At 40.8% G+C, this 495,658-nt stretch overlaps 59 protein-coding genes across 98 annotated transcripts; 31 read left to right on the top strand and 28 right to left on the bottom strand.

The window, feature by feature from the left end:
* The first annotated feature begins 68,666 nt into the window (after positions 1 to 68,666).
* On the top strand, positions 68,667 to 70,079 carry LOC108098774 (EF-hand domain-containing protein D2 homolog). The gene has a single exon (XM_017201908.2). It carries the CDS (start codon positions 68,815 to 68,817, stop codon positions 69,925 to 69,927), a length of 1,113 nt encoding a protein of 370 aa, XP_017057397.1. The 5' UTR covers positions 68,667 to 68,814; the 3' UTR covers positions 69,928 to 70,079.
* Positions 70,080 to 98,184: 28,105 nt separating this feature from the next.
* On the top strand, positions 98,185 to 98,993 carry LOC108098784 (60S ribosomal protein L10a-2). Its single transcript, XM_017201919.2, has one exon. It carries the CDS (start codon positions 98,256 to 98,258, stop codon positions 98,904 to 98,906), a length of 651 nt encoding a protein of 216 aa, XP_017057408.1. The 5' UTR covers positions 98,185 to 98,255; the 3' UTR covers positions 98,907 to 98,993.
* Positions 98,994 to 113,174: 14,181 nt separating this feature from the next.
* On the bottom strand, positions 113,175 to 136,909 carry LOC108098954. Of its 5 annotated transcripts, none has more exons than XM_017202163.2 (8): positions 136,732 to 136,909; positions 135,832 to 135,983; positions 130,790 to 131,648; positions 125,345 to 125,856; positions 121,403 to 121,625; positions 120,702 to 120,829; positions 119,755 to 119,923; positions 113,175 to 115,930 (listed from the first exon to the last, which is right to left on the bottom strand). In XM_017202163.2, the coding sequence occupies exons 3-8, from the start codon at positions 131,172 to 131,174 to the stop codon at positions 115,494 to 115,496; spliced, it is 1,854 nt and encodes a 617-aa protein (XP_017057652.1). In that variant the 5' UTR covers positions 131,175 to 131,648; positions 135,832 to 135,983; positions 136,732 to 136,909; the 3' UTR covers positions 113,175 to 115,493. The 5 variants fall into 5 exon arrangements, with proteins under 5 accessions (XP_017057652.1, XP_017057651.1, XP_043065033.1 ...); XM_017202162.2 differs by having other exon boundaries at positions 119,755 to 119,941; XM_017202164.1 differs by having other exon boundaries at positions 115,547 to 115,908; positions 119,755 to 119,941.
* Positions 136,910 to 138,212: 1,303 nt separating this feature from the next.
* Positions 138,213 to 138,974, bottom strand: LOC108098894 (low choriolytic enzyme). The gene has a single exon (XM_017202086.2). The coding sequence runs from the start codon at positions 138,966 to 138,968 to the stop codon at positions 138,213 to 138,215; it is 756 nt and encodes a 251-aa protein (XP_017057575.1). The 5' UTR covers positions 138,969 to 138,974.
* A 910-nt stretch (positions 138,975 to 139,884) lies between these two features.
* On the bottom strand, positions 139,885 to 158,098 carry LOC108098893 (protein fem-1 homolog CG6966). The gene is made up of 5 exons (XM_017202085.2): positions 157,423 to 158,098; positions 144,409 to 144,769; positions 143,275 to 143,875; positions 140,933 to 141,743; positions 139,885 to 140,872 (listed from the first exon to the last, which is right to left on the bottom strand). Exons 1-5 carry the CDS (start codon positions 157,480 to 157,482, stop codon positions 140,687 to 140,689), a joined length of 2,019 nt encoding a protein of 672 aa, XP_017057574.1. The 5' UTR covers positions 157,483 to 158,098; the 3' UTR covers positions 139,885 to 140,686.
* A 257-nt stretch (positions 158,099 to 158,355) lies between these two features.
* LOC108098872 lies at positions 158,356 to 191,369 on the bottom strand. Its single transcript, XM_017202060.2, is given in 11 exon segments — positions 158,356 to 161,059; positions 161,061 to 162,775; positions 162,839 to 163,016; positions 163,081 to 163,230; positions 163,620 to 163,764; positions 163,836 to 164,095; positions 164,174 to 164,422; positions 165,378 to 165,813; positions 165,871 to 165,987; positions 168,517 to 169,122; positions 191,065 to 191,369. Coding segments are annotated over 10 exon segments (4,758 nt in total). The 5' UTR covers positions 169,110 to 169,122; positions 191,065 to 191,369; the 3' UTR covers positions 158,356 to 160,144.
* On the bottom strand, positions 164,549 to 165,220 carry LOC108098873. Its single transcript, XM_043208921.1, has 2 exons — positions 165,129 to 165,220; positions 164,549 to 165,070 (listed from the first exon to the last, which is right to left on the bottom strand). Exon 2 carries the CDS (start codon positions 165,063 to 165,065, stop codon positions 164,580 to 164,582), a length of 486 nt encoding a protein of 161 aa, XP_043064856.1. The 5' UTR covers positions 165,066 to 165,070; positions 165,129 to 165,220; the 3' UTR covers positions 164,549 to 164,579.
* Positions 191,370 to 191,590: 221 nt separating the features above from the next.
* On the bottom strand, positions 191,591 to 193,598 carry LOC108098786 (mucin-5AC). Its single transcript, XM_017201921.1, has 6 exons — positions 193,469 to 193,598; positions 193,329 to 193,398; positions 192,999 to 193,058; positions 192,660 to 192,926; positions 191,874 to 192,551; positions 191,591 to 191,816 (listed from the first exon to the last, which is right to left on the bottom strand). The coding sequence occupies exons 1-6, from the start codon at positions 193,544 to 193,546 to the stop codon at positions 191,623 to 191,625; spliced, it is 1,347 nt and encodes a 448-aa protein (XP_017057410.1). The 5' UTR covers positions 193,547 to 193,598; the 3' UTR covers positions 191,591 to 191,622.
* A 192-nt stretch (positions 193,599 to 193,790) lies between these two features.
* LOC108098975 (leucine-rich repeat extensin-like protein 5) lies at positions 193,791 to 195,844 on the top strand. Its single transcript, XM_017202191.1, has 3 exons — positions 193,791 to 193,917; positions 193,978 to 195,363; positions 195,599 to 195,844. The coding sequence occupies exons 1-3, from the start codon at positions 193,806 to 193,808 to the stop codon at positions 195,772 to 195,774; spliced, it is 1,674 nt and encodes a 557-aa protein (XP_017057680.1). The 5' UTR covers positions 193,791 to 193,805; the 3' UTR covers positions 195,775 to 195,844.
* A 522-nt stretch (positions 195,845 to 196,366) lies between these two features.
* LOC108098911 lies at positions 196,367 to 198,536 on the top strand. Of its 2 annotated transcripts, XM_017202111.1 has the most exons (3): positions 196,367 to 196,443; positions 197,138 to 197,975; positions 198,075 to 198,536. In XM_017202111.1, the coding sequence occupies exons 1-3, from the start codon at positions 196,429 to 196,431 to the stop codon at positions 198,392 to 198,394; spliced, it is 1,173 nt and encodes a 390-aa protein (XP_017057600.1). In that variant the 5' UTR covers positions 196,367 to 196,428; the 3' UTR covers positions 198,395 to 198,536. The 2 variants fall into 2 exon arrangements, with proteins under 2 accessions (XP_017057600.1, XP_017057599.1); XM_017202110.1 differs by having other exon boundaries at positions 197,138 to 198,536.
* Positions 198,537 to 198,827: 291 nt separating this feature from the next.
* On the bottom strand, positions 198,828 to 204,963 carry LOC108098910 (glycogen [starch] synthase). 2 transcript variants are annotated; one of them, XM_017202109.2, is made up of 5 exons: positions 204,857 to 204,963; positions 201,346 to 202,319; positions 199,986 to 200,853; positions 199,792 to 199,927; positions 198,828 to 199,304 (listed from the first exon to the last, which is right to left on the bottom strand). In XM_017202109.2, the coding sequence occupies exons 2-5, from the start codon at positions 202,317 to 202,319 to the stop codon at positions 199,213 to 199,215; spliced, it is 2,070 nt and encodes a 689-aa protein (XP_017057598.1). In that variant the 5' UTR covers positions 204,857 to 204,963; the 3' UTR covers positions 198,828 to 199,212. The 2 variants fall into 2 exon arrangements, with proteins under 2 accessions (XP_017057598.1, XP_017057597.1); XM_017202108.2 differs by lacking the exon at positions 204,857 to 204,963 and adding an exon at positions 202,393 to 202,538.
* A 3,160-nt stretch (positions 204,964 to 208,123) lies between these two features.
* LOC108098835 (soluble guanylate cyclase 88E) lies at positions 208,124 to 245,627 on the top strand. 4 transcript variants are annotated; one of them, XM_017201991.1, is made up of 12 exons: positions 208,124 to 208,714; positions 210,539 to 210,780; positions 241,549 to 241,774; positions 241,982 to 242,469; positions 242,537 to 242,660; positions 242,714 to 243,073; positions 243,133 to 243,237; positions 243,302 to 243,599; positions 243,661 to 244,750; positions 244,802 to 245,038; positions 245,098 to 245,382; positions 245,449 to 245,627. In XM_017201991.1, the coding sequence occupies exons 3-12, from the start codon at positions 241,607 to 241,609 to the stop codon at positions 245,615 to 245,617; spliced, it is 3,324 nt and encodes a 1,107-aa protein (XP_017057480.1). In that variant the 5' UTR covers positions 208,124 to 208,714; positions 210,539 to 210,780; positions 241,549 to 241,606; the 3' UTR covers positions 245,618 to 245,627. The 4 variants fall into 4 exon arrangements, with proteins under 4 accessions (XP_017057480.1, XP_017057481.1, XP_017057482.1 ...); XM_017201992.1 differs by having other exon boundaries at positions 208,124 to 208,402; XM_017201993.2 differs by having other exon boundaries at positions 208,124 to 208,217.
* On the bottom strand, positions 225,915 to 235,612 carry LOC108098836. Of its 8 annotated transcripts, none has more exons than XR_001771882.2 (9): positions 235,485 to 235,612; positions 234,364 to 234,506; positions 233,539 to 233,748; positions 231,688 to 231,736; positions 231,511 to 231,620; positions 229,433 to 229,639; positions 227,704 to 227,934; positions 227,014 to 227,172; positions 225,915 to 226,658 (listed from the first exon to the last, which is right to left on the bottom strand). XR_001771882.2 is itself a non-coding variant. In XM_017201995.2 (8 exons), exons 2-8 carry the CDS (start codon positions 234,452 to 234,454, stop codon positions 226,639 to 226,641), a joined length of 1,098 nt encoding a protein of 365 aa, XP_017057484.1. In that variant the 5' UTR covers positions 234,455 to 234,506; positions 235,485 to 235,612; the 3' UTR covers positions 225,915 to 226,638. The 8 variants fall into 8 exon arrangements, 4 of the variants coding, with proteins under 4 accessions (XP_017057484.1, XP_017057485.1, XP_017057486.1 ...); XR_001771879.2 differs by having other exon boundaries at positions 229,274 to 229,639; positions 231,688 to 231,757; XR_001771881.2 differs by having other exon boundaries at positions 231,688 to 231,757; positions 235,485 to 235,611.
* Positions 245,628 to 246,615: 988 nt separating the features above from the next.
* Positions 246,616 to 251,852, bottom strand: LOC108098834 (E3 ubiquitin-protein ligase RNF123). Its single transcript, XM_017201990.2, has 11 exons — positions 251,415 to 251,852; positions 251,109 to 251,355; positions 250,815 to 250,960; positions 250,002 to 250,742; positions 249,660 to 249,942; positions 249,288 to 249,603; positions 248,818 to 249,227; positions 248,646 to 248,759; positions 247,936 to 248,586; positions 247,275 to 247,881; positions 246,616 to 247,214 (listed from the first exon to the last, which is right to left on the bottom strand). The coding sequence occupies exons 1-11, from the start codon at positions 251,576 to 251,578 to the stop codon at positions 246,895 to 246,897; spliced, it is 3,999 nt and encodes a 1,332-aa protein (XP_017057479.1). The 5' UTR covers positions 251,579 to 251,852; the 3' UTR covers positions 246,616 to 246,894.
* A 289-nt stretch (positions 251,853 to 252,141) lies between these two features.
* Positions 252,142 to 259,877, top strand: LOC108098907 (transmembrane protein 165). Of its 2 annotated transcripts, XM_017202104.1 has the most exons (7): positions 252,142 to 252,229; positions 255,485 to 255,778; positions 255,840 to 256,130; positions 256,238 to 256,378; positions 257,326 to 257,907; positions 258,679 to 258,858; positions 259,133 to 259,877. In XM_017202104.1, exons 2-7 carry the CDS (start codon positions 255,599 to 255,601, stop codon positions 259,310 to 259,312), a joined length of 1,554 nt encoding a protein of 517 aa, XP_017057593.1. In that variant the 5' UTR covers positions 252,142 to 252,229; positions 255,485 to 255,598; the 3' UTR covers positions 259,313 to 259,877. The 2 variants fall into 2 exon arrangements, with proteins under 2 accessions (XP_017057593.1, XP_043064907.1); XM_043208972.1 differs by lacking the exons at positions 252,142 to 252,229; positions 257,326 to 257,907.
* Positions 259,878 to 259,982: 105 nt separating this feature from the next.
* On the bottom strand, positions 259,983 to 263,402 carry LOC108098908 (serine protease inhibitor 88Ea). The gene is made up of 3 exons (XM_017202106.2): positions 263,292 to 263,402; positions 260,457 to 261,457; positions 259,983 to 260,393 (listed from the first exon to the last, which is right to left on the bottom strand). Exons 2-3 carry the CDS (start codon positions 261,441 to 261,443, stop codon positions 260,097 to 260,099), a joined length of 1,284 nt encoding a protein of 427 aa, XP_017057595.1. The 5' UTR covers positions 261,444 to 261,457; positions 263,292 to 263,402; the 3' UTR covers positions 259,983 to 260,096.
* A 203-nt stretch (positions 263,403 to 263,605) lies between these two features.
* LOC108098909 (serine protease inhibitor 88Ea) lies at positions 263,606 to 265,644 on the bottom strand. The gene is made up of 3 exons (XM_017202107.1): positions 265,541 to 265,644; positions 264,024 to 265,017; positions 263,606 to 263,962 (listed from the first exon to the last, which is right to left on the bottom strand). The coding sequence occupies exons 2-3, from the start codon at positions 265,002 to 265,004 to the stop codon at positions 263,669 to 263,671; spliced, it is 1,275 nt and encodes a 424-aa protein (XP_017057596.1). The 5' UTR covers positions 265,005 to 265,017; positions 265,541 to 265,644; the 3' UTR covers positions 263,606 to 263,668.
* Positions 265,645 to 266,088: 444 nt separating this feature from the next.
* Positions 266,089 to 268,266, top strand: LOC108098950 (MAU2 chromatid cohesion factor homolog). The gene is made up of 2 exons (XM_017202158.1): positions 266,089 to 267,584; positions 267,644 to 268,266. The coding sequence occupies exons 1-2, from the start codon at positions 266,167 to 266,169 to the stop codon at positions 268,122 to 268,124; spliced, it is 1,899 nt and encodes a 632-aa protein (XP_017057647.1). The 5' UTR covers positions 266,089 to 266,166; the 3' UTR covers positions 268,125 to 268,266.
* LOC108098951 (zinc finger protein 570) lies at positions 268,146 to 270,553 on the bottom strand. The gene is made up of 3 exons (XM_017202159.2): positions 270,360 to 270,553; positions 269,187 to 270,303; positions 268,146 to 269,126 (listed from the first exon to the last, which is right to left on the bottom strand). Exons 1-3 carry the CDS (start codon positions 270,477 to 270,479, stop codon positions 268,465 to 268,467), a joined length of 1,899 nt encoding a protein of 632 aa, XP_017057648.1. The 5' UTR covers positions 270,480 to 270,553; the 3' UTR covers positions 268,146 to 268,464.
* Positions 270,554 to 270,863: 310 nt separating this feature from the next.
* LOC108098946 (thialysine N-epsilon-acetyltransferase) lies at positions 270,864 to 271,773 on the top strand. The gene is made up of 4 exons (XM_017202153.2): positions 270,864 to 271,017; positions 271,078 to 271,129; positions 271,195 to 271,270; positions 271,333 to 271,773. Exons 1-4 carry the CDS (start codon positions 270,943 to 270,945, stop codon positions 271,646 to 271,648), a joined length of 519 nt encoding a protein of 172 aa, XP_017057642.1. The 5' UTR covers positions 270,864 to 270,942; the 3' UTR covers positions 271,649 to 271,773.
* LOC108098945 (trafficking protein particle complex subunit 10) lies at positions 271,685 to 275,773 on the bottom strand. Of its 2 annotated transcripts, XM_017202151.1 has the most exons (7): positions 275,681 to 275,773; positions 275,405 to 275,628; positions 273,349 to 275,349; positions 272,667 to 273,281; positions 272,264 to 272,606; positions 272,175 to 272,180; positions 271,685 to 272,019 (listed from the first exon to the last, which is right to left on the bottom strand). In XM_017202151.1, the coding sequence occupies exons 1-7, from the start codon at positions 275,703 to 275,705 to the stop codon at positions 271,790 to 271,792; spliced, it is 3,444 nt and encodes a 1,147-aa protein (XP_017057640.1). In that variant the 5' UTR covers positions 275,706 to 275,773; the 3' UTR covers positions 271,685 to 271,789. The 2 variants fall into 2 exon arrangements, with proteins under 2 accessions (XP_017057640.1, XP_017057641.1); XM_017202152.1 differs by lacking the exon at positions 272,175 to 272,180.
* A 442-nt stretch (positions 275,774 to 276,215) lies between these two features.
* Positions 276,216 to 279,388, top strand: LOC108098942 (small G protein signaling modulator 3 homolog). The gene is made up of 3 exons (XM_017202149.2): positions 276,216 to 276,424; positions 276,502 to 277,024; positions 277,084 to 279,388. The coding sequence occupies exons 1-3, from the start codon at positions 276,359 to 276,361 to the stop codon at positions 278,907 to 278,909; spliced, it is 2,415 nt and encodes an 804-aa protein (XP_017057638.1). The 5' UTR covers positions 276,216 to 276,358; the 3' UTR covers positions 278,910 to 279,388.
* Positions 279,258 to 280,180, bottom strand: LOC108098943 (DNA-directed RNA polymerase II subunit RPB7). Its single transcript, XM_017202150.1, has 4 exons — positions 280,088 to 280,180; positions 279,711 to 280,031; positions 279,511 to 279,648; positions 279,258 to 279,455 (listed from the first exon to the last, which is right to left on the bottom strand). The coding sequence occupies exons 1-4, from the start codon at positions 280,097 to 280,099 to the stop codon at positions 279,405 to 279,407; spliced, it is 522 nt and encodes a 173-aa protein (XP_017057639.1). The 5' UTR covers positions 280,100 to 280,180; the 3' UTR covers positions 279,258 to 279,404.
* A 262-nt stretch (positions 280,181 to 280,442) lies between these two features.
* On the bottom strand, positions 280,443 to 282,580 carry LOC108098972. The gene is made up of 3 exons (XM_017202188.2): positions 282,231 to 282,580; positions 281,897 to 282,080; positions 280,443 to 281,491 (listed from the first exon to the last, which is right to left on the bottom strand). The coding sequence occupies exons 1-3, from the start codon at positions 282,295 to 282,297 to the stop codon at positions 280,537 to 280,539; spliced, it is 1,206 nt and encodes a 401-aa protein (XP_017057677.1). The 5' UTR covers positions 282,298 to 282,580; the 3' UTR covers positions 280,443 to 280,536.
* A 336-nt stretch (positions 282,581 to 282,916) lies between these two features.
* LOC108098936 (chromatin assembly factor 1 p55 subunit) lies at positions 282,917 to 284,901 on the top strand. Of its 2 annotated transcripts, none has more exons than XM_017202142.2 (3): positions 282,917 to 283,250; positions 283,305 to 283,862; positions 283,999 to 284,901. In XM_017202142.2, the coding sequence occupies exons 1-3, from the start codon at positions 283,229 to 283,231 to the stop codon at positions 284,706 to 284,708; spliced, it is 1,290 nt and encodes a 429-aa protein (XP_017057631.1). In that variant the 5' UTR covers positions 282,917 to 283,228; the 3' UTR covers positions 284,709 to 284,901. The 2 variants fall into 2 exon arrangements, with proteins under 2 accessions (XP_017057631.1, XP_017057630.1); XM_017202141.2 differs by having other exon boundaries at positions 283,302 to 283,862; positions 283,999 to 284,900.
* A 29-nt stretch (positions 284,902 to 284,930) lies between these two features.
* Positions 284,931 to 286,790, bottom strand: LOC108098935 (protein arginine N-methyltransferase 1). The gene is made up of 3 exons (XM_017202140.2): positions 286,630 to 286,790; positions 285,734 to 286,571; positions 284,931 to 285,676 (listed from the first exon to the last, which is right to left on the bottom strand). The coding sequence occupies exons 1-3, from the start codon at positions 286,649 to 286,651 to the stop codon at positions 284,983 to 284,985; spliced, it is 1,554 nt and encodes a 517-aa protein (XP_017057629.1). The 5' UTR covers positions 286,652 to 286,790; the 3' UTR covers positions 284,931 to 284,982.
* Positions 286,791 to 287,033: 243 nt separating this feature from the next.
* LOC108098833 (28S ribosomal protein S10, mitochondrial) lies at positions 287,034 to 287,947 on the top strand. The gene is made up of 3 exons (XM_017201989.1): positions 287,034 to 287,134; positions 287,195 to 287,424; positions 287,491 to 287,947. The coding sequence occupies exons 1-3, from the start codon at positions 287,126 to 287,128 to the stop codon at positions 287,744 to 287,746; spliced, it is 495 nt and encodes a 164-aa protein (XP_017057478.1). The 5' UTR covers positions 287,034 to 287,125; the 3' UTR covers positions 287,747 to 287,947.
* An 85-nt stretch (positions 287,948 to 288,032) lies between these two features.
* LOC108098832 lies at positions 288,033 to 289,133 on the top strand. The gene is made up of 4 exons (XM_017201988.2): positions 288,033 to 288,272; positions 288,327 to 288,521; positions 288,583 to 288,823; positions 288,894 to 289,133. Exons 1-4 carry the CDS (start codon positions 288,052 to 288,054, stop codon positions 289,032 to 289,034), a joined length of 798 nt encoding a protein of 265 aa, XP_017057477.1. The 5' UTR covers positions 288,033 to 288,051; the 3' UTR covers positions 289,035 to 289,133.
* A 373-nt stretch (positions 289,134 to 289,506) lies between these two features.
* Positions 289,507 to 299,646, bottom strand: LOC108098829 (serine/threonine-protein kinase ATM). The gene is given in 28 exon segments (XM_017201984.2): positions 289,507 to 289,867; positions 289,924 to 290,178; positions 290,301 to 290,553; positions 290,615 to 290,991; positions 291,049 to 291,216; positions 291,276 to 292,122; positions 292,124 to 292,258; positions 292,312 to 292,617; positions 292,684 to 293,196; positions 293,248 to 293,401; positions 293,458 to 293,875; positions 293,933 to 294,080; positions 294,135 to 294,332; positions 294,395 to 294,771; positions 294,829 to 295,102; positions 295,158 to 295,451; positions 295,501 to 295,633; positions 295,684 to 295,804; positions 295,864 to 296,376; positions 296,434 to 296,560; positions 296,611 to 296,780; positions 296,838 to 297,015; positions 297,084 to 298,181; positions 298,238 to 298,585; positions 298,642 to 298,862; positions 298,920 to 299,105; positions 299,156 to 299,264; positions 299,327 to 299,646. Coding segments are annotated over 28 exon segments (8,307 nt in total). The 5' UTR covers positions 299,528 to 299,646; the 3' UTR covers positions 289,507 to 289,682.
* Positions 299,647 to 299,840: 194 nt separating this feature from the next.
* LOC108098830 (heat shock 70 kDa protein cognate 4) lies at positions 299,841 to 303,841 on the top strand. The gene is made up of 2 exons (XM_017201985.2): positions 299,841 to 299,972; positions 301,542 to 303,841. Exon 2 carries the CDS (start codon positions 301,542 to 301,544, stop codon positions 303,498 to 303,500), a length of 1,959 nt encoding a protein of 652 aa, XP_017057474.1. The 5' UTR covers positions 299,841 to 299,972; the 3' UTR covers positions 303,501 to 303,841.
* On the bottom strand, positions 303,834 to 306,742 carry LOC108098831 (putative ammonium transporter 2). Its single transcript, XM_017201986.2, has 3 exons — positions 305,918 to 306,742; positions 305,440 to 305,835; positions 303,834 to 305,349 (listed from the first exon to the last, which is right to left on the bottom strand). The coding sequence occupies exons 1-3, from the start codon at positions 306,358 to 306,360 to the stop codon at positions 304,482 to 304,484; spliced, it is 1,707 nt and encodes a 568-aa protein (XP_017057475.1). The 5' UTR covers positions 306,361 to 306,742; the 3' UTR covers positions 303,834 to 304,481.
* A 235-nt stretch (positions 306,743 to 306,977) lies between these two features.
* On the top strand, positions 306,978 to 316,797 carry LOC108098866 (protein piccolo). 4 transcript variants are annotated; one of them, XM_017202052.1, is made up of 15 exons: positions 306,978 to 308,266; positions 308,375 to 309,025; positions 309,082 to 309,177; positions 309,244 to 309,882; positions 309,938 to 310,066; positions 310,121 to 310,399; positions 310,455 to 310,508; positions 310,567 to 310,641; positions 310,712 to 310,798; positions 310,851 to 311,531; positions 311,600 to 311,656; positions 311,729 to 311,950; positions 314,635 to 314,724; positions 314,783 to 316,036; positions 316,290 to 316,797. In XM_017202052.1, the coding sequence occupies exons 1-15, from the start codon at positions 307,060 to 307,062 to the stop codon at positions 316,439 to 316,441; spliced, it is 5,673 nt and encodes a 1,890-aa protein (XP_017057541.1). In that variant the 5' UTR covers positions 306,978 to 307,059; the 3' UTR covers positions 316,442 to 316,797. The 4 variants fall into 4 exon arrangements, with proteins under 4 accessions (XP_017057541.1, XP_017057538.2, XP_017057539.2 ...); XM_017202049.2 differs by having other exon boundaries at positions 311,729 to 311,940; positions 311,997 to 314,724; XM_017202050.2 differs by having other exon boundaries at positions 311,729 to 311,940; positions 312,000 to 314,724.
* Positions 316,798 to 316,938: 141 nt separating this feature from the next.
* Positions 316,939 to 317,710, bottom strand: LOC108098870 (abnormal spindle-like microcephaly-associated protein homolog). The gene has a single exon (XM_017202056.2). It carries the CDS (start codon positions 317,549 to 317,551, stop codon positions 317,120 to 317,122), a length of 432 nt encoding a protein of 143 aa, XP_017057545.1. The 5' UTR covers positions 317,552 to 317,710; the 3' UTR covers positions 316,939 to 317,119.
* A 1,562-nt stretch (positions 317,711 to 319,272) lies between these two features.
* LOC108098867 (DNA replication licensing factor Mcm5) lies at positions 319,273 to 321,922 on the bottom strand. Its single transcript, XM_017202053.2, has 4 exons — positions 321,635 to 321,922; positions 320,470 to 321,580; positions 319,579 to 320,400; positions 319,273 to 319,514 (listed from the first exon to the last, which is right to left on the bottom strand). The coding sequence occupies exons 1-4, from the start codon at positions 321,784 to 321,786 to the stop codon at positions 319,398 to 319,400; spliced, it is 2,202 nt and encodes a 733-aa protein (XP_017057542.1). The 5' UTR covers positions 321,787 to 321,922; the 3' UTR covers positions 319,273 to 319,397.
* A 429-nt stretch (positions 321,923 to 322,351) lies between these two features.
* Positions 322,352 to 324,151, top strand: LOC108098869 (protein arginine N-methyltransferase 1-B). The gene is made up of 4 exons (XM_017202055.1): positions 322,352 to 322,487; positions 322,551 to 322,823; positions 322,888 to 323,117; positions 323,241 to 324,151. Exons 1-4 carry the CDS (start codon positions 322,485 to 322,487, stop codon positions 323,860 to 323,862), a joined length of 1,128 nt encoding a protein of 375 aa, XP_017057544.1. The 5' UTR covers positions 322,352 to 322,484; the 3' UTR covers positions 323,863 to 324,151.
* Positions 324,152 to 324,184: 33 nt separating this feature from the next.
* LOC108098871 (RNA-binding protein 1) lies at positions 324,185 to 326,324 on the bottom strand. Of its 2 annotated transcripts, none has more exons than XM_017202057.2 (3): positions 326,196 to 326,323; positions 325,761 to 326,119; positions 324,185 to 324,472 (listed from the first exon to the last, which is right to left on the bottom strand). In XM_017202057.2, exons 2-3 carry the CDS (start codon positions 326,078 to 326,080, stop codon positions 324,382 to 324,384), a joined length of 411 nt encoding a protein of 136 aa, XP_017057546.1. In that variant the 5' UTR covers positions 326,081 to 326,119; positions 326,196 to 326,323; the 3' UTR covers positions 324,185 to 324,381. The 2 variants fall into 2 exon arrangements, with proteins under 2 accessions (XP_017057546.1, XP_017057547.1); XM_017202058.2 differs by lacking the exon at positions 324,185 to 324,472 and adding an exon at positions 324,494 to 325,277 and having other exon boundaries at positions 326,196 to 326,324.
* Positions 326,325 to 326,535: 211 nt separating this feature from the next.
* On the top strand, positions 326,536 to 328,068 carry LOC108098769 (39S ribosomal protein L37, mitochondrial). The gene is made up of 4 exons (XM_017201901.2): positions 326,536 to 326,789; positions 326,853 to 327,200; positions 327,259 to 327,539; positions 327,593 to 328,068. The coding sequence occupies exons 1-4, from the start codon at positions 326,614 to 326,616 to the stop codon at positions 328,015 to 328,017; spliced, it is 1,230 nt and encodes a 409-aa protein (XP_017057390.1). The 5' UTR covers positions 326,536 to 326,613; the 3' UTR covers positions 328,018 to 328,068.
* A 469-nt stretch (positions 328,069 to 328,537) lies between these two features.
* On the top strand, positions 328,538 to 329,836 carry LOC108098804. The gene is made up of 4 exons (XM_017201945.1): positions 328,538 to 328,671; positions 328,739 to 328,894; positions 328,948 to 329,114; positions 329,169 to 329,836. Exons 1-4 carry the CDS (start codon positions 328,538 to 328,540, stop codon positions 329,834 to 329,836), a joined length of 1,125 nt encoding a protein of 374 aa, XP_017057434.1.
* Positions 329,837 to 329,889: 53 nt separating this feature from the next.
* Positions 329,890 to 331,117, bottom strand: LOC108098805. The gene is made up of 5 exons (XM_017201946.2): positions 330,933 to 331,117; positions 330,745 to 330,880; positions 330,532 to 330,685; positions 330,291 to 330,477; positions 329,890 to 330,209 (listed from the first exon to the last, which is right to left on the bottom strand). The coding sequence occupies exons 1-5, from the start codon at positions 331,025 to 331,027 to the stop codon at positions 329,996 to 329,998; spliced, it is 786 nt and encodes a 261-aa protein (XP_017057435.1). The 5' UTR covers positions 331,028 to 331,117; the 3' UTR covers positions 329,890 to 329,995.
* A 2,539-nt stretch (positions 331,118 to 333,656) lies between these two features.
* On the top strand, positions 333,657 to 342,974 carry LOC108098864 (protein anoxia up-regulated). Of its 5 annotated transcripts, none has more exons than XM_017202042.2 (7): positions 333,657 to 333,852; positions 337,819 to 337,845; positions 338,499 to 338,993; positions 339,141 to 339,253; positions 339,600 to 339,730; positions 341,732 to 341,933; positions 341,998 to 342,974. In XM_017202042.2, exons 1-7 carry the CDS (start codon positions 333,778 to 333,780, stop codon positions 342,812 to 342,814), a joined length of 1,860 nt encoding a protein of 619 aa, XP_017057531.1. In that variant the 5' UTR covers positions 333,657 to 333,777; the 3' UTR covers positions 342,815 to 342,974. The 5 variants fall into 5 exon arrangements, with proteins under 5 accessions (XP_017057531.1, XP_017057533.1, XP_017057536.1 ...); XM_017202044.2 differs by lacking the exons at positions 341,732 to 341,933; positions 341,998 to 342,974 and adding exons at positions 339,858 to 340,025; positions 340,615 to 341,149; XM_017202043.2 differs by lacking the exons at positions 333,657 to 333,852; positions 337,819 to 337,845; positions 338,499 to 338,993; positions 339,141 to 339,253; positions 339,600 to 339,730 and adding an exon at positions 340,051 to 341,590.
* Positions 342,975 to 343,204: 230 nt separating this feature from the next.
* LOC108098865 (general transcription factor IIF subunit 2) lies at positions 343,205 to 344,392 on the top strand. Its single transcript, XM_017202048.2, has 2 exons — positions 343,205 to 343,851; positions 343,909 to 344,392. Exons 1-2 carry the CDS (start codon positions 343,315 to 343,317, stop codon positions 344,206 to 344,208), a joined length of 837 nt encoding a protein of 278 aa, XP_017057537.1. The 5' UTR covers positions 343,205 to 343,314; the 3' UTR covers positions 344,209 to 344,392.
* Positions 344,254 to 350,058, bottom strand: LOC108098862. Of its 6 annotated transcripts, none has more exons than XM_017202041.1 (10): positions 349,689 to 350,058; positions 349,285 to 349,466; positions 348,679 to 348,881; positions 347,011 to 348,053; positions 346,582 to 346,811; positions 346,343 to 346,487; positions 345,778 to 346,283; positions 345,531 to 345,725; positions 345,417 to 345,462; positions 344,254 to 344,922 (listed from the first exon to the last, which is right to left on the bottom strand). In XM_017202041.1, the coding sequence occupies exons 1-10, from the start codon at positions 349,714 to 349,716 to the stop codon at positions 344,789 to 344,791; spliced, it is 2,712 nt and encodes a 903-aa protein (XP_017057530.1). In that variant the 5' UTR covers positions 349,717 to 350,058; the 3' UTR covers positions 344,254 to 344,788. The 6 variants fall into 6 exon arrangements, with proteins under 6 accessions (XP_017057530.1, XP_017057529.1, XP_017057527.1 ...); XM_017202040.1 differs by having other exon boundaries at positions 346,582 to 346,847; XM_017202038.1 differs by having other exon boundaries at positions 345,237 to 345,462; positions 346,582 to 346,847.
* A 347-nt stretch (positions 350,059 to 350,405) lies between these two features.
* LOC108098770 (mediator of RNA polymerase II transcription subunit 7) lies at positions 350,406 to 351,366 on the top strand. Its single transcript, XM_017201902.2, has 2 exons — positions 350,406 to 350,792; positions 350,906 to 351,366. Exons 1-2 carry the CDS (start codon positions 350,463 to 350,465, stop codon positions 351,236 to 351,238), a joined length of 663 nt encoding a protein of 220 aa, XP_017057391.1. The 5' UTR covers positions 350,406 to 350,462; the 3' UTR covers positions 351,239 to 351,366.
* Positions 351,367 to 352,049: 683 nt separating this feature from the next.
* LOC108098976 (synaptic vesicle glycoprotein 2C) lies at positions 352,050 to 355,555 on the top strand. Its single transcript, XM_017202192.2, has 9 exons — positions 352,050 to 352,283; positions 352,763 to 353,204; positions 353,260 to 353,438; positions 353,542 to 353,723; positions 353,835 to 354,221; positions 354,684 to 354,801; positions 354,865 to 355,024; positions 355,082 to 355,209; positions 355,270 to 355,555. Exons 1-9 carry the CDS (start codon positions 352,238 to 352,240, stop codon positions 355,323 to 355,325), a joined length of 1,698 nt encoding a protein of 565 aa, XP_017057681.1. The 5' UTR covers positions 352,050 to 352,237; the 3' UTR covers positions 355,326 to 355,555.
* A 733-nt stretch (positions 355,556 to 356,288) lies between these two features.
* On the top strand, positions 356,289 to 358,801 carry LOC108098778 (synaptic vesicle glycoprotein 2A). Of its 4 annotated transcripts, none has more exons than XM_017201912.2 (9): positions 356,289 to 356,737; positions 356,995 to 357,173; positions 357,230 to 357,411; positions 357,479 to 357,672; positions 357,784 to 357,940; positions 358,002 to 358,116; positions 358,208 to 358,367; positions 358,422 to 358,549; positions 358,607 to 358,801. In XM_017201912.2, exons 1-9 carry the CDS (start codon positions 356,346 to 356,348, stop codon positions 358,660 to 358,662), a joined length of 1,563 nt encoding a protein of 520 aa, XP_017057401.1. In that variant the 5' UTR covers positions 356,289 to 356,345; the 3' UTR covers positions 358,663 to 358,801. The 4 variants fall into 4 exon arrangements, 2 of the variants coding, with proteins under 2 accessions (XP_017057401.1, XP_017057402.1); XM_017201913.2 differs by having other exon boundaries at positions 358,211 to 358,367; XR_001771868.2 differs by lacking the exons at positions 358,422 to 358,549; positions 358,607 to 358,801 and having other exon boundaries at positions 357,784 to 357,944; positions 358,208 to 358,322.
* A 2,399-nt stretch (positions 358,802 to 361,200) lies between these two features.
* LOC108098772 (tachykinin-like peptides receptor 86C) lies at positions 361,201 to 377,050 on the top strand. The gene is made up of 8 exons (XM_017201904.2): positions 361,201 to 362,419; positions 371,732 to 371,877; positions 372,090 to 372,303; positions 372,404 to 372,538; positions 374,569 to 374,649; positions 374,997 to 375,344; positions 375,677 to 375,795; positions 375,938 to 377,050. Exons 1-8 carry the CDS (start codon positions 362,175 to 362,177, stop codon positions 376,225 to 376,227), a joined length of 1,578 nt encoding a protein of 525 aa, XP_017057393.1. The 5' UTR covers positions 361,201 to 362,174; the 3' UTR covers positions 376,228 to 377,050.
* A 2,268-nt stretch (positions 377,051 to 379,318) lies between these two features.
* On the top strand, positions 379,319 to 380,068 carry LOC108098779 (mitochondrial import receptor subunit TOM20 homolog). The gene has a single exon (XM_017201914.2). The coding sequence runs from the start codon at positions 379,426 to 379,428 to the stop codon at positions 379,870 to 379,872; it is 447 nt and encodes a 148-aa protein (XP_017057403.1). The 5' UTR covers positions 379,319 to 379,425; the 3' UTR covers positions 379,873 to 380,068.
* A 23,117-nt stretch (positions 380,069 to 403,185) lies between these two features.
* Positions 403,186 to 404,215, bottom strand: LOC108098781 (cytochrome bc complex cytochrome b subunit; the record flags this gene model as incomplete). The annotated part of the gene is made up of 1 exon (XM_017201915.2): positions 403,186 to 404,215. A coding segment is annotated over one exon (966 nt), but the record flags the coding sequence as incomplete, so codon positions are not given.
* A 5,811-nt stretch (positions 404,216 to 410,026) lies between these two features.
* LOC108098977 (protein phosphatase 1 regulatory subunit 36) lies at positions 410,027 to 411,709 on the top strand. The gene has a single exon (XM_017202193.2). The coding sequence runs from the start codon at positions 410,146 to 410,148 to the stop codon at positions 411,610 to 411,612; it is 1,467 nt and encodes a 488-aa protein (XP_017057682.1). The 5' UTR covers positions 410,027 to 410,145; the 3' UTR covers positions 411,613 to 411,709.
* Positions 411,710 to 411,911: 202 nt separating this feature from the next.
* LOC108098783 (peptide deformylase, mitochondrial) lies at positions 411,912 to 412,869 on the top strand. The gene is made up of 2 exons (XM_017201917.2): positions 411,912 to 412,232; positions 412,413 to 412,869. Exons 1-2 carry the CDS (start codon positions 411,954 to 411,956, stop codon positions 412,722 to 412,724), a joined length of 591 nt encoding a protein of 196 aa, XP_017057406.1. The 5' UTR covers positions 411,912 to 411,953; the 3' UTR covers positions 412,725 to 412,869.
* Positions 412,870 to 412,973: 104 nt separating this feature from the next.
* LOC108098845 (peptide deformylase, mitochondrial) lies at positions 412,974 to 418,898 on the top strand. 2 transcript variants are annotated; one of them, XM_017202008.2, is made up of 3 exons: positions 412,974 to 413,417; positions 413,483 to 413,829; positions 418,825 to 418,898. In XM_017202008.2, the coding sequence occupies exons 1-2, from the start codon at positions 413,013 to 413,015 to the stop codon at positions 413,792 to 413,794; spliced, it is 717 nt and encodes a 238-aa protein (XP_017057497.1). In that variant the 5' UTR covers positions 412,974 to 413,012; the 3' UTR covers positions 413,795 to 413,829; positions 418,825 to 418,898. The 2 variants fall into 2 exon arrangements, with proteins under 2 accessions (XP_017057497.1, XP_017057496.1); XM_017202007.1 differs by lacking the exon at positions 418,825 to 418,898 and having other exon boundaries at positions 413,483 to 413,876.
* LOC108098846 lies at positions 413,813 to 414,308 on the bottom strand. The gene has a single exon (XM_017202009.2). It carries the CDS (start codon positions 414,306 to 414,308, stop codon positions 413,895 to 413,897), a length of 414 nt encoding a protein of 137 aa, XP_017057498.1. The 3' UTR covers positions 413,813 to 413,894.
* Positions 414,525 to 416,215, top strand: LOC108098843. Its single transcript, XM_017202004.2, has one exon. It carries the CDS (start codon positions 414,541 to 414,543, stop codon positions 415,999 to 416,001), a length of 1,461 nt encoding a protein of 486 aa, XP_017057493.1. The 5' UTR covers positions 414,525 to 414,540; the 3' UTR covers positions 416,002 to 416,215.
* Positions 416,146 to 423,386, bottom strand: LOC108098841 (C-1-tetrahydrofolate synthase, cytoplasmic). 3 transcript variants are annotated; one of them, XM_017202002.1, is made up of 6 exons: positions 423,240 to 423,386; positions 420,107 to 420,178; positions 419,834 to 420,044; positions 418,847 to 419,318; positions 416,635 to 418,472; positions 416,146 to 416,571 (listed from the first exon to the last, which is right to left on the bottom strand). In XM_017202002.1, exons 1-6 carry the CDS (start codon positions 423,308 to 423,310, stop codon positions 416,329 to 416,331), a joined length of 2,907 nt encoding a protein of 968 aa, XP_017057491.1. In that variant the 5' UTR covers positions 423,311 to 423,386; the 3' UTR covers positions 416,146 to 416,328. The 3 variants fall into 3 exon arrangements, with proteins under 3 accessions (XP_017057491.1, XP_017057492.1, XP_043065166.1); XM_017202003.2 differs by lacking the exon at positions 423,240 to 423,386 and adding an exon at positions 422,744 to 422,838; XM_043209231.1 differs by lacking the exons at positions 416,146 to 416,571; positions 416,635 to 418,472; positions 418,847 to 419,318; positions 419,834 to 420,044; positions 420,107 to 420,178 and adding an exon at positions 422,051 to 422,297.
* Positions 420,931 to 422,043, bottom strand: LOC108098844 (probable methyltransferase-like protein 15 homolog). Its single transcript, XM_043209232.1, has one exon. The coding sequence runs from the start codon at positions 422,041 to 422,043 to the stop codon at positions 420,967 to 420,969; it is 1,077 nt and encodes a 358-aa protein (XP_043065167.1). The 3' UTR covers positions 420,931 to 420,966.
* A 193-nt stretch (positions 423,387 to 423,579) lies between the features above and the next one.
* LOC108098933 (protein Skeletor, isoforms B/C) lies at positions 423,580 to 433,989 on the bottom strand. Of its 2 annotated transcripts, XM_017202139.1 has the most exons (8): positions 433,614 to 433,989; positions 430,657 to 431,160; positions 429,875 to 430,134; positions 428,977 to 429,076; positions 427,025 to 427,801; positions 426,635 to 426,828; positions 426,128 to 426,544; positions 425,864 to 425,997 (listed from the first exon to the last, which is right to left on the bottom strand). In XM_017202139.1, the coding sequence occupies exons 1-8, from the start codon at positions 433,672 to 433,674 to the stop codon at positions 425,956 to 425,958; spliced, it is 2,355 nt and encodes a 784-aa protein (XP_017057628.1). In that variant the 5' UTR covers positions 433,675 to 433,989; the 3' UTR covers positions 425,864 to 425,955. The 2 variants fall into 2 exon arrangements, with proteins under 2 accessions (XP_017057627.1, XP_017057628.1); XM_017202138.1 differs by having other exon boundaries at positions 423,580 to 426,544.
* Positions 433,990 to 440,315: 6,326 nt separating this feature from the next.
* On the top strand, positions 440,316 to 444,169 carry LOC108098941 (phytanoyl-CoA dioxygenase domain-containing protein 1). Its single transcript, XM_017202148.1, has 3 exons — positions 440,316 to 440,499; positions 442,637 to 443,294; positions 443,676 to 444,169. Exons 1-3 carry the CDS (start codon positions 440,476 to 440,478, stop codon positions 443,858 to 443,860), a joined length of 867 nt encoding a protein of 288 aa, XP_017057637.1. The 5' UTR covers positions 440,316 to 440,475; the 3' UTR covers positions 443,861 to 444,169.
* Positions 444,170 to 444,468: 299 nt separating this feature from the next.
* Positions 444,469 to 446,337, top strand: LOC108098940 (aminoacylase-1). The gene is made up of 6 exons (XM_017202147.2): positions 444,469 to 444,727; positions 444,892 to 445,236; positions 445,299 to 445,445; positions 445,518 to 445,801; positions 445,860 to 445,993; positions 446,055 to 446,337. Exons 1-6 carry the CDS (start codon positions 444,637 to 444,639, stop codon positions 446,257 to 446,259), a joined length of 1,206 nt encoding a protein of 401 aa, XP_017057636.1. The 5' UTR covers positions 444,469 to 444,636; the 3' UTR covers positions 446,260 to 446,337.
* A 158-nt stretch (positions 446,338 to 446,495) lies between these two features.
* On the top strand, positions 446,496 to 448,023 carry LOC108098775 (aminoacylase-1B-like). The gene is made up of 6 exons (XM_017201909.1): positions 446,496 to 446,588; positions 446,646 to 446,990; positions 447,044 to 447,190; positions 447,244 to 447,527; positions 447,580 to 447,719; positions 447,773 to 448,023. The coding sequence occupies exons 1-6, from the start codon at positions 446,498 to 446,500 to the stop codon at positions 447,975 to 447,977; spliced, it is 1,212 nt and encodes a 403-aa protein (XP_017057398.1). The 5' UTR covers positions 446,496 to 446,497; the 3' UTR covers positions 447,978 to 448,023.
* The last annotated feature ends 47,635 nt before the right edge of the window (positions 448,024 to 495,658 follow it).

The following is a 495,658-nucleotide window of genomic DNA, read 5'->3' on the forward strand; positions in this document are numbered from 1 at the left end:
CAACAGTCCAATCATTAGCCACTCTTGGCATATTCAAAACGCATTTTATAATGGACCCTAGGCTTTGGACTAAGCCCACTTGACAAAGAGCGGCAACAAATGGATAATATTCCCTTTGCGATTGGACCATTTCTGGTTTGCCGGTCGTGGATCCAGTCATGTGCCACAATTCGCAGCCATCGATTTTGATCATGATTTTCCCACACTCCCGCTATTTGTAAGACTGCTTTTTTTGTGGCCCCAACACAAAACACAATCAAGATAAATCGACGACAATTGTGGCTATCTAGAATGAAATTCAGTTTATTGACAAGACGCCGCTGTGGCGCATTTATTGATTTTGTTATTATTTAGGAAACGGTGGAATCAGAGGAATGCAAAATAAATAAATTTAAATAAAGTACTTGCCCCTGACGCTGTCCATTTTGTATATAATTTCATTTTGCCGGCATTTGCAAATGTGGATTTCTGTGGGCGTTTCTGAACCAATATTTACCGAACATCGAGGGCGCATAAAACTGAAAAAATATTTTTGTTTCTGTTTATTGCTGTTATTCCTGGATTTTTATTTTCCATTCTTGTTTGATCGGGCGCGTGTGTTCCACATATTTAAATATTTAATTAGCCCCCAGGAAGCCGACAGTACTCAGCGTTTAGCCTTCAGAATCCTTGCAAAAAGGACAACTTGGGTGTGGAGTCAAGATTTGAATGGTCCTGATTTCTAAGGCAAAAAGCAATTAATTTAGAAGGTCAATATTTACGACAGCGCGGGCGCAGCTAAACAAAAACAAGAAATATTTAAAAAGTTGAAAGAAATTTGAGAGATTTGTCGGCCCAAAAAGAGCAACTCAAATAAATGAATAAAACAATTTGGAAGCAGGCGTGAAGCAAACAATAATTAAGTTAGGGTAGTTGAACAACGAATTAAAAGCATTCAGAAGCCTTAAATGTTTTGGCAGAACATAAGCGTTTAAACCAAACCACACTTCAGATTTTTGCTGAAATTATAAAATATTAAACATTGAAAGTAGCAGTTTTCCCCAGCTCCCAAATTGCACATCATATAAACTTAATTTACGTTTATCCAATTACTGGCAAAAAACGAATTTTCTGAAAATTATTAAAAAAAAAATAGAGCCAAAAAGAATGCTTTCCATAATGAAAGCAAAGCAAATGCGAAAACCAAATGCCCCGAGGCCAATGATGGACCATTCCAAATACGAAATATTCCGTGAGGGGGAGAAGGGCATTAAAAATGAGAAATATTCCAACGGACGGGGAAGTTTCCCGCTGTTGGCACATCAGAAAATGTTAATTAAACGCAATTGTTGAGGGGAAAAAGTGCGAGCAGTCGCCGGTGGACTGCTCTTGTTTCAGCTTCAGCCCACGCAAGATGTCAGGAAAATGTTTTCATTTGTCATTAACAAAACGGCCTAACAGACCGTTAAGGAACTAAAGCTGGCCGAAACGACTCGGCTCGACTCGACTCGAAACACGACAGAACACGGAAAAACGCAGTGAAGGTCGTGCTCTCGGCCATAAAAGCAATTCAAAATGTAATTACGCCATGAAGGCATGAATAATGCTGTCTGGGTTGGATGTGTAAGTGAACTTATTATAATGTGCCGTGCACGCGATTCCGACAGGCGACAATTGATACTGTCAGCGGTGAACAGGCGACATTGGAGCAGTTGAAGGGTTCCTCGCTGTCACTCGCAGGACCTTTCGATGCCGGCCATAACCTGGTCACTGGCCAACTATCTGGCCAAGTGGTTGGGCTCAGATGAGCAGTGGGAGCGCACTGAAGTTAATGGCGGTCATAAAGTCCGCGAAAATCACACGGAATTTAATCGTGACCCACACTTGAAAAAATAAAGTGCTTTGCTGCGAATACCTTATAAATTTATGTTTAAAAAAATATGAAATGTTTTGATCAGCAGAAAAAACAAATATTTTTTGAGTTGCAAATTTATTTGCCAATTGGGTCCTTAACCACTTAAATAAAATTTATTTTTATTTTTTGTTCCGTGCACACACCACACTCACATTCGGATTTGGCCGCAAAATGAAACAATTAAAATGCTCCGCTGCGGAGAACTTTTGCGTGCTGCCCCAACAAGCAAAAACCAATTTGAATAACTCAATTAATGACAAGGCCAACGGGGGCCACAAGTGGAATCCTCGAACATGGCCAAGTTGAGCGGCGAGCGAAAAGCGGAATATACAAAAAAAAATCCAATTTTGATTTCAATTATTAAATTTTCTGGCGAAAAAATAAAAGACAGGGAGACAGCCAGGATAAAGTTATATTAAATATTCATTATAATAATCTACAGGCTGAAATAAGTCAGGAAAAAAGTTGGCATTTGGTTTTTGGGCTTTTCACACAGACAGACTCGCCCAGAAAAGTCAGGACCAATAATTCAAGGGACTTTCACTTTGCCTAGAAGTCGAGCGAAAAGTTGGCCCAAATACGAGGGGGCCAGCGCACATTTTATATGCCGGCAAACATATTGAATTCCAATTCTGCGCTTCAAAGTTAACGTGCTGCCATTAGATTAAACGTGATGAGAATTAACAGCCCCCGATTCTGTTGGTGTTTCTGTTTATTTCCCAGCACTTCTTATGAGAGTGTGTGTGTAGGGCGGTGTGTCCTGCCGATTGGGGGCGTGGTCATAGGCAACGCCTGACCTTTTGCCGGCACTAAATTAAATTTGATGGCCCACAAATAATGCTGAGTGTCTAATTATTTTCCTGCTCAACCCACAAAAGAGATGACTCTTCAAGTATCCCGGGAACACGTTGCGTATACGTAATTAGCCCTTCGGACGTTTTGGGTAAATGTATGGGAATATGCAAAATATTTACTCAGCATCGTAACTGCGGACATTTGCACTTGAAAGCAGTAAATATCAATGCATACTAAATAACTGGCTTGTATTTTTAGTGATTTCGAAGAGGAAATCGCTTTTTGGAGTCCCGTGATGAATGGTTGAGAATATATTTATGCGATTACTTTTATTTACAGTAGTTTATGGCACTTAAAAAAAGATAACTACAGTTATTAAATGTATCTAAATTTGATAAACTGGATTTATTAGTTTTTTCAACACAGGCAGTTAAGTGAATTTCGTGTTTCACAACTTTCGCTGATATCGCCGTGAGGGTTTTTCAACTCACGGCTAATGTCAAAGCCAAAACGTGACTAATTGAACAATTTTCAGTGTTCAGTGTCCACAACTAATACGCTTTTAATTACAATTTGCGGTTAAATGGCATAAAATGCTGCACAAATACTCAACGGGACACCGGAAGCCAACTATCCAAATCAAACAAAAATTGTGCAACTAATTTGAATATTTGATGAAATTGCTATTCGCACAGCCGTTCCAATCAAACTAAACTAATTTAAATCAAATTTGCCAATACTTTGAAAATTGCCACAGAAAGACCGCTGGCAAAAAAAATGCAACATAATGAGCGCCATTAAGAGCACAAAAGGGAAGTCCTCACGTAGTGGTACAATTACATTTCGGTTGGAATAGTTGGCAAAAGTTTGGCTTTTTTCGACAAATAACTTATTTAGCAATTTGTCAATCCAGTTTTTCCCACCGCAAAGTCAATAAAACCCATTTGAACGTCGAAGGGGGCAAACGAGAAATCAAAACCCCAATCCCCTTTTTCCAAATGGAATAATGTGAGAGAAAGCAATGGAAAATCGAATGCCGAGCGAACAAGTAGCCAACAAAGGGTAGTGCAATCAGATGCATTGGCGAGGGACAAACTTCGATTCATTGTCTTGCAAATTGATATTGTCCCCCAAAAAAGTGAAGAGTACTGCAATCGACAGATAGATATGTGTGGAGAAAGTTGTGCGGACTAGAATTGGCCCAGTTTGTTAGGCAACAATTCGTTTACATGATAACAATAAAACTGTTTTTGTGGCCGCCCCTGTCCTATTCTGCATTTCTTTAAATATTTACCAGATTTATTAGCCTGCCAGATGCACACAAAACTTTTGCGGCCATGCAGCATTTTCGCATATATATATTTTTTCCATTTTAAGTTTTACTATATTCGTGCCCCCTTAGATTTTTGGTCTATTTTTTTGTAGCACACACACCATCCACATATTGCCTTTGTTGTACTTGCTGTTGGCAGTGGAAGTGAGCTGGTGGAATATAAATTGCAAGCCGCACAGCGGAATGCGCAATTACAGTGGCGAGAGTCGCTAAAAAACGATGAGGCCATATGAGTAGGTTCAGGCGGCGAAGATTTCCATAGCGAACTTTGCACTTTACACAAAGATACTGGTTGTCTTTTCGCATAAATAGAAATATTATTGTATCTAAAAGTTTGGGGCACATACGTAACACCTGTAATTCCTTATTTAAAAAAATGCTTAGTAATAAAACACATCCCCTTACTTTTTTAATAAATCATACAACTATAATAAATTCAAACTAAATCCTTCTGAATCTTTACAAATATCTTATTTTGTTGGCTGTCTAACGAAACTTGGCCACACAACACACCCGGCACCCAAATACTACGAATGTTTGTATGTGTGTGTATAGGTACACTGGTCCACAAGTGTGAGGGTAACTGTGTTCGGGTGTGTGTGTAAGTATCTATGTGCGGGTGGTGGGCAAACTGTTATTACAAAGTAAAATTTGCAGTTGGTGTTTTCTTTAGCATTTTTTTGTACAACCAGCATAAGAAGAAGCAGCACTCTTTTGTGAATGCTGCTCTCTCTCTTTGACCCTCCTTACCCTCTCTTTCTAGCCTCATTTATAGCGGCTGTTGTGGGGTTAACTGCTTGATGAAAGCAACATTCTGTAAACCAAGGCTTAAAGGCATTCAAGTTCGTTTTCTCTACACCCAGAAAAATATGGCCGATTTTTTAAAAACACACTCTTGAACATATTTAAAGTTCTTGTGTCTTTATATCGAATGCCAAAATGTTTTTAAGATCTTTTTAATACTATGTATGCTATTTAATTATTTGGTTTAGGGACCCGTTTACATCACTTTTTTCTTTGTGTACTTGAGTGTATATGAATCCTAACGAGTTTATAACAATCGTGGCCAGGTCGTGGCAATCTGGCACTGTAATTACAGCCATCTAACGGTGGAGATTCGCATTAGCAGCCATCAATGTGTACGGGGCACCTATGCGTATGGCATCCACGTAGTCCTTCGGTTCAGCGACTGAGCATTTTGGACACGCGCGTGATTTTTATGCTTATCAATAATACTTAGCCCCGCAAGCAGGTGTACAAATTTCAGTGGATTTGCCAGCTAGAATTTATGACCCCGGCGGCCTATAAAAATGCATAAAGCGTACGTGTTGCGAAGGCTTTCCCAAAAGGCCAAGGCTAATGTGGATGTCTGTCAATTGGTCCCCATGGAATGGGTGTATTTCACTGTATCTTTGGGTGCTTGCTTTTGACATTTTTATTTTGGCGACATATTTTTCAATTATCCCCGCTTCTGGAGATCTTAATTGCATTCTGTCACTTACCACATAAATGTACATGAAATGCTTTCATGTCCTCCTCTTTGAGTTTCCTTTTTTGTGGTTTCATCTGCCACTAGTCAAGTAAGATTTTCCAATCATTAACATGCTGTCAGCATAAAAGTCTGGCCATGATTCGCTCTTCATGCCATTGTTCGGTTTTTGTGGTTTTATTAAAAAGTTGTTCATAAATATCTTCATGGCTCTTCTTCAGCTTTTTGATCATCAACTGTCGTTAATAGTTTGATTTTATAGTGCTGTAAATTTTGCCATTAATTGCTTACGCAAAGGTTGTTAAACTTTTAACGATAACCGACACTCTTCGGTTGACGAACAGAAAATTGAGTCAGCACTGAGTCAGAATTGGTTTCGAGTTAATTGCACTGACGGGTTTTTTTTATGTCAAAGCTTGCAGTTTTCCAACAATGTGGTAAACGACATTTAATAGTTTCTCGATGTGAAAATGGATACTCAACTTGTTTGTGGTTGTAGTCACAGTTATGACTTCATATTTGTATTCTCAACTAATTAATAATCGGAGCCACTAAGTGCTTCCTAGGATACCAACTAAATATTATTTTCCTACTTACTTCTTATTGCCATTCAGACATGCCCATAAAGACATTATAGCAATGCTTTTAATTAATCTTTTGCCTGTTCCCTAACAGATTTCTTTTGTCCTTCTGTTTGTCCTTCCATAAAACTACTTTCATTACGCATAAATCCCAGAGAAGGGCTTTCTTCATTTGTTCCTTCATTAGCTTCAATCCATGGCAATTGTCCGAGTTGGTATGCAAATTATGATTTGCAAATACATTACATGACTTGCCTTAAACATTCCCATTACAGTATCTAAGCCATCAAATCAGCCGCAGATCCTGACCTATGGATATATCACATCTATCCATATCCGTCTGGGTCTCGTTGAACTGACGCGTGTTTCATGGCAATGTCAGAAATAATAACGCGAGATAAACAAGCGCAATTGACATGCAAATACAATTTTCGCATCAAAAACTTTAAGGGGAGCGGAAAATGGGGAAAATCACGGCGCCAGAATAGAAAAATGCTTGGCGAATTTCAGCTGAGCTCAGTTGGGACCCTTCGTCTTGGAACGCCAAGCTAAATATCCCACAATACTTTTGTTTTCAGCTGGCACGAAAGATATATATATAAAATATTTGCCATACCCAAATCCACCGTTGTTGTCACAAGAAATCAGAGTCTGTCTGAGTCTCAGTCTCCGTCTGAAACGCAACCTGCGGCCATTTCCAGACGCAAACAAACCAAATTGGATACGTCAGCTAAATGTTGGGGCTTCTTTATGTATACTCGAAAAAAATGGTTAAAAAAATATTTTTAACTGTTACTGCTAAAATGAATATGTAGTACAAAGGTAAAACATTTTCAAACTTTATTTGCTTTCAAAATGGATTAAAAACAAAGCAACTAATAGGTACGTAAAAAAAAAACAACTTGCCAACAAATATTTTTCGCTTTTTGATTCATAAACATCTTTATTCCAGGTAATCCAAAGCAAGATAAAATGTTTTCCAGGATGTCCAACTAACTAATGTAAAATAATGTTTTGTCAAGTGTACAAATATATAAATACGCATATTGCATATATATATATATAGAAACTCGGAGGGATTCGAGGACACACGCACGGGTAAACAAGTTCAATTAGCATAAATATTTCGGGCATAGAAATTCGCATTTATTGCCAACGTTTGCGTTTTTATGTTTATGTTATTATCCTCCTACCCGCACTGTTGACATTGGACGGAAATGGCAAAGCTAATTTACTAATTGTTTTCATTAATTAGCGGGGATATGTGCAAGTGGCTTATATGCTTAGTGACTATTTGATTGTTGCCCATATGCCGCGCTCCATCCGAGGAAGTTGGAGGTTGGGGTTCCGCTCAATGACCCACTTAGAAATGGAGAGGAGCATGCACGCCGCTCACTTAATGCCACATTCTGCCGCTTTGCCATGGCAAACCAAATAAATAATCAAAAGGCAGCTCATATGAATGAGTCAAACGATCAACGAAGTGCTAATGCTCTCTCCATGTTGCTAAAAATAAAATCAAACAAGTTCTTGATAATATAAAAATAGCTGGTTTAATGTTAAAAAAGAAAAATGTATTTCTTTCATTTAGCGTAACTTAAAACCCCTTGTACATTGGATACAATTCGCACGGTTCCTTAGCTTTGAAATTCCAACTGAGAGTGTGTTACCGAATTACAGCTGTTACCAAGTTCTGGCAGCTAAAGTTTCTACTTCGTTAGCTCTCCGGCAGAAATGCACTTGATCAAAAATGGCGCTCTGCAGAAATGTTCGTAGAAATTATAAGGAAAAAAGGCAAAAAAATAGAGGCAAAAAGCCAGAATGTGGCAAGAGTGCGAGTGGAATCCGAATGTTTTGCCATCAAGTGCAGTCGACCCATTTCGACTAGATACAGATTTCAGGGCAGTGGCCGACAAAGTCCGTGGGCCAGGCAGTCGAAAAGTGGCCTTTTTCCCATTTTCCATTTTCTATTTTCCATCAGAAGCCCGGCTCGAGTTGTGATGCCTTCCGTTTCCGCTTAGCTAGGTAATGCTTGTAATTGCCAAAGTTCATTGCCTGCGGCCACATATGCACTCGATGACCTACCCCAAATTGCAAAATTGGTGGAAAGGAAACGAAAGGAGTTGCTCGGTCACATAAGTTAGGTAAAAGTTGGCACATCATTCGGAGACCGGCTATAGAGTAACTTGCTGACCAGCCCCCCAGGCAACATGCATCATTAGTTGGCCCAAGCTGCAGTTGATTGTCCGCAGTTGATGAACTTTGCGGTGCCATATGAAAATTGGAACAAGTGAGAGGAAGTCGGTTAATGAAGGAGTTCTAGTTGTGTCTTAGTTTCCGAAGTCCAGATCATGAATGAAATAACTAATAGGAAACGAAATGCTATTTATTATTACTGAACAAAGGAATACATCTAGATTTTTTGGGTTTCCTTAAGCCAATTTCAAATATCAAAATATAACCTATCCCAACATTTTTACAATTTCTTTATCCAACCCCAGCACGCTGCTGAAGACTTGGCCAAGATTTTTGCCATGGCTTATTAATATGCGCACGTGTCGACATGCACTAAAGCCAACTGCCACTTAGAGATACTCTGAGGCTAAGTAAATATGCAGGCTGACTTTGGCATTACTCATACGCCATGGTTGCCGGCGCTTTATATGCACGCGAAAAATCAATTATTTAAATGAAAATATTCCGCGTCGCCGTTTGTGCTCTGTGTGAGAGAAAGAGGAAAACTCAAAATGCATACGGCCAGGCGGGTGGTTAACTAAAAATATTTGTTACAGCAACTTTGGCAACATTTTTAATCAATTTGCTCATGCGGCGCGAAAGCCCCAGAGTTGTAAAATGAAAATGACACAGAGTGTTGTAAGCTGGCCCCATGCAGCTTACATTGTTTAAACCTCCTGCCGGGGAAAAGGCTGAAAAAAAAAAAATGAAATCATAAAGCATTCCGCATCGCGAGTGCAAAAAATATTTGTGCGAGGAAAAACTTATTGCATTCTCGCAGGCGCGACACGTTTTTGGTTTAGAGCTGGCTAATTTAATTGCCAGCGCTAAAAGTTTGGTTGCACGCATGGAATTTTTGAAAACTTTTCAGTTTCATGGAATATTTAGTTTTTTTTTGCTCCGAAAATGTATGAATTTGTCAGCCACATTACCTATGGGCAGACACACGTGTGTCACTGCAGGTCGCTTTGGGTTAATTGAAATGAGCTCACAGCATCAAGTATTTTAATTAATTCAACATTGGGGGAGTAGTGTTGTCAACATGTAATCAAAACATAAATGAAATCAGTACAGTCCCTGCACAACCTTTGTGATTCAAATTGAATTTCCATTTACTCTAACGTATTTGCTTAGCAATTGGCAAAGTGTTTTAGTGTTTTACTAATGTCTGTCAGTTGAGAAGTATGAAGGCAAACTTTATGCATTTGCTGTGCAGACAAAAGTCGCTGGGTAATTATCTTATGTATGATTAGTTTTCGTAATTGCTAAGCTTTTCAGTATCTCTCCCTTGGCTGTTTGCAAAGTGAGACGGAATATTGAGGCAGTACATGCATAAATCATGAAATTATCTAATAAAGCCGCCGCATGACTTATTAAGCATGCCTCTCAGCGGATTTGATGGATACATTTCCATTTGTGTGCGTGTGTGGGTTGTTAAATAAATAATAGCATAAAGCATATTTTCAACTAATTTACTCAAATTTGTTTGTGCTGGCACTGCTCCGCCAGCACTCGCTAAGATTTCACTTTCCCATTAAGCCATTTAACTTATTGGCAATCCCTTGCGTTGCCTTCTTATCGTTTGATGTTGAATGGGCAAAAGTTTTAAGCTGCTTTTCGGGCCAACCACTTTAGTATTAACAAATGAATACAGTGTTTGCCGCCGCAGACTCAATAAAGGTTATTCTGCTGACCAGCGGAGGAAAATTCGAATAAATTCATATTATTTATGGTTATTTATGAAACAAGCCCCAAATTTGCATTTTCCATTAATCTTCATTATATTTATCGCCGCTCTTTTTAACGTATTTATTTCGGTTAATTTTCTTTTAAAGTTTAAATTCTCTGGTTGGATAGAATTATTGGAGCACTGTTCGTTCTGTGTATATGATTTCCTTCCCCCATTTTTATAGTTTCCTGTTTTATATATCTTCGATAGAGTGCTGTTCACTAACCAGAAACCAAAAGCCATAATTGAGTTGTTGGGCAAACTTATGCAACGAATGCTATGGTCAGGCTCAAATGAAATTGGCATTGGCTAAGTCATTAAAGTTAATTTAAAGTGGCTCGACGGTCGTAGTGCTCGTTCCCCGGCTAAATTAATAATGGTTTATGTGTGCGGAGGGAGATAGCGATACTTTTGGAGAGTCGGGCACATGTGGCGTATGCGCGATGTTTGTTTGCCGGCTTGCAGTTATTAAAATGCAGCAGGCAGCGGCACAAATAGTGGTGGCAGCTGTTGTTAGTGCGCTAATTTCGCTAAACATGCAAATCACATGTACGGGTTTCAGCCAGTGGTGGCAAGACCTACCCCTCCCCATCCACCCCCTTAGACCCGATTTGCACCCCCTAACTGAGTTCAAGCACTTGAGTTTATGTCGCGGCCCTGGCACGCGATGTGCGATGTTCTCGCTCGCCGTAGGCATTTCGCCCTGCAGGTTGTCATTACGATGAAAATTGTGCGCGCAAGTACTTAATAACAAGTGCCGCACAATGTGGCACACACGCACACTAATGCGTCCGTGTGTGTGTGTACAGGCACAGCGAAGAAAAAGCATTTAAATTGGTCAAGAAGTCGGGTTTTCACTGATTAAAATGTAAAGAGTAAATTACAAATGTGTAGTAACACTTCATTTCCATTTTCATAGAGAGATATTTTTTTTTTATTTTAAGAGATAAAATGTGTATTTTTTTTTTATAAATTTAATATATTTCGATGATGGCGGTAAATATTATGATAAATTGTTAATTTTCCACCATTCTCTCAATTAAAATATATTTCTCACCGTGGATCACGTTTATATCTAGTAATTTACCTACAACAAAGTGTTGTCACTGGGACAACGTGTCGTATTAGCAATGTGTTGAATTTTCAATGATTTGTAAGTGCGAGAGCTGAGCAGTCGAGCAGCAGCTTCCTCCACTTCAAAGTAACTGCGTCGAACATGGCGTATACGCAACATTGCAACATTGTTGTTCGCTTCTTGCAGCGACAGCTGTTGCCTCAAGTAACCCAAATGCCTCCCCTTCCCTCTCTGCCACCGATTGCAATTGCATAAATTGCCAATGCTGTTCAATGTATTTTTAACTATTTTGCATAATAGTCAGCTGTTAGACAAAAGGGAGAAAAAAAATACTTAAATTTGAGGAAAAGTTGTTTTTTGGGGAATTTAATTTGCTGCATTTTAGGTTTGCGGTCAGGGGAATCGAGAACCCGTTCGGAGGCTTGGATTAATAAAGAATTCATCCGAACCTCAGCATTGTGCTGAAAGTTTGCTGAAAAGTTCGGTACGAGGCATATAAAGTTTAGCATTTACACTGTTTGCATTCTTTGCATTCATGGCTCCTAAGTTCCTGCAGCAGTTGCATGTTCATCTGTCTAGCTTGGGACAAACATCATCAAGGAGCAGATGCCTCTGCTGGGAATTCCCTTGCATCCCTCCGAGGATGGAAGCAGCTTTGAGGCTTTCGCCTCGGCTGCGGTAAGAAAATTCTGAGAATTCGAACATTTCCTCCAGCCATCAACGTTTCCCCCCCCTCTCAGATTTCCCGCTGTGCCCGTCGTAAAAGAAAATTAAATAAAAACATCTACGGGCGAATTTAAAACAAAATTCTCCGGTTTTTATCTCAGGCGGAGGAGTGTTGACTAGTTTTAGGCGCCGCCTGGAGGCAAGTGAATTTCCTCGTTTTTATTTTCAGCAATTTACATGCGTCCTCGGCAGTAATTTGTAACAAGAGAAGGCACGAACACATTTCGCTCTTCGGAGGCAAGTTTCCCTGCAGCTTTTGTGGAATTTTTGCTTTCGCTTTTAAACGTGAGTTTATATTCAATTTATTTGATTGTTTGCTATTCGCCAGTTTCGTATAACAAAAGCGCGAAGTTCGCATAGTTTGCCGAATTTGCATGCGATGTCATTTGGCTTGAATTCCATTTGGCCCGGTTTCACTTCCAGTTGCTATTCATGTCGACTAGCCAATGACTTTCAGCCATGAATGATAATTGAGTTTCACTGGACTTCTGTTGTGTTTTTTTATTGTCTCTTTATTTTTGGGCTTTAAAAACGGACCACAAAAACTCCTACACCTAAATACCAATGGAATGATTCGATCAACGTACTTATTGACAAAAATGTAGGCAGAATGCTGCATAAAATTCAAAGGATTAGTTCGAAATTGTTGAACATAATTTGAAAAAGGTAAAATTCGATAAATGCATCTAATCAATCTCACTTCAAGCGTTATAATCACTCATAAATGCATCGGTAAATTCGTACAATACCGCCAATTGCTTTAGCCCAAATCCCCCAACTAATCATCCCGTTGCAGCCATCGAGTTATGCAATCAATACATGTGGCCAACCGATTTGTTTGCTGCGGAAAATATTCAAAAATTTGTCGGTCGAGTTTTTAGGCCTGGTTAGACCGCGAGCGCCAGTTCGGCATTGAGTATTTCAATTATTTTAATTACAGTTGGGTAACTGAGAGTTCGGCAGCCATACGCAATTATTTGCCAATTGCGGTTGTCACGGGCCCTTCCCCTTCCGATTTGTTTTCCGATTTCGATTCCGATTTCGATTCGTAGCCAATTAATTTTACATAATTTTTGCAGTGCGGCAAGGCTCTTAGCCGTGTGTTTGTTTGTTTGCTTGTGCGGTCTGTCGACTAACTTTCAGCTCAAGTGCAAATGAAAATCAGTCAAAATGCTGCAGCAGCGGTGCGCGTAATGAACGTGTGAATAATTTACGAGTTGCCTGAGTGCCGGAGCAGCGATGGTGTTATAAAAGCGACAAAAGCCGTATACAGGAGTTCTCGAAAGGGGTGGCCAGACTTAACAGCTTCAGGTGCCGAAAGGCAACAATATTCCTGCACGGAAAACAAAAAAATAACCCGTAAGTTATGGTAAAAAGTTATAAGTAAGAATTTAATAGAATACATTTTAAAATATAGTTACAACACCAAAAAGTACAACGAACTGAAACCGGTTTTAAAAGAAATTATTTTAAAACAAAGCGAAGAATACATTTTATTAAAACAAAGTCTGTATTTACTGATTGAGTAAAAAATATGAGTTTTAATAAAACATATTTAGGAAGATATTTTATAAAAAAAAGTGGTTATTTTTCCCAGTTGCTTCACCAGTTTTCAACTGAGTTTCCCGGCAGTCTGCTTGTGGTCCTTTCTTGATTGTCCCTCTCTGGCCGGCAATCAATCAGAGCGAATGCTCCCGACTCCGGCTAAAAGCAGCCACAACTCGAGCTGCACCTGCTGTCCCTCGGGCAACTCCTTTCGAGAAGTTCCTGGAGGTGAGATGCTCCGCCTCGAAACGCATGAAATGCATTAGGACTACTTAATAATTCAGCAGCGAGCTGTAAGCCACCGCCACAGCTCTGCTCTGCTAATTTCGAAAAGCTCGCCAACATCTACAACTCCACAGAATGAGATGTGCTGGGTTATCCTCTCCCGGTGAAATGCAAATGCTGGGGAAAAATAAGAAAAGTAGAAAATAATCGCTTAGCTTAATGCAAAGTGTTTCCAGTGGATGGCTAACCATTGAACGGATTTGTACGCCTCAGACAATCAAGTTTGCAGATCAGTGAAGAATTTGAATTACATTTCTTAAGAAGTTCCTATATAAAAAGTATTTTAATCAAACTTGGTTGTGTTACCCAAAAAAACTTTTTGTCTTTGAGTAATTGACTTCTTGGCTTGCACAATTAAGTTTCAATTTATAGAATTTTTTAAAAACAGTGTAAGCTTTTTTCATTCAGGCAAACTAATAATTACTTATAAAAGTATTTTTGACTTTCTAGCTTCTTTTCTTTTGTGCTCTGCACTTGCCTTTTTTCTCAATCACAAAGTAGAGAAATGTTAAATCTGTTGAACTTTTCGTCAGCTTAATTAAGTGTTCACTACTTTTTTTCACTCACTCATTTCTGGCCAGCGAAAGAGGAGACGCCATAATCACCGCTGGCAGTGCGCTTTCCTCCATCCTGGCCACTATTTGTGTTGGTAATGAGCTCGCTTGGCCCTCTGCTTTTCGCCCTTTCGTTCATAAAGAATGCGTTACTAATTATTTGTAATTCGCTTTGATTTGTGCCACTGCTGATGGTGCTGCAAGTTGGCAGTTGGCATTCAAAGCGCTTAAGCGCATTTACGTGCTGGCCATTAATTGGAAATATTTAAACCATTCGAGAAATGAGCACTCGCTTTTAGGTTCCTTTCATTTTATTCGCCCAGCGGGTGGCTCGTTAAATCATTTATGTGCGCCCAATTAAAAGTTGAGTTCTAATTATTACACACAGAAACAGACAAAAACACACTAACACGCATACACACACACACAAGTGCAGCTGACCTGGGGCTGTGTAATTTGGCCCACACTGCGTATGAGTAATGCGCCCTTCCACGATATGCAAACTATTTTCGCGTGCAAAATGCAAATAGATACTTACGATCGCGGCCAGCTGGTAAATTTTTCTCCCCCGGCCATTTTCCCTTCATTTTGAGTTCGCTTTTGGTCGGAGAGCCGTTGACTAGCGATTCATGACGCCGATTTGCCTTATAAACTTTGGTGTTTAGCTGGCCGCTGGTTTTTGGGAATTAGGTTTAGTCGGGGTCATTATCCTCGATGACCAGGGCACACATATACAGAAGAGATTTTATTTCAACATTACTTTATGTAAAAAAAAAATGGGAAAAAGAATTCAGGACAAAATGTGTTATTTCTTACTCTCTACAATAGTAATTAAGAAGTTTAGTATAATATATCTACTTTAAATAAAGTTTTCAATGCTTGAATAATTTTATATACCCAAAACCTCTTTCCTATTTGATTTCCACATACTTTTTGTAGGCCAGTGTAGTCAATGTTAATTTCTGACGACGATAAAAGAATTTCTCCTTTTTTGCTCGTCCAGCTGCCTGCTGTTGTCGCTTATCTCGCGCAACACAAACAGCTAAATAAACAGGTAGAGAGGACCACACATACACACACAAGCTGCAGGTGCAACAACAAGGACTTGCCACACATCGTTGCACGTTACAGAAATCCAACAGAATGGGATTAAAACTTATTTAGCTCCGTGCAGTGGCAGCGTTTACTTTTTTGCCCGTCTCCGCGCGGACTTCCATAAATTTATGACACGTTTTTACGTCCCACCGCTTTTACCATGCAACACATATTTCCCCCGCGTTTTCCACTCCAATGTTCCATTTTCCACACTTCGTTCCCTCTTAAATACCCCTTGTTACTCTGTTAAAAACGCCACCTTAAGTCCGCGTCTCAAATTCAAAATACGCAAATAAAGTGGCCAACGTTGCACACCTGCATGTTTGCAGTTTTGCTTTGCTTTGTACTTTATCTGCCTTTGTTTTTCATATTCAAGGTGTGCCAGCCCTGGGTCGAAAAAACCCCAACTAAAGATAAATGTGATAAATGTGCGCAAGTGAGCAAATAGCGTTATAAGCTAACCACAAGCTGTCCGATGATATAGTTGTCTCCCCTAAACATGGCTAATATGGGGCTATATACTGCGGTGACTGTGGTTTTCGTCGCTGTTGCAGGAATAATTCTGGTTATGGGAATAATTTAAGTTTCAAGAAATTTTTTGTGCCGCCCCGCATTCTTATTTATTTTCAATGTCAGGTAAATCAAAACCTTTTGCCAGCGGCAAACTTGATATCTGCAGAGGAGAGCTTGCATATTCTAAATATTTGCTAGGCAACCGCAGCGTTTTCACCTTTTTGGCACTCTTTTTTGGCTTTTGACCTCAGCAAACAGTTTTTGTGTGTATGCAAATTGAGAAACACACAGATACACCAACGGGCGGTAAGTTTGGTTTATTTTCTTTCTTCAGCGGTGGGTATTCAAATTTTTTTTTCCATTTTATTCCTGAGGCAAAGCTGAGATCTGAAATCGTACTGCATAATTTTTCTGTATCTTTACTGATTTAAAACCTATAATATTTCTCCATTATTAATTTTAGAATAAAAAATTATTAATAAATAAAAGGAAATAAATAAAAGGAAAATAGAGAGAAGAAAAACATAGTTTAAAAGACATGAATGTTACATTTTTATTTTAATCATCTTTTAAATTCGTTTAGTAACTACTTAGTAAGGGTATTTGCACCCATTTCCCTAATTTTATTTCAGATTTTTTTTTGGCAAACGAGGACCGCATGGTGAAGAAATTTTTACAGCGTTCACACGTGGCTGAAGCGGCGGCATTTGGTTCAACTTTTGTTTGCATTGCGGCGAGGCGAATGCTTGTCCCCTTCCATCCACTTTCTCCTTTCTATTTAATTAAAAGTGCACATTTTTACATATTCGCCAAGTTTTTAATTTCCATAATTAGCGTTTGCAGCGTTAACGGGTTTTGTTGTTGTCAACCGCCAGCAGTGACAACAAAACTACGACCAAATGACATTTTCGAGTATGTTGTGAATGCTGTGACACCAGAGATCCACACACAGATGCACACACACACGCACACCGATGCAGCATGAGCTGTTTTCGTTTTCGTTGCCTACTTATCTGGGCCGCAGTGTCACATGTAAGCAGCTGCCAAAGTGCTCTCCTCGCATCTCTGTGTGTGTGTGTGTCTGCGAGTGAGTATCTGTGTGAGTGTGTTGTGCAACATTGTGAAGTGCGCTTGTCGCTCTTGCTTTCCGTCTTGTTTTTGTCTTTTTTTGTTCTGCTTTAACTGATTCTGCTTAGTGTTTTTGGCGTTTTTTTGAGCTTTGATGACAGTTTTAAAGCATTAAATAGTATTTTAAATACTAGTTACTTTAAGTTCATGAGGTCTTGTGTTATTTTTAAAGAAAAAACAAAGCGAAAAATCGGTAACATTTTTCGAAGACAGATACAAAAATGTTTTTTTCAAATTGTTAAATTAATCCCTTAAACGGTTTCTTATTTGCTCGGTATATAATTATACCAAAGAAACCTGAATTTCTGCAACTACTTAAACTTCGGTTTTCCACAGTCCATCTTAGCCACATTATTAACTTGTCTTTGTCCTGTCTGCGGTAATTTGTACTTGCTAACAGAACGTTTGGAGGTTGTCTTGGCGCGAAGTGGTTTGGCATGTTCGTCCAAACGGAGTGACAGCGCCATTTGGTCGGTTAATCAACTTGTCAATGCTCCCAACCCCACTAATTATTTCTAATTTCGGTGCCAAAAATCACAAAAGTTCACTGCAATTATTAAGTTTGCAGACTTTAAATAAAGCAAACAAACCTGAGACTTAAATTAAGGCAAAGGGGAGATACTCTAATTGAAGCTTTGACTGCTGTAGTTAAGTACGTCCATTAAAATTAGATTCTAATTTCGTTGCAAAACAATTTTCGAACTTCAAACGACATGAGCGAGTAAAGCAGCAAAAACAGCCAAATAACAACATGCAAATGTGTTTACCCACTCATTTTGGCTTTCGTAGCAGCAAGGGAGCTAAAAAGTCGGAGATTTAAGCAGGTGAAATGTGAGGAACTCCCTGCCACACAAATTGGCCAAAGCTCCGCAAGGTGATCGCTGGAGTTGTATTGGTGCATGTGTATTCAGTTAGCCACAAAAGCCGGAAATAACAGCATGACCTAGATTTCCAGGTGCACTCTCGGGCAAAAACTGGTCGCAGGTCGCTCCCCTTGTTCATATAAACACCCACTTCGCTTTACCTCTTGAATTTTAAAATGTTAACTGCAGTTGACATTCTGTCATTTTAAATGCTTTAACTTGAACAAGCTTGAATTAAAAAAGCTAACTGATTACTGCGAAAACATGGTGATGATATTTTCGGATTACATTTCATTTTAATAATATGAGTAAGCTTTAAACTTAAACCCATTAATCTCAATTCGAACTAATTCAAATCTATGATGACCCAATTATACCTTTACTATTTCCAGAACTAATTAACTAAAGTTAAGCCACTTGCTTTGTATTTGCATACTGTATCCACATAAATTTCACAGCATTCAACACTCACAAAACAAAACTTCTTATCTCTTTATATACTCATTAACTTTTGCCCATATCAAAGCAATCATCGCTTTGCCCCCGCATGAAAAATTTTGCGCAGCACAATTTTTGTTTTGCAAACACAAACACACAAACGCAAACAAAGGCACACAAACTGCACCCAAATGTTGAGTTGGGTGAAATTATTCCATTTAATTTGTAAAAGGGAGAACCAGGATCGAGCTCAGCGGGTCGCAATCCTTTGAATCCTCCCCATTTCCATTCGCGCTGAACTTGCGTACTTTATTAGTTTTGGAGCGCTAAATTAATAATAAAAAGTTTGTGTTTTCGGCCAGTTTTGCGAGTTTATTTGGGACACCACACGCATACGCAGTTTGCTGCTGTTTCGGGTCGAGCTTGATTATTAAAAAACAAAAGTAATTAGAACCGGAAAATGTGGGCGCAAACTATTTGCGTCGAACGGATTGAAAACTCTGTGCAGCTAGACATATTAAGCCGCACTTTATTATAATAAAACAACAATCTGCTGGAAGCTGATATGCATAATGTATACGAAAGTTTTTGGCCAGAAGAGCGTTGAAGTTGTGGTGTTCAGTATTCGGCTGAAATTACCTCCGACAAAAGTTTATGGGCAAGCGGAGTGGTATAAATCTGCAAAAAATGAGACTAGCACATTTGAAACTGGCGGACAACTCAACAACCATTCTGTGGCGTTTTATTTTCCAAACTCCAAGATACAAAAGGTGTGTATGCTTGTCTGACAGATTTAGTCCATCGCTAAAAATTGAAAGGATTTTCTTCATGCACTTGCACTTCGACCTCTTGCATTCATTAAGCCCATAATTTAGAGTGACGCGATGTTGAAAATTTTTAAAAGCCTGAATGGTAAAGTGAGATAAATCTATGAGTTGACAGCTGTAACGTACCCCCTGTTTTATTTTATTTTTAAAAGCAACAAAGGGACGGCTTTCAATTACAATTATCATTGTTAAAGCCAAAAGACACTTTGAATAAATTGTTACACGATAATTTATGCAATTTCGCAAATAAATTAAATGCATTTTTCAACAATTGTCAGCTGTAAAAGGCAGGAAGTGAATTTCGCAATGCTTTACAATTTAAACAAGAGCGCCGCTCAAACTCGAGGGTAATTTGCAAAATCAACGTTAATTCCATCAGACAAGTTCTGTACGGCAAAGTGACTTTGGGGGCTAGTCGGCCAGTTGGTTGGTAACTTCGCCAGTTGGCCAATGTGTTGACAGGACGACTGGGCGCGCCGAGTGTCTCTGACCTCGTCACCGAATTCAATTATTCAGCAGCTGCAATCCTGAAAATGTGTAACTGTTGCCTGTTGGCAAAGCCTTAAAATATTAATTAGAATGGCGCAGCCAGACGGGGAAGCACCAGAATCGTGGAGAGGTTGGGAAAATGCCTGTAGATGTTGTTGCAGCCGTAGCGAAAAACGAAGGCGTGGCTCTCTGGAAAAGCGCCTTTTTAATTATGTTGTTTGCTGGCGAGTCAGCCTGAAAGTTTTCCTCTTTTTATCTTCGTTTTTACATGGAAAACAAAAAATCCACTATTATTTATTTTGGAGCCACTTAAAAGATTAAAGTTTATAGAAATACTTTCATGTATTTCATCTTTTCTTTAAATTTAAATTTATAAAGTGAAGGCCATCGTTGAAAATGCTATCAACAATACAAACTATTAAGTTGGCATGCAGGTTTAAATATTTTTGCAGCCTTGTGGCTTCTGGCAATATTTTGGAAATTGTATAACAATATAAATAACACGATATCATCGTAATGGTTTTATTTATATTTCCAAGGATTATCTACAAATAATAGATATTCGTTTAAATTGTGTATTCTACTTTAAACTTGTTTTAGCTGTTATTTATATCCGTGTTTTTCACTTTTCCATGTGTAGTTATGGATGATTATAATTAAGCTTTGCAAACCGAATGGAATAGTAGAGAAAGCAATAATTTGCAGGGGCATAATCACTGCGTAGAGAAGGAGAAAGCCGCACTTGCAACCATTTGCCTTTGAGCGGAAACGACATAGAAGGCGCTTGGCCTCAGCCATTATGCATAAGTTGTTGCTCTGCACTTGTTGCTGCCGCTTCTAATGGTCCATGTTCCTGCCTCCGGACTGTCCGCCCCCCCATTTGCCACTCCCCCTTTCCCCTCCTCCCCCTATTCCCATCAACAAGGTCAGGCGCTGTAATGTTTTTAATTAAGGATAGCAGCACCGCCTCGTTGTGTTTTTGTTTTTCATTTGCGCAATCTAAGTGGGACAATGGCAATTTGCTGGAGAGCTACTCGAATGCCACTAAACGGCATTTTGCTGCATTTTCCAAGCTGAGGGAAAGCCAACAAGAATTTTTGTGGCTGCATAAAATGGCGCCATTTTCAATTATGATGAAGTCATGGTTCTTATTTTAAATCTACTTTAAATAGATTTTATTTTATTATAAACCGTAAATAGGTAAAAAGTGGCTTGAATATCTCGATTTACTTTTAATTAAATTGTATTTATCAGCACTATAATATTTATTTTTCCTTAAGTTGTATAATTAAATCAAAGTTTTGCAATTGCCAGACCGAATATTATATTTGTCTGAATAAAATTTAATTTTCACCGAACAATGGTAGTCAGCCCCACTCCAATTATTCCGATCAAATACTGAAAAAGCCATTCGCATTTATCCCGATCTCACTTGAGGGGAATTTAAACGTGCCGCGTATATATTTCACACTCGAATTGAATTTAACTTCCACATACTTTTCATTCACAATGCACAATGTTTGCGTCCAAACGAATTATTTATATTAATTTCAGAAACTCTTTTGCAGTCGTTGCATTGACCAATTTACTCACAAACGGTGCTTTTGTTTTTATTGAAATGCTTTCTCCGGACTTTTTATTGAGTCATTTGCAGAGCGTGCACCACGGCGCATACGCAATATGTTAGCCTGGAAAAAAAAGTGCACAGATGATTTGCCGAAAAACACTTTATGAAGTGTATTAAATTCACCCGTCTCGACAAATTTATGTATAATTTTTTGTCGGTTGCCGTTACTGCTGTCGCCCATGAAAAGTGCATAAATTTGCATATATATTTTTTCATCTTTTTCAATTTTGCCGTCGCCTTGATGTAAAAATAAGCAACAAAGAAGTGGGGCGGTGGTTCTATGATTAATGAGTGCACAATTTAATAGGTGGTCTCCGCCGCTGTCGCCGCTCCAATTCCAGTTCCACTTGCAGTTCCCATCTCCATTTCCCCATCTCCGCCTCCGGTTTGTATGCATTTCCCGGGCATTTCCACATGATTGCACTTAATTCTTATGTATACAATATACGTATATATCTATATTCATATGCAGGCACATCTACACGCAACGGAAAATAATTATTATAAATGCAAATTCAATGAAAGTCATTAGACTCATGACTTGAGATGAGATTATTATATCAAATTTTATTATTTTTCATATTATCTTTTTATTTGAGACTCTTTAAGAACATATTTTTTTTAGATTAGGTAGATTATACTTTAATATAATTTCGTGATGTGTAGCATGTGCTGTTGGTTCACATACCTTACACCAATTTTTCCGTTCTTTTTTCAGAAGCGAACACCCAAAAAGTGTGCCCCTGCTTTTCCTCCTCCCGATGTGATTTATTACTTCAATTGTGTAGTCGCGGAAAATGCATTTTGCGCATTGCATTTCATTGCCAACAGCGTTTGTTTTTAACCCCCCTTTAGATACCCCGCCCCTCTTTGCAGTCGGTGAGGTGTGAAGTCGGTTTCACACACCAACACACGCATGTTTGCGGCCGCTCACCAATGAACAATGTATGTAGATGCGAGCTCAAATACAAATATACAAATTTTTTGTGGGGTTTGTTTAACCATCTGAGTATTTTTTCTACCAGCGGGGAATGTTTGGCCAAATAAATCGAGAGGTGTCGTTTTTATATTGTTGAAAAAGAGAAATTAGGTCTGGATACTGTACAAATATTGTATCTTGAAAAGAAAAAAATATTAAAAAAAATTATATGTGACAGATCAAAATTTTAGTATGTGAAAATTTCATTTATTCTTTCTTTTATTTGAACTGTTTTATATTTGGATTATAAATTCAAAATGTAAGAGCACTTTTATAGTCTGATAAAGATCCCCATTTTGGCATCTGTGCTCCATTCTTTGGCTCGTACTCACTCGACATCTATTCATTTCATTTCGGGACTGGGATTTTTGGCCGTCGCGTAAATCACACAAATGTCGGGTTGGCTATAAAATGGCACTCGTGCCACACTTTGCAACGCACTTCCACGCAGAAGTGGGAATTTTTGGGGAACGAGGACTGAGAACTTGCTCGTACAATAATTTGTTGGCACTTGCAACTGTGGAATGCCGTTCCTCTCGTTCGAGCTGGCCTAAGGCCCACTGCGATGCATTTAATTACAGCCATTGCAGCACATTTAAGTGGATCGAGGTGCCCAGCTGCCGAGCTTCAGGATGCCACACGGAGTCACTTAAATTATGGCCCGACTTTGTGTGCAACATTTTGGCATAATCGTGGCGCCGATTCATGAATTCCGATGCCCATCGATGGCGATCAAGTCGAGGAGTGTGAACTCAATTTGTATGGCATTCCATCATTGACGCCACAAATCGCCATTGGCATCGACAGCAGCTGCAACTGGAATTAGTTTTTCATGTAAATTTTTAGCCAAACTATGTGTGGTTGGTTGGGTGCGATCCACCTCTGTTGGCCGAAATCCCCTGGCCCGTTCAGTTCCCCATGTGCGTTTATTATAATTTATGTAGCAATTTATCATCCAGAAGCCCAACGACCCCCGGATTCCCCCTGCCCAAATGCCATGGCTAATGCTCGATGACCATCGGCAGCCGCAAAGGCAAAGTTGTCCATAATATCCATGAGCCTGCCGAATTTTCAATTAGAAATTTTGGTAATGTGTGTCCAGGGCTTGGGGAATTCCAGTACGAGTGCAGCAGCAAAGTGCATAAATTTTTAATAAATTCTATTGAAATCTACACAAGCCAGGAGTCAGGATAATTTACCTGAAATTAAAGGACGGGCGGTGCATTTTGCATGATAGTTTCAGCTGATAGACCAATGTCCTTAAATAAAAAATTAAAGACAACGAATCGGAAAATGTTAAAATGTTTCTAGCGATAAAAGAAATCGATCTTAAATAGTGTTCTCGCATTAAGATTTGTGTTTTTGTAGAGAAAAGATTCCCAATTCGGTTTTAAAACTCCTTGAACCGCTCGTTGATGTTAGTGCTCGGTTTAACTGATTTTATTACATTTTTATTTATTTTCAATCCTGGCTCAACGCAGATAAACTATCTGACTAATGCAATCTGTCTGTCAGCTAAGCCATAAATTTCGTGGCTCAATGAAATGGCGAATGCAAAGGTGGTTCCGCAATGCTAATGCCTTTTGCATAGCACTTAAAAACTTCGATGGGCGGCGATTAGAGGTCCTGGCAATCGGCAAATGGCCGACGAGCGCCGCAGACCCGCTAACAACAATAAACAAAACCGGCGGAGAAGGCGAAGTGACGACGGCATTAGACAACATCGCATATCAATGCAATCGCAATCCGCTTTGGCCAAGATTTATGGATACTGCGTTGCAGTGGGAAAAATCGGACTTGCCGACGAAGGAGTTGGCAGTTGGCAGCGGGAGCTGCTAGTTGGCTCACAGCAAAGACAAAATGGCTGAGATGGGAAAATCAGCAATTCAAACGGATTTGCGTGTGCAGACTGGCGACACTCCCGGCCGGAAAAGCCAAGAAGAAAACGGAGAAAATGCGAAAGGAAAGTGCTAAGACAGAAGTTGTCGAATGGTCCCTTCTCTCAACTCTCAATTCTCAACTCAAGCTGTGTGCCGTTGCAATGTCAATACAATCTGGCAATGGTTCAATAGCTGGCACAATGTTTGCTTAACCGCGTGTGCACTCACAATGCACATCGGACATTGTTTTTGGTCGATCAACGGGGGCGGGGGTGGCTGCATGGGGCGTGGCATGTGTGGCACAGACCGCTTTCCCTGCCCCAAGCTCGTATAGAATGCTCCATGCTCCATGCTCTATGTTCGATGTTCCATGTGCCATGTGCACGCTTTGGCGAGCACACAATTGGCATGGGTCGCGGCACCACAACAAATGAGGGGCAATCAAAGCTGCCTCGGACGCAAACTGCTGAAAACTAAACTCAACTAAACGCCGAGCACTGAAAGCCGACATCTGAAAGCCTTTGCGATTCATTGCTCGCCGCAGCAGACCGATTTGGCGGCTATTGGAATCTAATGGCAAAATAAAATCACTGCAAATCGGCAGCTGTTAGCTGGTGTTTACTCAATAGAGCGGCAATTAAATTAATTAAGCGCGGCTCAATTCAGACCAGTTGGTTGTTTATTAGCTGTAAAAGTCGGGAGCAAATAAATTCTTTAAGAAGCAATCTTTAAAAATATATAACACAAAGAACTTGGACACATACAAATTATATCCGAATTGAAAACCATTAAGAGGCATGCTTCTTTGGAATATGATTAAATTCTATTCTAGCAAAATAAAATAAAAACTCATACTAAGGAATATGACGGCCTTAGAATGTGATATGATTGAATTAAATTCTTTAAAATGTCTTCCACTAAAATGTCATGCTTATGAATTCTTGGTTTGAAAATCGAAAAAGAACTTATGCCAGACCACCCATAAAAAAAAAACACAAAAAATGTACAAAACCAAGTAAATCCTGTTTAGCATAATCTCTGACCAGCTCTAGAAAATTCTGTGGAAATTCTGCGATACACCAAATAATCACATGGCCTGTGGGAAATTCTGAGAATTGGTTCGCACCTTCTGTTCTTCTGTTCTTTTGGTTGCCACTCGACGGTATTTAATTTTGTGCCAAGGCTTCGCAAATATTGTGACACCCGTGTAGAAACATCCTGCTGGAGGTAACGGCCGTACTGCGGTCGGATGGCTGCCAGGTGGGGGAGGCGGAATGGGGGCGTGGCAGCCGGATTCGGATTGTTTGTTGGCTGCAAGCGACGGCGAAAGAAGAAGCGGAACGGCAGGAGCTCAGAAGGCTGTGGCAGCAGAATCAGCCGACGCGATGATGCCTCTTCATCCAGCTGCTGGCTGTATGTATGTATGTGTGTGTGTGTGTATGTATGTATGTATGTGGCAAGCCAAACACGACAAGAATTTAATTAAAATCTGAAATTACTGCCATCGGCAAGAATTTTGCAATGGCCAGGATTTTGAGCATTTCTAGATGCGAAAAAAATGCCCGTGTGCAGTAGGTTAAAGTCTCGAAATCTCGTTTTAAACGTGCCACAGATGTTGCAGGCCATATTGACACGGGCAAATATGGCAGCTTTCTTAATGAAAAGTGCACACACATAAGCCGCGGAGAAAAAACCCGCTTGGTTTTCCACCTGGAAAACTGTGCAGTTACCGCGTTGACTTTCACTTTGGGCTGCTTGGCGTTTTCACGCCACCGCCTGAATTTAAATACATTAACACGCAGTCGCTGGCTGGAACGTCCAAAATAATTACTTATTGTCCTGTGGCCGCATTAAGGCACACGCTCGCCTAGACAGAAAAGGCTCCATGGCAGGAAAATTAAAATTAATGCCGTTTCATTCGATCAGGCAGCTCGAATAAAAGAACTTTCGAGATGCGCTGAGCTGCATTTTCAATTTTAATAGGATAAAAAAGCCCGTCCGCCTGTGTGTATCTGCTGGAATGGGATGTAGATTGAATTATGCGAAAATATGGCCATCAAACCCATAAACAATGGCACAAAAGGCTGTGCAGCCAATATCCACGAAGCCACAACAGTTAAAGCAATGGCAAAAGTTTTTTTTAACAGCTCCCATCAACTTATAAAAAAACTTTTTTAAATAAATGGCATTTATTTGTTAAATAAAACAATTTTTCGAATTTGGATGGCATATTCGTCTGCCTAGAAATGTTAAAAACTGTTTAATATTTGGCTTCTTGGTGGAGAACACAATAAAGGGAAATAAAACCATATTATATTACACTTTATAAACTATAAAAGAGCATTCGTTGTGCTTCACTGTCTTTTTCACTCAAACGCTTGTTGTTTCCTCTCCAGTTTTAATATATTTAAATACGATACGACGTTAAGCTTTGTGGATTTTATGGATATTTACGTGTGAGTGTTTGTAGTTGTTAAGGACATGTGTGACCGGGGTTGTTAAACATTTCCGTCTTGCCTTCTGCATCGCCGCTCACATGGCGGATGCTTAATTTGAAGCCGCACACAATTATAAATTCAATTACAAAATTAATGCCGAGTGGGTGGAGCATCTTCATGAGTAGTTGGCCGTGTCGGTTTTAGCAAAAACATTACATGGGCGTCAGCCATTGAAAGGCACACAAACGCAAACGTGACAAGTTAGTGCAAATTTACACGATAAATTCATTAAAAAGGTACACAAAGCGTTGCAAATAGTTTGCCGATTTGTTGTTGCTGCAATTGTCAGTGTTGGCATTGCATGTTCAGTTGATTCAATTTAATTGTTTTGCAACATGCACACGAAAATTGGTGGCAGGAGCGCTTCATTTGCGAATTCTGTTGCCTGATTTTCCATTTCCACAATAGATTTTCGGTGGGATGTACCATATAACAAGCGAAAAGAAAAATTTTTTGGCATCTGCATAAATTATTAGTTACCACTCGCATTGTTCCACCGATTTATACTCATTTTAATTAAAAATCATTTCAGCCGCAACAACAATCACCAAAATGTGGCGTTAAAAGCCAAACTTTAGAGCACTCAAAAATAGGCACAGAATGCGAAATCACCATTGCGCAGTTTTGCCTATATTATATGCAAATTGAGATCCAACAGCAATTGGAGCTTTAAAGCAAACCAAATACATATAAATACTTGTGCGCTCGTTTTGGCAGTAAAAAAAAAAACGAATGGAATTTGTCGGCGATTATGGAAAATTGGGTGAAAAGGTTGCAGCAGTTGATTGAGCTCTGTTTGACATTATGTTACATCAAATATTCCAAACGTTTGAATGTTCAGCTGGAATTTATGCATTTTTACGATTTTCAAATTGAAATATTTAGCATATGTTCTAAAAATAAACAGTCGGGGTTACAAAAACAGATTGTACCCCAGGAAAACATTCGTAGACCAAGAAGCTAGCATAAGCCGAAAGCACTCAAAGTGAAACCAAATAAAAACGCACTTAAACGAGTCCTTTGCCCGCATTTATGACTGCAGTATGCGTGATTTGTAGCAATTTACTCATAATTCCAGGCTGAACAAAAAAAAAAATGTCCCTCGACAAGGAAATGGAGGGAAAATGTTGCTAAAGCAACACACCATTATTATAAATATTTCATTAAGTTTTAAGTGCCTCCACGCAGCAGCACAACAATAAAAATGGGACACGGCACGCGGGAGCTCGTGGCCGATTTGCCCACCATTACTCATACGCAGCGTGGGACCCTTGATGCGTGGCCAACGTCGCCAGTCAATGAGTGCCCACTGTGGGGGCCTTCTCGAGGGGACTTATTATTTTTAATTGCAGGTATGGGCGTATGTGAATGCCAACAACTTTGGTTGGGTTTTCTAGGTTCGGAAATTCCATTTCCTTCCCTTCGTTTCTCTCTAAACTGTTTGGTTCGCCATATAAATTAAGTGGACTCCAGCAGGTTTTGAGTGTTTTTATTGGTTGCTCAGGCTTTTAGTATAATTGAGTGGTTGAAATTATATAACGGACGATTAGAAGTGTCAATGAGTCCGTTTTGATCAACACTTAATGGCTTTTGTGAATTTTGTTTGGTTTTTTATTTTTTGTTCATTCGTCTGTCACTGATTCTTAAATTCAAGACTTAAAGATTTAAAGAATGCTTGTATTTAAAGACTTTAACCATTATTTTAATAATAATTTCAATATAAAACAAATCTCCAGTTAAATGGCTGGCGATGAAACAATATCCTGAAGCAATTACATGTATTTTTATTGAAAGTACATTTACCTCAGTGACATTTCGAGTCCCGGATGATGTGTTATTTGTGAGTGCGCTCTTCTTATGCTTTGAATCAGTTTATTTTTATTTATTTATTACTGGTTTATTGGGGGACAGGAGCAGTAACATTATAAGAGAACAAGGACGAATCGACACAGACATTCGTTGGCAAACACATCTCATCAAGATTCTTTTGATTTCTTTGCTACACTTCAATACGCATTCGTGGCGAAGAAATAAAAACCGAGTGGAAAAAAAAGGAGGAAGCAAATGGGGCGCAGGGCAGGAAAAGCAAAGGAAAGAAATGAAAATGCTGCAGCAACAAAAAGGAAATGGATGACGAATGAATGAACGCATGGCAGCCTGACACACTGCCCTCCTGCCACGCCTACCGCCCCTTCCCGCCCTTGCCTGTTTTTAGCGCCTCTATCTAACACTGGAAAAATATTCATCTAAGATCAAAGGTGAGAATAAATTATATTATTTTTGGTTTGGAAATGCTATGCTGCAAATTGTGGAATTATTTTTTAAAGAAATTATTTTTTAACCTTCTTTATTAATTTGGGCTTTTACTTAAATGTTAAAATTTATCTTTTGCCTCTCCGTTTACTTAAATTTATGTTTTTTTAGTAAATGTTATTGTTTGAACCTTTTTTCAGTATATATTCGATTTTAAATATATTTTCCCCTAGTGAGAAAAAGTGAAACAAAGAACGACGGAAGCAAGTCAAACATGTTTGCTGACATGAATGACAAGAAAATCGTTACGCGCTCCCACTGACATTAATTGATGCTGATACATAAAGGGAAATACATAATAATAATAGTAAAGGCAGCGATGGCAGCCACACGTTTTTATGGAGTAATGGAAGATCCCCCGCGTGGCAGCCACATCAAAAGTTTCGTTTAAGCAAGTGAAGCGCATTTCAGAAGTTGCATTCCGCATTCCTGGGGCTTCCGGTTTTCCGGAACTCCGCCGTAACGATGTGCTCCGGTGGTTATAGTAATGCCATGCAGATTCCGGGTGATGAGGCTGCTGGGAGCAAAGTCAAAGGTGATTAGGAAAGCCGGAGTGAATGGAGAACGCGAGACTGCCATCAAGTCAACTGTGGCTTGATTTAACCTTTTCAGCTGCGAGTGCACAGCCGAGTGGGAGTTGAGGTCGTATTTGGGTTAACGCCCGGCCCCATAAATATTTAACGTTACGTGACTCAGCCAAAGAAGTTGGCCAAAACAGCCAAAGAGGAATCAGGAATGCCAAGCAACATGTAATCTGCCGCTTAAAGTGCTTAACTCTATGATTCAATTTCTCGAGCATATATAGTAATTACATATATTTTAAAATTAATAGTCAGTTTTACATTTCTTTTCCTCAAAAATTGTTCAATATATTGCGATATCAAAATTGTTTTTCTTTGCCTTTCACACATTTAATTATTTGTTATGTGTATCTTTCCTTCCTTTGTTGCAAGTGATTTCAAAGAAAACTATTTGTAAAACACAATTTATTTCTTCGCCCGGCTGTAGAAACTCAGGTGGTAAAAGCCAAGGTTCAATCACTTGAAAAAGTTTCCCCAGCAATCGGAAATGTATACGGCAACTGCTAAAAAAAAAACGAGTAAACTGGAAAAGCCATGATGGAAAATAAAACCCAATCGCTTGGCCGATGGCCACTTTGTAGTGTGTAATTACGGATTGAAATTAAAATTGGTTCGATCCTCATACACACACATTCCTGTAAAATGTTAAAAATAAAGAAGGGCAAGGTGTACCTTCGTCATTTCTTGGAAATCCATGATGATGGGATATGGAAATGGAAAAGGGAATCGAATGACCCTCATCCCAACTCCCGGCACTTCACTTAAATTTAATATATATTTTCAGAGCGCAAGAAAAAAACACTGGAGCACAAACAGGCGATGAAATTAAAAATTCAATATCCTGTACAAGCAGAGGAAAATTATAAATAAGTATTTATTGTAATTATTGCATTTTATGTCTTTGTGCGATAAGCAGGCAAAAATAAGAAAAAAGGCGCACCTGGTGGGCCATGTCATTTTCCGCATTTCCCTCGGCAAGTGGCGAGTGTTTTTCCGGAGAGAACGGGACCTACTTTACCCTCGGTTTTATTCATGGCTTCGCTTTGTTTTCCCAAGTGTTAAATTTTTTACGTTTATTGTGCCAGATTTTCCATCTCTGGTCGCAGCTGCAGCTGCAAATTTAGCCGCCAACCATCAACTTGCCGTACTTGAAATTAATTTTTAACTTCCGTCTATATTTCTTGGTCCTGTTGGCCGACTCCCGCATTTGTTCAGCCTTGTTTTGTATTTCTTTCTTATCGCTCATTTCACTTGGCTGTTTTTTTAGCCGGCTTTTGTTATTTTTTTTTGTTTGGTGCCCCGGCACGTCATTCCTGTCTCATTTGCCACACGCCATTTGGCGGCCTTCCGGCGTAATGACGAACATGCATCAAAATTAGTTGCCAGCCAGGCGTCATAAACATAAAAAAGAGCCGCCATTTTTAGGGCCTGGGAAACTAAAGTAAATAAATAAATAATTATGATAAGCCATGATTTAGTTACTTTTTTTCGGTAGGAGGGATTTTCCACGTTCATTATTAAGGTCTTGCAAGGAAATTAACTTTTGTGATTTACAACCGCTTGTTGTTTTATTGCCAGTAAAAACTTTATTTACCTTTATTAAATGAACAAAATATTACAAATGGATATGCATTTTTATTGTTTTATAAAAACTAATGACATCTTGATAAAAAATAGGTTTTGGAAAGTTTTCTAGCCTTATTTTAGTTTTAAGTGATTTGAGTTTCCTGTTAACTACTTTAAAGCTTCCCCACTCGATAGACAGCTTCCATTCCGGCCAGGAATTCTTAAATAATCGTTTGCCAAGAACTCCTTTTAATGCCAGAATTTTTCCGGCCACTTCCATTTTGGTCCTGACCACCCTCAACATTTGGACAACTTTCAGAAATTCGGCCACATTTATGGCCGGCAATGTTTTTGTTTTTACTGCCAGTGCTTGTGGTGAGCAGATGAAGGATGAAAGGGGCGGACAGAACGAAGGGGGTGTGGCATGTGGGTTGGCTAACTATAAAGCTCGGCAATGCGTGAAAAGTACCGAACAAATGCCACGCCCACACCTACAAACGCCTCCGTTTTATGAACGGAACCCACATATGTAGATTTTGTGAGTTTTCCTCAGCCAGCGCTTTTCCCGGCAAGGCATGAAATTTTTAATCCTTCTGCCGGAGCAATAATATATTTTTGTGGTGCAAGTGTGCGAGTATATATAAATTAAACACGCACACCCGAATAGCAAAAGTTTTTTGCTAAATCCTTTATGAAAAGTTTCGGCCTTTATGGGTTTTCACAGTCAACTCTGTGTGTGTGTGTGGGTTGGTTATTATAAAAGCTAATTAAGTCATTATCAATTGCCTGAGTGAGCTGTGGGCCAAAGTTTGCACGGTTTTTTTGCAAGAGATCTTTGCCTTTGTCTTTCGGGGACTTGAAGAACCCACCTGGTTGGGCAACTAACATAATTTCTTTCGTCCTTTCTAACTGAGTTTTTCCCTACACTTTTCCCCCATCTCCCATCCACCCTGTTTTCGTTACCATATTAATCAATTAGTGACCTTCAGTGCGGCCCACTTCCCACGACTCTTGGCGTAGCATACTTTCGAGAGCCGACCGCCAGGCAAAAGGTTAAAAGTGCCAGGCAACATTGTCGTGTAGTTGTCGATGCGATGTCGTTGATTTCCCTGGCCCAAAGAGAGGTGGAGAGAGAGAGAGAAATGTGGAGAAAGTCGGTGAAATTGAGAGAGCTTTTTCGAGAAACCCCTGGAAGTTCGAAAGGCGAGAGAGGGAGCTCTGTTTTAAGAGAGCTTTGTGCCCGAAAAGTTCTCTTGGCTGGCTTTGTTTGCCTTACAGACGTCAGAATTAGAAATTATAATTGCCGCACATTATTCAAATCGTATACATGACCTACACCCACCCGTGTTCAGGTGAGCTTTCCCAGAAACGCACTCGAATCGAATGGAATTTTAAATTTCCTTCCTTCTTGTTGTGGCTTCATTGGTTCCAAAACTGAAGGTTCATATGTAAAAAAATTATACAAAATCATTCAAAAAAATATAAATAATATTTTACATAAAACATATAATTTACTAATACTAATATCATGCCTTTTTATTTGGGTATCCTAATGTTTATTTAATTAAAAGCAGTTATAAGTAAGTAACCATAATGAGGAAATACTCATCTGCCCTTTATGTTCTCTATATTTTCTCCACAAAAATAAAAGAGTAATCTCCTTTGTTGTTTCCAGTTTATTCCTAAACCAGATTGTATGTACGCACCTGACTATATATGTGTTCATTTTCTATTTGATTCCACGTCGAATGACACTGTTTGATTGCACTTGACGACCGCATCAAGGTTACCATCGGCCTGCATATTTAATCACTTGACCTTTTCCCTTGCAAAGAGAAAAGTTAGTTTTCCGTTCCTCGTCATTTGCATTTTTATTTTTTTAGGAGCGGCTCTAGGTGATTTTTCCCTTGGCCAACTTGAAAGATGCGAAGAAACCATAGTAAAACTTCTGTGATGCCAACTTGCCAACCTTCGCCTTAGTAATTTTTCAAAGTTCGTTTAGATGTTTTCTCAAAATCTTGCGTTGAAAAACTAAGCCACATACAATTTGTTTAACAAACTTTTCTGTCTGCCCGCAAATAAGCCAAACTGGGTCTATTTATGATAATTAAAGCCATTAAGGGGAATTTATCATATGACATAAAGCAGACTATTTATCCGGCCCAGCTCCACCTCTCCGTTGGCACTTATTAACGATCTCCCCGAGTCTCTTTATGCCGAATGTGAGCTCTCTGCGGGACGGTCTTCATCTTTCCAAAACGCAAACTTTCCCCAGCCTTGGCCATCAAAGTTTGGCACATCAAACACATCTTAAATCATGCATGCGAGCTGTGTGTAATTCCCCAGTCGCCAGATGGATGTGGATATGGATGTGGATCTGGATGTGGATATGAATGTGGATGTGGACCATGGTAGATGTGGGTAAACTAATCAACACTAGACCCCTGAACCCTTCACTCCAAGCCAAGTTTGGCACTAAAAATCTTAAGTGAAAGTTTAAAAACTTTTCCCTCATCTCAGTTCTTTTGTGTCCTGCTGTTTTTGCCACTATGGCGGTTTCTCATTTTTTTCCCGTATAAGTGGAAAACTCATTAGGGAATTTTGAGCAGCAGCGTTCCCGACATATTTCAGATACAAAGCTACCGAAGCACCCCGCATCCCTTCACATGTGACCGCAAAAATGAAGCGTCAACCGCAAATGCTACGCTGGCATGCAAATTATGTGGGGTTAATGTGCCCCCCAATATTCCGTTTCCCCGCCCTCGAACCCGCTTAACTCCCCGCTTAACCCCCCGCTTAACCCTTCACCACCATGCGCTTGGTTAATTTCCATCTTTAAGACACTCAATGCTGCGGTCAAGGCTCGTCCATTCCCTTTGAGCGAATGGGCGAATGCGAATCAGAAGCCGGCGGAACGGAGGGCCGAATGGCCGAAAGGCATTCCATGTGGCCAGGCCGCATCGACCACAAAATGCCTCCAGGATGTACCCACATCCCCTTCTCATCCACTGGAACTGCAACTGGCGGTCCATTCAGCCAGTCAGTTCGGTTGTTCAGCTGTTCGGTTATTCAGTTGGTGTTGAAATATTTTCCACACACACAGAACGGCAGAAAAACGGACATTCCATCTGGGGAATGGCCAGAAAATGGGGGAATTAAAGCAAGCTTATACGCTTAAATATGCAAAAAGAAAATAATGAGTGAGTCGAGTGGAGAAGGAGCTGACCAAAATCGATACTTAAATAGGAAATAAGCCCCTAGATTTCGGTTAATGTAATTGTGTAAATTGGCTGACAGCTTTTTAAACTCATAATAGCCCAAAGGATCTTAATCACAATTAAGTTATTATTTATTAAATCAATTAGAAAGTACATATATTTATATTGTACATTTGAATAAAATCAATACTTTTATTTAAGTTTTACTTTAAATTGAATAAAATCAATACTTTTATTTAAGTTTTCAGTTTCACTCCAGACCTCATTGAGTAAAGACGTGCAGCTACGGCGATCTAAATCACCAACAACCAGTGCTTATCAGCAAAATTTGCAAAAACAATCAAGAAATCAAAAGAGACTCCCAAAAAATCAAAAAAAATACAACAACAAACAGTCACGTGATCACAACAACCACAAGCAGGGGGCTCGCCCCACATAACCAAAATGTTACCACCAGACAAAAACAGACTTTTTTCTAAAAACTTAATAACTGAACATAAATTCATTGTCATAAAAAGTAAAGACAATACATCCCTTGAAAACACAAACCCATTCATTCTTAAAAAATCAATCGACTACATCTGCGGAGGTGAAGTGGAAAAATGCAAAATTACAAGAGCAGGTACAATCCTAATCCAAACAAAAAACATACAACAAGCCGAAAAACTACTAAAAATTAAAAAACTTGGTGAAGTAGACGTAGAAGCATACGAACATAAAAACCTTAACCAGACCAAAGGGGTTATTTATTGTAATTTGCTTAGGAATGTCACAGAAGAAGAAATTCTAGCCGAACTGAAGTCCCAAAAAGTTACTGAGGTGTACAAATGGACCAAACTAATCGATCAAAATCGAGTTCCAACAGGACTTATATTACTGACATTTAATTCTACCAATCTCCCTGAAAAAGTGTTTATCGGCTATGAAATAGTATTCACACGTCCATACATACCACGTCCCATGCAATGCAAAAAATGCCTTCGCTTCAACCACCCGCAAATTGGCTGCAAGCAAGAGAACCCTACATGCAAAAACTGCTCTGAGTCCACCCACAACAACGACAACAACGACTGTAGGCAACCACCTAAATGCATTAATTGCAAAGGTAACCATTCATCCACGGACAGAAAATGCCCAATCTTCCTCAAAGAACAAGAACTAATAGCCATCAGAATCACAGAAAAAGTTGACCACAAAACTGCCCGCTCCATATACTTCACCCGTCATAGTCCAATCCAAGAAACTTCATATTCTCAAACCCTTCAAAATCCACCACCAACAGAAAACCCCACCTCAGCAACTAAAACACAAATACATAACACAAACATAATCCATAAGAATACAAACAACATACAAGAGTTCCTCAAAGAGGTGAACAAGACACACGCAGAACTGAAGAAGCTAACACGAACCCCCGCCGCCTATGAAATATTCGACGAAGAAATGCGCTTAATTACCAATGACGACTCTGAAAGACCCTCGACTTCAACAAACGACCGCGTTCTCAGAAGCCAAACCAAAGAAAAATCCACCCTATCTAAAAACCTTAAAGCAAAAGAACATAGAACAAACCTTTCCAGTACGAACGTTATAAAACAAACACAAAAACTGCCTTAAACTATGTCCTTAAAAATATTACAATGGAATATTAAAGGTTATTCGAACAACTACAACCAACTACTAATACTCATCAAGACACACTCTCCACATATTATTTCACTCCAGGAAACACACATACAACAATTTCACAGCCTACCAACACCAGTAAACTACAATATACTAACAAACATTGCATCCAACAGATTTGGAGGAGTAGCCCTGCTAATCCACAAATCAATCCAACACACGCAAAGTAATATCAATGAAGATGTAGAAGCAATAGCAGCAGAGATAAAATCAAAAGAAAACTTTAAAGTATACTCCATTTATATTTCACCTAATAAATCCTTCTCACGCAATAACCTGAACAACGTAATTAACTTAAACAACGAAACTGTTATGATAACAGGAGATTTCAACAGCTGGCACCAAAACTGGGGATCTGCACACTCGAATTCAAGAGGAAAAACGATAGCCAAATTCATTGAACAGTCACAACTTACACTACTAAATGATAAATCACCAACACACTTCACTACACACAACACCTTCACACACATTGACCTCAGCTTTTGTTCACCATCACTCACACCACTCACAACCTGGAATCTGATAGATAACCTTTGCGGAAGCGACCACTTCCCAATCATCCAACCGACACAATCATCAACAAAAAGACACCAATTTTCAAATTAAACGAAGCAAACTGGGATAACTTTACAACCCACACACATAACAACAGTAACCTATACCCCCCTTCAACCAACATAAACAAAGAAACAGCATTAATTAACAAAATAATCATTAAAAGCGCACACCACACGATACCACAAACACTACCACACCGACACTCACGCACAGTTCCTTGGTGGAACAAAAACTTAGCAGTCTTACACATTGAGAAAAAACAAACATGGAAAGCACTGAAAAGAAACACAACCCAAGAAACGATCATTGCTTACAGAAAAGCAAACGCGCTTCTGAAAAGGGAAATTAAAATTAGGAAAAGGGTATCCACGACCACTTTCACATCAGCCATTCAAGCAAGCACACCAACAACAAAAATATGGAACAACATTCGCCGATTTTGCGGTCTTAACCCAGTAAAACAATTACACTGCATAACAACCAACAACAACGTGACTACCAATGACAAAAACCAAATCGCCAACCTTCTTGCACAACATTGGTCCCATATTTCAAAAGACGCAAACTTCAGCCAGGAATTCACCTCCCACAAATACAACACAATAACCCTCAACCACATTCCATCCACATCTGCTATAGAAATCGACAAGCCCATAACCAAAATAGAATTAACCATTGCTCTCCAATCACTTAAAGGCTCAACACCAGGAATCAATAGAATCTCATACCCCATGATTAAAAACAGTTCACCATCATTAAAAAATAGAATACTTTCTCACTTCAATCACATATTCAACCACTATATACCTCAATCATACAAAACCAGCCTGATCATACCAATTCTAAAACCTCAAAAGGATAAAACTGACATCTCATCATACCGACCCATCTCACTTAACTGCTGCCTGAGTAAAACAATGGACAAAATAATAGCCAATAGGCTATGGTGGTTTCTTAACAACGACAAACTCCTACACCCACATCAATTCGGTTTCAAAAAAGGTAAATCGACTTCGGATAATCTGCTCTATGCAGATCACATCATTACGAAGTCACTTAATACCAGGAAACATATCTCACTCATCTCTCTTGACTTTGCAAGAGCTTTCGATCGAGTGGGTACACACTCAATAATTGACCAACTAATTAAATGGAAATGTGGCCACAAAATTATAAAATATATTATAAACTTCACAAAGAACAGAAAGATAACAGTCAGAATAGGAACACACAACTCAAACATACACCCCCTAGAAAACGGAATCCCACAAGGATCCCCCATATCTGTCGTACTCTTCCTAATAGCCTTCAATAAACTAGCCAACATCCTGACAAGATATAAACAGATTAAATTTAGCGCATATGCAGACGATTTCCTTTTGCTGGTAAATCTAAAAAACAAAAAAAACACTACCACCAACCTTAACCACATTTTTAGGAAAATAGAAGACTGGGGGAGCTACTCAGGCGCATCCCTATCACAAACAAAATGCGAACATCTACACATATGTAGAAAACACAGATGCAACTGCATAATCACAACACAGAATTCAGTCATAAAAAACGTAGAATCACTCAAAATACTCGGACTAACCATGAACAAGAAATACAACTGGAACTCACATATTGACACTCTCATACCATCACTCTCCAACAAACTTAACATCATAAAATGCTTGGCCAGCCCCAAATTTAACTGCAACACAAACACTCTACTAAACATCACAAAAGCCATACTTATATCCAAAATTGACTATGCACTTCACACATATGGATACGCCCCAAAAAATACACTTAACAAATTAAAAACCACACTAAACGCAGCTCTTAGAGCAGTCCTAGGTGCGTTTCGCACAACACCAACACACAATTTACTTTACGAATCTAGCATCCCAACCATCGAGCAACAGCGAGATCATCTCACAACTAAACTCTTCAAAAACCTTATGCGCTCCAAAGACACACCAATACACAAACTTATCAAACCAACAACCAGAAGAAAAAAATGGACCTCAACACTAGATCGAACCATAGAAAACTGTCTACAACTTAACATACCCTTTAAACCAACAAAACTATACAAAACAAAACCGCCATGGCAACTACAACAAAACATAATAAACACCTCACTGCACAACTACAAAAAAAACAACACTTCACCAGAAACATACCAAAAACTATTCAATGAAACAAAAGAAAACTACAAAAACCATACATTTATATACACGGACGGATCTCAACAAAACTCAACTACTGCCTATGCCATAACCACCGAAACAGAAATATTGCACTACGGTATCCTGCCACCACACTCATCAATTCTAACAGCAGAGATAATTGGAATACTCGAAGCCATCAAAATCGCCACTAGCAGGAACGGAAAATTTGTAATATGCTCCGACTCCTTAGGAGCGATCGAAGCAATCCGAAATCCACAAAATCTCAACAAATACCCAACACACATCAGATCACAAATACAACTAAAACAACCTAAAATTAAAATCTTATGGACCCCAGGACACTCCAACATTAAAGGAAACGAACTCGCAGACAAAACGGCAAAAGAAGCAACAATAATGCCACTTATATTTACGCAAAACGAAAATATAAAAGACATAAACAAACTTCTAAAAAATAATCTACATCAAGAAAATGAAAACTTAATAAGTAAATGCAACACATGGTACAAAAACATTAACACAAACAACATACACATATCAACACTTTCTAACTTAATTCAAGAAGAAACCAGCAGAATTGACCAAATTAAATTCATCAGACTCCGCCTTGGACACTCAAACATAACACACAAACACCTCCTAGATCCACTCACCTCACGCAACTGCCCTCTCTGCCAATCAACTCCAGTTAACATGGAACACATCCTAGACACATGCCCAGCAATAATCCAGGACAAGCAACTTATTTTTAAAAATCTCAATGCCACAGACTACCTCAAGCACCCAACAACAGAAAATATAAAAACAGTCATAAATTTCCTAAAAAATACAAACTTATATAATCTAATCTAAAAATCAAAATTTAAAATATTGTTAAATTAAGTTCACCTAGGTATAAAAATACGTAGTCGATGGCCCCGCAGCTAGCACTACAACCCCTTATGTTAGTCTTAGTTTTGTAAACTTTACTATCATCTTTAATAAATAAATAAATAAATTTAAGTTTTACTTTAAATTGAGTTTTGTAGTTTACCCATATATATCAAATTCCTTATTTGTATCCCCTCTTTAAAATTTTCAATCAATTTGCCCGAAAACTTCTTCAATTAATTTCCGTGCAATATTATCCAGTTGAAAACATTGGAAGCAATATAAGAGCTTAAAATACAATTCCATTTGATTCGTGTGGGTGTTCTACGAGTATATGGGTCCATCGAGATTTTCCATTAAGCCGACAATCAGGCAACTCAAATCAGTTCACTTTTGTGCGGTTCAAGTGTCTGGCGCACATAAAACTGTAAAATGATAATCAAAATTGAGCATTCTAATATTTTTTATTGTAAATTAAAACAATAAACATTCGAAACTTTGGCTGGGGCCAAAGCTCTGTTCTGCTGTTTTGGCCGTATCAATGGGCCATCTGTTTTCATTGTTATAGGGCAGACGCACGCACGCCTTCAAGGACAATGCATCCCCTCCCCCTGAAAGCTTCCCTGAAAAGTGAAAAGTGGAACAAAAGGGGGTTAAAGAGGGGTAAAAATGGGGTAGAAAAGGGGGTAAAAGGGGCAATCCGAGGGCGAGGCGACAGACATATCAAATCGCTTTACGTTTGTCAAAATTAATTTGATTTTGTGTGAAGTTTATTGGCAAAACGTTTTGGCCAAGAGGGCAGGGGTTAAGGGGTTAAGGCTTGTTCAACAGGACGCTTAAACGTGCGAGTGGCTACGTGAACACTCAAACCCAAAAACCCAAACTATGCCATCTGTCGGTTGATAAATGCTAGTTTTGTTTTCTACTTTAGCTTTGGCCAAATAAAATTAATTTAAATGCGCTTATTCAGGATGAAAATAAACTAGTCTAAATGCAATCAAATATTTATGACACAATTTTCGTTGATTTATGAGTTAATTTTACATAATTGCGCTAAATTTGCTCAACCCATTAGGCGGAATTTTGAATAGAAATAATGTTATTGCAGTCAGCAGTGCAAGAAAATAAATACAGATTATTTTTGCAACATATAGAGAAGTAAAATCAAAAATATTAAAACTTTTTGTAATATTAATCCCAATGAAAGGAGTAAAAATTTGTGTTTGTATTATTCTATTGCATAAAAAGTTAGAAGGAAAACTAAATACTTATAAAATAATTACATTTTATTTCTCTCTGAATGATTAACTGCCAGCATGTTAAGTCCAGGAAACCAAATGTATTTTGTTGGCAAATCAATTAGAGCTCGTTTTAAATACCTTGTTTAAAATCGAATTCTCTTTTTGGGAACATTAATTCCCGGATCCATTCAGCAGACAACTTTGGCAGGCATATAGTGGAAAAGTTTTCCGTCTGCTGATTGCCTACCATCAATGACGGATGTTGGGATAATGGGAGTGGAGGGGTGGAAGGGGTGGTAAATGCAATTAAAGTCTTTCAGCTTTTAAGTTTCTGCCCCCCTGGACACTCTGAACGTTCTGGCCAACTCATTGAATTTATTGGCGAATGTTGGGACGGCGAGCACAAGCGCCGTAAAACGAACAAAAGCACATGCCAAATAAAACGCAACAAACGTTCAAAATTTTATTTATTTCTTTTTTTCCCGATTTCCCACGCCCCCATCCCCATACACCCCCATCCCGGGATAAATGTGTGTTTGTGTGAGTTAAGCTCGCCTTGCTAACAAATTAAAAATTTGTCGTTTCAGGCGAATTTCGGCACAAGAGCCGGCAGGAAGTCACTCAGGCAGTTGCCTCGTGTCCTTGTAAATAAAGGCAACAACAACTGGAACCACGTAGGCACATTGAGAAAAACTGGTTATGAAAATATTGGTTGAAAAGAAACCTTGACTTTGAGATACGGATTTTATATTCTAGTTTTGGGTCACATCTATAAAAACATTGAAAACATAAGAAAATCTGACATAAACAGGGGTACAGGGGAACAGGGGTAAGAAATCAAATTTCAACAAAACAAAAAAAAAAACAAATAGTAACGCAAGATTTTTAGGAGCTCTACTAAAAACATTTAAAGATATGCCGCCATTAAATCGATAAAGTCTTGTTTGGGGTTAAAAATCGTCCTGTGTATTTAAATTACTCATCGAAAATGGTACAGCATTTTTTTCAAGTGTGGGAACAAAAAGGCTGTGCCCAGTCCATTGAAGCATGCATATAAGGAAACTTCTCCTTCAATGTTGATGTTGCCCTTTTTCAGTTTGTTTGTTTTGCTTTCGCTTTTTTTCATTCTCCCTGCTCATTTAGACTCCTTTGTGTCGATGTTGCCTGCGAATGGTGGTGGAGGAGGAGGAGGAGGAGTGGGGGGCACTGGGGGTATATAAATTCAGTAAAAAATTAATACAACGCGCAATTATGACCAACAACAGAGGCAAGTGCCTCTGGTGGCCACTGGAACTGTCAGCGGCAACATGGGCGCGAGAATCGTCAATTACCGCTGACAGGAGTGTGGCCACAGGAGGGGTGGAAAATGGAATGGGGGAGGGGTGAGGGCAAGGGGGAAACCGGAAAATGCCAGCGAAATAAAATGGGGAACAATTGTTTGGCGACGGAAAAGGGGGCCAACACTTTTCGGAAATTCATTTTATCGCTGCTTAAGAGTTCGATGGGTAATGAAGTATTTTGGGTATTGCAAACCAATTTAATGGAAGTATAAAAATTTAACAATGGATACTGAGTGATTCCATTCAGCAAATTTTTTACTTTTGTAAATGGTTTATTTTGAATTTATTTGTCTCTTTCACTGAAATATATTTATTTTTTTAAATGGGATACCCTGGAATAGCCTGAAACATTTCCGAGCTCAAAATTCTTGGCTCTGCTTGAAGTACTTTCCACATATCAACGGACCATCTGGACCATCCTGTCCTCCTTTTTCGCTTCCTCGTTGTTATTGGCATTTTGGCTTCGCTTTTTGGCACATTGTTTGCTGGAAAGTCATTTATTTAATTGCCCCATGGTTGGCGGGGGTCATTACAGGAAGTACCGAACGAAAGAGCGACAAAAACTGGCTGTCCAGACCAAAAACAGGACCTCGATATGAAAGGTCCTTCTTTTGGTTTTCAACAAAAAAAATACAAGCATATTAAATGCGACAATGGCGCCGACCGGAAGTTAAAATTATGTTGGAACTTTGGTAGTGTGTGTGTGTAAGGGTGTGTGGGTTTGTGTGCGGATATTTTTGAGTGGTTCTGTGTGGTCATGATGATGTTGGCCGGGCTTTGTTTCGACTTCTACTCCGGTCTGCGGTTCATAAAAAGTCAATAAAGCGAGTTTATTTCGCTGGAGTATGTCAACATCATTTCTGCTGACAAGCCATTAAATCAGGCGAAGGGGCTGACCTTTCAACTTTGCCTGCTCACACATTAAATTGGAATAAAAAAACCTAAAAACCATACAGTTCAAAATTTGTTTGCTAGCTAGTTTCCTCCTGACGTCCATAAACGAGTCCCCTAAAAAGGTGTCTTAGTAGTTTAGTCCTCTTGTTTTATTTTTATTAATATGTAAGCTAAAAAGGCTTTTTGAATTATTGTCCAGTTTATTCCCTCTTCGATTGCCTTTTGAACTTAGGAAAAAAATACTAAAAAAAGTGATGCCTGGTCGACTGCCAATACTTGTTTTAAAATTAATTCCTAGGCAATGCCAACATCGATTTCTCTTTTTTTCGGATTGCCTTGTAAGAGGAACATAAAAAACCCGGTGTCTGTAAGGAAGACATAAAACTCTCGCATAAATATAAAGTAAGATGCCAAAAGCCGAAGACATTTGGCAATTTAAAAGTTGAATAAATCTCCGCGAGTCTCCTCGACTTGTTAAAATTGCATATGCGAGGCTCCTGCCATTTTTCACTTCTCTTCCTTTCTTGGCATTGTGTAAATTGTTGCGCAGAACTTTCTGGCTTTCTGAGAAGCGGTAGTAATATTAAAGTTCCGACTTTTCTGCACTGCAACTTACTTCGAAACAAAAGAAATACTTTCGTGTTTACTTTTATACATACTTGATCTACTTTATAAATAAAGTTGAAGTGAATACTTAAAAAATTGTTGTAATGATTTGTAATCCTTTAAAATTTTCGTATGTGCAAAATGTGCTTCGTTTTGTTTTGATTTAAAACTATTTTGAATACATTTTGATTTTGTTTCTTATATATTTTTTTGTTGTCCATTAGCAGTTTGGAATGCGCCAGTGGAGGTTGCACAGGTGCACGGCTTAGTCCGCGGATTTTTGTGCTGGAAAATGCGCAAATTTCTCAACTAGAAAGCGGCTTTGCAAGCGCCTCAATCGAGGGGCAAAAGGAGTAAAGGAATCCTTTCCCTTGGCCCATGCGCCTGTCTGCAGGCAAATATTTATGCATAAAGTTGGCTCTGTGCTCATTTTTGCCCACTATTTTTGCGCCGGCTCGTCTGGGCCATGTTTGCGGCTTTTGGCATTGTTTGCCGGCTGACAACAGTCAGCAAAAGTTTACGCTGGCAGCGGTCGAGTGTAACTCTGCCTCGGATTCAGTTTCAGCTTTCGCTGGGCACATAAATCATCTTTCTGCCTTCTCCTTTTTAGATTCCCTCCGCCCTCTGCATTTTGCGGCCAACTTAGTTAACATGCCGCCGGCTGCAAGCTTAGGCAACTCCTGCTGCATTTCGGCCATCCTGCGCTCTGAGCCAAAGTGCAATGCATGCAAATGTAAAACTGATTTGTTGTGACGCAGCAACAACAGACGCAGATATACGAATGTGACACTGGGTTGCACTCGGTCCTCCGTCAAATTATGCCACACAATGCCAAACCTGCAACCTGCAGCCGTTCCAGCAAACATTTGCGAAATTTTGTCAATTTGTGTCCGACAGTTAACCCGTTGAGAGAATGGGAATGGGCTATGTTCATTCATTTCAATTCATGAACTGTAGTTTCACTGCTGTAATAAAAATTTAAATAACTTGAATGAGTGCATCTGATATCTAAACTATTTTAGGGGTAATTTTGTGGAAAGTTTTAAAAAGAAGTGTAAATATAAATTTAGAGCTTATCATATTAATTTATATATACAATTAATTCCTTGTTTAAAAACATTGCAACTTTTATTTGCAACTCTAAAAAGCATAAATATTTCATATCTATTTCACTTGATCTCGCCGCTTACCATAAACATCAAATGTTTGCAGCTTAACCCAATAATACGCACTTCAGTGTCGAGGGTTAAGCCCTAGTATGAGTGTCAGCAACTTGTTACCAGGGCCAAGTGCCCCCTCTGCATGTGTGTGTGTCGGTGTGGGTGTGTGCGTGACATTTGTGGGGTTGTGGGTGTGGGTGTGTATGTGACCCATGTGCGATTATCATCACGTAGTGGCATTGCGTTCATTTCACATGCCTTGCCGTGTGCCACTCGGTTCACAAATTGCTGCCGTTACTGGTGTTGCTGTTGTGCTTGCAATGTTGTTGTTGCTGTTGCTGCTACTGCTGTTGTTGCTGCTGCTGTTGCTGTGCGCAGTTGCCGTTGCACCTCCTCCACTTTGTTATTGTCCTTCACAATTGACAGCTGGGCTCTGGGGCGCTTACCTTTAATGCCCGAATGTCCTGTTAGCTTTCTTTTTAGATAAAGCCAATACACAAAAAGCAACTAAAATTTGAATATTAATAAATAAATGTGCAACATTGAGGTATTATTCTTATTTTAAAAAAGTATTTTAACTTTTCTATAACCTTTTTCGAAAACCATATACTTATTTATTATCTTAAAGCCTGCACTTAATTCCCAAGCCTTTACGACAATTTTTATTTAAGTGCACCCCTCTATTCCCCCCTTTGATGCGCCGCTAACGAATCCAAAAAGAGTTTATTAAGTGCATTGCCGTTTTGTTTGTTTTATCTCAGAAAAATTCCTTTCAATTTCGATAAAACGAAATTTAATGAAATTGCTCGCTTGCGCGCTGGGTAAATAAAAATCGCAGAGTTGGAAAAAGAGATAAATAAAAACATAAGCGGAAAGAAAACCGTTTGAAAATAAAAATCGAATCGAATCTGGTGCCTGGGCAGCGTGGAAAATTCCCATTTGGACACAGTCTGGTTAAGTTTCGTTGCAGATTTGAAAAACACGAGTGGCTCTGCCAGGAAAGAAATCAAACCATTTTAAAATCACACACACATACACACATATATTCATACAGTTACCAACAAATCGTATGCATTTTTTTATGGCTGAAACCTATTTTTTCCGTTTCACGGCTCAACTTGATGTTTTTTTCGGATGTTTTATGCGTCTGGGGAACTCAATGGTTGCTGCAGTTTTGATATTTTTTGGCTCCACTTTTTTACCGCCCTGGGAAGTCAACAAGTTTTATTTAACAATTTACACTTTCCTTTTTTAAGTAAAACATTTATCCGGAACTGGTATGCATTTTCTTTAAATATCTCGTTAAATACTACAAGTCGTAGTAAAGTTTAAATCGGAAAGCAAAATTTCTCTATTTCTCATTTCGAAACGAGACAAAAGATTCTGGTTACGAGGTTCAGCAATCCCGCCTCAGACATTGTCAGCAAATTACGCAGTCCAAATATTTGCTTTAAGCAGATGAAAAGTTTCCTGGCCACGTCCCAAGCAAATTGACACCCGGCCAAAAAGCCAAAGTGCAGGCCAAAAACTTTGCGCTGCAATTTGCGACGCTCTTCCGGGAAATTCGGATGGGTTGGAAAATGGGGTTCGAGGGATCGTAGCTGCTTCTAAGTGCAGTGTTTAGCGAGAAATTTGCTTAAGCAAATAGAGTTATAGACAACGGCGGTGGATACACTGCTTTTGGGTTTTTCGGCCATATGGCCGCACTTCGCGAGAATTCGAAAGCGGAAAAGTTTTTGGCATATTTTGATTGACTTGACAGTTCCAAACGAACCCCAACCCGCCCACAATTTGGCCCACCCACGCTTTTCCTTTCCCATTTTCTTTCGATGCCGCTGGCATGTCGGTGGAATTTTTACGCTACGCCCCAAAAGCAACAAGCGAGAAATGCTGATAAAAATACTTTACTTTGTCGTATAATAAAAATTTCATTACGATTTTTGCGGTGTGCGGAGTTTTTCCTTTCCTTTTCCCCCGCCCCTTTCCCTTTGGTCGTTCGTTTAAGTAAAAATGTAAAAATGTGCAATGCATAATAAGCTCGCTGGCGGTGAGGAAGTGGGGAAAGGCGAAGGGGAGTGGAGCGGAGTGAACATGGCGCAGCGGAAGCAAAACAAAGGCAAAAAGATGCGCCGCCATTGGCAACACAAAATGTAGCCAAAGCCAGAGGGAAATGCAAAGAAAAGCGAAGGAGAAGAGTGCGGAGGAGAGAGGAGTGGAGTGTGGAGCGAAAGAAAAACTCGGCTAAAGTAAAAGCTTCAGGGAATTTGCATATTAGCTGCACGAAACCGTCGTTAAAGCAGTGTGCAGGACATCCCGATTGATGGGAGGACGAGCCGTGGGACCCGGACATCGGGGACATGGGGAACTCGCGGGTCCTGGCTAATGCAGCCTTTTCCTGGGAGCCGTTTTGCATCGGAAAACGCTTGGCAGAAGCGATGGCAAACCGGAGAGACACGGAGAAGTTGCGCCCGCAAGCTGCCTGCCAATTAGATGCAAATATATGGCAGCTCTTGTTTCTTACTTTGTCTTCCGCAAAACTGTCAAAAGACGATGGAATAATTCCGAATATTGTCAATAGATCTGCAATATAGATGGAGGGCACACACTTGCTAATGCAGAAGTGTTCGGAAAATAGGAATGCGGTACAAGAAAATGGGAAGGGAAAATTAAGCTGACGGCTTATAGATTATAAATACATACATTTACTTTAAATGAAAACAAAATCTCTTAATAACAACAAATCTCATCTTGATTAAATCCTCTTGATTTTGGCTTAAATGTTTGGTCGATGGACTTTCAAACTATTACCCATTCCACACTGAAGAAACCACACGGCGCATACTTAACGAACCCGCAGACATAATCAGACAGCGATTCAGAGTCATGGAAGTCCTCTCAGGAGGAGTGATGCCCCGTGTGGCACTCTGCAATGCGCTTAGAGCATAATTTGTTTCCAATTGCGACGTCTCGACATCGCCTGCCACCCAGCCAAGTGCAGTTCCATCGCTTCTTTCGCTGCCTCGAATCTCCATAAACACATCAACGTGGAGAGTAAAAGGAAGAGCTCGACTGCGAGTGGAACTGAATCTAGAATCTAGAAATGGTTGCAAGTGCAACCGGCACACATCGCAGACACCGTCGCCTTCGTCATTCATCATTATGCAAAACGTGCCCCCGGCTGAAATGCTTATGGCCCTGTTCCTCGGTCGCCCACTCAGCCACCAGAAATGGTAGCAACATTTGGCTTTTATTGTTGTGGCCCAGCCATAGTGCGACCACCGTTTCCCCGGCTTTCCCAACTGCGGCCACTGCGGTGGCAAACTTTGGGCCCAGCATTATTTTACTTAGTTGATAAACTTTTATGCACGCCCCATTCCCTGCCAGCTTTTGTCCCCAGTTCCCAATCTCCTGGTTCCCAGCTCTCGGTTCCCAGCTCATAGCTCCCAGTTCCCACGTCTCATGTCCCATCTACAATTCTACACAGCTAAGAATAACTTAAAACACCAAAGAAGCCTCAAAGCATATTCAACTATTCTGCCGAACTTCATTTCAACAAATATAGAAACAAAAAACATAATATTAAGCCTCCGCAGTTGCTGACTTTCAATTATTAAAGCTTTGAGATGTGTTTTATTTTTATAGATCAGTAAATTTAATTCAAATTTATTAAAGTCTATTATGGTTGTTTTCTAAGTGTAGCTCCTTTCCTGGACTGCATTGTGTGTTTGGCTTGGGACCATTCGTTCGTAGTTTCGCCTGCGTTCCACTTTTTTTTGGGGTTTCCAATTTGTCACTTGCCTTTGTGCCTGGCTGGCTTTTTGTTTATATTTTTGCCAACTGCTTTGTGACAGTTTGATGCTCGCAATTGAAGTTTTTCCTTTTGCTCCGCTGCCTTTCGTTTGCATTTGTCATGCCCCTGCGAAAAACCGCAACAATATGCCAGCTTGCTGCAGTGGGAAATCATAGTTTTAATTATGCAGACCGGGAAATAAATTTGTGATTGATTTTCCGGTGGCGCTGGCTTCGCGGGTTCCGGATTGATGAATGTCAATGTGTTGAAAAAAGCATGGGGAAAATACTTTCCAAGGTAATCGAAATAAACCTTTTCATGGATTATAAATTCATACAATATGTGCGCATAAACTGCAGTAAATATGATTGTTACAGAAATACAACAGCAAGTTGAGAAGCGATTACATATAAAAAGGAGGAATAAAAAAATATTTATATAAATGTATGAATTGAATTTTTGAATGAATTTATGAGAGCAGCAGAAAGTTTTTTGAAGATGCATAGACGTGCAAATAAAGTCAAACTTCAAGCGTCAACTATCGAAGCAAAAAAACAGTTTGTAAATACAAGTGAATATAATGAACTGAATACAGATTAAATATTAAATCCTCAAAACAATTCCCCATATTTAATCTGTTATATTTTTTAATAAAATTGTTTGTATGTCAGCTTTGCGATAAGCAAACTTTCCCAGCGGTGTGATCGATAACTCCCTTCCCTTAAATCCGAATTTCCCACGACATATTTCAAGAGTCCTGGGGCGGCAGTTAGTCAGTCAGTCAGTCACTCGGTAAGTAACTTACTGTGATTATGGCCGCAGTTGGCTCTAGCCTGGAAAACTTTCTTTTGGCAATAAGGCTGAGTGCGATTGCTGGCTTCCTTATTGTTGGCCCTGTTGCCATAACTGCTGCGACTGCGGCTGCGGCTGCCTTTGCTTTTGCCTTTCGCAACCTGCGGCAAATAAATTGAAATTCGTAATTATTCCCAACAGCATGGAAATTTATTCCGTTTTAATTGAGTTTTCTTTTGTGTGTGTGTAAATTTCTGGATTCGATGTAAAAGTGGGAAGACCTCAGGGCAGACCAACTGGAATATAAATTGAAATGGAATCTGCATTATTATGAAATAAGGCGGAGGAGATTGTCTTCGGCGGGTCAAAGTTTTCCCATTTTTAGAAAAGGTTGGTATAAATTAGCTTAGCCAAATCGGCAACTTATATCGAATTTTATAACCATTTGTTTGCTGAATTGTAATGACTTTAGGTAAATGGGTTGTATATAAAATTAAATTTTAAATTTTTACCTTTTTAATAGCGTAGTTTTCTTGAGAACAGCAATACCCAAAAAAGTACGTTTCCTCTCACAATTTATATATTTCAGTTACGCACGTGTGCGGAAAGGATTTCATTCCTGGCAAAAACTCAATCGTTTTGCAGAATGCGAATATTTATTCGCAGCTCAAGTTGACATGTTTGTGGGTTAACATTCAATTTACTCGGTGACATTCCCCCGAACGTTTTTCGAACTAGGTTCATGGCATTTTAAAAGCCAAAAAGGGTTGAACTGCAATCGCAGTCGGGTCGGAAATGCAGAAATGCAGAACGTGGCCAGGAGCTGCTGGTCTCGGCAAATGTTAAATGATTTCAATTGTTGCTCCGTTGTCGCTCTGTTTGCCTTCCATTTGAATAAGCTTTTCCTAGCTGGCCGTAAGCACGTACCGGGCCAAAACGGACCGACTAAAGCAGCAGACCAAACCAGATCTTGTGCAACACAAATTGCAAGCTGTCGTGCGTGTGTGCGTGCCAGGGCTCCATCTCGTTTTGTCTTTTATTTAACGTTTTCATAAACCGAAGGGGGAGCCCCGCCCGTTATCCGTCCGTCCGTCCGTCCGTTCGTCCTGCTTTTGTTGCATTATTTGCCTGGCAACTTTTGCCGGCATATCATCAATCAGCAAACGGGCGGCGCTCCCTTCTTCCTGGAATTCTGCTGCTCCGATTTTGAGCTGTAATCTTGCACAGAATACAAGTATAGCCGGAGAAACTCCCCCTTCCTTTTCTTTGGCTTTTGTGGTTGTATCCGATTTTCGGCATCTCCCTGGCAACGAATTATTTATGGATGCATTCCTGTCTCCCAATTGGAGCCATCGTTTAGTAGTTCATTTAAAATAAATTAACATGGAGTTACGCAGCATGTGCTCGTCCAGAATTAATTTACTGTAAGGGCAGTCAGCTCGAAAGATTAACCAATGCAGTCCAAAGCATTCCCTGCAATCAGTAAAGGTTTTTCACCCTCGGGTTGGGAAAACATCTCTTCGATACACAAAATTTCTGCCTAATTGATCAATACATTTTACTGCTACTTCCTTCCTTCCGCTGTTTTGTGTGTGTGTGTGTGTTTGCCATTTGAATAACGAATTCCGACGAAAGGGTTTTCCGCGCCATAAAAAAAAAGAATAAGGAAGCATCATGTGTACGCAGGGCTGAAGGCTTCAACATTAACTAAAATGGTTTAGGTATTTCGTTCGGGGAAACCTTCAACTTTAAGTTAAACAAGCTCCAAGAAAGGAACTGGGAAATTGCATAGAACTAAGTGCTGCATTAAAATTTAAAATACATAAGCTAATGTCATATTTAAAGCATTTTAAAGATAAGTCGTTAAAGAATTTATTGCCATCCCTGGCTGACAGCTTCGTGGTCTTGTACTCAAACTCAACCTCTGACTCGCCGCTGTGTTTGCTACCAATTTTCCATCTGCTGATTTCACGAAGAAAACGGCTGCGAAGAAATAAAAGGATCCGCCGAAATCGCGATTTGTAGCCTCTTTCCAGTGAACCGAATTTTGGCACGCCAGAAGACGTTCACTTATTTTTATTTACTCACCGGATTATGCTAATTTTTAAAGTGATTTAGAATAGCCAATACAAAACCAAAAGAAAAGGCCCGAAAGCCAGAAAATGACGGCGAAAGAGAAGAGTGGAAATTCGGCGGCATACTTGGTCAAATAAAAATAAAACGAGAATAAAATACAGTAAAATCTAATGGGGTGCCACGCCCACCGCTGTCAGCCCGCCCTGCTTAAATAGCCTGCATTGCGTGTGCTGCAGAATTTCCGTTGACGCACTTCCTGGCAAAAGAATCCCCTTTAAGGAAAATCAACGTAATTCTTCAAGTTTGATTTCGTGTGCTTAGCTGCGTGTTTGAGTTGGCTTACTTAACCGAAAGCTGCGGGTGGAAGAAGAAGAAGAAGAAAAGGGAGAAGAAGAGGAAATATATAGCACTGTTTGGGAGGAAAAACGAAAACAATAACAATGAATGTGCGATAATTTTACATTTTATCAAGTTTCGAGGGCTCTTTTTTCGCCCGTTCGCCATTCGTTGTCGTCGCCATTTTTTGTGCGAGCATTAAGCGGCTTTGGCTCTAAAGCCCTGCCACTTCACTTTGCCTTCAAAAAACCAAAAGAATAAAATGAGAAAAACACAAACACAAACACAGTGCACGAGGCGTATGGGTAATTTATAAAAAGTAACAAAATGTTACGTACTCGCCCCGTCGTCCAAAGGCAAATGTCACACACTGAGCTTTGGCGCCGAGCGAGGAAATTCAAATTCCCCGCCATCTTCCAACCGTAAGCAGCTTAGCAGGGGCGTAGCTACCGCCGTATATGCCGTATCAATTATACGGGGCCCCCGGGCCAAGGGGGCCCCCAAAGAGTGTAAGAGTGAATATTTAAAATTTGATTTTTATTTGTAAAATGGGTAAATAATGTGATAAATAAATATTTCTTCTCACAATATTTTGTATACCCTTGCAGAGCAAAAGGGTATTATAATTTCTGTCAGAAGTTTGCAACGCAGTGAAGGAGACACCTCAGACCCCATAAAGTATATATATTCTTGATCAGCATCACGAGTAGAATCAGAATACGTCTGTCCGTCTGTCTGTTTCTATGTAAACTAGTCTCTCAGTTTTAAAGCTATCTTGCTGAAACTTTTCCAAAAGGTGTGTAGTTATTGCACGCAGTATATACGTCAAAACGGGCCGGATCGGCCGACTATATCGGATAGCTCCCATACGAGAGAAGGAAATAAAAAATTCTCAGACCGTTGTTTTTGATCAGATCGACTTGATTTCTTCAAGATGGCGTTTTCTAACTGTTTTTGAATTTCGGATTAAATTTGATCAAAATCGGATAACTCTATCATATAGCTGTCATAGGAGCGATCGGAAAATATATATAGAATTAATGGAAATAAATTTATAATATCGTTGTTTTTTATCCCACGAGCATGATTTTTTGAATATCAAGTTTTTTAACAACTCTTTTACTGAGAAAAAAGTTTCATAAAAATTGGACAACTATATCTTATAGCTGCCATAGGAAAGATCGAAAAATCTATATAGAAATAACGGAAATAAAATTGTAACATCGTTGTTTTTCATCAGACAACCATGATTTTTGGAATATAGAGTTTTCTAACGAATCTTGAATACCGAATTAAATTTCATCAAAATCGGACGAGTATATCATATAGCCGTCATTTGAACAATAGTCGAAAATATAGAAAATGAATAGAAAAATCGTCTTAGCTTCGATGTTCTTTAGCCGGTATGTATTTTTTTCGACATATGACTGCAAAGGTATAAAAGCTTCGGTTTGCCGAAGCTAGCTTCCTTTCTTGTTTTCTTTTGTGAAAAATCTTTACCTCCATATAAGGGCCCCCAAAAAATTTTTTATACGGGGCCCCGACAAGGCACGCTACGCCACTGCAGCTTAGTGGTGTCTTCGGGGGAAACAGCTAGCATTTCTGTGGTTATATAAGTAATTCGATTATACGAATTTTACCAGAAAAGAAAAAAACGGGAGGAAACAGCAGAAAGAAGCAGAAAAGCCGCACGCATGGCGTTCATTTATAATTAATTAGTGGAAATTTTCGTTAATGGGCATCAAAATTAAACAAATGGGTTCATGCGTTTAGCCATTTAGGCTCACGCTGAGTGCCTGTACAAAGAATTTATTAACTGAATCAAAAACAAAGTCAAAGCAAAATAGAAAAAAATTCAAACATCCTATAATTTTTATTATTTTGCACGGGTGCATAAAATCGATTGAATATAATATACGTTCGGTTGTTTTTTTAGTCGTAAAAACATTTAGCGAGAAAAACTACACATCAATTTAATTAAATTTTCTGACCAATAAAAAATGTCAATTAATTAGAAAAAGTTGAATAATATATACCAAGTTGACTGTGCAGTTGTTTTTTTTTATCAAACGACACGTTTGGGCCAGCTCACTTAACCCACTACAGTGCTCAATTTTTTCCGCATTTTAATTTGTTGCGTTTCGTTGTCCGTCACTTAGAGACAGGAGTGCAAAAGTGAAAGCCGAGGGACAAGAGATGGAAAATTGCATTTTGAGTTGTTGCTTGTTATGTTTTCGTTTTTTTTTTTCAGTTTTGCTTACCATATGCATGGAGGCAAAGGACGAGGGGCGGAAGATGAAGTGGGCGGGGCAGCAAAAGGGCAGCCAAAGTGTCAACATGGCCGGCTGCCACCATGGAGCAGTTAAAGTTTTAATGACGGCGGCTCACATGCGGAATTTCACAAAAATTCATTAAAAAAGTATATTTTATTTTTACTGCCTACAAAAAATATCTATAAATTCCTATAATTTTTTTAGCACAACAAAATTTAATGCTTAAAAGCCATTAAGTTGAGTGTCTTTTATGGGGTAGTTTTACATTTATTAGTAAGCAATATTAAGCAAAATCCAAAAAATGAATGTTTTTAATTTTGTATGTTAGGTATTAATAATATAATAATGAATAACAAGCAAGCTATATTTTTTCCTAAGTGCATTGGTTGAGGAATGGGGTCTGTGGGCTGTCAGCAGTTAGAATGACATTAACAATTGTTGGCAATGCGGCAAAAGCAATTTTGTGCAATGAAATAAAAGGGCAAGTCAGCGACAGACAGAGATGGCTGGAAGGCAGACAGAGAGAGAGTGAAAGGGAAAGACAGAGAGAAAGAGAAAGAGAGACAGAGAGAGGAACAATGTCAGTTGTTAAATGTCATGTGGTCTAGTGGGGGTTTTATTCCATTTTTCGCTAGTAGTCCTGCCGTGTCCCTCGAATTCTTCGCTGACTTCTTCTAATTGCCGACCGTTGGCTGCTGCAAGTTGCTCGTTGTACGTTGCACGTTGCACGTCGCAGGTTGCAGGTTGCTGCTAGTAGTTAGCAGGTCGCAAGTTGCTGCTGCAATTAAGCAGCAACACGTCCGCGCGTCCTCACGCAGTTGCAATAAACAGGCAGCACTCTGCATATAAAATGTACTACTCGTAATTGAAGTGAAACTGCTTAAACATGAAATCAACTGCAATGGCAGAACGATTTTCTCTAATTTGCTGATGTGCATACAGATTAGAAGGTGCAAAAGAGGAAAAAGGGACTGTGTTTCGTTTCAGGACTTTCTCGTTTCTCCACTCGCTTATGGTAAATCAATTTAAAACCAATTTTCCGCAATGAGTGAAAAGTGAAAGAAGAAAGTCCCTGCGGTTGCCGAGCAAATGAGAGACGAAAACGGAAAAGCTTTGTTACTCGCCCGTATTAAATATTCATTACTGTAAGCTACTTCTCTCGAGTCCTTAAGACTGCAATTGCTGTGAGGGTGGTAGTGTTGGTTCCTCTTCTACTTTAGCTCTGTTTTTGGTGAAAAAGCTGTTTTTAAAGACATCGAATTCCAATTTCCTTTCGCCGGGCTACACGTTTTGCCATTTTGCAGAACGTGATGCGAATTTACACACACATAAAACATATGCAACAAGAGGCGGGGCCAAAGTGAAAAGACCCATATACGGAGTTTTCCACAAACACATGTAGAAACTGCGACGGAATGTGCTCAATGCGGCGTGTTAAACGCTTTGTTTCTGGTCTCAGCTCGACCAACTATGGCAGGTAATGTGATTTGTACTGGCACAAATTGGATTCAAAGTTAACCGCAAAGGTTTCTCAGAGGGCATTTGGTTCCCTATTGCGTTGGCACTATTGGTAACCTGTATGTCATAAATATGCTGAATATACATTACTTTTATACCCTTGCAGAGGGTATTATAATTTCTGTCACAAGTTTAAAATGCGGTTAGGAAGACACCTCAAGCCGCATAAAGTATATACTCGTATATTCGCAATCTGAATCGATCTAGACATATAAGTCTGTCGTCAGTCGTCTGTTTCTATTCCCTGACAAACTGCATCATTAGAAGAAATATTTGTATACGTTTAAGTACTTGCTTCTCCCCCTCAAAAAAATAAGCTTAAATAGACAAAAACTTCCAAGAAAAAGAATTCCTGAAACCAAATATATCTTCAGTTGTGTGACCTGCATGCTGTTATTTTTAAGCACGAGGAAAATTAAATTTGCATGCGTCAGAGGAAAGTGATAAGGAAAATGGAAAGGATGAGAGCACGCACTCTCGGTTGCGGAGAATCAAACTAATTAAAATCGAGGTAGCTGACAATTTCATTCCCTGCAAATGAATCGAAAACAAATAAGTGATTAAGCTTCGGAAAAACAGGGAAGCGGAGAAAAGGAAAAGCGCAGACAGTTTGCCTTTGGCAAACACGAACGAGCTTTCCAATGCCGAGCTGAAACAATCCATCTATCCATCCACCTGTCCTGGGCAAATGTTTGTGGGCTTGGGTCTTTGGGTATCGAGTGTGCGATTATGTCAAGTGTATTTAATTCCTGCCTTGCAGTTTCGTCGAAGGCAAACAAAGCAATCACCAGGCATCTGCAGTTGGGCTTGCTAGGTGTACACACTGCGTATGCACAATATATTAACATTTGCCAGTTCTTATCTTTGCCAAAGGTGCACGCTTCGATGAACCAAAAAACGTTAGATGGAATTACGAAATTAGCAAAACACTTGGATAAACATTCGAATCAGTTCGAGTGTGTGTTCTAGCGTGAATGCCACGCTGCACCTGCACCTCAAATTGTTGAAGGGAAGCAGCTTTCCACATGAGTAGCAAACTTTCATTAAGTGAAATGCTTGAAAGGTAAGTCATGGTTTGCATATAAGATGTATTTCTTCACTAAATGTTATTCGAGAAGTGCATACCTTAAACTTTATTTTCCTTAACTTCATATTCATTCAACATATTTTCTAGCTATCTATTCCATATTTCTTGTTTCCAGATCCATATTTAACGATGCCAAGCTCTTTGAAATTATTTCTAAAGCGAGGCTAAACTGTAATCCTCAGATCTTTGATAGAGGGGTTCTTTTTTATGGTTGGCCTTCAATGACAACCCTTTGCAGCCAGTCAGTCAGTCAGCTAGTCAGCCAGTTGACTGGCTCATTAACCCGGCTGCGTCAACACTTGGCGCTAGATATATCATCTCGCATAATTCTCGACGCTCAGGTGGGTACTCGTTCGCTTCACGGGGACTTGAGCTATTTAACTACATCCATCGCTGTTTGCACTTGCTCACTCGTTCGCTCGCTGGTTGGTTGACTGGCTGGCTGGCTGACTTGTTTGTCTGGTCCAAGTGTGTTGTATAAATATTTATTTGTGCGTCACGGACGGGGAAAAGCTCAGCTCGGGCGTATCTCCATTTTCTCCGGCAACCTAATGCCACGCAGTTGTGTCACATTTCAGCGATATATGCGAAACTAAATGACGTCAAGAGCAAGATTGCCATCTGGCTTGTTGTGCGAATGGCCCCTTTCCTCACCCATTTTCCAGATAAATATAATTTACTTACGCGCTGCACTCGAGGGTCTGATTTGGCATTCTGGCGCCTGACTTTATTGTTAGTCTGCAACTTGCTCTTGTTCCGTTTGCTCAGCCAACTCCCAAAGTCTCCTGCTTATTACAGCCAAGCCCACGTGCTCGAGTCGAGTTTTGGGGTTGTACTAAACGTATATGTACTATACGTACGATACTCAGTATGTAAATTTACCCACTATTGTCTGCGAAATCTCGAACGCAACAAGATGCACGGGTACGCGAACTTGACTCTGGGGCACGCTTAAGGCAAGCTTAATTTTTCATGCTGTTGGCAATAAACTAGTGAGGGTTTTCACACTTCCTCCCTCGCTTTGCTTTGGGCCCTCTATCAATTTCGCCTTGGAGCGCAGGCAAATATTTGCAGTTATTTGTCAGATTGCCATCACAAATTTAGGAAGTGCTTTCAAGGAGGCGGGTTTAGTAGTTAGCTAATTCCATTCCGTTGTTACAATAAATAAATAGTACCCCATCAATTATAAAACTGTAATTTAATTAATGGTTTCCAGTCGCAAAGGCACTCCCCTTTATCTAAACATAAATCTAAATCTAAATTGCAGCGATGACAAAAATCGTTGAAAACCCAATAAATATTGTTACATTTTTTCCCTCTAGTTTGAGTTATTTTGAGATGCCAGTAGCTCTAATTAATTGCCCTCCCCTTCCGGTATATCGTGAATCAACCCACTTATTGCCAGGCATGTCGCACACATTACTCATCCGCCACGTGCTCCAATCCCACACCCACACCCCCACCCCTCATCCTGTCACTCCGTTGCAAGCTGACGTGCAATTTCAATGGTCAATCAGAGCGTTCAAAGCAGCTTCCTCGCTCCGTTTTTTATGGCCATGACAATGGCAAGTGAAATTGCGCCAAGCCCCAAACGAAATTGCCAGCATCGATCGCCGGACGATAAGGACGCAAAGTGGGCGGGATTGTGCACCTCGAGGGGCGTGGCGGCGGCAAATCAATGATGCGAAGCTGAAGCTGGCTGTCTGGCAATGCGAATGAAATGAAGCAGCTGCTGCAATTCGGGCTTGCCGTTGCCACAATAAGTTTATGGCTCACCATCTGTAACCGTATCTACAGGATTCGCGGCTCTATCTACAAGATGCATCTGCAACTGTTTCCGTATCTCCAACTGTATCTGCAACTGTATCGGCAACTGCAACTGCAACTGCATGTGCATCACCTGCAGAGTGCGTGACTCGTTTTCGTTTATTTCATGCTCGGCTTGTGGGCGAGCGAGTAAGTAGAATAATTTCCAAATTTGACAGCAGACATATGAGCAACCACGGGCCTTCAGACTACCTTCCACCTGTCACGCCTCCGGCTGAAATGCCACCGGTAACTGCCTTCCACTGAGGTAACGTATGCCGAACGGAAACTCGAACGGAAACGTTCACGGGCGGCGGAAAAGTGGGTGGTGAGTGGGCGGTGAGTTTCCACCGACTGACGAGGTCATGCATCCAATGACGAAAAGCCCCAGTCGTCTCTCTCACATTTTTTTCCTTCCACCTTTCTCCCGTGGAGATGCAAATGTATGCATGGCTGGGATAGTCAATGGCATAAAAAAGGGGATATCGTAAAACGTATAGCCGGAACGAGTTTCCGTATCCTATTAAGTGTGGAAATTACTTTCATATGCACATTTTGATTTCCTAGCTGCACTCCACCGATGCTGTCATGGCTGATGTGGCCATTTTCCCCGAGGGAAATGCCCGGAAGGGGAAATGGAGGCTGGCTGAAAGGGTTGCTGGTGTGCAAGGCTCTAGATTTCATGTGGATTTTGTGAGATTTACCGACTTCAAAGCGGACAAAAGTCTAAAAATGTTTTAAATTGCGGTTATATTTCAGATTTAACCTCGTGACTTTAAGGAAACAAAGAAATTCTCTCTTGTATTACACTTTTTTGAATAATCCTTCATGAAATAATCCATTTAACATTTCCATAAGTGCAAAATAATTCCCTTAATAAATTAAATAAAAACAGTCCCACGTGAACTTTCCCTACCTATTTAATTAAACATCATTGTGTCAATAGAATTGTTAAATATAAAACAATAGGAAGCCGAATTGCATTAAGAGACTACATCGTGTAAACAGTGAAAAGCTTGTTCAAATTGAAAACATGCTCTTCTGCCATTGTTCCTTTCTCATAATTAAATTGTTATTTGTCTTACTCGCTGTCATCCGCAATATTTAATGCTAATTAATGCAATAAAATCCGGTGAAAAATAATCCGAAATTATGGAAATATTGGTCATGCGCAGGATTTTTTGTCTTCTCTTGATTTATCGTAATCAAATCTATAAATTTACATGTTTCAATTCAAATACAAACTCCGATCGGGCTCATAACTTATCTCACAGCATTTCAATAAATCAGCAAAACCAATGATGTTTAAAATTAGCAATTGTCGAAAAAACAACAAAAAATACGAGGGGCTGAAGCAAATAATAATAAACCTTGTTACCGTGACCATATAGGCCAAATGAAATATAACACAAGAGGAAAAACGAAAGCGAATCGGGAAAGCGAAAGCTAAATAACACGTAGAGCAAAACAATAATAATAAAATAGAGCACAGAGGGGGATATCACAGCCCAAAAAGGCATCTATGATAGGAAAAAGGAGGGTTTGGTTTCAGTTTAGTTTAGTGAAAAAACGCAGTACTTTATACCCTTTTTTCTGTTTGGAAAAACAAACACAAGAGAGTTGAAGAATAAATTTAAAATTATTAACAATATTTATGTTGCAAGTTAAGATTTCAATTACCCTAAAAATATTTTTTTGAACTAATATATTTGCCTAAAATTATAAAATTTAAATCTCCATATTTATATACAATATCTCAATACAATTCTTAACTATCCTTCAGATAGAGTATTTGACAAGGAAGAACAGGGAGCCTGGCCTGCGTTTTCTTTATGCGATAAACCTTTACACTTCATTAGGCTTTGGAAATTTCATGCTCGAACAGCTTTGGTGCTGCAGCAGTGGCATCAATGGGTTAAGGAACCAACAGGACGCAGGCCCTTCGCAAAAAGGCACCGTTCAGTGTTTAATCAATGAATCAGATGATTCGGCCGATTCTGCCCCACTGTCCATCAGTCAGCATGCAAAAAGCGAAGGATGGAAGGGATCCATCGATGATTGCTAGAACAGTTTTTACACCCATTGCTCCATTCAATTTTTTTCCTTTTCTTTCTTCTTCGAGTATTTTGCTCCTTGCGAAAGTTGTTTGCACATTTCACTTATAACCAATTTTTCAGGAGAAACGGGCTCAACTTGGTGACATTCCGTTGACTTTCAAGATGCCACGACCAATGTTGCGTATACGCAATATTGTAAATTATTCGCCCAACATATGAGAGTGGAAAGGTGGTGCAGTGTTGCAGCGAAAATAAATACAAAAAAAGAAAACATATTGCAATTCAATGGGAAATATTTTTGTGTGCGTACCGATGTGGAAGTGTGTGGATCGGTGAGGTAAAAATAATTGCACGTAAAAGTTTTTTAATTAAAAACTACGCGTGACTTGTGTCAAATGTGCGTGAAAGGTGGCAAAAAAATGAAAACATAATGGAAAACTCTGATAAGATGGCTGTGCAACAGTAAAACTTAAAGTTAAAGTTTTCACGAAGAGAAGGAAACCTTAACCTGCCAACTGAAATTCTGGAGAATTTCTCCAACTTGCGAAACCAATCAAATGCAGACAACTGCCAACTGACAAATCCAAGCCAAATGCCTCTTACGAAATACGTAATGGTAATGAAGAGGTGGCAAGGTTGCGAAAGCCAACTTAAGATATTTTCCATAAGAGGAGGCGTTATTAATTTTAAACGCCCGCTGAGCTAGGCCCGCCAACAGCAGGTGGCCAAGAGCGTAGCCCAAGATGGTCGGGAAAGCGCCGGAAAATTGGTTGGGAAAATTCTTAAACGGACTGTGTGGTGCGAGGGCTGCTTTGTATTCAGGCGCTCATTCATAAATTTTGTGTCATAAGCGCGTGAAAATGGTACAAGTATTTGAATTTAATTATGAACTGTGTCACTGGAAAAGACAATGCGCCTGGGACAGCGACTCCAAAGTCGTTTTGATAAATGGCACACACATAGAAAACTCGTGAAAGAGACAGTGATAGTTAGAGGGACAGAAGAGAGAGGAGAAGAGGAAGAGGGAGCAAAAAAGGAGAAAGAAATGGTGAAAGTGAGGCGACAGTTCGCTCGGGTTGCCAGTGTCATCCGAAGCTGGCTAAAAATGCTATTCCTGCATTTCATTTTTATCTTGCTGGCTGCGATGTCTCTTCACAAATACAGCTAAGGTCATAATAATGGATTTTGGCCTTGGAAAATCTTAATTTAATATACATGAATAAATTTAGTATATATGAATAGATTAAATATTCATCGCATGGTTTTATTTATAAATTAATCATATAGCAACTTCTAATTTAATGAATATTATTTTTCTGACAGCATTTGTTCGCACAATATACTCTGCACGTATACGTTTTTTATAAGAATATTATTTACCTGCATGCTGGCCCATTACCTCCCACTTCCCCTCCCCCTTTTGTATTTTTTTTTATCCGCCCACTCAAAGGGTTACGGCTGAGTGCCGCCTGACAGCGGGTGTGGCTCAAAGGAAACGCCTCACTGCATGCAACAATGTGCAGGCCAACGCAAACCGGCTGACAAGGGTTAAGGAGGAGCAGGGTGCAGGAGGCACAGGATCGGGTTAAGCATCAGCCGAAGTCTGCTTTTCGCCTGTGTGCCTTTGTGTGTGTGTGATTCTGGGTAGCGGAAAAATGAACAACTTGACTTTACACCTTATTGCAATTTACTGTAAAACTGCACACACTGCTGGGTGCATTTTGGCCCGTTTCCGTTTACTTTTGGCCACCGTTTGCCTTTCCCTTTCTTTTTTTCGGCTGGCTGTCATACACAATTATGCACTTTTGGTTGCTGGGGGATCGAAATCTGACTCAGCACTTCGGAATACGTTAAGTGTTGCCCAAATATTTAATTACAGAACTTAACAGAATTGGGAAAAGATTATAGCCATCACAGCATCTTATTTATTTTCCATTTAAAATGGGATAGCTTTTCATAGTTTTCCTGCAACCCTTTCCTGAAATTAATTGAAATAGTTTCAAATACCATTTTATCATAAAGAATCGACATAAACTGGTGCTCAATAATGTGTCCATTAACACTAAGTAAACGACAGTTTTATGAAAGACTTTCAGAGAGTGAACCGTATGACTTTCATAATATTTTAGCGATACAGAATTACGTAATTCCATTACGTTATCCAATCAGAAGGCAACCGGTGAACATATGGGACAGTCACACATACACACAAAGGCGTAAACACACACAAGGAAGTGGAATACTGGCTCCTGGCACAGGTTATGCCATTAAATTGCAATTCCTTTCGATTTGTGCTGCGTTCCTCGGCCATTTATCTCTCCCCATCGAGTTGTTCTTGTGCTCCTTTGGTTAACATTGAGAGAAACAGAATAAGTTTGGTGAAAATGTGTACATTTTTATTTAAAAGTCTTAACTTTTAAGTCTTAATCAGAAAAAAATGTTTGTATTACCAGCTCAGGAAATCATATTGTGAGATACTAAAAGACTTGAACCGTTTGAACCGTTTCCACTATCACTTACTGTTTTATAACTTGGTAATGTTTTTCTCTCAGTGCACTATCCTTCTTTTTGCATGTGTGACCGTGTGTGTATTTGTGCCATCTTCCAGGGCTGAATCCCTTAATCTGCGTCGTGTACTTGACACAAATGCCGCCTAAAAACAAAAACAACGGCAGCTAAGGTTTTATGTAAAGGCACACACACACACACAAACACACAAGGAAAGGTGAAGCTGGAGCGGACCCAAAGTGGAAAAAGGACGGCACTAGACGCTGCACTTTGCATAAACGTAAAAAGGCAGCAGGATGAACTTACCCATATGCAGCAGCCATCCGGAGTTGCTTGTGCATAAATCTTGGCGCTGAAATTCATGCAACACATTTGTATACCACTCCCCATTTGCATGAGTGTGTGTGTATGTGTGTGTTGGCCAAGACAATGCCAGGTGAAATCAACTGCTGTTGGCGACAGCATAAAAAGGTAGGTAAAAATAATAACGTAAAGGGAAATGCGCTGCCTTTATTAATTCTAAATCAGTGCGGAGCATGGAAATTGAATGCAGCAAGAACATCTGAATTTTTCCATTACCCGGAAAACCCAGGAAAACCTTGCAGCGGAAAAGAAACGGAAACATTTGAGAGCGCTCTCAGGTTGCCGGCGCCTGATGAAGTGCATTTTCAGGTGTTGCCATTTGTTGCTATTAACGGGTGAATGGCGGGTGATTGGCACCTGGCGGAGAGTTCAACGAGTTCAGCAAACAGCCGCCACAAGCGGAAGCGTTGGCCAACCAAACCTAATTCTGGCCCAAATACTTTCCGCCTTTTCTAAGCCGCGCACTTTGCATGCCGCATCACGTACAAAAGCCACTGCGGGAAAAGTTGAAAAGTAAATATATTCAAGCCCCACAGAGGGAGAGGATTAAAAAAAGTTCATAGAAGCTTTTACAGAATTATTCAAAGAGTTTGAGAGTTTTTTTTAAACTAATTATTAGGATGGCTATTTTGATGAAGCATATCTTCAAGTGACAGCAAATTTAGTTTGTTTTTTTTTTCAGTACACTCGCGACACCAGAAACCATGCATCGGCATTAAATAGGCAATATGCTTAGACCTTTTCAGCCACAACAACTTCTGGGCCATAGAAACTACAATGGGCACAATGGCGTGCCATGCCCAACGTTGCGTATGAGTAATGTGCGCATTTCTTTTCTCGTTTTTGCTTTTGCCAGTGCTGCTACTTTATCTTATTTCTTATACTGTTTTTTTTTTGGCTTAAAATAACATTAAAGTTATCTTTAAAGCTATATCTTTAAACTATTCAAGCATGATCTGGATTTTATCAAATGAACTCCTTCAATAAAACAACTTAAGTTCAGCGATAAAATCACTACTGTAGGTACTTTTTTAATTTTTTAGTTGAATTGTAGAGCGGCTGGCATCACTGTTTCTATCCATCTGTCTCTGGTGGGTGCAAGTGAGTGGGGTGTAGTGTGTAGCTGAAGACTAGAAAGTAGTTTTCAATTAGCTCTGTCCTGATAACAAAACCCATTGAGCAGCACTGAGTGCTTTGTTTTGCGAAATACTTCCTCGGGGAGGTTCGGTATCTCGGATTCCTTTCAGGAGAAAGCAATAACGAAAAATTACCTCAGATAGTTGATGAACTAAAAAAGGGAAAGATCCCTTTATTAAAGTGTGTTAATATTCAGACTCCTCTTATATTACAAAATATTTGATTACCTTTGCTTAAGTTTCACATCGTATCCTACTTATTACAGGGTATTCACCATTCGTTTTGTTATACTTTACCCACTTCTACAGCTTGATGCGGCTGGCCAAGTTGGATTTCAGTTGGGCAAAACAACTGCAAAAACAGAATCATCTGCTGGGGGCCAATTCGAACCGGTTGAGTAGGCAGTAGGTGAAGATAGAAAAAGAGGCAACTGCGGACTGCGGCACATTTGTTTTCATCGGCAATTGGCAAGTGAAAGCTTTTAGCGCGAATTGTGCACGGCAATCACTTCAAATGGGGAAGAAGTCGAAAGCAGCTTCCGTGGATCTTCTTCCCTCCTTTTTCCATCGATTTGTCTACATCGCAGGTTGATGCTGAATTTTTTTCAGCCTTTTCAGTTTTTAATAATGGGTGCTACGATTTTTTACGAAGGGTTTTGAGCCTTATTGAAAAAACAAAAAAAATTAAGAAAATGCGTGCACATAGAAATTAATTTAATTTTGACTATACTCGTTTATTAAAATTTAAAATAATACATACATAAATTTTCTTTTAAGTTTTCACTATAAAAATGCCATTAAGTTACTCTCTCGTTCAGCTCTTTCAAAAGAGCGTCTGGAGTCTACCATTAAAATCCTTTCCACAAAGTATCCTTTTGGCCACCTGTTTCAACTGGTCGAATAATTCGCCACAAAATGCTAAGCAGATTACTTTTAATGCCTCAAGCGTAACGACTGCGGCAGTTAAATTTTGTGTTCGCCATTGGATCCACAGGATGTAATGCAGTAGTAAATTTTTTAATGCCCTTTATGCCCTGATTCCGCGCGTTAAATCAAATTCCGGCTTACCCAATCAAGGCGTTCATGTTTCCCTTTGGTTTTTTTCCTTTTTTTGGTGAGCCTTTGGTGCGGTGATTATTTGAGCATTGACTCCAATTGACTTCGGGTCACCGGGGGGCTGGTGTCCTGCCAGTGGCTTGATTAATAAAGCCCCGGGTCCATCGTCGAATTTGTTTTATTCATAAATTTATAACCGTCGGCCGTAACGAATGGCAGCCGTTTGGCGAATGTTTTATTGCGTACATAAATTGCAATTAGTCGCAGTTTCCCCGTCGGGATAAATGTGAGCACACGCATGTCGTCGCCAGGGAGAAACTGCCACTCGAATGACGAACTGGCCGACCGGCTAACATCGACCCCTCGGCACCTCGGTGGGTTAACCAAACCAAACATCAATTGACTTATTAATGTTTGTTCTGCCTGTCGGGAAAACCCGGGCAAAAGGAAAAAAAAAAAAATCTGAAGCCAAGACAGAGTCGCCCCAATTGGGTTCATGTGGTGCCCGTTGGGATATTTCGATGGTCCGCTCTTCGCCGCAGTCACGTCTGCATTTAATGTGAAATTATGACTTTAATGGCCCTACAAATGTATTCTAGAGAAGGAACTGGACGCATAACCTTAATTTTTTATTCATTTTAGGGGGTGACTTAATTAACGGGCAAAGGTCAACGCATTTGGGGGAATATTAAGTTTGAAAAAATGTTGTCTCTTATAATTAAAAACACTGGCGACCAACCCCAACATAGAAAAATACATAACTTTAACAACAATTTTAAATTAAAAAAACTTTATTTTATATTTGTGTGCGAGAAAAAGTTGAATAAGAAAATGACACTTGCAGCTCTTGAAATGTCTTAAAAGTATTGATAAAATAACCAAAGTCCGGCAAATGGTGAATGGCCATTTGATTGATTGACTTTGGCCTTTCGTATGTGTGCTTCATGTGTGTTTCAAGTGTGCTTATGTGGCGCCGCAAAGAAGCATGCTACTTTTTTGCTCCACGGATCCCGCCTTTCACATCCTCTATCTGTGTATTTGCGCTGGGGTTTTTGGGCAGCGGTTGCCTTTTGCGCTGTAGGCAAACGCAATGTAAAAACATTTAAGGTTTCAATTAAGTGAAATCCCAAACGGCCAAAAAAATAAATGGGCGAAAAAAGGCAAGGGCTCCGAATGACTAAAGATGTCCGGGAATGAGGCAGAAATTTTTCGAGCAATCAATTTGGCTTTTCAGGCCAAAGAAAAGGGAAAAAGCAAATGTATATGTATGTCGGGTTAAGCTTATGTATTTTTTTTTAGTAAGAGCTAAAAACTGGAAGAAGTGTTTTGGGCTTTAAACTGGTTCTTTTTGACAAACGGTTGCTGCAGATGGCAAAAAAAAAGTGAAGGACCATCATCCTTTCCATCACATGTCAAAGTTTAGACTGTAACAGTCACTTGAGTTATATTGAGATTTATTATTCCTCGGACCGAAGTTTCTCTCCTGTTCCAATCATTAATTATGATCGACCGGCAGTCACTGGTTTTATTTGTTTTGATCAAATGTTGCAAGGCTTTTTGGCTGCAAAGTATGCGTCAGCCTGCATTTCAATTTCACTTGCAGTTTTTTATGAACTGCCCAAAACTCGAACACTGGCAAAAAAACGATTCTTGGCCTTTGGCCAACTCTGCTTTTGTGGGTGTTTCCACTTGCAAGGGGACTTTGTTTCCCTGCTTTATTTTCACTGGCTTAAGAAATCAACAACTTACACTTTCTCTGGGCGGAGCAGCCTCCGAGCCAGTTGTTTTGACACTTTTGGGGCAGGCCAAAAGTTTCCGTTGCCAGATTGGAGGCATTTTCCCGTGGAAGTGTTCCAGAATCGAAAATCTCTCATACGGTTGTGGAAACCTTAATAGATCTTGGGAAAAATATATAAACATTCAACTGTTTTTCAATAAATTCACTCGCATTTTTGCACATGCAAACGTTTGTTGTCAAATTTAAGGGATGTGTTTTGTATTTATGTTTAAGAACCCATTCCCTTACTGTTTGGGGACCTTTTTTCGAGGAACGGTTTTTTGGCGTTTTATCTGGCCGTCGATTCCTTGGCTTAACCCAGTTTTCAGGCAGTTGCGCCAGTCTCGGTTGCGCCGGAAATTTTATAATCAGCATTCTCGAAGTGGGGAAAACTTTGCTATGTAAATTAAATGCCGAAGCCCGAAACTTTTTGCTGACATTTCTCGCCGGTCGTTCTTCTTGTATGGCTAAACCAGGAAACAAAAAAAAAACCCAAAACAAATACGAGTGCGGAGAAACAAAAAATGCTCGCATATATACGTGATACGTACACTTTTTTATTGTCGCCGGGCCAAAGGCACCGGCAAATAAATGTGGTTTAAACATGACAAGTCGCCGTGGGCTGCCAGCTCGTTATCACCAAATATTTTTGCACACGAAATGAGTGAATAAATAAGCCGGGTGAAAAAAAAAGAAAAGCGGAGAGGAGAACACGGCAAATAGCTTCTGTGAAAGTCGCTGGGGATCAGAGGGTATATTATATAGCCGCAACCAAGTCGGCTTGGGTCGCCGTTTATGGTCGTCACTTTTTTGGCCGCTTGTTTGGCAAATAAAACGTGAAATGTCAGCCAGCCAGTCAGTCAGTCGGCCAGTTAGTCAGTTGGCCGGTCCGAAAGCCAAACAAAAAGAGTAACCAATAAAAGCTTAATTAACTGTTTATGGCCATGGCATGTTAACAGGGCCCGCAACGAAACAGACGTGCACAAATTCGTCCTTAGTCATTAATCTCAAGTGGACCGGGCACTCAGGACCCCGACCGTAAAAAAAGCTGGACTAAAGCCATTCAATCAGTTTAATGAACAAACAACCTCGGCAACTAGTAAACATGCTTTGCGGGTAAAAAAGTTATAGGGGATTAACATACGTAAAGTTCCTATGCGTTTTTTAAATGACTACACAATTCCCTTTTTCATTTCAGAAAACTAAAAATAATTAATCAAATAAATCAAAATTATTCATCTGGAGGTTTTAAACTTCCCAACTTTTTTCTCTTTTTAACAAAAACTTCGTTGACCTTACTGTCACGGGGCTAAATAAAAAGTACATCAAATACTTTAGGCAACACATACAGGAAGCAACAAATTTTAAATCCAAGTTTTATACTTTTGTAATTTTTTAGATCTTTTGGTAATAGATCTGCTTTTTCGCTATCGCAACTTTTGATTATGTCTGTGGCAATCAGCGTCAGGGACGATTTCGAAATCCCAAACGAAAGTCAAAATTCGGTCCGAATTGATCGGAAAATCGAGACAGAAAAGCGGAAGGAGGTTGGGGATTGGGAAAAGGTTTACAAAACGCACCAAAATTTCAAAGTTCAAACGGTTCCCGACCAAAACTTGGAGGTCGCAGAGGTAATAATCAAATCTGAAGAAGTTCCAGAGTATCAGGAGGAGTATTCAGAGGGAATTGAACTTCCTGAACTGCGCGAAGAAACTGAAATTACCAATGACGTAGAATTCTCGGAAGACAACAGCTTTGAAGAGGAGGAGGATCTGTTTTCCTGCTCATCGTTTACATCCTGTTGCTCCTACAAGGCTATTCGACAATCAATTCTTGGGAGAGAACAACGGGACGCCTCCACCGTTTGTTTAAAGAGTCGGGATTTCGACCCAGAGCAGAATCAATTAGAAGAAATCCCCCCTTCTGAAGCAGATTTAACCCATAATTCCTCCTCCGTTAAGATCGTAATGGAAAAGAAATCGATTAGATTCACACCGGAAAGCAGCGATGGTGACTACGATATCACTTTAGAAGAGGTCCACCAACAATTCTCATCCTGGTTCAAGCGCAGTGAAATCGATGCTGCCTACTCCAGCTTTCAGCAGGTGGACGAGAATCTGGATGGGTTCATTGGCCTGGGAGAACTGAAGAGATTCCTGGAGAAGCTGGAGATGCCACAAACCCACTTGGCGGTCAAAAGGGTGATGACCCATGTGGTTGGCAAGCACGAGGAGCGGCTCAACTTCTGCCAGGCGCTAATCATCCACGGAACTTTGATAAACCGTCTGGAATTAAGGAAGTGGAGTCTGCAGGATCGCGAGTACCGGCGTTTGGCCATGGCAAAAGCGGTCGATGTTTCCCAAGTTGGTGTAAGTGGAGCAAAGCAGTTCTTCGAGGCCAAGATAGCCATGCAAACGGAGCCTATTGCTTCAAATTCAGCTCAACCGATGGCCAGGATTCCAGTTGCCAACTCCCCGGACTCGCAGAATACCAGATCCAAAAGCGGGCAATTCAAGTCCGCCGCCGCCATTTTTAAAAAGCTCGAAAGCGAGCAATAATTAACCAGCTGAATGATTTTTGTGTCCAAATTTTAAGTTAAACTATAATGGAAAATTCTTCGTTTTGAAACAGGTTGACCTTGTGTCTACTCTATAACTTCCATAATTTATTTGCCAATAAAAAGCGATCCAGGAACGCAAAAGCTGCTTAAGTGACCAATCAAATGTAATTGCCAGGTTACAAAAACAATACCTCCACTTCTGATACTCCTGCTTTTCGAGGGCAGGCCACTTTTCAATTTTATTTTCCTTATTCGAGTCCTTAGCAATATGGATGGTGATTTGGCTTTTTTCTAGCCAAGAAATATATTTTAAAAAAATTATTGGGAAGGGATGAAGGCCAAAAAGAGAGAGCAAAATTAGAAAATCACAATGCTCATTCGCTTTTAGCTTTGTTTAATTTTATTTCCAAGTGAATAAAGTCTGTTTGGTTTCCGGCCTTTCCTTGTCGCCAGGCAATTCTGTATTTTCTCTGCTTCCGAATCGAAAAATCAGCACCACTGGCAGTTGCTAGTTGGAAATTGGCTGGGGCAACGACTCCCCGAGGAGCGAAATGTGCGCCACACACGCCAAGTGGCAAGTTGTGCGACTTTTCCGGAAGTTGCCCGGCGGCCTCCAGTCTTCGGGCCATAAAAATATTTTCGTGCAAATAATTTGCGCTCTTAACTACGCGGGGTATTTCGATATGCATTTGCATACTCCGTGGCCCACCATCACCGCCAAGCCAAACCAAACCGAACCAAACTGAACCGAACCGAAAAAGGTGAGCGATCATTTGCACAGGATATCAAAAAGTTGGCCTCGCCAAAATCGCGGCACGCCACACAATTATGCTGCCATTAGGGGCTGTGTGCTAATATTTACAACTGATTTGGTCGAAGGCCTTCCCTCTATTGAGTTTACTGGCCGCACGCCATATACAAATTAAAACAAAAGCGGCGGACGCTGCGTATACGCAATATCGCGGAAAATGGTGTAATAAAAATCTAGCTAAAGTCATGCGAAAATAATGAGCATAAGCAGGAAAGGCGTTGGCGGGCATGGGGAAATAGTTTTCAAATTAAAATAAATGCCGCAGCTGAAACAACTTTTATGTGCCCACCAGCAAAGGGGGTGGGGAAAATTGGGGAAAGCGGTCGGAAAAGCGGCAGGACTTTTCCTCCTTCGCTGCTGCTGCCGCTGCTGCTGCTCCACTCTCAGCCCGGCAAAATGCCATGAAAGTAAATTCACTAGAAAATTAATTATGAACGACGATGGCGATGGCAGCGCTGATGGTGACGTCGTAAGTGAAACCAATGCAGCGTTTAGCGGAAAAGCAGGGGTCGCCGCAGGGTTAAGGGACGGGCAAAGGGGGGCGAAGGGCGTGGTCGTGGAGAAAGGGCATGACCAGCCATACCTTCTAATGGCATTGCCATCAATTTCGCTCAATTGCTCGCACAATCGCATCTAATCACGTTGGAACAACCACACCGAAAAAATAATAATAGGGCAAAAGAAGAAATTGTGATTCCTGAACGAAATTATACCTCTTATTTATAAGATTTTTTTATTAGTTATTTTGATAAAAACTAGAATTCCTTCAATGCACAGGACATTTCTACCATTTTCTACATTCTACTTTTAACATAAGTTAGGCTACTTAACTATTATATCAGTGTGTTTATATAAGTCAGAATGAAGATGTTGTTTTCGTACTTCCCTTTTAATTTTAGCCCAAAATCTTAGTCAGGAATGCCTTTCCGGGCCAGGGATCCACTACAACTTCTGGATGCCCTGACAAAATGTTTACGGTTATTGCTTTATGGCCGCCTGCGCAAGTGTGTGTGCGTGAGGCTCTTCATATGTGTGCGTGTAAGTGCGTGCGTGTGTGCGGAGGATGTGAAGAGGGAAAAGGGTCACGTGTCAGATGTCATTGACATGGTTTGCCTTGCCTTTAAGCGTTTGCAAACAAACCAACACAAACACGCGCGCGGATGAGAGGCTGGGCGCCGAAAAGTATGCCACGGTTTTTGCCTCATTTGCGCTCAACTCAACTTTTTCTGGCCCATGGAAAAAACCCGCCAGTACGTACAGAACTTACCACCCACGCTTTGGACCTCATCCCAGCTCACTCACTGCCAATTGCAATTAGTTGATGTAATAATTTCTGGCAGCTGCGTAGGATCTTCGTCCTCCGTTCATAATTGACAGGAGCCGAGATACAGAGTCTAGTTCTCCGGGGGATACACTCAGCCGGGGGACAAAAGGAGGAGGATATATAGGGGCACATGTCAGACCTGTCGACATGTCTTAAATTCAATGTCACCCGGGGCACGAAGTCATATCCTGTGTGTCCGGTATTTCGACTCCATTGTGCTTTGCATACACAAGGAATAATGATTGTCGTACGTGATCAGGTGAACAATTGCCCATCAAAAATTCATCTTTGAATACTGTTATGAATTCTAAATACAGAATTTTTAAAAAAAGTAGTGCAGATAAAAATAATACTTTAAATATTATATATAATTTTTAATGCTGTTTTTTTTTTCTGTGCAACACATTGTCACTTTGACACTTTCAACAACCCAAAATGAAATATTTAACTCACGCCCCACTTTCAACCCTTTTCACTATTGAGGAAAAAACCAGAGAACCCTTCACAAAAAACATTTTCATATCATATTCCCCATGTGCGTGGACTTTAAAGGCAGAAACCTGCTTTTGTATTAAGAAGTTTAAATTCAGGTCAACGCAGAGGTCAGACCCAAAGGGAAAGAATAGCTTGGAGTCCACTTTCAGGCACGTGGTCGAATAATTAGAAACTTATACATTATTATTGCAGGAAACATACCGATTGTTACCAATTAAAATATTCCCACAAATATTGACTAACATAATAAGTAGGTTTTTACTCCATTAAGTGATTTTATTTTAGACACATCTAACTAAAGTTTAAACAAATTCCCCTGTAAACCAATCAGACAGAAATAGAAAACTTACAAGATAAAAATAAAACAATTGAAAATAAACAAATTGATTTTATTGTGGGTATGGCAAAAGATTGACCTGCAGCAAAATTTTCGCAAGAGGAATGTTGAATACAAATTTAGATCGATATTGAGGGGTTGGAGTTCTAATGCTGAAACTATGCTTTTGAGTTCAAAATGGAAACTGTTAGGTGGAAAATAACAACTCCAGCAAAACATAAAATTGGAGCTAAAATAGTTAAGGCCAAATATTCCAAAAATTGCTTTTCCCTCGGTTAAAGTCGAAAAATGGGAGGTTCATTCTAATAAACTTGCAATGCGATGAACTTAGCGTGAATTTAATTTTCTATTGGATTTTGCACCTTAAAAGAAAACTGTTTCAACTGGAATGTAAAACACTGAAACAAATAATAATTATTAATTACATAGCATGGCTTACGTTAGCAACAATGTAGTCTTATAAACTTAATAAAATGCCTCAAAAATTTTAATTTATTTGTATATAACTTCTATTACATTAAATAATATGTTTATTTGTTTGGTTTACTTTTATTGCAATTTGTTTATTAGTGTAAAAACTAAAAGCAATAGAGTGCAGCCAGAGTTGTAAAAGTGAGAAAAATATAAAACAAGAGGGTGATTTGAATTTGCTGGGCAGTAAAAAACAATCGCCTGGAATTCCCCAGCAGCGTGACTCCCCAGCAAAGTTTTCCCCCAGCCGCTCTTTACATTTGCCTGGCTGATGTTTTTCTTAACTTTATGGCATCAGTATTTTTGTTGGCTTGCATCGGCAACGGGAACGGCAAGGGCAACTGCCACAAGAAGCCGGCTAAGGCAGCAGGAGCAGCTTTTCGATTCAATTTCCGTGTTCACAATGCGCTTGTTGCTATTTTGCATACTCAGGAAGTAAGGGGATTGGGATTGGTATTGGGATAGGGATCGGGTGGTTGTGTTACTGTATACACACTGTACATATATCGAAAACATTGGCAGCTTCTCGGGTAGGCGTTACTCAGTTCCTTGTTCTCCGCTGAAAGTTTTCTTCGCCTGTTTTTGCCCTAAGTAATTCGCGCAGAGTGCAAGATTTATGCACTCTACGCAGGCAAAAACTTCAGCTACATTTGCGAATTGCGATTTGCATTGCCGTTGAAATGCGAGTGGGGATTTTGTGGAGTTCGCCCTTCTGCTCGATGGGTAATATCCGCGTATCAAACATTCTGAATTGGCTTTACAGGGCATCGAATTCGATAGAGATTCGGTCGATACATGAGTGCTTAAACTCCTCTTGATGGCCACAGTTAAATGAAATTGTTTTAATACCATTCAAATTGAAGTTCCAGTAAATTAAAATCCTCTTTTATAGCTTTTCCTATAAATAAACGAAAGGTATTTTGGTAATCCGATTTATTTTGTAAACAGCATCCTCAAATCCTGAACAAAGAGTACTCCTTTGGCCAATATCCTTAGATCAGCTTTTGGTTTACGAAAAACAAAAACTTCCGCCTGCATATCAATAATGAAATAAACTTGTTACATGCCAAAGCTGCAAAAAAGGAAAGTGTGCGGAAAACTCCACAAAGATTGAGTTGCATCGCTTAGTCGAACTTTAACTCTCGAAATGCCAATATTTGCAGAGTCGCTTATCTGGATGATAAAGGATAAGATATTTTAGAGCAGGCAGAAAACATAAATTAAATTAAGTGTAAAATTATCAGAGGAACTAACCCGCCAGCTTTTAAATGTCATGATAAAACATGAAAAAAAAAGAGATATTAAGGGAGTATATAGAATAAAGAAAATCTGCACGCCTTCAATCTATGCAACATTCATTTTTCTTCTGTCATACATAGAACCCAACCCAGCTTGATGTTGAAAAATTGAAAAAAACGAAAGTCAACGTTGGAGCAGAACCAAAAAAAAATGGAAAGTAGGGGAGGAAAAAGTGGGTGGCGAAGAAGGAAAATCTTTGCCTGACGCGCTTAACCCTTTGCCCTCAAAAGTTACTTTTTCTGCCCCATTCTTTCTGATGATACTGAAAGGCGAGTTTCATAATGATAATAATTTTGTGCATGATTTATGAATGAACAAGTTTTATAGCCCCGAAAAGAACCAGGCCATAAACCCAGTGCAAACGTTAATTTCCAGTAGTTTGGGGAAAGGAAGTAAACGGAGGAAAAAGGGGGAAACGGGGGCTGACCGGAGCAACGTCTTCAAGACTGCCCCGCCCCATTGCACTCTAATATTTATTTCGGCTTTGGAGCATAGTAAATTTGCATCTTTCAGCGTTCAAATTTCTAGTGGGGCAGGTGAGCGAGTGCATGAGTGTTGGCAACTCTTTGGAAATCATTTCGGTGTGAAATTGCGTCCGCACAGGGCTGAGGAAAAGGGAAAAGCGGAAGGGGAAAAAGGAAAACTCAGGCAGGACCGAACCGAAAAGAGAGAGTGAGCACGTGAGCTCATTGAAAATGCGCGCTAGTAAAAGTTTCCCATGCCGGGAAAACGGGAAAAGCGAAGGGAAATGCTCTCGTACTTGTTTTTGGTCTTAGCTCAAATTCGAGTCCGGCGCTGTTCTTGCCATTAAATTGAGGCCCCAAAAGTGCGCTAGACTCCACTTATTTCCTTTTTGTTTTTTGTGCTAGGTAGAAGATTAAGTGGGTACACTGGATAAAAATACTCTACAAGGGCGCAAATGCGCAAACTTACTTCTAGGTATTTGCAAAAATTAGAAAATATTTCCGACCACGTGAAAAATATTCTCTAGTATATAAATAAAAATAATATTATATAAAGGCTAAAAAGTTATGGCATTTCTTTGTATTTATTAAGCTAGAATGCTTGTTTATTCTATAACTTTTTAGTTTCTTCTGTAAAAGCCACCAAAAATTTCTATCAGAATAGATTTTTCATAAATTTCAGAACTTCTATTGAACTGTTTTTTGACCCGAAGCCTCGTCACGCCGGTTGCTAGCACACCAAAAATCAAAAATAGTTTAGCTAGGAGGTCCGTTATTACGACTTTTGCATTCACCGTTTCATTGGAGTAGAAAAAAAAAAATTTATACAAAGGGTCGAGGGCAATGAGATTTCCAATGTTTCCACTTTAAAAGCGAGGATAAGACCAAGAAACTCAAAGCTTATTCTTGGTAAAACCGGCGAGAGATCGGTGCCCTCCCGAGGCCGGTCTGGGTTGCAATTTGGGTTTTTTAAAACACACCCAATCTTTAAAATACTTTTTACTTTGAAGCCCTTAAGGAGGCCAATTTTACTAACTACCGACTCGGTTGATTTTCCTTAACCACCCTCCAAAGGTAACCAAAACACTTTTTTCTTCTCAGAAGTGGCCTTCTTGAAACTATTCTTTCAGTATCCAAAAAAACCAAGCATTTTAATCGTCACCCTTTACACCTGGTTGAGGGACTCCTCCTAAAATAAACCTATCCGTCTACAAATCCAAACGCGGGAAATAACTTTTTTTTTTCGAAAATTTTGCAACCAAACCTTTTTACGCGGAACATTCAAAGTTTTGTGAATTTCAATCAAACTGGAACCCTTCGGGAAAATCAAATCTTCGACTCCATCCCCTTCTACGCTTTGGCAGGTGTCGGGAACTTTCTTAAAATTACCTTTTTCGATTCCCCTTCTAAAAACCACAGCTGGGGGTGAAAAAACCACCCAAGGTAAACGAGCCCTTGGGTCCTGATTGGGCTTTACCCAATCTGGGGGTGGTGCTGCCGGGGGTGGTGGGGGTTTAGTGTCCCTCCAAATAACTTCAAAACCTCTTCCGGGGTATTTTATTTGCGTTGCACCCCTCCCGTTTCTCTTCCGTTTCTCTTTTGGGGGCTCGGATTCTAAAAAAAAAACCTATCGCCTTTCGGGGGCGCTCGCACGGAGGACCGAGAAGGTGGCCACGCGAGTCTTGCTGGCTTCATCGTTTGCAGCATAGGTAAAACTAAGGGGGGTATTGATTAAAAAAAATTAAAAAACCTACTCCTCAACTTTTTTTCCCACCAAAGCTCCAAAAATCAAAAACCGAAGTTAATTTTTGTTCTCATTCCTCCGGTTATTTTCGACGAAGTGGCTAAATTTGGTTTAAATTTAAGTTTGTTGGCGTTGGAGGCCAAATTAGACCTTCTTCCTCGTAACGTTTTGGGACCAGAAAGCACCTTTCCCTTTACCTGGTAGGGTCAGGTTGGGGTTTGGTCGGGGGTTCGCCACGGCCGAGAACACGCGACTTTTAAAACGAAATTCCTCTGGCCACTGTTAAAGCTCAATCCTCCACCCTTTGTGTGATTTGCTACCTCTTTGGGGAGGTCAGGATTATTTTAAAGTTTGCTGTTACGCCGAGGAAACCGTCTGGAAAAAACAAGAGCCGGTTCAAAAAAAAGGCGGGAACGAACTAGGGCATTTCGTTCGAGATACCCGCGGCTGTTGCCTTGCGTAGGGCCGACCGCGGTGCCTTTCTTTGGCGTGATAACTAACCAAGGGAAGCCAAAACATTCTAGCCCCGAGTATTTATTTCTTAACTTTCCTTAATTCGAGCTTCTTCCAAGGCCAAGCTTGATTTGGCTTTCGCCCTTGGTTGAAAACTAAAAAACCCGCTGTTTCGGGGAAAAAGCTCCTGGCCTACCAAAGTTAAACCTTTGGAACTTTCGACGAACTAAACTTACTTTAAGGAAGCGGGGTTTGTGGCTTTGCCTACTAGGGTATACCCAGCCCTCCTTGATTAAATCCCGCCCATTTGCCAAAACCGGGCGGTCGCGGCGCACATTCTCTTTTCTAAACCAAGCATAACTCTGGCATAAAGTGATCTTTTGTTGGCCTCAATCCACCCACTTTTGTTGTACGGAGTCTTTAAATTCACTTTTACAGGAAGGCCCTACGTATCTTGTTGGAAACCCCTTACCACATTTCCTATGTTCGGGTTTTCATATGCTGTCAAAGCTTTGATGACCCGACCTTTTTGGCGGCTTCGAGCGTTGGCTTTTGGCTGGGGATCTATTGTTGGCTTTTTGGGGGGGTTGGTCCTGCTTTATCCAAATTTTATATCTTAAAGAACGGAATTGTAATCTCGTTGTCTGATACGACGTTTCCGGAACACCAATGTCTGTCAGTTCGCCTTCAGGTACTCTTTTACGACTCAGCTTTTCTTTCACAGGTTTTAAAATACAAATTTGAGAAATGATCGGGACAGAAAATGCCTGTTTCCCTTCTCGATCGGGGGTAAGGACCGAAAATCAAGAAAATTCTTGGAAAAGCCTGTTTTGGTGCTTTTCCTAAGTCGGTCGAGAACTTGTTGGTGTTGGTGTTTTACTGTCTCCAGCTTTTTTGCTTGATGTCGGCCGGGCCAAATAATTTCTTCACGCCGAGTGGATGCCCCGGGCCGGCTGTTTTGTGTTGGGATTGATCTTCTCGGTCCTAACTCCGGCTTTCTCGTGAACCTTCCCGTCAATGTTCTGCTTCTGTAACTAGCCGTCTTCTTTTTTAGTGGAAATTTACCTTGCCGAAACTTGCCCATTCGTCGCGCTTAAAGTGCCCTGAATTTTAATCACCAGCGCCTTCAGAAAATCTATGCTGCCTTCTCTTCGTTAACGCGAGAAGGAGTGGAGGGCTTAAGAACCTTCGATGCTCATCTAATCGAAATTAAGAGATAATGCCCCCGAGCGCGGAACTAGGTCTTTGTGAGCCCTTGAGCGTGGTGGGGGTAAATTCGGTCCTCCCGTTGCTCTAAATTCTTCAGGGCCTAGCTGCGCCCCGTTCGGTTCGGTTAGTTTCTCGCGCCGTTTTTTCTTCGAAATAAAGCTCGGGTTCGCCCCCTTGAGATAATTGTACCAGCGGCCCGCCCGTCTTGCTGCTCCGGTGGCGGGTTAGAAAACCGGGGCCCCGGGTTTCCAAGCGACCTTCAGCGCCTGCCTTCTTTCGAGTCAACAATTTCTTTTTTGTCTCAAGTCGGTTAAGGAGAAGGGGCAAATTGGTACAATTTGCGTCCGCCGCATCCCAAACCCAACCCGTAAATTTAGGAAGAAATTCGGTAATTGCTTGACCTTCGGTCTCGGACCCGCCTCGCCCATTATGCCCCGTTGCTAAAATGATTTAAGCCTTTTTGTCAATCCTGCCGCTTGATGTGAAATGCGATCTCTCTGAGAACGTCAAGATGACTGTTAAAGTTGGAGGTCCACAAGAAGATCGTCTAAATGTGAATACTTCGTTTCTTAGAGGCGCTGGAAATCGACTTTGTCCATTAAGCGAGACATAGTACTTGTGGCATTGCATAGGCCAAAGGCACACCTTAAATTGGTAAAGAGGCTCCACTGGGGACGGTAAACGCGTCTCGAGAATTAATTTCTAGGCCCCTGCCATAAGCTCTTCAGTCCAGCTTGAAATATATTCCGCTCCAGGCAAACGACTCAAAATTCCGCTGATTTGAGGAAGCGGATATGCGTCTTTCTGTAAAGCTTTGGACTTTTCTGACAATCTAAACAAATTCTAACTTACCAGGTTTGGTAACCATCACTATAGGGGAAGACCAAGCGCTTTCCGATTCTTCACTACGCCCATTTGCAACATCCTGTCAATTTCGGCGGGGACATACTCTTCTCAACAGCTGGCGACACTGGAAATGGCGCTGTTTAATCGGCTTCGCTCCACCCACATCTATTGCATGAGTTATTAAATTCGTTTTTCCAAGTCCTTCCTGCGTGAATGACGGAAACAATTGATGACATTGCCAAGCTTGCTTTTTCCTCAGCAGACAAGTCGTGTTGATCAACTTCGACCTTGCTGCTAGCTTCGATAGTAGTTTCTAACTCTGATATATTAAGGTTTTTGGGAGAAGATCATATAGTCTCCAAAATCTATACCAATAAAGATCATGTTTCAAAGACGGTACTAGGTAAATATTTAAAGGTTTTCTCCTCCTCCTATTCTACGTCAATTTCCATTCTTCCTACTACTTTCTGAGGTCGTCCATCTGCTGTTTTGCTTTAATGTTTAATGGCTTGTATTCGGTATCATTCGCCATAACTTCTTTAGCTAGATCTCCTCCAATACAACTTATTGAGGCCCCTGAGTCCAGCAAACCAAAAACAGTACGGTCTAATAAGCGAATCGGCAGAAATGGTCGTGGATCTCTTTCCCCCGGGGGGGGACCAAATTTTTCCACCCCGAGCTTAAACCTTTTTAATTTTCCCAAAACTCTTTTTATTTTTCGGCTGCGCGAGTTTTACGATTTCTAAGATATGTCCAGAAAACACAGTAGGAGTTAAAATCTGAGGTAACTTTTTAAGTTTACAATACACGTAGAGAGCCGACATTGCTTTTTGATACGTCCGGGAAGTTGGTGATGCGACTAATGGTGCATTCACATCTGATCGGTCACAGTTGATTGGTGACGAGAGGCACTCAAAGTCTTCGGTTTGAACCCTGCGCTGAACCGCCGGGCTTTAAGTTTTTGAGCACTTAACGCAGTTTGGCTTATAGGTGTTAGCGGTTCCGCAACCGTAACAAAAACGGTTCGCGTCGATAAGCAATCTTGGTATCTGTGCCCTTCTTTGCGGCAATTCCAGCATACCAAGGAAAATGCGTCCACCTCTAATTCACTTTCGGATTCGACCCATTCTGAGAATCTGGCTCTTGAATAAGCTCTGAGACTTCTCGTCTAAACGGTGTGTTTTTACTGTATCCGTGAGAGCGTTTGACATCGTCTAGAAAAAGCTTCGCGTCGACGACAAGTTTCCTCTCAACTCAGATACTGAAGAAATGTCAACATTCAACAAACCATGGCGTATTCGTCTCAAATTGTTTTGAGAATTCGGACAAGTTTTCTCGGCGACCATGGTACTTCTAACTGATCGACTAATACGTTTACACTATCGTAAAACTATCAAAAGATTCATTGGGCTTTTGTTTTCTGTTTCTGATTAACTCTCACATCAATATCGTCCCTTTTTTGACGAAATTGCAATCGCAAGGCAGAACATAATCTATCCCAACCGTCCTTCGGTTACCGATTTATGGTAACGCCAATAAAATTCGTTGGCTTTGCCCTTCGAATAAGACGCTAACTCAGGCAGGACCGAACCGAAAAGAGAGAGTGAGCACGTGAGCTCATTGAAAATGCGCGCTAGTAAAAGTTTCCCATGCCGGGAAAACGGGAAAAGCGAAGGGAAATGCTCTCGTACTTGTTTTTGGTCTTAGCTCAAATTCGAGTCCGGCGCTGTTCTTGCCATTAAATTGAGGCCCCAAAAGTGCGCTAGACTCCACTTATTTCCTTTTTGTTTTTTGTGCTAGGTAGAAGATTAAGTGGGTACACTGGATAAAAATACTCTACAAGGGCGCAAATGCGCAAACTTACTTCTAGGTATTTGCAAAAATTAGAAAATATTTCCGACCACGTGAAAAATATTCTCTAGTATATAAATAAAAATAATATTATATAAAGGCTAAAAAGTTATGGCATTTCTTTGTATTTATTAAGCTAGAATGCTTGTTTATTCTATAACTTTTTAGTTTCTTCTGTAAAAGCCACCAAAAATTTCAAGTTTCTATACTTTTGTGACTCTTTTTGTTGCTGCCCCAACAGGCCATAAGTTCCGTTAGGGTCTCGCGTTTTATAGCCGCTGGGCCACTGATAATATGAAATTAATGCCCAGCGCTCCTCCTTTCCGCCACTTTAAGGGGCACAGTGGTACCGAATTCAAACCGAAAGCTACCCGGAGAACTGGAAAGATTTACGGGGCATGCAATCGATGCCCAGTTGTGCGCCATGTTGCATGCTTGCAATTAGGCGCAACAAACCAGGCGGACCCCCAAATTATGCACAGCCAAGAAGGTCAAAATGCAGTTGTGTGTGCGTCATAAATGGAACTCAGCACTCCTTTGTAAGTGTGTGTCTGTGCGGCACAATTTCCTTTGCAAGTTCGGGTTTTTTTTTTGACGTTGCGGGGGTTTTGGCTTTCAGCCGAAACTCACATGCAAACCATAGAAGCCAAATTGCACGATTGCTAGTTCCGAAAATCAATTTTTGGGGAGAGATGTGAAAGGAATTGTACATTTCAACCTAAACAAAAAAATGTATGTTTATTTAATCAGCCAACTTTTTAAGATAGAAAACAAAAAATGTTATGAAATTCAACATAATATAATAATGGCAATAGTAATTAAAATTAGTTCTCTTTTGACTAGTTACCAGCTCTTATAGTCTTTTCATTCAGAGGACAAGAAAAACCCATTAAAAACCATGAAACTGAAAGGCAAGGGAAAGGTATATTTTTATTCTAAAACGTTGTCATAAATTTGATTCCGCGCTGGATAGAACTGAAAGAGAAAGCGTTTCTGGTAACACATCAAAACTCCATTTTTGGTTGCTTATTATGCGTGATGTTGTGGGGCCGACAAACATACACGCCGCACTTGAGGACGCCGTCGTGTGTTTTCAAATAAATTCCCCAAATGTGACAAGGACATTTGCATAGAAATTCTAATACCACACACCGCCCACAAACGCAACACGAAAAGAAAAGGAAAATGGGCTGCTGTGTGAGGGGAAAGGTAAAAGGAGAAAAGGGGAAAATGGGGACGAAGGATAACCAGGTGGACAAGCAGATGGGTTGTGGACACTCGAGTGATGAGATCTGGGTAAATGTTTGTTGCAGTTTATTTGCTCATGTAATTGAGGTCGTAAGCAGCAGGGCAGCCAGACAAATAGAAGCAAAATGGGGGAAATCGGGGGAAAGGGCCACAATACGAGTACACCACAAAAACAGGGGGAACAAGACAGTGTGGAACAGTATCGTATGGCGCACTCCCTTGTTATCCTCGAAACAGGAGCACATATCACACAACATTCCCAATGGGTCCGCAATCGACATGAATTCCCATCAATTGTTGTTTGACATGCAATTAATTCGCTTCACTCTCCAGTATGCGAAATAATGTCTGTTTAATATCCAACAATTGCGGCCAATTTAATTGACTGAATATACATTATGTTGTATGACCAACGGCAACGCCATCTAGCGTTTGTAACCGCAACTAGGCTATGCAAATTAATCAATTTCGATGCAAATACTTTGGAGAGTTCTCCACAAAAAAAGGATACTATGCATACAAGAACAAGTCATTAGAGGGTGTTAAGTTTTCCATATGTTGTATGTAAATAGTTGTTTCGTAACACTTACATACATTATTATGTTTAAGGACATAGACAGTAGATGTATACAAAGTTGATTTTAAACTGAAGCAATGTTCTCTAGCGTAACTGAGTTATTAACTGTATAATAAATTTGAGGTTCACTTGAATTTTAGGCACAGGGTATACAAATATTCGAACCTTCAGATTCGATCAAAAACACTTGCTGTAACCCACATATTTCCGCTCGTAAAGTAACACATTTTCCGTAATGAGTTCTTATTGCTTGTCATTTTAATTTAAACCTAAATTGAAAACAATATTCAAGGCCCATTTTTCCCGCAGTTTCCATTTAATTAAATAGCGGAAATGAACAATTTAATTAATTTATAGCATATGACAAAAACCGTCCGTTGAGTAATTATGGCTAAAACAGCAAAACGAATTAACCAGCAACCTAAGCGAAAGCGATGAGGTTGAAAAACATTAATTTTGCGATTAATTATGCAACGTCAAGTGGAAATTGATGGAACACATCAGAATGTGGGAGAAATGGAAAAACATATTATGCAAATCCGTCTGGATTCAGGCTTAAACTTCCCAGACAGCCGCTAATTGTGTCCAAGGCTTTATGGCTTTTTAGGCGCCTGGATGTCTGGTCTTAAATAGCCGAGATAAAGATCACACACACTTGGGCTTGTTGTACTGCCTGCTAATCACTTGGCAACACGCAAGCTTACTGCCTTGTTTCATTGACCAAAACCATTGGTTTGGGCCTGCTCAAACAGCATAAACCAATAAAACAGTCACACCAGGCAATTAATATGCATACACAAAGCTCGATTGAAGCAAACGAGAGCGGGAAAAAAGCCCTTGGCATGTGTGGGCAATTCATTTATTTTAATGAAAAGTAAATTTTGTATTTACAGGTAAGCAGGTCTACAGGCAAACAAACAAAGGAAAGAATATTAATATTAATAAATAAATGATCCTCTGGGAATGTCCATAATATGACTTTAAATTTAGTTTATTTGTGAATGTGGCTAAACTTAATATTGGTAAATATATATAAGTATTTAAATTCAAAAAGTTCTTGGAAGCGCAATTTATTTCTAATTAAATTAGAAGAGGTTTTAACACTAGTTTCTTTAATTCAGGAACAAATAAAATCTTAAAATTCATTAAAATGAGAAAGCGGCATGAGAAGCATTTATACTATTCAGTGGGCTGGCTATAAAGAAGCATAACCACTTCCTCGGCATTTCTCTCTTAAAACTGTACGTGAAAGGCATGCATTCACTTCAAATTTATAGTCGCTTTTTTGGCATCGAGCCCACCTTTTTGGTAAGGACGCACCTTAAACTCTTGGCCGGAGTGCCATTCTCTGCGCCGGGTTTAATTAAGGCACAGCTGGTGGCAGGATTATGCCACTCTCGAGCACTCGAATGCCCACACTGCATAGCAGAGGAAATGTGGATATGGATGTCGACGGTGGCATTGATTTATTTAACGCGCACGCGGCTAAAGTCGCGTCGAAGTCGCGCGGCACTCGCCCTGCAACCGCCTGATAATCAAATGTCATTCCTGGCATGCCACGCAGAACCAGAAGCACAAGCAGAAGCAGTTGGCGCCCCGCCCGTAATACACACGACAAGTGCTTAATTTATTTTGCATTAAAGCCCCATTTATCTTTTCTTATCGCCTGTGCAACAACATTGAAGATTTACTCAGCCAGCCGACAAACACGCCTCTCCGAAAAAACCGAGGAAGAAGGGAATAATACTCGCTGTGTATTTGTGTATACACAAGGAAAATATTAAGAGATCATTTTTCCTAGAAACTCAACCAATGATGCATAAAACAAATACTATTACTTTTTGTAACAAGTTTTATAAAAAAGATAAACAATCATTTAATCACAATTATAATAAAATGCAAACATACATGTATTTATATAAAAATATTTATTTTCTCTAGGTGTTTGTTTGTTTGTTGCGTCGCCCGACACGCCCCTAATTTATGTGCCTTCAACTGCAAGCAAGTCTATGGTCACGCCTTCTTTCCGCAATTTTTTGTGTGTCCTGCCTCGTTGCTTTTTGCGGCAATCGTCTGGACAAGCTGCAAGTTGTTACTCGTCGTTGTTGCCGTGTCAATGTCCTGTATCCTTCCACCACTCACTCACCCACTCACACTCACACCCACACACTCACAAACACACACACATCCACTTGCCCGCATGTGTGTGGTTGCGGCCTTTATTAATTGCAACGCCTCAACAAATTTTTGTTGGCATTTTCGTTTTGTGTTTGGCAGTACAAAAAAATTGTTTCTCTTACAGCTGACAACTGCAAAAATGGAAATAGGCAGAAGCAAGTGGAAAAAAATATGGACAACGCCTGCGGTTACGCTTTAAATTGTTGCCAATTTTTTGTGTCTAGGCATTGTCGCTTGGGGCCATTATTGAATTAGGCTTTGCGGTTCAGCCAGAAAAAATCGACATACAAAACGGAAGAGACTGGGAAACAAAAACGGAAAAATTGAAACAAAACTGATTAAACATGAAGGCGGGCCAAGAAAATGTGGTTGCCAAATATTATTGAAACTTTTCGGTTTCCAAACGAGAATTAAATTGATACTTGAGGCCATTTGAGTATAAAGTATTGTGAAATTTAATATTGTTTCATTTATAATATGGAAAATTTTTGTTAAATTTCGAATTTAGCTTAACAACCACATAGTATTTACTTCACAAAAATTTAAATTTATTTTCTTTCAGCAGACAGACAACACAAATCCATAAATAAATAAGAGATGGAAACAAACTGCATTCGTGTAGTTTAGGTTTTATGCTTTCCGGCTCTGATTTATGGCTGGAGCATTAAGGAAATCAAGGAAACATTTAGAAATGTTTGCACTCATGGGTTAATTACATTTGCTGCCTGCTGCCGCAATTAATATTCGACATCTGATTCGCTTTCCTGTTTTTCCAGATTTTCTTTATCCCCTCACCACCAACGCACGTTCGACTGGCATGTAAAGCAAAGTTTCCTGCTTACAACAGCAGAAACCAAACGATAACAGCGCAAACGTGCAAAACGCCGGAGCGAAAGTGCAGGAGAAAGTGCCAGCAACAAAGAGCAGCCATCGAACATCAACGGCAAAAAAAAAAACAAAAACAAAACCCCTCGCTCTGATATTGTTGTTCTGTTTTAGTGTTCCATCGTTTGCTAAACGGAAATCGATGGAAACTCTCCGCTCAAACTCGCTCGCACATTGTTTGGCTTATCGTTGGGAAAAGCGTTCCCAGTTATCGCTTTTCCAATCGCTCTTTTTCCCAACTTTTGTGCTTCAGCCGGGTGACAACGATTGAGCGATAGAACATGGACGACCAGAACCCTTTGAGGGATTCTTATGATGCGGCTTTGGATTGAGAGTTGAAGTTCAAAGCGTCTTAAAGGTGCATTTTATTCTTTCTCTACGAACGAATTTAGAAAAAAACTGCGTGTTGAAAAATTTGTAAACAATTTTTATGGGCGCTTTAAATTTATTTAATTTTCTATTTTGTAGCTTGAAGAAAACTTAACGTAACAATCACTTTGATTTCATTTTGATTTAAAAATAAAACTCTCATTAAGGTTTCCATTTACTTTTAAGTTTATGGAATTCCAATGGTATCTATTGTTTTCAGCGACCCCAGAATATTTTTTTATTCAAGTTAATTGTCCTTCCCGCTATGAAAATATTTGCGGAAGAGCAGCAAACACCATTTGCTGAATGGCAGAGTATGCAAGTTGGTACAAGCACATCGTTTTATGCATTAGCATTTGGCAGCCAACAAACTGCATTTCTGAGCGCCACCGTTGCCTTGACCATTGTTGTGGGTTCCGGGCCCTTTTCCATTCCATTGGTGATGCTGCTGCTGCTGCTGCTTAACTGGATGCCTTTGGTGGCCATAACACGCATAATTACATGCCAAGCAACAGTTTAGATGCCAGCCATTAAAAATTAACTGCCAGCGCAGTAAAAAGCAAACTTGTGCGGCGGGCAGAGAACATAAATGAAAACTAATTTCGAGTTTTTTTTAATCTGGGTTAAAAGGGTCGCTCCGCCATACCACACCATCCCATTCCACACCATCCGATCCCAACCCACCAAATCCATTCGAATGGCCTGATGTTGCAGCTGGCACTCGCCGTTTTTAATCAGAAGGCAGAACCCTTTGAGCCCCACAGAGGAGCCAATGGAGCCAAAGGATCCAAAGGAGCAGCTATTCACCGAGCTCCACCGATGCCTTTGCCCTCTGCCTCCTGCCTTCTGCCTTCTGGCTTCTGGGTTGTGTGTGTTGGTAATTGTAAACTGCTGGCTGATGTTTTTACAAATCATTTGCAATTCATTTGCCCGGCACTTATAAAACGTTTAAAGGCGAGTTTTAATTACGCCCAGCTTTCAGATACAGTAGCCGTGTATCTCATGGTGTATCTGTGTCAGAAGTTTTCCAAAGGAGTCGGCTTAGATACACTAAAAATAAAACACAAGAATACGAATAAAAATAAATATAAAAAGTTTTACTATCCCGTATATTCAAATAATATAACTCTTTAATAGAATGTGGGATAAAAGGATTACTACAAGAGGTAAATAGTTCTTGAAAGCCTTTTTTTGGCCTACAAATATCTGTAAGCTATCATATTAATACCTCTGATAAGTACTCTTTTTCCTCTTACTGCACTTGCAACTCAAAGCTACCCAAGCAGGCCAGACTATTTGTTTCGATTTAACAAAATCAGCCATACTCGAGCGGTTGATGCTCCAGTGCTCCACTGCTCCGGAGCTGTTTTGCTATCCGGGAATATCTTTCTGTCCTGAGTCCTGTAAAAGCGGCTTACTCGTATGGCTTTCCCCACTTTTTTTCCTCATTCGACAGCTTGAGATCGGAGGCAGACATCAGGTGAATATGCATCCCAGCTGCATGCCGATGATGATGAGGCCCTTTGTTCCACTCGAGATGTCGCTCCTCGTAATCAATGTGGGCAACTGGGGAAGTCGGAAACCCGTCGAATGGGAATACCGCCTGTGGGCTGCATTTAGATGAGCCGACGGATTTGCAGATTGTGGACGGGATAAGCGAGTGCGGGGGGAGTGGCAAACTTCGGGGCTGCCGAAACTCCTTTAAAGTGGCAAGAACTTCGCTCAACAGCCATCCACCTTGGGCCACTTGAGAGCGGCTCTAACAGCCGTCCTTTGGCCATCTTGCGACTCTGGCAATCAGCGGCCATTGTGGATGCAGGAAGCGCAGGAAGCTCGAAAATCCGAGGACAGGAAGATGGGAAGGCGGGAGAGCAGGAAGGAGTCGGAGCCAACCAGTAAGTACTTCGGTGCATTGGCCAAGTGCAGCATCGATGGCTGCCTCCACTTGGCCCTTCACTCTACTCAATTCTACTCCAGCAACTCGCAAACTGACGGCTGCCATTCAAAGTCTACTACTGCCAACTGCAGGCATGATGTCTCCTGCACTGAGATACATTTTTGCCCAATTTTTGTATGTTTAAATATTGTTTTAAGTTAGATTCCAATTACACAAATCTCTACGTGTTACAAAACTCTTTTAAGGGTGCCTAAATGATACGCCTTTTGACATATTTTCTTAGAAATGTTGATCTCAATAAAAAATCTGCTTTATTTAAGAAACATTTTTAAACGGGATTTTAATTTCTGGAAATTTATGTGTACGTTTATAACTAAATTAAGTTCTTCGATTCTATATGTTTTTCTATATTTCTCAATATAAAACCTTAAAATTTTCAATGCTTTTTTCATTGTGTTTGCTGGTCCTAAAAAAATGATTCGACTGAGAGAAGCAGGGCGCTGACACTCGTTCCGTTTGGTTCGTTCCCTGTTTGTTTACTCCACCCTTACGAGGCATTTTGCTATTTATCTTGCCGGGTGCGGGCAGCAGGTCCAAATCCACAGCCACATCCACATCTAGATCCAGAACCAGATCCAGAGCTTCAGCCTCTTCTGTTTGTTTGCTTTTTAAAGTTGCAATCATTCTACACATTACACCATGGGCAAACATGACCCATTTCGATGGCAGGTCCTCGTTGCCTCGGCTATTGACTTAAAAAATTCATTTCGCTAGATTTTTTCATTAATTGCAAAATAGGCAGGCGCACAAGCAGTCGAAATCGCTGGCTGGCTGCCTCTTTCAATATATGTTATATGCCTTTGTCAGGGGGGATTGCTTGTTCTCAAAACTCAGGCAGCCAAGAGAGTTCTTTGGAATACCAATCAGAGAGGCCATTCGCCTTGTTGCGACTGGGAAAGGCAATGTTTTGGGTCCTGAATAAAATATTCCAGGCGAGCGGAGATGACAAACACAACATACATGGCTTAATTTTGCAACGCTTGTGTGCTGACTAACTTGAGGTTTCCGGCTTTAAAGGGTATCGAAGGAAATATTTATTAAGACTTGGTTTCTTTTCTTGCGGAAAATATTGTGTGATAGTTTTATTTTTTTAATATGGGTTAATATATGGTTTTCTATTGGGCAAATATGAATAATTTTTTAAAAACAAAAAGCAAAATTCAGAATAATAAAATCATCCTTAAAATCAGTCAGCCAAGGCCACTATTTTTATAAAAATTGTACAACTATATCATTAGGATGCCAAAGGAAAAATCTAACAATTTATACTATCGATGTTTTTTTATCATAAAACTCCAATTTTTGGATATAGAGTTTTTAAAAACTTTTGAATTTGGAATTAAATTTTGTGAAGTCCGGACGACTATATTATAGCTCTAGCTTCCTTTCTTTCTTTTAATTGAAGATTGCATTCTGGAAATTACCACTTTTTTTAATTTAGAAACCCCTTCATGTTGAATCCTGATGTCGCAATGTTCTAACATTTCATTTTTATGCCGCCACCATTGTTGCCATTATGTTGGCAGTCATTCTTCAGGCTTTCTGTCTGCATTTCCTTTCGCTGCAGCTTGTTTTGTTGCTTTTCTCCTCGTCGGCGGCTGGGTAAATTTATACATGCGAAATTCCTAGACGCCAACGCCACTGCCGCCGCAATCCCCCTCGATTCTCCCTCGTTTTGGCCATCGCCATGCGTCAACAATGAATTTTATGGCTGGCCTTGTGCGTGTGTTCGTCCGGATTTTCCCCCATTTTCCCTTCCGTTTTGTGGGCGTGCGTGCTCGCCCATTTTTATGTAGATTTAAGTTAGTGCCGAGCACTTGAAATTGATTGGACAACTATTGGCTTCGAAAATTAGAGCGCAACGCTCACATAAAACTCAACTTCAACTTCAGTCGCCATGTGAGCGAGTGCGGCTGAAATGCAAACATAAAAGTCTAAAACGGAAATGGGAAATGGCCGCTGAGGCAGGAGGAAGATGGAAGTTGGAGCCCCTAAGTGAGTTCTTACAATATGAACAATTTGTGGCCAATTTGGGCCAGCAACTTTTGTTTGCGAAATGTTTCCGAAAGTTGAAGAATAAACAAAGAGGCCAAACAATCAACAGTCCCCACAAGTTACTTGAGGAATATTTTGTACGGTATTTATAAGAATATCAATTATACAATTTTAAATTAGACATGACTGTCTATTTTAAAATGCCTGTCAAATCTACGTATTATTTTTTTTTCTATTTAGATGTTTTATTTTAGCATGGGTTCGGTGTAACCACCACAATATTAATACATTAATAAACATGTTGATATTATCTTAACAACATCGAGCTCAGTGCGTGGTATGTAACGACTAAAAGCTCACTTAATTCAATCAAAGCTGCCTTAAATAGACAGCAAACACGAAAATCTTAATTACACCTTGCTCGATTGCGGATAAAACAAATCGATTTTACAGGTTAGCCCGACAAACATTCGTCCTTTGACCTTTCGCCAGGAGAACAAGCAGATAAATAAAAACACAATGCATAACTAATGGCGGACTAACAGCGATTCCGGATCAGAAGTGGGTTAATAAGCCACAAATGCCAGCCAACGAAAATCCGTCCGACATTCCGGTAAATAAAAAGCAGAGAGCCAAACTCCGGATGGCAATCAAGGCAATACGATAATGGAAATTGAAATAATTTGCCCACTTTTGAGAAGGCCCAAAAGAATGCCAGGCTGGCCTGTGTAAAATTCCAGTTGGGTTGCCACATAAATCACAAATGTGCGGCCAAGTTGACAGACTCGATGGGCGGAGGGCGGAGGGCGGAGTGGGGGCGTGGCAGCAATGGAGGACTGGCCAACTTTAACACACAACAGCCACGCAAGCTGAAAAGTATGCTACACCGGGCTAGCTACACGTAGCACACTCACACTCACACATACACACACACACACACAAGCACATGCAAGTGAGGCGCATGTAATAATAACTTCATGGCTGCCGCTCGCAACAAACAACAAAGAATATTGTTGCCTACTTGCAGGCGCTGCGCGAAAGGCAGCCAAAGTTTTTTAGCCGCCGTTCACTGGAGCGCACGCAAAAGTTGTACAGTTGGAAAATGAAGGCTTAGAAATGTATTTTTCCAACTTTCCAATGGGACCAAACATTAGATTTCCACAGACCATATCTTTACCAATTTTATTCCGATTTCAAAATAGCATGCCGCCCAATGATTATGACAGAATTCCTAAACATCGTGCGTTTCAATTTTTTAATTCGGAGATGGTCAATCCCATGCCAAAGTGGCATGCCTCTTAATGTTTTTTTTTTCAGTTTTAAGAAAGTTTTAATTTATATTTTACAGTGTAGCCATCGCCTAGCTGCTCCTGCCTAGCGAATTTTTATGGCCCAACAAAAGGAGCTAATGTTAAATTTACTGAAAACGTTTGTTTCAAGTGCTTTATTATTATTTTCTTCTCGATTTTCCTCATTTTTTCCATTCGCTGTGTTGTTTTTCATTATGCAAGGCGGAAAGGGGGCGTGGAACTAGAGGCGTGGCAAGGATCAACCGCCAAGGCAATGCCTTTCAATGCATGTTAAACCGGTGACGTAGCCTTTAAGACCGAAGCGATTATGCGACAAGCGCAAGGAGCAGGCAAATGAGTTCAGGACATTAAGGAGGGGGAAGGAGAATGGGTTAGAGGAAATTCAAGGGGGAAATTAAGGGGGGTGAGTGGCCAGACAGGTAGGAGCACAAAGCATTGTAAATCATCTTGAGCAGGGGGCGCCAAAGAATGCCAAAGAAAAAAGAGGAAAAATGCCGGCGCTGGACATGCTGCATAGTGTTTATTTTTCATCTAACACAAGGGGTTGAGTGTGGGGTTTTTGGACAGAGGGGGCGGTTTTGGGTTAGGGGTGGTGGGTGTTGGGGCAGTGGCAAGGTGAGCACCTGCAATGTGCCAACGTCATGTTCACCTTTCAACCGCAACGGACACTTGTGCAAACACAAAAAGTAGAAAGCAACTGGAAACGAGATCCTACAGCTCTCGCCCCTCCCAACTCTTTTTTCCACCCCTCCACTGGCGAAGTCTCGGGCAGGGAAAACATTTTGCATGCATAGACATGCAGCTGGCCAAAAGAAGGAGAACGAGAGTACACAGCAAGAAAAGTTTATTAACTATTAGATTTAATGAATCCTATAGAATAAAAGTAATAATAGAATTTTTTAAAACGTTCCTTAATAGTATTCTTACAGAATAAGTTTAGGAAGATTATGACTCAGTAACTATCTTTATGATTCTTAAGAAACTTTTAATAATTTACAAAATATTACATATATTTTATTATCCTTTTTTTTAGTTAAATATTTGCAATGCAATATATTTGTAGTGCAGGAGTCTGCTCGAAGAAACTAAGCAATCTATGGAATGCCAGGCCACAAGGGCGACACCCACAACAGAGAATGCGAAAAGGGGGTGGTGGTGTGGAGAGGTAGGAGGTTAGGGGAGGGGGCAGCAGGACAATTACGTAGACAGAAAGCCCCGCATATAAATGGCCGACATACACAGCAGACAAAGAGAAAGAAAAAGAAAAAGCGAGGAGACTCACCCCATTGGGCAGGCATTTAATTTCTATTTTATGCGATTTATGTTTACTTTAGTTGGCACTCATTTTGCATTTTTATTAGCGCCCATAAAAATGCACACAGACGATGACAGTCGCAGGGTGCAACAAATGTTGCAATCATGCCGCACAAAGGTCGGCCACAAATGTTTGCCATTTTGCGGAGCCACGTTTATGAGTTCTCAGTTTTAGTTTTACAAAACCGGTAAAACTATTTGAACATGCATTTTTGGTTATGAAATGTTTAAGCTCTTTTTCAGCCCAATTAACATTTGCTTATTATTTGAGTAACTTTCTCTTCACTTAGATTCTCTAAGGCTACCGACTAATCATGTTCTTCCCTAGACCAATTACGTTTTAAAGATTTCTTTGACCATCTCCGTGCTCTTCCAACTTTTTCATAATCATGATAAATTTGCCTTACAATTTTTAAGTGACCAAGTGCAGGGGGCTTTGCATTGATCAGATGCGCGCCAAAAGAGCCCAAGAATTTCCAGCTATCAGTTTTTCGCTTTTCCGTTCTGGACCACTCAGGCCAGGGGCACTCATAGTTTACGAGAACCGCCAAACCAAACCGAACCCCGCCCCCTTTTTTCCTCGACCATTTTTCCCGGGCTGAAAAGCCATTAGCAGGCGGGCAGACGTTTTGTGTTTAAGTGGAGCAAACGGCAAACGGCAAAAGGCAAAACCGAGGGAGCTGCAGAAAAAATGTATCTAAAATAAAAATAAATTGTTAAAAAACTTTGGTGCAGAGTGGCCGCGAAAGGAAATATAAACAAGCTGGCTCAGGACATTGAATGTCCTCTGCAGAATACAGTTATTAAAATTTTTACTACAAGCGGAGGAGCCAAGATGATGATGATGGCATTCATCAGGCTGGCATATTGATAGGCACAACTTTCTCCGTGGGAGGACGAGTTCAAGTTTGGAGCTCTCGACGAGCTGACGAGCAATTACCTCCCAATTGCCCGGCGTCTTGGCCCTTTCCCTTGACCTTTTGCCTTAAATCCACTTTACGCATCTGCCCAGCTTTGGTGCACTCGAAAAAATATATATAGTATGTATAATATATTTAAGACAAGAAAAATATAGTTTCGATATCTTACGACAGATAATAAAATACAGAAAATCTTATAAATATTCATAACATTTCGAAAGTGACTATAAAATGTTTTATGGCATTGCTCATGAAATATTGGCAAACCGAATCGAATTAATTGTTGTTTTCCGTGTGTGCCCGCACCCAAACCTCCGGAAATATGCTACTCAAATATTATTTGTTTAGGCAAGCAATTAAAAGTGGATGGCCACAATATGAGTTGGTGAAGTGCCCGACGGCAATGATTGTTAAAATGTTGGCAAATTGGATTTTTGCCAGCCAGCGGCGCGCAGGGAAATCTGGTGAGTTCTGGCCAGGTCAGTTGGTCACTTGGTGGCTCCCGCTCTCTGATAATGGGGCCCTCGTCCAGCAAAATAGGCGTAAAATGAAACTTTTAAGTACTTTATGGCCGGCACTATAAAAAAAAAGAAAACAGGAACAAAAACGAAAACAACAGCACCAACGGCAACCAAACACATTTGCCATGTGGCGATGCTACCAACTTTTGCCACCCATCCACCGCCCACTCCAGCAACTAAAAACAACACTCGGCGGGCGGGGGGAGGTATAGGAGCCAAAGGGGGCGGGGCAGCAGCTGAGGTATTCTGTGGCCATGGCCAAACTTTCCCCTAAAACAGAAACGATGAAGCAACTTTCGGTCGTATTCTAAATATCACACCGGTTGTAAAATGATTATAAAACATAATGGGGGAGCCCTTTATCCAGTGGAAATGGTGGATGTGGAAAAATAGCACAAGTATCGGATGGAAAGCTGCTTTTTGTTTTTGGGGATTACGGTAACTATCACCGTGATGAAAGGATCGTAAAAGCTAGCAATGTTTGGATAAAAGCAAACTAGAGAATATAAGAACCACTTTTGTATAGAAATAATAACACCAGATGATGATACATCTGTTATTATTTGTTCTTTAATTATTAAGCTCACCTCGCATTTTCTTGTTAATGCATTGGAGTGTAAGAATAAAGTTATTCCCAACCAGAGTATGCAGTCAAAAAAATCATAAAATTGCCATAGAATTCCATTATGATTTCCGTAACTTTCTCCACCAACTCTGGTATTTAGTGGTACACTTTTCCGGGCGTGACCATGTGTGGGTGTGAAGAGCGGCGCTGACATTTCAGGCACGTGCCTCCGAGACGAGGGACAATCGGTTGGGGGATTTGGGGTGGTGTGGAAAATGCTTTGCATAGTTCGGGACGCGTGCTGAGATAAAAGACAGTCTCCGCCGGCGATAAAATGACAGAGCAATAACAGGACGCAACCGAACAGCAGTGGCAGCAACAAACAAAAGCGAGAATCAGGCGACAGCAGTTGACAATTGAAGTTTTTGTTTGGCACTCGCATTACAAGGACGGGACAGCGGGGCGTATGCGCAATGCGAGAACCGCCAGCAGTCGCCATTCGAAGCCGATTGGCGGGGGAAAGGTCAGGAATCAAAAGCAATAAAATCGCCTTCAACGAGAAGGATCATCTGTAAAGCGTATTCTAGCCATAATCATAAAGATTTTCCATAAATATTTAACGACGTTGCAATGCGCTAACTGAAGATGAATAAAATAAATGAATCATATTCTAGAAATATAAGAAAATCTTTAAGGCAAATTTGGTATCTTCAAAACGAAATTCAATAAAGAACTATTCGGTGAACTCAATATGCACCCCTTTTTTGTTATTCCCCCTTTTTGAATATCATCTGAAAACCCAAAATCATCTTTATTTACAACCCACGCGTTTAACTGCCGTAAAACTAATTCCCTTTATCGATTTGCAATGCAAAACATTCGACGACCATTTGGCCGGTTTGAAACTGGCCCGCAAGAGTATTTAAACTTTTGTCGTCCCCTCACACAAAAATCTCGGAATATACATTCAGATATTCAGATATGTGTATGCGGATTGAAATGTATTTGAAAATGGCAATTTACGCACTGTTAGGGACAGTTCAAAAAAAGATTCAGCTGCAGGCGAGGTGGCCAGTGAGTGAGTCCCTTCCTGAGCCCGAAATGTTTGCCATCGCCATCGGATGCCGATATATGTATATATAGGGGGATATAGGGAGTAAAAAAAAAAGAGGGGAGGCTATGGAGAATGATATCGGAAGGATATGGAGGGTAAAGCCCAACCCTTCGGGCACATTGATGCGCATATATATCTCTTACTGATTGCCGATTTGATTACGTCAGTGGTCCGAGCCCAAAAGTCCGTGTCCCCTGGCGTGTTAAAGTCTGCTGGCCTCGGACCAAATTATGCCAAGTATTTGCTTATTAGTTTTTTCCCTCTGCCCCAAATAAATTGACATTTGCTATTAGAAAAAGGTTTGCCCTGAAAGTGCAAAAATGCGAAAAACTCCGGCAATGTCTTTGGCCAGCCGGATATATCCGCACACATATATTCGATATATTATAGTCCAGGAGGGCCATTGAACGTTTCGGCATTTGCAGATCAACTGCGAGCATGGAGGACATTTCACGTTTGTGAGTTGTGAGATGGCTTGTGGGAGGGTCGACCAAATGGCAGTTGAATGGCAAAATGGCAAATATGAAAGAACTTTTGGGGAAGTACCTCAAAGTTTGCCACTTCATTAAATTTCCACAACCAAAGTACATTATAAGTAAATAAACACTTAAAGATTACAATGCTAATCATCTAATAAAATAAACTTGCACATTTTTTTTTTCTTTTTAACCTCTCGTATCGCAGTTGTATTAACTAAAATGTACAGCCAACAAAAGCTGTTTCCAGGCTTAATGCACCCACTTCGATGACAATTCAATTGGAGCCCGGATATAGTAGCGGAATCTTGATAAATACTGAATAAAGGACAAGCCAGCGTGGAAGCAGAAGGCGCCGTGCCAAAGTCAAATCCCGAAAATGCCGCCCAATAAGCAGCTCAACGTGAAATAATCTTACGGCAGTAAGTACTTCTAAAGAACTCGCCCATTGCCACCCCGGAAAATCTTCTACTTCGCTCAAGAAACGGATGCACTGAGAAACACGAACTGATAACACATTTTTAAAGTATTAAAACAAGTACCTAATTTAGTCCTGCCACATTTGTTCTTGTGTTAAAACTTACATTTTCTTCTCCGCTTGTTAACTTATCTATAAGTTATTTTATTTTAATTTTTTCTTCCAGTGACCTACTTCTGCTGGTTTGTCGTTATTCCCAGGACGCAAATTATGCATTAAGCTGTAGAAAAATGCCGCATAATGTTATCGGCGGAGACGACAGGCCGGCTGAGTGGGGATTGTGCGAAAAGGTGATTCCCACCGCCAGTTGGGAGCAATCAAAATGTGTAAATTAGCAGTGGCAGGCAACAAATCCTCATCGTCGCCGTGATGTCCGTGGACATCCTCCCGCTACAAGGATCTTGATCAGGACAGACAGCGGGCAGAAACCAGAAGCCAGAATTGCAATTTCCACGTTAATCTCCGCTGCACTCGGTGTACTGCCACAGCTTATAATTTCGCTTATAATTACACACAAGCCAGAAGCCGGGCTTTCTGCATTTCCAGCTGTATTTTGACCCGGGACGGCAAATGCTGCCGAGTTGCCTGCAAAAGTGTTGCCTGTCCCCCGAAAACCTGAGGGAAGCACTCCCCTAATTAGTGGAAAACTCAGCGGATGTGAGCCCATCCGAAGGAAACCGAGCCCCGCAAACCTGCACCGAACTAACCTGAACTGCTGAACTCAACCAACTGAGCTGCTCAATTCCGAGTGGAAAGTGGCTTTTGGGATCTGGCGTGGGCCATTTGGAATTCGAAATTCGGCCAGAGGCGAAGCGAACTGCCGCTCCAGGCTTGGAAATGGATTGCAGTTTTGGTCAATCAATTATGCCCGGCCAGGCACCATAATGGCAATAGAAGTTTATGACATCAGAGAAATGGCGCCGAGCGAATAGGGAGTTTTAATCAAGTACCTAAATAGTTCAGTTCGTTTTGGTTTTATTTATTTTATTTTTCTTACATACCCCTTACTTTAATGTCAAGATTTTTATATTAACCGTAGCTCAATTACTTTTAAATTTCGTGCCAACAAAACGTGTTAGCAAACTCTCCCCAAAATTTTTAAATAAATATAAATTATGTTTTCAAAAGTGTCTCGTGATGCTCTATTTAAGGCAGTCGAAAACATCCTGCAGGACTCTCAGGCCAAGGAACTTCACTGTCTTGAAACCGTTGAACTGCAAATCGGACTCAACGATTACGATCCCGAAAAGTGGAAGACATTTTATGGAAGTACTTTACTACAACACCTCGCAGTTCCCCAATTGAAGGTGTGTGTTCTTGGAGATCTAAAGCATTGTCGTGAAGCCAAGGCCATTGGTATTGATTGCTGGGATGTGGAGGCCCTTAAGAAACTCAACAAAGATCAGAAATTAGTGAGGAAAATGGCCAAATCATATGACTTCTTTTTGGCTTCCGAGTCGATAATTAAACTGATCCCAAAGCAACTGGCTTCTGTTCTTATCAAAGCCGGCAAGTTTCTAACTCGTTTGACTCACAAGGAATCGATGATGAGCAAAATCAAGATACTATCTACCAAGAAGATACTGATGAGGAAGATGGCCTGTCTCTCCGTTAACGTTGGCCATGCTGGCATGAAGGCTGAGAAACTGACCCACAACATAATCATATCAATTAATTTTCTCGTTCCTTTGCTGAAGGAGCACTGGCAGAATGTGCGCTCACTTCATATAAAATCATCAATGGGACTTTCTCATCGACTGTATTAGATGTTGTTGTACATGTTTTCATGAAATTTCATAATTTGTAAGCAACCCAAAATATATAAAGCCTCTGTGGTGTATAGAACCTTTTAATTTAGATGGCAAAAAATTGGCCAAAAAATAATAAAAAAAACTCTAGCGATGCAGTTTGTTAAAATACAAACGTTTAGAGGTATGCCACTTCAAAATCGGAATAAAATTGGAAAAGTTATGAACTTGGAATTAGTGAATTTTGGTTACAATCTTCTTCAAGTAGCTTTTAATTTATAACTCTTCATTCCGATAGCATACAATCGAAGCAATATTTTTCAAGCAATCCGTCCTGTTTTTATCTCGACTTCTTCATCCTTTTTCCCATCCAAGTATTCAACAAAATCTGGGTAAGCTGTGACATAATTTCTTTGGCCCCACATCCCACTCTCTATTGGGCTTATGAGCCATCCCCTTTGTTGGCTTAGCGATATATTATAAATTTCTTCAGTTTTCCTGGGCTGGGAGCAGATTGGCCCGAGCCAAGTTGGAAAGATAGGAGAAGTTCACGGCACATGCTGAGCAGGCTAATCAGGAAGGCATTTTTATTGGGGATCCGGAACAGAGGCAACAAATGTGCTGCGCTTGACTTATCCCCAATAATTATGGCTGTTTTGTTGCCTCGTTGATAAGAACGCTGAAATAATTACGGCCTGGTGAAACTTTGAGCCGGATGGGGAAAAACCGCCGGCAGAATGACGCCTTCAATAAATAGAGCAGCATGACTATTTCATACTTTAAAGAGCCAAATAGTATTTACTGCAAAATTAAGCCCACTTAAAATAAACGAAAGAGAAAAATGTTCCAGCTGAAAATGAAAAAGTTGCTAATTTCTTATTCAAATTAAATATGAGCGGCTGCGTCAGTCGAGGATTCCATCTCGGAATTCATATCGGAAAACTCAATTACGAATTCATTTCGCTTGTCGACTTTGACAGCCAGACAGACAAAGTCGGAGACACAGATATACACATTATATATATCATACGCTCACATAGAGGATGGCAAACTCTGCGTTACTAATTCGAGCTTGTAAACATATTTTAACAAAGATGTCAACAACGTGTGATGCGCACACCCACCCACATAAAACTCAACTGATGAGGGCACAACATTTCCATCTGGCCAAGTGATATATGTCTTTCATATAGGAATACCATAAACAATGTCATTTGACATGCAAATTTATTTATGAAAATAACAGACGAAGGAAATACTCGTACAGAAATACAGAAACAAAGCGTTGCGAGGAAACAAAAAATCACGCACACATGCTCCATGGAAAATGAGCTGCTGAGCTAAGGAAAAACGAAAAGGCGATAGCAAAAGGGGGAAAACCCCGAAAAGCGGGAAAGCGGCAAAAGGCAAGCGACACAAGCTGAATCTCGAGGAAAAACCAAAAGGCTAAGGAAGCGGCAAAAGGAAATTCAAGCGTAAAGAAAAAGTAACTTAAGCAGCGGCAAACTGGGCAAATAAAGTACAGAGGGGGAGGGGGTAAGGTCGTTTGGGGGGGGGCGGCAGAAAGTGGGTGGTGAACCCGGACAACAAAGTGAAAGTTACGGCAGTCGCACACACACGCACGTGCTGAAAAATTCAACAGAATGTGGCATGGAAGATAATTTTTTGTGTATCGCTCCCCATCTCAATCTCCTTTTTCTATTGTTCCTCTTTACTGTCTTAATATTCTTGGTTAAGGGTATTGTAATATCTTTAGGATACCACTAGTAACTTTATTTATTAAATAAGTAGTTTAGAATTAAACATTACTAAGTGACTTTTTTGTTTATTAAATCCCTTATGCCAAATATATCTTCTCAACTTCCTTTGATTCATTTTGAAAACTACTCGTAAGACTTTAAATTTATTCTTTTATTTATTTACAAATAAATTAACTTTAAACAATAATATCACTACCTTATTGTAATATTTTAAACGTTTTCCTGTACCACTTTTTGATTTGTATGCTAACAAATACGCCAACATATTCCTATTGTTTTAAGAGCATCCACTTTCCCTCTTTAAGTTGTTATCTCCCTTTGTTTCTGTGTTGGCCAAGAGCAAACGAAGTGGGAGTTGGAAGGACCTGAGGGTCAGGTTCGGAGCTCTCCTGTTGACCCAACTCCAATATCTTTGAGCCCGTTGCAGACAGCCAGGCGAAACAATATGTGTACGCCCAATATTTTGATAAGTGTAAGCAAAAACAAACAAGCTGAACAGTAAAAGCTTCAGGAAAAAACACAGCAGCCAAGACACAGGCAAAGCCCAAAACTTGAGCGAAAACAAATGGAAAGTCGAGCTAAAGAAAATAAGGGAAACTGATTTTTCCCTTTTCCCGACGTCACTTTGGGGAATCTTGGGACATTGACCATTGTTGGGGAAAGTTTCAGGCCATCTCACATTATTTTTTGTTTGCTTTGCAAGTGGGTGAAAGTCCCTAGGTGCAGACTATGGCTTTTTGAGTGAACTACTTTGGTTTTTATAGCCTGCTCCAATTTGCCCAAACTTTATTTAAGTAGAATGCAAGTATGGAAAATAAACTGAAGAAATTAATTAATATGGGAAACCAGTAAAATCTTCTTTAGTAAATTCCCAAATTATACTTTAGTGGTCACCCCATTTTCTTCCGACTATCATTAATATTCAATGACTGATTTTCTTGGCTTACTTAAAAAGCTGCAGCTTAATTTTTTAAGCAGAATTTCCCTCATCATCTCTGGCAAACCAAATGTAATTAGACATTTGCTGTGTTTGTTTCAATTTGGGCCGCCTAATATTATTATGCTAAACGGCACTCGAGGCCACCGAATGTTCTTTGCCCAGCCAATAACCAAAGCTAATTTATTTAAGACGCCAGCGATATGACCTCGCCATGGTGGCAGAGGGCAAACTTGTGCCCTAAATTATGACCGGTTTGCATGTGTAAAGGCCCATTACACACATCACGTGATCCTGAAATCAAATTAAGCGGCTTGATATGCAAATTTGTGTCGAATCAAAAAGCATTTCCATTCAATTAGGTTGAATAAAAAAAAACATTTGAAAAAAAGGAATTATAGAACACATATCATTTGAAATTGCACATCATTAGTTTTACAAAGCCATATCAGCATGTTTATTCAAACCAGAAATTCAAAAAATTCTTGACATTTTAACTGGTTTAGCTTTTCATCAGGAATGCAAACACATTCTTCAAATTCAAGTGGGTGGTACTTCCGTTAAAAATTGAAATTACACCAAAAGGGGTGTGTTTATTGTTGGTGTTCTTTGAATTGTGAATTATTGTTTGTCATGGAAGAGAAGACTAGAAAATGACCTGTAAAAACGTATTGATATTTAACAATCAATTTTCATTTATTGATTATAACCCAGTTAAGAAAAGTTCCAAAAACGGTATGCTTGAATCTAGTTTAATGTGATAATTTTATTTATGGAAATGCAAATCCCCCTTTGCTACCTTTTTTGCACCCACTTAGTCTGATTTAAGCGACACATGCGTAATATTTGCATAAAAATAACAGCGACGACAATGCTGATGTCTCAGTTGAATGGTGATTGTGATTCCTACTTCTTGATTTGAAATTCCCCCTTTACACATATTATTCCAGCTCGAAGCGAACCCAAACCAAGGGATTTTGTGGCTCAAGAGCTGTAGACCGAAGACTTGTTGATAGGGGTTGACCAAAGCGACCAGCTCCCCTTTCTCTCCCCTCTCGCCTTCAAATGCCAGACGACCAAAATCGATTCGAATTCAGATTTAAATGTGTATTTTCCATAGATAAACTAGAGGCTTGTTCAGCTTCATTGCCCACACCCCGAGTTATATATAATGCACTTAAGTGGGCGAATGCATATCGTATACTTTGTGAATCTGATGGATGTGCGTCAATAACGCGAGCGTGCACAAGTGATTTCACTCTAGTTGAATTTGGCAATCGGGCAATCAGGCATCTGCCAATCGAAAGTCCCATGCACATAGTTTTCAAATCGAAAAACTTGATGCATTCAATGGAAATAAGAGGAAACATGCAGGGGAAGAAATATATAAATTGTATTCAAGATGTCAGCAAGTATGTATGTATTTCTCATTGTTTTCCAATAGTACTTGCTTATCAATTTTACGAGCGAATTTATCTCCTTGATGTCGTATTTTGTAACCCCTTTTTGGTGTAATTTTCTCAGTGTAGGGAAGTACAAATTGTGCGGCATAAATTGCAGTGCTATTGTTCAAAGTGGCTAGGAGTTTGAGCCTTCCACGGAGAGTGAAACGTTGGCCACTGACAACGAAATTCATGAGCCGCAAACTGTAGTTCCGCAGCGGCAAAAATGGGTCCATCAACGAATGCCAGTTGCCCAATGGATGCATCAAAATTTGCTCTTTGAATATTTAACATTATGTCCCATGAACTCATAAATGTTTCACCCACGTCCCACCCATTTTTCCATCTATCTCTGGGTCATCATTGTTTCTGGACCGAATATATAGCCATATATTGTCGTAGTAGCTGCTGCTGCTGACAATGATGGAATACTGTTTGATGTTTGATTGGTTTGCCGTTCCGATGACGACACTGATATGAGTTTCTTTCGGCCGGAAATCCATGGTTTGGGCCTCTTGTTCCCGGTGGTGAATACACTAGAAATGGGGGCGGAATACAAATGACAAATATAAATAGAAGCCAAACCTTGCTGTTGATTGGGCCAGCGTGATACGAAGTTAATGATTGAATGCCAGTTTCCGGGAATTACACGAAAGTGTTGAATACAAAAATAGGCGAGCATATTAATTTTTTATTGCATATTTACTGAGTCATATTAAGGAGGGTTGATTCTATTCCCGAGTTCTTGTAGATAATATCTTGGCTTTTGTTAGAGAATAAATTAATTGAATCAAATTAAATACTCATAAATAAAGCATTTCTCTTTATGGACAGATAACAATAGCTATGCTATTGATTATAAATTCTAAGATTCAGGTTATTTAACTAGTTAACCAACTGCCTATCCAACTTATCTAGCTCAGTGCAATAAAGTATGTTTAATCGCCTATGTACAATTTTGGGTAATTTCACACCCATATTAAAATGTATTGGTTAGCAACACTTTTGAAAAGTATAAAGCTTATAATGGCTTTCCCTGAACATTCATAATGATTAGGAGTTTATGAAGTGTTGCTGGACCCACAAGCCCCTATTTTTCCCCTTTAGTTGGCGGATCCCTAAACTATTTCACGCTAAATCCAAAGTTAAACCGAAATGCACATAAATCACAGGCCAAAACTTTTGTTTTCAGTTATCACTAGACACCCAGACATGTGCATGTGTGTGTGTGTGTATTGGTAAGTGTGTGTGTCTGTGCTTGTGTGGGTGTGTGACAAAACAGTTAGTTAGTTGATGTTGCCTTCTAAGCATTTTCAGTTGGTGGAACACAAACAAAACAAACGTAAATCAACAGCAGCCGCAGCAGCTCATCATAAAACTCATTTGGTTCAGTCAACTCCTTAGTCCACTGCCTCCCACTTCCGCCCACCCACTACCACCCACCTCCCCCTCAAGGCACTTGACCGAAAGAGGGTGGGGGGAGAGGAGGTGATAGTGACTAAGGGAGAGGACAATGCCAAAATGCTCATTTCGTTGTCCTTCTTTTTTTTCGGCTGTTTCCGTTTCATGACCACAAAAATGAACACTGGCACTCACTTACACAAAAGCAAATCAAAACTATTTGAACTTGTTATTAAAAGGTCATAATTTTGTATAAAACTAGACAAAAATTCCGATCTTCTTACGAGAACCTATAAATATCGTTTTATAAATTAAATAATACCCTTTGCTCTGCAAGGGTATAAAAATAAAATAACTTTGCACTTTGTACCTCTCTTAAAAAACAAACATTTTTTTCAAGTGCATGCGAAAACGAATGGCACCCAAATTAAGTACAACAAATGAGTTCGTAGCAGCAAGTGGTGGCAGGGGGCAACAGTGGGGACTTGGAGCAGGTCAATCCCAGTGGAAAGGCAAACAAGGCTGGCAAAATAAATTTCTGTAATTGATGTTGCTAATTTGTCATTTGCCAGGGCCATATCTCAGACACATTTACAGGTGGCCATGAGACCCCTGACGAGTGATATGTCAGCCGGCTCAAAATCAGGGCCCTTAGCTCCTGGCAAACAAGACCTGGCCCAAGCCCGAAGGCTTTTGCTGTCCTTCCGACAACTTCTCACGCCCGATGAAACTCTGATTCGAAAGCCGCGCCACGCGTCGTCCTTCGCCTAAAAAATATAATAACAAAAAAAAAAGGAAAGTGCGAGAGCGATGAAATTTAATCGCTTGCGCCAAATTAAACATCAAGAAAAATTTGACAACATAAAATATTGAAAAAAGGGAAGTTAATTTATGATTTTTTCTATGTCGGTGTGAAGTATACCCTTGAAAATAATTAATGGTCCTTATTTTGCAATTTTAAAATAGGTTCTTAAAAAAAAAAAAGGAAAGCCAAAATATACACATATTTTCCAGCAACAATCAGATTTTAAAACTATCACATTTACTCATTTCATCCCCCTTATTTGCAGCTCTATAAAATTAATTCGATAAGTACAATGAGTTAACTTTGAAATGTTAACTCACCACTTAAAGTTTTTTGTTTAAAGCCTTGGGGAAATGTTCCACTAAAACATATTCATTCGCTCTGCAAAACAGATCATTAGTAAGTCATCATTGGCTTGAAAGTGCGGCAAAGTTAATATTGCGCTGCATGGGAAATTCTTAAGTAAATTTTCGTCGCAACTTTTTCGCAGTTGGTGTTTCTGGCGGAAAAACCCAGGCAAGCGGAAATGCGGAGGCACAATTAAAAGCCACGCCACCCAAACCCCCTTAAAAAAGGGTTTCCTTACCCGGCTGACGTCGAGTGTAATTAATTCGCTCTTCTCAAACATTTTACGCACTGTTTGCTTGTCTTTTGTCTTTGGTGTAAGGCACTCGAAGAGATCCTCGCTGACAACTTTAAGGCGAAAGTTGGCTAGAAAAAATGGGATTGGCAAAACAAAGCTGCAGAAAGCCCAACTCAATCAGTGAAAACTTAATGCCCAAGACTTTCCCACAAAGTTATCTCCGCCGCGTTGAATTATTGAGGGAAGTGCCGTCCAAACAAAGCATAAATAAACTAATTTAAGTTTTCCTCTTTTGGCCACCAAAATGATGTCCGCTGATGGTTTTTTAAAGCGTACTTTTCGGATGCAGACTTCAAGCCTTGACTTGCCCAATTTGGCACCAAAAAAAAAGTCGTCCTTTTTTTTAGGTTGTGTGTTGGTTTTTTGACTAGCCCATCATCACCAGCAACAGAATAATATTATTATATTATATTTAGAAAATAAAAAATGTATTTTATTAGGGTGCAGGCACTGAAAAAATTTATGTTTTCTATTTAAATTTAATTCAGGTTTTCTATAGTCATTTAGTAATCTAACTTTAAACATTGTTAACTCTCAAAGAGCTAAAAGTTGCCGTTCATGAGCAATACGATTTATTCAACATTTTTATAAAGTGAAATGAGTATATTTATTTTTCCGTGAACATTCACATTTTGGCCTGTTTACTTTTTGTTTCGAGCTGCTTTTTTTGGGACCAGGGTAATGCCAACTTCGGCGCATTAACGTTGTCCAAGTCAAGACCTGGTTCAAAGTTCAACATTCCATCCGAGCTGAGGATTCTCGGCTTTCCTGTCCGAGGCACAAATTTGCATATTTGCGGTTGCGGTGTCCGACGCATGTGAAACTGTTTTTTTCCCCCGTATCCTTCATTCAGCCCCTCGACCTCGTCCATGTCCTTTCTTTTCACTTTTTTCCGTGGCTCTCGTGTTTCGTTTTGGGTGCGTGTGTCAGTGTGAAATTTAGCGCCAGTTTTTGTCGCATTTTTGGGCTGGTAACATTTTTTGGCCATAATAGACTCTGCATAGAAAATGAGACCGGTAATTTGATGGCACCACATTGTACGCAAATATAGGCAGCCTGCGGTCCACTTTCCCCCTTTTCTCTCTCACATTTATATCCCCATATCTTTTTCTGTGTGCGTGTGTGTGTGTTACAGATAACACTCGAAGGATGTTTGCCGAGGGGAGAGTCCGCATGCATAGTTCTTGTCCCAGTTTGAAGTGGATCTCGAACAGCAGACGGACAACTTAATCATCACGTCTGCACAACTCTATTAGAAATGAAAAATGCTGCACTCAAACTAAATAACTGATTTAAGGACTTCCTAGTTTCAGTATACGTGCTTTTCTCATTTTTTTAAGCAAACTTTGCAATATATGTACATACATATACTAAACCATCCCAAATAGGTAATCAGAAAAACTTTCTCATATTTTTAAGCACTTTGCTGTATTTATTACAATTTTATTATATTTAAAATCTTTTCTCTTTCACGATTTACCTATGATTTTCGCTTCGTTAACCTTCCACTGTAAAATATGTTCATTGTACTCAACTGGGTTTACTTTGTGTTTGCCGGAATTGTATTTACATTTAAGTGGCTTAGGCTGGCGAGTGGAGCTTTTGGCACCACTCAAGGACAGGTAACTCCATCTGCAACAACCGCCACCCCGCCTCCTTTTGCCAGCCACGCACTTACACAAAGTTCGCGCTCAATCAACCCTGTCTTGAGCCCACTTAACATGCCCGCACCTCCTGCACTCGCCTTGCGTTCGGCAACGCGCTTTGATTTATTTGCCACTCCCCCAAAATTGCCAGCCGCCTCTGCTTTCGACAATTGGCTTTGCGGCTACTTTAGGCCTGTACTTTTGCACAGGGAGAAATTTAAAAAAACAATGCAGCTAAATAGTATATTAAGTTTTAGAACTACTTTTGATAATGGAATATAATTATAGGTCTACTAATATTTTATATGACTTTTTTTGATATTTGGATCAAAGAAAAATGTATTATTGCTTATTGCAATATATAAATACTTTTTGTTTCGTGTGTAGTACATGTAATGCCAATCTGTCAGTGTGCGTGTGTTTGCGCGTGTCAACAGTTTGGCAAAATGTCCAACACTGCGTATACGCAATGTGCCGGGTAGTTGCCTGTATGTATTTAAGCCTAAATTATTAACCGAATGGCAGCAGGAGGAAACAATATTGCTTTGCCATAAACGAGCACTTGAAACTAACACACTCACACACCCACACACCTACACACGGGCACGCAACAGAAGTACCCAGCGGGAAAGTGAGAAGTAGGTTTTTAGAAGTAGGTTTTCGGTTTTAAGTTTACTGGAAATCCTGCTTCTTTTAGCAGGCGTAGGGGTAGGAGTTGAAAATTTCGGTCCGCTAAATAAGGGTGGGTTTCTGAAACCTGTGGATTTTTACATAGAAACCTCCTTTACCCCTTCCTTTTGTGTGTCACCCCCGTGTATTTTGAAAGGAGAGACGGCAAAAATGTAAGGGGTGAAGGAGGTTTTTGCCCTTCCGCTTGTATGAAGAAATCTCTGGAAAATAGCATATCTTCCACATCGTTTTTCCCGCTGGGTATAAACATAAGCACACGCATACACACACACTTACAGCCGCACTAATACAGAGGCAAAATGGGTCGCAGCGGCAATTTCATGAGTCATTTAACCGAGTTGTGCGAGAGGCGAGCAACTGAAAAGAAATGAGAGGCAGAAAGGAAGGATCGATGGATGTTGTTTTTTTTCGAACGCCGTTGTCGTATGCCACATGATTATGTTTATGGAAGTGGCCGTGTGTGTATGCGTGCGTGTATATGTATGTAACGGGGGGGCGTTATTGGACATTCATGCCGTTGAAGTGCGCACAAAAACATAAACACGAAATCGAAAAAAATAAAAACTTGCAGCGGATGCGAGTGGCCAGTCTGGGTTTTCCCTTACAGAAATGAGGACACTGAACAAAAAAAATGATTTAATTATCTGGTCATCACTTTTAATTTTTGAAATATAGTTTCATTTTTTATTCATTGATGTTATACCTTGACATTTATTTATACCGTATGTAACGAAGGGATAGAAAAAATTAAGATAAAACAGTGAAAACGCCACCATTAAATCAATTTTTTTCACTGCATGAGCATATCAGTGGTTGTGGGCATTGGTGTGCTCATAAATACAAACAAGAGGCACAAGAAGAAGAATGAGGGGGAAGAGGTGGGCGGGGGTAAACGGAAACACGCAACATTCACATCCCCATTTGGCTTTAATCCCAACCTCATTTCGACATGGCAACGGAATCGAGGAGATGTAGAGGAACATTCAGAGGAGGTTCGGATTCCCAGGACTGACCCAAAAGTGCGGAAATTAAAACATATGTATTTATAGCCATACACTCGGACTGGAGTCTCGTATCTGTATCTCTGCATCTAAATCTAAATCTATCTTCAGAAAGGAGTGGCTGGGGAAGAACAAGATAAGCGCTTGCCCCCCAGCTTTAAAGTGACCCTTATTCGGGGAAAAACCTTTGCAAAAGAAAAGCAACAACTGTGCCAACAAAGTGTGAATCTATTTGGAGGGTGAATAAAAAATATGCAGACAGAAAGAAGAATTTTTTGCAATATACTATAAACTAAGCAAATCAAATGTTTTTTTTCGTTATATAAACTTAAAATTTTATATTATTCATCATTTATTACCCAACCATTTTTAAAACACAGCTCAGTAACAAACTTTTTTCCAGCTTATGGTTGCTTTCTAAAAGCCTTCTCCCAAAGGCTTACAACAAGTTTTCATTCTAAAAATTAGAAAAAAAAAATTGTGCACTGATTACAACACGAGAAAACCTGGAGAACACCAAGTGCAGGCCAAGTAAAGTTTAGTCCTTCTCTCACCACTCCTGTCTATCTTTCTATTCCTGTTGTTGCCGGCAATAATCCGCTTTTCCACGCCCCCGGAAAAGTGGGAGGTTCCATAAGAAGCAGCTGCAGTGCGGTTAGAGTTAAGTGCTTGTAAAATTACAGTTTGTGAGTTAAATGAAATACTTATTTGGGCAAAAAGATACCCAAACTATAAAAAATATAAACCTTAAAGGTTGATAGAAAACGTTTAAATTTATAGAGAAAACAATTCAATGTTCTTCGGTTGTGGCAACGCAACCAATTTAAAACAACTGCCTTTGGTTTTTCGCTCAAGTTGATTCAAGTTATTTGACCCAGAAAGCTGCTGCTTTCTCTTGTCTTCCACCGCCGACTTGTGAGGCACTTAACCACTCGCCGGCTAATCCGAAAAACAGCTTAGCGCGTTAAGTATACGACGTGTTGGGCCAATGACCGCTTCAAAGCGCATTTCGTTCTTTGTGTGTCCGCTATGTGTGTGTGTGTGCTGGTGTGGGTTCTGCTCTATAATTTCATTTTAATAGGAGAAAGAATTCCTCTGTGCTTCCGATGGACTTTTTCCCCTTTCTTGGCCGGTTGCAACTGCTGGCAAAACTTTTAATTTAATTATAGTTCCATCGGTGGGCATTGCACATATGCAGGGTGAAGGGTAAAGAGTTCAGCGCAGATAGAACAGACACGCATAAGACTTTGCGGATTATGGACCGTAATAAATGTCCGTACACACGTTACCAACTGGGCAGGCCTTTGTATTTATACTCACCCGGCCACAGAGGGGCACTTAAACCAATAAGAGTTGAGCGTTGCACTTTTAATGGCGCAATAAGACCCGGCATTTGTACAGCTGTGCTGCAAAAATTAGAAATGGAAGCACCAAAAAAAATATTTTTAAAGCTTTCTAAAGAGTGCTTAGATCTGCAAGGAACTTAATTCAATATTTGCAATAAAACTATTTAATGTTATACTTTAATAAATCACTAAATGAAACCAACTATGATTTAAATATTTTGAAGATTCAAGATTTTTGCTGTTACCAAATAATTTTTAAGCAACAAGTATTTGCAAAAACATTATGGTCCAAGGGACGAGAAATTATTTTACGTACTGTTTGTAAAATTAATTTTATAAGCTATAAATTTGCCTGCAATTGTTTTTGGCTGCAACTTTTCCCATGCACGTATATTTCAATGCTGATTATCTTGGGGCTGCTCAGCTGGGCGAGAAATCTAATAAAATATTCTTGGTGTGGGCAGATTGTGTTTTTCGGCCGATGCAGATGGAAATCGAAGGAGCCCACAGCTTGGCCTTAATTAAGCAATGGCCTGGCCCGAATCAATCTGCTGAGTGATAGACTTTATGGCTGAATCCCAAGAGCGTACGTATTTATGGCAAATTAAGTAAACCGCACGGAACTCAGCCATTTATTAACGCACGGATTTTGCCTGCCGCCTTCTCATTGATTTATCGCAATCGCCTGCTGTAACAATTCAATAACTTTTCGGACCAAAAAAGCCGCAAATAACTGAGAAGGCTAAAGAGAAACGAACAGAGTGAAAGACAATCTGGGGCGAGAGGAGTGCCCCGCGAAATGTATTGCGGCCATAAACTGCAGCAGACCCAGCAGCCAACAACAAGTTTACATTCATGTTTGAGTGTCCGCTGCTTTTTTTCTTCCTTTTGGACCGGGCCAGTTGGCCAACTGACTGATGACGGAACGCTGAGTGAGAAAACCCGGATTCGCTGTATGAAGAGCTTTTCGCTGGTTCTATTAGCATATGTAGTTTTTTCGGTATGGTAGGAAAATAAGCTGCAGGACAAAGAGACGGCAAAAACTGTATTCATAACATATTTGCTTAAAAACACAATCTTTTTTACGAAGTGTATTAACATCATATTAAAATTGCTATAAAATAAAGAAAGGATATTTTCAATCGCAAAGAACAAGCCACTGGTCTCCATTGCATTAACCTCCAATAATTTTCGCTGTTCCAATCATATCACTCACTTTCACAATTTTCGGCAATTCCCCATTGATCGATTACCAATTGCAATCCTGACCTAACCAATCAGACAATCCCCATCTGTTTGATAGATTCATTGCTCGTTTGCTGCGAAAATTCAACTTCCAGCAGCGAACGGCTGCTAATCCAACACAAAACCCAATATGCTAGACCCCATTCCATCGGCATTTGGCGCAACATCCATAAACAGGCTATTAACACCTACGGCTCCGTACAACTGCTGCATTATAATGCGGGTGTGCCACGCCTCCTCCGACGCCCACTTTTAGTGACATTGCAGCTCACAGTATGCCACCGAATGAAATTGCATTTTGCAGTTGCAGCACTTGAAAATGCCGAATTACACATGGATGGGGGACTTGCGGAAAACCTGTGACAACAGGAATGGGGTAAGGGGAAAGGGTTGGAAAAGTCATGCATATGGAAGAGGAAATTATAGGGCTGGACATAATATACGAAGCATTATGATGATGTTGTTGCTGCCGCTGTTGCAACTTGACACGGCGACAACAGCAGCCGCAAACAAGTTACACAGCAAAAAATTAACTGCAGAGTTGGTAACCAAAAAAGTACTTTTTAAATACATTTCTGATATTGGTAAAATACAATAGCTCCGTAATATTTGTATCTCTGAAATAAAGAATTGTTGTTTAATATCAATAATGCATCATGGAATCCATATTTTCATATTTTCTTCTCTGCAAACTTTTGCCGCCATTAAACAATAAAAGTTTTTCGCTTATTGCCCACTTGTCCTTGAGTTTTTTTGCATAAAATCCAGCCCACTGTCCACCCTCAACTTTCCCTCGCTTTTCCGCGAAACTTTTCGTCAATAAAATATGTGTATGTAGCATACTTTGCAGCGAGAAAGGAGCGAGGAAATCGGGGAAATGCAGGGCGGATGTATTGATTTTCCATCAGCGTGCGCTCAACTGTTTAACTATGTGCTAATATTTATTAAAAACGGGCGACGTAAGGCCACACGTAACGTAATGGCACGTAATGTTGTAAGGGCTCTAAATTGATGGCGGAGAAAAAAGGGGGGAAAGAGGGGTTTGCGGAGGCAGCTAGACCATGTTAACCCAGTAAATGTGTGTTAGTGTGTGTTATGTGCTGCAAGGACTCGGCATTCATTATGCCTCCCTTTGGGCTGGCCTACATGTCGTATGATTAATCCCATTTCATTATATTATCGCTTATGCCACATCTCACCCCGCGTGGCTTCCTTTGTCCGGGCATGAAAAATGGGTTTTGACCTTGTTTTATTTGCAGTTAGTTGTAGAGCAGCCAGGATTTGTTTCACTTTTACTTACGCATAATTTATTACGCATTTGTCGGGCCATTAACCCATCCACCCATCCATCCAGAGTCTGGCCATTAAAACAACTCAATTAACAGTTGACATAATATGCTTTAGTTTACTTCTTCAGTTTCGCCTTTTTATTTCCAGTTCTCTCATTCATTCATTCGTTTTTTGCACATTTTAAATTCTTACACTTTTAAAAGATTTCGGTTTTACTCCAGTTTCCCTTTCGTTTTGCTCTTCGGTTTATCGTATTTTTGTGTGGCTCATATTTAATTGAAGGTTACTTTCAAATGTTACGTTTTTGTTTAGCTTTAATAACATTGTTGATTCAGTTTTTCGGTTTTGTGTGTGTAATAAACTAGGTTTTTAATGTATATATATATATAGCTTTTCTTTATATAATAATTTTATAAATACACATTTACATATACAATATTTACTTCAGTTTTATGCGGTCTCTTAGTTTTCATTTCATGTTTATCCATTATTCTGTTTGCTTAGACTAAAAGTATTTCAAGAATTTGTCACAATTCGAAATGCCGAATGAAATTGGAAATTTGAAAAGAATTTTATTGAGCAGAGTGATATGGAAACACCTTGAATATTTAACACACACAAAAGAATATTTGGTGTGCATTTGACTGACGAATATCAACAGTTGACAGTAATTTTGCAATAAATATCGTATAACCATAAAACGCCTCATCAAGCACAATGGGAATTCTAATTTGAATTCGTTTTTTTCCGTTTGTGTTGCCTGCACAATTTAAATAGAAATTACTGGCGGGAAATTTCATATGAATATATATTGAATGTGTATATGCTTTGCTGATATTTTACATGGTAATTGGAAAAAGCTTATGGAAAACCTGTCGGGACTTGGTTTAGTCTGAATACTCATGCTGTAGTTTAATAGTTTTTGTCTGTTATCTTTGTTTATTTTTTATTTATGCTTACTGCTTAGCTTGATTAATGAAACTTTTCGCATTTATTTTCTCTTCTATCAATAGTTTTTTTCTTTTTTTCTGTAACATTTGAATTTATTCTGTTTTTTATGTAGTTCGTTAGGTCTATGTGCTCTATGGCAAAAGTTTGGTGTGATGACAGAAATTAGCCAGACAAAAGCCTTGAGTTCTCAAATGGCAAAGGAAAAATGAAAACGGGAAATGGAAAATGGAAAATAAACCATTGGAAGATGGGTAGAAAAAACACTTGTAACACGTCAGAATAATCATAGAAATTCAACACTGTAGTTAGATGTAAAACACTTCTTACCCAGAGCTCGTTTGATATTTTTTAATGTTTTTTGTTTTTAACACTTGACTAATTTTCGTTCGCATTGAGTAACAACAAATAAATTTGTAAAATGTGCAACAATTTTCCATCTATGCCGATTGTATCCTAAATTCAAACCTTTTTCTCTGCACGTTGGGTAATACTTACGTTTATTCAATTTGTACATTAAACAAGAACGAAACGAAACAACTTATTCGAGGGTTTCTCTTTTCATATATTTTATGACTTAATTTCTAACCATTCAGATGCAGCCAAAAGAAAAATTCTCCCCTCAACGAGTTCTGTTTTTTCCTCTCATTTCGTTTTTTGTTTTTTTGTATGTTTTGCTTTAACTTGTAGCTAAATTTCCCCCTTTGGGCTTAAGTTTCTTTTATATTTTATACATTTTTTTTCGCTTTAACTTCTAGGATTCCTTTTTTTTTTTTTTTTTCTATAGCCTGTACTTGAAGTTGAATGTTTTTAGTTTGCGTTTTGCTAATTGCCTTTCGGTTGAACATTTATCTGTCTATTAGGATTTCGCAAAATGCAAATGAGAATTTCGCTTTGCCTTCGAGGGAACAGTCGCAAAGTGGCAGTCGAGAAGCGTTTCCTGTTCTGGTATTTGCTGGAAAATATTTCCTCCTTGATGTAATTTTCCTATTTCCTTTTTTGTTTTTAATGCAGTGTTAGCTGTTTGCTAAAGAGGAGTCTGTCTGCTAAATTTCTGGCTATAAAAGTTACAAAGGTCGGAGAGAGTCGATCGAAAAAAAGCGCCTCTAGGTTTGCTATGCAGCCTATTTACACAATTTCCAATTCTAAGAGAACCAAAGACTTAGACAGCTTCATTGTATGATACAAAGTCGTACATAAAAAAGGCGACAACTTGGCTTGATTTCGGTATTTTTCTCTATAGTTAAGTAGTACATAATATCCTTTATGTTTTATGTTTTCTGTTTCGGTTTTTGGTTTTAGTTTTGTGCTAAATATTACGTATACGTCGCTGATTCATAGAAAAACGCAATAGCCAATAGAGTTATGTCGTATGTATACTTTATAGTTATTATAGTTACAGCTTACGGTTGAGTTTAGAGTGGCCTTGAGGGGGTGGTTGGGCGGTGAGCTCACCTAATGTCCGCCTCGAAGAGTTGCCTACTCGTTGCCGCCTCCCTTGTTGATTGTAGTTTCAGTTGCTGCGACAGGCGGTGTGGCAGAAGTGTCCTCCTCTGCTGCCACAAGCTTTTCCAGTGCCATCGCCAACACCATCGCCATCGCCAGCTTAAAAGGCTTGCGAGGCAGTGCCGCATGTTGCCTGTTGCAAGTTGAGAATGTCCTGGCGATCCAGCAGCCCCTTCTTCCCGCTGGGCGGCTCGGTCGGGCGGGGGCGGGGGCGTGGCCAGAGCGGAGCCCAGCAGCGCAGCGATCCACCGGCAAGCGCCCAGCTGCAGAAGCACACACACAGGTACACAAACAGACAGCGAATGGGCGAGGGAGGAGGACGCACTGGTGCCGCGTGCTGCATTGCTGCTGGGAACTCCCCTGGAAACGGAATGGGAAACACCTGTTTAATTTACATCTTTATTGCTGTCCTTATACTCAGACATTGGGGTAACTGAAAACTAGTTAACAAGTTTGTTTTGTGAAGTGTAGATGGGTGTGCAAAGGGGGAAATATCAGCAAAGTTGGTGATATCTCAAAAAATTATAATATTATATGATAATTATAGTATATATAATATACCTCATAGGTAAACATGTTTTTAACCCAAATATTTAACTCTTCTTGTGCTTAAACTTTAACCACTTTCCTTTAAACTTACTTTAAGGATTCTTCACCGTTTAAAAAGGCTAAAGGTTACCCCTTCTTCAGCCAAATTCCCCGCCTTAACGCCACATAATCCGGCAACACTAACCGGATTACCAGCTTCCACAAAAGGGCAGTGGGTGGTGGCATCCGAGAGGCTGTCAAACAATAAAACTGCACAGATAAACCGAAAGCGTGAAACAATACTTGGATTGTCACAAAAGTCAAAACAACAAGCCGGCAAGCAGCCAAATAAAACTAACAAAAAGAATCCTTCGCTCTGCGGCTGGAAATAAAGGCGACGGCAAATAAAACCAGTAAAACTAGTGAAAACGTTGACTGTTTACAACTTTGGCGAAACAGATCCGAGAACAAAAGCAGAAAATGCACCTGTAACTTGCAGCTCGACTTTGCAAACACAAAAGCAGAAAAGACTCTTTCGAGAAATGTGAGCACGGCTTACTTGGGTCAGAATTCCTTTTATAAAAATGCAAAATGCTTGCGAAAACGTTCAAATGTTTTTCAATAAATAATTCAACAAGAACTCAATTTATTTAGCGCGAGAAACAACTGTCACAAAACTTTCTTCTCTTCTTTTACTGGAATTTTTAATTCCCCATCAGCAAAGTGAAGGCATCAAAAAAAAGTTTATGTCTCTCCTTAATATCCTTTTATGCACTTAAAGTAGCAAAACATTGTTGATGCAGTGCAGCTGGCCAGAATCGAAGTGGAATGAAATACACAACATGCACTTTAAGTCCTTCATTCTTCGAGAGAAAATGAAAGCCAGAAAGTCGCGAAAAGTCGGAAAGTCTGGGGACAAGCCAGACCGAAAACACTGACCCCATTGAAGTCGATGTCGCTGGTGATGCGGCAAGCCGAGCAAGAACACAATTCCCCTGACTCTCATTGTCGCTCTATAGTGTGCCACATATATACAAACCAGTATATTATGCCACATATATACAAGCCCGTATATGCATTAAGGTAACAATAAACAATAAAAAGCAAAGTAATGCAAAGAGTAAGCACAAGATGGGCGCGGAGGAGTAAAAGTGGAAAACTTTGCACTGCAACGCGATGACAACAAAAGCGGAATGCCAGCAGAAATAACAGCAACAGCAACAATAACAACAGCCGCGTTGACGGGCGTATAATAATAATAACAAACAGACAAAGCAAAATGTAACGGCTAACAACAATGGTGAAAGTGGCAGAACAAGAGACAAAACATAATAATAATCAGAAACAAGTGTGCCAAACCAGTTAACGGAAACAACGCGCATTGCATGCGCAATATGCTGACGGGGATGAGAGCCCCTCATGCAGAACCCCAACACACGTAAACACTGGGAGAAAAGAAATTAACTTAAAATACAACATAAAAAAAATGTTCCCAATTAAATAGTTATAACTATTTATAACAAGATTCTGAATGTAATTATCAAGTTTCTTTTAAAGACCCTCAAAAGTATGCTACAAATTATTTAACATCCAAAACGCCATTTTGAATTACTTCCACATAAAAAACATTAAAGAGGTCCTAACTTGTTCTTAAATACAATACACTTTCATTTAAGAACTATTTAAAAAGGGTAGATTAATAATATTCATATATTCTTGCTTTTTTGGTTTTGAAGCACATTAATATTAAATGTTTTTCTCAGTGCCTGCATAATTGTGTGTGCTCGGCGAAAGGACAACGCCGTGTGACATTATCTAGCAGACACGGTAGCTGCGACAACGACGACAACTTGACATTAGTGAAAGTCGCAAAGGAAGTAGCGTGCAGCAACTGCTGTTTTAGCTTTTCCAGCTTTTCCTGCTACCGCTGTGAGCGTTTCTAGACATTCAGAGAGGGAGAAGCGTAACATAAACATAATTTTCATGTGGCACGCGTGCCAGATTCACCAGAAGGCCAAGACCCCAAACTTTGCAAGAGAAGTGCATTTAAATACTCTACTTTTGATACTAAATTATGTGAAAACAAATATATAAAAATAGTGTTTATTTGATAATGCTGTTGTTAATTATAAACATTATTTCCCTTTGAACATTTCATATTATTAACCATCATATATATTCAATAGTAAAATCCAAAAAAGATTAAGTAATTTTTCTCTGTTTATAGCCCTCTCTAGTTCCATTAGACGATATACACTTACAAATACCTTTATAAAGTTCACATGCCCCTCGAATGTTGGAATGCCCCTTGAATTTCAGATTTTACCCCCCGGCTAGATTCGCTCGGCAAACGTTGATGGCTGCCAGAGTGGTTGGCTTCAGACAGGAGCAGATGAGGATAAATGAATGGGGGGCTGCGAGGATAATGATTATGCAACAGGGGCAAGGGGCAAAAGAGGGGAAAGAAACTGTCGCTCCATTCCCTATAATTTTCACGTGCCAATTTTAGCAGTTTTCACTTAGCTGAGCTCTCGTCTGGTTTAACCCAATGTACGTGGAAAAATTGAAAATAGACAACTCCCCGCTATTCCACTCCCCATCGTTTCCAACTTGTTAGAAGAGTCGATCCACTAATCAATATTTGCCCATTGGCTTCCGAATCGATTCGCTTACACTCTTCTGTTGATGTTTTCACTTAGTTCGGCTGAGTTTAAACAACACTTTGTTGCATAGTTATTGTCACCTCTTCGTTGCTCACTCACTATCTCCTCCCCTTTGGATTTCCTCTGCCCAGCGGCACTCTGTGGCACCATGTTGTGCTGCGACCCTTTTCAGGTTGCCCCGGATCTTTCTGGGCTTTTGTGTCACTTCTTGGGCTGCCCGAGGAGCTTTAGCAGCTGCAATTTCTATGGCTGCCTTTGGACGGATTTCAGCCATTGATACGCTGACTCTGGCCTGTTCGTTAGTATTAACCGCTCTCGGGGGATTTGGATCTCGGTTTTTGGTCTAAGAAGGGAATTCTTGAGAAACTGTCACTGCTTAACTCGGCGGGGCACTAGACTTAGCTATTGGTATCTAATAGTGTTTGGTTTAAAGCGCGCTCAAATTAAAATAGTGTTTACTTCTACGCTTAAGTAATCCTAAAAACCTCTTAGGTTTGTTTAATGGCTTCTTAAGACAGCCATGGTAATTAATTAAGACCTAAATACTGAGGTACTTCGCAAAGTAGTTACAAAAGTGTTTTTTAGTTGGAATACAAACTTCAGAATTCAATTAAACGTATCAAATAGATAAAACAAAATAAATATAAAATTATTTATGTTGAAACTCTATAAAAAATACATTTAAAATGTTTTGTCATTCTTTTAATAGAAAAATTCTGCAATTAAATTTTACTTTTCCCAACCTGCCACACAAGCAATGCAAATGCAATTTAAAACCTTTTGTCTACACCATTAGTTCATTTCGACTTCTTCTTTTATTTGGATGCACTTCTATTATTTCTCTTTTTCAGACCAAAACTTGTCGTGTAACCCATCAGCATTCCTTTTTTAGTTCACTTTTTTGCGCAGATTCATTTGGCAAATCCCCCATTTTTTGTGCACGACCCATTGTTTTATTGGCTGATGTCCTGTGGCCAAAATGGAGTGGGGGTATCTTGTCGTTGATTTTACTTACCATTGAGCACATGTACCGTGACGCTCTTGGGCTTCGCATTTGATGGATTACACTGATAATGCCCCGAATCCGATGGACGCGCCGATTTAATGAGGAGGAAGGAGGTGGTTGTATCTCCCTTATTGGTGACCACCGAAACTCCTCCGCGCGGCGAATCGTAGTTGATAATCTGCGGATGAGAAGGAAACTTCTGAAAGTCATAAAATATTTTTCTACACTTTCATTCGGCTGAAGGGGTGAGGGGGAATGAGCCCTACAATTTTCTAAGCCATAAAACCGAGTCCAGATTACGCATACGCACTGTTGCACACTTGGCAAATTAAAATCAGTGGGCGGAGATAAGACGGAGAACCCGGAAAAATATGCAAAGCAAGGAATGAGAGATTGCAAATAAAACCGAAGCAAAACAATAAAATTAAATCTGTTCGGGGAACAAAAAACAAAAAAAAAACAGAAGAAAAGAAGGAAGAACTCCGGGCACTAATGGCAATATTTTTTTCCCTTTCTTGTTGCTGACTCTATAGAAAATACATAACAATAGAGGACCGTCAACCCTTAAAGCCCGATACAATAAGCCAGGGGCCAAGGCCTGAAGTGTGGGTAAAACACCTAAAGTGGAAACTAAAACGTGGTTCGTTCCAAACAAAACCAAAATCCATTTAAAGCCCCAGCCAGAACCCTTTTCCCCAAGCTCCGTTTCCACTTCCTCCCTTAAATGGCATTTCCTAATATATAAAAAAAAACGCCAAAACGAGAAAAGGAAAGTTTTCGCCCGACAAAGCTAATTTAAAAGTTACTAAATTGAACACTAAAGGGTTCCCAGACTTTCGTGGGTTTTTCGCAATGGGGGAAAGGAGGGGAAGCGATAATGACGCCCCAAAGTAATTGCGTGTCCTGGAAAATGGAAAATAGCAGGGGAAAGAGGGCATTGGGGAACTCCAACTTACAGCATTATTATGATTCCAGAAGATATAGGCTGGCGGCTCTGGTGAGTTTTGTATGATACAGGTAAGATTTATAGTGGAACCACTTTCTATATACAAATCGGGTGCCCCGATGATTTCCGTTGAAGGTTCTGAAAAGAGAAAAACGACGAAAGGCCGCCAATTAAAAAGGTGGAATTAAAAGAATTTCGCTGTGAACGTAACAGGAAATAAAATACCAATTAGCTAAGAGGAAGGACTCTTTTGGGTGATTCTGGGTACAAGATTCCAAGGAAGTCCATTCTTGAGTGGCACTGAAAGGGGAAAATTATGTTCATCCAACGCAATTGAAATGCGCGAAAGGTGAAATGGAAATGTTTTGCCTTTACACTTCGTTCTTTTGTAATTTAATTCAATTCGAGTTTAATGCGAAACTTTTGCATCCCAAGAGGGTGAAGGCGACACTTTTAAAGGGTGGCTCTGTACAAAAGGAAAGTTTAAGATTCCAGTAAAGTGTAAAAGTTAATGGTAAAGATTGGCTTACTCTTAAGCAAGAAAAGTTTTAAAAACTCGTTGCGAAATAATGCTAGTAATAAATACTTAATGCTAACTAAGTATAAATAACTTGTTTTTCTTAGTCTAGGAAAACATTAACATTTTATGAGATGTATTGCAGATTCTCTTCATTTTTGGTTAATAAGTAAACTTATATTTTCTGTACTTACCAACGACATTCAGGTGAATGTAGTGACTCATGTGGGGCGTGGTCGAAACCTGGCACTCGTAAATGCCGGAATCGCGATGTTGCGGGTACTTGATTTGCAGCATCCAGTCTTCGGTTTGCGGCTGATGAATGGCTCGAAAGCGCTGATCCGAGGTGTATGTGTATCGGCCAACTGTTAGCAAATGTATATCCCGATGTCGCACCCACGACACCTGAAGCAACATCTGAAATGATTTGGAGAATGGCGAAACTTTAGCAGAGGAACTTAAGATTTCAGATTTTATTTGTTTGCCAAACAGTTTAAAAAGTCGATTTCAAACGCAGCTGCCTGAATGAACCGTGCTGAGGGGTTTGCCCTTTGTATAAAAGTCACACGTGTAAAATGCAAATTTATTTTGAAATATTGTATATGATTTTTTTTTAGATTTTCCCCTGCCTGGCATTGTGTTTGGCAAAGAAAACTTTGAGAGGCAGGAACGAGGCTGAAGTGAGACCTTTGTGAGACAATTTGAATTGAATTTAACAAGGGCGGACACACATGCTGATACTGAGAGAAATAAAAATCAATGGAGAAAGGTTTTACACATTTAACTTACTAAATTAGTTATTACTGTTTGTTAGTGGCTCGAAAAAGTTATGGAACAAAGTAGTAATCTACAATTTGTATTAAATCATTCAATTTAATCAAACTATGTACTTTATCTTGTTACGAATATTTTCCATTATATGTATAAAATTAATATTCAATTCTAAATATTTATATAACAGCATTTAAACATTACACTTTCTTGCTGCAAATTAAATCACGCCTCTAATTCCTTTGGCAACCACCTGCCGCGTTTTCAAGGTTTTCTCGCCCAAAGGAGCAACATTTTTGAGCAAAGTGATTTAGGGTTGCCTGGGGCAGGTGGATGGGGTTCAAATTCGAGTGGGCCAGTGCTGAAAGGGGGGGAGGACACGCCTGGCCGTGTTGCGTGTCATACGTCAGCTGCTAGCATTTTCAATTTCAATGACAACAGCTTAGCAACATCCTGCCTAACGATGAACGAGGACGACTTTGCCAAAGTTAATGGACAAGAAATTCCCGGCCGGAAGGAAGGGGGCGCTATGAACGATGATAGGTCGGCAAAAACGGGGCAGCGGGCCAAAAAGGGGCGCAGTGGGCGTGGCCTGGACCAGGTGTTAGTTGCCAGACACAAAGGTAAACTTTGGCAGCTGCTTAAGCAAAGTTGCATGTAATTAACACCTAAAGTCTGCGAACAGTGATACCGAAGGAGTGGGCCAACAACTTTTCCCCTCTTTCTCACAAATTTCCACGGGTTTTTCCCGCTCTGCTGAACTTTTTATGCCCATAAAGCTTGTTTACAGTATCGTAAAATTTTAAGCATATCAATATTTTCATTCATTTACTGCTTGCCAAACGAACATCAAAGTCTGTAAATATTTTTTTACTGCTCAATTTGTGAAGCCGAGAAATATACATAAATTGTGAAAAGAAATTTACTTTGATTCCAATTTATCTAATGAAATGTACATCTCAAAATTCAAAAATTTGGCATGTTAGTTGATTGATTTTGACATAAAGTAAAATCTTTTAAAATTAAATTTCTGCAATGAGTTGATAGACAAGTGGGTTTATGTGTATGGATCAAACGAAACTACTCAAAAAAAACTCAGTAAAAATAGTGAAATCTCCTTTATAACGTAAAAGTAATTATCTATCCAGTGTAACCTCCTTCTTTTTTTCTCTTAAATGGTCTGCATTTTTCTTTAGAATTTCCTTCTTTCTGTATGTGGCTGGCAGTAAAGCATAAAGCTTTTCCCGAGCAGAGCGCAAATGAAAAACGTCATTAATAATGCAGGGACCATCAACATCCGTTCGCTGTTTATCATTATAGACGGTGTGAAGCAAAGAGCACACGTATACACACACATACACACACATACACACGTATACACACACAAGCATAAAACAGAAGGATTTTTTCTTTATCTTTTTCCCCTGGCATTTTCGCATCGCACAAGCTTAATTCTCACCCAGATGCTGCCAAATCTCAGCAGCAATGATGTATTACTTCAGGTGGAAGGGGGTTGCGGGGTGGAGAAACGGGGAGGATGGGGAAACCTTGGAGGAAAAAACGGTCGGAAATGGGTGGCCTTTGGGTGGGCTTGTGGTTCACCACAGAACTGAAAGCTAATTAGATTTTAAGCTGCCACACGAAGGTAATGAATATATTTTACAGGTTGCCTAATGGGGTTGGAGTTTTTTTTCGAGGCTGCTGACGAGGAAGAAATGGATATTTTCCTTAAGCTGTCTGGTAAATAGCCTTTTATGGGGGATATAAGGTCTCAAGATTATATAAATTACGCACAAATGCTACTCAAAAATGTATGAAATTTGTTTGCCTTTTGGCGTAAGTCATTTTGTTAAAAGTTATAATATTTGAAATTTAAAATACCCAATTTCACACAGAAGCCTAAGACAAAATCACGCAACTGTTTATTACCTAATATTATAGTTTTCAATAATCACCTAATTGAAAGTTATTTCCGGTTATCCAGTCTAAGCACGTACACTTTATGCAATCAAGTTCACAACTCTGCAGAGTTTGTCCTCTTATTAATTAACTCCTTCTCCAGATGACATGGGAACCCAGAGATCGATGAAGTTATCCCACTTAACACGTCTAATGAAGTTATCCCTGGGAAAGGACTCCTATCCACATCCTCTCGCAAGAAACTTTCATATCGTCCTACCGCAAGGTGAAGAGTATTTAGCCTTCAGCCCACTCGATTTCCACTCCCAAATTGAGGTTGCCTGCGTGCCCTTTCCCATTTTCTACAATTTAATAATCACGCAAATTAGTTTTCGAAACCGCAACTCAAACAAGCCAGAAGCCCAAAGCTAATCACAGGCTGTCGGAAAGTTCGGCGAAAAATGGGAGCACCCATGGGTGGTGCATGCCTAGGATTCCGGGATATGTAACATATTATTATCGGAAAAACGGGCAGGGACCTTCTCCGGTCGTCGACGCCGCCGGAAGTGAGGAAAACCGAATGACTACGGCCTGGAAAAACCAGGACTGAGCTCCCGCCGAGAACCCGGAACACAAAAAACAAAAAGAAGTTTGGGGGTTTTTTCCGACATTTGAATAGTTTCTTTTTGCTGGCACCACCCACTAAAATTCAGGTGGCTGAAGGCCTTAACCGGAAGTGGAAGTGGTGGTGGTGCTGGTTGTTCTGGTGGTTCTGGTGGAGATTGGGCTTGTGAAATGTTTGCGGCACTTCCTTCCGCTCACGACGAAAAGTTGAATAAAGTAAAATCTGTTTCCTGTTTGGGTATAATTAATCATTTTGTTCTTTGGCAAGCGGAACAATTAGCCAGCAGCCCCAAAACTCCGCCTCTTCCGCCTTCTCCTCCCCAAAAAAAAAGAACAAAAAAAGAAAACTCTATCCGCCATGTGGACCCAGTCAACGTGCTAATTAGCCTGCCAAAAAAAGCGAAACACACAGTGGGACAGCCACTCAGCCACAGGCACAAATCGCAATTTGATGGCAGCGACAAAGGAATTACACGATAATTACAAGCCAAATTGACAAATGATGGCCCAACATTTGAGTCATGATTCAGCAAAGGAGTTGCAAACAATAAATTAAAAAAATTGTTTAACCCCTTTTCCAATTTCAAATTAATGGAATTAAAAAGGGGAAAGTAAATATTAAAATAATGAAATACCACCACTTTCTTCTCATGTTGAAATTATAAAGAGTTATTGATTTTGCAAATATACATTTCTGAGGGTGGTGTTTACTTTACTTTTTACTTTCGTACTTTAATTCCCTTTTCAATTATTTAAAGCATAAAAATACTATTCCATTATCGTCTTTCCGGTGTCCCAACTCAATAAACTTATTTCGAATGCATTCTCCTGCTATTACTCACCGTCTTATTGCCAAGGTTCTTGACGCGGCAGTTCAAGTAGGCCGTCTTGCCCAGCAGCGCGGTGACGTTCTTCGAGAAGGCCTTGTCGAAGTAGGGACCCGCATTGCGGGCTTCCTCGAGCAGGTCGATGCTGTTGCGATGGAAGCCGGATGGCATCTGGGCCGAGAACGAGTTGCCGCCGGCGGAGCTGCTGGCCTTGTGCAGACTGCTGCTGGGAATCCCGGTGACGGTGGTGGAGCCTCCTCCTCCCACTCCTCCTACGGTGGAACTGCGACTGGCATCGGTTGTCAACGCACCGGATTCGGAGGTCACAACTGATCCGCCAGCTGGCTGGGCATTTTTGCCATTTCCGCTGCTATTGTTGCCGCTTCCGCTTCCGGCAACACCACCAGTGTGGCCAGCTGCCTCGGTCGCTCCTGCCGCCGATGATCCTCCCACTCCTTCGTTGGGCAGCGCGTTGTTGCTGCTGCTCACGTCCTTCGATTTGTACGAGTCACGCTGGGCGGCGGAAGCTGCAAGAAACAATGAGTGGCAGATTAGCAAGTGCTGAAATCTCGTGATGTATTTCACAAAGTGGAATAGTTCGTGATTTAAGTAAGTACATACTTTTGTTAGGTACCTACATTTGTTCTTATGTAAATGATTTTTATATAACAAATAAGTAACCCAAAATTCAGCTTAAAAAACTTTTAAAATATAAAGAACCTTTTGAAAAGGATATGATTAAGTTATATACATATTTGGGATTCTAATGTTAATTTAAATTTTTGTTGCTTATCAAATTTCAAAATAAGGTATTTTTTCTATTACACCTTTTGAAATAACAATTTTTTTTTCATTTTTGTTTTGTAAGGATTTTAGCATTACACTCAAAAACCATACATACATATTTTTAAGACTTTAATTCCCTAAAAGCTCCCAAAGTTGTTTCTAGTTGGCAAATGTTTCAAATTCAGAAACTATGCCATAAAGTCCTTCAATCGATGGCCATAACAACCAACTGGAAAACCGAATGGGTGAAACCTTGTAACTCGTTTGGCCAGAACTTTTAACTGCAAACAAGCTGACTCCCAATACCGCCACCTTTTGTGGCAGCCATTTAGGTAATTAGCGTATTACGCACACACACACACACACACACCATCGGGGGAAAAACACGTTAACAACTTTTTCGGGCAAACCAACAAAGTTGTCGGTTCTCTCGCAGGTAAACCGAACTTTCTGTTTTGTTCTCTAAAATTTTTCCGGATTTTTTGTTTGTTCACCATTTTTTTGTTTATCAAATTTTCATGTTTTTGCCACACAGCCCCACGGCAAGTGAGGCAGCTTGTGTGGGCAAAACGGTTGTTGTCGTAGTTACGACCAATTTTTATCCGGCATTTATCCATCACTTAGCTGCGAGGACGCCACTGCGTCTGGGCCAGAAACTAAGCTCCCCCACACAGCAGCGCTCGCTCTTGGCCCGGCTATATCTCCGGGCACTTGATACGCTTATTACGTCGCAGCTAACGTCTTTTTATGACACTCTCCTCCACCGGTTTTATGGAGCAAGCCATGGCAGGACTGGCTAGCGACTTTATTAGATTAAACATGTTGTGCACGTCGCGCTGCGGAAAAGCAGTCGTCGAATGGGCCAATGTGGCGATACCAGTGACTCGGTCACTGTGAAAAGTCACTGAAAAGTCACTGCATAGAATATAAAAAATCAAGCACTTTCCTTGTTTTTGAAAATATTTTTCAAAGATTTTGTTTTTAGTTTTAATATAGAACAAATGCAAAGATAAATCAACAAGTTCGATGTTTCAAGATCACTCTTGAAACTTAATAACTAAAAATTAGAAAAATTCAAGAAAAATATATTATAGATCATATGATTTACTACCATATTTACGGCTAAGAAAAACATATTTTTGTTTTCCAGGATTTTCAAAACTTTCCATAATAAATCTTTGATAACATGGCATAAACTTGAAGAACAAAATCCTACGATTTGTAAAGTTCTGGTCACGTAATATGCGATTCAGCTCATCGCCAGTTAGCACACATCCTTACATGCATGCTTCCCTTATCTCTCCCAGTATATCTCTCTCTTTCTATTGTATGTTGCCGTCTCTATCCCAGTTTACTGCCCGAACTATTAGCTGAGCATCAGCTTTGGCCCGCTGGCCATGTTCCCAGCAGATAAGTCGAATATCCTCCATCATCTGCTTCGGCTTCAACTGCTTCAGCTTCAGCTCCGGCTCCGGCTTTACCGTTTTCCTTCCCTCGGAGGTTTTCCTTCTCCCGATTTCCCCTTTTTCCCCGACTCCGCATCGTTTTCTCTAAGCTAACTGCTATTGACAGCCAAGCGGTCGGAGCCGTCTGCATTTTGGCCCTGCTCTTTGCTCCGCCGGCTGGCTTCAATTGGCAAGACCCAAACAATGTTGCTAATAACTTGACTCCACCCCTTGTCTGTTGCGTGGGAGTTTTTGGTGTGGAGGGGGCGGTGGGAAGGGGGCGGGGCCTGGGCCAACATGATAATAAATAAAACGCCCCTGGCTAGAAATTAAAATAAATTGACTGCCTGGGACAAAAGACCGCAACGTCAACTGTTGGCTGCCAAACATAAATTAGACCACTAACAAAAATATTTCTTTACGTTTTTTTCGGTATTATAATAACCATGTGGAGGGAGGGATTATTACTTGGGAGAATAAGTTTATGTGTTCATAAAAAATAAATAGATATCCTTTCTAAGAAACAAGTAATTTATTTCATGGGTAATAGTACAATTAAAATTTATTTAGTGATTTTATTACTCTTTTATTTAAGCATAAAATAGCTAAACGTCTATCTTAGATATCAATAACATCTAATCTTTTCCTTTACTGTGCTTTATGATCTATAAATTTTGCTTAAAAAAAAAAGAATTTTAAAAATATTATTAGTTATTTAGTTAAATCTTTTATGAAGGGTATTGGAAGTATCTTTTTCCGTTACTTCAAAGTTTTTCTTTATTTTCGGTTTTGTTTTGGCTTAAAAGCGCCCTGCAGGAATCAGAAAGTCATGTTGCGAGGTCGCAGTTTCAGTTTCAGTGGCAGTGGCAGTCGCAGTCTATGCCGTGTTCATGTCTCGTGTCCCGAGTCCTGCGTCCTGAGTCCTGAGTCCTGAATCCTACGTCCTGCGTCCTGAGTCCTGAGTCCTATGTCTTATGTCCGGGTTTGTTACGTCGACGTCAACGTCAGTAACTTGAACACAAGTAGACCGCAGGGCATGTTCCTGTTGCTCATCTGTAGCCTCGTCTTTGCCTTGTTCTTGGTCCTTGTTCTTGCTTCCGGTTTCCCCAATCTCCCCGTCTCCTTCTCCCATCTCCACACACATCTCTTGTCACTTTCGGTTGGCCCGCGTGGCTTGGTGAAATTTTACGCCCGCACAGTTATTATTAACAAGGGGGTTTCTCTGCGGTTGTTGTTGTCAGAAACATTTGAAATGTCAAAACTTTTAGCTCCCTTATGCGTGTGTTTGTCTGTTCGCCAAGGTGAAAACCATCAGAAGGAAGAAATAAACGACAGTCACGCTTAAATTTTTAAATTCACTTAAAAAATTAAAAATCATTTGTGCGCCCCTAAACGATTTGCAAAGGAATTGTGTATTTAAATATTTAGAGGTTTCCATTTGTCAAGAAGCCTTAAGCATTGTTTGCGCGGCTTTTATCCTGATTCTGGCTAAAAAAAAGAAAAAAGTTCCTGGACCCTCCCTCCTTCTCTTTTTTGTTCAATTTGGAAGGTGATTTTTCTTTGGAATTGCACGAGGCGCTGCTAGAAATCGGCCACAGTAATTTGAGCCGCAGGTTAATATTGTTGGTTAGCCTTGGCCAAGCTTCAATGGCCGCGAGATAACTTTTCCTTTTCCCTCCTCTTATTTTCTTTTCTTTTCTTGACTTCACTGAGTAACAGATGAACTGAGAATAGGGACAGCTGCTACTTAGATAAAAAACCGCAGTAAATTCGGATAGGAATAAATCAAAATATGTTTCAATGCCTTAATAATAAATCATTTTTGTGGAGAACTGCAAAAGTTAAAAGTATGTAATATTAATTAAAATGGTTTGTGAATAAATGAAGGCTTCCCTGAATTGATTTTCCTTCAAAGCTGTAATCTAATTTGAATATCCCGTGGCATGTTCTTTATCTGTGAATCTTTCTTACTCTGCCCACGAATGCCCGGTTCATTAGGGCCTAATGATGATTTAACTCCTTCGCGGCGCTAATCCTCTGCCTCGGCACTCGAATTTGGCCCAAAGGCAGGCAAGTCATTAAGTCAGCGCACGGCATATGAAAAATGAAAGTCAAATAGCCAAACAGAATGCCAACTCACAAACACTCACACGTTTTCTGCTCGAGGCTCACACCCACGCAATCAGGTCTTGGAATTTCTCCACCGCCTGGGAGTTCCTTTTGGCCTGGCCAAAACATTGATTTCCCAAGACTTTTCAGACACACAAAATTAATTACCTAACCTAAAAACGCAGCCCACAAGGCAACAGAACACAGAAAGCAAAATAAAATCAGAAGAAAAAAAATAACAGCAAAAATTATGTAAGAACGAATTGCCGAGCCAACGTGGCTTACTTTCGTTTTTCCAGCCACTCGATGCTGATAGATTTTCCCTCTTGATTTCCCGGCTCGCTTTGATTTGGCCCGCTTTTTCTGCTGACTCATTTGGGCATGACAACGGCCAAAATGAATGATATCGAAAATCGAAATCAATAAATGAAATTGGTCAAATCAATTTGGCAACAATTGCACTTTTCTGAATGGGCCACACAGAAAAAAGGAAACTGGAGCACAAAATTTGATTAAAGTTTTCGTTTTTCCCGTTGTTGGTCTTGTGCCGGTCGAAAAAAAACCATGGAAATTGAAAATGAGCTTGGCTTGTGCGGATAATGCCAAAACTGTAGCCAGAATCAAGCTTTCCCGAGTGCACCTTTCAGTTGCAATGAGTTTTGGATAGTTTTTAGGGCAGTGAATAACTAAAATTTGGGTTCCCTTATGTGAGTGACTAGACACTCAAATACTTAGAGTACTAGAGTTTAGTGGCAACTATAAAAAACATGGAATTAAAAGTTTTGTTTTTAAAAGAATATTAATCTGCATTTGTTGTATATTGGAATTTCAAAAAAAAATAATAATTTATAAATTGTAAATATGTTTTAGTTTCTTGTCAATAATTTTAAGCTTGCTAAGCTGTATTAATTAAGATGGTTTTAAAGATAGCCCTGATTTTGATTATAAATATTTACTCTTCTAAACAAAAGTTTGAAATTCTAAAAATGCAATTTTTTAAAATGAATAATGTGTTCATATGAAAAATTCTAAAAATGGAATTTTTAAATATGAATAATGTGTTCATAGTTTTCCTTGAGAACTACATTTTTCAAAATGTTTTCTTTAGTGTTTGACTCACCTCCATTGCCGGATATCAGAGCGATGACAACGACGAGCATGCTGAGCATTATCAGCGCTCTTTGGCGGCTGCAGCGGTCCACGTGGCGGATGATGTTGCAGCTGGGACCGCCGATGTTGCCGATGTTGCTGCTTCTGTTGCTGGTGTTGCAGGTGAGTGGGTTGCCGGCGTCCCTGTCGGCGGTGGATTGGCAGCTGGCTGGGCCAAGTCTTGTGCAATCCGTGCCGAAATGCGGTGGGTCAGAGGACGCCAGCTCTGGATGTTGTCGTTGTCGCCTGGCTTTGGATGTTGCTACTGCCACTCCTGCTGCTGCTGCCACTGGTCGTTGCCTTAAATTCGTTCGTTGCTGCTGCTGCTGGCGCATTTCCATTTGAAAAGTTGCCATAATATTTCACTTGTGAGCGCGGTGCCACCCCCTGCGCTCCACTTGGCTTTTCCCTTCTTTCCGCCTTATGTCCTTCCTTTCCTCTTTCGCCTTGGGAAACCTATTTGAAAATGTGTTTGCGGAATAACTGGGGGGCGTGGCTGGGGGCGGCCTGATTAGCGCCTGCCGTCATCATCATTCCGCCGCGATGCGTGAAATTGCCGCAACAACAACAGCAAGCCAAAAAAAAACAAGAAAGAAATGTAGGAAAATCCACTTTTGAATTTCCCGCTAGGATGTGGCCTTTTCGTAGTTATCCTTCCGTTAGTTCTGTAAACTACTTTGCATTTGTTCTGCTCGACAGAGGCTGACAAATCGCCGCCATTTTTCCGGCGATTTATATTCTATTTAATTTCGGCTCGAACACAATTTCACTTCATCTTCATTAGCCGATTGCTGCCCAGCCAGGATTGCAGGATGCCGGGATTCAGCTGTCTGCGGATGAGAAGGACAACAAACAACAGTTTCGGGGCGTTAAAAATGTTTGGAATTTCATTAAAAATTCAAACGTCAAAGTCAAAATAAATGGAAATTTGTGTGTTTGTGTTGGTGACTCGGTCGGCACGTGCTGTGTTGTCCCTGCCACGAAAAAATACCCAAAAAAAACTCCGAACATCCTGCTCTTTCCACCTGAAACAAGGACTTATTTTCTCGGTCTATATGTATTGCAATATCTGGTGGCGCGTGGCTCGCCTGTCTTGTTGGATTGGCTCTGTTTGCTTTATGAATGTGTTTCTGTAACTGGCGACAACAGTTTTCCCTCTTTTTTTTTGGGTCCCACCCAAGAAATTGGCGAGGATGGAGCTGAAATTCACGCTGCGTTGGCAATTTCGTAATGTGATTTTTATTAAAGGCAACAAATAATATATTAAATGCGCCAGAGGCTGAATTGAGGAATTTCTAAATTGCCGAAACGTTGAGAAAACAAACACAGATAGGAATTGTTATGCAAAATATTATGGGGAACGAGAGAAATATTAATTTGAAAAAAATAATTCAAAATACCATTGAACTTTTCAATGAATTTTAAAATAAAATTTTTACCCCAACAAAATTGTTTCAAATAAATCAGCATTGCAATTTTAATATATTATGTTAATAACAAAAACACATTAAGTTTAGTTTAGTTTAGTTTGTCCATAATTCATTTTTGTTGTGCGACAAACACAAATAATATTAAAAACTTCGGGCACGTAAAATATGTTTAAACTCATATAAATTCCATTTAAAGTTCTGACTGTATTCATTTAGGTCCCATTGGCAACTTTCACCATAAATCCTTTCGCGATCAGAAGGCAAGGATGAAAAACTGCAATAGAACCCAGGGCTAATTCGGAGATAACTTTTCACTCGATTCGGCATTTGTTTGGGGACCCTGGAGAGCACTTGCATTCCATTTTCGGGAAAACTTTTTGCTAATGTTTCCCAGAGCTGATCGTATTATGTCTATTTACAACTTTCATTATTCGCTTCTGCAGCAAATGAAATTGCGAACCGAGTGCCTCTATAGTGAGCAATGGGACAATGGCGAAGGAGAGATACAAAGTGCCTGACAGAATCCAAAATAATGGGGCACAAAGCGTTAAACAAAAGGCGAAAAAAATAAGGCTGGGGAATGAAACAAAACCCAGGCTCTCGTCACAGTATAAGTTACTGCAAAAGTTTCATTTAAAACTGTCGAGCTGAGTCGCTGAAAGTTTTCAACCGACCCCCTGGCAGTTTGAAAGTTAAAAAAAATTTGTGTCCTCCAGAGACGGCAGAAAATGGGGAAAAGGAAAAGTCATCAAGTGCAATGTCAGAGCTTGACAAAATATGCAGCAGCAGCAGCAGCCCAGTTCAGGCTGTCAATGCGTGGCAAATCCGAGGGAAATGTGCCACAAAACTTTCGCCCGCCAACAATGGACGACGGCGAGGGAAACTGTCGAAATGTGGCAGAGGAAAAGCTTCAAGGTGATGCCTGCCGCGTAGCTTTTCCTTTTCTCAACCTTACTTTTTTTTAGGTTTTGGTTTTGTGGCTGCTGTCGGTGGTTAGTTTTAATTAGTGCCAAGGTCCGTCGTGGGTTAAGCACGTCACACTGATGGCCAGGCATTAAGTTGTAAGTGCCAGGGCGTGACCGGCTAACCAGGCTCCATCCTGCCGCCCACCTGCCACCCACCGAACCACCCAACCACCGCACCACCAGCACCCACTGATCCACCCATCGAAGGCCCGCCCGAACCCAAGTCCAAGTCCATGCATAATTAAAGACCGTCGTCTCATTAAAATTTCCATTAAAAAGCGGGTAGCCGCCCATACAAAGCCCCGTTCCAAGGATAAGTTAATCCCCAACACGGAGAAAAGATCGATGTGCTCTTGTAATAATAATTATATTGAACATATACTATTTGCTAAAAAAGAATAAAACTCAATTCATTTTACATAAATCTACACAAAACTCAAAGAAAAACGAACAATATTTTATGGATTCAGAAAACATTACTGCCCCAAAGGAACATCTATATAAAAAGAAATTAAAAACCAAAGACCAATGAGTCTTGGCATTATTATTTTTTATGCATTTTGACACCATATTTTTTTCCGTGTCGCCCTTTTTTGTTGAGCGAATCAAGGCCCATTGAATTGAACTATTGATGGGTCATCAATGTAGTGACATTTAAAACGACAGCTGTCACGTCAAACAAAAGTGGAGCACACCTACAGGACCTCCCACCACAGCGATTAATGAAATATGCATGACCGGGGTAATTATGTTTGATTAACACCCATATATATTTTCGTCTTAATTATGTCTTCTCTCTGTTTCAATTGTGTGCAATTCCCGTCTATTATTTTTTCGCTTTACAATTCGCTCCTTTTGTTTTCTTTTGATTTCCTGGTATTTGTCAAACATTTGCATAATATTTAATTTATTCGAAATTGAACGCGCAGAGAGTTCAAGCGGTGAAAAAACGGTATTCATAAATATTAAAATTAAATAAATATGTCAATGTTAAAGCAAATACAATAAATGTATTGTGTTGCATTTGCACCGAATATTCAAACTTATTGTTCAATTTCAAAATAGAACGGTTTATTAAACGGAGAGCTGATTAAATTGAAAATAGGAGAGGAATTTTAATTTGGGTCAACAAAACAAAGCCAATAAATCATCAGCTCTCAATTTAATTTAAATAAACTGAATTTTCTTAGGCAATTTGTCATGAAATTATATATTCATAGCATTTTGGTTTAGCTACAAAAAAAAGCACAACAATTTTAAGCAAACTCAGTTATGCTATATTATTTAGCAAAGAAACGATATTGCAAATAAGTCCTGACTTGAAATATAAATTGTTTATACCTTTTGTACAGAGTGTCTAAACTTAACAAGTAATTTCCGTTAAAATCTTATAAGCATATGCCAAAGGATTCAAAAGTTGAGCGTATTTTTAAATTAATGTACTTTTCGGATTTATTTATTTTTATAAAGTTTTAAACAACCCATCCAATTTGGGAAGCCTTTTGTGAGCAACTTTTTTTATCTTCCCGCTTTCGAGTTGCTCAAACACACACATATATACTCTTATTTATAGAATATTCGCATGTTTAAGTAAGCTTATGAATTTTTTGGGGGACTTAAGCTGATTTGGGGCAGACAATGTACAATGGGAGTCAAGGCAATGAAAAAGGTTAAGTACAACAAAAATAATTTATGTATTTGGGTATCTTTTGGGAGCAGAATGTTCAGAATGTTCAATTTTTCAGCTACAAGAAATGACCTTGTGAAAGCAAGAGGTAAATAAAATGTTTTATTTTTGAAGAAATGTTGTGCATAGGAAAGTAGCAATTTTACTCTTCGGAGAATATTAGTTACTTTTACTGAGCTTACAGAAGAAGGTGATGAAAAATCAAAGTAATCCCTTTGGCTAATCAAAAAGTTTTTCATTTTGCTCTCGTTACTCACAGAAATGGAAACAAAACATTATTTCGATTTTAAGAGAATTATAAAAAAAAGGTGAAGTGTTATATATTTTTGTAAAACATTTTAATAACCCTTTTGTATCAATATCTTGATCAAAAAGGAACTTTTTCATGACTTAGCGTATGATTTCCCACTTGACGCATAACTCAATGGCATTAAATAAATATGTCACACTCTGTTCATTATTAATCCTGATTAGCAGCCCCCATTAATTTCATTAGCATAGTCCAAAAATAATTGTTCCCCAATCCTTTCGCTTGTACCGGTCAATAAGTTCATCGGGTCCTGTGTGTTTAGGCACGTGTGTGCTCAGAGCAATTCTTGTCATTTTTATAATTAAATTGAGTCGACGATCCGAACCCATCGTCCAGCCACTTTCACCGACCAACCGCTGGCCACAACAAAGTGGAACAACAAAAATAAAACAACAAATAAATACAACAATGAACGGTGCCCTTGCCACCCGTTGCTTCCGCTTTTCCACCACCGGGAAAACCACGGCATCACCCACTCAACACCCCAGCACAAACAATGACACAATTGTGTGGGATTTTCCTGCGTTTTTTTTTTTTACCATTACACGATTATCGGTGTTAACTAGACAATAAAATAAGAAATTATCGGATAATTAGCTCAATAAAATTAATCGGGCTTACCTTTTTCTCGTATCTTGTCCTTTGTTCCTGTTCTGTGGTGGCTTTTGTTGATTGATTGAATTTTAATTGAATTTGGGCTTATTCAAAAGTTTCGGAACTCAAGCTTTATGAACCTTGAAATTTTGGCTGTTCTAATTTTCACGTTTTCGTATCTGCCAAAAAAAAAAGGGTCTTTAATGTCTGGTTTATCTCCACCCATCAAAGCCTGTTAACATTTTTTATTGGCCTCCTTTTTCATGTGTCGGATATCTCAGCCGTGTGATTCGCGTATTTAAACCATTTCTCGCCCTTTTTCCCATTTTATGCAAATATTCTGGTTAAGCAGAATGCGACCCTAATTTATGGGCCCAAAGGGAGCTAACAACGAAAAAAAAACAAGTTCAAAAGCAAAAGTTCAAAAAAGGGAAAAACGTAAATTTTACCCCGAAATTTAAAAAGGAAGACCGAGTGTTTCTCATAATTATTTCTTAAATTCTCGGGGCACTTTAAAAGTTTTATTCCTGCGTGACCTTGGCGGTCTTAAATAAACTGAAAACAAAGTTGAACAATATTTTTGGTGTGCGTTCGCTGCCCCTATATATAAATATTCCACATCCGCCGTGTGGCCTTGACAGGTGAAAATAGAGTTGAAGGATCGGCTGGGGCAGGTGTGTGGTTTTCTAAAATTAGTCTGGTTCCTTTTTTTAGGTTAGCGTTTCAGTTTGATATTTGAATATTCAAGGATCGCTGGCACTTTCGCACACTTTCTTTATGGATTGCGTTTCACTTAAGTGTTGCATATTTGATTTTGCATCCTGGCACGCAGGTCTACATTATTATTTCGCAGTATTTGTAATTCTTTTTTTGCTGCTTTTTTCACATTGCGTGCCTATATCTCACATTGGCTCATTTATTATTTACCGTTATTGCACATTGGACAACTTTTACTTTCGACTACCGCACCCGTGTCCGTGTCGGTGTCCGTGGTTGTGTATGTGTGTGTGGGCCAACTTGTGCGTGTGTGAGTGGCGTATTGAGGTTGTCCTCCGAACAGGACCTTCCTCCGCTTTTCACCGTTAGAACGAACCGAACGAGACGACTGCACTGAATACACTGAAAGCCACACGAACGGCGTCGGCTTGAAAAGCCTGGCGACCAGCCAAAGCTCCCGATTTCCCCTCTCCCTTTTCGCGAGAGAGCGAGCTTTGGCGCCTAGCACAGTGGGGCAAAAGTGCACCATCCTGTCTGCTCCCTTCCAGTTGGACTTCTCGCTCTCTAACGGCACTTTCGAACTTCCCAAAAGTTGTTGGGGTACTCTCTTTGCTTGCGTTCTCTTTAGGCCAGCAATTTGTGGCCCTTTGTTGACATCCTTACAATGCCACAGCTCTTTGGCCCGCTTTAAAGAATTCACCACCCCCCGGCCGAGGTATTTTCGGCACTTTAAAGATGCTGCCATAAAAAGCATATAAAAATCAGTAAATTCAACGTATTAAATATCAACAGTATTAACGTTTTACGAATAAGATTTTAATGGTTAAATTTATAAAAAAAAAACTTCCAATATATTTATCTTTAGTACCACAATTAAACCATTTAGGGAAGGCAGATCATTTACTTTCGAGAGCAAAGGTCACACACCATAATTTAAATGTCACCTTTTTCCAAGTGAAATACAAACTCTTAAAGGTCATTGTTATCCAAGTGTTAAATAGAAATTTAACACTTTTTGTGTGTTTGATTACAAAGGAAATGTAAAAGTCAATTCAAATGATAACCAACCTAACCAACAATAAAAAATATATATATATAATGAAAGGTATATACATAGTTACATATACTTTAAAGGTGGGAGGATACCGAAGAAAGGAGTAAGAAAGCTCAAATAGGCAGCTTCAGACACTTGGCCTTCTTAAGCACTTAGTGCACATTAAGTGCCTGGGATTCGGATTGTTTGCTGCCCAGTCGCTTGGCCCCATGCCCAATCCACTGCACTCCCCTTTTAGGATCCGAAAGCCCCTTTTTATCCTTCAACTGCTTTTCAGTCTGCTTCAAAGTTAACTGACACTTACACTTGCACTTCTGTGAAATCAAATGCATTCGCCTTTGGTTCGGTTTGCATTTGGATTCCCTTTTTGTTCAAGCTACTACCACTTTTAAGAGGCGGAAAAACGCTTTTCAAGTTAACGGACTTTGAAAGACTGGCAACCATTTAAGGAATGGTTAAAAATGTTTCCATGAGATAAATGTCTTATAATGAGAATCAGTGCAAAATGTACCAATTAATTACCAACAAGTTAAGATATCAATAAACATTTTATTTTTAAAACCTTTTAAGCACAATAAATAAAGACACCGCTCGTAGTTTTTTACCAACCCCATTCCTCGCATTTTATGTTTCCTTTTTAGCACTTGTACATAAGTCGAATCTTGGTCCAATCGCCCTCCGAAGGTCCTCGCACCTGGCCCATTTCCCTCTCCACTTCCTGGCCATCGATTAAAGCACGGATAGTTGGCTTTGAGGGATCCTTGGCAAAGGCGTTTTTCGAGTAGTGCATAACGCTCTCATAATCGTAGGGAACATCGAACGTGGTGGTCTGATCCATGGCCATAAACTGCGACCAGTATTTTCTCGGGATATTGTCATAGTCTATTTTCACGTACTCATCTCGATCCGGACGACTTTGCTCGTGGAAAAGTCCCAAAAGATGGAGAGTTTCGTGCTGGATTACAGCTGGCATAGTGAGGCACCTCTCATTAAGGACGACTTCGTGCGGGCCAAAGGATAAGGGTTGATAGCCTACTCTAGTTCCACACATATTAGGGGATTTCTTGAAGGACACATATCTTTTTCCGGACGGAGGAGATCCTTCGATTTCCTCGAACTGCACACAGGTTTGCTCACCAAAACTCGTCATTGCCGTTCGGACATTGGCCACCTCCTGATCGCTATAGTCTCCAGATATCCGGTAGTATATCTTGTTGCCAGGCCAACGTTGAAGTGGAGATGTCAATGCATTTCTGGTCTTGGCCTCCGCCTGTTCATCATCCACGTGGATCTCATTGTAGTAGTTCTCGTAGGTCTCGATTCCTTGAGAAGTCACCAGAATGGGTTCCAAAACCCCCACCAAAAATAGAAACCAAACTGTTTGAAGCAACATTTCGTTGGTTTGTGATCAAAAACAAACCGCAAAGGCTCTTTTATAGTCGTTTCGTTAAAATGTAGTTATCAGTTTTATTTCTGTTCGAAAATATTCTTTAAATTTAGTTTTTACATACATACACACAGGCAATTAATAGATAGGCATAACAAACACATTCTTCTGCAAAAACTTTAAACACTGTGCAACAAGCAAACCTTTAATTTTGTACAATCGTGTTGGATAAAAAAATTTGACGTACATTTGGAAAAATATTACATATTTAAATTTAAAAGCGTTGGTTCTTTTTCCTTTTAAATAAATTTCATTAGCAAACTCAGTTAAACCAAACCCAAATAATTCGTAAAATGTTGTTGCACAATGTAGTTAGCCAAATTCCACTCTATTCGCTTATAGACTTATATGGCTAATGTTGCAAGTTAGCATTTGCATGACTTAGCATAGATATATAATACATATGCGTTTCTGTAATTTATGCACATCAAACTGCATTTCAGAACACATTGGTGGCTATTAAAGTTATTGTGGTTTATTTAAGCCCCTCTAAAAGGTAAACTTTTTAATATATACTAAAATTCGATGTAGGTTACTTGTAATACAGAAAATTGTCAAATGCTTAATATGAGCACATCAATTTTATTAGATTTTATTTTAAAGCAAATATTTGCCAGCCACCAATGTGTTTTGGAAAGCATGTCGATGCCCCTTTTGCAGTTAAAAATCCTTCGATAAGCAAAGTCGCCGGCAAATCATGCACTACTTCCATAGCCCCATTACTGAGATTAGAATACGCAAATATATACACGTATGCATACGGAGATATCGTATATTAAGGTCTTGCATTTGGGTTCTTTTGTTAGTGCTGTGTTGCTTTGGGTTTAGTAATATTTAGCTCCAGGAATAAGCCAATAGTTGATTATTGTTGTTAATTACAGTTTGTATATTTCCAAAACATCGTTTTCTCGTTTATAAACAAACGCATCACTTAGATGTGACTTGTGGGTGGTGGCCGTTTTTTTTTTTTTTTGCTTCTTTTTTTTTTTTTGTTGTTTTAGGTATTCTGGTTTTTGGATTTTCCGTGGCTTGGGTGTGATTGCAACAGCATTGAGGAGTTGTCGGCTTGGTGCCACATAATTAAAGTTAGGCTGCGCAATCAGGCCCAGGCTTTTGGTCATATAGTACAAGTACATACAATATTATTTTAATCATAAGTCATACAAAATAGAGTAGCAAGAACACATAGTTTTAAAGAAAGTTTCAACACATTTCGCAAGCAAAATTCAAAGACAGCAAATCATCTCTCTTCCAGAACTTTTCAATACGTTGCTTCGGTCGTCAGCTTTCGTCTGTTTTTCCATTTGTTGGCTTCTGTTTTGTTATCGTTGTCAGTAGTAGTAGTTATCGTCCTGATCCGTCGATTCAGGCACTTCGCTTGCTAACATCACAAATCAGTTTCCGGTCGTTAGTAACGATCTCGTAAATATATATATTCACTCCCATCTTCATTCATCGTTTCGCATTCAGCATAGTTTCGAACTCTCTCTCCATCTCTAAATATACAGTAGACGATAGTCATAGTAGTAGTAGTAGTAGGTATCGTTTAATGGATGGCGGGCGGGCAGGCGGTTGATCGATTGCACCAGCGAGGGATCCGGTGAGCGGTTGAGTGAATTGAGTGCTTGACTCTCGTCCAGTCCTCTTCATCCCGGTCCTCGTCTCTAGTGCAGCTCGATGAACTCGTACAGGGTGGCTGGCACGGTTCCCTGGTAGCGGATGTCGTGCTTCTTGATCGTCCTGGCAGCCAGACACGCCAGCGTCGTGTACTTCATCGGGTCAATGATCTTATGCATAGGCGTGGGTGCCAACAGACTCTCAAACGTCTCGCCAGCGTAGTTTTTGGTGTCCTAAGAGAACAGATTCTCATTAGTAAGATATATTGGAGTAGGTACAGATACGATACTCACCAAATGCGCTCCGCCCTCGAGAAGGATGTGCGACAGGGGCTCCACGTATGGCTGCATGGTGGCCAAATGGAGCGGGGTGTTGCCCGCCTCGTCGATGGCATTCGGATCGGCTCCCACTTCAAGCAGAGCCTTCGCCAACGTCACCGAGGGAAACTGGCAGGAGGGATAGCGACCGGCCAGCGTTCCTTCGCGATAGCAGGCGTAGTGCAGAGCAGTCCGATCGAACCGAACACGAACCTTCAGGCGATTCAGCCTGAACAACGCTCCCATCACCTGGCGACGCATCTCCGGATTGAGGGCATCCGTGTCCAGCAGCGAGCTGAGCAGACAGCCTATGTGAATGGCACTTATCATGGTGCGACTCAGGGCATTCGGATCGTGGTTACAATCGTGCTGATGCGCCGAAAGCAGCGTCGTTGAGGAGGAGGAGGAAGCGGACGATGACGATGACGTGGATGAGGAGGAGGAGGCCGAGCAGGATGGCGACTTGTCAGCTGCCGGCAGCTGCTTCTGCGGTTGCTGCTGGTCCTTCTGCTGCTCCAGCGTGAAGGCCTGACCCCGTTCCACCTCCTTGACCGCCTTGTAGAAGATGGTCAGCATGCCGTCCGCCTCGATGGGCGGCACAACGCGACCCCGCGGCAAAAGGCGACCCGCCTCCACCAGCATGAAGCTGAACAACTCGGCGAAGGAGAGCAGCGACGATTGGGTCATCGGACTCAGGGGCTGCAGGATCTTCTGCTGCATGGTGAGGGCATAGGACCAGAGCTCGATGCAGCGGTCAAAGCGTCCAGCGTCCGCATAGTGGGCTCCCCTAAAAATAAGGAATTTATTAGTAAGAAATTGTAATACAAAATACATTATTTAACTACAGTTGAGGTAAGGTCTCATTGCTTTTTGATGCCCCTTTAAGGGGCACAACTAGTGTGACGGCCTAAAAAAATGGTGATGTTTGGGAATTTTTATAAAAAAAACTACTTGATCAATTCTTTTCAAATTTTTAGAATATATTTATACATGTTTTAAGAATGTATAGTGAAATTTTTAAAGAAAAAAGTTAAATATTTTTTAAGTTATAGTCGATCTCCAACGGCGCTAAAAAAAAAAGTGCCTCAACTGCTGCAGTGATTCCGGCCCTCTCCGTGGACGAAATCAAAAAATGAAAAATTCTCGTGAAACTAGATAATATTTTTCATACCATGAACTACGATAAAAAAAAATATCAAAAAATGACAAAATGGCAGCGTTTAAAAAAAAAAATCGAATTTTAACCAAAATTTCGGTCGTTTTTGGCCTGCCAAAATTCGATTTTTGATCGGATCAAAAAACCGATAGTTCATGGTACGTAGAACTATATAAAGAAAATGTAAAAAAAAATTTGTAGTGATCGGATCATTAGTTTTTGAGTTATCACTGCAGCAAATTCGGAAAATGCTGTTTCGAGAAAAACGCGTTTAAAGATAAAATGATCGCTTGCACTGCTATGAGAGCGGCTGCTCTTAAAATTGCTATAACTCAAAAACTATTTGAGATATCGATTTTAAATTTTAATATGTTATTTTTAAAGGTGTAATCCACCGAAATATGAAAAAAAAAATTTTTTGATTTTTTTAAAACTGCACACTAGTTGTGCCCCTTAAGGCCAGGTTCCTCTGAAAAACGTACTTTTTTCAATTAATTTTATTTTCATAACAAAAAATATTGAGTATTCAATTCTTTTTATATATGAAAGTATGTATATGAAATTACTAAAAAAAATTTTTTAAATTTTTTTTTCAAAATGGCGGTCCTGAAAATGGCTGCTGAAACTCGTCCGATTCGTAGATGGATGACACGATTACTTGAAAAATAATTATCTGAATGCAATAACCAAAATAGTTTCGTGTTCTGCATCGAAGTAGCTATGGCCGGTACCAGAATGAAACATTTTCCATGAAAAATAAAAAAATGGCGGACTTTTGAATTTTTTTAACCCTTTTTTTCACTTATAATTGTTTATAACTTTTTTAAAAAATAATGAATATTTCTGATTCTGGTACCGGCCATAGCCAGACATATTAAGAGTAAAATTCCGTTTGGTTCAAATCGATAAGTGCAATAGTTTTGAAATGAGAGTGTCATCCATGCGAAAAAACGTGGTTCGGAGAAAAATCAGTTTAAAGTTTTTAAGGCGTTCGAGCGGCCGTACTACCAGCAGCGCTCCTCACTCTTTTACACCTACTTCTCGGCCTTGCTGACCTTCGGGACTTATTTTATACTATTTCGACAAGTATATAGTAGCAATTTATGAAAAAAAAAATTTTCATTTTTTCAAAATTGTTGAGAGGAACCTGGCCTTAACTCACCTGAATCTAATGTAGTAGCTGGTGTCCGGATGCGTGGGTCCCAGGATGCGCTGCCTAATGACCAAGGCCTGCATTCGCATCTCGTCGGGATCCAGCACCATCTCCTCCAGCTCCTCCACGCTGGTCACCTCCCTGACCATCTCGTACGCCGGCACTGGTTCCTGCACCTTCTTCTCCAGCGGCGGTTCCACGGCCCGTTCCTCGAGTGCCCTTCGCCACAGCGTGAGTGCCGCGGCCATGTCCCTCTTGCGATCCACATAGGTGGCACCTAGCAGCTCCAAGGCGTGAATCCTCGACTCCCTGCTCACGCAGGGCAATGTGATCAGGTGCTCGACGATGGGCATGTGACCGGTGACACTGGCCGCCAGCAGCGGAGTCATCCCGTAGTAGTCCACGTCCATGGTGGCGCCGTGCTTGAGCAGCAGCTGCAGGATCTGCAAGGATCCCGACTCGGCGCAATCGTGCAACGCCGTGTTGCCCTTCACGCTGCACCGGTTGACGTCCGCGTTCAGGGAGAGCAGATACTGGGCGATGCGGAAGTGACCCTTGTAGCAGGCGATCATCAGGCAGGTGTGGCCGTGTCGGTTCGCCACTTCAAAGTCTGCGGAGCAAGGCAAAGCAATTAGCACGTATCCAAACAGTGAGTTATGAGCAGTAAAATGCAAAGCTTAAAACCAGTTTCGTTTATGGTTTTTATATTAATAATAATTAAATACAAGAAAAAGTAGAAGTAGGTTGACAAAATAGTGTCAGCCAAACAGGAATATAAATGAATATAAATTGCTGATTTAACCATGATGTTCTAAGGTGACTGGACAGATTTGCCAAAACTAGATTTTTTGTTCTATTTTATGACAGAATTAAATCAATTCAAAATTGGGGATAAACAATTATAAATTTAAATAATTATATTATATAATATTTTATATAATACATATTTATATATTTATATTTTTTATGGAATATTACTGCCTTTATATCAAATTTCAAGAAAATACTGTCAATTTAATGAGATTTACAATAACAAATAAACTAAATTTATAGTCATAATATATATTTTTTCTGTATAAAAAAGTTACTTTTTATAGTGATCGATCTGGTTTAATGACTTGTATTTTCAATAATTTCACTCACCCGCTCCATGGTGCACCAAGTACTTGACGATCTCGTAGTGTCCATCGAAACAGGCAGCCCTCAGTGGTGTGGAGTTCGTCCTGGTGGTGCTGTTCACATTCGCCCCCCGGCGGACGAGCATCTTGACGATGCCCAAGTGACCGGCGGCCGCTGCGCACCACAGCGGTGGGGCATCCTCGATGGGCTCCCCGTCAAAGCTGACCGACCCCACCTGCTCCACGTTAGCGCGACACTTTGTCAATAGGTATTCTACAATGTCGTAGTGTCCGTTGCGGCAGGAGATGACCAGCGGGGTGGCCCCGTTCACTTTCGCCGAGATCAGGCTGCCCACTTCGCCGGAACTTTTGTTGTAAAGGGTGGCCTGCAAACGGAAAAATCGGGAAGTATCTGGGTTAGCTTTGTGCTGATCTGGGGCATTAAAATTAACAGCAAAAGAGAGCAAATTGTTATCAGCAAATCCATTCATTCTTAAAGGGAAATAGTCCACTCTAAAGTGCATTATGTATTGAAAGTGGTTCAAAGTCATAACTCTGATAACCTTTGCTGTTTCCTCTAAAAATAGGTATGGGTTTATAATTTTTTCATATTTGTTGACATGTCATGTTTGTTTTTATTCTTTAGCTATTAGCTTTTTGAAACCTAAGACTGATAAACATGCTTTAAGAACGTGTTTTATTTTAGTTATAAGCAATGAAAATAATTCATTATTACAAGAGAAATTCAGTGGGTCTAAAATGTTTTCTGTCAAATTCTTCTTACTGTCTTTTTGTTTTGTATTGAATGGTTAGTCAACAGCGTTTTATTTCGTAGGGGAGAGTGGTCCCATACCGACCGGTCGTACCATACCGACCCCCCCCATGTTTCTCAGAGATGGCGATGCTAGCCGAATTGTCGGTAACTTCAGTGAAAAGCTGTTATAACACAGACATTTTGGAGATAGATAGCCAATTTGATTTCTTTTGTTTCACTGCAATTTTTCCGTTTGTTTTGTTTCAACGCCTCTGACATTCAGTTTTTTTTCTTTTCTGAACTTGAGCTAAAATATTTTTAAAATTTTTTTTCTGCGCATAAAAATCGGAGGGTAAGGTTTTCTGATAGTTGATAGTCCTATCTGTCATTTACGCTATTAGAATTACATCGCTCTTTGCGTCATTAGATAATGGCGAGCAGTTAATTAGAAAAGGTTGTGGTGGTCCGAAACCGACCGCGAAGTGATGGTCCGAAACCGACCCCCATTTATTGGCAGCTTAATATGTCATAGCGTATTTTTGAGGGAAAATATGAAAAAGTAAACAAGATTCAGTAAAGAAAAGTAACAGAAACAGCAAAAACATCAGACAGCAAGCGAAGAGACAGACATCAACGAGCGGCTTTTGAAAAACAACGCGAAAACAACGCGAAAACTTACTATGAGAAAGAGGACAACTCAGACTTCATCAATTGACTACAGTGCCCTTTATTTCATACATTAATTTTTATTTTCTGGAAAGAACCTTCAATATATTTCTTAATAAACGTCAAAATCATTAAATTCTATTTTATGTTATTAAATTGCTTCTGTTAAGAAATAGGGGGTCGGTTTCGGACCACTACTTTTGAGTACGACCAAAAAGTAGAGTTTTATATTTGCCTGAATATCTAACGCTTCAAAGCACCTACGCACATGCTAATCAATTAGATGTATAGTAAACTGATCCCTCTACATAGTAAATTTTTGAACTGAACTGAAAAATTGATTTTTCTCACCTTTATCGCCTTTGCCTTTTAGGGGGTCGGTATGGGACCACCCTCCCCTAATATGTATAACTTTTAAGAAGTTGATAATAAAGTCTTATCAAAGTGCCTGATATCAGCCACTTCCATTTCATTTGAATATGTTTTTCCCCCTTTACTGATCCAAATCGCAAAGAAATTCCAATTAGGAACCACTTTTTTAAATCAATAAAAACAACGATAATAATATATAATTGCTTTCAAACAAACTGATGACGAACAAAGCGAATTGCTGACAGAGCGTGAATAAAAACTCAGGCCACACGAGCAAGAGATAACAAAATAACAAATGGGTACGACTATCAGAGAGAGAGAGAGAGTGAAAGAGAAAGACAACCGGAGAGATATAGTCAGAAATCAGCTGGGGAATATCGCGTCTCTCTTTACATTTGCCTGGGGGGCTGACGGTTTTATTGTTAGCTCTTTTTACCTCCCATGCGAATTCGAAATTGAAATTCATTTATGTCAAACGTGTTTCATTTTCGCTTTATAGTATGCTAATTATGTTGTTCGCCAGCGCGTGCACGGGTGGTGGAATGGAGGGGGAGGGGATGGGTGGGAGGTAGGGGGCGGTGGGGTCGGTCGCCAGATTGGCTATAGAGAATAGATTAGAGCTACAAAGGAATCGACAGCCATTTACATTTTATTTTTCTAAGCATATTCAACTCATTTACATGCTTATACGCAGAAAAAAAATGTATTAAGAATATAATAATCATTTCAAATTTAGAATCCAAAGTATTTCTTCACCAATGTAAAAATTTTAAGCTTGACAACCAAATTTGCATTAAACCCACCGGCATCATCACCCGTTATGTTAATTTTTCTAGAAAATGATTTGCTACGCCAACCTTTTATTTTTATAGAAAATTGATTTTTTTCCTTTACAATTTCTGTGTATCAGTTTTCTTTGTAAGCACAAGTTAAATGTGAGGAAGTGAACTTTATAAGGAGGAAACCTTGACTACACAACATCAATCTGGCGAGACAAAGGAATTTTCCGCACCTATCAAACTCAATTTGAGCAGTCGTCCATATGTTTGTGTCACCTAAAAGACCCCCTGATCCCACCACCTCAATCGGCGCCCCTGTTATTTTAGAACCAGAAACGAGATAAGCACAAAAAAAGAGAAGCCACGATAGAAGATGCGAGCCAAAAAAAATAGGAGGGTTTGGGGACAGGAAAAGACCTTGTGAACGCGGCTCTTTTTCGCTACAGTCCAACCTGTAAAGTTTGCCATATAGTATTCAAAGATTGAAAACAAAAGAATAAATATAACACCCCCTGCAAGGGTAAGCGAAATTTAAATAACATGATTATAGCTCATATTATGCAACACATAAATGAATAAAATGGAAGGTAAAGATCAACGACTTGATTAAACGAAAACATTTGAATCAAAACAACAAAAATATAGAAATTTTAATACATTCAAAATGCCCACAGTAATTCTTTTCCTCTCTGTTTTTCTGGTAATTTCCGCCAAAAGAAATCGCTTCCTATTTTTTTTCGAAGAGAATCTTCTCTTGGTCAATTCGCATGGTCTCGATATTATGGCCATCGTCACTAGACAGCCGAATTCTTTGTCTCGACCCACCTCATCCCCCGCCCCAAAAAAAAAAAATCAGCAATCATCGCCTCGTGCGCGTGACAAGGAAAAAATAACATTAAAACCGAAATAAAAACAAAAAGCAAGAGAAAGCAGTCGAAATAGAAATAAAGAAACATTTTTGGCAAGACTATTAGGCGGAAAGCGTATTTTGAAAATAAAGATTATTGGGAAGCCTTTTCGGCACAACAAGTGCAAGCGCAAACAGCAAACAAATCGAACAATGAAAATTACGCATTAATTTTGCATTTAACTCGGTGCGAAAGCAAAAGCAGATATATAGGTACATATATGCTTATGATCCATTTAAATGGCTACTGAACTTTTGCTTTCGCACCCGAAGGGGAAAAATTGATCATCACCAGCTGTTTGTTTCTTTTCCGCCTTCTGATCAATTATGATTAAAGCTATGACAGTCATGAATCAGCATCGTGTCTGACTGATATGGGAATAAAAAATGAGCTAATATCGGTAGAACAGGAAAAAATTATCTAAAGACAATCTACACAACATGACACGATTCCCAAGAAATAAAAGTGTTTTGATCAAATCTTTTTGTTTTACAGGAAATAGATTGTTCCTCATTCTTCAAAACATTTCTTATCAATTATTGTTCAACCAATTATCATTACATTTTTAAATGTGTACTGTAAATACCCTAAATATATGATTATCAACATTTTTACTGAACTTTTTACACTTTAAGCGGACTTAATTATATTGTTTACCTTTGAAGTTCAATCAGGACTGACCCTTGAAAATGACTTGAATTTAGTCCAGTGTCATTCAAATTACTCATGCTGTTGTATCACCGATTTTCCCTTTTCGTTTTTCCTCCCTCTTTCCGTATATCTTCCTTTTAGCCATTATTTAACCTTGTTACTCAGCCCCGAAGCCGAAAAAGCTTCAAACGAAATGAAAAGTCAATCTGACAATCGGAGAGGGCGGCCTTTGTGGCACGAAAAACCAGCGGCACGTGAATTGTGGGCGAATCAAAGGGGTTGGGGGCAGGTGGCTCAGGGGGTGGTGGGGTTAGTGGGTGGTTGCGGATATGGTGGCAGTGGGGAAAATCAATCAATTGTGTTCAGGTCGGCCGGCATTATGCTACAATAGATGTGACCCCGCTGATATTGGTTCAGTGGCCTTATTGCCACGAAAGAAAAAACGGAAATTCAATCAAGAAATTGAACCAAATTATGGGAAATTCTTCACTTGCCAAATGTTTTATTTCGTTTAATTATAATAAGTAGGTAATGGTTGAATTATAGAATAACAAGCCACTGTGGGAAAGACCGCTCGACATTTCAACCTAGAAAATAAACATGTAAACAATAATTGAAGCTGCATTTCTAATTTGAATATCACTTATACAAAGGTTCTCCATTTGCAAGAATCGAAAGGCAGTGTTCATGAATATTTATTGGAAGAAAACATGTCTAATTCAACAGTAAATAATTTACTTTGTAATAAAAATCCATTAGGTTTGCCAGTTTTATTTGCATGAGTATTAAACCGACATTCTTCAATATGCACTCAAGCACTAATCCAATATTTATATTTGCCCCAATCCAAAAGTAACTATTAAGTTTTGACACATGCAAGTAAGTTAAATTCAAACAAGGTTTACAGTTTGCAATCAATACATAACAATTACTAAATTTGCACTTGCTGTTTTACTTCAACAAATAATTCCACAAAAACGCATTCTCCTCAGAATTTCTTGTTTGTTTTTCCATTTAATTTCGATTCATTTGCCAAGACTCACCGAAAATCCCCAAAACGCGAAAAGTTCCCCCGCAAAGAATCTGAATGAATAGCACACAACAAATACGCTAAAAGTCTGAATGCAACGGGTTCAGATAATTTATGATTTTAAATTCATATAATTTACCTTGCGCCGGAAAACAAGAGAAATTTCACTTCCACAAAAAGTGAAAATATATTTCTTTTTAATTTGTTGACTGTTCCTAGCTTGTATCGCAAATTGGGGAAATGTTGAACAGCAATTTCCCAAGGTAATTTTTTTTGTTTTTCGAACATTTCACATATCTGTTCTCGGATTTGAAATGAGAGTGGAAACACCTTGAGCCCACTTTACCGCTATGCACAAATGTCAAGCGAAAACGGCCTAAACACAGCTATTAAATTAAGCCAACAACACGAACAAAAACAACACAAAAAATTGTTCGTTTCCGTGTAATAAACAATAAACAACTTTCCATTGTTGTTGCCAAGCCACTGTTTTTTTTTGCCTTTTTGTTGGGCTGTGTGAATTGTTAGTTGGTCGTTTCGCTTCGCGATCAATTTTCTGCTTTGACCGTCCGCTATATCTCCATATAACCCCCTTCGAAAGACCCTCTCCTAACCGAACCAAGCCAAGCCAAACCGAACCGAACCGAACCGCACACGCATAATTTATTATAATTCTGACATTGAACGAGTTCAATGTCGACGATATGCAAGTAGACAGCCTCAAGTTCAGCCGACTTCAGACTTGGTCATCACACTCCAATATAATTCAATTTGGGATGCCGTTCGTTCGACCAATCCACCGATCAGCCATTCAACTGAAATTCGGTATTCGATATTCGGTATTCGGTATTCGAGGCCCGGCATTATAAGTAGTCAAGCCAAGACTGACTCAAATTGTTTGGCTTATTTGTTAGCTAAGCCGCGACTGCGCAGTCGGCTCAAGGGTGACAAAAGCCGGGGCTTTGAGCCATAAATCCAAAATGAGCCAAATGACCGGTAGTCGATCAAGCTGCACAAATGGAAGCCCAGCCAAAACAATAAAAAGAGCGGCCAGAACAATAAACACTGCACAAAACGTGATATAATTGAATAATATTTATACGTTGGTATAAGAATTTCAACAACTATAACCTTTACCTGTTGATATCATTAGGAAATTATAATATATGCACATAAATTAGTTTGTATTTTCAAAATACCGCTCTTGTTTTTCTCAGTGCAACAGTCTGGAAATGTCAATAGGAGACTGCGCAGCCGCAGCATCATCAAACAATCTTGAGGTCAACGGTGCTTTTAACGGCGCATCGCCGAGGTGGGGAGTGAAAAACTGGTTCAATGAAAGGGTTCACATTAGAGCACTGCCGGCAGTGTCAGGGTCAAGGCTGTTTGAACGTCTCACGGTGTTTGTTTGGGTAAATGGAAAAATACTAATTCATTAAGTGAAGCGTGGAAAATTTAAAAAGGGCAGCGAAGATTAATAAAATTAAGATTTTATCACTAGGTGATTGTTATGTGAATAAAAGGGAAACCAGCAAGTCTAAAGGGAGTTCACATTTCGCTTAGCAAACATAAGCACAGATAACAGATGGAATTGAATTCAGCAGATAAGCCCATTCCCTTCATAAACACTCTATAAACTCTTCCTCATCTTTGTTGTCGGCGGCAGATTGTTTTTACAGATTTATGATCATAATTCATAAAATCTTTTATAGTAGCCCGCACGGAAATCTGACTTTCCTCGGGTTTGTTTTTTTAGTTAATCGTGCGATGAACTTGACAACTTTCGATCGTAGAGCACAACAAAGTAGCAAATAAAACAAATACAAAGGAAATGGCTTTAGTGGGGTCGAAATGTCGATACCCTCTTGATTTACGAGGATATTTGTTTTTATTTGTCGCAATAAAAAACAAATAACACAATAAAAACGATTTAAAAATGAACAACTCTTAAAAGCATTTGAAAGCAAACAAACCTAAATAAAATGAATTGCTGATTATGATTTACAAATAGAGGTCTATTAAAAATCATAATTGATTTCGAACTTATTGTGGGATGTAATTTCTTGGCTTTAAGAAATACTCGTATATCAAAGAACAAAAAAACAAAGAAACATTTTTTTTATGGGATTTAATAATTTACTAGTATAAATCATTGACCTGGTAGAGCCAAAGATATTTCTGCCCACCTCCCCATTGTCTTTCGGTTTCCTTGAAGAGTTTTGTTGGCATCGTAAATAGTTGAGATGGGCGATAAAACTGCACTGAGCGAAATAATAATTGCCGGCGAGTGACTGCGTTTCTAGGCTGCTCAATTCACAGTCATGGTTAATTACGCGGGTTGTTAAACTTCAAATCCGGATGTCACCTTCAAGAAATTATAATTGCTTTTTGAATGATTATTTGTCTTTATTCCCTGACTCGTTGTTTTACGCTGGTAAATATTTAGTTTGGCCAAAAGAGGTCAGAGAATTTTACGACAGCTTAAAACGACTGGCAGTCTACAGTATTGATTTTAAATCGCTTCCTACTCGACAACTCAACTCAGTCCACATTTTGTTTTACAAATTCTAATAGACCTAGTTGAGTAGCTTATTTGCCTAAGCAATTGTTAAACTTTTGCGATGAATACATTAGCTTTCAAATATTATTTACTTACTCGAAACTTCACATAACGAACCGCAATGATGCAACAACTGTTCCAAGTTGAATGTAGAAAAAAACCGTTTAGAGCCGACCAAATGTTTAGCTCAATTAAGAAGTTCTACTCGAGTATTTGGCAACCTGCTTTAGCACTTCCTAATGCCCAGTTTCGCTCTATATGGGCATTGCATAATGGCCAAAAGCTCGCCAAAAGTTGCAAAACTAACTATTCTTAGGCTTCAGATTTGGTAAGACAGGTCGAAGCTAAGTTTCTCGATTGCCACACAATCAGCGGGGGATTGTTTGCGGTTCTTTTGAGTTTCTCCCAGTGCAGAGACCAAAACAAAGGCACACAAATTAAATTCAAGAGTAGAGTGAAGAAAATATTCAGACTTCCCCAGTGGAGAAGAAAAAACACAAGGCGATAAAGCCAATGAACGCTATCATTATACACAGGCAAACTGAACAGAACACGCTCCGAGTTCAAACTTGGGTTTGTATCTACGACCATTTTCCGCTTTTCGGCTTCAATTGTATTGTTATCTTTGTTGCTGTTAATTGCCCATCCACGTTCAGTTGTTCTTGCTCAGATGGTTCAGTATACATACTATATGCATGGGTATTATGTATACAAAAACAAACAATTATTCAGCTGGGGTTAATATAGGAGTACTGGCATTTACAAGGAAACAAAATGTTGAAATACGTTTTGAAATGTAAGTTTGCTTTGGTTTTTAAAAAGGAATATCCTTAAAATTTAAGATGTATGTACATATAATTTATACATATTTGATAATGTAAACTTGTTCCTATTTAAATGGTTGCTAGAGTTCTTCTGAGTCAAGTAAAGTTTTCTATAACTGAAACCAGTTATCACCCCCATTTTTTCTCTGAGTGCTCTGTTTATGTACTCGATCATGTGGGTAAATATTCTCGTACTTACTGAGACCAATGGCCACAAAGACAGCGGATGACAAAGACCACATCTACAGCCACATTCACATCCACATCCACATCCACAGAGGATTGGAGTCAAAGCAAACCAGCCAGATTGGCTGTGACCTTACACACACCATTGGAAGCTAATAATCAAGAAGCAGTTAAATGGCAAGCCGAGTACAAAACAAAAAGAAGCAGGTCCCCAAGCTCAGGCCAAAAGCTTTAACTCCACTTGGCCCAAAACAATATCGAAAAAAAAGAAAGAGACAACCGAAAAGCCAGACATTTTCGCATTTTGAGGTTATTTCAACAAACGTCAAACGGCAAACGAGTAAATTGCAAAGCACAAGAATCAACCTCAACCCCAAAAAACAGAAAAGAAACAGCTGTTGACCAACTCGAAATTCACTTTTTCGGTTTTTGCATAAAGCCAAACTGAAAACGAACAGCGAACGGAGTGAAGCCAACAACAAAGTGTACATCGAATTATCTTTAATGTTATGCCTTGGCAAATGTTTTGAAAACGCTCGAGAAACGCTGCCTGATTGAAGTGTTTCTTTGAGAAAACATTTTCTTGATTTCGAATGGTCTTTTCGGGCTTTGTTTTGCATGTAATTAAAATGATCAAGGAACAACAACTACTACACGTTTAATGAAACTTAACTGAGAATAATTAATCAGCATTGGTTAATTGCTTATCGTTACAAGGTTAATCAATAATGACCAATTTTTATAAAATGAATGGATGTAGTACTCGAAAAATAGATAGACAAGAGCACTAACTAGTAAATCTAGGAAATGGGTTCAATTAAGATTAAAAACTTGTTTTTATTGGAACACTCATTTATTATTTTGGAAGGTATCTTTAAAATACCTCTAGTTGTATCACAATAAATGGCTTTGCCTAAAAACTCGATAAAAGTCAAGAGCAGTGAACCCTAGTGCTCCCAAAGGTGAAAAGTAAATAATTTAATTTAAACCGGTTTCAGTAGAAATTAGTCATTGAACCTTAGATTCGTTCTTGATTAAAAAACATGCGCAAAGGTTAGAGTTTACAAGTAGCTCATTGAAATGCGAAAAAAGCCCATTTGAATGCTTTCAAACCGGACAGCTGCCTTAAATTCAATTACTTTGTTTATGTAAATTCTAGAAAAGAAAAAACTGGCACGTGCCAAGATACATTATATAAGAAATGGGTTTATAGTTATTTAATGCTTCAACTACTGTTATGACACATTCAGTTAGCAACTAAGCGTATTAAAGTTTGTTCTTTAAAACCTTTTCTATTTATCTACTTTGCAAACGTATTTCTTTGGAATTTCTAAAAAGTTTCATAAAGTTATCTAGCAATCTTTGAAGTTGGTCTAGTTTCCACCCGCAACCTCATCAATCATTTGATCTGGCCCCAAATCACGTATGGCTAAGGAAACCCAACAAAGTGGAGATAAAAAGCGAAAAGAGGGGAAAAAGAAGAGAAGCGAAGATAAGAGAAGAGAAGAAGCAGCGGTCGAAGAACGGAGAAATATTTTGTTGTGTGTACTCAACTTTAAGTGGCACTTCAACTTCGTGTACGCCGTTCAACTCTTCGGTGAGGTGTTTTATTTTTCAGTTTTTTCTGTTTTTTTTTTACGCTGGGGAGTCGTTGGGGTGGCGAGGAGGGGGGTGTTTCTTATTTTTGGAACAAACATAAACAACGGCGAGCAAGAAAAACCAGTTCTATGGGGCGAAGGCTAGAACATGTTGCACGTCGTCGTACCGCCAAGCAGGTTGCCTCGCAGACTCCCTCTCCCCCTCCCCCTTCCTCTGCTCCTCCCTCTGCCCCTCCCCCTTCGTTCATTCGCATTTGGAGCATTGAGTGCAGCAGCCCATACACAAAAGCTATTTCGGGGCACTCTTCGGGGCACATTCATATGCGTTCTGTATTTATATCGTATAGTATTTATTTATTCCATTTTCATTTTCAGGGGACGAAACCGAGTTGTCCCTCCTTCGAAAACTCACACCCCTTGAATGACACATTTCCAGGGTCGAGCCCCGTCAGTCAGGAAGTTTGACGAAACCAACAATAACTGCAGGCGAACAGGAATATCCAGCTCGTGATACACCGAGAGAAAAGAACAGAAGTGCTAATTTGGAAAGGAAATGTATGGTTTCCATATAAGGAAGAGTTCTAATTACATATAAATAATAACAGAAAGTACTGGAGTGTTTTTCTTGAACTACAAAACAATTATGCAATGGATTTTTAAATGGTAAGCTCTTTTTTTGATTTAAGGACTTATTTTTCTTTGTGCAAAGGGTCGAGCCTTCCAAATTGGTGTGATTGAACGCTTTCAAGGATAATTGTCATCAGCAGAGGAGGAAGCCGAAAAGCAAAAGGCACGGAGCAGAATACAAAGCCCGTGGAACGGCTCTTTGTTCCCTCCGATCAGCATAATAATAATTTCAACAGGCAAAGTGCGTTCGCTGGGGGCAGAATCGGTATTAAAGAAAGAGATAGAGAGATAGGGGCAGGGAAAGAGACGGCGCGAAACGGCTCCGTCAAGTGACAATCGCGGAAGTGAACTGCCGCTGACGACGTGATTTCAGCTGTTCAAAAATTCGCCGTCGTTATTAACGTGTTCAACAGCAACGTGGCCCAAATGCAAAAACAACGCTCAAGTAAAGTGGTTAAAAATACTTGCTACGCATTTGGAGCAGTCATCGCCGTCGAAGTAAAAGCCACAGAAACAACAAAATAATAACAAACAGCGAGTGTCTGGGCTGAGATAAGATAAGAAGTCCAAAGGGAAATGAATTTAGAGCGATGTAAAATGGGAAAACGAAAGCAAAAACTATGGTTATTCATTCTATAATTATCTTAAACCATTTTATGTATTTCCTCCTAAGATCTATCCTATGGAAGCAAATCCAGACTATTTATACATACCCTAGATTATAAAGTTGGGAATTTATGGTGGACCTTGTCCTTTTGTATTTCAAAACAAATCAATTAATGTTTGATAAGACTGTGAACTTTAAAAAGTTATTATCAGGTTTTTAATTTCTTATGTAGAATTTCACACATTTAAAAGTATTTATAAATGTTTTTATTTCATCTCTCTCCCAAAGGTTTATGATTATTAATATTATTTCAGACTTCAAACAGTTTTATTTCAATAAGCAAGTTAATTTATACGACCTTCGACCAATCCAATTGCCTTGTCAACAAAAAGTTTTCTAATAACTCTGACTCAATATGTAGTTCATTGCTATTCTGCAGGAAAGTGATTCTCAGGCGAGAATTATTCCAGCTCGTTTTGCATTTCCCTCGGCTGAACCAATTTCCATGTCACGTATAATTTGCTTAAATGCCAGGCGGCGGGCCCAACCAAGTACGTTCGAAATATGGCTGTGCTAAACTTAGAATCAAACACACACCGATGGGACCTGCACAGTCGTACTAAATAATAAACACCCACGCGCTGCATTTGCGAAGAGCATGAAACAATGCAAACGTGGGGGCCAAGCGAGGCTCCAATGCAACAGCGCCAATTGCCATTTTCTGTTGCTGTTTCTGTTTCTGTTGCTGTTTCGCTTGCCGCTTAAGTCTCTATTTAATTTCTGCCTGTACAACAACTGGTGTGTGCCAATGTCAAGCTGCCTGCCTCTTGGAAGCCAAAGCTCGGGCCCAAACCCAAGAACTTTGGTTATGCAAAGAGTGCGCCGCGAGTCTTGCAGTCGCAAGCAAAAGTTTTGGATCCGATACGCCCACCAACACGCCCCAACCATATGTATTTGTTATTGTCTTGCGACGAAGCAAGTTGCTTGGCGAGTTTCTAGCTAAGAAATCAAAGAGCTAAAAACTTATGGATATGTATTGGCCAAAACATGTTTACATATTTATAGTAATTAATTTCTGATTTCAAAATAAAAAACTCTCACTAATAGCTACATACATATTTTTATCGCAAAACAACAATAAGAAGTAATTATAGAATTTTCCAGAATAGTAAGCTGCTGTTTTAAATAACTGAACATATGTTGCCCTATACGTAATTTAGCTTTTTCTGGCCAGATTTAAATAACAAGCCCAACACCACTGGAGAACATGCGCGTGTACGGCTTAGCGGAGAGCGCTTGTGTGTGTGCGTGCGTGTGTGTGAGCGAGAGAATTTTATTGATTAGTCACAAGGCTAAATAACAAACTGTCGAGTCTGCCGAGCAGCTGAGGTTTCCAACAGCAATCCCAATAAGAATCTCGCAACTTTCCAATTGGACAGCCCCGGTGCAGGTGAAGTCGAAAATTCCCGAAACTCACCTTTAATTGCGCCAAATTGTTGTCCCTCGCAGCGTTGAAAACAATGAATTTGTAATCCATTTCGTTTGTCAATTAGTTGGCATAAATGCCGCAGAAACTCGCTCGCTGAAAATTAATTATTTTCCTTATTGTTTGGCGGCGAAATGATTATTTTATTTTGTTGATTCGTTTGCTTCTTTCTCCGCCTTCGTCAAGAGAGAGAAAGAGAGAGAGCTGGCGAGCGAGAGTGCTGAGGATGTTGTTGTTGTTGTTTTTCTGCTTTTTTCTAGTAATTTATTTTGATGTGTGGTCGATTTTCTGCACAAAAGAAGAACTTTCCAACCGAGCGAATATATAATATGTAACGATTGCGTTTTTGCCGTTTTTTTTGTATTGCTTCCGTGTCTTCCTGGCAATCGTATTACATATCTTTTTGCGCACTTCAGGAAGACGAAAATTTCTTTCTTTTACTGCGTTTTCGATTCCGGGTCGTCGGATATTTTAATTCTTGCTCTCTAAGGCGGTTACTAGAGCATAAATTGAAGCACTTGTTTTTATCGATTCAATGCGATTTCGCGCGATTCAGCACAAGTCAAATCCCTTCCCGAGTTTTTCGAAAACTCCGACAGCCAGGAAAGCAGATCGATTGTCTGTTTGAACCGTCCCGCCCCGATTGAAATTGAAATATTAAATGATTTTTTTCCGACGGCTGACGAGTATTACCGACAAACGGTCCACCAAAAATCTCCAACGACCTAAAACGTACTAAAAAATCCATTTTCCCGCCAAACTCTCACCACTGCCTCAAAACATGTTTTTCCACCTAGCTTAGCATTGGTTTGTGTCTCGGCTTAGAGCGTAACTGGGCTAAGTGTGTAAAATTACAAATGTATTTTATTTAAATTTTCTGTTACATATGTAAATTTTAAATTTGAACAAAAAGATCGTTGTAAATATCTTTATATTACTTTGGTTTATTTATTGAATTATTCCATACAATTTCATATGCATTTTGAATGTTTTCTTCATTAAATCATAAACAGTTACATTGTTTTACATTGTACATTTGATTATGTTTTACTTATTTAGTATTATTAATTTTAGTTCATACTTGTATAATTCTTGTTTGTGTATATCATATGGGTATTTTTACTATGCGTATGTGTGTGCTTGTCTCAACAAAAAATTATTAAACAAAATGAAAACAATTGGTTATCGATTAGTCATATTTTAAACGGATTATACTTTATTATCGGCTTCCCTTGATTAATGTTTAACCATATTGTATATAATAATATAATTAGTTAAAGCTACAACTTAGTGCGCATTCTTGTACTTCGCCAACAACTACAACAAAAGTATGACACATAAACAATAACAAAAAAGTTGATCGTTTTCTAACAACAACGAACGTATTAAATAATCCAGTTAAAACATTTGTTGTTAAAACAAAGAAAATGTAAAAGTTGTATTCTCATTAATTATTCTTGTTTGCTTTTACTTTTCCATTTTTTTTTTATATCACAAGTTAAAATTTTGATTATTGTTTGGTCAATTTTATTTTAATATTTATATATAGTACTTGTATATATAGGGTATTAGGTATGTGTGTAAATTATGTACATAAGAAAATATACTAATAGCATAATTTAATAAACATATTTCCGTTAGTTTCTCATATAAATTGGTCTAGATAATCAAGTCATGGTGTCTCATTAAATCGGTTTAATGATTTTGGGAAGAGGGATCGGTTCGGGATCTGGTTCCATGGTTTGGTATACAGAGCAGTTCTAACGATTCGAGAGAGATATGTGAGTACATATAGTTAAAAATAGTTGATTTTAGGAGATTACATAGAAATTCGAGTTAGTTGCATGCGTTAAGTTGAGAGTGATTTAGAATTATAAATCGTTTTCATTAAATATAAAAGATATTCTTGTGAGGTTCGTAGCGATGTGGTGGCCTGTGCTAATAATATATATGTTTTTCGATATGATAATTAGGTCTACATTGAGCTTCAAGAAAGGTTTAAATCTTAAAGGAATATTTTAAGGCACCCAAAATGTACAATATGGTTTCTAAAATTATCTCAAAAAAGCCTTACTTTTAAAAAAAAAATTTTAAAAAAAATCGAAAAGGAACAAGTTTAGAAAAATCTTTTAGAAGAATAAGGTTTAAAATAGTTATTGGTTTGGGTAACTTTTTTTTGTTTGTAAATGCAAAAAATGTAATAAAAAAAACTCTTAAAGCGTTTTAAGAAGTCTCTTCTATATATCTTTTCAAAATCGGTTTGTAGGAAATCTAGTTTGAGATATGTCGGCACCCCTAAAAACTTACAATGCCATCAAAGTGTGCGATATGTAGATTGGCATACATCCCTAGGACCTAAAAGCACATCCAACCACACCATCTACGATCCTCTCGTTTGAGCTTCCACTTCGCATTCCATTCGATATTAGTTGCAGGCGAGGATTAAGCCTAAGGAGCCATCAGACCATCGACTCTCTGACGCGACCTTTGACCTGTGAATTAGTTTCGAGATGTGATGTATTTGGGGATATAATATACTCGTATTATTTTGGATCTCCATGCACATCTAGACGTAGGTGGTGTAAGGGGATTTACACATAGAGAGACGAGCAGGGTGCGATATGTCGGGATTGGTTTGGGTTTCACTTCCGTTTCTGCCAGCAGCTTCGCATTCCTCTCCACTTCCGCTTCCGCTTGCCTCGATCTCGCGGGGTTATGGAGAAAACACGCGCAGGGATCGCAGCAAGGTGGCCAGCACATTGGCCAAGCACTCGGCCTGCAGGGCCAACGGACCCGCTCCAATGGGTCCGATCTCCACGCCCACCAGCTCCCTAAAACTGCTCGCCACGTCGTGAACTTTGAGCACTATATTCCTGGTCTGCAGAGGAGCGGATGTGTGTCTCGTCATGTCCTGCGCCAGTTCGGTGATCCTTCGAATGGCTGTCAGGCAGGAGGTCAGGTGCTCTGGGAGCGTAATCAACGTCATGTCCGACATGGAAGCCACCAGGAACTTACTGGCCGTGACCAAAGCCAAAGTCTGTTCGGTTAGCTCGTTCCTCGCTCGCTGGAACTTCTCCTCATCGATGGAGGTTCCCCCGCCAGCTGCCTGAGCCACCGAACACTGGGCGGCCACTTGGTCCAGTTTGATGAGCAATCCCGCCATGGCCACATCCGTTTTGGCCAAGAGCGCCTCGCCATCGATGAGATGGCCATTCTTGATGAACAACTTCTCGCCGTGCAGCTGCTGCGGTTTCTTGGGAAGCACAGGAGTGGTGCAGCCGTTGGCCTGGTTCAAGTGGGGCAGGCGAACGGTGGCCGGTATGGGTGGTGAATAGTGGGCGGGTGGTGCGCATCCGGGTGACGAGGTGTTCGGGTTTGGACTCTGATTCGGATTGACTCCATTCAAGGGACGCGGTCGATTGGCGATCGGCGGCAGCGGGGGTTTCTTGGGTCCACTCACCAGATTTGTGGGACTGCCCTGCTGTTGAGTTCCCTCCAATGTGGGACTTCCACGCGGCGGCAACTGCGGTGGACAGAGATCCCGTCGCTCCTGCGTTGGCACCACCGGACTGGCGACGATCCTCACCTGCTTTTTCGGGGAGTAACGCTGCAGTAGCTCCGCACTCTTTTGGTGGTCTCGCCGGCGGCGGTGAAAGTTGCTCGGCGGTTGGTGTCCTCGGCGGTGGTTGCACCTCCTCCTCCTCCTGCGGCAGCTCCTCCTTTTTGCTGGTGGGACAGCAGCTGAACTTGCTCTTCCGTTCCACGGTGGCGTATTCTATTACGTGTGGGGAATGGGTGGTGCTGCCATTATTGCTTCCATTGGCCACGGATTGGAAGAACTCCCGCTTTGCTTGCACGGAGTTGCTGTACAGACACTCCGTTTCCACAGGTTGCACCACCGATTGCACCACCGGTTGAACTACCGGTTGCACCACCTGCTGCTGCTCCAAATTGGGAGGTGGTGGTATGATGAACGACATGATCTCCTCGGGCGTGAGTTCCTTGGCGGGCGTGGCCTTCTGCGTGGGTGGTGCCACCATTATTTGCTGCAGGAAGCTATCCAACTCTTCGGCCTTTCCCTCGAATCCTTTTGGGGGAGCGGCGTTCATCAGGGAGAGCGAGTCCAGCTCATCGGGGGTCTGGGGTGGCGGAATGGCACGTAGATCGATGAGATCCGAATCGGTTTCGATGAAGGTGTCCTCCCGCACCTCGAAGCCATAGATTTCGGACAGCTGGCGGGCAGCCACATCCGTGTCCGCAGCTGCCGCATTGCTGATCTCCTTGAGCTGCTGCAGGTACTCCCGCAGGTTGTAGTCCTTGGTCTCCGCACCGAAATGCGTTCCATCGGGACTGTGGAGGCCGAAGCTGCTCCTCTGCGAGAGCTGCTGCTTGGCTGGGATAGCTGATCCCGATCCCGATCCCGCCGCCTGGAGGAGCATCATCTGCGGTCTCCTGGTCGTCGGGGACTGAGCAGGCGATGCCACCGACTCCGAATCGCTTTCACTCTGCGAGAAGTCCGTTCCCAAGGCCTGCAAGTCACTCAACAGCTGACTGAAGCCATTCAGCTTCCTTTGGGGTCGCGGACTGGAGGTGCTGCACAAACTGGGCTTCCTCTTCGGAGTGGCTGGCGTTGCAGGAGCGGATGTGGAAACCGGAGCAGTCTCGGGTATGGCATTCAATCCTTGGGTAATCCCACTCAGTTCGTGGTTTATGGTCTCCGCCAGGAGAGTCAGGGAATCACTGTGTTTCAGCGGATGTCCTGGTGGAATGGTCACTCCTGGACCCAGGATCACTCCACCCTGCGACTCCTCCGTCGAGGAAACCTTGCTGCTGTTGAGACTATCGCAATCGGAGTCGAACTCCAGCATGGCCACGCCTCCCCCGCCAACGCCTCCCTGTTCCTGTTCACTCAAATATTGCTCGGAGGTTTGAACGAGGTGTTGCAATTCCTGAACCCGCCGCAAAACCTGCTCGTTCTTGGCCTCCAATTGGTGGCTGCCCGTGTGGGTTCTTCCCTCGCAGTAGTTGCTACCACTGCTGTCACTAAGACCCGAGTCCTTGGCTGCCTCCTCCAGTAGTTCCGTGGCCATAACACTGTGCAGATCCAAGTCCATTACGTACGGCATCGAAGGAGGTCCCTGAATGGAGGTTTGTTGCTGCAGTTGAGGCCTCTGGACCAGAGGATGATATGGCGGCGCCATCAGGAAGTTGACACTGTGTGCTCGAGTGTGAAAAGGAAGCAGGTAGCTCCAACCCGCAGGAAGCACTGTGTGCTGGGATAGAAAACCAGGCGAGTTGTCCTCGTCATTCGGATCTCTTTCCCGCAGAATGCTTAACACGTTACCTTTTGAAGTAATATATAAATAAGTTATTTATTCAGTATATATTAATTCCTAATTAACCTCACCTGTTAGCAATCTGTAGTAACCTCCCAGAACCAGACTAAACTCGCAGCCATCGCGATCCTCCATGATGAACTTCACAGCTCGGTCGCCCAGCATGAATATGGATACACTGCAGGTCACATCGTCCTCTCGGTTGACCACCACATGGGTGAAGTCCTCGATGGCGGAAATAGGTTGGGGCTGCTTGAAAACATGCTTAAGTAGTATACGATTCAATAGTTAATATACAAGTAAATAAACTAACCACCGAATTGCGTGCACTGGATATCTGGCTGAGTCCGAAGCGCGGACTCACCAGAAGGACGCGCTCGACGCCCTCTCTTTGGTTTGTGCTGAAACATTTGGCTCCGTAGCTTGGTAAGCTGGCGATTATATCTAGATAATGCAGTTTGGCCTGAAAATTAAAGAGATTTCAAAAGGTTACTTATATATAATAATATATAATAATTAAATTTGAATTACGAACTATGATATATATAAAGACAACAGTGTATTGTGAAATCATAAACTATCATATAAGAGCATTAATTTCTGGATTAAAATTACCATATTCTTAAATTTCTCATTTCTAAAAATTACCTGATTAAGCTTCAAAGAATTAATGAATATTTATAAAAAAACTACTTATGTTTTAATACAAACTTTAATTTAATTAGATTTCTTCGGCAATAAACACTAATATTTCAAGTAGGCCTTGGTATCTGTTTTCAATAATCGAATTCAATTTAAAGGCTATAATTCCTTATATTTGTATGTTCTTTAAGCTCTTTAATCTGAGCTCACCTGCAGCTGTGTGAGAACCTTGCTGGAGGATCCAGTCATCTCGGCGTTGAGCTTGAGGAAGTGGGAAATCAGCCGGCGCAGTTCCTTCCGCTTCATGCCCTCGAAAAGGCTCACTGGCACGAAGCGCTCCAGTCCGAACTCGCGTCTGAAAAGGAGTCATTATATAGTAAAATTAATATAATACATACATCATATATAGTATTCAGTTCAACTTACTCGACCTGCTTAACAGTGAGCTTGGCGGGCGCAAAGTTGTTGGCCAATGCGTGCTGGTGCATGTGGAGTGCGGCCAATCGGAGGGCCAATTCCGGTTGCAACTCGGGTGCGAATCTCTCCTGGTTGACATCGTTGCAGCACTGCAAGTACAGGTAGTCCAGAGCATGCAGATCCCGCTGAGCCAACTCCGCAGCCGAAATGGGCACAAAAGTGATGCGGAACAGGCACCTCAACTTGTGAGCTCCCGGTCGAGCGGCAATCTTTAACATAAAGCAAGCGGAAATTTCCCATTTAAATAGAGATTATTTATAGAAATAGTTTATTGAATCAAAACGCACCCTGGCGAGGGACTCCTGGGGGTCGAGCAGGGTGAGCTTGTTCCGCTTGAGGCTCTTCACGTGCTCCAGCACCAAGCTGAACAGTTCGCCGCAGCAGAGACAGAGTTTGTCGAGCAGGGAGCTAACCACATCCTGAACCGTTGTGGTGGCATCGTACTTGAACGACTTGGTCTGTCCGTTCTCGAGGAACACCTTCAGCACATTGGCCATCGGGGGCACGCAGATGTCGCCCAGCGAGAAGGCAGATGGCTAAGAGAAACCGCAAACAAGAAATCAATAAACAATAATGGAAAAACTTCCGGCAACAAGTCAATCCCACTGCCACTTCATGAAACGACTTAAATTGTGTCTTCATAAAAGAAATCTCTCAAAACATTTCATTTAAGTTTAATTTATTAAACCTTTATTATTTGTTATTTTTCTGCTCATCTTGTGGTTTTTTCTTTTTAAGTAGTTCGTTCAATTCAAAATCTTCGTCATCGGGTGGAAGTGCAATAACACGTTTGGCACGCATTAGTACTTTGTGAACCTCAAAGTATCCATTCAAAAGGGCGAATTCTTCGAGAGCTGTCAAGTGTTTTATTGCCTCCTCTGTGGTGTCAATGAATATGTCATCTTTAAGTAATTCCTCCAGATTGTACACTTCCTTAGTTTGTTTGGTCCTAGTATTGCTTTCCTTATTTAGTATTTCTTCCAGATTGTACACTTCCTTAGTTTGTTTGGTCCTAGTATTGCTTTCCTTATTTAGTATTTCTTCCAGATTGTAAAGTTTCTTGGCTTGTTTGGTCCTAGTTTTGCCATTACCCTTTGACTTCCGTTTCTTACAATTCTTACAAAGACGTCTGGTTTTTTTTTTGTTTGACCCCTCCAATACCTTGTTCTCCTTGTCCATAATGCCTTTATTAACAGTTTACTTGAAATCAATATGCAATTATTTGTAACAAAATATTTTTACCGAATTTTTTTTTAATTTTTGAGCAGGTGAAAATATTACCAGTTTGGCTAAAAATCGTCAGATACTGTCAAATTCAAATGAACCATATAATGAGCATTAACTCCAGATTACTAGATCTTATATTATTTGATGTTGGAATTCTTCTTGCCATTTAATTTTTGTATCCATCAAATTCATATATTATATTACTTTTTTACCCCCCCGAACTCATCTTATATATTTTCTAAAAATAGAAGAATAAAAACTCACCGGAAACAGTGGCGCTCCATTGACGCACACACTCTCGGCGAATCTGACTCGACTAGGACGCGATCTCAGCTTGGCTCGTTTCCCCGCGGAGAGGAGAGTGGACTTCCTGCCCGGAAGGACGCAGTGCGCCATGGGTTGGCACACGAGGAGATTCACCTGCGATTCGCAAGCTCGCACCAACTGGATGACATGATCCCGCGGGGCATCCTTTACATCTTCCCCATTAACCGCAAGGATTTGATCGCCTGGCTGAAGTTTTCCAATGCTAGGACCTCCCTCAGTCACAAATCTCACGATTACAGGACGTTCACTCCCAGCAACGAATCCGAATCCCAGGCTGGCGTTCCTTTGAAGCTGAACTTGGCGGGGTTCCGGAGGATGTTCATCCCATCGGATGCACTCGGGTGCCTCGTAGGTGGTCGTTTTGTTGAGGTGGCTACATGAATTAGAAATGGATTATATAGGAATTAAATAAGTTATATAGGGTACCCACTTTATATAGTAGGAACGACCCTTGGAGTCTATGGCACGCTCCCATCCATAAGAGAGCTCCTCGTGTTTGCTCCAATCCTCGCAGGCAGGCAGCCAACCCGCAGTTTGCGTCATGTGACTGAAATGGTTACAAATAAAATAATGTTAAGTAAAAAACATGTACCTAAAATAGCAATTGTTTATATTTAATGTACACTTTATAAACAAACAACACACTGATTAAAAATATATTATTAAAGGTGGCAGGTAAGTTATGTTTACCATCGCATTGTCTTGGCAACATAAATAGCAAACCGTAGGCCAAATATTGACTTTCGATTGGGAATGTGTCAATGGAACGTTAATGTTATTACATCTGGTGATTACTATTGCTCAGTCAGCTGTCAGCTGCGATTTGTAACCCAATACAGCGGAAAGTATCTAGTATCTGTGTTTGTTACGAACCGCAGAAAAATGCAGTTCCTAAATAGCACGTTTTAATCATTAATAAGAACAGTAGCTAGAATAAATAGCTGAGCTCTTAATTATCTATTTTTCATTTTATTTTTACTTATTTAGAGATAATAACTAAGTTAAGAACTTCTGCTTGGTTCGGCTATTAAACAACCGAAAACTAGTATTGCACATTGATTTGTTGTCATATTTTTTTTTATTTATTCCATAAATATTATAGTCATGTTCGTGGTAACTTCCTATTTATAAATCATGCAGGAGTGCCGCCCACTTGCTCTAGACACTCCACCCAAATTGACCCTGAACTTGTGGTCAACTTTTGGCCTTCCACCTCCGATTTCCCCCAGCAACCCATTTATTTCTGAGCTAAGTACGCCAGCAAACGTCTGTTTTTCCCTGTGGGTGAGCCAGAAATGCATTTCAATTGACATTAATCAGAGCTAATTGGGTTATTTGCTCGACTTTGCAATAAACAGCAACCCATAATCGGGCCGCAGAACTAAAACTAAACCTAGCCCCAATCCGCACCCCATTCAAAGTCAGCTACAGTTGTACTTCTAGTTGATGAACAAACTAAAATAAATAAATACAAGCGAAAATAATAATGAAGAAATAATATAAAGATATATAAACCAAGTACCAAAGATTGAAGTACAATAATTAACTTCAGTTAATTAGAAATACTCTTAATTTTCTCTTATTTTATTTTATATAATATTATGGAAGCCGGACTGTGGATCCCCAGCAACATGGATCCCGAACCCCCAGTAGAGCGAAACCCCAGCTAAATCCAATTGCAGCCCACATCACCTTGGTGGCTTCCGTTGCTGTCTTTCTTCATTTCCTGACTGCACACAATTGTGATAATTAGTTTTGCACTTTTGCACACTCTCGTCGGTTGGAGGAGGAGGAAGAGGAGGAGATGGTTTTGGGGTCTAGGATGGGGCTCCCTCCCATCCCCATCCCCATTAAGCTCCAACCAGCGCTGTTCACTCATTCAGTCTATCGCCCCAGTGGCAGTCGACAGCCACACCCCCTCCCCCTCCACCTTGTTGGCAACCGCCCACTTTTTCAGTGGCCCACTCGGTTATGGCATTTTGTGCGCTTTCAGTTTGATGTGCAACAAAGTGTAAAATTATTTAATAGAATTTTGTGCATAATCAATTTATGTGCAGCAGAGAGCCCAGCATTCAGTCGTCCATTCAGCGTTCTTAGCCAGGCCATCTAAGCGGGCCAGGACCAAGTAACTCACTCACTCAGTCAGTCTGGCAGTCTGGCATTCAGTCAATCAGTCATTCCGTCAGTGGAACGAGGAGCATTGAAACGCTGAAACTTTGGCCAACCTAATGGCTATATAAATGTCGGACTTTCTGCTTTGTTAAATATTCCTTTTTGTGCGTAACGAACGCAAAGAACTGGCGAGGTTATTAAAGTGGTTTTTCAAAACCACCAACGAAAGTTTGCCACAAATAATAAATGTTGCCAAACTAAATGTCAGAAGTAGTTATTTATTTTTTGCACTAAGCCTTTAAAGCCTTTACAGCGAAATGCACGTCAATCAAAAGGGATTTGAGAAACTCAACTGTAATTTTAATGTTGTGCATTACTTTCGTTGGCTTGGTAAATTCAATTTATGGAAATACTCTGACGCAACCATTCTTTAAATTTAAGTGGCTGAGCTATTTGTTTCTGCCTTTGGGGCGGCCTAATTGGCAAAGACCATAAATCATTTAAAGTTTCTGGAAAGTTTTGAAAGGATATCTAATTGGCAATGCAAATAAATCTATTTTGTGCAGAAGTAACAGTGCTGGCGACTTTATGGGTAAACAAACAAATTATAAATAGTAAAGCTTGTGGCTGAAAGTTTGCGTTATTTAAAAAGGTAGTGTTAACTGTTTGAAAACTTAGTAAGGATTAAAAATGAGCAATATACTTGCAATACTAAATATTAATTTAAAGGGTAAATGGTAATGTTTTTACAATTCTCTAGCCCTAAAAAAACTAAACATTGTAAAACTTTTATTAAAGGTCAAATGAAATGCAAACTAAATGTTTAGTAGGCAACACCAAAAAGACAGATATTTAATTGATTTTTTTATAGAAATTCCATGGTAAACGTAATTTTAAAGGTCACATCACAATTTGACCTCCAAAACTAGTTCAAATAGTTTTAATTAGTTATTAGTTTACTCACTTGCAGTAGTAGAGCCTGCCCTCCTTGCCCACATGGACGCTCCAGCCGGGCTTGAGCTTCTCCTGAATGGCCTCCAAGTGTCCATCAATCTCTGGCCAATTTCCGGGGATGCCAGTTGCATGACTTTGACCCAGAAGTGGCCCATAGATCCCGTTGCCAGTGGTGGCACCCCCGATTCCGATCCCACTTCCAATTCCGATTCCGATTCCCTGCTCTGGATTTGTTGTAGTTGTTGCCTCCGTTCCGGTTGTTAACGTTGTTGCTGTTGCCGATGATGTGGCAAGTTGTGTTGCCATTGTTGCCGGCATTCCCGAGGATTGGGATTGAGATTGGGAATGGGTCTGGGGCGTTGGACATCCGTTCGAGCGGGTGGGCGTGGCATGGACAACGGAGCCATTTGTTGTCGGCAGCGTTGTCAATTGTGGCGATGATGTTCGTGTCAGTAGCAAGGGTTTCGGCTTCGCTGTGGCGCCACCACCCCCACTCCCAGTCCCACTCCCAGTTCCTGCTGCTGCAGCTCCTCCAGTTGTGTTGGCGGCATTTTGTAGCGGATAGACATCACTATTCGAACGCCCCGAAGGCAGTAACATCATTGAAACACATTCGCTGCAAGTAGAGAAGAGGAACAATCAAAAGGGGGAACATAAGACAAGTTGTTGTTGTTGGTGGTTGTTGGTGTTGTCGAGCCATTTTCACACATTGTTCCATTGGCCACAAATCACATTCCATTCCAAGACCAAGACGTAGACCAAGACGACCCAGTTTGCCCGGCAAAACAGGCTCCTCCATAACTCAACATCCAGCTAACAGTCTGAAGACAGACCATTGCCATTGCCTTTCTGGACTCGCCAAACGAAAAAAAAAGAAGAAAAAACAGGTCCCCCATAACAGACATCCCCATTACCATGGTCTTCATCATCATTATCATGGTAATCATCATTATCACGGAAATCATCATTATCATGATCAAGATCATTGGCTTTTGGTGGGATAGGTTCAGGTTTTAGGCCAACTCGTTTTTAATGTTATGACACAATTTTCGATTTGCTTTTACTGTTTGGATTCGTTCTCTCTTTTTGCATATGTTTCCCTCCTTTATTTGGCAATCGTGCAAAATTGGATTGGCCATGGCTATAAGGAACTGGTTCCGAAATGAGATCAAATTGCTGACATTGTTTCGGAAAATGGAGCTATTGGGTGTAGGCTCAAAGCGATACGGAAATGGAGAAGAGATCAATTGTGAATACAGAATAGAATAAATAAATAGAATAAATATAAATCTGAATAAATACAGATTTAAGCTGAGTAGCAAATGAAGTTTATACTTTTGGCAAGGATATGAAATCAATTTCAATAAATTGAAATATTTTCAAATTCATTCCGACTTTTTGAAAGGGATCAACTTTCATTTGCATGAAAATACTGTAATCCGTTAACATAATATTTTATCAATCCACATTTACCTCGCCAACATTTCGTTTGTTGGTTAAAAAGCAAACATGTCAAAGAAACTGAAACAAATTTCAACCAATTCGTTTCGGACAAATCCATTCAGGCATTGCCACAGAAATGATCAATCCCGCCCACATTGTTTACACTGTCCAAACTCTTCAATAATATCAAAGAGCATTTGCATAATGTTTAGATTTCAGCGCCACCGACACACAGCATTTCGACTTTTAACTCTGACATGGTTCAGTAAATGGCTTGCAAAATGATTCTTTTCCCCTTTTATCCCCTTTTCCCTATTTTTTTTTGTTTTTTTGATAAATTTATTCTGCAGCGGAAAAGCAGGAAAAGTGCAGGGATAAAACATGGATATGTTTGGCAGACTGTCGGTTGGTGGTTGTATTGCTGTATCTGTGTATCTGTGAGTATGTGTGTGTGTGTGGGTGTGGGTGAGTGGCAATGGCCGATAGTGCGACTAGTTGGATGGATCCTAAACAACAAGCCGCCAACAACGAACGGAGCAAAATGGATGTGTTTGTTTGCTTGCGCAATTTCACTCGATGGCTTCGGCTGCCGTTTTTGCGGAAACGAGGAGAAACGGAAAAAGGGAGCTCCGAGTGGAGCAGAATGAAGCAGAATGGAGTGGTGTGGCATGAAGTGTGGAGTGGCGTGGCATGGCATACGGATAGATGCGACTTCAAAAAACCAGATACGACAGAACCGAGCCAAACAAAGAGACATCCATTAGGCGAGGAGTTCCGTCGAGTTGGGTCCACGTTCAAAATGGAAATGGAAAAGGAGCAACGCAAGCAGCCAAAGCAGCCAAAGCAGCCAAAGCAGCCAAAGAGCTCATCATGGCTCGTGATAATCGCGGGGAGGGACTAAAGAAATGGATTTTGCACAGCGGGAAATGCCACCTAAGGCTTAAAACATGAGCCCTCAAAACACACAAAATTTAAAGTTAATCCCTACTTAAGTGGGTTTCAACAGCAGAAAGGAAAATAAGAATATAAAAAGCTCTTTAGGCAAAATAAGATCCTAAGTTGTTCTTTTAGATTAGATCATAACATATAATATATAGCTATGTAATATCATAATATTATGATTAATTTTATTTTAATTCTATAACTATTTCTACATATTTCTTGGAAGTTACGTTTTATTTCCTTAAATTAAGAAAGAACAATTTTAAATATATATATTTATTAGGTATATAACAAGAGGACAATTAGTTCTATGATGTTTCCTGGCTATTTTGTTTTATACAAACTTAAGCTTTTAAAAATGTAGCTTTCAATCAAAGAGGGACGCAGATTTTCGCTCAGTGTAAGCCAGGCGAGTAACGGCTTGGCAAACAACGGCAACCGGCAAGCGACATGGTCAAGTTCCTTCTCGGTCTTGTCGTGTGTACGAGCATTTTCCTCCATTCTTCCTATGTGGTGCAAAAGTTTTATAAACAACTTCACAGACACATACTCGAACACTAAAAACTGGAACACTTGAACAATGTTTTGAATTACATATTTTCTTTGTTTGGGAGTGGACCAAATAGACAAGTGCAAAAATGTTCATAAAGTTGTTCATTCGCTTTTTTTCCATTTTTTTTTTCTTTTTCGCCATCTCACGTTATTTCTTTTTCTGGGTTTTGGAATTCTCGACAGCGGAATGTTGATTTGACTCGAGACAAGAACTTGCCAAGCCGTCGAAAAGGATACTTGGCAAAGTATTTCGGTTTTAAATTGGAAATATTTCGTTTGGTAAAAAGAAGGATATGTTAAAAAAAAGGTTTAGGTATAAACATTTGGAAATAACATGATTGTTTGTTGATAACTAGCTTTATATCACTGTAGTAAAGTGTAAATTTATGCATATGGTTAGCCAAAAATAAACTTTTATTCCGTTGAAGAGTTCCAACTGCTTGGCAAACAAAAAGCGTTTTAAAAAGATCACACATTGCCCCCGCACCTCCGAAATTACCCACAAAAACGTTGAGGAATTTCAGTTACCGTGTTCAGAACTCTTAACTGTGCAAACATTTTCGCTATCGTCAGAAGAAGCTTTTCACATCCAATCCGATCCAAGTGTAACCGATACGAGCTACGAAATACGAAAGCGGTTCCATACATTTGGACACCGAGACCAAACACAAAAGTTGTCAAGAAAGAATGGTGGGCCGGATGGGGAGGTGGGAGGGGGGAGTGGCAAGAGAGGTGGGAGGGGGTGGAGGGAGGGGCAGGAAGAGGGGCCAGTGGAAACGGGAGCGACACTTCCAGCGAATGATTTGTGTCAACAGAGAGAAAAGGCAGCTGAGAAATGTTTATCCACGTGGCAGTGTAAGTGTGAGTGTGTGTGTGAGTATCTATGTGCGATGGATGACGTCGGGGCAATGACAGAGATCAGTAAATGGAAACCACACATAGCACATACAGTGAAAGACATAAATATAATATATAAGCCACTACTATATATATTCGATCCGCTTTGAGGTCCTAAGTAATTGAAAACAAAGAATTTAATAAGCTATTTGTGTTTTTCTCATATATTATGTTCAAGTACTATTATTTTAGACTTAAAAGCATTAAACATTAATCTCTTCAAAACTTTCCTGTCCAAAAACGCTAAGAAAAACTCTAAGACCAAACTGAGTTATCAACTAAATCTATAAGCGAAGCCGAAAACATTCCTAATTCCCAAAGCAATAACAAGCGCTTTGCATAAACTTTCAGATACGAAAAACACTCGAAAAACTCCACTTAAAATTGTAATTCCCACAGATAATTGCATAAACCTGCGGATAACATCTTGATTGCTATTAATTTGTCGGCAAGTGTCTGCGCCACGGACAATTGTAAAATGTCAGTGCGGAAATTGTGCGAAGCAATGAAAAGAAGTGAAATGAAAAGACAGCAAAAGTCTGATGATGGGCGATAACACACACAAAACAAAAAATACAAATAACAAAAATGGCATCAGCAAGAACGAAAATGTTGACCAACTGTAACAAATAAGAAAAAAAATAATAACAAACAACCGTTGGAAAACAAAGTTAAGCTCTGCAAATTGTCCCAGTTCCGAGGGCTTAAATGAAAGGTGGATTGTTATTGCCATTTTCCCCGCCTTCCAGCCAGCAATCTCCTCCTCGTCGAAGGAGGAAATTCTCTTTGTGGCAGAAATTAAACACAATTCGTGAATGCATTTGTTACTCGTCGTCGTCGTATTAAAGACCTCAGCAATTTGCAGCTCTTACAGTAGCACCATTTTCCTCCCTCTTCTACTTTTGCTACTGTTGCTTTTACCAATTTTGCTCCGTCTCGTTATTGTTAATTGAAAAGAAATTACGGCGGGCACAATGAATTAAAATTGCATGACGTTATTTATTTTGTCGACGCTGTCGCTCATTTCAATTACATTTAACACAAAGTAAAAGCAAAATAAATGGGACTGTGCCTATTTAAGAAAAATACGTACACGTACAAGTGGGCAACCTGCAACTGATTTAAAAATAATGGTAGTATTTATAGGTAAAATAATTAAATGATTTTAATACAAATTTAATTGGCAACTGAAATATTATATATACCTAATATAATGGAATTATAATGCAAAATACGATTTTCCTTACCAGGAGATAGTTGTAATACAAAAGTAACTTTTCATGTAAAGTTTAAAATTAAATCCAAGTACTTTTCAAACTAAATTAAACTTAATTTTTCTCAATACATTTTAAAATAATTTTCATGATCTGTAAATAAGTTTATTACTGCACCGCAAATCGATAAAATTAAAGCAAAAGCTTAAATAAAACGGCAACCTTAACACCCCGTCGGAATAACCATGTGCCAGCCATTTAGTTAGATCGTTATAAATACAGAGCCAACTGCGGTTGTGTGCGTGGCCATATCCATATCCATATAGACACGGCACCCATAACTACCCATCGATATATCGGGATATCGCCTGCGTCGCTTGCGGTTGAACGTGATTCTCAAAATGTCACGCACACACGGCAAAATGAAATGAAAGAAAATCAACAGCGGTATATCAATTTGTTTTTTATTTTTTTCCCCTTTCCCCCATGTTTTTTGGGGGAGGGGCTGGTGTGGGTGGGCGGTACATTCATGGAAACGCTTTCGCTTCAGACAGCCGGCGATAACATCCATTCATAAAGCCTGGCAACCGAAAAACGAAGCAACCTCTGGCACGCCAACGTGCCACTGATAAAGCGCAAACATCTAGATAGTTTTCATTCAAAATCCAACTGTGCTACGCAGGCCAGCATTGCTGATCTTCTACGTGAGATTGCATGTGAATTAGACACTTACTAGGCAAGCGATTACACCTAGTTAACTTAATTCCAACTACTTATTCGCGGTCATGAGCTATAAAAATTAACATGCTTAAAAGATTGAATAAATTAGAAATTGTAAATCAGGAATTAGTATTGTAAGCTGGAAACACATCTCAATACCTAAGAAAATCCCATTAAAACTTCCATGGCTCGGACTAAATATTGTTTAAAAACAAATTTCACTTAGTAAATCCCAATTAGAGCTAAAGTACATTCAAAACTATTAACACCTTGATGGCTTAAACAAATGTTTCCCTTGCCAAACAGTTAAAGTTGCTCAATCAAATGGAAATGAGCTACATCACTTAGGGCCACCGTTTAATCCAACTAATTCGAACCGTCATTAACTGGCTAATTTCACACTTTGCGCAGAGATATCAAAGCAAAAGCCCAACAGCATCGGATGAATCGGGAAACAAGGCGAAAACAATGTAACAGGGGGATTCCTTTCACCCAAGCGATCCGAACTCATTAGCAGATTCTCTTGGACACGCCCAAAAGCAGGCAACACACAAACACACACACACACACAGATACAAATACAAACACTAATACAAATACATTACAGACACATTTTCGGATACAAGCTCGCCCACGTCTGATTACAACTTAGGGCGAAACTTTTAATTGATATATGGCACACACACCATATACAAAAGCCTCGGAAAAAAAGCGAAAGAAGTTGACTTACGGCGGCCAAATAATGAGTTTTTAACAAGTTCACGAGACGAAAGGGAATTCGTTATAAGGAAAACGAGAGAGTTTATTAAGTGCCTCGAAGGCAAACCTTACCTTTTTCCTCCACTTTTTCTTCTCTTTTTCTGCTCCCCATTTTAATAAATACAACAGTGAAATGTCAAATGCAACGGCTCAGCGAAAGATGACGACTCACAGGTTCGAAATCCACCTGAAACCTGAAAGAAACTCCCCGCTTCGTAACGCCTGACATAACGTGACATGAGGTCTTCTCTTTTCGAGGGGGAAAAGGGGAGGGTGGGGGGAAGAAAATGAAATGCAATTTTCACGTACCCAAGTCACATATCATGGGCCAATCGTGAGGCAACTGGGGAAAGAAAGAAAGTGGCGGAGTGAGTAGGGAGTATTGGTAACGTGCCTTGCTTTTTGGCTAACCTGATTGATTTCAACATATTCATCAGGCGGTGCCACTTCCTTTCTTTCCCCTTGCTAACTCACTACCCCTCGAATCCAGCACACTCACTTATTCATTCACTTATTGCCACACTCACACTCACACTCGATCCCTATCCCGTTTGTTTTCAAAAACAGCACGTGACTGCAGTGAACAATATTTAAAAACAGTCAATAAACTTAATATTTAAATAACTTAAAAATAATCTACTATGGATTCTAATTAATGAACAATATGTTTTACGGACCTCTTCTTTAAAATCATTCATAATTAAGATATTTAAATATCATTTATATTTCCATCCATTTTAATCATTACATAAATTCTTCTTCAAAATAAATTTAAAAAAAATGTAATAATTCCTCCCTTATTTCGAATCAAAGGATCATGATTTAATTCGATTTAAAAGAATCCTTTTTTTACTCTTATTAAATTATTTTATTATCCTAACCTGTTAACTATTTTCTTTCAGTGCAAGCCCCTTCTGCTTCTCAAGCATTTTCCATTGGCATCGAGTAGCAGCAGTCACGAAACAAGCTGCTCTATGAAGTCTAGGATTATTGAGGCGATGTCTCAGTTTCGTAGTTTTTCGCTTGACACAAGCAGGCTTTTGTGGCTTTGTTGGCCGGGTTTGGTTCGAATGTGTTAACAGCACAGACTTGTTGTTGTTGTTGTTGTTTTTGTTGTTGTTGTTGCCGCCCAGCTGGGGGATTATCAAATTGGCCCGGAGATTCTCTTGGCTGATGGGCAGCATCTGGTTAGGCAAATGTCGTCAACTTTTGTGGCTGTCGGAAATTCGGGCAAAGAGTTTTCCAACATTTTCCGCATGGCAAACTTTTGCCGATTAAATGGCTTGGCATGTGGGATATTGAAATTCCACTTAATGCCAAAGACTTTAATTTTAATTAAATTGGATTAACAAGAGTATCGAATATACCATATAAATATTGCGCATATGCCCTATAAAATTTCCTTTTGTTTTCCTCCATAAAAGCATTAGAATTTATCGAAATCTATCAATTCATTTTATGCAAATGAGGGATAATGTTTGCCCGCCTCAGAATTTGTGATTTATTGAAGCCAATTATTAGGCTGCTAATTGAATGCTAAATAGGTGAAATGAAAAACATATAAATGTATAATATTTATGATTCACTTAAACCTGCGATAAGTGGTATGCATAATGGCCATGCATGTTTTATTAGTTTTTCATTTTGCATTTGTTATAACCTGAATGCATTTTGTTCGCACAAGCTGCGGGTTTTCATGTACAGCGAACTTTAAAAGCGGTACAATTAACAATTGTTTGCATTAATTATATGCTAATGAAGAAGTTTTATCGCTTCAGCGAATTCGCATATGAAAATATACGAATAAGTTATCAACAATAAATTTGTTTGGTGTTAAGGGAAGCTGAATTTACGGTTCGATAAGGAATGATAAATATTTATCGGAATAAAGATAGCTAAACCATTATTATTTATATTATTTACCCAATATTTAGTTCTCGAAAGAAGATATCAAGATACTCATGTAAATGTCTCTGCTGAATTATTAATAATCTGCATAAATCAATTACTTTTTGAGTTATGGGCAAAAAAGCAATTTGTTTTTGTCATCGGAATCTTGTTCAATTACCCACTTAAGTATCAGTTGATCCAAGACTCCATTTCTCGGTCTGTTACCCAATCGACAAGAGACGCAAGCCAGGGATTATGTTTCCCCATCCCAGTAGCGTGTAATCATTTAGGACAAATGGCCTTTTTGGAGGAGGCATTAGGCATTTCGTATTAGACATTCAACATTCAACATTCGACTGTGGAAGAGCCAACGAGCGGAATGTAAATTTTTTACGAAATAGCAGAGACACTTGTATCATTAACAGCTGTTTCACATGACACATGACAGGGCACCTCGGGGGAGGAGAGGGGGTGGTGATGAGTGGGTGGGCAATGAGGTAGCGGGTGACCGGGTGGCAAGGCCATTCCGCGCTGATGATGATGACAAGTGAGAAAGTAGGTGGGTCGACTTAACAAGCACACGCCCCCGTCGCTAATGACTGCGAATGAACCTCCTTGACACAATTATGAAGGGAAGATTCTCGGAAGATAGGGGGTGGTGATTTCTTTGGGGAGGGGGAGTGTCCTGGGGGGAAATTCCAGCCCCCCTCCGAAGACAGCTTAAAATAATGGAAACAAATTGCAAAATTGTTTAATGTTCGTGGCGCGTTTGGCAATTTGTCGTCCTTCATTTGCCGCACACCCAACGCCCAAGTCCACAGTCAAGCTGACACACACACACACACATACAGGAACACACACAGCGACGGAGAAATGGAAACCGGATGTAGGACACAATTGGCGGAAACGTTCGGCCAGGGAGTTATTGATTTTCGAATTTAACGGCTTTATGCTTTATTGGCCAAGTCAATTGTTAGCCATTTGTTTTTTGCCTCTGGCTGTGCTCCGACTTCTGCTTTTTGCTCTGTCTTTGTTTCAGTCCCTCTACTGCGATTGATGCCTTTTTCCCTGCATTTTCCCGCCTTTCCTTCCTTCTTAACTGGCTTTTCTCTGGCTAAAGTGGTTACTCAGCCTAGAAGATGTCTTTACTTTTAATCAAATAATAATCTGTTTGCTAAATTAATTTTGGATTAGTATTTCAAGTAATTAAAGAAGGCAATTTTCCTTAGGTTGTGTGCTTATTTGACACATGTTTATAACAAATATTAATGGACTTAAAAGGGATTGAAAACAAAGATAACTATTTATGGGACTATTATTGTCTATAATAATATAATAATATACCAAGATGAATTTATGTTGTTTTCTTTGAACTATCCATCTCAATTTTTAATATTTTTAAGGTTTTCTTTTCCAAGATTTTACTGTAGAACCATTTGCTTTGGCTTCCGGTCGCGCTTGGTCTGCTTTGAAATTGGCTTCCCCTTTTTGGTCTTTTCACTTAAACCGAAATGTCATTTCGATTCGGCTTCTTACAAATGGCCATTCAGGTGGCTCCTCCTCCTTCCTCCTTCCTCCTTCCTCCTCCTCCTCCTCCTCCCCCTTCCCTCTCAATCCAAGTCCACCTAGTCAATTTGTTTGCCGCTTGTGTTTTGGCGAATTAACCGTTTAGCCACAAGGCAAAAAAAAGAACTGAAAGAGGAAAGAGAGAGAAACTGGCCAGGATTGTGGGCGTTTTAGGTATGCGTGTGTGTGTGTGTGAGAGAGAGAGAGCCCAAGGCAAAGCAATTTATTGCATACATAGAAGGGCATTACGGTTGCACAGCATGTCCTGCTCACTCAGGCGGCAAGTGGAAGGCTTCAGGCCATCAACGAACAGGCATTTGACCTTAGCCTTATCGGGGATCGAAAATAGGTTAGATAAGGAAGTTGTCAGACAACCTAACTCACCCCTTTGCCCCCCTCAACAACAACAACAAAAAAAAAAACTTCGGCTTGCCATAACTTCTTGAGCTAAACTTGGAGCATTCCTTGGCAAGGAGAACCAACTTGGCAAATATTTCCCCACAAAGACATAAAAAAAGAGAAGGAGATTGTCTCCTGGCCTTTCGGGATTTATCTATGGAAGTTCGCCAGGCACTCGAAAGGTTGATTCAATTTCCGTCGAAATGGGATTATCTGGAATGCGCAAAATTCATGTTTTGTCAAACTTAATTGGAAAATTGAGCATAAGAAATTTGTGGGAGAAAAATGGGATGCATATCTTAAAAGGACAAGGAAATGGATTTGCTGATGGACAGCAAAAGCATTAAAAAATGTTTTGGGTGCCTATTTATGTACCCTCATAATTGTAAATGTTTTAAACAGCTTAAAACTTATAAAGTAGTTAATAGAAATCGCCAGCACGTTCAATTATTTATAATTGAATTGCCGCAGTGCTTAAGATTGACATTTTTAATTAATTTCAAAGCATTTTAGATGCCAGCGCTGGAGGGATTCTAATATCAAAGAGAGAGACATCGAATGCTTGGAACTTTTAAAGTTCAAATTAAAAATTCCCGAATCGTGTTCAATCGGAGAATGCCATCGCTTTGTCCATGGATTCATTAGGCGCTCAGTTCGTGGCTCAGGTGGCTGCGACCCTGCACCCTGCAGGTGGCAAGCACACGGAGACAAGGCAAAGGTCCTCCCGTGTGCACTTGCTATAAATAAAGGCACACACAGTGGCACGTAGCAGGACTTCTTCGGTGGCAGGGCACGGCAACTGAAAACGCCCCCGAGGCGCGCATTAATTACAACTTCCGGTTGGAGCCTCGTCCATGGCAGGAAAAAGCGGATAGAGGAAGCGAGGCAACGTCAGATAACAAAACAGAAAACGCCATTAAACTGATTGAATGACAGCCTGATCAAATGAGCGAATGAATGGATAGGGAGCCGTTTGAGTTCGACTTGAAATGTCACGTTTCGTTGGAGTAGAAAAAAATCCATTCAGGTTCTAAGAGTGGGAAGTCCTTACCACTGAGAAATCAACTTATTTAACATTGAAAAGGTTTTTAATACCAAATACTTGACGTTTTCAACAGTGCTTTCTATAGAGGTGATCAAAAATTGGAACACAGAGCCCATAGATCTACAAATTATAATTATTATAATTAGTTGTTATAAAAGTGACTCAAAACTGTAATTCTACAGACCTTATCTTTGCCAATTTTGTGATGGAATTCCTAAGCTATGTGCGTTTAAATTTTTCATCTCGAAGATGGTCGATTTTTTTTATCCCTGTTCATGTCAGAATTTTCCAAGTTTCCGATGGTTGTCAGTATGGTGGCCTTATACTGTCCTTCCGGAAGGCACAACTTATCCAATATCCTTAATATTTCTAATCGTATCTTTACTGAAACTGCATTCAAAATCTTCGATTTTCCGATGACCCCTGCTGATGTCAGATTTTTCCAAGTTTCCAATGATTTTTATAAAAATTTTTAAGTTTTTCATAAATTACAAACTTTCCTACTTTTTACTATGTCGATTAGTCCGATTTCATACATTAATAAGCATACCTCTATGAGCTCAAATTCTTAAAAAAAAAAACTAAATGAATAATGTGCATTTAACTTCGTATACTTAAGTTCAAAAGAACACATAGTCCGGTTTTATGGTGTAAATTTCAAGAATTTAACAATCTCAGCCTCGCATTTTCCCACAGTGAACCACCTCTAAAAGCAAGAATGAGGAAACCAAATCATGCAATCAATAAACAATGATACGGGCCAAGCAATTCCATTTCGTTCTATTCCATGGATCCCCCTTTGTTTACACGTAAAATTTGTTAACAAGTGTGAAGTGAAAAGCCGAAGATGGGGAAATTAGTGCAGAGGTGGATGGTGGATGTATTTCCAAATGCCGCAGAGAGTGGGTGAACAAAGGGATTATTGACTTGGGCCAAGTTTATTTTACGCCAAATGAGCTCAACCGCAAAATATCGATTTAAATCAATGTCCATCCAACTTCCCCTGTTTTTTTTCTGTTTTCATGGGCCCTGACTGTTCGGTTCGGTTCTGTTCTGCTCTGCCAAGTGGATTTGTCTACATCTGAAGGGGGGGGAAAATGGAAAATGGACTGAGGACAGAGAAAAATGGCGGGGGAAAAGGGGGAGAGGGGAGAGGGGAAATGGGGGAACTGAGGCAGGTCACGGTGCCTTGCCTCCATGAATGGGAGCTCGTGCACATGGCTAAAAAACATGGGAGGAGGCATCCAAACGGGGGGGGAACCCGTTCAGTTGAGGCTGCTTCTGGGCTGGCTGCGTCTCTTTATTTTTAGACATATCGACGTCTCAGCTATAAATATTATTTCTATTTTATTACACATTTTATTCCATGCGATGTTTGCGTTACTCTCCCAGTTTTGTTTTTCAGAACTCTTTTGCAGAGCGCTTTAGCTCTACGTAAGAAATACTGAGCTAGGGCAACATCTGGTCACCGCACGTGCCAATCCATTCGAAAATCCCTTCTCTCAGCGAGTCTGGTCATAGCAACAAAAAATAAAATAAATTATATTACTTCGTTTCGAGGAAAGCACAAACAAGGGGAAACATGGGACAAAACGTCAAATGTGCATTAATGTTATGCACAGCATCGTGTTTATGCTGCCAAGAAAGTCGAAGCCCAAATTTGATTTGTTCGATTTCAATAAAGATGTCACTGAACAAAAGAACCAAACAGTGTCCCCAAGATATCAGATTTCAAACAAAGACTGCGGCTTATTGTGGGGAAGATATTTAGTTTATATTGAAAAAAGCTTGACAATGAATTCTTGGTATATTTGAGATAGGCATCTATTTGTTTATGTGAAAACGAGACTTTTTTTTGAGGGTGATAAGTGCTTAGCAAGCTAAATAACTTTACTTTAAATATAAACTGAAGTTTCTTAAAGTTTCTATTTGTATTAATTGATCTGCTTAAGTAATTTATCAAGATCTTTTACTACATGATGTTCATATTTTTCCCCACCTTGGCCATCCATCTTCACATTAGAAATCACAGAAGATACGGGCAAAAACGAGATCACTTGTCTAGGGAAACGAAACGCAAACGAGGCAGTGTCGGCGAGTTGAAGACCCCAGAAGGCCCTTAGACCCGCAAATAGACGTGGAGCCAAAGGGAAAGGCGATATGATGGGATGGGCACTGGTGAAGAGGCGTTGGCATTGCGTTGACGACCACGTTACGACTGACTGAATGACTAAGTGAGTGACTGAGTGACGTTACACATATAGCGTATACCATATAGCACATAGGTCTTCGTTCAACCGACCGATCCCACCAAAAAAAAAAAAAAAAAAAAGTGAGCGAGAAAAAAGTGAGATCTTGACAAGCAAACGAAACGCTGGAGGTACAAACACAAAAATCTACCCAAAAGCAAGATATCAAGATCAAGCCGATTTCAACGGAACTCCTTTTAGTGCTGGCTAAATAAATAACAAATACGGCAATACCAACAACACCAACAACAGCAACAACAACAGGAACAGAAAGTAAAGTAAATTGAAGAGAAACAAGTTCAAGACGAAATTAAGGTGAAATTCTGTTCTGTTTGGTAACGGAAAGTCGCGAGCCCCAAAAGTCAGAAGAGTCATAAAAAATCAATGTTTGAACTCGTCTTTTATTGCTCCACGCTGTTTGGGGAGCGTTTGTTGGTTCGGGGGGTGGAGGGTGGGAATATCTGAGAGTTCTGCAGCGGTCATAGCCTGGCCCTTATCACCATTTGTCCAGCCGCGCAATAAACTCCAATCTATTGTGTTGGCCTGGTCATTACTCTGCTCGCAATGGTTAAAATATAATGCTGCAGGGGGGAAAGCATTTCAATGGCACTCAAAATATATTTTATATCCTTATTGCTTATCGCAGATGTTGTCAAGTCTTTAGGGAGGCTAACGAATTAAAAAAAGTAAATATTTGTATACCTACCTTTACTTTACTTCAAAATGTATGAATTCATAAAATATAATTAAATCTGTATAAATCAAATAATGCAGACAGTTGAATTGTTTTGTGGGTATTAAAAAACTACAGAATAAATAACGTGATGAATGTGTATCATTCAATAATGAGAATAAATGTTATTTAATTATTTACACACTCTGTATGCATAATTTCATTGTAAATAAACCAATATCAAACACCCAGACATCTGGCAAACAAATCGAAACGTATCACATAAACTTGAGAATTTATCCTTGTTACAAGTGCATATCTCGAGCAACTTAACCTTCTATCTGTATTTCTATCTGGCATCGAACACTTGAACACCAGACGCTTTTGCCACCCATTTCACCCAACCCTTTCAACTACCATGACCCTTTTGGCCAGCCAAGAAAAAAATTATAATAATCGTATATTGCCGCAATGCCATAAAAGTTGACCAACTTGAGGGGATTCCGGCTGGAGATATTCCATACATATAAATGAACTAATTTGGTTTGCGCTTTTGGGCGGTTTTATGGACCGCAGTGCCGGGCATTTGTGGCCCAGACGAAAGCCCTGGGAATTTCTCATAGTGTAGGAGTGATGGCCGCAAAAGACAGCAATAATGCGGGCCAAAAACAATTGCACTAAAACATAAATTTACTTTATTAAATAAGGGAAATACGGTCATAATTCTTTGGCTTCCATTTCGTCGCGTTTTCCCCCCATCTCCCCACCATTTTTCCCCATCCTCTGCTGACGTTTTCGCTGCCCTCGTCTTTTTTTTCCCCCGACTGGCGTCATGGTGGGCGTTTTGACAACCACGCGGCTAAATTCTGGCCTTACTTAACCAAAAATAATTATGTGGGATACGCCAGCACACCACACACACGTTAGAGCCAACTAAATTAAGCATATTTTAGCTATTTTTATATAGAAATAATAACAATTTGGCTGCTTCTTGCCATTTGTTAATGGCTTTGAAACGAACAGCCAGCCGACAACAAGCTGAAAATTATTTCCAATAAAAATACAGAAAAGATTTATGAGAGCCATCGAAGATAAATGTACCCTTTTAAAGTTGGATTTATTAATATGCTAAATTATTTGGCAAATAAAATTTTATTTTTTTAACATTTCAAAAAAAAAGGCATAAAAGGTGGAGGTAGTTTACACTACATTAAAATAACCATTATACCATATCTACCTAACATGTAATTTCAATGATGAACTCTAAGGTTATTTTATTTTAGTCGAGGTCTTCAACCTCTGCTGACTTTCGTAGTACCCATAAACCCGGCGATTATCAACAATAATAATGAAAACTATTTCGCAAGACGCCAACAACGATAACAGCTTCCACCTGCAAGCCAAACAAAAATTGAAGACAAGGCGTTGTTTGCTTCTCGACTTTTTTTCCACGACTTCTCCCCAACTATTTGTGTCTTTTTTTTGTTTTGTAATTTATTTATAAAATCTTCCCCCTACACAGCCAGACCAAAACTTGAGCAGAAGACGCACCAAAAAAAAAAAAAAAAAAAAAAAAAAAATTGACACCGGAAGTTGTGGCTGCCTCATCTTCTCATCTGGGTGTCTTCCCATTCTGCATCTTTTGCTCTCTTTCGGAAGCCAGACAAATGCTTTAGAGACAAATTACTTGATTTGCATATATATGTATATAGAGTATTTTTTCTCACCCGAAAAAAAACCTCTCAACATTGTCAATTTTTTTGTGCTTCTACACGCTCGCTTTTCGGATAATTCTTTTTTTATGGAAATTTAACCAAAAATGCTCGTTGAGGAGGAGATGGAGGAGGGTCGAGCGCAAATTTGACGCGCAGCGGAGCGCAGCAAGAGAATAAGTAAAAACTCCCAGCATTGCGCCCTTTTTTTCCCGAGTTGGACCGCCCCCGGATTTTCCCAGCTGCGCTCCACTGTCAGTTGGCCAAGCCGGCTTTACTTAAGACGGTTTCCATTCATTCATTAATGCCCAAAAGCAGAAGCGACGCGGGGCGGGACATCTGCGATACCGAGATACTTTTTATTACAGACTCCGCCGCCGCTCCTCCGGCAAAAACATTGCACCAGCGTAATCCCAATAAGACGTTGATTCGGGCTGACTGACTAGATGCCATTGCTATAGCAGCGATTACAGCAGTACCAGTGCCACCAGTGCCACCAGTGCCACCAGTAGCCCCAGAAACCCCAGCCCAGCCCCAAAGTTGGAAGCCCACGACAATCGACTGCACAGTGGTCCAAGGTCGTTGGGGAAATGATAATGCCGACAGATTTAGGGTGAGTGGATCAACAGATGGTTTATAGATTGCCCGAAATGATAGGTTTATGAAGAGGCGGACGGAGAACCGAGATCTTTGATGATTGTTTAATGAGTTCAGCACATGGACTGCTAATTGAAATGCTTAGAAAAATCAAAAGAGTGTGTCTTTTTTATGAGAAATTTAATAAATAAAGTCATAATTAAACAACAAAATTATTAAATTTTGGACTGTACAAAAAAAGACATACGAGTAAAGAAATTCAGGTATTCAATCGATGTTATTTTAAAATTTAAACTGTTATCAGTTTAAAACAGGTATTATATAGCCAAATGTCAAAAAGGTAAACTTTGGAATGCATCTCAGCTGTTATTTAAAATGCCATTTAAAACCTAGACCTATACTTTCTCGCTCTGCTGTTATCAACTGTTTGAATATAATATTTTAATAAGTGCAAATAATTAGGTATACGTATAATAATAGGCCTAGCGTAACTAAAGTAAACTAGTTTAACAGACAGTACCTAATCTTAATGTGATGCCCGACTGATGCCCTTTCCAGATAGAAATATATTATTTGATTCTTGGCGCCTTTCGACTGACTAAGCAAACAATTGCCATGGACTGATGATCAGGTGTAATCCGATCGTTTATAAATAGTCTGGCGTAACATCGCAAAACAATCTGCGCTGTTTGGCGGACTTAATCAGGCGGTAACATCAAGCTGATTATGAGCAGGGCATCATTATCTCGAAAAAGGGAAAATGAATTTCAGATTACTTTTCTACCAGTGTGCAGGCTTCCCGGAGCTCTCGTGCAATCGTAAAAATGTAGGGAATTAAGTCAGTCAGTGACTGTGTGTAACAGTTAACTGAATTTGTCTCTTACCATCTCGCTTGCGCCTAAAAGTTGCACAACCATGGCGGGGAAAAGTGGTGGAAAATCCGCGGGAAAGGGGATCAGATGAAAGTCTTACTCAATCTGTGTTGCAGTCGGAGGCAAAAAAGTAAAACTCAGTTTGAATGCAGCGCAACTAATTAGTTTTGAGGCTGCTTTTCTTGCTGCTGTAATCGCAGTGGGCCGCAGACAGCGACAATTTTCCCACTGAATTTTCACTTTTTCTTCACCCGGTTTTCTTGCCGCTACGTGCCCGGTTAAAGAAATCAAAGAAAAAACGAGTCAAACAAAAGAATTTATGAGCTACGAAAAACTTTTGGCCCCGCTTGCTGAGAAAAAAGCGGGAAAAGAAATGGGAAAATGGATAGGAGGAGATGGCAGCAGTTCTATCTTTGTTATTTTTCCCATTGGCATCGTTGTTTTCCCGAATAAAATTTCCATAAAAGTACATGCCGGCAATCGTTAATTTAAAAAATATTTAAATGGCTTTGTCAAGCGAGATAAAGCACATTCCTTTTAAATCCAGTGTGTGTATACAGATATATTTTCATTTTACTTGTCTGCAAGATCTCAATTAATTCCCTCTCCTTCCTACAGCACAAACCCTGAAAGATTTATGAATTTGTAGATGAAATATGACTTTGGTAGTGCAAGTTGCCCCTAAGCTTATATATTGTTCTCCGTTCAAAAGGCATGAAGCCAGTAAGCCGATAGAGCTTGAAAACATAATATAAATTTATGGAAGTATTGGTCATATTTTAATGTAAAACTGTATTTGATGTCTGATTTGCTTGTTGTTTAAAAAACACCCAATGGCTATTTAAAGCTGTTCAAAACCTTTTGATTTTAAAAGTACAAACTATTAAGAACCATTTAACTAATTATTTTCCTAAAGAGTTATAAAAAGTGGTCATCAAAATGGGCTGTTACTAAAGTTACGACTTTCTTATCAAAGCGAAACCCTAACGACTTTATTTGGAAGCCCTCAACAATCAGGAAACCAATTGCAGAAATAACAAATCAAAGTAATCGATGACCCCCACAAGGGTATCGAATGGATGCCAAGTGCTTTTTACGATTATATTTTATTTGGATTTTATTTTGGATTTCTCTGCCGCGACTCTTGCCTGCTGAAATTCAAAATCATGGCCATGGCTCCTAGCATGCGATTTCACGTTTTTCGTTGCTGTTTTTTTTTTGTTTTTGTTGTACGTCTTTCGGTCTTTTAGCCACACTCAAACAGAAATACAATCACAAACACTGCGACCGAGAGACACGCAAATAAATAAATAAACATGGCTGAATAAATGAATATTAAATGGCCAAAAGCTTTGACCAAAAAAAAAGGCAAAAAAAACAAGTAATAATGGGACGAGAATAAACAAAAACGATATTCGATACGCAAATGGCAGCTAGTGTTTAAATGTTTGCCTGCCTTATCGCTTTTTTTTTTTTTGTTGTATAAGTTTTTTGCATTTGTTTATTCGGATTCCAAGTGGAAAATTCAAAGCCAAGCGCATGCAAACATGGAATACGTCAAAGAAATTTCAAATTTGATTGACGACAACAAAAGATTGGACGCCGACGTCATCCGGCAAATATTTTTTAAAGCTTGAATTCGAACTCGGGACTTGAGGTTTATTTTTCTAATGCTTTTGCCGCCCACGTACGACGGCAACAACAACAACAGAAACAACAACACCAAAAGCAAAAGATCCAACGGCAAAAAAGATACAACAGCGAAAGATACTTTTACGCACACATTCAAACGGCGAGAGCGACGAAACCGCGAGAGCGGAAGCAACAACTTCGACAGCATAGAAGTGTGCGAGCCAAAGGGGGCGTGGCAGGGGCGAAGGGGGAAGTGTAAGGGGGAGTGACAAGCTTTTGCGGTTTTTAGTTACACCGACCTCAGCTTGTTTGCCGGCACAGTGGGCTCAAATCAATCCAAATCTCAGAATAAATAGCTGACGTATGGTTAATAATTTATTAAAGAAAAGTCGTTTAAGTTTGAAAAGAATAAACAATAATCAAAATACAACAATAATCAATAGTAAAAACAAGAAAAAACTTTGAAAAGTCGCCAATTACCCCTAGCTTAAGTAAATCATAAAAACTTAAGACAACGGCAATTATTTATAAATTATTGGATACCAAGTCTGGTATCAACTTTGCCCCGGCAATTGCAATCAATCCATAATTATTAGATATCAGAAGTGGTATCATTTTTGCCCCACTGCTCCCCATGACGGTGTCTTTTGCCTTGCGCTATTGTCATTTACTTTGCGGCAAGCAATTACATGCGACAAGCCAAGCGGCGGTTGTTTGTTGTTGTTTTAGCTGTTGCTGCTGTTGATATTTGATGTTTGTAGCTTATGGTTTTTGTAGGCGTGGCCCAGTTTATTGTTGTTCTTGTTGCCGCTGTCGTAGTTCGCCACATTCGGTCGAGCAATTTATGCCAAGCCGACTTCTTTTTGGGCCTCTGCGTGAAAACATGCGTAAAAGTAGCTGCGAAAAGACAGCCCACTGTCCGCCCCCTCACCCCGCCCCCTTCAAGTCATCGCATATCTAATGGTTTGCTGAAATTAAAATGCCTCGCAGCAAACATACCCAAACTTTTTCGCACTAAAAGGGGTGTGGATTAGGGTGGCTTGATTTATTGAACGTGCGCGAAACTCGGAAAATTCTAAAAAATAAGTACAATGTGATGCAAGAATTTTATAAATTGCATAAATCCATATATTTATTCAAAAACTCAAACTACCCTCACTTTAATTTAAACACTTCATTTAATCTGAAACTGTTAATCCGGAATTACAAACCTATAAAATCAAGTAATTTAAGCGAGCACTTTAACCCTTTCTCCTGTAATTTCTAAGTACCTAATTACGTTTATCGCCCTTAAATAAATTCTTGATTGTGCTCCATATAAAATTGAGCCCACCCTATTTTTGGGTGGGTGGGTGAAAGGGTGTGGGAAAGTCCGGGAATGGAGGACTAAAGCGAGATGGCTTGCGTTTAACAGCAGCGTTGACAGCCGCATTGGGCGCTTGGCATCTGTCAAACGTGTCATACGCAAAATAGCTTAACTGTCATAAAAACAACAAGTGCGTCAGGCACCGGAGATCGTAAAACGCTTTATTACAAAACCCCCTTAAAAAGGGGGGTTACGAACGGTAAATGTGCGGCGGCGTTTATGTCTTACAGATGCGGAGAAAGAAGAAGTGGTGGGTGGGTGGAGAGTGGGCGAAAGGTAAACACTCGAAATTCCCATTGAACAGGAATTCTTTGGGCGCCGTGTGTTGATTTTCATAATGTTTATCTTTTATGTTTTACCCGATTTATTTGATTTATTTATGAACTGGCCCTACCCCCAAATCCGTGGAACTTCTGTAGTTCGAACTTAATTAGCCCTAAGCACTAAACATCAGCATCTGAGGTTTTATTCTTTATTCTTGGTAAAAGCACACTTTAACTGGATCCATTTTGATGATAACAATTTGTGAAGTCATAAATGGTGACCATTTAGATAATATCAATGCAAAACTAAGCTCTGTAGTTTTAACTATTCTAACTAAACTTACAGTAAAAGTACCTTTTATTGTTTTATGGCTCATATTATAATACTACCCAGTAACGACGAAAAGAACACAAGTTTTATGGCAACTCGAAGGGTATAAATGTTTTTTTGTTTTTATAGCTTGGTCGTAATTATATATTTTTGATGTGATTTCAGCCGAATGTTTTATTTATTTACTTGGATTTCTTGTTTAATTATTTGATGTTAAACATAATTTAGGAAAGTTATGATGGTCGAATAATTTGTGTGGGTGTACAGAAAAATTAGCTTATTCACATTTGTCTGATATATACATCTTGTAAAAAATACGTTTTGAAATATTTGCGGCAGATGATTTGATATAATTTTTATGGACAGATCTTATGTACATTTTTTGGCTACGGCTTCTGCAACTTCATTTGGTTATATTTGATATATTTATTCTACTGGCTTTTGCTGATTTACTTGATTTCCCTGTTGGTTATGCATTATGCTTTATCTGATTTATTTACTAGTATCCTTTCCCACTCTCCTTATACCTTTCACATCCCGCACTCTCTTTCTCTGCTTTTCCTTTTACCCTTTACCGCTGATTTATCTTCCTCTTCTTTTGGTCAGAACGCCAACGCCTCGCACACATACACACGGCCATAGTTTTTTGCCCCATGCACATGAAAATGTGTGTGTGTGTATGTTGGGGGTTTTAATAATAGCGCACACACACATTATAAAAGCTCCCGCTGGAGCAGAGAAATGTTGCACTAAAAACTTCAACGCCCGCACTTCTGGCAAATATCAAACAGCAAGCTGAAATCACAAAAGCAAATACAAAACTTTCTTGCCAACACACACACACACATATAGACGTTCGCTTCCCTTTTCAGAGAGAGAGTTTGTGGGTGGAAAAGAGGTCTAGGGAGAAAGGGGCGGCAGTGCCACAATAATACTCTTGTTGTCTGCGGCAACAGTTATGAAAAGTGCGGAAAAGAGAAGGAGACACAAAAAAAACAGGAAGTTTGTTGATTTTTTTTTTCAATTAACACAAGTGACAGCTAGAAAGAGAGGGCGAGAACACTTCTCTGCTGGGGAATTGTACAATTTATGAGTTTTTGCACTATGTAAACAATTGCTTATACAACACCCCTATGCGGTTTATTAAATATGATTTTTGCTTTTGCCTTTTTGTTTGATTTTTCTTTTGTTTTTCTTTTGTCATTTTGTTTATCCTACATGCTTTCTTTTTTGGTTTTGTTTTCTTTTTTTAAGATGTTATATATTTTTTGTATGTCTTTTTGACTTTTCCTGGTAATAAATTATATATATTTTCTTATTCGTGTACGAATGTTGTTTAAAAATAAATTTTTCCCCAAAACAATGTTTTTATTACTTTAAAAAAATTTTGAAAACACAACAAAGTTAACAAATAGCACACACGTATATAAACATACCTCTCACAACAACAATTAGTTTGCACCAAAATGCACTGGACGTCGCTGCTCTGCTGCGTCGCTGCTACTGCGCTGCCGCCGCAAAAGCCGACACTTTGTTGTGGCTTGGGGCTGCTGCTTCTTTTGTATTTGCAAACACACAAAAACACAGAGGCACACACACTCACACTCGCGCACACTTGGCGGCGCCGATTGCTTTACTCTTTTTTCAAACAAACTTTTTTCAAAAGCACACAAAAAGGCGCCCGCTCTCCGGTAAACCGCTATTCCGATTCCAATTCGAATCCGATTAGACAACCGTCCCGCTCGCGATGCAAAAACAAAGTGAGACAAGCGACAACAGCTGGAGCAGCCCCCATTTGTTATCGATTCATCGGTATATCATACCTGTGCTAGTGAGAGAGCGCAATCAGAGAGTGAGCGAGAGAGCTAGAGGTGGGGAGCTTGTACCTGATATTTATCGATATTTTAGACAGTTACTCAATTTGAATTTGTAAACGAACCAAACTAGTTCTGTAAAGCTTTCTAAATTGTTTATTAAAGTTAAAGACATTTGATTTAATTACACTTCTTAGTACACCAATCCCAGATACATCCATCTTTCGGATTGCACCCGAATTCTCCAGGATACAATCCGCAAAAATCTTCAGTATTCATAAAGGAACAGCTGTTATTGGGACAATAGTAGCTGTAGCAACCTGGTGAACATTTGTCCCTTTGCTTATCCTTGCATCCAGAACAATCCAAAACCTCTGTAAAAGTAATTAATATGTTTTAAACTTTCTTTATATTTTTTCTATCACACTTACCGCTTTCTTTGCACTCCGGCGTACTGCATGCCAAAAGTGGCGGATTGGGTGGCATTATAACCCGCTTCGGATTCTCTCCATAGACAATCTGCGGGGTCTTGAGATATATAACAGGGGCTGTACAAACCCTAGGATCGCAGAACTTCTTCTCCTTGGATGAACACACCCAATTGGGGGCGTAGTTGATGCAAATACGAGGGCTCTTTACGAAACAGCAGCCCGGCTTGGGATTCTTCCCCGGAAATGGTTCTTCCACCACCGATTGCTCCGTGGTTGTCCTAATGCTGGGATATATCCAAGGACGTCTTGTTGTTGTCGTAGTCCTTGCTGTTGTCGCTATAATATTATCAACGACATTTTCCGGAGTACTTGCTTCGTAACTCTTATCGTTATCCGGATCATAAGGTGCCTCAGTAATGTACTCCACACGATTGATATTTTCACTGGTCACCGTGTATTTGTGCTCATTGTGAATCACATTGCCGATCTCAAGGATAGTGGTGATATATCCTGGTTCCTGGCAGCGCCTTCCATACCAAACAGTTCCCGGCGGACAAGCCGATGAAATACAACGTCCGGCGTAATATTCACCCTCCGAGCAGACAATTTTCCGGCATTGCGATTCGAAGAAAATCGATCCCGGCGGACAGCGAGTCAGTTCTTCAACGATTGGAGGCGGAACCGGAACTGGTTCAGTAGTTGTTGTTGTTGTGGTGGGTTCCGTTGTTGTGGTTGTTGTAGTAGTTGTCGGTTCTGTTGTTGTGGTTGTTGTAGTAGTTGTTGGTTCTGTTGTTGTAGTAGTAGTTGTTGTTGTGGGTTCCGTTGTTGTAGTAGTAGTTGTTGTTGTGGTGGGCTCTGTTGTTGTAGTAGTTGTTGTAGTTGTGGTGGGTTCTGTTGTTGTAGTGGTTGTTGTTGCAGTGGGTTCTGTTGTAGTTGTTGTGGGTTCTGTTGTAGTTGTTGTAGTAGTTCGCTCCGTTGTTGTGGTCGTTGTTTCAAAGGGACAGGGCTCTGGATTTGTCCGATAGCACAAGCCATCAGTGCTAAGATAATATCCTTAACATAAAATTTAAAAAAATACTTATCAAAAAAAATTACACACAAATTCTGGACTTTAAAAGTTTTTACCAGGCTCACACTTCAAATTAGTCTGCAGGTAACATTTTCCATCCGTGTTCAAGTAGTAGCCTAAATAATGAGAAATAACACATAATATACTTATATGTTTGAAATAAATTGATTGAAAACTTAGTTCCACGAGTGTTGAACCAAGTTTATGACATACATGTCGTATACGCAATATCAACATACCAAAACATATAAATGATTAGGTAATATTGCTAATCTCTTTTATGTTTTGTTTATTTTGCATGCTATTATTAGACAACCCGTGGAGCCATTGACTGATAATATTGGACACTATGTAATCGATTTTAGTACATCATGTGTGGATCTTACCTTCGGGACAAGAATTCGGACTGTGACACTTGCCGTTGACATACTCATAACCAGCTGGACAGGTGAGTCCCTATGGAAACATATTTTCCGATAAAAAATATATTTTCAATTCTGATAAACTATTAAGAGTTTGTATTTACCACGGTATCAGCTTGAGCATTGAGTGCATTGATAACCAGGCAGATGAAAAGAGCACATCTCAGCAGTTTCGTAGGCATATTGCTTGGTTTCCGGATCGAAATCTCCGGGATCTGAGACAGAGATTCGCGATCCGCGGCTGTCCGCAATTAAAGAGAGACTAATCGAAGCGTTGATCCGGCGATGAGCTAACTGGGATGATTCTGAATGGGAAGCATAATTGCTGGCGAGCGATAACCTTTTCCGCACGCCGCAGATAATGACGAAGGTCGTCGCTATAGCTTTAGACTTAGCTGTTCCTGATCTGCGATCGGTGAGCCGGGATCAGTTCCAAACGGCATGTCTAATCGGAAAGTGCTTTTCTGGCTGCTAAAGCCGCTGCTGCTAATCTGCCTCGGAATTTTTCCCGCGGAGGTTATCTCCTATTCCATCCCAAATCCCTGCCAGGGTGGTAAGTTCGTAATAAAACTTTCTGTTTTTCGGTTAAAAATAGTTAATGTTTTCATTTTAGGACAAATTTATAGCAATGGAGCCTGCAGTCCCGTCATTGTGAATGTGTTTAATGGATGTGGTGGTCAAACGGGAATCCCTTGCTTTTCTGTTAGTAATGGAAGTCCAGTGGTGGTTCCTGGCACTCCTGGTTGTCCCAATGCACCTAAAAATCCCATAGTGGATCCAATCAATCCTGTATATCCCAGTGACCCCTCAAATCCCATAGTGAATCCGGTAAATCCGCTTTGTCCCAATGCTCCCAAACCGCCGATTGCGGAGCCGATAGCTCCTATTAATCCCATTGCTCCTACAAATCCCACAGTTCCCCCAGTCAACCCACTTTGTCCGAACGCTCCTAAACCACCCATAGTAGATCCATTAGATCCTATTTATCCCAGTGATCCTACAAATCCTAACGTGGACCCACTTAATCCTGTTCATCCGAGTGATCCTACAAATCCCATTGTGAATCCGACTAATCCCCTTTGTCCCAATGCTCCAAAACCACCAATAGTGGATCCGGTTACTCCTGGTTGTCCGAATGCTCCTGCAAATCCCATTGTGGTACCTCCAACTCAGCCAACTGGTTGTCCTCCGTCTTCAAATTCTCCCTGTCCGAACAATTGCAATAACAATTGTAATTGTCCCAACAATTGTCCCAATTCCAGCACTCCTTGCCCGACTCCTTCACCAAATACTCCTCCCACAAATCCTCCAACTCCAAGTCCTTTCCCTACTCCTTATCCCACTCAAAATCCCCAACAACCAGATAGTACACCCCATCCCTATCCCAATCCCACTGCTCCAACTATTCCACCACCGGCACCCATTACCATTTGCCCAAAAGGAACAATCCTAGTAAGAGGCAACTGTCGCCTGCTCTTCTGCGGAGGACATGGAATCTACAACGAGGGTCGCTGCGTCCAGGCTCGGTGTCCTGCAGGCTATATTTGGACGGGACTCAGGTGCTCGAAGCCCCAACCTGTGGACATTGGCAACATTCACATCGAGAACAATTCATACCAGACGTCGGGCAATCTCCCCCACCTGATTACGAATAATGTGAACAACGTCAAGGTCAATGCCTCCATTGTCCTTCAAGGACAAAGCTCCCAGGAGGAGGAGGAGGAAGAGGAGGAAGTGGTGGTGCCAAGACCACCCGCAGGACCCTGCTGCAATGTGGTGGCTCCCAGGATTTGCACCAACCAAGCGGATCAGATCGGTTACAAGTGCTTTAGCCGGACTCAGCAGCAATGCGGATCCTTTTGCAGTGCCAACAAGGTGGTGCTTGCACCATCGACTGTCACCACTTGGACGCAGGACAACGCCCAGATGGTGGTGATGCCGCCCAACTGGGTGGGGCAGGGTTGCCAGTCCACCGGAGGCATCTGCCAGCCAGCTCAGAGTAAGTTTTAGTCAGTAACTAACAGTAAATAACAAATAATAACATAAAATAGAAATAACTTAAACATAAATGTCTCTGGTTGTAAATTAAATAATAGATTTATAGAAATAAATAGATTTTTGTTATAGTTTAAATTAGCTATCTTCTGTGAAATCAAGTTTTAATTAAGTAAGATTTCAGACAAGGAACTCTAGGAAAATTTTTTAAGAAACTTTGCTTTCCATTCTCGATTTAGACTTCTACGACTGCAGCGGTTGTGCCATGGGTGATTTTTCCACTTGCTCCTCGTATTGCTACTCCTACAAGTGCAGCAACCACAATTGTGCCTATTATGACCAGGGCCAATACTGCTCCCAATATCCTGGCCAAATCGGTTGCCGTGCAGATGATGGATGGTTTCCAGCAGAATAAAATTCAGAATGATTTTTGTAATAAAAATTGAATAACATTCAATAAAACTTTTGGGCTTTGTTATATAAAACTTATATAAACTTCTTCCATTCTTTAATAAGTTAACTTAAAGTTCTGTAAATTGTTTACTTATTTGACAGCAGGTGTATCCAAAAGTTCTTATAGTTCGATCACTTGACGTCACAGGCCAACATGTTGATAATAAATAATGCGTCATATTCGAACATTCCTAGCGCCATACCAATAAACTCTTGAGTTTGAACTTTGAAAGCGGAAGTGCTGTGAGTGATCTTAAATGTTTCTTAATGGGCTTCTACTAATTAAAATTCAGATGTAGAGTGCATCGTAGAGTGCTGAAAACCTTATCAGTTCTCTAATAAATAAAACCAACCATAATCGTTCGCATGTGCCAATATTTGTGCAGCATGAGGAATCGTGGAACTCCGCGAGTGATTCGAATGGCAATTGAGTGAAAGCTTCGCTGGTAATCAATTCTTTGATAGTGTTATCTAGCCTTATCTTCGGAGGTGGGAAAGGGGCAAGTGGGTGGCTCCTCAGCCAACACTCAACCATTGCAGTTGAGACTCCACTTTTCGCACCAGCGGACGTACCATAAAATCGAAGCGAGCCGAAGAAACCGCCAAACACTCAATAATGCCGCATTCCAAGGTGAGTAATAAACTACCGGGATCACCAAAGTCCGAGAATTTGGCTCGGTTTTAATGCTAATTGGATTTTCTGTTCAAAATGCCAAAAATGTGAGCGATAGTGAGAAAACCACTGCCAAAAATATTTCAAGGCGATTAAATTTTTTCACGCCTTTCTTATCAAGCGATCGTTATGAAATTTGCCCGATTGTCAGATGGTAGCGAATTTGATGGGCCTATTAATATTAAAGATAACATCACATATTATTGATTCTTGGCAACCTAAAGTAGTTATTGTATGAAGAAAAAAAGGTTATTGATTTCCTAGATAAAAACAAAAATACTCTTTGAAAAATAAACTTGCTAAATAAGAATTTAATAGCAATCAATGACTAAAGGGTGTTGATTGACTTTGATTTTCGTTGAAGGTTCTCAATTAAGCAAATGCCTAAACGTGAAAAAAGTTTTAAGTCTTATCTTATCTTTAAAGATTGAAAAATGAAGTGTTAAGAGTAAAAAAGTAGATTTCCTATTTCCGAAAAATGCAAATTCAAGAATTTTGTTTATACTTACTGGCTGATTATCAGCGATGAAGTCATTCGATTTTGGCGATTAGTTTTAGTCTTCTATAAAACTTAGGACTAGGCGAACTCCCACGAAATTCGATTATGTTTTTTGTGTTCTGAACATTTGCTGATTAAGAACTTATTTTGCAGCTGCTCTTGTTGACTGTGGTTGGACTTCTCCACCTCCTGTCTTTCGGAACCACCACTGCGGATCAGCTGAAAAACAACACGATTGTGGTGCAAACTCCCCTTCAAAATTACGATCAACCCACTCTAAGGGACTACGAGGAGTGTCAGACAAACAGGGATAATTGCATAAATGTTTGCGATGGTCTTTCAACCTGCGAGGATGAGTGCCCCGTTTGCCCGGAGTTGTACGACAAACCCCTGATGGTTCAGGGCATCAACGATACGAATATAGTGGCACCGCCACAACTGCCCATTAATACTACGAATATCATTCGCCTGACCAACGAGATCAACAACATTATCGAACACCAAATTCAGAATCGCAACGAAGTGAATGTTCAGGTGCAACAGAATGTGTCTCAAGTGGGAGGACGCTTTGGATTGGGCTACAGCGACCAGGGATCCTGTTGCTATGTGGTCCGATTGGATCGGGAATGCGAGCAGGAGGCTGGAAAAGATTGCCGGGAGAAGAGCCGCCAACGGGTTTGCGGTGAAAGGTGCCAGGCCCGCGTGATGTTGGCCAAACGAGTGGTGCAATGCGAAGCCGAAGATTCCGACATTTGCCACGAAACCATCGAATACGTTCCAAGGAGGAGGAAATCCCACTCGAGAAGGAACAAACAGCAGGCGCCTTGTCAGTATTTCGGCAACAGTTGGCCCTACTTCACATGCGGTCAAATTCCTGGTCAGAATCTGAACGTGGTGGAACCTCCGAGGGTTAAGCGATCCACTTGCCAACAGTGTCTGAATATGCCATATGGATCCATCCTGCAGAATGGACTGCCTCCCCAGTGTGCAGGTTGCTTTCAAGGGTTCGGGGCTCCCATGATGCCCATGTACAATGCTCCCTTTATTTATAATCCCTATATGCCATATCCACCCTTTGGCAACTTTCCAGGAAACTATAACAACGGAAATTCCGGAAATAACAATGCAATTAATAGTGAAAAGAATAATGGCAACAGCAATGCAGGGGATATAGTATCAGGATCAGGAGACGGTGAATGGATCTTGTGCGACGATGATAACATCGAGAACTGCCTCAACAAAAGTGACTTACAGCAGGGACCTCCCGCTCATCAGGAACTGCCACAGGATAACAATAAATATCCTTACGATGATGATTACAACGTTGAAGTTCAGCGAAGGCGAAGACGACAAAATTCAAGACAATTTGTGCGATCTGCTTACAGCAAACGCAACCGAGAAAATATCTGATCTAAGCCAGATTTAACTATAAAACCTTGAGATTTTCTGCGAAAGTTTTTTGTCCTCATATCTACTAGTATTCCTAAGAAGACAGCTAACAATTATTTGTGTATAATATTTTTCCAAATAAATGATCTTTTCAAAACATTAATGTGGGTACTTTCTTATTTTACTACGAGAGGAAAAACTTCCAACAAAGAATATAGTAGAAGAGTTAGTGAAAACCTTTAGAAGCTATTTTTGCAGTTCCAGTTTTAGTTATCTGATTGCTATACAATAGAACAAATATAATAAATAGTATTGCTTCATAACAATAAAAATAGTAAAAAAAACATTGCCCGTTTGCCCCAATTACAAATTGCTCACTAAAAGCCAGAAATGTCCGTTTTATATAATCCCGATAGCTTATCAGCCTTCAAATGCAATTAACATCCAGCCCAAGTGTACTTTAAATAACGATTTATTTGATAGGCAGGCTATGGAGCAGGGTGACGGGGCGGGGAGACCTCGTTCTCCTTAAAGACTAAACAACGTTTAATAAAATCTGGATTCGTCCTGCTCGAATGCTTTCGCTTGCGATCTAGACATACATAATGTTAATAATTTGATTAGATGTGAAAACATTTCTTGTGGCATTTGAATAGCAGGTAGATAGTTTCTAGGCTTTCGAGCGAGGCTCGGGGATCGTCTCCACTGCCCCTCGCTCCCTTCTTTCGATGAACAATGGTGGAACAAGACTAATAGAACTTATGGTAATATTGCGCGTGTGTTGATTTTAGTTGGTTTGTCCGCTACAATTTTAAAGGCCGTCATTTTGGCATAGGGCTTTATTTGATGCCCAGTTCCTTGAGTTCGGTTTCTTCGTCCACAGAGTCCTCGTCATCAGATCCATGCACCGATGGAGCTGGTGTGGTGTGACCTGTGGATTTATATAATAATTAGTAATGGCATCATTTTGATATAAATATTTCCAAAATATTTTTCAAACAATTCTATCCATTTACACGTTTTAATTATAGATGTGGTACACCTGCACATTATAGTATTTTTAAGTTGTCTAAAAGTATTCAATGATTTTGATTCAGATCCTTATCAGTTCATCTATCAAAATTGCGAAGCAAGATTACGAAATAAAAATATTTCACTGCTTACTTTTAGACCTAATTTGTTTTTTACAGACATTAAAAATAAGCAAACGCAGCTGCTGGAATTTATTAGCCAGAAGTATGTAGAACTAAAATTAAGAATGTCCAACAGCTGTTTTATTTTAAACTGAACCGAAAATATCAACAATAAAAAGCTCGTAAACAGAGATTCAAAATGCATAAAAAGTGGAATGTTTGGAGTACAATATTTTGGAATATCTAGTTATGTCTAGCGATCACAATCTTCATCCTCCCACTTACGCGATGAGGTAGGACTTGGCGGTTCGCTTTGTGGTCGCGAGAAGATCAAGTTGTTGCGCGAACCGTAGAGAGTCAGCTCGTCCACATAGTCTGGGTAAACAGCCTGCAAGGCCTTAACCCTGGCCTGTCTATAGTACTGCAAGTAAATAAACCTTAAGTAAATTACATTTAAACAGAAATAAATGAGTACTAACAATGCCGAGGGTGCGCCAGTCGAGCAGATCGCTCAATCGCTCCGTGCGATTACGCTGGATGATGCGCTGTCGGCGGTTGAGCTTGGAGAACTCCATCATGAAGCTGGACAACTGCTGGACACTGTTCTCCAGACCGATGTAGCGGCGATCCACGATGTAGATGCCGTAGGACTTGGGGTCGCTGATGTGCTCCTCCATGAAGCAACCGAAGCCGGACAGATTGGTGGTCACGCTGGGAATGCCCATCACCGTGCACTCGGCGGGTGTGTAGCCCCAGGGTTCGTAGTACGAGGGGAAGACACCCAAGTGGCAGCCGCGCACGAACTCCTCGTAGTCGATGCCGAACAGTGGGTTCGTGGACGTCAGGAACTCCGGATGGAAGACCATCTTAACGCGATCGTGTCGCGAGTTGAACAGATGACAGCGACGAATGGAGGACAGCACCGGATCGTTCCAGTCGTCGGCCACATTGTGCGTGGTGACCGGTGGCATCGAATCGCGCTGCATGGCGAACATACAGCGCTTGATCTTCACCAGATCCTCCTTCTGCAGCAGGTCATCGGCACTGGGTATGTTGCCCCTGAGGCACGTGTCGAACATCCGCTTGCCCACCTCCTGTTGCACGTTGTTGATCGTATCGCGCAGCTGCTTGATGACCGCATGTCCTCGCAGCGAGTCCACATTGAAGTTGTTCGTCTTGGTGGGGAAGATGAGGAAGGCCACCACCGTGGTGTCCGGCTTCTCGTGCTTCAGCATCGCGTTCAAACGAGCCAGAGCCTCGATGAAGATGTCAGCTCCCTTATTGCCGAACTCATAGCGACCGGCGATGAAGAAGTACAGGGTCTTGTCCAGATCAAAGTCAATGTGTCTATGAGGAAGATACGAAACAAGTTTTTAATAGTTGTTAACAGAATTCCATAATCTATTTTCCCTACACAAATAATTCAGAATCATTTTAATCCCTTTTTCTGTAATAGGTTTCTATTTTAAAACCAATAAACAAGTTTTATAGCATTCAATCTTGGCAAACATTTATAATATGTAATCGCACTAAACAATCTGATTCCATTAATATTGAAAATGTCCCATGCTAGCATTGATTTATTATATATTTGAAATCATATAATCATGCACGTAGATTACTGAATGTCATGTTTAGATCGATTAACCTTAATTCAAGGGTGTAGATTTCAACATTCAAGATTGAAAGCATTTCCGCATAGCATTAAGTATTGGAAATACTACATGTTTCGTTAGCTTGTAAGTTGGTAAACAAGTAGAAAAGCCTTAAAGATGCATTGCAACATTTTGGTAACATAAAATGTGATATGTTCACCCAGATTTCTCGGGGTTTACTTACCCGTAGAAATGTCCCCGCACGAATTCGTTGATCTTCTCCTTGGCAACAGCGTGCAAGTTCTGGAACTCGTGGATGGCCGAGAACTTCTTGACATTTAGACCGTTCGGCGTGATGATGTCCGGCTTGCGCTTGAGCAGATGCTCCGCCTCGTAGCCCGTAATCTCCGAGACGGTGGTGAACACGTGAGCCAAGTGGGTGGCGCCTCGCTCGAGGCAATAGCGATGGTAGATCTGCCGCTTGCCGGCCTCCTCGTCCACGGCGAACTTATCCAGATTGTTGTAGAAATCGGTATTGCCGGCGCACAAGTAGCGACCCAGCAATGTGGCATGGGTGGTGAAAACAGTGGCGATCTCCACCAGACGAGTCCGCAGCACAATGAGACCCACGCCAGCCTGCCACTCGTGGAAATGAGCCACGATCCTCGGGGCATTCAGCTCGTGGTTTTGCGAGTAGGTAACCGCGAAATTGCGGAACTCCTCGAGGAACTCGGCTATCATGAAACCGAGGATAATGGCATCGTTGGTCTCGATATCCAAATGAGGTATTCCAATATGGCACTTCTCCCACATCTCCGACTTGAACTGATCCAGCTTCCAGGCGGCGGAACCGATATCGAAAAGGATCAGCTGAGGATTTCCATCCACCAGCCAGCGACCAGTGTGGATCTTATAGCCCCGCGATCGCAGTGAGTTCACAGCATCCAGCAGAGGGTTTCCCCTGGGGAACTCCATCTCCTCCATCTCGGTGCGGGCACATTGCTCCTTGTAGGGACCCATCATGCACAGCTGCTCGCCCATCTCCTCGGTGGAGACGTAGGCCTTCGACCGGATCACCGTGTAAATGCCGCCCACCTTGTTGGCCACCTCCCATGCCACCTCGAAGTTCCATCGGTTCTCCCGCGAGGCAATGTCACCCCGATCGAAGTAATCCTTCAGGTCCGCCCCGGACTCCACTCTCGAAAAGCGACGATTCATCTGAAGGAAGGAAGATTAATATAAATTAGTATCGGTGTTACTTTCTTCTGGGGGATCCCTTTATAATTCCCACCCTTAGGGCGTAGGAGGTGGACTCGTTGTCCTCGAAACGATAGGACTGCTGCCTGCGCATCATCTTGATTTATGCTGGTACACTAATTTAATCTAGGCACCGCTGATCTAATGCTGAACCTCTCCGTTGAGGCTCTCGTCGCGGACTGATAGTGTCAACTAAATTTAGCTACCGGCTTGACCCATATTACAAGCTATGGATCCTTATCGCCTTACACTTGAACACGCAGAAAAATAAACAACTAAACTTCAAATTTATAATGGTAAATACATATTTGTTATCTGCTAAATTGACTCATGTTTATAAACAAATATTTACGGAAGAGGGTTTATAAAAAACAACTAAGCTTTAGCTATAAACTTTAAAATTCTTTCATAAATGTAAAATTTTGTAAACTGATTAAGTATAAACTGTTTTAGAACGCCTTAATTTCTCCCTGTGCATCGACCGCTCTTGATGTTGTTGTTGCTTTAGTGGTCATTGTCATTACACGCCGGCATTTGTTGCATCACCACGCTGCGAGGTGCATTCGTATCGCTATCAAGCGAATGCAATTGCATGGGTGCAGTTTATGGGCTGATAAGCCGGGCTATGCGACATCATCCATGTCCCTGACACTCGGTCACTTTTATGTACATATGTATGTACGTGCCAATTCAACACATGTGGATGGACGCACATTGGGCTGTCCATAAACCAAAGGTCTATTTTCGGATGTCGGAAATGTTCGCCATCATCGGACAAAGATGAGTTTGCCAATTTTCCCCCTCTATGTGTATACAGGAAAATTTGGCAAATGTTTTCATTGACAGCGTCACAAAATGAGAGGAAATGCTGTGTAAGAGCGAGATACTCATTCAGTGCGATTTGGTACAGATTTATCAAAATAGTAGGGTTTGAATATAGAGGGTTAACTTGCTCTGAAGAAGTAATCAGAAGAATAACTATTAAATACACATTACAAATTAATTTAAATTACAGTCCTTCATTTTTTTTGAATTTAAAATTCTCAATAATTTCAGTTTTAAATGTTGTGTCTTTAATTTACTAATAAAATTTTATGTTCGTCAATTTAAGTCGTATGTTGCCATAAGTTCTCTTGGGTGTTGAGTTGTTAATTGGATATTGCCCAGAATGACCTTGAAAAGCAACAAACTTCATGCGCCTATAAAAAATATTGGCCACCACAATGACTTTTGGTTCAATTGACTTTCAATGGATTTCTTAACTCAGGCAGAACACACCCACCAGTTATCTAATCTGTATTGATATAATAAACTGAAGTTTTCTGGACTCGTAATGTAGTTTTAAAAAAAGAGCTGTAATTATTTAAGCTAAACACCCAACAGATTGAGTCCACCTTTGTACTTCCACTCCACAACACTTTCAAAGGTCAAATTATGTAGCACTGTTATCTATCCTACGATCTGAACAAATTTGGTGACAGATATTGGCTATTGCTTAAAATATCTTTGTATCTTATCACGTTTTCAGGACTTTATCCAGTTGCAGCCGGTAGATGGCGTGATATCCAGATAAGGAAGAGAGGGATCTTTTTAACTATCACTTGAATACACTTCTCTCTTTAGCACTTTTCACTCAGAACTTTGTTTGAAAACAATTCACGAAGGAATGCGAGAAAAAGTAAAAGTGAGGAAAACCTTTTGGCACGAATTCTGTCAATTAAACAATTGTCGACTTCTTACACTTGATAATTTTTATTCAATTGAATAGAAAGAGGTGAAAATTAAGGCGCTCTTGCTATCTCGCTCCCACCCACACACACGCGCTGCTGCAACACAACTCCAAGAACAATAACAACAGCTAGCAGCTGAGAGACCTTAAAGTGTGCGTGTGTTTGTGTGTGGCAGGCAGAGATATTTTTTCATTGCCAGAGCGGCAGCTAGAAGTCAAATAAAGGTCAGTGGCAGTGCTGCTGAGAGAGAGAGCATTAAAAATTGTTCACCATTGTTGGTATAGTTTCTTCTTGGGCCCCCTTTTTCTTTTTCTTTTTGTTTTTTTTTCACATTTTTATTTATTGTTGTTTTCAACCCGCTCAACAAGTTCAAAACTTGATAATTTTGTTTTTGCTGCACTGTAATGTGAGCAAGAGAGAGGTGGAGAGAGCACCAGGAATTTGAATGTTTGTTGTAGTCGTTTTTTAGTTTTGTATTTTCATGCGGCCGGCGCATTGATAAGAGCCATAACGCTTATCACCGCTTTTTGTTTATGTTTTGCGTTTATCACTTTTCCAGCAGGCAGTGCGAAAAGTCTGAGTTGTATGTTTCCAAGGCGTCCGCTTGGCGCCAATTGAAAAAATGCAACAAATAAAACCGCTGATAACGACTTTTTTTGTTTGTATTCGCACTTTGGGTGTGGGTGTGGGGTAATTCGCAATTTGGCACGCGCACAGTTGTAAATTATATAGTAGAACGCGGTCCCCCGATCTCGGAAATAAAATCACCTTAGAGCCACAGCAGTCGCTGTTGTTGGCTACACGAAACAAAACGAAAAATTAACAAAAAGAAAATACACGGGCACCCGGGAGAGTTGGGTTCTTGGTAGAGTAAGTATAAGGTTGTATCGTCGGATCTGTCAGTCCCTTATCACTATAATGAGTGCGAGAGAAAAGGTGTTTACGAAAAAGTGCGAAAGGAACAGCAATACAGTGCGTTGTCTAACCCTTATGCGGTGCATGGGGCTTGAAATGGCCTGGGATATGGCAATAAGTGAAAGAGCCATTTGAGCGGTAACAGACTAAACCTGAACCCAAACGTTTTGACGTCCAGACTTCTTCAAGCTAGCTAACAGATATGTACTTAACATTAAAAAACGTTAGTTCAAACGTATACATTTGCTCAAACGGTTAACATTGGAGAAAGTTGGCTCAAACGGTTTAACCGATAATCCGAGTGAACCCCACGAACGTCAAGGGACTAAGCCCGAACGATTTAATAGTCGCAGAGAGGAAAGCGGAGAGAGCGCAAGGAGAGAGTGCAAGGAGAGAGAGGGCAGGTGGACAGCGTGGCTGTGCATGGGGCGGCCAAAAATACCTAATCATATTTCAAATATTGTTAAAATCAAACAGCTCGAAGAAATATTTTCAAAAATGTGCGCCAATTGTAAATAACGTAAGCCAAATACGTAAGAGTCATTGCCAGTAGGAACTTAAATCAAAAAATTACTTGGGCGGGAATTTTAAATTGAAATTCTGTATAATTTAATTAAATTATTAGACAACTTAGTGTCTTTCATGTTTTTAAATGGTTAAATTTGAATCATATACGATTTGAAATTCGACTACACTTAAACTGCATTGAAACTGTAAGTCACAAGTTAGGACTTTAATTGTATTGGAATATGTTACAATTTAGTTTATATATCTATATTTTGGAAAGATATTTTGAAATAAAACTGAATCCGACCTTGATCCCATTCGAGTTGACTTTATGGACCTTTAATTGACCACCGTCAGAGTTCACCTTCAGTTTCATTCAGTTTTCGCATAAAAAGACATATTTCACACAAATTTGAACAGTAGTCGTAACCTTGCTCTATAAACAAATTAATGTCCGCTCACTTAACCTCAATTAAAACTGGAAGATGGACACGCAAGTTCTCTGGCGCCTTTCCCTTTCCGTTCTTCCAGTTTTCGTTTTTATGTTCATTAATTGAAAAGTGTGAAGAACAGGCAATCATTTACCAATAGAAAGAACGGGGAATAGGAAGAGGGAAAGGATAACTGGGTCAATTGAGTGACCACAAATATTCCAATATCGTTTTAGCTTTCTTTTTTATTACCATTGGAGTGGTGCCCAAATGCAAAAATGTTTTAAATTGACCAAGAAGATAATATTAATGTCAAATTTGTTCCTATCACCAGGTGGCGCTGCAGCATCAATTGACTTTCTCTGCGGTCCACAAGGTCAAAGGACATTAATATTATTATTACCTCCCCATCCCCTTTTTATCATCTCCCCACACTCTTGTTTACCGCTCGTCTGCTTTGAATGTCTTTGAAGCGATTTGCTCTTTGTGTCCTTGATAAACATCCATTGATAACAGACACAATGAAAAGCCAGCAACAACACAGATACCAGCTTTTATGTTTATGACGCATCCTTGTTGGAGTTAGCTAACTGTAAATCATTTTGGCTTGCATTTAGCTCACTTGTTTCATCTTCTCCGTTTTATCCTCCACCTCCGTTTTCAGTTAGTTTTGCAATTTCCTGCTACGACAATTGTCACAAGGTTTCTCATTTACAGTTACAGTTTACAATAGTCACACTCACTGGCTTATCTGTGGGCAGTAAAATAACAAAAATATTTTTGGTAATTGCTAGGTCAAGGACAAATGCTGATTATGTTTTGGCCCTCTGCCAAATAACTGAAGCTGTGGGGTGAATTCTGGAATTAAATTAGATGCCTTGAATGTGGCCTTTAAAGGAAAATCCAGGCATAACCAAAATTATCCTATGATAGATAATATATTCATAGTATTCTTGGTCAACTTCAATAGTGGCGAAAATATAATCATATCATAATTCAGACTTATCTTAACTATTATTCACAAAAACCCCACAAAAACTAAGAATGAAACGGGAATACGAAAATAAACTGGAATAATCGGGGCCAAGTGCCTTGACCACGCCATTAAGAGCTTAATTAAAAACTTGGCCATAATTCATTAGTGTCCATGGCCAGGCACGTGAACTTCAGTCAGTCAGCTCTGGAATCAGGCGATGGGTGGGAATCCAACTTAACCGACTTAAGGTTAAGGGACGTCCAAGTCAAATGCGACTAATTTATGTCATGACACCCACCACTAACCCGCCCTCACCCAAAACAACCGCTGTCGAAATGTTGCAGGACAATAAAGATAACAACGCAAGAAGCTTCCACACAGCGTCGAGGTTGCGTTGATTGCGTTTGTGCCGCACAACAGCCAAGACAGCTGGAAATTAGTAATTACTAAGGCATCCAACTAATACATACTTATTAAAAGGGTATTTGAAGATTTTCATATGGTATAATAAAACAATATTTATATATCTGTAAGTACATTTATGATTATAATTTAAACTATTAAATATTATACTCATACCACTTGTTTTTGCGACCCACACATCTGAAATAAATTATAAAAAAAATCGAAGTTTAAAGTTACATACATATTTGCATTTTTAACGTCTTGAAAGCCATAATATATTTACCCCATATTATAATAAAAACATTTTCAGAAACTACAATTTATAAAAACTTAAAGCTATTTAATATAAAAATACAGCTTCAATGAATATTATAGCCAACACTTCCTAATATCGCAACCTACTGTGTAAAAACTGTTGCCTACTTGGCGGCGCATGCGTTGGCACATACCGAACATGCAACATGCTGAACTTGGTGGCCACTGGGGCTGTTGCGGGTGGCGGGCGGTTGGCTGCTGTGGGCGGTGCGCCCCGCAGGATGCTCTGCCACTGTTTGTATACAAAAAAGGCGCCACAGGAGCAGCGAGGAAGGCGGCAAGAGCAGCAAAAACAGAAGCCGCAGCAGCTGACGACGCGAAATTCGAATTTCGAAAACTGTTATCAACAAATGCCGAGTATCTGTGTGAGTGTGCGGCTGTAGCTGTATGTGTGTGGGCGTTTGTGTGTATGTGTTGTGGGGGATATCTGTGTAGGTGAACGCCTGCCAGTGGCAGATGAAGCCCATCAGTTGGCGGCTGTTGCACGTTGCGTGCGGTTTCGTTGGTCTCCGAACTCCGAGCTGCGTGCTTTGAACAACGAAAAAAAACACATCCTTCGTGTCCTCGGGAAATATTCAAAGTGCGTTCCGTTGTTGCTGTTGTCGTTGTCAGTTGTTGGCTTTTTAATAACTCAGCAGCGAGTGGCAACTAGTCGCAACAACTATGCCCCGACTATCGCCAGGACAAGTGGCAGACCTGTCATTTACTATTCGCCTTTGGCGGCAGTCGGTTGTCCTCGCGCATCTCATCTAAATTTTTAAAATGGTGATCAGTTCAAAACTACACTTGAATTCCCCTTAAACGGTTGAAAATGTAGGCTACTAAAATCGAATAAAAACAGAGATGTATAAATAATAATAATCGTAAAAATAAACAAATAAATACATAAGTTCAAAGGATTTAGATGTTAACGATAAAGAAAACTTAATTAGAAAATTAATAGATTGAATTTATACAAAACTATATAAAACAAAAAATAAACTCCGATAAATAAAACAATAAAAAACTACTTCGAATAAACAATATATTTAACTCATATTACTTTGAGAACTAACAATTAATTTCCCAAAAAACTTGGTAATAATAAATTATGTTAATAATTCCCCTACGCACCTTACACATTTTTAATTAATGTGTTCCATAAACGCTTTGCTGTGGTATTAAGTATACGCCCGGTGAACCAGCTCGAACGGCGGCATAACTTTTTCCGGCTGCACCTGCCACAGTAAAATCCTCCAAGGGGCAACATCAAAAACCACTTTATAATGCGATTTGTAGGGAAAACCAGTTAAATTGCGTAATTAATTCAAGCGAACAGCGCTAGACAGAAGCGAAGACAGTAGCGCAAAATAAATTTTTAATGAAAATAACTCAACAGCTATTTAGTAGGTTTCTGTATTCTCTTACATTGGTTTCTTTAGTTTTAAATATTACAAGTTTTAAGAAGGTTTTCAACATCTTTTACTCTTTAACTTTGGTATTTTCCCTACTTATTTATTATACCCTTGCAGAGCAAAGGGTATTATAATTTTGGCCAGAAGTTTGCAACGCAGTGAAGGAGACACCTCAGACCCCATAAAGTATATATATTCTTGATCAGCATCACCTTCTGAATCGAAATACGTCTGTACGTCTGTCCGTCTGTCCGTCTGTCCGTCTGTCCGTCTGTCCGTCTGTCCGTCTGTCCGTTTCTGCCTAAACTAGTCTCTCAGTTTTAAAGCTATCTCGCTGAAACTTTCCCAAAATGTGTGTAGTTATTGCACGCAGTATATAAGTCGGAACGGGCCGGATCGGCCGACTATATCGGATAGCTCCCATACGAGAGAATGAAATAAAAAATTCTTACTCCGTTGTTTTTGATCAGATCGACTTGAATTCTTCAAGATGGCGTTTTCTAACTGTTATTGAATTTCGGATTAAATTTGATCAAAATCGGATAACTCTATCATATAGCTGCCATAGGAGAGATCGAAAATTATATATAGAATTAATGGAAATAAATTGATAACATCGTTGTTTTTTATCCCACGAGCATGATTTTTTGAATATAAAGTTTTTTAACAACGTTTATATTGAGAAAAAAGTTTCATAAAAATCGGCCATCTATATCTTATAGCTGCCATAGGAAAGATCGAAAAATCTATATAGAAATAATGGAAATAAAATTATAACATCGTTGTTTTTCATCAGACAAGTATGATTTTTGGAATAAAGAGTTTTCTTACGACTCTTGAATTACGAATTAAATTTGATCAAAATCGGACAACTAGCTCCCATATGATCTATAGTCAAAAATATGGAAAATGAATAGAAAAATCGTCTTAGGTTCGATGTTGTCTAGCCTTTATGAGTTTTGTTCGACATATTTGATGACTGCAAGGGTATATAAGCTTCGGCTTGCCGAAGCTAGCTTCCTTTCTTGTTTTTTATCAATTTTAAACACTTCTTATTACATTAATTACAGAGTATAAATAGCTTCAACTCCTTAAATTTATTATGCATTGTTGAGGCCCCGAGCAAAAAGCTGTTAAGGAGGAGTAAAAGTGAAATAAAGGAATTGCGAGAGTTCCTTCAAGTTATGCTTAGCGCATCAATTTTTCAGGCAATTTAATTGAAGGGCTTTCGAAGAATTCCCGCATTCGAGCAAGGAAAACCGAATCACTTTATATGACGAGCCGAGATTCATTTATCCTGGCAATAATTCGGTCGTCACGCCTTCACATTGGATGAATCCCCTGCCCCGCGGAGGTTCAAATCCCGCTAAAACCAAACGGAAATAAAAACACGCGGCAAAAAATGAAATCAAATCAAATAAAACCGAATTATATGAGCAACGCGGGCCCTTAAAATATATTCCTTGTTCATCCGCACATTTCACGTTTCCTCTTGTTTTTCGAGCAGGTTAAGCGGGCTGCAAATCCGCATCGTGTAATGAAAATCAAAGTACATAAATATAAAATTAAATGTCGTAAATAAAAAAAATAATAGCAACGAGACATATAAAATATGTATATGTGAATGTGTGGAACGACGCGACTCGCGGGACAACAAAGCGAAACTTAAGAAACGTGCCACATTAAAAATTTAAGAATCTTCGAAAGCCGACAAAAGTGTAAGGAGAATATAAAGCCGAACAGCGCTTGGTAAGCTGATAAAATTAACTTGATTTATTTGGAATAAAAATTAATTTAGAACCTGAAAAGTCTCTTGAAGTTATTAATAGCTTGCATTTTTGAACACCACTTAATTTTAATGATTTACTTAAAATACAAAAGTTTTTTGATTGAGGGCTTAGCCTAGTGTAAACTCATGTAAATTAATTTTTATCCCAATCGTTGATTCTATTTCTTTTGTTCATCCTCCAAAAAGCCGAGCTTAAGCTTATTTTATTTTTCGTCTAACACATTCTTTTCCACATACCAAGAAATTATAGGCGCGTCGTTAGCTAATCAATGAGCGGAACTCTGATTTATCAGCTTCCTATTGATTTATTTGAAATGACGCTGAAAGCATTCCACATCATTCCATCCCACACCATTAACGCTCTCTTTTTTTTTGGCAACTTTAACGTTTACGAGGCTTCTGATTCAACTTGTGCATTTAGACGAAAATCGTGGGGCAGCGGAAGTGCCATAAAAACAAAGTCCTGGCCATAAAACACAAGAGATGGTCTGACCAAAGTGCAGCCCAAAAAAAAAAAAGATTCGCATATGTAGCGGATATGGCATAAAAAAAGTTATTCAATGGCATTTCATAAATAGTTTTATGCGGCACATCAAAAATACATAAAATCGAGGAATGAATATAAGGAAGAGAAAAGAATGCTTTTAAAAGGGAAATCATTCAAAGATTTGGCTTGGGGAAAATTGTGTTTCGGTTTAGCCAAGCAAAATTCTATGCAAATGAGTTTCGGGGCGAGAAAAGTCTTTTCAATTTGATTGTTTTGCCTGCTTTGGTTTTTTTCTTGCGAAGTTTCCATTGAAGCATTGGAATTTGCCAAAAGCCACAGCAAACAAAACAAATAAAAAAGGAAAAAAACTGAAAGGGGAAAATGAAAACAAATAGAAAATGCCGTGAAAGTTTTATACGATTTCGAAACAGGCGTGACACGGGACCAAAGGGTTTCCGAAGCCAGACAAAATCTCCTGATGAATGTGATGTCAGTAGGGAGTCCTTGGAATATGGGTCCATACACACCCACACCCACACACACACACGTTTCGTGTTAACTGTCTTAAGCACGGAAATGCAGTCATACGAGTTGACTTATGGGAAAAACTTGCGTTGTTAATGGTAATGGTTTCCTTAGACTTATATTGTTCATTTATTCAATGAAAAAGTCTGTTCTTTCTTTTTTTATATATTTATTTATTTAATTCATTTTAATATTTAGTATTTTTTAATATTTAACTGTTTTATACCTAAAATCATTTATTTTAATCATACATACAAAAAATACCAAAAATGTTTCTTGTATACCGCTAAAAATAGCGACAGAATTTTATCAACTGTCAATAATTGACTATAGTTAGCCATCATAAGCTTATCAGTAGCAAGTGTGATTAGCCTAATCAATGATATCACGCGGAAATAAACAAATCGGCAAGTGGCAAGCAAACACAGGAAATGAAGCAAATATAAAAGAGTAGATTGTAATTAGAGGAACATCACGCGGGTGAAATTGGGGTGGCAAATCCTACGTCACGGGGGTCATGTCTAAAGTTAGTTTTAGTCTAATCAGTCACACTGAGCGCCTAAAAATAAGTTAAATATATTTTGGTATCAAAGGGAGTTATGTACACTTGAAAACCTCTCCCCTTTTACCACCTCCTTTTTTGGTTGTCAAGTTAATAAACGTAAAATGAGCTTGTCCTATCAACAATTCTCATAACAATGAAATGCCCTCACTTTGGCACGTGAGCGAATAATGTACCTAAGGCATTTTTACGGATATGTCAGAATGTTCATATGGTTTGGAATCCATGTTTGCATATAAAGTTTGCAGTGCTTTGGGGGGAATATTTGCATAATACTTTGTACATCATAAAATTGTGGGGGAAACCGATATTTATGTACCTTTAATAGCATTTTCAACCGCATATTTTTATGTCATAAAACCCAACAATTCACTTTTTGTTTTTTTGGAAAGGTTTTGTTTTGTCTTTGGTTGGTTAAATATTTTGAATTATTTTTTTCTATGTTTTAAAAAATTACAGCAGGTAAAAAAGTGTATAGAATTCTTCGACTTTTCTCAAACACATTCCATTTGCATGAATTTTGTCGCTTGGGTGTTGATTATAATGATAAGCACTTTAACCACAGGCATGCAAATTGCCAGAAGGCAAAAACGTTAAAATTTAACAGCTTTGGCCTTCGCACACACATACACATACATATCCAAACACACACACGGATTCCCGTTTGCTTGATTGTGAGCAGGGAAAATGCTCCTCAGGCAAATTCAATTTTGAGTTCCCCGCCCTTTTTCTTTTCATCTTTATTGGAACTTTTCTAGTTCAGCACATTTGACACTTGAGATGTCCTTTTCCTATCGCCCTCTCTCTTTCCCATTCGCTTTAGCCGTCCCTTTCGGTTGTTGTGCGTGTGTGTGTGTGTGCTCAGTGAACCGTTAAACTGCTGACATGGCCACTCAATCTCACCTTGCAGCAACAGGTGACGGCGACCTGGCTTATTGAAATGTTTTCGACACTTTTTGATTGACGGCATCAGAATGAAAACAATTTGTTATTGAAAAATACTGCCTTGAATTTCTTTGACCTGAAAGAAGTTCAGGAAATTAAAGTTCAATTCTTTTTTGCAGGGCCAAGCTTGTCAACTGCGAAAGTGACAGATTGAAAATTGAATTCTACTGAATGCTGGCTAGTTATTTATTGTTATGAAAAATTCAGGAAAGTAATTAAGTGACCTGACAAACAATTTGAACAGTTTATTGGGATTACTTGACCTTATTCAAGTCTTGTTGTATTTTTACAGTATTTACACAATTTGCAAAGCAATTCGTCTTTTTAAGTCATTACTGTTCATTGATTCGTGCAATTATGTAATTATTCAAATATTTTGCTGTTCATTGCATAAATCACGGGACGCACGTGTTCGTAATGTGCGCCAAAAATCACAAAATTATAAAGGAAGTCTGCAAGAAAACTTGGCCAGAAGCATTTCAGAAACTTTGGCACTCTGCCCATTTCATCCTGCGGAATTTATTCCCTTAAGCTATGGCTAATAATCTGCGCCTGGCTAAGAAGATGGCCTGCAGTAGGTTTGTGGCCAATATTTCATTCTTTGCTTCGCCTTTAGGCCAGCAGCTTGGTGTTAAAGTTTTCCTCGGTTTTCCCTTTTTCGCCTCTGCGGTCCACAGATGTCATCCACCGTCTCCCCAGCTGGACTGCAGCATATCTCATTCTAATTTGCATTTTTATGCCTGTAAGTGATATTTCTTTTCGCACTCCCACTCACTCCTTCCCACTCTATTGCCATCTCTTTCGGGCAACACTATGTCTGCCTCTCTTTCTCAGCCAAACGGCAGCCAAGCGGAATACAGAATTTTTATGTTCAGTCACATGAGTAAGTGGATTCTGTGTTCTGTGTTCTGTGTTCTGGGTCCTGAGTTCTGTTTTCTGGGTGGCTTGTGGCTGGAATCGTGGCAAAAACAGGCCGGACTCTGGAGGAAGTTTCTGCTGCTCGGTGTGATAAAGTCTGAATTATTAAATATACATAAATCAAGAGACAACAGGAATTTGCGAGGTTCGAGGAAGCTTAAGTAACTACAGGTTGCACTCAGCAAAATACTTTCAATTTTAAAGTATGTATAAGAAATGATCCTTTATTTTTAGTTATAATACTAATTTGTTCAAAAAATTAAAGATAGACTTCTAACTCTTTTTTATTAAAAATCTGAAATATTTGTATTCAAAATAGCTCTTAAAAATTTAGATACCCAAATCTTAGGTTCAACTGTAACATTAAACATTAACGCCTCACTTGGCAAAGCCATAAAACTTTTCAAGCCTCTCTGCACGGCAGAGAATCTTGGCTAAATCGATGCCATATATCACTGCCATATGGATGTGCTGTTTATGGCACTTCTTGTTGCGGCAAGATTTGCATAATCAGCTTGCAACTAATTAAAAGGCAATCAACTAGAGATAACGAGTGGCTGAGGCACGAAAGCCACGTTGCCGAGGCAACCGAATCGTAAGCGGCTAAAGCGAAACACTCAACAAGCTGCCAAAATACACACATTTTCACCTGGTGCCTCCATCACCATTTCCATCCCTTTTTCCCTGTTTTCCCCACTTTATTTTCCTGCACCTGTTACTTCGAAAGACGGACCGGGAAAAGCAAACAGGAAAAGCGGGAAAATCGAGGCCCGTGTTCTGACCCAATCAGTGCGGCAGAAAATGAAATTTTCCCGGCTCTAATGGAAAACGGAAATGAAGTCCGTGAATATGCAAGTTGTGGCCTTATGCTGGGGTTCGAGTTTGCTAAGGTTAAGATTGGATAAGGTTTGAAGAGGCTTAGTAAGTTGATGAAAACTAAAGTCAATCTGCAGGTGGATAAGATTGAATATAGATTTATGCACCATGACTAGGAAAGTTTGCTCTAGGATTGGTTCAGTTAATGGGTAAAGTTGAAATGAAAAAGTAAGACAGAAACTAAACAGAAAATAAATAAGGAAAACTAAATTTAAGTAAACACACACTTAGTTCACCTTCAGCTTGTGAGAACTCTAAAGTATTTATGAAGGATAAAATGTTTAAGATAAACTAAAAATCTTTTAAAAAGTTCTTAAGAACTTATGTAAAAAAGTTAAAACCATAAAATAAATATTTAATACTGTTTCCTGTTTTTCACCCTTTAAAATTTAATTTTTCGTTTGCTGTTCGTCACATAACCAATCATTTTTAAATTTGTTGACGGAAGAAATTAGCACTCAAAACTTTTCGCCAGTTTTCGCCTTGGCTTTAATTGGCTAAGGTAAACAGGGAAGATCGCGTCCTCTTAGCAGTTTCGCCAACCGAAGGCAAAACCAGCGAACTTGAAAGAGTTAAAGCAAAACTTGGTCAACTTTGAGTGCGAAGGCGCAATTCTGTATCGGGAAATCCCATTAAAAGTTTTCCTGCAGTGGCTGAAGCGAGAAAATGAAATTACCGGCTGCATGGGCATTGTGCATACGCAGCGTGTGCCTCTATTGAATTACGTATTACGTATACGCAGCGTCGGCCCGAGAAGAACGATGCTATCTGAGAAGGGGCCCTGAGCTGATGCCGTCTGGGCGCTAATTTGATATCAGCCAAGGGTAAACACAGACCGGTGTCTGTGCCTGTCATGTTTAATAGCCACGCCGCCCTCTATTTAGCCGCTCGAATGCCAGAACGCCCATTAACCCTTTCATGCCCAAATTAATCTGGGGACACATAGAAAATATTTGACGCCATAAATGATTAATAGAAACCCCAAGTAACTTTCATATCGATTTTCGATACTCTAAGTGCTTTGGTATGTCCTTACTGCAATGTTGCCTTTAGGCCTTTGAAAAAATCCACACTCTTTATAAAACAATTTTCAAGCCCAACTTTATACTTTTATCATAGTCTTACCTGTTTTAAAGATATGTACGTACTTATTTTATTAGTATTTGTCCCTAATTTTAGTTAATCGCACTATTTGCACGGACACTTTTTGGTAAAATTTTTCGGCAGCTGTGGTCGCTTCGAATCATAAGTGATAACTCAGCACACGCTGCAGCTGCATTCGCCAAAATTACCAAAAATTAAACAACATTAATAAGGGGAATCGCCTATAAAAAAAAATCCACAAAAATTTTGAATCTTAACCGATTTAAACTTCAAAAAGTCAATGTTGCCTGTAGGCAACAGTGGGCATGAAAGAGTTAAAGGGTCTCCAAACTCATATGCATTTGTCTCACGTGTCAGCCCACCGTTTATTGCCAATCTGATGAGTGACTAGGGGTACGAAAAGCCAAGAAGGGGGGGTAGGAAGGGGTGGCTGACTAAGCCACGTTTGGCGCTCATTAATTTCCATCGTGTAGGTTTTTAATGAAGATGCGTGCCTGCCACATCACAAGACACGCGATGGAAAATGGGAAGGAGAAAGGAGGTAAGGGGAAACTCGACTTCCGTTCGGAAAAGTCAGTAATAATTTATGCTAAGCCGAAAAGTTAACCCGCCGCTTGTTAACTGAATTATGCCCGGAGCTTCGTCCTTGCGTCCATGAAAAGTAACCCCGCAATAAACACAACAAAAGCAAATACAGCGCAAAAACTCCCCTTAGGTGGGCCTAAACTTTTTCCAGCAATTTTAAGCAGTTGACTTATTTCAATTATGAATAATTAGCGGGGCAAGTATGTAAATTTACATTTGAGAGCGAGCACGCTGCTTTGTTGCTGTCATTTTGAGGTCATGAATTCGAGTTTTATTTAAATTTCAAAGGAAGCAAGTAAGTGTGTGGGAACAGATTACAGACTTAATAAGAAAATAAAAACTTTGTGAGCATGGCAAAATTAAAAAGAAAAATTTAATTTAAAACAAATTTAAAGAGAAATCTTTTATGTTTAATAAATAGAATTATTTCTGTTGAAGTGCAAAAGTCTTGTAGTTCTATAAAAAAAACCAAACGTTTAAAGCCACTTAGTAAATAAATAAGAGCAAAGCCAAATCTCTAGACCAAATAGCACCACAGAAAGACTAGACAAACCCAAAATAATAGCCAAGTGTCCCCAGGGACTCTTAAGCAGCTTGACTCGAATTAAATTTTTCATTCACCGTACGCACTGAAATGAAATTAAATGCTTAAGCGGGGCGAGAAAAAGACAAACGGATGCTGGCAAATAAATAAACAAGCAAACAAACACACTTCTATTCTATACATTTGGGGGGAAAGGCAACCCACACTAAGACCAACTAATCACCGTTGACAGTAAAACGAATGAAACACACACTGAAATGGACACAGGACGAAATCCTAGTGGGACAGGACATTAGGAAGCAAAAAAAAAAAACGAGGAAGACCAGAAACTTGATTTTATGGCAGGGGATATCTCTGCGTTCTTTGTTTTCCTTTTCCAGCATTTTATTTCCCTTTTAATTTAAGTTGATGCGCCAAAGTGCAAATAAAGGAAAAGATTTATAAACAAAACAGACCTACTGCCGCATTTTCCCTTGGCCAAGAGAAATATTTACACTGTCATAAGAACAGAAACAACTAGAACTAAAACGCCAACGCACATGAGCTAACAAAAAGCTTTTCTTGAAACCAAAAACAAATACAAAACGATTTGGCCCTGTTTTTCCCACAAGGTTTTCGCATTTTCAGTACAAATTCCCTGTTCCTTATTTTTGTTAGCCGCAACAAAACAAAAACCGCAAATGTCCCAGAAAATGTGTTAACAGAAAATGTATTTTGGCCAGTCCGACGCTTTTAAACAGCTTTAAGTAAAATTTAAGCCAATGGAACAGCATAAATATTTTCTTGCTGGCCGGGCTTAAACTTAATTCGACGTAAATTTTCATCCCAATTTATTTAATGAAGCTGTGGGCGAAAAATTGAAATTTCCCTGTCATCCCCAAACATTTTCATAGTAAACAGACCTTTGTCCTGTGAAGCTATAAATAGTTTTTGAAGCCACCAACTCCTTTTATCAGGTTTATGAAGGCTCCCAAAAAAAGTAGCTTGAAAAAAAAAGGATAATGAGCCAACATATGTTTAACCTGAAAAGTACCACCCCGAAAAAAAAGGAAATCCAAAACAAAAACAGAGCAAATGAAATTCAACCTGAAAAAAAACGGTCAGGACAAACAAAACAAATTTTTCGCCCTCAGGCGGCATTTTTAAAAGTGGGACGAGGGAAAAAATGAAGGGAATTTACCCAAAGCTGCTTGTCACTCTGACACAGAGGAAAAGCGGTGGGGAAAAGCGGAGAGGAAAAGCGGGGGGGAAAAATGTGGGGGGGAATGCGAGAGCAGCTAATAATATTTATGGGCGCTCATTTTAATGCCAACTGTCAACGCGAAAATAATGTGTCTCTACACATATGAGGATTCCATCCGGCCGAAAAGAACAAGAGGAAAATCTCGTGGAAAAGCAGTTTAGAGGCAAGTGGGCATAAATGAGGACGGGCTGAAAGCCGTTGTTGTGTTTAATTTGTAATAAAAATAAAGTGCACATTTATGGGGCGTGACAAGCAGTCAGGTAAGCCAAATGAATTTGCTTTGCTTAGGAACTTCTTAGTGTTCTTTCCCTTATTAAGTGAAAAGCCGATGAGGCTTTGATAAATGTAAGCGAAATATTAAATTTTAAAGCCAAAGGTAAACACTCTGCACCCACAGAGGACCTGCTTCGTTATTTTTTCGTTGCGGAAAATAATGAGGGAGAATTTTCCTTTAACAAGATTAACTTAGTTACATATTAAGGAAGTCAGGGGAAAATATTTTGGAATAAGATCTAAAGATCTTCTATAGAAACATAGCAAATTCTAATAATACACAATTTCGAAAGAATTTTATACATTAATTTAAGCATTATATGTACTAAAATATTTCGCTTTAACTTAAAGCAAACACTAGAAAATTTAAACAGCATCTTATCATTCGCTTTAAATTTAATTTAATGCAAAGAAAACACAGGTTTACATTTCCAGAAAGAAAACTCAAGCAAGCGAGCAGTATTTTAATTCAATTTCTGGAGAGGAGAAAGAATAAATGTAATTGGGATTTAAATTAGGCAATCTTTTAGGCATTTTCCTCAGGTGCTGCAATTCTCCTTTCTGGCACTTTTGCCGCATATTTAGGGTCCTTTTTCCACTGGCTGACACATTTGGCCGGGAATTTTATTGGACAGCGTTCAAGGAATTCCAAATTGAATTGCAGCCAAGAGGTCATTTAAACTTAGCTCTCAAATTTAATTAAAATTGTTTTGCCGGCATCTGTTAAGTGGTTTTAATTTGATTAAATAAGCGGTGCGGTTTTTGATTTCCCTCAAAAGTTTGTGTGTTTTGGATTTTTCTGAAGAGGAGAAAAGCCCCCAAAAAAACGCTTCCTCTTCATTTTTTCACACTTTGGCAAATAAACCTGACGGCACAAGGATAAAAGTTTTTTGTTTAGCACGTCAAGGAGTCAAATGGTTGCCAAGGTCGCCCAAAGCTGTGACAGTTTCATTTTATTCTTCTCGTTTTTTTATTGATAGAAAGATATAGCACATACACACACACAAAAAGCTGAGGATGCTGGAAACCACGAGTTTTCCTTGGGAAAAAGGGCATTTGATAGCGTTTCAAAAAGTTATCGCTTCGCATTGCATACTTATGTGGCTGCGTGTGTTTGGCATGTTTAATCAGGCAGAAACCATAAGCAAATAGGCAAATTGTTTGCAAATAAACAAGTCGGAAAAGTTTACGAGAACGGTTGAAAAGCCGATGTGCAAAGGAGGGAAAACTTTGATGGCTTTTGTCTGAGATAAAACATTTTCAGCAAAGGGGAGAAAATCGTTTGATAACGTTGCCAAAAAATTTTTAATTTCACCTAATGCTGCATTAAAAAGTTTCTGGCAATTTAAATTTATTTCATCAAAGCAGAGAATCTTAAATGGAATAAAGCGAGTCGCGAGTCAAATGCAATATGTTGTCTAACTTTGTTTTCGAAATCAATCGAAAAGCGTAGAAAATGATGTGTTTTCCTACATTTCTATGGATGCAATAACCATTTTTATGGAGCGCGAAAACAATTTGATGTACAATTTACATTCGTATTGTTGTTACCCCCAATGGGATCAATTACTTGACTCGCATTTTCTCATTACGGCCCATAAATAAGTCAATGAAAATGCGACTGACTGGCTGCGCCATAACTTTTGATGGGTTGAACTGGGAGGGAACAACAAACAGTGGTTTGGGGCTATGACTGTCCAAAAATTGCTGGTTGTCATGCCAAATAAGATGAAAGCATCGCATTTGTTTACAAAGACACAGCAATTGATGCGTTAACCCCAATTTGATTTGTCTCATTGTCAAAAGCTCCAAAATGACATCTTCCCCCCAGAATTCGTCTTTCTCCTCCAATTTAAGCTGGCCAGATTACTGCTCATTAACATACTATAGAGTCCTTCCAGGACTTGTCTGTCAACGGAATCTGAGCAAACAATAACAATTCCGAGCTGTCTGAGTCTCCCATTCACTGCTCGATGTGTGGGTTTTTTTGGTCCGCTCAAACACAAACAAGTAAATAAATATGCTTCAGTTCGGCATAAATAACCCACGGTTTTCGGGGTGGTTTGCTCCACTGCAGATGTTGACCCACATTTCAGCAGATGGGCGACAGATTATGAGGGGTTTGGCCCGAGGTCCTTTTCCAAGCTTAAAGTGCTGAGCAAATATGGAGGCAAACAATCGCCTCAGGAACTGCTGAATTGTTTTCAGAGATCTGCCGAAGGACTATGTGATAAATTACTACTCTTCCGTTTCTCAGCTCTTGAAGAATTTATTTAACTACTACGTTTATTTTATAAATCACTATAAAAAGGCTGCAATCCGAACCGCAATCAATTTGGCAGCTTTAATCCAATGATTTGCCAATAGGTCCAATAAATTTGCCATTTAATAAAAGAAACCACAATGCAATAAATCAACTGCAACCGCATAAATCATGAAGCCAACTTTTATGACAATCATATTTAATTTACAAGCCGCAAAAGTTCAACAGATTTTTCTTGTCTAGCAAAACGAAATGGGAAAATTTCTGGCAGCAAAATATGTTGTTCACGTTATCTCGTTTTGCGCAATTTTTGCATGCTGCGCTGACTGCAAACGAATTGATTTCCCATTTTTATGCTTGCCTAAACGGAAAATTTTCGTGCACAGCCCGAAAAGAACAGACTGCTTCTCGGTTGTTGGTAAATTGCGATGCATTTATTATGAATGAGGAAGTAACTCTTGTCTAAAGAGCCTCGTTTTGGCTCCTCTCGACCTTCGAAATTGGGGTGCCCCGAAATTGTTCATTTTGTCCCGTAAGTTATATGCAAATATACACACAACATTTACATAAATATTCTCTTATAAATTTGTTTTTCGGGTAAAGAGCTTATGGAAATCGCTGGAGGACCCTCCGAATTATGTTTACTCTCCTTTGAAGGGAAAGAAATCTTTAAAAATTGTCAGCACTTAGGGCAAAATTTAATTTGAAATTGAAGTGAGCTTGCTTTTAGTATTTGTTATGCTAATTTATTTATTTCACAGAATATTTCATACTATTTGTTGCGATGACAACCTTATCGCCCCACAATTTTTGTCAGCTTTGCAAATTGGAAACGATACGTTTATTTTGTTTGTCTATATGTGAATTACCCAATTTGTGGCATTGATAAATAGTTTAGATTTTATTACAAAATGCTTTTGTAATATGATGTAAACAGGATTAAGCTACTCAAAAATAATTATTGTTTGCAAATTGCTAGCTGAAATGTGATGATTGTGCCACTTAACCAAACATTTTTTTTTGTAAAACATGTATTTTTACTTCGTTCCTTAGTGATAAAGTGTGTTTTTACACATGTTTAAATTTTTATAAGAAAAGCACTGTACATTCACATCGCAAGTAAACATAAAATATCTTCAGTAAGTGAAAAACTCTCAAAAATAAACCCTTGTTTCCTTTGACTTGTTACTTAAATTTTCAATGAGCTTAGGACATCGAAATGCCATTCCCATTAAAGCTTAATAACTGCGAAGAAAAATTGAAAACTCTGAGAGTCCCCACACGCATTCGGAAAAGCTCTTCATAATTCACGTGAAGGGGTGGAAAGAAAAGCCCCTTATAAAGCCTTTTGGCATTTTTGGGGACACCAGGAAGTAATCACTTCCGCATCCTTTCGCATTTTTGCGGCAAGTCTTAAGCATCTCGTGGTTGACCTTCGTTCACTGCTCATTTTTTGCTGGCTATTGAGAAGCTCCTTCGAAAAAATCGCTAATTTTTTGGATATTACGTTTTTGATAAATGACCTAAACGGCGCTCCGTCTCAATTTTTCACGACTAAAGTTACGAGTAAGAAAGGAAGATGGATATCTCTTAACTAATCACTTAACTCGGAGATTTCACGGTCTCCTGCCATCGGACACATTAATCAGCTTATGGCAGATCAATCAAGGCTGCAGTTTCAAATGGCAGAAAAGGAGAAAAATCCAACTCAAAGCTAAGTCAGAGGATTAACTTTTGCCACCCTGGATTGGGGAAGTAAAATAGTGGAGGTGAAAGCAATATCAGTTGATATTTATAGCAAAAATAACAATGAACTTGTATGTTTAAAGTACTCAAAAGAATTTTTTTAGCCTCAAAAAATGTTGTAATATTTATTCTCTACAAATTATAAATTTAAGTATTCATCTAACTTTCCTTCACTTGACTTAAGACATTTTAATTTTATTTAAGTAGCAACCCAAAGTCTAGTGTTGTCCATGCTATTTATCAAACTTTTGTAAAATCGTAAAATAAACTTACTAAAAGACTGGCGAATAAGTGCAAATGATATTTTTCCAACTCTTACTTTTTGTTTTTTGTTGTAACTTTCGCCTTTGTCTGCCTTTTCAGCTGGGGATTCTCAGGTGTTGTGGGATAATGACAAAGTTGTTTTTCCGCACTTCCCCTTATTTCGTGAGCTATCTTTTCAGCCAGCTCTAATCTGGCCCCTCGCCAAGTTTGCCAGCTCTTTCAGCAACTTTGGCTAAGCTCTTTGCGGGGATAGTTATTTGTTGGCCAAGCTGAAGTTGCACATGGCGTATTAGTAATGCTGAGTACAGAAATGAAAAGTACGCAAGCAAAAACTTTTGGTTCTGCTTTCCCCACAATTTCACTCTGTAAATTTGCAGTAATTTAGCTTGAATCATTTCACTTTAATTTAACCTCCAATCAAGCTGATGAACCCAGTAACTCACTCTCTATAATATTCACAAATAATTAAAGTTGCGCCATCATTGTCTGGAAAACAGAAGAGAATCCATAATAACTCAGTTCAAGCACCTTTCATCAACATGGGGGGGGCTTCAATGGGTTAAGGGGTGGGGATTATCCGACTAATGACTTCGGGGTAGCTGCTATTCAGCACAATCAACCCGTCAAGACCGCGGGAAGCCTTCAATTGAGACATTTTCGCCTCCATTCATCTCTGACTTCTTCTGGTTGGACAAATTAAATTTCTGTGTTTGATGTAATTAATTTGGCTGACCCAAACGGCAGTCAAGCAAGGAAAAATCCACGCTTGACTTATTTTCATCTAAATGTCTGCCTTCAAGCAGGATGTAACCATAGATTTAAAAATCAAACCCTTTTTTTGGAAGACAATGGAATTGCAAGCCTTAAAGTAGGCTATATTTGCTCACTTTGCTCATATTTGCTCACTTTCATGTATTTCCGTTTATTTGTGACGGGCATGTCAAGTGGCCAACACATACACAATGCGGAAGGAGGAACCCTGACCAATTAGCACAGGAACTGTCAGTTTTGGCCAACTCTCGGGCACGTGCACTTGATGGCCAACGATAACTGGCGGGGAAAAAAGTTTCGCAAAGACATAAATCTCCAGTTCGGGCCAAAAACGAGACACAAAAAAAAAAGAGAAGCGAGGCCGTCAGCAACAGGCGTCGTTTAAACCGCAGATGACAACCAGACGAGGGAGATTCAATCGTTTTGACAGATAGCAGCAGCCGCAATTCGAACTTACTTAACTTTTTGGGTCCCAGATTTTTCTTGGAACTGCAATTTGAACGCGGTTTTAGTTTTCCCGGGAAACGCAGACTGACAACTTAGTTGTGGTTTAAAAAGAAGAGAAGAAGGTTTTTGGGTAAATAGTCTTAAACAGGAATTTTTGGGGGAATAAATAACTGATGTGAATTTAATTTGGCTAGAATTAAAGCTCTTTCAATGTTAATTAAATTTTATATTTAATTTAATTAAATGAATTATTTTAATGTAATTAAATGAAATAAATTTCCCTTATATATTTTTAACAGCTTTATTTCTATATTTTTCCTTAAAGAATTTCTACAAGTATTGAAATGTATTACCCCAAATCCCAGATACATTTCACACATTTCCAGCATCCCCAAATTATCCCATCTCAACCAGGCTCATTTTCTGTTAGCCTGTTGGCTTCAATAAGTCAATTAAACTTGACAGGGTGAAGGATAGGTCTAAATGTGAATCTCGCTCTAGTTTCCCCACAACCATTTCTCATGTATCCCCAAAATTTATCCAAATACCCACCCCCCAGATAAACACTCAACTCATTGAGGAATACGAACAATAACGTTGGGGAAATCATTCAACTCATTCTCATAAAGCATTTACCATGACGAAGTGGAAAATCGAGGTCCAAATAAATTGCGTGGTCCTGAAGCCATATAAAACCATATATGTAATGCATATTCTGTCGGGGAAATTAATAAATATTTTAATTAAAAAGGGCCAGAGACTCACGAAAATTGCAAAGTCTGCACGTGACTGGGCAAACATTTTCCATTTTTCCCACAGGCACACACACTTAAACTCTGGGGAACGCAGTTAAAAAGCAATTGAAATGCTATTGAAACACGGCAGTCGAGATCTCGCAGGAGTGGCCTCTGACATTGCATTGACCTTTTGCAAATAGAAAATTCGTTAGAATCAATAATTAAGTGGAAAGAGGGCAGCAGCAGAGCTATATTGTAGCGAAAAGAAGTCACAAATGACCAGTAACAATAAAGGAGCAGGCGAAATTAAGGCGATTGGAGAGCAAACACAATGGAGCAACTTGACAGGTTCTTGCCAGAAAAACGCTATGGGTTTTCCACCAACCACCTACTCCCCTTTCCCCTGGATTTTCCCTCTATTCAGTGGGAGAAAAGCCATGGCATAGACAAATGGCAGGCGGAGAATATCAGCGAACAAGAAGTGCGAAACAATTGCGTGCTAAACGCCAAAAACGTCAAAATAACACGAAAAAAATGGAGCAATGAGGCAGTAAATGGAAAGATAAATGGCCAGGCCAATAGACCAAGAAAAGGGGGAAATGCCAGGAAACGGGGCAAAAATGCTCAATGGACATTGAATTGTGTCGCGTCAAGGTGGCTCCATTTTAAGGAGTTCAAGGATATCACAAAACAGCCATTAAATATTATACAAGCAAACACTTTTTCAAATAGAGTAAACAAAATCAATTTTTAAATTGCACTTTTCTACACTTCCTAAATGAATCAAATTAAATTCTCATTAACTTAGGTTTTAGAAGTTTTTTTTTATTATTATTCATAATTTTGTTGTTTTTTTTTGTTGTTTTAGTTTTATTACAAATCGAAAATGTCCAGTATATGTATGGATAGGCCGAATGTTGGATGTGTTGTGGCAGATATACATATCCCTTATACAGTTTTCTAAATGTTATCGAACTCCTCAACAGAGCCGATTCTTTTTGTTTACAAATACGAGTAGTTGTATAAATATTTAATATATAGCATCTAAAATATACAAAAAAGGAACAATTTATGATACCCATTGATCGTTTGATGGTGCTGCTTCAAATGGGAACTCATAAGTTGATTTTATACTTTTATTATAATAAATGTAAATCGATTTTTTTCATATTCTTGCACTTAAAATGTAAGACAGGTTCTTAAGAAATCAAAAATAAAAAGAGAGAGAGTTTGAGTTTTATTCGGTTGTTTTTTTCTACGGGAAATACGCACTTATTGGCAAATGGTTTTTTTATTGAAACCTCAAAACGGGAAAGATAATGTGTTCCCGAGAGGAGATTTCGCAGTTTTGAAAAAATTCATTCGTTTTCGTCGGATATTGAGACTTTAAAAAAAAGATCTAAGACCTTTTGCTACTGATCTACTCCAAAAACTAGTTGTCGTTGTTTTTTAAGGAGCCCCTTAATGATGCATTCGTTGTTATTTTTCAGGATGTTCTTGTTGTTGTGTAGTTCGTTGTTTCGTTCGTTTACAAAATTGAGCGGTGAGCTAAGGATTCAAAAGAATTATCATTATTAATAAAAAAATTTAATAAATATTTTTAACAAACATTTAAATATAAAAGAAATTACGGGGCGTGCAGAGATTGTATCAAATGTTTTCTACAAAGGTTACGTACAATTTTAAAGTTTATGAAAGAGTTCTTTAGTTTAATTACAGAACTCAATCATTTTTTTAGGCTTATATTTATTGGATGTTATCAACTCTACATTGTGGGGAAAACTAATAATACGGGGTTCTACAGGACATCTTTTTCAATAGGATCTATGAACACTACAAGTCGATCGTGTAGTTTCTACAATGAACAAATTTATCGTTTTACATGCTTTTTACTTTTTCTTACCAATTCGTTTTTTCATTTCGTTACATGTAATTTATGTAAAATTAAGTACAAAAAAATTACAGAATTGCTATATGATTGATATAGCGTCGCTTTGTTATTAGAGCTAAACGACTGTGATATTGAATCTATATTTTGTTTACAATAAATCCTCTTCCTCAGCTGTTTATGTTAATTTAAATGTAAATAAAAAATAAAAAAATACACAATGTTGAATATAAATAATATTTTTAGGGTATATGTATAAATATATTTTTGTCAAAACCATGAAAGAAAATTAGAAGCTCTCAGTTGTTGTTTTAAGTTTTTGTCTAAATATTTTATTTAAGCGATATGAACTTTGTTTAAAATCCACATCAAATCATAAAAATACACTTCTAATATTCTAATAATTTAATAAAATTGAAATTTTTAATTATTATGTTTAAAAATAATAATAATAATAAAATCAATTTATGTAATGCAATTTTTCTTTAATCTGATGCAAGTTTATTTCTCTCATGCTTTTATGGAAAATCTAGGGGCTTTCTAGGGAAGGGTATATACAAAGTATATACAAACTGTGTAGCTATATACATTGGATGGATCTTACCAATATACAAATGTTTCCCATCACTTATATTTTTTTAATTAATTTTCTTCAATTGGTAAGATCGAATATTTTTAAATGAATATATAGTACAGATTACTTACGTGTCAAGGGTCTGGCTGGGTGCTTGGACCACAAGTAGCGGTTCTTCACCGGCGACAAGTAGGAGTCGCGTGCCACGGGGCTGGAGGCACGTGGCACCGAGGTGGCGCGGAAGGGCACAAGGTCATCCACGTCCCACCAGAAGGGATCGCGCACGATCGATGAGATCGGCAAGTTGGGGCTGGGGCTCAGAAGATCCCTGATCCGGTTACGGGGATGGAAGATCGGGAGTCCTGTTTTGTTGGCATTATTTCAGTAGCATAGTCATCAGATATGGTGTTGAATGTTGAATGAATGAATTCATTTCGGTGTTGTGTTGTTTTGTTGTGCGTTTTGTTGGGTATACAATCAAATATTGTTGTTTGGTTTTCATTTCATTTTGTTTGTATTGTTGTAGCAATGTATACAAGAAGAGCAGAAAGAAAAATATTTTTTGTTTTTGCTATGTTTTTTTTAAACTAAAACAAAAGTAAATCAAATAAAAAAAAAAACAACGCTTTAACAATCAACAATAATTTGATATTTTCCATGCGTATGTTGGGATTTCATTGTGGAAAAAATACCAAAAGGATAAATGGCGGAGGGGAAAATGCAAGGGGAATGGCAAAGAAAATTGAAGAAAACTGATTGATAGATAGAGGGTGACAAGTGGAAAGATGGAAACAGGCGCTACAGTGAGCACATCGATAAGCGAACCAGTGATCATGTGAAGATAGGTTTCTGGTATTGGATTTCTGTAAGGATTGCAAACCGATTCAATCAAGCGGTTCGTGGTTTTTCAAAATCTGGCAAAATTTTATCATTGGAGTTTTGAATTCATTTTTAATAGATTGTTAAATCGTTATTTAAATCGTTATTTACATTTGGGTAACAGGCTTCAAGGGGAAACTGTTTTAATTTCTATGCTTTACATTTTAAACGGATCGTATTTCAAAAAATTATTGTTTTACTAAATCATTTATTTGAAAAACGGATTAACTAACTGAATTATCTTTAACTAGTTTTCTTTTTAATTCAATTATAGAAACGATTAAAAAACTGAGTTAATTTTAACAAATTTCTTTTGCCAATACAATTTATATTTAATTTTGAAAATCATTCAATCGATTTGCATTCGAGGACTGAAGGCGCGGCGCTTACACTTCGGGCAACACTGTACTAATTTTGCTGATGCTGCTGGCAAACTCAAACTCAAATCGCGAGATACATATAGTAGATACTCGTGCTGGCGAAGCCAAGGAGTGGAAATAATTTTGACAAATTATATGGCCACACGGGGAGCTGGGGAATTGGAGCTGGGAGGCTTTAACGCGTCACGAAAAATATGGCAACGATTTTTCAACGCGTTCGCCCACCAGCATCTCCATTATCTCTCAACTCCATCTCATTTTGTCTCTCATTTCGCTGAGGCAAAGGAAGCCGACAGAAAAAAAGGAATCACATAAAATTCAACAATAACACGCAAATTTCGTCTCTTCTTGTATCGGGACAAATTCGGATAATATTTTTAAAGAATTTTTGCTTTTTTTTTTTTTGGTGGGGAAAATATAAAAGTGAAATTTGGACTTTTACCCTCAGCATCGTAGGCGACTTCGGTGGGGCGTGGTCCCCAGCGACCGGCTTTCACGGGAGTGGGACTTGGCGAGCCGGCGCGCTCGAAAATACCGAGTGGCCGACTGGGCGCATCATTTGCAGCCGAATCAACAACCTCGGCGATCGCGGGCAACTTACGTTCAAAGAGTTCGTCCAGCGGCTCCAACGAGCTGGCGCGGAAGCTGGGCCGCGTGAACGGGGCCAGGCTGGTGGCACGGTCGAACACCGAGGGGCCGCCGCGGGGCACGCTGCCCTCGCGGTTCCAGTAGCTCGGCGGCGGCACGTACGGCTCGCTGCCGGCACGGGTCGTCCTCGCTGGGCGGAACGGCGAGGCCGATCGACGGGCTGAAATCGCAACGGGGATTTAAATGAGTAATCATGTCAAGGAACACCCATTCAATAACCAGAAAAATATCTAAGTAATTGAAAGTAAAAGCTTAAGAATTTCCACTCTCATTTAAGCTACTTTAAATTGTTTATGAGTAATAAAATCAAAACTAAATTTTAAAAAATATCAAAAAAAATTTTATATGTATTTTTGAATGTGCAAGTTAAATGAAGACCTATAACTACTAAATAAATAATTCAGGGAACAAAAATAATTATCAAATTCTAAATGGAGCTCATATAATTGTGAATAGCTAATAATTTCTTTTACATATTCTCAACATTTTTAAATTTTTTTTGAGGACTATTGTGTTCTTATAAAATATCAATTGCTTTGAGTAATTACTACCTGCTTCTATCCCGCATCTCCTTTTCCTAGTCACTTACTTACCAGAGGAAAAAGCATCACCAACCAACGATGTTCGCTAAAATGCTAACACTTGAAAACAAACAACAAAACTAAACAAGATACATAGATACAAATTACACAAAACTGTGGGCACGAAACACAAATACAAAAATGGGAGCTCTGATTGTGGATTCCACAAAGTAATTCTACAGTTTGTCTGCCAGAGAACATGAAACATACATTTTTCAAATAAAGAGTTCGTTAAATATTTCATTTGAGTTTGTATAAAATTTTTAGTTTTTAATAGTAGTTTTTGAGTATTTTCGGCAGTTTATGTACAGACACCGCACAGTGTAATGTGAATTTCTATGCTTTGATTTGATTTTAGTAGTGAAACGAGGGACTAGACGAAAGACAACAGCAAACTGGACAAGGTAAAAACATTGACATATTAATATCGAAATGCGAATGATTGGTTAGAAAATTAAAGACCAAAACAAGACTTTCCGTTGCGATAGAGAGTTCCAAAACACGTGTTTTCTTCGTTGGTATTAAATATGTTTTTTATTTTTAAATTAAGGTTGGTTGGTTTTTTTTTTTTTTAAAGTAACTGTAGGGCGGAAATAGTGTTCTTTGTTCGGGTAACGTTGCCAGTGGGGCTACAGTGGGCTCGAATAGTCGATTTAGCAGCAAAAACTATGCTCTTTGGTACAGCAGCTGTTAGAAGAAAGGCTTAAGATAATCGGGGGGTTTGGGATGGGTGGTTTTTAGGTACGATCGAATGGATGGGCTGGTTAGATATGTCTACTTTAAATATATTTAATGGCTAAAATTAAAATTAGATTTGGTTTTTTATAAATGTTTTGTTGTTGGATTTATTACTTTTGTTGTTGTTGATTTTGTATAAGTTAATAATTAAAATAAAGCATTTTGTATATTTATATATATATATTATACAATGAAACATTTAACGAAATTTTCACTTGACTATTGCAGGGCTTCAGGGATTTCTTTTTACAGACAGAAATTGATTACAATTAATTTTCGTTTTTTCTTTCGCTTCGTTTAAGTTTAACACATTTTGCATAAATCCTACTACGAGCTAATCAAACAAAAGTTGTTTTATTCATTTAACGCTCAGCGTTTCAAACTTTTAAAGCTGCAAAAGAGAGATTAAACAAAAGAGATTTTTGAAACAAAATATAATCATAACAAAGATTGAGAAAAGTCTGCAAAAGTTTTTTCTTTTTTTTTTAATGTTGGCTGAATTTGAAAAAAATTTCGTTGAGTTCGTTTTAGATGTTGGTTTCAGATTTCATTTGCTATTTTTTTGTTGAGTTCGTGCTTACATTTTGTATAGATAATAATTTAAAATATTCGTTGTTGATGTTGTTGTGTTGTTGTTTACTTTCCTGCTGATGTTGGTGTTGGATTTTCTGTTTCTGGCATTGGATTTAGAAAATGTCTTTGATATCCTTACCCTTGTTGAGCTCGGCCAGCAGCTTGTCCTCTGGCTCGTACTCCAAAGGCACCAGCGAGTTGGGCGTGAGGGGCTTGTCCCTCAAGTACAGACCGTAGCGAGATGGGTACCTTAAGATTGAAGAAAAAATAATACGTTTAAGTAATGATGAGGGGAAAATGAATAAAGGACACCCACCTGCGCTCGATCTCCTGCATGCGCTTCAGATGATCATTCCAGGCCTTCTCTGCATCGTAGTTTGCTGGAACTATTAACAACAAATAATAAATATTACAAAAATAAATAATAATCCCTTTGAAGGTTAAGCATTCCAAAAAAAAAGCAACAAAAGAATTCATATTGCATAGCTTACAGAGGAAGGTACTTTTATGTTAGGCGTGGGCTCACACGACGTATGCGCAATATTTGATACGTACGCAATCCCAGAAAGCAATATTATCATAGCGAAAGCAGCGTAAAAAGAAGAGGGAATCGGAAATTCAGTAAAGCGTATAACAAAGCAATTTATTAAAAATGAACTACACCCAATGTAAGATGAAGTACAAGGCGTGGTTAAATGTTAAATTGATGGGACTTCACATAGCAAACCCTTTGATGACACTTGATGGATGATCTGATGGATGGGATGCAACACCACATTGAGAGCAACAGCAGGTTGTTTTAAGATTTTATTTCACACACAAAACACATACATATATATACAGATGTATATACGGGCTACAAGATAAATCATTTTCTGATTTCAATATTTAAACTAACAGCTACACACAAAATCCTTTTCACTAAATTTAAGTTGTCTTTTGCCTAGAGAGAACAACAAATATATATATAAATATATATAGAGAGAGTGCGCATAAAATATCGAAAATAATATATATACATATCGCTCGGATACATATTTGTATTTATTTTGACGACACACATTTATGTATATTCTGAAACATTTATGAAAGAGAGAAAGAAAGAAAAAAACAATTGGTTAGTCCACACACAAAAAAAAACCAAAAAAGAAAACTATAATTTGGGCAAACGGGGTACCAGGTTGAAGGTGGAAAAACGGGGGGGCGGGAATGGCGGCGTGATTCGCCAGTGTGTGCAAGTGTGTGTGGAAATTCGGAAAATCGGAAAAGAGAACTATGGTTTCCGCGCATCGAGGGCCGCCACAGTCATTTGATCCCAGAGCACGCACCCAAAAATTGAGTCAAAAATTGCTCTTATATGTACGAGTATACCTGATTCGATATATGGCACACAAAAGTTCGCTTGTCTGTGTGTAGCCTATATTGTGCCTAATTTTTTTGTCTTTCATTTCTGAGATCTTTTTGCCAAAATCAACACCAACGAGTCGAAGCGAAACTTTCATTGACGTAATTGTATTTTGGCTGTTGGCTCTTCGCGCTGGCCATTTTTATTTTTAAATTTATGAAATCATAGCGCGCTCACAAAGACCATTGCAGGTCATAAAGGAAAAAAATTATAAAATTATGGCGGATTTGAGATATTCAAGGTGCTGTCGAAAGCTTTTGTGGCAGGCAACGGCGAGAATGCAGTTGTGAGATGATTGAAATGACTCGACTGATTGATTGATTGATGGCGCGTCGAAGCGAGCGAGAGAAAAGCTGAAAGAACTCAGTGCTTTCGTATTAACCGAAGCTTATATAACCTTGCAAATTTTAAATTTTGAAATAAAGGAATGTACTTTAAATGCCAAAAAAGAAATAAAATATATATATATTTTTTTTATGAAAGAAGGTTTATACTTGAAAGAAATTCTAGGAACTGACTGACTTGAAATCTTGATATATTTTTTATCACAGATAAATATTTGCAAAAAGTATATTATTTAAGGTATAGTAAACTACTTTATAATTCTCATAATTATTTTTTATTTAATGCATCCAACTGATGCTTCTTTATACTGTTTTGCAAGGCTATGAGTATTCAATGCAGTAAGAGAAACATTCTCAGCTGTGTAGAGAGTTAGGCGGGGATTGGTAGCATGAAGATTACGGCTTTGGGCCAACTTACTTGTTCGGCTGTAGTGGTGGTCGTAGATGGCACGGGGCGAGTAGCCGTAGGTGTCGCGGCTCACCGGCAGGTATCTGTAGCCGGAGGACTGGACGCGCTCGTTGGCGGTGGCTGGCTCGTCGTAGATGCTCCTGTAGGAGGGCGAGTCCAGGTAGGAGCTGTAGGGACGAGAGGCACGGGGCGCCTCGTGGGCGCGGATATCCTCGGAGCCTATAAATAGTTGTTTGGATAACCCAGCGTTAGTTCATTGCTTTTCAAATATTTCGGCTATTTTCACTATTTGGCTCAATGCCAGCGGACCAAAAAAAAAAACAACAAAATCATGTTGATTTCTATTCGGTGTCTATCATAGATGCGCCTCTATATGTGTATCCTATATTTTCTGCTTTTCCTAAGGCCTGAGCAGCACATATTTTAGATTTTCCTCTCTATATGCTCGAGATGGCGAAAAAGCTTTCCCAACAGACCATGTCTAAGTATATAGCACGGCTGATATGACACCTGCCAAAATAAATAGACTACACATATATAGGCTAAGCTATTTGTGTTGCTCATTGCCCGAAAGCTTAATAATATATTTCTGAATAACATTTCGAGTGTCCCTAAATGAGCTCGAAAGCGAAATATTTAAAAATATCTTTTAATATAGTTTTTTAAAATTGAATAATATTTGGAAGAAGTTATGAACTTTAATAGGTTCCTTTTTGCTACTTTATTTTATTCGAAGCACTTAAAATCTTTTGTTCTATTGAACCTGTTTAATCTTGTATTGTATTTCAAATGTAAATTTTCTTTTATTATATTGTTTATTAACTTTTTACTTACCCTTCAGGGACCTGATGTAGGACTGCCAGAATTTAGCCTTCTTGCTGGGGCTCTCATTGCGCCCAATCATTTCCAAGTGGTTTTTGAACATTTTGATCGATTTGTTTTGTTCTGTTCACGAAAAAAATCGTTGAACTCGTTCGCTGTAATAAAGTTGAGGATAAAGTTGTCTTAGCAATTTTCCAATGTATTCCAAATATATATTTTTTTGTTTTTTCTTTCTATTTCCCGGGAAATGCCAGAAAAACACGCACGAATTTGAATCGTTTTTCTCTCGATTGATGTGATGTTTTCTCAGTTTAGTTTTTTGCTTTAACGCCGAAAGTCTCTCGGTTCGAAAATAAACAGACTGTGTGCCACTTTAGAGCAGTGCAAAGATTATAAAATATATACATATATCTAATATAATACCACGATCAGGCCACGGCAGGAACCGCAAGATCAAACTCACTAAAAATAAATAAATTTCTGTTCGGTTTTTGTGTATTTTCGTGTGCTGCTTCTTCTGGTTTGCTCAAATATAAAAATATTTTTATGTTAAATAGGAAATTTCACACTTCTGTGTATGAGAACTGGCCAAAACGTATCTCTAGGTGTCAGTGTGTGCGTGTAGGTGTGAGAGTGTGTATCTGTATCTGTGTAAAAGCTGCAGCTAAATTTGCTTTTATTTTTAAATGTCCTTGAGTTGAATTCGTTCTGTTATTCTGGCTTTCATCGGAATTTACTGCGATATCGACGAAATGTGCAAAGGTTTTCAAATATTAAATTGAATTAAATTCTTTTAAAATGTTTAAGTAAATTTTTAATTTGTAATAAAATTAAATTTTAATTTTATCTTGTTTTTAGTAAATAATTCACTGCACAAACTCTTGAATGGCTTCAACACTTTGGTATCAAATGTCATTATGTTCGATCTCTCTTATATAATCAATTGTCTATCTCGTATGGAATTTTGATTCGTTTTTAATTCCATCATATTTCCATAACTTGTCACCGAGTTTCTTCACATTGTCCTAGTGCACTTTATTTTTTATTTTATTCGGTTGTTTTTAATTCCGTTTATAATTATTAATTTTTTACTATTTATTTGTGTTGTATTAATCTGTTTCGGGTTGGCTTACAATTTAAATTTACTCCTAAAAAATAGCGGTCTATCCTCAACGAAGAATTTTTTCAAACTGCAAACCCCAAGAAAATTCGCCTCACCAACTTTGCTCGTTTCAGAATTTTGCCATTCCGTTTCGGCCCCAAAAAGCACGGCGCATTCCTTTACGGCGTAGGTTGCTCTATCCGTGAGCGATTTTCCGTGCATCTGTGTGGCAAAGCTCCGGAGATCGGTTATGGGAAAGCTTTTCTGATTTTCTGATAGATCGTGTCGTGGCACCCACTCATTGTTTGCAACAATTTTAAACCAAAATCGCGATGACGCTAAAGATGATCATAAAAAAAAATGCCAGCTAATTTATTCTACGTATACGATCCTATATTTCTTTCAGAAAATCCCGTATCTTGTTTTCAATTTTTGTTTGATTGTTTTCCTGTTTTCTGTGTCGTTTTTTACAATTTTAACTTGTCTTTGCATTGCTCGATTTGGCCAAAGGAAGTGCGTCAATTGTGGTATTGAATTGATCAATGAACTCTCCACTCTGCATAATTCTTAAAAATATTTTACTTATTTTATTTAATTAAAGGTTGGAGACAGGAACTTCGAGGAATAAAAATTCCATTGACTTGTTTACATTTGTTTTGCTTTTAGCGTTGGCTAAAATTTAGTTTCCTGATAATTGAAAAACCATTTCCAGGTTATGCCCACGCAGATAAATAAACAAAACTGGGTAAGAAAATTTAAAGAGAAATGCAGATACTTTTTCTATAGAAAGTATTTAATCAAAATGATATAGGTTGTGTTTCATGTAATATTTAACTAAAATAATCATTGTATATTATATTTTTTTAGTACCTTTATTATTTTAACTATTTAATTTCTTTCCCAAAACTTATTTACCCTGTTGAGAGAGTATAGTTATTTCTACCCACGTGCTGACCAATGTTTAGTAATCCAAACACAATTTTTCCAGAGAAATTCCAGCGAAAACGTATAAACAAAGATGGGTAAAGCTTCCAGCATCATATACTATTACATCGCACAGAGTTGAAGGGCAGATCAGGGAGTACATATCTTTCTATTTATAGTGGATATATAGTAATGGAGATCAATTTGACCTTTCCGCTCGTGCAGATCACACTCAGAACTTCCCGGCATGTGTTTTCAATCCCATTAACTCAAGGCCAAATGCAATTGCATTGAAATGTTCTTTTGACTTTGTTTGTTTACCTTATGTAAAGTTTATTTGAAAATTTCTCCCTTAAACGAACTTGCAGCGTAATTTAAACTTGAACTTGACTTTGAATACCCAAATGCAGTTGAAAAACCACTACGAAAATCGAATAAAAAATGAAAATAAAATCACGGGAAATTGGGAAATACCTGGCAAAGGTTTTTTGTTTGGCGCAATCAGTGAATTCGGTGATGTGATTCAACTTTTACTCTCTGGCACACTTATTTGGCGTTTCGTTGGGATGAATTGAGCAACTTTTCCTTTTACTTTCGTTTTTGTCGAGTTTCTGAATTAATTTTAGATTATTGGCAGCTCTATTGGTAAATTTTATTTCTTTGATGTTGCACCCAAAAATTTCCTAAGAATATTGTACCCAAAAACGGAAAAGGAAAATCTAAAATTTTTAATCTGAAAAAAATCCAAAATGAATATACACATTATGACATCTTAAGAAATGAGGACACAATGTGCGCTGATTATTTAGTGGCACAACTGCAAACAATGTCAAACAATTTGCTCTGCGCAAATTCCCCATATTTTATAACGCAGTTTATACCCATAAACTATTTTTAATGAGGGGAGAAGAAATTGAACTGTCAGAAAGTCAAACGCTGAGTGAATGCAATTCCAACAAATAATTTGTACACATTTTATTACTCTCGCACTTGGGGTGTAATAAATTGTTTTTCCCAATGTGAAGGCCGATTATAAGTTTGCAAGTGAAATGAAACGCAACTAAATGAAAAACAAATTATAAAGATCCTACAATGTCAACGCTGCGTATGAGCAATTTGTTTTGGCCCACCAGCAAAAAGCAACCAACAAATTAAGTAATATAAATAAAATATTGAGTCATAGCTAATTTGCGAAAATACACTTGAGCCTTTTCTTTTATTACGATAATTATTTTAAATTGTGATTTCTTGTATGCTCTTCTTTGAGATTTAAATTGTATCGTATAATGAAGAACATGAATTAAAAATAGAAAAAGCAAATAAGATTGAAATATATTTTTATTTCAAGGGGAGAATTTTATGCTCATTATTTGTATTTACCACTGAATATTGAAAGTTTAATCTTAAATTCAGTACAACTTTTGTTTAAGGCTCGTCAAAACAAACCTAACCTTTTAATTAGGGTCCCCTATTTTTTGACTTGGGTCACCTGGGGACACATAAATAGAGCTTAATGGTTTTTAATGCCGCAACCGAAAAGCTTTTCCCACTCTATGCTGTCTAACATACAATATGAATAAAAATACACGCATTATGTGGCACTAACACATAGTTTCGCCAAAAGCTATATATAACGATGTTTAACCTTAACATATAGCAGACACCTTCAAATGAATTTTTCTCGAAATATAAAAATAAATATGTGTACTCGATATGTACGTGTGGATATAGAGGCGCTCGCCTGATTTTGCTGATTTTGCTGCCGAGATTTGTGTCTATAGTCTATGTTATGGCCAGCTAGGGTCTGATCGGTTTTGTTCCCCCAACCGACATCGACCCACGCAGATGAACTTGAAAATTAATTGTTTCGCAGCCCCACAATTGCAGATCTTGAGGGGTGTACAAGCCAGATATATATTATGTACAAAAAGATATGTGTACATGTGCTCAATGCCATTAGGGGTTTGCCTTCCATAATTTATTTGGCTTTCAGATGCTAACCGCCTGAAAAACACAATTTGTTTATAATTTCATTAAAACCGAATGCCAGACGAGATTTTCTTCGGACTGGAAAATTAAGGATTTGAAAAAATCTACGATTTATTTGGCATATTTTGCGTGGCCCATTTTTTATTCACATACTAATGTCCATTTCCTTTCATCTTATTAATCTCCAAGGACGCAAGGGTCAATGCAGTTAAGACGAAAAAAAATGTAAATCTATTTTTATGGAAGTTGCATAGAATTAACCTTGAATTTTGTCGCAAATTTGTCTGGTGATGGATTGATGATGGCCAGACAAGCTGGCAGAATGAGAAACAATTTCCATATTCTTGTCACATCTTTTTTATGCTTATATAGAACATTCGGGCTGACACTTTGGGTCGAAAGTTTTGGGATCTAAAAATAATTTAGAAAGCCATTAACGGTTTGCAAATGACCACCCACTTGCAATTTGCTTTCTCCGATCTGTTTTTTTTTTTTTTCTTTTTAGGGGGTAGAAGTCACTCGTTTATCAATAGCCTGCTGACGTCACAACTCGTACATCCTGTTTATTATTTTTGACGTTAAGTGTATACAAATGAATACATCCACACAGAAAGCCGTTTATTCTGGCTTTGCATTCCATTCATGAAACGCAGGGGAAGCGATAGCTATAATTTCAACGGAACCAAACAAATATGTAATAAAACAGAAAAGTATACTATATATACAATTATAAAAAGTATATGAATAAAGATTACTCAAGTCGGTTCGGCCCACCGATGACAACACGAATGTGGACAATGTTTTGATATGTTTGGCACAAGTGTTCTTCTGTATTATTATTTTTTTATGGGGGGTGTCTACCGCCCATCGTCGAAATCTTAGAAGGTCGAAACCGAAAGTTTCGTTTATTTTTTAGACCGTTTTTTCTGCTTTTTTCTCTGACACTTGTATTTTTTGGGGCTGTCCAATTTTTTAGCTTGTTCTTTGTCTTGTACTTTGAATGTTTATTTTCTGAAAATTCTGTCTTTTTCGCTTAGTTTTTTTCCCGATTTTTATAGTTCACACATCATTGTGTGATATAAATATTTTTAAGAAGTTCTTTGGTGCCACATATATATCACAACGATTTATCTAAGCATTTATCTATGTACAAAAAAAAGGCAAGGAAATATACAATCCAAAGGAAAAAACAAAGCATTAATTTGGTTGAAAAGCTAACAATATTGGCAAAAGTTGACGTCAAGGGATACAATTTTATTTGTTTATATGAAATTCTATATTTAATTAAGTTTTGGCAGGCCAAACAAAATAAACAATAACGAAACAAACATATTGTAGTCTATAGAGCATTTGAAGTAGAAAGAAATATTATTTATAATATTTATTTTAATAAAAAATAACCAATTATAGTTAACAACTTCATAAATATCCGCTTTAAAGCCTAGATAAATCTCGATTTGCCCTAACCTTACCACAATTCTTGCTCTTTTTCTATGTTTTTTAAACCGCAGGCGAAAAGCATGAGCAACAAATTCAAACAAATTGCCCTGATATGCATAAATTTATGATTTCAGACCTGATTTGCAAGGGGGGGGATTTATGGGCGAATGGATAATGGCCATGTTCAAAGCGCATGAAATGAGTTGTGACACAACAAATGGCAATAAGCCATAAACAAGACCCACTGCGACTTCTGACTTATGGGTGCAAAGGACACAAATGAGGGTTTGTACAAATTGCCACCTGCAACTCCAGTTGAAAGAAGCTGTGTCCTTGGCTGATTCTGCAGCCTTGCCTCAATTTGGCCGCAATTGTTAGTTGGTTAGTTGGTTGGTCTTGCTTGGAATTTCCCAGAGGAGTGCAGCCGAGTGCACGACTCAATTTCCAGTTGGCAAATTGGCTTAGTTGCCAATCGAGACGAACATATGCGGATTGCATTCAAAGACGAGGAAACATATGCCACCAAATCCCATTCATTTGCGTTGTGCCGCCAGATAACTCAAGGTGTCGGAGTGCAATTTATTCTTAGAAGCCATGGCCAGAGCCAGGTGCATTTCTTTGAATGCGAATTCAATTCAATTAGCCCAGATTCAAAGGGGAGCGAATAAATAGCAATTGTCCTTGCCTGCCTCTAAATTGTGAGCACAACTTGCTTGCGACCTGGCTAAATTAACAGGCCCTTGGGCTAAAAGCAATTAGCTGCATTCCTGCCCAAGGATACTGAACTGGCCAATAGGACACTAGACATCCTCTGCTGAAATATAAATAAATAAATGATTTAATGAGCATTATATGAACTACACAGGTTGCTGGATACTCCGCAATGAAATGTAATTACACCAACTAATTGAAAGCACTTTACGGCATTTCCTTCAGAGCTGAAGGACAATTTATTGTGGTTTCACTATAGATTTATTATGCTGTTGAGTTAGTGGGAAATACTATTTAGAAAGTGCTTTTTAAACACTTCAAATAAATGGAAAAACTTACTATTGAGCATTTAAAGAACGGGAATAATTGGAAGAAGAAAAATTTAAAATCTGCTTTAAAAGTCTCGTTAATTGGAAGCTTTATATATTAATTAAAAGCCGCAAACGTCTGTCTCTATTCGAATGGGTATTTTGCACTTCCCGTAGACCTTTGCAATTGTTGGTTTAGACCAAGAAAGAGGCGTTGAAAGCCATGGCGAGACAGTTGGCTTCGCGGTTGAAAAGACCAATGGATTCGTTGACACGCTGAATCAACAGAATGATGGGAAAATAATATGATTCCGACTGGAGTGAAGGCGCCGACAGTCTGGTCCATAGAAACCATTCATTTTTAAATGATTTAACGGTTCAAGTGGACCCACTGAAATTGGCACAGTTTTTCAGGCAGATCGAAGCCAGCTGGGCGTATGTGTAATGCAGAGTCATACTGGGGAGAATCCATAAATTGTGTTAAAAAGTATGTCAAACCATATAAAAAATGCCATAAAAATACGCGGAAGAACCAAGAATTTCTTGCTGAAAAGTATGTCAAGGATTTTCGAATTCGTATTATATTTTTGTGAAGCCACTGTAATTGATTTCAGTATAATTCTCCATTAAAAAGCGCTTCTCTAACGTATAATTTAATTAAGTTTTTCCCGGTCAGTAAGCCCATTTGAGTGTCAATCAATCGATTCCGGTTTCTATTAACAGGCCCAGCCATCAATGTCAGCCAAGTGAAGCCTGAGGAAGTGACTCCCTCAGCCGCAAGATGTACGGACTGCTCTTGGAGAACCTCTCCGAGTACATCAAGTCGCGGTATGGCGAGGAGAAGTGGGAGGACATCCGGCGACAGGCGGGCATCGATTCGCCCTCCTTCAGCGTCCATCAGGTCTACCCCGAGAATTTGCTCCAGAAGTTGGCCAAAAAGGCCCAACAGGTTGGTGGACAAGAACCTTATTTAATTATAAGTGATTGCAACGCTTTGATTTAATTAAATGTATGCTTATATTACTTATTTATTTGTGGGTATCTTTCAATTTCTAAATAATATAATCTAAAGAAGGTATTACTATACCACACAATAACGTTCCTTTACTGCATGTATCCTTATCCTTATAGATATTATTAAAATAATATTCTTCAGGTTCTGGGCGTCTCGGAACGGGAATTCATGGACCAAATGGGCGTCTACTTCGTAGGCTTTGTGGGTCAGTATGGCTACGATCGAGTTCTTTCCGTTTTGGGTCGCCACATGCGTGACTTCCTCAACGGACTGGACAACCTGCACGAGTACCTGAAGTTCTCGTATCCGCGGATGAGGGCTCCCAGTTTCATCTGCGAGAACGAGACCAAACAGGGTTTAACCCTTCACTATCGATCGAAGCGTCGAGGGTTTGTATACTATACAATGGGGCAGATCCGGGAGGTGGCGCGGTATTTCTACCACAAGGAGATGCACATCGAACTGGTGCGGGAGGAGATCCTTTTCGACACGGTCCACGTCACCTTTCAATTGACCTTCGACAACAGAGCTTTCACGTTGGCATCCTTGGCAATGACGAGGGAGGAGAAGCATCTGCCCATCAGTGCTCATGTGCTCTTCGAGATCTTTCCCTTCTGCATGGTATTTGGGTAGGTATTTTGGTAATAATCAAACTTATTCTTTGAATATTAATAATTGTAACTGTAAAAATTCTAGTGCTGATATGGTAGTGCGCAGTATAGGAAATTCTCTGATGGTGATCTTGCCGGAATTGTTGGGTAAAAAGATCACAGCCTGGTTTGACTTGGTTCGTCCACTGATTGCATTCAAGTTCCAGACTGTAAGTTTATGCCTCAAATGATCTTGACACCTTATAACCCTCCAATATCTTAGATACTCAATCGTACCAACAACATATTTGAGTTAGTGACTGTGGATCCAGTGACAGAGAGATTCGATGTCCAAAACGAGGATTTACTTCAGCATGAGGATGGCAGCGAACCGGAAAAGTCATTAAGACTTAAAGGTCAAATGGTTTACATGGAAAACTGGCGCATGATCATGTTCCTGGGAACTCCCGTAATGCCGGATCTGACTTCACTGATAACCACGGGGCTATATATCAACGATCTGTCCATGCACGACTTCAGCAGAGATCTTATGTTAGCTGGTACTCAACAATCTGTGGAACTCAAGTTGGCATTGGATCAAGAGCAGCAAAAGTCCAAGAAGCTGGAGGAGTCTATGAGATTGGTATTATACTTACCAATATTATAGTGTTACTTATAATTAATTTGGAATATGTTTTGTAGTTGGATGAGGAAATGCGAAGAACAGATGAGCTACTCTATCAGATGATACCCAAACAGGTTGCTGATAGGCTAAGACGCGGCGAGAATCCCATTGACACCTGTGAGGTAAGTTATAATAATGAAGTTACATCTAGCAAATATGTATATTTAATATTATTATTCCCTTTAGATGTTTGATAGTGTCTCCATCCTTTTCTCGGACATTGTGACCTTTACGGAGATTTGCAGCAGGATCACACCAATGGAGGTGGTCTCAATGCTGAACGCAATGTACTCCATCTTCGACAAATTGACAGAACGGAATTCGGTTTATAAGGTGGAAACAATTGGCGATGCCTACATGGTGGTGGCAGGTGCTCCAGACAAGGATGCCAATCACGCCGAGAGAGTCTGTGATATGGCCCTGGATATGGTGGATGCCATAACCGATCTCAAGGATCCCTCCACGGGACAGCATTTGAGGATACGTAAGTTAATACAAAATAGATGATCTGCAAGAACCTAAATGATATCCATAATCCCCTCCAGGTGTTGGCGTTCACTCGGGTGCCGTGGTGGCTGGAATTGTGGGTCTGAAGATGCCTCGCTATTGCCTTTTTGGTGATACTGTGAACACCGCCTCGCGGATGGAGTCCACTAGCATCGCCATGAAGGTACACATCTCGGAGTCCACAAAGGTGCTAATAGGTCCGAGTTACAAGATCCAGGAACGTGGCGAGATCGATGTGAAAGGCAAAGGCACCATGGGCACTTATTGGTTGGAGGAGCGCGAGAACCGGATGCCCCTTCAGCTGATCTCGACCCTTCAGATTCATGCGATCTCTCCGGTTCCGAGTAACCAGAATTCCAAGAACAAGGCCATTATGCCGCCGGCTTCCCAACCGCTGACCCCCTTGATTCCCGTGACTGTTTCGATTCCGGCTTCACCCGTTCTTCCTTCGGTGGATGTGGTGGCTCCTTCGTCCAGCATTTCGGGTATGGCGATTACTGCAGCTGCTGCGGCACACATGTCACTCCACCATCAGTCGGTGGTGGCAGCAGGATTGAGTAGTGGAGCTACAGGAGCTGATGGAGGAGCTGGAGGAGATTCAGCAACCGCAGGAGGAGCTGCAGCAGCAGGAGCATCAAGCTCTGCAGCGGTGCCTCCTCCAGATGATCGGAACAGTAGGATATACTCACCCGTAACCTTCAAGGATGTGGCTCGTCGAAGTGTTGCCAATTCTCCTGTAAGAGGAAGTGCCGGCTTTGGCCATTCAGATCAGGAGAAGCGCCGCGAATCTCGCTCCAATTCCACGGGCCATGTCTTTATGCGCACTCCATCGGATATCTTCGGCTCCCTAATCCTGGACACCGAGGAGTTCCTCGAGGATCTTCAGATCTCTCGCAACTCCCTGTCCAACAACAATAACAATAATCCACCGCCGTGTGGCTTTAGTCCAACTCCACCATTCCGGATTGGCAGTGCACCACCCAAACCGAGGCCCAGTAATCCGGATAAGTTCACGCCGGAGGAGTTGGCCGCCATGGATCAACTGACGCCTCCATCGACAGCTCCGGCCAGGGAAACCGCATCCTGCAGCAGTGCATCATTGGACCGCGACAAGGCAGCCAAGTTGAAGTAAGTTTTTTTGTGGGTTAAAGAACCATAAGCCAACTCCAAGTTGATCAGGAAAATCACCTTCTCTAACAGTAGCAGTCTGGATGCAGCCACTCCTCCAACAGCCGTGGCTGCCGTGGTGTGTCCCATGCGATCCAAGTCGCCTCCGATGTCCCAGCAACCCGTGGTCCAAAAGGTGCAGGCGAGCACCAGCAAGAGCGAACCCAATAGACCAGGATCAAAGGACTCCGTCTCGTCCATTTCCCTGCATTCACCGCCTCCACACCGATCGAATTCGGCGCCAGCCAGGTGGGTTTAACATTTATTGGTTTTAGGTAACCCTTCTTATTTCTTTGGCATTCCTATAGACCCCATTCCATGTCAAAGGCGGCTCGGAAGGCCTTCCTGGCCGCCAAGCAGACCAAAGCCATGGAGAAGCTGGACAAGATGATCGAGGAGGTCCACGAAGTGGAGTCTCAGTCCGCTGCAAAGGCGGCCAACATGCGGCTGGCCCTCTTTGGTCACGATGGAGGTGGTGGCGGTGACTTGGCCGCCGGTGGCTGTCCACTTTTTCTGCCACCGCCACCACCACCGCAGCAGCAACAGAGATTAATGCCCAGCTCCATTTCAGATTCAGGCCTCTGCAGTCATGGGTGTGTATAATTATCTTAATTAAAATTATTCATATGAACTTAAAATTCAATTAAATCCAATTGCAGTCACAGCCATGCACCAAGTTGCCATGCTATGGATCCGAAGATGAGCAACAGTCAGAGTTTCCAGCACTCGCCTCGCGGCGGAATCACCCACCAGTGCTGCAGTGGCTTTGGACACGGAAACGGACGACACTCGCACCGGATGCACTCGAATGCCTGCAGGATTCTGTAGAGAACCATCCCAGTACACAAATCCACATCCATATCATGTATACCGACACCGATTCTGCTCAATGTTTCCGCGCGCTTTACGGTTTAGTGATGATAACTAGTCGGCAATTATTAGGATTTAGTTAGTTGTTGAATCTCATAGTGTATAGAATAGATAAAATAATGTACCTACATGTTATATATATAGAGTATATATATGTAATCAACAGACTATAGATAGTCAACCAGGGCTTTTCAAATTTGGCAAGTCAGTGTCTAAATATGCTAAGATCTAATAATCAAAAGATTTCAAATTTCTTGACCTCTAAATATGACAATACCAAAGCGAAACTAAACTACAAAGGGAAAGTCATTTTCCGCATATTTTCATGAAACCACCTGAGGCAGAGTTTGCTCACAAAATAAACTAAACTAACTATATATGTATCATACATAAATCTCTAAATATTGTAGTAGTTAAATGGTTAAGTAGATTTTATGTGGACACGAATATTAAATAAATGTTTCCAAGAGAATGCAGAGTAATGTATTTTCTGAACGTGTTAACTAAAGGTCCAACTATTTCTCTGTTTGCGATCTGTTAAATGTTATTAGTTGCAGTTGGTGAAAACCTTTGTATGCAAACATAATAAATATTATAATAGCCACACAATAGTCATAAAGCTAAGGCAATTATAAACTGCTAAAATCGTATATTTCATCTTATTTTCTATCCCAGTTCCAATTACATTTGGATAATATGGATAAGTTTTATTTAAAATAAGTTTATTTTTTTGCTTTCAGAAACGGGAACAGCTTTATCTTAAAGAGATCTTTAAAACTATAAATCATTAAGATTTATACCATTCTAAGATTGTTTTGAAAATAAATGCATGCACTTTGTTTTGTTCTTTTTAATTAAATGCAGTTTCAACTGTCGGAAAGTAGACATTTAGTAAGATATAAATAATGGCAAATAAAAATGGCAAAATAGTCTGAAACAGAGAGCATAGATTGAAATATTGTGCTAGTTAATATATATTTTGAATTTGTAATCTGGCTAATACTTAATTTTTGCTTATTTTCAACTCTTTACATTGCACTTTTGGCATATCACATCTGAACTTATAATGGCAAGCATACAACTCAAATAAAAATTTTACGAAACGACACGAGTAAATGTACCTAAATATATGTATATATATACACTTAAAGCGTAGAAGTTTGTTTTCAAGATTGACTAGACTTGGTAGGGCTTGCGAAAGGAATATTTCCTTAATCGCTTTCGGTGGGTTTCCTTTAGGCCGTCTCCGCCATCGGCGACTGAACTGATTCCTCGTTGGAATAGATCAGCGTGCCATCCAGAGTCTCAATGGTTTGAATGGTGGTCTTGCAGTAGAAACACACCTTGGAGTTCATCATGTGCTGCATGATGCAGTCGCTGCAGGATTGATGCTTGCAGGGCGTGAACACGGCAGTGATTGGCTTGGCGCAACAAATGGGACACAGCGAGTCCTCCGATGGCAGTGTTATGTCCGATAGCAAAGTCTGCTTTACGCGTAAACTTTCAATAAGCCTACGCACGTTGTCGATCTCCTCAGAGGACACATGAGAGGGAACTGAAAAAGGATAATGGAGTTATATAGACTTAATATCAATGACCACTTTAATATACTCACAATCATTTAAGGCAAACTTTAAGATTGGCGGATCGGCCCGAATACGCTTGGAATTGTTTGGTAAAGGCACTCGCACATCGTTGGTCAGCGGATCGATGTGCGGCCTGGAAGAGGGATCGAAGTTACCTCGGGGAATATTCTTCTGCTCCAGCAAAGGCGTTCGTATTTCTCCCAGTGCGAACTCCAGTGTGGCGAACTGGAAGCTCGGATCGGTGAGGAAGGCGCGCGACACCCGGGTCACAATCTGCGGCCTCATATCGCTCTCCATCTCCTCCTGCATGAGGGCCAGCAGTATTCCTAGGGCAGCGGTCACAATGGGATAGTGGGTAACTGCATTCAGGTCCGCCGAGCACATGTCCACCACAAACTGGAAGCAACCCGGTGGCACTGTTACGCGGGAAAGAACCTGGCTGATAAGTTGACAGATGCGGTTTAGCAGCAGATCGCTGTTTGGGCGAGATGCATCCGTGACCACTTCAGGCGCCGATGTGATGATCATCTCAAGGCAACGCATCAGTGAAACTGTGAGCTCGAAACACATTGAACAAATCTTAAGTTGCTTGGGCTCGAACAGAGTGTTTTCCTGCCTCTGAGCTGTGTTTTGTATCTGAAAAACACAGGAATATATTTTTGGTTGAAGAAACAAAAATGATTAACTCACCTCCTGCAGCAGCAAAATAAATTCAGAGAAGGCCCAGTTTAGTTGACTTAACACCGAGTTAAGAAAGGCGGTGGCAAAGGGCTCATCCTCTACTAACTTGGCACCAATAAGCCGCTGAAAGTGCTTCGAGGGATTAGCTGGAGCCACGTTGTGAAGCAGTCCCGTGTGCGTCTCGTTTCTGGAGCGACTGCGGCAGAGTCCCTGGTGCAGAGGCAAAGAACCACCTTGCCACACGGAAGGTTGGCGAGAATCCTTATAGGCATAGCCCTCGCCCATCCAAAAACGCAACAGCAGCCAGTTGCTCTGGCCCCAAGCTCGGTTCTCATAGGGACGCAGTAGTGCTCGAACCAGACAAGCCTGCGCTCTTTTAGAAGTTCGCTCCAAGGCTCGCACTCCGGATTTGTGGCAGGTGAGTGTGCCTAGAGCCTGCAGAAGTGAGTCCTTGCAAGATGCAAGCACAATTCGCGGATCAGCGGAGTGAATGCCCAGAAATTCGGCTGCCGAGTTGACCGCGCATTCCGCATCTGAAGCTTCGAATTGGGCCTTCAAATCATGGTGACTGAAGTCCATCACGGCGTCCAGAATAATAGGCAGTGTATTCACATACACCTCAGGTACAAACGAGAACAAAGAACCAGCGTTTGAAGCGGTCTACAGTAAGGTATACAATTAAGTTAACTAAATGAAATATTAAGCATTAATTGACTTACCGTCATAGTTCGCAACATCCGCTCTACTAGCCAGATAAGCAGGGATCGTCTATGTCCATTTAAAGCCACTCCTCTCAACCAGATTTGCTTCCTTGAAAGAGTTATTGAGCGTGTCTGCAAATAATAAAATATAAAATATTTAAAACTACTAGTTTATCATTTAAAAACATACCGCAAAGACATTCTGGCGTTGACTGAACTTGGACCTTAGCTCGCCCATCACATGCTGGTGGTTTTCATTCATGCAGACATTGGCATGCTGTTCCAGGGCCACCAGCTTACGCTCTATGTCCTCGCGGTAGAACTTCGTTTCCTTGAGCACTTCGTTCAGAGCAGCGATCTCATCCCGCACGGTTGCAATCTTCACAATATATTTGTGACCCGCCGAGTAATAAAAGATGATGCAAAGATCCAGGAGCTCGCAGAGACTGGCCTCCATATCCGCATTGCCCGGAGCGGATTCGGTACTGCCGTTAGGTCTTGCGTTCAGGAAGTGAGTGTAGGTTGAATTGCTTGCTCCTTGGGTGTGCCCAACTACCGCAACATTGTTGATGTTCTCACCCAACAGGTAAAGGGTGGTATCTTTAATTATTAGGATTAAGTTTTCTGCTCAATTGACAGCATGAAAAATCAAAAACTTACCGACTTCATTGACCCGCAAGTTCTGCCGATCATCATCATAAATTTGCTGAGCGCGAGCAGCTCCTAACCTGGCGTCGATGTCACCGCGATGGACTTTTCTTAAATGGGACAACACTCCACCAACGCGATCAAAGTGCATATAATCAAAGGTGCCATCGATGAAATAATCAGTATTCACCTCCACATTCTTACTGGGCATTTCATCCTTAAACATGGAACGCGTCTGATCAATAAGAATGCTGAGGAAGGCGAGGGCCACTCGCGCATCCAGTGGATGCTGAATGCTCGACTGCATGAAGAAAAAGGCATGGAAGGGCTGGAAAGAAAGAAATGTTTAAGATTCAGTTAAAAATTATGCGTAACAATACCTACCCTTTGCTCCATGCTGAGATCAATTACATAGCGACGCATTTTGGACAGGAAGATCGAACGGCTCGACGGACTTTCACGCGATCCATCCGAGTTTATCAGAAGCGTGGATAGAAGGTCCTTTTGCGCCACATAAAGGGGCTCCGTGATCTTGCGCACCTTTTCCACAACAGTGAGATATTTATCCTTTGGTCCATCAATTCCCTCCGTCCAGGCCATGCTGTCAGGCAGCAGCTCTTGCATAATGTAGAACTCCAACGGAGGGATGTAGAGGAAAAAGGCCAAGCTAAATTGAAAGAAAAGGTAGATAGACATTTAATACAAAAAGTAGTTCCCGATTCTTACCAGTGCTTTCTGAACAGCTTTCCATCCAGCAGATACTTCCTGGTCTGCTCGTGCCGGCAGAGACAGTGCAGCATACCGAGAGTCTGGCGGTGCTTCTCATAGTCCAGGCCCTGGATGGTATGCGAATAGCTGCCCAGCAAAGCGTTGACCAGCTTGCGCAGGACAAACTTGACTTCGTCACCCTCCATGTAATTCCAGAAGAGGGACAACAACCCCTGAAGCACACTGTGTTTGTTCTCCTTCTCTGTCGCCAGAGTTGTTAGGCACGAAATCCTGTTAAGCAGCACGTCTTCGATAATGTAAGGATCGAATATCTCGTTGGTAAACTTCTCGATCAACAAGGTGGCAAAAATACAATACACCGTTTTCTTAGTTGAAACGCGAGCCTCCCCATTTGTCGTCGACGCCGTTTCATACTGGGCATTGTACTTTGAGAAAATACCAGCCAGGTTTATCAGGTAGTTCATTAGCAAATTGGCTCGCCGTAGCTTCAGGATGGGCCGTGCCATTAGCGGTTGAAAGCCCATTACCGGGTACATGAACGGACGATTGCCAAAGTTGGCCTCGATACCCTGAGTGTAGCCCAGCGAAATGGAGGCAAAGAAGGTTACACCCGGACCTTTCTCCAGTTTGTTGAAGGCCACTCCCATCGAACGTCCATTTCGGAAGTACTCGATTATTTCCTTATCCACATCGATGGTCACCCCAATCACGTCGCCGATTTGCCATTTGTCGCCATACCTGAAAGGGAGAATAGTATATTATAAAGAAATATACGTATTACAAAAAGGGAGTTAGTAATATTACTCTTACTTCTTGGTGGATATATGCCATATCTGCTGCTTGCTACCATCGTATCCGTAACTATACTTGGTATCGCCAACTCCACTGTTTTCATTAAACTGACATGAGTTCGAGCACCAGCCAATCTGCATGACACCTTTGGTGTGAAGGTGGATCTGGAAACACCAAAAAAGTTATCAGTACGCACGTGCAACCCACACTATTGAATACGAGTCGTTGACCGCCGGTCAACCACCGCCAAATCTACCACCCACTCCCCAATTTATGTCTTGCCCCACTCCCACTCCTTGTAAAAGCGATTACCTCATACATCCAGCGACCGCCGTACACGCAACAATTCGCCCGAACAGTATTAAAGCTTCCTTGGGAGCGCAGGGCCAGGCGATCCGAGGACACTCGCACCGTGGTCGTATAGTCTACATCAAATATTGTCAGATCCGGTCCAATACGGCTCTCCGTTTCCATGTAAAGGCGCCGAATCTCCTCATTGCTGTCCGTCTGGATTTGCTGGAACTTGTCATCTAGCCATGTTCGCACAATGAGCATTTGCCTGGGGAAAAATGAATCTATTTAGTAAGGATAAATCCCAGAGGTTGAGGACACTCCTACTTGGTCACGGACAAATCGGCGAGTTTTGCGGGCCGGGGTTCCGGCACCGTCGAGCAATTTGCTCCCTCCAAATCATCATCTAAGTCCGAATACAGATTGTCGTGGTCCACCTGTGCAAATATATCCTCGTTGAACACTTTCACGAATAATTTTGATATCGACATCTTGGCACTGTCATTTCAATGCTAGCTTTATTTCAGCTAGCCGAGTACGAATCTAAATCCCAGTCAGAGTCCGCTCGCAACAAAAAGGAAGTCTTTTCCTTTAGGGATGTGCAGCCCGGCACTCCTTGCGTGAGAATGTAACGGTTAGCAAGTATCGAATCACGAGGGAAAGCGATCTTTGAAATACCAAAATTTAAGCAAATACAAGGACACGAGTGTGGGACAAGAAATATGTACTGAGTGTTTTGGGTTTTAATATTTTCTCGTTTATTTATTTTCTGAGTTTATTCTGACATAACTACATTTGTAGCTATTTCTATGTGGAATAACAAAAAAAATGTGGAACTTTCAACTTAAAAATAATACTTTAAGGTGCAAGGGCTTTACTTTTTCATTTAAATGAAAAGAAATAAAACAAAAATATTAAATATTAAAAATTCAACTTTTCAATCCGCCCCGTGAAATATCGCAAAAATCTCTCTCTTTGCTACCACTGAACCGTATATCCATCCCATTCTTTCGCATGAACTCTGTCCGTCTTGCTCAAAAGGCGCCAACAGCTGTTCAAAACAAGCCACGTTGTTCAGTACTACTCGACTTTGACTGCTTCGCAACACCTTTATGAACAGAACAAAAATAATTTCTCGCAATGTAAGGACGTGTTTTTGTGCTCCTCTAATTCTGCTAATTAAATTAAAAGTTGAGATTGACTCACAGCAAATAAGTCAAAAAAGGGCAACTCCACTTTCCTGGCAAAGTGTTACTCGCGAACAATACAGTTACATCTAAATTGGTTAACAATTTGCTGTCGTCAGCGGCTAAGTGTTTTTGATAGTGATGCCCACCTGTGAGACACAAATAGCCAGATCTGGTTAAAAATCTCTAAAAATAATTGAGTGCAAAGTGAAACGCAATGGAAACAATGCTCATAATTGGGGGCTATTAAATACTTAAATTAGCAATCACACAGCTAACCTTGTGCCAATTACTTGCACCAGCGTGCTTTAAAAATCTGAGTTGATAAACCATATCTGAAGTGTTTAGCAATGCTTCGGAAAACCGTTAGATCTTGTTGTTGCGTATCTCACAAAAATAGAAATTCGCGAAAAAAAAAATAGAAGGGAAACGCAAATCAATGTCAAACCATTCGAAAACAAGAAAATTACAAAATACGTATCTGGGCAGGCATAAACGAATATTATTTCTGCTTTTATATACCCTACGCGATTGATTTATCTGCCCGTTCTCGACCCGTTTTTCGTTCTTATTTATTTTTTTGCGGAGCAATAAACGCAAATTTGTATCTGTGTGTGCTCGAGTTTGTAATTCGAATTCAATTAATGAAACTGGAAACATGTATATGTATTATTTAATTATTATTGACAGTGGCTCGTATGTTGTTTATTCTGCTACTTCTCTTAAACTTTAATTATAGTGCCAAGCCGCCCTCGCAAATAAGTAGTTTCTTATCACTCCTATTCATTACAAGTAATGCAAGACGACGTAACAGCGTAGCTCTCCAAGAATCAGCATATGTTTACATAATGATTGCTTTTGCGGGCTTTTTGTTTTCTCTCATTTTACTCGCAAATATCCCCCATAATCTTTTATTTATCGAGCGGGTATCCACTTATGTGACGCTAATGAAATATAAAAATAAACAGTACAGCACAGTGTTTTTGCTAAACAAATGGACAGGAGAGAAAAGTCAACGCAAAAATCATACCCCAGACTACCCAATAAACAATGACGAATCATGTTAAACAAAAGAGTAGGATGATAAAACCCCCTCTGTTCTTTTTTCCACCAGGATATTAAAAGATCTAAGAATCAATATAATTAGTCAGTAAGGCAAATAATCTTTAACAAAAAAACACATATTACAGACCTACAAACAATATCGTTAGCAAATATTAATAAAAATAATCCGGCACAGCAATAATTTAGTAAAGGAACATAGTAACATGCGTACATTTACCTGGATTCCCCAAGGGCACTATCTTCGATAAGTAATGTATAGGATTATCTGAATAGTTTAAAATTCAAACGAAAACAAGAAAACATGCATATACTTCGATAATCAATTTAATATTCGCAACATCAAAGTAAAAATCCCCCTAGCTACAATCGTATTAGCAAATAATTTACAAACATATATATATACAGATATAAAAATAAGGAGCATGCTCGTACGCATGTACATCAGATATAGTTGCCGATTACAGTTCAACTTTTTCACAGTTCTTTGGTCACGTATCTGTCTATTTTTATACCCTATCTGCTAAAGTCCTTTAATAAAAACAAAATGTGCTCTTTGAGATTATCACTTAGTGTGAGGCTTTTGTCACTTTCGTTAGAATAGCTATAAAAGAAGAAAAAGAATTTCATTAGCACACAACTTTGAAGTATATTGTTTGTTTTATTAGTAAACAATTCATTTATCTCTTAACTGTAATTGTGGTTCATTGTGTTTTAAACACTTAAAAAAAGACTCTAGTGGTTTCATTTAATTAAATCATATTTATAACCAAAATAATAACCTTCTATAAATATTTTACTAATCTCAGTTCCAACCTTTTGCGTTCGCATATCATTTCTGAAAGTTGCCATGCTTGTGGGTTAATTTAAGGGGTTACATGGGTTTCACGGTTTCAAAAAATCGATTTTTTTTTTTTTTTCTTTTTAGCTTCTGTAGAATTTCTAGAATATTGTCCTAAATTTTCAAGTTGATCCGAGTAATAGTCTCGGAGATACAGCCTTGAGAAGGTGGACGCTTGAGACCACTTTTATTGTCTCTTAAAACTTTAAACGCGTTTTTCTCAAATCTATGTTTTCAAAGTCGGTTGTCAAAATTTCTCGCAAACTACTCAACCGATCTTAATGAAATTTTACACAAGTATTCGAGATATCATTTACAAGGTATTGAACGAAGGATTTTTTTTTTTTCAATTACAACTATTTAAAAAAAAAAAAATGTCGAGAAATTTTCATCGAAATTTGCATTTTTTTTGTAAAAACGTCTGCCAAAAATCCAATTTTCATTTTTTTTTTTTTCCTTCGTCCAATACCTAGTTTATTGTCTATACTGAAACACGTTTTTTTTATTTTTACTTTGGATGATCCTGAAAGAAGTTCTGCTGACAACGCGGAGGCACCTTTTTTCCGAGGGACTGCCGGAAATGGCGTCGTAATGGCCGCCATATTGATATTTTTTTTGAAAATTTCACAAAATCTTTATTAAATATGTATCTTTTAAATAATAAAAAGTTTCATTGAAATATTTCATTTTTTATATGCAAAAAAAATGTTTGAAAAAAGGCCGTTTTTTACCCGAGGAAACCCATGTAACCCCTTAAGATAACAAACTGCGATCTAAGCAAAAAAATCCAAATATTTGACGCCCACACAGCACTTTCAGACATTTAAGATAAAATGATTTAGTATATATGAAGGAAAGACCCCATAGAGCATCTGTTATTTGACATAAAATCGTCTCCATTCCGGAATATTGGTTTGACCATTATCTAATCGATAGCTGAGTGCCTTTGCCTCTGACGTATTGAATGGTCGCTCGTGCGATGTCGAAGAATTCGTTTCGGCAACTGGGTTGTGACTGGGTTGTAGCAAACTAAGGGCAACGACTTTGATTGACCATATCAGACGACACTTGACGCAGTGCTCGCTTATCTGGGCTCCGACCTTCCCCCGTCAACTCCTTACCCCACCGAAATTGAGCCCAGTTTTGACTTGGCCAAACACAGACACGGGTGATTTTCTGTTTGCCTTTTATAAATAATGCCGCGGAGAACACTTGTTGCCCGATTAGCCATAAACATTGTGACTTACCCAGTGTATTTTACCCCTTGTGAGCGATATTCTCAACGAGTCCACTTTATTTCTTTACAGTCAGTCGAAGGCAACGGACACGTAAACGTTTAAAGTACAGCGGATAGCCCGAACACACAGATTTGCATGAGGCAGGAATAGAGGAGCGAGCGTTCCCATCCACAGACAGCGAAGATGTCACAAAATCAATCCTACTTCTGGCAGACGACCAGACACAATGTATACCTGAAGCGCTCGGCCAAATGGCACATGGCGCTGGCCCTCATGGTGGTGCTCACATTCGGCACAATATGTGCGGCCGAGGCACAACCGGATAGTGCGGACGATGCGGTCATTGAATCCGGAATACAAGGCGTAGGTCATCCGAATCACATTTTTCGATAAACCTTTAATCATTTTCTTTTGCTGGATGCAGAACCTGGAAATGCATGCAGATTTGAACAAGCCCACGGACCTGAGCTCTTTAGCGGAGAAACCAAAGGATGATGCGGATCGGCCAAAATCGAGGGGAAACTTCCTCGATGCGTTCACCGCATCGATCTCTGTTATCCTACTGACAGAGCTAGGAGATAAGACTTTTTTCATAGCTGCCATTATGGCCATGCGCCACCCGCGTTTAATTGTCTTTGGTGGAGCCATTTCCGCCTTGGCTTTAATGACGGTACTCTCATGCTTATTTGGCTGGGCAGCTAACTTTATTCCTAAGGTGGGTAAACAAACGATGAAATGAGACACAAACATTGCACTCTTTTACAATTGAATTTGCCGAGGCAGCTCAAGTTCACAAAATAACAACACTCGTTTTCTCCACAGATTTATACGTATTATATCTCAACTGCATTATTTTTAATATTCGGTTTGAAAATGCTGTACGATGGCTACAAAATGAAGCCGACCGACGCTCAGGAGGAATTGGAAGAGGTCCAAACTGATCTGCGCAAGCGCGAGGATGAGGTAAGTGGTCCTTGACGGATCCAAACTGTATATAAATACATAGTAGTTCCCCTAGTTGTTAAACTTTGTTTCAAGTAGTTTTGCTTGTTCGGTAATTTGTTGCTGTATTATAGTAATTAGTTTATTTAATGGCTTTTGTTAATAGCTGCGCTTTATTTCACTAATTATATAACCGCAATGAATGGCAACTTGTACAGAAAACAAAACAGAAGAATTGATACCACGCCAAAGCGATCACTTCATATGCCCCGCCTTGGTTTTCCAGTGCAACTTGAATTTAATATCATAACTTTGCTTGACACGAGAGCCGCGAACAATAACAAGCAGACAATTACTAATCAAACACGAACCCAGAGCTTTTCATAATTGTAATTACATCTTGATTGCATGCTAATTAAGATTCTTTATAGCCTCTAACCAAACTCTCCGATTACCTTAATAACCCTAAACAATATTCAAGCCGATCAACAAACAAAAAGGCGTGTGGAACAGCGTCAGCGAAACATCGGGACATACTCTCAGTTTTAGGTTGCGAATATCTTTTTTTGATTTATATATAATCGAACATTTTAAATCCACATATTCATATGCCACACATCTAAGCCTATGTGACTAATTGCACGATTCGCGCATATCAAATACAAGCGAGTTTCAAAAGTTTATTGATCAAAGCAAATTCTTACTAAACCAGAAAATCGTTTGAAATGGAAAAGCTTTTTGCCGAAACGCAAACTCCACCCGACTATTAATCAAAATCAAAATTATCTGCCAATCGACTTTCTAGCTAATGCAAATTTTTAATTGTTTTTCCTTTATGCAAAACGAAATTAAAAACAAAATATTTGATTTAACGTTGCCCCTGAAAATGTTAACGAAACGTGACAAAAAATCATAAAATACGCTCCACCTCGACGTTGATTTATTGGCCGATGATGATCGAATCGCAGTTGATGCGCAAGGCCAGCCGAATGTACGAGGATGCGGACGCCAAGCGAAAGAACAGCAACTCGGACAAGGAGGATGCCAGCGAACAGGCGCTCATCCATGGGCGCAATTCCCTTTCCACCGCAACAGGAGCAACCACTGTCGGCGATTCCGACATGCAGCACCGCCAGCGAAAGCAGCGCAACCAAAACCACCACAACAACAATAACTCGACCACCACCACCAACCATTCTAGTACTAAGCAAAATAGCTGTGATAAAACTGGCAACGATGACGTCGACCACCACGAATCGGAGGTCTTCCTCAAGGAGGGCGGCCGCATTGTCGAGCAGCTGAAGATGAAGTCCTTCCAAAGCAGCCCGGCCCACTCGGCGGCCTCATCGAACCAGACCGAACAAACGAACTCCATGGCCGCCTCTACGACCACCGTCGATGTCCAGCTGGCTGGTCATCCCACCGATCCGTCCGCAGGCGGCGCCCCGGAGCCACGTGCTCCGCTGGCCGGACACGAAAGCATGCATAGTCTCAATGGCAGCCTCAACGGGGACTCCGCCGGCAACGCCAATGGCTCCCTCAAAGCACGGGTTAGGCTAAAAACCGTACTCCAGATAACCCCGCTTCCGTTTCCCGTTCGATTATGTTTTTCGAAATTGGAATTGATTGATGTTTTGAATTGTGGGTTTTCACTATTTCGTTTGTTGCCTTTGGCTATTTAAAAACAGATAAACTTCATATGTGAGTTTGTAAAACAAAAATTATTTAAAGGATTATATGTAACATAGTGCTCTTAAAAATCAGGATTTTAATCAATTCTAATTCGCTAAAATTTAATCAGGGTCGAAATGATGAGGTCCGGGTTGCGCTAATCCAATAACCGACAACTTCTAATGTTTGTTGTTTATAATCATACTCGTTTCACGTGCTTTTTGCCCCAAAAACAATACCACACCAAAATAAAAACACACACAACACATCCAATCCGTGACACTTTACAGTCGCAAAACATAATCATCGGTTATTTTTTGAAAAAATGAACTCAAAGTCATCTGGCATTTGGTTTTGGGGCCACTGTCTTTTATTGCCCATTGGTTCCGTTCCACTTCCATTCGATTCGCACACATTTCACCAACTTTTTCTCTCTGCATGTTTGTTTTGAAGTGATCGTTTTTTAGTTTTCCTTTTTGGTTTAATCAGCAGGAAAAGTGGTATACACGTTTTCTTGTTCAAAAAGTATTTTCATGTCTTTTTAATTTGCTGTTTTTCCCTTTGTTTGCGCACATTTTCATCGAAGTTTTACAGACCCTTCAATGTTCCCTTACTAATTGATTAAAAATGAAAAATTCTTTCATTTGCAGCTGGACCGTGATGTGAATGCGGCGCTGGTAAATGACGCTGAGAGCGGTCGTCGTCGTCCACAAAAACGCGGTGCCACCTACTTCACCATGCGTATCCTGGCTCAAGCCTTCACTATGACCTTCCTGGCCGAATGGGGCGACCGCTCCCAATTGACCACCATTCTCCTCGCCGCCAGCAAGGTGAGTTGTTTGAATTGGTTCAAGAGATTGTAAACCAGTTGACAAGGTCAAAATGTTTATAAACGGTGCAGCAGTTTTAAAATAGATTTTTAAAATAGATTTGTGTTAAATCCATTTGTACGTAAAGCATTTACGTATTTGGTACAAGTACTTTTAAAACCTACTTTTAGTTTCTTATGATAACAAAAAAGCGTTGAGTTAAATTTAAGCTGCACCTTTTATAACTCTTCAAGGATTTATCAAGCCAATTAACTTGTATCATTGCTTTTTGCAGGACGTTTATGGCGTAATCACTGGCGGTATTATTGGCCACTGCATCTGCACTGGCCTGGCTGTGATTGGAGGTCGTCTTGTGGCTTCCAAAATCTCTGTACGCACTGTCACCATCGTTGGTGGCATTGTGTTCATCGGATTCGCTGTCTACGCTGTGGCCATTCCACCGGATGACATTTAAGCGAAAACCATGGAACTCCACACGAGATCGCCCGTTGACGACCCCACAATTAATTGAAGATTTAGTTATAGTTAAACTACCCCTAATACCCTGTTTTCCTCCGAGGAGCATCAGGCAAGGCGAGGATTGTATTGGTTAATGTAAAGACCAAGCTTAGCTTGCTTGCCAAACAACAGAACGAAACTAAGGAATAACAAAAGTGCCTTCAGTGCTTTTCGCTTTGGCCATGACATACAAATTTAGTTCACACACAATGAATTCTTCTGTTGCCCAATAGCCAAATAACCAACGTAACTTTGTCCACATTTTTAGTATTGCTTTGATTCAAACGTTCAGTTTCGGTTTCGTGTTAAGTATTAAAGATGATTGTACATACGCGTGCTAGTGCGAAGAGGTTGCCTAATCTCCTCCGGGTTGGAAGCCTCCCACATCCTTATTTGCATATTTGTTTACGTAGCAGTGTTTACTTAATAGAAACAACCAAAATATAACTTTGTAGATTTGGTTATTTATGCGATTTTTGTATGAACAACTTAGTAAATTGAGCAAATTATAAAAAGTTAAACATTGTTTTAATGGGAAATGTAAACTTGTCTTAACTTGTTTCTGCCTTATATCGATTGAATGAGTCTTCGAGTCCGGAGAGAAATAATGAATACGGCTCTTTGAATATAGGTTAAAATAATTTATTATCGTCTGTGCAAGTCAAAATGCTTACATGGTAATTCTGAGTCAAAACAAAATTTGGTTAGGATAATTGAAATGCACCCGGAAGCTGCCTCATCTATTGTTTCACCGTGCTCGGATCGCGATAGATACCCGTAAACAGAATTGATTTGGAGGTGCGATCGTAAATGACGAACAGGAACGGATGGTTGCACTCGAACTTGGCGGGTTCCACGGGTCGGGCCGATCGGTAGGTGAAGAGAGCTGTGGCCGCCGCAGCTGTGCTTCCCTCCTCGTCGACCTTGATCTTGGCCACGTGCCGGGAGTCACCGATGGAAATTGCCTCCGAGGTGAGATCATCGAAGGTGGCAGTGGTCTCGTCGAACATTTTTTTGATTCCCATTTTGGCAAGGATCTATTGAAAACAAACGGTTCAAAATAATTGATATGAATTCGTTAAGATCATTATTGTACTTACTGGGTTCAGTTCCAATCGCTGTTCAAACTCAAACTTGGGCAGAGAGACTTCGATTTCGCGTGGCATGGCCTGCCTGAGAGAATCCTCCAGGCTTTCGGCGTTTAGTCGGGATAGCACATCCTCCAGGGAGTTGCTGTTGAAGGGCGGCAGGATGAGCACCATCGAGATGTCCGAGTTCTCATCGGGCAGGCTGTCGGGCTTCTCCTCCGACTCAAAGACAGTGCGGTAGGGCATCTGAAGGACATGGGCGCGCAGCTGCTCATCCACGTTCAGCAGGAAGGCTCCCTTCTGCTGCATCATGGACACCAGCGAGAAGTTCGAGGGCGAAGTGTAGAAGGGCATCGGAACGGTTTTCTCCTTCTTGAACTGACTCAGCCACTGACCCTTCAAGTAGGCCGCATTGGCCAGGACCAATCGAGTGTGAGTACTGATATCATCACTACCAAGCATGTCGCGGATTTGGCCATAGGTATTGTTGGCAATCCAATCGTTGATTTCTTTACGCGCCTTCTCAGCTTGGTTCTTGAAGTCGATCGGCTTAACTTCCTCAGCCAAACGGGTCTCAGCACAGCTGGTCAGTGGCAAGTCCTTGGCGAAGAATATGCAATCCGCGGAGGAGAACTCCAGTGGCATACTGCTCTGTCGCTTCTGGCGGTTCTTCTTCTCCAGGATGTAGGCACTGCGAACCGTCTCCTTTGAGTCGGCCCAGTCCAGATGGAGCACCTCGGCCAGCTCCTTCTCTGTCTCGCCCGAGGAACTGAAGTAGGCGAGGAGCAGGGCATGGTAGGTGCTGTACGGCGAGAAGAAAACGTTCTCGTTGGGAGTGCTCTTGCGTATCGCATCCAGCATGGACACCGCGAAGTTCTGCTCTCCCTTGTAGAGGTTGAGCCGTTGGTCCAACAAATTCGCATTGGGCTCTACATCACATAATCCTGCCAAAGCGATGGCAGGCAGGACCACCATCAGGGATATACTAAGAATATGCATCGTGTAAAAACCAGCTGAAAAAAGAAAAAGAAAAAAGAAAATCAATAATTTTATTAATGCATACAACATGTAATAACTTTGGCATTTAATATTTATTTACTGGTAATAAACTTCAGTCAGGTAGCTACAAAGTGTCTGGCCCGCCGACCTTGTACTTTTAAATGTTTGATTTTTAAATGTTGAGACACTGTATGTATCTACGGACTGAGCCAAGACGTGACTGGCATCGAATCCTGCAATAATTCCGAAATTGTGGCTTCTTTTATAAATGGTTAACTCATCAATTGAGGCATGAAGAAGAAATTTAAAAAAAAAAAATGCTTAATGACAAAAGTATGACATCTAGGCAAAACCCGGACTAATTAAGGTAGCAGTTAAATTAGAAATACGAATTGTACTTAATGAGGAGGCGGCTTTTGTCAGTAAACTATTCCACTGATTACCCGACTAACACATTAAAGTGTACTGGTTGTCAAAACGCAATGGAGAAAATAAATATTTCCAGTAATTCAAAAAGTTTTCTGAATCATCTTGGTTCCTTATCTGGAATTTGTATTGAGTCAAATGACCTTGTTTTAAATATCAACAAAGATTTCAAAAATCAAATTTAATCTTCTCCTGAGCAACGATGCTTGTTAAAACGCTTTCGGCTGAATCCCCGCAAAGCTTTTCCACTTGATCAATTCGCTTGTTTTCTTTGGGGGACAGTTGCAACATCTTTGCAGCCACGACATAAAAAAGTGAAAGTTTCCGTCGCTCTGCACTCGAAATTCGCAATCCGAACATAATGAACCCATATGCAGTGAAGCATGAAAGAGCGTCCACGGATCGGGAGCTTTATTTTGGCTTTTGGCTATAGCTCCAGCTCCAGTTTTTCACCAGCTGAGCGATGACGAAGTCCGCGGTTGCGTGACTGCAGCCGCAGCAATGAAAAGCGCTTTGTGTAAAAATAAAAAAAACCCTAAATTAACCGATAACCGGTTGCAGATCCCACCGGTAGTCGACGTATAGTATATGATTCATAAACGGGACACATTGTTGGCGTTTCGTATTTAAGCGCGTATGCTCATTGTTGACCCTGTATTGGCGATTTTGTAATTGCCTTCAGTTGTTGTTACTCTTAGTTTTGTGCCTCGCAGACGTAACGCTTGGGATTTGCGCATGCGCGGCTTTTTTTCGGGCCGCTCTTGAGTTTTGGGAGAATCCAAAAATATTGAACAACCAGTTTGAACTGATAGGTGGCGGACATGTCTGACAAATTTAAGCTGCATTGAACTTGGCTTAATTAGCCTCGCAATTCATTAGAAGTGACTTTTTGCAAAAATAATCTATTCCTATCTAAGAGTATAAGTACAATTTTAATACCATTAAATTATATTTATTAACCTATACGAAATTCTGAGAAGAAGTAACCGGATTATACACAAACTCAGCAATTTTTATATGTATATGGGTTTTTCCCTTATTTTTAATTATATCATTAAAATAATCTATTTTTTTGCGTAATCTTGAAGTGAACTTGATCTTTATTACTTATAATTATTTGCTCTCTTTAAAATTTTAAATTTATTTATTTTTGTTGAAGTTCAAGGAAAATTTTAAACTTTATTGCAAACGTTGATAACTCAAAATAGCACAATTTACTGCCTCATTTGCGTGAGTCAAATATAAAAATCACATGCATATGTTATTGCGTACATATATGCAACCGTTTACATTTACACACCGATATGCAGATTAGTATTACAAAAATTGACTAGTATTACTGAAATGGGCTACGTTCCGTGAAAGGCCTATTAAAACTGGGACAAACACTTGACAAGCACTTATATCAATGATGGGAAATACCTTATTTAAGTGTAGGCTTTGATTGACACCAAAATCGTATTAAAACTTGGACCGCTTGCTCGTCTCCGGCTTTAACTATTAACTGAATCGATGCTCTACTGCAACAGGGGACTTAATAACGCCAAGCTCAGGTTTGATATCGATAACCGGAGATCGGCAACAGGTGATCGAAACCACTAAACGGTCACCTTAACAAATGGTAAAGTGGGTTGGTTTAGCAGGTGTCCTTAAATGGATTAAAAAGTGATAAATAATGTAACTACCATTAAAAAAATTTTTATTATATCGAAAATGTTTAATTTAAAAGAAATAAATTCAAATAAAATATTTAACACTTTAATAAATCGCGTTAAACGGGAAAAAAGATAAAGCTGTTTTTAGTACTTCATGGATTTAGGATCGCTGTAGACGCCGGTGAAAAGGATAGATTTGACTTTGTGATCGTAGATAAGGAACAAAAACGGATGGTCGCAATTAAACTGCGAGGGATCCGCAGGTCTAGCCGATCGACTGACGAAAAGAATAGTGGCCGCCGCCGCAGTGCTTCCCTTTTCGTCCACCTTAATCTTGGCCAAGTGCTGGGCTTCATCGATGGAAATGCGCTGGGAGGTTAGGTCCTCGAAGGTGGCACTGTTGGTAAACAGATTGGTAATGCCCATATTTCCAAGGATCTAAGGAAGGTAATAGCGATTAGGATGGTCTTCTGTGTATGTACCCATGTATTAATCTTACCGGAGTCAATTCCATTCGTTGCTCGAACTCGAACTTGGGCATTGACAATTCGACCTCGCGCGCCATCGCAGTCTCGATCAATTTTTCCAGGGTGCCAGGGTCCAGCTTGGAAATAACAGTATTTAGGGAAACGTCAGAGGAGGTGGGCAGAAGAAGCAGCATCGAAACATCGGATTGTTCCCCAGGAGTAGAAAATGGCGTTTCTTGCGATTTAAAAACGGTGCGGTAGGGCATATCGAGAAATTGAACTTGCAATTCTTCGTTGTAGTTGATTTTGAATGTGCCCTTCTGTTGCATCATGGGCACCGGTTCTTGTGCACGGGATGACATGTAAAATGGCTTCTGCGAGGTGCGCTGCTCATCGAACTGGCTAATCCAATCACCCTTCAAATAGGCGGCGTTGGCCAAGATCATCAGGGTTCTATCATTAATTTCATCAGAATTGAGCATGTCTTGGATCTGGTTGTACGTCTTGTTGGCGATCCAGTCATTGATTTCCCTCAGTGCCTTTTCCGGTTGGTACCTGAAGTCCATCTTCTTAATTTCATCGTAAAGGCGGTTCTGGAAGTTACTTTGCACTTTAACAGATTCGTCCACGAAGATGCGGTTCGCAGAGGAGAGCGTCAGTGGACTTTGGCGCCATCGTATGCTAGATTGCACTTTTTCCATTCTATATGCAGACCGCACCGCCTCTTTAGAGGAGCTCCACTTAAGGTTTAGTCCATTGTACAGCTGTTTTTCCGTTACTCCTGAGGATCCAAAATAGGCCAGGAGGAGGGCGTTGTAGGTGCTGAATGGGGAGAAGAAGAGGTTGCCGTTTGGTTGGTGTCTGCGGACTTGTTTCAACATGGAAATTGAAAAGTTCTTTTCTCCCTCGAATATCCTTGAAAAGCCGTTAAGAAGATTTGAGTCGGGATTTTCGAAGCCGGCGAAAGCCATCACTGGGAATAGTCCCAAAAGGACAAAGCTAATCGCACGCATTTCTGGACTGTATCTAGAATTTTTAGAAAAAATAATTTTAGGCAAGCAATATAAATTTTTTATAAAATGAATCATTTTTATATGAACCACGTTATCAAAATTGAATATGTGTATGTAGCTGAAGCTACAAGCTCCGGGGATAGACGATAATAAAAACCACTTATTAAATTATTTTAAGAAATACTTCTGCTTATTATGAATCACGTTATCGAAAAGAAATATATGTAGTGTTTATGATTCCGCTTTGGTAATCTTGTAAATTAATAAGGCGGCACGTAAACATTATTCGGATGACAAATATAAGATAAGAATATTTTTAAATTTTATGGAAATAAGTTTGTTTTAATCTTACAAATATATACAAATACAAAATATTACATGTTATTTAAAATGATAAGAAAATTTAAAAGAAAACATGTGTTTGTGTGTATTAAGTGATTTTTTTCAACAAAGCTTTTGTTATTAACGTTATATTCAAATCGATAAAAGAGCATAGACCTAAAAAGATTTAAGATCTTAAATAATGTAAGCAATACCTTCAAAAGAGATGCAGAAAAATTGTGTTCCTCAAAAACTTAATACGTCCAATTACTTGCGATTCTACTCTTGAACTAAATCTTTAGGAACAATAAACTTCCAAGCTCGGTTTCCAAAGCGATAAGGTTGCACACTGATGGTCTCACCAATCCTCAGCATATATTTTCGCTCTTTTAATTAATCTAATAAATTTCAATAATCACAAACGCATTTTTTCTTTAAATATTTTTTTTATTATTTAAAAGCGAATTAGGTCTGTTTTTTTTATAACAATACAAATTATTTTCTAGAATTTTTTTAATCCTTTTCTATCCTAAGATCACTTGGTGATTAACAAGGATAATTTGCAAAAAATCATAAACCCTGAAAAGTAAAGCAAAAGAACAATTGTAGGCGACATATAGGTTTTTTTAATTTAAAGTAATTACCTTAGAAGAAGCTTTACTATATGCCTATATGCCAATGATCACAACTTTTCACAAAACCGTGACCGCAGTCCGATAACCGATAACCTCTAATGCTAGTTTCACCGCTAGCGCCACCACTTACCAACACTAACAGCCACAGCACAGTCGCGAATTGACAACAAAATTACGAGATAAACAAACCGAATTTGCTGTCCGAAATGAGCGCATCGACCAGCACATCGGCGGCGGCATCCCAAGATGCCTGTTACATATCGCTACTTGGCTTGGCGGAGTATTTTCGCACCTCGCAACCGCCGAACATCAAGAAATGCATTCAATGCCTTCAAGCGCTCTTTACATTTATGCCGCCCTCGAAAGTTGAAGCGCGAACGCATTTGCAAATGGGCCAAATCCTGATGGCGTACACGAAGAACATCGATCTGGCGCGCCAGCACCTGGAGAAGGCGTGGAGTATATCAGAGCCACTGGCCAACTTCGACGTCAAGTTCGACACAGCATCGCTGCTAGCTCAACTGCATCTGCAAACAGACATGAACTCGCACCAGGCAAAGGCGATGCTGAGGCGCGCCGTGGAACTGTCGCAGCACAACGTATACTGGCACTGCAAGCTGCTGCTCCAACTGGCCCAGATCCATGCTAGCGATCGCGAGTACTCGCTGGCCTCCGACCTGCTAGCCGTGGGCGCCGAGAGTGCCGACGAGGCGAGCGCCACGTACCTGAAAGTGCTGTTCCTGCTCTCGCGCGCCATGATCCTTATGATCGAGCGCAAAACGAACGATGTGCTTGCCCTACTCAACTCCGCCGGCCAGATTATCGACAACAACATACCCAACCCACATCAGAAGGAGTACCTCAAGGTTTTCTTCCTCGTCCTGCAGGTGTGCTACTATCTGGCCTTGGGCCAGGTAAAGACTGTGAAGCCCAGTCTGAAGCAACTACAAATGTCCATTCAAACAATAATGGCGCCAAATTGGCCCTCGGACGAGGCGATTTTCGGGGCAAATCAGCTGGAGATGTTCGTCTGGCTGCCCAAGGAGCAGCTCTATGTCCTCGTGTACCTAGTGACCGTTTCACACTCTATGATGGCGGGTTACATGGACAAGGCTCAAAAGTATACTGAAAAGGCGCTCACCCAGATCGAAAAACTCAAGCAGCAGGAGGACAAGCCGATTCTCTCCGTTTTCAAGGTGATCCTGCTTGAGCACATTGTAATGTGTCGCATGGTGATGGGCAACCGGGAACTGGCCATTCGGGAAATAGCCGCTGCGAGGGACGTTTGCATCGCGGCTCCGCAACGCAGCCTCCTGCGCCGTCACTCGGCCCAGCTCCACTGTCTTATTGGCCTGTACGCCATGTCCACCAGCTTCTTCGAGCATGCCGAGCGCCAATTTCTCGTCTGCGTGAGCGAGACCACCGAGCGGGATCTGAAGCTTTTCGCCAACCTCAACCTAGCAATCATCTTTCTACGCACCAAGCGGGAAGCAGACCTCAAGCAGATTCTGGACGCAGTGTCAACGGAAAACACGCACACGTATAGCAGTCAAGCGCTAATGGGAGGTTTCTACTACGTCCAGGGCCTACACGCTTTCCATAAAAACAGCTTTCACGAAGCCAAGTAAGTTGACTCAAACAAATCTTTTTAGGAGACGTGTTAAACCATCGATTCCTTTACAGACGCTTTCTGCGCGAAACCCTTAAAATGGCCAATGCTGAGGACCTTAACCGACTGACCAGCTGCTCGCTGGTTTTACTCTCTCACGTTTTTCTTAGCATTGGAAACTCAAAGGAAAGCATGAACATGGTGACGCCGGCCATGCAATTGGCCAGTAAGATACCGGACATCCATGTTCAGCTGTGGGGATCGGCAATACTCAAGGACCTGCATCGCATGTCCAAGGATGTGCAGCACGAGAAAGATGCTTATGCCAACCACGTGAAATACTCAGAGAACCTGATCGCTGACCAGCGCAAGTGTGTTCAAAGTGCGCACCACGAGTTGGTCAACTGGTTCCAGGGCGATCCACCCGTGACAAGTGGTCCGCCTGCCGCCGCCGTCCTGCTCCTGCCCGAGTCCTCCGTCGCAGCCTCAGTCGCCGTCATCGCCTCTACGTCGGCGGGCATGCAACCGGCGGCGCAGTACGGCCAGTTCTACTAGTAATGAGAAGATGATGCAATGTACCATTAAGCTTTTATTTTTATCTACGACCTAGCGACTAAGTTAAGACTAAAGATGTTCTAAAGTTGTGAATTTTGTCATAAACTGTGTTCCCAAGGGGAAGTGTAGACGGAAATGTGAAGTACACGTGTTTGAGTGTTTTATCATTATTCAGGTGCTGCTTTGGTTGAAATGGGTTGTGCAAACGTACCCGACATTAAGACATGTTCATGTTTTTGATTTCCTTTCGAACCGAACCCATCTGTAAAGGTCTGTGGGTGGAAACGTTCACGTTCCCAATACAGAAGTTAAAACTACGATGTTTGCACACACCAACAACTTAGAGCATTAGCGCTGACTCGGCCATTTCATTAAGGTCCTCCTCGAGCGCTCCGCTTCCGTTTTCTTTGTTGCTGAGAAAAGTGAAGTGCACCAGGCGCTTGTCGTGCTGCTCGTGGCCGGCCAAATGGGTACGCATATCGGGCATGGACTTGAACTCCTCGCTACACACGGGACAGATGTAAATACGGTCGCCTTGGTGGGTGCGCTGGTGCATTTGGCAGTCACCGCGTTGCGTAAAGGTCTTGGAGCAGAAAGGACAGACGTAGGGCCGCTCCCCTGTGTGAGTCCTTCGGTGGTTCTTCAGTACATTTAGGGCGGTGAATCTCATTGGGCACAGGTCGCAGGCGTAAGGCCGCTCTCCAGTGTGCTTCCGTTTGTGCTTCGCTAGCGAGCAGCTGGTGGTGAACCTGGCAAGGCACACCTCACATTCGAAGGGCTTGTCGCCCGTATGCGTGCGGGCGTGCGAGGCAAGTTCTGCCTTGGTTACAAACGAGTGCGGGCACAACTCGCACTTAAAGCTCTTCGTCTCTGAGTGACGCAGCTTGTGCTGACGCAGATTGGCGTTCTGGGTGAAGCTCTTCCCACATATATTGCAGACAAAGGGTTTCTCACCCGTGTGGATGCGCATGTGGTCACGCAGCGTGGACAGCATGGTGAAAACTAAAAAATTTAGAGCCAGTTAGCCGATTTTTCGAATACTTAGGCTTGCATTATACTCACCCTTCTGGCAGACATTGCACTGATTGCGCAGATTCCGCTTGTGTCCCTGTACCATGTGCTTGCTCAGCTGCTCCTTCGAATCACATTGCATCGAACACTCCGGGCAGTTGTGAGCGCCATGGGTAGCCTGGTGCTCTGCCAAATGATCCGGTGACACGAAGACCTTTTCACACTCGTCGCACTTGAAGTTGCGGTTGATGCAACCCTTCTGCCGCCTGTGGATCATCAAGGATTTTTCCAACGCAAAGCCCGCATTGCACCGATCGCAGTGGTACTTAAGCTCAGGTGTTGTGTTTGACGTGTTCACTGCCACTGTGGTTGTTCCATTCAACGTTTTGCGGTTGGTTCCCAAGCGAACCTGTTTGGACGGGGAGGCTGTTTCTGACGAAGGCGAGGGCTGTACGTCCTGCTTGACTACTGCCCGTCGGCGAGAAGCTCTCTTTGCCGGTTGGTCCTGTTGTACTTCTTCGACATCCTCGTTTTCCTTTTTAGGATCCTCAGGATTCTCCTTCTTTTCTTCCTGCTGCAGCGTTAAGAGCTTGGCGGCACTTTTCCTAGTTGTGACCTGTGGAGCGGGTACTGTAATGACCTCTGCTTCGTTTTCAACTCCCTCGAATATGGCCAGATTGCACTCCCTGATCTGTTGCTCAAGCTCATCGCCCTCGTAAATTACGTTGGTTTGAGTAAACACCACTTCTTTTTCGTCCTTTAAGCTTCCTTGAACTTGGAGTATGAGGCTGGTGGTCTTCTCAACGTGCTCATCCGGCAGTTCGTAGTCGAAAACTTCTCCCTCGCCGTCGTAATCCAAGTCCACAGAAATTGTAGACTTGACCAAGCTGGTGTTCTGTTCGGCATCTGTGGTGGCCACCGGATCCGTTTGTACAGAGGCTGTGGATTTGCTGGGCTCCCATTCGGTGGTCTGTACAGCCTGTTCCGCCGTGGTCACTGGACTGCTAAGGGACACCTTGTTGTCGGGCTCCTCTGGCAGGGCATCCGGAAGCAATTGTCGCAGGGTGCGACTCGAGTTCTCGCACTTGATCTTGAAGGTGTAGCAGTGATTAATCTCACTCAAGCAGCTCAGGCACACTTTCTCTGGTAGATTATCATGACGGCGGGGCTTAAAATCAAAGGGATTACAAAGGGATAACATGGAAATACGGATTACTTGCTTACCTTTGTTTTCGTGAACTCCCTGATCATGTCCGCCAGGCAGCTGCCCGACCCACCGTCATAAATGGACAGAAAGGGTCCCGTTGAGCTCAGGCAGGTCAGACAGATCTTATCCACATACATTTCGCGACGCAATCGCTCAAAAAAAACAAAATAAAACAATTAAAAAATGGTGGGACCACGGAGTTGCTTACCAAATATACACATTGCAGTATAGCCTGGTCACACCGTAATTTCTGTTGGCGGTCTTTCTATACTCAATTCAATTTAAAAAATAATTGTAAGGAGTTGGAAAATGTAGTTTGTAGTATGCAATACTTTCAGTAAACGCATTATTTTTAATATTATCATCGTTACAATTTCAAAAGGTAAAGTTACATAATGATTTTCATAAAACTAAAATAAATAAGTTGTATATTTTAATATACATATATTCAGTATTAATTATTTTATTCATTCTTATTTGTAAACTATGATTGTCGACTCACGAAAGTATCGCTCATCCCTATAATCTTGAGGTACTTAATCGAATTGATAAGCTATTTTGACCATAATCAGTAAAACATAACACACACCCGTCAAAACTATGTCGAAACCCGAGGAGTTCACGTTCCGGCGTGCCCAAGCTGAAGATATTAAAGATGTGCTCTCCATGATTCAGGTTTATGAACTTTGCGATTTTTGAAATATGTACTTAAAAAACCTATATATTAATCCGCAGGAACTGGCAGACTTTGAGAAAATGAGCAATGGTCCACAGCTAACAGAGGAGGGTGAGTAAATATGTTTTTGTATACCCATCTTTTAAGTACATATATATACACAACATTTTCTAAAGATCTTAAAAGGGATGCTGGGCTAACTGGAGGCCAAGAATACTGTGAGGTCTATGTGCTAATCGACAATGCAACAAAGTGAGTGAAAATGTGGTTACATTGGAAAGCAAATTGACCGATTGTTATATTTTCCTTAACAGCCAGGCGATTGGTTACTCGATTTGCTACAAGGCGTACTCCACTTGGCAGGGTCGCTACTTTTTTGTCGAGGACATATACGTTTGTCCAGAGCATCGAAAGCGTGGCGCTGGCAAGCGAATCTTCCTGGAGGTTTCAGCACGCGCAGTGCAACTCCAATGTCCGCGTCTGGAGTTCAATGTCCTGGAATGGAACCCAGCCCGAAAGTTTTACGAAAGCCTCGGGGCTATAGATTTGACAGCCAAGGAGGGCTGGCATTACTACCGCGTTGAGGAAAAACAGCTGATCAAACTGGCCAGAGAACTCGCTGCAAACTAGTTTTATCCGTTTTCAGTGATTACTACTTTGTAATTCAGTTTTTACTACTTTATAGTAGAGATATAAATAATTAATAATACTTGACCATAGGCCATACATGTTACGAGTACATTGCAATTACTTTACATCCAATTTGGCTTCTCATTGATCCCCGGCTACGCTTGCTATTACATGGATTTGCATGCTTTTTGTCGAGTTGTAGACTTGTCCTGGCGGAAACGGGTGCACCTTTGAGTGGCCATCGGTCTTGCTCTTGCCTCCAGCTGTATATTTGGACAGTCGAATGCTGGGCATTGGAAGAAACCCAGTGCTCAATGGCATTACATCCAAGGAAATAGAATGGCTTTCCACTTCCTTCATTGACACCACACCTAAAAGGTTTTAGGGAGAATATTTAGTCAACAAATTAGATAACATATGTTTTAGCATGGAAGTTAAGCAAATTTTGGGTAGTGTTAAATGTTTCCAATAAAGAGCAAAGGCAAAACTAGTTAGTGCTACGTGTTTCCTATACCAGAGAACTTACCCATGTCTTAAAAAGTGAATCGTGTGTAGAAAAATCAGAATTAAATCATAAGCAAAGACAAGCAGAAAAGCGAAAAAAATCCAACTTACCCGCTGAACGACCGCAGACGGCCCACAAATTCTGATCATTGAGTACCTCGTACATGAGATCCGTGTAAGGATTCTCGTGGACCTTGGTAATCTTCAGGTTCATGTTGCACACAGTGCGCAAGCGGCACAACTCATTGGGTTCCAGCTGCGCCTGCAGCTTGAAAAGCGTTGTGTAGTCCACCAGATCGAAGGCGCAGCCATAGGTTCTCCAAACCTCCGGTTGCGACAACGGAGCATATTTAATTACAAAATGGACTTTGACAACGGGCAGCTCGTGTTCGGTTTTAAGAGGTTCAACTTGAATCTCATAAAGATAAGTGACAGTTAGCGATTTGTAGATTTCCTGCAGAACAATAATTGAATAATAATTAGCTGACATTTAAGTACTTCGCCGTTCACTTACAATGGATTGATTGGGATCAGGATTCAGGTCGAGTAATTGCACTCCAGGTACATCACACTTAACTTGGGCATTTTGCAGCAGAAGATGTGCATCCAGGCCCTTCATGATCACCTGCAGAAACTTCTGTGTTCCGCACGTGTGCAGCCGGCAAGTGGCCTCCATGGCTGGTTGAAACTCGACAGGTATTGGCAGTTCAGTGCGCGACCACGGGCAACTGAGTGCAATATGGTGCTCATGGTGCTTAGACACCTTTCGGCCAGGCATATCCGTTAGCACCTCCAATGGAATGCTTCGCTCCTCAAACGATTTGAACTGCACCAGCGGCACCTGAAGCATGCTCTCGAAGGATGCATCGTCATTGTAGGATACTGCGTCTTCCGTGTTCCTCGCCTGGCGTATGCGCAAGTTCTTGGAGCAGCGCAAAGTGATTTTGGCATCAGGCGGAAATATGAAACTGCCGCCGGAAACATTCAAACTGATGGGCTGCACAACGCCGGCTATCAGAGTCTTAAAATCCAACGAAGCACTCGCCGGCTTGGTGCTAATCTCAAAACTGGGTGGTGTAAACGGCAGTTGTTCAGACAAGAACTCCAAACTAGACATACTGATGCAGAGCTGAAAGACATACACATGGAAATTATTAAAAGATGAGCCACGTAACGAAATCGATTTGACCACCCGCCTGTTTGAACTGCCAGGTGCCCACTCGAGTGGCCTTTGCTTTGAGTTCGATCAAGTTGACGCCTGGCTGAAGGGCAATGTTTTCCGCCTGCACAAAGTTGGTAAAGTCCGCCTGGACACTGGGTGAAAGCTTTCGCTTAGTACTACTAGTGCGCCGCACGGGTTGCTTGCTCTTGGGCAAATCGCATGCCACGGCGGCAGAGTGCAGGCGATTATCCTGTTTGTAGACCAGCTGCAGAGAAACCTTCAAACGCGACGTGGTCTCCTTAGTCTTTATCGCCGACGGAGGAGCAGTCAGAGAGACATTCTCCATTGCCAGTTCCAAAGAAGCTGCTTGGAGCTCATAGCAAAGCTTGATGCTTTCTGCCACGATTCCACGCGGATAGAGACTCTCAACTTTCAACTGCACTAGGATAAAATCATCCTGGATAATGGGCTTGTGGTTAACGACATCAATGTCTAAAACGCGAAAGTGATCCTCCAGCACACAAAAGTTGGCATTCTCCATGGACGGCTGCGCCGACAAAGTTGTTTTTAAGGTTTTCAGCGACTTGAGAAACTCGTCGAAATAAAATGTTCGCACCAGAGTCTCCAGTTCCGCGCAACACGATATTGAGCTGCAGGTCTTGGTGTAGGCCATCGAGTCGCCCATCTTGCGATAACAGTTGGCTAGCTCGAGAAGCGTCTGGGAGCTAAGCGTGTGCCAGTTCTCCGCCTTAAGTTCCCTTAAAAGATCCGTAAAGAACCCAACTGCCTTATGTGGCTCATTGAGGGCACAATAGAATTTGCCTAGATCCAAGCCGACCAATCGAGCCGATCGTAAGCGGGCCACGTGCTTGTACGTACTAATGGCCAATTCAGCCAGTTCCAGGTAGAGTTTCTGGAAGGCCTGGTTAGAGCCCAAAGCCTCCTTTAACTGTTCGGTCGCCGATTTTTTGGGCTTGCGATTGGGAGAACGCTCCCGAAGTTGCGGTGTGGCCTGCAGAAACTGATTTTGCTCCGGCGGGGCATCGCCAATTCCCGACGACAGCTGCACCACAATGTGCAACTGCTCTGAAGTGGGCGTACAACCGGGCAGAAGGCCACACAACTTCCCCAGCTCGTAGAGCTTGTCCTTGGCCAAGTTCCAAATGGGAGCGCAATGCTGGAAGCAGGTAACCTCGTTGGGTTCCATGGCCTGCTCGCACAGTTGCAGAACCTCCAGAGCGCAGACAAACTCCCAGCAACAGAGTGCACCCTCCTGGTACTCGAGCTTAATAAACTCCACCTCGCGCAGAGTGGAAAAAAGGAAGTTAAGCAGTCTTTTTGCGATCTCCGGGATGTCATTGCAGGTGAGCAGCAAATAGGCCTGACGTTCGAACAGATAATTGCGGAACTCCAACAGAGAGACTCCCTCGTCACGGATCTTATTGCGCATCTCAAACTTATCCCGCCGGGTGAGACAAATTCCATGGAAAGCGTCCAACGGCCGTCGAAAATGGTTTAGCCACTGCTGCTTCTCGTTAAGGCCATTGTGCGTAATTAACTGCGAGAATATGGCGTCCAGTTCATCGTACTGTATTAGCGCCTCAGTGGGCAGTTCCAGCTTTTCGAAGATCAGCGCCAGATCTTCCTGCATGAAAAAGTACTGCCGAAAGTCCCAGCCATCAACATTCCTCTTTTCACGCTTGCTTCGTATGAGTTCCTCATACTTGACAATGTTGCGGTTGTAGCTGGTGAGCATTAGGAAACGGATGCGCTGCACCAGGCAGCGGAAGGACTCCGTCGACTTTTGCTCGAACTTGGCTGGGTTCAGAACGGAAATGCAGCGATCGTCGTTCTTACTTCCAAAGTCGAGGCGTATTTTATCTAGCACCGTGGTGCGTGGCATAAAGTTCTTAGTCTTTCGTATGTCCAGTGTTTCCACCAGCAAAATCATCCAGTCTGAGATGTCATAGCTAGTTAATAACTTAAGCCAGCTATCGATCTCCTCTCTGATAGTGGCCTTGTATGTGTCCACGTCCTGGAATAAAGTTGTATAGAGTGATTACCACCACCTTGACTAGAAGTCAACTTACATTGCATTCGGTGACAAAGATGTGAAGTATTGGGTGCTCCAAAATGCTCCAGTCGCGCTGTTTGTACTTCTCCAGGGCAGCAACGTTGAATTGTTGGGCTTGGGCCTCCAGGCGAACATGTTTTGTGGGGCGTTGAAAATTACGTCGCCACTCGCAAGTGTCCAATGGGATGGCATTCAGGATCTGGGCCTCCAACGAGCGAAACAGGGGGCACGAGCCGGAATCTACAAAAAAGAATTAAGTATGAGCACTAAAAATAAAAATGTTAAAACTCACAAGTAATAATGGGCTTTATCTGCATTGTTTTTGTAGCTTTTTGTTTATTTCGTTGGATAAACGAAAGCCACCCAACAATCTCCACCAACCAGCTGTGAAGCGAGGGCGGGGGAATCGATTGTGATTTCACCGTTATCAGTTATCGGTTGATTGGCTTAAATGTTTTTGAATTATTATTTGTTGCATTTTAGCAAAGATGTCATTGAATACATTAAAATTTAATAAAGCAATCTTATAATTATAGTTTAGCCCAACTCCGTACATTCAACAAGTGTTTTTACCAACCCTGGTCATAGGCGGAGGAAAAATGTTTCTGCTTAAGAAACCGAAACTGAACAAATGTGCTTTTGTTTAGAAAGTATATAATTAAAAACTTTAATTTGTGTACATTAATTGATAATAACGCTCATTATCTATGCCACATCCCTGTGACTTCTGTTAAGGGGCCGGAAACCCCCTATGAGCCCTTTATCGACACCACTGCCTTTGATGTCTTGGCTAAAAATCGATTCCACCCACTATCGCCTATCGAACAGCTGAGAGTGAAATCAGGTTCGGTAGCCAATTGGAAACAATGCAGAGTGAAAAATAATATTTGTGTTAAACACTTAATCAAAAACCACTCGAGAGACACTTTTATTGAATGCTCGATACATAGAAACACTAGCCAATCCCACCATGGACATGGCTAGGAGCATCTTTGGCCGGGACCACGAGGGTTACGTGGGCCGCGAAGAGCATACGGTAAGGGCAAATTGGCCAGAAGAGATTGCTTATCATGGTAATTAATATTTATCGTTCCGCCTCGTCACTGCCAACAGCGCAAACTGCAGAACCTGGGATCGGAAGACGATTTGGGCGAGCTGCCACCAATTATGGAGGAGCTGAGTGTAGCGGATGGTCTACGACCGAATCCCGGGGGACCATTCTCTGCACTTACAGCCTCAATGTGGCCCCAAGAAATCCTCGCCAAGCTGGGTGGTGGCGCCGAGCTGGCCTCTGGCCCAAACGACCAGCCAGAGTACCGATTTGACGAGTTCGGCTTCCGGGTGGAAGAGGAGGACGGACCGGAGCAAAGCTCCAATAAACTGCTCAGCATTCCATTTGTAGAGGATCCCCAACAGCGCCTGCAGTGGATCGCGCACTTGGAATTCTCCCACAACAAGGAGGCCACCGAGCTGAGCTGGGAGCATGTGGATGTGATGCTTCCACGCACCGAAAAGCTGCGAAATATGGTTCGCCAGGGTATCCCTCACACCCTGCGCGCCCAGATGTGGATGCGATTGTCTGGAGCACTGGCCAAGAAACAGAAGAGCGAGACTAGTTACCACGATATTGTCAAAGGTAATATGACTCTTCAAAAAAAAAAATCAATATACGTTTTAATACTTTGTTTTGTTTAGCTTCCAGCAATGATCAGTTGATGACTTCAAAGCAGATTGAGAAGGACTTACTACGCATCCTGCCCACGAATGCCTGCTTCAGTAACCCCAACGGAACGGGCATTCCTCGTCTGCGCCGCATCTTGAGAGGCATCGCGTGGCTTTTTCCGGACATTGGCTACTGCCAAGGCACTGGAGTAATCGTGGCTTGTCTGCTGCTCTTCATGGAGGAGGAGAACGCCTTCTGGATGATGGCCACCATAGTGGAGGACCTGCTGCCGGCTTCCTACTACAGTTCAACGCTACTGGGAATTCAAGCAGACCAGCGTGTGATGCAGACGCTCATAGCCAATTACCTGAGCAGTGTGGACGAATCGTTGCGGAAGCACGACATTGAGCTATCGTTAATAACGCTGCATTGGTTTCTCACCCTTTTCGCCAACGTGGTTCATATGAAAATCCTTGTGCGTATCTGGGACTGGTTCTTCTACGAGGGCTCCATCGTGCTGTTTCAGTTGACGCTCGGGATGCTTAAGGTGAAGGAGCAGGATTTAAAACACTTGGAAAACTCCGCACAGATTTTTAATTCCCTTTCGGATATTCCCGGCGAGGTGACCGACGTCGAAGTGCTCTTCCGCCAGGCCCTGGAGGTGGGCGGCTCACTTAGCCAGACGGTAATCGACACACATCGTCGTCGCCACTTGGCATATCTCATGGCGGATCAAGGCCACCAGATCGGTAACCCTGAGGCAGCACCTAATCTGCCCAAGCAACAGCTTGCCCGGCGACAGGTGCGCAAGAGCAAGTCAATCCTGGAGGCCTTTCTCTTTCGCGGTGACGCCAGCGAAGGGGATCAGCTAAAGAACAAGAACATACGGCAAACGGAGATTCTGGTTGACCTAAGGGAGGCTATTCTTAAAGTGGGTCGCCATTTCATCACCATCGAACCCAAGCTGGCCGGACACATTCAGTTGACTGCCAACTACAGCACCGAATCGCATGCCAAGGATCATGAGAACTTCATCAACGTCGCCAGAACGCGGAAGCGACGGGCCAAAGCTCTGCACGACTTTGAGCGGCATGATGATGATGAATTGGGCTTTCGGCGGAACGACATAATTACGATCATCAGCCAGAAAGACGAACACTGCTGGGTGGGTGAACTTAACGGCCTGCGTGGCTGGTTTCCGGCCAAGTTCGTAGAACTGCTGGACGAGCGGAGCAAGCTGTACACTTCGGCGGGAGACGATGCCATCTCAGAAACCGTGACGGATCTAGTACGGGGCACATTAGCGCCAGCCATTAAGGCCTTTTTGGAGCACGGAATGAAGAGGCCCACATTCCTGGGTGGTCCCATCCATCCCTGGTTGTACATTGAGGAAGCTGCCACCCGGGAGGTGGAGAAGGACTTTGAATCGGTGTACAGCCGCCTGGTGCTGTGCAAAACCTACCGTTTGGATGAGGATGGCAAGGTGCTGACGCCCGAGGAGCTTCTGTACCGCTGTGTCCAGGCCATCAATCAGACGCACGACGATGCTCATGCCCAGATGGACGTTAAGCTGCGCTCTCTCATCTGTCTGGGACTCAACGAACAAGTGCTACATCTCTGGCTGGAGGTGCTGTGCGCCTGCCAAGAGGTCGTACAAAAATGGTACCATTCGTGGAGCTTCATCGATTCACCCGGCTGGGTGCAGATTAAATGCGAGTTGCGCATTCTCTCTCAGTTCGCCTTCAATTTAAATCCCGACTGGGAGCTGCCTCCAAAGCGTGGAAAGGAGTCGCAACCGCTCAAGGATGGAGTTCGAGACATGCTGGTGAAGCACCATCTTTTCTCGTGGGATCTGTGAGGTTCCTCTCGCTTTGTATAGAGTTCCCAAATCATTGGCAATCAACCGCTTACCCAATATCTCAAACAAAAAATTGCGAATGCACATGGAAACGATTAAAGCCAGAAAAAATGCCCCGTCTTGCTTAAATGGTTTCTATCTGCAATCGCAACATTTCGTATCGTAGCAGATAGCACCCGCTTTTTAAGTACTTCTTTTTGTCGTACGCCTAACTTAAGTGCTTTATCATAACGATCTTTAGCTGTAATTATGACTTTAAATTTGCCCTATGTATAAATCGAGCCGATTGTTTACCTAATATCCATCCATTACTCTAAATCCTAGACCACACACCACCACTCTACTAAATTACAAATGTAACGTACCTTTAATTGAAATCAAATCTTATAAAGTACATACATGTTTATTACTATATACACATAGATGTTTAACTGTCTAAATGCATTTCATTAAAGTTTAATATATATATTTAAATTGTACTTAGAACACATGTTTCTAGTTGCAAACCAAACCCAAGTAGTCGTCCATCAAGGTGCCGATCGCAAACTAAAAGAAATTAGGCTAAGTATTTGTCGATTCTTGGGATTACGATGGAACTTACGATTCCTGTGGCATCCACTCGGGTTCCCACAATCTTAAGCCGTATTTTATCCTCTCCAGAAATGACCACGTCCTCATCTTTGCTTTTATAGCATGGAGGATTGCCATTTGGACAGAATTGCATGTCGGCGGGAATTGACTAAAGGAGAAAACACTTGCTAGAACATGATACCGACAATAAAGTTATGTTGTTTCACCCACATGATGCGAAATGAAGCAGGACAGCGGACCGATCTCTGCAAACATGCCCACTTTGTTGATTTGCTTGACAACCGCATCGAGAACTTCGCCCTTAAAAGGCCGGAAGACAATTGCTTTGTACTTCACCGGGTACACTACAAATCCCTGTCCCGGTTGAATAACACCGGATCCGATCTGGTCTATCGTCGTGACGGCTATCACGAATCCATACTTTCCGGTGCATGTGCCTTCCACCTCCGAATAGAGTTTTTGCTTTACGGTCTCCAGCAACTGAGGGCCAAAGTACCGTGGATGCAGAAGGATCTCGTGCTCCAGAGATATCTGCGAGCAAACCGGGTCAGCAGCTGTTATCAAAACTTTAAAATGACGTTACTTACGTGGTAAAACATAGTAAATTAATATTTTTGAGTCAAGAAATAAAATAAACAGCCGGGACCGCTTAAGAGACGCTGCTGACAGTGTGACCGTACTCGGCGCTAAAAAAAACCTTTTACAAAAAAATATACCGTCATTGATAAAAAAAAAGTGAATAGGGAAAGAGATTCAAATCAAGTACAGAATATTATTATATTCCATTTTTGTTACGGAAATATATTTTCCACCATGGCCAAGTAAAAGCCTTTATTGTTTTTATGATTTTATTATACAATTTAAAATGTTAAATATTAAATTTTTTTAATATCTTATGCCCTTGATATTTCCCCATTTATAACCAAATGCCTCAACAAGCACTCGAATAACAGTCTCTATTTATTTTATTGCCCCAATATCATTGCGTATTTTATAATAAGTTACCTACTGACTAAATTCCACAAATCAAAACAAATTAATCGTCTTTGAGGCTCAAAGTAAAGTCTTGTGGCTCTCCTCCGTTCCGGAAGATCCGCACGTAAGCGGACTTGAAGCCAAATTTCCAAATGGCCATATAGGGCAAGTAATAGGTCAGTATGTCCACCAGCCAGACGCGGAAGTTCAGGTACCATCGCACAAGGGCGTACTTGTGCAGGTAGGTGACAAGAAATAGGCCGTAGCTAACTATAAATCGATCCCACCAGCCCATGTCGTAGTAATGCAGCTTTTGCTGGGGATCTTGTCGCACTCCGTTCTCGTGATCGAAGCTATAGTACTCGTAGCCCTTCACGCAGGCTAGTCGCTTGGCAAAGAATATGTTGGCATTCACTGACAACATTGTGTTTATATGCCAAAGGCCATTAATCAGAGCCTCTGTCATAGAGTAAAACTCATCGCTGGTCTTTTCCAAGGATGGCTCGTAAACCTTTCGCATCACAATGTCCAAGCGATGCTTCGATTCCGCCCAGTTCCTGCCGCAGATGTTGTACTCGTCCTTGATGCCGAGCAGATAACCCAGCACGCGCCACATGTGACTGGTAGCCTCCAGGAAATCCTGGTCATACAGCTGAATGCGGTGTGCGCCCATCGTTATGAAGCCAATGAATCCAAACTGAGTAAGAGCCAAATCTTTCTGGGTAATCTGGCCAGCTCCCTTGCGGGCACAGGCACGACTGGAGCGGCTGTGGGCCTGCCTCACAGCCGAAATGCTTGTCCAAAACCTACTACCTCGGTCCGAAATGTTGAAGTTGTACCAGGCTTGCGTGTGGAAGATGGTTCGCACGTACCGTCGGTAGGCAGTGAATGCTGTCGAGGATTGGCGTGTGCAGGAAAGAACCCGGAGAATTGAGGGAACAGCCAGCACGGCAATTAGGCCCGCAAGCATTCCTGCATTAATCACGAAGCGATATTTTCTAATGTAACTCTGCCCTCTGTGGGAATAAAGAAATACAAATTAAATGAAATCCAAAATTCAAAAAATAAACTTGGTAAACAATCATAAAAACATTTTGAAAAAGTTTTAAAAATTACTTGCTGTATAGTTTTATCAACCTATTCATATAGTGGTTGTTTTTGGTTAAAATAAATTTAATAACATCTTCTTGTTTTAAAAACAAATTAATTTTAAATTATGTAATACTGCTTCTGTATTTAAATCTTTGTTTTAATCAGTCAAGATCCATAAGTAGTTATATGAATTTATATATTTAACCTTAGTCCCAAAAAAGCTGTTCACGGTTATATGGTCATTTGCGCAAATACAAGTTCTATCTGCCACTTATTGTAATTTTCATTGTATATACATAACTCAGTGAACAAATAGTCATGCAACTTACCGCTTGAATAACTGCTCATTGTACCATGGCGGTAATTCCAGATCCGACTCACTATCGCCCTCCTGACTGCCGTCCTTCAGCAGGTGCTCCAAGTAGTCCTCCGCATCCTGAAGATGCTTCTCCTCCGTGACTTCGATATGACCATCTTTGGAATGCGTCGCCGACTGCATTTTCCCACTGTCCCCTGGTAAATGACGACAAAAGAAAACGAGCTTGAGAGCCAAATTCGTATTGAACAAGTGAAAGAAGAAACAAACAAAATCGGTCGGCGTGCCAAAAGAGAAAGTTTTTGTTTGGGCCCGCAACCAATCAAATCCATTTAGAATGCACTTACACGTTTCACGGTTTGTGGGGTCTGTTAGTTGGGATGAACTGCTACTGTTCGATCCATAAGCCACCATGTCGACTCAATTAAAGCTTGTTAAACTATTTAGCGAATACTAGTTAAGCTGCTTAAGTGCAAAAACATGTTATATGCAAAGGGTAAAATCGCAATGTATGTATATGAATCACGGCTGCACCGATTCACTGCCATCCGACAACTGAGTTTCAACTTCCGCAGAAGCCCCAACAAATAATGATCGTAGGCCACTCATTGGCGCGTCAACTGATTTTGAACTATTAAGCTGATAACGAATAGAGTAAACAGCTTTTTTTGTTTATGCAACTCAGTGCGACCGCAAAGGCTACCGTTAAAATATACCAACAGACTCTAAGAAGTTCAATCAAATATACCATGGAATACTAGAATTACATATCATGAACGCTAAGTGAGCGCGCTTTTTAAATTAAAAGTAATAAACCTTTTCAAAATCAATAATAAGGCTTTTTGATAAAGAAAAAAAATACTGACCTTATCCTCTTTTCATAATAAATTCATCATTTTGGTGACGGTTGTTTTTTGTTGAAATACTTGAAAGTGTACCGAAAGTATAAAAACCCTAAAAACCGCCAAAAGTCACAGTGATTTTTTACGCCGTTGCTTTGTTATCGTTATTGCTATCGAATATGGCAGCCCTGCCGACAATCATTTTTGCATAGCATCTCTATCAGCGACGACGCGCTTGCAAAAAAAAAAAGGAATTTAGCCATTTCCTATTTTGCGCTGACGATACGGCGTTAAAAGTATTGTTGTTTAGCCACAAATTAACTCTTTTGTTGCCGCTTCGACTTTCGGTCGCGTATCCGTTGGAAAAATATATTTTCGTAGCGGGCCTAATTCGTTTCCGTGCACACGTTTTGCCGCTTCGGCTTTTGTTGTTTTGGCGCCCGAATTTTTCGGCTGCCGACTTTTGACGCAGACTGAGAAATTGCGTGCCAAGAAGCTCTAAAATGGTGGATCGCAGCGATAATGGTAAGTTCGGTTGATAAGTAACCACCGCAGTGTGTAACCCGCATTCTTTAGCAGCCGAATCCTTCGACGATGCCGTCGAGGAGCGCGTGATCAACGAGGAGTACAAGATCTGGAAGAAGAACACTCCGTTCCTGTACGACCTCGTCATGACGCACGCACTCGAGTGGCCCTCGCTGACCGCACAGTGGCTGCCGGACGTGACCAAACAGGACGGCAAGGACTACTCGGTGCACCGCCTTATCCTGGGCACACACACATCCGATGAGCAGAATCACCTGCTCATCGCCAGCGTCCAGTTGCCCAGCGAAGATGCCCAGTTCGATGGATCGCACTACGACAACGAGAAGGGCGAGTTTGGCGGGTTTGGATCGGTGTGCGGCAAGATTGAGATTGAGATCAAGATCAACCACGAGGGCGAAGTGAACCGGGCGCGGTACATGCCCCAGAACGCCTGCGTGATCGCCACCAAGACGCCGTCGAGCGATGTCCTGGTCTTTGACTACACCAAGCACCCCAGCAAGCCGGAACCATCGGGCGAATGCCAGCCCGATCTGCGACTGCGCGGTCACCAGAAAGAGGGCTACGGCCTTTCGTGGAATCCCAACCTCAATGGTGAGTGCGTAGCTGTACTTATTTTATCTGGTTTTAATTAACATTAGTGGAGCCAATGTTTTTTATATTTGCTTTAACAAATCAACTTAAAATATTTTACCTAAATACAATTTTATTCCTTGTATCTTTTTCGCAGGCTACTTGCTGTCGGCCTCCGATGATCACACCATCTGCTTGTGGGACATCAATGCCACACCAAAGGAACACCGGGTCATTGATGCCAAGAACATTTTTACTGGACACACTGCCGTCGTTGAGGATGTGGCCTGGCATTTGCTACACGAGTCCCTCTTTGGCTCGGTGGCAGACGATCAGAAACTGATGATCTGGGACACGCGCAACAACAACACCTCAAAGCCCTCGCACACGGTGGACGCCCACACGGCCGAGGTCAACTGCTTGAGCTTCAATCCGTACTCCGAGTTCATTCTGGCCACCGGATCCGCTGACAAGACGGTGGCTTTGTGGGATCTGCGCAATCTGAAGCTGAAACTACATTCCTTCGAGTCGCACAAGGACGAGATCTTCCAGGTGCAGTGGTCGCCGCATAACGAGACCATCCTTGCCTCCTCGGGCACTGATCGGCGCCTGCACGTCTGGGATCTGTCGAAGATCGGCGAGGAGCAGAGCTCAGAGGACGCCGAAGACGGACCGCCCGAGTTGCTCTTCATCCACGGCGGCCACACGGCCAAGATCAGCGACTTCTCCTGGAACCCCAACGAGCCGTGGATCATCTGCTCGGTTTCCGAGGACAACATTATGCAAGTGTGGCAAATGGCCGAGAATGTCTACAACGACGAGGAGCCAGAGATTCCCGCCTCCGAGTTGGAAACCAACACCGCTTAAAGCATATGTTGCGCCCCACCCACAACACCTACGAACTAAAACTGCAACTGAAACCGATTATGTTTTGGTCGTGCCCAATATCCAGCTATCCAGTATATGTGGAAATGGGTACTCATTTTAATTTATATATTACATAATTTTAAAAAGTAATTAAGCTCTCATTTGTCAGCAAAACGTACGGTCTACGAATCTTTAATTAAAAACGATTTAAAAAACCCAGACTAGTTTTTCTTCATGGTCGTAGTAATTTATTAAGTTATAGCACCCGCCGATATTACACCACCATGTATTTGTGTTTCTTGCCAAAGACTTCTATATCCACACTGAGGGCTCTAACATCCTCTCTATGTCGTCTCGACGTGATTTTTCCACTGATCACGTCTCCCTCCTTTACGATCTGAGGCTGATCAATGAAGAAGACCGTTTGCTTCCAATGAGTGGGCGTCGCGGTTGGTGATGTACTAAACGTGACGGGGGAAGGCAGTTCAAAGAGTGTGTCGAAGTAGCCCACAAAAGCGGACAAGCGACCAGGTTTCGTGACCTTCAAGTTGAAATTGTAACTGAAGTTAGGATAGTTCAGATCGACAGTCATTATGTCGAAGTTAGCAATCTGTTCCGGATCCGTGAGCATAAACTCTGCTTCCACCACCTCCATGAGTGGCTCCTCAATGGAACGCTTTCGCAGAGCAGTCATATCCACATCGTAAACGTTAGACCAGAAGTCTACTTGTTCTGCATAAAGTGTGTCGTTTCCATAGCCTAAAAGACTGAGAGTGCAACGACTTGGCAGGATTATGCCATTCGGGTTGAGGTGGTGCTCTCGAGCATAGATGATGCTGTCCAGCATCGACTCGTAGAGCAGAAAGTAGCCCATCCACTCAGAAATGATGATGTCATATTTTTCCTCTGGCAGATCTGTGTCCTCCAGGCGACCTTTAATCAGCTGAACATTATCGATCTTGTTTTTTCTAAAGTAAAGTATTTACATTAATCTGATATGACATGAAAAGAATTACAACAATTACCTTACGATGTCCATGGCAGTGTATACGATTTCAGAGTTGTCTATGCCTACAACTCGGGCAGCACCTGCCTTGGAAGCAAAGATAGATAGGATTCCCGTGCCGCAGCCCACATCTAGCACTGTCTTGCCGCGAACAACTGCCTCATTTTGGAACAGGGATGCGCGGTAGGTGCTTGTCCGCACCTTATCACTCAGCATTTCATGGTGGATTCCGAAGTGGGAATAGCTTTTGAAGTACTCATTGTCCAGACTGGTGTTGTTTCGCGGTACAGAATTGCCAGCATCCTTCGGTTCGCCATCGCCGTGCACCTTTTGCAATAGCTCCTTGTAGTCGTTGCGCATGCGTTCCATGTCCTCGTTAGCCTGTTGAAGCAACTGTGCTTGCTCTGCAATCCGCTGCTGAAGCTCGGACACTGTGTCCTGGCCCGGAACAACGTCTGACTTAAGGACTTCATAGTCGTAGCACAACCAGGGTTCATATTCCCCTGGCTTGAGGTATTTTTCGTCCTGCCACAGATCCTGCTCCGTGGAGAGCAACTGCTCGGCTGTTGTCTTGGTAGCTCTTATGTAGTTTATCAGCTTGATGAAGGAATACTGATCCATTTGGAATTTCCTTTGAAGTTGCGACAGATTCACCTTGTGCTGGGTATCCAGGTGGTCAATTGCTGTCGTTATATTTGGAGAGGTTTCGGTGCAGAACAGACATGTAGTTGGCTCATCCCCTTCGTCCATTGGCTCGTCTTCGTCATCGTCAATGTCATCGTATTCATCATCGTCTGAGCTGGCTTCCTCGGAATCCTCTTGAGCCTCCTTTTGGGGCGCCTTCTCCTTGGTGCTGTCTGGTTTTGGTGGAATTAATAAACAAACATCGAGTATATAACATAGGCGGGCTCTCACCTTTGACCTGAATATCCTTCATGCTAACTTCTCTCGTCTGCTCTTGGAGTGACGTAGTTAATTTGTTTGACTATGCCTACAAACTTAAATCGTTAAACAAAATAACACACTTTTTAAGCGGCGCCAGCACGTGCGGAATTTCAAGAGGAAAGAAAATCACCTAAAGCGTTTTCGTATTTTCAAACGTATTTTTTACATGGTATCATAAAGTATATTGCTTTTTTCAAAAACGTAAAACAGTTTATAAAAAAATTACTTACTAAAACAAGAACATACAAAATTAACTTTGCTCATGGACTTAGAAAGCAATCCTATTCAAATGTACATATGTACTTAATAAATTGTATAAATGCAAGGTGTCTGAGACGCCTTTTTTTATTTCTTCAGGCCAACAAAAATACCGAGACGTAGCAAGAATACTTTGGTATTCTCGAAAAAGCATTAGTTAATTTTGTTCAATTCGTGTACTTGCATAATTCTAGTTGTAAATAAAAACATGTTGCAGGTATTTGAACCCAATTTATTAAAGAAAACATAAATAAAACGTTAAAATGTTGTCTTCCAGGCCTTAAAGACCTTCCGCTGGGCGCAGCCAATCCGGGCACTATCCGCGGTGACCACCAGTTCCGGAGCTCAGGCTAATGTCTCACCCACGGCATTACCCGCAGCGGAGCCGGATAAACTATACAGCAAGCTGGAGATAGAGCTGCGGGGAGTCGATCCGGCAGTTCTGAAGAGCTACACCTGGTTCGCCACTACAGCCGCCGAGCATTTGGGCATTGAAAAGGGCAAATGGTAAGATGGAGCGGGTAAATACAAATTCACAACGAATGTTAACTAAAGTTCATAATCTCCCTGCAGTTGGTCTCCTCGAAAGGCGCACCACGAGCGGATGACGCTACTTAAGTCGGTGCACATCTACAAAAAACATCGCGTGCAATACGAGGTGCGAACCCACTTCCGCTACATGAACTTCCACAAGCTGACGGGTTCCACGCTGGACACCTTTCTGGAGTACATCGAACGAAACCTTCCCGAGGGTGTTGCTCTCCAGGCTTCCCGGACTGAACTCCAGCAAATACCTGAGCATTTGCGCCAGCCGCCAGAGCAAGTGTAATCACACAACCCAAAGGAGGCTAGCCCATAGTTAATAGTAGTTTCAGCAGGAGCTTGAGATTAGGCTGATAAACAAATATAAGCATTCGGCAATCGGTATATTAACCCGCCACAATATTCGGCCGGAGTCGGGGCCCCGTCCGCGATTAGGAAAGATAAGTTATTGGCGAAAATATTGAAATAAACGTCGTATCTTGACACACACGATGGGTTCCACTTGAAGAGTGGGCAAACAAAACTGGGGCAGGTGTCCGCTAGCTCTACAGTCGCTAATCCCAGCCGAACGGAAGCAAATCAATCAGCAGAATGCAGCGGGCACAACTCACATCGAAGGTCCTACTGGCAACGGCCATCCTCTACGCTTGCTTGGCGCCCGCTGCCTGCGTTTACGAAACTGAAATTCTGGCGTTCCTTGATGCGTTCCGCATGCGCATGTGCCACCCCATCCCGAACCTGGGTCTGCCTCCCCTGGATCCCCTGCAGTTGGGTCCGGCCGAGACAGCTGTTAACAATAAATACCTAGTGGAGTAAGAAATAGCTGGGTTCTATAAGCCGAATGTTACTTAATCTTTCCCTTAAAGCTTCACCGGGTCCATCGACAACTTTCAGTTGCACGGGCTTTCTGATTTTGATGTTCCTGTGCTCCGATTAACTCCGGTGCCGGCTCTGAGGAGCAGCATTAACATCAGCTTGCCACTTACTCACTTTGAGTCCTTGTACACCGCCAAAGGATCTCTGGCCTACATCCTTAACCTTGCGGGAGAAGGCAATGCCGAGTAAGCTACAAGCTATAAAAACCAGACAAAGGCCAAAGAAACATGAACTCTGTGCTTTTAGAACCTCCATCGCCAACTTCTCGATCCTCATAACTTTCCGGTTGAGATCTGTTTCACCTCTGGCCATTTATGACCTGCAGATTAATATACAGCTGGGAAATCTGTATATCAACTTCGACAACTTGCTGGAGGAGGAGCGTGTGAATGATTTTATTCATGCTTTGGTCAACGAAATGGGAGTGGAGTTGCTGGGAGATGTTTGGAACTATGGACAGGGCACAGTGGTCTCCAAACTGCAAACGGTGGGTTTTTCAACTCAGCGTCTTAAAAATCAACCAATGACTTATCATACTTGCTTTGCATATACTTCAGGCTGTCAACAATTTCTTGGGAGGCTTTTCACTCCAGGACATCCTGCAAATCATAATTGGAGGCGGCGGCGGCGAAGAAAGCACACCCATCTTTGATGGCGTCGAACCTGACTGCAAACTTGAAGCTAGCATAAGCAACTAAGACTGATTCTTATGAATTCCTTTTAAACCTTTATTTAAAATTAGACTAAGATTATACAATGACAATTGGTAAGCACTCGAAATGATAAGATTTATGGTCCGTTTGACGTTTTGGTCTTGTTTGGCTTTTAACGTGATAAGGATAAGTCGGTAACAATGGACTATCAAAAGCCCATTTGCATTTTAATCCGCCTGTTATCAGCATTGGTATTCCCGATAGCGTGCCACAATAGCTTTTGCTACTTGCGAGTGCCGAATAATCGGTGTGGGGTCTCGATAAGCTCTGTTTTTATAACCGTTTATTGATTTATGACTGCTTGTCGAATTTCAAACCACAAGAGGAAAACAAAAAGAGCTAGGTCAAAGCTCTGTAATAACCTTGTAATACTTACCAAAAGAGTTCCTCCTAAAATTATTAAACCCAAATTTTTCAAGGGTAAAATGTAAACCTACTGAATGAAAGATTTTGAGTCTTCAGAAATCAAGATAATTTATACCACTTGGGCGTTTCCCGCTGCGATAACAGCTGTCGGAACAAACAACTTATAAAGGAATGCCACTGAAGCTATTAAGCAACAAGTTTGATACAAAATCATAAAAAACGTATATTGAAGTTGATAACTGGACTTTCAGTGTGATGTACTTAGGATTAGAGCTGTGGGTCCCAACCGGAAAAGAGCATGCACAGATTGGTTGGCAGCGTGGCTTCGTTGATCAATCGCTCTACTTGGGCCTCAACGTTGGAGTCTCCAAGGGTGCCCGCCTCCCTGCCCTCCAGTTTGTTCTGCACCAGGAGCAGAGCACGCTGGGCAACCAGATTAACCGATTCCTCGCCTGAAACAATCCAACATTTAACTGGATATTTATGCTTTACAAAAACTTTAACTTACTGGATTGTTGGGAGGATTGGCTTGATTGCTTCTTTTTGAGCACGCCCCAAATAAAAAGTGGATCGTAGAGCAGAACCTCAAGAATGGTGATGAAAACGGACTTGTACTGCCGCAAAATATGCATTGTGGCTTCGCAGGATTTAGTGAATACTCCCTTCGTGCCACATATTCCCATTGGTGCCACAAAGTCGCGGGTTAGCCGGAAGGGAACGGTCTCCGGCGTTGTTTGAATTTTTCCCTGCTCAAAGGCAATACCTAAACAGCGAAGATTAACTAAGTTATCTGATTTCTAAATCAATAAGAAGTTGAAACACAAAGGTGGAGGTCTGAAATCCAATACCTTCAATTGTTTCCACCCAATAGCATGAATAACTTACCAAAATCAATATGTATGACTTCGGCTGTCTGCTGGTCAATAAGGATGTTTTGGGTGTGCCTGTCGCCCAATCCCAGAACGTAGCCCACCATCGAGGTGGTGGCCACGCTGTTGGTGTAGGCCAAACGTCTCTCGAACCACACGCCCGGAATGGGAAACTTCTCCAGCAGGAAATAGTGAAAAACTGGTTTTATATGCTCGCATATTAGTTTGTAAACGGAATATCTTCTTTCCCTGTTGGCCTTCAGATTGTCCTACAATTGTTGAGCATTTTAGAAAACATAAAACATAATAGAATTTGTTGCTATATCCCACATTACTCAATTTTCGGCACTTGTTGTTTGGCCAGTCGTTTGGACGATATCGCGCATGTGCGCCTCCTTTTCCTTCTACCACCAGATAATGACCCACTGGTGTCGAATTGGTGCACCACTCCAGGATGCCACTACGCATGGACATCGGAGTGACCTTGTAGGTGCGCAACTTTAGCTTGCGATCGATAAACTCCGAGTCCTGTCTGAGCAGCTCGTTTACAATACCAAACACCTGCTGCATCACCGCATCTTGACGTAAGTCGTCCTTTCCCTTGACCAGTTGCGCCCGAGTCTGACCATCGGAGCAAACGCACATTACTCGGACAGGAGCATTCAGTCCACCGCATTGCATGATCTCGTTGTTCCACTTGATAACGCCTTTTATGGAAGGAGTTACATGGTTACTTAAGACAAAATAGTAATTTCTCAACCTACTTGTAATCTTGTACTCCTTGCTTGGCATCACGGGCAGCTCGAGCGTGGGACAGTGCACAGCGTCGAGATTCCGCCAACGCCTCACCTTCTCAAATTGCTTAAATCGCACCGGGTCCGAGACCGGTTGGTTATTATCCGTCTTGCCCTGATTGGCAAATGTAATTAGAGCTACAAGACAATCAAAGTAATAACAAGAAACTGAAATCATCTAATCTTAGTCCTTATACCTGGCAGCACAGACTCCAACTGCTTGCTGCTTTCCGCCGCCGCTGGATTCTTTTCGCATATCTTGGCAATTATCTTTCGAGCAATGCCAGATCGCTCCGTATTGCTGTTCTCGCCATCCAGGTGGGCAAACACCAGCGGATACAGCTGGTAGAACGTGTGATGCGGATGATCCTGGCCACAGCGCACCAGGAGCTCGCACAGTCCTTTAAGTAGGTTAATGTTTTTGGTGTTGAGCCGTGCGGTCAGTTGGTTGGCAGCACAAATGAACTTGTAACTGGGCACCGTGTGGAGCTCCTCCTTGATGCTCTGCTGCAACTGCTCGTTGCCGGCGTTGGTGAACCACAGGGAGATGATGCGGTAGATGGCGGCGCTGGAGAAGCCGCTATCCAGTCGGCAGTATGCCATATGATTGCGCACCGCCAAACAGAGGTGCTCCGTCAGCTTTTCCTCTATATGCTTCAGTTGGCGCTCATCCAAACTGGCGTAGCGTTTCATCTGCATGGAGATGACGCGACGATCCTGGTTCTCGCGCTGCGTCACCTTCTCAGCCGTCTGGCGGTTCTGCTCGATAATGTCCTGCAGCGTTTGGTATTCCTGCGAGTGGCGGTAGTCGTACAGCTGCTGGTATTCCCGATCCGCATACTTAGCCAACGCTGCATAGGCAGCCGTCCGGTTTTGACCGGCGAACGTATCCAGTTGCTGCCAATCAAAGGATTTCGGGTGCATCTCGCTCAGTTTCTTGCGGTGCAGCAAAAAGTCATCAATCATCTTAATCGATGCGCTGAACAAGCCATTTTGCACCGAACTGAAGGACTGGGCATTGCAGTCTAGCAGGTGCTCCCCCCAGCATCCGCAGCGCAGGAACTCGTTGGACGCAGTGTACGAACTCCTGATGAAATGCCACGTGCTCTAGGATGGCTTTCGCTATTTGTTGATGACCCATCTTCAGGCTAACTTCAGCATCTTCCAGAAGAACGCACACCTTAAATAAAATAGTAGTAATTATTATGTAATGTATGCTATGAATTTGTTCACCTTGGCAGATTCCGAGATGTTCGGAAGGTCGTGAAGCGTACCGATATACTTGGCTGCAAGGTTTAACTTGCCAGCGCCTTTACACTCCTCGATTCCCTTAAGCAGATAGGTGTCGATGGGATTTTTCTGGTAAAATTCCTCCATCCGACGAGTGGCTCTCGTTCCCGCTATCTTAAATAGAGCAATCTGATGGGCGATGACGTACTCCTTGCAAGAGAAGTTGCCGTAATCGAGTTCTAATTCCTTTTGCCATTTCCCAAACAGCTGGGTCATCTGTGCCGGTTGAGGTTGGTTGCCAAATTGGATCTGAGGGAGAAAGAAATCGCAGTTAGAAATCGCAGAAAGGTTTTTGCACGAAGAGTCCACCGTCACCTGACAAAAGTCCTCCGCTTGCTGAAGTGAGCCAAGCCAAGTCAGATATTTGTACACACTCTGCAAGCACTCCATGCTGATCTCCAGCAGAATATTGCGCACACAGCTGTAGGCCATGTCAATGGCCGACAGACTGTTCTCCTCCTCCCGCTGGCCAATGCTCCGGAGGGCAACGAAGTGATGCCGCTTAAACTCCTGCTCTAGATTGAGCGAAGTTTTAGCCCTTGGTTGAACTTGCTGATGCTTGGAGTCTGTGAGTGAGTCCCATTGACCCAGACGCCAGAAGACCTCATAATCGGGCTCAGGGCTCTGGTGCTGCTGGAGTTTGGCAAAAGACCACAAGCCATTTCCTTTAAGAATGTCAACGCAAAGTTGACTACTGGCCCCATCCAAGCGATCAGATTCCAACAGGATGGAGGATAGATTGCTACTCCGGCCGAGAAAATCCAATCGGGAACGCATGGGGTTCACGAAACCGGGAATGGCATCCAGACAACCTATCGACTCGTATGCCTGCGAAGAACCGATCAAGCTTAAGAATATTTACCCTTATTAATTTGTCACCTCTTTGGCACAAGCTTGAAAGGATTCGTTGTCCAAGAGTTTTTCCTTGTCTTCGGCTGAATAAGCCCATAGTTCCATGTACATAATGCTTAAGAAATAAGCCTGACAATGATTGCTCGCCTTAACCACGTTACTCAGATTGACGGGAATAGTCCTTAATAAAATTAAGTATATACAGTTTTTGGTTGTGGTCTATGAAAGAATTCTTACCAATTATTAAAAATTCGTATGCTCTCGCATATGTGCAGACATTTTTTGATGGCTCTTTTATTGTGGAAGATGTCCTGAGAGTTCGAAGATCCCGAGCTGGCGAAACTTTCGAAAAAGTAGTCCAACATTTGGCAGAGACTCTCCATGTGATGCTGGTCGTTTTCCAAAAGAACTTTAATAAAAGGCTGCAGGCAGGTCTTGGCAAAAGCAAAAGACTTAGCAGCCAGATCATCGAATCCCTGCCAACCACACTCATTGAAAACTTTTGAAACAAAGGCACACATCCAAGGTTCGTAGTCTAGGCTTTCTGTGGTTTTAAGTGCAGTCAACCAATCGATGCGAGATATCTGCTTATAAGAAGTTAGAAAACTCGATTTTGTTGGCATCCCAACAAAGATTCTAAGATTTTTAAATTGATCTGAAAATAAGCAAACAATAAAATTATGCATTTGAGTTTGGTATACATTTTTTTTACCCATAATGTTTGCTGCAGAGGTGCTATTAACCACCTGAATGGCTACGGATACCAAAGCTTCGTGAGTTTTTGGATCGAAGTGAAAAAGAGACTTCTCCAAGGACTCACAGACTGCTTTCAAGAATATTTGCATTGGCTCATCGTCTGACTACATAAAAAAGTTATTAAGAAGCTTAAAAATTATATTATTTTTGGTGCTGACCTCTTGAAATGATTCGAAATCGGTTTGGAAATAGTAGGAGATGTTTGCTAGCTTTAGCGGTCCAATTTGAGCCAGGCATTTAAGGGCATCCAAGCTGCTCTGTTTGCTACTGAAATCTCGCGCCATTTGAATGAGTCTATTAATGACCTCAAATAAAAGCTTTCCATGTTTTTGCAATTGATCCTTGTGCTCGGCAATCTACCAAAAAATCGTTTTTGTTATATAATAATCAAGAATTTAATTTAGAAATTGAAACTCACATATTCTCTCAGATCTCGCAATCGCTCTGCGGTGGGGCTCCTCAAAAATGAGCGCAGATTGTTGGCCACATCCGCCTTGTCGAAGTTGGCCAGACTACAAATAAATTCCTGCCGCAGTGGATTAAGAAATTCGCAATCAGTCGTCTCTTCCAGAAATAACCTAATGTTTATCTGCTTTTTGTACGATTCCAAAATCTGTAAGGCAATCGCTCTGGTCTTAAATTTTACTTCTTCCCTTTCACAGCCTAGTTGAAAACTGCTTAACAGTTTCGTTATATCTCCCAAGTGATTTAAAAACTCATCCGAACTAAGTCTTGGTTTATTTAATAAGAGTTCGAGGAAATTCAGAGCACACATTTGTACCCGACTGGACTTGGCTAAAATCAAAGTTATTAAAGTAACAGAATAAGTCTTCAAAATTTTATTCAACTTACTGTGCATCAAAAACCGAACCACAAAGAACCAAATGTCGCAAACAAAGTAGGAACATTGTTGATTCTTCTTTTCCTGGTTTTGGAATGCATCATAGACAGCATCAGCAATTTCGCAATAGTGAAAAAAATCATTCATGGCCTGACTGGAAAAGCTAGCTGTGAAGCAATTGGCTTTCAAGCGTCCAAATAAATCGACCAATAAACCGGGATGTTTGATTTGAAGCGTGGCCATAGACTGAATTCGACTGTCCTGCGAGGAATTGTTGTTGGGATCCTGTAAGAGAAAAGAAGATATAACAACTGTTTTAAATTGTCTTTTTAATACTTACAATATGCAGGTTAAGGCAATTAAAGACAGATTCTGCGCTAAGATTATACCAGCTGGAAATTCCACAAAACGTTACAGAAGAGCCGAACAGCCTCCTAATTTCCTTTGGGTCATGTAAGAAACTAATCACGCAGCAAAGTGTGTCCACATTTACATCCACATCTGTAGCATTAAGTTGGGAGTATCTAAGGTTCTCCGACAGAAGCTGATGGTTTTCTTTAAAGTCGTTGCCCTTGCTTTCGTTGCAAAGGCAATTCTTGGGCAGTAAAAATGAAGCCAATATGGGAAGGGCCAACTAAAAAACTTTTATTAATATTTAAAAACAAAAAAACGTTTCTATTTACCTCTTCGCTGTTTGATTTGCTACATTTTTCTATGTCTTCCGTTTTGCCATAGAGGAATGTGTAAGCCATAACTTCACTAGCATGTTCTCGACGAAACTGACGTTTTCTTTCATAGCACAGAAAATAGGGAAACCTGTTGAAAAGAAAAATGTAGCTGTCCTTTGATTTTTTAAATTAGCTCACTTGGAAATAGGCCAGTGCTGAGAGCTCCACTTGTGAAGCAGAATGCTGGCAAAGGGCTGGATAAGATCGCGCACAGTTTGTCCATAGCAGGGAACCGTACTTTGCAGGGAAATAAACTCCGCTGGAAAATAAAGATCATCTTAAAGTAATCCAAATACTTATATGAGAAGTTTTGCTCACATTCTGTTAGCCTGCGAACTGCGCAGTAACGGAGTAGCTCATTTAAAGCAATCTCTTGGTGGAAGGAGCTGCGCACAAAAAAGGCAATAAGCATTTGAATTATCAGCGCGTTGCTATTCTGAAAAGCATCCTCTCCGCTTTCCACCGCTAGTTTCTTGAACTCAATGCTGTCGTAGAGCTCCTGGCAGAAGTCCCAGTGAGTTTGTGAATGTCCAATGACGTCGCTAGCCACACAGTTCGTTTTCAGGAGAATGGTGAATGTAAAGAGTGTAGCAAAACGTACTTCCAAAGTGGGCATGGTGATGAATTTTGCAGTGGATTTGCATATCACAGAAAAATTTTCTTGAAGATAAATGTCGGGACATTGCTGAGCAACCAAACCCACACAGCGAACAATATTCGCGGTTAAATGAGACGTGTAGGACTTTTTAAGAGCAATTTTTAGCAGGGAGAAAAGTGCCATTAGCATGTCGTCCAAGTCTTGTTCAGTTTTATGTACAAAGCGGAAAATCGCTGGAAGAAAATTAAATGATTCGAATTTGTTTCACAAGCGATTTGATCGCAGCTTACTTGGCAGGTGGTCAACCACTTGTTCCATGATGTCCAAATCCTGATAATGATTCTGGAAAACTGTCTTCAGTTTGCTTACTAACCAAGTGCTGGATGCATCCGATATTGTTTGGCAGCTGCACAACATCTTTAAGAAGACTTAGATATTATTTTTTCTCGTTAAGGAGGCTAATTTACCTTTGTCACTATAATCACATCTTGGGGCTGCCATCGCATGATCACCTTCGTTATGTGGCTAAAGGATTCATCCCGGTGCGAACTGCAGGCACTCAAGCCTGCCAAAATGTTAAGGCACTGATGGGTGATGAGCATATGATCCGCATTTTCAGATCTCTCCCTCTGCATACCTGTAAAAAATATTGTCAAGTGATATTTTAGAGTAAAATAGAGCTCTAATATGTTACAATGCAGCTTAAGAGCAGCGCCAACGAATTCCACCAACATTTCTATTGGTTGTCTGTCCAAGTAATTAAGTAGATCCGAGTTCGTTTTGAATACACCAAGTACGTCTATTTGTAGCCTTAAAATCTCGCGCAAATCACTTTCATCTAACATTTCCGAACTAATCGCTTTGTACTGAAACTAAATTAAAAAAAAATATATATAGATCAAATGTTTGCGTGAAACAAAGATTTTCATTCTGTACCCACCTCAATGTGGCTGAGGAACAGGCCAATTCTCTTGATCAAAGGACAACCAGTAAAATTCTCCCCATCAAAAACCTTGTAGTACAAAAGTCTTTCCATAGTGCTGGTCAATCTCAGCAAGATGTTTAGGTTCTTCAAAATAGCAGCTGGACTGTTCTCTTTAGCAATTTCAAAGTTAAGGGCTCGCATAAGGCACTCATAATTGCTCTGAAACAGACAGTTCTTTGTTTCGCTCTGCAGCTGGGCGATTGAGACAAAGGGAGCAGCGTAATCCTTGTTCAGGCATATCAGCTGCTTATTGTATTTGTAGGCCAAGAGGTTGTGGTTGTTGCAAACTTCTTCTGTATTTCCCATCTCTTGCAGCTGCTGCTCGTCCAGAAAGTTGATGATGCCGATGGCAAAGGTGTCTGCCTGTAGATGCACATCGATGCTGGCTATATTATGTATCAATTGAGCGGCACTGTTTCGGTCGCCACTGCCGTAGGCCCACGCTATAATGGGCTCCAGATCCGCGGAGGCCTTGTCCAGTTCACACTTGTCTGCATGTATAAATATCTCACGAATTGTGGCGAAACACTCATTGCGTTTCAGCATCTCGTTGGATGTGATGACGTGCAGTAAGCTGGTGGACATCTTCTGATTCAATTTGTTATGTCTGATCAGCATTTGCAACATCAATTGTTTTTCCTTGATCTCTTCGCTGTTGGTGGTAGTCTCCGATATTAGATGGTTCGCCATCTTGCTCCAAAGTTCCCCCAAAAAGTCCTCGTGTATGGATTTGGACTTTAGGAGCTCCTGTTCCTTCTTGAGCAGCGTAGCCAAACACAGACGTAGATTTCTGAGATTCTTGGCATTACCGTACATTAGCAATATTTCGGCCACTGTTGTTAACGCCTGCTGATAGTTGGCCATATTCAGGATCACGTCGCTCAGCTGTAGCAATTCGGTGAAGATGGCAAACCAAACGTCATTAAAGGTGACTTCCTTCTTATCAATCAGGTCAAATATAACTTCCAATTTGTCTGCAGGTTTTGGTACTTTTTTCGGAACATCGTCTTCTGCATTTTCATCGGGGTTTTTCGCTTCTAAGTTCCACAGTACCTTAAAAACCATTTTAAGTGTACTTTAATTTCGAGGTAATACCAATTTCTACTTACGATATACATGGTTAGGGCTGACATCTTGAGGAATTGCTCTGAAAACTTGTCATTGCACAATTGTGTGTGTGCTTTGTAGCGAGCCAATGAGTTTTTACGGATTTCCATGTTGACAATGGTTTTTAATCGCAGTAAAGTTTTCGCCCACTTTTCATGAAGAGGCACCCCAAGGGTATTAAAATCACACAAGTTCAGGTTGGGATACAGCGACTTAAGCGACACAGTGATGCACTCAAAGAAAAGGTTTCGAGTGTCGTCGCGGAATACATCCTCGTCATAAAACGTGCATAGTTTAGGCAGAATCTCCTGCATGTGGATGCACAGTTGATGATGGTAGTTAACCGAAAGCTAAAAGTATATGGATGAGGATTAGTATAGATCAACAGATATCTTATATGACCCACCTCCGATGCGAATATCAAATAGAGTCGAACAATATCTATTTTTCTAGCTCCCATTGCCGAGCTTGCAAAATTGCTTAGCTCTGGGAGATATTCCACTAGATCTACATGCAACTGAACACGTTCCCGGGCCAAAGTAACCGTCTTGACGATGCATTTCAATATCCTAGTTCGCAGGAACTCATCCTTGCCCACGTTCAGCTCGAAAAGGTAAGAGAGAATGCCTAAAACAGCACTTTTTGAGCACAGAATAGTCATATTTTAAGCTTAATATCTCTTACGACTGTACTCATTGATCTTCAGATCGCGCACATAGCTGGCCGAGGAGTATATGCCTCTGTCCACCAGACTAAGAATGCAACATCCAAAGTGCTTCACCACCACTCGCATTTTAATGCCCTCCTCGAATGCAGTGAAGATGGTCGTCTTGGCCAGAAAGTGCCCGTTTCCAGAGGTTTGCATTCCAGCTGAGGAACACACATTAAATATTCATAAGCTGTAAGGTTTGTAAGGTTACCTTCCAGGTTGAATCGGGTGATCTTTTCGATCACATTGTCGTATAAATAGGTTTTTCCCGTCAAGGTCTTGTAGGACTTTTCGTTCGCCTCTTCCAAGTTTCCTGCATGCTGTTTATATGGAAATAATGTGTATTAAATGCTAATGTAAATAAAGGCTAGATTTAAGATACCTTGAAGAGTGCCTCTTTGGAGGTCTCAAAAATCGTAGACCACGACAAATCACTTTTTTTGTTCAGAAATAAGGTATTAAGATCCTCCCTGCAATTGGACAGCTTTTCGTCCAACTGTTCGATTCCCTTGTTTCGGCTGGCCGACTTCCCAGACTGAATTTCTCCGAGGATCCGTTGGATTTCATTTAGCAATCCGCTCATCCTGATTGCTGGACATAACTTTCCTAGAGCTTATTTATATTTATATTTTTGGAAAACTTATCTTAAATTAGGTTTGATGTGACCGCACCTAGAGCGCCAAAAAATATTTTTGCTAGCAGTGCCACCAACGCAAACAGTGGTGTCCGCTTTTAAGTTTTTATCAGTCAAAATGTTTCTAAGCGAAGTCACACTCCCGCGTTGCCAGTTACCTTCAGAAAAACAAAGGATTTTTTAGTGCAAAATTATGTTCGGTCGAAATCATTTGGGATTCCCTTACACCTCCTGGCAACCCTGATTCTTTTCCTATATAAGGCCGCCGCACAGTTGTATTTGTGTTTGAAAAAAAGTTCGCCAGCCAGTTTGTTCGAAGGTGCGCTCGGCATATTTAAGTGAAGTAGCAATTAATTGGTTATATTTTAGTACGTTCTAACAAACAACACACAAGGTAAGTGTTTAATTGCAAATTTATTAATTTAATGCAAAAAAGTGCATTCTACATAATTCAATTTGTCAGAGATAAGGTCAGAGCCCCAACCACGTGTTCTTCGTAGTTTTATTTTTCTTTTTAATCAATACTTGCATAGAAAGCGAAGCTTCTCGAACTTTCGACCCCTAATGAGTAATGCTTTTACACGCACACACACACGGTCAAACTTGTACTTGCATGTGCAAATTTAGTTCTTTTAAATTCAAAAAGCAATTGAGTAAATATTTTAAAAGCGAAATGGAAAAAATATGTCTAATTCCATATTAATTGTGAAAACGTGATTGCGCCTATCTGGAATATTCCACTGGAAAATGTGCCGCTTCACACTCACTGCAAACAAAAGACGCCTTACATCTGTTTGAGTAGAGAAAACTTGCGTCATCCAATGGGGTCTTGACATTGCGGTCGATGTTTTTTGGTGTTGCGAATAAATCAATGTTCAAATTACTCATCGTAATTGCTAATTTATTTGAACTGCCATTGCGGTTTTATTGGAATATTCCAGTGGGAAAAATGTGCGGCCTTTCCCACACAAACGCACACGCTCATGCATATATAAATATGTATGAGTTCTTTATACCCACGTAAAATTGTAGAAACATACTAAATTCCCACCCAGACAGCTGAGCCAAATAAACAGGGGTTTTATAAATAGTGATAACATCCATAAATTTATACTTTATGCGGGTTTTTAAATTATATTTAGCTAGAAAACACACGTTGCCAACCGGCATCCAAAGTGCGAGCACGTGTGTGTGTTGGTGAGCGGGTAAACTAATACACACGAATAGAAACAGCCCTCAAACAACAATAGTCGTCTCTTTCGCACGCATCACCCTCTAAAATGACCTGGCTTCGGCAGCGTGGTTTCATGGCTGTATGCGGGTTTCCGCGCGTGTGTTTGCGTTTTTAGCATTCCAGAATTTTCGTCTTTGTCCATGCGGCTTCTTTTCTTTTTTGCACATTTCGCCAAAAAAAAAAAAAAAAAAAGAAAACGAAGGCAGCTGTCGGCCGCCATTTATAATGCTCACCGATCGGATCCGACATTGATCTTTCATTTCTATTTGAAAAAACTCTTAACCGGTGGCATTAGTCATAGCTCGTGATTCGCCAATTTCGGCAGCTCGTTCAAGACTATCTTACGTCGTAAAAGGCAAGAAAAAAATGAAACGACGTGTTGTCTGTAAAAGGCGAAACTAAATGGAATTTTACTAGGAAACAAAAATGTGTTTTACTTCACCTTGGTGGTTAGTAAAAAGCCAACCCTTACTAATCAGAGAACTAACAACAGTTAATTACATTCTCAAACTTGTATCTTAGTAACAGAAATAAAGAAATATTCTTTTTTTCTAGTTCCATTTTACGCATCGCAGTAATCGCTGTATTTTCCAGTTGTAAAAAACAGTTGTAGCATTTTATTATTACTTTTCTCTTGACAAATTTCGTATTGTGTTTTATAGTTTTGTATAAAAAATCGACATAAAAGTATAAAACTAATAGTTCCTCCGCCTCTTTAAATCCTTCCAGATGTCTAAAGCTCCTGCTGTTGGTATTGATTTGGGCACCACCTACTCGTGCGTGGGCGTGTTCCAGCATGGCAAGGTCGAGATCATCGCCAACGACCAGGGTAATCGTACCACTCCATCCTATGTTGCCTTCACCGATACGGAGCGTCTGATCGGCGATGCCGCCAAGAACCAGGTGGCGATGAACCCGACCCAGACGATCTTCGATGCCAAGCGTTTGATTGGCCGCAAGTTCGACGACTCCGCCGTGCAGTCGGACATGAAGCACTGGCCCTTCGAGGTGGTCAGCGTGGACGGCAAGCCCAAGATCGAGGTGACCTACAAGGATGAGAAGAAGACCTTCTTCCCCGAGGAGATCTCCTCGATGGTGCTGACCAAGATGAAGGAGACCGCTGAGGCCTACCTGGGCAAGACTGTGACCAACGCTGTCATCACTGTGCCGGCCTACTTCAACGACTCGCAGCGTCAGGCCACCAAGGATGCTGGAACCATCGCCGGTCTGAATGTGCTGCGTATCATCAACGAGCCCACGGCCGCTGCTATTGCTTACGGTCTGGACAAGAAGGCCGTTGGTGAGCGCAACGTGCTCATCTTCGATCTTGGTGGCGGCACCTTCGATGTGTCCATCCTCTCGATCGATGACGGCATCTTCGAGGTCAAGTCCACCGCCGGAGACACGCATCTGGGTGGTGAGGACTTCGACAACCGTCTGGTCACCCACTTCGTGCAGGAGTTCAAGCGCAAGCACAAGAAGGACCTGACCACCAACAAGCGCGCCCTGCGCCGTCTGCGCACCGCCTGCGAGCGTGCAAAGCGCACCCTTTCCTCCTCCACCCAGGCCAGCATCGAGATCGACTCGCTGTTCGAGGGTACCGACTTCTACACCTCGATCACCCGTGCCCGTTTCGAGGAGCTGAACGCTGATCTGTTCCGCAGCACCATGGACCCCGTGGAGAAGGCTCTGCGTGACGCCAAGCTGGACAAGTCGGTCATCCACGACATCGTGCTGGTCGGTGGCTCGACCCGTATCCCCAAGGTGCAGCGCCTGTTGCAGGATCTGTTCAACGGCAAGGAGCTGAACAAGTCGATCAACCCCGATGAGGCTGTGGCCTACGGTGCCGCCGTCCAGGCTGCCATTCTGCACGGCGACAAGTCGCAGGAGGTGCAGGATCTGCTGCTGCTCGATGTGACCCCGCTGTCGCTGGGTATCGAGACTGCCGGAGGTGTGATGAGCGTGCTGATCAAGCGCAACACCACCATCCCCACCAAGCAGACCCAGACCTTCACCACGTACTCTGACAACCAGCCCGGTGTGCTGATCCAGGTCTACGAGGGTGAGCGTGCCATGACCAAGGACAACAACCTGCTCGGAAAGTTCGAGCTGTCGGGCATCCCTCCCGCACCCCGCGGAGTGCCCCAGATCGAGGTGACCTTCGACATCGACGCCAACGGCATCCTGAACGTGACTGCCCTGGAGCGTTCGACCAACAAGGAGAACAAGATCACCATCACCAACGACAAGGGCCGTCTCTCCAAGGAGGACATCGAGCGCATGGTCAATGAGGCCGAGAAGTACCGCAACGAGGATGAGAAGCAGAAGGAGACCATCGCCGCCAAGAACGGCCTCGAGTCGTACTGCTTCAACATGAAGGCCACCCTCGACGAGGACAACCTGAAGACCAAGATCTCGGACTCGGACCGCACCACCATCCTGGACAAGTGCAACGAGACGATCAAGTGGCTGGATGCCAACCAGTTGGCCGACAAGGAGGAGTACGAGCACCGCCAGAAGGAGCTGGAGGGTGTGTGCAACCCGATCATCACCAAGCTGTACCAGAGCGCCGGTGGTGCTCCCGGTGGAATGCCCGGCGGTATGCCCGGAGGCATGCCCGGTGCAGCTGGAGCTGGTGGCGCTGCCGGTGCCGGCGGTGCTGGCCCCACCATCGAGGAGGTCGACTAAACCATTCGCCCCCCCAACGCAACCACATAGCAACAGTTCTCCAAACAAATTACCAACCAAACACAGTAGACGAGCTGCTTAAACTTGATAACTTGGATTCTAAATTAGAAACACTCGCCAAACATCAAAACCGAAAACTATATACCCTCAACTCAAAATGGGACAAACGACAACTGCTCCCCGAGAGGATCATTTATATAAATTATAATTTCATACTAGAAACAAACCAAACACAACCCTCTGCTCCATAATAATATATATTATATTATTGTCATCGATCGATCATCCAAACAATATTTGCTTGTACTTGAATTGAATAAATAAATTTGAGAATTGCAAAAGCTGATGAATTTTATTGTTGCACAAAAAACTTTTTCGGGCTTAAGGCGAACTATTTTAGGAATTATGTGCATTCATATAATTATGTTCGTGCACTTTGGATATCTCGAATAGTATTTGTAGTAGCAGTGAGTTTTATCTTATCTCGTTCCCTGAACATGTTTGAGTAGACGCAGACATACATATGTACATATCTGTTCGTTGGGAAACCGCAGATGTTGATAAGTAGAGATAAGGTGATTTTTTCTAGAATACAAGTTGATTTGTGCTAGATTATCAGGGCTGGTGGGCTTTCGCTTTTAAACTAATGTTACTCTATGCGACAAATAGTTGGAATGCATTGTATGCTTACTTGAAAAATTATAATGTGATGGAATTATTAATGGGGTGCCCAACATTCGAATTTCTAAGATACTCTGTTGGTATCTTCTTTTAAAATTGTTAAGGCGATTTGTCACTATTCATATATTTCTGCTAAGCAAAGTCTAGATTTTTCTGTGCATGATAAATTAAGCTGACGTAGCTGAAACTTCTAGAGAGAACAATTTGTTCAAGTAAATTTCATCACATATTTTAGTTGACTGTTTTTTGTCTAACAAGCAGTGCTTAGAATCTAAATTAACGAATGCGATTAAGGGATTCTCAATCTACCCAGGCAAAGTTTGGGTCCTTGTCCATCTTGGGTGCCTGACCAATTACCGGAAACTCGGAGTTGTTGGGTCTGTAGAGGCCACCACTGATGCTCTTCCGGGCGGGAATCCTCCGACTAAAGACGTTTCCCGCTGTCCTCGGCTTAAAGGTGATGTCGGCATGCGACTGTCCTTCCATTTTGATGTTGCCCCGTGGAGCACTTACCTGCTCCAGGTAGGATTGCCACTGCTGCAGTTTATCCTCCGCCGCTCTTAACTGATCGATGCTCCGTTCGTGACCAGGATTGATTCCAATGGGCTGGATACCGGCGATGTTCTTGAGATCCACTTTGATGGGAGCCAAGGCAGAGATGGCGCGAGACAAGCCAATTTGCGAGTGGCGAATCCGGTGCTCGGTGAGATCAGCGCCCAGCAGCTCCTCGTGCGGATCCATGCGTATGGGTATTATCTTGTTGATTACATACAGCAACAGGAAGGTGGAGCAGATGCCCCAGCAGCAGAGGCAAAAAGCAGAGAGTGTCTGAACTCCCAGCAGATACCAACCGCCTCCCTTGAACAAGCCACTCCGTCCGTTGGTCGTGTCCAGTGGAATGGGATTGTCAGCAAAAAGTCCCACGGCAATTACTCCCCAAATCCCGCATACTCCATGCACGGCACTGGCGCCCACCGGGTCATCCACTCCCATGCGATCGAAAAGGGGCATGGCCAAAACACAAAACAGCGAGCCAATGGCTCCGATTACGAGGGCTTCCCAGGCGCGGTACAGGAAGCATCCTGCCGTGATGGACACCAGGGAGCCGAGCACTCCGTTGATAAGATCCATGATATCCATGCCTCCGCCATGGCGCCAAAATGAATATCTGTAAATGGATATTACATTGCGTTTTAAGTTAAGTTAATTCTAGAATATTTTACGATTACTGCATGTGAAGCAAGACTTTCTCACTTACATGGAGCTAATGAATCCCCCGCCGAAGGAACCCATCATGGTCATGACCGCGGCTCTGGCGGCATACTGCCATTTGGCACCACTCACACCGTAGGTGCTGCCCGAGTTGAAGGCCAACCAGCCCCACCAAAGGACGAAGAGACCCATGCAGGCATTGACAGGATTGCCGAGTGGCAGTGGATCGTATCCCTCGGAGTAGCGACCCAAACGGGGACCCAACATGGCGGCCGAGGCAAAGGCGGAGGCGCCTCCAATCAAATGGACCGGTCCACTGCCTGCGATGTCCACTGCACCCATCTTATTGAGGAATCCATGCTCGCCCCAAACCCAACCAGCGGGAATGCAGTATACAGCCGTGTTCAGGAAAGAGAACAGGCAATAGGCCTTAAAATTGCACCTGGAAAAGGATCAATGCATAAAAAGGTATTATTTTTTTTCTGGAAAGATATGTATGATGGTGTGTTAATAGTAGTACCCACCGTTCTGCCATCGCTCCGCTGACAATTGTTGTGGCCGTAGTGGCAAAAGAAAGCTGAAACAGGAAGGCAGCGAAGATCTGACCCATGAGGGCATCCCCAACTGGAGGGTCCAACAGGAAGTCTCCGATGGCGATGAAGGGATTGGAGAGCGGACCCCGGCCAAAGCTCATTCCGTAACCAAACAGCCAGTAGGTGAACCCACCCAGCACAATGTCGATCACGTTCTTCATCATGATGTTCACCTCGTTCTTGATGCTCACACAGCCGGACTCCAGCATCCCGAAACCCGTTTGCATGGTGAAGATGATGAAGGAGGAGGTCAGCACCCAGTTGGTGTCCTCCACGGAGAGGTCGTAAAGTCCGGGGATCACATAGTTGCTATGATTCCTCGGGACTGCGGCCCCAGCTCCTTTTGCGGCCATTCCGGCCGTAATGTTGTCCATGTCCGTTCAGTTTGTCCGGCGATTGGCAACTGCCAAAATAGATTGATAATCGCACTGGGAGCACATGAACGTTACAAATTACCTGCATTTGATTTAAATGCAACTTAATCGCCTTTCAGCAATCATAGATTATTCACTGTTCGTGTTTTTGCGCACCCACTAATCTATTGTTGTAGTTGTTGTTGTAGATTTAAGGCCCTTTAAGGTTTTAACTTGAGACTGTGTCGCATGCCAACTGCATTTTGTAAAATTAATGAGCGGAATTCGCGTGAATTGAATTTAACTATCAGTAGAATTTGAGATGTTGTCAGAATGCGTCAGTGAATTAAAATCAATGGTAGCCTCGAAAGGTTAAGACAAAAACAAAAATAAAACATCGGAATAAAAACCTTTTAAGGTTTTTATTAATACAAGAATTGGTTTTTTTTTCATAATTGTTTAATAATCAGAAGTTATTAGTGTTCCTTTTCTTGGCAATATACTATAAATATAATCCAAGAATAAACTCCCAATTATTAATAAACTTCCTTGAACTCTGCAAGGGCAACAAGTTATCCTGCGTCAGTTGGCAATATGTTTTGGCACCAATGGTGTTGACATGGCAACTTTTGCCTGGCAAGGTTTCCAGGCAAACTCGGACATCGTTCTTGGTCAGTATCGATTCAACATTTATCCATGCATGGTGTTTAAAGAACTGAAATGACGACGACGAGTTTACCAAGAGTTCCCGAGGGTTTGCGGGACCTCATGAAGGTTTATACCAAGGAAGTGTTACGTGAAAAGCCGGCTGATTTGTATGGCTTTTCGGCCAACTTTTTCAACATGATTGTCGGTGAAAAATCGCATCAGAAGGTGCGAAAATACGAACCGGTGCAAACTTATGAAACCATCATGAAAAATCGCATTCGACAGCAGGTTCCCGTTTCCCTTGTGTTCAATATAATCCCCGAAAAACTGACCGATTTGATAAAACAGTTCATAAAGGCAGTGTTAAAGGAAAAACCTGAGAATATATACATATTTGCACAGGAGTACTTTCAAAGAATGTCGAAGGAAAAGTCGGGACGAATTGAGTACACCAAATATTCGACATATGAAAAGTCATTAAAGGAAAAGGAAAACATTCATCCTGTATCGAAGGTGACTTGTGAATGTGGTCGTATACTGAGTGCAAAATCAAAGGATGTGGACAACAAGGCATCCGTTTATACAGATACCAATTTGGCTGAGGCAGATCAGAAAACATTTTCCAGCAGCATTACCTACTTGCAATCAGTTGTCATTATTCAAAGACATTTTCGCCGATATCTTAAGCAGAGGAATTTGGGTCGGCAAAAGGATAAATGTAATAGCGTGGAATACATGGCTGCTATTGTCATGATTCAAAAGCAGATTCGTCGCTATTTGGCCAAGAAGCGGGTGGATAAACTTAAAAATTCATGTGACGCCCAAAAACCTCATGCTACATTTAATACAGCCGACTATATGAAAGCCGTTGTCGTCATCCAGCGTCATTATCGCATATATTTAAAAAGAAAGAAGGAGCAAAATCGATTGAAAAACGACCCAGTATCCTTGGCAACAGCAGCCATCATAATTCAGAGGGCCTTCAGGAGGATGGTGGAGCGTCTTAGGGTTAAAAGAAATGCCTCCTTGGCCGCAGATCAAGTCGAGGAACTCAACGACAACGCCTCCGAGACTGGATCCTACACGTCCGTATCCACCGCACTCCTTTCCACGGAATCTACCGAATTGGGAATGGCAAATTACGAGGAACGCGTCCACCAAAAAATAATCCACGAGGACGAGGAAGTGGAGAACAATAATGTCGATGCCGGCCTTCGGAAGGACTCATTCGCAGAACCCATTAAAGGCGAACAAAAATCGATGCAGCTAAGGAAAAGCGGTAATTAAAGAGGGCAATGCTTTCTGAATAATGAAATTCTTGTAATCGAAAATTTCATTTTAATCTTTGTTTTAACATTTTTTGTCTTAACACTTACAAACTTTCCAGAAATCCTTAGCGGTGCTTTAATCGAAAATATGATTACCAAGCCTAATTTGGAAAACATTAAGGATTTCAACACTGACTCGAAAGATTTAGAAGGGTATGGAGACATTGAATATGGCAAAAATAAATCTAGTCAAGATATAGAACCTGAAGTAGTACCTAAGAAAGCCAGCTTAGATCAAGAATCGGTAATTCAAACCGAAAGTAAAACTGAAACAAGAGAAGATGAAGTCGCGTCGGAAGACAAGGCTGAAATTGAATCTAATAAAGCTAGTTTGGATGAAACCCAAGATGACCTTAAAGCAAAAATGGCTATACAAGAAACAGAACCGGAAAATATTGATGAAATAAAAGTGGAAAATGCAAACACAGATTGTATAGAAAAAGAAGGTAGCGAAATAAATGAAATACCTAATAAAATGGAGAAAGTAGAGAGTCGTGAATCAAAGGAATTTGAAACAGTAACGAAAGACGATCAGCTTGATAAAAAAGATAGTTCCACTATTTTGTCCAACGAAACAGTTTTGCCACCCAAAACTATGAGTTCTGAAGAGGTTCCAATGAAAACTGAAGTTACACCTACTGTATCAATTGAAATTGAACATGTAGATGATATTTTACAAGATTCCACAACTACTCTTCAAGATGCTAATGGTTTGTAATTTATAATAAATGTAAAGAATAATGTACCTAAAACTTTATTTCAATAGGTGAAACAGTGCCGGATACTTTAAATGAGGACTCCGTGGAGGAAAAGTCCAAAAGTTTGCCCACGGACAATTTGAAGATGGATTCAACCAAGCAAGGTACTTAAAACTGAACATTTTGTAAAGAAAATGTAATTTTCAGATTGTTTGTTTATTCTCTTGTAGAAAGTGTTGAAGAAAATACTTTGGAAGTATCTGAAGATAAGATCATTTCAACCCCGATGGAAATATCTGAAGAAATCATAACTCCAACCACTATTGGGAAACCAGACATATCTGCTGAAAAAAAATCTTCAAATGAACATGAAAATACAACTTCAGAAAATATTGAGGAACCCCTCATATTAGTTGAAAAAAGTTCTTCAGTTGAGCATGAAAATACAACTTCCTCAAAGTCTAGAGGAAAGAGAAGCATTGAGGATGAAAAAATCGTTGAAATAAGTTCGGAAACTCCAGAAACAAAAATCGATGTCGACCACGTCAAATCTGAAACCGATGAAAGCTTAGAACCAATTAACCAGGATGAAACCCAAATGTCAAATGAACAACAACTGGACTTAGGTGTCTCATCGGAAACTACACCAGCCATAGAAGAAGATCCTGAAAAGCCTTCAGGTGCTAAAGATGAAACAATATCGGGCAGCGTTGAAACTGTAGAAAATAATTTGCAAGATCCTGTGGAGAACGTCGCTAAAGCATCGATTGAAGAAATAGATTTGGATGAAAGTAATTTACAAGATCCTGTGGAGAACGTCGCTAAGGTATCGCTTGAGGAAATAACTTTGGATGATGCTGCAAAAATTGGTAAAAAAAAAAAGTTTTCAGACTGTTCTGAGATTGTCAATACACCTATTTTCAGATGATTCCATCACGGAAGATAAAAAAATAAGCGCAGAAAGCATAGAACTTACGGATGGCAAAACTCAAAAAGAAGATGCAACTTCTAAGCCTGGTAGTGCGATTTCATCAGGCAAAACCCATATTTTAAGTAAATATATTTTATTTTGATCTTTTCAATTTTTTAAAAACAAATTATAAACAGAGGCTGAAGAGAAAAGTGGCTCAATGGATGACATAGAAGCTGGCAAGAGAGACCTGGAACCTTCAACAGAATCAACTCGAAACAGTGAAGAAGAGTCCGGAGAAGCCGTTGAAGAAACGGAACTGGTACAGACTGAAGTCATGAAGCAGTCAGAAGAAGAATCCGCAGCAACGGATCCGAAAAGTTTGGAAACTGAAGAGGTTTCTTCCGTTGAAGTAGAATCACAGCATGAAAACCTAAAGAATGAACATCCAAAGCCAACTGAAGAAGAACACGAGGGTAATTTTCTATACAAATACTTTAGAGACTTACTTCATTATCTACATTTTTCTAGATGGGTCCGCTTTAAAACATATAAATGATGGTATGGGAGAAATAGTAATTTCAAGTAATAAGTTTATTATTAGCATTATCATATTAGTTAATTAACCATTTTTAATTTATAGGTACTGAAGTCGAGAAAGATCCTTTAAGGTCATCTTTGGAAGTCGAATTAGAAAGTTCCATGCATGCTGTTTCTGGTAAGATTAGTTGGTTTAAACAATTTAGTTAATCAATTGGTCCGCAATCACTGAGACTTTTTTATTTTAGAAATTAATCAGGATTTTAATGAGGACGACAAAGATCAGCCCCAACAGGATATGAAGAAAAGTATTGAAGATTCCGTCGCTGCCGTTGGTAAGTGTTAGCCTAATTACGTTAAAATTTATCTAATTTATTTAAATCGTAGGTAAAATATCTTCTCTTAAATCAGAAAGTTCTGAAGCTGAAGATAAACAACCGGATATCGAAAATGTTCTAATCAATTCTGATTCTGTGGATAATTATGACAGTAAAATAGTAGACGAATCTAAAGAATTGGTTAATATATCTGCTAAGGAAGAAGACAGTACAGAAGTTGAAGAAAAAACAATGGTAATAGACCCATTACCGACTGAACCCGAAACGCTGGAGATGGAAGGTAGTTCATTATTAGATGAACAACCGATTATCGAAAATGTTCCAACAAATTCTGAATCTGTGGGAGATAATGACAGTAGAGTAGTAGATGAATCTACAAAATTGGGTAATAATTCTGTTAAGGAACAAGATAGTACAGAAGTTGTAGAGAAAAAATTGGTTAAAGACCCTTTACCAATTGAATCCGAAGCAGCGGAGATAGAAAATAGTACATTAGTAGATGAACAACCCAATATCGAAAATGTTCCAACTAATTCTGAATCTGTGGAAGATAAAGTCAGTACAGTAGTAGATGAATCTACAAAATTGGATAATACATCTCTTCATAATCAAGATAGTTCCGAAGTTATAGAAAAAACATTGGTAATAGAGCCTTCACCGATTGAACCCGAAGTCGTGAAGAATGAAGTCAGTACATTAGTAAAACAGTCTCTGGAGTTAGTTACAGAAGGTATTACATTTCACTACGTCTATTTTTCGTTCAGACTGATCTAACCTCTTTGATTTTTTTAAACAAAGCACCAGGTACCACTGATAAAACCAACATATCTGTTCAGGAAAAGTCTGAAAGCACTGGTAAGCATAATGTTAATCCTCGTAGGGTATAAATCCTTTCTTGTTTTGCAAAAACCTTGAATGTATGTTTAGAGCCAGTATCTGATTTGGATAAAACGGAACCAAATGAAAGTCTCACAGTTCTCCTGGCTGAAGCTAATTCCCCAAATCCTGAAACAAAACCCTTAGAAGCCGATGCCTCGCAAGAAGAGCAAAAGGATCAATCTTCTGATTTAGAAGGGAGTAAGCCCATTGGTGAGGATTTAAAAGCCAAACCGGACTCTGAAATTCCCTTAAATTCCGAAGTAATTACTGGTAAGAAATCCGAATCGAAATCTTTTTAAATTTGTTTTTAAATTAGCAGAGAAACTCTTCATTGCTTGTATCTAATCAATTAATTGGCACCCAAAATTTACCTACTAACCATATTGAGATTGAAAAGAACACCAAGAAGTTGTCTAGCCCTAGTATAAAAGATAAAGATATTGGCACCCTAACATCGGGTCGTCTGGTACCCACGCCCATAGCTGAATTGCAGCTCAAGTCATTCAAAAATCCCAACGACGATGGCGCCTGGTATGATATATATGTGGAGCCCAAGGTGACATCTGATAAGGATTTTGAAAGTTCCTCATCAGCGGTTCAAACCAGCAAACCTGATACAGATCGGCAAACATCTTCAATTGTAGAAGAACCTGTTATTGTGTCTAATAGGGTTTTGGAGAAAACATTGGCATCGGTTCCAACTAACAAAATTGTGGAAGAACCCATAATTGCTGCAGAAAGAGTTCCAAGTTACTATATGCCCATGGAAATTGTGGAAGCCGCTGCTCCAAGAGCTAAGAACTCTGTTTCATTCTTTGTTTCGTTTGACTCGGATGATGGAAAACCAAAGTATAAAATACCGAAAAGGTTTAGGGATGACTCAAAAAAGGATAAGCATGAGGAACCTGTGAACGATGATATAAATCAGTCAGAGTCTGAGTTTGATTCTAACGAAGAGGAGATTGAAGTTATAGAAGTCTCGGAAGGCGATCCTGAGTATCAACCGCCCAGCGTTTCAAAACTACAAACCATTTTGGAACACGATAATGAAAATGAGCAACCCATAGAAGGTAATGATCAAAGCTCAGATTTGAAACCAAAACAACCTGAGTCGCCAATTAAAATTATTGAAAAAGAAGAAATTCGTTTAGAAAAAGTCGAGCCTAAAATACTCAGTGAAGAAAAAATACAAAAAACAAAAGATATTGATTCTGAGTATTATGAAACTCTCTTTAAAACTGACATTATAAAACTTTCAAGATCTGTTCAAATTATAGAAAAAGCTTACAAAAGGTTTAAGAATATTCGGCAAGAACTTGAGTCGGATTTAAAAAAGCAAAACGAAGCTGCAAGAGTTATTCAAAAGTGGTTTCGAAGCACATTAACTAAAAAGTCAGACTTAGGATCCTCGGATAGTACCCAAAAAGCATCTCAAAACCTTGCTGCCAAGAAAATTCAAAGGGCTTATCGTCGATATGTTGAAAAAACCAAAGAATCCAAATCTGCTAAAGAAAAAGAAAGTTTAGAAAGAACTCAAAAAGAAGAAATGGCTGCACTCATCATTCAAAAAGCATTTAGACTATATTCTCAGAGGAACAATGATAAACTAAACAAAGTACAATCCTCAGATAACAATGAACTTCAGCAAAATCAAGCTGCTAAAAAAATTCAAAGAGCTTACAGAAGATATTTAAAATTATCAGATAGGCAAGAAAACCTAAGAGGAAGAAAGTCACAAGAAGTTTTTAAATCAGAAGATAAAGAAGAAACTATTGGTGAATCGTCAATGCAAAAACTACTGGAAATAGAGACGCCTGGGGAAGTTAATACTCCAAAAGAAGCCGAAAGCCCAGAAGTAATACATGGAGCACTTCAGAATGAAGAGCAGAGCTCGGAAACAATACAAGGTGAAATTGATTCGTCACAATTAGCTAATGAGCCAAAAGGGATACAGGAATTAAAGACGGATGAATTTCAAGAGTTTGAAAATCTTTCGAAAGTTAATATGAGTCCAACTCATTTGTCAAAGCCATCAGAAAACCCAGAATTTGATACTGAACTACAAGATATACAGGATCCAGCGGAGGATAGTGATAGTGATCCAAAAAGTAGACAAGATTTACGGGCAGAAGAGTTAAACGATGTAGAGGAGGTTGTCGAAACCATTTCACAATCAAGGCACATCCCAAAATTGGCTGAAGAACCAAAAAAAATAAAAGAATTGGAGAATGTATCCCAAGTCAGTTCAAGTCCAATTCATTCTGCAGAGTTACAATCGGTCGATGATCCTGAAATTTTAAATGAGAAACAGAAAGAAGAATTCCAAGCAAAAGATAAACCTGAGGAGCCCATTGAGAATGTAACTGCAATCCACTATGAACCGGAAATAAAAAATGAAATCCAATCAGATTCACTCCAATTAGTTGAGAAAACTTTAGGAGCTGATTTAAGTCCTGTTGTCATATCAAATGACAAACTGGAAGGCAAGTCAAGTGCAGCTCTTATTATACAAAGAGCTTTCCGGCAATATATGGAACGAAAGAAACTAGAAATGTTTGAAGAAAGCTCCTTTGACTCGATCACCAGCTCCCGAATTACAGCAATAGAAACATCAACACCTTTAGCAAGTTTGGTTCCTGAAACCGCGGAGGAACCCGATGGAGATGCTTCGAAGACCAGCACGAAATCCGAGTGGTTTGTGGGATCAACTCGCATAGTACCAAGCCAGGGAGTCGTTGAAGATCATCTTGGGGTAGGCACCGATTCGGATCCAGCTGAAATTACAAGTAAAACTGAGCTCCACACCGGCACGCAAGTAGAATCAGTTGAAGCAGTAGATGATAGAACGCATGGCTCGCTTGAAACTAAATTAACTCCTGGTATTAGCAGTTCCAAAATCGATGAAAGTCTAGGCAGTTCATTTGAAAAGGATAATGCAGTCTCTTCTGGTTTAGCAGGTTTAGCAGATGATTCGGAAAGCGGACTTGGTTCAGTGGAGGATCCACTACTTCTATCGCAATCAGATTTCGGTGGAATCGTAAAGTGTAAGTTTGAAATAAAGTATAAAAATATATTTTTATATCTATTTTTAATGTTACTTAGCTCTAGACATGGCTTCAACTCAAGAACTGGTTAATAGTTTCCTTTTAAACGAGATTGAGTACGCATCCAAACAAGGATCTTTCTTAAAGAAAGTAAAGGAGGAACCTTGCATCAAAAAAACCGCTTCATTGGTTAATCTTTCCGAAGCTGAATCGGAACTGGATATTGCTGGTCAAAAAGCTGAAAACACGGACTCTTCATTGTCTGAAACCACTGGCTTAGATACTTTATCTGCAGATACAATCGACCAGGCAACCGTCAAGTTGTCCAAGCCGGATGAAATGATTGAAAAAATGTCGCAACTAAGGGACTCTAAGTCCCAAGAAAGGATTCCTTCGGCAGATCCCAGTTTTGACGAGTCCGTAGTTCGACCCCTGAGTTCCATGCACGAACAATATAGTCTCGACATCGAGGATGGAGATATTATTGTATATAATCGACTACAGCGAGACGAAACCCGGGAAAGTTCTGCTCAAAGTGACTCTGTGGTTTTTGGCGAGGCAGAAGTTGGAAAAACTCAAGATAAGGATTTGTTAAGTGAAGAAGAATCCGCAAGAGTGCATTTGATGAGGCATTATACCATCGCTGGAGATGATCCAAGGGGACTCTTTAGGTCTGTAACGATCGATGATGCTTTGAACTACGAAGACAATGGAGAAAAGGATATGCTCTTAAATAATGCCGCTAGTTTCTGTTTGGACGACGAAACCTCGGAGAACATCCGCAAAAAGATGATGGCTTATTCGCTGTCCGAAACGGATTCGGATTACTTTGATCCCAGGAAGTCCAGTAAAGAGGACTTTGAAGTAGACACTGCGATGGCCGATGCTATGGGCACATCCACTGAAACCGAATCAACCATTGTCTCGGCGGCTACTAAAATCCAGGCTGGAGCTCGGGGTTTCCTCACCAGACGAAGATTACGCAGGGCCAGTGCAGGAACCAAGTCATCCACTTTGGATACCAAGGCGTCCTTCGGCAACGATGCAATCAGCGAGTCCCTGGAGCGATTCATCGAGGAGGAAGCGGCGAAGAAGATTCAGGCTGCATACAGGATGCACACCCGAAAACGAAAGGGCAACAATCGGAAAATGGAGGGAATCAGTTTGGAGAGCAATCTGGCAGCCAGACGCCAGAAATTACAACGTGGCGATGCACTTCGAAATGACTCGACTCCCGATGATGAAAACAGTGTGATCACCAGTGGAGGACAAGTCCAGAAGAGCTCCAGAATACTGAAAAGCAAAACAGTTGGTAAGTGAATTCCTATAATCCTCATTAGTATTCAAAAGGAAAAACGTTCGATGTCTGAGGTCAGCAAGTGCCTGAAAGTATGCAATGATATGAGCATTTTATTCCTTCAATCAATTAACATTTTAAAACATAAAGGATTTCTTTGCAATCAATTTTATTCTTTCTTTATTACCCAAAGCTAACTAACCTTGTATTTATTTAAAGAAAAACAACTAATTCATATTAAAAGTTAAAAATTCGGTTTATTTTTTAGGCGAGACAAAGTCGAATGTCGACATGGAGTTAAGATGGCTAAAAATGAGGCAGAATTCAATGCCCGTACAAATTGATTGCGAAGTTTTCAGAGTTATCCCCAAACACATGCGAAAACGTATCAAAAGCGCCGAGGCGAACAAAAGAAAATAAAGTATACAATTCTATAGGTATCAACGCTGAACTATATCTAAATAAAATATATGTTTAATCGAAAATGTTTTTGTTATCAAACAAGCGGAAAGGCTTCCGGGAATAAATCATACCATTAATTTTCCCGTATTTCAACGTATTTAAGTTAAACGGTCTGTGGATGAGCGGATGGCTGCCACTTTTGTTCTAAACATTAAACGGATTCAAAAGATTTATGGGATGGGGGTGCATTTAATTAGTAGTGTCGTTAGGCAACCGGGTGATATTTCAAAGAGCTTTAATCAAAACAAAATCATTATAACAACTATCCGACTTTTCCTACTCGGAAAAATCCCATCCTTTGTGCGCTGTTTGTATAAGTGGTGGGATCGACAAATAGAATGTTTATTCACTGTATTCGGGAATATATACATGCAGCACACTGTAAACCAAAAATAGGCCTACAGAGAACACAAACAAACTGTTGTATCGGTAATGGATAATGTTGTCTTTCAAGATTGCGGTTTCTTGAGTAAGAGTATTTTATTCTTCTGGAAGCTATCAGTTAATATTAAACTATTTACACGACACATATTGAACTAAACGGTAGGTTTAACGCCTTGCTGTGCAACAGCAATCTTTGAATACACATATTTGTATGTACAGTAGAAATCAGAGTTGTGGAACAACGCCCATGGATTACCCAATGGGCTCGCACTGCTTCAGCTCCTTGCGTGTTTTGAATCCCCGGAAGCCAGCCTGAATTTTCACTGCCGCATCGGTGGCGATTTTCTGCTTCTTGCGCACCAGAAATCCCCGGAATCCTGCCTGAATTTTGGTGGCACAGCGATCCTCCACGGATTTTCCTGCATTTTCCGAACTGGTCTTCTGCTCGTTGCCATTTTGGCGGGGTTGATTTTCCTGGTTCTCCATGAGGGTCTGGTTTTTGGGCCTCTGGCGCTGGTTTCTCCTGGGATGAGGATTCGACAGGCGAGGATTCACGGACTTCTTCGATCGATGGATCTCTTTGCGCACGCGATATCCACGAAATCCGGCCTGAATCTTGATAGCCGCACTCTCTTCGGACTGCAAGGACGATGCTGATTCGGGGGAGCTCGGGTAAATGTACATGATCCTTCGCTGGAGTGCGACAAAAGTTGATTTTCCCTTGGCCAATGTGAGTCCGGAGTTACACCCCAAAGAATACGGCTTTCATCGAATTGTGGCTCTCTTGTCCGGACGAACTTGCTCGCTCGAGATCTAAAATTGTACTGGCGCGCTGCAGACACGGGCTTGGCATATGTACGGTGAGAATTTTCATTTTCATTCACAAAACAAAGGCCCCACTCAGCGATTTCGCTCTGCCCCCACATATCCCCACCCCATGTTTGTCTTACATGTGCCTTTTGTATCTACACTTTTGGGCACTGTATCCACATCTCTCCCGCGAGCATCTCACAAAAATCCACGGATGCCGATGACGTTCAAGAATTTTTTTGGGTTTAAGAAAACGTACGAGCGCGTTGGAAACAATTATCTAATTTTTCCTCAGCAGTCCCAATTATGTGCAACCTAATTAACAGACAAATAATAATGGTGATCGGTTGCGTAACTTAGCGGTTTTAATATATTAACTTTATCCACTCGTGCTCAGGTCGTGATTTGAAAGAAAATCCATCACGCAGCAATCGCTATTTTGGAAAAGATTGAGATTGTTTATGTTGGTTTGGGTATACGTAGCGGGTGGCGGAATAAAATAGAGTAAATTGGTTTGGGTGAAAAGCGAACTTATAGATACACACAGATCCCACAGCCATATATTCATGTGCAATGAAAGGAACATCGGTGCATCGCTTTGTTAATTGGAAACGATGAACAGACACACAGGCAGAGGTAATTGAAAAATATGAACACACATCTGCATCAATATCGAAATATGAATTTCAATTAAACTCTTATTGTTTGATGTTTGAATTATCTTGACCCTGGGTTCGATCCAAAGTTCAAAGTACCACAATGTTTTTAAACCTAGCCGCATGCGTGTGTTTAAATATGTATTTTATAGTCGCAAAATAAATTTTATTTATTTATATAGCTGAATGTTAGTTCTTTCGATATTCTGGAATTTTTTTGCAAAGGTCAAGAAAAACATGTTTCTAATTTTCCCCCTATAAATTATTGAAGAACTTGACGTCATTCGAACACCAAAACGCAGCACAGTGGCGTCATTAGATTGAAATTTATAGGAAATAAATATTATTGTTATGTCATTTAAAATGTTACAGTCACTTCACAGATATGTGGTAAACAAGATTGTAAAGATTTCCTTCCGGAAATTCATAAATTCGATTTGCTTATATACGGCAATGTATTTAAATGGCCAGAAGCGTACGTAACACGCTTACGTATTTTTGAAAATTCGTGCACATATGAGTACATTTCACTTTTTGTACAAATGTACATATGTATGTAAGCGATGTGCATGCGCAAATATACTAATTGAGTTTTGTATAAAAGGAAGTAATAAACGTTCTGAAACAGAGGAAAAAATATTTTTAAAAAATTGGCAAACAGCCAAGGTAATATGATTGGTTTTGTGATTTGTCCGAATGACGTAGGCAAACATAGACGAATGTAGAGCGAAATTGTCGGTTTTTGCGGAAAGTTGGAGGCCGACCAAAGGGTCTGTATATCTGTTCGAGCATCATCAACAAACAAAACTGAGATCTTGCTTATAATCTCATTTATGAATGTAAACAATCATTGATATTTATGTAACAGTCTGCCGGCTCGACTGACTTATGCACTTAAAATACCTAGGATTTCCCGCTAGCATAGAATTTGAACACAAATTTAAGTTTCTTTATTGGTCTTTATTGGTATTGTATGATTTTCTTAGTATTATAAATGAAGATACAATTAACATGACGAACGATTGATGAAACACTTAACGATGCGATAATATGCTTAACAGTAACTAGCAAATGCGATAAAGCATCTTACGTTGCATTCTGTGCTGAAGTTCTCCACGGCGAATCATGGTGTGAATTACCTTCATTACTGTGCGTTCTTCATACTTCTGACGCAAAAAGTCCTGAAAAACATTAAGTAACATAAGAAAAGCCACTTCTATAATAATATATACAAGATGTTATCACCTGCAATATATTCTGCTCCGAGACTTGAGATCCAATAGCGAAACGACGCTTTAATTGCTTCTCGATGCGGTTCAGGGTTTCCTGGTCCTCCTCGGTGGTGAATCCCTCGGCGCCGGCCAAACTTCCGGTCATTGCAGCGTCCAGTGTGGACACTTGGAAAAGGCGAAGAGCCTCGTTCACGTGCTCATCGGAGGCGAATGGCAGCAAGCGAATCTTGGCCAAAGACTCTGAGATGCGGATGACAGCCTCCAGTTGCCGCACGGTGATGGGAATGCTCAGTCGCTTGTCGGAAGCCTTCTCCTGCTGTCCGGCTCCACTGCGCATAAGGACGTAGCGACTCTTCAGCTTCTCGCCTGCTGCTTCGCTTAACCTAGGACCGCAGTGGGTGCGGCAGTAGTGGATGTACTTCTTAAAGGTTGACAGCGATATCTCGCCCTCGGCAGGTTCCGAAGGAGCAGACTTGTTTGAGCTCAGATGCACGTTGATGATGTGCTTTGCTAGCGTAATATCCCGGGACTCATCGTGAATATCCTTGACTATGAAAATCATGTCGAAACGGGAGAGGATGGTCGGCATGAAGTCAATGTTCTCCTCGCCCTTAGTGTCGTCCCATCGGCCGAAAATTGAGTTGGCAGCAGCCAAAACCGAACAGCGAGAGTTCAATGTGGTCGTGATGCCGGCCTTGGCAATGGAAATGGTCTGCTGCTCCATGGCCTCGTGAATGGCCACACGATCGTCCTCTCTCATCTTGTCAAACTCATCGATACAGACAACGCCACCGTCGGCCAGAACCATAGCTCCGCCCTCCATCACAAAATTGCGCTGGAAAGTATTTTAAGATTCAGTTACCATAGCAATGAAAAATAACAATTAAAATAATGAATGTCTTACCGTCTGAGGATCCTTCATAACCGAAGCAGTGAGACCAGCTGCACTTGAACCTTTTCCGGACGTGTAGACAGCAATGGGAGCAACCTTTTCGACGAATTTAAGAAGCTGGGACTTGGCAGTACCAGGATCGCCCAGCAGCAATACGTTGATATCGCCACGACGGCATAGTCCATCCGGTAAACGCTTCCGAGAGCCGCCAAAGAGCATGCAAGTAATAGCTTTTTTGATGTCTCGCGAACCGAAGATGCTTGGTGCCAAGGACTGCGAAAGACGCTCGTAGATGTCTCCGGAGGCGGCCATGCGGCGAAAGTGTTCCTCCTCGTCGGTTGTGATGTTGCTGTACCGAGAGATAGCACCCGCACCCTCCGAATCGACGGTGATGCCCACCACCCTCATGTAAGGGGCACGGACGCCAACGACGGCCTTCTCACGACCATCCTGACGAGAAGGTTTACCGACCTTGCGGATGGAGTAGATGCCCTGGATGAGCACACGGTTGCCGGGCACCACACGTTCGCAAAGAGAGCGATCGCAGAAGAGCTGCAAGTGGCGGGGAATCTCGCCCTGGGGCACAAAGTCCGGTAGCTCCTGCAGTTTAAGAGTTTGAAAATCCACGCACTTGCATTTATCTGGCATGATGAAGAATGGATCCAACGGGCATTTTGGCCTGCCCGCCTGCTCAGTATTGCACTTTCTGGGCAGAGCATAGCCCTCCAAACCCGGGTTAACTTTGAGATTCGAAATGACCGTGTTGCAAGACAGACACTGGATGGACATCCGCGTGGCCTTAGCACTTATTCCCGACGCTGCGACAATAATTCCAGCTATCTTGACCAGTTTTGAGACGCAGTCTGACTTCAACTGTCGTATATTAGTAGGGTTTGCATTGGAGCTGAGTAGGATTTGGATGTCATGCATATGCTCCTCGTGCTCCGGCCGGGGAGCTGTTATCTCGTCGGCCACCTCCCGGGCGGCTTCCTCGAAGATCTGCAAATGTTCCGTGGGCTGCTTGTTCAACTTGTCCGCCAAGGCCTCATCGAAGCCGACCAGGTCTTCCATTTCGATTTCAAGGAAGTAACGGCCATTAAGATAGTTTCTCTTTAGAGTGTCGCTGCAGAAAGTTTCTCTTTAGGAGCGTACGGCTGAGGATTGGCACTGCACTTACCGATATTTGTAGAAAAAGTTCTCCTCGTTGAAAGTGCGAATAAACTCTTTGTACTTCTTTTTTACAGCCTGCAAGTTGATTTGCGCATCTGTTTGGTTATCTCCGCCAAAATTATCGGAAAAGAACACGCCCGCATCATCAAAGCCTTCCATTTTGATTGGTAAAAATTGTGAAATGAGGACTCTTTGATAAACAAACGCTACTTTCTGCCCGCTTCCTTCTTTGTAATAATGCGATGTGCTAATATTTTGCCGCCAAAATTGCCGGGCAAGCGGTAGCTAGAGATGGAATAGACTTTCTTGCGAATATCGGTTAATTTTTTAATTGCTCAATTTGTTTAAATAAATTCTCCCGCTAACTTGGTAGTTGGCGAGTTATATTTGATTATATTTACGTAAATAAGTATGCCATTGGTAATGTTTCAAATGTTTTAAACTTACGTTGAAGCTTGGTTCATTCTGGCAGTATTGTAAAAAATACCGAAATTTTACCAGTCACGATAAAATCAGTCAACAATAAAGTTATACATACATAATTTATTTATTAAATGTTAATGTTGTATAAATCAAAAACATTTTTTGTAATGTACTTTTCTTTAATAATTAAAAGTCTTGTACTTTGAGCATATGAACGTACAAACGTCGAATTCTCTCCCAGTCACGAACCCAATCAGTGACTATCGCTGTCTGGCATAAAAATCGCACCACGCGCAAAAATACTAATTTTACGGTGTATAAGCGGCAGTGCTGCGAAGCGACACTCTAAACTAGCGTGCTGTGGAAATAGTCTCATCATTTAGTCGCTATTTTTTCGACGTGAAAAACCAAAGAGACGCCGAAAGAAATAGAAAATGGTGAGTTTTGTGCAAATTTTGAAGCCAAACGACGGCCCAATTGCTTACTGATCAAAATCACAGGCCAGCACAGACATCCCAATGGAGGCAGCTGTGGAATCTGCGATCGGCATCACGCCCAATTTAAATGCAAACTCAAACAATGTGGTAAAGAAGCTGCCCGCGGAGGGTTCCAAAGGGGATAATTCCAATGCCAATGACGAGATGACGTCCCGCGATTATTATTTTGACTCGTATGCCCACTTCGGGATTCACGAGGAGATGCTCAAGGACGAAGTGCGCACCGTCACATATCGCAACGCCATGTACCACAATAAGCATTTGTTCCAGGGCAAGGTAGAATGTTGTCCTTGATGTTCCATTTGGTATCCTTGTTAACCGAATATGCCACTATTCTTAGACTGTTCTGGACGTGGGGTGCGGCACAGGCATTCTCTCCATGTTCGCTGCAAAAGCTGGTGCCGCCCAGGTGATTGCCGTCGACTGCTCCAACATCATTGAGTTCGCCCGCCAAGTGGTCAACGACAACAATCTGCAGGATGTCATCAAGGTGGTCAAGGGCAAGATTGAGGAGATCGAGCTTCCGAACGGCATCGAGGGCGTGGACATTATCATTTCCGAATGGATGGGGTAGGTTTTTAATTTCCCAAATTTCAGATTTCCAATTTAAAATTTCCAACCAAGAAAAAAAAGGTTTTCATTCTAAGAAAAACTAATAGTATTTCCCGAATCTAATTGCATTGTCTTCTGTAGCTATTGCCTCTTTTACGAGTCCATGTTGGACACAGTTCTGTATGCGCGAGACAAGTGGCTAAAGCCAAACGGTATGATGTTCCCGGACCGAGGAACGCTGTATATTACAGCCATCGAGGACCGACAGTACAAGGATGAGAAGATCAACTGGTGGGACAATGTGTACGGCTTCGACATGAGCTGTATTCGAAAGGTGGCCGTGACCGAGCCACTCGTTGACGTGGTGGACCCCAAACAAGTGGTGTCCACTTCCTGCATGGTCAAGGAGGTGGATCTGTACACAGTGCAGAAAGAAGATCTCAACTTCTCGTCCAAGTTCAGCCTGTCCATCAAGCGCAACGACTTTGTGCAGGCGCTAGTCACCTACTTTAACATCGAGTTCACCAAGTGTCACAAGAGGCTTGGGTTCAGCACTTCGCCGGACTCGACGTACACACACTGGAAGCAAACCGTCTTCTATCTGGACGATCACATGACGGCCAAGAAGAATGAGGAGATCACTGGCACTTTCCAGATGAAACCCAACGAGCGGAACAACCGCGATCTGGACTTTGTCATTAACATCAACTTTAAAGGTGAACTATCCGAGATCCAGGAGACAAACACATACCGCATGCGCTAGGTTCGCCATAACCAATCCGAATTGCCAACGTGTGCTGGGGCTCAGAGCCCTGCGGCAAGGATATAAACAATGACTAGACGTAAGATTTATTCCAGTGCGAAATGTGCAACGAATTTGTGTTGCGTCTTCTCCTAAGTTCAAAGTGTACCTTTGTTAGTATACATAATATTTTAACACTCGTGCGCCTGTTTAAATTATTATTCGAACATACTTCTAAGAAAAGTTGTACAGTAGCACGTCAATTCTCACATAATAAATAGTGCATTGAGCACATCCCTTCTTGCTGGAATCAAATGCATCATGAAATATTAAACCCCTCAGATCTCGCTGATTGTGCTTCTTTATTTCTTATTTAAAAAAAAAGGAATTTTAAGAATGCATCGAAAGATTTATATTGTCATCTAAATTGAATTTACTTACATCGCAATCAACAAAGGAATTCCTATTAAAAAGTCGGCCTGGGCTAGGTTATACTGTTTGATTGCGACACTGCTTAAATGATATCCTTTCTGAAATATTTTAATGGCGATCGCGAGAGTCCGAGCGACTTCGACGATCGCGCGAGAAGCTGCGACTGCGGGGCGAACGGGAGCGTCGTGGCGAACGAGACCTGAAATAAACGCGTTGGCAAAGAAAAGATAAGATTATTAACGATTTAACATAGATAAAACTCAATAATCGACTTAGAATAATAGTAAAAAGTGATTGTGCATAAGCGACTTACAAAGTGCTGGAAAATAAGTGTGACACTAAAAACAAAATGTTGTCCAAGCTTATTTGCAATATAAACAAATTATAAAAATGCACAAATGAGGCTCTGCTAACAGTTTAACCCATTAATTGATAAATTATATTTTTTTAAGCATGAGCTCAACTAATTTGATTCAAAAGACATTAAAAATCTATACGATGCCTTTAATAAGCCCCGTAAATTTTTTCCAAGTTTCAAATCCCTCTACGATATGGAAATACATATTTGCAACGACTGACTGGACGGAGAATTCTAAGATACTTTTTTTAACTGCGTTTAAACCGATTTCGCTCTCGTTTCTCTACTTTGTAGTAAAAAAATAGAGAAAGCTGGACCAGCCAATTAAAATTTTATAATAAACCGCCAGGGCCTGCACTGGCTTTAGCAACTAAATGAATGAATATAATTCTAAGCTATTATCTGTGGGATACGCAGGATAACTTCAATAGTAGAACTCTTTGGCGACTGCAATGCTTCTTCTAGGATGAATTCATTTGGGTTGCTAATATAAACTTCTGTGAGGCTGTGACGCTGAACATGGATAATTTGGAGTTGCAAGTTGAAGGTTGCTGGCTGTGGCTGTGAAGATGGTTGCTGTTGTAGATTGTTGATGTTGTAGAAGGAAGAAGTAGCAGTGGAAGTAGTTCTAGCCGAAGGAGTTATCCTGAAAAAGTGTCGATAACGCGCATTTAACAAACACTAAAGGCTTTGATCGTAGATAATATATGTATACAGTTTGTAGGTTTGTTCTCAGTAGCATGCTATCGATTTCAATCACAAAAATTTGAAATTTGGGGCCAAAGGTTAGTATGTTGTTGATTAAAGCAGCCTGCGCAAAGATCTCCATTCAATGAAGGTATTTTCGTAGGCTGCTATATCACGTGCATTAAAATGGCGGGAAAAGATATGTATGTATGTACATAAACATTTGATTGATCAATTAATGATATGCAAAAATGACAATTTAATTTCGATAACAAATTGTATACGTTTCGTGAAGGATTCGGTTAATTTTAGGCGGTTAAAAAAAAGCCTGCCATAGTTAACTTGATTTACTCTATATGTAGAGTCATTAGATCCATGAATGCCAACCGGAAGGCATATAAAGTACGAATGCGACGTGGATATAAATTTGTTGTGGAATTACCTGTAGCGCCCGGATCCAGCACGCCCACTGCTGCTACCACCTTCACCGCGTCGACGATCGCGGGAGCGACCAGACGACATCTCTACGCGTATCCTTGTGCCGCAGCAGCGTGTTCCGTCCAGAGCACGCGTCGCGTCCTCTGCGTCACGCCGGTCCTCGAACTCCACAAAGGCAAAACCGGGCGGGTTGCGTGCTACCCACACATTCCGCAGGGGACCGTATTTTGAAAAGGCACCCTCGATTTCGTACTTGGATGCGGAGGAGCCCAGGTTGCCCACATACACTTTGCACGCCAGGTCCCACTCCCTGTATCGCGGCATTTTTTTGGGTGTCGTAAGTTTTGCGGAAAAAGTATGCGGCTAAAACACACATGTAGTGATAAGAATCATATGCCCTGCAAGCTGGGGTCTTTCCGAAATCCAGTTTAGCACTTACCAACTAGAATTTAACAAGATTTTTCTAATATTTTAAAGAAAACCTTCCGGTTTGTTCTTTATTTATTACAATTGTTTAAAGTGTGACCGTAGGTCAAAAATAGTGGTGGGAGCTGCAATCAAAAAATATTAGTGGTCCTTGTGCTCACGAGATTTGTCAAAGAGATAATGATAGAAAATAATTGAAACAGAAGGCAAAAATTTTAATTCTTAGTGTATAACTATAATAAAACAAAATAACAAAAATGACTAAAAAATTAAATGAGTTATTTGGGGAATGATTGAATAAACAATTAATTGCGATATATTTGCAAAAGAAACTTTAACTGCTCCAAGTGTGCCATCTCTAATAGACATTTCATAACCAGAGCGCCGGGCCCGAATTTCTTCAACGAAAACATTGCTAAATCCTAACTGAAATGAGGCTAACGAATAAATTATGTGCGCAGCACATTGGGTGGCACTTTAAGAAGCACTGGCTGGTCCAGGGAAAGCGTGTTCCCAAAGAAACTGGAGCGGCTGCCGAGCTCCTAAAACTGGGCGTTCAGGTGAAGAATCCAGAGGATCTGGTTAACGCTAAAATTGAAAGAAAACTGTAAGTTTTAATAACCAAATACACTTTAATTTTAACAAATAACATCCCTTTGTTAACCTACAGGGTAGACATAGTTGGCACCCGTGAAAAAACGATTCCTGAGGACAGTAGGCACCCCGACTGGCACTCCACCGTTTGTCACTCCTATTCTGATAAAAGCGTGCTAATTGGCGGATTGCCACAGGCCCAGGTGTTGACCAACAGCATCGAGATCCAGACTTTTCCCAAGCAGATCGAGGATGCTATTGCCAGCCAGCAGTTGCCCAATTCCGTAGACAAAAGTATTCGGCATGCTATTTTGGCTTCCCACGTGCTCGACGCGGAGCAAGTGAAACTACCCAAGGTTTCGGTGCCTGACCGCCCAGCATTTAATCTGCCCCGTTCCTATGGAATTTCCCACGAGAGGGTTAAGTATGTCCATATCTACATAAATAATTTATACCCTAAATAATCGTTGAATCACTTTCAGTCGTCTGCTGGTGAATAAACTACTTCAAGAAACCGAAAAGTTAGCGGGACGTCCAGTCTCCATACGAAGAAAAATTATAGACAACGCAACTTTTAAAAGCTCCTTGAGCAAAGACGGTGAACTTTTTGGTTTTTCTATCAATGCTGAAAAGGTAGTTTTCGCTAATCGTGCCATTGAAGCTGTTAAGGGAAAATTTGAAGTTGAATTGCCCGATCTATACCCCATGAAGTCTACAATATCTATCCCAAAACGACATATTTATCAAACCGACAATTTCTATCGTGAGTTTTGAAACATTTATACCCCTGCCAATCTAACATTATTACTTATTCAGCCTTGCGTACGGACATCAGTTGTTCCAATCCTCACACTATTTTTACGGTTTTCAACAAACATCAGGTTAGAAACGCTCATGGATCCGAGGTCTCACTTTCTCAGCTGCAGGCAAGGACATTGGTCAAAGCTTTTGTTGTGGCAACGGCAAGAGCCAAACAATTGCACGGAGATTCGTTGAACGGTGCTCTGCCTAAACCAATCGTGGTGCAGAGTGTCCAGACTGACGGTCGAACCTTCCACTTTGGAGTGCTGCAATTGAACACCCTTGATCTTGGTGCCAATAGCACAACCAAAAACTATTGGTTCCACAGGCCGAACTACGATATATTTTCCGAGTGCAGTTACGAAGCGGGAAGAACGCATTTGGAAAATTACAACGGCGATGTCTTCCGTATATTCAATGCGTTTTATAACAACTCTTAAAATATAAATGCAATAAAAAAATAAACTTTGTTTTTCGTTATGTCTGTATAAGTTAAAGAAATTTCTTGTTCTCGGGCTTAGATATTTAATTTTCAGTAAACAATTTAACTAATGATGCAGTTCGTGGGGAATTATACTACAAACTTTTAGAGGTATGCCACTTCAAAATCAGAAATCAATCAAAAAAGTTATGGGCTTAGAAGTGATAGGTTTTTGCCTATTTCTGCAAGCCCATTTTCCGGAAACCAACTGCATTGCTCAGAAATTGCGATAAAGACATATAGCTAGAAAGGCATATCTACAAAGGTGTAAATGTAAGAATTATTTTCGCCTTGTTACTCCCCTTTAACCTTAGGTCGATATCCCAGCCCCCAAGCCCAATTATTTCTGTTGGCTCCATAGCAACGTGGATGCACTCAATTGTTTATGCATCGATGTATTGACTGCTAATAGAGACGTTGTGCAAAAGTTTTTCCACCCACACACATTTAAAGTTTAAAAAGGCAAAAAAATCGCTACCATGAATAGGCAAAAGCAGAGTACCAGCTCCAACAACAGTGGCACATCCTCGGAAACCAGCGAAACGCAAAGTGTGGATGACCAGCAAAGCACTGCGCAATCGAACGTTCGTGCGAGCAGTGCATCTTTTAGTAGGTGGGTGCAGTCTGAATAATTAAAGATACTCCACTTAATATATTTATTAAATGTAATATATTTTTAGAGCCAAAAACAGTTGGAGACGCATGAAGGAGCTGGCTGCGGAAAAGGAGAAAGAAAATGAGGCCAAGCGACCGCCTTGGCGGGCAGTTAGTGTTTCTACGCTTACGAAACCTGACAAAAGTGCCTTGCTTCGCGCCAAATTACTGGATGCTTCGAGGTAACTAAAATACAATTTAAGAAGTTTAAGAATCATGAGATATTTTTAAACAGACGGCTCAGAGCTGGCAAGGCAAATGTGGCTTTGCAGACCGACTTTGTGCCCACAAAGCTCATGAAGGAGGCCAGTTTTGGAGTGCAAAAAGATTTGATTCTTCACAAGGACATAGGCATCCTCACCGATGGGCAGTACTCAAAAAAGAAGGATGGCTATGAGAAGTGTTAGCTTAGCAATTATATCTTTATTACAACCATTACAAATCAGATATTTTCAGATGTACTCACCTATTCCATGTCACAAATGACCGATAGTGTAGCCACAGTTTCGCGCCAAACACAAACACTTTTGCCACGGGCTTATAATAATGATCTGGTCAACTCGTATCTATCCAAATCTAATGAAGATGACAGTGATATTATCTCCGATGTGGAAAAGAGACTTGGCGATCAGATTGCGAAGATAAGAAAGCTTAACTTTAACGAATCAAATCAGCTAAGATATAATTCTAATTTGGCTCCTACTTTGGCATCCTGGCATTTTGATGACGATGCGGTGGAAATGGAATCGGATCGACACTTTATACCCTATACCATCGAATCCTTTAAGCCATGGCGCAGCTTTGTTCCATTTCCCTTTCGGTTGAGGGGTAACACCCTGATTGGCACCCAAAAAATAGATTGGTACGCTTTGTTGGAGTCAATTGATAACCTGATCAAGGAGTCCAATAATTTGGTGGACAAGCTGGAGCAGATTATGCTGGAGAAGCAAGCGCATCGCAAGTCGGTGATAGGAAGTCTGGGCAAGATTCCCAAGTTTGAGCCAGGAAACTTCATAGCTCCTTCGGAGCAATGGCTGCCACTCATCGAACAGCAGGAAGAACAATTGAAAATTATTATGAGTGGAAGTGGCGCCAAGGAAGAATCTTCCGAGAAGAAGTGTTAACAAAAATTATGATTGACTCTGTATTGCTTTATAAAAGCTTGTTAAAAACTCAGAAAACAAAGTTAAGTAAAAATAGCACAAGTTTATTTAATTGTTGAAAATATAGTGTTTTATGTATATTGCAAACAATTTAATTGAACTTTAAAAGAATAACATCCACTAAACCTTCTTTTCCCGTGAAACTCCAGAAGACTTTCCTTTTCCCACAGATTTTTTCTTTGGCATAAGCTTCATTAGAATTTCTGTAGCCGATTTACTATCTAGCGGGCAATTGGAATACACCTCTTCACAAGGTCTATCGTTGAATCTTTTTCCATGCTCCAAAGCCTCTTTTATCGCCGTTCCGTCAAGAAGGTAATCCACCAAAGAGTTTCTGAAAAATAGTAATAAATATTAAAATTTAATTAGGTAGGTAAAATATACTTTATAACCATTTTTGTGGACTATAACTTACTCGGATAGCATGTGAATAAACTCGTCCATCTGATCGGAGGATCCAATCTTCATGTTATATTCCGTAGAGCGAACATAACCACAAACTGCACGCTGCATACAACTCGTGGAGTCAATGTTATTTTGACCCAGAACATCGTCGATTTTGTTAATCATTGTACTCAGTGGGGTAAGGTCACTATCCTCGCCTGTAAGAAATCAAAAATCAAATAAACCTTCATTTGTTTAAGTATCTAACACACTTCGTCCGTATCCTCCATATCCTCCATGGAAAGCTGATAATATTTTAGGAATCAGAATAATGGCTCCAATGCCTACGAGAGTTCCCAAAACTACGCCACCCAGATCGAGTTTAATGGGGTTGTAGGCGGAAAGTCCTGTACCGCCAGGATATCCCTAAGAGAGGTAAAAATATGGTAACATCTTATAAATAGGTATTGTGAGTATAAACACACATTTAGAGATCCATATCCGGTGGTGTATCCCAATCGTTCCAACCTGTCTTTTGTGGAAGCTGCCTGCGGCTCGCTGGGTTGCGTTTTATTTTCGTTATAGTACGATCTATCTCGCTGTACTTTATCCGCATAGAACCTAAAGTAATGCCGAAATAAGTATCAACTTTGGTTAACTGAAAACCACTTACTTATGGCTGTCTTCATATTTTGGGATTCCGTTTGCATAGCTTAGCAACACCATTACTCCCAACAACTGCAATATGACAACGCAATTTCTGTTCATTTTGCTGTTTTTAATAATTAGTATCCTTTGCGGTTTTGTAAATTGGTAATCCTTTTAAGACTTTTGGTCGCGGCTCCGGTGTGTCGTTCGTTTGACTCCAAACTATTATTTCAAGTGCTACCAACTCCACTATTTATAGGAGTTATCCAAAAATACGAGCAATTTGTTCAAATTACAAAATGTCAAGCAATGTGCAGATTTGAATGCCGTTTATGCGAGTATTTGGTAAAAGTGAGGAAAGAAAATCATTCTGGCAAAACGAATGAACAGGTGTTGGTAACCATACAGGCACTTATGTCCACACACACGCACAGTAAGCCCTCGCACAGTAAGACCATCATTGTACTTATGTCGCTGTAATGCGCAATTTTCATTGCATACTCAATTATTTAACGAAATTATCGCAGCCACGTAAACGGCGAAGACGCCAAAAAACAACCACGCTCGCTGGGCGGATAAATTGAGCAGCCGTGCATCTGAGGCAAAAAAACAACAGTCGCCTATATCTATGTACTCCAATGGATCGAAATCGCGACTTGGGTTCGGAGACACATGGAAGTGTTTGCACCTGCGCGACTTGCATCATTATGCGGGGCAGCCGACCAAGAGATTTCTGGTATTAAGTCACTGACTTCGGGTTGCTCGCTTCAAACAGCCTTAAATATATGGGCCTTTACATTAATATTACTAAATGATTTCAACTAACCTAACGAAACTGGTAAACATAAATTTTATAATTTAGATAATCTTAAAATTGTCCTTCAAATTTTAGCAATCCATAATTTAAATTTTAAAAGTAAATTGCAGAAATGTAAAATGCATATTGCCATAGACATATTTGTAAGACCTATATAGATCTGAAGATTAGAGATCGGGGTGAACAGACGCTAACCTCGGAATTTCATACCCAATTAAAATAAACAAACAAAAAGTGTCAGAGATTTTTCAAGTTGGCATATGAATTTTGTGACAAAATGTGATGATCTACATCTCTACTTATAGATATTAAACGGTCTGTAAAACTTAATAAATGCGGTTGCATCGATATAAGTGTTGGCTTTAGCTATTTTTAAAATTTTGTATTTTTGTTCTAAGCATTATTCAACTTTAAGTAAATTTCAAGTGTATGCACTTTTGATTTCTTTCAAGGCCTAATAATACACATACTTTTTGAACTTGACCTTAATGTTCTTTGCTGCATGCGTTTTGGCTTGTCTTCTTTTTAGATTTATTAGCTCTGATGTTCTTTATTTTTTGACTGTTTTGTCATTACTTATTTACTTAATATTTGCGTCTTGTGTTTATTATTCTGTTTTGGATCCTTAAATAATAAACAAGTTTCCATTTCGTATGGAAAATTATTGAATTGGTTTTATTAAATGATAATTTATTGAGTCCTGCAACCAAATTATTTGCTGTTTATTTTTCAATGTCCATTTCCACTTAATAAATATGAAAGTCCAAGTCAGTGCTCAATGACATATTTGTTCTGCGATTAGTGAGATTTTGGCAGCCTTGAAATTACGAGTCATTCATTGCCTCTCGTTAAGGTTAATGTCATAAAGAATTTGCTTTTTTGAATTTCTGCCATGGTTTTGTTTATATACAACTAGACACCTACACACCCGATTTTATATGTGGGTATGCGATGATGTGCAGTTTATTTATATGTTCTCGAATACATGTTTCCGATCTTATTGTAAGATTGTATGAGTAATCTGGCCTCAAATTGTTGGAAAACAAAATTTATTTTTATCTTATTTTCACGTTTTTATTTTTTTAAAATAATTTATTTCCAGATGGATCTGCGAAAAGCTCTGGGTCCGGTCTACAGGTGATACCCACCGAGCATTAAAATCTCTCTCAGGAATTTAATTTCATGCCTTATTTGCTGTATATACATAATGACAACTTAAAATTCAACGTGCTAACTATATGTTTTTTGTTTGTTTGTTAATCAATCTTTTTCACTCAAATGTATCATCATAAGCTGTTCGATGACGTTTTGAATGATTTGAAAATTCTTTCAATGTGCTAATTCAAAGATTCTCAAGATAATGCCGACAATGGGTAAAAATTTTATTTTTAGCATTCCCAATGTTTACATGAAATCATTTGCATTCCGCCAAAAAGATCGTTTCAATAATTGCTCATTAAATTCAAAAATCATGTATCGAATTCAAAAATAGATAAATCTCAATATATTCGTGTACTCAACAATCCATATATAATTTGTGCAAAAAAGGGCCACTTTACACATCCGTTAAGAACCGTCATATTAAAAACATTCTAATAATTAGTGTTAGAACTAAAAATAAAATGGTTCTGGAAAACAATCGTGACGTTTGTTTTGGGTTAGGGCTAGTATATCCTGTGAGCAAAAGTCGATGTACATTTGTATATAGGCCTTTTCCCAATACAACTATATGAAAAGTGCTGGCTTTATGTAAACAGAATTTGCTCGCTCTTTGCGAGGAGAGATGTCAATGTTTCTTAATTCCAAAAATAAGTTTATTTGGGAGATGAATAGAAAAAGAGGTATAGACCGAGCGTGAGAGAGAGAGAAAGCAGGAGCGAAGGCTGTGAAAATTTTGAAAATCAAAAAATTATAAGCAAGTGCTCCGTGCGATTCTCAGGCAGATCAACTCGAACGGGCGTCAAGTGAACAACACGCAACGACGATATATCCGAACCAAATCCAACGAACAATTCAATTTTAAATCCCCCAAAAAGCAACTAAAAATCGCAAAATGGTTTACGAAAGTGGATTTACTACTCGCAGAACGTACTCCTCGAGGCCGGTGACTACTTCTTATGCCGTCACGGTAAGCCCTTCGCCATAAAATCTATTTACTTGACATACGGTAGTGTGGTTTTCCTTGATTTAAATCTGTGAAATCTATCTGTGCGTACAGTTTCAAAATTCAAAATTCAATGCGATAAGTAACTTGTGAATAGACTTGTGTGTCTCTACAAAACGCTACGGATAAATTTGACAAATTTGAAGGCAGTTAGCTAATCGAATCTGTAGTCACAAGATTTCAGTTGTAAGCGCTTGTGTCCCACTTGCTGTACTCAATGGTTTTATTTTGACAAGCGAACAGATTGATTAAGAAATTGAAACACGTTTGAATGTAAAGTGTCTACCAATTATGAATATCGTATCGAACTTACAGTATGTAACTAGTTGGTTTTCTATCACCGAATGTCCTTGTGCTCTAAGATGTCTTATGATCACCTAGGTGTTCTGATAATGTATATATGCGAAATAGTTTTTCAGGTTCAGTGTAAACATTTGTGTAGTTGTTCATACATAATCCTTTCTCTAACAATTTAATAACTTTCATAATGGTTCTACATACGCCTGTATGTACTTGTATGATACTATATGTGATATATGTACAGTCTAACCATAATAAAAACCAGACCGAAAATTCAAAATATGTGACAAAATTATATGACAAAATTATGCGAGTGTGAAGAGATTGCAATTTTCGTGAGGTCGTGGGAAATGAATTTTTCAGAAAATTTATCGCTGCGCTATGATCTTCATATCTCTTTCGGATATACGTGTTTACTCATCTCCCAAATATAAAACGCGAATACATTTTAAGAATTCAGCGGAGGCCGAACGTTTTCTTCTCTATCTATTTTATTATTATTTACAAAAAGTTGAGGTCCGTCTGGTGCCCAAAAATGTTTAGCATATAGCCGAGTGGAATTCCAAACACATGCGAATTCCCGATGAAACTCATACGGAGGCTACTCTCTCGATAATTTGTTTTTGTACGGGCCGTGGTTTTGCTTTTTGTATGTGTAATACTATATGCGCGCGCATTTCGCTCTTCGCTAGTCCTAAAAATATCTTTCCGATTTCCATAATATATTCAAATAAACCGAAGCCATGGGAAGAACCAACAATAAACTAACGGCAAAATTTTCGAAAATTAGAAGATAAATGCTGAAAGAAAAACAAAAATCATTTTTCAGACAGTTTGATGTGTTGATAATCCAAGCAAGGATATATATGTACCTCAAATCCGCAAGAGATCCATCTTGTCTGGACACTTTTTGTTTTACTTGTATATAAACATTGCCATTTATTTATAATTTATGATCATAATAATTTGATAAATGAAAAAAAAGACAATAAGCTGTGATGTCATTAATGTGTATCTTTCAAATAGAGATTAAGCAGAAGTGTTGCTTGATGAAGGGATAGGATTTTGAATAATTGGCTTAACTGAATGTTAACTTGGCTAAATTGCTGTAAATATATATACGTGTTTGCTGTTTGTGTTCCATTTTAATGCTCCCGTTGCACATTACTTACAACCACACTACGTCGTATCAATATGCATATGTACATATGTGTATTTGGACTAGGGTGGACCTTTAGAAATCAAATTCAAAATTACAAAACTGGAATTTAAGATAAGAAAGTTACCCAAAAAGTAGGCAATCCTTTTGCAAGCGAGCAGGGTCAACGTTGCGTATGAGTAATGTATAATGTATATCAAAAAGGTCCACTTTAGTACACAGATACATGTGTACATATGCAGCTTGTGTCATATTGTAAGGATGTTCGAAGTTCGGATATAGCTTGACCCACCCAGCACACCGATCTCAACCACTGCCCCCCAAAAACGAAGCTGTATATAAATGCCCTGCCGCCGCAACCACCCAACATAAGATTGTATATATATTTGATTGACCCACCGCCCAATCAAGTCCAGCTGCACCAAATAACCAATGAGCCAAAGCGTTTAAGCCCCAGCAGATCCAAACATTTAAAAAAACACATACTTGTGGACTTTTGGGCTTTGCAGAGAACGAAGAGAACACCAATTGACTGGGAGAAAGTTCCGTTCGTGCCGCGGCCGTCGCTCATTTCGGATCCGGTGACCGCCTTTGGCGTTCGGCGGCCCGATCTCGAGCGGCGCCAGCGGTCGATCCTCGATCCGATCAATCGGGCGGCCATCAAGCCGGACTACAAGCTAATCTACGAGCCGATCGAGCCGTACGTCTCGACGCGCGACAAGAACAGGACGCGGATTTTGGGCATGGTGCGCCAGCACATCGACACCGTGGAGGCGGGCGGCAATACCGCCGCTCGCACCTTCCGCGACAGTCTGGACACCCAGCTGCCACGCCTACATCGCGCCGCCTCCGAGTCGCTGCCCGTCCGCCGGGAGACCTACCGCAACGAGCGGTCCGGCGCGATGGTCACCAAGTACTCCTACTAGAGGGAATCTGCCCCCTAACCGATAACCCGAACCCCTTCGAAAGCTAGTCGAACGAACGTAGTCTCACCTAAGTACACATAACTAATAAAAACTGAAAAAAACCGAAAAAGCATAAAAAATATTGATAGACCTACACATCTAGTGTTTAGCCATAGTCCATTAAATCGTGTGCTAACCAACTAAACATTTGTACAAGTTTTTATTATACACAGAGAAAGGGAACCTATAATAAATCCATTACTACTTAGTTTTCAATCCAATCAGAATGAATGCATTTTAAAATTTGTAATAGTGTTTAAACATTCTATAACCTTTTCATCCTATAGTAAATAGTACATTTGGGAGATCCGTTTTCAATCTGATATAATGTGGTATAGGATGTTCCTTTTTCTCTGTGTACCCATGTATCTAACTTTTCATCCGTAGAATCATAGCATTGTGTGTGTCCAGATGGTTGCATTAACTCTAAAGTCAAACAGTTCGAACATGTTTCAATTTCCCCGTTTTGATTCGCATTGCGTTACTTGGACATTTGCATATAGAAGTTCGTGGAGCAGCAAGTCGGCTTTATCTTTAGAAGATGCTTGTGTTGCCAATGCCAAACCGAAACCAACACCAAAAACCGATACCAAAAACCAAAAAACCAAAACCCAAAAAAAAACCCTTTCTATATCACTATCAAATCGGAATTTATAGACTCCACGCTTAGACCTGTGCACGGATAGACCCGGCTCGCACCGCAGCCGCGCCTCCTCGGACTACTCGTACACCTCGAAGTCGTCCGTGGAAAAGAGCAGCTACGACTCGAGCAACCCGCACTCGTACCGCCCGGAGCGGTCCACATACACCTCGACCGTGGAGAAGACCTCGCGCAGCGGTCCCGGCGGCTCGTACAACTACAGCACAGAGCGGACCAGCACCACTGGCGCCGGACCCGGGGGCTACAGCTACTCCTCCACCACCAGTGGCAACCTGCCCGGCGGCACCAAGTACCGCCACTTCTCCTACCACGTCTAGGCTGCTCCAGGTGCTGGATCGGGAGCGTTTGCCCACGGCTTTCAATGTTATGGTGCCCACTAATACGTCATTCTGTTTCGAATATACATATACTATATATATTTAATACCTATATACATAATGTTTATTTGAAATAATCCACTTAACCCGCTAACCTTGAGTGCCTATATGTATTCGATGCTACCGATGATGTAATTGTTTTGACTTGGACTAATCACCACTAATGACCAAATAGTTTCGCACATAGACTAGATTAACTCAAACTGAAATTTCTCTGTGTATTTGCAACCTTCAAGCAGTCATGTTAAAACATATTTGTGATACAATAAAATGAACACGGTCTTATCTCAAATAAACCTAGTGTTATTTTTTTTGTGAACTGAGCATACATAGAAGGTAGATACGATATTCATACTGAAGACACAAAGTAGGAAGGATTCTTAAACGAAACCATCACCGTTTTGTCAAGAAATATGCGAATGTTTTCCGAAATAAAACAACCTTTGCCGTATTTTGTATTACTTTCAGTACCCCTCGGTCGAGAAAGTAACTCGTGTAAGTATTTGGCTTTCATCCTACTCGCATACATCGCTTGTCATCCATCTTTCTATGGTTTTACTATTCTTTTCTATTGACTATTATCACACTGTTCAATCACATCCATCACATCATCGTCACTGGAAAAGCCGACTCGGTTAGTAGTAAGCCCTCACAACATATTCTTATTTAGTTTCTAGATCAAGAAGAGCCCAAAACATAAATATTTTATTTTGTGTAAATTATTTTAGCAATCTTCAAAAGGGTTAATATTTTTTAATAGAATTCTTTAGTTTTATTGGGATTTATCATTTATCATTAGTTTTATTAATCAGGAATCATTTAAAGACAAGAACACTAAAGGGATAGTTCAAAACAGTTTGTATAGAATAAAAAGTATCTTAAAAGAATGACTATAAATGGGGAGAAAAGAACAAGATTAAGTATAAGTTTAAACTTTCTTTGTCAGGAATCTTAAAAACTATATCATTATTACTATCACAAGAAAAAACTCCCCGACTGGAGAGTTCGCACTCGAGTTGTTTCCGTTTCCGTTACGTTCTTTTTCCTTTTTTCTGCTTTTTCATTCCGCTAATGATCAGTTCACATTCACCGTGCTTTGTCCATTCGATGTTATTGTTAATCTTGAAAAACGTTACCCCACCTCATAGGTGTACAAGTCGAGCTACCCCATCTACTCGAGTTACACGGTTCCCCGACGCGTTTATGGAGCAACCCGAGTGGTGACCTCGCCCATCCGTGTGGTGACCTCGCCCGCCCGCGTGGTCTCCCGCGTCATACACTCGCCATCGCCAGTTCGCGTCGTTCGCACGACGACCCGAGTGATTTCATCGCCGGAGCGCACCACATACTCGTACACGTCGCCATCGACCTACTACAGCCCCTCGACCTACTTGCCATCGACCTACACTTCGACCTACATCCCGACATCGTACACCACGTACACGCCGTCCTACGTCTACAACCCGACCACCATCACCCGGGTCTACGCCCCCCGCAGCTCCCTCTCGCCGCTGCGGATCACCTCCTCTCCGTTGAGGATCGTGACCAGCCCGGTTCGCTCCGTGCCCTCCTACCTGAAGAGGCTGCCGCCAGGATACGGCGCCCGGGCCCTGACCAATTACCTCAATACCGAACCCTTTACCGTAAGTTGCCCGTTCGTTAGCTTACGTTAGTTTGCTTACGTAGTTTACCTACGCAACCTGCGTAGTGGCGAGGAACTGGTAGTGTTTCGTGCCTTGTTGTTCTTCACTTGATGCTCGGGCGCATTTAATCTTGAGTGTACTTTGCAGACCTTCTCCGAGGAAACAAGCCGGATTCGCAACCGCGCGCAATCTCTGATTCGTGACTTGCATACCCCCGTGGTGCGCCGTGCACGCAGCTGCACTCCCTTCCCAGTCACTGGGTGAGTAACTAAGATATGCTCAAAGTCATTCTACAAAGAAATCAAATATAGCTATAAATAATACCCCTTGAATGGTTTATAAAATAAAGCTATATGTATGCTTAAGCTTTAAATACAAGCCCTTGGCCTAAAAAACTTATTTATATTTGTACCACGGTGCGTATGTGAAATTTTTGCATTCACATAACGCATATGACATGTACGTCTGCACAAAAAATTGGTGCCATAAAGTGACAATTATATAAACTTGAAAAGCTAAAAATAGTAAATGGGCAAAGGTATTTTTCATATGTATAGAGCCAGTATTAAACTTAAATATTAATGGGTATAACAAATGTATTTCTAGTTACACTTATGAGCCGACTTCGCAACTAGCCTTAGATGCCTATGTGGCCCGTGTCACAAATCCAGTTCGTCATATTGCCAAGGAGGTTCACAATATTTCGCACTACCCCAAGCCAGCTGTAAAATATGTTGGTAAGTTGCATTTCGAGTTGGCATAACACCTCAGCACTATGTATTCCGTTCACAATTGTGGTTAGATATCTTATTGTCTAGTAAATGGTTATTAAATTCCATTTTTTAAATAATTAAATAACAAAAGGTAAAAGTCATCTTGCATCAGTAAGGATTTGCGGTGACAAGGCCTATAATGTTAGAAGTCCATTGTACGATTCGGACAAAGTTCGAACCGATATTAACCTCTTGTCCTGGTACCTTAGACACCCGACTTGGAAGAATGATAAGAAATCCAATGAATCTGTAAAGGAAGGTAAGTACTGTTCATGTTGTTACATTTCGCTTGAATATGACTCCTGTAAATATCACTCGATGTTGCTGCCAAACGATTACCATTCATTAAAATTTGCATATTTAAGGACAAGGATATGCTGTTTTTTTTTTTAAATTATCTTAAATCTTCTACCGAAATTCCCATTATTATGTGGAAAATTTTTCTATACCGATAAACAGATAAAAAACTGGACAAAACACTTCTCATTCAATCAGATCAAGCATAGTTTAATTTACATCTTACATTTCACGCCAGACAATTATTTCCGATGTGTTGGCCATAAGATAAAGCACCTATGGCTCTAAATACAAATATTATATTATTATATCTTATTTCTTGTTATATATTCGCTTGGCATTTCTACGTTTTCCACTTGTCCAAAAAGATTTGTTTCTCAAATTTGATTCTTCATTTCTTTGAATTGTTAGCTTTTAAGCCGGTGCTACAGAATCTAAATTAGTTTATTCATTTGTAACTAACTTACATATTTGGTTGCTGCATCCTGAATTGTTCAGTTCATTGTATTTCACTAACGTTATACGTTTTATGATTGATTGATTCTTTCCAGTTGAAGCTGTTGAAGTTGAGGCCTAAATGATAACATGCCTGATTTTTGTATGGACATACACTTCTCTTTCTTAAATAAACCAATCTAAAAGACTTTCTTTTGCGTGGTAGACAATTAGCCGATATCTACAAGATGAACAAATGATATCGACACACTCTGGCGCTTTCACTACTCAGACTAATTACTTACACAAGTCAGATCAGAACAGCTTTGAAGATCGAATAAAAAGAAAATCAAATAAATTCAGCGCATCACTTGTGATACTAACATTTTTCATGTGACTCACCAAAATGTAGATACTTATTCATTCTTTTTCAATTTGATGTAACTTAAGTAAAAGCTGACTATTAAATTATATATTTTCACGATCACTGATTACAACTTAATACTTACTTCATGTGCATAATGTTTGGCATTTAAGATATGAAGGTCAGCGCGAATTTTGTTAACCATTGCTATGTTCATGCATATGTAAACACATTTTAGGGATATTTACTTACAAATATGTATCAATATATTAATTTGTAAATACTGATCTAAACACAATTTTTTCTTATGGGTTCAGTGGGTGGTCAAATAAAGGCTAGGAAGTGTGTAATATTACAGAACTTATTCTGATAAAAACGTTTTTAATTTTTGATCATCGCAAGATAAACTATAACGTGATAAAAATATTTTTGTATATAATCGACGGATGGATTGATGCAGATAAATCACTTAAATTGGGAAGACACAGATATACACAATCCAACAATTCGATACCTCAGCTTACTTTATGTACTTTTTTGCATTTTGAGATGTATATATGTATGTATGCTTAACCCATTAACCACATTTTGGTTTAATTCTTCATACCCAGAACTTTTTTAAAAACTCCCATTAATGCCACACAATACTCTAAACCATTGGCGTCTACTGTATCTGCAATTTTACCTTGCCTCGTCTATAAGCAAACCAACACTCGTCGATCCGAATAGTAAGTAATAGCCGTACAACATAATGTAATTGATATTAGCTGAGTGAACAACAAAGTAAAGGATATTTGAAGTAGTGAGAAATAAATTAGAAAGTCATACGCGTTGTGGTTTAGTGTTTTCTGACAAGCTCTACATTTCAGATGCCGAGTTGGATCCTAACCGTCCATCTAGAAAATTCTCTGCCCCTAGGCCCCTGGAAGACCCACTCGATGTGGAGGCTAAGGAGAAGCAGCGCCTTCGCCAAGAGCGTCTTCTGACGGTCAACGAGGAAGCTCTCGACGAGGTCGATTTGGAGAAGAAGAAAGCCCAGAAAGCCGACGAGGCCAAGCGTCGTGAAGAGAGGTGTGTGTACCTCTGAAATGATATATAAATTTATGTTTTAACTAATATTTTTATGACCTGTCAGGGCTTTGAAGGAGGAGAGAGAACGCCTCACCGCTGAGGCCGAGAAACAGGCTGCTGCCAAGGCCAAGAAGGCTGCGGAAGAAGCTGCCAAGATTGCTGCTGAGGAGGCTATTCAGGCCGAGGCTGCTGCCCAAAAGGCTGCCGCCGAATCTGCCAAGAAGGCTGAAGAAGAGGCTCGTTTAGCTGAAGAGGCTGCCAAGAAGGCTGCCGAGGAAGCTGCCCAAAAGGCGGCCGAAGAGGCTCGTTTAGCCGAGGAAGCTGCCCAAAAGGCCGCCGAAGAGGCTCGTTTAGCCGAAGAAGCTGCCAAGAAGGCTGCTGAAGAAGCTGCCCAGAAGGCTGCTGAAGAAGCTGCCAAGAAAGCCGCTGAAGAAGCTGCCAAGAAAGCTGCCGAAGAGGCTCGTCTAGCCGAAGAAGCTGCCCAAAAAGCCGCCGAGGAGGCCGCTTTGAAGGCCGTAGAAGAGGCTCGTGCCACCGAAGAAGCTCGTCTGGAGGAGGAGCAGCGCGTCCGTGAGCAGGAGCTGGAGCGCCTGGCGGAGATCGAGAAGGAGAGCGAGGGTGAACTGGCTCGTCAGGCTGCCGAGCTTGCTGAGATCGCTCGCCAGGAATCGGAGCTTGCCGCCCAGGAACTGCAGGCCATCCAAAAGAACGAGAGCGAGGCCAACGAGCCCCTGGTCGAGGAACCCGTCACCCCCATCGAGGAGCAGGAACCCGCCATCGACCTGAGCTCCAACATTGAAGACTCTGCCCCAACTGGTGGCAACAGCTACGAGGAGGATGTCGATGACGAAGAGGAGGAGGAAGAGGAGGAGGAGGAGTAGATTCTACACAATCATCATGCTGTCAACCTTAATTAAACAAAAAAATAAATAAAAAATATTATAAAGTCATTATAAAGTGAAGACGGGGTAAAATATGCAATGTTAGAATTGGAAAGTGTAAAATAAATTCGAATAAGTTGATAACATTTTAAAAACTAAACCTGCTACTAAGAGATCACCATTATTTTGATGAATTTGTTTTAGAAGATTTAAAATTTGTTAAAACACCTCTTGGTTTTTAACATTCCTCTTACAAGCAAGTTAAATATTTTTTTATATTCAAATCTCCCGCTCTCCCATGTATCTTTAAAATACGGTCACACTGGAAACGATACATTTCATCATATGGAGTAACGGTGACCGTCTCGAAAATGAAAACGAACTAGTTCGGAACAGCTGCCAATCGGAACTACCAACCAAGTACGGTTCGCATTTCATTACCTTAGGCTTCTGCATCCCTATTTGTAAGGCCTTTTTAATATTAACAAAACATAAACAGAATGTCAAAGGACGAAAAGGAAAAGACGCAAATAATTGACAAGGACCTGGACCTGTCCAACGCTGGACGCGGCGTGTGGCTGGTGAAGGTGCCGAAGTACATTGCCCAGAAATGGGAGAAGGCCCCCACAAACATGGACGTGGGCAAGTTGCGGATCAACAAGACGCCCGGCCAGAAGGCCCAAGTGTCGCTCTCCCTCACGCCGGCCGTCCTGGCTCTGGATCCCGACGAAAAGATACCTACGGAACATGTCCTCGACGTGTCGCAGGTGACTAAGCAAACGCTCGGTGTATTTTCGCACATGGCTCCCTCTGATGGCAAGGAGAATTCGACGACTCCATCATCACAGCCAGACAACGAGAAGCTATACATGGAGGGAAGGATTGTTCAGAAACTAGAGTGCCGCCCAATTGCCGACAACTGCTACATGAAGCTGAAGTTAGAGTCCATCCGTAAGGCATCGGAGCCACAGCGAAGAGTGCAGCCCATCGACAAGATCGTCCAGAATTTCAAGCCCGTCAAGGATCATGCTCACAATGTAAGTGCAATCATAAACTCATCAACCATCTTTACATTAAACCATCTCTTTGCGCAGATCGAATACAGGGAACGCAAGAAGGCCGAGGGCAAGAAGGCACGAGACGACAAGAACGCCGTGATGGACATGCTCTTCCACGCCTTTGAAAAGCATCAGTACTATAATATCAAGGATCTGGTCAAGATTACCAACCAGCCCATCAGCTACCTCAAAGAGATTCTCAAGGATGTTTGCGACTACAACATGAAGAATCCGCACAAGAACATGTGGGAACTCAAGAAGGAGTATCGCCACTACAAGACTGAGGAAAAGAAGGACGAGGAGGAGCACAAGTCCGGCAGTAGTGATTCGGAATAGCATTTAGCAGATTCGCCCACCTGCTTTTACTAAAACATATTTAAGTGATTGCATGATTTTGTTTTATTCCTTAAGAACTAAACTTAGAGGTAAGAAAAAAACATTACTTGTGGAACTGTAAATAGACATTTGCTTATGCTCTGGTAAATACATACATATATACATTACTTTCTAGGCGACACTATCCACAGGTTGTATTCTATTGATATTTTATTATTTACATTTAGGGCCCGAGGAAATATAATTCTTAAACTTTTGTACAGTACAGTACGAGATCAGGTACTTGATACTAGTACTATCAGCTCATGCGGATTTCCAAAACACATCCTTCGGTCAATCATTATAGCCATTTGTCTATTTTTTTTTACCAACAAGTTATAGCAAAATCAAAATAAAGTTTTAAAGAAAATAAAAATGAACTCAAAAAATAAAAAGGTAAACTCAAAAAGAAATGAAATATTTGCATCAACTCATTTAAATGCTGTGGAAATCGAGCTTAGATAATACTTGTTGTCTAATCTAAACTATTATTGCGTCATCTTTGAACTTAAATTAAAAATATGCGTTCTATTGCAAGTCTTCAAAAGCTAAAAGGCTTAAAATAAAATTTGTACATAAACACGCGAAAATAATTATTTATCTGGCAAGCTCTTAAGTCTAGCCCAGCCTCTTGATCTTGTTGTACTGCTGGGAAAAGTGCATTGTTCGCTGGGCCTGGAAATAACATAATTAGGGATTAAAATAATTCGAATAGGGGCACACGATCTGTAAACTACGACTGGACGCAAACACTCTACACGGCGGTCTTTCAACCATTAAACACATATAAGACAGAACACAAAACTACTACTAATTAAGACGGGGTGTCGATGCCAACGAGGAGCCCATAGAAGATATCCCCGAGTCGTCATCGGATGGGGTTTGCCACGCCTTTGGGATGGGCTGTATCAGACGAACAGTTTTTGCAAACACCTCGGGAGAAGCGGTTTCCGTGGACTTTCGTTTGGTTTTTACCGGCGCCGGTTTACTTTTTGCTGCGGTCGGCTTTCCTACGTCGTTATGGGTATGCGTATTCTTGCGTTCCACATTTTTTGTAGACGACTTGCTCGTAGAGGCACTCATGTTTCCCACGTCATCCTCAGGATGAATTTCTATTCGCTTTGTACTCTTTAGCTGCATACAGAACTGAGACATCTCGATTGGCTTACTTTTGTCGCGGTTACCAAAGTCCAAAGTCACATTTCCGTGATTCGTCTGAAATAAAACGTATTTTATGAATTACTTAACTTGTTTTCTTTTCGAGTTAACTTTTATTAAATTACCAGTACGAGCGACGCCAGCATATAGCGACACATGATGCTGGGATCTTTATCCGCCATCACGTCAGCTAACGTGGCTTTGCCATCGCCCGCTTTGCAGACATCTATGATCTCAGTGCCCAGGTCTTTGATGTTAAAGTTCTGCCGTTCGTGAGCTGCCTCCAAGGCAGGAGCCAATCGTCTGTGCCAATCGCGAATCTGTAACACTAAATTTAGTTTTTTCGCTTTCGGTATTGTATTAAATAATTACCAAAGAGCTAGAATCGGGGCCTTCAGAGTTCTCAGGTTCCATTGGCGAGTCGCACCGCATTGAATCATCGAAATCTTCGGCTCTTTCAACCTCTTCCGGCAAATCCAATGCTGGTGTTTTTTCAACTATGCTTGCTTTGTCCAACGAGGAGGTGATCTCCAATTCATTGTCTAGTTGAGAGGCATCCAATTCAGAGCTTATTGTGGCACCCAACCCACTGTCCACTGCTGCAACTGTAATCTCCAATTCCGCTACGGAGTTTTCAATCACTTCAAGTTGAGCTGACGTGGGGTCAGCAGTTCTTATAACTTCAGGCTCTTTAGGATCCCCCAATCCACTTTCAGTTCTGGGCGCAGTTTCATTGGGTGCCTTACTTATTTCATTGGGGTCTTCAACCTCAACTTTAACTTCTCCTATGGTTGAAACCGCACGCGACTCGGCCCGCATATCGTCGAAATCAAAACCAGAATCAAGGGTCGGTCGACGCTGCCGGAAGCCCAGGAAATCTGGAAGGAATACCATGTTAAATACTACAAGTAAAAAAATTTGCCATAAATTGGCTTACTAAAATCCATGTCAAACTCTAAGCTAAGTGGAGAGCCAGGTATTTCTTCTTCCATTGTTTGGGGAGAGTCTCTTCCTACCCGCAAATTGATAGATCTCGGAATTGCTGAAGGCTTTGGCTCAGTTTTGGGTCGGCTAGGAGCACGCTGAAAATATAAAAATTAACGCATTAACAAACCAATCAGTAGGAAATTGAAACCTTTTTATATTTGTGGAAAAATGTTATGGATTGTCACTCACCATTTGCTTAAACAAGTCGAAATCGCTTGTAAGCTTAAAAATACATTTGCGGCGTAGGCTTTTTTGAGGGAGTCCCAAGATGTTCAAGGCAATGGGATAACAGACCTCCCTGGGAACATCCACAGCAACCTCGGCATCCAACTCAACAATTTGACCTCCCCCCGCTGCTTCAGCCGATGGTAGGTTTATTGATTCTGATATTCTGGAAATCCGGCGCTGATCTTCTTGATCTGAAAGAACAACACCCTCATCGTCAAAAGACTGACCTGCCGTGACAATTGCAATGCAGGGATGCAAGTGCGGGATCAAGTACCAAAGTAAAAAAAATAAAGAAAACCAAAATGTGAGTACTCCGAAACAAAAACATAACGATTAAAAAAAGACTTATCCTTAGTACGCTTGGCAGGCGTTGGTTTGCCATTGGTTTACCTGTTTGCAAGTGGGAATCGGATATGTCGTCCATACCGATGCCGTAATCGATTTGAAACAGCTCCTCGAGGGAGTCATCTTTAGCGGGTGGAAGGTCAAGCCTAGTGCTGTCCAGGATGCTGGATTCGTTGACGGCCAACGTACTGCTCAGCGGCGGGTTCTCTACTTGGCTTACGCTCAAGGAGTTCTCCACCTGACTGAGGTCCTGCACTTGACTTTCGCCTAAGGCGGAGTCCGCTTCTTGGCTTACGCCTATGGTGGATTCCTCTACCTGGCTATTGTCCATCGTGGTATTAATGGATCTGTCCTCTTGAGTAGAATTCATTGAATCTCCCAGTCCAGAATCCACGGATATTTGATTTTGCAGAGCATCTGTGGCCAAAGATTGACTGTTTCCTTCTATCGTCGATAGATCCACGTCCATTGCTTCCAGGGCCGCAGACTCATCTGTTTCCATGGTCTGCACATCGTCCAGTCGAAACCTCTTCGACAGCTCCGTTTCTGCACTCCCCTCCAGAGATCTTTTAACTGTTTGGTCAATCCTTCTTCTCGTCCTGACGGTGGCTCCATAGCGTGCGGCCAGCATTTGATTCTCCAGTTCAATGTACTCATTTAGGTAATCCTTGGTGGTCATGTGCTCGTTGAGAATCTCCGCAGTGTTCACTTGGTTCGTGTGCACATATTCTTTGATCAGATTCAACCGCTCGAAGGGAATATCTGGCAACAGGGTGTTATACCGATGCTCGACATGATAAGTAAACATTTTGTATTGCTTCTTTTCATCGTGGTCGTAGGGATTATGGGGATCCACAATGGGCGCATGTCGCCATAGGTTGGGCGGCGTGTGATCTTGATATAGATACTCTATTGTCCGATTTCTCGTACACTTTACAAAACCCGTCAGGTTGAAACGTTTCTCGTCTGACATGGTTTTGAATTTCCGAGGTTCTACTGTTAGCAAATAGGGATCTACTTCATTCTTGGTTAGCTTCTTGGCTCGACGTTTACGTGGCTCCTCCGGTTTAGGGGCGTTGTCCTCTGGTCTGTAAAGTTAATGGAAATTAAAATTATTTATAGTTACATAATATAAGTTATTAAACACTTAATTAAAGGATACACCTTAAATAATATGATATCCATAATTTAGGTTTTATTATTTTTATTAGTAGTTTTATGTCTGCTGATAATGATGAGTTCATTTTTCCTAAATGAATGGAGGATGATAAGATTACCTTTATTATGTATTATTATTTCAGTTAAGGTATTCACTATTCGGATCATTTAAAATATTTGGTCAAATCATAAGTATGCGCTTGTGTTTAATTTTATACATGATCTAATTGCTCATTTTCTCTTTCTCTTCAATTTGGCTGTCTATTACTCATTTCATTAAGTACTCTGTTATTCAGTTTGGAGAGCACGGAAACATGTTTCGCCATTCATTAACATGTGATTAAACGAAAACCGAAGCCGGCTTTTCTGATATTAACGTAAACAAAGCCGAAGATTGGTGAGTAAAAGAAAGCCCGATAAGCGGTATTCGGAGTTGATAAGAAATGACGCCCAGACAGACACAATGGCGACAATCAAGCACATGGTTGTTACTTTAACTATCTCCTCCAACTTTTTTCCTTAGACATAAAATATTCTATTCTGACTTCAACTTACCCAGTAGTTTCGCCTGGCGTCTCCTTTTGCGCCTCCGATGTGAGGAGGGCTTCGATCTGGTGCTCCACCACCTGGTACATGTACTCCACGCGGTCTCCATAGACCTTCCCGCAGTATTGCAGGGCACTTCCTGCAGCCACAATAGCTGATCGACGGGACACATTCCTGCTCCCCAAACAGTGCCGTAGTAACTCCTCAATATACTGGAAAAGAAAAAAATGATCAGTCTAAAGACTTATCCACTAACTCTAAAAAAAAGTAGTATTAAGGAATATTTTAAATTTAATTTTAATTGAATTGATTAAATAGTCCACAACTAGTTCTACCTAATTTTCTTAAGAGAAGATTACAACCGATATCGCTTTGATTAATGAGCCTACTCAAAAAAATTAATATGCTAATTTTAAAGCAAAAGAATTATAAATGGCTTAAAAGTCAATGGACGAAGTTTGACTGTATCTGTGCGGCCTACACGCATTACGCAATGCCATTTAAATGTTTATTATTTGCGAGTCCGAATTTTTAATAGCAAAATAAAGTGTAGGAATAACTCTGGAGGTGTCCTTAGTTTTCGTAGTAAGGTTTCTTTTTATTTTTAGCACTTACATATCCTAGTGATATCCGTAGATCCGTAGAGTAGTCGGTGTTCTTGGAGAGTTCTTCAAGCAGGATGATTAGCGAGGGGAGATCCTGCTGCTCGTCGTATGCGAGGATGCACTTAGCCACCTGAGTTCCGGGTCGGTTTCTCGCGATCTCCAAGATCTCTCTGCGCGATTCAACAAAGGAGGCTGTAAAGGGCAAACAAGAAGATCCAAACTTCAGTTAAAAAACACACCCAATCGTGTATTCGCTTTTTTGTTTATTTCTGCCTGTCTCACACACCCGCTTACACATACATAGGCAGACACACACGCGGTACACTGGAAATAGCGCTGATTTAATCAACCGAAGATGAAGATCGCCTGGGGCGCTGATCATTTTCGGTGGCGTTACTTAACCCCGCTGCTTACCCGCTTCTTGTGGCGATCCCCGATCCATGGTGTACTAAACGGAACTGAGAAATTTCTTTCTTATGTTGGGCTTTGCATATTTTTTAGGCATTCTGCTAGAAACGGCTTTGCACAAACACTGGCCCACGCACACAACAAAAAAAACACACGAGGAGCGTGAAAAACAAAATGGTGGCTGCACGCGGGTGTTCCTTCGATGGCTTGATTGAATTTTCGCCAATTTATTACTATTATTTGGCTGTTTTGTTTTTCTTGTTAGCAAGGAATTGGCGCGAATCGGTGCAGGAAACATTTCCTATTCACCCTCGAGATATATGTATTTCTTATTTTGTTTTGCTCTCCGGGCTAAGCGAATGAGAGAAGAGGCGAATGAAAACTGTGAAAGGGCAATGCTGCAAACCATGCCGCATGGTCACCTTGATTTTAGCGATGGCTGCATTCGATATATATTGTTTGGAATTTTATGAATGATAAATAAGGAAGTTAAGTTTTTGACGTAGTTAGCTATTTAAAAAGTAATCATTTTTTATAAAATGCCTTGTTTTACTTTTAAATATTTGTATCAATTCTTTATAATTTTTAGCGTATAACCCAGCAAAAGGTTGAGAACTTTGTTAAGTGTTAGTGGAGTTCAGAACCACAAAGTTGACCTCGATATTGGCGTTTTTTAGCCCCAAATCTTATACCGATAGTGGTGTTACTATCGTGCGTGTTTAATTAGCTAAGTGTCATCACCAATCAAGTTCTTCACAATTTGCAATTGTTTATGCCAAAATGTCTAATCAGGAAACCCAGGTTTCCAGCCTGCCGATGCCGCCAGAGCGGTACATCGCCAACTACACAGAGGAAAACATCCGACGCAATAGAGCGCCACGCCCACCACCGCCGCCTTCGCAGCACGAAGTTTACAGCATGTTTGGAATCCAATACAACAACGACGAAATGATTCGAAGTTTGGAGTCCCAGAACATAAAACGTCTGATCCCCATTCACTTTGACCGGCGTAAGGAGCTCAAAAAGCTCAACCACTCGCTGCTTGTCAACTTCCTGGACCTCATCGACTTTCTCATCCTGAACCCAGACAGTCCGCGGCGCACTGAAAAGGTATTTTAATTGGTTCCGTTTAATCTAGCATCTTAATGGATGTCCATATATATGTGAAAACCTCGATACATATGAAATTCACTTTAAAATTAAAAACTATTTTGCACTTTTAGATTGACGATCTAAGTCTGCTGTTTGTCAACATGCATCACCTGTTGAACGAATTTCGACCCCACCAAGCGCGAGAAACGCTGCGAGTCATGATGGAAATGCAGAAGCGTCAGCGCGTGGAGACCGCCACCCGTTTCCAAAAGCACTTGGAACGGGTGCGAGAGATCGTGAACACCGCATTCTCAGCGCTGCCTGTTCTGGCTGATGATGACGAGAGCGGCGGGGCAAAGATTAAGACGGAAGTGGATCCTCTGGAGGCGAATGCGGCGGCCAAGAATGATCCCAGCTACCAGCACGATCGCATGTTGTGCAAGCTGGTTGATGCAATTGAATGAACTAGCAGAAGACTGGACATCGACATTGGAGTTTTGTGTCAATCATTGTGAACTGCATGAAAAAAGAGCTCCTCATATTTATAACTGCTTTTAGTGTAAGGAATAAAAACCAATTTGTGTGATTTAAATCTTCCATGCCTAATGAGTAATTCATTCACTTGGCCAGAATGTGTAGAGTCATTCACGAGATAAGTTCAACGCAGATAAGATCACCCCTATGAAGTGTGGCTCGAGATAAAAGTGAGACGTTTAAGCATCCACACATTTCACCATTAAAGTGACGTAGTCAGCGCGTGTTGAAAATTAAACATAGTCATGTAAGGGTTACTAGTAAAGGGTTGGGTCTTAAAACAGGAATTCGAGTGAAATAGTATTTTGAATTTTATGTTCAGACAGAAACGTGATAATCACCCGTTCGCTGGCATTAAGTAGTTGCCACCTCACGATTTTATCTTGGCTAATAAAAAGATGCTCGGACAGCGCGTTTCATTACTTTATATATAGTTTTTGAAGGATTCTAGAAACTTATTATTTTTAATGAAATGTTATTCCAATATATTTAATTTTTTTTTATCTTAATAAAATCATAATAAAATCAGAGGTCTTACAACCATCATTAAAACCTACTGTCTTCTTTCCTAACATCGTGTTCTGTCCGAATCAACACGGTTTTATAACTTTATTAGCTTCTTTAGATTGTCAAACCCGCGATAAGAAAGTTGTATCTGAGTGAATCTTCAGATTTGACGACGCGAACTCCGATAAAAGCAGGTGTCATTCACTCTAGGAGATCATTTCTCGTGCAGCACTGCAAGTAGCAGCATTTGTCGGTTAAATTATAATAAATTGTGGACCCACAACCCGGTGACTGTGAACTCAACTCTCAAAAGAATTTGTGCCTGCGCTTTTTAATAAACATCTGTAGCGCATTAATTGAGCAATCAATTTCAAGAGCAAGTCAATTGTAAAAAGATATTGTGACAAACAGTAATCGCTAAGATGTCTGAGAAGAACAGTGCGAAAGTAGATCCTGTAAAAAATAAAGGTAAAAGAATAGTCTTAAAAGGAATAAAATAAAGTTTTTAACGGAGACAAGTGCTTATAAAGTGAATTACAATCGTTTATTTATGTGATGAAAAGAATTAATGGCCATAAAAACAAAGCAATAAATAAAGAACTATTATACATATTTTTGCTAGGACTTAATCGCTTGTATTCTGTGTGTGTTTTTATTATGTGCTTATTAATTAATGTGTATCATAAATGGATTTGGAAAATTTAAACTTTCCACGTTTTTCAGTTAAATGATAATGGCCTTTGCGTAATAGTTGTTATCCAAGATCTTTAAAAACACGTTTAAGAAGATATGAAAGTGTCTTTCATAAAAAAAGTGTACTATAAGTTAATAGATACAGAGCTACAAAATTGCAACGATGCGTAATAGTTGTTATCAAAATATCTTTACAAAAGATTTAAAAGTGTATCTCAATAAATAAAGCTTAAACCACCCTTTCGTGTTAATAGATACAGAGCAAAAAAATGACAACGATGCGGATGGGAACTCAGACAGTACGGCGGAGGCGGCTGCCACGCCCACCGAAGAAGGTCCTGCCACTTTTGACAAAGCAATTGAAGGAGCCGGCTTTGGGATCTTCAATCTGATGCTGCTCATCGTCTCCATTCCCGCCCAGAGTGCCGCGATCTTCGAGTCCAGTTCCATGTCCTACATCCTGCCAGTAGCCGAGTGCGATCTCCACCTGACTCTGGAGGACAAGGGAGTCCTCAACGCAGTGGCCTATGCGGGCATGACCATCTCGGCCATTGCCTGGGGTTATCTGGCCGATACAAAGGGTCGCAAGAAGATCCTCTACTGGGGCTATCTGATCGATGCTGTCTGCGTTTTTGGCAGCGCTTTGAGTCAGAACTTCCAAATGCTTGTGGTGTTTAAGTTTTTGGGTGGATTGGTGTAAGTAATATACAATATATTTTAGTTGTTATTGTTAATCCTATTTTTCTTTAAGTGTTAATGGCCCAGCTGCAGTGCTTTTCACCTATTTGACGGAAATGCATGGACCCAAACACCGATCTTCTGTTCTGATGATCGTTGGCATGGTGACTTCGACGGCAACAGTTTCACTGCCTTTGTTGGCCTGGGGAATTTTCCCACAAGATTGGGACTTTCAGATTTGGGGATTGAACAGTAAGTTGTTGTATTTTTTCCTTAAAATATCTATAAATATTTCTTGTTCCATTTTGCACACATAACTGAACTTTTGCTGAAAATTAAAACCATTTAATTTCAGTCCACAGCTGGCAAATTTTCCTGTTCGTGCTGGGCATCCCCAGTTTGGTCAGTGGTCTGATTTTCTGTTTTATGCCGGAAAGTCCGCGGTTTTTGATGGCCCAAGGCCGAAATGAGGAAGCTCTGAAGGCTTTCAAGCAGATTTACCATGTGAACACCCGCAAGCCCAAGGATACTTATCCAGTAAGTAGATTATTTGATGACATAATTTCCTTTTTTAAATAAGCTCTTAAGTGGTCATTAAAAGATTTATAATTATAAATGACAATTTAAATTAAAATCTGTCCATTTTAGATTAAGGCCCTCATTCAGGAGGCACCCAATCGCAGGGCTGAGAAGGACGAGGTCATCTACACCATCGAGGAGAAATCCGGGGAGGTGCCAACGAAGCGGCAGTCTCGAACTTTGGCCGAGAGCCTCCGAGCGGGATTGCAGCAAATGAAACCCCTGGCCAGGAAGCCCCTCCTGGGATTGGCCCTCTGCTGCTACGTGATGCAGTTCGGCATCTTTCTGGGCATGAACACCATCCGGTTGTGGCTGCCCCAGCTCTTCGCCTCCATGGCCGAGTTTGAGGCCGTCCACGAGGGAGATGGAGTGGATGCCAGCATGTGCACCATCCTCGAATTCAGTGTTAATCGCACGGCGGAAACTGCCTTGAATTACGCCGACGCCTGTTCTGTGGTAGGTATCAGATAAAACCAGATGATGTGATAGCAGATCTGGATCTGAGTCTACTGATTCCGCTTATCTGGCGGCAGCCCACTTAACGCCTCGTCACTGTCGTCGTGACGTGGTTATCTCTGAACACTAAACAAAAGATTACCATAATCGGTCATAATTTTTAAGAGCTGTTTGCCCTTACAAACTATTTTATAGTTTTGTATATTTAATGTACCTAGTATTATTTTTAGAATAGTCAGTAAAAAACGATTACGTGTCTATTATGATACTGCCTTTGAAATATTTAGTATCTGTCAACTTCTTAGTCATTCTTTACATTAGATAAATTTAAGTATTACAATGATATTTGTGTCGATTAAATGGGAAATATTTTTTTAAATACCATTCATATAAGAAAAAGTTTGATTTTTTGTATAATTATTTTAGTTTTTACTTATGTATAATTTTTATTTTTCTTTTCAGCCCAAGGTAATCTCAATGGATATGTACATCAACAACATTATAGTTTCTGCCACTGGATTTGTGGGCTACTTCTTTGCGGGTGCAATTATCCGTGTCTTGGGTCCCAAGCGAATGATGAGTGAGTTTCTTTGGAAATTCAACTGCATATTTAACATGTAACAACCTCGTTGCATTTTTCTAGCTATTGGACTCTTTCTGTCGGGAACCTTTGGCCTTATGCTCTACTTTTCCGTGAGCAGTCTAATGACACTAATTGTGTCTGCAACCTTCTTGACAATTACCGGAATTGCTGTCTCCTCACTTCTGGGTGCTGTGGTTGCACTCTTTCCCACTCAATTAAGGTATTTTATTAAAGCCACCGATCGATAAAGAACTATTCTATAGCCTATAATTTGCAGAACCGTTGTGGTTGCAATTGCCATGATGTGCGGACGCTTTGGCGCTCTGTCAGGAAATTTACTCTTCCCCGTTTTCGTGCAAATTGGTTGTCTGCCTCCATTTATAATGGTCTCCTCGGTGCTGATATGTAAGTAACTTTACTAATCTTTACTAATTTATTATTTATTATTTAAATATTTTATTGCAGTGTCGGGAGTCCTGTCTTTATTCCTACCCAATCCCGCAAAGGCCACCTTTTCCTAAAATAACTTTAATGAAAAAGTTCCTTTGAAGGAATTTTGTGTGACTTTGGCTTCATCCAAACCTGTTGCCCACTTATCAAAACCAGATCTTGCGACATTAGCCTAACTTTTGCTTAGTTGTACAAATTAGCGATAACTAATTAACTGGATTAGCGGAGATAGAAGCTCAACAACTATTTATATTTACCCTAAGTAATCATGCCAAATATATACTTATTGTTGTACGAATTAGCTACATTGTTCTGGGAATTCCGCTCCACTTGTTCGCCGCTTGAAACAAAGCGGGAGAATTATTCTGGGGTCCTCTAAAAGGATTTGTCTGGTGAGCAAGGACAAAAGTCGTCGGAAGCTGCGACATGCAAATCTCATTAGCAACAATTAACTGTAACTGGCATTATTCAGGTGGGAAAGTGTGTGGGTGGGGGGTTGGTTGGTGGGTGGGGTAGATGGCTGGATGGATGGATTTGGTTGAGCTGGCAGGTGAGTGATCGACTACAGATAACTTCAACCGGATTTTCATCAACTGCTGCCAGCGGGCAAAGTGCAAATTAGTGCTGCCTCAATTGGCTTATTTGGCAGCCTTTAAATGGATGCGATTTATTAGATTGAAAGCTTCACTAACTCCCGAACTATGTGAACTTTCACCAGAAGTGCAATCAATTTTAATCACTCGAGAGCACCCTGATAATCTCAAAACAAAGTTGAAATGCCTCCTGGAATTGCTAATTAGGACTGCAGTGCAGCTGGCTTGTCTTGTGTTTCTCTTCACTGGAAATATTTACCTTACTAACTACGTAGCAACTAAATAAATTAAATGGAACGTAAAAGTTACTAAATAGAAAATAAAATATTGTGAAATTATTCCTAAAGTAAATTATTTCAGAGCTTAAAATAAAAATATGTGTTATTACATAATTACCGATTTTTAGCACAATATATTTATATGAACTCATCACTTCCTCTCTCTAGTAACTTTCAAAATTTCTACTGCCACCATTGAGATTTTATACTTTTTATTTTGATGGTGGACCGAGCCAAGGAAAATGCGGAGGAGCCTGCTGATTTCGAAGCGGCGATTGCGGAGTGTGGATTTGGGCTGTTCAACCTGTTCATCCTGTGCAGCGCGATTCCCTGCCTCACGGCGATGGTCTTCTCGGCCTCGGCGCTATCCTATGTGATGCCTTCGGCGGAGTGTGACCTCGACCTCAGCATCGTGGACAAGGGATTGCTCCATGCGGTGACCTACGCGGGCATGATCATCTCGGCGATTCCCTGGGGATTCGTGGCAGACACCGTCGGTCGGAGACCCGTGCTCATCTCCGGGGGATGGCTAGATGGCTTCTTCGTTCTCTGCGCCTCCTTTAGCCAGAATACAGCCCAGCTGATGGTCTTTAAGTTCTTTGATGGCTTCATGTAAGTGGAAGTGGAAGTTAGACATAAAAATCTGGGATGATAAGTGTAGAAGTAAATTTATTCACGGGTACAACATTACCTTCTCCAAAATATACTAAACTAAAAGCATACAAATCTTGCCAAAAAATGGTAACTTTCTGTTTCCAATTATTAAATAATAAACTATATTTTTCAGTTTTAAATATTTTAAAATAGTTTCCATCATTTGTATTTTTGAGTGTACAGTCGATATCCAGTCTAATGAGCTCCTCCGTTAGCATCTGTGGTCCATTTGCGGTGGTGGTCAGCTACCTGGCGGAGTTCCATGGCAAAAAGCACCGGCCGTACATCATGTTGTTTGTGGGTCTGTGTGTTTCGGTCGGATCGATGATATTACCTCTGTTGGCTTACTTCCTGATGCCGGTGGATATATATTTCAAGGTTGGCACTCTGCAGTGTAGGTGACTCCTTCACCGAAATAACTTGGTTTTAAACTCCATCCTTCATCCGCAGTTCGCACCTGGCAAGTTTTCCTGGCAATTAGTTCGCTGCCGAGTTTTCTCTGCGGTCTTCTGCACATTTTCCTGCCCGAAAGTCCCAAGTTTCTCATGTCCCAGGGGAATTACAAAAAGGCTATGAAGTCCTTGCAGAGCATTTATCATCTTAATAAGCGAAAGAGCAGGGACAGCTATCCGGTAGGAATACTTCTTAAGCTCCTTTACTCCCTTATGTACATTTTTAAATTTAAATATTTATGAGCAGGTAAAACGCTTATCCGATCCAACGCCCGATCGCTCTGATGATATTGATGGCAAGTCCTCAACAATCAAGGAAAGATTTGGGCGAGCCAAGAAAAAGTTCAACGAGGGCTTATGGCAATTAAGGCCAATGTTTTCCAAGCCCTATTTAACCATTTCCCTGCTGGTTTACTGCCTGCATTTCTGTCAGATAATGTGGTGAGTTCATATTGTCTTTATAAGAAAATGATGTAGTTTCTTATAGTAAATATAGTAAAATAAATAGTAGATTTCTCTAAATAATTCCATAAACAAATATATATTTTTTAGTGTTAACTCGGTGCGTTTGTGGCTGCCACAAATCTTCGCCACGATGGACGCAATGGAGAGTCTGGGGGCGAATGACACGAGTATGTGTGCGGTTTTGGACCACAATGCGATGGCCATGTCCATGAACGAGGAGGAAAAGAAGGTGGAGTGCGCTCTAGTAGGTAGGAGATCACTTCTCCCTTGTTTCGGGGTCTAAAGTAATGATCTCGAACGCACAGCACCACAATCCAAGCAGCTACGTGGATAACATCATCGTGTCGGGAATTGGCCTGGTTGGCTTTCTGCTTATATTTCCACTGATGCGCATCCGAGTGGTCAACAATCACATACTGAGTGAGTACTGTGCTTTAAAATACTAACTGATTTTCATTGGAAACACATTGTATTCGAAATACACTCGTATATTATTGTGGCTTTCTGGCAGAAGTGTTCCTATTTATCTGCATTTTTCTGCTGGGCGGACTGTACTTTGTGAAAACTGCTTTGGTCACGATGATAGTATCCGCAATTTACTTGACTCTGATGGGAATTTGTGCCACAACAGTTATTGGAATGTCTGTGGTGATTTTTCCCACTCTGATGAGGTAAGAAATCCCTTTAATAAATTATAAAATTAATTTATAAGGCTTATATTCCAGGACAATGGTTCTCCTGCTGATCATGACTTTTGGAAGACTTGGATCTGTGAGTGGCAACCTTTTGTTGCCTATTTTCATGCAACTCGGCTGCCTAGCTCCATTTATTTGGCTCTGTGTTCTAATGTCCAGTAAGTAGTAATACCTGAAATTAAAAGAATAATATTCATAAGTAAATTAATCCGCAGTAGCCTTTCTGTTCTCGCTGTTCCTGAAGGTCGACGATCAGCAAGCGCTGAGCTAATATCCTAGAATTTTTGTACTCGCAGCTTAACCAGATTATTTGCAATCATCTCGCCATCGATGGATTCCGGGCGAATTAATAGTCAGCGCAATCGACTATGCGGTTAATTCAACTTAATTACACTTTAATCACATGCACACACAAAGCCAGACGGCTCTGATTAATTTCTTTATGCTTTTTGATTGGGGAGAGGAAAATATGTCTGCCGGTAATTATGTTTTTGCGGTAACCAATTAATTTGCACATGCGAAACTGAATCGCAATTTTCGCTTCGCTGACTGCCAAAGCATTTTTTTGTTTCGAAAGCAGATGTCTTTGTCCGGCGAAAAGTTTTTCCGAGATATTTTCTAACCGCAGCGCAACCATAAATCAGCACTAAAGTTTGTTGCTCCTGACTGGCGACAGAATCAATGGGAATTTACCCATGATGCTCACACGGCGTATGCTTGATTTTGCCGGGAGCAACGAGAGTATCCCATTTCTTGGCTCCCGCCTCGCCGACCCGGGAAACTAACCTATTTCTCAGGCTGTCAAAACAAAGTCAAGCGGTAATTGACACATGTTGACTTGGGGGCGGATCCCTCGCCATTTGTTAGTGGTTTTGCTTCCACTCCGCAGCCCAAAAACGTATGCATATTGAGTCATGTCTTCAGTTTGGGTGCACTTACTTCGGTTCAATTTGTTGACGAGGCTGAGCTATCCATACTACACTTTATTGGATCTATCGGATGCTGTGAGTCAACTCTGTTTTTTTATTCAGCTTTAACTAGTAGGGTAAAAAGGATAGTCACAGTTCATGAAGAAGTAAGTAACATGTTTAGTTGTTCACCTCATTTAAATGTTTCAAAATATGTTAGGAAATTTGTAGATTTTAATATTTCTTTGATATATATTTTTTTAAATTGTACTTTTCATCTCTTGAAAAAAGAATTCCCCTAAAAGCCTGTTTAATGCATAACTATATTTGCTAAAACTTTAGCACATTGCCCTCTGTTTTTAGGGCTCTATATTTGGAGCAAAGGACAAACCCATTGGCCACCCGCGCACTCCATAAAAACAGCGAAACAACAAATGCGCATAAATTTATCATAATAAACATGCATAAATCGCTGTGAATATAAACAGGGATAGCCCCGAAAATGTGCAGAAATATGCTGGGGCGGGGTAATGGGTGGCTGTCCTGGGGGCGGGGCTAAATGTAAGCTATAAACTAAACGAAACAAGATCGTAAAAAAAAGCCAAACATGAAAATGCATATGCGTGTAAGTGTGTGCGTGCTTTGGGCCAAAATGAGGTACATAGTTAGTTTCCTGATTGTGTGATGGTATTGGTGGTGCGGGTGTGCGTGTGAAAGGGGGCGGGGCAGGAGATTCACCCGAATGGGCAGTCATAATCACATGGGGTCGAAAAAAGCAGACGGGGAGTGCAGATAGAGCGGCAGACATAAACATTTGCAGACATTAGCAAACACAAAATACAACGAGCAAACACACACACAAAAAACACACACATACAAATACAATAGGTCATTTGAACAGACCTTGAAGTGGACTTTTTGTTGGGCGAGTGTGTGGGTCCTTTTGGATTGGTGGGTGTGTGTGTGGATATAGGGGAGTTTGGAGTGGGTGTTGAACGTGTCCTCTGCCGTCATTTACAGGTCATTCATCATAGCACCACGATGCTCCACGTTCACTTGAACTCGGCGAACACCAAATACCGGAGCTCGAACATATATTAGGCGAAAAGAACACGCAGTTACAAGGGGACTTCCATAAAGTACAACAAACTTGGCTCAACTAAAATAGGAAGGCGGTAAAGTTTCCTCGATTTATAAATAGCCAACATCAGAAACTGCAGCAAGTCAAATATAGCAGCACAAAGTAAGGCAGGACTTAACGAAGAGAACCCCACAAAGAATCTTAACTTTATTGCAACAAAAGATGAATGCTATTGCAATAAAGGTAAACAACGTCAGTAATGCACTAAACATAAATTGAGCAATAAAAACGCAGAACATTAACACAGATTTTTGGAAATATATAAAATTCATTAAAATGGACTTAATTGTGAAATTGGTAGCATTTAGAATTATTTAAAATTATTTAATGTTTTAAAATTATTTAACACATTTAGAATATTTTTAATGAAATCGTTTTTTATATATAAGTATAAAAGCAATCAGATAATTTAACAGTATATTTTACCACTGAAATAACTGTGTAATTAATATGCGGTGAAACCTAAAACCCAAAACCCAATTTAAGTAAAATCAGCCAACAGTGGTGTGGGTTTGCTATAAACCATAATCATCCCATCTGGCAACATGTTGCCAGTCGAGTAATGTTGCCAGCTGGCTCTCAACAGGTTGTGCGATTGTTGCCTACATTTGCGCGAGTGCCCTGCGTGTGTGTGTGAGTCTGTGTGCGTGTAGACTTGTTTGTAGCGGCGTCGGCAGAGGCAGCAGCAGCAGAGGCATCGGCAGCGGCAGAAGGAGCTGCAGACTTTGAATTTCCAACCATTTTCAGTCGGCGGCGGCACTTTCAGCGCTGAAGAACTCGCGCTGCGTGACTAGCGGTAAATTTGAGCGCCATTTCGATCACAGAGTTCTGCCAACTAACTGGGAATTCGTCGTGTCTGTGTGTGTGTAAGTGCGCTCCTGCTGCATCCGTGTGGGTGTTCTGATTGCTTTAAGCCCGACAAAAGCACAATAACCAATAGTCGCTAAAAAAGTGGCCACAAAATGTGAAAAAAATCTCAAATGTAAACAAAAGCTGAAAGCGAATAAAAAAGTGCGCAAATGTGATTTAAAATTATAATTTAAATGCCCATTAAGTCATATAATCGTGCGGCACTTTAAATATCAATTGATTAAACGAGCTTATGCTTTTACAATGGAATATGAATTCAAATGGTTTCTAAAAAAATATCAAAATAAAAACAAATAATAAGAAGTGACAAACTGATTACATTTTATTTATTTTTAATCGTGTGGCTAATAACTTGGTAGAGTTTTAATTTATTAATCAAACATAATTTAATGAAAAGCTTAACGAATACAGCTTTTTAAATTAAACAAAAGTAGATTACGTTAGATAATCTCATTTGTAAAAGTATGCCCACGCAAATTAAACTCGTATTAAATTATTTATTATGTATACTCAAACTCTTCGTGTAATTAATAACAAAGTGCTTAAAAACCAATCAGATAATTAACTTTAAGAGTGATTTTTAACGAGTGTGCAGCCGTGACAGTTTTTGCAACCAAACGGCGCCACACGCAATTTTAAGTGCAACTTGTCCCTGACCACGCCCCCAAATTAAGAGAGTAATGCATGCGGCTGTCAGTTGAAAGGATATAAAAAGGAAGAGTCCGGCCACAAAAGAGGATCAAGAGTCAAGAGGAAGCTGCCCAGTGAAAGCCCGGCTATTAAGGGGGAAGTAAGGAGGCGAAGCATCCAAGGAGCAATCCGCCGAGGACCTCAATGGTTTCTATGGTGCTGCGTCGTCATTAAATGTGGCACGAGTGCAGCGGAATCATTACGCAACGTCCACGTATCGTGATTAAAGTGTGGAAAATGTCGGAAATTGTGGACACCGAGCTGCTGGTCAACTGCACCATCCTCGCCGTTCGCCGGTTCGAGCTGAATAGCATTGTGAACACCACGCTCCTGGGCACTCTCAACCGAACCGAGGTGGTCAGCCTCCTGTCGAGCATCATCGAAAACCGGGATAATCTGCAGAGCATCAACGAGGCCAAGTGAGTGCACCCTTTCATTTACATTCAACGGGCTTCCGTTAAAATCGCTCGACTTCCCCGAACTCCTTCAGAGCTTCCACAGATAACACGCTTCGCGTAAATCGTCTAAAGCCCTCGACGAAAATATGCAAATTAAACGGTAGAGTTAAGCCCGATTCGCGGAACCCGACAACTTGCCGCTGATGAGGGCCAACTGATTATTCGCGGTCAGCTCTTAAATTGAATAAAGTTTGCGGACGATTATCTGCCATCAAGATAATCGTGTTTACCGTTTCATTAGGCCACTGCACAAGGAAAAACTGAAGCAGAAAGTTTGTTGAACCTATAATTACAATAAGTATCCTAAAGGAGTATATTGCAAAAATTAAGTTAATAAAAATCTTTCTTTCTTTCTTTTAGTTCATTAAAGTAGAATAGGGAAACCTTTTGAAATACCGTAAACCAAAAGAAGTAACTTTTTTTCTCTGTGAGGTTGTCAAAAGTGTTTGCTTTCCTTTTTATAGAATCTCAAGACTAAGAAATTGGTTAAGAGCCAGTAAATTTGTTTAGGTTTAATCTGATTATTATAAAAATAATATATACAGTAGCTCGTCACGAAGGCTTTTAAATTATTTAAGGGCGTTTTGACACTCTTTTATTTAAGCGGTCCTTATTGTTATTTATAATTTGTAATCATGCGATGTGCAGCTGGACATGTTAAATATTGAATGACTTCTTTGTAAAATAAATAAAAACATACTGTGGCCTGGTTAAATTGACACAATGAATACATTTCAATGACAGAGCATTTTCTTTTGGAAATTAATTAATTTTTTTGTTTACATTTTATTATGGACCATGGCATATAACCCCTATGTTTTATTCATTCTATTCATTCATATGTTGCAAGTTTTTTATGTGACAAAAGTTCTTGCCTAATTGATTAGTTCGCCAGTTAGTTAGAAGTGAGCTTAATCAAATAGTATCCACACTAATATAATTGATCAACAAATTCTGATCGAACTACTTCAACCGCCATATAATGACCCCGTGATAATTAACAGAATTAATTGCTCCTTCTGGCGCTGAAAGGAGTTGCAAAAGCCACATATAATGCGGTGTTAATACGCTTTAATCACGGTAATTATTTTCCGTGGACTAAGAACTTAAACTGCTTGTGCTATAAAAACTCTTATTTACATTCGGAACAAAGCTAACCGCAAAGGGATATTAATGAGTTGCCACTATTGCGTAATAACTCAAACTTTGTGGCATATCTGAAACAATAACAACCCACGGAAAAGGGCACTCGATGCAAAGTCCAGGCAGTAATTTGATCAATGATTGAAATTTTTTGGTCCTGTTTGGGTCCGCCTAATTAAACTCTTAAATTTCTTTCAATCTCACTTCGTGGACTATTGTTTTTGTCGTATGGCCGCCAATTGTTTTTCATCGGAAAATTTCCAGACAAAATTGCGTTGTTTGTGCTTTATTTTCCGTTCATTTTGCAAAGCAGTAACCCCTTTAATTATAAAGTTTTGTCGAAAAGAATAATGTAAGGTAAAAAAAGGAAAAAATGACAAAAAACTTGGTTTCTCGGCAATTACCTTTACAATTTTTTTTATTAAATGCCACCTGTTGTTTTGTTTTCTGTTTAATTTCTTGGAAAAAACCAGGACAATTTTGTTTTGTGAGCGAAAACTCGCATTCTTTTACTAAAAGAACTTCCACGAAAACGCTGAAAGCTATTTTTCAGTTCACATTTTTCAATAGATAAAGATTTCAGAATGCAATTTAAATATCAACCTTGAAGCGCTCATAGTGAGTTTTTCCTAATTTCACTTTTTCAATTTAAAGTCATCTCTATCGCTACAACCTGAAGCGAGAAAACATCCTTTGTTATTGCGCCCTTTTAGTAGAGAATACCCAACAACCACACTGAAAGGACTTTTCCCAAACTCATCCGGACCCGAGTTTACTAATTGTTTCCTCTTCGACATTCTGTGTTAGGTGACAAACTGGGAAGGGAAAGGGGAAAGTAGCGAAACAAATAATTAAATTCCGACAAATGCAAAGCTCTCGGCTGCCCAAACCGAACTAAATCCTCAAAAAACTTTGACACAAACAAAACGACGTTGCAATTGTTGTTCGACGTTCTATATTTGGGTCCTAAGCCTCGAGATTTAATGCTCTTTGTGAAAAAGAAAGTAAGTGAAAGTGGAAAGGTGCACGGAAAGAAAACAAGGTCATGTTTAACATGATTGACGCACTAATTGTAGGTTGTCAGAAAATGTTGTACGGTCTAATTGGAGTTCATGTTGAGACCTTTGTACCTCTAATTGTTTCATGCCAAAAAAATATAAATGAAGTTATTTTTTTTTTTGCGGGTTTTTATTGGAAAACCTTAATGTTTTAAATTCCTTGGCAATGAATCCTCCCCAAGATTTGTTTGTTGACTCCTTTGGAATATCATAAATTTTTAACTAATTGAGTTAATAGTTTTGTTTCCTCTGCATGACCTTTGTTTTTGCAAGGGGCATTTGAGCAGGTGAATTGCCTGTCGCTTGTCTCGAGTTAAGCTCATTATATTTGCTTCAATCAGGGCAAATGCCACGGACATTTCCCATGGATTATTGACGGAGAGAACTTGACAGTTTCCCTCAGACACTTTGGCCATGCGAAGGGGATTTTGCCCACACACTTGAGTGCCTAAGGGCAAACCCCCCGCGGCGTATACGCAATGTCAAAGTTTATTACAATGCGATGAAACGGCTTGCTTTAGTCGATTTAAAGGGGAGAACACATCCTTTCGAATTTGATGTTTATAGCGTTCCGTACGCTTATTGATTTTGATACTTGCCCAATGATAACGGGACGGCACAACAAAAGGAGACACGACATTAGTCCATATCCTGCCGCTTGTAGCTGCTGTTGGTGTCCATCGGGGCTTCGGCATTTTTATGGCCAGACTCAAATCCAATCAGAATGGATGGCCCACATAAAAACAAGAAGTTTCCTTCGCTATTGCCAGACAACGAATTCGGAATGCCCTGGGGAAAAGTCCATAGTAGTTAAAGTAAATAATGTCTAATTAAATAGTTCTAAAGTTTCCTTTTTGAATTTCTTGAATGATTTAACTTCTATGCATATTTATGGAGTGCAATTTTTTTTTGCACTTATATTAATTCTGAAAACAAAACAATTTAAACAAATTTACTTAAATTGTTTTGTTCTACTCAAAAACCAAGTTGCCTCCCAATTTATGTAAGTGTTTATAATTCTTTGGACTACACTTTTCATGTTCTTAGGGCGGCATAATCCAATATCCTGGCCAAATCTCCTTTAAGGAGTGTAATTTATCTAGCCAAGTCCGAAAAGTGTGCAGTAGCCGGCTAAACAAGCTGAGGAACCCTTCGAGACGCCTCGAACTGTAACATTCCGGATGAGAATCGAAAGAAATTGTTTGGATTAGGTCCGCAAAGACTGCCGCCTCGGAGGAGGCAGAGAGACCGAGAGGACGAAAGGACTCCTTTGTGCCGCAGTGGGGAACAGTTTGTTTATGTCGATTCATCGATAGCTAAGCCCAGAGCTCAGTGGGAAATTCTTCGAAGCCTAGGATGGCTTTTCCGAAAAAAAATATTGCTGGCCATTTCGAGGGGACTCGACGAGCGGGAAAATAAGGAGGACACACTCTCTGCAAGTTGAGTAATTTGCATATGACAAATTTTTCAATTAACTTTTTCTCGCCAAACATAAAACAAGTCCCCAGTGCGAAGGGGAAATTTCGTTGGACTGTGCGCTCTGAATGGATAGAGTCGGCAGTAATAATGGCAGCAAGGGCCGCCAATGAAACAGATATTCGGACAGTGGCATGAAAATTTAATGGCCACTACATGGCAAACAACATGGAAAGTTTCATTTACGCATTGTCCTGCCGCCCTCGTCATCAACACTCTCGATTGCTGTGTCAAGTGCATGTGTGTGTGTGTGTGTGTGTGTGAATGCAGGATGTGGAGGCTGGGGTGCAAGGATTCAGCGAGAACTGAAGGACTGGGGATCAAGGGTCGGGGGGCGAAATCGAGGGCCCGTGACCACCTACGTTCATAAATTCCGAAATTGAAAATGGCCTCATTTGCGGAGCGTGTCGAAAATTCGAGTGTCTGCCCAACGAAAAGGTCGCATTGTTTTCATCCTGTCAACGATGATGATTCTGTTCTGAGGATGGGCTTGGGTTCGGTGCCTCTGACAGCCACCATATGTCAGGCTTCGATGAACATCGGTCCTAACTTATCCTAACATACTGGCTGCGACACCACTCACATAAGCAAGGTCAGCACTGTGGGAAAAACAAGGGCCTCAAATCAATAATATTTGTGGTGCGCACATATAATTTATTTTCTGGGTAATGCACAGGTAATAACAAACTCAGTTTAAAGCTTTGCTAACCTACAATTTTGAAACGTATGATAATTAATTTAAAAGTATGCTTTGAAAAAAAGTACATTGCATATTGGCATTTATCCCAAAGACTTTGGAATAATAAATATATACTTTTACTTTTTTTTTTCTCTTTTAAATAGATTTTTATTAAAAAAAAACTTTGGAGTAACGAAAAATTTACCCCACTTTTGGAAACCCTTTCAGGTGGTTTTGAATCTCCAAGGATTATTTTGGCACCTTTAGTGTTATCTTTTCCAAATTCCTTCTCAGAATTGAATTTAAGAAGAAATCCAATTACCGTACACTTAAAATCCCCCCAAAGCCGCTCCTTCGCTCCGGAAAATTAGTATTTCAACGACTTGATGGAGAGAGCCTTTAAGTTACGTGACACTTTCAGCTCGGTAACTTTTCCGACTTTGGCAACTGCCGTTGGCAGTCGAAGTTGCCGCCTTAACTATAAACACTGTGGCCAAAGGAACTTGCAGCCCAACTTGCAACCTGCGTGCCGCATTCCCAATGCGGCTCTTGTAAAATGGCTGAGGACCTGCTTTCTACCCTGGTTAAAAGTGTGCAGTGACTGGAAAATGCAACCCAAAGGAACCGGTGAGCCAGGCAATCGGAGAACCGGAGAAGGTTAAAATATTGCCGGGGAAATAGAGTAGCCGCAATACCGCCAATTTGGCTTGCATCGTTCGTCATGCATAAAATATTCAGTGAAATATAATAAAGGGCGAAAAGCGAATGCGAAACATGTGAACTGAAGCGCTCCCAAGGAAATAGTGCGCCATTTACAGTTACAAAGGGGGGTTGAAGGGGGTTAAAGGGGGTGAAAGAGGGTTAAAGGGACCCCCGTGGGGGATGCCGAAGGGGGTCGTCGACTATTAGCCAAGTTAATGTGGGCAACTCACCTCTACGAGTGTGACGATAAACTCGTCTAACTGCCGCCTAATGACTGGCAATTTGTTTTTGCCCCCCATGAACAGGAAATTACCGAAGGGCGAACTATAAACGCTGATAATTCCTTTAATGCTTATAATTGACTGGGAAAACTACATTCATAATTCACTTTACTCGGTTTGAATTGAAAAGAAAGAGTTGTGTACTAATGTTGTAGAAAATAAAAGAAATATTGACTGCATTAAATTGTATTATAAATCATAATGCAAATTTCCCGAGCAGAATATTTCTTCTGGGTAAATGTTAAATGTTATTGTTTCAAATTAACTGGGAAAACTTAATTCATAAATCAGTTAACTAGGCGTTAAATTAAATAAAAATTCTATGAACGCTTAGGTGACAAATTATATCTGCAAATCCAATTTAAAACGAACAATGAATATTGATTTAAACAGTTTCGCTCACTTTATATTAAAATAATTGCTCATTGATTTATTATAATTACCGCAAATCGGAGAATTTGCCACCATCCCCGAAAGGTCATAATTTAAACATAAGGCCGAATCATTTGAGCGGAAGTTTGTGTGCTGGCAAAAAAAAAAGAATGTTGGCACTTAAATATAGAAAAAGTAAACAACCGCGAAATCAATTCAATCAGAACGAAATCGTAAAAGCAAAAAATATATTCGCAACGTATTGATTCCAGGACATCCGTCGAAAAGCCACTCGGAATTCGTTCACTTTAGCGAATCTAAGCAGCTGACACTTTTGGGACTTTACCGAGTAAAAAAGCAATTCTCCTGCCTGCCAAAATTGCTCAACAATTTTATGGGAATTCGCGGAATGTCTTCCAAGGAAAAAATTTGCATATTCAGACCGAAAAATATAACGACTGCCAAGAAATGCGAACTGCCCGTTGGTTATTACTGCCAAATTCTCTGGGAAAAACAAGTCCGAAGCTCCCCACTGTCATTAGCCGAGTTTCTAGGACATGCCACAAAAATTATAAGTTTTATGTGTGCGAAAGTACGATGAATAAATGGTCGAACACTTCGGGGCGGAAGTAATTAGTTCACTTCTGACGGCAAAACACTTCCGTCCATGAATGATGATTATTATAATAACAGGAACAAACTGGAGTTTAGCACGGATTTATAATGGCAGCGAACTTAATTGGCCCGAAACAAAGGAGAAGCGAGGAGAAAAAGGAAAAATACAAATTACGTTAATCAAGTTAAATTTGCTTAAATTAGGCTGAAAATGTACACCACCCAAGGAGGCGGGACTTGACTTCCCTTCATTGTCCTTCGTTAGCCAGATCCTCTTGAAGTCAGCTGCAATCGTACGAGGCCATAAATCTGCTGGTAACTTTTTGCCAGAATTTGTTATGAGTGAAAAGTTCCGAAAGACAACAGCAATTATCATAATAGAAAAACAGCCAACGTTGCGAAGCCCAAAAAAGTAGGCAAGTGAAAAGTTTTTCAGTTTAAAAGGTTGTCGAGTTGTTTGTGTCGCATTTAAAAAGGAATTTAAGCAAATATGCAAATGCATGTCGGAAATATTCGGAAATTCACTTTGCATTTCACGTGCAGTGAGCCAATTAAAATGCGTGCATAAATTCCCTTCATTGAAATAGAAATGCTAATTATACTCCATTTAAATTCGTTGAAATTAATTATATCTAATAAGGCCATGACAGTTCAATTAGCACATATTTTATGTAAACATTTTTAGCCTCGTGTTCCAAAAATAATACTTATTTTTGGGCATTACATGGCGCCCACTAAATACGGATTGTAAACCATGGAAGCTCTGACTTTGTGTCTACATACCTAATTAATGGAGTTCTTGTTTTCGTTCGGCGCAGCGTTCAATATCTAATTAAATGTGAAATCGATAGTCCAATCGCAGATAAATAAATGGAATGTAACACGATATATCACGGGCTGCACAAACGAATTGTGGCTAAATGTTAGCACAATTATAGCCATCTATATTCTAGACTGGAAATACAAAACGGCGATAATTAAGACAAGAGCTCGCGAATTGCAAAAATAAACAGACTGTTATAGATCCTTACGAGGCAATAAATAAAACCAAACCAAAACAATTATGATTTGATCAATTTACTTTGCAGATTGATTCGTGTAGCAAATTTTTGGTTGGGCGTTGGCCGAAATAAATTTTAACTGCAATATGGCAGGTGATTCTCAAAGAAATCCACTCAATTGAGGAGAAATCATATTTATTGTGTTTCAACAATTCAAATGCGGGTACGCAATTTCATCATCGATTGGATTTGATTTTATTTGACCACTTGACAATCCCGCACTTCATTGACTTGAAATCAGTGCATATGTGGCAATATGGTTAAGTGCAACGAACCGAGACTTTGATTGTCAACATGCGATAGATAAATGAGTAAAGAGGAATACTAGTATATAGAATGCAACAGTTTTTCGGAGTTCGCCTGCAAAATGTTTGGCAATTTAATCGTATTGGTATTGTGGAAACTTAATTGGGACCACAGAACCCAATTAATTTCAAAGTAATGCTCGACTGTCGGATAGTCGAATATTTTGTGGGCCAAACAATACCAATCAATCAGGGCATCAATCATGGTTAGACATAAAAGGAAAGTGGGAAATTCGATGCCGGAGAGACAACTGGTAATAGCAATGAAAATGGATGAATGTGAACAATTCGTTTATTGAATTTTCGTTGGAATTGTGTCTGCTGCATTTTGAACAGGGCGTCGGCGGCGGCAGCGGCAGCGGCTGTATCGGTGGCACAAATAGAAAAGCAGACAAGGCACGGCTCATTGATATTGCTCATACGCCCCGTGGCACTCAGACAAAAGGCACAACCGGCCCACTGGCAACTGAAATCGGGAGTAGTCAGCGGATAAGTCCCCGGCAATCATCGAACAAGGTTCCTCTAATTAATGGGATTTACCATTCGCCATTCATGCAGTCACCACTCGCTAATCAAAGGGAAGCCCACCAATCATGATTGAATGACAAAGACAAAGGCACCCATCGAAATAATTAGCGACATGTTCATTCGCATCGCGAGTTCTGTACTTTTAGGATTAGCATAATGCCCTCCCGATATGGTAATCGGATCTTTAGATCGGCAGAACTAATATCCCTCATCCTTCACCTCGTTTCCGCCGGAAAATACGGATGTTGTTCGCCCAATGGAATTACCGCACAATTTCTGCTAGTTTGTTGCTGCTTCCATTTCGATAAGGACACTTCGTTTGTGGCAAGTTTCCTTTAAGGACTTCTCGCCCAGCTTGTGCTTCATTGATTTCCTATTGTTATTGCCCCGGCGAAGACTGGTTTGTTCGCCGCTCTGAAAAAGGTTTGGCAAATCGCAAAGTTTCAGCCATTCTCTGATTGAATTTGCCCAATATTGTTTGCCTCGAAAGGCGGCCAGCAAAGTCGGATTAAAGTCGGGTGCTCTTCAAAGAGATTCTGATTCTGATTCTGTCCGTGAAATATGCGTTCAATTTAAGGGTATTTATGGCAAAGGCAAAGAGTTTTAGAATTTTTAAAACCTTCCAAGTAGCCTTACGTCTCTTACACATTTGTGTAAGTATAAGTGCTTTGGGTTTGCTTCAGAATAATACATCGAGTGAAATTTTCGGGGAAAAGTAGCCATTAAAGAGGTTGTCTGCCAACGGGTTACAAATATATGCGGGGGTCCATTAGACAAACTATATATTACATATTAATTCCCATTTGAATTATTAAAATATCAATATACCAATACCAAACATTGGAAAATGTCTATCACTTTAAACTTTCCTCGAAGTGTGCAAACAATTTCGAAGGGCGTAACTAATGATCTATTGATTTTCTTCTGAAAATGTTTTTACACCATTGCCTTCGTTGGAGCCTCCAGCGAATTTTCACCATCCGATTCGGCTTTACATAATTGGAACTTTCGCAATAAATTCTCTGTTTTCGCCTGCTTTCGATTCACCCGCAGAGACTTTCTAACCGAGTGCCTGTTTCCATCGCCGACCAGACCGTACGAGTTGCCATGGGAGCAGAAAACGATTTGGGCCATCATTTTCGGACTGATGATGTTTGTGGCGATTGCCGGCAATGGCATTGTTCTCTGGATTGTAACAGGTAAGCATCGCTGCTTTAAAGTAGCACTCCCAGCGAACAAAAAACAGAAGAAATAAAAAGTATATCACGTATACGCCGCAATGGCGGCAGCCATAATTCTTCTTCTCCCTCCTAATATCCAATAATTTTTTGTCTTGGCACGTTTCTCTGTGTGTTTCTCCGTGTTTTCCCCTCTAATTCTGTGTTCTTTTTCGCCCCTCTCCGTTTTGCAGGACATCGCAGCATGCGGACGGTCACAAATTACTTCCTGCTGAATTTGAGCATTGCCGACCTGCTGATGTCCTCGCTGAACTGCGTCTTCAATTTTATTTTCATGCTCAATTCGGATTGGCCATTCGGATCGATTTATTGCACAATCAACAATTTCGTGGCCAACGTCACGGTCTCCACATCGGTTTTTACGCTCGTGGCCATCAGCTTCGATAGGTGAGTACCGCCCCCCTTCCCCCTTTTCCTCCTTTCCACCATTTTCCTCCAGCGTCATCTAATCTGTGCGTCGGCACATCCGCTTCCTGCCATCCTGCAGATACATCGCCATTGTGCATCCGCTGAAGCGCCGAACGTCGCGTCGGAAGGTTCGCATCATCCTGGTCCTGATCTGGGTACTCAGCTGTGTGTTGTCGGCGCCCTGTCTCCTCTACTCGAGCATCATGACCAAGCAGTGAGTGGACTCTTGCCCTGAAACAATACTTTTTTCCCATGTTTCAAGACGGGGTATTTCCCTTTTAATTGGGGGTTTGCCAAACAACTGCAGGATTTTGATGGGAACTATGTTGCTGTGGTTTTCCAAGCAAGTTATCGATATATTTAAAAGTATAAAAGGCATTGAGATACATAATAAAAAAATGAATAAAAAAACCTTATTTTCGAAGTTAATATTTATTACTTTAAGTGTATAAATACATTTTTAAATCTTATTAAATTTAGTAGTAATTTTTTGACACTTCTAAACTTCTTTTATTAAATATTTAATTATTAAAGTTTGGATTCAAATGTAACTTAACATTTTACCCATATGAGTTTTCAAATTGTATAATTTGAATAAATAAATAGATTATTAGAATTTAGTCACCACTTTTAAATATTAAAATTTCAATTTAATTCTTAATTTATATAAATTACCCATTACTAAGTTATATTTACTTAAACGTATCATTTTTATAGTGAACCACTTCCAGGCGTATTTGGCTGCTCAGTTTCGCAAACTAACTTTGCACTTTGTTGCTGCTTAATCCTCACGTGAAACACAAAACGCTCCGCATAAATAAGTTTGTAAGCCAGGGCTCACCAGTTGGCCAGACTCCCCGTGGAGTGGAAGTGGAAGTGGCAGTGGCAGTGGAGCAGCTCCCGCGGCTCCCGTGGCTCCCGTGGCTCCCATATCGATTTGAGAGGCCAAACAAATATAAAATGAAATTCCTTCCACCTTCCCGGAGTACTGCCATATTTTTTCACGTCTCCCTATTTTTCGTCGGCCATTTTCGGTGTTGATATAAGCATCCACATCCATCTAAATCACCTCCTCGTCGTCGCCTCTCCTGCGACGCCTTCATTTGAATTTTACGCAAATTCGCAACATTCGGTCGGTGAATTTCTGGCGTCGTGGGAAGGTCGGGTGTCCTGTTTAATAGAATTGAAGCATTTTTTATTTAGACTCTTGGCAGGCAGGCAGAGCCCTAGCCCGGGATAAAAGGTCTCCCTGGGAAACAGACTTCTGGCATAATAAAGATGGCAAGTTCATATATCAAAATGTGATAAGGAATGGCCAAGCTAAAGCTCAACGAGAGTCAAACGATGGCAAAATTCTGACAAGGACATATAGAAGGCAGTGAATATAAGGGGATATATGACCAGTGGGACGATTTAGAGAAGTGTGTGATAACTGAATGGAGTACAAATTGGGGAAGAAATCCCAAAGGGGAAACACAATTGTACGACTTAAACGGAATGCATTGATTAAAAAAAGAAAGCATCAATGCTTTTGAATGTGCAAGCTAAACTAAATTAGTTTTGTGTATTAGAAATATATTTTTCCTATATCAACAAACTATATTTAAATAGATGCCACCCCCAACATTTTTAATAGCTTCAATAAATCTTTTCACGATAAAGCTAATAAACAAGCGTGCCAAATCAAATAATGTGGGGCTTAAATCAATTGCTGACCAAATAGCGCAAAAAAGCAACAAAAATTTCAATTTAATTCAATCAATTTCGGTGTGGAAAGCACCCTTTTTTCGACAGAGCAACCTCCGCAGGCATTTCAACCAACATTGTTGGTCAAATTATGACCTGTCTGCCAGTTGCCATAGCCGTGTTATTAATGGCCGGAAAAGTGCCGGTAAGCAGACAGGTGAGGGGTTTTCCGCGGTCCTGGGACAACGGACCCTTTAAGTGCTCGACAACGCTGAGCCATGAAATACATTATAATTTGGCAAATTAAGTTTTCAATTTGACGACGGGCCGAGAGTAAAATTCGTCATGCTTGTAAAAGGCAACTCACCAACTTCCCATCTGCCACTTCTGCCACTTCCTTGGTGCTTAGGCCTGTGGAACCGTGAAACTTGACAGCTTTTTATGTTCTGGGGTGTAATTAAGTGATGAAATTTTGATTTATCAGTTTCCGGAATTTAAATATTTAAAGGAATACCCCAAGACGGCGTTGTAATAACGTGTTAAAATGAATTATTGCAGCTATTACAATGGAAAATCGCGGACTGTGTGCTTTATGATGTGGCCAGATGGAAGATACCCCACTTCAATGGCTGATTATGCGTAAGTTTATTAAATAACAATTCTAGATTAGAAAGATTAATAGTTATTACGTAATCAAAAATATTACTAGTGTGTAATAAAAACTCCTTCAGGTTTGAAAACATCATAAAATTACACCTAAGACTATGTTTCTTTAGACCCAAAGTTTTAATTTTAAGGGACATTAACTTTATTTAAATGAATTCTTTTAATTTTATTAAAAAGTATTGTAAGTACGATTTAAGTGGTCTCACCTTGCACTTTAAGTTGCAATTTTTGTGCATAAATCTAATTAATGAATACATCTTTTATAATGCAAAATAAATTAATAATAAATTAAATTTTAATAAATTTATATCCCCATCTAGGTACAACCTTATCATCCTGGTGCTAACCTATGGCATTCCCATGATTGTAATGCTCATCTGCTACTCGTTGATGGGTCGCGTCCTTTGGGGCAGTCGATCGATTGGGGAGAACACGGACCGCCAGATGGAGTCGATGAAGTCGAAACGGAAGGTGGTGCGAATGTTCATCGCCATCGTGTCCATCTTCGCCATTTGCTGGCTGCCGTATCACCTGTTCTTCATCTACGCCTATCACAACAACCAGGTGGCATCCACGAAGTATGTGCAGCACATGTATCTCGGTTTCTATTGGCTGGCCATGTCCAATGCCATGGTCAATCCGCTCATCTACTACTGGATGAATAAGAGGTAATTGCACTGCAGTCTGCAGATGTAATGGCATACTGAGTGGCAATGTCAGTGGTGCATGCTTTTCCCTTTTCCTAAAAGCCTTTATGTGAAGCCAAGAAAAATTGAAAACCAGTTCTATAATTAAAATCGTAAAATGTATTTTGTGACAAAATATGTGGTGGAAAAACGTGTGGTTATATTTACCATATGTTACTTTATGGAATTGCTTGTGCTGTTTATTTCTTCTTCCTTGGTTAATTTATCCTTTATTTTTCCCCACTGGCAATCTTTCCTTAGTGGTTTTTTTTACTAATTTATTCCTTTCAATTTTTGTTTCGTTTTTTTTCTAGGTTTCGGATGTATTTCCAGCGCATCATCTGCTGCTGCTGCGTGGGCCTCACCCGCCACAGATTCGACTCGCCGAAGAGCCGGCTGACGAACAAGAACAGCTCGCACCGGCACACACGAGGTGGGTACACCGTCGCCCAGTCGCTCCCCAACTCCTCCCCCCGACCACCCAGACAACCCAAACCACCCAGACCAACCATGCCAACCATGCCACTCAGTTGCACATGTCTCACCACTCACCACTCCCCCGCAACCTTCCGCAGCGGAGACCAAGAGTCAGTGGAAGCGCAGCACGATGGAGACCCAGATCCAGCAGGCGCCGCTCACCAGTTCCGGTCGGGATCAGCGGAACGCACAGACGCAGTCGCTGGGCGGAGCGGGATCCAATCGGACCGCCGTCGAGTGCATCATGGAGCGGCCGGCGGACGGAACATCATCGCCGCTCTGCCTCTCGATCAACAATAGTGTGGGCGAGCGGCAGCGCGTGAAAATCAAGTACATCTCCTGTGACGAGGACAATAATCCCGTGGAGCACAGTCCCAAGCAGCTGTGATGCTACCCCGACCTGTCCTCCTCCTCCTTCGCCGGTCCCTCGTCAAATGGACTGTGAGTCCCTCCATTGGCTTTGGCTTTGGGAACGATTCGCTGCGGAGGAAATGCAATTTGCCATTGCTTGCTCTGCTCTGCTCTGTACATACACCCACGCCCACGAAAAGAGGACACACAAGATGCACATCAGGGTGGGTCGATCGTAGGAGAAAAATAATTGGATATTAAGGAATTCATTTAGATACTTTAATTAAATATTGATACTATAAAATAATTGTTACAAATGTGATTAATTGCTTTTGTAAAATATTTTGATCTTAACTTAACCTATTTAAGTCAAAAAAATAAATTTAAGTGTGTTCATAATTATTCGTTATCTGCAATAAGGAGATATTAAATTTGATTTTATAATTATTTATTTTTTTTTATTTTCTATTATCAAATTAGGCAAATCGACCCACCCTAACGCAAATATAAAGTCGAATTTCCGGTTGTCTAAAGAAAATACTTCAGCATGAAGAAAAAACTTACCAATAAATTGAGTTTGTATATGTATTTGTATAAAAGAATCCTTAGCCATCGAAGAGCTGTAAGTTTTAACTGTTGTAAACATCTAGGCTAAGCCGAGTTTGTAAATACATTCTGTGTATATCTGACAAATATATATATACTATATATATCTGCGTATATGTTCGTGCTATTCGTTCGAGTGAATCAATTAAGTGAGACATCGAATTTGTCGCTCTCAGCTGTTTAAAGCTCACTTTATTAATAGAACAATTCATGTTATTGGTTTTGGTTATTGCCATCTGTAAATATATGTGAAAAATCTAAATGAAATTGCAAGAACAATGTGTGTAATTAAATTCAAATAAACTTAAACGGGCGACACATTTAATTGACCGAAAATGAAGTGATGCAATTAGGATTACGGACAGCAAACAGAATTGAAGTCTGTAATTGGCGGCAGATCTCGAAAGAGATGTCCTCAAAGCACTTCGGCTCACCTCAAGGGTTAGGCAAATGCTTAAACTGGAAAATGGAAATGGAAAATGAGCATTAAGCTGGGATTAATTTGCTTGAATAAATACTAATTTGCCTGCGAAAATGTGCTGCTGCTAATATTATTAGACCGGTCCCAAAAGGGAATTTGCATTCCATTATGCTCGCAGTGGCAGTGGCATTATTTATGCAAAGCCGAGAGTCCAATTCCATTCAGCCCAGTTGGCCATGCTCGAATTAATACTGATGTGGATACTTAGTTATTACTCAGCCAAATCTGAGATCTGAAAGCCAAAGGCTGGGTGACGATGATGGTGAAAGGTCCTTTCATGCAAACTCGCCAAAAAGCGAATCCTTTCAATCGCTCGCCAATCATATCTTCCGCCGACCTTCACCCGCATCGCATCATCCCATTCATTCATCTGCTTTTCAATAGTTCAATTTTAAAGGATCTGCTCTTTACTCATCCCAAAGGCAAACAGACGCCCGATTCAAGAGACACCAAATACTCGCATAATGGTTAAGCGATTAGGGAATGTAATTGAAATGCAAACCGAATCCGAATCCGAAATCGAGAATGAGAACGAGAATGAAACCTAACCCCATGAAATACCACTTGGGGAGACATTCAACTATCTAATTGAATCACAAACCGTTCCAGTGGACCACATTCGCTTGGTTTTTTTCTTTCCACTCCGAATTGGGATAGAAACCAAAGCCCTAAACCTAACCAAAACCAAAAATCGAAACCAGAAAACACAAAGCGCTACATTTTTATTGCCCGATTGCCGGCGGTTGGGGAGAAAGTCGCGCTAATGCGTTAAATTGCTTGTTGCACAGAACCGAACCCACAATGAAATCGATGGACGGCGAGTGGCCCACAAGGCACTCTTTTATTTTTTGTTGTATTTTTTTTATTCGAGGTAATAGGATTTGATGGGTTCGAAGAGCTCCCCATTCGCAGAATAACAATTTGCATAATAAGTTGATGTTTGTTACGCAGTTGGCCCACTTGTCAGCCTCCGAATTTATTTTCCTCTTGTTTTTTTTATGCTTCATTGTCATGGCAGCCGCAGAAAGCCTTTAAGGAGTGAAAAGGCAAACCGAAAACCGAAAATCAGTTGAAAAGATTCTATTACCCTCGATGTATAGTACATATGGTGCACACGGTTGTCCCGGCAACAGACTGAGGTTAAATCCCGGGGTCACACCGCAATTGGCCTGGCCAAGTATGAGTGTTCTATATGAGTGGTCTGGCACCGAATTAGGTCCTTCGATTCGAGATTCGAGATTCCAGTTTGGTGTTCGGTATTCGGTATTTGGTGATTGCTGAGTATCATATCGAATTAAATGGCTTATCAATTTTCATGCATACCCCACTCCAAATGGCTGGCATTATTGCCCTAATAAAGTGGTGTGAGCTAGTCGAGCTGCCCAAAAAGGTAAGAGGTCAATTGCATTACCAAAATTAAAAGCAGCATGCCGTAAATCAAGGTCATGTTTCTGTCAGAGCATCCGTTTCTTTTTTTTTTTGCCTTCCCCCGCCGCACGAAGGAATGGCATTTTATTTATTTATTTTTGGAAATGAAAATGTCTGCTCGACTTTTCAAACTTCTAGAGGGCGGAATAATATAGCGAAAAAAAATATAGCTGCAGGCTGCGAGTGTTCGAGTTAATTGACAGAACAAATTCTTAAAGCTGCTCTTCAGCATTTATCAATTGCCTTTGGGTTGAATTTAATAAATATAATATAAGGGTGAGTGACAAATTACAAAAAAATGTTTGCCAAAGGAGCTATTGCATGGTTTTTCTGAACAATTTTTTGGCTTGAGGCTGATGGATGGCTTTAATTAAATTTTATGTAGATTTTTAGGAAATGTCTTTGCGGGATTTCCGCATTTGTAGCTCTTTAATAAAGTTCCCGTTTAATGATGGCTAAAATGAGCAGCTATTAACATTTATTGGATACCAAATACCACTATTAACAAACATTAATGTGCATTTATAGCTGGAGAATCAATCACACCTAATTTTGGTTTCTGACCTTTTATATCTTACATCAGACAAGTTGGCTTGGGGCTTACTATCATTCCTTATTCCAACGAATCAGAGGGATCATTCACAAATTGTTGTACACACAGCATTAGATATTTTTTTAACAGACAAAAACAAAAAAGGATCTGGAGGATAAAATTCGAAAATGATTGGATTCCAGGGCACAGTCAAGGTTTTAGCTGCCATTTCTGGAATGCTGTTCATGGGCTATTGTGTTTACTTCGACAAGAAGCGCCGCAGTGATCCGGAGTTCAAGAAGAAGTTGCGCGAGCGTCGCAACCGACAGAAATACAATTCCCTGGGATCCTCGGGATCGGTTAACATGAGCGACAAGGAAATCGAGATGTATTTCACGAGCCAGATCGAAAAGGGTGAAGGATTGATCGCCAATGGCGATGTAGAAGGTGGAGTGGACCATTTGATCAACGCGATTCTGGTCTGCTCCCAGCCGGGAAAATTGTTGCAAGTATTGCAGAGCACGTTGCCGGTGGAAATCTTCACCATGATGTTGGTTAAAATGCATGCCTATGAGTCTGCCGAAAGAAGTTCCCCAGGTATAATAGAAGTGGAAAGTGTCGGCGCCCTTGAATAGGATATATATATACATATATATCATATAGAACACCCAAGAAGGGATCAAAATTAGAGGGGTTTTGCTCTTTTGTTTCACCCCCCTCAATGAAATGGCAAACTTTTCTGTGTGGCATTTTGACGGGAGTCTCGAGTAGCAGAGCACATTCTTCACGTTCACGTATCTCCAGCGAAATACATACAATGTTTTACTGGTATCTGTTTTTATTCGTTGCCAAGGCCAACAACTTGGCCAACAATTTTTGGGCGAACTTTGCAGCCATTCCGACAAGTTGGCAAATTAACGACTTCGATTATAATGTCAAGCGTAAAATGCCATTGCCATGTTATCTGCGTTTCGATCGCAATTTTTCAATGGCAGGAGTAATTGCTTAGTCTGGCTAAGCTATTTTAAAGCTGGAGTCAAGGTCGTGTAACCAAGTCAACAGGAGTTCATAGGAGTAAACAAATACTACTGAAATTTGAATATAAAATGTCTCGTACTTGATTGTCTAGCAAATTGCTGATACATCTAAAGAAGCAAAATTAAATCAGCTGCAACATTGTTTGTTTAATCAGCACACTTTGAATTTGCCTTAAAGCCATTCTCCTCCAAGTCATCAAGTCGCAATTTGCTTGACCATTCTAGCTTGAATAACAATCATACGGCTCAACAATTAAATTGTGATTCCGCACGGATTTCATCCGACTGCCGAGATTAGCATGACAATTGAGTTCTACGAGTATCTGCACATCCGTCGTCGCATTTCAAAGGGTTGGATGGATGCCCACTGTTCGCTCACAAAATGTCTGACGTCCCATTTCCGGTTATGCGGCATGTGTGTATGTGAGTGGGTGTGTGTGTTTGTGTGCGCTAGAGTGAGTATTCGTGTTGGCCAACAATGACAGGCAAATAAACTGGACTTCTGGGAATTTGCTCCGTTGTCCTGCGGCTTTCGTGCATAATTTGTCCGAAACACATTCAGCACTTCTGACCCTTCCACGGGAATTTGTCATCTGGATGCGTTTGATTGATGGCCTCGTGGTCTCGCCAATTGGCCAAATAACAGGGAGTTCCCATGGCCAACTCTGCTCGCTTTAAGCCACAAGAGACATCTTGTTTGGACCTTAAAGCCCCCGAGAAATTTGGGTGCGAAAGTTGAACAAAGGAAGTCCAAGGCTGCGGTCATTCATCTGCACCACGTTTCAGTTCTGGCCAACTCCTCTCAAACCAATTTAAGTCTGAGCCGAAGCTTAACTGGTCATGAATAAGAAATTTCGTTGACCATGAAAACATAAGAGGTGTCCCCCGAAATCTCAAATGCTTAAGATTTCACTTAACTTTAACTCAATTATTCGAAATTTCGTTTCTTGTGTTATAAAATATAAATTTTATTTAATTTAAAATGTATAGATTTATGAATGCAATATTAATATTTGGGATTTTATTGCTATAAGTATTATTATTTTTGTTAGTATTATTATTAATATTTGTAGCTGACATCTGAAGTTAATGGCTCCCAGCCACGTTTGCATTTCGTGTTTTACTCTGGTTTGATGGCCATGTAATTCCCGACCAAAAGTTGAACAAAGTTCAGTCATCTGCATATAAATTATTGTTGGCAGAAAACCCTTCTCTAACAGTTTTATTGTCTGTTTAAGACTTTAATGGACAGTGGACCATTGCGAAGGAAAACAATCTTTTAGCGCCCTTTTGCCGGCAATTAATGAGTGGAAAGTTCAACTGATTCGCATCCGATTCGAGTTGCCCGCGAACGAATGTAATTACGTAAGGACCTTTTGCGGTGTTCTCCTTCGCTCTTCACTCTTCACTTCCATCCATTGTCCAGTAATTACCAGATAAAATAGACAGCCGGAATGGATCGGAGGGACGGACAAACGGGGAATTGCAGCTTTGTTGCCCGGCACTAATTTCCAGGCTAAGCATCGGGCTATAATGATTTTCGCTTTGAAGCAGACTGGCTTCAAAGATTTTCCCCCAAGGCGGCTAATTTAATGAATTATCCTGGAAGAATACCGAGCACGAATGTCTCGCCGGAAAGCAGTGCCGGCTCAATTATTCCATCTCATTTGGAATATTGGCAAATTAATAGAAGGTAATTGACCTTCGGTGGGTGGCAATCCAAAAATTTTCGCTAAACGAGATCAATACTAACGTTTTTTTTGGGCGCAAATGCCAATCTTCATAAAGGAGAAATCAATTAACTTAATTGGTTGCATTTTTTTCCCGACTTGGCAATATATATTTTATTTGTGTGTTGGATATGTGTTTATGGGCCCTTCCATTTACAGCTGTTTGCCTTTAGAATTCGATGGAATGGCCATTACCATAAAGAAATTAATTAGGCCGACAAGCAGTCAAGCAGGCAAAAACTTAAAAAAAATGAGTTACTTAAAGAAAATTCAGAAAGTTTTTAATCTGTAAATTTAGACCGATACGTTTTGTTATTATATATAAAAGGTTTTGATTTATTTATGGTAAAATATAAACAGATTTTTTTGGGGAATGCTATGTGTACCCTATAAAAATATATTCCATTGGAAAAATAAATATAGCTTTCATATATTTTCAAAAATTTTTTTCTCCCAATTTTTTGTGAACACAGGACTTGAATTCTAGTTTTTCTCAGTATTTTTTTCTACACATCAGCAGATTTCCAGTGATACGGGGCTAGTGGGGAAAAGTAGTTAGGCCTAAATGGAAATCGAGACAGCCATGGGAACGGGCTGGGATGTGCGAGTGGCTGGGTGTCTGGATGTGGGCCACATCAAACAGACTAATTGGTCGGGGAACCACAGACGCCAGGAGTTTGCGGCACGGGAGATTAATGCCGGGGAAGTGCCATTATCGCTGATGTCTAATTATGCCACGGCTGGCAAATGTCATTAATATCTATACAGATAGTCGGGAATTCTCTGCCGTTTTTTCTGTATCAACTGTTGCCACTCGTGCGACATTAGTTGGCCACGAGTCACGCAAGCCCAAACCCACTTGTTACCAGCAACCTCGGCAATTCAATTTCGAAAATAACTTCAAGGGGTTAACCCATATCGTTCACACCCTTTTTTTTGTCTGCTTTTTGGCTTGTGTTTTGCCATACCTCACGCTTGACTAAACAGGAATTCTCCATAAAGCGTATTAGGCCAAAAAGACAATGGCTGAAATGAAAAAAGCGAATCAAGCGGCCCCTTTGCCCACTTCATAAACCATTTGCCATCGCACGTAAGTTAAACAAACGAACATTGCCACTCACACACACAGTTACACACATACGCACACAAATGCCAATGTCGCAACACAAACAAAATACTGGCTCACACGCACGGAGACTTTCATTTCCTGTCAGCGGAAGTGGTTTTCCGCGTATGTGTGTGTGCGACTGTGTGTGTCAAGTTCTATATCATTGTCTTGCACTTTTTTTCGCACGTTCCACAATTTTTACCCTCAGCTGTTTTGAATTTCATTTTTATGTTTGCTTTTCCCAAAATAGCAAAAACAAAGTGCGTCCAAGCGTTTGCATATAGTAAATGTATGTGTGTGTGTGTGTGGGTTCAGTGCGCCGAATACATTACGTATACGCCATGTGTGGCGACTGTGCCGAGAATTTTGGCATAAAGATGGGAGCCCGCAGCTAGCCGTCGTTGTTTGCAAGTAGGTCTTCGGCAAACAGCGGGGAACATGAGATCCCCAGCAATCAAGGGCGATTTTCCAACACGTTTTAAAAACCTGACGCAAACAACAAACATGTGCATATTGATAGTTTCACAGCTTTCGCTCGGCGAAAGAGATTATTGTGAGCTCCACCGGTTGCGAAAGAAAGTGGAGCATGCAAGGATTCTCGCAGACAGGATAAAGCAGGTTTCCCTGCAGCCGATTGCGCCAAGGAAAATGTTCAATCGCATTCAGTTGACTGGAATTTTCCGAATCAAAATACGATTGCAAGGCAAGATATTGTGAAAACACCAACAGAGAGTTGGCTTACAATAAAAGTGGGATTGCTGCAATCATATTTTATTTTTCATTTCGACTTTATTTGTTTACTCCAAACAACAATACTGATTAAAGTTTGGCTTACAGTGTGTATAAACCTTTTGATAGTAACGATACTCTAATGGATTGCTCGCCATTATTTATTTAAGTTGGTAGCTTAACTCGCCCACGGTAAAAGCCAGAAGTACAATGGTAATAGCTTGAGACTTATACTAGACTTAAAGAGCTTGAAAAGTTGGCACAACAGCAATAAGAGTTTACTTTACGACTTTTTTACCTGGCTAAGGCAAGTGCATATGGTTGGATTCGAGGGCCTTATGGAGTCAAAACTGTTCCATTACAGGCTCACATCATTGTTAAGTGGAATTAGAGGAAGGACGACTATTTTATTGCCGCAATTTCGCACTAAGCCAAAGCCGACTACCAACATCTAACAGCCGGAATACGAGTATATATAAATCGTGGCTGCAGTACCGCAGCAGATATATTGTTTGGGGTGGCGGAAAAGTCTGCAAAGTTGCCGAAAAAGGAAATGCGAGGGTCTGGCCTGACTTCCTTCATTTTGTAAGTTTTGTAAGTATGTTTACGGTGTGGGCGTGTGGATGTTGTCCTTTGAGCAATGTTGGTCCTGCACGCTAGTCCTGCCGTCACATTGCATTCTGTTTGCACAGCCGCCCGGGAACCACTTTCAATGAAAGTTCCTCTTTGTTTACACCACCCCCTGTTTTCCTCCTCAACCTCTCCATATTTCTCGAAATCCTGTGTTCTGGATGGAGAACCGTGCTGGATGTGCTGGGAGTGTCGTCAAAGCATTTGCGTCAGAGAACACCGAGAGCCGACTGCAACACACAGCTGCAACAGCTGGAAAGGCAATTTTTACTTAGTGTTCTGGGGGCACCCTTCGATTTTGAGAAGTCAAAAAGTAGTAGTCCACAGGCTTTATTCCGCCAACGAAGGGCAGAATCCACAAGCGGAGCGTTGGTCAGTGGAAAGCCCTAATTGAGGCCGGCCAATCTAAATAGGTCCTTTGACCAACAGGGTTTCCTGCTCGGTTTTCCTGATCCCCCTTCACCCCTTTCCCCCTTTGTTGCCACTTCAACTCTCGAATTGGTAGGCGATGCGCCGGGAAATGATGGTGCACCTGAGGCCGGACACCAGCGGCAGTTGAAGTGGCACGAAGATTAATGGCGGTCATCCCTTGGCGACCACTGCACTGCAAGAAATATACGGGTTTCTATTAGAAACTTAAATAATAAGTTATAAAGTTTGCTATTTAAAGTGTGAAAAAACAAGAAACATTTTAATTGTAAAATCATATTCCTTGAGTGACAATTAAGCATTTATTTGATTTATAGATGCTTGAGTTTGCGGTTAACCTATCGCTCATTAACATATTACGTTACCTTTGAAATAAAAATACTATGACCTTTGACCTTGACCAATTTATTTTAATGCCGCATTTGTGTATGTCAGCCTATTAATGCAATTATGATAGGCAAAGGTTAACAGCTAATCGCTTGCATAAAGGTAAACAATTTAATACATACAAAAGAAGAAGGTCAAAGGTTACTTAAATGTTTTTAAATCGGATATATTTATTCCAAATGTAAATAACTTGGATGTATAAATTTTGTTAAATTGGATATTTTACCATACAATTCTAATATAATATAAGAAGACTTCCTTGGACTTAGTCAACGAGTTTTTCCTAGTGTGTCCATCTCCTGAGGACATTTTTTCTACGCGTGCCTCTGACATTGTGGCAGGCTGGCTTCGCCGTAGGGGTTCAGGAGTGGCAGTGGCACTAAAAACAGGTCTGGGACACCGGGAGAGCTGAAAAATGTGGCCGCATGTTTGCGGTGGCTAACAGCGACTTCTGGGACTCGGCAAGTCGGATGAGGAATGACAAAAAGGACATTCAACTTGTAGAGCTTGTGTGTCCTCAAGCAGTAGCAGGCATTCTTACCGAGCAGTAAACTTTTATTCAACTTTAAGTGCCAGAACTTTAAATTATCAGAAGTTTATACAAGTAGTTCTTAAAAGTAGTATACTAAATTCTTAACCAACCATATCACTTAAATCTACCTTCTTATTCATTTTATTCAGCAGTTTGCTCCTTTGTTGTGCTTTTATATAATTTTTTTCTGAGTCATTTAAGGAAATGTCTGCGATACATTTTTCAAAATTATCCTCCCTGCCAGAATAATTGCTTACTTTAAAATCAGAGTAAAAGTCATGCCTTATCATCATTCAAGACCACACAAACGTCTGGCGCTGTGCGAGAAGTTTAATCAAAATAATAAACTCAGTTTGCTTTCTAATTTGCCATGCAAAAAAAGTTTCAAGGACGAGGAGGGACGAGGATTCTCCTCCTTTGTGTCTAAGTCCATTATCTCCGACATTGGAGCATCTCCCAACCTCCCCATCCGAATATCGCAAACCTCCCCAAACAGAACACCTACACCTCTGCAGATGTCTAAACAATATAAGTCGCCTACTGTTACAGTTCATTTGAATGGAAGGAATTTTCTAGGAAATGAAGGCGGCACAGCGTATTATATTTCTCGTCGCCGGTTGGGCTTGGAAAATTTCAAATGCAAATGAACAAGCAGATGGGAATGATTTCGAATATTTATTCATAATAAACAAGATAACAATAACAATAATGTCACATGATAAGCTCAGTCAAATGTTATCTCTCGGTAGGTCTCTAATTCGAATTGCGATCCATAAATATTTATGAGTCTCCGGAAAAGCAGACGGCAGCGTAAACAAATGTGTGTGGAAAAACTTCAGTTTTTCCAGGCGCCAACAAGTCGTTGTCCCATTAAAAGGTATTAAAATGTATTATTTCATTTTACGACAGAATGCCAGGCGAAATCTGTTTTTTGTTTGCGAGGCTATTAAAAAGCCATTTCCCAGCCTTTTTATACTATACTTTCATAGCAAATAGAAACCCAAATGACAGGACAATAGGATTAGGCTAGGTGTGTATTTAAACTTTTAACATTTAATTTATTTTAGCTGACTCTGCAGTTAAATTAATCCAATGCACTTTCATGGGGATTCTCTGGGACTAAGCTAATTTGGCTAATATTTACCTAAAAGTAGCTTTTGATCTGTTTTAATTCCAAATAACATCTAACGAAAGCGATACATTCATTAGCTAAATAAGCAGAGCCAAGGGGATTGTGTAATTGTAAACGGATGTAAGTAGAGCTAATTCACAAGCCTTGTTGCCTGATTAAATATTTAGTTGTGAACTTGCAGAGAGAAAGGTTGTCAATAAATGAAGTATTGCTGAATGCTCACTGTTAAACAAATAATCAATAAATGTTATTTACAGATTAAAAAATGTTTTCTGCTATTTAATCCCTATCCAAACCTTATTTGATTATTTAAATGGTTTGTTGATTTTCAAACTAATATAATAATAATTCGAAAGCCAATTAGAGTAAAAAATATGCCGAGCTAGTAACTTGAACTTTTAATACCCCCGGAATCTCCTCGGGGAAATCCTCTTAACGCTTTATGCAAGCACTTCTGTCCAGGTGAGCAATCTCACTGGTCACGTTCAATGTCCAGTTTTAAGGGGTCAACGTGAGCCATCTGCCGAAGACAGGGAGAGAATGTTGTGCAAGTACCCATCGCATCCCTCCATGGGAATGGAAGTTTAAACTCTGGTAATTAAGCGCATTCTAGCACATGCACACTGCAGCTCTTTCTGCAGCTGGCATTCATATTTATTATTTACACACATGCCTGAATGTTCATTTTCCCCTTCAATCGAAAGGATGGGTGTGTGTGTGTGTGATTATTGTTTTAATATTGCACATGCCACAAGGAGGCGAGGAAAATAAAGTCAAAGCGAGCCGTTTGCCAAATTAAAAGTGACCCAATGCGCTGGGATCTTTAAAGAGGAAAAACAAAAACAGGCTGAAAATGGGGGGTTGGTTGGTTTTGGGCCTCGAACGAAGGGCCGTCGAGCTGGCAGTTCACGTGGCGTATATGTCATGTCGGCTGCCAAATAAATCTGCGCCCACAAAATGCGCGAGACGGACCTGCGGTTGATTTTATGTATTTCTCTTTTCATTTTTTATTATCCCCTCCCCTCTCCTGCCGTTTGGCAAATTTATGAGCCGCGTATAATGTTGATTTAATATTTATAACAACAATTGCCATTTCCAAAGAGAAAGCCAGCCGTCAAGTTTTTAATGCTCCTTGCTTTGAATGTTTATATATATACCAAAATGCACGTATTTGCCAAATTAAGTTTACTTATTTAGTGAATTCCTTCATCCTCATATCTCAGTTTAATGCGTTTGCCCCGGATTCCGGATTTACTTGGCGCGCAACTGAAATTTTTATTCTCGGCTTACGCACTTTTATGGCTCATGTTGATCATAAAGTTGCTAAAATAATTGAAATGACATGGCTTAAGTGAGTGCGGAAGTTTTTGTTTTGTTTGTTGTTGTTCGCTGTTGGTTGTTTGCTGTTTGTTGTTCCTCTGTCATTGCGTTTGGACAAATTTGAGGTTGTTTATGATGGCAGCTAATAGCCATCACAATCCGATTGGGGTAAGATGAGCGCGGTTGGCGGACCAAGTTTGGAAAAGTTTTTAAATGGAACAGAGCTCCCACCACACACACACACTTACACACACACACACGCAGTTCATGCATGGCAGTTGCGATAAACTGGGTGTGTGGTGTTCAACTTTTCCAACGATGTCCAACAATAAAGGGGAAAACAATGGGTTCTGATTTAACAAAACAAATGTGCTCCGAAGATAATGGATTTGGGGCTTTAAATTATCCATGATTTATCGATGCGATTATCTGTGGCAGGGGAAAAATCTCATTTCAGATAAAAATTTTCAATTATTAATTCTTGGAAATTCGGAAATTTAAAACCCAAATGAAAAACTAAATCGGAATAACCTGATGCAAGACCGAACTTAATTTAGAAGTGCATTCATTTCTGTGGCTGACACTCGGTTGAATTGAAATCCCTTGGCATAAATATTCGATCCGATTTTCACCAAAAATTCCCGTCTGAAAGCGACTTTGTCGAAGCTTTGATACTTCTCGTCCTGTCGGCCTGGCCAACTGTACTGGGGATTTGGCTAAATGTGAAGAATAATTCGTACAGAATCCAAGCTCGAAATGCAATATTCAACATTCCTGTTTCGCTCCATGGTTGATTGATGATTGCTCTGCCACACAAAACTTTGAATATTTCATCTGTGACTGCGGTGAGCTGGGATTCATTGGGATTGCTAACATATTTGCCAGGCAGCCAGTCAGCCAGCTAGTAGAAAATGTCTAGTCAGGAGGACATCGTGTTTTACATTTTATTTAAATAGGCAGCCACCGGAGGGACCCAAAGTGTTTTACAGCTTTTTGCGGCAAAAAAGGGAGCGAGTGAGTTTTGCAACTTTTGCGTAACTTCGTCGTTAATGCTCGGTGCCCCATTTAAGTTCCCCTGCGAAAAAGGGGAGTATTTATGCCGCCGTGTGGCGTGTTGTGTAAACTCGGCGTCTTTTCCATTAACGATGCTCTCGCCCCAGCGACGACGATCTTCCACCTGCGTCATCAACAACAACAACTTTGGCCTAAGCCATTTGGCCAAAAAGGCAATTAGGTGAACTTGAAACTGAGTGTGTTTGAGCCGGGATTAGCAGTATTCAGGCCAGATGGGACGACCCAGATTCGTTTTGGCTACATGGCTACATGGGTATGTAAATTTATGCGGCAAACGTGACGAACCAAAAACAAACCGAACATATACTCGACCACTTGCCTTGCAAAATAATTGACAAAGCACCTGAGATTGCCTCACGTTCTTGGCCATTGTGTTTTCCCAAGTTTAATAGAGCGTCGAAAGGGGCGGGGAAATGGGCAACAAGTGTTGCATCAATTTCTCCCAAGGCCATGGACAATTGGCTTTATTGAAAGTCTTCCTTCCTTCCTTCCTTCCTTGATTCAGTTCGATTTTCTCGATTCAACGCGACGAGGCTGATGAAATTTTTTCCCTGTTGCCAAATTTTAATAAACGTTAGAAACTTTGCCAACTTTTTCAACTGAATATTTTTTTCTCTCCCAAACCGGCTGTGACCTCAACAAAGCAAACCTCAACCTGGCCAACAAAAGGATCCTGGCGACTGTGGCAGCCTTGAAAGCAGTAAAAATATGAAGACGAAGCCATTGGGCTGTGCAACCAAAACCTGACAGAGACAGTCCTTTTTTCCCTTTTACAGACAGGAAAAAAAGGAGAGAATGCAGTGCATTATTAACCTTAGGGTAAATCGATTTATTTGGTAAGGAATTTAAAATTTATTTACGGATGCTGAACCGGGTAAACTAAATGAAAGATATATAAATATGTAACATATAAAGTAAACAAGAGAAAAAGTTCCCTACTTACACAGACAACAATTGTCTTTAATATTAGGCATGGGTTAAATTGGTTTATTCAGCTATAATATTTAAAATATCGTTAGGATTTTTTTGTTTTGTTCAAATATTGGGAAATAATTTAAGCTGAAATGTTTTTGTGGAAAACTCAAAAAAAAACCAATTTGTTTTCAAAGATGAGTCGTTCAGATTGTTCAACTACATATATTACTCAAAATTAATGGGATGTGCAATGATACTTTATAGGCCATTATTTGCGAGAAAAGCTCCTTGAAAAATAGTCTATAATTTGACAAATTTCTACATGCGAAAGAGTTTTTTTCTGTGCAACATCCCTACCATTTTACCTCCCCCTCACCCTTTCAAATTCTTTTGAAACCATCTCGCTCAGGCAGACGACACACCGTCAAATCGACGGCAAAGTCGACATAATTCAATTTGTTCGGCCTGCTGAAAGCTGGCTGATATTTTACGAGGTTCCCGTCGAAAAAGGAGGCGAGCATTTGAGCCCCCGACGAGCATAAATTAAGCGTTTTAACTGCTTTTTCCCGGGACAAGTTAAGGGCGAAACGAGTCGGAGAAAGAGTTTAAGTGTTGAGCCCAGTCTCGTTTTGTTCGACACGCAATTTGCGTTTTTGTGTGATTGAAATGGAATGCTTTGTGCCGCGACAGAGTCGTAAACTTAATTTGACAAATTGCGAGCTTAGCAGCCCGAGAAGCACCACCCACTTTTCCCCCCTCCCACCACCACATTAAGGGAAACTCATATGTTGGCCTCGTTTTTTTTCCCCCTTTTATTTGTTTTTATGCTCCGCTTTTTGCGGAGACTGCCACATAAGCGGCTTAATTGCGCGCCTTTTGATGGGATCATAAAAAGGCCAAACGATCCGGATCGGAATTGTGTGTGTGGCCCAAATGTGGGTGCAGTTTTCAGAACCGGAAATGTGTCGCCAGCCTTGTGAAATTTCATAAAGGCATTAATTAAATGGAATATGATTCACGCACATGACAAGTGAAATCGCTAACCGAGCAATTCCGGTTTAAATGCGGAACAATGCGGTTAATAAAGGAGTCAAATCCCTTTGAAATTGCTTCTGCGATAAAAAGTGTCACGTTCCGCGAATATTTCCCTTGGGTGCTTTTACAAATTGATTATGAACTAAAATTGAAAATTTATGCAGTCCTCTGTCTTCCGAGGAAAAGAAGATAGAAAACTTCTAAGGACTCAACTGGGCATTCGCCCTGCATAATTAGTATTTAAGGCAGTTTCCATTAACGCAGCAGCACTTTTCCACATTTTATTCTTCCTCAGTTAAAAAATAAAGAAAGAAAAAGGAGAGAAGAAAAAAAGGTAAAAAATAGTTAAAAAGGAGAAGCGTGAAAGTATTAAATTGCCAGAGGGATTTTCCACAGTCACCCCCTTAATTCCAACCGAAAGGTTGGTTTTTCGCAACGCCTTTGGCTGAATTTCTCAGGTTGAAACGGCACTTGTTGCACCAGCGAACACGAAGCACGAAGCAAGCAAATGAATGACCACCCCGAAAAGCCCCCTCAAATGTATAAGCTGAGGTCAGCTGGCTGAGCTGCTTAAAATAACAAACGCTTCCTAGACTAATTAGTAGAGCGGCCAAGAGGCCATTGAGAGCGAGCGCCAGGACTCTGGAAACTAAAAGGATACTGTTGACCGGCCAGAAGCTTTTGCAAATTTAATTAACCAAAATAGCAAGGGCGAACAGGTACTTTGGCAAAGTTACAGCACATATTAAAAAAGCTCTTTAAACATGATAATTGAACCTTTTCTAGTGTATGTACCTTCCCTTTAATTGAATTTACCAAGTCGTTTTTTCCCATTTCATTTCCACTCCATTGGCCTCTCGGATAGCCAAAGTTGGCCAAGAAGAACCCATGTTACGTGCTGATGTCTAGGACATAACACTTCAAATGTAATGGCCAGATCGATGGGCAAAGAACAGATAAACTGACATGGCCAAATGGACTGGTCAATGTCTAGCAGAATGGGCCCAAATGAGCCCTTTTTCTCTCTTTTTGGCCAACTTCCTGCCTTTGATATTGGGCTGTCTGTCAGAGGAGTCGGAGCAAAACCGAAGATAAATGACCGCCGAGCAACAACCAGAGGCACTTTGACCAACTTTTAGTGGCGAGTTACAAAAACTTGGACAAAGTCACAGGCCATAAAGCCCAAATCGTCAGTTAATTAAGGCTTCAGTTGTCCCAAAAGCACTTCTCACATGGCCACAACTTTGGACCAAAGTTTGCATTTTAATTAGGCGAACAGTTGACAACGACACTTGAGCCATGGCCTTCTCTACTCTAAGACTTGGCCAAAAATGGAACAACGGGTCATAATCAGATTGTGGCCAAAGAGGAATTTAATCCGTAGCTGGACTAAAAATAAAAGCAGGGATTGTTTTAGACTCCAGCAGGATATGCCAGCAGTGGATTTATATTTGGCTCAAAAGAATAGCTGGCAACATTTCTCCGGCTTTCCGACCGTCAAGTCAAGTGTCGCCTGGCAAACAACGAAATTGAGGGGAACGAATTTGTATCAAGTAATAACAAATAACAAGAATATACCAAAAATATAAACTGCTATTGACGTCAACGCTGTCGACATTTTGAATGCAAAGCACAAGAAAAGCGAAGCGAGAAGCTCAAAAATAAAAACAAAAACCAAGGGATTCTTTGATTTCTTTGATGTACATATTTTTGGAGCTTGTTAATGAAGACTAAATTGTACATGTATACTCGTATATTTGCTTATGAAATTGAGAAATGCCAACGCAACAAACAGTCTGAGTGGCAGAGAAGGTTCAAAAATGTGTCTATTTAGGCTGAAAAAGAAACTTGATACGCAGGTTAGTCGCTAGGTTTGCGCAAATGAAACTGATTTGATTTCATCAAATACACGATAAAATTCTTAAATTACTCTTCTCGCTAAAACAAAACTCGAGAACATCGGTTGGCCTTGTAATAAATAAGTGGATATTTTTTCACATGCTTTCGCAGAAAATCATGTAAGCAATCGTTTTCAAATTACAATTCGCTTTCTTCTAAAAGAAATATATATTTGTTGGGAATAAAACCCCTTTATTTTTCTTGGAACAATATGTTCTTTTTGTAGAACTTCCAACTTAAAGGTTTTAGCTTTAATTCAGTGTGGGTTGACACCCCTTTGCCCCAATTTTGTTCCTGGGTAATTCGCTTTTGCATAAATTCCGTATCATTTGAATGCTGTCGAGCTTGATATTTGCATAAACAGATAGAGATCCTTTCCCAGATATTTGCATAAGTTGACGAGCAATGAAAACAAAGCGGCAAAACAAAATTGAAAGGATAACCTCGAGAGTCCTGAACAAAACGCAGAGTACATTTAGAAACGCCTTCATGTGATGCATATGATGCTTAATTAAGTTAAACAATTTAAAGGCGGGGAAAATCTTGAAGGGAGGAGCGTGCTGCAGTGACACTTCCTAATTGAGATTCCTCGACGGCTGCCATCATTTGCTCAGTTAGTTAAACAAGGGGGCGAGAGCAAATTTTCCTATTTGTTTAATGCCCTGCGTCGATTTGACAGCAGAGCTCTGGGGTGTTTCCACTCCCTCCCCCGTAAATCCTGCGAAAATTTGAGCTCTGGGTATGTCCACCCGTTACCGATTCGCAGTCACGCCTCTCCGGCCGGAGATCACGTCGGAATGGCAAATAGAATAGAAAAGGAATTTCCACGCCTGCTTTTCTATCTCCGAAAATGAAAAACCAGCAGCGGTGCGAATTTTTTCTTTCACTTTACTACGGGTGGCGCATGTTTGTAATTGCTCAGCGATTCAGCGTTTAAGCGCTTCTGGCCAAAATCAAAGCGCGAAACTTGGCCACAGGATGTTTTAATCTGACCACTGCCGCAAACGAGCGAAGAACTTATCTGCGGCTAATTGGAAAATCCGAATAAATAAACGAAATTATGTAAATTGGGTTCAACCTTAGCGTAATTATTTTCACTTGACTTTAAGGCTTCAAAGTTCAAGGATGTGAAATACTTTAAAGCCGCTGGGTTTTCTCCTTTTCCTGAGGCTTGGCCATCGGTGCGTATACTTCATGTGCAGACCGTAAATCAAATGTGGCATGATGCATGTATATCCTGTGGCAGCGGAAGCACTTTCGTCCCTTCCAGTGACTGGCAGTGAAATCGAGCCTGCGACGAGGTCTTATCATTTTTATTTTGGAACACTCTTACCAAACAAAGATTAATTGGAACGAAGGGTCAGAAAGGATATTCACAAAAGGAAAAACCATACTTTCTCTTTATTTTCTTTGTTTTAAAAGGTATGAATCATTAATAAAATATTTAAAGCAAATACATTTTTAAATATAGCAATAACACTTATTAAGATTAATTTCGTATTCAATCGATGGCATGCACTTTAGTAGTTCCCAAGTGATTTAACTAGCACTTTTATGGTGGCAATAATTTTCTTGCCATTTTTCAGGCCTTGCAACGCCTTCTTGGCGTTGCTCCCTTGACATTTGCTCCTGACGCAGGACTCGGCACCCATATTCCCATATAAATAAATAATGCGATGGGGAACCGCTGTTCAAAAGGCAATTGAGTGGAAAAAAGGTGGTCAGGACCGATGTCCCAAGTCAAGTGAGTGTGCAAATGTTTGGACATCGGTCAGGTGGCCTTCGACTTGGTTGGCCGTCTGATGACTCGGTTTGTTTGCTCCTTCGATTTGTGTAATATTTTCATGTCCGCAGGTCGACGGCCAATTTCCTCCGCCTTTGCCGCTAATCAGCGGCACGTGCTCTTCTATTTGTACTTGACCTAAGGACTTTAAAGAGTTCTGAGCACATCCTTTAAACTGGATTTATTTTGTACATTTCGAATGATGCTCTCATTATAAAATGGAATTTTCAAAAACACGAAAGCCACATTTAGTTTACTTAGTTAAAAAACAAATGTGAACTTTTCCACGCTGCTTTTCAACTCGAAAAACTTCTGTTGGTTTTGGGGCTTACCTGGTTATTCTGTTAGAGAATGAAAAACGAGTTTTTCGGTGCGCGTGGAAAAACTAGTAGCTAAAATTTAGATTTATTTCATTAATATTTACACGTGATTTTCCCACTCTGGAGGTGCTTTCTGTCTTTCTGTCTCTCTCTGTGGAAACTCCTTTGCTGTCCGGTGCAGTCAAAAGCGAAAGGATGAGCAAACACGGACTGCAGTTAGCAGTTTTTCATTTGCAGTTTTCCCCCGACACAAGTTGGCTAGTCATCAACACGGACACACACGCCTGATGCATTGCATCCCATCCGGATGGTCAGATCTCGAGGGGAAAGTTGCAGATGCAGCTCAAATCCTTTGCTCGCAATTGCCAAATTCTGCACGTTTTGTTTGCATTTGATTATGTGACATGGGTGGCCCCCAGGGGTTGACTTACTATCGGAGCAAGGTGCTCTCACCCAAGTCGACAGATGGTGTGGTTTAAGGTCTGCTGGTTTCTTGTTTCTGACAGTTGGCTTGTGGGCGAATAGAGCTGCTGCAATTAATCATAATACGAACACCTTTGCACAACTCATCTCAATGCAAGACCAAAAACAATAGCTAAAGCAGAAAAACTTTGCCTTGGAGCAAATTATCACTGAGAGGGAATCAGTAAGGTACGTTTAAGTGAGTTATCAAAATTAAATTATACAATTTTATAGTAAATTCAAACGTTTAATCGGTTCATAAGGAGGTGAATATTATTATTAATATAAAAATACATATCGACTGCAAAAAAAAAAAGCTTTGAACATAAAAACCACTCTCAACCACGTCAGTAAAAAGTAATATCACATTTCATTTTATAGTTTAATGAAATACCTAAACGTTTTTGTTATGTTTGTGCTTTATTATATTTGTATACAATGCAAGACAATTATTTTTTCTCTGTACATTTCCCGCATGATATACTTAATGTAATTTGAATTTATGAATTGCACCGAATAATTTCATTTTTCATTTTCGGCGTCGTTTTTTCCCTAACTTTTGGCCAGTGGGAATTTATGGACTGCTCCCGGTCCCTTATCAAGTTGAGTTTGTTGGTTCTTTGGAGGGGCATAAGTTTGTCGAGGGGCGTGGAAGTTGGCGTGGGAGTGGAAGTGGGCGTGGCTGTAGAGGCGGACATTGCATTGTTGCCGACAGTTGCAGCCAAGCGAGTAAAATGTTTAACAAGCGCGAAATCCTCGCAAAGCAAAGCGAACTGAAGACGACAAAGACCGAAAGATAAAATGTTCATCGCTTGCGCTCTTCTTGTTGCCTTTTTTCCTTTTCAGTCCCGCTCCTTTTTTCGTCCTTGGTGATTTATTTTAGGCGTTTTTTCTATTTCGATACTCAGTAGTTTATGCTGATAAAAGCCTATTTCGGTTAAAGGAAACGTTTATAGGGTAAAGAAAACATAAAATACTGGTGCCATTTAATCTTGTCTCTTTATTTACATTTAAAATGATTTAATGACTAAAAAGTATTTTATATTTATTAAATGAAAGCATGTTTTGGATTGGGGAATGTTTTACATTTTTGTTCAAGTATAATATTTTTCGGTTTAAAAATTATCATTTATTTTTATATTCTGTATAACTTGAAAAATGAATAGATGAGTTTTTTTTTTAAATGGCTAAAAGCTAAGTGTTGATAGCCCACAAACTTGTTTGCTGGCATTTTTTCTAATGAGTATCAATGCCTTCCAATCCTCCACCTTTACTTCGTTTCATTTTTTTCGTTTTTTGGGTCGCAGACGGTGGAGAGTATTTAATTAAATTTTTGGTCCTAGTTGTTTACAACAGCCGACGTCTCGGTTAATCTTTTGATTAACTCGCAGTCAGACAATGAGAATGCATGTCCCTGGGTCTGACAACTTGATAATCTTAGCATCACAGAGGCGGGTGAAAGCAAAAGTGAAAGTGAAAGTGGGGGGCAGCTGGAAGCCCTCATCCAGATGCGTCATGTGGCAGCATTTGATGAAATATAAAACTTCAAAACGAGTCTGACAGCTGCTGACATTGCGATGTCCTTTCCCCAGTCTCTCCGTTTCGCTATCAGTGTGTGTGGAGTGTGTCTCTATGTGTGTGAGTGTGTCAGGATTTAGCCAGCGCATCATTAAACAGACGGCTGCACATTGCGCATACGTCACGTGGCCCGCAAGAAAAATAAGTAACGACTTTTAATACATTTCGGTCGTGTTTATAATGCAGCCTCTTATGAGATTTGTCATCGGCGAATCAACTGTCATCTTAAAGGCATTCAAATGCTCAACAATTAATCAGCTTATCCCCGACTGACATGAAATCTGATTGCCAAAAAAAAGTCGGCTTCGCTGAGAAAATCATTTCGCGTCGTCAGTCTTTCACTCAAATGCAGTCAATACACTTTGCCTTGACGGGCAAGTAAAAAAATGTGCTTGAGACCTGCAAATCATTGTGGAATTTCTTGGAAATAAACACTTTTATCGCACATTCCCAGGCATTGAGTATTTTCTTTCAGACGTTCCAGACGACACCTTGACATCGGGCATGGAAAGCCGTGAAGTAGTTTCTGATTTTCGATATTGCATCATTCCGGAGTGGCGCTTTGTCAGCAAACCGATTCAAGGAGTTCCCAGACTTTCAATTACAAGTTTATAGAAGTTATTGAATTTCCGTTGAAGTTATTGCAGTTCAACAATACCTATTTAGTTTCGTTTTATTAAAATATGAAATTAACATTTGTTCAGCCATTATTGTACGCCATTTTCCATTTTTACCATTTTTTTTGTATGTATGATAAATATTTGACTTTCCCCTATTAAAGATTTTTTTTTTTAAACAAACCTGCTTTAATTAACGATATTAATGAAAAAATTCATTCCGAGAACGCCCGCCGGGTGTCTGAGGAAAAACCGGATCCTTAAAGAAAACACAAGAAAGCAAGAAAAAAGAAGGAAAGCAAACCCTTATGGCTCTCGACCGTTATGGCCATAAATGGAGGCAATTACCAACACTGTTAACGGTATTTAGCCGGACCAGCCCGTCCGAAATTGAAGTAAAATAAACAAAATTAATATGCTGCCACCCGCCGAGGGACTCGTGGCACGTCTAAACACAATGGACCGCCCGCCGGGGAGTCCTGCACATGTTCGAAGTGGGCGGATCGGGCGTGGCTTGTCGGCCAGGTCGTTCGCCCATGTGAAGATATATGCATATAGTGGGCAAAACAGGGTTACATATTCGCCGCTTATTACTTTGCAATTGGGCCCTGGACACCGGCAGTGAGCACTCCTTAATTGTTATGCATGTGTTTGTAAAGCAACGGACAAACAATTCAGATATGAGATCCCCGGCAGAGTCCTTCAAGTGACTTTGCAGGACGACTCTCAGTTGGCAAACGCATAAAGCATAGTGTTGTCTGCAAAGGATTAACTTTGTGGCTTAATTAAATTTTAATGATGATGTTAGTAAAAATCATAAATGAGCTGGAATTTTTTAAAATAAAAAAAGGGATGAACAATGGTTTATTTATCTAAAAGTGCATTTTTTGAAATGCATTATATTTTGTTATATTTTCCCTATCAATATTAGGTATATAATAATTTATCCTGAAAACACCCAGATTGACAACACTGAATGCCAGGAGCTGTGGCACTTGTCTGGCCATTCATTAAGCCTCGACAACATGGCGTATCGAAAGCATAAAACTAAATATTGCCCAGCATCTCTCGAAATGTCAACAAGCTCGTTCTTTGGAAGGGGCAAAAGCAAAAGCGAAGGCAAAAGCGAAAGGGATCAGGGTTCAGAGATCTGGATCGGCCCACATACTATATACTCGGATATCTGGCCACCGCAATCCCGCACACAAACAACATAAAATCTCCGCCCGTCAGTACTTAATTAAATCTCCTCGGACAAGTTTATTTCACTTTCTCCTTCCCGGCGGGCTGTCAAATTAGGGCTTGATGTGGCCAACTTCAACTCGGGCGGGAAAACCAGCGGCTGTTGCACGAGCTTGTGGCATCGCCCTGGCTAAAACTAATTTCCGCTAGATGATGTCAAGTCATTAAGTTATATTTGGTCAGCTGGGAGAAGTGGCGAATGCTCCAAAAATAGTTTACCACGATGCCGAATACTTAAGGGTCAAAGGAGCAAAGTTCACTCGGCTCAGGACTTGTTGCATACTTTATGGGGCGCCAGTTAACATGATAAAACGGAATTGCTCGTAAAGGGGGCGAAAAACCATGGAAAACTACAGGGGCCCTTCAAACTAAAGTTGGCTAATTGGACTTCATGGGGTCTTACACTAAATTTAATATTAGAAGTTTTAACTATGTGGCTGAATAGCTTGCCGGGGGATATGCAAGTTAAACGGCAATTAAAGTTAGAGGATGGCTTCCAGCTATCTCATAAATTTAAATTTCATTTAAAATAATTGTCAATAAAACCTTATACTCTTAAAAACTTGAATGCAAAGGCTTTAAAGTACCATTAATAATCCACATATCATGTAAATGCCAAGTAAATTCCCCTTGCCACATGGTGTATGTTTGACTTACGTAAAAATAATATAAATTGCTCTAGTTGCTCAAAGTTAAGCCGCATTCTCAAAAGGATTTCCCTGATCCCTCAACCCAGTAAGTCAGTCTGACGTCAATGATGAGCAAATTTGCCTTTGGCAATATCCGAGTGTTTCACTTACCTTTCCCCGCTGATGGGAAACAAATGAAATGAGAAAATCCCCTCGGTTGGCGGGAGTGTTTTAATTTGTCAACCCGTGTTTCGGGACTTGTCGCCAATCCGGGCCAAATCTCACCTGCCAGGTGCGAAGACCAGCTGAGTGCCTGCCTACAGCTGATTAAGCTCATTTATCAAAGGTGAATCCGGCAAGAAGCCGGCATTTCTCCGTTCGGCTCAAGGATCTCACAATTAAATGGCCCAAACTGGGAGGCCTTCGAATCGCCTTTGGCTTTCCCATGGTACGAAAAGTACGAAAAGTTGGTGCAAATATTGATATTGTTGCTGGGTGAATCCGAAATTCGTGAGTGCCCACGGAGTAAAGAAGTGGGAGTGCCGGCTGGAAGGCCAAGGAATTTTGGTATTTGAAAAGTTTCGCCGCGCATCAATTTGGCAAGACAAACATATAATCGTTAAAGTTTTAATTGTACTGTGTAAATGATGTTTCGCTGCCATCTAATTTTAGATAGGACAAAGTTTGGATATATATTAACAAAGTTTGCATTGCTCACGAGGCTAGAATTTAATTCGAAGGGATAACATTTTTCGAAATCTAATAACATAATGAGGTGCGGATAATTCGTACGTTTTGCAAATTAACTAGATATGAATTAAAAGGTTTGCTCTTTAAAAGGAATATTTATCATTCCAATATTTTGCACCTTTTTTGTTCAGTTTAAAGGCCTTATAATTTATGCAAATAATTCAAAGGCATATGTATCAAATATTACACATAATCTCTTTTAAAAGGATTTCCTTCGGGTTTAAAGCCGTGAAGAGAAAGTGATTTTCAACTTTCATGTAGCCACTGCGCCTGTCTATAGAAATTCTCGATTGGCATTTGTCAAATAGTTGGCAACTTTCTTTCATCACCCTTTCCATTTCTCCTGACATCGCCAGACATCTCGAAACTATTGACGTGTTTCACTTTTTTATGGCATGTTCCTCGTGGGACGCAACTTGTGCCCCCTTTTCCATACTTCTGCCATTGGCTTATTACATCGCAAAGTTGATTTCATGGCATCCTTGTGGTGAATCCTCTGCGTTGACAGAGGCCAGGAGAATCCTGCTTGCAAAGGCTCAGAGGACATGACACGAAACCAGTGCTGTCATTTTGCAATTTTTACAGACAGATTCTGTCATAGAACGGAGCTGTCAGGGGCATATTTAAAATACCGGACATAAAAGGAAATACAATAATTGTAACTTTATTTATATTATTTTCTTACCTATTCAAAATAAAAGCATGTGATTAACTATGTTTGTAAGAAATATAAATTGCAGTACAACAAAAATTTATTGATACATCAACACAAAAAATATACCACAAAATAAGCTTCCTGTTACTTAGATCATTTTTTTCTGCTGGTTTTTTTTTGCTGTTTGCTGTCAGCACTAGAAAACACCGCTTGAGTGATTGAGTCCGGCATTTGTAAAACAAATTGTTGTAGATTTCGCCCAAATCCATCTCTGACCCACGCATCCCGCTCAAACAGGCTGAACAAATGAACAATTTGGTGAATTAATTTGATGTCTCGGCTGATTCGGTTCTCGTTATTCGTTATTCGTTATTCGGTGTTTCGGAGACACAGAGATACATCTGTCTGCAGCCCTACCACAAAATAACTTTGCATAATGGAGCGGAGTGAATGGCCTTGCCCCCGAAAAGAAATGCTCGGAATGCCACAGATGTCACATGTGCTGGACAAAGGCTCGAAACAAAGGATACATTTGCCGAATGATTAATTTCAGCTCAAGGAGCATATTGTTCGGATGATGATAACGACTGCGTTGATGTCCTGTTTATCATCGCCTTAAGTTACTTTCTCCAAATTGGGCAATCTATCTAGATGACTTTGAATTATTTAGTTCGGTCGAGAGCTTCGTGCAAAAATGCAGCACATTTTTCATGGAGTTGTTTGAATAAATAAATATTTATTTTTTCAGAGTTCCTACTACAAAATAACTCAAATTCCGAGTTTTCTGTAATTGGTCAAAGGAATTACAAAAAAATGCAACAGAGCGCAGAATTGAAAAAAAAAGAATCCCTGTTAACAAAATTAAGGCCTGAATAATTGTGTCACATTTTGCTAAAAAGCCTTTGCGTTTTTTTATACGCTCTGTTATTGCATCAAAAAGTATGCTAAAAAGAGGCAAACATTGTGGATTTAAAATAACTTTTAATCTATGGAAGCGTAAAATTCAAATCAACGGCAGACACATCCGTATGTGGCATTTTAGTTTTCCAACCTCATTCACAACTGGCAGCATAAAAACTATGCCCTTGGCCAGCATTTAAGCGCACAACTTGTGGTTGGGTAAATAACGAGCTCGTTCGCCGGACAAAACACTCCTCTTGGGGCCATTATCCTGCTGGTGGCAAACTATTTTTAAAGAGCTTAAAGCGATTCCGGGCAGGGCAAAGGGAATTTATGAAATTAGCATAAGCTGAACCCAAACAAAATTTACAACCTTGAGTGGCCAACAGAAAACGTGGGTATGGATGATTTCAGACTCACTGAAGTGAAGAAACGATGGCAATCCAAAAATACCTTTGCACTGCAAAGGGATAAGGAAACGGACAAATACAAATGCAAAAAAAAAAAAAATATATATTTCTGGATGGGCTTTGGAATTATTTATTTTACTTTCATTTGGGCCGCGGGTCCTTTCCGCTTCCCTTTGTCCGACTGTCTGTGTAATCGGCTAGAAGGGCTTAGATAAAACACGAAATGGCCACAAAAAGGAACTTGTCGCTAAGAGCATCCGCACCCCTTCCACAAATATTGCTATATGCAAACAACCTCGGGAATCGGAGTTCGATAACCGGAGTCTGGACCCAATCCGTTGGCCCAAAGGCTTGCTTTTGTTGGCCAAAAAATCTGCCAACGTCTGCAAATAGGGAACGTGCAAATAAATACATGAGAAATCACGCCAGAACAATATAAAAGGCAAATATGCCTTTATTTGGGTATAACAACAACACATGTTTGGTTTGTCTGTAACATAAAAAAAAACAGCAAGAGTGGCCCTTTAAAAAAACGTTGGCTTTATTGGTTGGATTGATTTTTGGAATATTTTTAAACAGAAACTATTTTTAACACAAATAAAAAACATATAAACATTTTCATAAAGTGAAAACTAATATTAAAAGTAAATTTGTTCCGTTTTTATATTACAATTATTTTCTGACAATATATTTCTTAGACATGATTAATTTACAGTCGGTCGATTAGAAACTGGCCGAATCTGACCATTGTGGAGACGGAATGGATCATGTAGATGAAGGTCACGGCCAAGAGGGTGGCGTGGAGGACGTGATCCGATCGCTCCATGTGCTCGTGCCTCCGCTGGTGGACGACGGTGACCATATAGAGGGTGAGGCATGCCACGTAAAAGAAACTGACCATCGCCACATAGCGCAGCAAATACTTGTTGCCATTTAGATACACAATGATGTATATCGAGATGACAACAACACAGCAGCACAATGTGAAGATGATCATGAATATGTTACCCGGCAGGATCTTCAGCGGAATAAACATGCCACTCACGTAGAGCAGGAGGTTTAGCACGAGGACGATTGCCAGGACACCGGCCATCCAGAGAATCGAGAGGTGCGGCCACTGCAGGCAGTTCACGAAGATCATGAGGATCTCCATGATCATGATGGCCAGCAAGTAGTTGCACGGGCACTGGTTGGCCCTTCGCACAAAGGCCAGGATGAGGATGAATCCAACCAATAGAATGAGCCACACGAAACTGGGAACCAGGGGCGAGATCAGTTTGCCAAAGTCCATCTCGAGGATCCTCAAAGGCACCAGTTGGCAAATCACAAAGAGCGTAAGTAGCGAGTGGATGGTGTACACATGGCAGATGTGCTGGGTTTTGTAATCGATGGATGATCTTCGTGATCTCGCAGGACCCAAATGAAGACGAGAAGCCACCGTTGAGGCCACTGGTGTTAGGATAACAGGTGACTCAGACGCCGGTGAATACTTTGGCTTCGGAGGAGGAGGAGGAGCGGCAGGTGGAGGAGCTGGACGTGGAGCAGGAGCAGGAGGTGGAGCAGGAGGCCTCTGTGCCGGAGGAGGAGGAGCAGGCGGCCTTCCAGTCGTCGGCCTCGGAGGAGGTCTTTGACCAGTCGACGGCTTGCGAGGAGCCGTCGAAGGACGTGGCGGGGGGGTTTTGTTTGCTCATCTTCCTTCGCTGTTGTGCCACCCACCACCCACCACCCTTTCTGCGTTTCCGCTGTGTTCTATAAACATGTAAATTATATATGTATTTATGTGATTAACCAGTCGGTGTGTCTACTGTGTGGGATAATTGTAATGTACATAAATGTCACAACAAAAAACTACTTGCTTTTCATAACGTGTCAACAAGGTGTCACAAAAAAATTGGGGGTTTTGTGTACACTTTTATTAATAAGTTTTTGCTATGGGTATTTATATATATAGGAAAGTAATGATACAAAAAATATGATGGTGCCTCTAAAAAAATGACTTGTTAAGTACTTTTATAATAACGAACTGACTTATTTTAGATTTATTTATGTGGAAGTTTTTCGGTTTATAATTAATATGGGTTCAATAGATTTTTTGAGACATTTTCCATTTCGAAGTTGCTTTGCAATATTTGCTATATTATAGTTTTTCTTGCTTAATTCACAAATAAGCAGAAATTTACCAAAATAACTCCTTTTTGAGAACTTGCTCCCCAGAACTCGCAGTGCAGACTGCAAAAACTCCACCTCCTTTCGACTCATGCATATTAAATGGGCATTACGACGGCCAGCACTCGAGTGCTAATCAATGACACGTGCTGGGCTGTCGCCACACTCATTAAGGTGACCTGGCCCACCGATGGCCCACCCAAGTTGCACCTGGCGGTGTGTTTACATATGTATTTAGCGTCTCTTCGGTCTGTGGGCTCTGTGGGTAACTTTTTTGGCCCATTTTGCGGGTGAGGCTTTCACTGAATTTTAATTAGACCTTGCGCTGAAAAGCCAGCACGTGCAGAAACATCGGCAAACACCGCCAAAAGCCAAAGAACAAAGTCAGGAATTAAATAAACATGAGTCGACAAAAGTCTTGAGGCTTAGCCGATGGTGAAGAAGCAACATTGTGTGGTTCGAATCGTTCCCTTAGAGCAACGATTGTGCCACAGATTAGCTTGCTTTGTTCGAGCTCTATCTAATCCCCAACAATCGATTACAATATGGATTTGAGGCAAAGGAAAAGCATCTGGACATTTGGCCATATTTGATAATATCATCTGACCGGATTACTGTCGTAGTAAGCCTCGGCATTGAAAGCCCTACAAATGCCTATCAATCAAAGACCTGCCACTCGCAACAATAATAAGTTTTAAGAGCTTTAAACGGACAGTGCCAATAGCCACAGAAGCCACAACACGCTCAGAATACCGAATGGCAAATGTGAATCGGAAGTGGGCCTCAAGGAAGTCTTAGGAAATACAATAATAATGACAATCTTATTTTGTTGATGTTCGAATGAGCTGCCCCCCCAGCTGTCAATTGTACAATAGATTTATTGTTGTGCAATGATTTGCTTAGAATGTGAACAAATAACAGGCGACCTTGACTCCCAAGTTATGAGATGCTTTATATTTACAAAAAAATAATACAGCAATGAAAATTTGATAAGCAAAGAGTAAGCAAAACCTTTTTTTTTCATCAATGCAAATCAGCCATTTCTTTTCTTAAAGTCTAGGTTCGTTATTAATACCTTCAAGAGAATTTGCCTAAAATGTAATTAAATTTTAATGTCTTCCATTAGGTAATTTCGCTTGGTCAAAATGTCGATAATTATTTTGTACCAATTAAAACGGCCATTCTGCGTTGCCATGACAAGTACTTGAAATTGCTAAGCCGCTGTCAACAATGTATGACTGATTGATGAAATGTTTTTGGCAATTCTTAGCACAGTCTGGTGTTCAGGTAAAATCTTAATAATAATCATTTCACTCAATAATTACCTGGAACCTCTCAGGAGCTTTATTAATAAAACTAAGCCGCTTTTCTTGCCGTTGATGTGGGGTAGAATATTCCATATGCCATTTTAGATTGCACAACACTGCTTTGCCGCCCATTTAATCAGGGGTGTCAGCTTATGTCAAGCCATGTCAATCCGTTTGATCGACCTTGGGGGCTAATAATACTGTTCCCATATCAATTATGCAAGAAAAATCCCTTTTTAAGGACATGCGAGCAGGGCAGGTGTCCCTTAATCACAGCCTACACTTTGGAAAAGTACACAGGTCAATTATTTAAAGGGGAGTGGTAAGGAAACCTTGATTGCCGGCCACTTCTGAACATATAAGCAAGCTTTTTTGTACTTGTTAGTTGCAGAGTATAAGGGTATACTATATTGGTTAAAAAGTATTTAACATGTAGAAGGAAGAACTTGCTTCAACATAAAATTCTGTACCCACAGCCTCTGAAGGTAATTACGGACAGCGGACGCGGTTTCAATAATCTGCCACGCCCATTAAAGGGCTTTATCAGAGTGAAGGGTATCTAATAGTCCATTACTGCGATCTTGAATGTTATGTTTGTGAATATGTGGTTAGGGAACACGGCAACCGGGCTATTTAAGATTAGCTAAAAATAAAAAATGGAATGATTAAGCGTTCTTTTCCAAAAAGGTTAAAATTAAACCCATTCAGCTTTTTTGTGCGACGGCAACGCATTATAAATGCCTTCAGTGGCACGTACCCATGTCAAGCTCATACCGTGATTTTCCGACCGTGCGACATGCAATTGAACAAATAAATCAGCGGGCTAATAAATTTTTAGCAACGCCTAAAGCCGAGGGAGAAATCCAGGCTTCGATAAATGCTGCCATAAATGCTGCCAACTGCCGACTGCCGACTACGGACTACCGACTACCGACTGAGCCATTAAGGAAGAAGCCAAGTGAACGAGGCGAAGGACAAAGCCAGATTTCAGGCGACAAGGCAGGGAGTTACACTTGGCTGAGTTGCTGGAGCTGTTGATGTTGCTGTGCTGTTTCTGTTGCCGCTTTTCCAGCTTTTCCTGCTTTTCCTGCTTTTCCGCTGCCTTCCCCCTAAGTTTACTTTATTGCTGACGCCTGCTGTACCACACGTCGTATACGTGTTGTGCCACAGCAGGGGGTGTCCCTACACTTTTCTGCAAGAATTTCCCCCAACTCTTAACTGCCACCGCACACACATCGAACAATATGATTAAAGGCCATTTTTAGCACCTGTTCTGGCTGTTGATTTTGTATCGGGTATTAATTGCAATTTATTTTTTACGCCAACAATGACGGGACTCGCATGCAATTAAATTATTTATGCATGAGGGCATAAGCTATTTGAATGCTTATTTACATGTAACCGAGCGTGTGCGCATTTAACAGGAACCAATGTCACTCGCAGGAGGAGTCCACTTTATCCTCGAACCATGTTGGCAATCCACCGGGGAATTCAACCCATAAAAGCGAGTTAAATAAATGTAAGATTTCTTCTTTGTTAAATATAATTGTTTTTATTTGATTGCAGTTGTGGTGGCAGAAACCAGGTGAAACAATTAATATAATGTAAGGGATACCATAAAGTCGTTTCATTGTTCTCAGTTTCACGGCAGGCTTTAAATTCAATTGGCAAGCTTAACATCATTCTTGATTCTGATAATTTCTCAATTATATTCGCCAATGTCAAAGGTGCCGACGGTCTGTGTTTAAACAGCTGGAAAGCAGGGCACATATTGTATATGTTCATTCGCTGAAAGATAAAACAAAAATAAGATATTTTTTCATTTAATTGCCAGGCTTATAACAAAAATTTATCAGTCATTTAAAAAACTTCTGTAACCATCATAAAATCAATTTAAAATTGAGTCTGAAAAATATTGCTTTAAGTCTCTTTGTATACAACACTCCTTTAATTAGAAAACCTTTAATAGCCCGCAGTAGCTTGGGATTTTTATTCTTCCTTCTCCAGGTTTTCCTTAATTATTTTTCTCATTTTTCCATTCTTCCCGGCTTAGCCGTGTCCACATAACGAAAAGCAGCAAAGGATTGTCTTTGTGCTTTTAAAAGAATTTCCAAGGCGAGTCTGCATGCGAAATGAAGTCCCAACAATGGGAAAAATACTAAGAACTGCGAGACCGCAAGGTACCGAGAGTACTGAGTATAAATTAAAACCATAGATTACGATTCCCGTGAGCACTTTGAGGAAAGTGTGTCCTTTATCCCTTTCTCGCCGTCGGTCCAGCAATTTTCATGCGAACTTTTCAAGCATAATGTGCCCAGCGGTGCACTAACAAGTCCTGAAAATGCTGCCCGATTGTTGACAACATGTCAAAGTAAACAAAGCCGCCAAGAGCTCAACTTCTCCGTTTTTTATTTTGTTTTGCTTCCGACTCGAATTCCTCCTCAAGGGCTCTCGTCTCCATCACTCCTTTTGCAACGAGTTAAGTGAATTTAATTGAAAGAACAACAAATTAGTTTTCATCGGGGGAGTGAGTTGTTTTGCAGTTGGACGAAAAACTATTACTCTGCGACAAAATGAATTCCAGGAAATGTTGCTTTATTACAAATTGAGAATTACCACTGGCTAGTAAAATTAGTTCGGAATTCCTGTTTATGTTGAGATACTTTGAATATTAAAAAGATTAAAATGAAAGGAATACCAAGGACTTAATGGAATTTTACACTCCTTAGCTATGCTATTTATGAAAGTAAATTAAATTTAATAAAGGAAAGCGACATTAAACTGTTGCCTTGGCAAAGAAAACAATTAGTTACGCAAATTAGCAAAACAAAAGCTAAATTTAAGACCACTATTCACTAAATTATTAGAGTACCAAAGTAGAAATAACAACGACAACCATCGAAACGTGAAGGAAAACACCCACATGCTCTTGGCGGTGAATGGTGTGAAAAGAATTGTACGGGTGCCTCGAAAGGGGCTTCACTGTACCGCCAACGCTGTCGCGAGTGACTCGGAATTAGAACCGGAGGCATTTTTCGTATCCTGAGTGGGAAAGAGGATTCTGTCGTTCTATTGTTGATTGTTAATAGGTTCCCACATAAATTTGCCGCAAGATGCTCATAAATTTTGCCTGTTTGGTGTTATGAGTGCTTACGAATTGTAAAGGGCAGGATAACATACCACGTCAAGTAAAAAAGCCTGCAAAAAGATATGATAACAACATCCTGGCACCATCTAAATTTGGCCCAAAGCAAAAATCAGATAAAGCTATAAAATTACACATTGGAGAGTTTTATTCTGGGAGGATGGTTCTCGAGAAATCGTAATAAAAGTAGATTACGTACAAAATTTTAAAGGCATACTAAAAGCGGTGTCAGTTCAACAAATTTATTTGAATGAGTGGCCAAAGATAAAACTTTCCTTATAGAACTGCCAAATAGAAACAAGGGAGCTTTTGAAATGTTTATAAACAAATGTTGACCATAAAAAAGCTTAAGGACTACCGACTCTCTCCCTGCTTCGTTTTTAATTCGGCATTTATTTCGTCGAATCACTTTAAGGCAGCAGCAAATAAACACTTTGATTGTAATTTCTTTTATTTCAATTGTTAAAAAAAAAAAATACTTCCAAGAGGAAATAGAATAATAGCAGTTGTTTGTAAACTATTATGTACTACTTTGGCTACATTTAGCTGGAAACTTTTACCTCGCAAAATTGTTGCAAAAAAAGTTTTTAGCACTTTCAGAAAAACACAACTGAAATCGGAGAAAAAACATTCCTAAACTGGTTGCAAACTTTTTGTCCGAGTAATATCAAAAGGGAGAGGGTAATTGGTCGAACTTTTCACCCAGACGGATCCTTTATAAAAACATATTAAGAGTTAATTGCGAAAAGCAACATTGTCTGGCTTATGTGCTAATGTTCCACAAAATTGTAATATTTTACTAATTAAGAAGTTTATCGAACTTCATTCAACATACTGTCAGTTTGAAAATGACTTTTTATACATAAATTGAACACCACACAGGCAACTGACACACATCTAGTACAATAACATAATTAAAAAAAAAAGAATATAAAAATAATATATATATTAAAAAATTAGAAAAGAAAATCCAGAAATACCTTTAACATGAAACGAGTCCATGTGGACAATTACACACCAAAGTATTACAGTGGCAAGTGGTCCTGGAATTCGGAGAAGGATTGTCTGGAGTTCGAACCCCATAATGATCTTGAAGACGCAAGGGAGAGATATATCACCACCAATGGCTATAAGTTCCTGCGCACCATCGATCAGGAGGAGGAGCTGATCTTCCGGCAGGCATATGTCCGGGATTCTGGTACATATGACTCCGACACCCTGGTGATCAACGATATCCGCGATTTGGTGCTCTTCCTGATGCCCAGTGATTTCCTCACCTACCGATTCGTGGAGTTCATGCACCGGCCGGCGGTCCATCGGCTCATCCACGCCCTGGTCATCTACTTCGAGTACTTCCTTCGGATGGTGGAGTTCGTCCTGGTGCGACGCGATGAGCTGGCCGATCAGATCCAAAGTGATCAGACGATTGAGATGAAGAAGACCTTCTCGATTTACCTCAGTCAGTATCGATTACTGGTGGCCCGTAATTACAGTGTGATCCTGAAGGGCGAGGGTGATATGGCCAATTACTATCACCTGAAGGAGATTGTAAATATTTCGGACACCAGTCGGGATAAAATCTTCCACGAGCAATTTTTGGCCGTTATGACCCAGATCGTTTGGATCTGCATGCATCGAAGGGCTTACAATGTTATTGAAATGGAGATGAATCGGTTATTTCGATCCGACCACTTTGTGATGACCCGACCGGAGTATCTTAGCTTTACGCCAGCGGAGAGGAGTATCCTGTATGGAAGGAATAACAAGATCGTGAACTATCGCACTCAAATATCACCTTTAATTCAGGAACTGGAGCACGTGGCCGAGGAGGATATGCCCATCCTGTGGATCGGGGAGCGCAAGTATCGGGGCAATGATCTCCGGATTGCCGAGATCGAACTGGAGTACATTGTGCCGGGGCCACAGCTTCGATTAATTGACGTGTCCCACGGGATTCTGGGTCATCCGAAGGCGCTGTACAACACGATCTTGGACTTGGATTGGCCCACTGTTCGCTTCTCGAACTTCTCGTTGGGATATGATCCCTACCACATTATGAGACAGCCTCACCTGGACATTCCCAAGATCGGTGCCTTGAAGGTGCGGAAGATGAGCGAGCACTACGAGCACTTCTACAAGGTGTACCGCATCTACGAGCCGCACAGCCTGCAGTTGCTGTACAAGTGGCTTAAGCGGGACAAGCTCGTCCAGTTCTATCGCTCCGGAGGACTGCTGCTGACCAACGTGGTCTCTCGGTGCGAGAAGGAACTGGCCGAGAAGGTCCCCGTGACCAAGGTCGATCAGGTCATTTCCACCTACTTCAAGGTCAAGTCGAGGTTACGCAAGGGATCGCCCTACGAGCCGGACAACATCAGCATCACGTCCTCGAGGATCGGAGGCTTCAGCTCGCCTCGTCAGAAGAAAGCCACCACTCAGGAATACTATTTCGATTGATATTTTCATTTTTCAGGTGAAGTGTATTTAAAAAATTTTTGAAATGCTTCAAAATTGTAATTTAGTGAACGAAATAAATATATGATACTTTGATTAAATTGAATTAAAAAATAATTGTATGTTAAGTAAATATCTGGAAATAATTAATAAAATCTCGTAAAATAATTCTCTGGTCTTTGATGATTTCTACAGTTGGTTCGTCTACTTACAAGTCCCACTGTTTGTAGTCCCCCATCAGCTGATCCAAAGATAAGGCCAAAATCTTCATCCCACGACAGCCCTATTAATCAGTTGCCCGATAGACTTTGTTCAGTTAAGAGCCACATCTTTCGCACGGAATCATGTCTGTTCCGCCATATCGCCACTTTACCCAAATTGGGGATCCTGTTCTCCGCCAAGTGGCCGAGGTAGTTCCTCCGGAGAACATCGACAGCCTGGAAGTTGATCAGGTTATCGATCGCATGGTGAAGGTGTTACGTCACTACGATTGCGTAGGCGTGGCAGCGCCCCAAGTCGGAATACCGCTACGCATTATAGTAATGGAGTTCCGAGAGGGAAAGCAGGAGCAATTCAAGCCGGAAATTTACGCAGAACGCAAAATGTCCACTCTGCCCTTGGCTGTAAGTAATTCAAAAATACTTTCAACGATAATTTGAATACTTTATTTGAAAAATAAATAATGTCATTAAAAACAAATTGTTAAAATCTGTAGACCTTCTATACATTTTGTTGCACTTTGTTTGTTTTCCAAGTGCAACGCTAATCCCGTGATTTTCACTTCATAAATCATATGCTTGCAGGTCTTCGTTAATCCGGAGCTGGAGATAATCAGCAGCCAGGTAAACAAACATCCCGAAGGTTGCATGAGTGTGAGGGGCTATTCCGCTCAGGTGGAGCGGTACGATAAGGTCCGGATCCGGGGGATCGGGAAGCTGGGCACTCCATCAGAAATGGAACTGGAGGGCTGGAGTGCGCGGATCGCCCAGCACGAAGTGGATCATCTGAATGGAACCATATACGTGGATCGCATGGATATCTCAACCTTTAACTGCATCAGCTGGGAGCAAATCAACGCGGCCGAGGGACGTTCAGCTATTTGGTTCCATAAGTGATTCAAGAGACACGGTTTAGGAAGAAATAATATGTTTTGCTCTTGAACAAAATTATGTTCGGTAATATGCTATGTATTTTTTTAAATTAAACTTTAATAAAGTTCTACTTGTGTTTAAAAGATTTTCCAAAATTACTCAGAGCTTATATGTTATACGTCAGTTTTTTTCCTCACACAAAGAGCGCCAAATTCAAAAACTATATTAATCGATATATCGATAGTCGTCAAGTTTCCCATTCCTAGCCGGCTGTTGACCATAGAGGTTATAAACAACGGACAATTACACAAAATGCTGCTAAAATCGAGGATAAAACTCTGCCCAAAGATTCTGGAACACCGCCGCTTCCTGGTAACGAGTCCACCTGCAAGTCAGTCCTTCAGAAAATGGTACCAACAGCTGTGGACCACGGAGCGCACCAACCTGCCGCCTTATAACCACTTTACCCAGATTGGAGACCCAGTTTTAAGGCAACAGGCTGCTTTGGTACCCGAGGAACACATAAAAAGCCCCGAAATCGAGGCGATTGTGGAGCAGATGGTCAGGGTGCTGAGGAAGTTTGACTGCGTAGGCATTGCGGCGCCCCAGATTGGAGTTTCCCTTAGGATTATAGCCATAGAGTTCAAGGGAAGCATTCGAAAGGACTTGCCTGAGGTGGTTTACCAGACGCGGCAAATGTCCGAATTGCCCCTAACTGTAAGTTAGGATTCTTATCCAACCGAATCTGTGATCTTAACTGTTATAGCCCCTGTCCTTTCCAGGTATATATCAATCCTGTGCTGACGGTGACCAACTATACCAAACTTAAACATCCTGAAGGCTGCATGAGTGTGCGAGGATACTCCGCTGAAGTGGAGCGTTTCGAAGGTATAAAACTCTCTGGCATAAATCAACAAGGAGCGAAAAGCGAACTGGCCCTGAGTGGCTGGAATGCCAGGATAGCCCAGCACGAAATGGATCATTTGGAGGGAAAACTATACACTGACCACATGGATCGCTCCACCTTTTCGTGCACCTGCTGGGAAGCAGTCAACACAAAATCCGGACGCGTGGAGATACCCTTCTACAAGTAATTAAGTCGCAGGAGACAGTTTGGCTTTTTATGTTTGTATGTATATACTTATTGAATGCAAGTCTATCATAATTGTTGGCAAATCTCCCCTTCGGCTGGCCTTAATTATTTAGTTTGGTGGGCATACACTTTCGCAGGCTACTGGTGGCCTTTCCCAGGGCTGCCTTGGCCTTGAAGTACTCCGGACTGTCCCAAAGATCGCGCTTGTCCATCATGTATGTGAACAGTTCGTCGTACTCCCGCTTGAGCAGTCGATGTGAAGCAGCCGTCTTCGAGTACAGCATGTCAACTATCTCTGCAAGCATGTTGCTGGTCTCGTCCTCCTGATTCTTATCCGACTTCTGATCCTCGTCCTGATCCTCCACCTCGGTCTCCAGTCTCCTCATTACGAGATGAACGCTTAAACGGCGCCACTCATCCCACTGCTGCTGCAATATCTTGACCAGATAATTGAGCACGGCCGTACGCAGAATAAACTGGCGGATAACCGGATGTGCAATATTGCTTTGGAACATAACGCCGAAAACCTCCCTAACAAATTCTTAATTAGAAATAAAAAACAAGGGTTTATGTTGTCTTAACTGATTGACAGGAAAGGTAACGGATGTTATATGAATACAATATTCCATCTAACCCATCTGTTTGGCATCTCAATTCCTGTCAGATATCTCTCTATCAACAAATTTAAATTTTCACATTAACACTGAATTTTCAACGCAGTTAACAAACTATAACTCTCCATTCAAAATGAAGCGCATTCATGTGGATAACTATGCGCCGAAGTACTACAGCGGCAAATGGTCTTGGGACACTGAAAAGGATTGCCTTCACTTCGAGGCCCACAATGACCTGGAGAACGCCAGGGAGCGCTTCATTACCACCAACGGTTACAAGTTTCTGCGCACTATGGACCAGGAGGAGGAGCTCATCTTCCGCCAGGAGTATGTGCGTCCGAAGAGCAACAACAGCGATACTGTGGTAATTCGAGACATACGAGATCTCGTGCTCTACCTGATGCCTCAGGAGTTTCTATCGTACAAGTTCGTTAACTTCATGCACACGCCGCAAGTTCACGCCCTGCTCCACTCCCTGATAATATACTTTGAGTACTATTTGCGCCTTGTGGAGTTCGTGCTGATTCGTCGCGATGAACTCTCGGGTCAGATGGCGCAAGTCCAAAGCGCGCAGACCAACGACATGAAGCAGACCTTTTCCGTTTATCTGAGCCAGTACCGATTGCTCGTGGCTCGCAACTACTGTTTAATCATCGGCGGCGAAGGCGATATGGCCAAGTTCTATCACATGAAACCGATTTCAAACATCTCGGCCACGATCCACGACAAGTACTTCCATGAGCACTTTCTGGCCGTGGCCATCCAAATAGTCTGGATTTGCTTGCATCGCAGGGCTTATTTCATCATCGAAATGGAGATGAATCGTCTGTTCCGCTCGGAACACTTTGTTTCTGCCCGTCCGGAGTACCTCCACTTCACGCCAGCGGAGCGGAGTCTCCTTTACGGCAGGAACAAGAAGAACTTTAACTATCGTATCCAGGATTCGCCTTTGATCCAGGAGCTAAAGCTGGTTCTCGAGGAGGACATGCCCATCCTGTGGATTGGGGAACGAAAGTACAGGGGCTCCGACCCTCGCATTGCTCAGATGGAGCTCGAGTATATAACGCCCGGATCGCAACTCTCGCTGATCGATATTTCCCATGGAATTCTGGGACATCCGAAGAAGCTCTACAACACACTTCTCAGCTTGGACTGGCCGGCTGTGCGTTTCTCCAACTTTTCCGAGCAGTACGACCCGTATCACATCATCAGGCGACCCTTCCTGGAAATTCCGCAGTTAGGGGAACTCAAGATCCGGCAGATGAGCGAGAAGTATGAGCACTTCTACGAGCTCAGCAGGATCTTTGAGGTCTGCACCCCTCAGCACATTAGCAAGTGGGTTAGACGCACCAGCCACATCGAGTTCTTCAAGTCCGGCGGTCTGCTCACCAACGTGGTTTCGCGCTGCGAAAAGGAGCTGGCCAGCTCTTCTAAAGGACCACGGGTAGATCAGATCATCGCAAACTACTTTAAAGTTATGTCCAAGATCCGCAAGGACGATAAAGAAGGAGATAGGGAGAGCATTACAACCTTGCGCGCTGGAAGTGTTGTATCGCGCGTGAGTTTATCCAGAGCTTCAAGGAAAACTTTATAATAACTTTGTACCTCTATCGGTATATACATATATACTTTCATAACGTTCGTATTGTACCACTTCCACGAATGTGTCTGAGTATGTTTTACAAAGACTGAAGAGCCTGTTATCTGAAGAAGATATTAAACGCAATAAAAACGAGGGTCAATATAGAAAAAATTTATTTTGGTACCGCCAATCTTAAAACTTAAAACTATATCAATTTATATATGTACATGTTGAATCTAATAATTGGTTACAAATTTGGAATTTAAATATGCAAATGCTTTTGGAATTATCCGGAATATACTCGTAATCCTGATCCCAAGCGTTAATTTTGTCCATTGTCTAAAACAGACCCTCGATTTCTCCGGTTTCCGTGTTCAGATCGATGTCATATATTGCCGGTCTAGTGGGAAGACCCGGCATTTTGGTGACCTCTCCGCACATGGCTACCACAAAACCGGCTCCGGCGGAAACGTATACATCCTCCACATCGAGGATGAAACCCTTGGGAGCGCCCTTGATCTTGGCATCACCGGTGAAAGAACCGGACACCTTGGACATGCAGATGGGAAGGTTGCCAAAGCCCTAATAATAAAGGAAATTCAAGTTAGAAAAATCTACTTCATTTATAAAGTAATCCCGACTTACCGCCTCTTCCAGTCGCTTGAGTTTCTCCTCAGCCGCTGGAGCGAGTGCCACCTTTCCTGCGCCGTACATGGTCGTCGCGATCTTGTTCATCTTGTCCAGAAGCGGCAGCTCGAGATCGTACAGCAATCGGAACTGGTTGCCCAGCTCGCAGGCCTTGATCACCGCATCGGCTAGCTCCACGGCTCCGGCTCCACCATCCGCCCAATGGGTGGACACCACGGCCGCAAAGGCTCCCGCCTCCAGAGCCGCCTTCTTGACCAGCTCGTGCTCCGCTGGAGTGTCAGCTGAGTGGGCATTCAGACTCACCACCACGGGCATGCCGAAGGCTTTTCCGTTGGCAATGTGCTGCAGTAGATTGGGCAGACCCTTCTCCAACAGCTCCAGATTCTCCTCGGTGTACTGCTTGTTCAAGGGAGCTCCTGGCGTGACGGGTGCACCACCTCCGTGCATCTTGATGGCCCTAACGGTGGCTACCAACACCATGGCGTTCGGTTTGCGTCCGGAAGTGCGGCACTTGATGTTGCAGAACTTCTCCATGCCGATATCCGAACCGAATCCTGCCTCCGTGCAGACAAATCCATTCTTGCCCACCAATTTCAGACCGATTTCATCAGCAATGATGGAGTTGCATCCATGTGCAATGTTGGCAAAGGGACCGGCGTGCACCAGCACTGGAGTTCCCTCCAGGGATTGCATGAGATTGGGTTCCAGAGAATCCTTGAGAAGAACAGCCAAGGCGCCAGTGACTCCCAGATCATCAGCGGTTACGGGTTTGCCCTTCTTATCAAAGGCCACCACCATGTCGGCCAGTCGACGCTTCATGTCCTCCAGGCCACGGGAAAGAGCCAGCACAGCCATGATCTCACTGGCCACCGAAATGGAGAAGCGGGTCTCTCGTGAAATTCCCTTCTCGGTGGGCGATTGGCCAACGGTGATGCTGCGCAGATACCGATCGTTGATGTCCACCACTCGTTCCCACATTATGGTCTCCGGATCGATGTCCAGTCGGGCGAAGGATCCATACTCCTCTTCGGTCAGGGAATCCGGGTCCGTCTTGGTTATTCCCAATTTCTGGAGACGACGCAGCTGAATGGGGCTGAACTTCCGCTGACCCTTGATCTTGGGCACCAAGCGATCGTACAAAGCCTTATCCTTTTGGGTGTTCTCGTGGAAGATGCGGGTATCGAGTTGAGCAGCCAGCAAATTGTTAGCCGCAGATACCGCATGGATGTCTCCGGTGAGATGGAGATTGAATTCCTCCATGGGAATCACTTGAGCGTAGCCACCGCCAGCAGCGCCTCCCTTGATGCCGAAAGTTGGACCCTGCGAAGGTTGTCTCAGGGCAGCCATGGTGTTCCTCTGCCTGTGGGCTCCCAAAGCCTGAACCAACCCCATCAGCGTGGTGGTCTTGCCCTCTCCCAGAGGAGTGGGTGTCATGCCGGCCACCACCACATAGTTACCCGCCTCCTTGTCCGCCAGGCGTTCCAGCACCGAAAGAGCAATCTTTGCCTTCTTGTTGCCGTACAGAGAAACCTCTCGCGACTCAAGGCCAATCTCCTTGGCCAGCACTGCGATGTCCTTTGGCTTCTGGGCACGGGCGATCACAATGTCACTGGGCACAGGTCGAAGAGGTTTTACAGGCAGCGGCTGCAGGCTCCACTCGCTCTTGATCAGACGCTTCAGCGATCGAGCCGCCGATCGCACGGTGTTCTTCATCAGCATGGCCACCGTCATGGGTCCCACGCCACCGGGAACGGGTGTTATATGCCCGGCCACCTTAAGAGCCTCCTGGTAGTCCACGTCACCCACCAGCCGACTGCTACTGGCCTTGCTGGCGTCTGAAAAGGATCGATGAATCAGTAGGGTTCTTGGATCACTATGCGCTCATTGGGAGCTATTCTTAAATTAGTGTTCGAGAGAAAGATTTTTGAAAACAAAGTCAGTTCTTATCTTCAGAGGTTAGGATTCCCAACAGGGGGTCGAATGCGTTGATAAGCGACTGAGTGGTAATCAGTAAACAAGTGGAAAAGTTTGGGCTGTGTTATTATAATTGTGGGAAATGTGAAGAAAATTCTTTAATTTTAAAATATGTTTGAATACAAAACTATATCTTAGTGAACATAAATAGATAGATAACCAATAAATTCTGTATCTCTCATAAAAGTTAGAAATATCTTCTCAAATCTCTAGATTATAGATTGTCTGTACTAACCTGGCTTCACATTAATGCCGCAATCGATGACCACAGCACCCGGCTTTATCCACGAACCCTTAACCATCTCGGCCACACCGATTCCGACCACCAGGATGTCGGCACTGCGGGTGATCTCCTCCAGATTCCGGGTCTTCGAGTGGCACACCGTTACCGTGGCATTGGCCCACTTGAGCAGCTCGGCAGCGGGAGTGCCCACGATCTTGCTGCGACCGAGGACCACGGCTCTGGCTCCAGCGATCTCCACTCCAGAGCGACGGATGAGCTCCAGACAGCCCCACGGAGTGCAGGGCAGGAATCCCCCAAGGTCGCCGATGGCCAGCCGACCCTCGTTCACCGTGTGCAGACCATCAACATCCTTTTCGGGGGAAACTGCGTCCGTTATGCGATGCGAATCGATGGGAGTGTCGCAATCCAGGGGCATCTGAACTATGATGCCATGCACTCGCGGATCCTCGTTAAGGTCGTTGATCTGAAAGTATTTATTTAAACATATTTATTTAAAAATATTTTTATCTAATACTTAAGAACACAATAACATTGCAAATACCTATGTTTAAAAATATTGAAATAATACATTTTAGAGGTATGCCACATCAAAATCTGATTAAAATAAGAAAAATTATGGACTTAGAAAACCCATTTTTTGGAGATATGGAAAGGGGTCATAAAAATTTAAATAAAATTTTTTAAAAAATAAAAAATCCTAAAATGTAAATAATTGAAATATAAACTTTCAGAGGTAAGCCACTTTAAAATCTGACAAAAATTTGAAAAGTTATGGAGTTAGTACATTTTGGTCAATTTGAAGCAAACCCATTTTTTGTATCATAAAAAATAAAAAAAATCGTAAAAAAAATAAAAAAATTATTAATCGAAGCTACTATAAAATTAAAAAATTATTAATGTAGTATTAAAACTTATACTTTTCTGTTGAGATTGAATTATATTTGACCGTTGCATAATCCTCTGCAATCGCGCACTCACCTTATCGAGCAGTTCCAATTCGGTGATGGATCGGGGCAGCTGGACGTGGGAGGCATCGATGCCGATCTCGGTGGCCGCCTTAATCTTCATGCGGATATAGACGTTGGAGTCCTCACGTCCGCCCACCTGAACGATCCTCAACCCGGGCACAAAGTCCGCTAATTGCTTTCCCATATCCGCCACTTCATTGCGCAGCTCCTCGCGAATGGATCTGTTTTGGGGATAGGATATTATAAAGCCGCGATCTAATACCCATAGATTATAGCCACTTACTTGGCCACCGCTGTGCCCGATATAATCTTGGCCTCGCTCATCTTGACCGCCGGCTCTGCGTCCCACTCTTCGCTGAAAAATCGTAAGCCCGTAAAATACTTTAGTCGGGAAGACCGAAAATGCCGCCTCAATAGCCACGCCAACTCGGCTCGCGCAACGCAACTGAGCGGAGTGTTCCACGGGTGCCCCTTTCTATAGCCCATAGGTGCCATGCTCGGCCCCTCTCTACTTGTTAATCCCGCTCCCTTATCAGCCAGATTATCGGTTTCGGGTTTCTCGCGGGTCACATCTTCCGATCGAAACAACACCGGCTGACGTATGTTAGCGGCTCTAAGAGCCGCACAACGATCCGTCTCTGGGAGGTAAAGCAACCGCATCAGTGGAAACGGAAATATACACCAGGGCAACGATCGTGGAAAATGTCTGGTAAAAGTAATTTCCATATCAAATCTGTTTGCTACTGATATGAGCCCTCAAAAGTTCAACGAGCTTATAAAACTTGAGTGCTGAGGAAGCGATCGGAAGATGATATTAAAAAGGTTGCATAATTTAAAAGAGTTATTTTTAACACCCTCATATTTTAATGAACTGTACCAAACTACATTTCTACCTGACAATTAACAGCAATTTCCTAATCTATCTAAACAAAAAACTGCCTCGGACCCAAAACATTCTGCACGAGAACCACAAATAGCTCCGGTAAATAGATAAACCTGTCCTTATCAGGAGGTGCCAATTGGTTGGCCCCACAGATAAGCAAAACAATCCAAACATCAAGAGCATAAAAGTGAGATAGAGGGAAAAATAGATTTCGAGAGTGAGAGTTTTGGACTAGACCGAGAGAATTTATTGACATGCGTTTAGTTTATTTTGACGGCTGCTCTCAGTTTGGCGGATCGACTGCGTGTGTTCCGGGCCACTTCCTCGGAATCTGGCACGATGACATGGCGATGGAGTTGCCGCCAGTTCTTCTTGGTCAGCGATTCCAACATCTCCGGTTCGTCAATGGTGTAGTAGCTGGAATACTTGAGGGGAAGGGCATTGGCGGCTCCTGCCAATACATTTCCATTGATGTGACGCTTTACGATGGTGTCTTCCAAGGAGTGAAAGGTGATGGTAACCAAGCGGCCATCTGAACGAAGGATTTCGTTGGCCAAAACCATGCCGTAGTTGATTTCATTCAACTCGTTATTCACAAATATGCGAATGGCTTGGAAGGTCTTGGTTGCCGCGTGCGCGTGTCTTCGGAGCTTATCTCTTCTGGCTCCGCCATCCATGATATTTTCCACGATATCCGCCAGCTGCCTGGTGGTCTCGATTTTAAGGAGAGCCTTTCGTGCGTCTATCAGTCCTCTGGCTATCTTTTTGGCTGCTTTTTCCTCGCCGTATGTTCGCAGAATCTTCGCAAGATCTCCTTCTTCGATGTGGGCTAGCACCTCGGCAGCTGTGACTCCTCCGCTCTGACCACCATCCATGCGCATGTCCAGTGGTCCGTCCCTGGAGATAGAGAATCCCCTGACTGCCTCGTCAAATTGCATGGAACTGCAGCCGAAATCGAAGAGCATCCCATCCAATGAGTTCTTTGTTAGTCCGTGTTCTTTGAAAAGTTTTGGGATGTCGGAGAATTTTCCGAGGAGAGGAACCAGCCTGCCTTTGTACTCCTCCGTTTCGCTCAACTCACGAGCCAATTTGTGAGCCACGGGATCTCGATCCAAGGCATAGACCTTTGCCTCGGGACACTTTTCCAGTATACGGCGTGTGTGGCCGCCAGCTCCGAAGGTCATGTCAAAATAGATGCCACCAGGAACGGGTTGCAGGTAATCAATGGCGGTATCGCAGAGCACAGGAACATGAGGAGGAGCAGCCGCTTGCATGTCAATCGAGTTCCGTCTCAGCCAATCCAGTCTTAGTCTAGTGGGGATTAGTAGTCGCTTCATCTTGGTTCTACTTCTTTTTGGAGCCCGCTCCCTCGTTAATATATTGCAAGAACTCGGAGCTCAGCACTTGACTGCACTGGACAGCAGTTAATCCTGTGGCCGTGGATTCGTAGGTGCGCGGATACTTCTTGGCGTAGACGTTGCTTGAAAGCCTCTCCAGAGCTTCGATTTGGCGGTCCAGTTCCTTGTCTGTTGCTCCGCTTTCGAAGGTGGTAAGCTTGGTCACCTGCTTGCGGATCTGCTCGCCAAGATCCCTTTGTTTTGGGTTAAAGAGAGAAAGTTTTAATGGCAGTGGGGCAGCAAATGGTGTGGAGTTGTGTATCTATTTATCTCGGATGTTCGTTCCAGGCGGCGCAGCTGAGCAGGAGGTTCGTTCACTTTTCTCGGAAGTGTAATTGAAAACCATAAAGAAGGCCAACTGACAGGCTGACAAATATGGTCGTAAACTGAGCTTAAATATTTGTAGATAAATTTGGTTTTTAAATAAACTTATCTTACGTTAGCTATGTCATGATTTAAAATCTTTATTATCAAGGGCTTTAAATGCATATTAAAAGAGATATTGCATTTTGCCCCCAATTATCTAAAGATTAATTATATGCACGATTTTTCTTTGTCGATCATCCCATTAATTAAAAGTTATAGTTTCCTATCTTTAATACGGTTAATATAAAACCTGAGTACAATTTTACGAGCTTACTTATCAAGGCCATGGCCCAAAACAAATCTCTCTGGCTCCAATTGATAGGCGAACTTCAAAGCCATTTTCACTAGATTCAATTGACTAATTAACAAGATGTCTGAACGTTTTAAAAACTGGTAAGACAATGTAAGCCTTGTTAGCCAAGTAGACCAAGTAACTTAAGCTCAGGATCCACAATTGACCAGACCAAAATCAGCGGAACGAAATCCACAACCCGCCAATAATTGGATCAGCTGGTGGAACCTAAATTTCTTGGCGGGCCGGCAGATGAAAAACTTAATAAGCTAGGAAATCCCGCTATTATATATGTATGTATCATAAATCATGTGGTAAACTATAAAGCTTATAAATATTGCACTGTTGATATCATAAATAAGCGAACATTATGGTGTTGCACACGAGCAATATTTATTTGTTAGATAATCCAAGTAGGTTGCGCCGCCAGAACGAACATTTATTTATGGACAGATGTGTCTATTGCTTTGATGCTCACCTGCCGACTTTCGATTTCTCCGCTGGCCACTTTTCGAGTACTTTTAGGAATCTCTGGTATTGCGCCGACATAATTGTTTAAATCTAACAAATAAAATTAAACAAATGCAGCGCAACAAAAACACACGTTCTTGTGCAAAAAGGGCCTAATGCGTTTTGTGGTATTATATCGATAGCACTACGTCATTTTACTCTGAATCGATAGTCAGTAGTGTAGGACAGTAGAACAGCAGAAATTTGAATAAAACCGTTATTAATTTAAATCAGTTGAAACAATTTTCAATTCGCAGCTCTTTTTCTGTACTTATTATAAATATCTACTATTTAAGAAAAACAGTCAATTCAGATTAATTCTTGGTTTTATTTCACAACGACTAAAATGCGGCTTAAACAGAATCGTTTAGCTTAGCTAATAAAATTCATGCGTTCGTTTAAAATTAAGAGCATCATAATTGTTAAAAGAAAACTACGGGCTAATACAGGTTTACGAGTAAATGTAACGTGGTTATGAGAGTAGTGCTACCCCAAAACGGTTAAATGCTAGTTTTGATTTGTTTTGTCGATTTGTTGATAATTTCGCTATTGCAGATCCTACGCCCTTCTTCCCTCCGGCTTCAGTAGCTGCAACTTGGTGGAAATGGGTCTCAGCGAGGATGAGGACAATGGCGATGATGATGACGACGACGACGACAACGACAACGACGATGGTGAAGAAGATGATGATGATGATATGGATGTGGATGTTCCCGGGGATGAGGAGTACGGATAGATGGTGCTGCCACTGCTACTCGATGTGGTGAATCCCGGAGTCGTTCGACTGAATGGAGCCGGGTTGGAATGGGTGTGGGAGTACTCCGAAACGGGCTGGGGTTCTGTGCCTCGGAACTCTTGTGGCAACTCCCCTCTAAAGATCCCAAACTGCGGAGTGGTGCGAACTAGCTGCTCCAAAGGAGTCAACCCGTACTGGGAATGTCTTTGCTGAATTCCAAGATTATCCACTGCATCCAATTTGGGTGGCAATACCAAGCTACTATCCACCACCGACTTGCCATCGAAGGTGTAGAGTGCTCCACTGGGCAAGCTGGCGTGGGGAATCTTTCGGTTATCCGGTGGCAAGTAGTAGGTATCGATTCGCTCCGCAGCAGCTGCCACTCGATCATCCATCTCGAGCTCCAGCTCATCTGCATAGACGTCCTCCTCATCGGGTCCGAAGAGGTCATCCAACAGTTCCGTTTCCGTTTGCTTGGTGGTGCTGCTTGGTGGTGGCTCCTTTGTGGTGGTTGGAGCTGCTTTCTTGGTGGTCTCGTCCAGCAGTTCCTCATCATCTCCTTGGGGCAGTGGCTCCAGTTCCAGCTCCTCTTCGTTCAACTCCTCCCCGAATAGCTCATCCAAAGTGGGCTTTCTCAACTCCGAAGCGGAGGGCAGAGAGTGCTCCAAAGCTGCTGAGGGTAAACGCAATGCCGAAGCCGTGGGACTCACCTCCTTTATCTTAACCTTAAGAATCTTCGAGGCATTGGTACTGTCCAAAGGAGAGGGTATAAACATGGGCTCAAAGCTCTGGGTTTCAGTGCCTCCCTGTTGGGCAGTCAAAAATAGAGTATCCGTTTCCATCACCTCATCGATCTCGGTGCCAGGATCCTCTCTTCGATGAGCCACTTGGTCAATGATTTCCTTTGGCAGTTGGACACCCGTGCCGTCGGTTCTCATGATGGGTCGAAAACCGCTCTCCACGATCACGGTGTCCGGTTTAAAGCCTTGATTCACAGCAGGTCTCATGGCGGCGATTTCTTCAAGAGAAGGTTCCTTAACATTTAGACGTTTCACGAGGGGAATACTTGTGGTTGAACTGGAAGTGGAGATGGTTGGCGGAGTCACCACAGGCTTTGGTTCCACCTTCGCAGGTTGATTGAATAGGGCTGTGTTTTGCAGTGAACTTTGGGGTTCCAAATCGATATAGGGAACTGGAATTTTGGGCTTGCCCTTGACCTTCAGTCGTTCACCTTTGCTGATTGGCCCCAAGACGCCACCCAATTCAGTGGGTTGCCCGAGGAGCAAAACGGAGGCAGCCAGCGGTTGCAGCGGGAAGGGTTTCTCCTTGATGAAGGGTTTCAGCAATCCCGGAACCGGTTTCCTGTAGTGACTCACAATCAAGGAAGGTTGTTGCAACAGAACCGGATGCTGTTGCGGATGCAGGTGCGGATGTTGCTGCGGAAGCACAGGCCGCGAGGCGGGGACTTTCTTGATGGGAGCCGGGAAGGGACGACGGCCGGGCAGCTTGACCGGATGGAAGAGCGGAGCATTCTGCGGCGGACGCAGGAACTCGGAGAGTCCAATGGTTTTCTGTGCGAGCGCTGGAAGATTAGCGGTTAGATTGTGGTGATGCAAGTGCGGATGCGGATGAATATTCGCGGCATGCTGCGGATGGTGGTGCAGGCGATGCAAGTGCGGGGGATGGGGATGGATGATGTGGGGACCAGCTGCATAAATGGGCAGCTTTTGATTGCCAGGGGATGCGGATGCGGATGCTGAGGCGGATGCGGATGCGGATGGGGGGATGGCGGATGGAGATGCGTTCAGCTTGTGGGTGGCGTGGGTCTCGCCCAGCAGAATCTCGGGTCGCGAGCTGATCTCGTTCGGGATGACGTTCGGTTTCTGGTGCGGATTCGGGTTCTGGTTGGGATGGGGTTTCAGATTCGGATTCGGATTCGGTAGGTTCCTCAGTAGGCTCTCCTCGAGAGCCTCAGCAGCGCGGATGCCATCTGAAATCAGTTTGGTTATTTCCGAAGATTTCGTTATTTCAAAACTCAGTTTGGGCGGTGTTCCGTTCATATTGTGGTTCTTAATCAAATCGGTTTGGTGCTTCAATAAAAAATTATCGTTGGCGCTGACCTTGGTTTCGTGCCGCACGGACGCCTCTCCGGCGTAGTCCTCGTGCACGGGCGCCGGTTCCGCTGCCTCCGCCGGCAGTCGGATCTCGTGGCGATCGGAGGCGGCTCCCTTCAGTCCGCCGCCACTCGCCTCCGAATCGCATTCGTCGTGGACGTGGATCTTCCATCCAAGGTAGCGGTGCGTGAAGCAGTGGTAGTACACCGTGTCCGGCGTGCTCCTGTCCGGCTTCCAACTGATCACGCCCGGCTCACCGGCATCGCACTTGAGGGTCAGGGTGCGCTGGTAGGCGCCGAAGGACTGGTAGTCGTCCGCCGGAGGACCCTCCACGTCCGGCGTCCAGTTGCACAGGCGGCCCACGCCGGTGGGGGTCACCTGGCCGGAGCGGGAGCGATGCACTCCGGCGTAGATGCGAACGGCCTGCAAGGAGGAGTATGGTATGATATTAGAAAACATTCATAAATTACCTATTATAATTAATGATGCATTAAATCTAAAGGAACATCTCACCTTCTTCTCCTCTTCGCGTTTGTGTTCGTATCCTCCCACAGGATCATCACTGATGTAGAACGGATGGTACTTGGCTGGGATGTCTGGGTTGTTACCACCCTCCACTACGAAGGTGTAGGTCCTGCCGCGCACCACATGGATCTCGGGGATCAGGAGTCCGTTGATGTACCAGGAAATTCCCCAGCCAACATGACCTAAAATAGAAAATATTACGTTAAAAACAAACAGTATTTGGTACTTGGAAAACATATCCTATAAATATCTTATCTAATATAATATATAAATTCACTGAAACTGTATGATATAATTTAGTAATAATAGGAATTATATACCATATAATATAATAATGATAAACATTACATAAATAGGTATTAAACACTAAAATCTCACCTGTGATTGCTGGATAGCCATGCTTTCCACCCGTGGGACCCATCTGGGCGTAGAAGACTCCATCTTCCGGCTCGTGGCACTGGATGGCGGGGATGTCCCAGGCTCCATTGCTGTTCACTGGCTTCGGAGTGGGAACAGGTCGCCGTTGGGTGATGATGGCGGTTTCCTGGCGCCTCTGAGGCGGCTGGCGATGCAGTGCCTCCGCCCGGTTCTCGTAGAACTCCTCATCGGGCTCCACATTGGGTCTTCCTGCTGGGGGATAGCCTGCTCCTCCCGTTGAACTCTGGGCTGCGGGGGCGGAGTCCTCCTGTTCGGAGGAGTTGCTGCCAGGACGAGCTCCTTCCGGCAGAGGACAATTCCACTTGGGCTGACGGCCAAATTCAATCTGGTGCAAGTGTTTGTTGTAGAAGGTGTGGAAGGAGACCTCGCGGTAGTCATTCAGTGGTCCAATTGCCCAGACCACAGATTCCGCATCCGTAATCGAGATTGGAAGATCCAATCGATCCGTGGCAGCCAGGGATCTCTGGTAGGTCACAATCGAATAGCCATTCACCATGGCAGCGTTTAGCAGCCGGATGGAGTTTGTCTTCTCGGAGATCTTGGTATCGGGACAGGCGCCACGCCCACCGGAGCACTGCGCCTTGCCTTCGAGGAAGTAATCGGTGGCGAATCCATTTCCGGTTTGGGGATCCACCCAGGCAACCACTGCATCCGCACCAATCATCTGGCTGATATTCTTGTTCGGGGAGATTCCGAAGGACATGTAGTTGTTGGGTTCTGTGGGGATAGAAAATCATGTTTAATAGCTAAAATATTTAAACTTGTTTTTCCTAAAAATGAATACCTAATATGTTCTCTATCTAAAAAAGTTTCTTATTACAGAAAACAAAAGAAATTCAAATCATTTTAGTGATACTTTAAAAAACTTTAGTATTTATATTTAGAAATCCTTTTTCGAGTGCAGTCTAATTCTATAGGAAGTGTTTGCAAGCCCACAATCAACGAAAGTTGCTTGCCCCAATTCTGGCCTAACTAACCGGTCGGCAGGCATTTTCCTGGTGAAAATTCCTGTCGGCATTCTTAGCGGTTGCAAATTGCTGATCGCCGAGCTTGGAGTAAGACCAGTGGCACTGGCGGATGGATATGGCCAAAGTGTGCCCCCGATGCTCGCGATTGCAGATGCAGCGAAACAATCCGCCCGTTCCACGCGTTCCGCCCAATCTTAGCCAGCATCGAGTTGCGCAATAAAACCAGTCGTCATAATTCGCAACTTGTTATTCTGCCAGCGACGCCGATGCTGCTGCTGCTGCTTCTGCTTCTGCCATGGATGCTGCTGCTGATCGGTCAATTTGGATGCTAACTGGATTTTATTGTTGCCAACTCGGCCCCCCGACTGCCTGCTAACTGTACTCCATGAAATGTCAAAGCATCATAAATCAGCGGCGGCAGATGCTGCAGCCAACTTCTCCGACGAAGGCTTGTCACCAAATGGGATAGGTCAGGCCAAAGGGATTTGGCTCAAAGAGAACGCTTAAAACATTCCAAAAATGTTTGGAAACAGTTTCGAAAATTTAAAGATTTATGGAGATTTATCTTACAACTATTTGGTATGAGTTGTAACAGAATAGTTTTTAAATAGATATAATAATCAAATCCGTATTTTTCATTCCACCACAATCTTAAAACTTTACAAATAAACCTATTATAATCATGGCCTTTAAAGAATAATTCAAATATAATTATTTTGCTGTTACCCCTAAGATTTCTATTTTAAAGTGTCTTGATAATATCTCCATAAGAAAGTTTCAAAACCAATTAAAAATTAATAATCTTAATTATAATGCTTTTTACAGTCTGCTGAATGTCAGCGCCTGCCTTTTGAGGGCGTGGCCCAACTTCCGCCTATTAGAAACCATTAGCACTTAATGATCACCATGGACTTCCGAACTTACCCAACTTGGCCACCAATTGGACCACGATGCTCTCGCCGGCCACCGCCCAGCGAACCTCGAAGGCCAGATCGTCGTAGAGCACCTCGCAGTTGAGCTTCGACTGGAAGAGATTGGTTTAAGGGAAGGTTCGATTGGATCGGAAACGGAAGCGGATTCGGAATGGATTCGGATACGGATTGGGGGAATGTGCGGTGCGGTTGTGTGTGTGTGTGGGTGGGGAAGGGTGGTGGTGGTGGTGGGAGGGGGAGGAGAAAGCTTGGCCAAAGTCAGAATTTTGAGCATACCCGAAATGTTTGCATTTTTGTTTTGCTGTATTCGAAAGTTTTTTGCTTTTTGAATGGTTTTTATTATACAAAATGAAAAATGTTTTTTGAATTCGCTTGGGTGTTAGTAGATCACAGGAATATATGTGTGTGACTGGGTGTAGTGTGTGTTCTATGTGTGTGTGTGGGTGTGAGTGTGTTGTGGGTTTCGAGGTAGAGGAACAAATAGGATTCGGTCCCACACAGATTTCATTTTGTATAAGACGCTCCCGGAGCTCAAGCAAAAGCTGATCAAGACAACAAAACACAAATAACAAGCAGGTGAGTATTACATAGACACATATATTATAGAATGTGTTGCACATATGTATATATATATATAGTTATATATATGTATATTTTGGATCTCTCCTCCGCCGTCCATCCAGCTTACAGTCTAGGAATTTCCGGTCACGACTCGTGATGCCGGATCCGATTCGAATTGATTCGATTGATAAATATTTTGCATATAGTATACACAACAATAAATAGAGTTACACACAGTTACACCCATCAACCGCAATCAGCGATTAGCGATCCAAGATCAGCGATCACTGCTGCAGCTCGCTTAGGATCTGGTTGGCGTTCTTCTTTACCTGTGGACTGATTCCGAGCATTTTCAGCGAGGGAGGGACATTCAGGCCCTCCGGCAGGCGAACGTGGCCAAAATCCACGGTGAAGGCCTCGCACCACACGCCAAAGTGGCCAATATCGAAGATGGTCAGATCCTCCGGCAAAGTCAAAACGATAGTTTTTCTCTCGTAGCGACGGAGGGGATTCTCCTTGCCGTTCTCATCGGGAATCCTCAGACCCTCCGAGGTGGGCCTCTGTCCTCTGCCCACCCAGAATTTGGCATCTGCAAGTGGCATTTTTAAGAGAAATTTAAGAATAATCCAGGAAAGTGGTATATATAAATTTAATTTCAGTTCACTGCCTTAAACTTCGAAATTTCTAGAGTTCAAACTTCATTAAGTATTCCATTTTTTCAGGTTTTTCTTCAATATTAACATAAACTCATGACGAAATCATTTTATTGATCTAGTATAGATTGTTATTTGTTTTCTGTATTAGTACAAAAGCACTGCAGTGTGAATTCCCCTAAATGAGAAACCTTTTATTATAAATAATGCATATCATTATTATCGCTTAATATGCAGTATTCCACGAAAGCTATAAAAATGAGTTGTTTGTTTGCTGATTTTAGGAAATCAATTGAAATGGGTAATTGGTTTGTAAAGTGATAATAATTATAATCATATAATTAGCTGAATATTTAAAGCATATTTAAATAGCTGATATAATATTTAAATCAATTTTTGGTGAAGTTTAACAAACTTAATTTCTGGAATTTCTTTCTGTTTTCATTTAATAAACTCACCTGGCGCTTCTCCATCGTAACTGAAGTTTGGAACCAGCAGAGTCTGGGCGTCCACGATCACAATATTGTCGGAGGAAACGCCATGAACGCCCCTCAAAGCGTTGATCTTCTGCGGCCGAGGGAAGTCCAAGTTGGCCGGAATGGAGACATCTCCGAAGTTCACCGCGAACTCATCGCACCACACGGAGAACCACTTGATGTCGCGCAGGGTTTTTCCCTCTGGCAGCGAAAGGGTTACGTCCTTGTTCCTGTAGCGACGGGTCAGGGAGGCGGTTCCGCCCTTTTCGTCCCTCAGACGAGCGGCTCCTTCGTTGCTCGGCTTCGCCGTGTTGCCCACATAGAAGTAGGCAGCTGGCGCCTCGCCATCGTAGTTGAACTTCTTGATGAAGATGGTGCGCGAGTCCACGGCGTACACATCCCCGGAGACTCCGTGGTGCAGGCGGGTCAGGGCTCCGATCTTGGTGCCGTAATATGGGTAGGCGGCGTCTCCAAAGCTGGCCAAACCTGCAAGCAGAAACAATCAGAAGAATCGGTGAGCGAAGAAGCCAAAACAAAAGACTTAGGCAACAAACTTGGCGCTAGCTGACTCAGTGGGCAATGAATACACACCACACACGAAATCTCCGCAGCCACTTAGCGACCACTTAATTAGTCATACACTTGGGCAAAATTCGTGACCTCAGATTCGTTGAAATTTGATTTTACAAACTGTATAAATTATTAAATAGGAAAGTCAACTTCTATCATAGGCTTTTAAGCCAATCCTATTTATTATTTATAAGAATTTAGTGAGTTTAATTAAAACTATATTTTTATTTAGAAATAATTTATTTGCTTTCATAACAAATAGCCTTTAAAACTAATCTGTTATTGATTGATATAATTAAATTGAAGTCGGCGTGTGTTTCTTTTTGCTTTCAGTGCTTTTATTTACCATCCCACCGGGTTCAAGCCAAACAGATAAACCAAAACAATCAAATCAAACTCCAAAATCTACGCAAGCGGTGTGTCATAGCTTAAACTCGATTGAAGTCTTTGTTCTTGGAGCACAGGAAGTTTCGGATTTTCGGATTTACGGCAAATAAATTTGGAAAACAGACCGAAAACTCGTGAGGCGTGTAACACCAAAAAACAACAAATGAAAAAAAAACCAACCCGGTCTTAATGGGAACTAATTCTCATTAGGAGATGAATGGTTCTAAGCCGACTTTAATGGGCCAACTTTGTTTGCTTTTGTGGGCTGGCGAATTTCGTTTTGAAAAATTCCCACTTCACCTTCACAAACTTGGCTTTGCCGCTTGTTGCTTTTGTTTTTGTTGTTGTTGTTCAAATTCAATTTATCTGTGTGTTTATTACAATCTATTTGTTGCTGTTGTGTGTGCTTTGTTTTTTGCATGGGCCATAAACACGTTTGGTTTTTTAACTGCCATCAAATGGTTTGTCGGGGCGACATGGTCGCCATGGCCTGCAGTTATTTATTTTTATTTTTTTTTTATTTTTGACTTAACCCGATTGGTTTTTTTTTCTACCCGCTGGCCGGTTCACTTTTCCGTGGCCATGGCTTCGGTTGCTCCAAATTTTGCGCAGACACGGACGAGTCTTTCTCGTTTGCCAGAATCTCTGGCCAGAATCTTTGGGCCAGTTTGTCGGCCAACCGATTTTTGCCCAGCCGCCCGATTTCCGCCTGACTTGGCCCAGAATCCATCATCGATTTAAAGCTCAAAGGGGGCAGTTGCGAGATCGTATGCAAAATGCCAAAGGTGTAATTAAAAAGCACCGCACGGCAACAACAAACACGGAGCAATCGCAATCTTATTAATGATGATCGCGCTAAAGTCAGACGGAGCCATTAGGCACTCAACTATTGGCCAAGCAAACCCAACGAACTGGTTGGGGGCAATTGCCAATCATCCGAAGCGAAGCGACTCGCATTGCAAAATCAATAAATTCCAAAAGCATAAAATCGCACACAAAAAGACATAATTCAATTGGATACACTTGTACGTCAATATTTTAAGATGCTCGATATTTAAATGAACACAACAGAATGTCTGACAAAAGCTACTTCAGAATCCATAAATACCGATTCGATCTTTCGAGATTTAAGTGAATCGATTTGTTTTATAATTCGAGCTCTTAATGTTTTTCAACTTCTGAAGTTTTAAATGTCGCATTTATACAGGTTAAAAGATATAATTTGTTTTATTATTTGAACTCCTAATGATTTGAGAAATTGTAAAACGCGCAATTAAAAAAGAAAAATAAATTTGTATTTAAACATTCAACACAATATAGTATTACAGCTTAAATAGACATATTTGTCTTAACGCTTTTGTTAAAGTTTTTGTAATATTAAAATCCATGTATTAATTTCTGGTTTTCTGTACCCAATAAATATATTAAATATACATTTGCAGTACGCTTAATGATTCGCAACTCTCGTTAATTATTCGCACTGAGTGGCCAACCTACTTTCCCAGCGGCTTTTCCAGTCGCTAGGAGGTCTTCGAATTGGTATCAAGGAAACGAGCCAGCAATTTATGCAAATCTCGGGTGGAAATGCTAATGCAGTCCGTTGTCAGTGGGACAATTGTGGAGTTGGTCAGCGGTTCAACGGTCAGCGCGATCATAAAAGCTGATGAATATTCAACTGGCTGGCACCGCACTCACAAAAGATGATATATACATCGGATTCGGATTCAGATTCGGATTCAGATTCAGATTCGGAATCGTATTCGTATTCGGCACGTCATTGAGCTGTGTGGGCTCATTGTCTGGGCCATAAATACAGGCCACTAATCTAGTTTTTCGTATCGCTCAGCATCTGTATCTGTCGCTCTGCCTGTAAATGTATCTGTATCTGTCTCTGTATCTTTATCTGCAGCTGTGTCTGCATCTCGCTATCCGTTTAATTTGCATCACAATGGCACTTATAAATCATTGCCCGGGGTACTTACAGCTTAATGCGGCCAATAGGCCAAATAGCATCAGCCAAGGTTTATCCTTCATTGCCAGCATGGCTAACGGTGGCTCGTGTCTGCCTTCGCTTGTGTGTGTCAACTGCTGCTGCTTCTGCTGCTGCTGCTGCGTTTCTGTGTGGCAGTGTGGGTGTTTTGGCCAAAGGCCCTGATATTATTTAAATTTTTTGCTAGCAGGATGTGCTTATCCTGGCTTTGGGAAACACGCACACACTTTGTAGTGAGATCTTCACTCGCGAGTCGAATTCGAATTCGGTTCGGTCCACGGACCTTTTTTATTTTTTCTGAGGGGGTTTCCACTGAGGTTGGGATCTCGCGACCGAACGCAACGTACTCCAAAACCGCACTGATCGCCAACGACGCTGCGTCTGCGCTGTCAGCGAAGAGTTGAAAAACTTTCGGATCCGCCGACGTCGACGTCGCCGTCGCCACCGCCTTCTCTCCGCTCCCGCTCTCGCTGCCGACGTCGGCAGAACTGTTTGGAGTCTGGTTTTGCCCGCAATGTTCCTACTGTTGCTGTTTAAGCTGTTGCTGTTGCTGCTGTGTGTTGTTGATATGGCTCTTACTGCTGCCAATGTTGCTGCTGTTACTGCAGTTGGTGTTGCTGTTAAGCTTTTGTAGTTGCTGCATCTGCACTTGATGTTGCTGCTGCTTAAACTGTTAATATTGCTGCTTAATTTTAAATAGTTTGCAACTCCAATTGCTGCTGAGAGTGTTTCTGGATGTGCTTATTGCTTTTTCTAAATCTATTTCTATATCGAAGTTGCTGCCAATATCATTGATCTAGCTGCTGTCTTTATCTTTATTGCGGTTACTGCTGTTGTGCTTAAATATTGCTGTTGTAATGTTCTGCTGTTGCTACTTTTGCTTTAGCTCTGAGTTTTGCTGTTGCTGCTGTTATTGTTATTGCTCTTACTGTCACTGCTGTTATTGTTGTTGCTGTTACTGTTGCTGCTGTTACTGTTGCTGTTGTATCCACACTGTTACCGTCTTTTTGTTTGTGATAGCCAAGCCAACCACTGACCCACTGTTGCTGCTGTTGTGTTGTTGTTGTTGTTGTTGCTGCTGCCCGTCTCATCAACGTCGGCAATAATTATTGCGCCGTCGTCGCCGCAGTCCTCTCTAAAAACGCAAAACTTCAAACGTCTTTCTGCCGCGGCGCCTTTTCGGCCAAGTTAAATACATTTTTTTTGCACACCTTCTGTCATTTTTCTTGTCTTCTCTTGAGTTTTTTTCGTTGCCCATTTTGCTGTTTGTTGCTGGTGAATTTAAATGTTATTCTGCGTGTTGAACTTGTTTCGCCGCTAATGCAATTTATTTTTGTCAAATTATGGTCGAAAGCTATTCGGAAATCTCGAATACTCGATACCCACTTTTGTTTGGCATTACATGCGGATTTTATTTCCTGCACATTTAATTTGTTTATTCCCTTTTGCAGCTGTTTCCGCGATAGTTGTAATCTAATTTACACCAATTGTCTATTTTGACTCACTTTAAGGCCACTTAAATATATACTGCTGATTGGTATATAATACTTACTTTAAAATAAAAACAATTCCAATAGCAATGATTTTTATTTATTAACATTCACAACATAACTACAAATTGATTTTTTGTTTGTTTATGTGCTGTGATTGCTGATAGGTTTATGCTGATATTATCGCACCTTTCCAATTGAATAAAACGAAAAAAACAATTGGCTATTATTCATTCCCAATTCCCTTTCATTGCACTTTCGATTGTTCCCGCGGTTACTGGATTGGATTACCGGATTACCGGATTAGATAATCAGCTGTGGCTGCTAATTTTTCGTGATGGATTAAATCGCCGGTTCGAAGGTGAAAGAAAGCAGATTGGCAATTCGTGATTCCGTTGCCAAGTTCACAATCTGGGGATCGCTCGTTTTTGCCTGCGGCTTCAAACTCCAAGAAAGGGAAAAGATCACAATAGGTCAGATTGTAAGTGTGCAGTGAGCAGCGCTTGTTAATCGTTTGCTTCCCGCTTACATAATTCAATTAGGGCCTCGGTCATAATGGAGATAATTTCTGGGAGTCCAACAAAGCGGCGACATTGGACCAAGTCAAGGCGAACTGGAAGTCTAGGTTTGGGCATCCTTTTGTTCTTGGCCAAGGCCCTGAATCTTTTGTGGGCTTTGTGGCTGCATTCGGGCTTTGTTCGCCATATAACGCTTGGCTTATAATCCCTCTTTTGTGGCAGCAAACAAAAGCCAACGGCGAATCAATAACCTCTGGCCGATGACGACGTTTATATCCCCAAATGGCGTTATGATTTTTGCAAATTCAAATTAGGTTTCAAAAGATACAGATTTGCCTAAGTGGTGCCAAAAACCGTTTTTTTTTCCATCGATTTTTGCAACTTTGTTGGTGGTTTGGAGCAGACGAAGGCGACGTGATCGGCGATTATACATGTGGAGCGTGTAATTATAAGGGAAATGCTGAAAATACTGAAATGAGGCAAAAACGCACATTTCGTATAAATTACCGACAGTCATCATGTTTCAGGTCGCCTCATCCATATGCTTCTTTCACTTTGAAAACCGGCAGACGAACAAAAAGTCATATTGCTGTTGTAAAACGCTTTCATAATCAACTCGCTGCGAAGGTGGAGCCATCGGGGAACCTCTTTTTCCAGCCGCCTTTCCCACTCCCCCAATCCCCTTCTCTTTACCGAAAAATCAAGATTCGCCCTGGACTACACTTAAAAAAATACTCACGAAAGGTTGATGTATAGTTGTAATTAGGAATAAACAGCACACATGGTTTTTTTCTAAAAAAAAACATTTTATTTTAAACTTTAACTTATATTTAACAAAATTAGCTATGAAATCTTGTCATATATCTTATGGGTAGCAAATTCTAAAAATAAAATTGATTTCCGAAGATAATTACATAGTATGTAATATTTTAATCATTTATTATCATTTTTGAACCAGACACTTATTTCGAGTAATGCATAACTTTTTTGTCCAGTGTGGGACTGCCTCAATGTGCGTAATTTGTATTGCCATAAAATTAGTTTTTAATTTCCCAACTGACATTGGGAACAAAGCGAACCCCGACCGATCCAGCGGCCAGACAAAAACACGAACAAACATTATTAATTTAGCTACCACTTTTGGCTGCCCAGCTGGTCTTCTTCTGGCCACTTTCGCATTTGCATGGCCAACTCGGCTGGAGCCCATTAGATTTATGGCTCTAAGCCGGCGCCTGTCCTCTTCTGTCTCTTTCAGCGAGTTGATTGATCCGAAAATTATGCACGAGCACGATAAAGTCTGGAGATCCCAAACAAATCCGACCAGCCACATCCATATCCATGATGATGGAGTCCGAGTGTGTCGCGTAATTAGCCTTTGTTATGCGAATTTCTTTGGGTGGCTCTTATCGTTGATTTATAACCACCGGTTGGAGGTGGCATATCATCTGGTGGATCTCTGGCCTCAAGAAAACCGAACAGTTCATCATCTTTCTGGTGCGGAGAAAGTGGCGGCTCGCTTCTGGGATCCGCATACTATATAGTGCATTATCTATGCGTCGGCGATCGTTTCCCTTTCCTGACTCGCTGTCAGCATTTCCTCTCACTTGCATCATGCATTTCAAGTATCGCAGTATCGTATCAAGGTGCGAGCTTTCGATTCGATACTGCTGCCAAGCAACGCGGGCTAAGGTCAAGCTCAAATCGTTCGGATCGACATGGGGGGCCTGTCCCAAATAAATAAAGTGAATTAATAGAAATATAGCTGGTCTATTAGGCACTGAAGCTACATATTTGAAAATTTAATCACGAAAAGAAAGCAAGTGCTGAGGAATCGAAGAGGGGATTACCCTAGGACTTCGAATTTAGTTAACCACTTAATTACAGAATATATTTATTATTCATTTCTCTAATACAAATGCATTTTTTAAACATTTTTAAATCTCAATAATTAGATTACTTTTTCCAAAAAGCTTTAATTTTAAATTATAATATGTTACTTAAATGTGTTTTATTACATTTTAAGCCCTGCCTAATTTTGTATTTAAAATCTCCATTAATCCAATGATGAGACAAATTTTAATGGCTTAAAAACAAGAATAACTGCTCAGCCAAAATCTCATTGACGGTGACCAGTTTATGATAATAAGCAGATCCACTGCTGACCACTTAATTACAGGGTATGCAAATTGGAAAGGCAGCTTAGCTTAATTTACGACCCGCTGACAAGGCACATTCTAATCAGCCGAGTCGTCAGTTGGAGCGAAAATAACATTCACCTTCTATGGCCAAAAAAAAAAAAAACGAAAAAATAAAAATAATAAAAACAATGTGAACAAGGCAAAGTTGAATTTGTTATCAGTTTGTTTGTTTAGCCAGGCCAATCGCGTGCCTTAGATGTTAATTAATTTAATTAGTCGCGCACACACAGCCAAGAAGAACCAAGAGATGACCTTGATGGGAGTGATGGAGTGGGAGCCCCTTGGCTGCACATTGTTTATGACTTGATTGTTCAGCTGCGAACACCTTGCCACCCACCCCTCACCTCCCCCTTCCCCTCCCCCATTCCGCCCACCTGCCGCTTCTTCGGCGACTCAAGGTCACAGCAAATCTCCACGATGGCTTCTAATTTGAATTTTACAACATGCACTTACTTTTATGCTTTGCATTGCGAATAATGCTGTTTGTATTTGCCCGTCTTATTTATGGCCGCAGCTCGTGTAATTAATCTTCTGTAAAGCAGCAATAAATGCGAGATGCGAACTGCAAAATGCGAATGCAGCATCAGAAGTTCGAGTACAAAGTCGCAGATAGATATTTTCGCTGGCTGGCATAAATTTCCTGGCTGGCTTATTTATCATCTTGCCATTTTCATTTGGCGACGCTTTATGGCATTTTCTGTGGAAGTTAGTAGCTTGACTAAGTTGGTGGGTGTGTTGCCAATTGGATGCTGAATGCTGGCTGGCTGGCTGGCTGGCTGGAGGTGCAGCCAAAAAGTGGCACTTACGTACTTTGTTTGTGCATACTGCTCAACACAGCATTGATGAGTTGGGCAAATATTTGAGTGTTTACCCACAAGTGCGGCAGACAAGTCCGAAATTAAGACGTCAAGGAAATATATAACAAATATTAAATATGCGGCAGGCTTGAATGGTTTGAGATGGAAGCCTGTTTGCTTTGTTTGAGTATTTGTAAATACAATTTTAATATTTATATGGAGTAAGTCGACTCAAGGCAAATGCAAGTCATTCCAGAATTTCCCACGACTCAAAAAAACTAATTAAACTGGTTTGAGGTGAACAAATTTACTAATTACCCTAAATTATGAAAAGGGCAACTCTCTCAGCTTTGTTAACCACTGTTAAGGCATCTGCAATTAGCCACAGAGCAACAATAGTTTTGCATACATTTCTTGGGCGCCGTGAAAATCCGATGAGGCAATCGCAGTTACAACAGCGAACTCAGACGGAGAAACAAACGAATAACGGCCCACGCACAGACGGTAATTAACTGGCACATGGACAGACAAAATGCACTTAAAAAAAGTATGCAGCTTTTATTTAGTTACATAAACTCATATGTACTTTTAAAAAAGCAGATGGGTTTCTGATTTCTAAATATAAAAAGTTAAAAAATGTTTTTTTTTTACGTTTATAAATAAGAAAAATTGGCTAAGTTTAAATTTTAAAATATACTAATTGTTTTCAACGTATTTTCAGTAAAATGTTAATTTTATTCGGAACTATTTCTTTTGGTGTATTTACATGCGAACCGAAATGCACCAAAGTAACTTTGTGCATATGACTTGAGGATGCCTTTTGAGCATTTGTGTGTTTTTTTTGTATGTAATTATGTTTGTACCAAGATCCACACAATGAAGACATGTGGGAGAGGCAGACCTCCGACTGATGATCACAGCCGACACACGTGTCTTTTAAGACAAGAAAGAAATGGGGTTTTCCATAGGGATAGGAAGGAAGAGCAATTTAATGCACACTTGATGGACACCAGAATTAACTGGAAGATTGCGACACAACAATAGCTCAGAGCTACAGTGGACAATCTAAAGTCATATTTATTTATCAAAGTCAATGGCTAGACTGACACACTTTAAGAGACTGATAAAGCAAGAACTAGCGAAAGAAATACGAATAACATTGAAAGAAGATTGCTATATGAATCCGAAGCTTTTATACCCTTGCACTTATACGAACCTATATATAAAACCTATAAAATGCAATGAAATAAGCTACCCTATTAGTTTTTTGTTATGTTTTTTCAAGCATACCCAGGAAACGAAAATTCGTATATACAAAATTCCAAAAAAGATAATAGTTAGAACCAATACACACCAATTTACAGCTTTTAATTATTGGTTTTATTTATTATTTTTTTCAAATTGGTGTTAACGAAGTAAAATATAAATATTTTTAAGGTATTAAAATGTCATTTTTATTCTTAACAATTGTCTTAGCCGAACTATAATACCCTCCTCATGGAAAGGGTATAAAAACAAAGCAACGACACGCGCTGAAAGTTAACAGAGCCGCTCGCTGTTATCTAACAGAGGTGGAGAGCAATTGACCGCTCTCTATGTTTAGAATATGTAACGGTTAAGCGCCGCGTGGGAGCTACCGCCTCTCCCTCAATTTCAGACCGTCTGGTATTTTCAAGTGTTTTCGAAAATTTCTCTACCGATCAGTTTGAAAAGACACGCCAAGCAGTGCGAAACGTTCCGATCGCTGGGAAAATAGGAAAAATTAAGAACCCAAACAAAAGTTCGGAAGTTCGCGTTCTTTCAATCAAAAGTAATATTTTGTTAATTAATTACTAAGCAAACAAACACAAAATGCACAGCAAACTTTTGGACGAGGTAGGTAATCAAATTAAGCCAATAGATCGGTTTATTTCACATTGGTTAATCTATTTTGGAACGATTCGAATAATTTATTGGAAGCACTCTTAGTTAGTCATCTTCATCCTGGGATGACTTGTTTCCTCGGAGTCATCGTGTTATTTACAACCATCTGCATCATAAACATTTCGTTGGCTCGGAAAATTCGTTGGCGAAAAAGCATTCTTTTGTTGTTGCAGAATAAAGAAAAGACAAAGCGTTATTGAGGAAACGTTTTCAGATTCTGGAAACTTAACCAAATTAAACAAACAAATTAATGACAAGTCGGACTACTAGACTTGTTTCCAGACGAAGTGTGACGCTCGTAATAATAATATATCCCCAAATGGGTCTTAATTATGGTTTAAAGTAGTTTGTAGCCAAACTGGTTTTCAAAGAGTCACCGTTTTGATTGAATTGAATATTCAATGCAGCATAAAATTTACTTATTTTCTTATCGGCATTAAAAACTAATAAAGGTGTGCACAAGTTAGATATTAAATAATCAACACCCAGAAAAATACAACTGGAAATCTAAAGATAAAGTAATATAAACTGGTGGTTCTTTTAATAACTAACCACAGTTTGCAGTTACTAATACCTTTGATAAACAATAACTTTACACAAATACTTTCGGTTTTGAAAAAGACAGTGTTTTTCTGTGCGTTTCCATGTTAGTAGCTTATATTTTCAATCAAGAAAGCATTTATTTTCTTTGTGTAGTCAGACCCAAGTTCTAGTTCAACAAGCCATTACTTAACATGTGGGTTACGAAATAATGCAAAACAGCGAGTGCAAACAAGCTTCGCAGCAATTGCCATTATCAAATTCAGACCGATTACAGAATCAGCTGGCTGAGCATTTTACATCACATACGGGCGGCATACGTGATGAGTGCCACTGATTGTTGACCCTCTGCTGTAATTTTCCATACACACACGCCTTTGTAATGGAACCGTATGTATAGAGACCCTCCGGATAACACCCCTTCCTTCGCCAGTGATTTATTTTCGCGGATCTGTTAGCGTCAGAAGATCGACAGCTGACCCGAAGTCTTTCCCATTTTCCCACTTTCGATCACTTCAGGTGTGCTCGTTCGGCGATTTTCCCTCGGCTGCCTTTGAGTCACGCCAACTATTTTTACTCTCGTTTTTCATCTTCAAAATTCTCGCTCAAGCAATTTAAATTTATTTTATTTAACCACACTCACGCCTTCGGGAAACAGGGAAAACGAAGAGAGTGAGAGCTCCCACAACAAAAATGATATATGTATATTACTTTGTTTACCAAACCGATTTTCTATTGCTCTTCTGTCGGCAAATGAAATGTTTGGCATAAATCTAAGAGGGATTGATTTTAACACAAAACAATCTATCATTATTTGTTTAGACGTCATTTCACAGTGTTTTAGCCGCATTTGCTGATGCAAAGCCATTATACCCCTTTTTGAAATTTATTTAGGAACAAGAGAATGTGTGAATTTTCAATTTTACGTTGACTGATTTCTGTGAATGAGCACGGATTTCGGTCTGTGGGTTTTTGTCAGGCGGAATTAACATTTTGACGTGCACAGGAATTTGTTAATTAGCATACGTTAAAAAGGTGAACAAAGAGCACTTTTACACTAGGAAAAAAACTACAAAACATCATCATAGAAAAGAAAGCAATTCGTAAATTTGTACACCATTCTACACGTCCAATTTTAAAGCCAGTTGAAAATAATTTATACCATAGAAATATTTATAAAACAAGATAGATAAGAAATATGAATTAAGAAGGTAGCTTTAGACTTTTTTTAGATTTTGACTTATACATAATGTTTTGATGTTTTTAGGAACTTGTTTATATTTATTTATATTCTGTTTTATGGCAGTGCACTTAGTTGATATATTAGTAGATTAGCCCAGGGTTCGAAATTGTTCGCGCGTGCCCATTAGCAGTCGGTCAATCGGTCAGTCGGGGAGATAACGAACTGATCCAGCCCCCGCAGAGTCCGGTCGGAGATTGTGGGATTAGCCAGACGAGACGGCGCACCCGATAAGCTACTATATGCTATATACCAAGAAAGATTAGCTCGTGAATTAACGGAGACCTTCACCCGCTTGCATACTTCCAGCTGAACGAGAATGGCTATATTGTCATCGAGGATTTCCTCACGCCCGAGGAAGTGGACTCGCTCTTCCAGGCGGGAAGAGCTCTCTGCCTGGATGCTCCCCAGAACAACCGGAAGATCTTCAGCACCATCAAGCAGGAGGATGCGCAGGGCAAGGAGATGTACTTCATGGAATCTGGAGACAAGGTGCGCTACTTCTTCGAGAAGGGAGCGGTGGGAGATGAGGGTCAGCTGCTGGTGGATCCCATGATCGCTCTGAACAAAGTGGGACATGCTCTCCATGTGGAGCACCCCACCTTCAATGCGATCACCTTCAGCAATCGGGTTCGCGAGATCTGCTGGCAGCTGAACTACAATCGCCCCGCCGTCTGCCAAAGTATGTACATCTACAAGAATCCCGGAGTGGGAGGGGAGGTCACTCCCCACCAGGACTCGTGGTTCCTGCACACCGATCCCAACTCGGCGGTGGGCTTCTGGCTGGCCCTCGAGGATTGCACTCTGCAGAATGGGTGCCTGCAGTTCATCAAGGGATCGCACAAGAGTGGCGTGCACAGGCGGTACCTCCGCAATCCCGACAAGGAGGCCAGCGAACTGATGGTCTACGACCGGGCAGCTCCCATCTATCCGCAGTCCAGCTTCACCCCGATGCAAGTCAGCAAGGGTGAGTATCTAAAAATATAGATATCTATTATAGAGCTTTAAAAAAAACCTAGATAATTATAAAAATTTTTATTAGATCACTCCGAGTTAACCAAATCAATAGAGAACTTGTAATTTTAATTTGAACTTGCATGTTCTAAGATAGTCATACTATTTTTGAAAGACTTTAGACTGACACAAATGTTTGATTAGCTGCTTTCTAGTTTTTTCTTTTTAACGTTTCTTATTATAGAATGCCCAAAAACAGTTGTTTGTTGAGTACTTATCTTTGTTCACTATGATAACTTTTAAGCACGTTTTAGGAAAATAAACATTAGAATGATTTAGAATTGGGAATTCCCAACCATTTGCTAATCTACAATTTGTTTTGTATCTGCTTCAGGCACTTGCATCCTCATCCACGGAAATGTGGTGCACAAAAGCGAGCCGAATCGTTCGCAGAAGAGCCGACATGCCTACACTTTCCACGTAATCGAGACTGAGAATAATGTCAAGTATTCAGAGGACAATTGGTTGCAGGCGCCGAAGGACAAGCCGTTCCCCGTCCTTTTTGAGCGCAAGGCCTGAGGATCTGATCGAGATCGTGATTCGGTATTTTCGCATATAAGTCTCTAGTGAATTTTTAAGTTTCGTTGTACACGCCAAGATGTATGAAGTAATTGTAAATGTAATAAACAAACTTCCTATTGTAATTTTGATTTTAAACTGGATTTAAGCATGGATCAAGCAGTGTGTGAGCTGGTCCGAAACTTCGCTAACATATAAGCAGTTTATTGGTTATGTTGAAGCAGTTGTAAGCAGTTGATTGTCATAGATAGTAAGGAGCTAATGACCGACCTTATAACACTTTACAAATAAAATTTAAATGATAACATACACGAAGACCACGGTCAAACGAGTACAGTAAACACACAATAGCGAAGACTTGTGTAACAGTCAAATATTCAAACCTAAAAATTAGAAAAAACAAAAATATAACTGAACTTGAAACAACCTGTAATGAAATTCACTTGATAACAACAAATCTTCTTAATGAGTTTTGACTGTTAATCTTCTTATTTATTGTACAGAATTATAATCTATACCCCCAGTGAATTTAACTCAAACAAGTTATTCCACCGTCCAAAATTCTCGTTCGTTGGATGCATGAGAACATTTTAAATTTGATAAAATTATCTGGGTCCGAGTCGCGCGTTGGCGTTACGATCGTTAGAGAGATAACTCTATTAGCAGTAGGGCAGTGGAACTCGGACTCGGACACTAGCTAACACAAGTCAGTAGGCTGTCAGCTCTCAAGCACAACAGATCGTGGTATACTATATAGTACTTTGGGATCCATTACAATGTCTTCCAACGAGTGGGAATCTGATGAGGAGATCCAGTATTTCCGAGAGTATCTGCGCATTCCGAGTGTGCATCCCAATCCAGATTATGGTTAGTATCTGAAAGATAATTCTGACAAACAACAAGTGCACCGATAAAGACAAACAAGCAACTCAAATGTATACTATATTTTGTTTAAATATTTTTTATATTATAATGTATTTTATATTAGATGGAAAATCAGTTAAATTTTTTTTTGTTATTTACACTTATAGTACCTTGCGTTGAATTTCTGAAACGTCAGGCAGAGCAAATAGGTCTGTCCATGAATGTATATTATCCAGCAAATGATCAGAACCCCGTGGTGATTCTGACTTGGAAAGGACTTGAGCCAGAGTTGCCTAGCATTCTGTTGAACTCCCACATGGACGTAGTGCCCGTTTTTCCGGAAAACTGGACTCACCCACCTTTTGGAGCGGAAATGGACGAGGAGGGTCGCATTTTCGCCCGAGGAACTCAGGATATGAAATGTGTGGGAATGCAGCATCTTGCAGCGGTTAGAGCACTGAAAAAAAGTGGGGCTAGATTCAAGCGAACTATCCACATCTCATTCGTGGCGGGTTGGTATTTAAAGTTATTTAGTTCATTAAGATTTTCTTAATATTAATAGTTTATTAATCAGATGAAGAAATGGGTGGTCGCCTCGGAATGAGACCCTTTGTGAACACACTCGATTTTAGAGCCCTTAATGTGGGATTCGGGTTGGATGAGGGCTTGGCTTCTCCCGGCGATGATTTTCCTCTTTTCTACGCAGAAAGAGCAGTGTGGCGTAAGTGACCTTCTTAGTTACCTAATTTTTGAATATTTTATTATCTATTAAATTTATTTATTCCCCCAAAAGGTGTTTATTTCCATATAAGTGGAACAGCAGGACATGGATCCCTGTTGCTGCCCAATACAGCAGGCGAAAAACTAAACTACATTGTTGGAAAGATGATAGCCTTACGGAGAACGCAAGTCCAGAGACTAGAAAATAATCCAGAATCGGTAATTGGCGACGTTACAACCATTAATTTGACCAAAATCAGTGGAGGAGTTCAAAGTAATGTGGTGCCTCCTCAACTGATGGTTTGCTTCGATTGTCGATTGGCTTTGGATGTGGATCATGAGGAGTTTGAAGCTACTGTAGGTTGTTAACTTATTATATTTTAATCATTTAAAATCATATATACTTTATTTAAAGCTCCAAAAATGGTGTAATGAAGTGGGAGGTGGCATTGAGATCACCTACGAGCAAAAACAACCCAAAGTGCCTCCCACCGCCATTGATAATAGTAATCCCTTCTGGCTGGCTTTTAAAAAGGCAACCGATGAGTTGTAAGTAAAGCATCTTAATTAGACTTTTACTGCTAATCTTAATATATTGTTTTTATTTCAGAAAACTTAACCTCAAACCGCAGATCTTTACTGGTGGCACCGACAGCAGATATATTCGCCAAGTTGGCATTCCAGCTTTGGGATTCTCCCCCATGAATAATACACCAGTACTTCTCCACGATCACGATGAGTTTCTCAAAGCGGATACCTATCTTAAGGGAATAAAGATATTCCAAAAAATTATAAGCAACATAGCAAATGTTTAAATAAACCCCATTATCTACCCTTTGTAACATTATTATATAAACATAGTATAAATAAACTTATATGTGGTTAAAAAAAAATGACATTGACACACCTTTGGCATCCATATCTTGCCTTTATGATGGATTCTTCTTGAGATAGCACTTTGTCTGGAGATAAAAGGTGTTAAATTTAGATTACTTTCAGTAGGCAAGTTCCAGTTTTGGATTCAGTTTTATCTGAGTTCTTGAGAGAAACACAATGGCCGCCACGAAGTGGGAATCCAATAAGGAGATTGAGTACTTTAGGGAGTATCTTCGGATTCCAAGTGTGCATCCCGATCCGGACTATGGTGGTTACTTAAAAGATTACGTAGTGTTCAAATAGATAACTTTTATTTTTTTTTTAGAGCCTTGTGTTGACTTTCTAAAGCGTCAAGCAAAAGATTTGGATTTACCTATACAAGTTATCTATCCTTTCAACGAACAAAATCCTGTGGTGGTTTTGACATGGGAGGGCCTTCAACCCGAATTGCCCAGCATCCTACTGAATTCTCACATGGACGTGGTTCCTGTTTTCCCGGAAAACTGGACCCATCCACCGTTTGGGGCAGAGATCGATGAGGATGGTCGAATTTTCGCCAGAGGCACTCAGGACATGAAATGTGTGGGAGTGCAGTATTTGGCAGCCATCAGGGCCTTAAAAGCAAGCGGATTGAGGTTTAAAAGAACCATTCATATTTCCTTCGTGCCAGGTGAATATATATAATATTCTTTACATTTTCTTATTAAACAGAATATATTTTAGATGAAGAACTAGGGGGCCGTAAAGGAATGTTACACTTTGTTTCCAGCAAGGAATTTAAGTCGCTTAACATTGGATTTTCTCTGGACGAGGGAATCGCCTCTCCAACTTCTGAGTTTCCAGTTTTCTATGCCGAACGAACCGTGAAACGTAAGTAAATCATAAGTACAATGCAGGTTAAAGCTAACTATATCTGATTCCAGGTGTAATATTTAAAATCAGTGGCTCAGCAGGACATGGCCTGCTTTTAATGCCAAACACTGCAGGCGAGAAATTGAGCTACATAACCCGAAAGATGATGGAGTTCCGGGAGGGACAAGTTAAACGGTTAAAAAATAACCCAGAACTACAGATCGGCGACGTGACCACCATTAACTTGACCACTGTGGATGGCGGAGTTCAGAGCAATGTGGTGCCTCCTTTGCTGACCGCCTGTTTCGATGTTAGATTGTCTCATAACATAAATGTTATAGAATTCGAGGCTCAAGTGCGTTTGACATACAAGAACTTTTAAATATATTAATATGAATCCTTTTCAGTTGGCCAAATGGTGCGAAGAGGCTGGTGGAGATATCGAGCTTGATTTCGGTTTAATAAGAAGGAAAGATCACACTCCACCCACAGTGACCAATGATTCAAATCCATTTTGGGTGGCTTTCAAAAGTGCCACAGATGAACTGTAAGTTGTAAATTATGCTCCAAGCACTTATATCTATTAATATTATTTTTCAGGGGTCTTTCAACCAAACTTCAAGTGTTTCCCGGAGGCACTGACAGTCGTTATCTACGAAATGAGGGCATTCCAGCTTTGGGATTTTCTCCAATTAATAATACTCCAGTGCTTCTGCACGACCATGATGAATTTCTCCATGCAGAGACCTACTTAAAAGGTGTGGAGATATACAAAAAAATTATTGGCAATTTAGCCAACGTTTAAAGTTTATATTTGAAAAATCGTTAACTAAATAAATGTTATATTTTGTTTTAAAATTTTTAAGTCGACATTTACTCTGCACGTAGATAAGTATTAATTTGTTCGCCCAACTTATAACTTACATTACTCGGTTCGATACTTAGCTGTCTTTAGCAAAGGTTTCAACCTAACATGAGTAACAACTTATCTAGACCATAACCATTTTATTTAGAACATTTTAGTTTGAATTTCGTCTAAGACATATTTAAAATATTATTAATTTGCTTAATTATTTTACTGTTTTAATTCCTTTAATAACTAAAAAAAACTGTACGAGTTAAATGAGTAAATTTTGTTTAAGTACTAAACTCAACAAGGGATTTAGGTGCGTGAAACTTTTGCAGGTTTTTTATGCATTGTATTTTTTTCAAGTTAAAAATTTGAAAAATTGCATTTCCGAATCAATTAAATAAGGTTTATTTGGGATTTTTTTTAGGGAAATTTTTCCTCAGCATGTTTCGAACGTAAAATGGGACCTTAAGCCAGTATGTCATTATAACTCAAGAGATCCTCAACCGAAAAAGAAACCCAAAGTAATAATTCCCTCCGCCAGAATCTGAGTAAAACCCGCAGCACAATTTGGCCCCCGAAACTGGCCGAGATTGTCACACATGCCGCCTCTTTAGTTGGCCAAGTTTTTGCTGGCCTTTTGTTGGCTGCTTTTGCTGCTGCCGTTGGCTCTTACGTGTAATGTTCTCTCATGTTGCAAAACGATTTGTTGGACGCAAGATTTATGAACTTGTTTCGCCTGACAGCCGACAGTGGTTAAGGTAACACACACGGCAATCTCTGTTCCAGTGTGTGTGTGTGTTTGTGTGTGTGCGTGAACATGCCGCCTAATTAGAAGATTTTAATTATCTGTTTTCAATCAGCTTCCATTGAGATAATGATAATGCTGCTGCCGCAGCCTGGTTCTTTTTGTCCCCCTTTTCATTTTGTTTATTTCTTAACTTAATTTTCTGCCTTTTTGTTGTTGTGGCCATTTAAGCCAAAATGCTGTTGACATTTCGCTGGCATCGGCGGCTCGGACGGAATCGGAATCGGAAATTCGGTAAGGTGTTGTTGGTATCGCGGCCACGCGCTCGCTGCCAATAAGCGCTGTCAAAGTGTCCCAAATCGATTAGAATTGGTTTTGAAAGGGCCGCTGACAGGCGCAAACGGACCCGCGAGCAATCATCCTCGATACAATGGCGCGGATTACAGTTGTCTGTCGTGTTCTATGGACTCAGGACTCAGGACCCATCGACGCTCTCTGCTTCGGAATGGGTCTGCATTGGATCTCCCTTCCCTTTCAGCCAGTTGCGTGTTTAAGGCCAAGAGGAGAGGCGATGTTGCTGTCATTGACGATTTATGTCAACTGCCGCCGCGGCACAATATTCAAATTCTTTGCATTCACTCATCACTTGTCGCCGGCGAGCCGCCTGTCCTCTCGCCGCTCGCGAGATATCAGCCAGGGGTGTACTAAAGGGGGTCCAAAGGGGATCAATTTCCACCAACATCTTAAAAACAAATATGTATTTAAATCCATAATCAAACGATTCATTATATTTATTATAAAACGGGTTCCACTTAATAAAATGGTTTTGCTTTAAAATCCTTTACCCCATTAAAAGTTGGAATATGTAGTTTATATACAAACTAAATGTGCAATCTCCTTTAAACTTGACTGTTGACTACGTCACTGTATAACGACAAATGCTTTTGAAGTTTAAAATCGCTGAGATGCAAAATAATGGTCACGAAATACCTGACGAGGGTTGTTTGATACAAACTAAAACTGAAGAAGGTTTGACATAAATTGCATCCACAACAAATCACAAAATATATACAATTTTGAAATAATTTGTTTGCAAATGAAGATTTGAGGAAATGAAAACATTACTTTCCCAATTCTGAGAACTTCCGTTTAATTGTATCACCTGCTTAATGAATAAATTAGTGACTTCCTTCTCCCAACTTTTTACACACTTTCGAAGAACTCTTTAAACCACCCACTGGGCAGGTTTGGGCCCAAGTCAACCCAAGCTCATCTCCACCTAGTTAACTCGCAAATTGAATTCAAAATCAAAATTTATTTAACTCTAATGGATTTGGCAACCTGAGTGGTTGCCCCGCCCCCTAAAAAGGGACTTTGGTCGGTCGGTTGGTCGGTCCTTCTTATCGGGACTCTGGAGGCTGGAAGGTGGATTCTGGGTACGGAATCTGGAGTCTGGATTCTGGATGCTGGATTGTGAATATCTGGTGGCCGGTTGGCGCGTTTTCGCCACGCCAGTCTGACTCCCTTTGCGCTGCCTTGATTTGACAGGATTCATTGTCTCCGCCACTTCAGTGACTTCAAGCTTACGCGCCTTCCTCGTCTTGGCCTTCTCGCGAATCTGAGCTGGATGCGTATTGACAGTTTAAATGCGTCCATCACTTTGCCTCAACTTGCCTTCCTCCGCCGCTGACGCTGACGGAATTCATTTAAATACATTTCGGCCCCAAGGGGCCAGACAGGGCCACTCGCAACTCGCATCTCGCAACTCGCATTGTTGCCCACAAGATTTAGGGCACTGCCCAAAAATTAGTTTTGAATATAGGAAAGAATAACATAGTTCTTAAGAGCAATTTTATAATTAATATTATAAATGATAAAACTCCTAATAAAGAGCAGCCAAACTAGTTACTTTCTTATTTATCTCATTTTTACAGACATGAGTTTATGTTTAAATTTGACTTAACTTTATTTGTAGGTAATCTTACCACTATTCAATTCTTAGGTTAACCAGTTTTACCAATCTGAAACCATTTAAAAATGTATCTAAAACTATGTTAAATTATAAAGAATATTCTTTATTATTTGTTATTTATCGTTAAGACATCTGAACTCAAAAAAATCGTTGCATACTTTAAGGAACCATTTCGAGAGATTTCAAGACTAGAGATTTCTTTTTAAGGTTTGCCTTAATGAAACGTATTGTTATCAAAAAAATCATGGCCAGTTTCAGAAGTACAAACACGTTTTCCCTCAGTGCATTGGGCAGTAAATTGGGCCGCGTCAGAGTCAATCGAATGGAATTTATATGCGGCGCATTTTCGTGGCCTTTGATTGACTTGTGTCACTTTGTCTCATTTGTCAGACGAACGCCTTCGATGGCTGGGATACTGGGATGCCTGGATGGCAGGGATACTCGGCATCAGAATCCCTCCTCCTCCTTCTCCGGCGATCCTGGCGCTTAAGTGTCAGGTGTCTCACTTTGGGCCACTCAATTGAAACGTTCGGCCGGATAATTCGAGGACGAGGGCCCAGTTCTTTGTGGCAACTAAATGACACGAGTCTGCATTCAAATGCCCATCAAGTTGTTACACAGTCGAGCGGGCAGCGCGTATCCTTTTGGGCAATATCCTGCCGCAGAATCCCAGCTCTCCCTCGAACATGGGATTTATGACAGCTGAATGGGAGTGGTGGCCACCCAGGGGGAGTGAAAAAAGTAGAGGGAGGGAAAAGGAAGGGGGAAACGGAAATGTCCTGCCTGCTAACCGGAGATATGTTTCATATCCGCAACACGCTGGCCAACTAACGTGCTAGATTTTCACATTCGCACTCGGATTACCATTACCATTGCCATTACCTTCACCATTGCCATGGAACCATGGAAGCATGGCCATTCAGTCTCGGAATTGAATGCCGCATCTGAGTTGCCGTGACAGCCAAGATTTGTTTGTTTGCCCATCCAGTGCGGCTAGTCCTAACCCAAAAGGGTTCCATTTTCCATCCAGATAGCAGCCAATGTCTGATTGAAGCCGGCTCCATTGGCATGTCCTTCAATCCGCCTGACAGCCGCAAACTTTTGTCCGCCGATCCTCGCATCCCCTCCCCAGCTCCGCATCTGATTTGGTATCTGATTCCGCTCCTCCCGCCGCTGTTAACATGGCCATTAATAATTGTTCACCGCAGAAGCAGTGGTTGAGGTGTTCAAAGTCGTCGCCGCCTTCTGCCCGCTGGCCAAGTGCAATTATTAACCAAAATACTGCAATTGCTGCCGCTTGAAAAGATCGCATTGTTCCGCCGAATCATTCACAATTGCTTTGGGCCAAGAAATCGCAGCTTGTGGTGGAGCTTGTTGAGGAAACTTGAGAAAACTTTCATTTAATAAATGGTTATACAAGAAATAGGTTTTTTGAGCATATTTGAGATATATTTATATTAATATTTCTATAGATATTTCTATTCTAGATATTTATATCCTTCAATTTAATTTATTCTTTTTAAATCTCTGGTTGCAAATATATGAACTTTATGTTTCCTGCGATAATCATTTATATTCTGCCACAGTTTTTTGTTGCCCCACACACAAATTTCAGCATGAATGAATTAACATATCAAGATCAGCCGAACCCATTCGGATATCTAAAAAAAAAAAGAGTTCGCTTCATGTTGCAGCCTTGATTTAGATAATGCAAAACACCAGATCGCGAGTCGTCGCCGACTACTTGTTCCAATTATGATTGCGCCAGAAGTTTTTTGGTGGCCAGCTGCCTTCGAGTTGCCGATCTTGCAACGCCCAGAGGTGTAGCCAACTGGCTGGCAAATTGAAAGCCAAATGCAACCGGCAAAGACGCCCCCGAGCAACACGCCCATGCAAGTTGAAAGTTGCACAGGAAAAAATATCAATAAAATACTGGACCCTATTATTCTGTTATTCAAGAGTTTGTTTATTAAGGAATGCCTCATTTAAGGTAAGAATCAGCTTTTTAGTATGTTTAGATCCACGATAACTATGTTAGGTTCTACATATTAAAGGATACTTTCAATTAAGGGTTCCCATTCTTTTTTAATAGTTTTCTTCTCGGTACAAATTCCTTAGCTTATAGGTGCAATTGAAACTTAGTTTTCTTTCCGTGTGGCGAGCTGGTAACTTGGTATTTGCCACAATTGCCTGGCACTTTGTAACTGTCGGCGGCTATTAAGCGGCTCATTTTTTGCCGGGCGGCACTACGTGGGCATGCAAATGCCCCACTGGCTACCGATTGCGATTCAGACTTCGAATCGGATTCAGATTCGGATTCGGATGCAGTCCCATCCAGAGATTCGGATGCAGATACAGCTGCCGCAGCTGTAAGGCTACAAGGCTATTTGGCTGTAACCCCATCGAGAAGGTTGCGTAATTTGCTCGAGAGCGGCGGAGTTTTTGATTTCCTTCAAATTGGCAAACGTCGCACAATCAGGCGGCCGAAAGCCGAAAGCCAAAAGCCGAAAGGCCAACCGATGGCCCCACTTCCTCGGCCAATGGCCCCTTGAATTGAATTCAAATTTCAATGCAATTTTGCATATCCAAGCGCATTATAGCCGCTTGCCAACTTACTTCCCAGCGAGCTCAAATGGGGATTCAGTCTTTTCCGCCGTCTCAGCCTCATTCGCATTCTCCTCAGTGGAAGTCGCTGTGGAAGTCTCTGTGGAAGTCTCTGTGGAAGTCTCGGCATCAGCACAAAGCCTATTGAACTGTGGGCCATTTCGGCCTTTGATCTGCCGCCAGTCTTAGCCTTTAGCCAGCTTTGGCCCCAGTCGGCCGCCTTTGTGTCCTGATGCCCACCATTTTGCCAACTTGCCGCTCGGCTCAATCTCAACTGCAACTGAATTACGCAGAATGGTTGTGGCCAGGAGAAGGGGCACCAGTGCACTGCGGGAAAATGTTTGGTTTTTGAATTCAGATAATTGAACAGTACAATAAAAGTGGGTGCAATGCATAGTCAAATCTAAATCTTGACTTGAAGAACTTCTTATAATAAAAGTTATTAAAAAAACCTTGTCTTATCATATATTCTAGTTATACATGGGTTTGCTTTAATCCACTTTTTGTGAATCACATCTTTATCCAATTTTATGTCTTGTATAAATTTAATATGTAGGAGTTCTGGGAGATGAATGTGTTAAGAAATCAATTTTAAAACTTCGGTAAGATAATAGAATGTCAATACAAACAATTGTAATTGTAAAAGTACTTGCTTTACAAATCCTTTCGAAAATCCATAATGTTGGTATGCAAGTAAGGAGATCTCTTTACCCCAAGAAACATTTTACATATTTATTACAATTTTTGATTTATTTATCCATGGCATTATTTTATTTTTCAGTGGCCCTGAGAAGGTGGATGCAACTAAGCTGCTCAGCAAGATGGACTGAACGTCAGGGGCTCGGCGACATCAGTTTTGCGATTGGGGATTGCGGATTGGGGAGCTGCTCGTTCGCCTTTTTTTATTCGCGGAATCAGAATATTGACATTTTTTCAACAGCGACAACAACAGCGGGACGAACATTTGCTACATTTCGCTGGCTCCCAGTGTTCGGATCGCTTCTTGGCCAAGAGATCGAGCAGAGCCAGCGGAGAACAATGGCCAAGATGTGCCAGAGTGGGCAGGCATCATGTGGCGACGACAATCGCATCAGCCCCCAGCCTCCACTCGCTCCAAGCTCCGAAACTCAGCCCCCGTCCCCAGAATCGGGTAGCATTATTGCATTGGAGCACTTGGCCCGCGGTTCCGCTTTCGGCCTCGTTTAATGCCGCCAATTGAGGGAGCTTTTCGGCCGCAATTGGGGAGCGACTGAGATGGAGCTGGCGAGATCTGTGTTCTCCTGCTCCTGCTCTGCTGCTCCTGCTCCTGCAAGTGTCCCCATCAGGTGTGTGGCTTTGTGTTTTTTATTGATAATGCTAAGGTTCGGCTGGCAAGACTCGCGGAATGAACTAAGTTCTATAGTCAGCCAGGTGATCTAATTTCTATTCCTAAAGAGAGTCACTGTACCAGGAAATAATATCAGCCTTTGCACAACAATTTTTGGATGATAAGTAATACAAAAAAAGGAATTCAGTTGTGGAGGAAATTTTTAAGTAATTATTAGTAATAGATAAATGACTCTGGAAAACTCTTGTTATTTTACATTTTTCGTCATGTAAGTTTTAGAAACCAATTTATTTTAAATGTAACAATTGCTTTGTAAATTGATTTGTTAACATAAAAATAATTTATTCTTCTAGAAAATTAAGGAAATTAAGTTTTAAGAGAACACGGCAGCTTGAATTATTTTCTTGAGTAATTTATGTTGTAATGAAATTTAGATAATACATTTTTGATAATTTTAAAATACGTGACCTGATTAATTAATTAATTATCTTAAGAGTTTTATCGTATAATTCAAACACAAGCCAAGCTTATTTTATAACCCCTTTAAAAATAGTAGGGTGCACGCAGCAATTGCCGACAGAAGTAGGGAACTTGGGGCATCATCGGCGGCCATCTATGTGTGTCCCCCAATCCGTGCAACCACAGCAGCGGTGGCGGTGGTGGTGGCAGCCACCAGGATTCGATGGACTGGATGCTCGGCTGGTCAATGGAGTCATGTCCATGTTATAAGCACTTAATCTGATCAGCGTTCGACTGCCTGCGAAGCCTTTGTTTCTCCGCCAAGATCCTCTTCCCTTCTATTTTTTTGTATTTTGTACGTTTTTTGCTGTTCGGCTGAAATCGCGGCTAAATTATTTGGCGACTTTCGGCCTGGCTGGAACTAATTTGTTGCTGGCCAGTGACCAACATCAATTAAAAGCGTTTGACTGAAAGCCTTCAAGCCGGCGAACCCTACTCAAGATGTCTATCTGTCTAGGGAGTTTCCTTGGGGATCTCTGCGATTCGCTGTTCAGGATGTTGAGGAAGTCGTAAATCGCCTAACAGTTTGCTACTCCCCTTTCCCCCTCCCCTTTCCCCCTCCCTTTTTATTAGTATTAATTTGTGTCTGGTTGCTGTGTACTCTTTTTTTCGTTTTTGGTTTTTGTTCTATATACAAACTGCGGTAGGTTAATGGTTCCCTCAAGTGGCCAGGAAAATGCTTTCACTTTTGGATCAGACTACGTTTCTAGTATCGGATTTGGATACGGATTTGGACCACACACACGGGCACTCGTGTTATGTGTCGCACACACACACACTAACACTAACACTCCCATAAACACAGGCTATCAAAATATTTAGAGAAAGGCGGAGAAAGAGGGAGAGAAGTTGTCAGGGTCACAGGCCAAAGTGAAAGCGGTAGTCAAATTTTTATGGCTATCCCAGCAGGAGCTAACTAATCCGGTGCTCGAGATACAGCGATACTCAGATACTCAGATACTGAGATACTTTGATCCTTCGGATATATCCTCCTCACAATTGACTTTGCGGCTGGGGCACAAAGGCAAATCCGCTGCGACAACTGCCACATCGACAATGACAGACGTCTTGCGGGCCTTTAGCGCATTATTTCAGCCGACGTTCTGCATTTGCATACGGCTGACTTTGTGGCACAAACGGCTAAAACCGAAAACTGAAAACCAAAAGGCAAAAAGGCGAAAAGCCGCTTGGCCATTTCGTCATGCTTGATTGTTGAGTGCCTCCTTTTATGAGCTGATCTCGGCTCCTGAAATTCGTAGAAAACGCCACAAGACACATTGTATCGGCGCACAGTGGTTGCCAAAAACTGAAATGAGATCAGCTCGCCCGGGTGTTATTAGCCGATTACGCAGCAGCGGAATTGGCCCGGAAAGGTGCCAGCCGGAAAACCAAAAGATTGAGAAAAAGAAGATCTGTGACTGCTGAGAGTGCGAATTTGCATTGTGATCTAAGGTGATTTTCAGGACAGGTATCCCTTGCGGTTACGTTAAATCCATGTTTTTTCTACAACAATGCTATGAAGATCTCAAAAATAATATAAAAACTTAAAATATTTTCTAAATAATATGAATCAAGCAATTTCAAAGTCATGAACGCCAATTGAAGTAAATTTTTTTGTGTAATTATGATTGTTAACAGGCAATGGACTATTTTTAAACGGATTGTAAGCTTTTAAAAGAAATGGCATTCGGAATTTTTATCCACATTAGTAATTGTAATTTATAGCATTAATTATTATAACCAAAGTTTACTTGAATTCGAAATAATCTCTTGATTTTCCATTTAAGTTCTTAAACCTAAAACTTAATGAAAAATCGATCTTTAAATTTAAGGAAAGTATATTCCCCCAAAACCACTGTATCTGAATAGGTCCTACTTTATGCTCCCCCTCTATCTTCATCATCCAATTGCCCAAATAAGGTGCAACAATTGCGGCAACAGTGGCTGCTGTTGCCACCGTCGCAAGTTGCAAGTTGCAACTGAAACTGCAGCAGCAACAGTCTCTTGCCGGCAAGTCTTTTGTTTTTGATGAATGATTGCAATTTATTTGTATTGTTGCATTGCTGGCATTCATCGCCAATTGCATTTTTGATTATGTGAACTTATTTCCGCCGACCCAATGGCATCAAAAGGCGTTTTGCCGACAATGCAAAACACACACACTTCCCTTTCCTTTCATTCTGCCCCCGATTTCATACACACATATATATATATATTTCAATATCTGATAGAGGAGGAAAGCGAAGTACGATTCGATTTGGTTCGGTTTGGATTTGGCGGTTGCCGTTGTTTGTTTATTTATTTACATTTGAAAGTCCGCCAAGCTTCTTGCTCATGTTGTTTTTAAGTGGTGGCGCCAATGGCCAAACCGAATGGAATGGGATTTAGACTCGGATTCAGATCAATATATCCAAATCGAATGAACGAACGAACGAACGAACGAACGCCTTGCACTGAATGCATGGCGCATACGCTTTGTTTAAACATAAATTTTTCATTTTTTTAAATCAATAAAGCTAAAAGCGCCAGAGCCAAAGGCAAACAAACGCCGGCAGGAAAATATATTTATACCACACTCGCCGACTGGCTGTGTGTGTGTGTGTATATGTGTATTTGGGTTTCTAATTGAGCTTGACTGAAATTAAATAAATAAACAAACCGAGCGATTCCATCCCGATGCTCGTCATCGTCGCTCCTCGTTTGGTGGCCATCATCCACAAGACTTCTTGGTCTTGTGGCAAACATAAACACCCGACTGCTCCGACTGCTCGGAACTGCTACAAATTAGCCAGGGGAAAGGAACAGAGCATTCGAGATCCAGAGAAAAACAATCCACAGCCCTTCGAACATGATGGATTTGCTGATCAACTGATGAGACGACTGCTTCTTCGTCTGGCAGTCCAAAATGTTGAATGCCATTCCATTTATCTTCCCAAGAGTTCGGTTTCGCGGCTGTTTAGTTTATGGTTGTCAATGGCCGATTTGTCATGGCCCAATAATAAGTTGCCTGGCGATCGATTAAGAAACAAGGGTGTTATGATTAAGATCTTATAATGATTAAGAAAAGTTTCGAATGGCACATAAATAAGGGTCTCTTTTTATTGGTTCATTTATAAACTTTTTTTATTTTCTTTAATATTTTCTGTTAAATGCCATAACTAATTTTTAAAATAAAAAATATATGTTGACAATATGTAAACGTTCCATATATTAAAGCACCATCATAAATTTTACTTAAGTTCACCAGCAAAGTCTGTAGACAAACTCAAAATATTCAATTATGTAAATTTAAGTTTATCATTTAGCCATGACTTATATATATCAACACACAACAAATGGAAAAATAAATTAGGCAAATCTTTCTGTTCACAGGTTACAAAGTTATTTAATTCGACTTGGCATTTGGAGTTATTTGGTTTGCTTTCGAATGCAAAAGATTGCTATAATAAAATATGAGATTTATTAAAAGCAGCTGATAAGAAAATTAATATTGTTAAAACTAAACATTTTAGCTTGTAGCTTGTTGGAAAAATAAAAATATTTCAAGATTCACAAGAAGGTTTTTCTTAAACATTGGAATTTATTTGATTATTGACATAAATTAGAAAGGAAATATCATCAATGTGATTACTTAAGCCCAATCCGATAACTTAATTATTAAACACTTGATGTATAATTCATGTCTTTTGATTTGTGATCCCTTTTAAAGACTATCATTCCGTAGATGTAACCACTTCTCGGTTTCAGAGCTCTTCATCCGAACTCATCGCCACTCGAATTTCAGGCAACTCTTTTTGACAGCAATTAACTGTCAGCCGTGTACTTGATATCAAAGAACATGGAAAAAATTCCACTCGATTCGCTGGTGAAATGCCATAATCATAGCGTAACGTTTATATGAGCAATTTATCAATTTTTCAGCGCCAGGGCATTTATCAGATAATTGCTGTTTGCACACAAACATACACAGGCACACACATTCATACATTGGCTGGGGAGAAAACCGCAAAATCATCAGTTGTTCGGTTACTTGGGACCACGAAATTGCAATAACAATAAGAGCGAGTCGGTTAATTGGCCCAGAGAGCAGATAACTGACAGCTAAATTGCCATATCGCATTGCATTTGGCCGCGGGCCTTTTGGCCAAGTTAAGTACAAGTACCCCTCCGGTCCGCTTGGCCCACAACTGTCAATGTCGATTCAAATCGACTCAAAAGTCCGAGGTATTTGATTTGATTTAATTCGAATTGTGGCGATTATTGATTTGCACTTGTTGCTTGCGCTTTTTGTTTGCTTAACCTGGAGTTACGATTTGCTCCGTTTTCATTGGTGGGGCAAAAGCAAAGTGGCCGCAGGTGTACGCCTCCTTGGTGGAGCAACAGCCAATGGCGGCCATCGCCATATTTGAAAAGAGATGGCTATACAGCGGGAGAGAGCAAGAGGCAGGATAGCCACCACCAAATGCAGTGGGTGAATGCTACGGTTGTTTTTTTCCTGTTCGCATTTTCCCTAGTGGTAATCACTGAGGTACTGCCGCCGACCGCCTGGGGGCGCCACTCTTCAATTAACCCTGGGAAATACGAAGGGGAAAAACAACAAACTTAACCCACGTGGGTGTAGATTACGCTTATTATTTTATTTATTTTGCTGCTTTTGTGAGCGGGGGAGTGGCCAGAAAAGAAATGCCTGGCGAAAATATTTAAGTGCTGTCAATCAAAAGCGTTGACAAGTGGCAACCGCCTCCTCCCCCGCGACTTTTACCACTGAAATTGCAGCCTGTTACGTGGGGCATTTTAAAATTAACTACTTGAGATGTGTTTTGAGCGATAAGAGCGCTTACACGAATGCTTACCAGCCGGATGATTAATTACCGACCAGCAGCAACAAAAACAGGTACTGCGGCCCAAAAGAATATGGCAGGCAGCTGGCTTTTTGCCTTTGTTTTGGCCACCCTCCTCCTTCTTCTTCTTCTTCTTCTCTGGGCCCTGGTCTAAATTAACTTGCTAGCCAACAGCAAAACAGCGAAATAGCCAAGAATGAGGAGCGAAAAAGCAGCGAGTGCAGTGCAATGCAGCAAATGTCTGTGGCAACATGACGACAACGTTAAGGGCCCACCGATGACCGTCTGAAAAGTCGGAGGGGCTTTTCCGCGCGGCAGAAGGCGGCTCTCGAAACATGCAAAAAATGTTACGCCATTTAGCAAAGGGCCTTTCAGCTGTAACTACCCCGAAAAAATAGGGTCAACACTTGCCGTTCAAGTCGCTAAGTTGACGCTAACAGGTCCGCAATGGGAGTTGTACAATTACAATATTGCTAAATATTTTATAATATGTTTAAGCTATGTTTTGTCAAGATAATACTTATGCAGACAGGAAATATATTTTTTGTAAAATATGGTTTATGGTATTTAATTTTGCTTTTGATTGGAAGGCCTTTTTATGTATTTTTGTAAAAGTATATTCTATTCATTAAAATAATAATAATGGAGGAGCATTTGAAAAATATTACTACAAAATAATTGAAAATTTACATGCAAAACGTTCGTTTTGCTTTGCATTTTGGTTCTTTACAAATGCATAGTTTCCTTTCTAAACTGTAATCACCATTAATTTTCCAAATTTTGAATTTTGTGACTGATTCGTAACTCCGCTCCTGAGGCCAAGACTCGTGGCCATTGTTGCATGGCGAAGGCTCATTGGCCCAAGTCGGAGCATAGGCTCAAAACCAAGCCCAGCTACATGGCCCAATGCAAAGGGGGGTCCTCCGAAGGGGGAAGGAACCCCAACCCAACCCAAGTCAACCCAGCGAAGTCCAACCCCACTTGGCATAACTCAAAAGAGCGCGCACACCGTTAGCTGCGAAAATTGCATTTGCATATGGGTGCAAACAAAGCATAGACAGACGAATAGTGGATGTGGCACAAAAAGTAGAGGAGTCGATGGGGCACTGCACCCAGTTTACGGCAATCGCCAGCCTGCTAGTGCCACAAAATAATAGTGGCAATGGTAGTGGTAGTGGTAGTGGTAATGGTAATGGAGGAGTTCCAATGGCGGAGGCCTAATGGCACTGGAAATGGTAGCATGCATGCATGCATATACCAAATGCAAGATTGCGATCTGGCCAAAAAAAGGGGGAAGGGGGAGGGAAGGAGGAGGGGCTGGGGAGAGGGGGAAAGGGCAATGAGTGAATGGAGAACGGAACGACACAATGGCCGACGGAAGTGATAAATTAAAATTATTTTTCGCAAGATTTTCCCCCAATCAAAAAGCAACGTTTTTTGCCCACGTCTCGATTTCTGCAAAAAAGTATTCAAGACGCTTTGATTTGATAACAGAATGAAATGCCAGTGGTGGTCCGAGTTTCCTTCGGCCTGCTTTTCCGCTTTTCCCACCACTCCGCCCACCCACTTAAGTTGCTTCTTGCGTGTGTTGCATGCAACATTTCTGAAATATTTTTATGCACTGTCGCACAGACATGCCGGCTTGACCAATGGAACAATGTTTTCCTTTATGTTTTTCCACCCGATTTCCCCGTCTTCCGCTTTTCGGCCGCAGTGTGCGGAAACTTTGCGTTGAAATTTCGGAATTTGGAAACTGTTGTGCTGGAAACACAGAGTACGCAAATTTTGCGAAACAATTTCAAGTCAAAGATATCGGCTGGATAAGGCTGGCCGGAAAACGGGGAATTGTTTTTAAATTGAATTAATTAAGAAGAGTTTTGGGTTAGGGGAAATAGTGCTCACTTTTGTAACTCTAGTTGAAAATTTAAAATTTGTGAATAAATAGAGAAAGCGAAAACTACATGCTTCCTGTATTGATGGGAAAAGTAAAATACTTACACTTTACGGAATTCAAACTTCATTAAATGAATCAATAAATTTTTAATTACTTTAATTTGTTCGTATTAATCTTTATTAATCTTTTGTTGCTTTACCATTTCTTAACATAACTCCTAATTTTGTTCCATATATCAAATCCCACCTGCTCACACGTACGATGGACATTATTCCAGCCATCGAACAGGGCTCACAACTAATAAGCCTGATGCAAGTTAATGCCGCACTTGAGACGGCAATTGAACCTGAGTTAGCTGCAACTGCCTCAGCTCGAATGACTGTCGGCTGCACCCACTCAGCATTTACCCACTGCCTTTCCCTTGGGCATTGGGTCAGTTATCCCAGATGGAGATCGTGGATCGTGGGGAGGGATCCCCTGCCTTCCCCCGGTGAATATATTTCATGCCAGGTGATGACCCGTTGCCGAGTGTCGCCTAATCGGAGTTTATGCTCGCCCCAAGCTCGCTGGCCAGTCGACTTACACACAGATTCCTGTAGATTCTTGTAGATTCTTGTAGATTCGTTCAGATTCCCCAGATTTCTACAGATTCCTTCGGGTTTCTTCGGGTTTCCTCGCTCTCCAACGCAGTTCCTTCTGCGCAGGCGTGCCGGGCTACATAAATCCATCGATTTAAGTGCCGCTCGCAGGAGATTTCACAGCCACTGGATGGTCAGCATGGAAAAGGGGGGCTTTTGAAGCCCAGGGGCGGGGCAAAGAGGGGTAGCCTCGGTTGGCGCATGAATTTATGGCACAGCGTCACATAACTTTGCTGCCGCGCGTAACAAATTGCCAAGGAAGTAACGAGATTTAGTGGAAATTGTTTAATTGTGAATGCAGATGCAGTCGTCGGTTGGCGGCGGGAGGGTCTCTCTCGTATTCGAGGGATACTTGTTGCACACACAGATACATGTGCGTGTATATGGTATGCACTTGGCGACCCTTTCTGGCCAGGCTCGAAACGCGGCATAAATTAGGCTTAAGTCTAGCAAATTTATGCCTTATGAGTGTCGCCTTGCGTCGCTCGAAATGAAGTTGTTAGCCGGGCCAACATCATTTCATTCCACCATGGATATCTTTTTTTCGGAGGGGGAGGGGGAGGGGTTTGGGGAGCGTACGTAATATACGATTTTATTTTTCTTTAATTTTTATGGCCAACCGTTTGTCAAGCGCAACGTAGGTGGCTTGTAAATTGAACACACAGCAACATGTCGAAAGTTTTTCCCCTCATGTTTTCATATTTTGTTTTTTTTTTTTGCTCCCTCTCCTCTCATAATTTTTTGCCGCATTTATGGCTTAGTCGCCGCGATCCGTTTTCTTTATTAATTACAACGAATTTTCCGTGTGGGCCGGCGCTGGGTGCGCACATTGACATAAATTGCGTGTCGCTTGTCCAATTTTTGCTTGTCGCACAGCTGCATAGTTGCAGGCCAATCGAGGGGATAAAATGGGAAATGGGGGGCCCTCTTTGGGGTCCCCAGGGGGGTGATGATCAAGGGGTGGAGGGGTTAAGAGGAAGGGGGAGGAGAAGGCAGACTGCGGGACAAGGGCAATCTTACAAATGTTGGCCAGCTCATTTGCTTCAATTCCATTATCGCCTTAATTTTTTATCGCATCAAAGGCGCAGGGAGGGATGCGCAAAGAGGCTCTGTCTGCAGTGCACTGAAAGAAATACTTACATAGCAAGATTTTCAGCCTTAGATATATTTCCAAGCCAAACGAATTGAGACAACTCATGCCAAACTCAATGACAGCATTTAAAACCTTTTTTCGTAACATGTCAGTAAAGTTTATATGAATTGCATTATTTCTTTCTTTAATATTAGTACTTAAAATAATGAAAGAGCTTGACAAGACTATTTCCCAAAAATACTCTTAAAAATCTTAATATAAAATGAGGTTTAATTCCAATGTTATTTTCTTAGTTAAATGGTTGCTAATTTATTCAAGAAGGATCTGAGAAATAAAAGCACCTATTTGATATTTAAATAGAGTTTTCTGCGAGTGTCCCTGCACCTTTTGGGAGCATCTCGGGCTGGCCACATCAAAGGATGCTCGGCACAGTCGGCGGCCCCCAAATGGAGGCCGGCACTCGGATCGCATCCATCCCATGCGGCGCGGGCAGCAGTCAGTCATACCCGTAAGATACAAACACGCAATCCCGCGGCTCCAATCGTTCAGTTCCGTCCCTACTCCCCCTTCCCCTCCCCTTCCCCCCTCCTCTGTTGCCCCTCCTTTGTATAAATGGCAATGGAGCAACAGCATGACGTTGTGCAGCCTTAAATTATCATATGCCCCAGCAGTCGCCGTCCGTTTGTCCGTTCGTCTGTCGGTCTTCCAGTCCGTCCAACAACAATCAGTCGCCATGCCCCCGCCCTCCGATCCCCACTTCCCCAATCCCCAATTTCAATTCCAGCTCCGAGGCTTTCGAGGCTTTGGAGGCTCTCTCTCTCGAAAATCGCGCATCCTGCTGTGAACCGCATTTACGTTCGATTTTTAATTTGAATAGTGCGTCCCCCGATCCCTGGGATTTACCCCGCCATCTCCTCCTTACCTTCTTTTTTTGCCTCTTTTAATTGTGCGCAAAAAATCAACTTAAATAATATTTATGCATATGCGCTTTTCGATTTAAATAAGTTTCTTTTATTCCGCGCCCCACCTTAGAGAGTTGATTGGCCGCCCCAGTCGAATGGAGCTGATGGGATCGGATCAGTTGGAGGGATTTGGGGAGCCCTCGGGGGATTCGCTTGAAAAACTCTTGGATGGGCTTGGGAATAAGAGTCGAATTCACGAAAAAGTAAATGCTTTTAATACCCTTTTGAGCGTATAATAAGTAATAATTAGTTTCTTTAGTGGGAAATGAAAACAGAGTTTTTCTTAAGTTCAAAAGGGAATGGTTATACCTTTGCTAGTATCATAGAAAGTATTTTTGAGAATATTTAAGTTTCAATGTATTATTATTAAAAGTTCACTTAGTTTATTTCACGATCTCCTTAACATCTCCAATATATTTCGATTGCTAAGGCTTAAATATTCTTTTCTTTTTGCCTAAACTGATAATCACCAACCACTCAACTTACTTTCCGCCCCACTTATCCGCTCGAGTATCTGAAACTCTCGAAGCTCGTTCTTTTTGGCCATTCCCATTTCACTGCTCCACTTCCAGAGCGACTGTTATAGATAAAAGTAACAAGCTGCTTATCAAATGGCATCCATCAATCGCGAGTTATCGCCGGGCAAAGCGCCACTCCTGCCAATAAAGTGCACAAAGTGACTCGGAATGACTCAAAAGTCGTGGCTTTTTTGTAGAGTAGACCAAACTGCCAGAAGAATGATGATAATGAGCCACAATCTTTCTGCTGCCGCGGCATTAACATAAATAAAAGAAAAACGAAACGAAGAATCTTGTGTTTTGTATTGTGTTTTTTGTTTTTATCAAATTTGAAAATATCAACATAAACATGAAATAAATGTGTCCGTTGATAGTCTTATACACGATTCAGATGCGTATCTGAAGAGTCCGTCCGCGTTTCTGTTTCTGTCCCACACACAAGTATTAAAAAAAAAACCAAAAAAAAAAAAAACTAGAAAAAAAAGGGGTCGACGTTGGGTCAAGCCAAATGCGATCAGACTTCGGATCGCCTTTTTGAATTTCTTTTGGGGGCCGCCACATTAAAATACTCAATGTGTAAGGTCTTAAATTTAAAACTGAAAACCGACATCTGAAATCTGAAATCCATAAGCCATTCAATACCACATTCATAGTTTGTTCTCAGTGGTCGTTCATGGCCAGCTCTCGATTTGATTTGCATCTAAATCAGATACTGGCCCAATGCAATGGCCCAATCTGCCTTTCAGCCCCCCAATAACTCTTCGCTTCGATTCTTCGCTTCTTCGATCGCTCCGAGTTCGGGTTTTCCTCGCCCAGAATTTTAATACCCACTTCCACGGGTTCTGTTTTCGTTTTAAGTGTTGGCTGTCGATGACTCTTGATTGCCCCCTTCCAGGAGGTCATTAATATTTCAAACATACCCAAGGATAAGTTATGGGTTCCCCCAACTCCCTCTACTACCCACTGCCACCCACTTGCCACTCGAAGAGAAGGAACCGACCAACATCTGTTGGCCCTGAAAATTTGGGTAATGCATTTCTCGATTGGGCTTATCGGGCCGGGAATGCCGACATTCCGGGGCAATCGGGGCAATCGGACAACCTGCTGCTGTTCCTTGCTGTTTTTCGGCAATTCTTTTGGGTTTAACGTGCCCCGCTGACATCGGGTGACATACACATGGCCATTGGTCAGCACGAAAATTGCGCAATGGATATCAGGGCACTGGGAGAAAATATAAGGTGAATCGAAAGAAACTTTAAATTATTCATAGTATTGTAATTTTTACAGCAAATCCAATTGTTTTTTGGTAATTCTAGTTTAATTCTGGTTTTCATCTGGTAATTCTAAAATTGTATTTAAATATATTTCTTTTGCTCTTAGAAGGCATATTTTTTACAAAATATTCATAGGATTAAAATGAGTGCAATACATTTGTAGATCCATTTATTAATAATATCTTTGTAAGGTAGTGAAATATATAACAAAAATTGTATCTTGAACTAAATTTTCCTTCTTTTCTTGATGAACTAGTTAAGGTAAATGCGGAAATTTGTGTTCAGTGGACAGGAGCGTCAATGTGACGGAAACGTATTCGTGTCTCTGCGATGGGACATTTGGCAGAATGTTTTCGGCGCACTTGAGAGATTAAAGCGATTAACATTTGTTCCCTGTCCGCAGCTCCCACTCCACTCCACTCCACTCCATATCCACAATCCACTATATCCAGTGACCAATGTCCCATGTCCCCTGTCCGATGTCGAATGTCCCCCGTCCGTTTGTCCGCTCTGCGACCTGCAGGTCGTTGCGCATGCGCCTTCCTCTTTTTTATTTATTTTTTGTTGTATTTGTATTTGTTTCAAGAAGGTTTCACCTGAGACATTGGCATTGGCATTGCCTCCTACCGAACCAAAGCAAACCAAACCGAACCGAACTCGAAGTCGCTCGAATTCTGAGGAAGCGCGCGCATAAATCACACGCCCTGACACTTGTCCAGAAAACTTGTCAGTTTATGGCCCTTTTGGCCCCCTGCACCTGTGGTTTAGCCAGTGTTCCGTGTTCCGTGTTTCGGGTTAAAAGTTCAGACGGGATGGGTTCGCCTTTCGGGTTTACAAGCATCATTACGCCGTGTTTCCGCCATGAGCATTATCTAATAGTTATAGTTTTAATTGCCATTTAAGTTGCGTTTCCGGCAAACGCGACCGGAAAGTTCGTGCCCATGGGTTTCTTTGGGTTTCCAGTAAGTCGGTGTGGTATGTGTGTGGCCATCTGAGTCATGGCGACATTTATGCCCGTTTTATGGTCCGCTTCCACAGAAAGCTCTTTCGAATTGGCATCATAATGGCAGTACTTCTCAACAAAGATACTAATCGGCCGAGTTATGGCCATCATGGTCACCCAAACCCAGCCGGAGACACGAGGGCGTCGCTTTTGGCCAAAAGCCATAGCCATAGCCATTGTCTCGACCGTCTTTTCTTGTTCACTGGCTTTTATTAGATTTTAAAAGAATTTGATTGAATTTACTGTGGGAGCCGGCATTCATAATTAGACAGATGGATGTGAGCTGTGATAGATTTTAAAGATAGTAAGCCGATGGCGTGGGTTTCCCTAAATAAATTTGTAAGCAGATAAGGAACCAGATGACGCAGATATACATTTTGAAGTGGCAGTTGGTAATTGAAAAGAATGGCAAAGATTATACCCAAAAGATAGACTAGTTCAATACATTTGTTAGTAAACATGGAGAAATTGAAATGATCTTATTTGTATTCAGTTAGTTTGATAGTTAAGCACATCACATTTCTTCTTCAGATATTAGTAGTTATTAGTTTATTTACTACGACGCATTTGATACAATTTAAGCCTTGCTGCGTAAAAGGCATTATTTATATATTTATTTCCACAGAACACTGACACTTTCTTTACTTTAATACCAAGTGGAATTAACCTTCGGCTGACTGATCAAATATTCACGGAGTGGAAAAGTTTGTCATCCTTACCCCTTTGGAATGGGAAATAAAGTTCTTAACGGCGAACATAATCGCTTTCTTTCATGGCCATAAGTCATGATGCACACAAAGTGTTCCCCTTTTTTTTTTTTTCTTCTGGTCGACTGGTGATATCTCCCACACATTATCCCCTTGGCCATATCTCCTTTCTAATAATTCTCACATGGCTTTTCGTGCATTTGGATTTATGTTAATCCATCTAAATAGCTGCCAACAGTTTGGACACATGCACGACTATATTTGCCCGATCTGCCCGGGATTGATCTCCCACCATCTATGCATCCATCCATCCGAATGATGGTTGTACCTGTGCGACCCGCACATTTATCCGATGGATACTATCTGTTCGTTACCCCGTTGCCTTTTGTCGGACCAAAGGCCTCTCTGTCTTTTCTAGAAAACAATTTAAATTGATTTCAATCAAAAGAGTGCCTTTTTGTTTTCGGGATTTGTGTTTTCAATTTTCGGTCCCGGCGAGAGTCCCTCTTATTTTTTTTTCACCCTGGCACTTGCTGGATATGTTGGATTTGGCTTCAAAGGTTTTTTTCGGATTTGTCGGGGTTTTTTTTTTTTGGTTTTTCGGGAAAAAGGGACACACGCTTTCAGCGTAAAGATCGCATTTAAACGAAACAAAATTTGACTTTATAATAATGCCAAAGGGGGATGTCTAAGCTAGCATATCCAGCGGATCCAGTCGGCGGAGAGCCGCGCGATCCACGAGATACAATACCGGATTATGGCCTTTTGTTGCTGCCTTTTGGTATGTAGATATGGCGGCTCGAAGCTCTGTGACTCTTTGTGGCATTCTTCTCCTTCCTCCCTTTTGTGTGCGTGTCTCTTTTCGTTTCTTTAACCCCCTCCCCCTTCCCCTCCCCCCACCTCTTTTTTTTCGATGGGTTTTGTCTTTTTCTTTTGGGACTTGATTGAAAATCTAGAAAATCAGGTTAATAGCTTAGGTGACAGCCGCCAGTGTTGTGTGTTGTATGTGCGGTTGAATTGTTTAGAACCACACACACGCACACACACACACACACATATTCACGTGGCTGATAAGATTGATTTGGGCCGGAGATACTTTCTGGTACACATGAACTGGAGTTGGGGTCTCCAACTCGAAAAAAGCGTCATAGGTGCTCACATTAAAGGCGGCCCAGCCCGTGGGCAATCGATCTGAGATTCGAGATCCAAGATTCGTGGTAAGAGATTCAAGATCCCCAATCCTCTATCCCCTTCCACAATCCCCAGTCCACGAGCGAAGAGCAGGTCCCAATGGTGGCACACCGATCTCTATGGCTCATTGTGATCGGCACTCAATTAGTTGGTTTGATGTTTAATGTTCGATGTAACTTTTGTCAGGCGCGAGGGGCAGACAGCGTGTCAGTGGCGGTGCTTTTGGTCGCCTTCGGTCGCTTTCGGCCGCTTTTGGTCGCCGTTTTGGCCGCTTTGTGGCCGCGTCTGCGGCGTGAGTGTGCAGAATCCATCGTAATCTGGCCGCAACTTGACGAGAAGTACTCCCTATTCAAATGAATTTCTACACTGAGCTACAAAATGGAATTAGAAGTAAAAACAGTACAAGTACGGGATTTTTAGTGATATATATTTAATTTGTAGTTAAGATTTGTATAATTAAATATAATTATAATTATATAATTATAGCTCATAACCATTATGAGCCATCACTATTAAAATATTATGTTAACTAATCTTTCATTGTATTTTCGCATGATGTTAAGTTTTGTTGGAACACTTTAATGCTTCATTTTAACTTATAGGAAAAATGTATAAACCAGAATTAAGCAAAATATTTTCATAGACTGTACACAACCCTTTCCTGGCAGTGTAACAATATTCAATTACCAATTGTGGCCTTTGCATATGCTGGATGTTATCAAAAGAGAAATCGCTTTGTAATTGATTTTGTTGTTTGTATCTTGGCCTGCCATGCCCCATTATTGCTGGCATCTCTTATCCGTCTATTGTTTCTGAGCCTTTTTGTTTGGCATTAACTCTAATAGATGTTTAGTTTCATTTTGCCGCGAGTGCCGCCAAAAATTAAAGAGTTTTATTCCGTTTGTTGTGGCTTACATATTCTTAGATATTTTTAAATTATTTAAAATAAATTCGCTGTAATTTCTAGGGATTATGATTTGTTAGATATTCAAGAAAAGCTTCTTATTTTGAATAATACGATGTCAGTATTGGTTACGAAATGCGATTAGTTCTGGATGCAAATTGCTCCAGCAGTTGTCAACTGATATTTGCACTTTTGCGACTCTCGCTTAACCTTCTGATAAATTCCATGAAAATAAATCGCGTGCAATGAATATATTTCATCTGAGCAATTCCCAAGATCGATGCCGTGTGAGTGTCACTTCGGCGGGTATCAATTTGATTTGCATTTAGTTTGCATTGGCATTTGAACATCGCATCGCCAACTGGCTGAGCTGTCGAACACTCAGTATACATTCAATTTGCGGACCTAATTCCCATTCAGACTTGCACATTACCGGCAACATTTAACAAGCAATTAGCGGGTAATGCTGATTTGAAAAGCCAACCTGAGGTTTCACTCCCAGTCGCTTTTGGGCGGGCAGAAATCTTTCACTGGCGTCCGCAGCCCGTCTAAACGCTTTTCTAATTATTTTTCATTACTCGGCCTGTCGCGTCGCCGGAGTCGGGGACATAAAATCGCCTACTTTATTGGCCCATCACTCATGGCCAGCTGAGTTGAGCTGAGCTAAACCGAGCCGACTAGAGTCGCGTTCGACTGAGCTTTTGCTTTTGCGGTCGCCATTACATTGAGTTATGAAATGAATTTCAAATTTCGCGCAAAGAGCGTAAAAATAATTACAAACTAAACACTGGACCCCCTTTCCTCTTTCCCCTCTGGAAGCCCCGTTGCACATTGATACGCGCCCAAATGCATTCGTGATTTATCAGCCAGTAGCCAGTAGCTCATCCGCAACTACATGACTACTGCAACTGGCTGAGTCAGATACTTTGGCTAGAACACGGAAAGAAATAGTAAAAAATTTCTGTTCAGAGGTATAGAAAAATATTTATGAAAGTATACATTGGATTTTCTGCATTTTAAGGAGTTTTTAAAGCCACCTCTTGAGCTTCAAATATTTTTATTAAAGCAAAGACACACATTTAATGGTAATATATATTCCGATTCTTTATCCGAATGTTAAGTATTCTCATAAGAAAGAATCTTTGATAACAAAAAATAATTAATAGCCATTAACCTTCTTTTATATATTTTTATAAAATTAAAAACCTAATCGTTTTGATTTTTTTCTGTGTTCCAGCTGCAACAAACTTGGCCAACATGGCCACATGGCCACTTGGGTCTCCGGGTCCGGCTCAGCATGAATTCTCGGCGTTTGTTAAAATGGAAACTTTTCGCATTAAGTTTATGTTTGCTGAGGATAGAATTCGTGGGCGGTGAAGGGGGCGGGGCACTGACGGAAGAGGATGCCAGTAGTATGTTTTGTATGTCGAGTTACAAATCAGTTTTCATAAGAATTTTCTATGGTCAGTGGCTCAGATAAAATGTCAGACCAATTACACTCGGCTGCAAAGCAGTATTTCATTTAAATAAATGTTAAACTTTGCAATTAATATTTCTCTGTATATGTGTGAAGATTTATTTAGTAACCCTAAGAAAGGAAACCAAACCTTTTGTATTGTAGTTATAGGGTAAACGGATAATACAAACGAATAGGAGTATTTTAATTTTACAAGAACACTATTAAGAAGTTAAGAGCTTTCTAAGTCTAAATCCAATCATCCCGTTTCGATCGGAGTCATTTTTAAACCAGTTCTTACCCATTTCTGATGGCCAGTGCTGGGGAGATCGCTCTCGAAGCTCTCGTATAATTTCCGCCATGTAAATCGCCAGAAAATTATAAGGCAGGCCAATTGGATCTTGGCCAAGGAACCCAGAACACAGAACCCAGATCGGAGATCCCAACTGAGGACCCCATGGAGAGCCGCAACCGGCACAGATGTGACCGATCCGCCAGACGAGATGATCCGATCCACTGGGGCGGCAACAAAGGATCCAGATACAGATACAGATACGGATACAGATACAAACACAGCTACGAAATTCGAAATGCAGAATGGGGAATGGGAAATGGCTGAGTAAATGGCAATGTTGCGAGCAATTTTCGTTATAATTAAATGCACCAGCGAACGGCAAAGAAAAAGACAGGAGGCCGACGAAAATTATTATAATTAAATGCACCCGCCAATGCGCATTTCAAGCGAATTGTTTTATAATTTCCAACTGCAGCTGGCTCACCGTGCACCTGATCCGCAGTCCCGACTTGGCAATAAACTAAATATTTCCGCCCTGAAATTTATTTTATTTCGATATTTGCTTAAGACAAGCGCGCGGCTCGACAAATGTTTAACAATATTTTGATGGCCGTTGGCATAGCAAATTAGCTCGGGGATTCTCGATGGATCGATGGATGTGAATGTGAATGTAAATGTGGATATGGATGTTGCATAAATGCATGTCATTGCATTCGATGGATGGATATGTAACACCTTTCGGGTGTCGTCTCAAAATGAATATGTCAAAATTTACAATTCTCATGATCACACGCGCCACACGGCGATCGAGGAATACGACGACGATGATGACGGGCATAAAATGGCATAAAGATGAGAATTTTCCCCCGAAAGGTCCTTCACATAAATGTTGATCCACAACAACACTTGTGCGCCAAAATGGTAAATGGTAGATGGTAAATGGTAGACGATGGCAAAAGAGACCGCAGACGCACTGCCACACTCTAAAAGATGATGATGATAATAAATCAAGGCGCATTAAGAGCGTTTTCAATTTCATCGTAACTCGCAACGCAACCTGATCAACCTGAATCTCCATCTCCATCTCCATCTCCAACCGAATCTCGAGTAGAAGAGTCGGAGTCTCGAGATGAAGTTGCCCAGGTTGATGTGGATGATTTTGGTTGTCCCACGTCATGTTCTACATGTTGGCGAGCACCATTTGAAGGCTGCCGCCGGCCCAAAAAATGATGAGGAAACCGAGAGAGGCGACTGACTGGCCCATGATTTATGTCTATTGGGACGCATCGCATCGTTTGTTCGGCTGCCCAAGAAGCCAAGAAGCCAAGAGGCCAAGAGCACCAATAATATGCCCGCTCGTGTGATTATTTATTGTTTCTTATTGATTCGGCGGCGACTCTGGGGGCCCCACTATTGTCTCAACTCAACTCAACCCAACTCGGTGTGGCGCCTCCCTGTTGCTCTTCACGCATGTGCGCAAATTTTTCTCTAATTTCCCTCCCTATTTAGGGTTAAAAACAAAGACAAATGGGATACACTTCAATTTAAACATTGAAGGTAAATGTTTAAGCTGGGCTTGTAAAGTACAGAAGAAAAAATATAACAGAACTGGGATGTGAATAAAGCAATTTAGCCATAACCTCATATTTTATTATATCTCCTCCAATTCTTTAGGTGGTTTAAATGAGTTCATTTGCAATCTTATAAATTTAAATTAGTATTTTATATCTTATTCATATTCATTTGATTTGTATACAAACTATTTCCCTTAGTGTATCTTATGGCACAGATTTGTTTTGTGAAATTCGTTGCGCATTCCACTGTGCGCGCCATTTCGTTACGCATGATGGGGGATCGAGATGCATGGCGTCTCGCAAGCTGACGAGTTCAAGATGGATCGTTCCGCTCGGAGTCCGCCGAGGCGGGGATGGATCCAATCCAGAACCCCCTCGGAGGTGGCCCTGCCCCCATTAGAGTTACAGTTTGGTGGAACTCACGCATGCACACTGGGCCAATAAATCGATTGACAAATGGCTTGACATTCCCATTTGGGCGAATGGGCAAAACGTTTTCGCCTTCATTGACGTGGGTCCATCTCGATCCACTCAGGATTTGTTTCCATAACGCTCCTGTTGACAGCGCATGCGGGCAGCCCCGGGAAATAGAAATGAAAATGAAAATGCCTCCGAATTGAACTTTCGAGCGATAAGTAGCCGCTATGATGGCGTTTGATGAGCCATAGATTGACAACAATTGCCACCGGGCGACTGATGAAGACAAAGCGCAGCCCTAATGAAGAGCTAGCTCACAAATTAAGTGCTAAGTCAAATTAAGCGAGTGAGCCATGAAAGTGGATTAAACAAGGCGGCAGCTAATGATATTTCCCGTATAAGAGATTATTTACTGACTTTTCTCACGCATCAGTGAGAATTTTTGCAGGGAAAATGAAAACCTATCCATACAAAGTTGAAATCTACATGCAATCTACAAAACTTCAATTTCATTTTTAATAGTATATTATCAACATATATTAAGATAATAAATTATGTAGGGCTGCAATTAATAAACATACATTTGGAGAGGTAATAATTCATTTACGCTGCGAGTTATCACAATAAAAAGAAATAAAATAATCTTTCTAATTTCCCAACAGCTGAAATTCATCATTCCAATCGACGGCATTGTAATCCTTTCAATTTGAATTGCCCTACTGCAATGGCATATGCATTTCACGGTCTTCAATTTCCCCGTAACCCAATCGAAATCCATAATAGAGCGTAACGAGCGAAAACCGCATTTCCAAAAATAAGTTTCACATGATTCGATTATTCGATTATGGCTGTGAAAAGCATGAAGAACTCAAACGCCGGAGATCGCGGTAAATGAATATGGAAGTTCCAGTTGTGAGTTCTGAGTGGTTGGTTTTCGATGGACGGAGGAGGGTTTGTGTGTTTTAGCAACAGAAGGCGTCATGTCCCTAATTCAATGTGTCAATTGTGTACAGGGGCGGACGCAGAAAAAAATTTTGGGGGGTCCGGTCGAAAAATTTTTTCGTTTGGGGGGGGGGTCCGGTCAAAAAATTTTTAGTTTTGATGGTTGAAAGGCCGTGTGCTGTAAGGGAATTTGAAAAAGTCTGCGATTTTGGGGGGGTCCGGACCCCCAAACACCCCCTGCGTCCGCCCCTGATTGTGTAGCATCTTCGTCAGTGGGTCTCAGTTCCCGTTCCCGTTCCCGTTCCCGTTCTCTGGGCTTCAGTGGCTCTACGGACCCCGGGAACCATCATCGTCATCGTTGGCGGTGGTTCTTGCACTGGCTTTATCCCTGCACTGAAAAAAAATGTTTCAAGTGGGGTTGAAATCTTTAAGTTATACCACTTACCAACTTATAAGTTAATCTAATATTATAGAAACTTTAAACCACCAATTTATAAGTTAATCCTATATTATTTTTTCAATCCCTCTTAGGAACCAAAAAATGTTTATGAAAGTTCAGTTTAAAATAATTAAAGTAAATAAAATTTTATCTAAAACAAAATATACCATTATCGTATCATTCAGAAAATATCTTCTTTTTAGACTTTTCTTCTTTTTACTAAAATTGATTCATTTATAGGAATTATTTATATATTATGTTGATCATATTTACCCTCCTCCAAAATATTTTATCATTTTTTATTTTCACAACGGAGCCACTTTGACGACTAATTAATCAAAAACTAATTGGAATAGAAGACAACTGCCTAGTTTTGCCCAGTGTAGTGCGGGTTCTGGGTCTGTTTCGGTTTCAGTTGCCGTTTTCCGTGGGCCCGAAGAAAAAGGGAGTTTGATTAATGTAAAAGCTGCCACTGATATGTCACACGCATGTCAAATTCTGACATTTGACATTTTGCCAGCCCGCCGACGCTTCGCAGTTTGCCGTTCGCAGTTCGCCGTTCGCTGTTCGCCGGCTCTTTTGGTTGGATGAGCAACTGGCTGGCATCCCGACCCAAAAAACCCAACCACCAGCAGAAGCAGAAGCAGAACCAGAAGCAGCAGCTTGAGTGCAGGCCTGTTTGTTTTTTTAATATACTATATATCGTACATATTTACCAGCAGGGATGACGGGAGGGCACTCAATGCGTTAATACATCCGTTAGAGTTCCATTTTGTTTGCCAGACTTTTCAGACTCGCTTCCCCCTCAAAAAACACCGAAAATAAAAAAAAAAGGAACAGTAACAAAAACAAAAACAAAAACCCACATCCTTCCGCTGGCACTTGACAACGACGACATTTGCGCATAAAAAATGCAACATTATTTGACTGCGAATTAATGTTAAATTGTTGTAGCCGAAATGAGGATTCCGCTCGGATCGGACTTGGGCCGTTGATGTGGGAAATGTCACTTTTTGACAGCTCGACGGGAGGAGGAACGAGCCGACAAGTGTTCGGATTCGGATTGCCGTTACCGTACACATTTTGATAAATATTTAATTATATTTTCGTAGCCGCGTTCTGTTGCCATTTTCGCATCCAATCCGACTTTTATACTTCCATCCCTCCTCCTGCCACTTTAAGCATTTGATTAATCGCAAAGGCAAACGAAACGCTTCACACACTCTGCTCCAAAAGATCAAAGAGCAGATCTTCGCCGCTCCAATCTAATCCAATCCAATCCAATCCCATTCCAGATCCCAGTGAGTGAAACTATTCGCGCACTATGTCTAAATAAACAAACAGTGAACCGAAACGAAACTTCGATCCATCGATCTCGTTCGAGTTCCCCAATTCCATTTGAATCCGAACACAAATCCAAATCAAAATCAAAATCCATCCCAAAACAGAATTTGTTGTTCGACGAACGTTGGTAGAATGCGAAGCATGTGTGGGTCGAAAATTTATTTGAAAAACAATTTTCATGAAAAGTATGCACACACAAAACTGACAGCTTTTGGTGTAAGAGAAAAATCAACAAACTTGCCCGCGCGGGGATTATAAATCTGCAGTCCACAGTGACCCCAACACTTTGGGGACTTAGAGGGGGGTGTTACGCGATTTTCTGGCCTGGCCGAGGAATTTTAAGCTATCTGAGTGGGCAGAAATAGTTGCCAGTTTGGTAAGTTGTTCAAAAAGATTTTTGAAGAGTTGGTAGTTGCACATAGTTGAATGTTGGTAAAGAACAGAAACTTAAAAGATTTTTACAAACGAATTTTATTGGCAAATAAATCAGTTGCATTTATGTAAAGGAAGCTAGCTTCGGCAAGGATAAGTTAAATGGCAATTAATTAAAACCAAAATTGTCAAAAAATCAATTTTCAAGATGGTTTTTATCAACTAACTAAAGCATCAGCTTAATCTTAATTAAATTGCATTCCATCAAAAAGATTGTTAGGCTTCTCTGTTTCTACTGATCTAAATATAGAATGTCATTCACCACCCGCAAGGGTATAAAAACGAGGGTATTAAACGAATATTTACTAATAGTAATCCAAACATTAAGATGATTGGAACCTCCCATTGAAAGCCTACCTCAACATATATCACGCAATGCCGCAAACTCTTTGGCTCCAGACTCCCCTCCAATAAATCCCCATAAATATAGCGAGCTGCTTACGCACTCGACCTGAGGTCCTGGATTTTGGGGCATTGGGGGCACCTGTCGCCACGGCATAAATTCAGGCACACTCAATTGAGCGGCGGTCCGTGCAGCAGATCCATTTTCATTAGCGCAAATTCAGGGCGTTCCGCAATGGGTCTGCCGACATGGCTAAAAGTGCAGCCATCAGGCTTATTTACGGCTTCGATGGCGGCGGATCCACCTTCGAAACACTCGCCCAAACTGAGAGAAAAATGGCCCAAATGTTGATAAAGGTTTTACATTATCAATCTCTTTCCGTTTCATAAGTCTTTAACCGCATTAGCTCGTTTGTTGTTTGCATGAGAAGATCACATATCAAATTATGTTTCCTAATAATTATTCAGCTCATAATATCAATTTGAATATAATTAAGATAACAATAGGGAATTATAAGCCATTTAGTTTTCAGTCAATAACTTTGAGCAGAGTAATAATGCAAATTCGGAATAAATATATCAACTTGGTAAACATGTTTTACAATTCAAAAATAAGAATGGGAAACATAGTTAATCCAAAACATATTTAATAATAAATATACAGAGTATCTATAGTTTTATTTAAACATTTTTTTAGCGTTTTTTTCAAGTGCAGCTACCAATCAGATTTATGCGCCACGCTGCTGCGCCATCCGAAAATCAAAGCCAAGTATGTGGCCATAAATAAATATCGGTCCAGGCGGCTAAATCAAATTTGATTGCACATATCGAGCATCGGACAATGGACATCCAACATCGGACAGCGTATATCGCCCGGTTTTTGGCTACCTGAGAGTTGGCAATTAGTTATTCGAAACATTTTTGGACCGCGGACCGATAACACGTGCAAAGCGATGGGGTCGCGGGGCCAGGGGCATTTGTATCTTAACCGCATTTGGATGGACCATGTCCATCTTCATCTCGAGCTCGAACTTATTCGTTTTGGCCGGCTGTTTGTGTGAGAAGCCAGTCAGCCAGTCAGCCGTACGATTGGGGAATTGAGTTGGCTGGATTATAATTTGCATATTAATTACGTTGCTGCGGCCGACTGAACTGCGCTGAACTTTTGCTTCGACAGCGTCTAATCTGTAACCCCCGAAAAAATTAAAAAAAGATTAATGTAAAGCGATCAATGAACGCCATTTGCTCATTAGCCAGGTCCACACGGATCTCTCTCGGAACTTCTGGGCAAAACGAGCTCGGCGCCTTATAACATTGGTTTCTGTTCGTATTTTCTGTTTTTCCTTTTTTTTTTTTGGCGGCAGGGAAGCCAATCAAAAATTTAAATGAAGCTGCAAAGTTCAAAAACTAAGCTAAAATGTTTTTGTCGAATCTGGTAAATTAATCCGAAAGTCCCGTAACAAAAAAACTCCAAACTAAGCTATTTTCGTGAGCTGACGCATATCTGCAAATAAATTTGTGCAAAAAACAAAATTTGCAAAATGGTTCAAAATTAAATATTTTAATTAAATTAAGAAACTGGGTGAGAGGAAAATATCGTAGACAGATACTTGGAACTACTCTTTTCAGAATATTATTGAAATATATAAATATGGTTTTACAATGTATGCAAAGTTTTAAAAGTTTAAGTTAACTATTAAATAAAGATTTTGTCTGATTGAGTGCAACAATCCTGACTGCGATCTTTACTTTGGAAACGTGTTGTTTAACTATGCGCCCCCCTCAAAAATTTTTGGCCAACAAAGGTCAACCTTTTAATCCGTATCGAATGCCCTCTGAATAGTCAAATCAAGTTCATGGGATTCTTGGCTGCTGTAAAATAGTCAAACCAACAAAATGATCGTGACCGAATTTGACTTTTAAATTCCAATGAAGTTTCCAGTCCGATGCGGTCAAATGAGCTAATGTATTAAATTTAGTCTGGATTGGGTCGATTTTGATTTGGGTTATTGACTTTAACCCCTTTGCGAGTTTGTCATTAGGTATGCATACGAATCAAGAAGATCACTCCGCGACATTGACAGACAAATTAGTCAAGATCCTGAAAATGGTTAATTCACATTAATTATGTAAATCGCCCATCGAGATAGAGATTACTAGCATTTACAATCCGGGCACTCCGCATTTGATTGCTGAATGTGAAACCACATTATCCGCTGCTGCAGCTGCGGATGCCTGGTGCTGGTGCCTGGTGGCGGATATTCGCTGCGGATCTTTGACCCTCAGCTCAAGTTGAGCCTCCCCAAAAAGCCGAAAAGTCTAAAAGCCAAAAGGCAGCCAAGTGACGTGATGAATAGCGTGCTAATTGTTGACAGACAAGCGGCAAAGCGCATGAATGTCAATGTACAACAAAACACATTTGATTGAGATCGCTGGTCGGCACCAGGAGAACACAAGGATATCCTCGTATGAAAGGGATACCCTGCAGTTGGTGGTTGACACTGAGCCGCCTAACTCGTCACAAAATTCAGGTTTATCCTTACCGCTTACCCTTCCACTCGATTCCTGAATTTTGATGACACAGAGTTGATGGATTAACATGCACAAAAGTAGCTATATAAAATATTTATAGAGTTTTAAAAGATTTTATAAAAAATACACATTTGTCAATCTTGAATTGATAAATGAAGTAAGTAAATCACAATTATGATTTAGTAACTAAATGTCTGATTAAATATCAAAAACTTAATTTTACTTGGACACAAAATATATATATTTTACATGTTTCTAGTTTAACAAAGACTTTTAAAGTTAATTTGCAAACTTATATATTTATTCACTTCATTTGCATGTATAACTCTTTTATAAGCTTAAGCTGAGTTAGTTTTCCAGCTAAAACCCAAATATATAGCCATTTTGCCATCACTATTCCGCTCCCGCTGCTGCATCTATTGAATGCGAAATTGACTTTGACTTTTTGACAATTATTACTTGAACGCATGTTGAGTTTGCTCTTTTGGCCGCCTTCCATTTGTTTTTCCAAGCGCGAAATTGTTTGTTGTTTGTTCGTCAATTGAAATGCAGGAAGAGAGGGTCGCCTGGAAAGCTGTTTGCTGTTTGCTAAGGCTGTTTTTGTTCAAACTTCCTGCGATTGTTCACAGTCTCGCCGGGCTGACAGATCTGTGACAGGCCCCGAACTCAGCTATCCGCGTATCTGATGGATGCCACTTGGGCCATTGTTCGGCAAGTGCTAATGTGCCGCCCGCTCTGCGGAAATGTTTCATTTTCTGCCCGGCCAAACCAGCGGATTCTGCGGCCCATTCCAAATTGTTAATCAGCTGGATGCCAGCAGCGCCCTTTCAAATTCAAATTTTTTAATTTTCAATTTGATTTCGGTTTCCTTTTTTTCGGTTTGGTGAGGTAGCAACACTGAGGAAAAACCTGAATTAAAGTGATGAAATATTTATGAATTATAGACCGCTTTACTAATTAAATGCACGGCTTAAAACTAGTTTTGAATGCATTAGAATTGCATAATTTAAAAACATGCCAGTTGGGTTGATTGCCATTATAGAATGTTTATCTTAATATATTTTAAGATGTTTTGTTTTGCAGGTTAAGAGTCAACTAATCTTCATAAGTAGAAGTAATTATGATAAGCCAATAAAAAATCATGGGCTTGCATTTGAGAAAGGCATTCCTCAGTGTAGCCCAACAAAAAAGAAATAGAAAATATAAAATAGAAAAGAAACAAATCGAAAGGACACTGTTACCCTGATTTGGTCGAATCGTAATCCCCGAGACATGTGCACTGCGCTCCGTTTGTGTGAAAGTCAAACGCAAAGTAGGGAAAGCAAATGCCAAGGAGGAAAGCCGAGAAGAAAAGAACCAAGGAAGGGAAAAAGATTTAATGTCGACTTTGGGTGATTTATTGCCAACAAAATTGCGTCCAGACCAGCGCTCTTGTTGAGTGCAACGCAGCGAGCGAGTGAGTGTATAGAAAGTATAGAAAATAGAATTGAAATAAAAGGCACACAGGCAGCAGGACACACAGCGCTCAGATACAAAGATACATCCAGAGATACAGTAACAGAAACTGAAACAGAAACAGAAAAAGACAATTCGGTTCACTGAAGGAAGGGATGGAGGATGGAGGATTCCATTCGAAGGGCAGGAGATGCTAAGATGGAACTAATAGCATTAAAAACTTGCGTAAATGCACACAGATAATTTCTATTTTTGAGGGTGTGAAATGTATACACACAGAGACAACGGCGAAAGTGACTTTGGGGTCGGGCCAAATAGATATAGATAGACATCGAAGTCGGTATCGGGACTCGAATCTTTAAATCTCTGCAGCCGAGCAGCGTGAGAAATTTGTTGCTGTTTTTATTTTTAATTTCTTTTGTATGGATGCGATGGTTTTTATTCTGGTAATAGATCAAAATGTTTTCGAGGGTAGAGGCAAATTGGAAAAGCAACTTTTAAAAGTCAGAACTTGGGAAAGTGTTTAGTTGTTGAATAATTCAAGAACGCTCCTTCCACTTTGGCTTATTAAAAATGTATCGAGCTCAGCTGCGTATCCGTGCGATCCATTTGCACTTTGCACTCTCCATCTGCCGCTTTAATTATTTATATCTCCACCAATTACTGAGGTCACTCGAAATTAGCTAATTAAATAAAAAGGTAGAGTCCGGAAATTTTGTGCATGTGACAAAAAGTTGCGTGGGGGAAGTGAGGAAAAATGGGGAAACGGATCTGGGGTATAATGGGTTCAAAATATTTTGGGGATTCTTGGGCTGAATGATTTATGCCTTGCCCAGAATCACTGCAGAAGTGACAATTGCTTGGGGTTAATTAAAATGGATAGGCCGGGAACTCACTGGGTTTCTCCATTTTTGGGGAGAATTATAAATCAAGGAACTTGGAGTTGTAAGGGGAGTTTTGTTAGAATAACATTAGAATTTCTTTCCAAAACCCATTCTGCAATTGTTAAATTTGTATTAAATATAGTTTTAGAAGAACAACTTTTATATAACAAGTATTAAAATACAACTAAAAGCTAAGTTAGCTCATAAAATCTTAAAGTGCAACTGCAGGAAACACTTTTGTTACTCAATAAAAAATACAACTTGCTTCCTCGTTTTAACCCTCTGCTAATGAACTGCGCGGAAAGCAGAAAGTGTTTAAATCAATATCATGGCCCGATCTACTTATCGACATGTGGGAAGAACAAAAAGCCAGCAGCAGCAGGGCCAGAACTCGGGTTCTGAGCTTCAGTTTGGCCAGTTGGTCAAGTGAATCGACGGGAAGACAACAAATTCTGCAGGGCGAAAGAGACACAGATACACGACATTTACGATGGCAAAAACCAAATCCCACTAATGTGCTTAAATAAATTTTGCCAGCGTTTAAGCCAATTAGTCCGTCGGACATTTTACTTCTTGTCAACTTTGTTAGCGGTACTGCTGGCCGCTTTTGGGGTCGCAGCCCACTTGCAACTCGGCTTGATTCTGCTGACAACGTGCCTCGGATCCCCCTTCCCCCATCCCCCATCCCCCTTCCCCTTTAACCCCCAGATACTTCTTTATTTTTTTTTTTGCTTTTTCTGCTCATTTTTTCCTTGGCCAGTGCTTATGCAGCAAAAGTCCGTGGGATTAAAATTGTATCTGCGCTGTCGGCTGCCGCTTTTCATGCCCTTTTACGCATTTTTGCCATTTTGCTTTAGCCTTGTATCTGTTCTTGTTTAAGCCCTCTCGTTCTGTTCTGTTCCGTTTTTTTTATTTCGTATTTTTTCGGGATTATTGAAGTGCAATTAAGCTAAAATGTCAACGTGGAAAAAATTAATCGTTATACTACCCTTTTTATGGCTTCCCCATGGCTTGGATTGTATTTTTTTTTTGCTTTTCGGAGGGCAGACCACTCATTTGGGGTCCTCTCGTCTAATTCATGTACATGTCAGAGAGCGTCTTGCATTATGAGAGCCGAGTTGTCGAGTTATAAGTGAAGATGCCGCCGTCTGCGTAATGATTTGTAATTTATGATTTTCGGCTCCAGCCAAAGGCTATCTTATCACCGAAAACAGCAGAAGCAGCAGCAGCGGAAAAAGCAAAGGCAGAAGCACCAGACTGACTGCAATTGTTTACCCAGATACAGATACAGATACAGATACAGATACTCGGAATGAGATACTCAGACTACTCATGGCTGCAACGCTAATCGGCGAGTTAACATTTTATCGCTACTGTTCTGGCACTATGCAAATATGTGCTCCTAAAAACAGATCCCCAGATATAATGACAAGGGACCAGTTTCCCTGCGGCCGAGGCAACTCAAATATTTTCGTGTTTGCCACACGGCTCTGTGCGTTGACAGATTTGCGGGGCAATAAATCTCGGTCGGTTTTACTATATATATATATATATTCCCTTTCCCTTTCCCTTTCCCCTTCCCCACTCACTATAAATTTTTATCACAATATCTGAAGAGCGGGAGCGTTTAGAAGGCAGTAATTTTGTTATCTTGTCAGGCCAGTGTACAACACGTCCACCTATTTGTACAATATCTATCCGGGGGGATGGGCTACTGGCGGTCGGTAGAGGTACTGCAGGAATCGGTAGTCGCTATCTGCGACTATATCTATATCATAGTCGAGTTAGCTGTGACGTTGGCTCGCCTTGTCGCATTATGTCAATGACGACAGCAGCGCCATGAATGTGCACTGATTGTTTGGCCCGGTAATTATATCACGGAGCCACCCACTCCGTAGTACTCCCCACTCCGAGTTCTGGGGTCCCAGTTCTGTCGCAAATGATGAAATCACAGGAACAAGTGACTGTCTGCCCGGGTGGAAGGTGGATCTCGTGGCGTGGGAACGTGATAAGGGATCCAGATTACAAACAGGACAGGTAGCTTGAATAAACTTCCATTAATTCGTGGAGTTCCTTAAACAAATCTGATTAAAATTCCAAGAGAATATAATCAACTTCAATGCGACTTAAAGCCATTTACACTCTAAGGTAAACTAATGTAAAAATAATGAGAAGTATAAGTATCTTAAAGTGCAAGAACCATCTTAAGTCGTCTGCACCTATTCTAAGAACTAAAATACCACTACCATTTATCGAAATCAAAGTCTTAGTTGGTTAGTTACTGATAAAAATGACTAATGCATGTTATGACTAACGAAGCATTTTTAACTATTTTATAAGTAGTGATATTAGTGATATAAATACTATTTAAATAGTATTTTAATAATAAAGTAAACATTGGTTATTGGTATAAATAATGGTATCTTACAGTCGAATTACTCATTGATTATTATAATTTCTTGCTAAATGCGAATTAAGTTGTAAAAACAGTCCTGAACTTATCATTACTGTTTACTATATTTAATAAGATTTCCTGTAGTCAGTCAGCTATGAATATAGATACATAATATTAAACTAGTTCCCAAACCTTTTAACCTCCTTCGTTTCAGCCCTAATTTCCTGTCTGACTGCTCCCACCCAAGTGAGCTATTTTAGATCTTTATCAGCCAACAGATATGAATGTCCAATGTCGTTTTGACGAAGTGGCCATGTCCCCGCGCCACAAGTCAAACATAATTTTTTTGCACCTAACAAATATCCCCAACGCCGTGTCCATGTCGCCATCATGGCTATCTGGTTTGGGCCATCTGCTTAGGTGATGATATTTAGTTGACATCAGCCTGCCACTCTGCCACTCAGCCACTCGGCCACGCCCCCGACGCCCCCTTTGGCGGCCTTTTGGCCTTGGTTATGACGGACAGGCACGCACAGCTAACGGAGACACATTGGAGGCCACAAAAATCACGTGTCTCAATTGTTTTTGGCGATTTTAATGGGCCCGAAAATAGGAAAAGGGCCGGGCATAAATTAAATTTGAATAAAAAACCAATTCGTCTTCGTTAGAGCCGGGACACCGATCCGCCGGAGACCGAACCCCAACCCGGAATAAAAAAAAACAGTTATGACATTTGGCCGAATCCGGAGTCGAGAACAAATGGAGAAGCGGTCAGCTAAGTGACCGCAACGCCCACGCGGCTCGAAGGACCCAACTTGCTTCGACTTTGTTACCGAAAAATGCGTAATTGCTTAATTATGAAAATTCCCTTTGTAACGCCTGGTGTGCGTGAGGGCCGGAAAAAAGTGAAAAGGGGCTGGGCCGTGGTCAGCCGCATTTTTACAAGCAATTGCCAGTGCTCCCAGCCATCAACCATCAGCCATCAACCATCTGACCGTCCGTCCGACCCGAGCGCCGGCACTCTAATTAAATTATCAAAAATTCATACTGACAGCGGGCAAGGGATCGCGCCAGCGAAGGAATCTCCATATTGACCTCGTCACACTGCGAACAAATTAATCTTAATCCTAGATTTATTGGTTTGAGAATGCTTTCCTTCCCTGAATGTTTCTTACTTAAAAAAGTCATATCAACAAACCTATATAACCCTTGATCAGCTAAATTATTCACTATAAGAATAACTACTTTATGTTTTTACTCATAATTCAAGAACAATCGAACCTTCAGGTTACCTCAAGTGATGATCATAAAGTACGTTATACTTAAAAACATTTTTTTTAATTTTACTGACTTAAGATATAAAATCTAATGAAATTTTCTTCAGTACAAATGAACAATAGTATAAATGTAAAATATACTCTAATTGAATCACTATTTTCGCTCAGTGCCTTCTACACGACCAGCTCATTAATTCGCATGTAGTTTAGCTCATCCTTCGGCCGCCTGGTGACATTCATTTGCCGGCTAAATGCTTTCTGACATTGTTTAATTGCCATGGCCATCTCATTGGCGGTTTCTGTTGGTTGTTGGCTGTTTGGTTGATGGCTGATGGCTGTTGGCTCCTGGTTTCGGCCGATTCCAGTTTTGGGCTCTGGGGAAGCCTGCTTATCGGGCGATGTGCGTTTGATAAATGATTGCGCCTGCAGTTTGCGTTTCAATTTGTTTACCTTGCTGCAGGAGGCGGCGAGTGCGGTGTGCCCAAAGTGTCATCCGCGCGTTGACAGCTGTCAAAATTGCGGCGCTGGCGCTGTGAGCAAAATCGATAGGCGGACTACCAGTTGCCACTGGCTTTTCCGCGAGCTTTTCCTCTCGATTGCCCCAATCTGCGCAGTGAGAGCTTGCGAGCTTCCGCTCAGCATCTTTCCCAAAGCAAACGGTAAAAAAGGAATTCGGAAGAGAGAAGAGAGTTTCGCACATCCTTTGTTTACAATGAACAACTCCAGCAATTTTGGGAGGCTGCTGCTCTGGGGCTGCAGGACCTACGTTGATGACGGCCCGGAGCAAATTCTCCGGAGAGGAGAGTCCTGCATATAGGATGCTATTCCGTGTGTGTGTGTGACTCTGTCTGTTTGAGTGTATATGTGTGTGCGAGTGTTGAGCGCAAAGTGTCAACGCGTGCTTTGGCATTCTTCTACGTCTTTTTTCCCCCTCCGGTTTCATCGTAGCTCCAAGTCGAACCGGGCATATGGCAATCGATGGGCGCATTGGCAACGCTTAGTTGTATAAATATTTTATTTATGCAAAAATCCCATCTGTTGTACTCGTACCTTGGTACAGGGGTTCCTTATCATCGAAGGGTTCTGTATGCGTGGGCGTTCTTATCGGCCAGGGGTTGCAATTTTAGTATTACTTTTTATTGTGCGTTAGGTGAGGGCAAAATTCTATTAATATTTGAAGGGTATCTACGTTACAGTTCTAAAGCATCATAGAGTTCTAACCGTTTTTGGCAACTGTAAAAGGAGTAGGCAAGTAGTGCACGAATATATGTAGTATGTACTCTTTATTTTAAGTATTCTATATGTTTTTCTGTTTTAATCATCAGCTACATTTAAAGAAATATTATTTAAATATTTATATCGCTCGATTTTAAAATGATATTTAATATATATTTAAGTCAAGTCTTTCTAATTCATATATAAAACGATATATGATTTCTGATAAATATGACTTGCTTTCTAATAACTTTACTAAAAATCTATACAAAAATCCCAAAAGTTATTTCTGACAAAAATAATTGTTTACGGACAAAAGTTTTTTTTAGCTATATGAAAACTTATTTTAATAAAAAAATTTGTACTTAAAATATCTGAAATTAGAGCATATGCAGGGCCATGTTTGAAATTGGCAAACTCTCGCTTAGAGCTTTTTATTGTTTTCGGTTTTAGACGCAGCAGCCGCTGCCAAAGGAGAGAATGTTTTGGCCGTGTGGTTCAGTGGCTCAATGGGTTCGGTGGGCGGGGTGGGATGTTGTTTTTGGGCGGCTTTCGGGTGGGGGGTGGTGCCGGGTGGGGCGCATCGCAGCACAGCACAGCAAAGGGGAGCACAGCACACAGCCCACAGCCCACAACCCACCGTGCACCGCTGGTCGGGTTGAAAACTATTCTGTCCCGTGCGCTTTGATGCTCACTTCACTTTTCCACGTTCCACGTACTTTTTTCACCCATTTTCTTTGGCCGAACTTTTAGAAATGCTTTCGCTGTGCGAGTGTGTGTGTGCGTGGTTCGATGGCGGCAACGTTTTTGGTCCTTGATTTTGGTTTGGGTTTCGCTGGGAGACGCTGTGAGATTTTGGCTTTTGTCGCTCTCTTTGACAAACGCAACGCAACGCGACGCGACGCGAGTGGGCTCTTGGCCAGGCTTTTGTTGTTCCCAATAAAACAAAAAATAATAATGCAAAAAAAATACATAAAAATAAAAGATGTAAACTCACATACGGTCGATCTATAAGTTTGGCAAACAAAGTTCATTTTGGGATAACACGGAGCCTAGAAGCTGAAAAATCGAAATAGTCGCGAGATTAGAAATTTTGTGTGTCCCAGTGTGTGTGTGTGTGATAGTGTGTGTGTGGGACATGGAGAAAGGACATCGCGTCGCCATGTTAGACGTGTTTGTTGTCGTTGTCGCCGCCACGTTGTCGGTGGAGTTGGCTCCTGGATGCTGCTAGAACCAGGATAACTGTATCCCATCCTCGGAACGGAGGACCGGGCAATGGCGAAGGAACTGGCCGACACTCCGTAATCCCCACTAGAAAGTGCTAGAGGAAGAAACCCGCCAGCGGAGGAAAGCGGGAGCACCGTTAAACGTAGACGTTATCCCGTAGACCCCCCGGATAATCCCCGTAGCCCCCCAAAGAAATTCCCATAGTGTTTTAGTTGCTCGCTCGCTCGCTCTCTCCTTCTCGCGTGTGTGTGTGCGTGTGTCCGTGACTTTCGCTCTCTCGTGGCGTCGTCCTCTCCGCGCTCTCTCTCTACCTCTCTCTGGAGTGACATGTTTATGTTTTGGCCACCGACGGCGCTCTCAGTTGCCAATTTTGACAGCCAGAACTGTCAGTGTACAGTGGTGCGAATCGAGAGAATCCCTCGCAAAAACCTTGTTGACAAACAGCACGTGATGGTGCAGTGAAATGGACAAAAGCGAGACTCACTCAAATCACTTAATGGTTCCTAGTTGATACTAAACTGATACAAAGGACGCAGGACAACGGTGGATATCTCTGGGACACGGGCGGTGGATTGGTAAACTGATTGGTAAGTAATCAAAAAAATCGAACAGAATGAACGCAAGATCGAATACATTTCTCCCAACTTCAAGTAACAATTTCTTGAGCTGCTTCGTAATATTTGAGGTGTTCTGAAACCTATCATCTTACTTAATCACTGATGGATTTTCATAAAGAAAGATTGAAAGATTGAATGTTTCCATGTTCACTTCAGTTAGCTCTCCACAGATTCACCGCATTTTATTTTAATACTTTTAACACACAAAGAAAAAACAGATTGTAGAGACAAAATACTTCTTTAAATTTCCACTCAAGATAGTCGATTATAAATGCCCACTGAACCCAAATGAACTTGCATTGTGCTCAACAAATCATTGGCATTTCATTATTGACCAACTATTTAAATGCCATTTCGACTTTGAGTCGCCTTCCTGCTTAATCTCCCGAAAGCTTAAGTCCAAGTCCGACCGGACCACCCACATTATCTAATATTTATCAGGCCCGACCACCTCCGCGCCGGAGAATCTAATTTAGCCGGACCACGACCGAGCCAAGCTGACCATTTTAAATCAATTTGCTTATTACAAAATGCCATCGAGAGATCCCAAGGCGCCGAGCGCAAACACGCAAATATGCAAATGTTGCAGAAAGCCAAAGTGCAGAATGCCAAATGTCGAACAGCAATGGCAAACACACACAAACACACTTAAACAGAGAGCCACACACATAATCTATTTAATTAAAACTCTATTATTAGCATTCTATTAAGTATGCAATGTGACAATCTGACAGGCGAGACATTTGTCAACGGAATTTTTCATTATTTTAATTAACTTTCTCTTCACGAAGCGAACGCAGAAAAAATCAGACCACATCGTGTGCAGCAGACAACACAAAGCCAATAATTGTTTTGCTTTGCACTTTTTTGCCATTGCCATTGCCATTCGCCTGCTGCACTCCTTTTTGGCCGGGAAAAAATAATACCATTTCAGTGGTGGCTGTCCTTTATCCTGCTAAATCGCATTACTAGCCTGTCATGTGAAATGTCAACCGTAAAGCGTCCGTTGATTGTTAATTTCACTTTTATTACCACTCGCCGTTGGCCGTTGTTGCTGTTACCACCGTCGCCGTGGATCGCCATTACCACATTGTCCGCCATTGGCCAATTGTCGGTGGCTTTTGTCTTTTGTCGCCGCTTTTGAGCCCGCTGGATGGAAGGACCTTCGGTGGCAGGTCGCCCAAAGTCGCTCTAAATGGGCATTCAGCTCGCTCGGATGACTTTCAGTTGCAGTTTCGCTGCCTTTGGGGGCCTTTTCGCCAGAGATTGGCAGGCTCGGCGGGCATTTGGCCATTGTTTTGGCCATTCGTGTGGGCCATCCTAGTGGGTGATAACCGAATTGGATTACAGCCCTAAATGGAGATCGTTTCTGGCAGAAATAGAAAGCAGGTGGTTAAATGCTAGGGGAAAAAGTTAAACAAATAGTTATATGTATTTTTAATTGTATATAAGATGTCTTTTTTTCTAATTGAAAAATATTTGTACAATCCCTTGGTATTATTAAAATGAATTACTGATTGAACTGGATTAGAATAAGTGATGAATATTTAATCTTGAAGTGATTACTCTAACACGTTAAACCTGTCAATATTTTATGCCAATTACAATATCGCATTTTTATTGATTGAACTTACTTATGTACAATATGTTCTCCTCTTGACTTGCTAGAAAAGGGTTTCACTTGAATCTTTTTCTGTGACCATTAAATCTGTGTATCTCCATAAAAGTAATTTCCTCCATGACCACAATGATGGCAATGTGTCACCTGTTACACTCGGTTCTTTGTCCATTTCTGCCCCTGCAATCAAGTCGCAATGAGCACACATCGGAGGAGAAAAAGAGTCACCAACGTGCATTTGGTCAATTGTCTCGTTTACAAATTGCCCCGCCGCCCAGAACAGAGCTCATTTTCATAAATGCAACGCCGCCAGTGGCGACGTTCAACTTGCTGCACGTGGCATGTGCAACTCCCCCGATGTTCCTCCCCCTCGATCTGACCGATCCGAGCGCCATTATCCGCCGCCAACTATTCCAGGACCCCACTCCCACTCCCATCCATTCCGCTGGCAGTGGCAGTGGCACTTCCACATCCACAACGTCTGTCACTGGCTATTCCCAGAGGTGCAAACAAAGTGATTATACTTAGCTATTATTCCGACTGCTCGCAAAGGTGAACTGGGAGTTCGCCGGGAGTTCGCTGGGAGTTCTGTTCCTGCGTGCCGGGCAGTTTATTAATTGAAATGTTAGTGCGGCCAGTGTGGCAGCAACAGCAGCAGCAGCAGCAGCAAAAGCAGCAACAACAACAGCAACAACAGCAGCAGTGTCTTAAATAATAGATTCGTATCGAGAATTGCGGCCAAAACGATATGGCTGCAGATACGGGCAAGTCGGATATTTGATGCTCATTAAGTTAAGTGGTTTTAGTTTTTCCCCAACTCCGTCCGTTCTCCCCGTGCAATTTATGTATCGTAGTTTTTCTCCATTTATCCAGAGGATTGGGGAAAAGTAGTTCTACTGATTACACTGCAATTTGAGTTAATGCAATACTTAAAAAACTATTGAAGCTATCTTTATGGTTATTAAACCAATTATAGTTTATTATCTAAACTAAATACATATTTCATTATTCCAACAATATATATATATTTTTGTGTAAATTTGAAATAAAAGAAAAATCTTTAAAAAAAACTTGAAAAGGCTTTCCAGTTTTAAAGTGGCGTTTTTCCTAGTGTGGCAGAGCTAGTCGGCTCACCAAAGAGGTTTCCCCGAAGACGAATCGCCGCTCGTTTGTTTGGCATCCAGTGTCGCCGCAGTGGGTCGAATGATTCCGATATTGGGCATTAGCCGGGGATCCGAGATTCGTGACTTTTGTGGCCTTTGTCTCCGCTGAAAGAGCCGGTGATCCCCAATGGGATCTTTCTTTCGGTTTTGTGTAAGGTGCACATTAGTAGTAATTTTTAATGGTTTACTTTTTTCGGTTTTGTTCGCGGAGGCTGCGAACGGTTTTTTATTTAAATTCGTTGTCTCCTCTACGATTTTAGTGGTTTATTATTTAAATGAGCCTCGGGGTTCGTTCTCGGTCTGGCTTTTGGCTTTTGTTCGCCCTCGAGCCTCAGATTGTTCGTTGTTCAAATTTAATCAATTTGATTTATTTTCCTCTTTCATATTGTGTTGAAAATATTGTTCAAACGCATTGTCTCCATTCGTTCATCCATATTCCAAATAACCCATATCGCATGGCATTCTACATGTGTTTTCTTTTGTGGGAAAAGGGAATCGGGGGGTTGCATTAACATAAGCAGCTGAGGGCTTAAAATTTTGTAAGTCAAGACCTCTAAAGATAGACGACATTTTTGGAAAGACTTAGGGTTTCTATTCCCCAAAGGGATTGCATTTCTTCAAGGCAAGATTTATGGTTTGTTTAAGCTTTTTTTTGGTGCTGACATGGAAAAATAAAAGTAATTGGAGATAGCCAAAGAGGTTCAAAGGTACACGGAAAATGAAACTGTATCCTATGCATTTAAACGAAAATATAACCTGCATGTATGCAATAATATTAACTTGTTTTAACATATAGTAAACTTGTTTGAGGTTGAAATAAATGTTTTACAGACTTGTTTTGAAATCACCTAGTAATACGATCGTTAATTTTTTTATTACTAAGTTGCAAAAAAACCTGTTGATTTTAGTGACTTGTAGAAGTCACACCATTAAGTGCCATAACACAATATTTAGACAATTTGATTTCCAAATCAAAATGTATTTAAGCCTAGATTAGTTGAATAAAATTTTAATTAAGGCTTATTTTGGTAACAATTTATTGTAATATTTTCTTGATTTTTGTAATGCCAGCTTGGCAACTGAATGGCTTCGATCCCCATCAGCTCGATCAACTTCAGCATCGAATCCACTGCTCATTTGACTTCTTCGAGTTTCCCCCAATCTTTTGGCTTATCAATGGCAACTAACAAGCCTAACCAGCTACCACAGAACACGACACCAACACCACCGCGCCCCAAAGTTATCTTTATGGCCAGAATGCAATCGTTGGCTAAAAAGAAAAGAAGAGGAGAGGAGAGGAGATGCGACCACACCCCATTGCGAAGTCGCAGAGTCAGCCCACTTTGGTTGATGAGAAATTACATTTGAACCGCGAGCAGCAGATGCCAATCTTATTAATGTTGTTAGTAGTTTCTGGCCATGCCAATGCCTTGTCGACTAGCCAACATTTTTGCATGCAACAGCAACAACAACCGAAACAGCAACAGCAACAACTGCGGTAACATCCCCCCGACCAGGCCGAAATGTATCAAATTTCAATGCACAATCATCACAATCAAAAAATAAAAATTCTGAAATCAACTTTTCCCCCCTCGAATCTCTTGGCTCCACAAAATGCTATGGGGTTTTGGATTTGGATTTGGTCGTGGTCTTTCTGGCTTTATGCTGCAGTTGGAGTTGCAGCCTCACACTTGGCATTTGCCGGTGATGTTGCTGTTGTTGCTGCAGCAGCTTGTTGTTGGTAATATAAGATACGAAATCAAAAATACATCATTGCCAACAAGCAGAGGCTGCGAGGCTACAGCCTCAGTTTCCGAAAGAATCGGAACACTGTAAGGAAATGAATAAAAATATTAATAGTTATGAACTGATTACCAAGGAACTAGAAATGTTTATGATTGAAAAAGCTCTTCAATACTTATAAAAGGTATTTTCTGAATTTGTTCAAAAAGTACTTCACTTTGAACTACAAACAATGAAGTGGTATAGTTACATTTAAAATTGGATATGTTGAACTTGTAATGATTAAATAATAAAATCGGACAAAGAATCGATCGTTATAATTATATTTTAAGCAGTGTTTTCTCCCTGTGCAATCGCCCTCGAGTTGAAGTCCAGCTTAAGCAGCTCCATCTGCATTCCCCGTCCGATGTCCGTTGTCCAGTGTCCGTTGTCCAATGTCCGTTGTCCGTTGTCCGTTGTCCGGAGTCCAGTGCCAGTTTTCAGTTTCCAGAGTTGCAAGGCTCGCTGATTGTATGCATGTTTCGCTTTTCTTTTCGCCGCGCGCTAAATGAAGTAAGCAAACGTTGATTACATGGCCTCAAGTGTGCGCCTCCACGAGAGGATTGCGGATTGCGGATCGAAAGATCGCGGAATCGGGAATCGAGGATTCCGGAGGTTGAGGGGGGAAACACCACAGTCCTCGTCGTCGTTTTTAATGATGACTTCAAATGAGACGCTGTTTATACGTTTTTCATGCAGATACAGCCAATCTGCTGCGTTTGGCCAAAAGGCCTGGCCATAATAGACTTGATTTTCGTCTGATTAAACGAATGTTTGTGGTGGCCCTCCCCCAAATCCCCTTTCCCCTTCACCTTTTTCCGTGAAAGTGTGTTAATTTTTAATTAGAGTTGTACTGTTATTTGTTGTTGCTGTTGTTTTTGTTGTTGTTGTTGTTGTCTGCCAGTCTGATCAGCTTCAAAAGGGTTAAGAATGCAATTGACTTTGGCTCGCCCTCTTGACTTCACACGGCCGCCACAAATTTGCAAATGCAACGAGCAAACGACACGAGTCGGATTTTAAGGAGGAGCTGGGGCCTTTCGAGCTTTGGGGCTGTTGGGGTCTTTCGGTGCCTTAGGGACAACATCGACAGCCATATAAGGTGGGGCCAACAGCAGCAGGGACAACCTCCTCTTTACAACTAACATGTTCTTAATTACAGCGAAACGCCGAAGGTGAGGCCAGTTGAACCGAGAGGTGATTCGGTTTGGCTTTGATCTGAATATCGAATGGTGCTCCAATCGAGTTCTCCCGCTATTATTATTGCTATTATTATCATTGGTCGCTCCACTCTTGAAGCATGATATGCAAATAAATAAACAACAGGCCGGGAAAAGGCAATTGACAAGCTCATAAACTCACGGGCTCGCGCCTCAAAAGGAAACTCAATCTGCTAGATGCAAATGAAAACGCAATCATATTTTATGTATGAGCCTGACAAAAAAAAAAGAAAAAAGAGACGCAAACAAAAAGAAAATCAACGCGAATAACATGCGAATACAATAATCTTGGGTCGCCTCACATTCGAGGATTGAGGATTGAGGATTGAATTGGTGGCCGCAGATGTTTTGGCCATTTCGCAGAGGGTGTCTCGATGGAAAGTGTGGGGCCAAGAGCATTAATCACAATTACCAGCTGATGTCATAATGTAACTCCGAGGAGTCGCAGCAGGCAAATGCCAAATGGATTTTCAAATGAGTCGCCTCGCTTTTGTTGGAAGTTGGGAGCTAATGTTTTCCATCAGGTTGTTCGCGAAACAAAACAAGATGATCTGGTGATTACCTATACAAGTTTGCTATTATATCATATGAATGTTGTTAACAATACATTAAGATTGGTTCAGAAATTATAAAGAAATTAATAAACATCCCCGCTGGAATTCTTTTGATATATATTTAAAGTGGGGCTAATCAATTCAGTGAGTAAAGTATATTAAAATTACCAATTAAGAGCTAAGGAATGTATTGATAAGATATTTCCTAATAAATTTTAGAAAGGTATTATTAGTAATATTTTTTTTAATTATTTAACAATATTG

Source organism: Drosophila ficusphila, unplaced genomic scaffold, assembly GCF_018152265.1.
Source record: "Drosophila ficusphila isolate 14025-0441.05 unplaced genomic scaffold, ASM1815226v1 contig_791, whole genome shotgun sequence".
NCBI classification, from domain to species: Eukaryota; Metazoa; Arthropoda; class Insecta; order Diptera; family Drosophilidae; genus Drosophila; species Drosophila ficusphila.

Excerpts from the sequence above, each read along its gene's own strand:
- LOC108098869 (XM_017202055.1), top strand. Across the intron at positions 322,824-322,887 it reads AGCATTTGTTCCAGGGCAAG|ACTGTTCTGGACGTGGGGTG; the intron begins GTAGAATGTTGT and ends CACTATTCTTAG. Across the intron at positions 323,118-323,240 it reads ATCATTTCCGAATGGATGGG|CTATTGCCTCTTTTACGAGT; the intron begins GTAGGTTTTTAA and ends TGTCTTCTGTAG.
- LOC108098951 (XM_017202159.2), bottom strand. The coding sequence starts at position 270,479 with ATGTATGTGGATAAGATCTGTCTGACCTGCCTGAGCTCAACGGGACCC. Across the intron at positions 270,304-270,359 it reads GGGAGTTCACGAAAACAAAG|CCCCGCCGTCATGATAATCT; the intron begins GTAAGCAAGTAA and ends TTTGATTTTAAG. Across the intron at positions 269,127-269,186 it reads GTGCAATGTCTGCCAGAAGG|TTTTCACCATGCTGTCCACG; the intron begins GTGAGTATAATG and ends TAAATTTTTTAG.
- LOC108098873 (XM_043208921.1), bottom strand. The coding sequence starts at position 165,065 with ATGGACAAGGAGAACAAGGTATTGGAGGGGTCAAACAAAAAAAAAACC.
- LOC108098975 (XM_017202191.1), top strand. The coding sequence starts at position 193,806 with ATGTCTAATCGGAAAGTGCTTTTCTGGCTGCTAAAGCCGCTGCTGCTA. Across the intron at positions 193,918-193,977 it reads CCCAAATCCCTGCCAGGGTG|GACAAATTTATAGCAATGGA; the intron begins GTAAGTTCGTAA and ends TTTTCATTTTAG. Across the intron at positions 195,364-195,598 it reads CATCTGCCAGCCAGCTCAGA|ACTTCTACGACTGCAGCGGT; the intron begins GTAAGTTTTAGT and ends TTCTCGATTTAG.
- LOC108098862 (XM_017202036.2), bottom strand. The coding sequence starts at position 349,716 with ATGGATCGGGGATCGCCACAAGAAGCGG. Across the intron at positions 349,467-349,688 it reads GGGATCGCCACAAGAAGCGG|CCTCCTTTGTTGAATCGCGC; the intron begins GTAAGCAGCGGG and ends TGCCCTTTACAG. Across the intron at positions 346,848-347,010 it reads CGATTCCCACTTGCAAACAG|GTCAGTCTTTTGACGATGAG; the intron begins GTAAACCAATGG and ends TTGTCACGGCAG.
- LOC108098907 (XM_017202104.1), top strand. The coding sequence starts at position 255,599 with ATGTCACAAAATCAATCCTACTTCTGGCAGACGACCAGACACAATGTA. Across the intron at positions 255,779-255,839 it reads TTGAATCCGGAATACAAGGC|AACCTGGAAATGCATGCAGA; the intron begins GTAGGTCATCCG and ends TGCTGGATGCAG. Across the intron at positions 257,908-258,678 it reads ATGGCTCCCTCAAAGCACGG|CTGGACCGTGATGTGAATGC; the intron begins GTTAGGCTAAAA and ends TTTCATTTGCAG.
- LOC108098942 (XM_017202149.2), top strand. The coding sequence starts at position 276,359 with ATGGACATGGCTAGGAGCATCTTTGGCCGGGACCACGAGGGTTACGTG. Across the intron at positions 276,425-276,501 it reads TGGGCCGCGAAGAGCATACG|CGCAAACTGCAGAACCTGGG; the intron begins GTAAGGGCAAAT and ends CACTGCCAACAG. Across the intron at positions 277,025-277,083 it reads TTACCACGATATTGTCAAAG|CTTCCAGCAATGATCAGTTG; the intron begins GTAATATGACTC and ends TGTTTTGTTTAG.
- LOC108098977 (XM_017202193.2), top strand. The coding sequence starts at position 410,146 with ATGAAACGAGTCCATGTGGACAATTACACACCAAAGTATTACAGTGGC.
- LOC108098774 (XM_017201908.2), top strand. The coding sequence starts at position 68,815 with ATGTCTGTGGCAATCAGCGTCAGGGACGATTTCGAAATCCCAAACGAA.
- LOC108098769 (XM_017201901.2), top strand. The coding sequence starts at position 326,614 with ATGAGGCTAACGAATAAATTATGTGCGCAGCACATTGGGTGGCACTTT. Across the intron at positions 326,790-326,852 it reads GCTAAAATTGAAAGAAAACT|GGTAGACATAGTTGGCACCC; the intron begins GTAAGTTTTAAT and ends GTTAACCTACAG. Across the intron at positions 327,540-327,592 it reads TCAAACCGACAATTTCTATC|CCTTGCGTACGGACATCAGT; the intron begins GTGAGTTTTGAA and ends TTACTTATTCAG.
- LOC108098976 (XM_017202192.2), top strand. The coding sequence starts at position 352,238 with ATGTCTGAGAAGAACAGTGCGAAAGTAGATCCTGTAAAAAATAAAG. Across the intron at positions 352,284-352,762 it reads AGATCCTGTAAAAAATAAAG|ATACAGAGCAAAAAAATGAC; the intron begins GTAAAAGAATAG and ends TCGTGTTAATAG. Across the intron at positions 355,025-355,081 it reads CTCTTTCCCACTCAATTAAG|AACCGTTGTGGTTGCAATTG; the intron begins GTATTTTATTAA and ends TATAATTTGCAG.
- LOC108098866 (XM_017202049.2), top strand. The coding sequence starts at position 307,060 with ATGACGACGACGAGTTTACCAAGAGTTCCCGAGGGTTTGCGGGACCTC. Across the intron at positions 310,509-310,566 it reads GGGAGAAATAGTAATTTCAA|GTACTGAAGTCGAGAAAGAT; the intron begins GTAATAAGTTTA and ends TTTAATTTATAG. Across the intron at positions 311,941-311,996 it reads AAATTCCCTTAAATTCCGAA|CAGAGAAACTCTTCATTGCT; the intron begins GTAATTACTGGT and ends TTTTTAAATTAG.
- LOC108098772 (XM_017201904.2), top strand. The coding sequence starts at position 362,175 with ATGTGGCACGAGTGCAGCGGAATCATTACGCAACGTCCACGTATCGTG. Across the intron at positions 362,420-371,731 it reads CAGAGCATCAACGAGGCCAA|AGACTTTCTAACCGAGTGCC; the intron begins GTGAGTGCACCC and ends ATTCACCCGCAG. Across the intron at positions 372,304-372,403 it reads GTGGCCATCAGCTTCGATAG|ATACATCGCCATTGTGCATC; the intron begins GTGAGTACCGCC and ends GCCATCCTGCAG.
- LOC108098954 (XM_017202162.2), bottom strand. The coding sequence starts at position 131,174 with ATGGCAACTTTTCAAATGGAAATGCGCCAGCAGCAGCAGCAACGAACG. Across the intron at positions 120,830-121,402 it reads CATTCACCTGAATGTCGTTG|AACCTTCAACGGAAATCATC; the intron begins GTAAGTACAGAA and ends TTCTCTTTTCAG. Across the intron at positions 119,942-120,701 it reads TCTGGAATCATAATAATGCT|TTTCCTTCTCATCCGCAGAT; the intron begins GTAAGTTGGAGT and ends GACTTTCAGAAG.
- LOC108098835 (XM_017201991.1), top strand. The coding sequence starts at position 241,607 with ATGTACGGACTGCTCTTGGAGAACCTCTCCGAGTACATCAAGTCGCGG. Across the intron at positions 242,661-242,713 it reads TTGCATTCAAGTTCCAGACT|ATACTCAATCGTACCAACAA; the intron begins GTAAGTTTATGC and ends CCAATATCTTAG. Across the intron at positions 243,074-243,132 it reads TGGAGGAGTCTATGAGATTG|TTGGATGAGGAAATGCGAAG; the intron begins GTATTATACTTA and ends TATGTTTTGTAG.
- LOC108098832 (XM_017201988.2), top strand. The coding sequence starts at position 288,052 with ATGCAGCGGGCACAACTCACATCGAAGGTCCTACTGGCAACGGCCATC. Across the intron at positions 288,273-288,326 it reads AACAATAAATACCTAGTGGA|CTTCACCGGGTCCATCGACA; the intron begins GTAAGAAATAGC and ends TTTCCCTTAAAG. Across the intron at positions 288,824-288,893 it reads TGGTCTCCAAACTGCAAACG|GCTGTCAACAATTTCTTGGG; the intron begins GTGGGTTTTTCA and ends CATATACTTCAG.
- LOC108098845 (XM_017202008.2), top strand. The coding sequence starts at position 413,013 with ATGCTGCTAAAATCGAGGATAAAACTCTGCCCAAAGATTCTGGAACAC. Across the intron at positions 413,418-413,482 it reads TGTCCGAATTGCCCCTAACT|GTATATATCAATCCTGTGCT; the intron begins GTAAGTTAGGAT and ends TGTCCTTTCCAG.
- LOC108098871 (XM_017202058.2), bottom strand. The coding sequence starts at position 326,080 with ATGCCGCGATACAGGGAGTGGGACCTGGCGTGCAAAGTGTATGTGGGC. Across the intron at positions 325,278-325,760 it reads GCTGGATCCGGGCGCTACAG|GATAACTCCTTCGGCTAGAA; the intron begins GTAATTCCACAA and ends ACACTTTTTCAG.
- LOC108098909 (XM_017202107.1), bottom strand. The coding sequence starts at position 265,004 with ATGCGTGCGATTAGCTTTGTCCTTTTGGGACTATTCCCAGTGATGGCT. Across the intron at positions 263,963-264,023 it reads AACGAATGGAATTGACTCCG|ATCCTTGGAAATATGGGCAT; the intron begins GTAAGATTAATA and ends TACCTTCCTTAG.
- LOC108098864 (XM_017202042.2), top strand. The coding sequence starts at position 333,778 with ATGGTTTACGAAAGTGGATTTACTACTCGCAGAACGTACTCCTCGAGG. Across the intron at positions 337,846-338,498 it reads CGGTCGAGAAAGTAACTCGT|GTGTACAAGTCGAGCTACCC; the intron begins GTAAGTATTTGG and ends CCCACCTCATAG. Across the intron at positions 341,934-341,997 it reads GCCAAGCGTCGTGAAGAGAG|GGCTTTGAAGGAGGAGAGAG; the intron begins GTGTGTGTACCT and ends ATGACCTGTCAG.
- LOC108098770 (XM_017201902.2), top strand. The coding sequence starts at position 350,463 with ATGTCTAATCAGGAAACCCAGGTTTCCAGCCTGCCGATGCCGCCAGAG. Across the intron at positions 350,793-350,905 it reads GTCCGCGGCGCACTGAAAAG|ATTGACGATCTAAGTCTGCT; the intron begins GTATTTTAATTG and ends TTGCACTTTTAG.
- LOC108098779 (XM_017201914.2), top strand. The coding sequence starts at position 379,426 with ATGATTGGATTCCAGGGCACAGTCAAGGTTTTAGCTGCCATTTCTGGA.
- LOC108098972 (XM_017202188.2), bottom strand. The coding sequence starts at position 282,297 with ATGGTGGCTTATGGATCGAACAGTAGCAGTTCATCCCAACTAACAGAC. Across the intron at positions 282,081-282,230 it reads CCCCACAAACCGTGAAACGT|GGGACAGTGGGAAAATGCAG; the intron begins GTAAGTGCATTC and ends GTCATTTACCAG. Across the intron at positions 281,492-281,896 it reads AATGAGCAGTTATTCAAGCG|AGGGCAGAGTTACATTAGAA; the intron begins GTAAGTTGCATG and ends TTATTCCCACAG.
- LOC108098936 (XM_017202141.2), top strand. The coding sequence starts at position 283,229 with ATGGTGGATCGCAGCGATAATG. Across the intron at positions 283,251-283,301 it reads GGTGGATCGCAGCGATAATG|CAGCCGAATCCTTCGACGAT; the intron begins GTAAGTTCGGTT and ends CGCATTCTTTAG. Across the intron at positions 283,863-283,998 it reads GTGGAATCCCAACCTCAATG|GCTACTTGCTGTCGGCCTCC; the intron begins GTGAGTGCGTAG and ends TCTTTTTCGCAG.
- LOC108098804 (XM_017201945.1), top strand. The coding sequence starts at position 328,538 with ATGAATAGGCAAAAGCAGAGTACCAGCTCCAACAACAGTGGCACATCC. Across the intron at positions 328,672-328,738 it reads AGCAGTGCATCTTTTAGTAG|AGCCAAAAACAGTTGGAGAC; the intron begins GTGGGTGCAGTC and ends ATATATTTTTAG. Across the intron at positions 328,895-328,947 it reads AAATTACTGGATGCTTCGAG|ACGGCTCAGAGCTGGCAAGG; the intron begins GTAACTAAAATA and ends ATTTTTAAACAG.
- LOC108098870 (XM_017202056.2), bottom strand. The coding sequence starts at position 317,551 with ATGTACATTTACCCGAGCTCCCCCGAATCAGCATCGTCCTTGCAGTCC.
- LOC108098950 (XM_017202158.1), top strand. The coding sequence starts at position 266,167 with ATGAGCGCATCGACCAGCACATCGGCGGCGGCATCCCAAGATGCCTGT. Across the intron at positions 267,585-267,643 it reads AACAGCTTTCACGAAGCCAA|ACGCTTTCTGCGCGAAACCC; the intron begins GTAAGTTGACTC and ends ATTCCTTTACAG.
- LOC108098843 (XM_017202004.2), top strand. The coding sequence starts at position 414,541 with ATGAAGCGCATTCATGTGGATAACTATGCGCCGAAGTACTACAGCGGC.
- LOC108098836 (XM_017201995.2), bottom strand. The coding sequence starts at position 234,454 with ATGTTCAAAAACCACTTGGAAATGATTGGGCGCAATGAGAGCCCCAGC. Across the intron at positions 233,749-234,363 it reads CTACATCAGGTCCCTGAAGG|GCTCCGAGGATATCCGCGCC; the intron begins GTAAGTAAAAAG and ends AACTATTTATAG. Across the intron at positions 226,659-227,703 it reads CCCAGCCAGACCCTTGACAC|CTCACCGCTCAATTTTGTAA; the intron begins GTAAGTAATCTG and ends TTGAATCCTTAG.
- LOC108098910 (XM_017202108.2), bottom strand. The coding sequence starts at position 202,455 with ATGATGCGCAGGCAGCAGTCCTATCGTTTCGAGGACAACGAGTCCACC. Across the intron at positions 199,928-199,985 it reads ACTGGCGCACCCTCGGCATT|TACTATAGACAGGCCAGGGT; the intron begins GTTAGTACTCAT and ends ATTTACTTGCAG. Across the intron at positions 199,305-199,791 it reads GCCAAGTCCTACCTCATCGC|GTCACACCACACCAGCTCCA; the intron begins GTAAGTGGGAGG and ends ATAAATCCACAG.
- LOC108098865 (XM_017202048.2), top strand. The coding sequence starts at position 343,315 with ATGTCAAAGGACGAAAAGGAAAAGACGCAAATAATTGACAAGGACCTG. Across the intron at positions 343,852-343,908 it reads TCAAGGATCATGCTCACAAT|ATCGAATACAGGGAACGCAA; the intron begins GTAAGTGCAATC and ends CTCTTTGCGCAG.
- LOC108098830 (XM_017201985.2), top strand. The coding sequence starts at position 301,542 with ATGTCTAAAGCTCCTGCTGTTGGTATTGATTTGGGCACCACCTACTCG.
- LOC108098945 (XM_017202151.1), bottom strand. The coding sequence starts at position 275,705 with ATGCAGATAAAGCCCATTATTACTT. Across the intron at positions 275,350-275,404 it reads TCTTTGTCACCGAATGCAAT|GACGTGGACACATACAAGGC; the intron begins GTAAGTTGACTT and ends ACTTTATTCCAG. Across the intron at positions 273,282-273,348 it reads GCACCTGGCAGTTCAAACAG|CTCTGCATCAGTATGTCTAG; the intron begins GCGGGTGGTCAA and ends TATGTCTTTCAG.
- LOC108098834 (XM_017201990.2), bottom strand. The coding sequence starts at position 251,578 with ATGTCGATATCAAAATTATTCGTGAAAGTGTTCAACGAGGATATATTT. Across the intron at positions 249,943-250,001 it reads AAGCTGTTCAGAAAGCACTG|CTTGGCCTTTTTCCTCTACA; the intron begins GTAAGAATCGGG and ends CTTTCAATTTAG. Across the intron at positions 247,882-247,935 it reads TTATTTTGCTGCTGCAGGAG|ATACAAAACACAGCTCAGAG; the intron begins GTGAGTTAATCA and ends TGTGTTTTTCAG.
- LOC108098783 (XM_017201917.2), top strand. The coding sequence starts at position 411,954 with ATGTCTGTTCCGCCATATCGCCACTTTACCCAAATTGGGGATCCTGTT. Across the intron at positions 412,233-412,412 it reads TGTCCACTCTGCCCTTGGCT|GTCTTCGTTAATCCGGAGCT; the intron begins GTAAGTAATTCA and ends ATATGCTTGCAG.
- LOC108098786 (XM_017201921.1), bottom strand. The coding sequence starts at position 193,546 with ATGCCTACGAAACTGCTGAGATGTGCTCTTTTCATCTGCCTGGTTATC. Across the intron at positions 193,059-193,328 it reads TCCGAATTCTTGTCCCGAAG|GCTACTACTTGAACACGGAT; the intron begins GTAAGATCCACA and ends CTCATTATTTAG. Across the intron at positions 192,552-192,659 it reads AACTACTACTACAACAACAG|CGCCTCCAATCGTTGAAGAA; the intron begins AACCAACAACTA and ends CAGTTCCGGTTC.
- LOC108098867 (XM_017202053.2), bottom strand. The coding sequence starts at position 321,786 with ATGGAAGGCTTTGATGATGCGGGCGTGTTCTTTTCCGATAATTTTGGC. Across the intron at positions 320,401-320,469 it reads TTATGAAGGATCCTCAGACG|CGCAATTTTGTGATGGAGGG; the intron begins GTAAGACATTCA and ends AATACTTTCCAG. Across the intron at positions 319,515-319,578 it reads CGGAGCAGAATATATTGCAG|GACTTTTTGCGTCAGAAGTA; the intron begins GTGATAACATCT and ends AATGTTTTTCAG.
- LOC108098841 (XM_017202002.1), bottom strand. The coding sequence starts at position 423,310 with ATGTCGGCGCAATACCAGAGATTCCTAAAAGTACTCGAAAAGTGGCCA. Across the intron at positions 420,179-423,239 it reads GAGAAATCGAAAGTCGGCAG|CGAAGAGTGGGACGCAGAGC; the intron begins GTGAGCATCAAA and ends ACGATTTTTCAG. Across the intron at positions 418,473-418,846 it reads CGGCATTAATGTGAAGCCAG|ACGCCAGCAAGGCCAGTAGC; the intron begins GTTAGTACAGAC and ends GATCCTTTTCAG.
- LOC108098946 (XM_017202153.2), top strand. The coding sequence starts at position 270,943 with ATGTCGAAACCCGAGGAGTTCACGTTCCGGCGTGCCCAAGCTGAAGAT. Across the intron at positions 271,018-271,077 it reads ATGTGCTCTCCATGATTCAG|GAACTGGCAGACTTTGAGAA; the intron begins GTTTATGAACTT and ends ATTAATCCGCAG. Across the intron at positions 271,271-271,332 it reads CTAATCGACAATGCAACAAA|CCAGGCGATTGGTTACTCGA; the intron begins GTGAGTGAAAAT and ends TTTCCTTAACAG.
- LOC108098846 (XM_017202009.2), bottom strand. The coding sequence starts at position 414,308 with ATGTTCCAAAGCAATATTGCACATCCGGTTATCCGCCAGTTTATTCTG.
- LOC108098941 (XM_017202148.1), top strand. The coding sequence starts at position 440,476 with ATGCACAGCAAACTTTTGGACGAG. Across the intron at positions 440,500-442,636 it reads ACAGCAAACTTTTGGACGAG|CTGAACGAGAATGGCTATAT; the intron begins GTAGGTAATCAA and ends GCATACTTCCAG. Across the intron at positions 443,295-443,675 it reads CCCGATGCAAGTCAGCAAGG|GCACTTGCATCCTCATCCAC; the intron begins GTGAGTATCTAA and ends TATCTGCTTCAG.
- LOC108098933 (XM_017202138.1), bottom strand. The coding sequence starts at position 433,674 with ATGCTGGCAATGAAGGATAAACCTTGGCTGATGCTATTTGGCCTATTG. Across the intron at positions 429,077-429,874 it reads TGCTCGGAATCAGTCCACAG|TCGAAGCTCAACTGCGAGGT; the intron begins GTAAAGAAGAAC and ends AATCTCTTCCAG. Across the intron at positions 426,545-426,634 it reads AACGCGAAGAGGAGAAGAAG|GCCGTTCGCATCTACGCCGG; the intron begins GTGAGATGTTCC and ends TCCTCCTTGCAG.
- LOC108098893 (XM_017202085.2), bottom strand. The coding sequence starts at position 157,482 with ATGGATTACAAATTCATTGTTTTCAACGCTGCGAGGGACAACAATTTG. Across the intron at positions 144,770-157,422 it reads ACAATTTGGCGCAATTAAAG|GCCACCCTTTACAACAAAAG; the intron begins GTGAGTTTCGGG and ends TTCCGTTTGCAG. Across the intron at positions 140,873-140,932 it reads TCGAGGGCGGAGCGCATTTG|GACACCAAAAACTACGCTGG; the intron begins GTGAGTATCGTA and ends CTGTTCTCTTAG.
- LOC108098833 (XM_017201989.1), top strand. Across the intron at positions 287,425-287,490 it reads GGCATTGAAAAGGGCAAATG|TTGGTCTCCTCGAAAGGCGC; the intron begins GTAAGATGGAGC and ends ATCTCCCTGCAG.
- LOC108098844 (XM_043209232.1), bottom strand. The coding sequence starts at position 422,043 with ATGAAGCGACTACTAATCCCCACTAGACTAAGACTGGATTGGCTGAGA.
- LOC108098908 (XM_017202106.2), bottom strand. The coding sequence starts at position 261,443 with ATGCATATTCTTAGTATATCCCTGATGGTGGTCCTGCCTGCCATCGCT. Across the intron at positions 260,394-260,456 it reads AGCGATTGGAACTGAACCCA|ATCCTTGCCAAAATGGGAAT; the intron begins GTAAGTACAATA and ends TGTTTTCAATAG.
- LOC108098805 (XM_017201946.2), bottom strand. The coding sequence starts at position 331,027 with ATGAACAGAAATTGCGTTGTCATATTGCAGTTGTTGGGAGTAATGGTG. Across the intron at positions 330,686-330,744 it reads CCGGATATGGATCTCTAAAT|GGATATCCTGGCGGTACAGG; the intron begins GTGTGTTTATAC and ends TACCTCTCTTAG. Across the intron at positions 330,210-330,290 it reads TTTATTCACATGCTATCCGA|AAACTCTTTGGTGGATTACC; the intron begins GTAAGTTATAGT and ends ACTATTTTTCAG.
- LOC108098935 (XM_017202140.2), bottom strand. The coding sequence starts at position 286,651 with ATGAAGGATATTCAGGTCAAAG. Across the intron at positions 286,572-286,629 it reads GAAGGATATTCAGGTCAAAG|ACAGCACCAAGGAGAAGGCG; the intron begins GTGAGAGCCCGC and ends CACCAAAACCAG. Across the intron at positions 285,677-285,733 it reads ACTGCCATGGACATCGTAAG|AAAAAACAAGATCGATAATG; the intron begins GTAATTGTTGTA and ends ACTTTACTTTAG.
- LOC108098778 (XM_017201912.2), top strand. The coding sequence starts at position 356,346 with ATGGTGGACCGAGCCAAGGAAAATGCGGAGGAGCCTGCTGATTTCGAA. Across the intron at positions 357,174-357,229 it reads CAAGGTTGGCACTCTGCAGT|TTCGCACCTGGCAAGTTTTC; the intron begins GTAGGTGACTCC and ends CTTCATCCGCAG. Across the intron at positions 358,368-358,421 it reads ATTTTTCCCACTCTGATGAG|GACAATGGTTCTCCTGCTGA; the intron begins GTAAGAAATCCC and ends CTTATATTCCAG.
- LOC108098775 (XM_017201909.1), top strand. The coding sequence starts at position 446,498 with ATGGCCGCCACGAAGTGGGAATCCAATAAGGAGATTGAGTACTTTAGG. Across the intron at positions 447,528-447,579 it reads TTATAGAATTCGAGGCTCAA|TTGGCCAAATGGTGCGAAGA; the intron begins GTGCGTTTGACA and ends AATCCTTTTCAG. Across the intron at positions 447,720-447,772 it reads AAAAGTGCCACAGATGAACT|GGGTCTTTCAACCAAACTTC; the intron begins GTAAGTTGTAAA and ends ATTATTTTTCAG.
- LOC108098894 (XM_017202086.2), bottom strand. The coding sequence starts at position 138,968 with ATGTTGCTTCAAACAGTTTGGTTTCTATTTTTGGTGGGGGTTTTGGAA.
- LOC108098784 (XM_017201919.2), top strand. The coding sequence starts at position 98,256 with ATGTTTTCAAAAGTGTCTCGTGATGCTCTATTTAAGGCAGTCGAAAAC.
- LOC108098943 (XM_017202150.1), bottom strand. Across the intron at positions 279,649-279,710 it reads CCTGCTTCATTTCGCATCAT|TCAATTCCCGCCGACATGCA; the intron begins GTGGGTGAAACA and ends TTTCTCCTTTAG. Across the intron at positions 279,456-279,510 it reads GAGTGGATGCCACAGGAATC|TTTGCGATCGGCACCTTGAT; the intron begins GTAAGTTCCATC and ends AATTTCTTTTAG.
- LOC108098831 (XM_017201986.2), bottom strand. The coding sequence starts at position 306,360 with ATGGACAACATTACGGCCGGAATGGCCGCAAAAGGAGCTGGGGCCGCA. Across the intron at positions 305,836-305,917 it reads AGCGGAGCGATGGCAGAACG|GTGCAATTTTAAGGCCTATT; the intron begins GTGGGTACTACT and ends ATCCTTTTCCAG. Across the intron at positions 305,350-305,439 it reads GGGGGATTCATTAGCTCCAT|ATATTCATTTTGGCGCCATG; the intron begins GTAAGTGAGAAA and ends ATCCATTTACAG.
- LOC108098940 (XM_017202147.2), top strand. The coding sequence starts at position 444,637 with ATGTCTTCCAACGAGTGGGAATCTGATGAGGAGATCCAGTATTTCCGA. Across the intron at positions 445,237-445,298 it reads CCACATCTCATTCGTGGCGG|ATGAAGAAATGGGTGGTCGC; the intron begins GTTGGTATTTAA and ends TTTATTAATCAG. Across the intron at positions 445,994-446,054 it reads AAAAAGGCAACCGATGAGTT|AAAACTTAACCTCAAACCGC; the intron begins GTAAGTAAAGCA and ends TTTTTATTTCAG.